This window comes from Castor canadensis, chromosome 16 (assembly GCF_047511655.1).
Source record: "Castor canadensis chromosome 16, mCasCan1.hap1v2, whole genome shotgun sequence".
Taxonomy (NCBI): domain Eukaryota; kingdom Metazoa; phylum Chordata; class Mammalia; order Rodentia; family Castoridae; genus Castor; species Castor canadensis.
In genome coordinates, this window is record NC_133401.1 from 85125864 (window position 1) to 85614694 (window position 488831).

General features: G+C 49.3%; 5 protein-coding genes, 1 long non-coding RNA gene and 1 other non-coding gene across 13 annotated transcripts; 3 read left to right on the forward strand and 4 right to left on the reverse strand.

Annotated features, from left to right (window-relative positions):
- Positions 1-749: 749 nt before the first annotated feature.
- Positions 750-10304, forward strand: C16H5orf58 (chromosome 16 C5orf58 homolog). The gene is given in 5 exon segments (XM_074057765.1): positions 750-895; positions 5744-5821; positions 6542-6632; positions 9915-9994; positions 9996-10304. Coding segments are annotated over 4 exon segments (270 nt in total). The 5' UTR covers positions 750-895; positions 5744-5776; the 3' UTR covers positions 10050-10304.
- Positions 6396-51029, reverse strand: Lcp2 (lymphocyte cytosolic protein 2). 2 transcript variants are annotated; one of them, XM_074057764.1, is made up of 21 exons: positions 50706-51029; positions 46688-46750; positions 42813-42859; positions 34897-34962; positions 34434-34465; positions 33381-33418; positions 30402-30603; positions 28419-28516; positions 26950-27016; positions 26766-26867; positions 24378-24403; positions 24262-24281; positions 24049-24156; positions 22611-22641; positions 20526-20538; positions 19765-19894; positions 18239-18288; positions 17796-17890; positions 15673-15750; positions 13598-13753; positions 6396-11482 (listed from the first exon to the last, which is right to left on the reverse strand). In XM_074057764.1, the coding sequence occupies exons 1-21, from the start codon at positions 50781-50783 to the stop codon at positions 11360-11362; spliced, it is 1623 nt and encodes a 540-aa protein (XP_073913865.1). In that variant the 5' UTR covers positions 50784-51029; the 3' UTR covers positions 6396-11359. The 2 variants fall into 2 exon arrangements, with proteins under 2 accessions (XP_073913865.1, XP_020019975.1); XM_020164386.2 differs by having other exon boundaries at positions 26766-26852; positions 50706-51028.
- Positions 51030-90615: 39586 nt separating this feature from the next.
- Kcnip1 (potassium voltage-gated channel interacting protein 1) lies at positions 90616-412680 on the forward strand. Of its 5 annotated transcripts, none has more exons than XM_020164375.2 (9): positions 218055-218428; positions 392145-392177; positions 396528-396652; positions 398034-398103; positions 399257-399327; positions 399974-400081; positions 406232-406336; positions 407630-407692; positions 411854-412680. In XM_020164375.2, the coding sequence occupies exons 1-9, from the start codon at positions 218368-218370 to the stop codon at positions 411899-411901; spliced, it is 684 nt and encodes a 227-aa protein (XP_020019964.1). In that variant the 5' UTR covers positions 218055-218367; the 3' UTR covers positions 411902-412680. The 5 variants fall into 5 exon arrangements, with proteins under 5 accessions (XP_020019966.1, XP_020019964.1, XP_020019968.1 ...); XM_074057767.1 differs by lacking the exon at positions 392145-392177 and adding an exon at positions 242043-242165 and having other exon boundaries at positions 218414-218428; XM_020164377.2 differs by lacking the exons at positions 218055-218428; positions 392145-392177 and adding an exon at positions 90616-91213.
- On the reverse strand, positions 105833-105904 carry LOC141418333 (small nucleolar RNA SNORD50). The gene has a single exon (XR_012442996.1). It is a non-coding gene; the product is annotated as a small nucleolar RNA SNORD50 (small nucleolar RNA).
- Kcnmb1 (potassium calcium-activated channel subfamily M regulatory beta subunit 1) lies at positions 114040-123060 on the reverse strand. The gene is made up of 4 exons (XM_020164382.2): positions 122932-123060; positions 120229-120386; positions 118845-119016; positions 114040-115177 (listed from the first exon to the last, which is right to left on the reverse strand). The coding sequence occupies exons 2-4, from the start codon at positions 120360-120362 to the stop codon at positions 114908-114910; spliced, it is 576 nt and encodes a 191-aa protein (XP_020019971.1). The 5' UTR covers positions 120363-120386; positions 122932-123060; the 3' UTR covers positions 114040-114907.
- A 14428-nt stretch (positions 412681-427108) lies between the features above and the next one.
- On the reverse strand, positions 427109-429839 carry LOC141418015 (uncharacterized). Its single transcript, XR_012442652.1, has 3 exons — positions 429302-429839; positions 427822-428128; positions 427109-427253 (listed from the first exon to the last, which is right to left on the reverse strand). It is a non-coding gene; the product is annotated as an uncharacterized lncRNA (long non-coding RNA).
- A 22011-nt stretch (positions 429840-451850) lies between these two features.
- Gabrp (gamma-aminobutyric acid type A receptor subunit pi) lies at positions 451851-472522 on the forward strand. 2 transcript variants are annotated; one of them, XM_020164383.2, is made up of 10 exons: positions 451853-452100; positions 456049-456138; positions 456557-456675; positions 459057-459124; positions 459871-460088; positions 462427-462509; positions 466888-467025; positions 467660-467812; positions 468402-468589; positions 470574-472522. In XM_020164383.2, the coding sequence occupies exons 2-10, from the start codon at positions 456086-456088 to the stop codon at positions 470874-470876; spliced, it is 1323 nt and encodes a 440-aa protein (XP_020019972.1). In that variant the 5' UTR covers positions 451853-452100; positions 456049-456085; the 3' UTR covers positions 470877-472522. The 2 variants fall into 2 exon arrangements, with proteins under 2 accessions (XP_073913869.1, XP_020019972.1); XM_074057768.1 differs by lacking the exon at positions 456049-456138 and having other exon boundaries at positions 451851-452100.
- Positions 472523-488831: the final 16309 nt, after the last annotated feature.

A 488831-nucleotide genomic window follows, 5' to 3' on the forward strand; every position in this document is an offset into this window, starting at 1 on the left:
CAAAAAGGGCTGGGGCCATGGCTCAAGTGGTAGAATACCTGCTTAGCAAGCACAAGGGCCTGAGTTCAAACCCTAGTACCCCCTGTACACCCCCCAAAAAAGACGCACATTCAAAGGATCTCACCTTAGATTTACTAAATCAGAGTCTTTGAGGTGGGCCCCAAATCTGCATCTTCACAACTCCCCCTCTGGGAGAATTGTTGTGCAGTATAAAGTTTGCTTTAAAGTCACTGATGGACCGTGCTGAGAAATGTCCTGAAGAGTTTAAAACAAAGATAGGGTTTTGGGTTAAAATCACAACAAGACTAAGTGAACATAAAGAAAAAAAAAAGATCTCTCTATGTCCCATAAACATAAAGGTTAGTAATCATTGCTAACACTTAGGTGACTGTCCTTTCAAACGTGCTTTTATGCACAAATTCCTTCTTTGTAACAAAAGATGAGTGCACATTATATTCTAGTGTAACTGACTCATGAACTAATATGTCTTTTCATAAAGATGCTCATTTTTTACAGCCTTGCTGGCTGAGGAGGGCACGGGATGGGGGTGGGGGCAATGCCCAGAGGAGACCACATCCAGTCACGATCTATGTCTTTAATACACAGAGGATGTATTGTGGGGGATGGATGGCTGACATAGAATCACACACAGATTTTATTTTGGGACAGAGACAGGTATTCTCTGATTGGTGGGTCTCTGGAAACGAACACAATTTGTGTCAGGAATATGCCTTGCTGGATGAAGGCACTGTAGACGCAGAGACCTGGCAGCAATGATGACAGCAGAGTGCCTTGCTGAGTATTGTCAGCTTTTGTCCTTCTGATATCTGGAAACCCTCACTTCTGGCTTGCCTCACAGGGATGCTGAAGGAGGAGAAGAGCCAATTCTGACCTGGTAAGTATCTGTGTTAATATTTTGAACATCATGTTGGAATTCCAGTGTTCATTCTTCTGGCTTCCATGCCTACCGAATCTACAAGGTCTCAACAGTTTGCTTTCTTTTTGTTCTTTGTTTTGTTTTTATGGTTGCAGTGTTTGCCAGATTCAGCAAATAAAAATACAGGATTCCCAGTTAAATGTGACTCTCGGACAAGTAACAAGCAAATTTTGAGTCTAAGTGTGTGCTCTATAATATCCAGGTCCTTTACACTAAAAGATTATCTCCTGTTTCTCTGAAATTTGAATTTAACTGAATATTCTGTATTTTATCTGGCAACCTTACTGGGTAGCTTCCTATTTCAGAGGGAAATGTTGATGCCGAACTGGAATTTCTGAATTAGAAGTAAAAACACTTTGCTAATTTAGGAGCAATGGAGACTTTCATTAACACCATCTGTGTTTCAGAAGTGTTCCCCCTGGAGAAAAAGACAATGGCTAAGTGACATCAGCTACTGGAAGAAGCAGGGGTCAGTGGGTCCAGCCTTGCTTTCAGTCCTCAGAGGCTGACACCCTCCTCTTGCCTCTTGCTTCCTCCATGTAGTGGCCATGGGGAAGCCAGGGGGTCTGGATCCAGAGGCTTCTCCCTGAATTCCTGAGCCTGGCTGTGCTGTCCAGGTAGTGATCCAAATATGTGCTGAGTTGCATCCTCCCAGATGTGTGAATCCAGGGACTATCCAAAGACACACTCAGGAGGAGGTGACGAGCTGGTAGGTGGGCAGCTGTCCTTAGACACCAAGGCCAGAGCTTCTGACTGATGATGAGCAGGAAGAGGGAAGGAAGCCCTGAGCTCCAGCAGAAGTAAGGAAACTCTCTCCATTTGTTTTCTGGAAACCAAGGCTTTATGTCAAGAATTTGTAATAAAACTAACCGAGGCTCTCGCAGAGCTCCATAAAGCATCTAATCTCCTTGTTCTCCAGCAGCTTTTCTCTTTGTGGGGGACTTACCATCTTTTTAATCTCCTTTATTTGGTTAACAGAATCAACAACTTCAACTATGTTGGGAGCTAGCAAAGTGCTGTAATTGCAGACTTATTAAGGAAGATGGATTTTTCTTTTAGGGCCTCAACTAAAACAGTCTCAAGCCTTAAATGGCAATTCTGGCTTTTAAAGGTTTATTTTCTTAGGAAAGAAACAAAAAGGTGTTACAGTTACTCAAGGAGGGGAAAGACTAGAACAGCAGTCATCACTGCTCCAAGACGATTTTACAGATTATGCAGCTTGTGTTTTTCTGAGCGTCTGATCTGTTTTTCCTCTTATAGCTTGTTTTAAACAAATACAAAGTTGATTCTCTGAGAGGAATGAAAGGTTTAATGATGTTCTGTTCCAAATAACAGTAGTTTGAACTTATTTATAAGAAGTAGTCAGTGCTCTCCTGTTACCAGTCAGCTGGCTGGTTCCTTTTGCTCTGTCGGGAGAGGAATTGTGGGTCAGCAAGGAGAAGCTCTTCCAGTGCTAGTAATCCTGGTTCTTAGCAGTTTCTGTAATCCTCAGCTTCAATAAGCAGCAGCAGCAGAAAGCAACAGCAGGTGGCACCTTTCAGTGGTACAGCTCCTATAGCCCTTCGGTGCAGGGACCCTTATCCTACAGTGCCAAGTCCCAGGACGTCAGGATCCTCAGCCCTTGACAGTGGCCGCAATTTCTCTTCTCTGGCTCTCTACAGATACCTGTCTTCAGCCTCGCCTCTCCACTCTCTCTCACCTTCTGCCGCCACCGGGCCTCTTTGTCTCTGCTGATTCTGCTCTCTGTGGTTTTTGTCCTGGTCACTCTCTGGAACTTTTCATTTCCCTCTCATCACCACTGCCATTGTCACCCTTGCTGCCACCAGTGCAGCGGCTGACACCACTGTCGCTGACACCACCACAGCTCTACTCTGCTTTGATGTTAGATTATCCTTTTTTATAAAACAGTGAGGCCAGTTCTTCTTGTTTTGTATTGTTCATGTCCTTAATTCAGAAAGTAAACGTTCCTCACCCCGGGTTGGTCATTTGTGTGCTTGTATGGACACGATTTTACATATATGCTCAAGTTCAAACAGCTAGGAAACTCAAAACATCTGGAAGTCATGATATACTCATTTACTATTTCAAGAGATGCTGTCTTAGTTTGCTAGGCTGCTATAACAAAGTAACCCAGACCAGGAGGCTGATACAAGACGTATTGCCCCGTAACACTGGATGTCCAATGTCAGGCTTCAGCAGGTTTGGCTTCCTTTGAGGTTTCTCTCCTTGGCCTGCAGATGGCCATCTCCCTGCTTTGGTCACACAAGGTCTGGTGTCTCTCTGTGTCCAAATTTCCTCCTTTCATAGGGACACTAGTTGATCTGTATAGAGCCAACTATAATTCCCCCACTTTAACATGATCACCTCTCTAAGGACCTGTATCTAAATACACTCACATTCTGAGGTCCTGGAGATTAGGATTTCCACATATGAATGTGACAGGGACACAATGCAGGTCACAGCAAGTGCTCTAGGAGGCAACCTGACAGAGAGCAAACGTCAGAAGGGCCCAGAAGCACACAGCCAGGATGAACGTTTGGGTTCTGCCCTGGCCTGGCCTGTGAAGAATGAATTAGGCTCTCTGAGATTAAGCTTCTTTTCCATGTGGCTGGGATGACAGCTACTTCAGAGCTCATCACATAACATGTGATGCACAATGAGAGCTCGAGGAACATTCCCAGCTCTTTCTGCACCTCCTCTGTCCTCACTCATCACTCGGAAAACTAGATGAAAAACGCTCAGCACACATCACAGAAACAAGAGAGCAGTGTTTAGATCAAAATGAGGGCTTTCAGTGAGGAAAGCTCTGACACAGAGACTGGTGTGACACTAGGGTTGGGTGGGGTATTTCAGCAACTCCCCCAGGAACTGTGACATGGATAAACAGCACATCAGAAATTAAGGAGTCTTGGAAGGGCAAGGATCATTGCAGAGCATCGAATCCCAGATTCCAAAATGCAGGAGATGTACCGCTAGCAGTATGAGGGGTGTCGCATGTGGTGCACAGGCCCTGAACATGGACTCACACAGTGAGTTACTCCTCTTCCAATTCTTTCAATCCTCCTGATCATATCAAGGGGAAAGTCTCAGTTTGTGCTAGCCTGCCTTGAAAAACCTGAATATAAATAAGCAACAAACAGTGCCAGCCTGGCTCATGGTGCTACAGTGTGTTGTAGGGAGGCTTGGAGAAGGCAAAGACCATCCCAGCAGCTCTGCTGGGCCCTGACCTGTCACCAAGTCCAGGACATCACCTGGGCACCAAGTCTCCAGCCCAGATCTTGCAGTGGAGATCCCCCTGTAAGACGCAAAGATGGCTTGAATCCAAGCCTCTCCACCTGGCAAGAAACCACCCGACCTCTCTCAGCTCATCTGTACTCAACCCACCTTAAAAAATTTGTAAGAATGGCAATACCTAATATTTATGGGGCACTTACCACCTGGCAAGCACCTGTAATGAAGTGCCTCACTTACCCCCGAAAATAGCACTGCAAGTCAGTTATTCCATAGCACAGGTGCAGATGAGGTCCCTGAATGGTTGCACGGCTCACCTGCGTCCACGCAGCCACATGAGTGACGGGAGCGAGTCAAGCACCAGCAACCTAATCACAGCACCATCCCGAACGTGGATGCGAGCCACGAAGCTCCTACCGCACCCAGAAGACGTCAGCGCCCCCTTTACCCACGTGGCCGCTTGCGTCACACGCAGCCTGGCGTCCAGAACCTTCCCGCTCAGCGGAGGTGTGGGGGTTTTTGCCGGGGCCTATCGTTCCCACAATGCCACGGGCGAGAAAACGGACCAATCAGAGTGCCGCGGGCGGAGACGCTGTCCAATCAGGAAGCCCGGCCTCGCTGTTACCGCGTGCCCTCCCTACCCAGCTGTCATAGCGCCAGCAGCGGGCGGGCAGGGTGGATCTGGGCAGCGTCCGGCTTCAACCGTCCTGGGTGGGTTTGGGAGGGGAGGCTGTGGACCGAGTGGCCGAGCGTTGTGGGCCGTGCCTCAGGCTCCCCGCCGGCTGGGCTAGGGCCTCCCACCCTGCGTGGGAGATGGGCGTTTCGGTGGTCCTGAGTGGGTGCGGACCGTGTAGGCCCCGGGACGCGGCGGGCAGCAGGGTTTGGGGTCCCTGTGGGTGTTGTGGGGCCCAGGAGAAGGGCTTGGCTTATGGGGGGAAAAGCTGCCCAGGGGACCCCTGGCCAACGGTCGGAGCCTTGGTGGCCTCCGACCCTCCCTACCCCCCCAGTGGCCCCTACTTCCCGCCGGGGTTTGCAGCGCTCCACGGCGTCCGCTTGCCCTGAGTAATGTAGGGGCCCCGACACCCCAAGTTCTTCCTTGACCCTCGCCACCCCCCTCCTTTCGCCCTCCCTTTCCCGCAGAGTCAACCCTATCCACTTAGCTTCGCTCGGTTTATGTTTTTAATCTTTTTTTTTTTTTTTTGATGGAACTGGGCTTTGAACTCAGGGCTTCGCACTTGCAAAGCAGGTGCTGTACCCCTCGAGCCCCACCTCCAGTCCATCCTGCGGGGGATGGGGCGGGTGGGGGGTGTTCTAGAGAGACTTTTGCACGGTCTGGCCTCAAATCTTGATCCTCCCAAGCAGTTAGCATTACAGACGTGAGCCACCTGTGCCCAGCTTATGCTGGGTCACTACCCTGACTCGCCCGCATTACTGTTTTGTTTTGTTTTAAATTATGTTCCCTCAAACCTGAATCTGGGCACGCCCAAATAAGATTGTTGGCAGTCTCTTTTTAGCAGAGAGGGTCTGAGGAGTGGATTTTATTCATTGATGTTGCCAAATAAAAATCTTTTCCAGTGGCTCTGAAGTGAGCGAGAAAAAATAGGATAAATGCCTGGGTGTCAGAAGAAGGCAGAGGCGAAGAATGACTTACTGGTTAGTTTGTTTTCATTATTCTGGACAAACAGCCTCATCAGGAAATGCCCAGCTTTCACACTGATGGAGTTGTCTGTGCTAAATGAGGTTTATTTTTCAAGTCATTTTGAGAGATGTGAATGACTTAGTTAGTTTCTACTGAACCACCTGTCTATAGATGTGTATTGAACACAGTTGGTTAAATACAGGTGTTGAAGCATACATTTCAGTTAACCAAAATGAAAATGTGTGTTGCCCTAACTTCATAGTCATCATTTTGTCATGCTCTTAGCTAGTGATTATAATCAAATCTTGTTTTGAGTTTTACTGTGTACTTAAATTATAAATAGGCCCTGTCATTCAAGAATAAATTAGTGTTAGAAGCACTAACTTATGTAAACAAACAAAAAAAAAGAAGCTCTTCCACAATTGCTGAATTATGAGATAGTTTATAGTGCTGGGCTTTCTGAAAAGGGGAATCTTCATTTCCATTGTAAGGGCCCCATCTTGTGGATATGGTTTGCTTAAAGAAGAAACCTCAGCGTAAGAATTCAGTTGGAGTGGTTTTCAATAGAAAAAATGCAAAGCAGGCTGATGCCTTCCTAAGTTAGAACCATTTATAAAGATACGTTCACAATTATTTCAGTTCTGAAGTAACAGGCTTTTTCTTTTAAAAATACCTGAACTTTAGGTATTTTTAAGGTACACAAAATTTACACGTTATGTTTCTTTTACAATCAGGTGTGTATGAATATTATTGACCATAAGCAAAAGGTGGAAGCCATAATTAAAAACATGAAAACAATTTCTGCAGAGGTGAAGAAGATGAAAGGTAAAATGGAATGACTAAATTAAAATGTTGGCATGTCATTGTTGCAAAACAAATGGTAAGGTTAATTTGTGCATCTGCCAGGGTGTGTTTTTCCCACTAGTTAGGATTTCTGTATTAAGAAATGTTTGCACTACAATATGAACTAGATCTATAATGAATTAGGTTTGAGCATTGACTGGGAATTAGCAGACCTGCATTCCTTTCTCTGACACTTAACAAGCTTACCACGTTGTCTAACCTCTCTAAATCTACCTCTGTTCTTTCCCTTCAATGCACTATTAAATGACTGTCACATTCTACAAACTTCAACATTTGTATCCACAAATCCTTGCTGAGCTCCTAAAGCTCATTCCAAGTTCAGAATTATGTTTGATTCTGTGAGTGAAGGGCTCTTCATATTAGACAGACTCATGGAGTAACGGTAGACCTTAAGACCATAGTGTTTGGTCATCCACCACTCAGATACATTGTTATTTTTTATTCTAGGCATGTAAAATTTCTATGATTATATATTTCTAGAAATAATCTATCCTTGACCAAACATTGCCTGTGTTCAGGAACTCTGTGTCTCATCAGTTAACCCATTTCATTTTAGACTGTTTTTCCTTATGGACTATCTGAAATTGGTTCCCCTATTCCTTTCATCTGTGGGCTCTCTTTCTAACCATGAAAACCACATGGGATGTCTAGCAACTCTTCTTACAACAACTTTTGGATAGTTACAGACAGCTTCTGTGTCAGTTATGAGACTTTCACCTGTAAGTAACAAAATACCAACTTAACATGACCTATACAATAAGGAGGAGCAAGATCTAAAGGAAAGCAGTCTGAAGTTAATTAAGAGGTTTAAAGACTTCATCAAGGACCAGGTTCTGTCTGTCTTTCTGCTGTCTCTTTTTCACTTTATTATGCTCATGGTCAGCACCTTCCAAGGTGGTTGTAACAGACACTCCCTCTACCTAGGTCTCTAGGTGAGCCTTCCTCCAGCACATTTCCCCTTTCCCGTCATTGGCCAGGTTGCTTCACATGGGAATGCCTCCAGCAGCCACTACCAAGGGGAATGGGACTGCCAAGACCATTTTGGACGAGTCAGAACATAGTGCTGGACCTAGGGAGAGCACATCAAATGCAGTCAAGTTCTGCTCCCAAGAAGTGGGGAGTGACTGTTAGCTAGGCATCAAATAGTGAGTGAGCGTTCTGCTTTTTCTGCATTCTCCCCAGGTAGCATTTCCTAGAATTTGATCTGTGAACCCTGTTGTCTCAAGAGATTTTTGGTGTGCAATAAAACAGACTCCATGTTATTCTGGTCAAATAAGTTTGAGAAGTGCTTTATGCTATGTATCTCTCTTACAAATTCACAGTGCCTATTAAAAGGCTCTGAGGAGTCTGACATACACAGATTTGATTAGCTTTGTGTAATTCATCATCTCTCAAAAACAGTCTCAGTGCTGCAATGAAGATTTTCTAAAATGCAAACCTGCTGAAAACCTTCATTAACTAACCTTTATCAGGATAAAGTCCAAAGCTCATAGAGTAGACTTGACAGCCTTTTGCGATGAGGCTCCTGCCAGCTTCTCCAGTCTCATACTTTGCTCTCTGGACAATTTGCATGCCCTTGCATACTCGCTTTTGTGTCTGAGCCTGAACACACATCTGAAATCCCATTACTATAACCATACCAAGTTAACTGCTACTTATTAGTTGAGGCCACTTACACTGGAAAACTTTTTTCTGAGTTGGCATGTTTTCCATTCTACTCTTCCATATCATCTACCTCACTGTTGTAATTGTATGTTTGCTTACTTTTTCTGTCCCTGCTCAACTGTAAGCTCTTTAAGGGTATTCCTAGCGCTTAGCATGGAGATGTAAAGTGTTAGTAGGGCAAAAATAACAAGGTCAGTGAAGGAAGGCCAATACCTCTGGTGTTAGAGAGTTCATACACCATAAATGGGGAGGAAAAAATAACCTGAGAAAACTTCCCAGAGCTGAAGGGCATGGGTATCAGCAATGAAAGATCCCAGCACAATGGAGGAACATATATGCATACCAAGGCACAATATTGTGAATTTTCAGAATACTTGGGAGAACAAAATAAAACAAAAAATCAGTCAAGAGAAGATGGGGATTAAAAATTAGCATCATATGAAACATCTCAATAGCAACACTGGAAGCTGGAAGACAGTGTAGCAATGCCTTTGGAAATCTAAAGAAATAGGATTTCCAACCTCAGTTTCTGTAGTCAGTCAATGTACTAATGGAACATTAGCAAACAGAACATTTTAGATACATAACCCCCTACCCAGAACTTAACTGTTTACTGTATTCTACCAAACAAGGGAGCAGACCAGGAAAGATACACAGGAATTCTGGAAAAAGAGCACTCCACAGAGGTTGAGGTGAAAGAGGAGTCCTTCAGATAATGGTGAAGAACGTTCACTGAACAGGAGTTGCACAGCAGTCCCAGCAAGAAGTCAGTCGAGGACAGAGCAAATCAGAAGGTTCCAGGAGAAGGGAGACTAGCTAGAATAGCTAAGGTATTGAGTGTACAGACTGGAGATTTACTCATCTGGGAAACATTTGGGATATGTTCTTTGTAGGTTCAAACAATGAAAAAAATAAAACAGTTACTAACTGGTTGGAAGGTAGCTTGCAGGAAAGGCATGTCATGCTTACAAGAGAGCTGTGAAAATGATTAAAATCTAAGCATTAAATACGGAGCTAGCAAACACTGTCCTGTAAGTGTATGGGGGGCAGGCAGGAGTAAAAGAGCTACCTTAATCTTCTTTAGTCAGAAATAGCTATAATACTGAAAATCATGCCACTTAGAGTTACAGAGTTAAATAGTAATCCCCCACCCTTCTCCCAAAACAACTAGCAGACATACCTGAAGCAACAAGAACAACAAGATCAAAATGAGATTTAAGAAAAAGTTGAAAATAGTTCCTGTTTTCAGGAACTGCTAATTTTGGCAACATGTCTTACAGATCTATCTGATTCTTCATACTATGTGCATGTGTAATATAAAAATAAGTTTAAAACCGTAAAATCAAACTTGCATAAATCAAGTCGCAGTGTAGGAAGGTGGATAGCTGACTAGTTGAAATAAGGACCCTCTGTAGTCAACTTTCACATCATGCCTAGGAATTGAAGTCGTAGTGGGGCACATCTAAGTTGTGGTTTGGTCAGTAATCACTTGAAAAACTGAATTAGACATCAGGAAATATCAATAATAGTTGTTTAATACATACATGCTACAACATGTCTTCTGTTGTGTTGTCTTAGAACTCTCCCAGTTGCTGCTTTGTGACCTTACTCTACAATTTACTCAACCTATGAAGGAGGAAGACTTAAAGGAGACAGAAACAACAAAGCCCCCTGTTTGAAGAGTCTGAAACACCAGATGTATTCTTTGAATGATAAAAAGAATCTGTAATTCTTTTTATTTATTGCGAATTTCTGTTCTTTTTTTTGTTGAATTAAATATCGGGAGAATTACATTTACTAATATACTTACTAAAAAATAACCTAGAGTTGTAAATATGCATTTCATGTTCTTGAAGTCTATTTTGTTGTTTTAATGTTTCGAAGAGTGACACAGTGGTTTGTGCTCTGTAATCAGAGGTTCTGCCTCTGATCCTAGAGGCAGAGATCACAAGGATTGTGGTTTGAGACCAGCTCTGGCAAAAAATTCACAAGATACCATTTCAACCAATAAAAGCTAGCCAAAGTGGCACACACCTGTCATCCTAGTTATGTGGGAAGTATAAACAGGATCACTGTCCAGGCCAGCCTGGGCATAAACACAAGACCCTATTTGAAAAGCAAAATGGGCTGGTGGCATGACTGAAGTGGTAGAGCACCTGCCTAGCAAATGCAGGGCCCTCAGTTCAAACCCCAGAATAAGCAAAAAAAAAAGTGACTGGTTTATTTCATTGATGGTGATGGAAAGAATGTATAGGAAATTGGCCATGGGACACTGCTATCTTTTACTTATGTTTGAATTTAGCTTAGGTTGACAAAGAGTTACCAAATTATTAATGGGTCACATGAGTTTAGACTAATCAGAACTCTTCTGGTAGCAAGTACCAGACACAACCAGCTAAAACATGGGTCATGTGACTTGGAAGTCCATAGCTGAAATAGATCTCAGGGACTCCAAGAATCTATCTTAGGTCTATTAGTTGTATTTGTGTGAGCTGACCTCAGTCTCTCCTGTCATACATTGGTTCCCTCGATGTGGTAAGTAGGAAGGTAGAAGAGTAGTAGCAGACAGTTACAGGTTACATTGCCTTTTGGCATCCACATTTAATATTTCAGACAGGGACCCTGATGCCTGGATTTGGTAAGGTGTTTATCACAATCCAGGGCTGGAGCAGTGGTGATCAGTACAGCTAGGGTCATAAGGCTTGTGCAAAAGAGGTGCGAGGTTCAGAAGAACGAACAGAGTTGTCAGTGCGTGGAGAGAGAGAACAAGAACCAGTCATGAAAAACACGAGATTCCCACAATAATCAGTGACAGCAATGGAAAAGAACACTTTATCCTAAAACTTCTTAATTTCTGTCCCTTTCAACCAAGACACTTGAAAATAAGCTTCAGTTTGTCTTCTAAACACGATTCACTACCAGAGTGATGTTCATCTTTCAGTCCTAAGCCTTTGTTCTCTGAGATGGGTTGACCTTCCTGTTACACAGAGGGAAGAGAAAGGCTCCTTTGCTGGCCTGGCTTGCTACGGATAGCCTGCGGCATGTGTTAATGTGCACTGGTATCTCGAGCCTCGATTTTTCCCGTCAATGAGCAGGAGTGGCATTTTCCTGAAGTAGTCAATAATGTCTGACACAGACAGAAAGTCCTGGAAAAGTCAAAATAAGAAGGTAAGTAACATTGGAATGGATAGCATGACTATCCCTTTTTTTTTCCCCTCTTTCAATCTGTGTTATTTTGCCTATCCGAGTTACAAAACTTACAACAAATCATAGGTAAAAGATGATTTCTTAACTGCAAATAAGGGATCGCTTACCCCAAATATTCTAATTAGGATGCCCTTGCCTCAGTTTGTCTCTTTGGCTTTGTTTTCTGTATCCCTACTTCACCAGTCAATAGTGTTAGAGGTATAAGGAATCGGGAGGTTAGGCATCATTCTTGCTGCCTAGAGATGGTATTGCTAACATGGTATACCAGTTTCTTCATCTGCTCTCTGTGTGCCCCGCAGTTACCTCCACGCTCAACTCACTCACAAGGGCCCAGTACCTAAGTCTTTGCATCCTGGATCACCCTGTTTCCATTCACCAGACTGGGAGAAGTCCCCATTCATCCTTCAGAAGTCACATGGGGGCTAAGGGAGTGACAAGCAGTAGAGTACTTACAGGAAAGTACTAAGCCCCGAGTTCAAACCCCAGTACTGCAAAAAAAGGTCACATAGGCAGCTCAATGGGATTCTGTACTTCCTCTAAGACCAACTGCTGAGGCACTGCGCTGCAGGGCAGCCGGAGCCAGTGTGTGTTTACACACCAGAGCAGGAGAAACCTTGGAGGGTCTGCATCACTCTGCCTCGAGAGAGCCTATGCAGCCATATCCAGAGTGAGCAAGTGATTCAAATACTTCACTCACTGACATTGGTGTTATTTAAAAGTATCTGGCTTGAAGTCTAAGTTATGGGTGAGTTGTTTCTCACTCTGGATTAATATTTAATTGAGCTGCTCTTCCTCCTGCACTTGAAACTAGAAGAACACGTTTTGGGACATAGTTGTTAGTTTCCTTTGCAAAAGGCAGCCCTGAGGGTTTCTTTCACATCAGTTCTGATTACCACCCAAAAAGTTGACTGGCATGAGAATATAAACCTTGGTCAAACAGGAATGTTTGTTTCACAATTTGGCGATCTTTGCAGAGCCAAAGCTGTGTTTAGTAAGAAACAACCCAGGTGTCATTGCCATGGCACGCGTTCCAGTTCCCTTCTTTCCTAGCTGATATTTTCAACACAGCCTTCTAAGTAGTACAGTGGAATCTTACATGAAAACTACATCACGAGGTCAATAATAGAGACTAGTCTTTGACACCATCTAACTGAATTTTAAAAAATTAAATGCTAACCTACATTTTAAATTTTAAATGCTATGTGAGCATAGGCAGCTAGTTGACATGTGTGTGACCAAGGAAATGCCCGGCTACAAAATTCCATTCTAAAACCCCAGATGGCCTCTGCTTTGCCAGGGATTAAGACAATGGCCCTATATCTTCCTATGGAGCCCCCTCTCTATATGGAGGTTGTGCTTGTGCCTTGAGGGTATAATGAGCACCACAAGAACTTCCACAGGCAGGGATCAACACGGAAGGCCAAAGAGGATCAAATGCACAGGTGCCTGCCCTCATCTTCTCAAACGAAGGGTGACTTCACACACCTGGGCAGCCACTGCACAGTCATCCTATTTGGGGAGGCCATGGGGCAGGGCTCAGTTTTTGTACCATCGAGTAACCCCATCCTGTTGATAATAAAACCCCAAACCCCGTCAGCTTTGACACACTCAGCCTTAACTTGGACCTTGTGACCTGCCTCACACCTCAAGGTGAACTTTTACTTTGCTACTGAATCATTCCTTGCTATCTTCCCTTGTTATCTTCCTACCCTTTGTGGTGCTTTTGCTGCACCTGGGCCAGCATCCTAATCTTAGATGCTGTACCCAAACAACCAAGAAACACCTGGAACACCCCATCCACCAGTAACAGTTATACCTGTGTTGTTGGATTACTTGGAAATGCAGATAAAAAGAGAAAGCCCCCTCTGGCAGGATTGGTCTCTATTAGGATTATACTTTATTTCCCTCTGGTAAATGAAGGGCTTCACTAATGTGATTTAACTCTAATGTTTCTGGATAGCATGCACTTCCAGAAATGTTAAGTGAGGCCCCATGTCGATGGCAGAAAGGCACAAAAAGAGAATGGGGGGAACATTGAAAGTTGAAGTCCTTACCTCCTTCCCTCGGAGTCCGGTTCCCAGCAAGTAAACTTGACTTTCCTCCTGATAACGGATCTGGATGTTGTAAACTTTATCTTTGTACAACACCATGAGGACATATGGGTTGGTTATTGTTTTTTTAGAGCTGTCTCTAACCAGAAAAGTGCCATCCTAAAAGAGTAAATTCTTGTTGTTAGAGAAGCAATAAAAGTCAATACTTGTGTTGCCTATAAGAGCAGCAGACAAGCCTCTAGGGGTCTGCAAAGCTGTCAGCTGAGTTAACTAATTCAGTTCCCCAACAGCCACAGCCCCTGGTGCCCTGGATTTCTTTGTTATCAAGAGAGGCAGCAGAGATTGTAACAAATTCCCAAGTCAACCTCCTCGAAGCCTCTTGATAAAAATAACAAATCCTTTTCTTTTCAGTAGTAAAACAATAACAGGTGGTTGAGTGTTTAAAGATCCAGGAGAAATAAGGACTACTGTAGTTAATTCAAGACATCATCTTCTTATTTCTGGGAGTTAATTCCCTAACTCTTCCCTTCCAGATCTGCAGTCAGAAAACACCCATTTGCCTATGAAATGTACACTGTTTAAGAACTCATGACTTCTAGATTGAGCTTTTCATCCACCTGAACAAAATTGAATATAGATTGTATTACTATCATCATTTTTTCCTAATACTAAATCAGTGTTATGATTTGTCCTGTACTTTAAATTTTCATTCAATGGATTATTGCAACATAATACCACACAGTAAAAATCTAAAAATAGAGCTAGCTAGTAGGATTCATCTAAACCACTCCCTCTTCTATTCTGAATCAGGAGTGGCTTTTAAATAGCTATCCATCTGCGATAATGGACTTCCTTTGTTCCTTTTATTCCGAGTTAATTGAACCAGTCAGAATATCTGTGTTGAATAAAATATACCTCTGGACTGGCGATTCACAGCCTTGGCCTAGGATCAGAATCACCTGGGGAATCATGACAACTCCCTCAGGCTACAGAGCCTTCCCACTAACTAAAATAGAATCTCTTCAGGTGAGACCCAGGCACCAGGATTTAAAAAAATAAACCTCCCCATCTGATTTAAATGTATGGCTAAGCTTAAAAACTAGTGCTGTGGACTTCAGATGTGAAAGAGGAAAGAGCTCTACTTTTCCAGTTTTGGTAAGGAAATTTAAGGTTTAGGATCAGCAGTAGGCCATGGGGAATCCATTTAAGACTGTAATATTAAAGAACTGGGTAGAAATTTCTAGGAGAAAGGGCAAAAAATTGTTGCTCCCAAAACAGGTCCTTCCCCATAAATGCGGGTGGCAACTGTGGCTAAGAGGAAGAGGGAACAGTAAGATGCAAGTTTGGGGAGCCAAAACTCCTTCTGACACTACATGTATCACTTGTCCAGACAGACATTTCCTTTTGTAAAATCTCCAAGATTCTGTCAGCTAAATGATTGCCTTCATTGAGATATATTTTGCCAGCCAAATGAGTCCAGCATGAGGAATCATTGCTAAGGATGCCAGCAGGTGGGAAGGTGGCACTGATGGGTCTCTGAGGAACCACAGTAGGAACTGCTAGTGGATTCCCAGCCCATAACTGAGGCTCCATACCAGCCAGTTCCCTTCTCCCATCGACATATTTTTATGAGTTTATTAGCATGTAATAGTTGTACAGGGGATACACTGATATTTAGCTACGTGTATAAACTACACCTTAGTTGGCTTTACCCCCTCCATCATTCTCCCTCTTCCCCTTCTTAGAACAATGTCAACAGGTTTCATTCTGTTTTCATATATGGATACAAAACACGTCCACCATATTCACCTCATTCCCTCTTTCCTTGTGCCACCACCTTCCACAGGTACCCACCCTGGAAAAGGTTTATTTTTCCCTCATGCCCTCATTTTTTAAATTAAGTGTATGCTCATGATCCAAGGGGGTTCACCAGCACTTCAGGCCAGTATATATTGTGCTTTAATCAAAGTGTTACTCATTCTCTATTACCATGCTCTCCTAATTTTGAACAGATTGCTGTACATTATATATTTTATACTCAAATATGATCCTCAATATTTATAATGACAGTGCTATACCTGGTTTATCTTTCTAAGAGCAGCTTCTGCCTCCGGTCGGGTAATATAAGACACATACCACTCTTTGTCCAATGAGTTCTGCAAATGCAAATTTTTTAAATGAATCAGTCCTGCAGTTACTTGGGAAAGGGAAAAGGAAAGCCCCCGAGTGATAATTTTCATAAATCACCACCTCAATCCCGTAAGGTTTCCAACACTCGTTTTCTTAATGTGAATGGGGTGGAGGAGGATTAACCAGAAGACATTTTCTGTGACCTGATTTTATCACAACACTGGTTGCAAAGGTAGCTGAGAGGAAGCCTTCCTTACATAATGGAATCTCTCCCAGGAAGGATACAAGATAATACTTTCTTCAGTTTCATATGTAGTCATGGCATACTTAACAAAAAATCCACGGTAGTGGAGTGTGGGGAGCAGATTACAGCCTATGAGAACTGGACACCAGCAAGGCGAGATGCAGTTAACTGCTTTTACCTGTGGCCGAGACAGGCCACAGAACAGGGAAAGGCACAACAGCTGCATCTCCTAAGCTGTGTTCAGAGAAGCAGGAACACAGGTTTCTCCTGTTGCAATGTCACACTCCTCCCTGTGCCTCCACCCTGTTTACTGCTATAAAAGACCCTAAAGGAGGAAGAGGGGCTTTTGCTTTTTTGCTTTTGCCTTTTGGGGCTTTACTTTGGGCCTTTTGGTGTGGGAAGCTTTTGGAAGGGAAAAGTTGCTGAAGGGAAAAGAATTGTTGAGGGGAAAATGCTGAAGAGGGGTTGGTAGAAAGTCTGCACCGAGAGCTTTAACATAGGCTTCAGAAAGCAAAGCTGAGAAAGCTCCTCATACACAGCCTTAGGAAAGCTAAAGAAAAGCCAAAGAGAACATGGGGCCGTGCACACTGCAAGTCTAAGGACGGAGACCTTAGGAGTTAGGCATATGCAGGTTGTAGGCACCAGTGATTGCAAGTCTGAGCACTGAGGCTTTGAGAGAGCTAAAGAGAGAGGGGACAGTGCAACCTGGGGGCAAAAGACTTTAAGAGCGATTAGGCTAAAGATAAGCTGAGAGCAAACACGGGACAGCTCGAGTTTAAGGAAAAAGGTTTTAAGCAAGGTTTTAAAGAACTGCAAGGAATAAGGCCTTAAAGAATCAAGATAGAGAACAAGAAGCAATGAGATTTGTGCGTCTCAGGCCAAGCGTACAACACACCTGACCCCGACTTTCTGTCTATCCTGTGTCTTTTGTAAAATCTCCAGTCGCCTCCAGTTAAGCCCAGTTAGGTCCAGTAATAACCAAGAAGCAAGAGCAATAACCTCACTCCAGCAAGGGAGGGAGTGTGAGAAATGGTGCCCCCTTCAGTGGAGCAATGAAAAGACTTCAGCTGGGCACCAGTGGCTCAGACCTATAATCTAGCTACTTGGGAAGTGGTTTGAGGGGAGGAGCAGGAGAAAAGTTCTCAAGATCCTCCTCTCCACCAATGGCTGAGTGTGGGGGCATGGACATCACCCCCGCCCCAGCTACCAGGGAAACTGAAATCAGGAGGATCTTGGCTCAAGGGCAGCTCGGGCAAAAAAAAGTGTGTGAGACCTCATCTCAACAGAAAAAAAGCTGAGTGTGTGGCACACCTGTCATCCCGGCAGCAGCAGAAGCCACAAAACAGGAAAAAGCCTATGCTGTCCTGGGTAAGAAGCAAGATCCTATCTCCAAAATAATCGGGGCTGGAGGTGTGGATCAAGAGGTGTAGAGTGCTTGCCGTATAAGCATGAAAACCTAAAGCCTAGTACCTCCCCCAAAAAAAGGCCTTTTGAAAGTCATAAACTAAGAAGCAGATGGGAAAATAGCATTTTCTTCTTATTGTTTAATGCAAAATACACACTCGCTCTGGCAAGTCCAAAAGAACACCAAGAAAGAGAACATGCTATTTTTCATCTCGTTCTTCCCCTTTAACTTTTTTGTGGTTTTTGGTTCTTGGTGTGGGGATCCAACCCAGGGCCTCGCTCCTGCTAGGCAAAGGCTCCACCACTGAGCTCCACCCCCAGCCCCCTTTCCTTTAGTTAAACAAGCAAAACTTATAGCAGATGAAGGAGTTTGCTAGGGAAAAACCAAAGGCGAAACACGACAATGAAAATATTTGCTCTCACCTCTTCTCTCCCGGGGGACAGTGACTGAGGCTTGCTTGGAATTGGCAAGGGAAAGCTTCTGCCTTCGGGTCTGAGAGGTGGTCTGTTGCTAGGGCCTTTAAAAGTACAGCAATTTGAAAATTAAGGTACTGTCAGGCTTTTCTTTCAGAACACAGGCCCCTCTCAATGGAAACAGTGGGGACATAGCTCTGCGTGTGCAGTTTGGGGATTGGGCCTTGCTTCCCCTTCCTGAGGAAGGGGTGTATGTGTGTTGTATTTCAAATCCTGTCATCCCAACATCTCTTAGTACACAGCAGACACTGAATTAAATGTTGAATGAGGAACTCGGGTGGCTTTAAGGAAAGAACAAAACCTTCACTAAAAGGGCTTTGAGATCAATTGGAAATCCAGTCACACAGACATGTTGCTTGGCTGGAGTAGGTCACAGGAGCTCAGGTACAAACCTTGAGAGAAGTATGGTGGCAAGGAGGCACTCTGTGGAAAACTGCTGTTACTGTGGAGACAAAAGAAGAATGAACTCTAGGTTGGGTTGGGTTGGCTTGGATTGGTTGTGGGGCCAGACTGGGGAGCTGAGTGAAGGAAGGCAGACTGTAGCTCTCCTTGCTCTGCCATTATTTCCTGCCTCCCCTCCCTGAAACCACCGAGCCAAGCTGGGTAAAGAGAAGGAACTTCTTTGACATGTCTCACCAGTGTCCCAACATGGCCTATGCCAAAACAAGCTTCCCATGCCAAAAACAAAAAAGTAAAGCTCTGTAAACTTCATTGTAAAGTTACTCTAAAAAGTCGGCTGCAGTTGGAGGATTTGGAGTTAGGAGAAAGGGGAAAGTCCTCTGGAGAGCAGATTCTCCTTTGCAGGAAAATACGTGGCATGGCATGAGGGGTGTAAATAGTGAGTCCCCAAGGCCTGATGGCCTGCATGGACAGGGTAGGGTACATGGGAAAGAAAGTGAGGTCCGGTGTGGGGAGGCAGAGGCAGGAGCCAGCCCTGGGTAAAGTTACTGAGACTCAACCTCAAAAAAATACAAGCAATAGGGCTGTGAGGCACGGCTCAAGTGGTGGAGGGCTTGCCTACTGTGTTGCAAGGCCATGGGTTTAATCCCCAGTCCTACGAGAAAATCAAAGGAAAGTAAGTATGTCAGACATGTCTGCATCGGAGAGTGACAACATTGGCAGGGTGGGTGTGGGGGGAGCCCTAAAATGCTGTCTTCCCTCCATGGTAAGCAGTAACTCCCACCCCTTGGTCTAAACCATCACTAAAAGTCCGCTCTGCGCAGGAACTCCTGTGGGGGAACTTTTCCTGTAAGAAAATAGACACGGTAAAAAGAGAAAAGAGCTGGAGGAATGAGAAACCCTCAAGAAAGAAGCCAGGGAAGGTGGAGAAATCAGAACCTTTCTAGATACTGAGCAGGGCTGGACATGTGCCTCAACCCTCTGCCATTTGTAACTTGGCTTCTCTTTGGACGCTTCCCTAGAAGGTGTCTAAGGGTGGGAGGCCATGGGGCACTATGAGGAAGCCCTTTGGCGTGTTTGGGGAGTTGTGACCTGGGTTTTTCTCATGATCTCTGCTCGTGCCTCTGTCTCTGGACAGCCTTTTCATGAGCCCTGGAAATGCTGTTTTTGAGACAGACAATGCAATGCCTTTTTTGCGTCTGCTAGGTGCAAAGCCCATTTTCTGTCACCCCACCCAAGATGCAGGAGGAACTCTTAACTGGGTTTGTTTGAACTCACAAAGTGAAAGCATGCCCCCATCTTTTGCCAGTCCATCCCATCTGGACTGACCATGGGGGAAGGTGACTCTGCCCCACTCCTAAGCCCAGCACCTTTGTTCTGTTTCTTTAGACCCAAGTGCTCAATGCTGTTGCCTGCTTGCTGGCTCATTTCCTTCCTCCTCAAGCCACCTGGCATTACCTCAATGTCAGGTGGACCCAGGAGTCACGTGAAGGTAGAGTTTAATGATGTAGTCACCAACCTTTCTGAGAAGGCTCCAGAGCTGTGAGATGATGGGAGAGAGTGCTTGGGGTTTGGCTTGGCAGATCTCGAAGGGAAAGTGTGGGAACTCATAGAAACGAGGGCTGGCTGCGGCAAAGGCCTTTGATGGACTGTGGGGTAGAAGAAAAATTTAAGGAGACAGGATCCAAGTGTCACTAGGACTACTCTCAAGCTGCTCCCCAAGTTAAAAACACTGATGAATCCAAAAGTGGAAGAGAGAGCCCAGCCCCCAAGTTTTTCTAGATGATGTGCAATCTTAGAATGCATTAAAAATGTTCCTGTGATGTATTGCTTGATATAGTACCCACCAATTTTGTTATTTTTGAAATGCTAATTTAGTAGAAAACTGTCACCTGGAAACCCAAATTTCAGAAATGATTCAGAAGTTCTGATTCATTCAATGAAAACCAAAATCTTACACTATCTCCTTCATCAGCAGCTACTAAGTCTTATCTACACAGGTAAGAGGTGTGAATATTAGAAAATATCCCATCAAACCATACATTCTGTCCTAATTTTGCTGTTCACCTAGGTAATCTGCACTGTTAACATGAACCTAACAGCTGTTTTTGGTAACCCAACCAAATCTATTTTACTATAGCTATGCAGTATACCAAGTGGTATATGTCTGGTCTGCGTATATGGACAGTTATAACTGGTCCTGAGGGTTTCCTAACTTAAATTCTTGAGCAGAAAAATGAGAATGAAACACAAGCTGTAAGAAAGCTTTTCTAAACATACCATCATCTTCATCCTGGTAAGAGGAAGAAAAAAAAGATATTAATCATCAAAATAGTTCCTAAAGTTCAGTCCCTTTCTCCTATAAATGTGTCCAGCTCTTCTGTGAGCAGTTATATATTAGGAAGCATCTTAGCACTTGCTAAGTGGTTTATGATTTTTCTAATATAAACAACTATCTGAGGACCCTCCAGGCCGAGACTTTCATATACTTAGCTTGAAATAGGGTTTGAGGTTCCAAACAGGGCTCAAAGATAGAACAATATTTACAGTACCAGTGATCTGCCCAAAAGATTCGTCCACAATATCTCATTCATTTTCCTAGCAACCCTTTAAGAAATTAACCACCCTATTACAAATGGAAACCAGATGCTCAGGAAGGGTCCCTGGCTTGCCAAGGTTTTCAGAAATGTATTCAACCCCAAATCTACCTGACACAAAGCCTGGCCCCCTTTCAGGCTGCCTTCACAGTGCCCACTTTCCTATTAGCTCTTATTTTTTTTTATAGGGCAGCTTTGCAAGGTGCATTGAGTTCCTTCACCATTTCTATCCTCAGGCCACCTTGTAAATTAGACAAGGGAAGGGCTACTTATTATCTCCTCAGATAAGACTTAAGGCTCGGAAAGATACAGTGATTTTTTTTGCTGTTGGCTGGTAGACCAGAAGACCAATGTGAACTTATTAGGCCTGCCCAGTGGTGATGAAATAACACTTCAGAGTGTTGTGAGGATTAAATTAGCTCCTGCCTGTGCCTCGCATAGGCTAAGTGCTGTTTAATAAGCTTTCTATCATCAGTTCTACCACCACAGTCAGAATCGCCCATCCAACTGGAAGCCCAAGCAAAGTGCTCCCTATGGTGGCATTATTGCTACCTTACCCCCTCTGGCTCAAGAATGTGTCCCCTAGATTATCACCATGATAGTCAACCCCTGAAGAGGCTGGGGGCCTCACGAACCTGACACTGCCCTCTCCCTCCCTTCCACCTCCACTTTGTCCTGTCTCTGCAGCCAACCTGCATCCCTTGCTTCCCTGCAGGTCCCATGGGCATTGTCACCCCCTGCTTAGGGCATTCCTGAGCTAGAATGTCCCTGGTCTTTCTTTTCGAATGACTGTTCTGGGTCCTCCCCATCATTCAGTGACCATGACAAATCTCATGTCCCCTAAGAAGTCACGACTGGCACCTTGACCCATGTGGCTTACTTTTTTCCCCTTAGCCTCCACAGGTCATTCCAGAATTGTAAGCCATTTAGCCTGTGTGACATGGAGCCTCCTGTCTCTATAAAATCTTAGCACTTCACTGAGCAAACACAGCATCTAGCACAGACATACAGAAACAGAAACCATTGCTGGCTGAACGTTTGATCAGGGACAGGTGTCCGAGAGCCTGCAGGAACTCCAACAGACCTGGGTTCAGAGCCAGGCTACTTACTACCTGGACAACATAGAGTCCAGCTCGTTCCTCACAGGGTTATTAGATGGGAAGCATAAAGAAAGCCAGGAATGAAGGACTCAACTGTCCTGTCTGTCTGGGATGTAGAACTTTCAGTGCTAAAACTGGGAAGTCCCAGCAAACATCTGACCACCCTAAAGTAGCATTTGATAATGGTATTTCTACTCTCTCAGGCAGAGGGATTCAAAATGAGAGGGGCCTCAGAAACATTTGTGTGAGCCCCAGTCTCCCAGGCCTCCCCCTCCTACCCTGTCCTTCACCTCTGCCCCTTCTTTCCCATCGCTAACTACCTTCTGGAGTTGGGGATGTGATTTAACACGGCCACCCTGGGGGCTGTCGGGGACAGGATCTAGACAATACAACATGGTGGGCTCCAGGGGAACACCTGAACCCCAAAGATGGAGGCAGCAGTATTGAAGACCTACAATGGTCTGGGGGCTTGGCTCAAGTGGTAGAGCCCTTGTCTAACACAAGATCCTGGGTTCAATTCCCAGCACCACAGAAGAGTCTGCTACAGGTAGGTCCTGCCCCAGGTGCTGCACCTCGGGGAAGGCCAAGGAAGGTGCAACTCGATCTCCACTGAACCTACACTGCTTGTCCCTGTGGCAAGCACTGACAAAATGACTTTTTGTACTTACATTCTCTCTTCTGTCTGGCCCCCATCCATGCCTGAAATGGGTTAGGACAAAGAAAAAGAAGTGATTATCAGGAGCCTCAAAGAGCCATCCTCAGAATATAAAGTCACTGAATTGCATAAGGAGAAATCAAACCCACTGAACTGTGGTAGGAGGGGAAGCTGCAAATCCCAGCAGAAAGACAGAGAGGGAGGGGATGGAGACGGGGTCACTGCAGACTGTCACTATAAGCTGAGCAAGCAAACCTTCGTTCTGTGTAGCTACTGTGGCAGATAACCACATATAAATGTATGTGTGTTTAGTCAGCATTCAACTCTTCAGTAGCTATTAAATTTCACTCAGCAGATGTTTCCCCAAGCTAGTGAAAAGATTTTCGCTAACTTTTTGGCTGATGTTTTAAACCAGCTATCGTAGGGCTCTCCCAGTGAGAAGACAGTTGGAAAATGTCGCTTTTTGAGGGCTTTTCTAAAGTGGGGCTTGGTGCAGTTGGCTGAGATGAATAAGCCAGCCAAGCAGATTTGGTGACAGCTGTTTGAGTGCTGTGGAGGCCTGCCCCATGTTTGGGGGAGAGGATAGAGGAGGACGGTTTGCTGAACACCTCCTGGGTGCAGATATTTTAAGTCATCAACTCTCCTGTGTTTATTGAAAATGTTGATATTTTGGTCATTGTGATTGTTTTTGCATTCATCTGACTTTTAAAAAACCATTATTAAACTCGATGACTGAGTGTTTTCTTGACACACACACTAGCCCTAATCTTGATTTATTCCTTTAACAGCCAAGCAAGGGCCATCACTGTGCGTCCTGATGGCCCAGATCAGACAAGCAGAGGCCATGGTCACTTTCCTGAGTAGCAGGGCTTGCCTGGACCCCAGGTACATTTGTGCCATCTGGAAAACAGGCCCCCACGTGACCTCACAGCAAAGTTAGAATTCTTAGAGCAGATCTCAGGAGCATGCAGTTATAAAGTGGGCGAGCAGTGAGAATGACACTATGTTGACCTAAAACCTCTTCCAACTGTTTCCTCTCCTCTACCTGTATTGAAAAAGCAAGTGGGTCAGTACAGACTCATTGCACTGGGGGGGCTTCACTCTGACACTGCAGGGAAACTCCAATAAGAACGTGACTGGTGAAAGACAGGGTTTCCACCCACAGCTGGGTCCCACTTTCCAGAGACCCTGGAATTTTACATCTAATCTGGAAGCATGAATATTCTCATGTCTCAGCTCAGTTCCCATCTCTTCGCTGAAACCCTGGCACTGCACTGCTTTCAGTAAAGCCTGAATAGTCCTTAAGCCACAGCCACAAAAGGAGCCCACTCCTGCCAGAAGCACCCCCGTTTCTCAGTTCCCCTAGGTAGAGTTTCCCAAAGGCAGGCCGCCAGCATCATCCACCAGGTAGGAAGGACAAATTCCAAACCCAAGCAACACAAGAGAGTTACTTTGGCACCAATGGCTTCTTCCCTGCCAGGGGGCTACTTCGTTCTGGTCTCTCTGCAGCTGGTGGAAAAGGAGGCTTTTGTGTCTTGGGTAAATGCTCCCCGAGATTCCTGCAGGTTTAGAGATAGGACACATGAGAACCAGACAGGACCACAGAGGGCCAAGTCCTACAGCAAATATCTATGGCCTCCCCCAGATGCAACCCTGGCTCTTACCTTCCCACAGGGGGCAAGGGCTGTAAGACAGTAGGGAAGATGTATCAGTTTACAATCACTACCCAAAAAAGGGCAAGAGGTAAAAACCCCAAAAACAAACTAGAAAAGTAACTTACCTTGTCGGCAAACACTGGTTTCTTTCCTGCAAATGACAGAGTGGGGCCTTAAATTCAGAGTGTGACAATCATGATGTTTAACAACAGTTTGACGAGACCCTGAGTCTGCATCCTTCGGAAGTAACTGGGTTGAAGCAGAAGCTTTGGGTTTGCAAGGGTCCTGTGCAGAACACCTGACGTGATTAATGGCTCGCCCAAAGTCACATAGCTTTGTGCACGCGAGACAGCACAGTGTTGGAGGTTCTCTGCATCAACATTTAGCATTACTGGCGATTGGGAGGTTTCATGCCTCTTCCATTGACCAAAGTGATCTTTGTATAAACTACTTCCATGTCTGAAACAGGACCTTGTGCCAATGGGGAGTGACTTTCCCCCAATCTCATCTACACTTGGCATGATGTAAAGAACCCCACTTGGTTCCTGAAAAAATCTTTGAACTTGGAGAAGAGGGTTTCAGAAGATTCTCCAGGTGAATTGCACACTATTTTTTGGTGGTGTTGGTGGTGGCTTTTGTTTGTTGGCTTGTTTTGCTTTTCTCTGAAAACAGCTGGCATGCAGACATGCCAGGTGTACCTGAGAATCTGCACTGCCAAGTTGTTCAAAGCAATCTAACTTCTGTTCTATCTGAAATCCCGTGGTGTGGGCATGCCCTCTGTCTCCGATGAGATAAAAAATATAACTAGCTAGATTCCTCCAGGTCTAGAAGCAAACCTAGAATGACTTTGAACAAGGTTCAAGTTCAATTTAGCATTTTGAATGGCTTCCTCATCTGTAGGATACCTGGTGAAATGTGCCTAGTCTTGATATAAGCATGACAGTTGTATACAAGGTCAGGGACAGAGGGGTGGGATGGCAAAGGTGAGTTAGCTTCCATTCTTTTCCCTCCCTCCTACTTTGCAGGAACATAGACAGCTCAGATTCTGTCCTTCGGCCTGGATTTACCTCTATGCTGTGGGCGTGAGTTAGGAGTCTTGTGTTACTATAAAGTTATCACTGTAAAACCCCCTTGTACTGTAAATGTGTGCTAATCAACTAGTCCAAGCATCGTCAAAGGAGGTTCTTCCAAGACACCATAGACTAGGAAGTCCCTCAAAGGTCAAACAGGAATGGTCAGGAAAGAAGGCCTTCTAAAAGTTTTTCAAAACAGAAAATACCATTTTGAAAGAATAACGGTGTCAGGAGGTGATTGCGATGCTCCCACTGCACGATCTGGCCTGTGGTTGTGAGCAGAGTTGACCTGGTGTCGAGTTCGTCTTCATTTCGTGAAATTCCTACTACTCTCTGCAGACCACTGGTTTGCGCTCAGCTCACAGACCACAGAGCTTACATGAGTTAGCAAAGCTAGGATGCAATTCAGGGAGACGGCACAAGCTGCAGAGCTAGATGCAAGAACTGAAAGTCATTTTGCCAACAGGAGGATGCGGAGGTCGGCAAAGGGTGACCTGAGTATGGCTAAGGAAGAGCTGGCACGGGGCTGAGACTCCAGAATCCATATCTGCTTAGTCTCAGGGCTCCTTCCCAGACCCACCTGGTCTACAGCAGGATAAAACCTGAGATCCTCCACTGCAGCAGAAGTGTGGAAAAGAGCGCCCACTTCAAAGTCAGAAAGACATGGGTTTGAATTTTAACACCTACTGGTGCAAACTTGCTGAATCACTCAGCTTCTCTGACCGTGGCTTTCATCAGCTAAGAAGCAGGGCTGATGATGCACACCTTTTTGCCAGGCCAGCAAATAGACTAGAGAAAACGCAGGTTAATTATCTGCCCCAACAGGTGCTCGATAAGTGGTAGCTAAGTTATAGAATTGAGCTCAAAATAGCTCCTTGTGGAGGGAACTGGAATCATGAGCTATTCTGCGTGAACTGTACCACGTTCAATGTTTAATCAACTGCGCATCCAACAAAAAACAACCTGGAAGCTTGGATAGCATCTTAGAGTTTTCTAAAGTAGCTCCTCCTTACAGAACACCACCCTACAAATAAGGGGACTGCCCTGAGATAGTGACACCCCAGTTTGTCAGTGAACTGAGTAGCAGACAACAGCTCTGCGTGACCTCTTGTCTCTTAGCCTGTGTCCCCCCTCTGCACTGCACCTCTCCCTGCTGTGTGGTGGCTGAAGAATGTGCCTGTGAACACAGAGTGCACCCATGAGAAGCAGGCCTGCACTCGGGTCTACTCCATCACTCCTAGCTGAGTGATCTTGGAAGTTACTTCTTCCTGCCTCAGGTTCCTCCTCTGTAAAATGAGGATGACTCTTGCCCTCCCCCCCCCCCAACACACGCACTTCATAGCATTATGGCAGCATTTTAGTGACACAGTGCACATGAAAAGCATACAGCAGGCACACTCTGTGTCATCGTTATCCTTAGGCATCAAGCCTGAGTCATACCGACTGCTGGGAAGGGCTCTCTGTCAAGCGGAGCTAGTGAGCGGTCTAGGGCAGGTTTGGTGCTTCTGTCTATTGAAGGCGCTGGCACTGGAGGGGAAAAGGCTAAGGTCAGTTAAAGGAAGAATGTGGCTGGCTGGGGACAGGGAGGGAGGTCTGGTGGCAGGAGAGAGAGCCCTGTGCTTACGTTTAGCTGTCTTGTGGTTTCGACTTCTGCTGGGTTCTTCCTGATTGGGCTGGGGTGCGGGGTGTGGCTGCATAAAAAAGAGAGATCCAAATGTTAGTATTTCCAATGTCTTAACAAGACCTGGTGGCTTTCTCTCCCCATATCTGTTGGGATCTGTTCCCTTTCCTCCATCTCCATTTCTCAGCTGAGCCATTGGGGCAGGTGGCCTCCTATCTGAACCTCCTCTCATGCAAGGGGCTGTATGCAGGACTGGAGTCCCTGCTAAGCCCTCTCGGGGCTCTGATCACATCAGGAACAAACCCAAAACACCCACCCTGCCTACCCCTCCACCCCCTCTGTATGTTCCTCTCCTGACGTTGCTGGCCCCACCACAGCGGGGGTGCAGTCCTTGTAACATATCAGCTCACGTGCTCTGGGACATTGCATGCTTCCTTTGCCTGCAGTGTTCTCCTCAGCTCTTCCCATGACTGGCCCGTTCTGTGCCAGCTCAGTTCCCTCTCCACCCACCTCGTCCTCTCTCTCCCTGACCAGACATAACTGACTACTCAGATCACTTCTATGTCTGTTTACTTGTTTCGTAGCTGTCTTCCCCATCCCCAATCCAAACTTCATGAAAGCAGGGACTTGGTCTTGCTCATGCTCTTCTGGTACCTAGAACAGAGCTTGGCACCCATGGCTACCCGGTCAGTACCTTCACCTGTTATGGAGGTGAAGGTTTGCAGGATCCAAAAGCAACATGCCTTTGCGGACACATTCAGCTCCTCTAACCCCCTTTGCAATGAGTCTCACAAGTGTGGGGGATCTACCCTCAGCGGGGAGGCAGACTGTGGGATTGGATGTAGACCAGATCTCCACCTCTCCTTCCTTTTCTACCTGACACCTTGGCACTGCCATGGTTATTAAAGTGCTCTGGTTACTGGTGAAGCCACCGTGTTCCCAGCTGCGGATCCCTTACTCTGAGCTTCTCGTGGTAACTCTCAGGATTTATTAGATTAGTGGAGCCATTGTCCCCTTAAAGGGCAAGGGGGTTGCTGCCTTGACTTTCTCCCCCAGTTGGTTAATTTTGTGGTCTGAAGGCATGGGTCCGCGAATTTCAGTCTGGCCAGCAGGTGGCGCAATTCTCTCCGCAAGAGAGGGCAAGTCTGGGGATCCACACATCACCAAGAGGAACTGACTTTAATTTTTTTTTAAGAGTCTATTTTACAGTTTTCACCTATTTTAAGTAGCTCAGTGAATATTGGTAGGGGGCTTTTTTATTATACAAATAGGGTATTATGACACAAAGAAAACACCAATATGCATTGTGATGTAAATAGAAACCACTGGTGACCTGAACCTGGGGGCTGTGTGCCTGTGATCCTCTTTTCCTGCAAAATTAGAATTGGGTAGAATGTTTAGAACTTTCTTTTCTGTGTGGTAGAAGAGATGGCTGGAGTGAAAGGAAGTGCGATGGAGAAGGGGGTACCTACCAAGTGATTCCGGCCAGTGGGCAGGGGAGGAAGGGCAGACATGGGTCTCTGAGGGGGCACTGGAGGCTGCTGGGGGACTTTCCCAGTGGGGGGCCGGTCTGCAAAACAAGAATTAAAATGAAAGGAGAAAGGTGACCAAGATGAGAGACGCTCAAGCTCGGGCTCTGAGGACAGATGCTATTCTGGACTCTGTGCTGCTGCTTGGGAAATGAGGCCCCCACTCTCTACCCGATGAGCCCCAGCCTGGCAGCTAACAGCCATTAGCCCCTGCCACCCTCAGCCTGACCCAGTTCCTTCGACTCCGTGTGTGCAGAGGAACAGCTCCCATCTCATGTCACAGGAATATTATCAGAGGTGCCACCCATCAAAGCAGGCCACCTTGGCATTAGCTCAGTACAGGGAGTGTTTTCAGACAATCTTTTGAAGAATTAAGTGTACACTGCTTCTGCATGCGCACACAAATGTTTAATGCATGCACACAGACCCATGTGCAGAAACACGTGTGCATGCTAGTGTACATATGCACACATGCGCCCAGAGAAACACGGGTACACGTGTGCACACGCAGAAACACACGAGCATGCTCACATACATACATGCACTCACATAGCACACAGTTGCCTGTTGGGGCTATGATGACTGTCACCACCCATGGGGCTCCTCTTCTGTCTCCTCCCCTCCCAAACGCTGCCATCCCTCCCACTTCCTCCTTTGCTCATCTCCTCCCCGGCAGCGAAGAGCTGGCCACCAGCTCATGTTACCAAGTCAAGTAGTGCATGGACTTGCCTTGGACAGAAATGTGACTGACTGCCTGTCCCTACGCCAGCTTGACAGGGTGGCAGTTTCTTACACTTCTGATGGGGAAAAGCCCAAGAGACAAGTGAGCCAGGGCATCCTTGCATTTTGTGCCCTGGGCACCTCTCTGGCCTAGTCTCGGCCCCAGAGAGGTGTGGTGTTTCCAGAGGGAATGGGCCCAGAGCAAGCCTGGTCTCATCTCATACCACATTGGCCACCTTCCAGTTCCCCTGCTGTGCCATGCTCCTTCAGACCTCAGGGCCTTTGTACAGCCATTGCTACTGCTTTGAATGTTCCTTGTCTTTGACATCCACCCTCACTTAGCCAATCTTATTTATTCTTCAATATCGGCTCAGTGCCACAGCTTAAACAGGAGCAGGAAGCAACCCCACCTCCTGTACTTGTGTCCCTGACCACACATCACGGCTAAATTGGACCCTGCTACTGATGCGTTTACGCTGTCTCACCACTGGGCAACAACTCCCCTAGGCCAGGGCGTCTTGGTCCCTCTGTATCCTTATAACCGGTGAAGGTAAGATGCTCAAGAACTTGGGTTCCATTTCCCTAAGTGTGAAGCAGGCTCACCATTGTGTCCCTCATCCCACAGGACGAGGCTGAAACACCCGAAATGAGAAGCTGGGATGCTGTTTGCAGAGGAGCTCCAAAGCACTCTGCATCTGCAGCTCGCAGGATCCCACGTGAGCCTCGCTGGGCTTGGTCATCAGCTCTCGGCTCGCGCACATTCTGTCACACCACCGCCAGACCGGCAGCCCCACCACACAAAGGCTGGAAAGGGGTCTGGCTCACAGTGGGAGCTCACTAGGTATAGTTGAGTGAATGAGGAGGAAAAGGACGGGTGGGAACAGGTGGAGGGGAAGTCCTGATGACTGTCTCGTGGCTTTCGAAGTTGTAATCAAGCCCAGTCAGCACCATTATGTTCATTCTGACACACTGAGCATAACTGTGAAAGATGAGGACCATCAAGGCACATGGCGGCCAGTGCTGACAGCAGCTATCCAGCTTAGTGTCTTAACTGAAACTGATCCCTCCTTGTAAACCTGTAATATCAGCCATGTCACAGACGAGGAAATGGAGCCCACGAGCCACAGCTAGAGCCACACGGCTGTTACAAGGCTGAGCTGGCCTCCCACGCACAGTGGGGGAGTGCAAGAGGGTGAAAGGCCTTACCGATGTACATGGAGTTGGTGTTGGGGAAGGGCTTGGCAGGCAGGATGGAGTTCTGCAGGGCCTCCTCATCATTGGAGGGTGGTGGCTCGTAGTCGGCATCATCTTCCATGGGTGCTGCCGCCTCCTCCTCCTCATTGGGGGACTCATAGTCACCATCGTCCTCCCCATCAGGGTCGTCGTTGGGGCTTTCGTAGTCATCTTCCTGCCAACACAGTGGGGGGGCAGCTGCTGAGGTGCCACGGAACTCCCCATGCCTGTGCCCACCTTCTCTGCCTAGCCTGACAATGGCGCTCTTCCCGAGGGGCAGGCAGCTGAGGACAGCTGATAACTGAGTCAGGGGAGTGCAATGTCACAGGGCCACCTAGTCATGAACTTGGGACGCCAGGCAAGGTCTTGGACTACACCTTTGTGTACACTGAAGAGAGAGAGAGAGAGAGAGAGAGAGAGAGAGGGGAAATGTGGTGGATACTTGAGTGGGGAGGGGGGAACTTCGTCTTAAGTGAATACATTCTTCACTGAGACGTCATGGGGTGCTGAACGCTTGGAGTGTTGGCGAGGACACTAGTCAGTTGTCACTTAAGTTCCCAGCATGCCTGTGCTCAGCTTTCTTGTTATAATGTGTGGCAGCCTGGGGGCCAAGCTAACTGAGGAAGCCAGATAAACAAAGCGTGGTGACTGAGGCAGCTTAAGAGGTGAGGGTTGGGGTGTCACTCAGAGGGACAGTGCTGGCCAAGCACACGCAAAGCCCTGGGTCCCACCTCAGCACCACAAAAATCAAAACACAGCAGATGTGGTGGAGCGGATGGCCCTCCGTGTGCTCTTCTCCCCACCGAGTTGGGTGCATAGGAGTGACAGCTTCGTGTTCATGACACAGACATAGAAGAGGAAGCTGCTCTCTGGGAGACTCCAGAATTAACATTTTTCACTCTTTTGCTTTTGCTTCTTCATGGGTCTCGGGGAAAGGAGACCCAAGCAGAGTGATCGTCCGTGAAAGTGGACGTCAGCCACCAAGTGCTGAGTGGTTCGTCACTGTCATGTCGAGGTCAAGTGCGTAAATAAACATGCCCGAGACTCTGAAATCAAGGCAACGGGGAAAGAAATGGCATGCTGCAAATTCTGAGGAAAGATCTGGATTGGTGTCCTAGAAATCCTGACATCTGTGTTAGGTTGCTCAACAGAAAGTTTCTTGTATTGGTTTTCTTTCTTCTTTTTGGTGGTTCTGGGGTTGAACCCAGGGCCTCAGACTTGCTACACAGGCACTGTACCACTTGAGCCAGCCTAGCCCTTTTTGCTTTGGTTATTTTTGAGATAGGGTCTCACTTTATGCCCAGGCAGGCCTGGATCTCAGTCCTCCTATTTGTGCCTTCTGTACATAGCTAGGGATGACAGACAGGTGCCACTATGCCCAACCTTTGGTTGAGATGGAGTCTCATGAACTTTTTGCCTGGGACTGGCCTCGAACTGTGATCCTTGTGATCTCCACCTCCCGAGTAGCTAGGGTAACAGGCTTGAGCCACAACAATGAGCCTGTGTTCATTTTCAACTTGAGGAATAACTGAACAACGAGAAAGGCACACTGAGGCCTGAATGCCTTCCTAAACTCTGAAAAAGACTTTCCATGCCCCATCATTATTGTGACTTAAGAGCGGGTGGACCAAACCTTTGTAGAAAGAACTTTGGAACACTGGCCTCAGCAGCAGACAGGTGGCCTCTCTCTAGTTCCTCCTCCTTAGGATGCCCATGTTCTCTCTCAGCTAACCCCCTTGCTCTGACTTTGCACCAGCCCCACAAGCCTTTCTCAAGTGACCCTTTCCCTCTCTGCTTCTAGAACAATGGTTTTCTTCCAACCACTTGGCCCTAACATGTGTGTGCATGCTTTAATTGCCAACATAGTCTGCCATATGTGCTTTCCACACTGTCAGTGCTCATAGGGCTGGGTTCGTCGTCTCTGTCCATATCCCCAAAGTCCCCTGAGCAGACATAAGGGAACTACAGAGTTTTATAGCCACCGGTGATTGCAAACCCTTGGTTTCTAGAGAGGATTGAAGGTGACTCAGGCTGAGCACAGTGCGCAAACATTCAGCTTCTGTACAAAAATATGCACACATTTGGGGAAATGGACCTCTTTTCTCTTTCGAACAAAATGAATGTATTTTCCTTCGTTTCTCTATAGGAAGCACAAACTTCACAGAAGGAATTTTTTTCAAATGCAGTGCATTGATTTGCCAGAATCTCAGCAGGACGAGGGACTCTGCACCAGCTTTTGAGCAGAAAGGCCATGTGACAGAGGGCAGCCGCCTGGGTCCCATGTCTGCTTCTAACAAACAGCTCATCTGAAGCACATTGTCCAGAAGGCCCGGCCGCTTCCTCTGTAAAATGAACAGTCGGGGCTATCGTCCACTATGTCCTGAACTTCAAGGGTGGTGACTGTACGTAGGAGGAGGGGCACAGAGTCTATCAGTCCATCAGACTCTGACAGAGTCCCTGTGACCCCTCAACTGTAAAAACCAACTGCAGTGGAAGCTTTTCCAGGAGAATCATCCATTCTAACGTCCTTTTCGCTCTGTGCCTCCTATGGGCACTGGAGTCCACAAGAGCAGTTACTTTAGATTTCTAGGAGGGACAGTGTGGAGCCAGGATGGGGATGGTGGCCTTGGTGGGCAATGGTTTAGTCTGCACACTTCAGCCCAAAGCCAAGTCCAGCCACACTCTCCTTTTGTAAATGAAGCTCGGCTGGCAGGCAGCCAGGCCAATCATGACACACTGGCTGTGGCTAGTGGCAGAGTTGGGTAGGGGAGCCAGAAACCTATGGCTTCTAACGCCCTAATAGTTACTGTCTGGTCCTCTGCACAACACTTCCTGAGTACTGCAGTGGGGTGTACTAGCATCTTGTAGAGGTTTTGCTCTTTCTGGCATCACACTGAGTTCTTCCTACAAAGCCACCCTGGAAAGGTGGAAGGGCAGCCCAGCCATACTCACAAAGGACGACCAGCCCCCGTTGTCCTCCTCGTGGCTTTCTGTGAAAGGAGATACACCATTAATGGCACCACGAAGGTGACACTTGAAGGAAAGTCAAAGTAGCCCCCCCATTGGGTGCCCCACTAAGCCTCCACCCTACCTGCCTCACACCTGGGGCTTTGGATATGGTTTGCCTCACTGGAACTCATGTTGAAATTTGACTCCCAATGAGATGGTATCCAGGGGAGCTCAGACCTCATATAATTAGGTCATGGTTTCCCACCTTCATGAGTGGATTGTCTTTCTCTGGAGACTGGGTTAGGTCTCTCGAGCCTGGATGAGGTGTCACAGTGACGTGGGTCTCATGGGACAGGATTAGGCGCTGTGAGATGGAGTCTCGTGGTCACTGCTACATGTACCCCTCTGCCACTCTCATGTGTACCCCGCCGGGTGATGCCATCTGTCATGAAGCGCTCAGCAGAAGTTGGGCAGGTGCCATCACCCTACACATGGACCTCTAGAACTGTGGGCTAAAAACTGATTTCCTTTGCAGAGTGCCCAGCCTTGGGCATTTTGTTACAGCTACAGAAAACGGCCTAAGGTAGAAGCTAATCAGCCTTAGAGATTTTAGCTGAGTGCATTCTGCCAGAGGGCAGCAGTCGTTCGCAGAGCGTTTTCAAATGTGTAGATTCCTGGGGTCCTATCCCTACAGCTTCTGACTCACCAGGACTGGGTGGGGCCCGGGAACCTGCATTTCAATACCACATGCAGTTTAACAGTGAACACTGCTTTAAAGTCCTGGGAGCAGGGGGACCAGCCCAGTCAGGTGCCTTTGCCAAAGTCTGGGCCTTTCTAACTGCCCCCACAGAGCTCCCAGAGTTCTTTAGTGTATCATCTCCACAGAGCGGGATTGTTCCTCCATTTGGTTGGGACCAAAACCCTTTTCTGAGTAAGAATTGGCCCTCAGGTAAATGAGGAGGGTCACCTGCATGGAGCAAGGAGCTGCAGAAAGCAGAAGCCAGAAGAATCAAGGTACCCAGCCCTTCCCAAAGCAACCGTCCCTAGACCCCCTACCTGTCTCTTCAGGAAACCGATGCACTTGGGGTCTGCAAAGGCAAACAGCATGCATCAATGGCAGGATTACTTCAGGAGCCCCCCCTTCTGCTCAGCCCGGCCGTGGGAGAGGTGCCCTAGTGAGGGTATGTCTCCCTGCCCAGGATTGCATCCTGTTGCTTGGCAACCATGCCACACTGTCACCCCAAACTCTGGGAATCACCAAAGTCACATTGGTGGCACAGCCGGAGGCTCATGACTGCCCAGTGTTGCAGGGGACATTCTCTAATAAACTGTACCCTGGCTGGGACGCAGGGCAATGAGGTGAGAACCTGCTCCCCAACTTGGACGCCATCTTCAAGACCCCTGGGGCTGGGGGACCACGAGGTGAACAGTGGTCTGAGGCTGCCTTTTAAGGTTCAAGTTGGGGTTGAAAATTCCTGAGCTTCTTACAGCAGCACCGCGCCCTGAGCTGCCCACTCACTTGCGTGTGAAGATGCTTCTTCGCTCTTCATTCTTGTTGATGTCTTGACTTAACTTACTGAGAATCCTACAAGACAGACAGACGGTGAAGAGACAAGCCCTCTCCTCCAGCCTCCACCTCCCTGCCAAGCCCTGAAGGTCCCTGATCTATACAACCTCAGAGCACCCAGGTGTCTTCTTTCCGAGGTCTCCAGCCTACGTCACACCTGCCAGTCTTCCTGCCTCTTCCTTGGAAACACTCCCCAGCACTGACCTGTGTCCACTAAGCCTTCAAAGCCTAGCCCATAGCCCTCCTCAAACACTGCTCAGCTCACACCCGACTTCCCTTCCATAGGATCTGGACGCTGTCCTCGTGTAGTGTGTGGGGACTGACCTCCCTTGACCCTTGGTTGAACATTCTTGTGATGGGGTCTTGCTCCCAGGCATGGACAAACCATCTCCAGACCCAGAGGACTTGGCTGCCGTGTCTGCAACTGCTTCCTATCCCAACCTCCAGTGCAGTGCTCCCCTCTTCTCCCCTCCCCTCCCCTCTTCTACTTAGAGACATGGATTCTACAGAAACTTGGAATCACATTCTCAATAAAGGCACAGCCTGCATAAGGGGAGTCCCTGAATCGCCCACCCCCCTGAGCTAAGCTTGGTGGAGACACCAGAAGACACCTTGTCCTCATGTGCTTCCATGTCTGAAGCAGCAAGTCCCTAACCCCCAGGGTGGGCAGGGCTTTGCCCTCATGACCCATCTCCAGCGTCCATCCAGACTCAGACCTGCAGGACCTGGGACTTCAGTCTTGGAGGTTCTCAGGTCTACTGTATTTTACAGAAGAGGCAAAGGAGGCCCAGACAAGAGAAGGGACAATGTAGGTTAATGAGGGTCCCCCATTCTCCCCAGCACACACTGCAGTCCACAAGCCCACCTCTCTGATGTCCAAGCCAGCATCCTTTCAGTGGTCACATCCTCCTTAGAGTGACAAAGCAGATAAACAGGGCAGAGAAGGAGGGAGGGGGCTGTTGTTGAGTCCATAATGACATCAATGCTGGAGTTTCAGACGTTAGGGACCACTGAGAGGAGGCGGTGCTTCAAAGCAGGGATAGGGCTTCCTTGTCCCCTTGTCCCCTCTGATAAGGCTATCAGAATGCTTGTGACAGGAATGGTTTTGGCTCCTTTAAAGAGTTGTTTAGAGAAACTGATGTCCATGCTGAAGGCCTCCTTCGGGAGGTTACAAGCCCCCCCGCCACGGGTGCTGCAACCGTCATTTGTTCACTCAACAGTGCACGTCAAGGTCCTTCTAAACTCTAGTTGCATTGTGACCAAAACAAAGATCTCTGCTCTTGGGAGCTTCTGGCTCACAAAAGAGGTATGCAATTCACAGGGAATATTTAAGAAGTACGTGTGGGCCATACATGCACTGAGCATACGTGATGGGGAGAGGGAGTGCAATTTTTGAGAACCAGGCCTTTAAATGGAGGTGACATTTCAGCAAGGCCTGGAGGGAGGGAGGGGCCTTGCCTCACCTCAACGCCCGCCCCCTCTTCCCCCATGGCTAGGCTGAACTCTGAGGGCTCAGGTGTCACTTGGGTCTTACAAAGGGTTCTTGCTCTCAGCAGCGGCTGGGGGCTGCTCACCAGTATCTCTAACAGCCAGGCTGTGGGCTGCTGGGGTGCAAACTGGGTAAGGAAGGAAACATCAAACCACAGACCCCACACAGAAGCAAAGAGCTGGGGGAGAGCAGGATGGGACCTGGAGGCCCTGCGTGCAGCAAACCTCAGGCTCCCAGGGTCCTCCAGCCTTGGGCTCTGAGAACGCCTTCCAAGACAGAAGGTCCACTGCTGAGGGTGGCGGCTGAGTGGCAGTTTTAGAGGCAGGACAAGGAGGCAGCTAATACCTCTATGTGCAAACCTCTAGAGTTGCACTGCACAGTCAGTGGACCAAGTGACAGTGAATGGCCGGAGGTGACTCATTCTCCCTCCTCCCCACAAACCCCAGGCCTCACCCCAGTCCCAGCAAAGAGGCAGAGGGGTTACAGCACAGACAGTTGTCCCCTCTACTTCCCCTTTATTGGAGGTGGTGCTGGCCCTAGGAAGAGGGCTGAACCTCTAGCAGGAAGTCAGGCCACTACAGGAAGGTGGCATCCTGTGATGACCAGGGCTCCAGCCCAGTTGCATCCCTAGCTCACTGCCTGATGGAGCCAGCCCTCACCTTCAGTCTGAGGTCCCTCCTGGTGACATAAAGGGATGGGACTTGTAGGCACAGAGGCTGTGACTGCAATGGCCTTTCCCAAGGCCAGCACCCCTGCGTGACTTCAAGGCATTTGCCCTCCAATCCCCTATCTGATCTGACCAGGGAATCCCTGACTGTGGTCATCAGATGACCCAGATGCACCTGTCACAAACACAGATTTCCAGCCCCTAGCCAGTCAGAATCTACAGGGAGAAGCTGGGATCTGTCAGAAACAGTTGAGTCTCCTGATCAGAAAAAGATTGTGGAATAGCTATATTCCTCCTCATGCTGACGAAATTTCTTTTAATAAAAAGCAATGAGAAGTGGGAGAAGGAACTTTTGTAATTATGAAGGAAATAAGCTAGGGGAGTGAGGGAGAAGAGGGGTCTCCATCTACTTCTAATGCATTCCCTCTACTCTCTAATCGGTGACCCCTTCTCTACCTACCTGTGGAGGAAGCCTTGAAATAACATTGGCTGATCACTCAAAAAGAAAGAAAGTATAAAAGGAAAGCAGGAAGAAAGGAAGGAAGGCAAAGAGGGAGGGGAGAAAGGAAGGGGGGGAGGAGACCAGAAACCAGAGCACACAGCACACAGTAGGAGTGGCAGTCTCTTGTGAAAATTCGGTGCTCCTTGCCTGTGTTGTTGCATAGGTAACCTCATGCTGATTTATGGTACAAAGTGTATTTCTTGCCAGAGTCTGCTGAGCTTTGAACCAACTTCCCTACTTTCCTACCTACCCATCCCCCACGCTTCTCCTCATGGGAGGCTTGCTCCTTGATTGTAGTTTCTGGCTGCCTCTGCTCCCTCCAGCACCGCTCAGTCCCATACCAGGACAGAGGGGCCATCTGCATCCAGCCAGCACGGCCCTCTCAGGGGCCGCCCTCCAGCTGGCCTCAGCCCTCCTCCAGCTCCTGTGCTCACTCAATCTTGCCCTCTGCTCTGTGTTCCATTCTTCCTTACAGGAACAAAGCTCCCACCTGCCTCCTTGAACAGAGCCGAGCCTTCCATTCTCTTCCTTTTCTAGTGAGAGCCAGGGAGGTGCCATGTTGTTTGAAGACTCAGAAAGGCCCTTCCTGGTCATCTTGGGCCTCAGTGGAGTGCCATGTGCAGGCAGGAACTAACCTGGCATTCAGCATGGTCTCCCTGCTTCTCACCATGCCCTACACACAAGCAGTTTTGCAGGTAGTGTTTACATGTGCCTCACCACCATTTGAGTGGTAGACAGACAGAATTAGTTCTATCTTTACCAATGAGAAGGCAATGCATGGAGAGAGGTCTTAGTCAAAGGCCACATGACCAGGATCAATGTGGCGTTAAGACTTGGAGTCAAGTTTTCTGAGCTTGCGTTGGAGAAAAAGGAGCAACAGCTGAGAGGAGGTGCCGTGAAGGGGTTGGACTGAGGAAGGCTGAGAAGGGCTGGGTGTCTGCATGGGGCTTACCCACTACAAGGTAGAGGAAGACGTTGGAGACGGGCCTTGTCACTGTCTCAATTTCACAGGGGGGTATATGCACTCATAGATGTAGGAATGTTCTTTTCACCTTCGAGTCCCTTCCACTGCACCTTCCTCTCCTCTCATTCTCAGACACAGAATTAGACACTGAGTAGGTGAGACCCAAGACCACCTTGGAGATTGGGAGACTTCCAGCCTCACCAGGAGGAAGAGGCACATAAGCAAATAAATAAACAAACACAAATTCCTGCTTGGCCCTCGGAAGGCTCTCAGCTTCCCCTAATTTCTCTGTTGGAGATGGGTCCAGGGAGAGCTGATGAGGAAAATTACCATCCAACGCCTCTCTCTGACCTAGAGCACCCATCCCAGCCCTCCCTCTCCTTTAAGGTTCTCTGTGGATTAAATATAAATCTATAACATCTCTTCTCATGAACCTCAAGCAGCCATCAGCAAACTTTAGTGTGTATTCTATGGATTTCACTAGGCTATTATCAGAAATACCGTGTGATTTAACCTGGGCTCAGTAAAGGGAGCTTTCATTGTTTTCTTTAAGAACCCTCCTCCAGGTAGGCGCTGTGGTTTGTGCCTGGAATCTTAGCTACTCTGGAGATGGTGATTGGGAGGATCATGGTTCAAAGCCAGCATGGGCAAAAAGTTTGTGAGACCCCATTTCAACAAATGGCTGAGCACGCCTGTCATCCCTGCTGTGCCAGGAAGCACATATAGGAGGATCACAGTCCAGGCAGAAAGCAAGACCCTATCTGAAAAATAACTAAAACAAAACAGGCTGAAGACATGGCTCAAGCAGTAGAGCACCTGCCTAGCATACACAAGGCCCTAAGTTCAAACCCCAGTACCACCAAAGCAAAAAACAATAAAACCTCCATTTTTACAATAGTGGGGGTGTCTTGGGATCAACTTTGTCCTCGTCCTGAGAGAGAGAGATTGAATCAAGAAAAGACATAGGGATATTTAGAGGCGTGTAATCATCCTTTGATTGCTACACATACACATTTTCTCTCCTATAGCCCTTTATGGTGACAATGGAGACAAATCAACCTGTGTACAAAGGAATGGGATGAATGAGTACCAAATATCCATATCTGTCAAGGATAGTACCAGGCAATTTATGTTCCTTTAATATTCCCCCCTGCCTGAGAGTTACTTCTTTTCCCTTCTACAGATGAGGAAACTGAGGCTCAGCCTGTTGAACTGACTTCTCCGAGGTGCCACTGCTGGTAGGAGGCAGAGCAAGCTTCAGAGTCTGAATCTCTCCCTCTAGCAAGATTAAAATAGTAAAAATGGAAATTGTGATCACTGAAATTTCACATAGGAGAAGCTGGAATATACACTATGCCTGCTGCTATCTCCCCATCATTTCCTCCGAGTTCCCCATTGGCCCTTGGAGTTTCCATTATGGTCTCCATTTACAGAAAAGGAAGCCGAGGCTCAACTTGCCCACCGTCTGTAACTCATGACGGAGGCTCCCTGTCTGTCTGTTCATATCTAAACCCATAGTGTTTTAAAGCAGGGAGCCTTATACAGTCCGTGTCACCCCTCCTCTCATTGTGTGGGGATGTGCCCCAGGTCACATAGCTCATTAGGAGAGCTGGAACCGGAACTTGTTTTACATTTCTCAGGGCGGCTGTATCTTCCCCATCACTCTCCATAGAAACCCTTTGCATTCTGTGAGTCTGGGGTACTCATTCAGACATAAGGGAGGTCACTGGACCACCAAGCCAAGTTTTTGTTGCCTTTTTCAAATAGCTAAAGAACCACCTCACCCCTTCCCCACCTGTAACACAGGTGTTACAGCCCCCTTCTACGTTCACTAGTGGCCACTCTCACCCCCACCTGCTTCTGGTATCAGACATAGCTCAAGGACTTCAGTTGAGTATAGCCTTAAGAGAAAAAGGATCTTCCAAGCAGAGAGCCCCTTCTTCATCTCTGTTCTACTGCTCTGACTAAATTTGTCCTCTTCCCCCGCCCCCCCCAGCAACCTTTGCAGCCACAGCCCTGGAGACACCCATCTCATTAGTGAGATCAGTCTCGCCATCTCCTAACTTGGCCCCAATTGGGTCCTCTGAGTCATTTTTGACACTTCCTGGACAGATCCGGCCCCAAGTCTACCTTCTTCCTGTTGGTGCACCTTCACCAGTACTCCAGATGTCCTACAGTGGCTCACAGGACCTTTATAAACTGTGACCCAAGCATCTCTACCAGTTAGTTCCTGACTGACTGACTGTGCATTTGCCTCTGTCTCTGTGACCCACTGGGAGTTCCACAAGACACAATGGTACCTGGTGCCTTGCAATATGCTCCCTGCTCTAGAATGTTCTGCAATCCATTCTTCATCTGACCATGTCCAGTAGACTTCAAGATTTTACCCAAGGTCCTTCCTCCCAGAAGTCTTCCTTGAATACCTTGGGAGAAAGTTACTCCGGCCTCTCCTCCCTCCTCCCTCCTCCCTCCTTTTGACCATAGCGTGACTGCTTTGGCTGTATCCCTGCTCCTCCCACGAGGATGTGCAGGTCCTGGGGGTTACTTAGCTTTGTAACCTAAGTAATTAACAGAGGCTTGGCACGTTGTATGTGTCCAGTAGCCGTTCACTAAATGAATAAGGAAACATGTACATATACATAGACACAGACACACACACACTGAAATGTGGCTAATGCCTCTGCTGAGGCAGATTCTAAATTTAATTGGAACTTAAATAGCCACTCCCGCAGACTTTTTTTGTTTTACTTATTTTCAGGTAGAGCCTCACATTTTTGCCCAGGCTGGCCATGGATTGCAATCTTCCTACCTACACCTCCATACCTAAAATTACAGCGAGATGGGTCTCGCTAACTTTTTGCCCAAGCTAACCTTGAACCTCCATCCTCCCAATCTCTGCCCTCTAAGAAGCTGGGATAACCAGGTGTGAGCTGCCACGGCCAGCCTGGGGAGAATTCTTACAGAGCTCACACAGTCCTCAATAACGCTTGTCCCTGGAGATAGGCAGCTCCAAAGCCAAATCCTGTTCCTCGCTTCTCCTCCACCTTCTAGACAAGGGAAACCTAATAGTGGTGCTAACTATATTTTTCTTAATTGAGATGCTCTGGCATTGCTACGTGTGAATGAAGCCTTCCAACTTCTTTGGAATACTTCTTTATCGGTAGAAGCTTTGGGACCCTGAGCGCAAGAGGTGGAACCTCTCAGAATGTATGAAAGTAGACATCTCAAACCAGTAGCATCTGGTCTTTGACTTTCACAATATTTAAAAACAATTGAGCCAACATTTAAAAAATGGAGATGCTCACAGTAAAACCCACATTTCTAGCTAGTCTTGATAAATGTGAAGACTGGACAGTGATGTGTCCATACTGGCAGGAGCTGAGTAGCTGCCATACTCTGAAGGGAACATGTGATGTCTGATTTGCCACCACCCCCACCACCCCCTACTGTCTCACCCTCAATGAAGCTTTGTGTTGGTTACTATTGTTTGTGAATCATGTGCTATTTTTCTTAAAGGGGAGAAATATTTCTCCAGACCTGCTTTTGTCAAAGGTGAGAAGATGAAAGATAAACCCATAAGGCTTTGGGTTTTCAACCTGGGCCCATTTTACATGCGTCTGTCACATGCCTGGCTCCTGTAGGTCTTTGAGAAGGTGAATGTTTACTAGAGGGATGAGAAACACCCGTTGCAATATTGCACACCATAGCTGCTTATTTCAGCAATCATGGCAGACGTCAGAATCGGTCATGGTACCCTTTCCTAGGACGCTTATCAACACAACCCTCCTGGCAGCCATTGTCAAGCTGTCAGTGCTGACAGACAAGACGTGCACTGCCTTCCTTCATCTGGCTCCCCTCGTCTTCCCGAGCTGGGAAAACTCAAGTCATCATTGTAGTCAGAGATGGCACCATGGTGAAACCTCAGGTCCCTTGACTCTGGCACTATTTTCACAGGCCCAACTTACAGGAAATGAAAACCTGGCAAGAGTTGAACTTGTCTTTGGCAAGAGCATCCAATGCACTAGCTGGGCTGGGTTATTACTTCCCGTTCTAACTCATCAAGTAACTTCCCTTCCCTTCCCCAGAGCCTGCCCTGCCCTTCCCCCTGCCCTGCCCTTCACCCTTCCCTCATACGTTCCTATTTCAAATGAATGGTAATAGACAACTGACTCAGTTTACCACTGTTCTGTTCCCCATTTTAACCCATTTTTCCCAAATGGCCTACAGAGTCAGGGGGAGTACTTACGGCACCCTGAGTTTGGGAAACTTCTGGATGTCGTTTTCTGTCAGGTTCTGGAATGAAGACACACGGCAAGGCAAGAGGTTACAACCCACAGGAAGGGCTTTGAGCCAGGTGAGGAGAGTGGCATGTGGAACAAGGAATGGAATAGTGGTGACTGCGGCACACTGACAAACAGCTAGGTTGACGTTTTTAAAGGGAATCTCCAAATCTGGATTTTATGTGAAGTTTCCTGGAGTCTAAATGTTGACAAGTAACTTTGACTTCAAAAAATAAAAAAATGCAGTGAGACCTAAACCTGTGAAACCAAAGAGAATCCATCTTGTGACTGAATTTGGAATCATGACCTCTTCCCTTCACTTTTACCCCAGGACTCAGGGCACTCTCAGCATTCCGGGTGGAGGGAGCTGGTGTCCTTCAAGGGACACAATGGGGCATTTAACGATGTGTTTGTTGGATTTGTGGGATCCAGCTTTTGATGCAATTTCTGACCAGCCCCTTATCAGACCACCTGTGGCAGGGTGGGCAGGGCGAAGGGAGTCAGCCAGAAGTCCTGAAAGAAACAGGCCTTGGCCAAGCTTCTTAACCTCCCTCTTCCTCGGTCTCCTCCTTCACTTTCAGTGGTAGACACTGCTCACCCAGCCCATGTTTCTTGCTTTCTCTCTCTCTCTCTCTCTCTCTCTCTCTCTCTCTCCCCCTTTCTCTTTCTCTCTCTCTCTTTCTCTTTCTCTCTCTCTCTCTTTCTCTCTCTCTCTCTTTCTTTCTCTCTCTCTCTTTCTCTCTCTCTCTCTCAGCATCAAAATCTCCACTCACCAGAGTGACCCTACTGTCAGGGAGGACACTAAGGCTATGTTTAGAGTACGCCATGATGAGCTGAACCTTTCTTGGGCCCTTCCAGAGCGACAACAGCTGAGTCCCGAGGGGCTGGCTACCAGCTTCTATGATACTAGGAGAAGAACAACAGCTGAGGGAGTTCAGGAAGAGGGTGCAGGAGGTGGACATGACCACGATTGGAGGCAGAAGAACAGGGTGTTAGAAAAGACCTTTAAAACAGGGGCATGAATGGTAAGGAGAGACGAGGTATCAAAGCAAGACTCTTGCAGAGTTTTGCTGTGTGAATAACTCCCACCCTTCACTTTCAAAAACCTTCAAACTGGGTTCCTTGAGTGATGATTTTGGAGTTCAACTTGTGATTTTGTAGGAGTACAGTTATATGCTGAGGAGGTTCAGAACTGGGGAACGAAGAGGAGAGGTACCAACTAGGGGTAGTAAATGTGCTTGCTCAAATACTTAACTCTCTGGGTCCCTCACAGATGGTGGTCACAAGGCTCACTGGTGGCCAGTGAGATATCTATAATCAACTGGATGAAGCTTCCAGAAAACTTACTAGTTTTTATCATTTATTTGAGAAAAAGAGGGACACAGTCACTGCTTACTATGCACCTTTTATACCTCACGCTTCACCTTTTCTTCTGCCTGCAGTGTGGACCTGACTCCTAGAGGTGAAGGGGTGATTAGGACAGAAGCCGCGGGTTCTCCACAGGTCAAACAGAGCCTGGATTCCTGGTGACTTCCTCAAGCAGCTCACCAGCCTCGAGCGCCTGCCTGGACTTACTACTCAAGAAAGATTAGCCCTGTGTGTTTAAGCCACTGTCAGGTTTCTGACAGTGATGGGACTACATGCCTTCCCAACTAACACGGTCCTCAAGTTCATTTCCTCCCTTTCTTATTTATACCTTCTGGAAGCAAAGCAACCCCATTTCCCAGCAGACATGGTTCTATTCTTTTCAGTGGAGAAGAAAAATGGCAGCAGGACAGATTCAGGGGACCTCTCAACTCCTGCTTGGAAGGGAAGGAGGGAGGAAAAATAACCAGGACCTTCCATTATTGCTTTCAGCAGCGGAATGGCCCTGGCCATTATAGAACTGGGAGCCATAGTAGACAGGTGTTAGAGCCCAGGAGATCCAAATTGTAGGCGGGGCACTTCTGGAGGAGATGGGTTTCTGTAGAGGCTGTCTTTAAATACCCCATGCTGGGGCAGGCTATATCCAGCACCCAGTCGTTTACCACTAACTCATGTTGCTTCCTGCTCTCCTAGCTTCCCTTGCCTCTCTCCACTTCCTGGTCACAGGAAGCATAGGATAAGCTGCATCCTCTGCAGGGCTGAAAGGCCTCGGAGATTGGAGCAGAGGAGACATAGCTACTCAGATATCAACTCTCAACCAAGGGAACAACTGTCCTACAGCCTGGCGCTCCTTGGGGAGGGTCGGGAGGAGTCACAGAGCTGAGAGGGGTCACCGTTACCACTCTGCCTTTGGACGAGGTGCTCAGTCAACAGAGCAGGGGGAAGGGGAGATTCAGGGAGGGCAACAGGCAACCAGGACTCTCCTCAGAGACCTTCCTCCCTTTCCACTCTACTGTGCTGTCTGTTCTCAGTGCTAATGGCACCGAAGAAACATGCAGGTTTAGTAGTAATTGCAAGAATAGCAACAACAAAACTCCAGGAATTCCATAGACTTGAAGCTCAGTATGATCAAATAATGTTGTAAAAACTCCTATAATTTGGTTACTAGTGCTGTAACTTAGGACAAAAATCATCACACCCCTGTACATGTTTCCTCATCTGTAAAGGGTGGTGAAGACCTTCTTGACAGTGTTTTTCTGAAAAGCACTAGAAGGTAGGAAGGACATCTCTGTCGTTTCAGTATCCCCAGTATATGGCATGATCTGGTATGGAAAGAGAGCTCAAGAAAATGCTTGTCGGGTGAATGGCTGGGAGGATGGCTGACTGAGTGGAGCAGTGAGTTCATATGTGTTACATGGCTCCTAAAAGTAAAACCCAGACCAATCAGACCACAGGTTTAGTCTCAACATGACACTTCAGAAATGCCCAGAAAGGGACAGGTGACCATGGGTGGCAGAAAGTTCATTATTAGTGAATAAACTCAAGCAGATGTTGATGACAGGGATGTAGTATAGGAAATAGATTGGGGTGCTGAGTGGCAAGCTAGAGCACAGGACCTCTTGGTCTCTTCCAACTGGCTGAAGTGCCATAGTCAAACTCCCTTACTGATTGTGACTGACAGGGATGCATAACCTAGCTTACCTTCCCTACTCGGCATCCACACTGGGACTATCTCCTCCCATGAGACCTTGAAGTCCTGTTCAACTTCCGTTTTAAAGAGTGAAGCAAAGTGGCCAGAAGGGATGACTTGGTACAGTCCCAGGCCTCTTTTAGTTCATAGACAGAGGTGTCATTTCCAAGAAATGCTCAACCACCTTCCTGACATCAAATACCTCTGTCTCCACTGTCAGAGTTGTCCCTTTTCTCTTTGATGGTGTGGTCCTTAATGTGCACCTGCATGGTGGTCTTTCACTTAAAGATTTTTTAATTATAATACAGTGGAAATCACACCATCACGTGTGTATTTGGCACAAAGTCAACTGTATGAATTGGTGATGAGAAAGAGTTGGGGTGATGAAGGTGACCCCACCTTTTGTTCCAATGAATATCTGTCCACAGTGAGTGAGGATATCTTGTTCTTGCACAATTGCCACTCCCCACCCCGGGTTTCTCAAAGGACGGATGGTTTGTAGATAGATTTTCAAGATGTCTGTGCATATGCGTGTATGTGTGTGTGTGTGTATTTTAACAATACTTGAATCCCTCCATATAGAGTGTATCTTTGTATCTGTGAAAGAACTGAGAGGGCTCCTGAATAGATTGAGAGGTGGTGAGAGGAGACTCTACCAAACCTCTGAAGAAAACAAAGTGCTGCCTGGAGATCCTGAAGGAACCAGGTAGACCAATAAGCTCTGCAGCTATTGGAAAAAGCACAAAATATCCTTAATTTCAATGTATCAGGTTGGCCAGAGCTTACCAAAAACCGAGCCCCATCAATGTGGTACTTCTTCACTGCCTTCTCACAGTCCCTGTAGTTCAGCTGCACAGAGAAGAGGAAGGTGTTGTAAGAGATGGGCAGGCTCCTGCCATTGGTTCCCCACCCCTGGCTGCCCCAAACCTTAGCAATTTGTGGTACTTGTGGCCGGCCAGCCTCCCCTTTGCCTCCCCACTCTAACAGAGGGGCCTCGTTCCCATCTCAGCCCTGCTTTCACTACTCCTTTGGAACTGTCTAAAATAGAGAAATTGCTCGCTCTAAGGCTTTGGGGCCAAGCCCCAGAAAGACACCACTGTCGAGCAAAGGGCTATATGCTCCCCAGGAGAGTGGACTGGAGCTGACCAAAGAAGACAAAGACCAGCCACTGTCTCGTCCCCCACAGACAACCTTGGTGACCATTGCAATGTGTTCTGCAGTCTTTTGCTTCTAGCAGAAGGGAAGCTGTAATTTATAATCAACCTGTTACCCTGACTTTTTTCTCTTGAATTACCTGAAATGATAATATAAGCACTGCCTAGGATTATGACAAACTTATTTTAAACACATTTATGGTCACATAATTTAATCAAGTCCACACTACTGAACATTAAAATTTCTCTACCAAACTGTTGTGCCAATAATGACAATAAAATCTGCTAAATGGCAGGCACTCTTCCAAGTAATCAAACCAGACTTAAGTCATTTAATGCAGAGTCACACAACTGGCATGAGATTCCACAGGTTGTGGGGGACAGAGGTGAAAATGGACTTTCAGACTGTGGCTTTCATGTCGGGAATATTCCTTTTTTAATAACAGCATTTCTTACACAGTAAGTAACATGTATAGCTTAACACACCATCTAGGTGGATATAGGGTCATGGATGTTCTCTTGCTTGCTTTTGTTCTGTTTAAGGCAAATTGCTCGACTCAGATTCTCCGACTGGTGTTGTAGGATCAACAGGAAAGAGCATGTGTAGGGTCCAGGCTATCTTCCAACTGATGGGTTCAAAGTACCCATTGCCCCCGTCCTCAACAGGGGCATTCAGACTTGAGGTCTGTGTTTAAGGTTACGTATTTGCCCTTGAGGACTCTAGGTTCTGTGCACGGTTGTGGACCTTGCAGCTTGTGGTAACTTTCTTTGGGGCCACATTTAAAATCATGTTTTTACAACCAAAAATGTAAAAAGGTAAATGCAATTATTGTCACCCCTTGGTTTGGAAGGGTGGCATGAGTGTCACACTCAGGAAGCTGCTTTGGAGGTCAGTGTTGAAAGCAGGCAGCATCTGCTCCTCCTCCCCATCTCTGATCTACATGGGGAGGTAAGCGGCTCTGCAATCATCAACGGCCTTGAATTCATTTTCACTGTCCTCATTAGCAGATGAATCGCAGATTTTGCAGAATGCTGGTTTAGACTCCAAATCAACAGACATCCCTGCACACTGGAACCTAGATGTTTGATTCTGCTTCAGTAAGATGGGGCCTAGGGGCCCTGAATCTGGATTATTTTTTTTAAACAAGCATCCTTGGTAATTCTTATGAGCAGCCAGGTTTGGTAGGTACTGATCTACAGCAGTTACCTGATTTTGTAGAGAGGTTGACTGAGGTCAAGAGAGGAGAATGGACTGGCCTAAGGTCACACAGTCAGTTGGAAACCCAGCTAGGGTTACAAAGCATGTCTATGAACCTGTGAGCATGGCCTAGGGATGCTCCCCTGCCAGGGCCAAAGGACCTGAAGGAGTTAAAGACATATTGAAGGTGGCCTCAGTCCTTGGGAACTTTTAAGATGAGACACATATTTCAGAGCCAGCTAGAAGAGCAGTACAAAGAGAAGATGGACCACTAATTGGGCCTCCTCTTGATGCTGAATGCCTCACACACATTATTTCATTAAGCCTCAAACCACTGCATTTGGTTAGTTTCTGTTAGTAACTCCATTTCACTGCGGAGGAATTTTGAGGCACAGAGAGGTGAAGTAACTAAAGGAAGACCACCAAGCTAGCACATGGCAGAGGCATGAATGAAACAAAGGTGTGTCTCCTTTCAGAGCTGGGTGGGAGGTGTTTTGGACAATGGTCTGACCCCACTGTTTCCATCAACATTGCCACCTGCAGACCCTCCTATAAACAGCTCATTTGGTCACTTAGATCTGTTCTCAAGTGATGCCAGGGTCAGTTCACTCAGTGTTTTCTCTCTGAGGACTGAGGCACTCAGGATCTGAAGAATCTTTGTCCACAGGGGCTAGAACTTCTGGGATCACAGATTTCCCCTCAGCCTCCTTGTTGGAGGTCTGTGGTCATTTTCTGCCAGGAGAGGTGACCTATCCTGGGGCTGTGGCTTTGTATTGAAGTTTGGGATCCCAAAGAAGAAAGCTCTCCCTCACTCCTTCCTCACTCCCCCCACCTCCCCCGCAATTCAGGCAGAGAGATGTCTCCCTGGCTTATGGCTTATCTCCCCATTCTAACTGGAACTCCACTGGTAGGTTCTCTGTTGTTCCACTGGGTTGTGTAATTCTCCTGGTCACACACAAAGATGGGTCCTGTCTGTGCCTCTCGACCCCTCCCCAGACCTTCCCACCACGGTTCTCAATTTCTTTCTTTCTTCCTTTAATGAGTTAACATGCCACTTGATTTCTTCTTCGCTGGTTTCACATTTTGCCCTGACTTACTTGGTTTCCATTTAAGAAATATATTTAGAAACTTTCTTGAAGAGTCAATTTCCAAACAAGCTTTGTACCCACAAGGCTGAAAGGTAAGTTTATGAAGACTTTGGGGAGGAAAAATAACAAAACTGAGGTGCACAAAGAGAACCAAGGAACAGTATCTGTGGGCTGTGCCCCTATCTTGCCATACCTGGGTCAATACACTCACACCCTCTTCTGTGGGTTGGGGAAGGACAGTTGTGATTGTCAACACCTTGACATCTATAGAGTCCAGGTTTGACTGAGTCCTATTCTACCCCCTTTAGGCTTCAGTTTCCCCCAAAATAGAAAGTGAATTAGATGACTTCTAAGGTCTTAGCTTTCCAGTCTCATTTTTATGACGGTCTGGAATATCAATGGAATCTGATATCAAGCCTACAGGGAAGTTGGAAGCCCAGATATCTCTCTTATAAAGCATCTTACCCCTTGGGCAGGGGTAGAGGACCCTTAACAGTCACACGGCTTGAGACCTGCCCAAGCAGATGTGTTGGCCCTCATTAGCAGAAGACTTAGCACAAGGATCTGGGCGGGGGGGGGTAGGGGGCATCTCTTCCCAGACTACAAGGTAGGAGAGTAACATTCTGGTCCCTGCTCACCACAAGCTTGGCTTCTGATCTGCTGAGCTAAGCCTCTTCTCCTCTAGGGGCCTCTATTTCCCTAGCCGTGTCTTGGGGCTCATGTCAGTTTCTGGTCTGCTTCACAGGCCCATGGTAAAGCTCCAATGAGACGCTGACCAATAAAGAGCTTGAGGATCCCTCTTTCAAGGTCATGAAAAATGGAAGTGTCTTCATTTATTCTGGCCCAATATCCATCCCTCAAGCCTGTCTGCTCTTTCTCCTGCCGCAGGACCCAGTATCTCCCTTTCTAGTAAGTAGCCTGAATGACCATCAGTACTTCTTGCTACTCTCTGCCTCTTGGAACGTGCATTCTAAACCAGACAGGCATGGTTCAAATCCTGCCTCAATTCCACATCGTCTCTAGGGCTTTGGCTCATTGAACCCCATGAGCTGATTTTGCAGCTGAACCAACAACAATATTGAACTCACGAGGGAGTAGGGTGTATTCACTGGACACTGCCTGTACAGCACCAAACTTCAGATCTTGACACACACATCCTTCTCGATGGAACTCATTGCCAGGAAGAGTCATCGATCTGCAAACTCGGCAGCCTACACAACAGTCCCTCAACCAGTAAGGTAGCTGTGGGTGGTTCTTCCATCACTGTCTCTTACGTCCGTGTCCTGTCCTGATCTGATCTTCGTGTCCCTGCCTGGCCCACTGAGGGCTCAGCAGCCCAACACTAACAAGAGAGCAAGGCTTACCTTCCTGAAGTAATCAGCAAGGCTGTCAGGGTCCCAGGCCAGAACCTCTGAGCGGAAGGGCACATTCCTTAGGGCCATGGCTGCTGTCCTGGGAGAAGCTCACAGGCAGGGCGTAGTCACTGCACCCATCGACAGAGAAGAACCCCAAATCCAGGGCTTGAAGCGTCCTCGGCTTTTCCAGTGTGGGAGCACAACCTTCTGTGCCGTAGCCAGATCCCAGAAAGCAACAGCTTCCTCTGCACACAAATATGGTCTCTTCTCAGAAGACGACTCAGCGGGTTTCCTCTACCACTTCCTCTGCTGACTTCTAAATAAGTAAACAAGGAAGCCCAGCTCTAAGGGCTTGAAATGCAGACAGAGATGGGGTTGGTAACTTGCCCCAGTCACCCCAGCCTAGTGGGAGGGGCAAAGAAGGGGACTTAAACTCCGATGTCAGCCCAAGTATTTTCCACTATAACTCCTGGCTCCTAAGGTGCCTCAACCACACTCCTGCTTGGCCAATTTTTATTTGGAAATAAAAATCTGTCTTGACCATTGCCCTGAAATAGAGTCACTTTCCCACCTTGGTGAATAATGGGAGAAGGGAACAGTCTTTCGGTGCCTTCCAACCTCCTTTCACCCACCCTCAGTCTCCACAGAGAGATGGGATGTCTCCTGTTGCCTCCTCACCACTGGGTGGGGGGAGAGGGTCCTCGGTGACAAGTGAGTCAGGCACCCAGGGTTGAGCAACGCAATTCAGAAGAGAGAACTGGGCTCGATTCCTCATGTGAACAGTTCTGTGTTCTACAGTCTTAGGCAAGGACCATCCCAGTTTCCATATTTGCAAAGCAAGAAAACAGAGGAATTATAGAACTTAGATGCATTTAACTAGACCTACTTAAAGGGCAAATGTAAAGTTACAATTGCTATGGATCTACCATGTGTTCTATTCACTGTTTTCAACTTATATTCTCTTTACTAACTGATACTACAATCTTTTCTCCCCAAAGAGCATATTCCTTGGTGGTTGGAGATGGGATCTGCTGGGTTCTTCATCTGTCTCAGCCTCTGTGCACTTCTCAGACTCGGCAACTTGATAGCAAGGGTGAGTCCTGTGTCACCCTTTCAAGGGTGAATACTGTGGTATATTAGTGTAATATGGAAGTCTCTTTTTTTTTTTTTTGTCTTTTCTTTTTTTGGTGCTGGGATCGAACCCAGGGCCTCACGCATGCTAGGCAAGCGCTGTACCACCGAGCTCCATCCCAGCCCAGCCCATTGAAGTCTCTTAACACGATAACTTCTTCATCCAATGCTACAAGTGTGTACACACACCGCTCTCTTCTAATGTTTCAGGAAAGAATTAAACCATGTGCCCTACTGAATGATGCTCTGCTGGTGTCCAAGTAGTGCCTTCCTGAGGTTTTTCCAGGGTCTTTGGTCATCCATGGTTTCCATCTTACCTATTGGTCCCTGCTGTGGTATAGGGTACCTGTCTCATTACCTAGTTATGAGCTTAAATGAGATATGCATTTAGTGTCAGGCCCAGCTCCTGGAAAGTGGCCCATAATAGTGACACTGTTAGCCTCACCTCAGATGGTGCTGGCAGCATCAATCAAAATAGACTAGGCTAAGTGCTCCTCACAGGGTGCTGTACCTAAGAGTGCTCAATAATCCATCATAGAGCACAGCCCTGCTTTTGGAAGCTTCCATACTGGTAAGAGATGTCACTCCATTGGTCAAAACATCATCAGGATAACCGTTTGGAAATTGAGAGAAGGTAGTTAGTACAGTAATCGAAGAAGAGGTCGTGAAGTTAACTGATATTCAAGCAAGACCTTTGAGGATGGAGTAGTTGGAAGGGAATTCCAGACCTCAGTCAATCACCAATCAATCAATGAATCAATGTCTCTCACTCAGTCTCAAAACACACAGCATCTGTGGAAAGGAAGATTTCAGATCACCCTTAAAAAAAAAAATATATATATATGTATATGTGTGTGTGTGTGTGTGTGTGTGTGTGTGCGTGTGTGTACACACACACCACCCCAACTCCGGAGGGGAAAACTCTAAGGAAGAGCAGAAGTTGGAATGAAGATATTATTAAAATATTTTGTCCTTTGGAAGAATTAGCCAGTAAATGTGGGCAAGGTGAAGGGCCCATGAGGTTCAGTGAGAAGGTCGTCATGGTAGGTCAGAAACATGGATGACACTGGTGATTGTGATCCTGAGAGGAAGACCTGGGTTCCTCCTCTGTGCCAGGGACTAGGCTGGGGACTCCACACTGACTTCTCACTGTCACTGGGCTCCTACCTCACAGCAGAGAAGACAGGTCGGGAAGCTGAAGGTACTTGTCTACTTCCTACATCCTGGCCAAGTAGTTTACACAACCAGGTCTTGTCCAAAGTGTACCTGAGTCCAGAGCCCCTGTCCTTTGCCACCTGCCCCCTCAAGGCTCTGAGATGTTATTTGCATTGCCTACAGTGAGTCAGGATTCAAACCCAGGTCAGTCTCCAGTGCCCATGTGACTCCACATTAATTCATGGGGGCAGTTTGTGGTCTGCTTCCCATGACAAGCTGTGAATTGTCCATCTAACCTAGCTTGGAAATGTCTAACACACTTTGCACTGGGCAGGCATCTGGCGACCCTCCCCATGGGACCATGGCCATTCCTCTGAAGGGGCAGCTGGGGACAGGCAAGGAAGCAGGTTGCTTCAGACCTGGAGCCTTTCCTCTTCCCCAGCGCCCGGGGATTTCCCAATGCTCACGAGTTTCACATCTCCTATCTATAGCCCAGGGCTCTAGAAGCTCCCATGACAGGGTCTCTTAGGCCCCAGGCAAAGCTCAGGAAACCGGGAGGATCAGAGTGACCCTGGGTCAGCCAGTTCACTTGACACAGACTCAGTTTCCCTGCCTGTAAAATGGGCAATCGTAAGAGCAGCCTCTGGTTATAGCCCAGACAGCTGGGGGAGCGGTCATGCCAATATAGTGTGGTTTTAGGCATTAGTGTGTTGCCTGGAGCATGAAGAAGCACAGAGGGCAGGGACCAGGTGAGGCCCAGAGACTTAAAACAGTGAGTCCCTTATGGTAGGGATACCGTGCCCATCCTGTCTCTCTCCTCCAACCAGGGGGAGAAACTCAGAGTTATGAAGGAACAAGGTGAAAGGTTAGCGAAGGTCTTCATAGACTTTGCAATTCCTTCAGAATCTTCAGGGGATTGGTTCCAGAACCCTCCACAGATACTGAAATCCAAGAATGACTTAGTCCTTTATACATAACCCATGCACATCCTTCTGTCTACTTTAAATCATGCCTGATAGAACCTAAGTGCTGCAAATGCTTTGTCAGTACTCATTACACGGAATTGTCTGGGGAATGAGGACAAGAAGAAAAAACTACCCACGTTCAGTGTAGAAGCAATTTCTTAAATATTTTCCATTTGCAGTTGGTTAAAGGCGCAGACATGGATGCCCAGCTGTATGCTCAAGGTTAGGAAGGAGCCACAGTCCCTGGTATCATAAGAACAGCAGTGAGCTAGGACACAGGGACAGGGTGGACAGAATAAGGAGCAGGCAAGTAAGCAACACTATCAGAGAGTGACATGTCATCATTGGAACCCAGGGACACAGCCTGGTTGTGGGAGGAGCAAATTGCAGACCATGGTGAGGAACACCTGATCATCTCCCTCCTCCTCCACTCCCCCAAGTCTAGACTCGCACACTCACACATGCCCAATCGCGTGTGCACGTGCAGTCCCCTTTCCCTCTACCCCGCAGCAGAATTAGGTGGGTGGGCACAACCACATTTCTTCCCAGTTAATTTCAGAGGTGAGGAAAGCCATCATCCATTAGGAGACACTTAGGATTTGCAGCTCCTGTGTGTGGCCATAGGGTGAAGGGATCTGGGGTGCTGCTGCCTGGAGACATGGGAGAAGGAAAAGTAGGGACCTCTTAGCTGAGAATGTGTTGACCCTCTCAGGAGAAGAGCCTAAGGAGGTTAGAATGGTAGGTGGGAACAGGCAGTATTTAGATTTGATTTGGACAGGTCTTGCTTGACTGGAGGAGAGAGAAAAAGATGTGTGAGGCCCATGGAGGACACTGACCAGTGTGACGCAAAGAAAGGGTGCCTCACATGCGCTCCTCCCTGCCTCACTCCCTGTGGATCCTCATGGCCTGGACTTACCACTCGAGGCTGAGGTTAGTGCCCAATGGAACTGTCTGGAGGGTCATCGTGGGTTTGCCTCTCGGAGGAGCAAAATTTTATCTGTCATCCTCACAGGGGGCATTCTGAAAGGCCAAGGGTCCCACCCACACAGGAAGGTCCAGTGGAATGAGGAAAGCCAGGAAGGTGGCCTGAAGAGTTCTGCCAAAAAGGGAGATACAAAGAGCACCTGCAGCCAGTGACCAAAGCACAAAATGCCCTTCTGAAAAAGCGTGCCAGGCAGTGCAGGGTCTGCCTCCCAGACAGCTACCCCAAATGGGGTGTCCCAGTGCTCCTGGAGGCTGTGGAGTGGGAGATGGTGGGAAGAGAGTGGTAGCCCAACCCTTCTCCAGACCATGTCCACCCTGTCTCCACCGCCACCCACAGCTTCCTCCCGCCCCAGCCTGGACGCTGTCCTTACGTCCCCCATCCTGGGATAATGTGTGAGGAAAACATGAGCCAACCACTCTAAACAGGGCAAGAGGAGCAATAGTTTCCACTTCCTCCAAGCTGACAATTTCATTCTTTGAGATTTTTTTTTTTCATCCCCTGGCTCTGCTTCTCTTGCTTTGCTGTTTTAGCTCAGGGGCCTCAGAAGTTCAAAGGTGATGAGAGGAAGTACTTATTTGGACTTCTTGTCAACCTCCCCTCCTTGTCTGCCCTATTTTTCACTTTGGCAGCCTGAACTCAGAGAGAGCTGCTGCAGAGAGAAACTCCCCAAGAGCCAGAATGGGTGGGCGGATGTGGGCAAGGCCAGAAGGAGGGAAGGTAGTCTGTTTAGCTCAGTAGAAGAGAAATCCTTGCCTTCCTCCTCCAAGCTTGAAGCAGGGTAGAGTTGGCAGGAGGGGGAGGACAGGTGCCAGAGTAAAAAGCCAAAACAATTCAACCCCCGGTCCACAAAGGCAAACATGACCAAGTCCAGCTGTGGTCTGGGATGTGCATATGTGATCCCAAGGCAAAGAATAGATTTGCAATAAAAAGGAAAAGCAGGGTTCCAGGTTAAGGCAGGACAGTCCAAAGAGCCTTCCAGGTGCTCATCATCCCTTCCACAGGGACTCCAGGTTTGGAGAAGAAATGGTAGGTCCTCACTTGTGTGATAGCATGAAGCCCACGTAACCATGCTAGGTCCTTTTAGGTGTCATATCATGGAACTCACATGACTACACACAGCTCATGTGTGTCATAGTATGGGACTCACATGATCACTGTGTTTGTGAAAGTGGATTGAGTTATTCAACCAATTCGATAGGTTGAAAGGAAAGGCTTGGTAGACCAGATGCCCATCCAAAAGCCTCACAGATAATCAGAGGGTAGAACATGGGATTTGCAGTGAGATTTGTGGGACAGAAGACTCTCTCCATTGAACTGTGCAGTTCTCAGAAGAGAAATCTTACAAGGTGAGTAACGGGTTGTGCCAACTGTATCTATCAGACTGTGAAAGGCAGGGTATGTTGGTCCTGAGTTCTGCTAAAGCAATGACCCTAGTGTGCAAACATTTCTCTCTAGTGAAGGGGAAACGGGCTGAGTGAATCTAATGCCATGTTAGTGTGTGTACTCACAGAGTCCTTCAATGTGACTGCAAATAGGGAGCTACCCTGTGGCCACCCACTGAGCTATGGGGCCCAGGTAGGTCAGGCTGAGCTGGAGACAGGAGACAGGAAGATGGAGGAGGGGAAATGGAGGGAAGAAAAGGACCTCCAGCCTTCATTCTTCTTGCCTAAGCCCTGAGGAGGCCTGAGTCACTGTCTGAATATGTGAGCATCCCTGTCTCCCTCCAATAAGTTACCTTGAGGCTAAGGTTGGACAGAGTTGGGTTCTGTTGCTTGCAACCCCAAGCCCCAGCTCTCCCACAATACTCAACCATTTCTCTTCAATTGGAATAAAGGAGGCACCCCACACTATCCAATGTGGCTGCCTGGGTGGCTGGTCCCCACTGCCGGCTCACTTGTTTGGAGGGACTCAAGGAGTTCTGTGCCTTCTTCTCCAGCTGCAGACACCATGCACAACCCTGTTCAGAACTTCAGACCCTATCTGAAAAGTAACCAAACCAAAAAGGCTGGGGCACGGCTCAAGTGGTAGAGCGCCTGTCTAGCAAGTGTGCAGTCCTGAGTTAGTACTGTCAAAAATAAAAAGAAACTGGAAGGAACACTGTAATATTCTGGGGTACAGGTGTGCCCTGGGGCCATGCCTGGTGAGAACAATGTACAAGCACCCTAATCTCCCCTTGCACCACTGCTGTTTTTTCAAGCCACACCTCATCTCCCTCTGTTATGCCAGTCACAAATGGTGACTCTATTTGCATTTAGTGAGAAATTGGGATCCCATTTGCCACAGACAGAAACTCCAAATGCAAAGCAGGAAGGGTGTGTTCACTGAGCCCCATGGGGGTTCATTCCCAGCTGCTGGAGAGTGAGGTCCCTCAGAGTTAACCTTCTCCTGCCCTTACTCGAACTGGAGTCCAGTTTATATTCCAACCAAAGAGATTACATAGGTCCACAGCTCTGAACACGTGTGACTGGCCAACAGAAGAGCCACCCCCCCACCAACCGTGGCTCCTTGTTATCTAGTGTGGAGTTCCTGGCCCTCCTGCAAGGTCTTCCACCCCAGACTGCCAGCCTTATGATTCAGGAAGTCTCACCCAGGCAATGCCAAGGCCAGAATTCCTCCTAAGGCAGTATCCTCTGAAAAAGGCCTTTGTTCCTATTTTGCTGCTTTCCGTGCGAACCTGGGACTCAGAAGGACTCGAGTTCATTTGGAAGATTTGGCAGAATGATCCTGCTGGTCCAGTTTTTGTTCCCAAGTTCATTTCCCTCAAAACTTTAAGCCCATAGTCCATTGTTTCTTTCTAAAGAGAGAACCTTCAGGAATCAAGCCTCAGACTCCAGGGTCAGAATAGCACGTCTGAATTCCAGCTAGCCAATCTTGGGTAACTTACTCAACTTCTCTGTGCCAGTTTTACATGGGGTGGAGAAACCTAAATAATAGCTTTGGCCTCATTGAGGGCTTATGAAGATTCAGGAATTAAACTTGGAAGTGCCCAGCATGGTCACGTACTGTAGATGTTAGAGGTTGCTGATGTTGTGAACACGTCTGGCTTATCTACCCTTCTCCAGGGACCAGCCCAGAACAGCAGGTAACAGTCTATCGCTGGGTCTTCCTTGGTGACATGTAACCCTGAGATCCCCTTTCCCGTATCACATCTGCACAGGAACCATATAGTGCTCCATAATATCTCGTATGTAGACAGACAGCAAGAGTGGTAGAGGGGCTGCCAGTGTGACTCAAGTGGTAGAGCACCTGCCTAGCAAGAGCAAAGCCCTTAGTTCAAACCCAAGTCCTGCCAAAACAAAAGTTTTAGCTTTTCTAAGAATTAGGAAGAGGTGCCACTGGCTTGAAGACTATTAAAGCAGGGGAAATGCAAACAAGTGATGCCAGACCACCCAGCAGGGCAGGAGGAATGGTGTCAACTCTGGGCATGGCTGTCGAGGAGATGACACAGCAGCAGCTGTGTTCAAGCCCATTGTTGTCAGACTGTCATGGGGGCCCATGAGAATGTGAGTCTGGCATTGCCAGGTCTTTAAGGAAAGCTAGAAAGCTAGATTTTATTTAAAAAGTAAAGTGTGGTCAACCATGGTAGGAAGAATAATGACCCTCAAAGATGTTCCTGTTTTAAGCCTGGCATTTGTGACTATTTCAGGTTGGTTACATGGCAGAGGGGAATGGTTAAGAAGTCACTAACCAGCTGTTTTAGGGAGATTATCCTGGAATACCTGACAGTACCAATGTAGCCCCAAGGGTTCCTAAAGGAAAATAGGGGAGGTGGGAGAAGAATCAAAGAAAAGCACAGAGGGAAGCAAGCTGCTGGCTTTGAAGGAGGAAGGGACACAGCCAGGGAAGGTGAGCAGCATCTAGAAGCCAGAAAAGGCAGGAGATGCATTCTCTCCTAGGGCAATGCAGCCCTTAATCTTAGCCTAGGGAGACCCTGTTAGATTTTGACCTCCAAAAGAGTGTGACAATACATCTGTGGTGTTCTAAGTAACCAACACTGTAGTAACTTGTTACAGCAGCAACGGGAAATTAACACATCACTTACAAAAATAAAAAGCTAGCCATGTAAGCCAAAGAAACCATGTCTGGTGGCCACAAAAGCTGCAGACCACTTCTGACTGATAATCACTGAATAACATAGAATATTTTTAACCTCGAAAGACTTGAAAATCACCAACAGGGACTCCGTGACCAAATCAGGGGCAGGGAGAGACCCAAGATCCCACGGCTGTGACTCACACCAAGAATGCCGAGTCTCAGAAGAGACTTCACATCCCCATTCCAGCATCTGCACAGGTGAATGGAGGCGAATTGACGTCGGAAAGTCCCTGCCTGAATGGAGTTCACATAGATGAACTTGTCACTTGCATGGACACAACCGGACATGGCTAGGGAGGAATGACCCAGGGCAAGCTCAAGGTCAACTGTGTGCACTGTCTTCTGGTCCTACATCCTGGACTCTTGGAGACATAGGCCATCACACTCGGCTCTTTGCTTGTCACTGCTGTGACTGTTGCCTGATCTGCACACAATTCACAGGTCACCCTTTCAGGAAGGCTCACTGTTCCCCCTTTATTTTTTCTTTATATCCTACACACAGCAAGACTGAGCTATCCTTTTTCATCACTGAATCATGGGATGCTCAAAAATATTTTTGAATTAATGAGTCAACGAATGAACAGTATAGAGAAGGCAGGAGAACAGGTGTTAAACTGAAAAACTGAAGCCCAGAGATGGGACATCAGTGGCCTAAAGTCACACAGCAATTACAGCAGAGCCCATATTGGCACCCAGGTCTCCAAACCCTGGTTCTGTAGTCTCCCATGCTTATCATCTGCTTGTACAGATTTTTTCTTCATTCTTGGAGCTCTCCATGAGTACTTTTCTCTCTGTGCTCAGTTGCCAACTTTCTCCTTGACCTCACTGTGTCCTGACTCTCTTCCCCTTTCTCTTCAGGAAGAGTTCTGTTCAGCTGAGCTTTCCCTTTTTCTGCAAGCCTGGCCAGCTGTAGCATGTGGAGTTCCTGTGTCATATGGAGGCAAAGGAACAGGAAGCCAAATGGTCCACTTGGTTTCTCTGCCTGGGCGATCTGCCCAGTAATATGTAAAGAAACTGACTCAGGGCTGGAGGGTGATGGGCAACAGAGTGGGGAGAACTAAGTCCAGCCCAGCACCCTCCCCCCAAACACAGATGCTGCAGCTTGCCCTGGTACCTGCCGGGGGATCACCCCCAGGAGCCTCACTAATCTGCCTTCAAGAGCAGAGAGACCCAAGAATTCAGGTGGCTCATTTACAGCATTTCCTATTGCTGTAAAAAAAATACCTGAGATTGGGTAACTTATAAAGAACAGAAGTTTATTGAGCTCACTTTTTAGAGACTTGGAAAGAGGCTAGAGCAAAGACCAGAGGCTGGGAAGTCAATGAGCAGGTTCTTGTTGCATTGAAACATGGCAGAGGGCATTACTTGGTCACACAGCAAAGCATGCCAGAGTGAGCTGCTTTTGCAACAAACCCATTCCTGCAATCACTCATCCATTCATCCGCCCACCAGCCCAAGAGTGAATTAGTCCATTTGTGAAGGCAGAACTCAAGACCCACTCCCCTCGGAAAAGTCTCACCTCTCCAACACCACTGCCACTGGACTTTGAGGATTATGTTTCTAACACATGAAATTTGGGGGACACATTCAAACCATAGCACCTGATGCCTGCTGATCATCCCAGACTCTCACTTCCCACACAGATACAAGCAGAAAACTCCTCTTCATTCTAAGTAGTAGCTCTGCAATAAAATGGCTACTTTTCAGGGTATTTATTTTACACCAGGCAGTTCACAAACCCGTAATGCCACATATCCCCTTCTATACATAAGGACACTGGCTCACAGGTTACTCCATGAGTGAATAGGGAAGTCCCATTTTGAGCTTGCCTTCTTCCCCCATATACAATCATTCTTAATTCATTCAGCACTTGTTCATTCACTCATTCATTATTCTTTTAATGGAACCACACTATGCACAGGCACTGATCAAAGTACTCGGTGACGAGCAGGCAGATCAGGCCCCGAGAACTAATATTCCCTTTGAGCAGTGGAGACGAGGCAATAAATGAAATAAACACAGCCATCAGATGATGTCGGAGAGAAATAACAAACGGTCAAGGTGAAACTAGTGTGACAGTGAGCACAGTGGTTAGACTAGGTTAGTGGTGGGAGCTGTTAATTAAAGCCAGGTGCTTCATGCTGATGGGTGGAAAATACAGCAGAAGAGAAAGTTTCCAGTGGGAGGTAGGGGTCGAGGTTGGGAAGGGGCCAGGGTTTAAGGGAGGGTGTCAGCAGGGTGGGAAGAGGCATGGCTTGCCTTGCAGAATAAACCACTTACTGCTCTGGGGCAGCTTTGCTCCTCTTCTCCAGCCCTCCTTTACTAAGTGTTACACAGCATCTCCCCTGTTAGGTCCAATGTCAAGCAACAGCTCCATCTTTCCCCTGCTGGCCTGCCCGGGCACCCAGCTGACACCCAAAGCTGAAGAGGCTTAAAGAATGGTCACAGAGAGACATGACCCATAAAGACATCAGCGGCCACCACTACCTTGAGCATCACCTGGAGGCTTTCCCAGCTGCATTTGGCCCTCACTCCCTGCTGTTCCATTGCTGATGGATGCTCCCATCTCTCTGACCCCCGCCTCTGCCCACAGCCATACTCCTAGATTCATCCTCTCTGCCTGTCATCTGACCGGGGCCCAAAGGGGCTCCATGGTCAGACCCAGAGCCCACAGACTACATATCTGAAATGTGACTATACAGTCACTCTGATCCATGAGCCATGGACGGTAGATTGAGGACGGGTGTCTTCCAGCATTATTCTGTCTCTTCTATGAGGACGTGCACCTGACCCTTCCCTAATTTCTTCCTTTTCAATACTGAGCATCACTTTCCTTGGAAAACTTCCCTAGACCCCCAAATGTGGGTTAGAAGTCCTTCCTGTGCTCCCAGGGCATGCTGCACTTACTCTTCACATAGCTCCAACATGAGTGGCTGAGTGGTCACTCACCTCCGCCATGGAGCGTAGTCTCCCTGGGGGCAGGTCCACACAGCATCACTGGGGCCAACAGGGCTCTGACCCCAATGAAGGAACAAGCCTTACAGTTGGGCCACTTGAAGCCCAACAGGCTCAGCCATGAGTTTGCTTCAGGCTTCCTACCAGGGACCCTGGGAAAGCACATGTGTTCATTTCCCTTTTTGACTGCCTGGTATGTGGGAATGCTTCCAGATTTGGTGGCTCCTTGACTGCCTCTTTGGTTCCTCCTAAAAAGCTTGACTGGGGGAATCTGTAAGCTCAGCACCGGTTGGAGAATCAGAAGTATATGTTGAGAATGTCCTCCATTGCTCAGTAGCAGGCAGAGAAACCAGGCTTCCTATGACGTAAGGAGCAATACAGAGCATGACATGGGATTTCTGCATTTTCAGGAAGATGTTGAGATGCCCCTGTTTAGAATGTAGTAAATTGCTGTCACTGTTAGGAACTTTGCACTGGGTCAAAAGGCAGAGGTGTGGGAAATAGGCAGAGGAGGTGACAGGGAGACACTGGCTTCATACATATGCACCCCTCAAGTCCCCTCTAGCTGCCTGTGACGCTCAGATTTTATTTTGTTTGAACAATGTTATGTATTTTTTTTTTAAATCTACCTATAAAAGTAAAACACAATCACGGAAGCATAAATAAAATACCAGTGAGAAAAAAGAAAAGAATTAAACATTCAAAATGTTGGCATTTCCTTTTTTAAAAACAAAACTTTCTCAAAATGGCATAACACTTTTCATCAGTTCTTTGTAGCCTCTGTTAAAAGAAAAACTTTAACAAATTAGAGTTTATTTGGGCAAAACACCACCCATGAAACTGGAGTACTTAGAACAAAAAGTGGGCAGAGAGCCCAGCACAGTGAGCAGTTAGCTTTTATAAGCCTAACGGGGAAGTAAAGCAGAGAAATCACCTGATTGGCTACAACTGGACATGGCTGCCTGTGATTGGCTGAATCTCAGCTGTTCTGATTGGTTAAAACTAGTTGGAAGAACTGTAGTCCTCAGGTTTCTGTCTGTTTGCACACCAGGCTACTTTGTTACATAGGAACTCCCGCCCCAGGCAGCCTCAGGCTAATGGCCTCCTGCTTATTTGACTGAACGTCCTTGGGGTGTTTTCTTCTTGTTGACACGCTTACAATATCTTGTGAGCAGCTTTCCCTGGGACTGAATGTCATCCCAAAGCACCTTTTTAAATGGCCGCTGAGCATCCTGCTATGCAGGTACAAGAGTTTATTTCAATAATTCCCTATGGTTGGATATTTAGGTTGCACCCAGATTTCATTATTGTAACTGAGAAATGAGCATTCTTTTAGCTAAGCTGCTGCACACAACTGTGATTATTTCTTTTTGAATTCGCTTGTGTTAATTGTACAAAGGGATTTCGTTGTGGCATTTCTGTACGCGCATAATACTTTGATCAAATTCACCTCCTCTATTACTGCTCCCACCCTCCTCCTCCCCTCTTTCTTTACAGTTTTAGTGGGTTTCATTATGCTATTTTTATATACAGATAGCATGTTCTTCAATAATACTCACCTCATGCTATGAACACACGTATATGCTGTATATCACAGAAATAAGGGAAAAGTGATATTTATCTTTTTGAACCTGGCTCATTTCACTTAACATGGTGATCTGATTCTACTCATTTTCCTGCAAATAACGTAATTTCATTATTCACTATGGCTGAATAAATCCTTTATTATGTGTGTGTATATATGTGTATATATATATGTGCATGTGTGTATACATGGACACGTATGTTTAACATTTTCTTTACCCATTCGCTGTTTGTTGGGCACTCGGCTGGTTCCAGAATTTGTCTGTTACGAACAGTGCTGCAATAAACATGGCTGTGTGGGTGACCTACATTCTTTCAGGTATATACCCAAGAGTGCTACAGCAGGATAGTAGGGTAGCTCTAGTTTTAGTTTTTTGAGGAACCTCCTTAGTGGCTCCATCGTTTCCATTCCTGGCAACAGTGTGTAAAGGTCGTTTCTCCCACATCCTTGCCAGCATCTGTTGTGGTTTGTTTTCTTGATGGTGGCCATTCTGACTGGGGTGACATATAATCTCAATGTTTTTTGACTCGTATTTCCTTTATGGCTAAGGATGGTGAACATTTCTTCTTGTGTTTAATTGGCCATTTGCGCTGCTGCTTTTGAAAATTACTCAACTTGTTTGCCCATTTATTGATTAGATTATTAGTTCTTTTGCTATTAAGTTTTTTGAGCTCTTTATATATTCTGGTTTTTAATCCCTTGCCAGTTGAATAGCTGACAAAGATTTTCTCCCAGGTTGTAAGCTGTCCTGCATTCTAGTAATTGTTTCCTTTGTCATGCAGAAGCTTTTTAACTTGATGCAATCCCTTTCATCAATCCTTGATGAAAATTATTATTTTAATAATAATATATTATATATAATAATATATTATTTAATAATAATAATAATAATAATAATGAAAATCATTATTTCCTGAGCTGTTGGAGTTCTATTCAGAAAGTTGTTGTCTGTACCTCTACCTTGAACTGTCTCCTCTGTGTTTTCCTCCAGAAGTTTGAAAGTTCCAAGTCTAACTTTAAGGTCTTTGAAATATTCTGAATTGATTACTGTACAGTGTGAGTTTCTACATGTGGAAATCCAGCTTTCCAGCATCACTTGTTGGATAAGCTGTCTTTTTTCTCTGACATGTGTTTTTAGCACTTTTGTAGAAAATCAGACGCTGTGGTCATGTGGGATTCTTTCTGGCTCTTCTATGCATTCCATTGATCTATGTGTCTAATTTTGTGCCAGTACCATGGCTCTGTAGTGTAATTTGAAGTCAGGTATTGTGAAAATACCTCCAGCATTGCCTTGTCTATTTAGGGTCTTTTGTGCTTCTACATGAATTTAGGGATTGACTTTTCTATTTCTGTGAAGAATGTCATTGGAGTTTTGATGGGGATTGTATTGAATCTATAGATCACTTTGGGTAACATAGCTATTTTCACAGCATTGATTCTGCCCATACACGAGCATGGAGTGTCTTTCTATCTTCTAGTGTCTTCCTCAATTTCCTTCTTCAATGAAAACTTTATAGTTTTCATTGTAGAGGGTTTTCACCTCCTTTGTTAGGTTTATTCCTACATATGTTTTGAGACTGTTATGAATGGGATCGTTTTCCTGATGTCTTTCTCTGCCTGCTCATTTTGGTGTACAGAAAAGTTACTGATTTTTGTATGTTGATCTCTGCTACTTTGCTGAGTGTTTATCAGATCTAAGAGGTTTTTGGTGGCGTCCTTAGGGTCTTTTAAGGACAGAGAGGCCTGAGTTCGTCCTTCCCCATTGAGGTATGATAATTTCTCTAGGATACGGTGCCAGATATCAACTTGTTGTATCAAGGGTGTGGTTTCCTCATTTGGTGGCATCTTACTCTACCGTTCTCAACAAAGATTTCATTTGTCTCCTTCCAGGTGGACATGAGGGAGTGTGTTGTCATCTTTTGACACTTCCTTATGTCACAGCAGCCTTAGGAGTCCATTTAAATTTTTCCATTGGGATGATGGGTGGTGGGTACACATTTGGCTTTAGTACCCACCCAGGAAAAGCCTCAGAGAAACCTCAATAAATCTATTTTATGCCAGGCTTGCTCAGCACAAATATCAGTAGAATGAGACAATAACTGATCAAGGAAATGCCATGTTGGTTCCATTAAATGCGGCATAGAGGAGACCTGGGTTCAAATACTGACCTTTACTTGGGCAAGATCTCTCTGAGCCTTGATTTCCTCAGTGGTGAAAAGGATCATTGTATCACAACCTGATGGGATTTGTTAGCCGTTAGGTGGAAGTAGGCATGAAAACTGTATCACAGTACAAGACAGGTGCAGTTACACAGTAGCTAAAACAGTCATGCTATAGGTACAGTCATTTGTTTAGCTAAGGTTCTTCAGAGACCTGTTAAGCCACTAAGAATGGTTTCTAACTAGTACAGTGATTATGCTTTTTCTTTATGGTAGTACTGGGGTTTGAACTCAGAGCCTTGTGCTTACTAGATAAGTGCTCTACCACTTGAGCCACACCCCAGCCCTTTTTGCTTTAGTTATTTTTCTTTCTTTTTTTAATTGTTGTGCTGGGTGGAGGTACACTATGGCAGTTACAAAGGTTCTTACAATATATCATACTTGAATTCACCCCCTCCACCATTTTCCTTTATCCTCCCCTCCTTCCATTCCTAGAATAGTTTTAGCAGGTCTCATTTTTCCATTTACATGTGCACACAGTATTTGCACCATATCCACCCTCCCATATCTAGTTATTCTTCAAATAGGGTCTTGTACTTTCTTCCTGGACAGGCTTTGGACCATGGTTCTCCTGCCTATGCTTTCTGCATAGTTGGGATGACAGACACATGTTATCATTTCCAACCTTTATTGGCTGAGATAGGGTCTTGATAACTTTTTGCCATGCTTCCCTCCAACTGCCATTTTCCTGATCTCTGCCTCTAGAGTAGCTGGGATTACAGGTGTGAGCCCAGGCAACAAGGACTATTCTAATGGCAAGAAGTTCCCAAAAGAACTTGTTTCCTTAGATATTTACTATATTCTATGTTTTGTAATTCAGGGTTTAATATTCCCTGGGAAATTCCATCTGGCTTACCAGGCCCCATTTTCCTAAAGCTGGTCCAATGGAGCCTTCTGCATAGCAAGAAAAAGGAAAACCCAGGTGTGGCCACTGGGCCAGAGGCTCTCCACTAGTGAGCTTGGAAGGAGGAAGGTCCTTGGGGCTCAGCTCTCTGGGTGGGTCCCAGGTGTCTGTACCATTAGTCAACTCTCCAGGTAATTCTCACAGCTGGCTGGGCTGAAGAGTGCAAATTGGTATTGTAAACACTGGAAAGTTGCCATAAATTGAATGTTTGGGAACTTCTGGGAAGAAGGATGACATTTTTGCCAGGCATAAGGCTAAACCTTCAGAGGTGCACCTTGGACTATGGGAGTTCTCACCATCTGACCCAGCCTCGCCCTTGACCCCCCACACCCCAGGCTCCTGGATGCATGAGTTACTCCAGAGGCATGGCGCACACTCCCTTGCTTCTGACCTTGTGGGCAAGCTTGTCTGCATCGGTATTGCTCAAGGTCTTCTGTGTGTCTTACTCTTAATTATGACAGCTAAGTCTTTCGAACATAGTAACACATGCTGGTTCTAATGTCACCTTGTGCGACTTAACAAAGGTACCATTTTGTTCTCTTTGCTTCAGGTCCTTTCGATTTGTTTTAAAGAAATAGAACTTAATGTATATGTCAGACTCCTACCCTTTCCAATCCTCTTTCTTTCCCTCCTTTCCTGGAAACAATTGTCAGGCCGCCTCCCTCCCGCATTTTTAGACACTTTCTACACAATGTAAATATTTGTAAATCACATATAGTATTGGTTTCTCAAGGCTTTTCTCTTTTATGTTTTATTGGAGTGAAAAACACTTGATGTGGAACCTCTGCCCTTCCTAAATTTTTGAGCGTCAAGCACTGTCCTGTTGACCGTAGGCACTCTGTTGATCAGCAGAATCAGCGCCTGACCACCGCCACTCCACTTCCTGTTCCTGAGTCTGACCACGTTAGATCCTATGTAGAATCATGCAGTATTGTCCCTTCTGCAACGGGCTTATTTTGTTTAGCATAAGGCTCATCTGTGTGGTAACATGTGGCAGAATTTCCACTTTTTAATAAAAGCTGAATAACCTAGACTCCCATGTCCAAAGCAGCATAATTCTCAATAACCAAGAGTGGGAAGTAAGCTAAACGTCCCCTGATGGATGAATAGAGGAAGAGAGTGCATACAACAGCAATTATTAAGCTGTTTCTCTTTTAATACTTGGCTAATTTAATCTGCGAAGGTGTCATTCCCATTTTACAGATGAAGAGACAAAGACACAGTTAAATAAAGCATTTCATCCAAGGGCAAAGCCTGCTTCTTAAACAAGGCCTCCAGAGCCTCTGCTTTAACCATCACCATTCAATTTCTCCAAAACATAAACAAGACCCAAGTTCCTCCTCCTCCTCCTTGATCCATGTGGTCACCAGTACCAGTGCACCAAACCCAGTGAACTATATGGGCCAGGTTACCTATTTGTCCCCCTTGGATGACAGGGAGAAGATATTTGTCCAATCTGGAGCATCATTACTGAGCACAGTGACCAGCACCCGATAATTGAGCAATAAGAAGTTTCCAATGAAAGTTGGAAGAAAACAGCCCACAGACAGACTCTGGTCTGAATTTCTGCAAAGCCAAGAGGACAATGCTGCATCTGGAAACACACTTTGTCCACATTCTGGACAAATGCCAGCCAGAAGTCTCAATTTTATAGTTCACAAGCTTGCTAGAACTTCCTCTGAATAATCAGAAAAACCTCAATTTGTCTCTACCACTTGCTCATTAGACACTAAGCTAAGAAAGCCTCTCTCTCTCACCCAGGCTTATTTTTGCACGTATTTGTAGATAAGGAATTTACAAGTGGAAGTTTGGAGATCATCCATCTCAACCAACTAGGTGGTACCAAGATGATTTGCCCATGGACTTGATACGACTCGGTCTTCCCACTGTGTTGGTGACCCTCATACATCACCTTGATAGTTTTTGCCTTCCTGAAATTAACCCACAGTTACTTTTTTAAAAATGAGGATATATGTGTACAGGGGGATTCAGTGTGACAATTCCCCATAAGCTTATATTAACATTTGTTAGGTCACCCCCACTGTCTGTCCCCCTTGAGCCCCTCCCCACCCCACTTAAAGAGGTTGCAAGAGTTTTCTTTGTTCCATTTCATATAGGTATATGAAGTCCATCCACCATATCCCCTCACCTTGATCTCCTTCATTCACCCTCCCCCTCCCAACCCCCCCACTGCACCTATTTTACAGTCTTTTATTATTAATATTAATTCAATGTTCAGAGGGGTTTCTCAATTTGTCCCTGCTGTGATTATACTTTCCTTTGGTCCATTCACCCCCTCCCATTACTCTCCCTAACCTCTTTACCTCCCAACCCCCCCCATTTTTCAACAGTTTTCAATAAACATCCATATATCCTCTACCTTCACAGATGTGATGTTTTATGACTACTTATTTATCTAGTATTCTATTTTAATTCAACTTATTTTTCTAATTTCAAAAAATCTTTTCCCTTTTCCAAGTAATAAGATAGCAAGGAATAATGAATTAGATAGATGTATTGTCTTTTTCTAACACACATGTGTGTGGGGAGTGTACATGAATGTACGTTTGTAAAGCATGTGTGTTCATCTGCGTCTCAAGTTACTTCATGCCCCACACCACAGGAGCACTACTCAGTGGCAAGCAAATCTGCCTTGAACAGATTTGGCCATGTTGACGAATAGCTTGGACAAAAACTGGCGTGCAGGCCTTGGTGAGGAAACCAAACTGAAGAGTTGCTATCTTTTTTAGACACTACAGCTCCAAATTCAGCCCAGCCCATTCTAAACCAAGTATTCCTTGATACCCAAGTTCTCTAGGAGAGACTTTTGCTCAAAAGCCTAATCCAGCCCTAATCAAAACTCCTAACTCTGGATTAGGGCTGGATTATCTGTCAACAGGGGTCAGACCAGGGGCTTGGTTACAGTAGCAGAAATGGACCCCCTGTTGAACAACAAATGGAGCGTGTGGGGGACCAGGGTTCACACCACTGATGGGAATCTGACCTCAGAGGGCCAAGCTGTCAAGTACCACCCAGCAATTCCCACCTCAGCATCCAAGTGGCACCTGGGCAGGTACCCAGTGTCCCAGCTGAGCTCACACCTTTCTTGGCCTCAATGTTCCATGCTCAGTGTTCTGGGACAGAGAACACTGGGCCAGGCTAGCAAAGGAAAGGACGGGGCAGCTAACCCCTTTGGAGCCACAGGCACTGCAACCTGCACCTGTGTCTGTGGGAATGCTCCCCAAGGGAGACGCACAGCCCCGGGAGGAAGGAGGGCAGCGGTGCTGGACAGCCAGGGGTGACAACGCGATGCTGCTGACCTTTCCACATTTTTTTGAGAATTTGAAATAATTCCTTCAGGCTGAGTTTCTCTTATCCATAATGGGATGGAAAATGTTTCAAATTCCAGGTTTTCCTTACATCTTGGAATATTTGCAAATGCATAATGAAGTATCTTGGGGATGGGATTCAAACATAAACACAAAATTCATTTTTGTTTGGTTTACTCTTCATACACGTAGTAATTTTATCTAACATTTTTCGTGTACTGTGTTTTGATTGTGACCCATCCATCACCCGAGGTCATTTATAGAATTTCCACTTTTATCATCGTGTCAGTTCTCAAAAGCTTTGGATTTTGGAGCGTTTCAGATTTTGAGTTTTTGAGTAGGGATGTTCAGCCTGTACAACAGGCCTAGCAGAGTGCCTGATACTCAAATAACTAATTCCTTGAACTGGAAGGATATGGGAACCGATAAAGAGAGGGAAATGCAGGGGCTTTAAGGTGAACTTGCACAAAGCAGCAGTGGCCTTTCTGGGAACACTTGAAGCAGCCAGTGTATTGAAAAACCCTTGCTTTTCCAAACCAAGCTGGAAGACAGGGCTACTGCAGCCAGGCAGCCCTGCACCTGCTGTTGGAGGCAGCACTTCTGTTGCTAATGGCCATTTAAATGGAAAACAGCTCCTCTGCCAGGATCAATGTGTCCCCAGGGAAGGAAGGGAATTTTGGGTTATGCTGCCCCAACAATGCCATGAACCAAAAAGCAGACTTCAAGGGCCTCCTGAGAAGCCTGTGTTGGGTGGAAAGAAAAATATAAAGTCACAGGAGAAAGGGTTGCCTTGTTAAAAGACCCAAGACCATGGTTCCTTTGGACCTAATAGAAATGATGTCTGGATAGACCCTCCTGGAAGTGGGGCATAACTCCCACTGTGCAGTGTGGATGCACAGTGACTTACTTCCAAATGGTACATAAAGAAAGGAGAAGGATAGCTTTACCATTAGGCGTGCAAAACCCCACCCAGCCAGAGGATCAAGATCAACATCATCAGTAATCAGACATGTAAAAGTCTTTGATACTGTGAGGTGAGAATGACACTTTATCTCTTTGGTCATTCTTCTGAAACCCATAGCCCAGCTAATCATGACAAAATCACCAGACAAATCCCAACTGAGTGATGTTCTACAAAATGCCTTTTAAGTGCTCCTCCAACTGCCAAGGTCATCCAACACAGGCAAGTCCAAGAAGCTGTGACAGCCAAGAGGTGCCAAAGGAGACATGGCACTGAATGCAGTGTGTGTCCTGGGTGGGACCCTGGAACAGAAAACGAATAGTCGATAGAAGCTAAAGAAGTCTAGGTAAGATGTAGGTTTGAATTAATATTAATTCGTCAATGTTAGTTAACTAAGTGTTACAAATGTGCCGTACTAATAGCAAATGCAGAAAGGAAGCTGGCTGGAGTACACGGGAATGCTAGACTCTTCCAAATTTTCCTGTAAATCTAAAACTATTTTAAGATTACAAGTTTATTTCAACAAACGAGCTTAGCAAAATGTTAATGGTAGAACCAAGATAGTGAGTATATTGATCTTCACTGTAAAATTCTTTCAACTTTGCTCTGTGTTTTAAATTATTCATAATTTGGTAAAAAAAATTATTTTCAGGGATAGGAAGGCCTGAAGTGCTTCACACAGCTGGTAGACCAGTAAAAGACTTCACTTTACAATTAGCCGGCTGGAGGCATGACTCAAGTGGTAGAGAGCCCGCCTAGCGAGCATAAGGCCCTGAGTCCAAACTCAATCCCACCAAAAGCAAATAAATAAAATGAACTTTATAGCATTAATAAAGACATGCAAATTGCCTCCCAAGTTGTCCTTACTTGGTTTGCTGTGTCCGTGGTTTTATATTATTGATATGAAAGACTTCATGAGGATATTAATAACTTTATCATCAACTTTGGTTCCTCCAACCCTGGCTTTCCCCCTAGGAACTTTCATTTCTCAATTACAATTTCTCCTAAAAGGCCCCCACTAGGGAGAGACCGTGTATTTATTTATTTCCACAGGTGATCATTATCCTACTTCACTGAGGCTGTCGGGCAGAACGCCCCCACTTCCTGCCCTCCTACCTATAAAGGTATTTATAACTCCCTCATCGCCCCTTCCTTCCAGACTCAAGAATGCTGCTGGGGACTGACGCCCACCTGGGCTGTTAATCCAGCCCTCTCTCGCTCTTCTAGGACATCCACCTCTTTCCATTGATCATCTTACTTCATCCCCAAATCTTCCAGCCTCCTGCACCAACTCTTCCCGTCAACCCCCAAAGCCTGTGACTCTCATCTTGAGAGTCATCCCCCACCACCACTGAAAGCAAAACTAACCAGCCCCACAAACGTCCTTCCTCCCTCTGCCTTCCTCTGATCCCGCCTCATGTCTGCTCCCCAGGGCCAGGGCTCTCCTGAGGACTGTCCACTCTTGACGTCTGTGACCTACTGAAAGTCCTCTGACAAGGCCACTGTGACCCCCACAGGTCCACACCGGCAGCTTCACATGGCATTCTTTTTGCTAGACTTTCAGCAGCAAGAGCGCCTCATAGCCACGTGTCTGCTTGACAATCCCCAGCTTCTAGGACCCCAAGCTCCTCCCCAGCCCCTCTGACTGATCCTTGTCAGCTCCCTTGTGGTTCCTCTTCCTCTGCCTACCCTGATAAACACCAGAGCTCTGCCCTTGGACTTTACCCCATGCTCTTACTCATTCTGTGCCATCCCACTCCTCCCAAGACCACCCTTATTCAAATGACTCCAAGACCTGTATCACCCTACAAAATACCAAGGGCTGACATGTAACATGTTTGAACCTACTGCATGCTAGGCACTGTTAGGAGCACCTCACATGCGTTGTTTCATCTGATCTTTACAACCTGACGATATCATTATCAATACTGTTCACTGGGCACGGAGAGTGTAAGCGCCCTGCCCAAGTTCAACCCCAGAGTCGGGGTCTCTCCACATTGTGCTCCTTGCAGAATGTCTCCACGTGGAGAGTCTTCATTCTCTAACTCAATGTGCCTCAGTGGAACTCACATCCTTCCTCCCACTCTGTTCTCCTTGTACCTCCAGGGGAGGACCCAGGCTGGATGGGGCTGAGATTTCTACAATTGTGCAGTGAGAGCACTTTAAGAAAATAAATAGGAAGAAAATCACCAATGCACAACTAGGTTTAGCGCCTTGCTAGTGACCGTGGGAGGAAGGGATCCTGACACATGACCTTCATTGGCTTTGTGGTGAAGCCTCGCTCTCTGCATGCTGTATTCCAGTGTGTAGCACCACGTCACTCCACTGGAGACCTGGAGCCTTCCTCTCTTTCCACTCCCTTCCCCATCCACCAGGAATCAAGGAAAGCATCTCATCAAAACTACCTTCTTCAAAGGTCTGGAATCTCTACCCTCTTCATCAGTCCTATCTGCCATGTCGCTCAGGTCCTCAGCCCATCTCATTTAGCCCACCACCAACATCTGCCCCTCTATTCTACTTCAGCCTAGATTCTCCTGAAAGTTCCTGCACGTGGCAGAGTGACTATCAGAAACGAGCATCTCATCAACCCTTCTGCTACCTCCCTTGTCCTCCAGCTAGCATCTGCATTCTTTAGCCTAGCATTCCCCAACTCGGGCCAGTCATACCAGTCTTATTTCTCACTGTGCTTGCCTTCTGCTCCTTTCTTCATCCAATAGTTATAGAGTGCCAGTTTTCAAGTACTATTATCAAATGCCAATAATAGCATAAGTGAGTGCCAAACACTGAAGATATAGCAGCAAAAAACCCAAATCTTTTATACCCTGGATCTCACCAAACCAGACATCTCACAGTTCCCAGACCACGTAAGACCGTTCAGCCTCTTTGCCTTTCCCTAGGCTGCACGGAAGGCTCTATATTCACTGATCACTTTGAGCCATGTATCCTTCATGGCTCAAAGTGCCTCCTATCATGTACATTATTTCCTGATCATATCCCACTGGTAAAAATGAATCCTTTCCTTCTTTGTATCTCAAGTATACCTGCATCTTCTTTGAGAGCATCTACTACACCTTGATACATGTATCTGACTATAAGAAGGGCTCCAGGACTGGCGACTTGGCTCAAGTGCAAGTGCAGTCCCTGAGTCCAAATACCAGTAGCACAAGAAAGAGAGAGAGAGAGAGGGAAGGAAGGGTCTGTGAACTCTTGGATAAAAGAGACAATTTGTTCATCTCTCTATCCCTACTAGGACCTACTACATAGTAGACTCTAACCATCCATTGATCCATCCATCCATCCATCCATCGATCCATCCATCGATCCATCCATCGATCCATCCATCCATCAATCCATCCATCCATCCATCCATCCACCCGTCCACCCATCCACCCGTCCATCCGTACATCCACCCATCCATCCACTCATCCCTCCATCTACCCCTCCACCCATCCCTCCCTTCATCCATACATTCTTGCATACATACATCCACCCACCCACCTATCCAGCCAGCCAGCCAGCACATGTTTCTTAATGTCCTCAGTGTTAGTCATTTCTCCAGGCTCTATGGATTCAAAGAATAAGAAAGATAGAGCCCCTGCTGTCACTGGTCCTCCATTCAAGTCGGGGGCATGGACAATGCAAATAAACCAACTAGGGAATCAGAAGTACTGAAAACAACAAAGTGATATTCCAGAGGGCTGCGCTTTAAAAGGAAGGCTCAGGTCATCCTACAAGAGAGTGGCATTTGTGATGGTGTCTAAGTGGTAAGAAAAGCACCCACCAAGCAGAGAGGGGCAGAAAGTGTTGCTGAGGGAAGGAACTTCAAGTTTTGAGGTACATAGAAGAGCAGAGCAAGCAGGACATGGGCAAGGTGAGGGTGAGGGAGCTAGGAAGGGTGAGAGAACAAGGAAAGCTCAAGAAGTTTGGCAAGGATTGAAACCAACTTTGAATCCTTTCTGTAGCATTTAGCTCACTCTCTAAGACCTTGGACAAGTCACTTCATCTCTCTCAGCCTCAATTTCCCTGCCATGAAATGGGGACACAAGTATCTATGGGTTTAGGGGAGAAAGATAAATAAGGAAGTTCAGTAAAATTTCTGGCACATAATGGATTCCAACAAACATTATTTCCTTTTCCTTTCTTGCTTTAAATAATGATGCTGTTGCCTGAAAGTTAAACTGTGCCATTAGAGAGTGCTTCTGTCCTATCAACAGGAGAACATGGCAAGAGTCACAGAGATTCTCAATTCCCCATTTTGCTTATGTGTCCAAGTTGACGTTTCCCTTTTGTGACAATAGCAATATGCACAACAAAACCTGAAACAGCTTCACCTGTTGTGCCCCAAGAACCCTGATCACCCATCCTCTGCAGTGCTGAGTCTGTACTGAAGGCCCTCTGGCCTCTGCCAAGGCTTTGTGGACCAAAGAGGAGTGGGAGACAGGGCTCAGTGCACAGGGCCTTCACTCCTGTGTCTCGAAGAACATCCTTCCTTCAGCCCATGTGCCGAGGGCAGCTGAGTGAGCAAACATAGCTCACTTATTTTCTGTTTTCATGTAGCTCTCTGTTTTTTTCCTCTCTTAAAAAAAAAAACTGTCCAAGCAGGCTTTGGGCTGTTGTAGACAGCTACCCAGTGAGGATTGTTGGTTTGGGAGCCGGTTTTCTGAAGAGACAGAAAGCTCGGTTTTAAGAAGACTCACAGCCAGAAGACTGCTGTGTGTCACTGGGAAGCCAATGACGAACACACACATGCACACACATGCGCACACATGCACACACACACACACACACCCCTCTCTAGCTCCAGTTCCCCTCATCCTCCAGCCCCCACACCCAGGAAGTAAATTTCTCAAAAGGCAGGGCTGGGTATGAGTCACAGGCAATTCCGTTTTGTTTTGGGGCACAAGACTTCCTACTGTTGGAGCCAAAATGAGTTTCTGAGAAGATGTGCTCTTGACCTCAGGGAAATCCCCACTTGGGTACGGTGCTCTTAGAGCAGGGTCCCTGTTGTCAACTCTGTGCCGGGGCAAGGACGCCTGCCCCTCAAGGCGGTCTGAAGTGTGTGTGGATGGTGTAGGGGAAGGAGGGAATTCTGGAAAAGATGAATGGTGTGGGGTCCTCCAGAGGAGCCTGCCCAAGGTCATGTGGTGGAGAGGTGCATGTGTGTATACACGCATGTGTGTGGTCATAGCGTGCACGTGTGTGTGCTCGTACTTAATGTGCAAAGGTCAGAAATGAGAAGAGAAACTGAGGCTCTTAACTCTGGTCACCACAGCTGGTCTCTGGCTCTTTCAAGCTTTCTTTCCGCTGGGATCTGCAGCCTTCAGGGAGAGAAGGCAGAGAAGCCCTGTGGTACCTCCCTGCCCCCTGCCACCTGCCACCTGCTACCGTTTCTCGACCTCTCCCTGAGGGACATGCTGAGGCCATTACTCACACAGTGCTCTCCCTTCCCCTCAAAGCATCTCACTCAAGCAAAGAAATGGGGAAGGGGCAGGTCTCCGTGAAGCACCCTGGTGGTAGCAGTGAAAGGGATCTGCTGGGAAGGGGACCAACCTGCGTCTGTAGGGGATGTCCCATGGCTCCCTGGAGACAAAGGAGAGGGGCCCACAGGAAGGTTCTCATTTCTTTCTTTCACAGAAATGATGCTTCCCTGTCCTGTTGGTCCACACACAGGCTGCCTGCCCTCCTGTGCACGTCATGGAAAGGGATGGAGAGGAGAAAACCTAGGGAACGGCCACAGGCCTGACTGTGAGCACTACCCCCATGGTCTGTAGCAGCTTCTATCTTAAACCACTTCAAGGCTGCAATAGAACCATTCTGATGACCAGAGGGGCCAGACCAACACTCCATGGGTTCCAGCACCGATGTCCAGAAGCAGAGTCCTTCTGCCTGCCACCGAGTCTCAGGGTGGGTGGTGAGTATGCTTAGATCCCAGGCAACAGGGCGGCACAAAACAGCAGCACTACCCAGCAAAACTACAGGAAGAAGAGAAATTCAACGGTCATTCAGTCAACCGAAGACACTTTCCTGGACCCAGGGATTAGACAGGTATTAGGAGAAAGGGGGCGTGAGGAACAGATATTCTCAGCAGAGGGTTGATGAGAAGAGAGTCTTCCAGCCTGTGTCCTGGGCTAGACACATGCAAGTGCCATGCGGACCACAGTCCTCCCCAATTCCCGACCCAATGGGAGAGACAGGCGGAGATTCTTCAAGGGATAATTATTTGTGAGCAGCAGAGCGTTGCGACAGCACTGCCCACACCACGGTAAACTGTGAGCACAGTCCAAGGGACTTGAGGCAAAGGGAAAATTTGAAAGATCAACAATGAAGAAAGTTGCCTGAGATATTTCGAAACAGTCATCCTTAGCCACAAGGATTAGTATCAAGGGTGGTGCCAGCCCCTGGTTGAACAGACAGCAGCTGGGTGGCTGTCCCTACAGCAGTATTTTTTCTCTAGGATTGTGGTGGCCTTTGTGCAAGGTGGTGGTTCTGACAAAGTTTTGTGATGGCTACTGTTACCAGGCAATGCTTCCTTTGTACCTTTGCTCAGCTTTGTTTACTTGTTTTTTGTTAGGGTTGACACAAGCAACTCCATTTTAATTCTAACAAAGTTCACAGGGGAAAGCAGAAGGTACAATGTCTCAGATTCTTCGACAAGAAGACTTGGAGCTAGCAAGGGTTACCCATTCAGGTAGGAAGCCTGCCAACCCAAAAAATGCAAGACACTTCTCCTGGGCCCTTTTATCAACTGAGACTGTACTGTGTGTCCCTCCACAGGGGGTAGAGCAGTGTCTGTCTGTCCTGTCTGTCTCTCTCTCTCTCTCTCTCTCTCTCTCTCTCTCTCTCTCTCTCCTCTCTCTCTCTTCATTCTCTTCTTCACCTCCAGGTCCATATCTCAAGGAAACGATCTATAGCAACATGCATTGTAAGACTGAAAGGCCAGTTGGCCTGCAGCCCTGGCTGTCTGGTGTTACAAAGATGAAGTGCCTTCCTGGAGCTGTACACCGTGCATGGTGCCAGCTATCCCGAGGAATGTGCACTGGGCTGAAGTCCCATTCACCCTGGGCTCTTGTCAGCCCCTCATGGGGAAGGCTGGGAAAATGTGGAGCTTCTCCCAAGCTGACTCCATACCCTTGTTCCCACATGGAGCCTGTCTGGTCATGTCAGCATTACTGTGCAACATTTCATCAAAGTGGGGTTGGGGTGCTGTCCATGGACTGGACCCCAACACTGAAAACGGGAGCTAAGCCAGGGCATTCACTCCTTCAGGGATGTGCTGCTCTAGAAGCCCTGCGTGCATGAGCCACAGAAGCCACAGATGTCACCCAGCAGGTTTGCGCTTGGAGACCTGGTCAGTTCCATCTCAAGGAGAAAGAGAGAACGTTGATTCTCGGTTCCCAGAGCCCAGGGGGTCCAGAGACCCTCGTCTCTCTGCTCTTGTGGCATCACTGTTGATTTTAGAGAAAAACTGCCCTCCCCCAGTTTTGCTGCAGAATCCCTGGGGCCTCAGTTTCTCTGTCTGTGAAATGGAAATTCCAGGGTCAAATTCTTCACCTATGGACTGAGAGAGACATCTATGGAATGTGAGCCTTTGTGCAGCCTGTCCTCGCCCTGATTGTCCCCGCTCTTTCTCTTTCCCTTCCCTGTCTTGGCAGGTCCTCTGTCCTCCTTCATCTCACTGGTCCTTCCAGGTGGGCAGACAGCATGTGTGATCTCTCTGGTCAACAAGTTTTGCTCGGCAGAAACACAGCCAATTGATGATCTTTCTTTTATGGAGGGGGGGAACACAGGATTTACTCACATTTAGAGACATGAGGAGAGAGGCTTAGATGTGAGTTCCCAAGGCCTCGAAAATTACAGCGATACCTAACAGAGCTGCCCTCTCCAAGATGCTTAGCTGAGCTGAGGGTAGAGGTGTGGGGAAGAGGGAATGTCAGAAAGGAGAGCCTCTCCTGACTACAGGGATTTGTTTACTGAAATTTGTGAGTCAAAATACAGTCAGGAAGACCAAGAGACAGAAGAGACAGAGAAAGAGACAAATGAAGAGAGACAGAGACTAGGAAAGAAATAGAAAGTCAGGAGAGAAACCACACAGAGAAAGAGAAAGGAGAAAGAAAGAAAGAAGATTTAACAGTTCCTGGATATTTTTAAAAGTCATAAATTTAACTTGAAAAGAGGGCAAAGATTTAAGATTTCAGTGCACTTTATTTCTGAGGAATTTTTCTTTATCAGTAACTAAAAGTAACTAATTCAAGGTTAAAGAAGCAATGAGGATTGGAGTCCTTGCCTTTTTCATGAAATATTTAATGATCTCCGAGTGCCAGGCTCTATTCTAGGCATTGGGGGTTTTGTGGTACACAGGGTGGTCAAGGCTCCTGGATTTGTGATCACGTGTAGTCCAGGGAGATTTGGAAACAAAATTGTCTGAATCCTGAGCCCATAGGCCTACCCACCATGCATCCTGTCTCCACCATGAGTGCTGGGCTTGTTGACGTTGTTGGGCACATAGCTGGGCAGAAGAAATCCATCAGAGGGTTGAACTGCCAGTGTGTGAGGTCCATAAAGAGCTGTTTCTTAGGGTGACCTTGTTCCAGTGGAGTGTCCTCTGCTTCTCCCATCTCTTGTCCCTGGTCTGGTTCCCTTAGTCTCCATACTTAGTGGTAAGAAAAATTCTGAATCCAGGGCTGGTGGAGCAGGTTGAGGGTGGACTGTAGACCACCAGGTTCAGGGTGGGTGTGGTAAGGTCTCAGAAACTGAGTAGAAACAGTAGTCATTTTACTGTCACATCTAGCCCTTGCGACCTGACATTCCCAAGTGATGCTCCAAAGTCTGTTGAAACTCCCCTTCACTAGGAGGAAGGGCTGCTTCTGCTGAATTCTCTGACCACGTCTTCTCTGGGGCAGAAGGAAAATAGTCATCCACCAGCAGGGCTGATGATGGGAGCTTGGGCTCCCTCTAGGGAGGAAGAAGGACTTTGCAGAAAACACCTCCTTCCCAGGCACAGAGTGTCCTCTGCAGGGCTTCCTCCTGGTCAGGACAGAGATGGGGGATGGCAGGAGTCCTAGTTAAAAACTGACTCCTCCATGGCTCCCAAGGGCAGGGGAAGCTAGCAAGCAGAAGAGAATGCTCACTCTTCTGAGGACCTTGGCTCTGCACTTCAAATCCCTCCATTTGTGCAGAACCCTGGAGTCTGTCCCTGTGGAGGCCCTCTCAGCCCTCCCCACCAGAGGCAGCCTCCTCTCTGTCCTTTCTCTGCCATTCTAGGCCAAACTGCTCCCTTTGCTGCACCTGCTGAGCTGGGCACCCCATACTGCCTACTCAACAACCCCCCTGAGAAGGGTCTGGAGCCGCTTACCAGGCTCAGCTTCATCTCCTGGAAGCCACCCCATGGCTTAGCCTGGCATCCTAACAATTAACAAACTCATGCAACCGGATGCCTGGGCTCTGCTGAGCCAGCAAAGGTTCCAACAGCGGTGGGCACGGACTCTGTCACTGGCACTTTGAAGGAGTCTCATGACCTCTCAGGGCTGCAGTCTCCTTGTCTGAAAACCAAGACTCAGACTCTGGGGTTAAGAGGGACAAAATACAGAAAGGCACTTTGGAAAGTCTAGAGCATATGCTGACGTTGGCATTTTTATTGTTTTTGTAACCCAGACATCAGTGAAGATGCTTTAGAACCCAAATGAAGTTTTCCAGAATGTACCCCTCCCCCTCTCCCAATCTCTCTTCTATCATGGACGGTGTCTGCATAGGGAGGGTGGGGTTTCCAATCACCTGGGACTCTGGACACCTGCTTTCAGCCAGTTTAGGGACTTATTTGGCTTCCTATATATACCAGTCTATCTGTGTCCACTCCATCTGAATTTGTGATTCAATTCCTTTCTTTAATTTTCTCTTAAAAAAAAAAAAACCAAAAAACCTAGCAAGTCCCTTGGGTGTAGCCAGCTTCCCAGGAGGTTGGAGAAGAGGAAGGCCTACTCCGCAGTCACAGGGCAACTTAAAGTCCAATATTACACACGTTGCTCCCAATAACATGAGACCAGCCTCGCTCTCCTCTCTCCCAAGACCTCTTCAGCTCCCCCACACTCAAATCACTTGTTTCCAAAACGGGGAATTTATATATTCCCTCTGTGTCCTCCTACAGCCAGTGCTTATGAAGGGGACACTCAGGACCTGTACCTCAACAAAGAAATCCTTTCCCCAAGAGGAGTCCAACTGCCAGCTGATGGCCACTAGCTTTTCTTTCCCTCCCCATTTTTTATCTATTTCTGGACCTCCTGTTCAGATAGCTAAGAGACAGGAAAGTGTCAAGCTGAAAGGGACAAACACCTCCACAGGGGGAGAGGTGTGGGGTCCCAGAGACAAGATCCAGTGACTCTCCTTGTTCTGACTCATAGTCATTTCAAAAGGTTTAAGGGAGGGCAGAGTCAAACTTAAGCATTTTCTCACATAGGGGGCAAGGTCTTAAAGGTTGTCCTTTAACACATGGTCACTTTGGGAGTGTGTGGCTCAGGCACAACCAAGCCAAACTGAAGCCACAGAAACAAGAGGAGCCTGCAAAATCCTCCAGGTACAATGTGTCCAGTCCTCTGTCTGCTCTGGAAGCTCCCAGTCCAAGGACACCCAGTTCTCGGGCTCTTGGCCAGCATAGACCGGAGGTGCTGGTGAGTGCAGTGTGTGGTAAGGAGGTCAAGTCACAGATATTCAAGGCTCAAGGCATTCCATGGGGATCAGTGTGCCCTGGACAGGTCAGTTGTGGACCTCAAGTTCATCCATTTAGTGGGCGCCATGATCAAGACTCTGACAGTAACTCAGCTACTGTTAGTTGAGCACTTCTGGTGTGCTGGGTTCTGACACGCATTTCCGCCTGACTTCTGTGGTGTAGACACTGTACAGATGGGGTAACTGAAGCTTATGAGGGTTAGTGGGTTTTAAATCACTGTGGTGGTTAATCTTCCCTGACAACTCGACTGGACTGAGAAACGCAGCGGAGGTTAGTGAAACACACCTGTGGGTGAGCCTGTGGGGACATTTCCAGAGACGGTTATATCGCGAGGACTCTGACCTAGTGAATAGTTGAATCCCTTAATGGAGCTATAACACAATGGCATTAATGGGAGGTGGAGAAGAGTAGGGGCTGGGACTCCTGGAGGAAGTAGGTCACTGAGGACAGGTCCTGGGGGACTAGGTCTTGTCCTAGCTCCTTCCTGTGTTGCCTCTCTGCTTTCTGTCCACCATGAGGGGAACACATACACCTGCTGCCATCAGTTCTGCCCAAGTGCATGATTCTACGCAACCATGGACGGAACTCTCTGAAATCCTGAGCCAAAGTAAATCCTTCCTTATTCTCTCAGGGATTTTCGGTGACAGTAACTAATGTGGTCACATAGGTAGAAGTTATTGAAACTGACTTCCCAACCAACCATCGTAAGGCTCCTCCTAGTCAGTCTACCACCAACAGACAATTCAATTTGCATGTACCTTTCCATGGTGGTAGCCAACCTGGAAGTTGTTTTTTCCAACCATATCTCAGATGAGGAAACTGAGGCTCAGAGGAAGGTGGAGGTAATACAAAAGTAAAAGGGATCAGTATTCTGCAGGCAGAGAGAACCTGGAGCAGGAGATGTGTGAGAGACAGGCTACGTGGAGAAAAATGACACCAAGTCACCCAATAGCATAAAGCCTCAGCCTCACCTCTGGCAGCCCTCTTGCCACTTACTCTCCCTGTAACACGCCAGCTTGGCACTGGGCTTCAGTTATGCTCACAGTGGAGCTGGTTTCACCATCTGAGGCCCTGGGCACCCCACGACAAGCGGTGGGTTGTTCAGATCCAGCACTACACTGAAGGCTGAGAAACCGTCTGATCAGCATCCCACCGTGGGTCTCAGGCAAACTCACCAGTGTCTCCACCTGCCCATTAGGCGCCAGGACTCTGCTGACCTCTCCAGGCACTGACATAATTACCAAAGCAGGATGGATACTTACAGGCACCCTTATTTAACTGCTAACTGTTTCCTCCCCAAGTTTCCTCATTGTTATCTCTGGGTGGATTTCGAAAGCAACTGTTCTCATGTAGACCTGAAGTTGTTTGTGGGTTGACCTTGGTCATATGACCATTGTCCTCTCTCTTGGTAGGTTTCCTTGGAGACCGAGAGGGACAGTCAGTTTGTGTCTTGGCTGTGAATCTCACACTCAGCTTCCATGTTCCCCAGGAATGGCTCTCTGGGGACAGGACCCAGACTGGTCATGGAAGGGAGAAAGGAACCACAGCAGCCATTGCCCCTTTGCAGTTGTGGACACCACAAAGGATTTAGGGTCATTGGTGACAACATATGTAGTGAAATGCAGGATGCAAGTGGCCAAACAACTGAACACTGTGGAAGCCTGGTTAGAATTGCAAACTCCCCACTCTCCATAAATATCACTGAAGGAAGAGGTGGCCACTCTGCTCTGGCTTTGCGTGGGTTCCATAATAGGGTCACATTCTCAGTTTAGCACTGGACGTCCTGTGTCCCTCGACACCCCTCAGTCCTTGAGGAACCAAGACAGTTGGCACATCACCCCTTCCATTTAATGGTAGCATTGACTTTCGTAGTTAGGAAGTCTTATCACCACTTAGTATGGAAGCAAAAGGTTAGAGAGTTGGAATAACTGTTGTCTGCACACAAGTGGTTATAGCACGTCTTCATCTCTTTCCTGTTGCTATAACCAAATACCAGAGATCTAAAAATTCATAAAGGATAGAAGCTTCTTTAGCTCACAGTTCTGAGGCTGGGAAACCCAACAACATGGCGCAGGCATCTGGTGAGGGCCTCGGGCTGCTTCCTAACCTGGCAGAGGGCATCACCTGGGGAGCCAGAGTAAGCTGCTAACTTGGATCTCTTCCTCTTCTTATAAAGCCAGCAATGCCATCATGGTCCCAAATGACCTCATCTAGCCCTAGTCACCTCTCAAAGGCCCTCCACCAAATACCTACAACATGAGAATTTGGGGCTTCAGTTCTCACAGCACACACTTTGGGGGGGACACCTGCACACCTCAGCACCGCAGCAATTTGAATTCAAGTCTCATGATTCCCAATCCCTTATTACGTACGTTCGGTGTTGCTCCAAACTAAAGATCCTGCAGAGCGCACATGTTCCCGTATGTTCTGATGACTGTGGAAGACCTGGCTTCTGGGACACCTGAGCCCAAGCAGGGAGTGGAGGGAGAGCACGTAGGACCGTGGGTGGATTCTGCCACATTGACCCAGCCCCGCTGTCCCCATAGCTGTCTGTGGATTCAAAATCTGAGGGTCACACGTGGTATAGCCATTATTGCATCAAAAAAAATTTTAATGCATCGGTGCTGAATGTGTATGGACCATTTCCTTAACTTTATTCTCTAAGCAATACAGCCTGACAACTGTTACATAACACACACAACCTATTAGACATTGTGAAAGTACTGTCCCTGCCCATGGGGGACAAGGAAGATAGGGTACAGAGAAGGGGCGGAGAGCATCAATCTCGCTGACTGTTAGAAGGCCTGATGGTTCCTGCACCTATACAGGCAGAAGCCATGGGTATGCAATCAGGTGTCAATTATTCATTCCTTCATCTGGTCAAGTTTCCTAGCACCTCTTCTGCCCTGGGCTTTGTGCCAGGCTCCAGGGCTCAAGATGTACAGGCCACAGTCCCCGTGCTCAGAATTAGCTGGAGGAGTTATTAAAATACAGGTTTTATACAACAAAATGGACTAGAGCTGTGGCTCAAGCAGCAGAATGCCTGTCTTGCAAGTGTGAAGCCTTGAGTTCACACTAAATAAATAAATAAAATTCAGATTTTAGGGCCCAGGCCCAGCCACTCCAGTTCACCTGGGACTCAGCATTTTACCATGCTTGTGGGGACTGCAGTGCCTGCTGGAATTTGGGATCCAGGCACCAAGTGCCCAAGCTCAGACTCCCAAATCCCCACCTTAATTCCTGCACTGCACTCTGCTTTAGATGGACTTCATTGGTTTCCTGTGGCTGCTATAAGAAACTACCCCAAATTGAGTGACTGAAAACAACAGAAATGTTTTCTCTCACAGTCCTGAAGGGCAATCCAATCTTGGTATTCTTCTTTCTGGAAGCTACAGGAGAGGCTGCTTCTGGAGGTACACCTCTTCTACCTTTGTCCATGGTCTGTCACCTCCTGCTCTGTCACCTCTCGTCCCTCCTAAGAGCCCTTGTCACCAGAGTCAGGAGCTGGATGATCTCCTCCCAAGATGCTTCTTTTAGTTACATCTGCAAAGACCCCTTTCCCAAATAAGCCTCCCCGTTCACAGGTTCCAGGGGAGAATGTACTCTTTGACCGCTGACTATGTTGGACCATTGGCTACACCTTGAGAAGCACGGTGCATGGGACTATTGAGAAGTGGACAGGGCAGACATGCTACTGAGGAGGACACAGCAGGAGCTGGTTCTGGGCTGGCTGAATAGCACAGGATCTGGGAAAAGTGACAATGAACCCCGGGGTTCCAACCCGGGTGCTGCTGATGCACTTGATTGAGGTAAGAGTAAGGAAGATGATAGCAGGGCCATTGGGGAAGAGCAGATATGTCAACTGAAGACAAAGCAACACCCAAGGTCAGTCTCATCCAGGAGTTGGGATCCCAGCCCTAACCCTGCACTTTGTGGGGCTAGGAAGCAGAGGAGGAATGAATCCATCTGGTAGGGCTCTCTGTGGGTCACAGCCAGAAGAGCCGGCACCCACACGGAGGCCTGTGGTCTCCCATTCTCCTCTACGGACCAGTACACAACACAGGTGCCCCATGCTCGGTCCAGGGCACAGTGAGTCCAGTGCTTAGCCTGGGGTGCAAAGGGGCAGGGAAAGAGAGGACCGGGCAGGACGTGACAATGGTAACAGGGGGTGGTACAAAGACACTGGTTGCTCGGGACACGCAGAAGAGAGGACCGCTTGGCTCCTCCCCATCTCCGCCTCACGCCTCCTACAGCTGCACTTGACCTCTTGCCAGGTCCACAGGCCAATCACAGCTCCTCTGCCCGCCCCACCAGGCCCTGCACACTTGCTGACAGCTAAGTGCAGAGATCAAGGAGAGCCCAACGTCAGGTGCCCTGCTCTCAGCACAAATGAGCCTTGGAGCGCCAGCAAGCAGCACTGAGGAATTGCCTTCAGCTTCCCAGGCAACTTCTGCAGGTGATTATAACGGGAGAAGTCATGGTCTCCCGCTGAGAACGCAGAACTGGCGCCCTTGGAGCCAGGAGGAATCCCTCTCGGAGGCCTAAACTCAGGCAGAACTGATTTTTCTGAGGCTTGGAGGAAAAATAAAATCTGATTTAATTCTTAGGAAATTGCTTTTTTTTACCCACTGTGTAAGCCTGTATTTAAATGCCAGTATTTGGAGGCCTTCTGGGATGCTCCATTTATTTTCTTCTTTAGCAGCAAGGAGAATCATTTATTTTCTTCAGCTCCTACCTGCTTTTCTGAGTTCCTCACCCTCATTTCCCTCTACTGGCTAGGCACTTCTCTCCCTAAGACATAAAAATCTGTAGCCATCTCTCTCCCCAGACCTGATCCTCCTGCCTTCCCTACCTGTGTCTGTGGGTGTGCTGGTGGCTCTGTCTCCTCCCCTCCCCCTAAACTCTCCTGTAGCTGTCACTTGTCACTAATTCCCACCCCCCCGTGCCGCCCTCCCTACACAGTAATACCTAACCTCGCCAAAGCCTCCACTTTCTCCTCTATAAAATGGGGATGATGAATAATGATATCCAAACACCTGGCAGTCTTGTTACTTTTCAAGATCAGGTAACATGACACAAATACAACCCAGAGACAGAACCTGGCCCACAGAGTCACAGAGCACAGTGATGTTTTCATGATCGTCGTGACTCCCACAGATTCTGTTCTTTTCTTCTTCTTAGTGTACCCTTCGGAGCTGGCCAGCAAACTTGGGGAGGTCCTGTCCTGCTGATTCAAAAGCAATGGGCTGGCCACATGTTTTATTATTTGCATCCAAATAGTTTGCTGTCTGGAATTCTCCACTGTATGAATTTGGTTTACGGTCTGAGTACTTCTTCCTCATTTTGACCTCTAAAATACAATTTCCACACTGGAACGGATTTTGTTTTATTCACCAATGAATCCCTGCTGCCAGGAGCAGAGTAGATATTGAGTATTTGTTGAATGAATAAATGTGAGGAGAGGAGCTCAGGGCTGCAGAGCAGAGGATGTCTGGACCAGGCAGGTCAGGAAGCACTTGGTCCCAGAGGCAAGGCTCCCTTCTCCACTCTGCTCGCCGCCCAGAGGCTGGGACTGAAACCACATTTCTGCTTCGCCAGTGCCCGAGACAGGCTCTTGCAGTAGGGAGAGGAGCTGTGGCTGGAGTAAGGGGACAAGGGAACCTGCTCCTCCCAGGCTGCTTCCTCTCCTGCCTGCGTCCTAGAGATGGCTGTCCCCTCCAGCAGAGACAGGAGTTTTGCCTCATCATCATCCCTGTAATTCTACACTTCCAGTGTCAACCTCTTAGCCCAACTTCAGAGACACCAGTGCCAGCCAGCAGGCACCCCTCCTGGGATCTCTCTCTGCCACCAAGGGGTCCTCTGCCCAGGTTCCAGGTCCAAGGGATCTCAGCCCCTTTCATTTGTCCCCACCTCAGCCCTGGCTGTAATGATGGAGCGACTTCCTGCGTTTCTATCTCTGTGATTCTCCCCATCCCTTCCAGACATCTGCTGTCCTCCAACACCTGCTTTGTATGCTTCTATTTGACGTGGCTCCTCCTGGCCGGACAGTGACTGACCCCTGTCTAACTACATCTCTCTCTGCCTCCCCTCCCCTCCCAGCCCACCTCACCCCACCCTACAATTTGGCCATGGAGGGAATTCCTTTCAGGACAAATGTCTCCATTCTCCCCAGCAATGATCATAATGGTCAGTCCCTTCTTTCTTCCAATACAGAGGGAAGATAAATCTCCTTAACACGGTCAGTCACTTTAATTTTGAACCCTAGCGACATGCAAAATTTCTGGGAATTTTAGGGATTGAAATTCTGCTTCAGCTCTGTGGCCATTGAGAGGTTGCTTGCCCCCTCTGGCCCTGTTTCCTCATACACAGAGTGGGTTGTATAATAATGGCTGCCTCCTGGGGCTCTAATGAGGACTTGGTGTGAGGGAGTACTTAGAATCGCCTGCACAGAGAAGGAACTCAGTGAACACGGTGTCATTGTCACCCTGGTAGAGGCCAGCAAGCCTGTCCTCGCTCAGCCTTCACAAGGAGACGTCAGAGCCCTCACCAGGCAAAGACACAACCTGCAGCCCCATCTGCCTGCCCTACTTCCTGGAGCTGGTGTGTGAGGAGCCCATCAGAGGTTTCAGGTGGAGAGATAGCTCTGGCTTCCCCAATTCCCTGGATAAAATGTGTCTGTGAAAGTCAGGCTGACTAATTACGAGCCTGCCGATGGTCTAATTTCCCTGGTGCCACCTGAATGCTCTTCTCCTGTCCCTTATCTGCAGAATAGCGTGTTCCTTGGGCAGAGAACAGTCCTGTATTCTATCATGAGTCCAACCCTGGCACAACTTGCCTTCCTTTTCCAGGAATGTTCTGGACACAGTGAACACCTTACCTACACTGAGTGTGGGGGGAAGGCTTTGCTGTGTGGTACTTCGGACACTGCTGACCCTCTCTGGGCCTGACTTATTTATCTAAGACTGAGTGTTCACACACATGCTGTCTCGTACAGATCAAAGAATCCAGAATGCTTTAGGGGAGAAAGAAGTCAGAGCCTGGTCTATGATTTCCCATGATGGTGAAGCTTTGCCCTCGTGCCCTCTGTGCATTTTCACCCTCCTTTCCCTGTGGCCAGCTACATTTCCACCTCATGAAATCTTTTCTAACTACAGCCTCAATTTCCTCAAGCTTCTCTTCTGGAATTCTCTGACCCTCACTGATGTGAACAGTGATTTTGTAACAGGTTCCTGAGGACACAAAGATCCCATGTCACACTGGCCTCAGAGCCTTCCACAGGGTTCTCATGGGACTGGGGAGCAGTCGGTATTCCAGAGTCCAGGCTGATGGGGATGTCCCTCCTCAAGTAGTGCAGGAGTTACGGAGTGTTTGGGGAACAGGAGCAAGGATGGCTTCCGCAGCAACAATCCAACCGGCAGCAGAAATAGCCTTTGCCATTGACCTCATAACCTGTGCGTGTCCCATGCTGGATGCTGCAATGAGCACATTAACTTCATTTCAGCATCCCCCAAGTCTTCAGTAAAGACTACGTGTGACGGCTAATCTGCTGGTCAACTAGACCAGATTGAGAGGTTGAGGTACTCGGTCAAGCACACTTCTGGTGTGTCTGCAAAGGCCTTCCAGAGATGATTGGCATGTGAGCAGGTCAACTCAGGGGGAAGACTTGCCCCAAACATGGACAGCATCGTCCAATAGGCTGGGGCCCGGATGGAACAAAAAGTGGAAGAAGAACAGGGAGGCAGGTCAATGCAGAGGGTGCCTTTTTGCTGCGGCCATCCTGGATTTGACTCCAGCTTCGTCAGCCTTTGGATGCAGACTCACATAGGCTGTGTCCTACATCCAGGGAGCTCAGTAAATACTGGACAAGAAGTGAGAGAAGGAAGGGTTGAATACTGCTTACAGCCCAGACACCACGTGCGTTTGAACCAGGACCTTCCATACTGTGAAGCTGAAGAGCAAATCACGTGGGGCCACGCAAACCCCAAGATATCAAGCACCATGGGAGCTGTCTGCCTGGCCCATGGTATATGGCAACTGATACAGGGCGAGCAGACGTGGAGGGTATTGGAGCTTGGAAAAAGGCCAGTGCTTGTGGACTGACTCCTGGGCTTCTTCCTGGAGTAAAAATTTATTGGTGATCATCCCAAGGGTTGAGGTCTGTTTCTTCAGGATTTACTTCCACCTGACTCCTCGAAGACGAGGAAGACAGCAGATGAAGACATGGTACCTGGGTTCTGGCTTATGTGGCATTTCAGCAACCCACGGTCTCTGTTCTGAACCAGGTTCCCTCAGACATCCCAGAGAAAGCAACAAGGCCTTCAGGGACTTTCCAAATCAGCAAAGACAGCAGAGCTGGGCCTTGTAGGGGGTATGTCCCGTGCCTCTTCCGCCCTACACAGTCTTGGTGCCGTTGTTACTAACCAATGTTGGGTTTCGCATTTGCATGACACCTTGCAATTCCTCTGTGACAAGTACTGATTGCAATTGATTATTTCAGTCTCGGCCATCACCTGATGTCATTTCTGACGACCACTCTCTTAATCAGGAAAGCCTAATGGCACTCCTCCCCTCTCCCAGTGAGGCAGCACAAACTTCTGCCTGCTCTGCAGGGGCAGAGGCTGGAACTGAGCAGTTTGACTTCAGTTGAGGGTCCCTGCAAGGAGGCGCTGGCAGTTCTGAGTCAGGGAAGACAAGGTTGTGGGATAGGCAGATCAAGCTCGCTCTGTCTGTCTGTCTGTCTGGCCCCTGTGCTCAGGCCAGTTCCCCAGGGGCTCCCCACCCAGCCTAGCTTCTCCTTGATGCAAACCAGGCCCCTAGAGGCTGCCTGCAAACTTTCCACTGAGTGCTGGCCAGTCTCAGCTTCCTGCTCTGTGGGGAGGTCTCCCAGACCCCATCCAGTCACGGAGAGTTGATCTATTAGATTAGTCAGGAAGGAGAGCGCGGGAGAGCGAGCCAGTGAGTGAGCTGGGAGGCTGCGGGGCTGTTTTCTGCCTAGCAGTCCCCCACTGGAGTATTAATTGCTACATTACTGCTGCGTATAGCAGAGAGAGTCGGAAACCCGGGAGGCTCCAGCTCCTCCCTCCCTAATCTGCTCAGTTTCACGCTCATCCTCGCTTCTCCACAAGCTGCTAGTGCCCCGGCAGGGCCATCCAACCCTGGCATCCCCAGGGCCTCCTATAGCAGGGAGGACTTGAGTGGACAGCACTCAAGGGGGTGGAGAGACGAGGGATTGTTCTCCCTGCAGGCTGTCTGGATGCAGAAGCCGGACTCGCTGCAGAGACAGCCGTGCTGTTCCCGGAACCAGGCTTCTGGGGTGCACCCACCCCTCAGAGATCATCCAGGCAGGCTCCAAGGTCCAGGGGCACACTAGGTGGGTGCTATCCCTTCTGGGTGCTGACAGCAGAGCCTGGCTCCCCTCTGCCACCATGAGCGGCTGCTCCAAAAGATGCAAGCTCGGTTTTGTGAAATTTGCTCAGACCATCTTTAAGCTCATCACCGGGACCCTCAGCAAAGGTAGGGAGACTTGGCCTTGACCTTGTTTCCTTCCTGGATGTGCCCAGACCGGTCCCGTCACCTCCGTGTGTCAAGTGTGGCGGTTCTGGTGTGCATGGGTCTCAGAGGCGGCTGGGGGAATCGTGGCTGAGATGGGAGGTTGCTGATGACCTGGGTCCTGGCTCTGAGCAATGGGCACCCTGCCTAGGAGCTCAGCTGCCTGTAATTGCCTGGACTTTGGAAATAGAGTTGGTCGTGTGTGGCTGATTGGTTCTGGGCAGGCAGAGGAGCAGAGTCCTTTCCAGAGCACTGGAAACACTGTAGCATGACTGGAGTTTCAAGAAGTTATCCACGGAGTGTTGTGTTGTGGTGATAAGGGAGAGATTTGATGCAGTGGGCTGTGAGCAATTCTGCAGAGCAGAGAAGCTCGAGGGGACCAGCAGGAGGTGACCATGGGGCTGGTGAATCCAGAATCCAGATCAGCTCCGCCATCACACGCCAGGAGCTTCTCTTGTGGGATTCCAGGGCTCTGTGCCCCTGGACTCGGGTTGTGGTTCTGCTTTCTTGAATGGCTGTCTCTCCATATCGCTGCCCACGTCCAATTGGTTTTCCTGCTTCTCCAAGAACTGGTGACAATTTGCAGGGATTAACTCTCCTGTGTCTGTGGACCAGAATTAGGAATGTACGTTCACCGTCAGCCACACACGGTGGAGACCCACTTCTCAGGGGCCCCAGTTCACTTTCTGAGCCAGGGGTGAGGGATACTCGGGGACTCAGGCAAACTTTCTGGAGATAAATTTAAAGCAGCATGATGTGGTTCTACTGGCTGAAAAAATGTCTTTAAATATTCATAGCCTCTTTCAGGAAGAGTGAGTCCTCCTCGAGGGAGAGGCACTGGAAGCACAGGCAGAATGCTGTCCCACAGCCCAGGACTGACATTTTGAAAAATAGCAATGAGAGCAGGTGAAGGCTGGGTGTGGCCAGCTCCGTGATGTGGCCCAGGTTCCCAGCTGCCCAGTGGGCCACCTGGTGTGAATCAGGTGACAGTGGGAATGGGGGATGTTGAGGTTTGTCTTATCTCCTTTCTCGGGCCTTTTAGCACTCCTCTTTCTCTACCATCTTTCCAAAATAGGACACTGCTATCACCCCCCATGATACCCAGGACCCTTGAACGCCCAGTGTTGAGGATCACTGCAGGCCTGGAGTGGGGTGCACAGGAGGAGGGCAACAGCTCTCAATGGCTTCATTTTCTGGAGGAGGAGGAGGGAGGGCATGGGAGAGTCCACAAAGCCCCCCTGCCCCCAGCTGGACCCTCAGGGACATCAACACCTTGGTGAGTGGCAATGATAGCAGCATCTTGTCCCTGCCTTGGCTTCCCAGAAGTGCACCAGCAGGTGCTCCAGCCTGGGTACAGTGAAACCTGAGTCTCAGCCCTGGCTCTACTACCTGGGAGAGACTTGACCTCCCTGGGGCTGTTTGTTCAGCGGTAAAACAGTGCCTTACCTCTTGCCTGGCTACCTCTGAGCATGGTTGCAAAGGTTCAGGGAAGTCTAGACTGCAGTCCTTTTATGGAGTGCATTGCCATTGCCGTGACCAGATGCAGGAAAGGGGTCAGAGAGCATGAGATAGCATGGGTCTGCAGAGGGTGATCCAGACCCCCTTCAGATCCAGGATCAGAAGCTCTTTGATTTTGCCAAGTGCAGTCAATGGGTCTGAACCCCCCAAAGGCAGCATCAAAGGGGAATGAGACCACAGAAGGAACCTATGCAACAGGAGGAGTATGTGAGAATGTGAATCAGCAAATACGACAGTCTGTATGTGTGTGTGCAAGAGAGACAGACAGCTAGAGAGGATGGATGGCCATGGGAAAAAGTGGCATATTTGCCTGTGTTCATTCACACCACACTTCTTACTGAGCACCTCCTGTGTGCTGCGTTCATCTCTAGACACTGAACACATGGAGGACACAAGGCAACCCGGTCAGGATGCACGCAGTCTAGAGAGGCACAGACCTGACACCTGGATCCCACTTGGACATCACACTTAGTACTGAGATGCAGGGATGTCTGGGGACCAATGAGCACAGAGAGAAGAAACCAGGGCAACCGTGAAGGGCTCCTCCATAAAGTAGCCCCTAAGATGAGAAGGGAGGAGAGGCAGGGCTGAGCAGGGGGAAGGAGGAAGGTGGTGGCAGAGAGAGCCACCTTGAAATGGTGGCCTCTGCAGCAAAGGCAGCTAGGAGGACAGGACTGTCCCCCTCACCTGGTTCAGAATCTCATAAACTGAGATCCACATGACATAGAAGGGCCTCATGGGGACCAATGCTGGGGACAAAGTAGTTGCCTGGCCTTCCTCTGACCTGTTTCAGTGCCAAGTTTTCTGAAGTCAGGGTCTGGGAGGGAGAGGAGGGTACACAGCAGGCACTGGGGGAGAATGGTGTCTTAACTGCATCTGTGCCTTTGGTCTGGGCTCTGCAGAGAGGACCAAGTGTTTACACAGCCCTGGCTCTGCGCCAGGCACGTGCGGGGGCACTGGTGCTCTCCCCAGCCCAGGTGTTTGTTAAATACTTTCTAAATAAGTGATGACCACAGGAGCAGGGCCAGGGCTGGAGTGGGGCAGCTGAGACTGGTCTTCATGGAGTCTAGAGAACGCTTTCTCACACATAGACCTCCCATTAGATTCTGGATTAGATTCTGCCCTACACAGACACATTAGGTTTCCTAATGATTTCTGGCTTTAATTGTGGTTTCACTTATCCATTATTCATTGCACAGAGTCCTAGGTTTGTGATATTCCAACCTCCACAGAAGGATTTTCCTGTCCCTTTGAGGATTAGGGACTGCAAAGTCTGTTGTGCCGTGTTCCTTTTTCTGGTCCTGGGAACAACTCATGATGTATTATAGACTTGAGAATGCCTGGGGGACAAGGGAGACTCAAGACCTCCCTCCCTGTCCTGCCTGCTGCCGGCCCCTGCCATCCCCTCTGCCATTGGTCTAAAGTGCCAGATTTCTCCTTGGGACCCTGCTGTGGAGATGAGCAGCTCAGGCCCCCTGTGCAAACGTCTTGCTGACTTTGAGCTTTTCCTTCCTAGCCACGGTCCTCTGAGGAGTATGTGTGAGAAAGCCTGTCCTCCCCGCTAAAGCCCTAGGAGGGCGCGCCCACCTGTGCACCTCACTAACAGTGTTGATAGAGCAACTAATGTGACCCCAGCTCGGAGTAGGTGCCACATCACAGGCATTAGGTGAACAAGACCGTCTATGTGGCAGACACCAGCCAGCCACCTGAGATGAAGCCTGACAAGGGAGCATCCTGGGAAGTTCCACGCAGCATCTGCCTCTGCATGTTCTGTCCTGCTCTTGAACTCTGTTCAACTGCAGGAGCTGCGTTTGAGGCCAAGAGGGAACCTCCAGCCACACAGAGCCTTCACAACTCTGCCTTACCTTTCTTAGGGTCTAAATTGTCCCAAGAGGGACAGGCTTTAGTCACTCCTACCCCACTCCTTCAGTGCTATTTTGTTTTGCAAGCCTGAATCTCTCTGATTTTTATGCTCTTCTTTTGCTTTTAAAAAACAAACAAGTTTGCAAACCAGGCATGGTAGCAGTTTCCTGTAATCTCAGCTACTTAGGCAAGAGATGGATTGAAGCCCAAGAGTTGGAGGGCAGGCTAGACAACATAAAGAGTCCCCGTGTCAAAAATAAATAAATTTTTAAAATAACATTTGCAAACTACAAATGTAACGAGAGGCACCAGTGGTGGCCAGACTGGACATCCCAGGGCTCTCCGCACTGCTGGAAGCCTCCAGCTGGGTCCTCCTGCCTCAGTTTCCCAATCAATAAATTGGAATCATAGCTCACTTCTTGGGAAATTGCATGACACTGTGTCACTCAGCGAATGTCGGTTGCTGTGACTCTGCCAGTGACTGGGCTGTGAAGACTCGGGACTCTGTCCCCCCGGTTGCTTATTTCATAGCATCTGGTACAGACTCAGAGCGAAATTTCTGTGAAGGCCCCTGCCCTGTCGCCCAGCTGCAGGATGACTTTAGACCACCCACCTCCCTCTCCCCAGCTTGCTTGCTTAAAGCCCCACCTGAACCTGAGATGTTGGAGTCCACCCCTCACCTGAATCTCCCCTTCGAAGTCAAGATGTGACTCCCAGAGCCAGGCCCTTGCCTACTGTCTGACTTGGGAGAAGATGCCCAGCGCCTGGCTCCATGCCTGGACCAATGTGGGGTCAGAGCCCTGCCTCTCCTTCCTACCCAGCTAGTCCTTGGTCCCTCACAGAGACCTGGCAGCCACAAGCTGTGTAGGCTTCACTCTGGCTGGGGAGGATTGAAGTGTCTTCTGTCCATTGGGAGCAAATCTGCCGCTCCAGGCACAGACAAAAGAGCCAGAGTAAGCAGGAGGGAGGGACCCAATCCAGGAGAGCTTCCAGAAACTCCCAGGCCACCCAGGAGGCTACAGGGTGGGGCGGGGGGGGGCTGAAATCTAAGTCAAGGACAAAGCTATGGAGCATTGGCTCCCCTGCCACCCAGCCCATTGCTACAGATGCATCAGATACACACTGTTCCTCTTGCCTCCTCCCCACTGCTGCTCAAGGTTCGTGAGAGCATGACCTTGAACCTGGGATGGACTCTCAGTTCAGGCTGGCTGGGCTTGCCTCCCAACTCTGCTGCCCACCAGCTGCGTAAGGTTCAGTTGCACATCCCAAGCCAAGGTTCCGCACTTTCAGCTGAAGAGAACAGTAGCAGCAATCATGCAGGTGCTTTTGCAATTCACGATGGTCACACGGTGAGCACCGGCAGCCAACAAGGTAGAAAAATTACCAGGGATTAAGGACCAGACTCCCTCAGTGCTGTGCCCTGGGCGCCTCCCCTGCCTACCTTAGTCCCAACCCTGAAAGGAACCATTGCAGTCATCATTTTAACAGATAAGGAAACATGCGTAGTTAAACCAGGTGACACAGCCAGAAAGTGACAGAGTTGGGATTGGACCCCAGGTGCTGAAGGGTGAAGAGTGGGAACTTTCTTCTGCACACATGGCCTTGGAGAAGACGCCTCTGCCCATGTGGTTCCCCACTCTGCACCAGCAGAAAGACTCCAAACTCCCCCTCATTTTATTGGTGCATTTGTCAGAGCTGTTTTACCAGCTGAATCTCTCCAGAGCAGCCACCTGCCATGCAAGGGACTGTGACAAATCCCAGAAGGTGGCCTGGGTGGGTAAAGGAGTGAGCTCTAAGAGAGGAAAGAGAACTCCACAGGCCAGCCACGCCTATGCTGTCTGGCATACCTATCACCTCTTGGGCAGATGTGCAGGGGTCAGAGCACCTGCCGGACACCGAGTGGGCGCTGTGCCCAAGACGGCCCCTCCCCAACAGCTCTCATGAGAAGTGCTCTTGTCCATGGGGCGATGCACAGAGTTTTGGGCCCTAGGCCACCTGGCCTTGAGGCATAAACTGGGAATTGTCTGGAAGAGCAATGGCCTTCATGTGGGGAACAGTGGAACCTCAGATGTTATAATGCCCTCTACTTAGAGAAGGGCAACTGCCTGTCCTGTGAGAAGCTCAGCTTGCTAGAGGAAGAGAGGGTCCCCCCCACTTTGCCCAGAGCCTATTAGCTCACTGTCCTATAGCACAGGACAAGCCAGCATTAAAGCCATATTGTGACAGCCCATGCCCTGCACCCAGGGACCTGAGTGCTGGCTCCATCTCATGCCATAGGCAGAAAGTTCCACCACCAGGGCTTCTGAGTCCTGCCTGTGTCTCTGGCCCCAGGTCAGAGCCTGCTGAGGTGAGGAATATGCTTGTCTTGGCTTTCCCCATGCCTTGGTCTCCCCACTCTCACTCCTCTGTAACTGTTCTGCCCAGTTGTCCCCTATCTACTCCCTTCAGGCTGCCATTACTGAGTGCTACAGACTGGGTAGCTTATGAAGAACAGCAAGCTATTTCTGACAGTTCTGGAGGCTGGAGTCCAAGATCAGGGTGGCAGCATGGTTGGGTTCTGGTGAGGGTCCTCTTCCTGGCTACCTGACCTCTTGGGTAAGACCAGTAATCCCACTCTTGACCTGATCCCCTCCCAAGAAGTCCCCATCACTCCCTGATCCATTTTGGCTGGCCAGGTGCTCTCTGGGGTCTTCATAGTCCCATTGCAGCAGAAGAGAGAGAAGTTGGACTCTTACCACCTGCCAAAGCTGCCCCTCTCTGGGGCTCCCTACCTCTCTCCTAGAAGCCCTGACACCAGGCAGGAAGCATTTATTCAGATCTGTTTATCCCAATACTGCCACACAGACCTCCTATTAACTTCAGGACCATGGGGGAGTGGTTAGTTTGTTCCAAATTAAAAGCAGCTAGAAACAGGCCCCTCTGGCAGATGGAGGGCTGTGATACCACCACACAGGGAAGAGTGGAGCAAGTCAGGTCCTGATCAGCCTTCTGTGGGAGTCCCATGGCCTTACCACTGTGACCCTCTTCTTCTCCAGTCTTCTTGAGATCACAGACCTTTCCCTGGGCTCACAAGACCTCACCAACCAAGTCCCCAAGAGCTATTGATCCCCAAGCGGAGAGGTGGTGATGTGAAGTAGCTGTGGAAGGAAGAAAGGTGCAAAGAACAAAAGCACAGCTCTGGAGCTAGACCTCGGTTCAAATCCTGCAGCTCCGACAGGGCAGCGGTGAGCATGGCACTCCCCATATTGAGTCTGTGTCCTCCCCTGTACAATGGGGCGAGCATGTCCATGTTATGGGGGATACTGGAGCCAGCTTAAGATGGTGCAAGTGGCACACAGAGTACCTGGCACACAGAGCTGCCCAGGAAAGCCAAGCTGCCGCAGTTCTCTTCTTATGAGCTTCAACTTGGACTTGCATCAGAGCTGAAAGAAACAAGGCTCGTGGGTCAGGTCTTCTTCCCAGCTCCTGTCTGGGTGTGCTGCCAATCCCCAGTCACTTCTATGACACGTTATCAATTCAGCTGAAGCAGTCCTCTCGATCTGGTTGCATTTATTGGCTATCACCCTATGAGAATGCAAGCCCTGCACAAGCATTCACCCTGCGGGAATGGTCTCATGTGCCTCTTTTGAACAATCACCCCAAGAATGTCAAACAAATGGCAATCTGGTGCCTTCCCTGCCAGACAGCATCAGGCCATGCGGCCGCAGATCCTTCCTGAGATTTGATTTTATCAGGCTACTTCTGGGGCCTCCCACTCCCCTGTTCTGAGTTCTGTCCTGAAGTTTGACAGAAGTGACCAGCCAGAGTGACCTTAGGGAGACATAGCTGCTCCCATCCAAGCTTTTTCAGGCTCTGCCCAGTATTAGCCTCTTGGCACCTCTCACTGTCTGTCCGTGCAGCTGGCCATACAGTACCTGCATGGCTGTCTATACCCAGGTGAGGTCAGTATTCCTCCCCAGCATCCTATCTGCACCCCAAGCTAAAGGGCAGGAAAATGGATCCAGTGTCTGAGGGCCCCACAGATGGGCTGGGAGATGATGAGGCCTTTGGGAAGAGGAGACAGATGAGAAAATTGCACAGGCCACCCCAGGCCAGCAGGGAAAGGGAAATCATTCAACATCTTAGGGACCCCCTTCTGTACTCCATAGATTGCCAGTGCAGGAAAGAGTACAGCCTTCCTTCTCTGTCAGGACCAACCCTAGTCCTCTCTGCCGAAGCCACTAAGATTGCATTTGTGATCTCAGAGGTACAGAGAGCTCTCGCTATGGAGCGGGACCTGGCCTGAGTTCAGATCTGCCCAGTTCCCTTCGGGCTGCTATAACTGAATGCCACAGACTGGGTAGCTTATGAAGAACAGCAAGTTATTCCTCACAGTCCTGGAGGCTGGAGTCCAAGATCAGGGTGGCAGCATGGTTGGGTTCTGGTGAGGGTCCTCTTCCTGGCTACCTGACCTCTTGGGTAAGACCACTAATCCCATTCTTGACCTTATTACCTCCCAAGCACTCCATTCTGCAAATGCCTGCACAATGGGGATAGGCGTTTTGAATTTGGGGGTCACAAACTCCACTGCACCGAGCAGTGGCTTCCCTTCTCTGGGCCTCCTGTCTTCACCTCCAAAATGAGGGGGCCACTGGTTTCAAAGGTCCCTTCCAGCTTTGGAATTACAAGGTGTAATAACCGTATTTGCACCAAGACCCATGTGCAAGCTGTGTGCCTGGCATGGCCTTAAGCGCTCGTGCACCATTTTGTTTAATGAGCACGAGAACCCCAAAGGTGGTGAGCAATCCTGAGCTGCAGAGGGAGGAAAGGTAGATGTGGTTTGAATATGAAGGTTACCCTAAAAAACTCAGTAACTGGTGGACCCAGTTATCGAGAGGAGATTGGAACCTGAGGGCTGTGACTTCTTCAATGGATTAATCCACTGATGGATTCCTGATGTGGTGGCATCGTCAGGGGGTGGTGGAAATGAGGAAGAGAGGCCCATTTGGAAGAAGTAGGTCACCAGGGGCATGCCTTTGAAGAGTTTGTCTTGCACGGCCCCTTCTGTCTCTCTCTGCCTCCTGGCTTTCTTCTGACATGCCCTTCCACCATGATGTTTTCTGCTTTACCACAGGCCCATAGCAAGGAAGTCAGGCATCCATGCACTGAAACGGAAGGCAGCATTAACCTCTTCCCTCAGACATTTTGTCCCAACAATGGGAAAGTGGCTAACACAAAGGATGTAGCGTGGAGCCCTTGGCCAGCAAGGGAGAGAGGCAGAACTGGAAGCCTGGGCTGGCTGCTGACTCCCAGAGTCCATCCCCTGCCACTGCCCATCCCTCCCCTTCCATTTCTAAAATCAGATCTGGGAGAAAAAGGCAATGAAGGCAAAACTGATTCTTTCCCAGTTTGACCAAGAAGCAATGTGTACTCTTGCTTCAGCAATCAAGGTGTCAGGGCTGCAATCAGACTACAGAAGCGCAATTCAGGAGAAGGCACCCCTGAGCACAGATGCTCCCCAGTGCACACCCCAAGCCTTTGCCCACAGGTCACCTTTTCCAGTCAATAACAAAAAGTGTGGAAGAGCTGGCATAGCCAAGACTGCAAGGAGGGGGAGGAAAGGAAACGCAACCCAGCGAGCACTTCCAGTCATGACTCCAGTCTGGCCAATTTTCCTTTCTTGCTAAAATAAGATTGTTTGGAGGCAGAGAATCAGGTCGGTGGGGAGATGTGACATTGGACTTGTATTTAAGAGGCTGCGGTTAGCCTACCCCCAATTTTCTTTTGGTAATCATTTGATTAACCCGGGCCAGTGTGAGTGATGGTTTTTCAAACCCCGTGTGCTCAGCAGGCCAAGCCAAGCCCACGCTCGCTCACTATCTGCAAACATCAGCTTGGAACCAGCTGTCACTCGGAGTCTGGGACATTCTAAGTCACAAGGCACATTGGATTGGAGGATGGTTCACAGTATCTCTGTGCTGATTAGCAATACCTTCACCTTACAAGTCCAGAAGCAGAGGTTGTCAGCAGAGGAGCCTGGTTGACAGGCTCCACAGGAGGAATTGTCACCATCAGCCACCAGGTCCTACTCATCTACTAAGGGTCCCCCACATTAAATCCAGCTCTGTCTTTGTGCATTACCTACTCTTATCCCCAACTTGAAGCTTGTGATACCTTGCCAAGGTCACATGCAAAGCTAGACAGTGATTCCTAAGGCCAAGTGAGGTACCAAAGGAACATTCCCCAGTGAAGTCCCCAGTGAAGTGTTATGGACTACATTGTGTACTCCTCAAGTTCTACGCTGAATTCCTAACCTCCAGTGATAGCACTTGGAGATAAGGCCCTCGGGAGGTAAAGCCACAAGGGTGAGGTCCTCATCCCACAGGATAGGGGTCCTTGTAAAAAGAGGAAGGAGCAACACAAATGTGCAAGACAGAGTCGTATCTGTGAGGACATGGGGAGGACATGGCCATGGATAGAGACAGAACCACACACCAACCTGCCACACCTTGATCCCACATCCCTGACCTCAAGAACTGTGGGGGGAAAGTTAACTTGTGGTTGTGGTGGCAGCTCTAGCAGGATACAAACAGTCCCTTAGACAATTCCTGATGTAGCATCTTGGTCATACATTTATTGTGATGAGTATATACACACTAAATTCACTATTTTAATCAATTCCAAGTGTGCAATTCACATGTTGTACCACCACCACTATCACCTATATCCAGATAATGGCTGATCTTACAAAACAGGAACTCCATACTCATTAAACCATAACTCCCTCTAATCCTCTCTCCACAGCCTCTGTCACCCCCATTTAGGGCCTCTCTCTGTGACTTTGATATGCTAGGTGCTTCACAGAAGTGGAATCATGAGGAGTAATCATCCTTTGTGTCTGGCTTGGTTCACTTAGTGTAATGTTTTCAAGCTCCATTCTTGCTGTATCCCATATCGGAATTCCATTCCCCTTTAAGGAATAATAGAATATCATCCCATTGTACGGATGGACTGCAATTTGCTTATCCCTTCACTCACCAATGGACCAGTCTCACATTTTTAAAGTACAAAAATGGTCCGCATACTCCCTTTGCTGTAAACTGTCTCCAAAGCACTCCTGACACGTTGAGTCACTTGCAGACTCCTTTCAGTGGTCTAGAGGCCCGGCCTGGCCAGTCCTCTGCCTTCCTATTCGTCTCTTCTCATCTCCCCCTCCTCCTCCTCCTCATCCCACCCCACCCCACCCCAGTGATGTACCCCAGATATCAGGCCATGGTGCTCATGGCAGAACCAGCTCTTTGGGCCTCAGGGAGGTCACAGGCACTGTTGCTTGGCCTGAGCCCTGGATGCTAGCCAGGAAATCTCCCCTGGTTCTTGTCCATACTTCATTCAAATCCCCTCCTGTCTACAATAGCCCCTCCTTCTCATCCCTACCCCCAGCACTTCTGCATTTTCTTTGGGTTTTTTTAGGGGGGGTATTTGTGGTGGTACTGGGGTTTGAACTCAGGGGCCACTCCCAGCCTTCTGCATTTTCTGTCCCTAACGCCACCTTGTCTTCTTGCATGGCACTCATTGCTCATCCGCTAAGGGTCGCCCACAGTAAATCCAGCCCTGTCTTTGTACATTACCTACTCTTATCCCCAACACAGTACGCATTTATGTACTTGGCTTTTCAAATATTGAAATCATATATACTTACAGTATATAGACTGGTATTTGGTCCACATTCACAGAGTGAACCGATTACTACATTCAAGCTACTAGCACGTCTGTCTCTACACGGTACCACTTTGCGTGGTGAGACACTAGAGCTCTGCTCTTGGCAAATCCTGAGCATCCAATAAGGCATTATGCACTGTGCCCCATGCTGTTCGTTACATCTACAGAACTTGTCTGTTCCCCATGACTGAAACCCTACCCTTTCACCAAACATCTCCCTTTTACTCACACCTGTCCACTAAGAGTCCAGGTCTGCAAGAGCTGGGACTCAGCCCTGGCCATTACTACCTCCCCAGCACCTGGCCTAGGGCCTAGAACATAGTAGGTCCTCAGCTGGAGCTAAGGGTTTAACCAGACAGATGAGAAGCCCGAGGCCAGGGGACTCCGCCCAACACACCAACAGCAATGAGGCCCTTGAATCCAGCTAGTAATCTTCCTTTATTCCCTTCAGGTTGGGCCTGGTTCTGTTACTCCCCTCCCATGTTCATTTGTCTGTCCCCACTGCGAGGGTTTAAGTCTGTCATCTTGCTTGTTGGCCTGCCTTCCTAAGAACTGTCTCCCCGTCAGTCAGTCTCTGTAGACAAGGGGCTATTTGGTATTTTGACTTATCTTGCTGTGGTAAAGGGGACCCTGAGCGCGGGGAAGGACAGGCAATGACTTCCAGCCTGCTCTCTGCTCCTCGCGGCGAAGAGGCGCCTCTGTCACCTGGGTGACTTCAGTCAGTCAGCCATTTTCCAAGACCTGGGAGGTCCCTGGTTTGACTATCACACAACGAGGAGAGCGAGGAGAGTCAGACTTAAGCTCAGTCCTTATAAACAGCAATAAAAAATAAAAGCAAAGCCACCCATCATTTCTGAGCCCTTCATAGGGCACAAGCACTGCACGGAACACTTCCAAGTTGATTACTTTGGTATGCCTGCAAGACAGGCATTACCGTGCACTGTAGAGGAGAGAGTGCAGAGCTCAAAGGCATGGCCTCCTCAGACTTTCCCACGATAATACAAGTTGAAGGTGGTGGTAGTGGATTTGGAGTCAAATGAACCCCCAAAGTCATGTTCACAGAAGGTCCTGGGTCCTCAAGGGATAGAGGGGAGCTGGGCAAGGGCAGCCAGCTCTACTCTACCTGTGGCTCCCAGAACTCTTCTCTTCCCAGCATCTTCCCTGAACTCGCAGCCCTGTCATCTCTCCCGTCTCTCCCCGCCCTCCTCACTCCAATGCCACAGGGAGAGATGGTCTGTCCAGCCCTGTGACCTGGGAGCCCTGATCTGCAGCTCCGTTCTAAGCGAGTCATCAGAGACGTGAGCACAGATCCTTCTTCAGAGGTATCCAGAATTATTTGTTACAGTAGAAAGCTGGAAAATGGTAAGTTCAACAAGTTTCAGCTCATCTGTCTGAAGGAATGAAATGAAACCTTTGAAAATTATTTTAAAGGATATTGAATACCATGCAGAGATGCTATGAACAGAAAATCAGGTGAAAAGGCTAGATATAAAACTGTATCTCTCGGCAAGGTGGTGCACACCTGTAATCCCAGCACTCAGGAGGCTAAGGAAGAAAGATCGGGATTTTGAGGCAACCTAAACTACATAGCAAAGACTATGTAGTCTACATAGCAAAGACTACATAGCAAAGACAACAAAAGCCAAAAACTATAAATTCTATGTGGTTCCAATGAATAGATACACGTATGGGGAGAAATAGAAAAAAAAAAAAGGCGAGCTATTACCATAGGTTTTATTCAGTCTTGGAACATCTATATTGTTTGAATTGCGTTCAGCAAACGTGGGCATTTAGTCGTAAGTCATAAAGATATCATTTGCTGAATACACATCTTCAATTATAATTCTTCCCACTACCTCAATAAAAGCCGTGCTCCCACTGAGGGTGTAGCTCAGTGGCTGGGCACTTGCCTTGAGTGCGTAAGGCCTTGGGTTTGATCCCCTGCCCTGCAAGAAAACAAAAAAACCAACTAAAGCAAAACGAAAAGTCACGCTTTCACTGCCGCTGTACCACCAGCTGTCCGGGGAGTGTGAGAGCAGGGGCCAGCCTGTCCTTGCCAGCTGGACCGCCCTGTCCCTGTCTGCCCCTCCTGCAGTGTTTTATGTGCCTGACTCTGACTCTCACATGCTTTACACACATGCACACACACGCACACGGCTGTGCAAGAGGGAGGGCAGACAAAGACAGGGAGCGCACTGACAGCAGGTTTTACCAAACCTCGGTGAATCAAGGTAGAATATGAAGAACCATAATTTTCAACTCTTCTGTAGCTTCTGGACATGTTCAAAACAAAACGTTGTTGGAGAAAAGGGAGCAGCACAGTACAGAGATGAAAGCCAAGGCCCCGTGGGAAGTGACCCTAGTTGGAACCCCAGTTCTAGGTCTCTGTGATGGGGGTGGGGGGGTGACCTCAGGCATGTGACTTACTTTCTAAGCCTCTGAGTTTTCACCTGTGAAGTGGGGATAACGAGAATCCTAGCACATCTGTTTCTCACTGCTGCCTGGAGGATGGGAGGAGGGTGGCAGAGGGCTTTCTAGGGAGCCTGCCATGGCCTCAGTCACGCCAACTGTCAGCATCGGGTTCAATACAAAACCGAGTTCTTCACGTGGTCTCTTCTTCCTGCTCCCCGCCTCCCTACGGTGCTCACCTCCAGACAACGAAATAAAGTGGTGTGGCTCTGAAGTCTTTTGCTTGCGCTCTTCTCATCGGGCAACTGCCCCATGAGCTGCTAGAACACAGGGCCAGATGCCACTGGTACCCACATCTCTGGGTGCTGGCACAGCACCTCGCTCAGAAGAGGCATCCAATGAACACAGGAAACCCAAAGTGAAGAACTGGCAGAGTCCGACTTGCACCCTGGCGATTTTGCGGAGGCGGCCTGGGTTCCCGCGGGCTTCCTCCAGGTACAGCAGCACCTGACAAATTAGCTGAGGAGCTAGGCGTCCTGCAGGTGGCATAGAAATGCAATTGAATTTCCAGTGAAGGTGGTTTCTGGGCCGAGGGATTTGCCTGTGTCACACTGGGAAGATGATTCTGGCCAGACGTGCCAATTCGATTCTCCCACGGAGTGGACTCTCAAGGAAGTAGGTCCTTTGACCCGTGGGGTGGTTTGACAAGGCAGGCATGTGGTCTGTGTAGGTAGTACTGCTTTTCCTCAAGAATTGAGTTTACACAAGCAGATTTAAGAAAGTTCAAAGCAAATACCAGGAGTCTGTACATAGCAGAAAAACTGTATTTGGTGGCACTAGGGTTTGAACTCGGGGCCTTGAGTCTGCTGTACCATCTGACCTTTTTGCTTAGTTGCTTTTCTGGAAAGGTTTCACAGTTTTTTCTGAGTCGGGGTTGGACTGTGATACTCCCACCCATGCTTCCCAAAGAGCTGAGATCATAGGCACACACCCTGCCCTGCCTGTTGACTGAGGAGGAGTCTCACTAACTTTTTGTAAGACTATCAACATTAAAATCGCTTAATGGCATTTGAAAAGTTGTCCTCACAATGGTCTATCTCAGAAGCCAGATCCGTAATTGAGTTTTTTTCAACAGAAATTCAGATTCGGGATAGGCTCACTAAGTTTTTTAACTGGGTTGGCCCCAAACCACAATCCTCCCAATCTCTACCTCCTGAGTAATTGGGATTACAGGTGTGCACCACTGTGGCCATAGCTAAAAATGGATTGAGAGGGAAAGAGGGAGGGAAACAAGGCAGTTCTCTATCATGCTGAGAGGAAATACGTGGGAAGGTGCTGGGGAGAAAAAGCTGGCTACAGAGGCCTTGGAGCTCTCAACAGAAAAGAATCTACATAATTGGTGCAAGGAGGCTGCTTGCTAGAAGAGAGAACAGACACTTGCAGACATCTTTCATGTACCAGGTACTGCACCTAGCACTTCACATTCAGTATTGCACTGCCTTGTCACAAGTGTCCCATAAAACATGGAAGTTACTCTCATTTTCCAATTGAGGAAATCTAGACAGAGGGACATTAAATAAACTGCCCATGGTCAAGGAAAAGCCAGATCTGAACTCTCGGTTTTCTGAGCCTTCTTTCTTACCTGCGGGCTCCGTCTCCAAGAAAAACACAGAAACATCGCAGAGAGTCATAGGAGTCATGTCATACTGAGCTGACACCTAGCCCCAGAACTATAAGAACAAGAACAAGGCCTTTAAAATAAGAGAGAGCGACAGCAAATGATGGCCAGGCCTGCTAGGGATGAATGGTGGATGGCTGACAAGACCTACTTCTCTTGCTCTGTTTCCTCACACTGAGTGAGACTGAGAACTGGCCACAGTGGCACACAGGGCTGAGAGGCTTGCAGAAGGTCAGGAGCCCTTAGAGGGTTCTGGTGCCTTCCTGTCACTGGGGTTCTGCCTGGTGGCTCAGGAGATTCAATATCAGGATTGGAAAGAACCAATAGGGGAGACTGAGGGACCATGACGACCGGCACAGTCCTAGAAACTTCAGTGAGATGCCAGGAAGGTGTCACATGGCCCGACAGCAAAGGAAGACTGGAATTGTAGAAGTAAGCATGCTGCTGACTCCAGGTCAAATGTGAGAGTGTGTCATTAAATCCACAGTTTGGGAAAGCTGGGGGATAGGCAGGGTCAGTGGGAGAAGGGTGGCGTCACTGGGAGTCACATCAGACCAGCTGCTCTTCTGCCTGCTCCTTAGTATAGTGACAGCTAGTGTCTGGATCCCAGCTGGCTCTGTTGTGGGCTGGAGCTCATGGACTCCAATGGGGCAGACTGTAGCTGTCCGGCTCTTGTGAGGCTTGGACATCACCCCACATCTCCTGGAGGATCATCTGAGAGCTGGGTTCTGTTTGGAGGTCGACAGTGGCGTTTAACAGGCACTCAGCTTTTGACCTGGACTTTGCACTTTTCATATAGAGAAGAGGTGAAAGGACGAGGCAAGTGGTTAGGGAGCCACTGAAATCCAAAGCCACACGGTCTACATTTCAATCCCAGTCTACTGTATACTGACTCCTGGGACAAGTTAAATCCCTTCCCTGTGCCTCGGGTGTCCCGTCTACAAAATGCAGAGACCAGTAGTAACCTCAGAGGACACTGGCTGTCAGTGTGAAATGGACCATACGTGGAAAGGCTTGGCTCAAATCCCAGCACACAGGTCCTCACAGACGTTAGTTCTATTATTATTAGGGATGACAGATTCTTGTATGGGGAGTGATGAACTAAATATATCCCAGAATGGAAAGGCTACATCTTGGGACGGTGAGTTATTCACCAAAAGAGGTGTTGATGCAGATGGCCACTTAGAGAGTAGAACTGTGTGTGGGTTTTTCTCTGGAAATACTGACACCAAATAGGGGAGTTTTTCCCTCCCAATACCAACCAAGTCTGATACCAAGACACTACCCAGGATCAGCACAGACCCCACAGGTTAAGAGCACACAGATCTGCCACAGATCCAGCCTCCAGTGGGGTGCTCAGTGGACCTACACTTCTGCCCTCTTCTCTCCCCTTCCGGGTTCTACAGTTCACTAGAATGAGCCACAGGACCAGGCTAACACTTTACTTCCTGTCACCATAGCCCCTATCTGCAGGAGATCTGCGCCAAGATCCCATTGGATGCCTGGAACAAGATAGGGTCAAGCCCTAGATACACTATGCTTTTTCATGTCTATGTAAATATAACATACATACCTATACTAAAGTTTAGTTTATGAATTACCGTAGAAAAGATGAACAATAAAAGCTAAAAAATGGAAGGATTATAAGAACTTACAAGAACTTAAAGTATCTTTTTTTTTTTGGCAGCGCTGGAGTTTGATCTCCGAACCCTCCGTTTTCTAGGCAGGTGCTCTACCACTCGAGCCACACCCCCAGCTCCAAGTATGATATTGAGCTGTGCTCACCCTTCTTTCTAGGTGAAGCTAGTGCAACACCCACGTGACGGGATGGAATGATGGGATGACACAGGCACTGTGCCATAGACTTAGGTCACTACACATGTGCTGTGATTCCACAATAGCAGGTCTGACAGCCAGACAATTGTTAAGTGGCTGAGGGGTGGGTGGTTGTGCCACAGTGGGGACACACTGAATCGAGGATGACTCACCATCCCAGGCAGGATGGAGCAGGGGAGTGTGAGCTTACACCACATATTCAAAATGGCCTGCAGTTTAAAACTTATCAATTGCTAATTTCTAGAAGCTTCCATTTAAAATTTCTGGGTCCTGGATATAAACTGAAACTGCAGAAAGTAAAACCACGGATAAGGAGGGCCACTGTGCTCACTCATTTTAAAGAACGGAATTGAGGAGCGTGAAGATGAAGCGAAGAGACATATGAGCGGACATGTCAGTGTGTGCACCAGCCCGGAAGCTCCCATCCCAGCCATTTGTCAGCCTTATGGAGACATGATTGTAACTTGGTTGGCCATTGGTGATTAAACTCAACCTCCAGTTCCTTTGCCCCGCTCAAAGATTGTGGGGTGAAGCTGAAAGTTCCAGGCTTCTAACCAAGCTTGTCCAGACGAGCAGCCCCCATCCTGGAAGCCATCTATGGACCCCTCCAGAAGTCACCTCACTAGCACTAAAGCTGTCACTAACACCACTGTTGCTCAGGAGATTACAAAGCTTTTAGGAGTGTTGTGCGAAGACACCAGGTGAAGATGTCCTAGCAGAAGGTTTAAGGTAGGCAGCCGGAAAGCGGGGATGACCTTTGAAGTCCTCCCGACCCTTGGAGAATGGGAGTTTGTATTTGAAAATGTAAAACCAAAGGGAAACCAAGTAACAGGGTCCCCGTAGTTGTCACAGGAGGCCCGAGAGCGACGACTACCTTGGGCATGGGAAAGAGGCATGTCTTGAAGTTGCACGTGCTCAGTGGACTCTGCTGCTCTTCCATGCATGGTGCATGCGGAGGTTGGAGGGGAGGATCAGGGAGATTATGGACGACTGACATCCCTGTCAGCCACCTTTGACTCTGCCGCTGGGGAGAGGGAGCAAGCCTTGTGACTAATCGCTAACTCCGCCCAACGTTCAGTTTGAGTTTGCCTGGCTTCTGCAACCTCCCTCCCTCATCTCCCAGGTCCTTCAGGAAGCTGTGTGACCAACACGCATTTCATGTGAGAAGGGAGGAAGAGCCGGGTAGTCTACAAAGAAGCTGAGTGTGCCCCGAACTGACCTGAGAACAAGCCAGGAAAGCCCGTATGGGTGGGAAGACTCGCCACCCATAGAAGCAGGGACTGGAAGCCTGGGCCACCAACACCAAAGCCTTCCCAGCCCTCAATGGGAATCAGTGGACCTGGGCTGGCTTTGGATGTCCCTGGTACATGTGTGGGGGGACACGGACCATGTCTCCGGGTACAATAGAGAGGCAGTTCTGAAGCTCTCTGGTTCTAAGATCCCTTTACACGCTTGAAAAATATTGATGACCCAAAAGCCTTTGGTGTATATGGGCCATATCTATTTCACTGTGACACTTTCACACATGTAATGTACTTCTAGCATTCTCGCCCCCATCACCCTCTCTTGGTCCCTTCCCTCTCCCCTGGTCCCCCCGTAGTTTCCCTTTTACTTCCATGTCATTTGTTTGTTTGTTTGCAGCTCTTGTTCTGCAGAGGAAAGAAAATACTTTGTCTTCTTGGTCTGACATGTTCCACTAAATGGTCTCTATCTATTAACACTAAGTACTTCAGAAATTAAAAGTAAGAACTCTAAAACTGTTTGATTTGAATTTGTTTAGGAGTAATAATGCATGGCATATTACAAAGGAATGGGTTTTTATGAGAAGCAATTATTTTCAAAAACGTTGTGGCTGAGAAGTTGCACTGGGTTACATTTTTTGAAACTCTTTCCTATCTGGCTCACTAAAGCAGCTGGACTCCCATAGCTGCTTCTGCTCGTGGTTCTGATGCTGCATAGAACCTCTGGAAAATTCCACTTGATGCTCCTAAGAGTTGAGAGTGAGCACAGGAAGTCACATCTTAGTATTCTTATGAGAGTGTTCCAATCTTACAAGTGCCACACTGAGAACTGGTACCCTGAGGAGGCTCCTGTGTCGCCTGTTTTGCTCTCTCTCTTAAAGGGCAGCGGCTGGTGAAGGACAGGATAACTGCACTTTGTCCAAACAGAATCCTCCCAAATAGTCCATAGAATCCAAACTCCTCCTAGCACAAGACTCAGACAATGGACACTGGCTATTCTCAGGGACCAGCCAGGCCTGACAGTCAGCAACAGCATCAATGCAAAGCCAAGGAGTTTTGACAGAGAAGAAACTTGGGATGCACTGCTGAGTTAGAGGGGAGCTGGCATCACTTCAATGCTGTAAAAATTAAGATTTCATATTGCAATTTTAAATTTGCGTAATTCAGGTTCTTCACAGCAAAGAAGGCTGTGACTAATAATGGTGGTGAGGAGCCAGGAGGGGGCTGGCAGGAAGACAGGCGACTCCTTGAAGTCCAGCAGGTCTCTGGCTCATCTCTGCCCTGATGGCTCCTTGAAGGCCAGCAGGTCTCTGGCTCATCTCTGCTTTATGGAGAGGAGACATGCCAGAAAAGGGAACTGAATCTTTGCTCTCTGGAATCTTCAAATTAGAAGGGACTATTTTTCTTTCTCTAGTTGCGGGTTGGGATGGTGAACTGAAGCTCTAACTGAGACTTGGCACTCTTAGGATGTCACAAAGGTCCTTTCCACCAGGAAAGGAGCACAGGGGTCCCACTGCCTCCAATTTCCATGAGGTGGTCTGAGTTTGAGGGGAGGACATGAGGGGGAGCGAGCCAAGTGCACCTCCGCAGCGGGGGAGTCAGTGGCCCATGAGATCCAATGCCAGAAGTACCAGCTGCTCGTTAGCACTTTCTTATTAAGAACTGACAGTCTCTCTGCTCCTGGGCAGCCATCATGGCAAGATCATTTCTCCTCGGTGTTCAACTCCATCATGCTTAAATGCTATTTCACGCTACCCTCTGTAAGCACAGACAGGCGTCTACATCTGGTAGAAGGAGGCCCGCCTCTGTTGGCAGGAGTTGGACATTTTTGTAAGTAAATGAAGGCTGTATTACGAAGGCATGGGGCAGGGGAGGCGAGGCACCTTACACTCTAATTTTTCTAGAAGGACATGCCCTTTCCTCCTGTAGGGTCTGTTTGGACACTCTTGAGTTTCTGTGTATTTTAGTTCCAAATGCAGGTGTGTGGGAAACACGCAAAGTAGCCCTTGAAGTCAGAGTCCTTGCTGGACTCATTTTCTTCCTCTTTAAATTGAACTTAAATTCTTGAGAAAAGTGTAGATTCACCTGGAGTTGTAAGAAATAATGCAGCGAGATCGCCGGCACCCTTTTCTGAATTTTCCCCAATGGTAATGTCTTGTAAAAGTATAGTGTGATATCACAATTCGGACTTTCTTAGAAGATCAGAGGCCATTGACACTTCCCTGACCCCAGAAGGGAGATGCCAAACAACAGAGCTAGTCGCTTGTCCTCAGGTGTGAAGTCCCCAGGGACCAGGAATGCTCCAGGGCTCCCTGGCTGGAAGGGTCCATGTTGTTCTGAATGGGGGCACCTCTGGACTGCAGAGACACAATGGGGCTCTTCCTCTGGTCACTGTGTCCCCTCATCCTTCTGCTGCACCTGCTCACCGATGCCACACTGTGGAAAACGGATCTCTGGACTTGATTCCCTACTCCTCCCTGACCCGATGCCTGGCCTTGCAATCACTTCTTGGGCTGCAGTTCTCCACAGTAGCTTAGGTAGCTCTGTGTTAATCAGCGTTCCACGTGATAACAAGCACCTGAGACAGTCTGCAAGAGGAAAGGCTTCTAGAGGCTCACGTTTGGGGGGTTTCATTCTGTGATTGGTTGGCCCCATTGTTCTGAGCCTGTGGTGAGGCCACACATCTTGGCAAGAATAAGCAAAACAAAACTGCTCATCTCATGGCCAGGGAGTCAAAGAGAGAAAGGGGCTGGGGTCCCACCACTCCCTTCAAGGGCATGTCCCCAGTGGCCTGGACACCTCCCTCCTGGCACCCTCTTTTAAAGGTCCCCCCAAGAGCACCACACTGCAGATGAAGCCTTTACAAACCGGGCCTTGGAAACATTCAAACATCCAAAGTATAAGAAACACCACGTATCAGTCACTGTTCTGGGAACTCTGTGCAGTAGCTCTTTTAACGCTGGCAGTTGTTATAACTTCATGCTGTTTTGCTAATGAAGGGACTGAGGCACAGAGAGTGAATCCATGTGCCTGAAGTCACCAGCTAGCGAACCACAGGATTGGGATTGGAACCCAGATAGAGCCCATTGCAAGTCTACAGACTTAACCACTGGTCCACAGTGCTCCTCCTCATCTCTGAGTTGGGGTCAATATTGTGTCACTGAGTTTTCATAAAGTACTTAGCACAGTGCCTGACATAAAAAAATAACCATTAAGAAACGCTAGCCACCATTATCATTAGATCACTTCTGGAAGTTTCAGAGTGTTTGTGACCTACTGCTATGAACTATTGCTTCCACTTTGGCCATCCCACAACCCCAGGTGCCAGGCCTTCATTCAACCTTCCAACTCCTCTAAAGGAATCCCTCTTTCAAACATGAAAAACCTAAGAAGCGGTGAAGTCCTGCTGAGAGTGACAGCCAGGGTCAGTTCTTAGAACCAGCACCAAGGGAACTCTTGAGACACCAGCTTGACTTCACACCCATCAAATAGTCATTGATCGACTCTGAGAAGACTGGTGACGGGCACCCATTCCCTGCACCAATGTCACGTTGCATGTGTGGAATCAGAGTCCCCTGCACCAATGTCAAAACAGAGTATTGTTCCCACCCAGGGTTCTGACTGTGTGGGGCTGGGGTGGAGCCTCAGAATGTGCGTTTCCCATGGGACCCAGAGGCTGTTTAGAAACCACACTTTGAGAACACTAATCTAGGAAAATATTTTTTTTTTTTGTGGTGGTGATACTGGGCTTGAACTCAGGGCCTCATGCTTGCTAGGCTTGCTAAACAGGCACTGTACCACTTGAGCGACTCCGCCAACCCTTAGGAAAACTTCTTGTAATGCATCTTCGTTCCTTTTCCGTTGCTGTGCCTCAATAGTTGAGATTGGGTAATATATAAAGAAAAAGTTATTTCTTACAGTTCTAGAGTCTAGGAAGGCCACAAACATGGTGCCTGTGTCTGATGAGGGCATCAGATGGGGAGACAGGACAAGCATGCTAGCTGGGGTCTCTCTTCCTTTTATAAAGCCACTAATGCCATCATGGACCCCACCCTCATGACCTCGTCTCACCCTAATCACTTCCCAAAGTTTCTACCTCCAAACACCATGAGCAGATGGATTTGGGATTAAGTTCCCAACACATGAACTGTGAGGAGTCCATCCAGACCATGGCAGAACAGCAATGGCCAAGCCAGCTCCACCTCTATCCTTTCTGATTCTGAGCCCAGCTTCCCCAGTAAGCTCAGGGCTGGAGTATTCACATAGTGTAAAGCCATCAATGGTGTAAGCCATCGATCCTTACCAATGGGACACTGTCCCTCTCTCCAGGGGTCTTAAGATTGTGTCCTCAGCCACCCCACCCCAGCCCCATCTCCTTTCTGGGACCCCCTTTCCAACCTTTTCCAAATTAACATCTGCTATTGCCTTTCTGATTAAAAATAAACCATCTTCCTATTGCTGAAAACTCAGGAAAAAACCAAAACCAAAAAGGGGATAAGGAAGAGAATAAAAATTAGCCACCATCCCACTGCTGCTATCTTGGTGCATTTGGGTTTATTTCCTTATAGTTTTTTGTTATTTTGCAGTCTTCCCTCCATAACGGCAGGTTCTGCATCAGCAGATTCAATCAGCTACAGATTGAAAATATTTGAGGGAAAATTGCATCTTTACTGAATATGGACAGACTTTTTTCTTGTAGTTATTCTCTAAGTGATACAGCATTACTGCTATTTACATAGCATTCACGTTGAATTAGGGATTACAAGTCATCTGGTGTTGATTTAACACACGTGGGAGGATGGGAAGCTACTATGCCCCTTTATATGAGGGACTTGAGCAGATCTTGGAGTGTGACAGGGGTGTTGGAACTGGTCCTCTGTGGATACTAGGAACAACAGTATTTTTAAACATTAGGATAAAATGTATTTAAGACTTACTATCCTTAAAAAAGAGGAATATGCTGAATATGCCCTATAAAAGGGAGCTGATATTATGTTTATTATGGAATTCAAAGAGGGAACTGAGGTTTCCCAAAGACGGCTTCCTGGGTGGGATAAGCAGGGTTCTAAGCCAACAGGGCGGACACAGGCACAGAGGTGACAATCCTCATCACTCGTGGGGTAGACAGTGCCCCAGTGGTAACAGGTATGAGTCAATTGAGTGAGGACAGGTAATGGGGTGCTGTAACTGGGTAGATTTGTGTCTCTGAGGCACTAGGGAGCAATTGTCTATTCTTGAGCAGGAAATGACTTAAAGGGATATTCCTAAGGCCAATCATGAAAAGGAGGGCAGGATGGGTTGGCAGGGGAGTTTGGGAGGACAGACAAAGGTATGCAGTGGGGAGCAGCCCTGGGCTACCACCCACCTACCCCCATCCCACCCCCAGTCCTCTGTGATCAGCATGGGAGGGTCCATCTACTTCTGGGCTGCCAGGATGGACAACGACCGGTTGAGTTTCACCATGGCGATAATCAGGAGGCCGCCAGTCAGCAGGAAGGTGGGCCAGAAGAGGGAGAAGAGGAGGGCCTGGGGCCCATAGAGGCGCTGGTACAGAACACTCGTCCCATTCTCCCGTGTTGTAGAGAAGCAGTAGAAAACCTGGCGTTCGTGGAACCTGGCTCTCACCTTCTCCACATCGGCCCGAGCCATCTGGTAGTTATCCAAGCTGCCGGGGATGTAGGAGCACTGTGGGGGAACAGGCGAGAGTGCTCAGGGGTTGGAAATCAATCCTAGTCTCTTAGGGGTTGAGGAGGGGACTTTTGTCTGTGCACTGCATGGTCCTGGAGGGCACGGTGAGTGTGGTGTGTGGACGGTGGCCCTGGAGTGGCTCAGTGGCGTCCTGGCTCTGAGTCTGTGGGTTGTGAAATTAGGCAGATTTCTCACCCTTTCAGATCCTTCACACCTTCATCCCTTAAGTGGGTTAACAACATATCATTTCGAAGGATGTTACTAAAGCAGGAATGATGAGGGAGACCAGTATCATGGCAGAGTTAGGAACAAGGGGGATCTGTATTTGGATTCAGGGCCGAAGTCACATCCTCAAGTGCACACTGGGCTCATGCAGGTGACTTCTAGGAGACAGGCCAGGCAAGTAAGATAACAGGTGCCAAATGGCACTTGCCTCGTTGCTGGGAAGAGTTCAGAAAGTGGCAGGGCCTGGCAAGGGGAGTGAGCCAGCTGCATCCACATCGTCAGTAGTCCCTGCCCACCCCCATTAGGCAGCAAACACCATGCCATCCAAGAGACAGAGTATCCAGACCACCAACTCATCAAGAGAAGTCAGAACCCTGATTCTAATATGAACTCTCACGATATAAAAATATTGGCCTGAATTCAAATTACAAACTCTTTGAAGTCTAACCCTGTGTGAGCCAAAGAAAATATGTTGGCAAGCCAAGAATTGCCACTGGGGTCCAAAGGGAAGCGAGGATGCATCCTAAAGTGCTTTGGGCAGGCAGAGCATGACACACATTCATCCTGGCACCAGTCACGGTATTAGGAACCTCTGGCCTGTTTAGATGAGGCCCAGCTGGAAAGTTCTACAGACAGCACATGGCAGAGAGCCTCCTTCCAGCTCTGCTCTGCGTGGGAGGCCTGAGCACTGCTTGCGTGAACCTCAGGACATATTTTGCAAATGTGATCGCCCTACCCAACCTGCAGCAGAATGTGTGGAAGCCACCCATCGGCACAGCTCCTACGCCCTGAATCCTGGAGGGGGGACAGCAATGACTTCTCCCTACCTGAGAGTCACTGCCCTATGGTTAATGTGTCCAAGACCAAAAATCAGTAAGCATGAGACCGAAATGGCAAGTGTTGAGCCAGTTTCTTCCTAGGCCTCTGTTTCTCCTTGGATTTGAGTCACACCACACACACACACAGGCTGCCTGCTCTGGTGACATTTGCTCAGGCAATGCAACATGGCGGCTCTAATGTCTGAGAAATGGGGGAGCTGTGTTCAGACATAGGTCTCCGTCCAGCCAGGGAGCATCTGAGGCTGGGGAAAAGCTATCTCCTAACAAATTGGCCTTCAGAGCTGTTGGGCAATTCAGGGTCCTCAGTAGCATGACTTTGACCTTGAGTCATGAGCGTGGTGTAGCTATGGAGCCAGATAGGCCTGGGTTCAACTACCAGTTCTGAGTTGTGACCTTGGCCACCACTACAACTTCTCTGAGCCTCATAAAATGGGTTTGTGACAGTGCTCACCTAGAACTGCCATCTTGGGGATTAAACTAGTTGACTCGTGAAAAGTATTCAGCACAGAGCCCAGTGCACGAGAAGTCCTCAGAAAATGGAAGAAGCAGTTAGTACTGTTGACAGTATTGTCAACTCATCTATGAATGTGCAGCGATTGTTTCTTTCCCTTATAAACAGGGGATGTGGATGAGCTCTGAAGTACATCTTGTGCCCATTCTGGTGCCCCATCAGATCCTTTGCCTGCCCAGGGTTCCTCTGAATCCTTCACACTGGTCCTGTTTGACAAGACACTAGGCAGAAAATCACTGTGTAGGGCCAGGCTGAGGCCTGGGGCCTCTCACAGCTGCTCTCCCTGCCCTGGAGCAGCCAGCCCAAGTATCTGGGATCTGAAATGAGGCAGCCTCTTCCTAGAGCCCTGAGGCTTGGCAGGCCTCAGCTCAGATCTCACTGGGGAAGGGATTTGATTACAGCCCCTCCCCCAGGCTAAGGCTCAAAGGAGGACCTGGGGTAGGGAATTGGGGGAGGATGAGACAACAGCCTGGCCTGGCCTTTCCTGGGGCTCTGGAGGACACCATGCTGGCTCAGAGCACCAGCTCAGCACCCCTGGCATCTGCCATCTGCCCCCTGCATGCCCAGAACATGAAGGCCACTTGATTGTCAGCAGACAGCCTGTCCTTAGTGGTCCCGGTTCTCCTGGCTGCAGGCTCTGTGGTTCAGAACCAAGGACAGCTGGTGGCTCCAGTGCTCAAGGAAGGCTGGTCACACAGGCTTCTGACTGCTCATGAAGGGGATGAGATGGCCTCTGGCTGCTCAGGGTTGTGAGGCAGCCTAGGCTGATACCTCCCATAATTGCTTGTCCTGTCCCTGGGACAAATCAGAGGCTGCTGAATTTTAAAGAGGAGGTGGCAGGGAGGGGGTGTGAGTAGGAGATAGCTCTGGTGGGCCATGAGGTTCAAATCCCACTGGTGATGACAAAATAGACCTGACCCTGTGCTCCTACTCCTCCTCCCTGGCCCCAGCATTGTGAGATCCCTCAGCCTCCATACCCCACGCAGGCATCTTGGCTTCTCCTTGCTCCCCCGCTCCGCCCACTGCCAGCTTCAATTCATGCATCCTGCTCAGGGCCACATCTCTGTCCTGAGGTTGACTGTGGTGCGACTGTTGTCCAGTGTCTGTACCACACATGGCTAAGAGCTCTGAACCTCCCAGCACCACTCTGAGCACCACCCAGAACTCCAGTTCCTCACAGCAGCAGTGCCCAACCTTAGAATCCTCTGGGGAGCTCCATGGACTAATCTATGCCCAGGAATCCTGCCTCAATTGGTCTGCTGTGGGGTTCTGATTTTAAGTCACCCATGTGGCTTTACCCCATCCCTCTCTGGTCTCCTCTGCCCTCTTCTGTTTAGTACTACAGCCCCCATAGCAGAAAGTGCTCAATGACTGTTGAATGGACGGAGGGAAGGGAGGAAGGAAAGGAAATGAAGAGAAGGACGGAGGGAGGGAAGGAAGGAAAGAAAGAAGGGAGGGAGGAAGGAAGGAAATGAAGAGAGGGAGGGAGGGACAGAGGGACAGGGGGAGGGAGAGAGGAAATAGCCAACTTGTCTATCCTAAAGGCTGTGACTGACAGTGATTTGGGGGAGGGCGGGATGTCGAGGGGTAGTGATAGGAAAGCCTCCTGCATGTTTGCCATCTGTGAAGGTGGCTACAGCTCTGAGTGTGGTTTCCTGTGGAGTGTGGAGTCACAGGGCTCCACTCCGTGGGCCTGACCCTGGCCCGGCCTCTCTTGGACTCTGTTTATAGAAATAACAACAGACCGCCCTCCTCTCTGAGGGCCCACCATCTACCCGACAGGCTTGGGGCATGCACACAGCACCTCTGAGTTTATCATAGCACTTGCAGGTCCCGCTTCACAAGGTGGAAACTGTGGCTCACAGGGGCTCAGTGCCTGCCCCAGCTTGCACAGCCAGTCAGTGGTAAATCCAGGCCCATGTGTGTCTGATCCAACATGGAAGACCTAGGGCTGGTTGACCACAGACCCCTGTGAGCCCATGGTCAGATGGGCTCCTCTTTCTCAGCTTTTGGGACATGGGAAATTGGGGACAGCTCACAGATTGGTGGTGAGTCAGGGTAAAGGATGCCCACCCATCCCCCACTCTACCTGCCGGTTGCGGTCACGAGTGTCCTCCGTGTGGTACAGCACAGCCCATCTGCCCACAGCTGAGACATTGACCCACAGGCACGGGTACTGTGGCACCTTCTTTCCCTCCAGCTCCTCCTGGTCCCTGATGTTGGTCTCAATCAGGTGGCAGGTGGATTCCTGAGTCCACACGCTGGGGAGACCATACACATATGTGTCTTAGAGCCAGAGTGACACAGAGTTCCCCTAGGGGACTTCTCCATGATGGCTGTTGACCCTGGCAACCCATCCAAAAGCCTGGGAGCTTTGCCATGATGCTTGTGCCTAAACCACACCCAAGGTTGAAGAATCACAACTTTTTGGCGGTTGGGCTCAGGCCCTGGTAGCTTCATAAATGCTTCTTAAGGTGATTCTGACCAGCAACCAGGCCTAAGACTCTCTTTCTCGTCACCTTTGTCATGCAGTGGTGAACAGGAAGCTCAGAGAGGCCAAGGGACTTTTCTGGGCCACACAGGACTCAACCGTCTGTGCGTGGACCCAGAATCTCTGCTCTCTCCCCTAAAAGGAGCCGATGAAGGAAGGACTTGACTCTGTGCAGGTCAGGGAGATGGTGGGATGGGGTTTAATCTGCAGATAACATGCAGCCCAGGGCTGTTCTGAGCTGCACCTCACATGGGTGACAGTTCAGCCTGGCATGGCTCCAGGTTGTAAAACGTGTGGACAGCATGGGCCCAGGAGAGGCCAATGGGCTCATCAGCACATAAACCATGCATCTTGACTCAGCTACCATCTCTCCTGCTGGAGACCCATGGCCATACGAGAGGTGACCGTCAGCAGCTGGAAGGTGCCCAGAGGGAGGACGAGCAGAGGGTACTGAGTGTGTCTGCTCCAAATACAGCATGGATCAGGAATCCCACAGCTCTTTAAAAGCTGGAGGGGTTGACATGTCCGCGCACAGGGGCATGGAGCCCTCTGAGATTCCCAACAGAGGTCCAGGGGAGCGGAGGTTAGCTCAGTGAAGACACTTGCAACGTATCAGCAAAGGCCCACCATGCAGTGCAGTATTCAGTGATGGAGCGAGCGCCCCGTCCTAGGAGGCATTCATTCAGAGGGTGGATGCCCACCTTTGAAACCCCCCTGGGTATGCAGATGAGTGACTCCTTCCATCTGCATGTGTTACCAGGCCTGCTCTGACCCTTTGCTGGAACTCAGGCCAGCACCCTGAGCCTGTCACCACCAGTGCCCAGCCTGCCCTCGCAGCCTCCCACCCTCAAACCTGAGAACGAGGATTGACTGTCCCCACTGTCCTGCCTAGTGTGAGGGTTGGGGGACGGGTGGGCAGAAGGTGGGGGTCCTGGAGGGCCCCAGGCCCGGGGAGAGGCAGGGTAGCCAGGCAGGTCCGTACCTTCTCTGGTAGAGGGGTAGCACCGTGGTGCCCAGCATGTAGTACGTGATGACAGCGCACACCACCATGGCCACGCCCAGGCAGAGGGCTCGAGTCTCTCCCCGCTTCTGGGCCATCACCAGTTTCTTCCCCATGGCCACTAGGGGCAGCAATCATTTCTAGGGCCATAGAGGCAAAGAGAAGTGAGAGCAACCCAGGTGACAGGTAATCTGGAGAAGGAGGGGAGGTGAGAGGAGAGGGGCCCCCGTTCCTATCTATCGATGGAGCTTTGTCATCTCCAGAGGGCTTTCCTGACCCCATAGAAGCCTCCCACCAGCTCTAAGCGTATCACCACCTCCATCCTACAGAAAAAGGGCCTATGGCTCAGAGAAGTAAAGTGACTTGCCCAAGGTCACACAACATGTGACAATAATGTCCCCCAAGCTGTGTATAATCTGGGATCGGTAGTTGCTGCTTTATGTGACAACTGAACAGAAGGATTCAAGATCTCCAGAGGGGGAGACAATCTTGATTTAGCATGTGGACCCTAAATGTAATAACACGGGTCCCTGTAAGCGGGAGGCAAAGTGAGAGTAGACACAGAAGAGAAGGTGATGTGACCAGGGAGACAGAGACTGGGGTGATGGGGCCGTGAGCCAGGGAGTGCTGGCAACCATCAAGCTGGAGCAGGGTAGGCAGAGAGCAAGGGACCATCCCCTATGACCCTGGAGGGGGTGCAGCCCCACAGACACGTTGGTGACCTGGACTTCCCAGAACCAACTGTGGGGCAGTGAACTTCCGTTATTTCAGGCCATCGAGTTCATTCGTGTTCATTTGTTACACAGCCACAGGAAGCTAGTACAATGAGCAGAGGGGATCCCTCGTGCACTTGGTCCTGTATGTCTACCCCAGGGCAGCCAGAGTCCCACCTTCCTCCCCCGCCAGGCCCTGACACTCCCAAGACTGAGGATCTTTTCAGAAAGGAGCACCTCACACTGGGCCACCTGCAGCCACAGCGCTCACCCCTAGTGTGACTTTCTGTGAGCTGCCAGAGCCTCCCTGTAAATGTCTGCGGTTATTTTATGTCTAAGTAACCAGAATTCATTTCCACCAAAGATGCCTGGGCCATGGGATGCTTTCTCTGTGATTCCCACTTTAGGGAATGTTTAGCCAGATCTCAGGGAGCACTAATTTACCCTGCCAGGCCCCCGATGTAGTAAACACACTTTTTACGTGCTACAGGGTGTTCAGGAGGCGGCATGAGTCCAAAGGGGTTTTTGGCAAAAAGCTCGGTTTCTGCTAGGGCTTTTCTCTAAGTATTGACCTGTTTCAAATGTCCCACACAAGGTCGCTGACCCCAGCCAGCCTGGCCCCTGTCCTCAGAAACCAAGTATGCAATCCTGTCAGAAGCTGGTTCACCTCCTCTTCTGATTCTCAGAGATGACATCCAAGGACAACATGAACTCCCTCACTTGGGACTCTGGGAGGTGGGGTCACCACCCTTTCAATGGGGACATTGCGAAAGTCACCAGTGGACAAAACTTCCCCTGAGGAAGAGAGACTCATGCTCCGTGACTGAACCCTTTTCCTTCTGCTCTGGGACGGTGGCATAGGACAGTCACACCCTTGCTGCCAGCGCCAGTTAGCAAGCCCTCCAGTTGTGCACAGGTAAAGCAGTGCAACCTCTGGGAGCTAACAAAGGCCATGACAACCAACTTCCTAGGACATCCGAAGGCACCCGGCCCCCACCGCAAGGACTGTGGTGGATAAATCATTTGAGGCCAGTGGAATTGCAGTTGATGGTTGCCTCCCCAGAAAATCAGCCCGTGCCCCAGGGGATCCCCAGCATTCCATCAGGCAGGAAGAAGGGAAGCTGATGGTGTCCATGGGGTCTGGATGGAGAAAAGCACTTCAGAGATAGCACGAGGGACTTCAGTTAGACTCCAAGAAGAACGTCCCAGTTGTGAAAGTTGCTAAGGATCTCTGGACTTTCCGGATAGAATCTTCCTATTTAGAAAGGTCACTCGAGGTCTGGGCTGGAGTGAGGGAAGAAAGATGGAGAAGAAAGGAAAGCGTGCAGGAAGTAGGGGTCCCGTGTGACCTGACAGTCGGGTTGGCACCTTCTTCCTTAGAAGGATTGGAAATAGAACTCAGAGCCTAAGGATCGAGCGGGGTGTGGGGAGCTGGGGTTCAGAGGTCATCAGACACAGGATCAGTGCTGGGACTGTAAGACCAGAGCAGCACCTGCTCGGAGAGTTCTGCAAAAGACCAGAGGGCGTCCTGCATATGGCACGGTTCTCAGAGTGGGGGGCCATCCATAAACAGAAGCTGTCATCATCAACAGTGGAAAATGGAAGTCTGGGGCAGAAGTGTGGCACACTCTTGCCAAACCTATTGTCCCCTCCCTTCATGGGTGACAAGTGGCAGGACCAGTCCTGATGTCCTGACTGTTGCCTGCTGGCCACTCTGGAAGCTGAGGACCAGGGCACTGAGCTCCCAGAATGACCCACCACTGAGCCACCCCCCCCTCCACCAAGCTGGTCCCTAGGCCCTGAGCCCAGATGCCATCCCCTCTGGAACTCAGATTCCTGACCGGGCATCGGAGGGAGGAGTCCCGCCTCCCCCGCCTATCCCCCCTCCCCACAGGCCACTTCCCTGGCCCTCTGCCCTCCAGCCCCCATCTTCAGAGATGCCGCGTCCCCAGTGCTGGGACACAGTACTCACAGTTCCCACTGGCTGGTGGGTCTCTGGCAGACAGATGGTTTCTCTCTGCCGGGCCCCTGCCCCCTCCCCAGAGGCCTTGCAGCGCCAGCAGGAAGTTCGGCCTCCTGGCCGTCTCCAGGGAGGCAGCCTTGGTCCCATCTGGGTCGAGCCTCCATGCCCAAACATGGTCAAGTGTGAGCGTACAGCCTCAGGACACAAACTCGGCCGGAGAGCAGGTAGCAGACCTCAGATAGCAGCTGCTGCTCGGGCCTCAGCACCTGCATTTTCCAGAGTCTCACAGGAAACAGATGTCAGACAACAGACGGCACAACCCCGAACCCGCAAGGGTCCATCTTGGCGTACTTGGAAATATTTCTTCTCCATTTAGTCTCTGGGCTGGGAAAGAAGACAGAAGTAGGAAACATTTTTCTTTTGTGACACAGGGAGGGCAGAGGAGATGAAGCTGAAGAGGTTGGGCCTGTCATCAACCCTGGTTATATTCACACCCAAGCAGGCAGCTCCTCCTTCCTTCATGCTGTGTGACCATGGGCAAATCTCACCTCTCTGGACCCTCCATTTTGTCCCCTGTGTTACTGGTGTTTTAAAAACTTACTCTGCTTAGAGATGGAGGGGATTTGGAGCACAGAAGAAAACCCACCTGTTAAGGAAGTTAAAAGCTGAGCTGAGATTGAGAGCAGGGAAGGCCCCATAGCTGCTGCAGCCACCAGATCCAGGGGCCACAGGGCCAGAGCCCTAGTGCACCACAGACTGGCAAAATGCAAAATGTGGTTTGAGCGCACGTGGGCAGAGATGTGTAACTCTAACAGGACAAGTGCTCTTCAGTTCTGTTGGGGAAAGCCTGCTTCTCACATCCCTCTCTCTCCTCGTCTGTAATGTGGATGTTAGAAGGATAAAAGTCAGCAACTAAAGCAAACCCAGCTCTGGATTGCACGAACACATCAGGCAGGATGCTGGCGGCGCGCCTCGCTCTACCTCCCTTTGCCCCAGATCAGAGAGGCAAGCTGATACCGACGCTTTAAGCTAACTCTTCCAAAGCCACTCTGGTCGTGGGCAGAAGCCCAGTCCAAAGCTGACCCTTCCAGGCCTCAAAGCCAGGCCGTCTCTGCCCACCCAGGGGCTTCTCTGCGACATTAACGGTCACCTTCGTGGTTCTAGCCACCTGAGGTTCTAGAAGTCATCCCCAGTCATGCCTGCCGAGTGAGCACCCACTCTCTCATTCTTCCCCCAGCCCTGGTGGGCACTCTGCAACATCTGTCCTTCAGTAAGAACAGACCTCAAGAACCACAGATAACTGGCCCATGGCACGGCCTGATTTCAAGCTGTGAGCTGTGGCACAGGGTCCACCAAGCACTCTCTGGATACGCTTGTCTGGAACCAGCCACCATGAGGCAGTAAGCAGAGGCCACAGTTTCCAGCTGAGGCCTGGCTCAGGTGGACAACCATCAGTATCTCTCTCTAGGACTGGCCGAGTGGCTCAAGTGGTAGAGCGCCTGCCTACCAAGAGTGAGGCCCTGAATTCAAACCCCAGTGCTGCCAAAACAATCTGTCATCTGTCTCTAGACCTGGGAGTGAAGGAGCCTGCAGAGGGCCCCAGCCCCACCGTCCAGTCTCCTGGCTGAGCCTTAAGGGGGCATTTTGGGGCAGACACAGCAGTCATCACTGGTCTCTCTCTGAACTCCCAATCCACAAACTCCATGGGCAGAACTGATGGATGATTCGTGCCACTACAACCTGGTGACTTGTTATGCAGCCACAGTAACTGAGGCACACCGTAAGTGGCTTAAAAGGGAAGCTGTCACTGCTGGTAGCAATGGCAGCGCAGAGCCAATCAGACTAAAAAGCCTGGTGTCACTGTGTGCAGTATTGAGGGGGAGGAGAGACGTGTGGGTCACACACCACTGAACACGTGGGAGAGAAAGGTGGAAACAGACATGGGAGGGTGCAATGTGCCAGGGCAGGAGGCACACACAATGCATAAAGATGTCTGTATGCATGCACACATGTACACACATACACACAGGTATACACACACCTGTGTGCACACTCACATGCACATGATTGCATGTGCATAATACATACGTGCACATGTAAACATGAGCACACACAGTGGTCCTCCCTTATCCAAGATTTCTTTTTCTTTCTTTTTTCTTTTTTTTTTTTGGTGGCACTGGGGTTTGAACTCAGAGCCTACAGGCTTGCTAAGCAGGTGCTCTACCACTTGAGCCACTCGGCTAGCCCCAAGTTTTCATTTTCTGTGCTGTTTGTTACCCATGTCCAACCATGGTCCATAAACATTCTATAGACGTCAAGAAGAATTAACCTAGAAGGTAACACCCACGCACAGGAAATCAATGCAAGTCAACTCCCTGTACAGCTATCCTTATCTCAACCAGCAAAAACCCTTGTTCCTTCCTATTATTGCTTATACTCTCTCTTCAACAAAATTAGAGATAAGGGCAAAATAGTTTCTGCCAGGTAGCGAGGGGGTGGGTGGGGGGAGGGGGGAGAAATGACCCAAGCATTGTGTGCATATGTGAATTAAAAAATAAACATTCTATAGAAAATTCCAGGAATAAATAATTGATGCATCTTGAGTAACTTTCATTACAGCATGATGTGATAACTGTCATTAGTTAGCACTGTTTGCCTCTGCCATCCTAATTTCTAAATTAAACGTTATCATAGGTCTGTGTGTGGGGACCACATGGCACAGTAGGGTTTGGCACCATCTGTGGTTTCAGGCGTCCTGTGGAGACCATAGAAAAGCGTCCCTGTAGTCAGCAGGGGTGAGCGTACACGTGTGCCTTCCTCTCAACAATCCTTGATTTCCTCAAGGTCACCCCTAGCGAGTGCTGTGATGGGACCTGGATTTGTGCCTGTGCCCACTGCTGCCACAGCCCACCCCTGCCCCTGTCACTCGGGACTGTGTGGGAACCAGCTCCGGGACAGTTTCTTCAGTGTCAGCCCAGCTGAACGCAAACCCTCCCTCCGTCTAAAACCATTTCAGACTCTGCATCCTCTTCATTATTCGAGCCCTTCGGAATCAATAGCTGGTCTCCACCGACATCTGGGGTAATAAGTCCCATAAATCAAACCGGCAGCCAGGCCTCGAGTCCTGCCGGGCGCCGGTCATGTGCTGAGTGCCACAAGGAGGGGAGGGCAGAGGGAGCCAGTCGACCGTCCTCAGTCCTGACGAAGACAGTTCACCTTGCAGAGCTCCAAACTCATCACTGCGCCGAAGCTATTGGCTCAGCCTCTTCCCTGTGGGGAAGGCAGGCTGGATTTTCAAGACTGCAAAAATGCGAGCCAGGCATGGTGGTGCACAGCTGTAATCCCACCACGTGGGAGACTGAGGCAGGAGGATAGCAAGCTCAAGGCTGCTTGGGCTGTAGCTTCATTCACAGACGGCCTCCATTATCATGTCTCAGAGTGTCAGCACTCTAAGACCAGGGACTGTAACCGCTCTAGTCACCGTAACATCTCGAGCACCCGACGAACACACTGAGATTCTTGGGGTTTTGTGGTGGTGGTGGTTTGACTGAGTTCGTCACAGGGTATTGTAATCATTTCCCCTGCAATGACACACATTTCTAAGGAAGCTCTATGGCCTCCATTATACGGCCAGCTCAAAACAGCGTTCATCAACGCTGCTTGGCTTGTATTTAGGGACAACCATGCTTGGTTACTTGTTTGGGTTCAGGGGAACTCAGCACACCTGCTTCGACCTCCATCCCCCAAACCACACCCAACGTAGATGTGGACCAACTCTAGCACGTGGACCTTCAGGGGCACCGTCAAACCTTACCCAAACTGTAGCAGCTGGCGATGTCCTAGCCCTGCTCCAGCCTGATTGGAGCCTTGGAGAGACAATGAGAGAGATAGAGAGAAACAGAGAGAGAGAGTCATAGGAGCTAGCTGTCCCATTGCTTGTGGGACTCAGAACCATGGATGGCAACAGTCATTCTCCCCACTTCTGCTTGGCTGTGGCCTTGGGCAGTGCCCTGTAGACAGGACTCCTCATCAGCACTACGGCAGCTGCACCAGAGGATGTGGCCTTGAGACACTGGCGTCAGTCCTGGCCCCTTCTGTGCCAGAGCTGCCCACGCTGGCTTTGTGAAAACCTTCACCAGGCAAGCCGCAAGCGAGCCACGTCAAACCATCAGGAGTTGCAAGTCCCTCATGGCGCTGGGAGGATTTGCAACTTCACGCTGTGGAAATACACAAAACATGCAACTGGGTGTGTGGGGCCCACACAGGTATCGGTCATCCGCCCTCTGTCTGTCACTTTGGGGCAGAACCAACAGTCGGTGCAGGACAAATGAGCCCCTGGGGCCTCCCTGAAGCTCCCAGACATAACTGTGAGAGCTGAAAGCCCTGCTGGGCCCCCTCCCCCAGCAAAGCATTTTGTGTATCAACAGTCATGCAACAGTCCTTCATTTGTAGCCTCAGCCAGGTGACAGCTGAGGACACTCAAGTGAGATAAACAGAGCTTCCCTGATATTCTTGGCATAAAATGTTTGCACAGTTTTGATTATTTCCCTGCAATAAAGACCCAGACCTCCAAGCCAAAATTCTAGAGCAAAGGGTTTCTACCATTTTAAGATTGTGTTACATGTTACACACTTTCTCCCAGTGTGGTTATACAAACTTGGATACCCACAGCCGGCACGCAGAGTAGCCAGTTCCACACTTCTCCACCAGAGCAGTCAGCCTCTGTACTGTAGGCTCCGTGTCCACAAATCCAGCCAACTGCAGGTCAAAAGTATTTGGGAAAAAATGTGTCTGCATTGAGCACATACAGACTTTCCTGGTCATCATTCCCTAAGTGACACAGGTGACAACCATTTGCACAGCACTTTCCCGCATCAGGTCTGTTGATCTGGAGTCCACACAGGAGGACGTGCAAGAGGTGGTAATTTAACACCATTCTTATGAGGGTCTTGAGCATCTGCAGATTGGAGGGGGGGTGGTTCTGAAGCAAATCCTCCACAGATGATGGAGGTGCCTGGACTTGACATTGCTAATTTCAGAAATTCATCTTATTGGTTTGGTGGAAGCCTTTCACACCAGTTTTCATTTGCTTTCAATAAATTACTAACAGCCCTTCCCTTGCTTAGTGGAAGTGAAGTATTTCAGTTATCCCTCCATTTCCTTTTTCAAAGGTTCTAAGGAGAAAACCCTCAAAGTGACTTGTGTAATGTCTGGCACCTAGTGTGCCTGCACCCACTTCCCATCTGTCCACTCACTCAGTCACTCAGTCACTCAGCGTATGCTCATTGCACATTTGATGTGTGCGATCAGGACACACAGGAAATCTCTGCTCAGGACCTTTTGATTGTTCCCTTTCTCTGTCACGATGGGGCCTCAGTCTCCATCACCACTGTCACCAGCACCCATCCAGTCTAAAGGATGCTCCTCACCCATCCCCTTCACCACCTCCTAGCAAGGCTGAGAACAGGTCATTCTGCCAACACCCACTGCTGAGTCACAGAATGCCAGCCTCAAGGGGTCTTTGAGGCCACGCGGGCCACTGTCTTCTGTATTCCTAACATCTTCTATTTGCAAGTTAACAGACGCCACATTGTAGAGAACTTGTAAGTACAGAAAAATAAAAGTAAAGAGAGAAAGTAAAGATCCATAATCCAACTGAGGACTCCACTGTCAATCACTGGTGGCTTGGATTGTAAAGACAGATGCAAAGGCTGTCTGAAAACAATTTAGAAACATACTGTGTGATGTAAAATGTCTTCTTGTTTTAACTAGACACCCTTGTCCATTCGTGAAACACTAACTTACAAAGTATTTTGTCGTTCTCTAACAGTCCGTCTTTGGATGTGCCACAGCGCGCTTTACAATTTCCGTTAGGAGATATTTGACTATTTTCAAGGTTTTGCTACTGTAAACTATTCTGCAATGATAATCTTTGAATGGCAGTCCTTGGTCATCACCAGACTATTTCCTTTTGATGGATTCCTAAAAGCTGAGATCAGAGAGTGCTAGCCTGTTGGCAACTTCTGCCCCCTTGCCTTCCAGAAAGCATCGGATCTAATAACACACACACCTACCGGTGAGCTATTTGAGCTCAGAGAGGAGAAGTGATTTACCCAGAGCCACACAGCTGTGAAGCAGGGATTGAGTCAAGCGGGTCTCTACAGCCTTTCATGAACTTCAGAGCCCAGCTTGGAAGGAGCCCAGACCTCTGACTCCAAGGCCGTACTCTTTCTCATCTTATTCCTTTCTGTAGATTATTTCCCACCAATGAGGCCTCTTAATTATTGAGGACCAGTGTGTGCCAGGCACTGCACTAAGTGCTCAGACTACAGCCTCTTAGAGCCTGGCTTTACGAGGTGAGTACTGTGGTGACCCTCATTTTATAAGACGGGGACACTGAGACAGAGACAGCCTTCCTTGTCCAAGGACACACATGCCAGTAACCCACAGAGCTCAATCCTGCCCTTCTTTTCTGAGCAGCACCCACTAGAACTGCCTGTGGTGGGGCTCTCTGTAAAGTCAAGGTGTCCAGTACAGTGACCACTAGCCACGGGCTCTGTCTGAGCATTGGAGGCATGAATAGTGTGAGTGAGAACTAATTTTTTTATTTTAATTCATTTCAACACAATAGCCTCATGTGGCTAGTGCCTAGGACAGACATTTGCAAGCCTCAAGTGATGCTCTCTGCTCCTACATCAAAGCAGGTCCTGGGGGCTTTCCTCGCACCCTCCCTGGACCTCCACCTGGGAGCAACGCACATCTCCTGACCCTCCCAGCCAACCCCAGACAAAGAGTCACTGTGAGTCAAGTCCTCCTGCCTCAGGCTGGCTCCTGGGGACCTGCAGGAAAGACTACACCTGAGCTCCCTCCCCTCAGGCACTCAAAAGGAGACACTGCAGGGAGAACCCTTTTAGACCCTTTTAGTCCCTTTGGTTACACATTAGTGCAAATGTAGCTCTGTCATCCATAAATAATAAGATTGCTCCCCACAAAGCGGCAGGCACGCACTTGCTCCCAGTGCAAATGCTATTCTGAGCTTCCCTAGAACCTTCTCTGGGAGTTAACAAGGAAGACTTGAACTCCGCTTTCACTCAGGAGTGTCTCCCAGAAAACCTGTCTCTAAGGAGGGAAGTGCAGGCACAGGAGGACTGGCTTTGATGTCATTGTCACCAAGTTCCTTCTTCATGCCTGGCACCTTGTATTGGCATTTTCCAATATGCCACTTTCCAAGGTTGCTGGCACAAATGACCATGAACCAAGTGGTTTAAAGCAGTGGAGATGTATCCTCCCACAGGTCTGGAGGCCAGAGGTCCAAAATCAGGGTGTTAACAGGTCCAGCTCCCTGCTCCCCAAGGCTTGGGGAGGGTCCTTCCTGCCTCCTCCAGCTCCTCATGGCTCCAGGGCTCCCTGCTCTGGCTGCATCACTCTGGTCCCTGCCTTAGTCCTCACAGCCTTCTCTTCAGTCAGTATCTTGTACTTCCTGTCACTTATCAGACACAAAGACGATTATTATTAGAGTTAAGGCCTCTACCCATGTAATCGAGGGGCTGCTTTTGTAACCCGGTGGGTTCACCTGGCACGTGTAAGTGATACCGGAGTGTTGCTCCCGAGTTCGTGTCGTGGTGTAGTCGATGATTGAAGACCCCAGGCAAGGAGTTAAGAGTTACAGCAAGCACAAAGTTTATTGAAGGGATAGCAAAGCACCCTGACAGGTGGGGCTTAGTGAAAGCCAAATAGCTGAAGCCCAAGACACAATATAGAGCCTGACTTTGGCACCCCCTACTTTACTTTGAAGTTGGATCTATAATTGGCTGTCTAATTAACTTTTTGGGTGACCCCATCCTTATTGGACTGGGCATTCCAGGAAAGCCTTTTTAGTCAATCCTGTCCATGAAACTTGCCATATATCTTTTATAACTACCACCATCTTCCTTAAGGGGTTTATATTTCCTCTCTTTAGATGTTTGCCTTTAAGGATGCTCTACTGTCTCCTTTATCTAAGACAAAATCACTTCTGCTGTTGGTTTCCTTTACATTCCCAGAGCCATTTTCTGCCATTTATTCCCCCTCACTATTTGTTCCCCCCACATAAGGCCCTGGGTTCCATGCCCAACACAGGGGGGAAAGGAAGATGAGCTCGAGAACTTACAAAGATTCTTTATACCCATGAGGTCATACGCACAGGTCCCAGGGATTTGATCGTGGACATACCTTTTGGGGTTCTATTCAATCTGCTGGGCTCCTCTTACTTAATCTACAGGACAGTCCCAAGAGGGGGACGAATTAGCTAGATGGAGTAGCCACTGCGGCCTCCCCATGCTGCCCCTGGCCTTACCCAGTAACCATGTATTTCCCACTCCTGGGAAGTCCAAAGGTTGAGCGTGCTTGGCAGGCTCTCCTCCAGGAGGGTGCAGGGGAACCAAAGCCCTTTTATTTTGTGGCTCCAGCATGGTTTGCCCTTGAGTCACCCTGGAGTTTTCCAAGAATAGGCTGGAGGTCAGATAGGCAGAGAAAGAGCGTGGACGATTGAATATATGACACTGCAAGTACCTTGGCTCACGAGTGCCCTGCACTACTTATCTTCACATCCCATTGGTGGGAACCAGTCACGTGATCCTACCCACCTGCAAGGAGAGCTGGGAAATGTAGTCCCTGGATTCGGCAGTTGCTCCCCAGGAACACCACACTTTTGGGGGTTGGGGAGCAAAGGGCATCAAGTTTTGTATTTCTACTGGCCACAGCCGCCATAGTATCACTCCTTCATTTATTCCTCATTTTTATAATTCATGCTTTCCTTCACTTATTTTGCCAAAGAGAACTTTGAGGCTCAGATCAACTTAGTGATTTGACCAAAGTCACAGAGCACTCAAGTCATAGTTCTGAAAGTATTCAGGAAGGGTCAACTGGATGAGGAGGTCCTCCTTCGTGAAGGCATGTTGTATCACTGAATGTGACACACACAGTGCTATTTATGTGTGTGCCAGGGAGGGGATGCAATTGGATAAGTGCTTACCTGGCCTCCTGCTCCTTCCCCAGTCCCCCAGGCAGTGCTTTGACTCTCGGGCCTGCTTCCCCTGCCCTGCCTTCCCTCCAGGACTGGGTAGGGATCTAGGGTTGGGTCAGAGAGGCAGGAGGCAGAGCTAACATAGATCTAAGGGCCAGGAAGTGGTGGGGGCAGGTAGACACACAGAAAGGGGGTCCATGAGGACCAGGCGTCCCAGAAAACTTTCCCTGGTTTGAGAAGAGCCCTTGGAGCAGCCTCAGTTAGGAAAACTCGGGAGCAGGGGAAAAACGTGAAATGCATAGCTCTGAATAATGGATGTGGTCCTCTTTTATGAGTTTCTGGGAGAGCAGTGAGTGCCTCTCTCTCGTTGTTTAAATTCCTTGGCTTGCTGGACTGTGCTGCTTGGCTGTGACTCCACACAGATCAACAGAGGGGAGTGACCACAGGTCCTTGTTAGCCCTGGGCAGTCCTTGCATACGCTGGTCACCCCCTTTTCCCTTTCACTCTCAGAAGTGCCCTGGTTTGTGTCAGAATGGAGTTGCATACAAGGAATAAATTCTGGTGTTTTAGAGCACAGCAGGGTTAGCGTAGGTTCAACAACTTGTCACATATTTTATGAAGAATGAGGAGACATGAGCTTGAAGGTTCTCAACACAAAGAAATGATACAGATGCTAATTACACCAAGGGATCGTTGCACACTGTATACGTGTAGCTAAGTCATGACACCACCCCATAAATGTGTGCAAATTATGTCAATTCAAGCAACTTTTAAAGTGTCCCAGCTTAGACAATAAGCTAAGTGGTCACCCTAACTTTGGGGAATGTTTTATTTTTGTGGGTCGCACACCTGCAAGGCCAAGTGCTCCTGTGGGCGGAGCTCAGGCCCAACGCAGAGCGGATGCCTTGGGAAGAGCCGGAGCCAGGAAGCCTGAGCTGGGACCAAGTTCTGACTTTTGTGCTCCAGATGCTCTTCCTGCAAGGAGCCAGCTGCTCTGTGTGGGTTATGGATGCCATGGGGATTCAGAAAGGGGGATACAAGGCTCAAGTCCCCTCCTGGCTCTGTGGCAGGTGAGGATTGATGCTGAGGTCCTAGACCTGAGCACAAACATCCCACAGAGGTTTTAGTGAGAGCTCTCCAGAGAAGGAAGTGAAACTCCCGGTTTTTGTATTTATGTTTTATTGCCTCCTCTTAAACTTTGGGGAGGCTTAAAAGTCATCTGTAAAGCCACTACTTGATGAATGTGGCAATTTAGATCTTTCTTTGCAAGACTTTTCTTTCCTTGGTAAGTGGGTTTCTTCTGCACCGTTGTCATCATGACTGCACTATGGTCGTCCAGTGCTGTGTGACAGACCCCAACACTTAGTGACAACTGAGGCCCGTGGTTCTGCTGCCTGGCTGACCTCAGTCAGCTCTCCCTTGACCTTGACCAGCCTCCCTTTGTGTCTGCTAGGGCCACCCAGCTGCTGTGCCTCCTGTCCCTCAGCAGGCTAGAGGAGCCTGTTCTCATGGTGACAGGGTCCCAGAGCAGCAGGACAAAGGGAAGCTGCAAGTCGTCTTAAGACCGGAGCTTAGAACCTGTGCTGTGTCCCTCACACAGCAGTCGCCAGCATGTCTCCATAGTGGTACAGAAGGAATCCCTGTTGGTGGAGGACCCACAGAACACTCTGGTCATTTTTGCAACCCGTGGTTCCTGAAGCTTTGTGATCTTCTACTGTTTGACTTATTATTGTATTATAGTCATTTTCCTTTACTAATGAAAAGGCTTCCTGACATTACTTTTACTGTTTACATAGTGATTAGCAGGTAGGTAGGCTACCATTTGTTTAACCATCTCCAAATGGTTGAGCATAAAGATAAATTCCAAGCTGAGTGTGGTGGTGCACAGCTGTAATCCCAGCTACTCAGGAGACAGAGGATTTTGGTTTGAGGCCAGTGAAGGCAAAGTTACCATAAACCTATGTGATACACAAACTAAAAATCAAAAGGACTATGGGTATGATTCAGCTCAAGTTCAATCCCCAGTACTGCAAATAAATAAATAAATATTTTAAAAAATTACTTCCACTTCCAGTTCCCCCAGTTCTAGACAGGGCTGCAGAGAACGTGTTTATCAGGTAGGTATCTCTGTGGTGTTGGTTGCTTCCTTGGAATACATTCCCAGAAATGGAACCAACGAAGTACAAATGATTTTATTAGCATTCATTTTTTATTTCGATGAACTTAATTTGTAAGTATACATAAAACCGCAGCCATTCGTGTAGCTATTCACATGGTTTCTGGTATTCTCCCTCCACACTGCGAGCTGCACTGAGCCATATTACTGCTTTCCCTCCAGCCGTGGAAGAAGAAGAGAGGTTGCCCTGTAGCCTTCGGGGCCTCCTGGCTTCCCTGAGCTCCTGCTGCTGGCCTGGGGTCTCAGGCCAGCGAGCTGAAATGAAGCCAGGCTAGACAGGCCCTTCCTGAGCAAAGAGCATCTGTGGTGTGGTCAGTTTCTCTGCGGCCAGTCTTATAGGACATGACGATTGACTCGGGCCCCTGCCATCTCCTGCCTCCTGTCTGTAGGAGACTGGACAGTGAGTCTCCAGGACACAGGATGGCAGCCAGCTGTACCCTGTATGAGGACCTGCTGATGGACTCCTGTCCCAGGCTGGCTCTGGCAACCCTCCCACCTGTGAAGCAAGTGACTGTGACTCCAAGCAACGTCCTAGAAACCCAGGCGCCTGGCAACACTGAGGGGTGCCCCACATGCACGTGGGGACTGGGGGCTGAAATGCCCTTTGCTCCCCTCAGCCAGGGACACTCCCCAGGTACCTGCCACCTCTGCTACCTGCGCACCTTGTGCTTTCAAAGCCAGCTCACGGCTGGGGCGTTGATTGGGCTCACGGCTCTTGTGTTTCCCCCCAAATAATAGACTTGGAGCTTCACCGAAGACTTCCAGTGGCATATGGCGTGGTGGGGAAGTTTTGGGGGACACCGTAAGTTCTGGTAGGTATAAGACAGACTTAGGGTATGTTCGTGGGAGGTCGTTGATAGGGTCCAGAAGTCGGAAGGGCACTCTTGAGCTCAAGGGACCAGCTCTTTGGGTGAACAGAGAGGCAGAAGGTGAGCAGGTTGTGTGCGTAGTGTTTGAGGACAGAGGCTCTGGAGCCCAGCACACCCACCTGTCACTGGCGGTAGCTGTAACCAGGTTGCTGAACTCCCTGTGCCTTAGTTTCTCCTCTCTGAAACAGACCTCGTATCCGGAAAGGGGTATCGTGAGGATCTGGGTGATAAACACAGACAGTAATGATCGCACCGGTTGGTAAGTGGCTTGTCCAGGGCAGACGTCCTTGACGGTGTTCCTGGGGAGCAGACCCCGGCAAGCCAGGCCTCATAGCCAGAGAAGCTGCTTCTACCCTTCCCACAGCGGCTCCCTCTTTCTGCTGGCCCGGAGGGGAGGTTCATCTGCCCAGCCTCTCTCGGCACAGTTCCTCATGAGGCCTTGCCAGGAGGCCTCTGCCTCCCACACGAAGACGCTCAGAGCCTCCACCTTCCTGAGCCCCCCGAGGCCAGAAGGAGGCCAAGACCATAGTTAAATAATTCATTGGTTCTTCAGACAGAACAGCCTGATGGTCAGCCTCTAGAATAATCCACTGATGGACTCCTCTGAGCAGCATGGAGGGCTTGCAAGGGGAGGTGGTCTGGACTGAGGCTGCCTGCTGGGTACCAGCCTTGCCCAGCTGCACTGAAGCCAGTGACCAGTGCTGGGTGTGGTGATGCTGGGAACGAGCCATGGGCGTCGTGGTGAGGAACCTGGGCTGAGTCCACGGACAAGAGGCGAGGCCAAGACACCTCCACACAATGAAGGAGGGTGCAGCTGGCACAATGAGAGGACACTTATAGACTAGGAAAGGACAGGGATTTATAGAGCGAGGACCATAGCCACGTTGGCTCACGCTTTGTGTCCTTCTAGCGTGATCAAAACCAAAACATTACTATTTGAAAAAAACAGTACAGAAACTGGGGCATAGCGGTGCATGCCTATAATCCCAGTCACGTGGGAGGTAGCCATAGGAGAACCCCAGTTGCAGGCTGGCCCCAGGCAAAAACACGAGCCCTTACCTGAAAAGCAAAATAAACCAAAAGGGCCGCAGGTGTGGCTGAGGAAGCAGAGCGCCTGCTTAGCGAGCACAGGCTCTGAGTTCCCAAATCCCTGTGCCACACCCGGGAAGACCCTGCGGAAAGACAAGGAGGCAGCGCTGCCCTCCTTCCCGGCACAGCAACTATCACTGCGCTTCTACGGGCTTTCTAGTCCCTGCTCCCTCTTCTTTTGCTGTCCCATTTTTCCAAACTGTTCCCCACACTTCAGTTGTTCCAATCTAATGAGAAAATTGGCCCAGGCATTTTCTTCTCCTTTGCCTGGGTGGAAGATGGCGGCCACCCATCTTAACTGCGTGCCGGGCACTTTGCACACACAGTCCTATACGATTCCCCCCAGCTCTGTAACAGGTACCGTCCTCATCCCATTTTACAGGCAGAACACTACGGTTCGCTCTGGGAAGTCTCTTTTTCCAGGTCTCACAGCTAGGAAGGCTACCACAAGGGTTTGGACTCATCTTGGCCTGGCTCCTGAGCCCATGGTCCTGAACTCCACACCTCACTGCATCCCTACTGCCTGCTAAATGAGGTCCCCGTGTCTTCCGTGATCTTTAAGCCGTGACTGATCTTTTCCCTCATATATCCCCTCTTCCCACGAGGCCTCACCACTCCCAGTAAACTGAACTTCTAGTCACCCTTCCAGCGCCCCATTCTCTACCCCAAATCTGGAGTAACGTCTGCTGATATGTCACCTCCTCTCTATCCTTCGGTCTCCCACTTAATTCTTCTTCCTCCAGGAAGCCTCCCCTGGCTGCTTCCTTGCTGAGAGGGCGCCCCCTTGTGTGTCCTCATGGCCCCTATTTCTCCAGCCATACCCCTACTTGGCCTGGATTGAAATTACAACAGACTGAAAGAATCCAGAGCCAGGCAGGGGCCAGGGATGCTGTTCTGTGCACCAGCTCCAGCCCCACACAGGACCTGGTGCACCTCAGACAGTCACCAAGTAGTCCTGATGGACTCCATTTGTCCAGATGGCATAGGGGACTTCTCCTCTTGTCCCCTCCATGAAACAGTCCTGAGAAGGAGCGCCCTGAATCTGCTGATGCTCACCTGTTGCAGCCCTCACTTCCCCTGCAGCCTCTCCTGCCCCACGTGAAGACCCACTTCCAGGCCCCCCTCCAATGTCTCCCTGGCCACCCCAGCTCTGAGGGAGCCCCCTCCTCTAGCCCCTGGTTCCCGAGGACTTTCCTGGAGTGCTGGGTGCGGCATGAGAGGGTCCTCTGTTCTCAGTCTTGGGGCCCTGCCTTTTAACAAATCTCTATTTCCACACGTTAATGCTTTGCAGATGAACATGTCTTGCATTTGCTGTACGTCCAGTGTGCGTGGCTTAGCAGTGAGGTCCAGTCTTAGAAAGGCATCGTTGATCTAATCCTTGCACAGACATCACCGGGAGCTCTGGCAGCGCTGCGGTCACCGTAGCTGTTGGTGTCTTACGGGAACACCAGCATAACATGTGGACCCGTGAGAAACAAAACTGGCAGTGCTTAGCCAAATGCTTCACGAGTAACTTGTGGGTATTTTTAAATGGCATGTTAACACTCGAAACAACTCGCTTTGGAAAGCACTGTCTGCAATACTTACCATCTCCAGGACACATTTGGAACCCATCTTGTGTGTTTCTCAGTGTGCTTGTGAACTTAACTGAGCCATTGCTCACAGAAAACCAAGATTGAGTCACCTCCACCGCCAGCTCGGCTCCCAGCTCTTGTTACTTGGGGACAAAGCTGCACAAACAGGCAGAGGCCACAGGCAGTGCATGGGCTGTGAGCAGAGACAGCAGAGCCGTCTGGGTCCTCGTCCTAACCCTCTGCCACCAGAGCAGCCATGCGGGGTTTTGGGGGTCATGCTCTGTGCAAAGCTCTGAGCTAGGAGGGAAGGGCAGTGACGTCACTCAGCCAGCGTCCCTTCCACTAAGCCATGGTCCCCAGCCTCCACTGACAACAGGGTCTTGTGTCCATTCTATGAAGGACTCACAGAGGGCAGCTATCGCCCTGCTGCCCTTGGGGCTGGGTGGATTGGTGGAGTTGACTTCTCTCCTTGTGCCTAGTATCGTCACCGCTAGAATGGAAAACGACTCTGTTCTCACCCGGTGGTTTTGAGTGTTAAAAACATTGGGGTGATTGCACGATCACACTCCCGAAAGCCGATGATAAGGCAAAATCTAGTTCTGCAGAAGGGCCGTGTGTCTCTGACCTGAGTCAGGCAAGCCAGCACACACGGGGACGGGAAGCCACCTCCATTTTATCCCTTACACGGTGCTGCCCCTTTGCTCTAAGGGAGCTTGGGCTCGCAGTCTCGGGACTGATTGAGGTGAGGTTTAGGGGAGGGCAAAGGGGAAGAGCCGACGTGATTGGAGAGCATGCACACGAGGCACACGAGACTTAATTTGATTGGTGTACCCAAAGACAAAGAGGTGGCAATTTCTAGGATTATGGGGAAACTGAGGCCTGACGTGACTGACCTGAAGTGGCAGCACCAAGTGTATAATTAACCCGTGGGCCAGGAGGACCTTGAAGCAGAGATTCCTCTGGACAATGATTACCCTAAGACTAGCAGTTTGGGTTTTAGGACATTGAATGACAAACAGTTCTCTGCTTCAAGGCAAAAACTTTACAGCCAGGCGACATGCCACCGAGCACATAGACAACTGGGGAAATTACTAAATCCACACTATGGCAGACATATTCCACGGTGTGGATACTGGGCAGGGGGAGAAGGGGATTCAAACCCACGAACCTGAAATCAAAGTGTCTCGCGCTGCACCGACTGAGCTGCTCTGTAGGAAAAGACTCAGTTTAGCTGATTCTCACGTGCAGGTTGAGAGGATGGATGCCGGGAACGCTCGGACGGTGACACAGCACAGGAGATGCCAGCAGAAAGTAGCCAAGGGTGCCTGGTGGTACTTGCCGGGCACTTTTAAAGGCGGTTTGCGGCCGGCCAACTTTGAACCCAGTGTTTTCTGTTTGAGGCTTGTTCTGGGCCGCAGTCGAACCATCAGGAGCTCAGACGAAGCCCCCACCCGTCCTGCCTCCTCAGCCCACCCTGCAGCTGTCCACCTGGGGTCTTCACTGGGACTCACAGCCACAGCGCAGGTGCACCTGTGTGTCCTCGCACCCAAAATGAAATAGGAACGCAAGCTCTCTTCTTCCGGTTTTTTTTTTTTTTTTTCAGTTCATCTTCAGTTTTGGAGCAATTTAAGAACAGGCCTTTTAATAGGCCCTGTGGCAAGGGAACAGCAGCAGCTCCCCCAGGCTGAGCCGGAGCCCAGAGGGCAGGGCAGGATTAATAAGGATACACTAAATGCAAACAATGGCCCATATCTCTGGGGGCCACACGCTCTAGCTGGGGAGGAAGGGAGAAAATGAAATCATAATGGGAAAATAGAAATTATTCTGAGCAAGGTGAAAGGGGGAACTTGATGGAGTCCTAGCGCTTCTGTCACAGCTCTCGGGGTTGTCTCAGTGCAGGTGTACAGGAAGCCAGGGGGGCTGTGAATCAGGGCCCCACGTGGAGGCAGGTGTGTGCATGTGGCTTTGTGTCCACTGAGAACAATCCTGGAAGGCTCCAGGAGGAGGCAATCCAGTGCAGTCCTGAAGGCTTTAAGGTCAGAGCTAAGGAATTTAGATTTTTTTTAATCAAAAAACAACTGTGACTAGAGGTGAGACATGCTCATATCTTCAATAAACCAATATCTAATAAGCAAGTACTGTGTACTGGGTAATCTAGCCACAGAGCGTTGCGAAGATTGAATGTAAGGCAGGGTCCCTGCCCTCTCCTAGCTCCAGCCTAGACAGACAGATGAAACTTGAGTTTATTTTAAAAAATAATCAGTGCATGGCCAGGCATGATGATTCACTCCTCTAACCCCAGCTGTTCAGGAGGTGGAGGTAGGAGGACCTCGGTTTGGGCAAAGGTGTGAGAACTTATTGAAAAATAAAGAAGCTAAAAGGGCTGGAGGCAAGGCTCAAGGGGTAGAGCAAGTACCAGGCCCTGAGTTCACTCCCAGTACCATGATTACACCAACAATAAAACAATAATAATTAATAATAATGTCAATAAACTAATACTGAGAACCAAACACAAGACTAAGCACATGCAGTAGGGGTGGTTGGAGGGAGCTGACTGGGCTCTAGGGTGACCAAGGAAGGCTCCTGGGGCAGGTGACACCTCAGAGGGATACCGAGGGAGACATGGGGACCTGGCCAAATGCAGATACCTAAAGAGCAGGGGCTCGGGATTTTACATTGTGGGGTCCCTAGTTAGCAGAGAGCCTGCCCATGACACTTTCTCTAATTCCAGTCTAGTTAGACAAATGAAACTTGTGACAATGCATGCTTGCCAAGTGAATAAGTGTTGGAGTCTGTGAAAAGATAGGACAAATGGTTGAACAGTAAGGTGTGATGGGGACAGGGGACTGGGAGCTGCAGAAATGGCTGTTACCGGGCCTGTAACCAGACACCCAGTGCAGTTTGACTCAGGGCCCCATAGTCAGCATGACTTCCTCCAGTGGCTGGTGGCCTGGTTTTTCCAAGCAAGCAGACTGCGCAGGTAACCGCAGGGGAAAGGTGAACGATGTCTGTTGGGGAAGATGGAGGAAGCCCTGAATGCCTAGCTGAAAAGTTTGCAGTTTTCCTGTGGATGGAGGAGCCACAGGGTCACTGAGCATTCAAACGGCACAGGGTGAATGGCTTGGGGAAAATTCAGCCAGCCCTGGAGAGGAAAGAAGGAAGAAAAACACCACAGACAAGGACATCAGGAACTCCTGCTTCTTAAAATGTGCAAACCCTTTGATCCAGAGCCCTGGCATCTGGACATTTGCCCCAGGGAGGTCACTGGACAATGTGAAAAGACAAACACAAAACACCTTGAGGACATCTCGCAGTTCTGAGACGCCCTCCAGCAGCGCAGAGCAGAGGGCCCGGCCTGCTCTGGTGCCACTCCTGCTGCTTCTCCCTGCTCTCACCTCAGGGCCCCTGCCTGAGCCATTCTCTCTGCTACCCAGTCACAGACTCAGAGCTTCCTGTCCTCATGCAGCTGCCCCTCCCCAGCGAGCCTTCCCTGACACCCGCAAATCTCCCCCACTTCCCATTTTCCACACACCGCTGTACCACGCACATCTCATCTTTATCCCCCCTCCCCAGCACCTGTCACCATCTAACATACGCTGTTCTTCTGACAGTGGTCTCCCTTGTCCTTGAAGGACACAGTCCAAGAACCCCCAGTGGATGTCCCAAACCATGGCTCTTACTGTTTTATCCTATACATACATGCAGATGACAGAGTTGAACTTGCAAATTAGACACGAGAGATTAGCCACCATGACTTACCATGGATCTTAGCAAGCTCACCGTGTGACTTTTCTTTCCTTTTTCTTTCCTTATTAAACCAAAGGCTTCCACATTTTCACAATGGATGCACTTGACTGCATGTCTGAACTACTAGCTTTGGGGCCAATATTAAGTGAAATAAAGGTTAGTTGAACCAAGATCTACAGTGACAGAAGATCTGATAACCAAGATGGCTACTAAGTGAGTAACATACGCAGGTAACATACACAGTGTGGATACCCTGCATGAAGGAATGACTCACATCCAGGGCAGAATGGCTTGAGATTTCATCATGCTACTTGAAATAGTGACTTTTAACACTTGTGAATATTTATCTTTGGAGTCCCAGGCAGCAGGCCAGGGCAAGTGCCCTTCATTCCCTTCCAGACCTGTATCCTGAGTGTTTTGAATCTGCAGAGGTTGCAAGTCTTGACAGACAAGAAGGCTGACCTGGCTCTCTCAGAGTCTCACTAGCTGGGGACAGAAGGCAACACTGCAAGGGACACTTTCACATCCTTCATGCCTGGCCTTGGCACTTGGTGGGTCAGGGGAGTCATTTCCTGGCATAATGACACCTTTTAAACATAGCTCACACTTACAGTGCAGCTGTGTGGCACTAGGTAAGACTCCAGGCTTAGGTCAGAAGGCGTGGGCTCGGGTCCCAAATATCTACTTGTTTCTCAGGCCCCTCACCTCTCTGAGCCTCAGACTCCTTGTCTATGAATAAGATGGGAGATAATAACAGCATGTCCCAGGGTGTTGTGACCATCTAAGAACCTACTGATCTAAGAGCTTTTCAAACACTGACGAGCACCACACAGATTATTCAATTTATTGAATAACCAGTTATTCAATTACACAATTATCACATAAAATGAGGTACCAGGGGAAATGAGAGGAGAGTGAGGTATGGCTGTACAGAAACAGAAGATCTAACTTTCTCAACCCGAGGATCCCAGTCCAGAATCACCAATGCCAGACCCATCTTCTCGGACCCCATCTTCCTTGTCTGCAGGACCCGAGTCCAGGCAAAGATCTGAACCGTTTTAGAACTTCCTGGGAAAGTTTTCGTCCCCCTCTCCCTACCCTGCGTGTGTTGGAAAAAAATCGTCATTTGTTGTCTCTTCTCTATTAAAAATCTACTTGGAGCTGGGTGCTGGTGGCTCACGCCTGTAATCCCAGCTACTCAGGAGGCAGTGGTCAGAAGAATCGCAGTTCAAAGCCAGACCCAGGAAAACAGTTTGCGAGACCCTATCTCGAAAAAACCCTTCACGAAAAGGGCTGGTGGAGTGGCTCAAGATGTAACCCTGAGTTCAACTCCCAGTACCACCAAAAAATTTTTTTAAATCTACTTGAGCTCTTCAACTAACCCTTTGATGAGCAGAAGTCCGCCCTGGCCCCGCTCTGGCTGCCCCAGGCTGCTTTACACAGTGAGCCGGACGACACGAAAGAGAGAGGGGTTTCTTCCAGGGGGGGGAAGCTCTCTCTCTAACTCCTGGCACATAGTAGGCTCACAGCAGCTATTTATTAAAGGGCTTTCGGGGAGCTAACATAGTTTCTATTTGTTTGTTTTGCATTCTCCAGGATTTTCTTTTTTTTCTTTTAAGCTTTTCTATGGGCGTGTTGTTGCCCTGGGGGAAAACTGCGACGTTTACAAAAGTCCTTAGGATATACCACAGTTGAACTCACCCCTCCATCGCCCCAGCTTCTGCTTGCTTTGTACGATGCTGAATCTGAATGTAATGTTTTCCCTACGATCACATCTTTCCCTTCCACGTTAGCAGACGCCATGACTGTGTCTGCCCTGGGCCTGATGGAGGGAGTAGAAGAGGGGCTTTCCTGCTAATTGAGTCCTCCTCCTGCGTTTGCCATGCTTCCTTGGTATGTGTCCATCTGAGACCCTGATCCTCTACGGACCAAGAATCTCAACCACAAAGCTGTTGACATTTTGGGCAGGATAATTCTCTGTTGTGGGGACTGTCCTGTGCACTGTGACATTTAGCAATGTTCCTCACATCTACTCACTACATGCTGGAAGCAACCCCACCCCTACCTACCACAACCTGGTTATGAGGGTCAATGCTGCCCCAAGACAAATCACCCAGGGTGAGAGCCCTGCAAGGCCTTCCTGGCTGGCTCCACCCATTGGAGTGATTCCAGCAGCAATGTCATCTGCTCAGAGGGTCTCTGACCCACACCAGCCTTGAGGCTCCTGACCCTGGCACCCGTGTCTTCTCGCTGTGGAGCACTCTGATAACTTCCTGTATATATTTGGCTGTTGTCTGTGAGCTCCATGAGGGGCTTTTCTATCTTGATTGGACCCCCCCATCCCCAAGGCCTGACACTGGGCAGCGTCTTCAGTGGAGGGCAGTGAGGAGGGACTGGTCAGAGGACATACCCGTGGGGGTGACGTGTCTATACCATTTGTTCAGGGAAGAGCATGCCAGGCAGAGGGCACAGCCATTGCAAAACTCACAGGAAAGGGCTTGGCTTGTGGCCACAGCTAGAGGGGAGGGGGCAAGTAAGAGAAGGAAGGCCAGGAACCAAAACCGCCTGACCAGGAGGCCAGGGCAAGGGCACAGGCTTTGTTCTAGGAGTGACAACAAGCTTTCCAGGAGCCCCCTAAGTGTCCCCAAGTCTCCCCCTCTGCTGAGGTCCAGCTTCACTGAGCACAGGTTGAGGCTGGTTCCTAAAGCTGCTCTGAACTCCTGAGGCTGGAGCAGATGCTGACAAGACCCCAAGCCATGCCTCAGGGTGAGGAGACTCTTCTGTCCAGGAGGCAAAGCTATCAGGCAGCCCAGGTCTCAGGGACAGTTAGTCCCCCTCTCTCCCACCTAGCCAGCCCAGTCAGCTACATGGGAAACTAAGTTCAGACCCTGGAGAGGGAGGCCTGTGTCCCCTGTGTTCACCTCCTCACCAAAATCAGTAGGAAGAAGTGATATTTAAGGAAGATGCTGGAAGGGGCTCATTAGTCCCAGTTAAACCAGCCTTGTCTTAGGACATCAGCTCTACCCTGTCAGAACCACACTCCCTGCTTTATTCTTCAAGGGGTGACCAGACTTACTGAAGGACTTCAAGAAAAAAACCATGCTCACCATTCAATATGGCAGACATTAGTCCACTCATTATTTCCTGAATAACAAGACTTAATGATGATGACGACTGTGTTTTGAGTACTTACCATGTATCGTCTGTTTTAAGCACCCCATGCTAAATTACTCAATGCAAACATCAACCCTGTCAATTGCATACTCTTGTTATCATTTCCATCTTACAGATGGGCCAACTGAGGCCCAGGGAGGGTAAGCCATTTGTCAGATTCCCTGAGGTTTCTCAGCTACTTTTGACCAAGGAACTAATAATCCAACTCTTCAATTATATTCTTTTTCTAAAATTCATACTAGCATATGCAATGAAAGCTTTCAAAGTGAGTATTCCTTTGGCCCCAGTGATTGCACCTCTAGGAAGTGAGCCTGGGGTGGTATTTGGCCACAGGGATGTGTATTGAACACGCTGGAGTTTCCACTAAGAGGGATTATTTAAATAAATCATGGTGTCTCCACATAAAGTAGCTGTTCAAATGACATCTACTCATATGCACCCACATAAAAAGGTGTCCACACAACGAATGTTAGCAGAAATGTCCAGAATAATCACCCATCGTAAGCAGAGGTTTTGTCTGAAGAGTAGGGTTCCTCCTGATTTTTTATTTCTTCTTTTTGCTTGTCTGCGGCCTCCAGCTTCCCCACAATGAACACGGACTACATTTGTAATGAGAAAGAAACTCAATAGGAGTGATTGGATAAAAGAATAAGCAGCCAGGAATCGTGGTCTCCCGAGGAATCAGCGGGCCTCCCATCCCTGACCATAGTGATGATGCCAAGCGCTTTGCTGGAACCCTCCACTGGAGGCCCAGATGGGGACATGGGATATGTCTACCCAGTTCCTCTGTGAGGCCCTTCGGAGTGCAACCCTCTAATTCTGATCCCCAGTGGCTGTTCTTGGCTCAGGACAGGAATAGTTCTGCTGCACTGTGCCGACCTCTGACCTCTTCTGATGTCTCCCAGTGACGCCTTTTGCAAGCAAACCCTTCTCAAATCTGCTTCGTGTTGCAAATATGACTGACACTTGGTTTTCTTTCTCTTTCTTTCCTCAGACCTAAAACAACTGACTTTCCAGTTGTCCCACTTGGTCCTCTCCCGATCTCTGGTCACGGCCACTAGACATCTTCATAAAACTCATTGTGCCCAAGCCAGGACTTTCAATTTTGACTTTCAAGCTAAATTCTCTTTTTTTCCATGAGTGTCCACCCACCCAGCCCAAACCTGGAAGTCGTCTGTCTCCCTGTTCCTTTAGTTTCTCACATCCTGTCCAGGAACCCAGTGTGTGAAGTCAACCTCAGTTTTTCAAGCAACCCCTTCCCACCGTTTCTCCGTCCCTCTTTCCTCTGGGCTCCCAACTGGGTCTTTCAACATCCTGACCCCTCCCCCTGCTAGATTGATGTTATGTGGGACTTTTGGATGGAGAGACCTAGCCATTTCCTACACAAAGGCCATACCAGTGGACCAACCCCAGACTCTACAGTCTTCATCCTGAGCCTTCAAGAATGCTTCTTGGCCTGTTCTCACCCTGCCCCCCGCCCCAGTTAACAACCTACCCCTCATCAAATTGACCCAAGAACTCATTGCCCAGGATAGGGGAGCCCCCTCTAAGCCCTCCTCCTTGGGTCCTCTGTCAGATCACCAAGCTCCCTAAGCCTGGCTTTCCTCCCCATGAGTGGCCAGCAACTCCTTCATCTGATCATACTTTCCATTTTTTCCTGGAAGAGCTCATTTCCTATGTGGCATTTGGATGGCACCTTGGTTGACCACTTCCTTGACGGCAGTGGCCCTTTCTAACTTAGCCTCCTTCCAAGCTGAGATAGAGCGGACTGGGTCTTCCCCACCCTAATGAGGGAAAGTCATTGATAAGTGAAGGTTAGAAGGAAAGAGCCAGGGTTGGAGGCTCCTCCTCCTTTTCCTTCATAGTCAGTCTTTGAAATCGGCAGGTATTTTAGTCTTACACTTTGAAATCAGTGGGCCTTTTATCCTTACACTGTATCTGAATTCACACCATCCACACTTCAACAACCGCTGCGGCCAGGGATTGTGAATTGGACAAGGCAGGTCTACTGCCATCTGGTGGACAATGTTCCTGGCCTGGAAAAGCATCTCAAAAGAGGTTATGTGCATCCCATCCTTGGTAGCAGCCCTATCTGCGTGAGGATCAGCAACCTAGAAAGAAAACTTGGGGTGGGAGACGGTGGAGCTACTGAGGGTGTCCCCGGAACAGATGCACACCCACGGAGCAAACTCAAGACACCCAGTCTTGGTGCATTGGTAACTTGGTCATGGTGCATTCTTGTTTGATAGTCACAAAAGGATTTTTAGTAGGAAAATGATACTGGTTTTCAAAATGCATGTCCAAAACAATTCTTTAAAAAACAAGAATTCCACTGGGCATGTGATACATGCCTGTAATCCTAGCATTTGAGGGGCAGAGTCAGGAGGATGATGAGTTCAAGGCCAGCCTGGGTGACCTAGTGAGACCCAGAATCATGAAACCAAGGGATCATGGTGCAGCTTAATGATAGAATGCTTGTCTATCATGTGCAAAGCCCTGGTTCATCCCCAGCACCACAAAACAGTCAATCAATCAATCAATCAATCAACAGATAAAAGCAGGGATTCCTTTCTTCCACTCACAGGCTCTCAGTACAGCCATGTGAAGGGCTTCTCTCTAGAAGTTGCACTCCTCTTTTAATTTCTGGTGAAAACTTACTTTCTTTTACCTGGTCCATTCAAGCAACTATAACAAAATATCATAAACCCGGTGACTTATAAACAACAAATCTATTTCTGATGGTTCTGGAGGCCAGAAGGCCAGGGTTACCATCTGGTGTCTGGTTGGAGTTGGTTTCTGCTTCACAGATGGCGCCTTCTTGCTGTGTGTGCTCTCTTCAAATGGCACTCACCCCATTCACGAGGGCGCCTCCCTCTGCACCTATCACCTCCCTCCTTTGGCTTCCACATGTAAATCTGGGGAGACAGGAGCACTCAGACCATCACACTTGCCAGTCACATCAGTCTCTCGCACGGGTGGAATGTGAATTAGACGTGAAGTGACTTCTTGGGGAAGGGAACCTGGTTCTAGTCTCAGCTCTGCCATTCATGACTGTGTGACTGTGTCTCAGTCACTCAGCCTCTCTGTTCCTCTACTTCGTCTCATACTGAGCAACACGCACTTGGATGATATCTGCTCCTGGGTGGGGAGGACAAGGAGAAAGAGACAGTGGATATCCAAGGATCCCAGTGACTGGCTGAGGAAGACTTCTCCCACCATGGGAGGGCATGGGTCCTGGGCAGGAAGGACCCATAGGAGGACAGATGGGGGTAACGGATGCTCAGGTAGCTGACCTGAAGGAAAGTGCTCAGCTGAGATGTCCAGTTAATCCAGAAAGGCTAGAGAGCCTCCTGTTCAGAGGCAGGAGACCTGGTCAACTTCAAGAATCTAGAATCAAAGGGGTCTTTGAGGAAACCAGAATAACAGATCGCAAGACGTTCCACAGGACACCAGTGCTCATGACATTAGACAGGTGACCACAGGCCTCCTTGCATCAGGGCTTCCCAGATCCTCCACCATCTAGGATCTTCCCAGCAGGAAGGGTATGCAATGTTTCCCAAACTTATTTAACCAGAGAACCCTTCACTTCAAAAGGCATCATTTGGGAAGAGAGCCAGGGAACACACTTTGAGGAACACAGATCTAGTCCTGCCTTTTTATGGATGAGGAAACTGAGGCCAAGAAAAGTCAAGAGATAAGTTCAAATATCACAAAGATCATGGCAGAGCCAAGATTGGAATTTTGGGTTTATGACTCCAATATATACCCAGTGGATCTCCTCCTCCTTCTCCTTCTCCTTTCTTCTTCTCCCTTCTTCTTCTTTCTTCTTCTCTTCCTCCTCCTCCTCCCCTTCCTCTTCCCCTTCTTCCTCTTCCTCCTTTTCTGTTGGAAGGAACCCAGGCCTTGTGCACTCTAGGCAAGTGCTCTACCACTTGAGTGACACCTTCAGCCCTTTGGGGGGTATTTGTTGGGGGTATTTTTGTTGTTTTTGAGAAAGGGTCCCACTACCTTTTTATCTTGGCTGGCCCCAAACTCTTGATCTTCCTGTCTCTGCCTCCCAAGTATCTGGGATTACAGGTGTACAGCACCATGCCCAGCTGTGAATTTCTTTTTCCTTCTTATTTAATTTGTATTATGTACTATTTAAGATCTACGAAAATGAATACAAGATATCTAAGCACCACCATCCCACTTAAGAAATAAAACATCATTGATATGGTAAGCCCCCCGTCTTCACTGCCTCCCAGGGAACCCATAGAGTGAATCTGGTGATAAGATTCACTCAAATCCTGGTGGAATTCCAGGTAAATCACACTGTTGTCAGAGGGTCTACTTAGCATGGCTGTGGATTGTGGGTGTGACAGTATTAGAATTCAAGTCAAAACCACAAAGTCCCTCTTGGCCCAGAATAGTGGAGATCAAAAGCCAGCCTGGAGAATCCTCGCTCACTTGCTTGCTCATCAGCCTCCAGCTCAGCACACCAGAGAATCCACCAGCAGTGAAGTCTGTCCTTCTCGACTGGGCTCTTGGATGCTGCATTAATTCTGTTAGATGTGGGTTCCTCTTGCTTTCTCCTGTGCCTCTCCCTCCCCTTTGCAGGCCAGATGGAGAGCGGGGTGCTGTATAAATGTTTAATTGTGGCACAGTGAAAATATTTGCTTTCAGTAGCTGGGAACTACTGAGTGGAGGGTAGGGCTGTCTACTAGAGTTGCCAGACTTCTTCTAATGAGAACAGGAATACAGGCTGATTAAACCACATGCCCCATTTGTAGAACCACTTAAATAAATGTTTCATATTGTTTGCATGACTCTGCGTACGTAACCATCAGGCTGGGCATAAATCAGTCATCGACATGGCTGCCATCAAAGCTTGGCCCCAACACCTCTGCGGCTGATGTCTTCATGGTGGGAGGCAGTGGGTCCCTTGGACCAAGGCCCCCCCTCCTTGCATTTCACCATCACCACCTCACGGGGCATCATGGGTCCCACTTTATGGATGGGGTGTTGAGGTCCTTGGACAGGACCTGCCTACAGCCCCATAGTAATCAATAGACCTGTGTTAGAGCCCAGGGGCATCTGAGCCTGGGCAGGTCACACAGTCCACCAAAAGCAAAGTGTGTCACAACTCCAAGCTCCACACAGCTCAGGCCTGGGCAGGGATGAGACCAATGCAGTCCACAGCAAGACCCAGAGAACAAGGGCGTCCTGAGGGCTGGGAGGGGTCGGGCCAGCACCCTCATCCAGATCCCATCACCTCTCACCTGTCACTTTAACAGCCTCCTCTTGGCCTTTCTTCCTCCACTCTTAGCAACCTCAATCTATTTTTAAAAGCATAAATCCAATCACGTAATCTTCCTGCTTGAAAGCTCCCACCAAATGCTTCCCATCACTCTTAGAACAAAGCCCACCCACCTACCATGACCCTGAAGGATCTTCATGGCAGGACCCATGACCAACACTGGCTTATTCTTCCCACATCTCTTCTTTGGATGCCCTGGGTGCTTTCTGGACCTCAGGCGTGCTAAACTCATGGCTGCCTCAGGACCTTTGCATGTACTGGTCCTGTTTGTTATCCTCCTCCAGGTCCTCCCATGGACCTTGGTTTCAACCTGTCATTCAGGTCTCAGCTCAAATCACCTCCTGGGGAAAGTTCCCTCTGCACCCTGTGTGAAAAGCTGCCTCCCCTACATCCTCTCTACCCTGTGGCTCTTTACCCACTGTGCAGTTCTCACGGCTTCCTGGGTTCTTGACTGTTGGCTATTTTTCCATCCTACTGGAGTGGCAGATTTTTGGGAGATGTCCAGGCTCTTCACCACTGTCTTCCTAGCCCCATCTGGCACCTGGAACATGGCATGTGCCCAAAAAATGCTAAGTGAATAATTAATTGACTTGTCACTTCCATTGACCTGGCCCTAGAAAATGAGCATTGGATTTTGAAAATCTTAGGTGACTGTGGGTCCCCTCTAGGGGGACTGTGGTCCTGGTGTCTCCTTTCTCTTCCTGGCCATCATGGGGTGAGCAGTTGTGCTCTGTCACAGACCCCCACCATGATGTGCAGTCACACCACAAGCCCAAAGCAATGGGGCTAATCAGGGCCTGGAACCTCTGAAACCACATGCCAAAACAAACATTTACTCTTCACAAGTTAATTGCCTCAGGTGTTTTGTCACAGTGACGTAAAGCTGACTAACACAACTAGTCAGGCTAGGGGTGTGAGTCACGGGGTGAAAACCCAGGAGATCCTTTGGGGATGCGCATTCATAGGAAAGAATGGCCTTGGATCCCTGCCTCCAGCTCTGCAAGCCTGAGCTTAAAGGACAAGCAGAACTCTTGTTCTTCCTGAAACTGCCCAGGTCCCTCGCACCCCATGTGACTGGAGTCATCCTAGAGTCTGGATCCTGAACCAGCACCCACTGCCCCTCTGGCTGCCCACCAGGGCACTGTCACTGTCTTCCATAGTAGGTACCAGACAGCCAACACCAGGCCCCATGGACTTGGGCTCGAGGGTCAGAAGGACAGATTCAACACGGTTTACACCATGGAAGCCGCCTTCTGTTCATTTGGGTGTCTTGGTCTACATGGGCAAGGTCCAAGAAACCAAGGTCACATGCAGACCTGCCCCACCTCTGTCTTTCCTGCCTCTCCTGCTGACCAGGGGAACTTACTGTAGATGCAGCCACGGTGGCAGCCATGGTGGGGTCTTCCCAGTTCCTGAGCTGCAGCTCTACCTGTGCGCTGGGCTCTGCCATGGCTTGGGCAGCTTGGAGGTGGTGGCCCTGGCAGGTCATATTTTCAGGGTTCTGGGATCCCACGCAGGCCACTTCTCCAGCCTTTCCCTGCAGGTCCTGCAGGCAGCCGGCTCTCAGAGCTGAGGACTTGCTTGTGAATGCTCTGTGATCGGAAAGGTCGCGCTCTCTCTCTCTCTCTCTCTCTTTCTGTTTCTGTCTGTCACTGTATCTGTCTCTCTTTCTCTGTGTTTGTCTCTCTGTTTCTTTCTCTCTCTCTGTTCTGTTTCTCTGTCTCTCTCTCTCTCTCTCTCTCTCTCTCTCTCTCTCTCACATGTTTTAACACCATCACTCCCATCAGCTTGACAAAGGCAGTGGTCCTTTCCCACTGTGGTGACCCTGTTTCACCCTTGTTTCATTTTCACCCTGGAAACTTTGCTCATTGATGAGAGGGCACTGGCCCACAGTGAAGGGCGTGGGATTAAGTCACGAAGTCACCAGCACCAACCCCAGATCTGATGGCTACCGTCTGTAGGATGCTTAGTGAAGTAACGGCCAGTCTGTGGAATGGAGCTATGAGCTGAGTCTGTCACTAGGGCAGCTATGACAGGAATTCAACCTGCCTCGGCAGGTGCCCAAGAAATGACAGCTGGCATCTCATTTACCAGAGGAACACTTCCCCTCCTCACAGATTCATGGGAAGACAGCTGTCCCTTGGCCCAGGAGGGGCTGGTACAGGGCGGAGCTGGGTGCTGGCCTCCCTCCCGCCCGCCTGGCAGAAAAGAAGCATCCTTTTGACCTCTGGGAGGAGGAGTGGGGATGGAACCCATCCATCTGCCCCCTCTGCACACCCAGGGCCTCTCCAAGAGAAGAAGGGGGAGCTAGGGGAAGCTGGACACAGGACAGACCCTGGCCGAGCCTGTGTCCTGCTGCTACCGTGTGGGGCTGGGGAGGTCAGGACTCTTGGCTGATGTGGGAACTACACACTGGAGCTACAGCGCCCTCCTCTCCAAGCCTCCAAGCCAGAGCTGAGAGTCACAGGAGTCCCCATTCCCAGTCCTTCCTTTGGCCACCAAGGACCAGGACACAAAGCCATGGGGTGTAGGACTCCAGCCAGGCCACCTTTCTGTGTGTCTGCACATGCGCTCTCCAGCAACAACCACCTCTTTTGATCCTGTCATTGCCCTGGGAAGTGAGCATTTTTATTTTCCCAGTTTCGATGGGCACAGAGACATGATGCAGCTTCCCTGGGTCTCACAGCCAGTGGGCGGGAGACCAGGTCCCCAACCAGCCTGCCACGAGGTTTGGAAGAGAGTCCTCCTCCTTCCCCACCCCTCAGCTCAGGATGCCCCCACCACATTGTGCGTTCCCAGCCAGGACAGGCAGGGACAAGTCCCCCTGCCCCTCTGCCATGCCCCATGCCAGACCTCCATCTCACCAGCCTGCTGTGGGGCACCAGGGTGGTTCTCGGGCTGTGTCCAGGAGGGAAGGTCCCAAGCCTCTCGCGTTCCTCCCGCAGCCAGATGGCCCAGATGGATTGTGCAGTCACTCTCCCTGTCGCGTCTGGTCCAGCTCCCAACCCCAGAGCTGGCGGGAGCCTCCCAGATGAGCTGATGCGTGATTGGAATTTAGCGTGTTCGGGGCATGATAGAAAGAAAACAGCTTAGCTCAATCTACAGCTATGGTTCCTCGCTTTCAAAGGGTCCACCGCTTCCACCTGGTGAACTCCTACACACCGTTCAGCACCATGTCAAAAGCCCCTCCCCACCCACTCCCTCACACCTCACCTTCTAGCGTGTGCACCCCAGGCTCAGCCTCTGTGATCCTCCATGGAGAAGGTGAGGGAAGCCTAAGTTGTTCCACCTGGGGAAAAGAATGCAGACCAAACAAGAGGATGCCAGGGAAGTCAGGGGCGGTGGGAGGAGCTGAGAAGTGTGTGTGGCCACCACGAGGGTCAGGAGACTTAGACAAAGGGCAGAAATGGTGAAGGAGGCTTTCACAGAATGTCGGATGTGACACCTACTCAGTGTCCCTCACAAAAACATCAGTAAGACCACATGACTGACTCCCACTCTTGTGTTAGTCAGCTCTCCACCGCTATGACAAAATACCCGAGACTGGCAGCCCAGAGGAGGAAAGGTCAGTCTGGTCAGCTGGCTCCACTGCTTTGGCCTGTGGGAAAGGACTATCATGGCAGGAGTGTGTGGTGGAGATAGCTGCTCCCAACATGGCAGCTGTCCCCCAGTGACATAACCCCTCCCACTAGGCCCCACCTCCTAACCACCCCATGCCACCCACTCGCATGGTGGGTTAAGGACCCAGCCTTCAAGTCCTGGACCCCTGGGGGACATTCCGACCCAGAGGGAGCACTTTTGGAGCTGGACCTGTGTACAGTGTGGTCTCTTTTTCTGTCCTTTTGTCGTTCCCGGTGCTAGGGACGGAACAGAACCCAGGACCGCGCACCTAGCAGGCCATCAGTCTGCCACTGAGCTACTCGCTCAGCTGTGGTCTTTTGCTGGAACGGCTTTCCAGGCTCACGGAATTCAGCACTGGGGAACACGGCGTCTGACTTAGACATGGCTAGGCCATCTTGTTTATTGTCTTCTGTAGCAAGAGGTCTGAGTGCCAATAGTTCAGGTCCATTGCTCCAGCAGTTCTGCCCTGCTGAGGCTCTGAGGTGGCACCTGTGATTCTGTCTGCTATCCCATGGGCAGCCACAGGGTGGCGCTGTCGGCTGCGGGCATCGCAGCCTCCACCAACACCTGTGCCAAAGCCAGGAGGGGAGAGGTGGCCCTTCTGGTTTGGTTTTGCAGCGCTGGGGATGGAGCCCAGGACCTGGCACACGCTAGCCAAGCTCTATCTATCACTGAGCTGCGCCCGCAGCCCAACTTCCCACCATTGGCATGGGAGGAAAGTGTCTGCTGGGTGAGCTTTTCCTCTTTTCTGTACCCCTTCATCAGACTTGGATTACACCTCCCCGCCCAGCTAGGGACAAGCTGCTTTGCCAGCTGTGCAGAGAGAGCCAGGCAGGAAGGAAAGGGAGGCAGAAGACTCCTGCCTACATCCTCTGCAGATGGGTGAACTTGCTGCTTCTGGACACCACCCTTCCCCCTCAAGTGACAGCTTGAAGTGTGAGTTATTCCCAAGGCGATTCCTGGCCACTTCCACCACTTGCTCCCATCCTGCTTCATGCATCTTCCTTCAGACGTGCATTCTCCACAGCAGCCACCAGAGAGAACATGTTAAAATTCAAGGCTAGAGGACATGTCACTGGGTTGGCTGAAATCCTTCAATGAATCCCCAATGTCTATGGAACAACTTCAGCCTCATCTCTCTTAATCTTCTCCCTCCAACATGTGTGACCCAGGCTGTCCTCGAACTTGTCACCCTCCTGCCTCAACCAACCTCTCTCCCGAGTGGGGGGAGTACAGGCATGAGCCACTATGCTGGGCTAACATATGTATTTTTATAACAGAGTTATGTGCTTTTGTCAAGTTGTCTCTGCCTTCTCCAACTGGCACACTCCTACACAGCCTTCAAAGCCCTGCCCTAGCAAGTATTGTAGCTGAGATTACATGGCTACTGCTGGCCTCCTATCACACCCTGGGTGTCTACTTAGCAGTGCTTAGGGTTGGTGGCTTTTCTAAGTGTCCGCCACCACTCAAGGATGCACAGTCCTGTAAGGTCAGTATACATTTGAGCCTGCACCCACAGTGAGCAGCCCCTAGATGCTTGCCTAAATCAAAGCTCTCTGGGGAAATGCAGCCCTTGTGGGGTCCAGGGAAGGGCAAAGCAGCATGACATTGTGTGGCAAGTGCCCCTGGATCCATGCCCTGGCTACTGCTGGGTTGTCACTGGCTCTCAGTCCTTCCTGTAACTGACTCTTCGCAATCCCAGAGGTAAGAGGCTTCCTGTAGCCATAGATTGCTCATTGTCTGCCTCGTCCCTCCCACAGGGAGCTCATCCTGGCAGCAGCTTGTCCACTCGTGGGGGCGGGGGGGGGGGAGAAGGGCCCTGTCCCTCCAAGCCCCTCCCTTCCTGCGGGACAGATTCCTGGGTCTCACTCCAGGAGACACTGGCAAAGGTAGTTCATCCAGACCCCTGGCCTCTGAGTCCCAGAAACAGATTCCAATTAAGGGACTTGATGGCCTCATTTCACAGACGACTGGCTGTGAATCGAGGTGAGTGTTCAGGATACAAGCTCAGCAGAAAGCAGCAGCCCAGCCTCCACGTTCCCCCTTCCTGCCTGACAAGTGTTTGGGGACCCGGTGCAGAGTCCACACTGGGGGGTGGCAGGAATGTCCACTCCTCTGCTCAGAACCAAGATCAGATCCAGGAAGGCACAGGGTCTTCATGCTTACTGTGCTCTTCCCTTCTCAGGCATCATGCAGGAGTGGGGACATTTGAGGAGATGCTGAGGAAAGGGCGGAAGCCCCCAACCCTCCCTCAGCTGAGAACTCTACTTCCAGAAAAGCACCCTGGGGCTCGTGGACGAAAGTTCTTAGCCCCTTTCACCCACCAAGGGTCAAAGAGCTGTGTGTCCCAAACTGAGAAATTCTCCATCATGGACAGGTCCAAACGTTTCCTCATCCCAGCCCCCCAGAGGCCCCGGAAATTCAAGGCTTCCCTGCTTGAGCGTGCAGGACACAGAGCATCTGCTGGGCTGGGCTCCTGGGACCTGGTGCACGAAAGCCACTGTGCCCAGTTCAGCCCTGCCAACCTGCCCTGGAGGACCCTGAGCCCAGCACCTCCACATCAGTCTCCCAGGTCCTTTTCCATCTGCCGTGCTACCTGCTACCTCCTGCCCCTGTCCCATGACCACTCTCTTCTCAAAGGCTCCACCTGACAGCCACCTGAGGGCCTATGACAGCTCACAGCCAGCTTCCTCGGTTCACAAAAACATTTTGTCTTTTTTTCCCATATGAAGCCATCTTGAAAAGCTGAGGCTTTCATATAACAATGCAGGGTGCTAGTTTCTTGTCACAAAGAGGCATTGTGGCAGCTCTGTAAGAAACAATTCAGTGGAAATAAAAACAGGCTCTTTGGATAAATCCTGAGCTCTTAGCAGGAAAGGGTCCCCACCCTGCTAAAAGATAAAGGCACCCTGCACTCGTGTACATATACTTCCGTCCTGGTGGAGAGTTATTTTAGGCTTTACTAGAAACAGAAGGACGGGTTTTATTTAAACAGCACAACTGCTTAAGTGAGATAATAGGTGAAAAGCTTTTGGAAGGGTGACTGGCCCCCACCTAATCCTTCGTTAATGCATCCTGGCTGAGAGAATCGTCTGATTATTAAGAAGAAAATCAGCTGAGTGCACTAAACGCAAACATTAGCTCGGAGCTGCCACTTGAGGCTCTGTCATTTGGAGAAAATTCATGGCTTCAGGGAATATGACATGAGTCCATGTAACCAGGGAAGCTCGGGTGAGGAGAACCACCTTGCAGCCTACTTCCAAGGAAACGAAAAGCAGACCTACAATTTGAAGCCGGCAAGAGTTCATTTTAGGACAATAGAAAGGGATGAGGCAATGCCCCCAGGGGTGACTGGACAACAGGCATGAGCCACCATGACCAGGCTCTTTATACATCAGTCTGTCATTATATCCTCACCACAATCCTGTGAGGAAGGAAGTTATAGGATTTGAAACAGTGTAACAAAGAAAATGGGCCTAATGTAAGTGGTCAGGAACTGTTTCTTTACAAAAGTGAGATCTGAACTGGGCATGGTAGAGCAGGACTGTGATCCCAGCACTTGGGAGGCTGAGGCAGGAGGATCTTGAGTTAGAGGCCAACCCGGGCTACATAGTGAGACTCTCAAAAAAATGCAAAAGTGACACTTGAGCTGAGCACCAAACGATGAATAAGTGTTAGAAAGGAACAGAGCAGGCAGAACGGGAATATTCCCTGTGGCTCAGATCCACGACTTGAACCACTTGAGAAATCACACACAGAAAGTCTCATGCCCTGATTCTGTGCCTGCTCGGTTAATTTGTGGGACCTCAGTACCAGTGTTTCTGAATGTTTCCTTGATGAACCACTGAGATGGAGCAGAAAGTTAAGTCCAAAGCTCACAGGTTAGCAAACAATAGGTAGCTACTAACTAGCTACCCACTAGCTCTGGGTAAACAGCAGGTGCTCGATACTGTGAGCATCCTTGATCCGGTGACCACCTCTGCCCCCTACAGTTGACTTGGCAACCTGCGTTCAATTTCAAAAGAAATGTGACTTGCTCTGTTGACTTGGTGTAGGTCACAAACTATGCTGAAACCTCCACCTTGTCCCATGTCACATTTACCTCAGAGAAAGCAGGACGTTTTTTGCCATTTTACAAATGAGGAAACTGAGGCTCAGAGAGAGGCTCCAATTTTCCCAGGGTCTCAGAACATCTCGGGACAGAGAGAGGAGGAACCTAGTCCCAGGACCACCTGCCGTAGAGGTAGAGACCACCCTCTTTCCTCTGACCTCGGCGTCTCCATCCTCACGTGCCCCTTCTCATTTCCCACTTGGACGCCCTGCAGTGGGGTTTGTTGCTTTGCTCTGGCCACAAGCAAAGCTCTGTACATTGCACCCACCTTGAGCAGGGTGGTTCAATGGTTAAGGGCAAGCTGACTGGGTTCAAATCATGCTTACGTGCTGTGTTCTTTGAACCTCAGTTCTTGTCTACTACAACATGGGGCTAAACTACTGCAGAACCTCTGGAGGTTGAAAGGAGCTGACTCTATTAGCCGGAGGCAAAGGCGTGCAGGTGTACTCAGCACGCATGGAGGTGGAGGGGGGTCCTAGGACAGCAACTACCCAATAACCCCACGTGGCTCAGATGCCTATACACCTTCTTGGTAAGGGACAGGGAAATAGGGGGATGGATGGGTCTGAACCAGGTGGTGGTCCACAGGATTCTTTTTGGAAGCTGGATGGTCTAAAAGGCACTTTGTGGACTAGCTAGGGGAAGGTGAGAGTGTAACTGCCCTGGAGGCAAAGGTCAGCTTTTTATGCGGGTGAAGTTCCCAGAGAAGCACTCAGAGCGGCTCTTACTTGGTAGACCAGATGTCCGTCTGGGTGTGGGGCCATTTCCAGTTCTCTCCTCCTGGGGGTCAGCCTTTCCTGGCTCCTTAATGAGATCGCCAGGGAAAGAGGTTCAAGACAACTGTATTTCTTCTGGAAGACACTTCCTCAGTCAGATAAGAGAGTGCTTCCCTGTGCCTCAGAGAAGGATTGAAAGGTGGAAGGGAGGAGTAAGGAAGGTCAGAGACTATTTCTCCATCCAGCACACCAAAGTGCCACCCTGGGGTGTCATTTTTCTGAACCCCAACACTTCCCCTAATAAGTTTGTAGGCTACTCACACAACAGTTTCTAGGCTCGGGGGAGAAAGCTCCTAACTCCCCAAGCATCAATCAGGTGCCATCCTTACGGAAGCTGCTATTCCCTCCCAGGAATTCAGGGTGGGAAATTTTTAGTAAGGGTCAGGTTTTCTAGCCCAGGTCGACTGTGCACCCCAGAAGCTCAGAGAGGAAGCAGCTGTTGTCACTGGTCCACAGAGACAGGAGAAACAGCAGCCAGGCACCTGGGTTGAACCCATCAAATCTCCTCCAAGAACAGGAAAGAAGGGAGTTCCCAGCTCGCAGACAGCCGCCAGTCCACCATCTTGGACACTGCTGATGCAGGTCTGGGTTTGGGAACAGAGGCCAGGTCACTTTGCCTGAGGCCATCCAGCTCCTAGAGCTGAACTTGAACAGCTGCAGCCAGTACCACTGGCAACCAGCAGAGGGCGGCAGAGGCCATGGCTGGCCAGCTCCTTCCCACTTGCCTGGCTTTTTCTCAGTGAAAATTTACTGCGAAGCCTTGCCTCTTGGGTTCAGGGTCTCCTTGCTCTCCCCTACAGGCGAGAGGGGGTGCCCTGCCTTGTCCCAGTCTCAGACCCCCTCCCACGTCTTTGTGAATTCAGCATTTTTCACAGCTTCACTTCAGAGTGATGCAGAGGGTCCCAGCTCCTGCAGGCACAGATAACTTGCCCCTCACATTTCTGTATCCTCACCTGGAGAGCGGGGCTGGAAGGGATCCTTAATCTTTTTTTGCAAGCTTAATGTCTTTGACATTCTCCCTCAGGAGGAGGAAGCATGAGATGGCTCAAGGCTCAGCTCTGGGTCAGGACAGGACTGTGCTTAATCCTGACTAGTTAAGTTACTGAACTAAAGTCTGTGAAAACTTACCCAGTCCTACCCTGTGGGGTTCCAGGAGAACTAAGTGAGGACTGTACACAGAGCTCAGTCCACGGCTTGGAAATGCTTGTGTCTTCAGGTCTGGTCTGCAGAGACTGCCCAGAAGACGTCCTTCGAGTATTGGTACCCAGATCTCTTCTGCCTTGTGGGTTCCCTCCTGTCTCCACCTTCAGGAGCCCCCCCCCCACACACACACACCAAAACCAATGCCATCCCTCAATCTCGATCCTAAACCCCATCCTCGCTCACCACGCCCCCAGTGCTTCATTGATCAAGCCCCTGTGTGTGTCCCAATTTTATGTAAAGCCACACTAGGAGCCAAGAGGGTGAGGTGCGGGGGTGGGGGGGTGGGAATGGACACTTACATTTTCCCAAGTTCCCCAAATGCGGTTCTGAGGCCCAGAGTTAAGGAGCCACTGCTGAAGGCGTAGGGATGGGAAAATAGTATTCTGAAACAATTAATTACGGCAAGCGAAAAGAACAGGAGAGCTATTATGCAAATACCGGCCATTTGAGGCTATTAATTTGCAGGCCAGATTGTAGGAGCCAGGTAAAGGATGCCTGCAATATTAGGCAGAGCCAGGAGGTCGCTCCCCACAGGGCCAATCCTGCTCTGCCTGGAACAGGAACTGCTCACTGGCCAAGTTCAGGGGCTGGCTGGCCTCCTGCTGGGTCACAGGAGCACAACCGAGCCTGCGGCAAGGCCCTCAGGGTCCACCTGTCCTTCTCAGTGGTCCTCATCTTGAGTCAGCACAGGAAACCCCCTGGAGGGCGCCTGGAAACCCACGTGACCATGCCCCGCCCGCAGGGCTGATCCAATGAATGGGCGAAGCCAGAGATTTTGCGTTTTGACAAGATCCGAGGGGTTGCGGAGTCATACTGGTGTGTACACGGGTGCGCATGCGCACATGCGTGATTCTCCCCCCACCCCTCTGTAGACCCCATTCTCAGCCAGAGGCGCACATGAGACCGGAAGAGGTTGGCCGCTGCTCTTGCAGCTCTTCAGAATCCCCAGTCCTCTCAAGGCCGCTACTTCAAGGCCACTCACCCACTGGGCTGGCTTAACAAACGCATCTGTAGGAGAGAGAGATGTGCCTCCCCACACAGGCCAAGTTCATGACTGAGGCACCTGTAACAAAAACAGATTGAGAAGGAAAAAATATACATGTTTATTTACTATAAGCGTTACATGACACAGGACCTGTGTATTCTTATGACAAATGGGATGCTGTCATGGGCAGTTGTGGAGAAGTACAACTGCACAAAGGTGATGATTTTCTGGTAATAAACTGAGTGAAACGTAGCGAGGCGCGTTCGTCCACCTTCTCTTATGTCCCCTGTGTCTTCAGCAACGAGTATATGGAGGGCACTTCTTGGATGAGGATCTCATGACCTGTTTCACAAGAAGGGTGGAGAGTTCTTTTATGGCCAGCTTCCAGAGAGAATGGTAGGACAAGGTCAGAGAGTGACATTGCTTCTGCATTTTCTCAAATGCCAAGGTGGCATGTTTTGGGGTCACACGTCCTGAATGCCATCACATCTGGGTACTTTGTACATGCCAGGCCTGTGTGAATTCACTCTGGAAATGACCTGCACACCCGCCGTGCTCAGCCTGTTTGAGAGATCAGAGACTAGGGCACAAGGAGGTGACACCACTTGCCCGAGGTGGCATCATCAAGATGTGAACCTAGAATGCAGGCCTGCAACGCCTGCAAGATGAGCATCCGCCCTTAGCAAACTGAGAGGGGAGGTGACAGGACCAAGCAAAGCCTACCTCCCCTTCCAGGCTGGGCTCTGTTGTGAGTCCTGGGGGGCCACTCTGGATGGAACCCAATGCGGCCCCCAACCCTGTCCCTGCTTTCTCTTCCCTCATCTCTCTCTTAGGTATACCTGCACCCCCAGAAACGCAGGGCAGAGGGCACACTGGCCAGCAGTCTCCTGACCCAGGCAGAAGCACTGGCCTGGATGGGGCTCTCATTCCAGCAGTAAAATTAGTTCCTCATCCAGTCCCAAAAGAACTTCCTCAAATAAAAATAAAAAATGCGCCTGGACCTGCCCACGCCTTTTGAGGCTGCCCTGGACCATGGCGTGAAACCCTCCTCCTCTGGACACCAAGGGCCCCGGGCCATCTGTCCATCCCTGTTGACGGCCACGTCTCTATCACTCCTCCCCTCTCCTAGAGGAGCCATGGATGTCCCCAAGACATCCCTGTTTTCTCACCCCCCAGGCCTTTGCACAGCTTCCTCTTTGGTATGGAGGCCTCCTTGCAGCTTGCTCCTACCTGCTTCTTCCTACAGGAAGCCCTCCCTTATCTCCCATCCAAGGACAGCCTCAGGTGCCTCTCCTGCACTTAGTGGCACCTATGGGGCCATGTGAAACACCTATGCTGTACTTCTGGGTGCACCTGGACCGTGTATGTGGACCTGGCCACGCTGCACTAGACAGCTGGGATTCTTTTGCCCTTTTGAAAGCGTCTCCTTTTCTCTGCATGCATGCCTTTGCTTCCAGCATTGTGCAGAAAGAAAAACTTTCCCCAGCAACTTCGGGTCTGGTGGTGGGAGGAGGGGCTGAGAATTAATTGACAACAGGCAGAGGAAGAGGAGGAAACCCAGCGCTATTCATGCACATGATGGAGGCTAAAGAGCAGGGTGAGGGCTTTGAAACCAAAGGCATAAAAAGGAGATGGGTTGGGGTTTCCGTGGGAAAGCTCAGCTGTGATGAGGCTTGGATACTCAACTTTCTTGGAATGTAATGGTGCTGAAGTCTCCCTGTGGAGACTTCCTGGGAGAGGACTTTATGGCAGCTATATTAGTTCATTTTCCATTACTGTATCAAGATACCTGACACTGGCTACTTTGTGAAGAAAAAAAGGTTATTTAGCTCACAGTTTTGGAGTCAGAGAATCCAGAATGGTACTTACTCCAGCAAGGACCCCATAGCTGTGTCAGTCATGGTGGATGTCAAGGTGCACAAGCTCACAAGACAGGAAGCTAGAGAGAATGGGGGCGGGGGGGGGCATCTTGCTCTTTTTATGACAATCCTGTTTGAAAAACCAGCTTGGGCTCCCCTGGGAGTGAACTTAATCTCTTTCAGGGCAGTGCCCCAGTGACTCGGCCAATACCCACCTCTTAAACGTCCCACCACCTCTCCCATGGCCACACCAGACACCTCCAGCACGTGAGCGTTTGGAGGACAAAGCGGTGCTGCCATAACAGCTAAGAGAACATAGGTCGGTAAGGTTATTTTGTGCACCTGGCTCTAACTAACATATTCTCAGTTCAAAACCCTCTTTGCACCAATCACTGTCCCAACAGGAGCAGGAAGCTGGCTCCTGTGGCCTGGGGTCAGTCATACCCTGAGGGGTAACTGACCCCGTGAGGTCCACAGGATGGAGCTGAGACTACAGGCTGGCTGGGCCTCTCTCCACTCTCTTCTTCCTGGGAGCGCTGCCGTGCTGTCACTTGCTGACAACATCTCGTTGTAGGTTCTGTGCTGTGGCTCAATGGGGTTCGGCCCCTCAGAATCTCCTGTTGCAATTTAAACCCCATCCTGAGTTATCAAGACTTGGGATCAGGTGGAACTGAGGTGGCTAGGACTGGGCCCTCTTGAACAGACACGTCCATTCTTGTGACTGGGCTAATGGTCATTGTGAGAGGTGGATCTGCTGTGACAGCCAGCTTGGCCAGGTCTCTGGAGTGCTTCACCTCAAGACGGACGGTGAGGTGAAGGAAGAAGACTGTGGGGTCTGGAGACCTAAGGCAGATGAGGGGTATCCCATCCCCCACGGAGGGCACTAGCATTCCTGCATCCTAAAGGAGAGATACAGAGTCTGACAGACCTGCCACAGGGCTGATGAGCAAAACGCTCTCAAGATTGTTTCCCCTCCCCCAATAAAGGTGCAAACCCGCGCATCCATGGCCCATGAGAAAACCCCACCTAATCCAGAGTTAAAACGTCCATAAAAACCCCAGTCTTCACCTGAGCAGCGAGTTACCAGTTCCGGCCCCGCTGCATTCCTCTAGCTGTAGCCTTTCCTTTCTCTCTAATAAATCCTGCTTCACACAGCGGCTTTGGCTCACAAATCATCCAGCTGCCTCACGAGCCAGTTCCCTGGCCTGTGCAGACAAGGACCCTCGGCACCGACACGTAACAAGACCATCTCCAGCTATGGCTCTGTGACCTTGGGCTGAACTGTGAGACTGAAGAAACCTCTTTTTGTTTTTTGGTTTTTTTCATGGTACCGGTATTTGAATTCAGGGCTTCATGCTTGATAGGCAGGTGCTGTGTGGCTTGAGCCACGCCTCCAGCCATTTGTGCTCCGATTATTTTTAAGATAAAGTCTTGTGTTTGCACCAGGCTGGCTTGGTGCAATCTTTCTACATACGGTTCCCGTGTCTGGGATGACAGGTGCTCGCCTGTCTCTCAGCTTTTACTGATTGAAATGATACCTCACAAACATTTCCCCCAGGGCTGAGCTAGATCCCGAGTAGCTAGGATTACAGGTATGAGCCACCATACCCGGTCTTGTTGTTACAACTTTCTCAGTTTGTGGTGTTGCGTGATTAGCAAGAGGAAATGGACTAAGACAGTCTGCTTCTGGAACCAGAAGACCAAAGGGCTGGGTCACAGCTGAGCCTACCCTTCTGGCCAGGTCCCTCGGCCACCCTCACTGAGGGTGACTAGAGGGCTACTGCCTTGAAGTGACAAAGAGGCAGTGGCAGTGGCTGCCATAATGCTGGTTCTCCTCCACTCCCCAACCCCCAATGTTGTACCCTGTGCTCTGCCCTTTCCCTGTCCTCTGCACCCCCAAACCACGTCCATCTGCTGCTCTGTCCCTTGCAGGGGCCTCCTGGTCCACGGGGGGGTCTGTGGGGCCGGAGGTTCCTGGAACTTAGCATCTTTTCTGTAGGCCCAGGAACCAGTCAGCAGCCTGGGCTCTCAGCAACCCCTTCTGCTCCCTCCCCCACGCTTCCAGATGCAAATAGGAAGGAGATTTTAATCTCACAAATTGCAGTGTGCTAGGCTCAGGTGAGGAACAGGGAGTAGGCTCGGCTGCGCGCCAGGGCCTGGGCTGCCTTCCAGGAAAGTCCCTTGCCACCTGCCATGGCAGCCCATCCTGTGCCAGGTTGGGAGAGCCCAGCATGGACGCTGGTCAGAGGGGGAGGGATGTACTCAGCAGCTGTCCACCTGTCACCTCGGAGTGCCTCTCAGTAAGGAGGCTTGATGCTGCTGGCACACGGGAGGGAGGAAAGCAAGTGTGGTCATGCCACAGGGCCCTTCTCGGCTACCCTGGGAGCAGTGACATGCTGCTCAGAGGGACGCAAGACCTGGGGAAGCTCCCGCCTCAGTAGTTGGAGGCTGAAACAGCAGGAATGGGCCTGGCCATCCCGAGACTTCCACCACCAGTCCCCGGCCAGCTCTCAGCCCCAACCTGCAGCTCAGTCAAGGACAGCGTGCATGGCTTCTTTTCTGCCTGCCTCATGAGAGCACAGATCCTGCAGACGTTGGAGGGCTTAGAGCCCTAGGAGTGGTCTGTTCCTTCTGTCACACAACCAGGATTGTGCCTGACTGTCCACACGTGGCCATTGGATGCTATGGCTTGCATCATGTCCCCTTAAAATTCCTGAAGTCATAAGCCAGTTGTCTCATTGCCTCAGAGTGTCACCATATTTGAAAATAGGGTCTATAATAAAGAGGTAATTGAGTTAAAAATGTCCAGTATGACTGGTGTCCTTACGGCCCACGCAAAGACTCAGGAGAAGAGAGCCATCTGTAAGCCAGAGAGAGACCTCAGAAACGAGTGCACTCTACTTTTGATCTTGAATTTCTGGCCTGCAGAGCTGAAATAATCAACATCTGTTATTAAAACCACAGTTTGTGTTACAGTTTGTGATGTCAGCTTGGACTGTCTCATACAACAGCTCAGGTAACTATATAGAAAAGCATGACAAAACTTGGGCAGATGGTACACAAGAAGTCACAGGTCCCCACGCAGGGTCTCAGTTACTCCACAGATTAGATTGCTGAGGGCTCAGAGGGAGGGGACAGCCCCCCTGAGGTCACCTAGCAACTGAGAGGAGAAGTAGAACCAAAGCAAGCTGAGTCCAGATGAGATCTCTCACCTGCCACCCTCCTAAGGAAATTTTTGGGGCATCCCACGGGCACCTGGATGATAAAAGGACAGAGTGTCATATCATGAAGACTCTGGTTACTTGGGTTAACAAAACTGCAGCTTGAATGGACATAACTAAATCGAGAGAGTTAATGGCTGTTAAGGAAAAATGATATTCTCGCTGTTAAAGAAAAGTGTTACCCAGGGCACTTGTAACGCAGGATAAGGAAGACATCACAGTGGTCTCCCTCATAACTGGGGACACACTCCAAGAAGCCCTGTGAATCTCCCCAGACCCACATAGTGCAGACCCCAGATGCAGTGTGCAGTAAGGGATTAGCAATAACTAGTAATGAAACGGAAAATTGTAACAATATATTGTAACCACCTTTTACTTAAGGTAGGCGCTTTAAAGTTTCTCTTTGAAATATCCCAACTGCCAGCATCACTACTCTTGCTTTTGGGGCCATTGTTAAGTAAAGTGAGAGTCACCTGAACACCACCACTGTGACACTAAGGCAGTTAATCTGATGATAAGAAGGCTACTAAGTGAGCACCGGGTGGGTAGCAAACACTGCATGGATACGTTGTACCGAGGGATGACTGATGTCCCAGGTGGGGCAGAGCAGGCAATGAAAGAGTCCATCATGCTTTCAAGAATGGTGCACAATTTTACATTTATGAATTGTGTATTTCTGGAAATTTCCCTTTCATATCCAGACTATGATGACCATGTAGATAAAGGCAGGCTATCTACCAAGGGGGACCATGGTGATAGCCATAGAGACCACTGTGACGGAATACAGCATGGGCGGGTCACAGTTTACTGCCAAGGGGCAGGAGAGGCAGTGGATAGAGATGACTAGGAGGAAACCCTGGATTAATGGAGCCTCTGGCCACACTGAGCTGACCCAGGCTGATGGCCACTGCTGGAGGATGCAGAGACGTCAGTGGGGATCAGACAGTCAAGGGAGGGTGTCTGCTTAAGCTGATTTAGCAGGATTCTTGCTAAAAGTGGACAATGCTTAGAGGAACACAGAAGTTCAAAAGTCCAGCCTCATTGAAAGGGAGGCCAGAGAGCCTGCATAGAGTTTGTCCAGCGGGAGGACATCTGTCGTGGCTCACATGATCAAGTTTAGAGGTAGTAAGACTTCAGGCACTGCTTGATCAAGGAGTCAAACTACGTCTACAGAACTGGTTTCTCTCCCTCTGCTTTCCTGGGGGCTTCTTTTTCACATAGCAGTTCCTAAATGTCCTTTCCTCCTCCCCACTAGCACGCTGGCCTTTCATAAGCGAGAGAACGGGCTCTCTCTGCAAGGACACTCTGAGCCAAGGAGTCTTCACCTTAGGTGTCCCTTTGCTTAGCCCTGTCACTCAAGTCTAACTGCCACCTGTCTTTGCCCTGGCATCCTCCCTTCATCTGCCTTCCCCTCCTCAGCACAAATGGGAAGGAATTCCAGTCTGCAGCCTCAGTTGTGTAACAAATGTGACTTCCTTGATTTTCTATAACTAACCTTTGTTTTCAGTTTCCAGAATGTTCCTTCAGGTGGCATCCAGGCCAGCGGATGCTGGCAGGGTGCCATCAAATCTTCAAGAAGCTATTGTGCCTCTGTGTTACACACAGACCTCTGTACAGTCTGACTAGTGGGAGGCAGAGAACATGGGGCACCTGCAGGCAGGCTTTGTGATTCAGACAACAGGGCTGACTCCAGGGCACAGGGAACAAAGGCACCCCCCGAGGGGAGAGCGTGCAGCACCTGTGTGCAGGCCTGCTGGGGAAGGGCTGGCCTGTCTGTGAGCCTGTGGCACAGGGCTGTCTACTTGCATGGGTTTGTATCTGTGCACACTCTGTACGTCTGTGTGGCAGATCAGTGGTACTCCTGTCCCAACTGGGACTAGGGAGGCAGACTGCAAAATACAGGAGACAGAGAGGTGTATGTGCAGCCTCCCCTCCCCCAGGCCCCTCTGGACCTGCCCTGAGCGCTGGCTGCCTGGAAGGGATCTCAGGTTGTGTTCTTGGTTCTTGGAGTGAACAAGTGTGGGCTACTGTTTGCTACAATAAGCCCAATTGCTGCTCCGTCCAGACTGGCTGGAGCCAGGGCTGTCCTCAAGCTTTTGTCCATCCCCCAAAACTTTCTGAAGCCCGGCAGCAGCAGTCAGTGGCTAGGTCAACCCCAACCTGGCCACTTCCGAGCTCGGTGACCCTTGGTAAAGCCATTCCCTTGCTGGGGCTCCTCGCAAAGGAGACAGCGCGGGAAGCAGTGAGCAAGCACAGGGGACTGAGGTCATGCCCTGAGAGCCTCAGGGAGGGTGGAGAAGTCATCAAAGCCACATCCTCAGGGGCCCAGGGGCCCTGGTAAGGGTTCTGGTCTTCCTCCTGGAAATGGAGACACTACTTAGATGACTTCAATCAAGTCGCGCTCCTGTTCTGAGCTGCAATTTTCTTGTCTGCGAAGGGCTCTGGACCCAACCTGCTAGAATCCACGGTGAGCCTGAGCTTCACAGCGGGTTCATGAAAAGCTTCAGTGCACAGGCCGAGCGTCTTCAAGGAACGGCGTGGTGGCCTAACACTGCCCGGTCTGGTGACCACATAGGATGCTCATGTGGAAGTGATGTCATTCGCTGAGTCCTGCTGTGTCCTCAATGACACCTTCTAGGGTGCTGCAAGAGAGGGACACCTACGGAATGATGCTGTCTTCCTGGACATGGGTCGTGATGAAGGAGGACTCAGACCGGGGACAGGATGCAGGGGACAGGACTCGGCCTGTGAGAACAGGTTTTCTGGAGAGGTTATGCTCTCAGGGATGTGAATCCTGTGCCCTTGTGTGCAGGAATCATTTCTCAAACCCGAGTAACAGCCATTGAACCTATTGTTGAACACTCTGTTCCACGGGCATCTCTTTAAGAGTGAAAACGCCGAGGCCAGTCTCACCTTCTTCCCCCACCCATGCATGGGTCTTGACCTTGGCTTTTGCCGTGCCTCTTCCTCAAGATGCATGTGATTCCCGAGCCCTCCCCTGGATCTGAACTATAGACTTGGTCTAGTCCATTTCCTGATGCTGTAACAGAATACCCGACAACTGCTAACTTATGAGATAGAGAGGTTGGTTTTGGCTTGCTGATCTGCAACTGGCCAGTCCAAGAGCACGGCCTGTGTCTGCTCAGCTCCTGGTGAGGATCCCGTGCTGTTTCTACTCATGACAGTAAGTGAATGAGACGGAGACAAAGCAGGAGGACAGCTCTGCTTTGCAATGACTCGCTCTCATGGTAACGAATTCAGTTCCACTACTGTGAAAATTAACCCAGCCCTGAGAGGCAGTAACTTCTCATAGAGACCCTGCTACCTCCCGGCATCGGGGAAGTAAAGACCCTGCAGTGGACTTTTGGAGGACACACTGAAACCACAGCAAGTCTGTCCACCCAGTGTGAAATAGCAGGCTTGGCTGGGGGTGGGGTCGGTACCCTATGGGTAAAGGAAATGCCAATCCAGAAAGAGTTGGTTAGGGGGATAATTGACATACTTTTATGTGGAAACAACCCCCCCTACACTCCGCCCCACGTGTTTTCAGGGTGGTGGTCAGGATGATCTTTGGGTCTCACACTCCCTCCTGACCCTCTGCCAACAGTTCCCCTCCCACAGAGGGAGGGACTTGAAGGGACAGAGAGTTTTGTCCACCTGGGACCCATCTCTGGGGACTCGGACCCCAGAGCTCTTTCCACATAGGCCTGTGTTCTGGGTTTGTCTTCCTGAGAAGCTGCTGACTGTGGGGGCCCTGGAAGGTGCGGTCAAGGTGCTGGGCAACCATGAAAAGAAGGCCACCATCATGCTCTGATTATAGAATAACCAGGAGTGTGAAAATCTGTCACGGTCAAGGACAATTTGTGTGTGCAGAACACATCATATTTATGAAGTAGTTGACTTGGCTTGCAAGTTTGAGTATTCCTATGTTTCATTGGTCTCTGAATTCCTTTCCTGTTGCTACTATAACAAATGGTCAGAAACATGGTGGCGTAAAGCCATGTGGGTTTACTATCTGGTTCTGGAGAACAGAAGCAGGCAGGGCTGTGCTCCTAGGGGAGGCTCCAGGGTACAGTCTGTGCTCTGCTTTCTCCAGCTGCTGCAGCCTGGCCACCTGGGTGCCTGGACTCGTGTCCTTGTCCTCCTTTGGACTGGCAGTGTTGGGCTGCTTCTCTCTTCTTCCCTCTCTCCTGCCTCCATCTTCCACCTTTCAGGACCCTTGGGTGACAATGGGCCACGAAGATCCTCCAGGAAAATGTCCCCACCTCAAAGTCTGCAGATTGTCAACCTTAGCTCCTTCCACAACCCCAACATCCCTTTGTCATGCCACCTGACACATCCAGAGGCTCCGGGGATTAAGATGTGGCTATCCTTAGAGGGACACTGTTGTAGCAACCACAGCCTCCATTTGTGTTCTTGTCTGAGTTCCTACTCGTGTTAGGCCTATGTCATGGTCCCCAGGGCTTGTGAGGCCTTACTGGGGGGGGGGGTAGACCCTTTAGGAGGTGGGACCTGGTGGAGGGAGGTTAGTCACTGGGCCAAGCCCTCTTCTTTCTCTTTATTTCCCAGCCGCCATGAGGTGGACAGCCTCATGCTCTCAGCATGAAGTTCTGCCTCCCATAGGCCCCAAAGTGTAGACTCATTTGTCCTCAGAACTTTACCAAGCGGCTCCCCTGCGTCCTCACATCCCTCCCTGGGATCCAGAGGAAAGACATATGAACCCCTCCCAGTCCTGACTGAATTAAGTGACCATAGACTGGCCTCTTTCACTGTGAGCCAAAATCAATCTTTCCTCTTCATAAGTTGATTGCCTCGGGTATTTTGTCACAGAGGCAGAAAGCTCACTCATACAGCATACGATTTGTTGAACACTGAAAGAATATGACCTAGATCTGAGAATCACATTTTCTTAACAAAAGAAAAGAAGACAGTGTGTCTTCAGATCCTGGCTCCCTTAGACCCCAGGACTGTGTGTCTGACATGACATTCAGACCTACACTTTTGCAAGTGTATTTCTTCTTTTTTTTTTTTTTTTTTGGCGGTACTGGGATTTGAACTCAGGGTCTTGCACTTGCTAAGCAGGTGCTCTATAGCTTGAAACATATCCCGGTCTGTGTTTGAGTTTCTGGTTGACCTTGATTGTTGTGTGGCTTTGGCTCCAGAGCAGAAATAAGTCCTCCTCCAGGTCCTTCAACCCATCTTCTTCAGAGGGAGAACTGAAACAGAGGCCCAGGGTGGAAGAGCACCGAGTCCCACACAAGTCTTTACTGCCCAGTTTTCACAAAGGTCACATGGAGAGCACTGCACGTTATTCATTCATTTATTCAGCCATTCAGCAAACCCTGAGTTAGCACCTAGCCTGTGCCAGGTGTCAGGCTTGAGGTTGGGGACGTCATGGAAGTGAACAAGGGAGCAGTTCCCTCATCTGTGGGGGATACATCCAGTACCCCCAGAGCACTCCTGAAACCACGGACATACTGAGCCCTGTCTATACTGATTCTTCCTATACGCTTCCGTCATCGAATTTAATTCATAAATTAGGTACAGAGAGCAATCAACAATAACTAATAATAAAAAGAGCAAGTGTAACATAACTCTATAACTTATAAAGCTGGAGGGGTGTTCTCTCTTTCCCTCTGCCCTCCCTCTTCTCTCTCCTCTCTCTCTCTCTCTCTCAGAATCTCCTTATTGTGTGGTACTTCCCCTTCTGTGACGATGGCAGACAGTGCACCTGTGTGACGAGAGCACGTGAGAGGAGTGGTAGGCAGTGTGTCATGGTGTTAGTTAGGTTCACTGGAACACGAGCCCTGTGATAAACAAGATCTGATAATTGATTGGCTAATTGGCAGATAGCACACAATACAAAATGCTCAGCCAAGGATTTACACAGAGAGGGATCATGTGAAATTTCAGCATGCTTGCAACTTAAATCCCAACAGCTTGCAACTTAAATCTTAGGAACTGTTTATTTCTGGAATTTTCCATTTAATACTTTTAACTGTGGTTTTGACTACTATCCCTGAAACTGCAGGTGGGTGAGGGAGCATTGCAGCGCCACTGGTCTTGGTGGCTGCCCTGTCACTCACTGTAGGCGGGGGCTGTCCTCCCTTTGAGCCTCAGCTTTCTTCACAATCACGTGAGCACCTCAGTGGCCAGAAAGGAGCCCCCATTGCAAGAGAGGTGGAGGGGACACCTACCTCGTTCTCTGTTGTCTCTGTCAGGGTCCCAGTCACCAGGAAATGCTCAGTAAGCTGTGTGAGTGAATACACAAATGGCCTCCTGATCTGAGTTGATGACTGTATCAGGTGAACTAGAAAAGCAGAGAGCAAGCTGCGGGAGAGCCCGTCACTGTCACCTTGGCCGTGAAGAAGATCACAGGCTACATTCAGGTGTTTTGACTGGAGGATGTGGAAATACGGCAGACCCTTGGCGTCCGTGGGTCTCTGGTTCCAAGCGTACTGCCATGAAGGAAAACCCGCCTGAGCTCGGGATGCACAGAGCTCGGAGCTGAACCTAGGATGCTGGATTCGCCACACTGGTCAACTTCTGCTACAGACAGACCTCAAACCGTCACGTGGCCATGCCAGTTAAGCACACTGCGTGCCCTTTTTTGGCTTGGGAGGATGACCATAGCTTTTACCTTGCTCTTTGGGCGCCGTTTGCTTTTTAGGAGGCAGATTTTCACAAAACAAAGGGCAGGGAAGCTCTCAGTGGATCACAGAATGATTTAAACACAACTGACAACAACACGAGCCTGACTGAGCTTTTCTGCATCCCCTGGGCTGCAGGATGTGCCCTCAGGAATTGAGAATTTTTATTTTTGAAATTTCTTTTGACTTTTTAAAATTAACTTATTTTTGACCACAACTGTGTGTCATAAATCTGTGACTAAGGCAGGCTTACCGTAGTGCATGAGCTAGGGGGACCGGAGTCAAGGCTGTTCTCACTCCTCTTTCCCTAGAGGGAATGGTGCACCCTGCAGCCGTCTGCAACACAATCTAAAATGACTGGTTTTGATGTGTCCTGTACTTTCCCTGGCACTTTTCTGTACCACACGTACCATCCTCTCTGCAAAGTGTATGTTGGCGTTCCCACCTCGCAGACGAGGACACGGAGGCTCAGCGAGTTTATGTGACCTGTCCAAGGTCACACGGCAGGGAAGTGCACAGGCAGCATGTGGGTCCATGCTGAGACAGAGGGAACAGCTTCTCCCTGTGCGGTGAAGGCTGTCATGGTGGACGGTCACAGCATTTCCATGAGATGCTCCTCAGAGGCGAGGCTCCTTCTTCCCCTCCTGTCTCGTCTCCACAGGGACCTCTGTTCAGAAGGGAGGCAGCTGGCTGTTGGTCCATTCATTCATTCGTCCTTCACTTGTGCATTTGTAATGATTACAAACTTTCAAGGTAAACCCAGCTCTCTGGACCCAAAGGTGGCACAGGTGGCGAGTTACAGGAAAGCGTCTCCGTCTGTTTCCATATGTGCTGGGTGCTGTGGAGGGTGACCTCCGCCATGCACCGTGTGGAGGGGTGGGCCCAGGACACAGAGCTGCGGCCCTCACGACGGATGAATGCCTTTCTCACAGATTTTAGCCACCTCACAGTTCAGCCCAATCGTCCCCCACACGTCCACCCACTCACTCTTCCATTTTCCCACCAGGTGCTGGAAACTGCAGCTCTCACCAGACTCAGCTGCCTGGTCTTGGACTTTCAGCCTCTAGAACCGCTTGCCAAGCAGACCTCGGTTCTTTATAAATGACCCCCACTCTGCTATTCTACGATTAAACCACCCAGCTGCCAGCCCTTTCCCACTCCTGAACACAGCCCTCCTTTCCCAAATGCACTCTGTCCCTGCTTTGCCGCCTGAGCTGCACACACTCTTGGGCCCAAAGCGAGGCCTGGATGGGCCGCAGGAGGCGAGCCTGGCACTCGGGGGGCTCTGAGCCCAGGAGGAAATACGTGGGCCCCAAGTCAGCTGTTCCACCACTCAGTAGCCTCTTAGCCTCTCTGTGCCTCGGTTTCCTCACATCAGGGCTCCATCGGGCCGTGGTAAGATTAAAATAAGCCCATCCACCCAAGGGGCTTGACACTGTGGGTGTGCGTGTGCCTGTGAACCAGCCAGTGCGGGAAGAGGCTGAGGTGTGGGTGCTTAGGAACGGTCAGCTCTCTCCCCGCCTCTGCACGTTTCGTCCCGCTTCCATAGCTGAAGCCACTGTGCGCAGTCTGGGGTCTTTGCTCACCGATGCCTGTCCTCCTTTCTTCCGGCCGCACTGTCAGCATATCCTTATGTCACATGTCCTCATGTCATACCCTAACTGAAAGTTTATCTGGGCTCCTAATGCCTGGCCCCCAGGCTAGATTCTCCCAGTCTCTCTGAAGGCTTGTGAGGCCTCCTCTGGTCTAGCTTCTCAGGTCTCGCTCCTGCCCTCACTAACCTGCCCTTAGTTCTTGGCTCTCAAGAGTCTGTGCTCTGACCCAGCACCCCATGTTCACAGTTCCCCCTTTCTCTAGCCAGCTCCAACTTGGCATTCTGGCCACTGAAAGGCTTGGTTCTTGCAGGAAGTCCCTCGGGCCCTGCAGGTCCCTTCCTGCTGTGGCTGAAAGCATCCTTGTAGCCTCAAGCTGTACTAGAGACACTCAGTTGTCATCGTGTCACCTGGAGACCACGGGCTTTGGGACAATGGGCTGCAGCTGACTCATTAGCCCGGCTACCAGACTCTTGCAACAGAGTAGGAGCGTAATCATTTTGAGAAGAGAATTTGAGATTACTCAGAAAGTGGAGAGGAAGAAGGTATTTGTGACCTGGAGGCTCATTTTGAGACAGAGACAAGCAGTCCCGACAGACTGGAGCTGGCCCTCATGTTTTCCTGTTGAACAGGGACAATTTCACAGACCATAACATCAGACAAGGCCACTCCAAGTGTGATGGAGCAAGATGGAAACAAGACCATGCATAATCGTTTCTAAAGGAGACAAAACATGGCTACTGTCCACACCACAGGATGGTCCACACCTGCATCTCCTCCCTGAATGGCTGCTGCTTGTGGTTCAATGGCACTGTCCGTCCTGCAGTGTCTTTTCTACTTTACAGAAGGATTTATGAAGAAGCCCAGTTATACATGAGCCCTGCTGCCTGATAGCACCCGTTCAAATCCTCCCCGAAGCCACTGAGCACAAGGCCCAACCCTGAAGGTCTCACCGGGTCACCTCACTGTGCCCATGTTCCTCTCACAGCAGGTGGGTGCACCGGTGTGAGGAATAAACTTCACGTCAGCTTGATTGCATTGAGAAGCACCTGCCTGGGAGATTAGTCAAGCACACCCCTGGGTGTGTCTGTGAGGGCTTTCCAGACAGGATTAACTAAAAGGGGGAGACCCTGGCTGAATGAAGGTGACCCTGTCCCATAGGATAGGGACCCAAAAGGAGAAAGCCAGCAAGAACAGGCATATCAAGCATATTCTCTCTCTCTTTCTCTCTCACCTTGCTGTCATCATGTGAGCTACTCTGCTCTGCCATGTCCTCCCCACCATGATGGTGGGCTAAAAACCTCTGAAACCCTGAGCAAAATAAATCCTTTCTTCCTTAAGTCACCTTCCCAGGTATTTTGTCACTGTCATGAAAAATCTAACACAAGCCGGTTCTGTTGAACCCTGGACACCTGGAGATCTTAGATCCCACCTAGTTCCTGGAACCCTGAACTTGAAAAAACAATTTAATTTTAAAAATCTGCAAAAACTTGATATGTAAACTAATACCGGTCAGGAATATATTTCTGACAAAGTACGTACTAGAGTAGACAATTTTGAATGACGCACAGGTGGTCCTCTGAATCACTGGGTGTCACGTGCACAGATTCAACCAGTGGCACAGCAAAAATATGTCAAAATTTTGGATTGTTTTCTTGTCATTATTTCCTAAAAAATACAGTCTAACAACTATTTATGTAGAATTTATCTTGCATTAAGTATTATAAGTAACCTAGAGATGAGTTAAAGTGTATAGAACAGTGTGCATAGATTTTATGCAAATATGCACCATTTTCTGTGAAGGATTTGAGCATTCACAGACTTTGGTACCCACAGGGGGTCCTGGAACCAATGTCTTGTGGATACTCAGAAGCCACTGGCGCGTTACCCCCCCCTCCCCTCCTGTGCCTCTGTGTGTGTGTGTGGAGGGGGTGCATGCACACAGTGGGATAAGGGATGAGGATAGAAGCTTTGCCTTCCCGAGTGTCTGTGAATGGGTATGTCATCTGGAAGGACACCAGCTAAGACCCCTTGACAAGAGATTATCACCATTTCATCCACTTGTAAAGGGAGATGCCCTACCCAGCCCTGAAAGGTGACTGAGGTCACAGATTGCTAACTATGGGTAGGACTATCCCTGCCTGGTGACAGACACCACTGTGACTCCATCTCCATTCCCAGTTTGCTTCCCAAGGAAAGACCCAGAGAGGCACTGATTGATATAGCACCTAAGGCTGAGGACAGCACAGACCTAGCTTTGAGCATGGGTCAGAGACAGTGCAGGGACTGGAGTCTCTGACAGGACCTGGCGAATGGCCAGAATTATCCCGACAGTCAGAATGCCAACAGATGTTACTTGTGGAGTCTGATTGACTTCCTTCTCCAAACACTGAGAAAAATCTTTATTGACAAGATTGAAGTTAAGGCAAGGACTGTCCTCAACCTCCAGCAAGCAGCAGATAAGCGAAGCAGCAGAAATCCAATATGAGACTCAGACAAAGGTGACAATGGGACTCTCCAACCTCTCATCATAAATTCCTCCCCGGAATGAGGACCAGGTGATTACAAACGTTGGCAAAGGCCAGCACAGTTCCAGAGACGGACATTAAAGCCAGGCCTGATCTATGAGGGAATTTCATTTAGCAGCTCTTGTCACAGCCTCTCTGTGGACCAAGCAGACATCTGAGGCTATAAAATTGTCACCCTTCCCTTGCCTCTTAGAAAATCGAAAATGTCTTTATGACACTTTTAATCAAATTTGGTTTTTGCCATTTCTTCTCTCCTCTTGCCTTCCCTCGCCTTCAGCCCCACTCCTGACAAAGAAGTGAACTGTTGCTCTGTCGGTTATTTGTCTGAGTAACTTCTTGATGAAATTGCAAATATAATTGAATTTCCTGAAAACCATGAATTCAAATGAGGCGACTATGGAGGAAATGGCATGGTTAAGAAACTTTTATCTGCATCGTTACCGCCCACAATCCAGCACCCGCTCGCTCACGGATGGAGTCGCTGAACTATGATTATATTTTAGAAAATGAAACGGGACACAACTAAAAAGACTATGAAACAAATTAGTGGCCTTCTTGACGGACAGGATTATTACTGATTAAGTATATTTGACATCAAAAATGCACTAGCGTTTTGGCAGCTTAAATTACACATTTGTGCAGTCAACATTTTTTGCCGGTTCCAAAATTCTTTGTTATTTTGGTCACACTCCCCTTCACCCTCCAAATCGACAATTTGAAAGAACATTAGAAATGATCCTTTCGGAAGGAGCATTTGTTCTCAAAATGCATTTACACTCAGCAGTCATTAAAAGGAAGGTAGGGGGAGACCATGTGCAGACACCTGCAGCCTCTGTACCGTGCAGACAACAGGTACATTTCCAGGTACTCCAGGAAGAGGAGGAAAGGGGAAGGGAGTGTGCAAATGACTACAGCCACCATACCACACAGACCACACGTGCACATACAGGTACTCTAGGGAGGGGGCCAAAGCGATTTGGGAGCATGTCTTTTGAACAGCACGAGTACAACTGGTAGCAGTGATCCCTGCTTTTACATTACACTCTCCAGCTGAAGGTAGAAGAGATCTGTGACTTGCCTCTACCCAACAGAGCATGGCCAAGGTGACCGATGTCATCTGAGATGATGTTGAATTCCATACATTCATTATGCTAGATGATTTGTGCTAGGGACTCTCCTGTCTGAGCTGATAAAGCTGCAATTATGACAAAGAATTCCGCATGGCACACGGAGATGTAAGCAGCCACTAGGTGCTGAGGGTGGCGACAGCCAACATCCAACATGGTAATATGAATTCTACTAATACCCAGGTAAGTGTGGAACGAGATTATCCCCAAACAAAAGCTATGAAATAGTCAGACAGACCAGCCAGTTCCTTGATAACCATCTGGAGAGACCTAAGCAAAGGTCATAGTACCCGTGCTCCCAGTCCAAGGTGACTGGATGATTACGACAGAGCGTTCCTTACACAGCAGAGAAAACAAACATAGCTGTTCAGGAAGGTTGGCCAGCTCTGGAATTCAACCCAATGGCATTCCTAGAAGGGTAATTCACAATTTATGAAAGGAGGAATGCATTCCTCAGCTTTAGAAGATCGCTTCTTTCTCACTACATCCAATCTCTCTAGAATCCTGGCGGAAGAGCATTTGTTTCCCTGGGTGGCTCAGGGTGCTGAATATCACTCACTTAGAGAAGAGGGAGGGAGGAACAAGTTAAGTTTCGAGAGACTACTTCCAAGTCACACTGACTGCATGAGCACGATACCCCAGACTGAGTGAATGTAAGGTTTATTTTGGTTCAGAGTTCTTATCTAGGTCGAGGGCACACATGAGGTGATAGACTTCTTGCTGGCAGCATCTGAGGCAGCACAGACGCCTCACGTGGCAGGAGAGGAGGAGAACATGTGTACGTGTGTGTGTACACGTGTGTGTGTGTTCTGGTCTCGCTCTTTCTTATAAACCTACCAGGCTTCAATCATGGGGGCTCCACCTTAGTGACCTCGTCTAATTCTGATCACATCCACAGCCCCCCAAACACCATGGTCAGACCTCTCAATTCCTCACAGCGCGGATTAAACTCCAGCATGAGTTTCAGAGAGGTCAAACCACGCTGCAGCCACAGCAACCAGTAATCTAAAACCAGATTAGAGACAAGTGTACAAAAGACTAGAAGATTACACCTGAGCCTGAAGCAGATTCTAAGAAATGGCTTTGACCTCACCTCGGATTCTTTAGAGACCCTTCCTCGTGAGTCAGGAGAAGCGGGATACCCAGGTGAGCTGTTCTCTGCGTTCTGCCTCACATCGGTTAAAATTACAGATTTACGTTAGCGGTTTAGAAAATGGCCTCTGACCATGGGGGAACAGTGCCAAGCTTCCCCTGGTGAAATCCCGAATTCTTGCTGTAGGTTTCTAAGACACAGAGAGGGGGCAGTTGGAAATGTGAGTCACAGCAAGTGATTTAATATATTCAGGGCTCTTGAAGCAATCCGGGAGTCTGTGAAACAGCCTCCTCTGGAAGTAAAAGGAACTGGTTGCTTCTCCAGAGTATCTGGTCTGTATACTTCTGTGAGGTTTCTATTACATTCCCCTCACTGCAAACTTCAGTGACGGCTAAAAAGCTTTTTCTTAAAAAAAAAAAAAAAAAAAAAGAAAAAGAAAGCTGTCCTGACTACAATAATATCAGACAAAATAGAATTTAAGGTAAGCATATTACTACAGATGAAAAGGGATGTTTCATAATGACCAAAAAATACCAGGAAGATCTGACCACTATAAACACATATTCCCCTAAGATAGAGCCCCAAAATTTATGAAACAAAAGCTGAAATACATGAAGAAATGAACCGCTGAATAATATTTAAAAACCCAAGTTCCCTATATTCAATAACTGCAGAACAGCTAGACATAATAAAAGCAAGAAAATAGGCCAGGTGAGTAACACTACATGCCCACCACTCCTGACGACATCAACGGGACCAAACTCACTCCTCCCAAGCACTCATCAAACGCCTTGCAGGAGAGCCCATTTGCGGTCCACAAACCAGCCTCAAGAATTTCAAAGGCTTGCACTTATGCAGAAGATACTCTTTGTTCACAATGAATGAAATTAGGAAGCACACTTGATCAAAAGTACATGGGAATTGAAAGACATACTCACAACGGAGGTGATTGAGAGTGAAAATGTACAAAATCACAAGTAATGTAGCCACAGCCAGGCTGAGAAGGGCATTTATAGCCACGGGTATCTTTATTAAAAAAGAAGAAAGGTCTCAGCTCAATGACCCACCTTCCACCTTAAGACCCCGGGTAAAGGAGAGCATATTGAAGCCTTGCAGGAAGAAGGAAGGAAACAATAAAGATTGGAAGTCAAAGAAATTGAGAATAGAAGAACACTAGGAAAACAAAGGTGATTCTTTTAGAAGATCAACAAAGTTTACAAACTTTTCTCCAAACTAACAAAGAAAAATCTCCTTAAAACACCCAAATCAGGAAGGAATGAGGGAACATTACCACCAGGCTTACCAAAATATAAGGTGTCATAAATGAGTGTTACCAATGACTACATAAGGGCAAAGGGAGTAACAGACGAAATGAGCACAATTTTGGAAAGACATAAACTAAGCCAGATGTGGAGGTTCCTGCCTGTAATCCTGGCTTCTAGGGAAGCAGAGGTCAAGAGGACCACAGTTTGAGGCCAGCCTGGGCAAAAAGTTCAAAAGGTGTCATCTCAACCAGTAAAATCTGGGCATGGCTGTACACTTCTGTCATCCTGGCTAGGCAGAAAGAATAAGAGGACCCAGGCATAAACGTGAGGCCCTATTTGAAAAATACCTAAAGCAAAAAGGCCTGGGGGTATGGCTCAAGTACTAGAGCACCTCCCAGCAAGAGCAAGGACCTGAGTTCAAACCCTAGTACTGCCAAAAACAAAAAAAACAAAACCCAAAAACTACAAAAACAGATTCAAGAAGAAATATAAAATCAAATAAATGTTTTAAAGAGATTAATTTAATAATTTAAAAACTTCTCAAAAGAAATTGCCAAACACAGGTGACTTCACAAGTGAATTCTACCAAACATTTAAAGAAGAATTAGCACCTATTTCTCACAAACTCTTCTAAGAAATAGAAGGAACACTTCCTAACTCTGATGAGTCCAGGATTCTCTTGATACCCAAACCATACAAAGCCAAGATAGTCAGCATTGCTGAATATAGACCTAAAAATCCTCAAAAAATACCAGCGAGCTGAATCCAGCAGTGTATTAAGAAGTTAAGACAAATGAGATTTATCCCAGGAATATAAATTTGGTTCAATATCTGAAAAATAATAGCACACTATTTAATAGAAAAAAAGGACCAAGGCCACATGACCATCTCAATAGACACAGAAAAACCACTTGGTAGATAAAAATCCAACACTCATTGATAAAAACACCCTACAAACTAGAGGGGTGAGGGTAAAAGAAGAAAGTAAAGAAGGTGAATATGGTTGATGTACTTCCTATACAAGAATGAATACAGACTTTTTAAACCTGTTGAAATCACCAAAGCAGGGGATTAAGGGAAAAAGGAGAAAAATAGAGGCGATGAACCAATTTGGGTTACAATACATATATACGTGGAAATGTCATAATGAAACTCCCCATGTAGCTAATCTTAAACAAAAATGTCTTTTTTCAAAAACAGAGAACAGGAAGGTAAAGCAGGTCGTGTCTGGGGGCTGGCACCAGTGGAAGGGAGGATATAAGGAAAGGGTGTGGGAGGGCGAATATGATGGAGTATTATGCACTCATGTATGAAAATGGATAAATGAGACCTGCTGAAACTGTAGGAATATCCCAAGAATGGGGAGGGGGAAAAAGGAGAATGATGGAGTGTGTGAATTCAACTGTGACATAGTGTAAGAACTTTTGTAAATGTCACAATATATCCCCAGGCCAACGATAATAAAAGTTAAAAAATAAATAAAATACAACTTAAAAAAAAAAAGACAAACTAGAACCAGAAGAGAACTTTGTCACTCTGATACAAGGCACCTACCAGAACCTCCTAGATAATATGGCAAACAATGTTGAAAGATTAAATATTCCCCTACAATCAGGGGGAAATCTGATTTTAGGGGAAATATTTAGTCCTGAGACGTCTGCTCTCAGGACTTCTACCGTATGGAAATTCTGTGCAGGACAATTGTACAAGAAAATGAAATCAAATGTTCCAACTACAAAAGGAGGAGGAGGAGGAGGACAGTCTCTGCTGAGAATGACATCGTCCCCTTGGCTGTCACTGATGTGACGCGAAACTGACTTAGGAGGAGAAGGTGTTTATTTGGCGCACGGGTTTGGGGACTTGCGGGCATGGTGTCTGCTTGATTCTCTCCTGGGGGAGTGGCAGTGGCAATGGCAATGGCAATGGCGGGAGCTCATGGACACACAGACAGGAGGAGGCTGGGCCCACAGTCCTCTTTGTGGGGCTCTCAGGGCCCTTCCTCCTACAGGTCACCACACCTAGCACCACCCTGGGAACCAAGCCTTTAGCATGTAGACTTTTGGGGGGTCCCTACACATATTCAAACAATGGACTTACACACAGCAACCCCAAAGGACCCATCATTAGAACTATCTGAACTATCAAGCTCATCGAGGTTATAGGACATAAAATCAATACACAAAAATCCATTGTACCTCTATATTTTAGTAATGAATAATCCAAAGTTGAAAAATAATTCCACTTATAAAAGAATCAAAAGAATTTTTTAAATCCTTATAATTTTGGGGGAGTTTTATTGGTGGTACTGGGGTTTGAACTCAGGACTTCACACTTGCTAGGCAAGTGCTCTACCACTTGAGTCACATCCCCAGCCCTGGCTTGTTTTTTGAAATAGGGTCCCACTTTTTTGTTTGTTTGTTTTTGTTTGGCTTGTCTTAGCCTCAAACTGTCTCCTGTCTTTGTTAGTAGCTGGGATTATAGGTGTGCACCACCAGGCCCACCCTGGGTAATTTTAATAGAAGTACAGAACTTATACCCTTAAAAATGTCAAAATACTGTTGAAGGAAATTAAGGACCTCTGATCTGGGGTTGTAGCTCAGTGGCAGAGTCCTGGCCTAACATGCACAAGACCTTGGATTCAATCCCCAGCAATGGAAAAAAAGGAGGAGGAGAAGAGGAAGAAGAAGAAGGGAAAGAAAGAGAAAGGAAGGAAAGAAGGAAGGAAGGAAGGAAGGGAGACCTTAATAAATGCAGACATCCGTGTTGATGAGCAGAAGTCTATTCTTAACCAGATGTGGTGGCTCACTCTTGCAATCTCAGCACTCAGGAGACCAAGAAGGAGGACTGTAAATTTGAGGCCAGCCTGCGCTACTTAGCAAAATAGCCCCACTACAGATTTGAAAAAGTCTTTAGTTAAGATGACAGAACTTCATATTATATAGTGATTTGCACATCGAGCCTCACACTTAGCGATCTATGAATTCAATGCAGTCCCTGTCAAAATCCCTGTTATTTACACTGCAAAGCGTTTTAGAGATTACTGCACTCCTTATCACAATCCCATGGATTTTCTTTCTTTCTTTCTTTCTTTCTTTTTTAGGAACAGCTCTTGTTGAAATTTTATGAATTACAAGGGACACTGCTATGGTTTGACATAATTCATTACCCCAAATTCAGGTACTGAACACCTGTTACCCAACATCACCATGTCGGGAGATGGTGGGACCTTTAAAAGGAAGAGGTCATGGGGTCTCCATCCTCATGAAGGGCTTAATGCAATTTCCATGAGAGCTGGTTACTAGACAGTGAGGCTGGCATTTCTCTCTCCATTTCTCTCTCTCTCTCTCTCTCTATCCCCCCCCGCCCCCCCCCCCCCCCCCCCCCCCGTCTCCCATCTCCCTCACTCTCACACACAGGCTCCTCTGATCACTCACTCTTCACCAGGAGGCCCTCGCTAGAAACCGAGCAGCTGCTGCCCCTGCTTTTGGACCACCAGAGTTGTGAGTCAAAGTAAACTTCTTTATACGTCACTGCTCACAGTTATTCTGTGATAGCAACAGAAAATGGACCAAGACATGTCCCAAATAGCCAGGGTAACCTCGATAAAGAGCAGATCTGGACACGGTCCATCTCACACTTCCTGGTACCACATGTCACTACAAAGCCTCAGCAATGAAAACCTTGAGTTGAGTGTGTGGTGAGGTAGAATCGCTATTCTGGTTTTCACATGGAGAACCCAGGTTCCAAAGCACAGGGAGCCACAAATAGGGGTGCACATTCTGCTGTGCCCCGAGTCTAAAGCCATGGCGTGCTCTGAGTCCACACCACTGCTGAGTTCCTTTGACACAGGACCTGTGGGCAAGCAGCCCAAGAAGCTTAGGAACCTGGAGTTCTAACCCCCAAAGGGGCGATGGCAGACTTTTCATCCTAGCCCCACCTCCCTACAGGGACCTTATCCAGTGAGCAGAAAGGACGCACAGTTCTGAGGTGTGTGCTCAGTGGACAGTACCCTTTTGGGGGATGGGTTTAGGTGCCCAGATGGGACGCAAAGCCCCAGGGCTCCGTGTTTGTGTCACCTCTGCCACCGTGAGCCATAAGTGTCTGTGCACATCTCTTCCTTGGTCTTCCCACTTCTAGGCCACGCGTGTGACCCCTGTCAGAATGAGCACTGGGACACTAGGCACTGAAGAGAGAAGCAGCCAGCCAGAGTCGACTGAGCTCTTGTGCTACAGCTCGCGGCAGAGAGCACAAAGGATGAAATTTTTCTGTACCCAGGCCTTCAGTATACTAGTTTGTGAAGTAATTCTGTATGTTCCTGGGGGATCAATAAAAAGCATTAGCCTGTGGTTTGAGGCTGGACCCCCCTCACACACACATACCCCAGCCATTCTTCTTCCCCTCCTTCTCCCTCTTCTTCCTTCTCACACACCAGTTCTTCAGAGGAAATGGACCTTTCCTAAGCATTTATTCCTCGGAGAAATGTCTTCATCCAGGGTCTGCAAGGGTTGTGGGGGGCATTGATTCCCCACCCCAGCATTTGCCATTTAAATAGCTATTTGTTAAACATCTCTGTGTACCAAGCACTGTGCTAGGTTCTGGGGTTGCTGCAGTGACAAGAAATCCCTGGTCTCTGTCTTCAAGGGATAGTTCACTGGCAAAGACAGATTTTGATTGGAGAAAAACAAAACACACACACACACACACACACACACACACACTAATCCACATGTCATCAGCAATGCAGATTACACTCTGAATCTCATCTGGACCAGGAAGGCCAGGGCTTTCTGCACTTGGATCTGAGAGATGACAGAGAAGGAACTTTTAGGCAGATGTGACAGGGCTTTGGAGGAAATTCTAGGGCATACACAAGGTCCAGGAAGACAGGAGGCGGTCCCCTCCCACAGCTAAAAGACCAGTGTCTCTGGGCCATCCCCAGAGCACGAGGAAGAATCAGGAGAATCAGGCAGGCCATGTTATAAATCTTTAAATTTATCTTTTTGTAAGAACATATGTAAGCGTCACAGTGAACCCCCTCTTATGCTAATACTTAAATTTTTTTTTAAACTCACATAAAACCATAGAGGAATTCTAGAAGGGATGGAGAGAGCAGTGAGTGTCACGTCTAGAAGGGATGGAGACAGCAGTGAGCAGTGGGGTGGGGTAAGTAATGCAGAACAGATGTGGGAGACCAATGAGGGAACACCAGGGTGTTCTCCTAAAGAAACAACAGCTGGGACAGGGGAGGTTCCAGTTGGGATGCAGACAGGCAGGACGGCCAACAGATGCTTAGGAGTTAAAGGTGATGGAGGAAGCATGGAGCTGAGAGAGAGGCAGTGTCCATAGTGATCTTAATCCAGCTGTGTACCAGGAATAAGGTACCGTTCACTGGGAGAGCAACCCAAGAGGAAGACGTGTTGGCAGGGGAGACGGTGTGAGTTCAAGCTGAGCTTCATATCCAAGTGCACAAGTCCTGTAGGAGGTGGATATGTTCATCCGGGGCTTAGGGAGAAGGTCTAGAATGAAGATGTAAACCCGGGAATCACCTGCAAAGAGATGGATTCTGAAAACAAAAGAATAGGTGACATTGCCAAGGGAAGGGGTGCAGGGTGAAAACCAGGACCAGGTTTTAAAGAAACCCATTCTTCAGAGGCAGAGAAGCCCACTGTATCAGTGCTACTCTAACAGAATACCACAGACCGTTGGCTTCTAACAACAGAATTTTACTTCTCAGTGCTGAAGGTTGGAAAGCCAAGGATTTGGCACTAGATTTGGTGTCTGCAGACACCAGACTCATTCATAGACGAAAACTTCCAGGTGTGTCCTCTCATGGTGGAAGGGCCAAGGCAGCTCTCTGGGATCTCATTCCTGAGGCTCTACCCTCCAAGGTTCACCTCCTAAAGCTGTCACTTGGGGGTCAGCTTTTCAGTATGAAGGGGAGGCCAGCATTCAGTCTATAGCAGAGGGAGGAGCCAGGAAGGATGGACGAGAATCAGACAAGAATGCAACATGCAAGGGAGTGCAATGTGCAATGTTTCAAATAGTCTTGAGTCCAGTGTTACTGAGAAGTTGAGGAAAACCAAGACTCAAAATGTCAACCTGACTGTCACCAGTAACCTTGGAGAAGTTTTGGTGGGCTGCGCCACAGGACGGGCAAAGGTGGGGACTGAAGATATCCAGTAAATAACAATCCTTAAAGCAGTTTCTGTGGACTAAGGAGAGGCAGAAATGAAGATAACGGCACCAGGGAGTCAAAAGTTTTAGCTTTTAATGTTGTAAAGAGACAGACTTTTACACATTTAAAATGCCAGTTTTCAAGTTGAAATGTGGAGTGTCCAAGTGGAGAGGAGGCTGGGAAATCTCCAGGGGAGGAAAGAACGAGGCCCAGTGGGCATCTGATTGCGAAAACAGCACGATGAAACACCAAAGCTGTCAGACAGGAGTGGGGAGGAGGGGAGGGGGCCAACCAAGAGAAACACAGGTGGGGGGAGCTCCATCACAGTTCACTGCATGCATGTACGCTGTAAATATCACCATGAAACCCCTTCCTGCAATTACTTTATGCTAATAAAAACCAAAACTTATAAAAAGAATGTGAAAGGTCATAGCAGAACACAGGTAGAGGCTGTGACCTCAGCTGGGGGAGGGGAAGGACATAGAGGCAGGTGCAGAGGTACAGAGGTCACAGGTCTGACAGGTGGCAGGGCCAGAGTGAGGTCCCACCCGTGGCCCAGGTTCTCAGAATGAGGGCGGGGACAGTGGCAGAAGTGTCTTTCAAAATCAAATACAGAAATGTAGGAGAGAATCAAATTCCTTCTGTTGAGGGATTTGTGAAATAAGCTGTGGTTATGCCCTTGTAACGTTTATGAAAATGTGGCTTTTGGAGTTATAAATTGACTTTTCTATTCTAACCTAAAGTGTTTGACTGAGCAATTGACTTTAACGTCAGATTCTAAGTCTTACTACATATAAGTGAGTATTGGAAGCTATGAAAGAATTCAGGCTTTGCCATATTTATATCTTTAATGAATTAAATTTATAGGAGTTACTTAAATATTTGAGAAGGTTAGTTAGACAATTGAAGTACTTAAAAAAGAAATTTAAATATATTAAGTCCATAAATGCAGCTTGCATGTTTACAGCAATTTAATTAAGCACATTTGTAAATGAGTCAAACTATTTCTCAAAGGTCCCCTTAAAAGTGACTGTTAAAATTTGCTAGACTTATAAATAAATAATAAGATTTGTAAGCTGAATTTAAAAGCTTATGGAAGAAGTTGGGTCTGTGTGAATTTGTAACTTTAATAAATTGAAGATTAATTTTGGAAACCAGAGAAACCTTTGATCAATATTTTTCTTGCCCAAGAATTGCCCTTGAGGGCATCAAATTAATAGTTTTTATTATTAAAAAAAAAAAAAGAACCTAGGGCTGTGTTGAAAAAATCCAATCCGTACAGAAGAGGGTGAAGACCCTTGACCCATCCCCCAGAGGTAGCCACCATTACAAGTTTCTTGTATACCCTCCCAGAAATTTCTGTTTGCATTCAAACATAGCCCGTTCCTTGGAGGCTTATTCTGTGTCTGATACTCTGTACTGCTTCTGTCGTAATAAGATAGCTAGCAAAAATAAATATTGCAATCCCTCCCTCCACCCTTTTCCTGCCAACAGGGATAGGACCCATTCCTTACCTCCAGGTCATGGCCAAACGTCTCTCAAGAGGTGCTGCTCTCACTGTGTCACTCCCCCTCTCCCCACAAACCCCCTCAGTGCACAAAATGGCCCCTGCCCAGGGCACTGATGGATGACCTCCAGTTCTCAAGCCCACTGGATTGCTCACACCTCACTCTTCTTCACATCTGGCTTTTGGCGTGTTGACAGCCTTCCTGCACTCTTCCCTGGGCCTCCTTTGCTCTCCTGTCCTCTCCTGTCTCATCCATCTCTTCTGCTCGTGTCTCCTCTTATACCCAGCTACAAGGACCGCAAAGCTTGATCCTTAGTTGTCCTCTTCAGGAAAACGCTTAATGTTTCCCTGAAGTGACTGCCTCCCTGTGGGGCTCACATCCCCATTTCTGTGCTCACACGCGGCACTCCAGAAAACTGTTGGGCAGTGTCGCCTCCTGAATGGCCCAAAGGTGGGACCGGCTGAATCATCACCTGAGCTCAGAGTGACATGACAATGCAGGTGCCTTTGTGCAGAACTCTGAAGAATTTCCACATGGTGACAGAGGAGCATTAAACCAAATATGACATCCTGTTGATTACTGGAGTCCATCCTCCAAGAAGCTGACCTTGCTCAGGGCATGTCAAATGCAACAAGTCTGAAGAGAAGCACACACCGCCACCCTCACCTCCACGTCTGTCCTCGCTTACCGTCTCCATGTATGGCACCACCGCCATCCATCCTGTTATGCAAACTTGGAAAGTGGGAGCCATGGCTCCCCTGTGGCCCTGTGTCCAGGGCACCACTGAGCCCTCATGTAGGTTTCTGCTCCCAAGTGTCTCTCAATTCTGGTCACCTCCAGGCCAGCCCATGTGGCCATTGTCTCCTACTGGTCTAGGACCAATAGCCTTTCTCTAATCCCCATCTATGCCACCTTTCTCCCACATCCAGTAGGACTTCCTCTAATTCTATAACCCCAACATGGGCAAAGACTTTTTTTTTGAGACGAGGTCTCGTTGTGCTGCCCAGGCTGGCTTCAAACTCCTCAGCTCACAGAACCCTCCTGCCTCAGCTTGCTGAGGGGCTGGAGCTGCAGGTGTGCACCACTGCAGTCAAGATTGTTTTTTCCAAAACATGAAACTAGGAGAATCACCAGCTCCATCCTCAACCCTACATGCCCTGCTTGAAAGTGTTTCCCCTCTCCACACAACTACCATTTTTCTTCTGATTTGGGGAAAGTTATTTTTGGTATCTAGAAAATTTTATGTTTTTATAATCATACTTATTAATCTCTTTTTTAATTTTTCAATTTTTTATTAGGATATGTTCGTTACGTAAGGGAGATTCATTGTGACAATTCCAAATAGGCTTGTATTGTACATTGGTCAGATCACCCCCCCCCCCCTTGACCTCTCTCCACCCCCACTTGAAGCAATTGCAAGAGGTTTCTTTTTCATGTAAATATATGAAGTCTGTCTACCATATTCCCTCACCTAATCTCCTTCATTCACCACCTCGACAAGCAACTCCCCCCCACCACACACACACTGTGCCTATTTTATGGTCCTGTCTTTTGTTAGTATTTAGGTCGATGCTCCAAGGGGTTTCTCAGTGTGTCCCACTGTGGGTACACTTTACTTTGGTCTCTTCAACCTTTTCCATTGCTCTCCCTTACTCTTTCACCTCCCACCTCATAGAGATTGCTCAGAAAGCTAAAGATACAGCTGCCAGTGGTACCGCTTCTGGTCCTATACCCAAGGGAACATAGTCAGGATACAACAGAGACACCTGTACACTGATGGTCATCGCAGCACTGTTCACAATAGCTAAGCTATGGAAACACCCCAGATGCCCTACAACTGAGGAATGGATCAAGAAAATGTGGTTTACATACAGAGTGGAGCTTCACATGTGGCTTGGAGGTAAACGGATGCAACCGGAGGACATCATGTTAAACTCTCAAAGACAAGGCTGCATGTTTTCTCTCACGGATGGAAGATGGGTACAAAAGATAAACACGTTCACAAAAACAAGCATGATCAGATGCGAACTCATACATAGAACACATCTGTAACAGCGGAGTGACTCTGTGGAATCCGGGAAGGAGGGACAGGAAAAGGGAATGGTAGAGCATCAGCAGTGTCGTAAAACACCCCATCTGCGAAGGTGGAGGAGGTAACGATGTGTACTGAAAGCTGCCAGTCTTTCTTTTGTGGGTTTTGAGATAAACATTCTTAGATTTCCTCCACTCCATGTTTTCTGCCTATAGTATGTGTTTTTTCTCTCTCCCCCACCCCTCCCTCATCCCGTCCCCCCCACTGATGTTTGCTCATTCCTGGTTGGATGTGAGAAGCAAGGCTTCAGTTTTGTTCAAATAGCTAGCGAGCCAACTCTCCTGCAGGCCCCTGGCTGAGTCGCCTTTCCTTCTCCACATGGCAAAGCCACTCCCTCTATGCGGCACTGACCCCCATTTATAGTGAGGCTTATTTCCAGCCTTTCCACTCTTTTTTCTTGGGTACAGGTCTTCCGATTTGACTCAAGGATAAAGTGCAGACTCCTGGGGAAATGGATGTCCTTCTTCCAATCCTCAACAAATAACAATTCTTTGACACAGGTTTTTTTTTCCCTTTCTTTCTTAATAAGAGATGGGGATGTCAGAGGTTCAAAACTATTTTCCGGTAAGATCCAGAAATCCATTCTCCTGGGTTATTGATTCAGGGCAGAATTATAAGCCAAGCAGACGGGAGCATTTGATATTCTCTTGGGAAACTGTAGAGCCAATCAGAGATGCTTCTGTGTCCCTGCAGAACGAGCTGGGAGAATTTGAATTCCCAGAGCTTATTCTTGCCTCTGGGTTTTCACTGCACCTCATCCTCCCCCTCGCAAACATGTCCTCCTTTCTTCTACTAACTAGTCCAACTGTCTACAAGTCTCAAAGGCTCAGGTGACCCCTTGCTCAGCAACTGAGAGAACTCTCTGTGCCCCTCACCAACCACACCAGGCTCACCTTTGGCATAACTTAAGCATATTCAGGTATGTAACGAAAACTCCTGTAGCAAAATTGCTAGCTGCCCTCCTGCTCCTGGAGGGCAGGGATCATCTCTAAGTAGGTTTGCACCCTCCACCTTGAACTCATCCTCAACCATGCTCTCTAGAAGGTGTGTGGTATAGACGTACTCATTCATTTGCTGTACAAAAGCAATCAAGGCATATTGTAGAAAATTCAAGTGGCAGAATTACTCCAAGTAGCCACACCCCTAGTTCCAACCCTTTTCCGGAAGAAATCACTGTGCATTCTGTATCTTGGTTAAGGTCTGTGGAAGGATGGCTAACTCTCTCTCTCACATGGTGGGCAGTTCCTTCTCTTTAGAGGTCACCCTGACTCCCCTTTTGCAGCTCAAGGAGTGAGGGAGGCTGAGGGAGGCCAGCTGAAATCTGAAGTCTGCCAGTTAGAAGGCTTCCTTCAGCTCCCCACTACACAAAACCACATGGCCTTGGTTGTAATCCAGAGAAAACCCAGGAAGTAGCACACATGGCAGCCTGTGCCCTGCCTCTGCTCTGGATCTTGGGCCTCCAGGCCTCCCCCTCCCCTTCTCACAGTGACCTCTTTTCCTGTCCTCACTTCCCCTCTGATTCCTCTCTCTCCAGAACCTACTCATTCATCACCTTTTGATAAGCCCCGCCAGGCAGGCCACGTCAGGAAATTTCTTGGTGTTCATTTTAATAAAACTTAATGATTAAGAGAGCCTCAGAAGTCATAATACATTTACTAGCTCATTTTTCACTTCTCTGTTGGAGGCCTCCTGGCAGCCAGGTGGGAGGAGCAGAACAGGTCAGGCAGGAAGTGTCACAGCCCTCTCTGATCTCTGCAGGAGCTGGGGTTGGGGAAGCAGCTCCCTACCCTTTCCCAGCAAACCTCCTCTGCTCTTCATTTCCGAGGTGCATCAAACATGGAGTCGTGGGGCCTGGGACTAAGCCCCCACTCTGCAGAGAACTGCCAGATGGATTCTGAGGGAGGTAGGTCTCCCTCCTCTTTCTGGGTCTCAGCTTTCCTCATCTGCAAAATGGAAATGCTTTCAGGTCAAACCTGAGAGTCAGAAGAAAGATCTCAGCAAGAGAGGCTTCCCCACAGGTTGAAGGGGGCCCAACTGCAGCTGTGCATGGACTCTGTGGTGCCACTTGCCCTGCAAGCCTGAGGGGCTTCTCCCTTGGGTAAGGGGTGGGGTGAAATTGGGGTCCCCCATCATCACCTTAAATTATAGCTAATATTTAGTAATGACTTTGCATATCCCAGGCTCTGTGCCAAGGGCTTTGTCTGTGTGTGTGTGTCTGTGTATGTATGTGTGTCTGTGTGTGTGTGTGTGTGTGTGTGTGTATGTGTGTGTGTGTGGTGTGTCTGTGTGTCTATGTGTGTGTGCACACAGCCTCTGCAAATCCCACACTGCCTTAATTGCTACTTGTAGCATAACATAGGCCCCTGTGTGAGCCTGAGTCTATCCATAAGAACACTGGGGCATGGGAGGGAAAAGGATGTCACCTTCAGAGCTAGTCAAGCTGCAGCCAGGAGCAGAACTCAAAGCAGCTCCAGACTCCACCTTATGGATAAGATCATGGCTGGCGAAACCCAGCAGGCACCAGGAGTTTTTCTCATCGGGGTGACTCACCTAAGTCCCACTGAGTGCCGGGGTCCTGGGTGGTTCCATGTGGGGATGCAGGTGACACCTGCACTCGTGACAGAGCCACTCCTGTGGTCATCCAAATGGGGTGAGTTCCACTCTTGCCACTTCATCCCCATGTCCCACACTGGCAATGTGGTTTCAGAATCCTTGCCACTTCTCTGTCTCAGTCCCATGTCAGGAGGAAGGAGAGGAGCCGGGTGCTGTGGGGGTAGGTGGCACAAGGGCTGAGTATGGCATATTGACTTGGAAAATAATTAGGGTACTGAGGACCAGCTTTCATTTATTGAACACTTATCCAGTGCTGGGCCCTGTCCTGTATGTGTCACACACGTCATTTCTGATTCCCACAGACTCCTGGGGTCAGTAGAGTTATCTCCACTTTGCTGAGGAAACAGGCTCAAAGAGCATGAGTGACTCACCCAAGGGATGCCACAGGAAATGGCAGTGCTGAGTGTCAAGCCCAGGTCTGACCAACCTCAAAACCTTTCTACTTCTCACTCTGCTTCTCGGGGCATCACATCCATTCCAGCTGCACACTGACCACCTATTCTGCTGCTTCTGTCCAGAAGAGAAGGCTGAGCCTCCCTGACTCCAGGCTCAGACCACCGTGAGGAGCGGCCTCCTCTGCTGCTGTCCCAAGGACAAACAAGCTGCAGCAGCCTTCCTTAGGTTTTTCTCTAAGTTGAGGTTTCTCACTGCTAGCAAGACAAGGAAATGGGAGTGAAGAAACAAAAGGAGAAAGTCTCAAATTTACAAGAAGTCTTAAAATACCTTTGTCTTCTGGATACTTCTTATGGAGGTGTGGTTTGAAGGTTCCCTGGCAGGGGGGGGGGTCTTACCTGTAGAGCTCCCAGACTCCTAAAAATGCTCCCCAGTTCTGATTACCTAGCCTGCTCCCCTCTTCCCTCCTGGCCCCCTACTTTCTTGCTGACAGACCCAATTGAGGCCAGGAATCCACCCCCGGGGAGCTGGTCCTTCTCCCAGCTCAGGACTGAATCCTGACTGAGCCAGGCTCCACCTTATCAGCAATGGGTTGAAAGTTGGCAAGTGGCCCCAGCCTGCCAGTGCTTTCTAGGGTCAGGGGGACAAGCTCATGATTATTAGGGTGCTTTGGGATTAAGCTATGTTTTTCATTCTAAGGTTCACATCTCTGGTTAATTCCAGTAACAGATGATGTAGTGTCGAAGTGTCAAGCTGTCTGCTCTGTTCCAGAAGGAAGAAACAGGTTCTGTGCGTCTAGACGGCAGGCTTCTCTTCCAGCCAGGGTTTCTCCCTCTTTCAGGACTAATCAGTTAAAGTCATAGTATAGACGGGCACGGCATGAATGGAATCACCTTCTGTGTAGATTTGAAAAATAAGCGTGTTATACTTGGCTTTGAATTCTGATGACCTTGGGATGGTGATATAACTTTAGCCATGTGGTCAGCAGCGTTGATTAAGGCAATCTTCAGTAAATAAAACAAGCCATCTCTGCTGACGTCAGGCTTTGGAGCTCAGCACTGTTATCCGATGAGAGCTCGCACATCACTTCTACCGTGCAACAAAGTCTCTACACATCTCGTGCTCAGCAAAAATGAAAATATTGTCACTGTGTCCAAAATCCTCAACACAAATTACAATGCACAAAAATGGGTTTGTTTGTTCATTTTTGTTTGCTTTGGTGGGGTTTTCAACTCAGGGCTTTGAACTTGCCAGACAGGTGCTCAGTCACTTGAGCCACACCTCCAGCCCACAAAGACAAGTTTTGAAATGTTAGCTACTTTACTATAAATGGCCTTTCCTATAACGCCCGCCCCACAAAGTGAAGCATAGATCAGAGTGACGCTGACATGTTGATGTCAGCTCATAGATTGTAACAAATGGTCCTGATGGTGGGGGAGGTGTACCTGTGTGGGGGGGAGGTTGTACCTGTGTGGGGAGGTGTTCCTGTGTGATGGAGGTGTATGTGTGTGGGGACAGGCTGTGTGTGGGAGCTCTCTGTGTCTTCCATTCAATTTTTCTGTGAGCCTAAAACTGTTCAACAAAATAAAAGAACATAAATGAACTGAAGTAAAATAATGAAGTTAAAAGGGCTGGAAGAAGACACTTCCTACATGCTACCTGGACCCATAAATTCACTCTGGGGTTTTATATCTATAAGAAAGGAAATATTTCTTACTGAAATTCTGAGTCACACCTGCCTTCTAAAGGTGCTTGTTTCGTGGCTTAGCTCTTAACCGTGTACCTGACAGGTTGGCTTGTTGTCGTTCCTGGCTATGGTGGCTGTCAACTCACTGAACATCTTTGCATGCTGCCTTCTGCAGACTCCTGGGAGACAGCGATAAATCCAACACAGTCCTGTCCTCAGAGTTCACATCTTCATAGCTTCTAAAACGAGACCTAATAATAAGACAAAACTCACTCTTAGTATTACTCCATACAGGTAAACAGCTCACTGTTTTCCTCTCAGGGCTCCGAGTTTCCTTGTGATGACTGGGAGTTCCTTTGATGCCTGTGGGATCTTTGCTGCCTAGAGGGACACTCATTCTTACTTGTACCCCAACCTTTGCAATGTGTTAAACAATATTCCTCCTGACCTTCAAATCTATGCACACAATTGGTAAGTCAAGTTTTTAAAAACTGGACCAGTTAAAATTTCCCAAACCTATAAGCACTGCTTACAAAATGTTTAACCACGCTTTTAATTAAAATTGCAAGTTTAAATGCTTCCAACAAGCAAAAAGCCAGCCAAAATGCACACAAAACATCACAATGACTGAAAAAGACATCTGTCTACTTACCCAGACGCTGGTTACAAAGTAGGAAGGTCATGGATACATTTTTTCATCACTACTAGTTCTTACATTTTCTTGGCTATTTTCTTAGAGTTAATATGATAGGTGCCCAGGATTAGAATATCAAGTCACCCAATGTCTTCCAGAACCAAAAGACAGGTAATATTGTCTCAGGCCAGCAGGTTAGGGTTTCTTCCAACACTGCTGTACTTAAGATGAAAGTTGACCTAAGAATGTTACAGTCCCTTTGCTTCTCTGTGTTCAGGGGTTTTCTTAGAATGAATGTCTCATCTCCTGGGAGACCAGGGCTTAAATTTGCAGTTTGCTGTCTTCATGAGGCCATTTGGCTAAGTCCCCTGCCATGTCATTGATTCCTTCTTATTTCTAAAAAAAGTTATATTATTGTTGTACTGGGGATACACTGTGGGTCCTTTATGTGTTATTGTGCAAAACTAGTCATATCTATTTTTCCCAAAACTATTGGACATATTCAAACACATACTTTCCTCTTTATGAGGAAAGAGAGTTGGATCTGCCTAAGCTTAATAAGCCAGCATGCGTAGTTAGTAGAAGAAAGAGTATCACCCATATACGACGCAAGTCTGCCATTAAAATAGCACAAAATGAAGTCGCCTTAAATTCACCACGTGTATCGATGGCTCTCTTCGGAGGCTGTTAGGCCTCCACAGAGTACGTGTGTTTTAATTGATCAAGTTATCAGTCTTTGATACTCCAATTACCAGAGATTGGCCAGGGGAAGCCACTTTGCTCCAGCGTCTTTGTCCTTCCAGAACCGCCCTGTGAAATTCTTGAGGGCATGCTTGCTGTCTGACCACAAAAGAAACTTCCAGGCCCAATCTGATTTTATTCTACCTAAGCCTGCCCTGTTTCTTCTGGTGGAGAAAAGTACTAGACACAAAATGTGCACATGAGGATTCGTGGTGGACATAAATACTGCTGCTGCTGGGTCCACTTGTGACACAGGTGACAAAATGCATAAGCTGATAAATTCATTTAGCATTTCCAATTTAGCATTGCTCTTTCATTCTGTTGCAATGTAATAAGTTCAAATATGTATTCCCGATGAGGTGCTCACTTAACATCTTAAACCCTTATCCAAGCTGTGAGTTGTACTTTGGTTTTCTTTATAACATAATTATGTGTAAAATGCTTGGTATTTCTCGTTAATTCCTAAATCAGTTGGGTGAAGAGCATAAGAGTGTGGTCCGCCTTGATCAAGGTCTACATCTACTCATATATGAAGTGGCTTATTGATTTGAGATTTATTACCATGAGACATTGAAAATAACTGCACCCCACTCTCTATAAGAGAGTTTATTTCACAGTGACAGACGACCCGATCCATGGTGGACTCTTCTGAGTGGACCACATGGTCCTACCAGCATTAAAATTGCTGCCTATGGCTAAGTCTGTGCTTGGTTTATGCATATAGTGAAGTGAATTCTTTGATTCCCTGCCCTTTGTCAACTGGTAACCATTTTTCTTCTTCTGGTATCATTGACAGGACACTGGCTGTGGTGGTGGGATGTTTTGTAATCTCTATCTGACGCCAGTCACACTGTGTTCACATCTCTTTATGGTGGTGTATTAGGTCGATTGAGAATATAGAAGATGTACAAACTCAAAACGGCTGTTAGCAGGAAAAGACACCTTCTGTTTAGAATCCTCTTTGAGAAAAACATCCACCATTTAGGCAAGACAGTTACATTAGTCTTCCCCTGGTGATAAACTCTGGGTCTGAAATGTCCCTCAGTGGTTCCCAGCCTGTGATGTTATGGGAAATGGTAGAACCTTTCAGAGGTGGGGCTTAGTGGGAGGAATTTAGGTCACTAGGGTGTGTGTCCTTGAAGGAGAACTGAGGACTCTGGCTCCTGCTCTTCCACTCTTTTTGCTTCCTTGACTATAAGGTAAGCAATTTTTGCCAAATGTTCCCACCATGATGTGCTGTGCCACCACAGGCCCTAAGGCAACACCAAGCAACCATGGACTGAACCAGAACAAACCCGTCCTCTTTCTTAAGTTGTCTTACCTCAAGTATTTTCACGGCAATAGAAAGCTGACTTGACACGTCCAACATTTCCTATTTACCATCAAGTTCATGTGCCCTCCCCCTGGCCCAAATAAGGACAGGCTTTTAGCCAGTGAGTAGAAAATATTTACTAATAAGAATAACAACAATAAAGTTACAGTTGCAACAATGACAATTTTTGAGCCCCTACCGTGTGTGAGGTACTGCTACATGTCTTTACAGCTATCGTATCATAAAATCTTCACAAAGGCCCCATAAAATTTGCACAGTTATTTTCTTTATTTTTCCTTTGATGAAACCAAGACTCAGGTAAGTGACATAAGTTCTCAAGGCCTCACAGCTTATTAGTGACAAAGCCCATAGCTGGGGTTAATGTTTTAAGGGAACCACCCCCAAAAGTCATAGTCCCCAGATATTTTGATGTAGTTTGGTGGGGCTTGGGCATTGATATTTTATAAGTCCACAGAGGCCGGGTGCTGGTGGCTCACACCTATAATCCTAGCAACTCAGGAGGCGGAGATCAGGAGGATCGCAGTTTGAAGCCAGCTGGGGCAAATAGTTCACAAGATCCTATCTCAAAAAACACCCATCACAAAAAAGGGCTGGTGGAGTGGCTCAAGGTGTAGGCCCTGAGTTCAAGCCCCAGTACCACAAAAAAAAGTCCACAGAGCCCAAATCTTATCTAGTATGCTGTGAGAGTCAGGCAGGTCCAAGGCCAAGTTTGTGGGGGTGATTTTTATTAACTCCAAAACTACGTCTTCCAAGCTTTGTCCACCAATCCTACCCCCCCACCAATGTGTCTCTGCTGACATCCCAGCCATACATTTGGGACACCCATCAGCAGTAGCTCTTTGCTGTCCCGCATTCCTTGTCCTGAGAGGTTTTACCTGGTTTTCATGTCCTCCAAATAGATCATGACTTTATTCCAGATGTATCCTGGCAAACTCAAGTCTCAGTTCTAAGTTTAAAGTTCAGTTAGGAGAAGTAGCCCTTTCTCCCTTTCCCTACTCTCTCCTTATTTCCCAGGACAAAAGTGCTCAGAAGTGGACCTCACATCCGAAAAGCTGAGCAGTTTGGGTGGTGAGTGTGTTCAATGTTGGCTGCTGAGCTGGGTATTTATTGGAGATACCTGTACCCTCCTATTTACCCAGGCCCCCAAATTATAGCTAACTGTGGGGCTGTGAAATCCAGGCTGTGGAGAAAAACCTAGGATCTTCTGCTAAAAGACAAAAGTCCAACCCTCCCACAGGGAAAAATGCAATTCTTGCGGTCTCCAATGACCATCTGGGTTATTGCACAGATTGGCACACAGTAAGCTACCAAGGCCCCCTAAGATGAACCCATCCAGCTTCTGCATTCCAAGATGAACTGATCCAGTCTCCCCATTCCAAAATGGACCCATCCATCCTCCCCACTCTAAGGCATCTCTCCTGTCTGTTCTCCTCCTCTTTCTTTAGAGAGCTCTAGCTCATTGTGTTGAGTTAACACGCAAGGGAAGAGTTCAAGTCATCATACAACTTGGGCAAAGCCTGTCAATGGTGAACAGTGTGAGCTGCAGGTTTCCATAATGGTTGGAGTAATTCTGAAATCACTGTGACTTGAGTTGGTTAAATCCCTAGTCTTTTGCTTGCTGTGTCCTTTAGGCCAGTTACTACATGTCTTTGAGCTTCACTTTATTTGCAAAAGCATCCTGGAAATACCTCCATGGGATGAAAACGCACCATCACGAGACTCCCAAGCAGACGTTCCATTTCTGTTGCTTGAACGGTGTGATGGTTACTCTTGACTGTGAACTTGATGGGATTGAGAAGCACCTAGGGGATCAGTGAAGGACTGAGTGTGTCTGAAGGCATTCTCAGAGGGGAATAACTAAGGGGGGAGATCATCCTGAATGTGGGCGACACCATATCTGGATGGAAATAAATGGAAGAAGGATAAAGCCCACCAGCGCAAACTCCACTCTTCCTGAGCGAGTACCTCTATTGTTGATGTCACCGTCCAGGGCCATCAGACTCCAGCTTCTTTATCCTTCAATGTGAACTCACACCAGTGACTCTCCAGGGAGCTTCAGACCATCGAGGCTGTGTCATTGGTCCCCCATGTTCTGAGATTTCCAGCTTCTTGCACTAAGCAGGTACTGCGTTCTCTCAAACTATCATAATGGGACACACAGCCTCTTACTGTGTAAGCCAATCCAGTAAACCTCCTTTGATGGCTATGTATATATTTATTGGTTCTATCCTTCTAGAGAAGCCTGACTCATACAAGAGGGTACCATGATGCAGCAGTGAACCAAGCCAGTCACCAGCCTTGTAGACATGGAGTTTTCAGTCAACTTGCATGAAAGTTGCTAACGATAATGAGAATACCTCACAATAAGTGTGACACCCTGACTCTAGGGAAAGCACCAAAGTGGAGGTCAGAAGTACAGAGAGAGTAGAAAGAGGGTTAAGCCATGACTGGAAGGGAGAACTCATTATTTTGCTTACAAGAGAAACAGGAAGTTGTCAGACAGGGTCTCTGGTCCTTCCATGGGATTTACCTAATGGGGTGCCAGAGAGGCATTCACTTGAAGACCGTCCACAGATGTGTCGGTGGGGTTCTGCCATCACTGCACTGTCCTGGTGGTCATTTGGACCAGCACCAGCCCAAGTGGATTGACAAGCTCACTCATCCAAATCTCTCCATCCACACTCTCACCCCTTGTGGACCATCCCACCCCACCCCCACCCCGTCCCTGTGGCCTTTTGAAGGTGAACTCCTAGGGAGGGTTCTGCCTCAATCCCCAGGGGTTGTGGCAGCCAGGATGAGTCACCTCACAAATATAGTATGCTCCCCCCAGGGGGCGGTGGTGGGTGGGAGCATTTGTAGAATTCACTCAGCTTTAATAGATTGCTTAGAGCATGTCACACATCAGAGAGGGAAAGCAAGCTAACCAGGCACAGGCCTCCTCCCATCACACATGTTGACAGAGGCTCCCTGGGCCCCTCCTGCTTGGCTGGCTCCCTCTCTCCCCGCAAGGCTGAGTCTCACTCTCTTCCTTCCTTCTCCCTGCCCTTTCTCCTTCCTTCATTCCATCTCTGTGTTCCTTTCTATATAGCTGCTCACTCACCCTCTTCTCTCAAGGTCTCTCTCTCTCTCTTTCCCCTTCATTCGCTTCTTCCCGCTCTTTCCCTCCTCTTCCTTTCTCAGAGCTCACTCATTTGGGCTCCTCTCTCTACTTTGGCCCTCACAGCCTCTTCCATCTCTTAACCCTCTTTCTGCATCTGTCTCTCTTCTTCTCTAGGTCTTGCTCATTTTCATTTTTCCTCCACATCCTCTGCCATTTGCCACCATTCCTCCTCTACAGCACACCAACAGGGTCAGATTTTCACACCCCTGTGGGAGGGCTGCCTGGCCTTCAAGAGAATCTTACCTTCCTTCCAGCTGGAGACTTGGCTGCTTCCCTCATCCAGCCTCTTCTTCCATATCCCAAACTCCAGCTCACAGAATCCTTTTCTGGGCACAGCAGGTAGCAGGGAGGGTAGCTGGTGATCCAGACTTGAGGCCTGAGGATCAGTGGCAACACACACACACACACACACACACACACAGGGCCCACCTTCAGGTCATGTGGACCTGTGAGGACTATTCTGGGAACCACCTCCAGGAATCTTCAAAGTCTGGGGCAGGTCTGAGTCTCTGTGGGGCCCACCCTCCACCTCTCAGGGGCTGAGCTTCTGTTTTTTCTAGATGGGTGGGGAGGGAGCTGCTGGGAACACAGTCTCCTAGGATGGCAGACAGCTTGTGGGCTGCTTCTGTGCCTGGTAGGTGAAGGCGGAAGAAAGTGGGGAACCCAAGGAAAGAGCAACTCAGTTCAACCCCAGGACCCCATTCTGGGCCCCAGCCCCAGTCGCAGTCCACAGGTCACAGCCATGTGTCAGTGACTGCTGGAGATGCCTCTGGAGGACCGTGTCACCAGGCAGCTTTATCCTGTGCGAATGTGACAAGTGTGCACTTTCACAAACCTATGTAGTCTAGGTCGGTTGCTTGATGTGGCCTCTTGATGTCATCAAAAGATGCGGGTGAGATGACTGAGGCTGCTGGAACAGGGCGCAGTGCTTACGTTAACTCTCCTTTATAAGTAGAAGGAGCACACCCTAAAATCACAATAACAAGTAGAGCAGAGCAAATACACAAAGTAGCGATGTGGCCGTTAACTGTCACGCGCACTGTGCGTAGTTGTGTGTGCCGCGCCTTTCTACCATGCAGCACAGTGGGTCTGTGTTCAGCAGCCTCACCACAGACGTGAGGGAAGTGCTGCACGGTGTCACTCGGTGTGGGGAATTTCTTAGCACTACTAGAATCTTATTTCATACATGTCTGTGGTTGACAGAAACGTCCATATGAGGCTCATCATTGCAAGCCGACTGGAAAACAGTCCTCATGTCCTTCTAGACTCAGAATCATTGTCAAGGCTGGAGGCCGTCCCTGGAAGGAAAGGACAGAGCCCCGAGCTTGGTGCCTTCCCATGGGTCTTCTCACTTAATCCTTTAGGAAGCCTGGTCAGCAGGTACCACGGTCAGCTTGGGACAGATGAGGATGTTGAGTTTTAGAGAGGCAGAGGGACTTGACCAGGACTGCACAGTGCAGAGTGTAAGGGGTCTGTGTAGCTCCAGCCCTCCTGGGGCTTTGTGGATGGCAACAGGTGATCTGTGGTCCTGACGCGCTGGAGGCAGGGCCAGCATTGTGCTATAATAAAGACGCAGTCGTTCAACTCAGTGGTTGAACTCAGCCCCCTGCACTCCTTCAATCAGTGGTTAAGTTTGTCCACACCATGTGCTTCTGACCCATCTATCAGCCTCCTCTCCCTGTTTTTCCAGCAGCAGTGCCTTGCTCACACCTGGCTGGTAGGAAAGTCAAACAAGAAGCTCTGCCTTGCACTCCCAGGTCGTGGGCTGGGCGCATGGCCTCAGCTGTGGCCCATCTCCTCTTTCCTGAGTGAGGCATTTTGAGCAGAGCAGCTAGGCTAAAAGTGGTGGCAGCTGATGGATCCTTAGGATGCCCAGCTCACAAGCTCCTGCTACAAAGATCACAGGGACTCCTGGTCCCTGGCAGTGCCTGGACTGGTTGCAAGCACTCCACTGGTCTTCCCACCATTTCTTTCCTTTGCAGAGGTCCTTGAGAGTCAGTTTCTGTTGCTCTCAGTAAAAACTAAGCCCAGCAAGACCACCACGGTCGTGCAACCCCTGTGTACTCTGCTGACTCGTACCTGTGCACTGGCTTTTCATGACTCAATGTCATTTATTTATGATGAGCACTTTTAATTGGAGATGTAATTCATGTATTGATCAAGGTTCTCCTGAGAACCAATAGGATATCTAGAGATGTATCTATACCTCTCTCTATAATTTTTGTGTAAATATATAGATCTAGAGGAGAAGGAGACGAAGGGGAGGAGGAGGAGAAGGAGAAGAAGAAGAAGGAGAAGGAGAAGAAGAAGAGGAGGAGGAGGAAGGAGGAAGGGAGGAAGAGAATAAAAGGAGGAGGAGGAGAAAAAGATGAAGGTGAATGGAGGGGAGGAGGGGAGGGGAAGGGATGGGGTTTCTTTTGAGGACAGGACTAGCAAGTCTAAAATCTTCAGGGCAGGTGGACAAGCCTAGACACTTAGGGGAAAGTGAAGTCACATTTGAATCTGATGGCAGTCTGGGGCAGATTTCCCTTTTCTGGGGTGGCCTCAGTTCTTTTTTCTCTGAAGGTCTTTAAGTGACTGAAGTCCACCCATATTACGAAAGGTTGCCACTTTACTCAAGGACTTCTGAGTTAAATGTTATTCTCACCTAAAAATTACCTTCAACATCTAGACTGGCGTTTGACCCAAAAACTGCAAACCATGGATCCACCAAATCAATTCAGGAGGTTAGCCACCCCAATGTACCTGCCATAAAATGAAATTCACCCTTCTAAAGCACACCCTTGAGTGGCTTGTAGCCTATTCACCAGGTGGTACAACAGCCACCACTGTCTAATCACTCAACATTTTCACACAGCCTTCAGCACCCTGTCCCCATCCTGCCTCCCCCAGATCCCTGCAACTCCTGACCACTCCTGGAAGTTGACTGCCGTGTCGCTGCCCCTGCGTCCCTCTGCCCAGACCTCGAACTTCTACTCAGTCCCTGAGGGTCAGCCCTTCTGCCACAGATCGAGTCCCTCCTTAAAGGGAGTTATTCCCTCCGTGTTGTATCTGGTAAGCACTGAATCTGTTCCTAGCACAGCCCTTAGCCACCAAGAAATATTTCAAAAGGAAGCTTCTACATCGATTTGTTTTTCTTTCTCACCTTCTTAAACCAGAAGGAGGGCTTTCAGAGGCTTTTGAAGTTGACCCTTGTTTTACCCATGTATGTGTGTGTGCATGCTTCTGGGAACACAGATCACATTTCATCAGGTTTTCAAAAGGACCCTGGGAAGTTTTGAGAGCCCTGACACAAGGGCAGAGAGGGCTTTACTGGCTCCTCTGTGTCCTCGTGCCTGGATAGGAGGTTTACTGAACAAGCCAGGAGGACAAATGAGTACATTTCAGAAAGCTTCCTTCCTTCAACGGTTTTCTATCCTCACTCCGTGCAGCAGTAAAAAAGCAAGACAAAATACCATATGGTGTTGGGCTGGCAGAGTGGCTCAAGTGATAGAGTGCCTGCCTAGCAAGCCTGAGGCTCTGAGTTCAACTGAGTTCAAACCCCAGTACTTCTAAGAAAGAAAAAAAAATCTAAATTTGGCCAGGCACCAGTAGCTCACTCCTGTAATCCTAGCTACTCAGGAGGCAAAGATCAGGAGGATTGCAGTTTTATGGCAGCCTGGGCAATAGTTTGTGAGACCCTGTCTTGGAAAAAACCCTTCACAAAAAAGGGCTGGTGAAGTGGTTCAAGATGTAGACTCTGAGTTCAAGCCCCAGTACCACACAAAAAACATGCCATATGGTGAAGTATGAGAGGACAGACTACAAGTACACATGCTCATTCATTCATTCATCTGTTCACGGCTTCCTTTACACACCTACAACGCACCAAGCCCAGGGCCAAGCTCAGAGTTCTGAGCAACAAGTAATGGTGAACACCACTAGTCTCTGGAGTGACCTGGTGTGTAAACCAGAGAAGGCTTCCTGGGGGAGATGCCACATGACTGAGGAAGTCAGGAGCAAGGAATAAGACAGGTGGTAAAGAAGCTAGAGGCGTGTTGAGGGTGTGTGTTGGGAGAAAGGGCATCATGTGAGCAGATGCCAGGCCCTGGAAGAGGGAGACAACTCACGCCCACAGTCTCTGCAGCCCAGAGAGGACTTTTCAAGGTTCTGGGCAGGAGGTGACACACAAGGAAGCCAAGTCAGGCCTGTCTGCCATGAGGAGTGTGGTGTAATCACAGGCCGACGGCTAAAGCACTGGCCCAGAGCCCACTGGGCACCAAGCACATGGAAGATTTCATTAGTGTTGGACAGGAAGGATTGCATCTGCTTCCCCAGAGGCCAGAGGGCGCAAGGCTGCCCAGGCTGCGGGCTGACCCCATGGCCCTGGAGCGGTGATTAAGCAGTCTAGTCTGGGAGGCTGTGGCACTGAGGAAGGGGTCAGGGAAGCACAACTTCTTCCATTTCCTCTATATTACCCCAAAAGATGGAAGATGCCTGCCAGAAACAGACAGAAATTTCCCTTGAGAAAGAGGAAGCTGTGCTATGGGCTATCAGGACTGAGCCACTGTGGGCAGGAGAAGGAAGGACACTGTGTGGTGACTTCCAGGACCTCACCAGGGCAGATGTGCGTGGGGGGGAGCGGGGGCCTGACCTGAGCTAATGGCCTCTTGTAGGAGGACCCCAGGCAGGGACTAGCCTACCTGAGCCCTACCCGCTCTCCTCTGTCCATCTTGTTCTACCTCCTGCCCTCTATCCCACACACGCCCACCCACAGGAAACTCTGAGCAGCCCACTTGCAATAACACTGCATCATCTGTGGTGGGGATTGCGTGCCCAGAACTGTGCTTGGTTTGGGGACAGTCACAAACAATCCTCTCCCACGAGCCACCTAGGAACTAGGGGGAGGCTCAAGTAGGGAGGACAGGGCCTCTTGAGAACTTTTGGGAGCCAAAACCCAGGCCAGCCTCCAGCCTCATAAAGGGCACTGCCTCCGGAATCACAGGAGAACTGGGGTCTCGCACAGTCATCTTCAGGCCAAAGTCAGGAGGAACTGCACTGTCTGCCATGTGCAGGACTCACCAGAACCAGACAGCCACAAGCAGGGAGGAGCTCCAGGGTTGAGAGCTGTTCACCAGTCTCCCAAGGAGATCATTCGTGCCTGTCCTCACTGAAGAGAGGTGACAAGTTCTCGCCACTGTGTTTGGGCCACTGCGTTGAGAGGGGAAATTTTTTTCATTTGTCAAGTATTTTTCAATCAACTCCTCAGCAGGGCTGTTTGAAGCAGGTGACAGGTCATTTCACCCACGAGGACAGGGAGTTTGGTTTGTTAGATCCCCTAAGTTGAAAAGCCAGGGAGGCATGAATAGCTCTATGTCATCTTGGTCTTATGAGATGCCACCATCGGAGGGAGTTGCATGAAAGGTACACAGGACCTCACTGCTTCCATCATCATCGTTTTTGAGTCTGTGATGTTAAAAAAATAAAAAGTTTTTTAAAAATCACATCACTTCTCATTGCTCCAGGTGTAAAATCCAAACTCTGCAGCTGAGACCACAGACTGTATATCTTGCCTCCTCCAGCCTCTCTGGAGCCTGGTGGTCTGCCCCATCACCCTTCTCTGTGTGCCAAGGTACTCCCAACCTACTCCTTCACGTGGCCTAGGGTCATGCTCTTCCTTTCATCCCAGTTCTCGCACCCCAAATACTGAGCGTGAGCAAGGGCTAGCATTCCAGTTTCCACATAAGTCTGCCTTTCTTGGTGGCACCTTCTGTGTCAGGCTGAACCTCCCCCCGCCCCCCAAGCACAGTGGTCTCCCACTGTCTTTAGAGTGCTACTGTCACCAGACCTGGACCTTGTCTGCTGCCCTCTGGACCTGTTTGTTTGCTTGTCTGCTGCCCTCTCCCCTGACCTCTCCCCTCACAGAACATAGGCTCCAGGGCTCCAATCATCAGGGAAAATGTTTATCTTGGTCACTGGTGTTTCCTGTTGCCTACAGCAGGGATAGACATATGCAGGGATGCAATGAATATGTATTTAAACGAAAGACTGATGAATGAATGTATGCATCATACAGGACAGCATCTAGAGATAAAAGGAACGCTACCATTCTCAGCCGGGACTTGCTACTGGCTAAACACTCCTGCCTGCCTCCTCATTTACTGATGGCCTTTGACTACTCTCGGTCTGCATCTCCCACCTCTGGGACGTGATTCGAGTCTCCAGCGCCCTTACTTCCTCCTCATCACTCCTAGCAAGTCTGGCTCACGGCACGTTATCGGTCGTTTATGATTTATTCTGAATTCCAGATTAGTCCCAACTTCTGCCATATATTTGTAGTCTAAGCTTTAATAATCTCACTTCATTTTGAGGGCCTGTCAATCAAGGCAAGGGGGTACATTCTGGGACAGAAGCACCTCCTGGACCCACGAGGTCATGATACATAGGAAGGAACGGGTAAATCCAGTTCTACGGGGAAGGTCATGACAGCGAAAAAGTCGTGATTCTTTAAAACATGCTGGAATCTTCCCAGAGCCCTGGAGTGCAGTTGCAGCTCTGGTCCTCTCAACCTGTGTTTCCCTGAGCAAGCCTCTTCCCTTCCCAGGCAACCTATGTGATGAGGAGCCCGTTATATAACATATACGGTCCTTCTAGCCTTGATAATGTAATTCCAAGAGATACCTTGTTTTCTGGGGAGATTTGCTGAGTTTTTGGAATAATATTAAGGAGTTCTTTTATATTCCTCATATCAGTCAATTCTCCCATTCTTTGACAACCATTCCATGATTAAATTCAGTTCCAATGCTAATTTTCCAGAATCAGCACAGAGTCCACAGGTTAAGAGCTCAGTCCTGCGAGACTTGTCCTTTTCCAATACTCGACACAAGTCCCAGACCACCTGTTCTGATGGAGTGGCTGTGAATCACAGCCACAGTCCTCCTGCAGGCGCTACAACTTGCTAGAACAGCTCACAGAACTGAGAAATACGCTGTCTTGTGTTCCCATGTTTCTTTTAAAGGACATGACCAGAATCAGCCAATTATGAGCACCTACTGTGGGGACTCCCTCCAGCCTGGGTGCTGAGCTCGGGATTCCCAGGCTTTGTGAGGCTCTGGTAGGTTGCACACAGGGGTGGCAGGTGAAGCACTGGTGTCCCTGCCACCTGGATTTATAAGATTACAGTCCTCTCTCCATCTCCCCAGTTTCCATATCTAGCAACACTGTAACATTTTGACCAATGAACAGCAGATCTAAACTGTCACATTGTTGCTGATATGTCTGATATGCTAGTTACGCCTATGATGCTTGTGTGAGGGTGTCCAGACGTTTTTCTTGTTATTCCTTAAATGACACAGTGTAATAACTGTTTACGTAGCATGTGTACTGTACTAGGGATTAAAAGGCAGTCGGAGGTTGTTTAAAGCACAGGAAGGTGTACCTAAAGTACATGCAAATGCTGATGCCATTGTACGTGAAGCACCTAGTTTGAGTGGATTTTGGTAGCTGGGGAGCCTGGAACGAAGCCCCCTCAGATAGGAGGGCTGGATGTGCCGTTCAGCTTAGCAGATGTTGGAAGACATTGGGAGGCATGGTAAATGCTTAGCTTGTGCTGCCATGGTTTGCATCTGGAATGTCCCCAAAGGCCCAAGTATTAAAGGCTGGGTTCCCAACTTGGTGCCTTTTTGTAGGTGGTGGAAACAATAGGATGTGGAGCCTACAGGAGATGTTAGGTCCCTGGGGTGTGCCCCCAGAAGTGACTGTAGGACTGCTGTCATCTTCTGTCCCTTCCCGGCCATGAGGTAAGCAGTTTTGCTCCACACACATGCTGCTGCCATGATAGGCCACCACAGGCTCAGAGCAATGTGGTAGGCTGCTCCTCTAACTCCATGAGACGCCATCATCCTTTGCTCTTCATAAACTGATTAGCTCAGGTGTCCGCTACAGTGACAGAAAGCTGACTCACGCAGGTTACGAGCAGAAGGTGAGACTTTGCTGTCCCTAGAGATCTTAGGAAGAGCTACTTGCTTCTGGTGACTCAGTCCCTCACTTCATCATCAGTCACAGCCTTCATTGATTAAGTCACCCACGGTGGCTGGCTCTGCTCTCTCCAAAATCCTTCCAGCTATGGGTTTGGGAGATCCACAAATGGAACTCATGATGCATAGTCACTTGGTCCACCAGGGCACTCATGTGACTGTGAAATTGACAGCGAGTCCTTTGGAGCTGGGTGAGGAAGAGGTTCTGAATGGAACCATGTGCTCAGAGTGGTGTTTGGCTGGCAAATTCCTACTCACCTCTCAAGACCCAGCTCAAACATGTCTTCTTTGGAAGTCCTAGGCCTAGCCACCTTCCCCACCTCTCTTTCCCAAGTTGGATTTGATGTCTCCTCTCGGGGCTGCTAGGGCCTCTTCTTTGATTACCATTGACCTATCCCCTGTCTTCAAAGGGTCCCCACAGGACTGTGAGCTTCGAGGACCAGACTCTTGTCCTCTGTACCTCCCTATGCATCCCTAGTGCTTCCCAGGATGGCGGGTGGACCAGAGACTCAGGCATGCTGGTAGAGAGCTCGTCCTAGACAGCAGCTACCCCAGGGCCTGGCAGTATGGAGCTCTGTGAGAGGACCCCAGCCTCAGGTCTACTGTTTCCTCTGCCTCCTCTTACCCCGTAGCCTTGATTCCTTATTAACTGTATCCCTGCACACCCGGCTCAATGCAAGCTCATCTGCATAGCATCCTCCATCCGGAACAGCCCAGTGCTGTAGGCACGAATACTAATGCACCATGCAAATGCCAGCCCAGAGAAGGAGTGTCCTAGACTGCCAATTAGCTGCCCCAGCTCCAGAGCGCACACAATCCCCTCTCTTGCCACAGGCCAGCACAGTGCAAGAAGTGCCAGCAGAAAGCAAGAGCCAGTGTTGACAAGCGTCCAGGAAGGGATACTCCACTAGAGTCAGCAGAGGAGGGAAGCAGCTGGGCTTCCCACCCCCCCCCCCCCGGCACCCTTGAGATAAGGACAGTATTCTTAGGGGACCATGTAACAATTGCTCCAAGAGTCACTGCTGCCAGAGGGGCCTCTGCCTCATCCTCCCCTCCACCTGGCCATCTATGTGCAGGCCATCAGTGTGTGTCCTGTGCTCTGTGCCAAGACAGAAGCTCTTCCCAGCTGCTCTTCTCTGACCCCGAGTGCCATACTGGAGGGAGGGAAGGAAGACTAAGAGAACCCCCATCGCCCCACTTCTTCTTCCTAATGTCTTCCCTTCTTTCCCTTCCTGAGTGGATAAGAGCTTGGGCCTTGTGGACAGACATAGCTGAGTCCCCCTCACTCCAGGGCTGTGGATCAGGACAAATTACATCAGCTCTCAGAGCCTCAGCTTGCTACTCTACAGAAGGGGGAGAGAGGGGGGTGGGGGTCATTTTATGAGTAGCTGAGAGTTTCTGTCAACTCACTCTGTTGGGCCAGAAATGTTACTTTGCTTATTTAAGTGGCTGAACTTTCATCTATATTCCAACTCCTCATTCCTGTCAGTGTCCGCATTCCTATCAGTTCTAGACATGAGTTCCCAACATTTTAGGGTGGGCCCACGGAGCATCAAAGGGGCAGATGCACTCCACTGCGGCTTTGAGATTTTCACCCTGCAGGCAGGTCATCCAGGCACCCAGGCCTGTGCATTATATGATCATTGAACCCTCTGGCTCACCTTGGGGCTTCTTAACCCAAACCAAACATTTGCTGGCCCTCTGGGGCAGGCCTCCTGGACCTTGGGGAATCATCTTTTAGACTCACCCAAAAGGGACAGGTCAGGAACCCTCTGTCCAGCAAAGACATGGGGCCAGTGGCTCTGCCAGGTTCCTTCATGGAAAGGGCCCAGGATCCAGGAGGGCGCTCTGCCATGTCCACTCAGCTCTCAGCTCCCACCTTCCATCAGAGGCTGGACTTCCAGTGCCCAGGAGACCACTGAATCCCAGGTTCTATCTGAGATGGAGCAAGGAGAAAACCTCTCTCTCCTACTGTCTATCTAGTCACTAATAAGTGACCAGTGTTCCAGGCTTTTATCTCATGCCAGACTTTTGTGAATCAAAACTCCAAGAGAGTGACTTCACTGCTTCTGTATCATCTCTGCCCAGGGCAGTGAAGGCCACAGGTCTCAAATGTGAGGGAGGGAATGTGGTCACCGGAAATAACCAAAGAAACCACCATGAGTGTCTTACAGCTTTGCATTGTCTCAGTCCTGCACCCCTGTCCCAGAATCACCCTTCAATCTAATGACATCGGTCAATTTTCTCCTCCTTTCCTCCTTCTCTTCCTTCCTCCCTCCCTCCTTCCCTCTCTCCTCTGGGGTCTTCCCTCCTCAGCAGCAGCCAGCAGGGCTGGGAGCTGGAGCAGCTGGGAGCTGGAGCAGCACTGACAGGTTTGGCTGCCGCCATGCAGTAAGTGCACTCATCTGCTCATGGCTGGCATCATTACTAATCATTGCCGCTCTGACTGTTGCTCCCTTCCTCCCTCCCCACTCTCTTCCTCTGGGGTCTCCAGTCTGTAGAAGCCATGGAGGGAAAGCAGACCCTGTGTGCACCCTGGCAGGCACAGCTGCAGTCCCCGAACACCTGCCACTCAGAGGCACTTGGACCCTGTGCACCTCCATTTCACAGCTGTCCCTCAGCTCCAAGAAGCTGCACCACACCTGGGAGTCCCCAGTGGACTGCTGACTCCCTAGACCCGATGCTAGGAGACTGTGGCAAGAGCCACAGAAGGGCTTGGAACTAGAGCATCTGAGATCAAGCCCACCTGCCCCTCTTACTTGCTTTGTGGCTTTGAGCAGGATATTTACCCATTCTGTGCTTCAATTGCCTCGTATAAAATGGGAGATAATGAAAGTACCTACCGTATGGGGTTATTTAAATGATTAAGTGAGGCCAGGCATGAGACAGGAACATAGACAGAGCTCCATAAGGGTGGCTATCATTGTTGATGTGATTATTATATCACCTAAAAATGAGCACATTTGCCCAGGAAGATGATGAACATGTATTCTGCGCATCGTAGAAAGATAAGAAACCCTGACCACAGTGCCTGCCCCTCCTACCCAAACTTTTCAGTTCACCTGCCTGCCCTGAAGCCCACTGCTATAGCTCAGGAGAGAGAGAAGGGTGGCCCGGCCAGAGAGGCAACCCTGACTGTGAAGTCTGGGTGACAGTGAGTTCCGCACCTGCCTTTCACCCCCTGAGGCTGTGGGTTCCCCAAGGCAGTGAGCATAGACCTTGGCAACCCCAGAGAGATCTGCTCTGGAGGTGGGGGTGGGACACAGGAGACCTCACTCAGAGTCTCAGTCTGTTGTGACCGACTGAACAAAGACTAGTGTCGATGTGAGTGGGTCTCTGTGCCCTTCCCTGAGCCTTGCAGCCCACCAAGCACCACACTCACGTGCACAAGTGCTGCTTCTTGGTAATTCTTGGCAAATCCTCTGAGTTATTGTTATAGTTATAGATGTTGCAACTGAGGTCACAGAAGTCAGTCACATAGCTCAGAGATGAATGAATGAATCAAGCTCCTCCTGTCACCTTTCCTCCTGTGGAGTTTCTTGATCAGGTGTGCATACCTGTGCCACGGGGAGGACCGTGAGCTCCATGGCTTCTCTGCAGTGCGAGCTGGCGCTTGTGGGTGTGCGATTATCCTGGAGGATAATCCACAGTGTCATTGGATGCTTCTCAGTTTGTTTGAACATATCTGAATCCACCCAGCCAGCCTCCCTCCCTTCCCATCCATGCTCACCCCCGCCAAGAGCCATGTGATCAATAGCCCTGAACTAACTACCTGCTCCTTGCCTAGTGCTGGCCCCTCAACTCTGGTCTCCAGGAACATTCTCCCTCTCTCTGATCCCCCCACACTCCCCGTGGGTAACTCCGGGGCTTTTCTGTGGTGTCTCTGCTGCGTGGGCGGCTGCACTCTGTGTGAACTCATCCCAGGCCCGGGGAGATGGTGTGTGTGCTGGAGCGTGAAGGGGGACCCCATGGGTAGTGCAGCTGTCAGGACAGGCAGGCGGACCCGGGGTCCTGGATCCCCACACGTCCCCTGTGGTCCACATCTGCCTGCTCCCTAAGAGAGCATGATGGACCTGACAGATGAGGCTATTCTTGAAGAACAAGGATGTGCCTTAGGAAAAGCCTAAGGTCTCTTTGCCTCCTGGGGAGAAGAGAAAAGATGGACGTGTGAGCAAAGGAGAACTGAAGGGGGACCGAGAGTGGAGTTAGTGTGTTCTGAGCAGACTGTGCTCCAGCCAGGGAGACTTCTGCCAGGTACTTTGTAATCAAGGTCACTGTCAACCTCAACCAAGACTAACATGGATATTGGTGGGATTGTTCTGCTTATCAATATGCAAATCTTGAAGCTCTTGAAGGTCAAATAACTTATCCAAGGTCGCACAGCAAACCTGTTATGGCTGACTTGAACGTGGCACTAACTGCCCCAAGATCAAAGTTCTCTATGTCCCACGGCATTGCTTTATAACTTGCACGTGGTGGTCCTCCTGGGCTTCTCAAAGCACCTGGCACCCCAAACTTCCTAGGCCCCTCTTTCCTTCCCAGCAAGAACTCAGTTCGTAATGATGAGAGGATCTCAGTGCGCCACCCTGTACCGGCAGCTTCCTGAAGGCGGGAACTCTTGCTTCTTCCTGTCCGTTATGAACCCATCTATTTAGGTCAGTGCCTGGCAGTAGATTGAGGATCCTTAATAACCATTTGTTGAGTGAATGGCTGAATCACTAAGTGAGCCCCGAAGCAAATGACAGTAAACGCTACTTGCAGAGTGTCAGCAAAGGGACAAAGCCCCTCACTCTTCTTGGTCTCCCCCAGTCTTCATGCCAATCCCACAGTCGAGGAAGCAGACAGAGCCCCAGGGACACAGTGAGTAGAAGAGGTGTTTAAACAGAGCTGAATGATGAGGCCATCTCTGGGCCCCAAGGGCTGCACCTTTGTGGGACACTGGGAACGCTCTGGACCAGGCAGAGCTGTGGTGGGTGGGGGCGGGGTGGGCATGGATGCAGAATAGGAGGAGCCTCGCGCCTTTGCTTTCTAAAAGCTCCCAGTCTATTTGAGGCCAGACTTCTGCATGCAGAACATTTTGGAAATGGTACAAAACAGCAGCGAGCATAGAACTGAATAGCACATAACCAGGTGCCAATGCGTTCCCTTCCTTCACTAATCTGAGGCTTTTAATACCACACGGGGACCCTGAGGATAGATCATCCCATCCAGCAGATGAAGAGCAGAGATGGAAGGCATGCCTGGAGGCGCTCACTCATCTTCACGCCCCTGCAGCACAGCACAACCTTTGACCCACAGTAGCGGGAGTAGTAGCGTTCACCCTTGACCACTGGTCACTCTGTGTGCCGGGCACCGTGAAGGGCTTTCCCAGGGTCATCTCACCAACCCCTCCCAGGGCCACCAGGAGGTGTTCATGCGATCCACGGGAAGATGAAGTAGGGATCAGAGAAAGTCCTCATCGTGCCCAACGTTACACAGCAAAGGAGTAAATTCAGGATTTGAACCCAGTTCTGGCAACCTCCCAAATCTGATACCATGCTACTTCCATTTGTGGTGGGAACAAAATGCCATTGTTCACAAAGATGGAAGAAACCAGAGTGGGGGAACAGTGAGTAGTGAGGAAGGAAAGAAGGAACAAAGGAAGGGAAGGAGGAATAAGAAATGAATTAAGAGAAGGAGGGAGGGAGAGAGAGAAGGTGGAGGGATAGGGGAAGGACAGGGCTTTGTGTTCCATCAACTTGGTCTCACCACTGGTCTCTGATGACCTTACACCTTCCTCCCTCAGTCACCTAAGGCACATCCTAAGAAGTCCTCTTTGGAGGCTCATGTCAGAGGAAGATCTTGTTTCCAGAGCCTTCCACAGAGTGGGCATGGCCTGATGTGCTTGGAGGGGGGGGGGTGGAGGATTCATCTGCCCTGCTTAGGCTGCCATAACAAAACACCAAAGTGTGGGTGACTTAAATCACAGACGTGTGTTCCTCACAGTCCGGGACACCAGAGTCTACAGTCGAGGGCTGGGGTCCGGTGAGGTCTCCCCTATGTTCTCATTTAACCGAATTACTCTCTTAGAGGCTCTGTCTCCAAAAGCATCACGCTGGGGGGTTAGAGATTTCACATAATGGGTTCAGCCCACACCAGAGTGGAGGAAGGAAGGGCCAGAGCTGGAGCTGGCTCATCTTACAGAGTAGAGGGACTCAGCCATGGCAGCACAGGTGGGGTGGTGCTGGCATGGTTACCCAGTCAGGGACAGCAGGACAAGTGGCTTCTGCACCCAGGTGACTGATGGAAGGATCCCTGGGCACGTTGCTTTAGTGTCCCCTCTCTCCCCATCCTATTCTCTGCTCTGTTTCAAGTTCCCAAGAGGTAGGAGTGGGTCCTCAATCCTCTACCTTCTCTCTTCCCCCACCCCCAACATTTTCCCATGCTCTCCTTCTTAGGTGCTGTCCTGTAGCACCTCCCAGCTCCCATCACACAGTGTGTGTGTGCACGTGTGTGTCTGTGTGGGTGTGTGTTATTTACCTACAGATAAGACCTGCCCCTTAAGATGTCACAGAAGTATGTAAGCTGTTGTGTGTGTACACATTCATTTGATGGCAGATGTGCCATAAACAGTCATTGGGTGAGCAAGTGAGTGAGTGAGTGAGCAAGTGAGTGAGTGAGTGAGCAAGTGAACCCTCAATGGGAGAGTGTGCTTGTTCCTGTAAGAGGCAAGAATGGTCTGGTAATCACGACTTGTCACTTAGTGACTGGGTCCCTGAGCAGAGAAAATGGCCCTTCCGCTCACCATACATTGACTGCACCCTGCCTGGAGATGGGGTTAGGCACACAGTGTGCAGTACAGCAGCACTGGTTCTGCCTCTGGGGAGCCCACAGTCCATAGGGCTCTCCAGAGACAAGGAAGAAGGACCACCAGAACCACAGGGGTAAGACAGGGAGGAAGCCTCAGTGCCATGGGCTGATTTGGGGGCACTGACTTGGGGGGGTGCTACTCAGTGGCACCAACTCAGGGTCGGGAGAGGTTCTGCAGGGCATGAGGCTCAATAAATCAAGGATGAGTAGCAGATCACTAGGTGGAGGAAGGAAAGAGGGATAGTCTAGGCAGAGGGAGCAGCATGTGCAAAGGTCCTAGGGCCAGACCCTAGAGGGTGCATTTGAAGCAGTTTGTTATTTCATACCATTTTATATTGGTGGCTTTAGTGACTTCATTCTATTGTGCCTGGTAGAAGCAGTCAACACATCCAAGGCATTTGCCACGTCTGATCTGTAGAACAGAGCGATTTTCTGTACTCTGCCTCTTCCCAGAGTTGCGGGGAGGAAGAAACAAGAGAATAACGCCTAGCCTTTGGTAACCTCTCCGGTGCTGTCCCGCTTCTGGGCTTTCAGGTTGGGTGCAGATGAGCGGAGCCAGGAGGGTGACATGGCTTGGTGTTCCCCCAGAGATGGCCCTGAGAAGCTGGCAAAGTCCCCTGGAAGTAGCATCTCCTCAGCAACGAGCCCTCCTCTATTCTTTGAATTCTAGCTATGCAGGTGGTCCTCCTCTGTGACCCCCAAGCTGCAGCCTCCAGTCCCTACAAGCCTCTCCTCCATCCAGGATTCTGGGTCTGAGGGGCACAGAGGAGCCGGTCAGAGAGCTGAGATCTGGAACCTGCTGAGACCCCACCCCCCCAGTGTCCCCATCCGTGTCCAGGAGGTGGTGACAGAATCTGAACATTGAGTTCTCATCCCACACCCTGGCTGGACAGCTTCAGGTAAACATCCCACTGTAGGTGAGCCTCAGTTTCTCCCTATGGGGACAGTCAGGCCTGCCCTGCACAACTCACAATGCTTTGTGGGCACCACGTGATGACGTGGTTTCGTGACAGCGGCAGCGCAAAGGAAGAGAACAAGTATCACCATGCACGCATTAAGTGCTGAATTGGAGAAGAGCAGTATCCAGGGTCCCTGGGCCCAGTTGCAGGCCACCTGTGGCCCTGAAGGGACAGCCAATGGGCTGGAATGACAGGAGGCAGCTTCCCAGGGTCCTGTGTCTCTAGAGTAAGACAGTGTGCCTATGCTGTGAACCTGGGTGCCTGTGAGCGACTGCAAAGTCATTTTGCACTGTGTGAGCATCTGCGCACTTGTACATGTCTCTGTGTCTTGGTTGAGGGTCTTACAGATGCACCTGTTTGGTCTGTTCTGTGTGTTCCCCAGCAATGTCTGTGTGGGCTTGAGAGACCCATGCACAGTGTGTGCATGCATGCTTATGAAGCCATATGTTGGGGACTCTGAACTGCAGACACAGTATGTGTCTGGATGGCCAAGAGGAAGCAGCTGGACAGAGGTCCAGGAGCATCCTGGCCAAGGATTGTCAGTGCAGATAAGAAAGGGCATCACCGGCACCCCAGAGGGTCCTGGTCTTAAGGAAGGGAGCGCTCCTTCTAGGCCTTCCAGGGAGAAACCTTGCCTTTTGGCACCACAAGAGATGGGGGCCACAGGAGTGGCCCCTAACTTTGCCCTTTCAGCAAGAAACTACAACTGGGGCTTTGAGTCTTTGTCATCCAAAGAGAGCTCACAGAAGGGAGCTAGCTCCTTAAATTCAGCCCTTAGCCCCTCAGAACTCACTCCATCTCTGCCCCATCGTTTCTGGCTACTTAGTTCTTGGGCTGATGAGGGACAAAATGGAAAAGCATGAAAGAGGGAGAGAGGAAAGGACAGAAAGAATAGAAAGCAAAGGCTCCATGGAGCCGGAGTGCCTGCGCCCTCCCCAGCTCCTGTCACTGAAGGGTGGGCTGGGCCAGGGAAGATTCTGCTGGCTTGTGAGGCCCCACAGAGCAGGGGAGGCCCGACCACTGAATTGAAAATAGGGTTGGCAACCCTCTCTGCCATGGGGTGTCTTTCCTCACCCTGGGAATCTGGGCAGTGGGCTAATAGGATTTCCTCTGAAGTCAAGTGAAATCACAGTGAGCCTCACTCGGGGACACAAGCACACAGACACGTGTACAAAGCCACAAGTGCATGCACACTCGTACACACACGACACACTGACACACTTAGACATGGCACTCACGCGTTTGCACACACTCACATGCACAAGGCACTTGTGTGGGCTCACGCATGCACACTCACACACATTCACAACGCGTTCACACGAACATGTGTGTAAAGCACGCACAGTGTACACATGCACGTTCACACACACTCACATGCACACACTCACACGGACACTCACTTTGCGTCCATGAATGTATGCTTGCACACATGCACACCCTCACACGTACACATGCACGCTCACACACTCACGTGCACACACTAATGTGTGCACCCACACTCACACTCACGTACACACTCACTTGTGCATGCACGAGTGTGCGCTCGCACACACGTGCACACCCGCACGCTCGCACACTCACGTGTGCACACTAATGTGTGCATTCGCGCTCGCACACTCACGTGCACACGCACACACAGCCACACACACAGACGCGTTCTCTGAGCTGCACACACCAGCGGACACACAGCCGGGGGTCCTCCCAAGACGCCCTCCACAGCCGGTGGCGCGGGGTGCGGGCAGCAGGACCCGCCCGCGCCCCCCACCCCGCCCGGCGCCCCCGCCCCGCCCCGCCCGGGTCCCCGCGGCGGCGCCTCTGCGCTGCCACTCGGCCCGCGCGCGGCCAGGCGGCGGCTGCGCTCCGTCCCGGTTCATTCATGATCGGTCCTCGGCCGAGCCCCAGCGCAGCGCGGGGAGCGGAGCGCGGCGGGCGGCAGCAGGGGCGGGCGGAGCGCGGCTCCCGCACCGCACGCGGCGGGGCTGGGCAGCTTTGGCCGGGCGGGCGCCAGGCCGGCTTCGGAGCTCCGTCCTCGGCCCTGGACGCGGGCAGCGGCCGGCGCGGGTCCTCGCACCCAGGAGCGGGGCGGAAGGCTGGCCGGGGGCCGCGGGCCCTGCGAGGCGGTGCAGGTGCGGGGCTGAGGAAGCAGCGAGGCGCGCAGCGCCCCAGCCCCACGCCCGCCGGGCCCCGAGCTGCAGGCGAGCTGCCAGGCGCTCTTGGCTTCTCCTCTTCCCTCCTCCAGTTGGAGCAGCCGCTCCACACTGCTTTCTTATCAGGGGAGGGGAGGGGCAGGGCCAGGGTCCCAAGTCGCACACAAGTCGCTGCCATGGGGGCCGTCATGGGCACCTTCTCGTCTCTGCAGACCAAACAAAGGCGACCCTCCAAAGGTAAGCCCTCCGTCCTCCTTTTGTTCCCCTAGCTGGGCTTGGGGGTGTCGGTGCTGGGTTGGGGCACACCATCTGCCGCTCTTGGTTCCAAACCTCCTCTCCATGAGGACCTGGGGCAGGCTCTTGTATCCAAAGGAGTAAGAGCCTGCGGGAGGGTTGGTGTGAACACCCAGAGGAGGCAGCCGGAGCCCTGCAGACCCCACGGGCGCCTGGACCCGCTGGGGACCAAGTGGCTGGACCTCCTCACGGGTACATCTCTAGGAGGCGGCAGATTCACAGGTGGAGAGGATGGGGCTCTCTAGGTGGAAATGTTGGGAGGCTGTTCCTGTTCCCATGACAGCTGGTGCTGGTGCCACTGTGAGCACCCAGTGAGGGTGCACATCCTCGTGCCCTCTGCCCAGTGGACAGAGATGCCAGGGCAGACCTGGGAATCTCACCATGAGGGAGACAGTGTTCTGCCTGCCTGTCCTGAAACCTCTGCAAGCCAAAAGGAATCAGCAACTGCCAGGTGGAAGAACTCCCAGGGCCCTGTCCTGGTGGCTCAGGGAGTCAGTGGGAGCCAGGGCAGGGTGTCACCGAGGTCTGGGACCTAGGGAATTAAGGGCACTGTCAAAAGGTGGCTGAGAAGGAAATTGATAACAAGTATGAAAAAGCATGGCATGGTGGAGTCTCTCCTGCCTGCGGCTGCTCACAGCTGCCTGTCCCCAACTGAGGCTGCCCCTTGGCATCGGTGGGAGAGGCGTTGGGCATCCATGTGAAGTTGGGTACCACGCTGGACAGTGATGCAGGATGTGAGCCACCTAACCAGCAGTTAGAAAGTTGCACATTGGGATAAAGAGATTGGAAACAATTAGGACAAAAGACAGGATGGATTTGGTTTTGTTTAGTGATCAAATGCCTTTGTGACCAGTGTACAGACTCTAAGTAATGTGACAAAGGTTCAAGTTCTGCTTTTGGAAACACTGCTATTGCCAACAGGTGGGGGTTACAGCATCAGCTGCTTGTGTGGGGCAATGATTAGAGCTGCACTAGGTGATGGTGGACCCCAAGTGCACAGTCTGCTCCTTGAACTTGGTTCTTCCCTATGGGTTGGGACCACAGAGCTCCCCAGGAACGAGCTGTCATCTAAGGTCCCAGTCAGAAGGGATCTGGCTTGTGGCCTCATCCCCACAACAGGCTGAATGAGCAGTAAGGAAAGATACCTGTGGGTGCAGAGCCCAGGTGACAAGACCGGGCTGGCATTTTTTACAGCCCAGAACACAAGGACAGGCTTTGGTCCATTTGCCAGCTGAGTTCCACATCCTGCTGGCAGGGAAGGAGCTGGTGCCCTTTGACCAGTCCAGAACAGGACAGGTCTGCAGGGCCTTGTCTGCCTTGGCTCAAGGACTTGGTGTTCCAGCCCTGCCACTCGTGGATCCTGGGACAGTGCTTGACTAGGGATGACATTCAGCACCAAATCCAGGTCTTCTCCCTCCTCATCCATCTGATCTCCCTGAGGTCCCAAAGGCCAGGGGACTGTCAGGCACAGTAAACTCAGGTTTCTTTTCAAATATTTTCATGCCTGTGCCCCTCTGGAGGGGTGGTTAGGTATCCCCAAAAGATCCTGAGCTCTGGAGTCCAGGGGAGTCTGGGTATGAGTTCCAGTCCCCTCATTCCCTTCCTGTGGCCTTAGGCAAATCCCCTGACCTCTCTAAGCCTCAGTTTTCATATCCATCAAGTGGATGAAGGTGCTGCCTCCAGAGGGAAGCCAGGGGAAGTGGAGGGAAGGAGGACCTTGCCGCTTGTGCTGGATTGGCTGCAGCCACTAGGGACTCAGAGGAGGCTGTTGCAAGGATGTGAGATCAAATGAATAATGGGTATGGAGCTCTGGCTGGGAAAGTGTAATACTCATGCACTACCAGCTACCCTTCCCTTCTCCCACCCCAGACCCCCAGGATGCCCTGCATTAATTCCTACAAAGACTCTCAGAGGCCACAACTCTTTGCTACTCTCTCCTGGGACCCTAAGGCAGCAAAGAGGAGTACCAGCATTCAGTGTGCCACTACTGGGTGTTTTGTCTATATACTCATAACAGTGATTGAGGCTTCTAGCAGGTCCACGGTAGTTGGATGGGTTCCCAGGAATCATCCAGGAGTCCAACTGCGTATCGCCCCCCTGGGCATTTGCGCTGGAGAAGAGTCCCGTCTCATGTCCTGCTCACTGGAATGCTAATCAGCAGAAGACCCTTCCAGGGGAGGCAGCTTGGAAGCATGGGCAGAGCTCTGGTTGGAAGGCCTAGTGGTCAGGGACCACAGCCTGGTCTGCTTGCTTTTCCCCTCAGTGCCTTGGTTTCTATAAAAGAGGAGGTTGCATTAGACATTTTCTAAGATTCCATTTGGTTCTCAAATTCTAAGATTATTTTTTATTGCCGATGCTCTCACCAGAGCCAGTGCTATGATCTCTGCGACGTCAGGCTCAGATCAAATTAGATGCAGTCGGAAGAGAGTGGTTGGGATTTCAACCCAGGAACCAGTCTCCCTGCTGGGTTCAAATCCAGACGCTACCACTCACCAGCTGTATGACTAAGCCTTGTTTTCCTCAACTGTGAGACAGGGACAGTAGTAGTTACTGTCTTAAAATAACCGCTGTGTGGTGTGCCTTTCAGGGATAATGCAAGTCATATGCTGAGCACAGGCTCTGTGTTGTAACAAGTGGTCAGCAGATTCCAGGTACCAGGCAATTTGTGGCTCTGTCATCTGCGGTTTCCCAAATGTCTGTGGTTAAGGCCACCCTGGAAGAAGGTGGGACTTTTGAGAGCCTTAACAGCTCCTTTCTGAAATGCTCTCCCAGCTTGTCCAGGTGACTGGGATGAAAAACCAGGCACTGGGAGGCTGATTCTGTGCTACAGGCCCCGCAGAGTACTGCTTCACCACCAGTCCTGTAACCTGCTCAACTAAAACCCTGAGTGCTTCCAATGGAAGCACTCCTGGGCAGAGATTGTGCATGGTGAGGGCCAAGCTAGGGTCCAGGGAAGGCGCCTCACAGACAGCAGGAATGTGAAGTGACTTAAGAGCAATGGCATCCACCGAATGACTGCGTTCAGGTTAACCTTCTGTCCTCTTGTCTGGGATCTTTGTGTCTTCAATTAAAATTACAAAAGCCCTGCTTTGGGGATTCAGCCTCTGCCTCCCAGTCCTGGGTGGAATTTCTGCATCCCATGGTTTTGCATGTGCTCTTTTACACCCAGGACACTGCTGTAAGCTTGAATGGGAATAGCCCAAGGTGTTGGGAATAGCCAAAGAAGAGCCATGCAGGAGACAGGAGGATTTAGGGAAAATGTCACTAGGCCAAGGTCATCTCAGCAGACATTGGCCTATGAACAAATAATCCCCCAGTGCTTAGAGGCCTGGGTTGTGACTTTTCCTTGCTCAAGTGCACATTCAGAACTTTGACAGGGGGGCTGAGCTTCAGACCTTCCACCAGGCCCCGCTGAGTAGGTGAGCAAATTAATCTCATAGGTCATCGATGCTTTTTCTAAAATGGAAAGGACTGTGGCACTTGCTGACTCCTAAATCAGAGAGCCCTTTGGAGAACTGTGGGGGCAGAGTGTACCTGATGAGAACGGCTTTAGGGTTTGTTGATGGGCCAACCTGTTTACCTTAGAGAGACCAGGAGAGCAGCAGGAAACAGAGAGCCACAGAGAACCATTGCCATCACACCATCCTGGGTTCAAGGGACCTCTGGCAAATCATTTGCCCGTCTACAAAAGTACTAAGTGAGAGACACGTTAGTGCCTTGGGTTTTCCTGCGTCTTTGCCCATCCTTTTAACTCTGTAAGGCTCCTCTTCCCACACCTATCTTCTCATCCACTAATTGAAATTCCACACACATTCCAAGACCTCGTCCATGTCCATGGAGACATGGAAATCTCCATGTTAAGGGAGACTTCTCCCATATGAGTTCCCAAATTCTCTTAAGCTGTATGGTGTCATGACTCCGAAGCCAAGCTTGGAATCAAGCAATCAGTGGAGGTGTTTATGACCTTCCCCATCATAGGCTTCCTGGGCGGGAAGCTTGTCTGATCATTGTTTACAGTCCCCGGCTTGGTTCTGTGCACATAGTAGGTACTCAGTAAGAGAATTTCCAGGTGAAATGATAAACAATGAAATGGTTGACGGGTCTCCATTATTTTCTAGAATTGCAAACCCAGCAGAAAAAGTTGGTTTCCCACTGGAATCTCAGTTACCAGCCCTCTGCCTAGAATGAATTCTGTTCTTTGGCCTATTGGCTTTGGATTGGCTTTGTCCGCGAAATGCACTGCATCTGTTTACCATTTAGCAGGAAAGTGCTGAGAACGAGGTTCCTACTCCTTTGGTATTCACAGCAGTTCAAGGAGTCCACACTGAAGACCAGCTACGATTCTGGGCCCTCCATTCCAGAAGCTCAATGGAGTTCAAGTTGAACAGAAGGAAGGAGATGGGCAAGAGAAAAATATGAGTGAGGGGATTTACAGCTAAAATCAGTGTGAGGTTTTTCAATCTGGTCCCGGAAAAAGGACCAAGCCTTAGACCCCTTTGTCTACCTGAAGGGCTTTGCTCAATAAATGCCTGGTAGGTGTCTAAGTGAGTAAGAGAGTGTATATCTTAACAAATGAGTGAAAGGATGAGTGTTTGCATGAATAGGAAAGAGAATCAATGCACAAGCAAATGCATGAAGCAGCAAGTGCATAATAAATGAATGACAAAGAATGAATAAGCGCATGAATGAATGAATGAGCGACTGATGAAGTCTCAGTACCTCCCAGTGGGGGTAAAGCACCAGTGTGCATTTCAGAGGGAATGAACTACACTGAGAATATAGCAAACCCTGCCCATGAACTTCGGCAGGGAACCAATGGAACAGGAAACCCTGGTGCAGACAAGGAGCCACAAACTTACAGCAAGTACATCCTAGAAAACTGAAAATTACAAATGCAGTAACCTGATGGTTTTTGGATACCAGTGGGTATGTAGTGTCTTTGGGGAAGGTAGGAGATGGGAGGGTTCCTCTCAGTTTTCACTCTCGTGAAGAAGGGCAGGGATGGCCCCACAATGATTTCTCGCTATTCCTGGTGCTCCAGCTTCACCTTTACTTGGCCTGGGTGAGTTTAGCCTCTAAACATGTCCACCCATTTCTTTGTCCACCTAGCCAGCTTTAACCTTTAACATTGCTTCCCTTGTGCAACTTCTGCCCAGGATGCACTCCAACTTCTTCACCCTCCCTCCACCTCTCCGTTACCTGGAGAACTCTTACACATCCTTCAAGACCTCTTTCCATGTCATCCCTCTTGAAAGCCCTCCCACACTCCTGCAGATGGGGCACACCTCGCCCTCCTCTGTCCCCCCATGGCCATGGCGTCTCCCCTCCATGCACACACTACGATTGTCACCCTGGGTTTACACATTCATCTCTCTGGTGAGCTCTCAGGGACTGGTTTAATTCCCGGGCTTCCATCAAGCCTGATTCTGTGTTGGGCCTTGATGGATGTTGGCTGTGCGGAGCTGAGGATGGATGGGCAGAGTGCGTGTGCTTGAGGGCTTCAAGGAGGGTGGGAATGCAGCGATGCAGACAAGAAATCCAAGCCTGCTCCCGGAGACAGGGTGTGCAAAACTCTGCGTAATGGCCCTGGAGCTGCTGTCCCATTCATCAGGCAGGGAAGGAGCAGCATTTAGAAGAGAAAGCGAGAGGAAGAGAGACTCAGAGACCTGCGGCCTTCAGAGAACCTGGGCTCAATGCCTCACCTCCCTCCGGGTAATATTTTAAGTAGGTCACCTTCTAGAAGTGGCCGTCGTCAGTTGGGATATTGCTCACCTCCCATATGCTAGCCACGAGAGTAATGTTTTTAATTCTGTTCTTCCAGGCCAAATTAAAGCCTGTTCAGTGCAGTGGGGGAGTAGGAACCACACTCAGCTCAAATCAGGAATCTGGAAAGACAGATAATAGTTGAGACCATTCAGTTAAAGCAAAAAGGAGTCTTGGGTCGAACCTTTCTCTGTCAATTCAAAACTGGACCCCTCTGAGCCTCAGTTGCCTCCTCTATAGAATGGGGACAATGACAGTGGTCTCCCTTACAGGGCTGGGGGAGCGCTTTGAGCGAGTGAGCCCAGTGCTTCAGTGAGGGAGGGCTCTTTTATCAACTTGGGGTCCTGCTGGCTTTGCTGCTGGCTTTTGTTCCGTTTCAGGGCACCCTCCTCCTGTGTGACTCTGTAACATGACAGTGTCACCCTTGGTGTCTCTCTGTCCCTTTGAGCTGTGGCTTCAGAGACCTATGGCTGTCATATCCACAGCCATTAGAACCCTGAGCAGTTTCTCTGGTGATAGGTGTGGGACACTATCAACTTCACGTGGAAATTCCCAATGGATCACCTGCCCAGATCATTGTTAATTAATAATAATAATAACCAAAAATTTTCCAGCCTCTACTCGTGCCAGGCCCCCTCAATCCTCAGTATAAGATGCTGTCTGGTTCCCATTTTGTGGATGAGGAAACTGAGACCTTTGAAGGGAAATGCCTTGTCAGGGCTGCAGAGCTGGAGAACAGCAGAGCCCAGTTCTGGTTTGTCCTGGAGCCTGAGGCTCTTCTTGCCTGGCCTTGGCTGGAAGCCTGAGGGGCCTGAGTGGGAAAACGGCCAAAGCAGGCACACAGGTGTGGGAAGGAGACACTCAAGGAGAGACAGACACACTTCATCAGCCACACCAAGCAACAGAGTGGCCTGCGGCCGAGCAAAACGCTCTCATTCTGTGTGAAGCCACCCCTGGATCTGTTTTCTTTTGCTCTGACCCTGTAAAAGCTCAGATAGGAAATGAGTGGGGGCAGAAGGCCAATTAGCAAATTCATTAATAGGATTAAACCTGTCTCCCGGCTCTAATCATTTACGTGAGCTAGATTTCTCTCCCTTTGTTGCGATCATCACGGACTGTCAGTGAAGGATGGAGCAAACGTTTAAATGGCTCCAAGTCTGTTAGAATTTCAGGCCTTGTGGGTCAGGCGGCTTACCAGTGGCGCTGCTGCAAAGGAACCAAGTGCAACTCCCGCTGTACATCCGCAGACCCGTGGCTGCTTTCTCGTTACTTCCGCTCTATCCTTGGCCACGTGTTAGCTCCAGGCCCGTTACACATCATATGTGGCACTCTTGGTTAGACAGATGTGGATTCAAACCCTTGTTGGCTATGTGACCTTGGGCAGATCGCCTCGCCTATGTGAGCCTCCATCTCTGCATGATCTGGAAAGCTAGGGCATCCAAAGTATTTCCCTCCAAGGCTGCTATGCAGATTAAATGCAGCATGCATGCAAGACACATAGAAAGGATGCCATAAAAGTGAGTTGTCACTCTCTGGGTCTCAGGTGCTCAGAGCACGGTCCCCAGACTGGCTACCAAACCAGAATCTGCATCTGAGCAAGAGCGCCGGGAGGACTGCATGAACTCTGAAGTTTCAGAAGCATCGTCCTAGAGCATATGTCAGAGAAATACATAGATCACATTATATAAAACCACATCAAAGGAAGGAACCTTGAAGCCCTCTGACTCCAGCCTCTTCCTATAGATAAGAGTTCAGAGAAGGCAAGTGGATGGCCCTCAGCCACACAGTCCCATGTCAGGCCTGGCATCCGAGCTTCCTGTGCATTGCTTCAGTCAGGCCTCCCTAATTAGCATTTCTGAGCTGGTCTTTCTTTTAATTAATCACAACCGCAAGACTAGCTTTTCCCATTAAGTTTTAATTTACTAATTTTAAATGTTATGCCAGCCACGTGAGATCCTGCGTCTTGATTCTACCAGCCATCGCCTTACAACCCAAGTTGTAAGTTGCTACAACCCAAGTTCTCTGCTCTCTGAAAATGTGATGAGGAACAATTCTAGATTTTCCTCCCAGTTGCTTCTAAGGCCAAGGCCAGGACGGAGCCTGAGGTTAGAGACCTCCCCGCACAAGAGAGGGCGCTGGTAATTCTCAGAATTCAGGGAAGGCTGGCAGGCTGGGTTTCTGTGTAAAGCCTTGGAGCTAGGACTCAAAGTCAGAAAATTTAATAGAAGCTAGTAGGAGTCAAAACAGATGAAGAAAGGCCTGGAGCACAAAAGAAAATGCCTTGTGCAGGGGGCCTGGTAGGACCTCTCTTTCATTTTTATAGTAGTCCTGAGGGGGTCGAATTGTTCTTCTGCAAGTAGGAAATGGGGCCTGAGTAAGTTCTTGATTGGCTAAGTGATTATTCCTTGAAGCACGTCTAATTCCAAGGCACCACCTTGATGGCCTCTGCATACAGCCTGAGGGCACCTGCAGGACAAGCAAGCCCCGGATCCCAGGAAGAAGTTGACGACTGTTGCTGACCTCTGAGTTCCCAGCAACCAAAAATGACAGCTTCCTGCCTTCTCTTGGTGCATCAGCTGCTCATCCGTGCCACTCGTTGGCCGGAGTGAGAAGAGGGCACCTCCAGCTGCCTTGGGGAGGCCTTGCATTTGTGACTCGGGGGCTGCACTTCCTTCCCTCTTGGATTCAGCCATGTAGGCCTTTCAGAAGCTTTGATCTTAGGGGGGTCTCTGAGGGCAGCGCCTCCACACACACCTAAGTCACGGGCAGAAAGGAGGTCAGTCCTCTTTTTTCTTCCTTTGCACACAGTCAGTGCTGGGCTGGATTAGGACTCCAAGCTCTGTAGGCCCTGAGGCTAAAATGACCAAATCCCCCAACTCCCCACCGATGGCTACTCACACGATACAGGACAGAAATGGTCAACTAAGTGTAAGGGAGTTTATTTCTGGATTGTTCCCAGGATGACTACTCTGGTGACAAGTCTTGAAATGTAATATGCATCCAAAACATTTCTTCGTGCATCGGAGGCCGTGCCACACAGCTTAGGGTTAATGGAAAGAAAAGCATGTCGAGTGGAACGGAGCTGAAGGCCAGTCCTAGCTCACCCTTTATGAGCTATACATTCTAAACTAATTGTTTAATTCCTTTCTGCAAACCACCTTCCTAATTTAGAAACAACCATCACGGTGCCAACTCATTGGCTCGTCAGTGAGGATTGAGCGAGGACGTGTGACTTCTGAAGTGTTTAGAAATGGTGGCACCAATGGTAGATAGCAGTAATGGCCATAGTTGGTAGGGATGACTTTGGTGATGGTGATGAGGCTGACGGTGGTCAGGATTACAGTAAGAACAATGATGATGGCAGAGGTGGTGATGGTGATGACAGTAGCTGTAGTAATAGTGGTAGAGATGGTGACAGTGGGAGGGTTCTGACGATGGAGGATGGCGTGTTAGTGGTGATGCTGACTTCAGGGATGGGGATGGCAATGTGATGGAGCCAGTGAGGTGAGAGGCCATGGGGTGGTGGTGGGGTCTGGATGAGCGTGGTAGTGGTGGTAATGGTAACAGTCAGGGTGATGGTGCTGGGAGAGGCAGTGATGACCTAGGACTCCGCCCAGCTCGGAGTGGCTCTAAAGCATTGCCTTTGCCTGCGAGGGCAGTGGTTACAGTGATTCAGTTCAGTGTTCCTGGCAGTCAGGATGACAGTGGGAGGGCAGTGATGGTGACCTAATGGTGTTGCCGATGGCACTTTTGGTGGAAGGAGGATGGAAGTGGTGGTAGTGACTCTGGGGGTTTTGAGGCAATCTGCTCTTTGTCCAAGCTACCTTCTTTGGCTAGGCTTCACAGAAGGATTTCCAAAGCCCAGAATTTTAATTCCTCCAGATGTATTTGTCAAAAGCAGAAAAGAGTAAGACAAATCAGCTCATGCCTTCAGATTTTGCCTCTCTTCCATGAGTGGCACTTTCAGAATCATTTTAGTGTAAGCTGTCTTCTTAACACATGCCTTCCAGCACATGGTATGGTGATGTGCCTCGTGTGTAGACACATCTTCAATGAAATGAAAGAATAACTTGCAGGACACAAGTCGTGCTTTTGGGCAAAGTTCCATCTCCAAGGATGAGAGGGGGGTTACTGGGTACCAGCTCCCCACCACATCAGAATACACTTGCATTAACACCATGACCAGAAGGCTCCACAGTCAGCGTTCTCTGGCAAGTCGGGAAGGCTGGCACTACTGTGTGGGGGAGCCCCTGGCTGTCAGCCTAGCCTGGCCCTTGTACCCGCCAGTTTGACCCAGGGCTATGGCCAGTTCTGATCTGGGCTAACTGATCACAAGGAGCACTGGAGAGTACAACCATACCTGGAGTGTCCAGACCTCCCTCTGCAGTAGCCTTGCTGTGCAGTGGGAATGAGAGGTGTGCTCAGCTCTTGAGTTCTTCTTAGGAGTCAGTCCTCCCCGATCCCAGAAGAGGCTGCAAGAGTGGCTCCAAGCACCAAGGCCTCCACAGCCCACACCGTCCAGTCTAGGTGAGTTCAAAGTACCTGTAGACCCTCTGTTCATCATGCATAGGAAAAGAAGCAGGCTTCTGAACTTACAGTGAGATTAGGTCCTGATAAACTCATTGCAGGTTGAAAATCTTGTAAGTCAAAAATGCATTAAACACATCCAGCCTTGGTCAGCCACTCAGAAGCTTGAAGAGGACTGGCCATTTGCCTTGTGATCACAGGGTTGACTGGGAGCTGCTCCTGACTACCATCTTGAGGGAGTCTTAGTCTGCAGATCAGTAGCCCAGGAAAAACTCCAAATCCAAAATTCAAAGACTGGTTTCTACTGGATGTGATGGCTCCCATACCATAGGAAAAGTGAGAAATCATTAAGTCAAGCCACCATGAGCCTGGCTTCATCTGTAATCACGTGCTCATATCATAGGGTTCCATGACTTTTAGATATGTGACACATAGCAAGGGCTCGACAATGGTACCAGCTATTGATACCGGCCATGTTTATTGTCTCTGTTAGTTGTGGAGAGATTGAGATAACAGGTGGTGAATGATGCAAGACCAGAGACCTGTGTGACTCCAGTTGGTGGCATACATGTGGCTAAGATCTCTGATCCTGTGGTTCTGAGCCTGGGGAGTACTGTGAGTGGATCACATGTTCCTGATGGGATATTGAGAAAGATGAGGACATGCTGCCATCTGAGAGCTATTCTGCCACAGAAGGAATGCAGTTTGCAGAATAAATGACCTTGGATATAAGTCCCTGAGGACTTTTTTTTTCCAGTACTGGAGCTTGAACTCAGGGCCTTCCATGTGAGCCACTCCACAAGCCCAGTTTTTGTGATAGGGTTTTTCAAGATAGGGTCTCGAGCAGTGTCTTCCTGGGCTGTGCTTCACAATATGGTCCTCCTGATCTTTGCCTCCTGAATAGCTAGGATTATAGGCGTGAGCCACTGGCACCGGCCCTGAGTTTCTTTTCCCTGTCTGAGTGACCCTAGATAACTGTTCTGCCAGGCCTTGTGTTCTTCATGTGTCCACTGAGGTTAGGAATGCTGACCACATGCTCTCCCTGGGAAAAGAATGGAAAATGAACTGTAAATGGGGCAAGGGTGGGAATCTGTCTCCCAGGCAGCATGGGACAGGAGGTGGTGGGAAGCCCAAAGTGGGTTTGGGATTAGTGCTGCCTACAACCTTCATCCATACCTGAACTTATCATTCCTCTAAAATCTTAGAACAAAGTCAAGAGAGGTAGAAAGCAAGGGAAGGCAAAGGGAAAGAGGAGTCTGCAAGAAAATGTGAACATGAGGAGTGCAGGTAGCCAGCTGTCCGCCCAGCGTGAGCACTTCAGATAGGGAGAATTAATTGCTTGTTGTCATTTCCTTGTTCGATAATACTTGTTGAGAGATGTGGAAGGGGATCCTGGTAGAAGGAGTTCCAGCAAAGACACAAGTGGGTGAAAACACGAAGAGATGTACAGGACCTGGGCTGGACTTATTCCAAGTTGCAAGGCACCACGTGCAGCCTCCAAAGGGTAGAAACTGAGGCAGGCTCCCCCTTCTCACATGCTTCTGCTACCCTTCTCCCCTGGGAATTCTGTGTCAAAGAGGAGTTGTTCCTTAAAGGGAGGTTGGTGTGTGTGCATATGTGGAGAGAAATACCCATGTGCTGTCAGACACCATATTGGGCCCCTCTCCTAAATTACCTCATTTAATAAATTGTTGAGGAACCCTGTGAACCTGGGACTATGATTATCTCTATTTTAAAGGTATGAAACTAGAGAGGAGAGGAGACATGAGAAGCAGGCTGAGGTCACATAGATGTGAAGGGCGAGGACAGTGTTGGAACCCAGGTTTGGCTGCATCCTCAGACCTGAGACTCTACACCTACTACCTACTGTGACATTTGGGGAAATTGAGACTCAGGAATGGTGTTTCCTGAAATTGCATGGCCAACTTAAAGCAACACAAGACCAAATCCCAGTTCTGACTCCAGCTCCCTGATCCCCACACATCATTATAACTGACAACCCAAGAGCCCTCCATCCTTCTTCCTTCCTCCCTTTCTTGGCTGACTTCCAAAGCTTTGGAGGACCAACAAACCAACTCAGCAGACAGAAAGGCTATAGTCACCTGCCTTTTGGCCTGCAGCCCAAAGCCATTTTTGTGTTTACATTACCTCCATCTGAGCGACCTGGGAGAGACCACCCTCCCCTTCCCCACCATTCTCTTCCATGTCAGTGGGCAGCAGCTAGACTGCAGGCCGTCATTGCTGCCCTTCTCAGCCCTGATCCAGAGGGCACCGTGTAACGGTGACATGCACAGACTTAGAAGCTAGGCAGTGCAGTCCTGGAGCCTGGCTCTCCCTTCCTCGATCTGTGTGGCCTTGGGCAAATCACCTCCTGTCTCTGAGCCTCAAATCCTTCCTCTGCAGCTTGGGATACTGTCTCTCTCGTGGGGTTGCCTCGAGGATTGATGGGAAAGGTGAATGCAAAATACCTGCTCCCCAGTAGGCTCTCATGTGAGGATGAAGAACGATTTCACTTACACTTTGACACAGACTACGGATTTGCTAAGTGCACTCTTCAGCCACAACTCGAGTCACTGCAACAAGTGTGGGCACTCCTGGCGTGATCTGTGCATCCCTCGTCCATTACCCAGCACAGTTGTTGATCATCCAGTTTGATGGACTCTTCCTTCTGACTCCATGCAACCTCAGAATCCTTCCTGACAGAGCTCCAAGCCGGCACTATAGTTAAGTAAATGCTCATGGGAGACAGAAGAAAGGTTTTAGCATGCAAGTTCCAAGTTCACATTTGCAATGCCCTCTGCTCAGCACAGGCTACTCCCATGTTCAATCCAGTCTGCTTTTCTGAGTGTCTGTGTGTTAAGCTGCTCTTCCAGGCTGAAAGGATGTTCTAGTCATTTGTTGTTGGTTCATTTGAACAAGTCTCCAGCCTTTCAGAAGCCCGCTTGCAGTTGATGCCTGTGGTTTGCAGGTGACATCAGGGAAGGAATCAAGTTAGACTTTGAGGGAGTGAAGTCCACACAGCACACACCACCAACCACTTTTAGGAGTAACAGAAGATAGTGTCTCAATGTAATTTGAACTCTTTCAGAAGCTATAACACCCAGATTGGCTGACAACCTTGCTCTCAGAGAAGTCGGCTTAGAATCAAACGATTTTTACTTTAGAGTAATGCTAGCTGCTGTAACAAACAAACCCCAATGTTTAATCCGATTAATCTACAGAATTTCTTTTAGCATTCGTGTGACTGTTCAATGTGGTTCTTCTTTGTGGGCAGCAGCTTTCTTTCACATGGACTCAGGTACCTAGCCTCCTTACAACCTGACATTCTATCTACCCCAAGGTCTCCTCCACGTCTATGTAAAGAGGATGGAGATGGCATATTGCTTCATAAACCACTTTGACCCTGCAGTGGTGACATCAAAGAGAGCTCACTTCCCAGCCTAACCCTAACCCTAACCCTAACCCTAACCCAGCTACAGTGAGGGTTGGGGCCAGAAATGACATCTCTGGCTGGCCCAGCAACAATGGTGGTCTGGGAGAGGTGCATGACTCTGTGTTCAGGTCTACCAAAGAAAGCAGATCAGCAATAGACACCAAATCAAATGGGCGACCCTGTATCCCAGAAGTCCAGGTGCTACTCGGTCACCGTGGGCATGGAGCAGGGAAGCTCAAGAACCAGAGGTCAGCTGGCAAGGTCCACACCCAACCAGTTCAGGAAAGTCCCACCCCAACCAGGGACAGTTCATGATCCCTGTATCAGCGGTCTTCCTCCCGAAGAGAGGAAGTGGACACAGCAGAAGTGCAGAGCCTGATATCATTAGACATTTGAGCTGGTCAACCAGCATCCCTGGCAAGTCTGAGTTCACCAGGAAGACCTGTGATTGTCACACGCCTCCAGGGAGAGGTGAAGCTGGTCAGGACAGCTTCGGCACACCTGTTCTGTGTGCCAGTGGCATCTCTCGTTGCAATTTATATCACGGTCTCCTGATCTGAGTTAATGGGAGTGCTGTTCTGACAGATGGGTCCCCACTGGGTGTGCCAGCAAAGTCAGGGCTTCTGAACCTCCAAGGCTCACTGCCAGAGACTGGGGAAATCACCAGGTAAATGCTACTTTGTGAGGTCTCTGGAAAGCAGCCAGCAGCCTCCTCTGGGTGACAGCCCTGCCCCATCCTGTGACTTCTCTGACCTGCTATGAGCACTCGGGAGCCCCATCCACAGCCCCACAGGTCTGGTCTGTTTTCAGCAGCATTTGGGACATCCTTCTCTCATCTCCAAAAGGAAGAAGACAGGAAGGAGAGAAGGTGAGGAAAACACGATCCAATGCTGAGAGATTGCCCTCCAAAGTGTGCTCTGAGTACCAGACTTGGAACAAAGCATTGTTGGTGCTTTGATGGTCACATCTGCACCAGTTGTTGAAATGACTTGACGCGTCACGGGAATTATAATTCTACTGGAAGACCCCAGGCGACCAAGTAAACTGATTAGCTGCTTGCTCCAAGTTGATATTCTTTCCCCTCTGGGTCAGAAATTGGGCTGTGGGGGATGGTGGAAGCTCTGTACGTGGAAGTAGTCTGAGATGGGGCCGTGTACATCCAGGAATCCAAACTGAGCGGTGCTGACAGGTTCCCCTGGAGACACAGTCTGACAGGTGCCTACCTGCTCCCACACAGGACATCTCAGCCCTCCTGGGCCAGTGACTGCACTCTGATGATGCACAGAGAATGAGCTGGGCTGAGCAGGCTGATGGTGGCTGGACTCTTAAGGCAGCTTTCTGCCTGGCATAATTATTGCATGGATAATTACACAATTCAGAGCCCGCTGCAGAATCCTGGATTGGTGCCAGAGCAGAGAGACAGGGTTCCGGGACTGTAGCTGCTTTCTGCCTCTCAAAGTTGAGTTTGAAAGAAGAGGGTAACCTTTTCCTCTTCTAAGAGTCTACCTGGCAGAGCATGGGCTTGATGGATGTGAAGCCAAGAGATGCAGGAAATTGACAAGTTCTGTCTTCCTCTGCCCACACCCCTTTAGCAGAGGGCATTCCTGGAGTGGTAACCTCACCCTGTTCTGTCAGCACCTACATACTAATGACACCAACTGCTCCAGCACCCGCCCTCCGAGCTTCAGCGTCATCTCCAAATGCATGCTGGGCTTTTCCTGCAGAGGTCTCTTCCACCTCATCAGGCCCCAAACTGCTCTTCTCTCCTTATTCATCTTCTCAGCCAGCAGCGCCCATCCTCCCAGACCCCCAGCTAGCGCCTAAGAGTTATTCTCACCTTCTGCTCTATCGCCACCTGCAGCCCACCTGAAGCCAGTCTGTGGTGGTTCCACTGCGGACAGGTCTGTGGCTCTCTCTGCCCCCCTTGCATGGGTCAGGTCCCAGCTCCATGGTTGTTTTTGGCTGTCTTATCGTGGCTTTGCAGCTCCACTCTCACCTGCTGGAGACCGGCCTCCTGATGTCTCCAGAACTCTGTCCTCATGCAAAGCCAGCTGTTTCTTTCCATGCTTAGTATCTTTGACGGCTTCCAGCCCCCTCAGCACCGACCCCACCCCTTCAGGCTGTGGTCACCCTTCCGCAGCCACCCCTGCTCTGGCTCTGCGTCTCCTGCCACGCTTCTGACAACCAGCGCATTGGATGCCTTGTGCATTTCCTGCAGTTCCTCAAACCCGGGTTTTTCATGCCTGAAAATGTACATTTGCAGTAGAAGAATGCAAAAGGGAATGTTCTAGCCTCTGCAGCCAGACCAAGTAGGTTTGAATGTTGGCTCCATCACTTGTTTGGCTGGTGTGACCTTGGGCAAGTCACTTGACCTCTCTGTTCCTCTTTCTTCCCTTTGGTCACTAATGGTACTACAGTCTGTGGCATAATTCATCGTGAGCACTCAGGGCCTGATAACTCTTGTTTTCAAATGTTTGCAGCATCTCCCATGGGAGATACTCACAATGTCAAGTTCAAGGGCAAAAGGAAGTTAGATTTCAACTAGTCCACACCATCATTTTGCAGAGGGGGAAACAAAGGACCCTGGAAGGGACAGGGTCTTCCTCCTGGCCACCCCAGCCCAGTGTGAACTGTTCTGAGCACAGCTGACCTGACAGCTTCCTCCAGGTAACTGAGTTCTCTGAGTGCTCCAAGGACTCACCATGGTGAACGGGGTTTTTCAGTCACCCAGCCACAAAGTGAGAAATGAGCAGAGGGAGAGGGAAAGGCCAAACCTCATCTCTTCTCCAGGATAAACCACACTGGGGACATCTGAGAGCAAAGGACACCTGGGCGGCTGAAGACTGTGGCCCTGGGCTCTGCCTGATGTGCCCCACAGACTGGGTCCTTTCTGTGTGTCCATGATGGGGCAAGAATCCAGGCCTGGGAGCCAGGGATGGCATGGGCTTTGGAAGCAGCTGTGTCTGTTGTGAAGTTCTGGCCTCTCTCAGGGCCTCTAGCAGAGGAGCTAAGAGTACACATTCTGCAAGCTGCCCAGTCCTAATCCTGACTCTAGTGCTCTCCAGTTGGATGACATTCATGAGCCTCGGTTTCCTCTTCTGTAAAGTGGGGAGCACCCAGTACCTGCCCCTGGGGTTTGTGATGAGGATGAGGCAGTAACTTGCACTAAGGCAGTGCCTGAGACTCAGCAGAGCCCACGAATTTCTAGAAAAGACATCACCAGGCATTTAACGCACATAGGGGTCACATCTCTGCAGGAGCCATGCGTAGAGGAAGGAAGACCTCCATGAAAACCTACACGCATCATTGCGATTGGCAGTTTCTCCTGGAGTTAATTTGGGAGCCTGTGACCTTTCCTGTCGTGCACTTCTCTGACTCAGACTGCAATATTGCAATGCTAGCCAAATGTGTGACAAGCCCCTTTCCCAGGCAACTGAGGGGAGGCGGGAATGTTCTGGAAGCTTCTCCTGGGTGGGAGTGTGGGTGGGGAGTCATCTGACCCTTCAGGGTCCCACCAGTTGAAGGGGGATGAGGGTGTTCGTTCAGGTTCTGTAGCTAGGCCTCCCCCATGGTGTCCCTAGCTCAGAGGCCGCACCCATGCACCAGGCTTCCTTAGGGAAGAACATGAGAGCCAACCAGGGTGCTCTGTGGGTGAGATGTCTTGTGCTCCGTGCATTTCCATCTTACAGCCAGCTCAGTGTGCAGAGCCTCCATTAGGCAGCTCCACTGCGCTCATCAGCTTGCAGGCCTCTAATCCACAGCGGGGTCAAAAACTGGCGCTTCCACCTTGCAGCCGTGGGACCCTCAGTGCTCACCTTCCTAGGACCCAGTGTCCTCATTTATAAATATCAGTATGTGTGCTGTGACAGTGACGTGGGGAAGAAACCTGTGTGACTTAGAACAGTGTGTAATTCGTGCTGCAGGTGCTGTCAGTGTCTGCTGTGTTGCCAGCATCCCTCCACAGGAGCCCATTTCTCCAGGTGAAGAAAGGATGCTCCCGGATGGAGGGCGTGTGCTCAGTGTGGATTCACACCCAGGCCTGTTGGGTCCTGTGTTCCTTGCTCTTTCCAGGAGGGTTTGTGCGTTCTCTGTGCTCTGCACCTGGATCACAGTATTTAATTGGAAGTCTGTCCTGGGCCTGGAAGATTTGCTGGATTAGAGAGTTGCCAATAAAACCCAAGGATGGTATCTGGAAGACGAAGACGGAGCCATCCTCAGGCACTTCTTACCGACCTGCCTTTGCTCGCCCTGTCCCCACCACTTGTGCTATCTCTTCCCAGCCTGGATTCCATGCCTTTTACCTGCCTAGCTTCTTTCTGTCCTCTGGGATGGACATTTGAGTGGCACAGTCCTGTTCTTCTCCATCCCAAAGCTGGCTAGGGGACCCTTCTCCATGCCTGAAACTCACTCGCTCACAAGCAGCCCAGCATGGAGCTCTGAGACACGGGGTTTAAGATAAGAGCAAGCCTTATACAGCCACGGTGCCTGGCATGTGTTAAATAAAGCTAGTCGTCTACTTATTTGCTACTATTCTGCCTTGTTACAGAAAAGACACAAGGCAACGGAATGCATGAATGGTGCTCACAGAGCTGAGTGAGACTGAGGCTGCTACTGGCCCAAAGGAAACTTGAAGGATTTGGGCATCAGAAAGACAGACGGTGAGAATTCTGACCTTGGCCTTGTGCCATAATGGAAATTTGGAGAGGTCATTTGACCTTGCAGAGCCTCCAATTAACTCGTAGGGGCAATGAAAGCTAACCTGTGAGGATGCAGTGTGTGACCCAGTCACAGGCTCTCAGTAACTCAGCCATGACAGAACCAGGCAGCTGAGTTTGGCATGGGCCTTTCCAACTGTTCACCAGTGACCTATGACCGCAGCAGGTGTCACTGGTTGCTTTGCTAAGGTTTGCACTTGAATGGTGCTCCTCAGAGTCCTGGTGTGCAAGAGTCAGTGCGCTGGAGGCTCCCACCCCCACCTCCCACTCACGCGCCCACCCCCGCACGCACACCTCAGAACGGCTGCGTGTTCCTATTTGTCCACGAGTTCTTAGTAACCGCAAGACGTATTTTGAGAACAAAACACCTTTGTTTTGAGAGTCATGATGTGCTCTAACATCACATTGCATTCATCTGGGGACAGTGTTTATGCTAGTTGTTTTATAAATGGTTGTCACCCTACATTTGCGGAAACAACAGTTCTAATGAGGTCCTTCTATTTTTCCGTCTTTGCTTATTATCTATTGTGAGGGTCGTGCATGCTGTAATGGCGTGTGGGCTGGAGGAAGATACGGGAGGCCTCCTGGGAACACGGGATTGACGGCTGCAGGAAGTCCATGGGTTGTGCCTGGGGCCTTGCCCAGGAGGATACAAATCCGGGCGGCCAATCCCACACAAGCGCTCTGGAGGCCCAGCTCCTAGGCCCCTTCCCCAGCCCCTCTCTCTCCCCGTATCCCCTCCTACCCTGCCCCAGTCATCAGGCCTGAGGGAGGCATGAGCTGTAAGTGGGCACATCACCGTACGCCCGTGGGGCCCTGACACCTTGCTCCCAACACCATCTGGGCTGGCGCAAGTGCTACCAGCCGCAAGGTGGCTCTGCTGTTTCTGGCTCTCTGGGGACCTGCCTTATTTGTAGAATGGGGCTACCCTGCGTGGCTGTGGAGTGGTGGGGGTGTGGAGGGCACAGCACATACTCAGGAAAATTGAGTTCATCCTCCTGAGGTATCTGGAAGGTTCTGGAAACCAATGTCCAAGGGAAGGAGCAATATGACCAGTGGGACCTCTGCTGGGCTATGTGAGAAGAGAAGGCTTTGTGGGATTTGAGAGTTAATAGGGCCCAGGACCCCTACTTCCCTTGTCTGTTCAAGATGGCACAGGGTCACAGATACTCAATCAGAGAAAGCCAAGGGGCCACACTCTCATGGGAGCATTTTTCATGGGAAGGAGGGAGCTTCTGTGAGAGCTTGTGCTGAAGCCTCTCTGAGTGCACTGGCCACACAAGTGAGTGCTCTGAACTTGACAGTGGAGTCCACTGGGCTGCATCCAGCTACTCAGCAGGCTGGGGCCGTCTTAGTGCACGGAAGACATGCCCAAGCATGAAGATAGCACCATAGCCTCTGTGTGGGGTGAAGCATGAATGGACAGTCATCCAGGTTAATTGAGACATTTTTAGTTTGAGCTAAAGAAACCCAGCTCTTACTGTTTAAGGGGAAAAGGGGGATTTATTGGTTCGTGTAATAAAAGGAGCTGGGTAAGGTTAACTTCAGGCATGGTTGAATCCAGGTACTCAAAGAAAATCTGTTGACTCCAGTCCTCTGGTCTGTTTTCCTCTATGTTGGCTTCAATCTGAGAAAGTTCTAACTTTGGGGTGCAGAGAGTAGCCACAAGCACCCTAGAATTAGACCCCCCCTCCCCCAGCTCAACAACTCCAACAGCTAATCAACAACCCTCCATAGCTATAGGAAAAGTCCCAGGGCTGGCTCTCATTGACTCAGACTGGGTCTGTGCTATACTGATTGGCCAGGATTAGAAGAGGAAGCGAATTCAGCCCAATAACCAAATGGACCGTATCTGGGGGGTGGAGCAGGCTCACCAAGGTGCTCTTACTGGAGGGAGTGGCTACTAACCAATGGTTGGTAGTTATAGCTTCCACCAGCCATGCCTTCCTTCCTCTAGTTCCTAGGCTTGACTGGCCCCTTCCCACTCATGGCTTGGGGAGCAGATTACAGCCTATGAGAACTGGACACCAGCAAGGCGAGATGCAGTTAACTGCTTTTACCTGTGGCCGAGACAGGCCACAGAACAGGGAAAGGCACAACAGCTGCATCTCCTAAGCTGTGTTCAGAGAAGCAGGAACACAGGTTTCTCCTGTTGCAATGTCACACTCCTCCCCGTGGCTCCACCCTGTTTACTGCTATAAAAGACCCTAAAGGAGGAAGAGGGGCTTTTGCTTTTTTGCTTTTGCCTTTTGGGGCTTTACTTTGGGCCTTTTGGTGTGGGAAGCTTTTGGAAGGGAAAAGTTGCTGAAGGGAAAAGAATTGTTGAGGGGAAAATGCTGAAGAGGGGTTGGTAGAAAGTCTGCACCGAGAGCTTTAACATAGGCTTCAGAAAGCAAAGCTGAGAAAGCTCCTCATACACAGCCTTAGGAAAGCTAAAGAAAAGCCAAAGAGAACATGGGGCCGTGCACACTGCAAGTCTAAGGACGGAGACCTTAGGAGTTAGGCATATGCAGGTTGTAGGCACCAGTGATTGCAAGTCTGAGCACTGAGGCTTTGAGAGAGCTAAAGAGAGAGGGAACAGTGCAACCTGGGGGCAAAAGACTTTAAGAGCGATTAGGCTAAAGATAAGCTGAGAGCAAACACAACATGGGACAGTGCAAGTTTAAGGAAAGAGGTTTTAAGCAAGGCTTTAAGGAACCGCAAGGAGTAAGGCCTTAAAAAATCAAGATAGAGAACAAGAAGCAATGAGATTTGTGCGTCTCCAGCCAAGCGTACAACACACCTGACCCCGACTTTCTGTCTATCCTGTGTCTTTTGTAAAATCTCCAGTCGCCTCCAGTTAAGCCCAGTTAGGTCCAGAGAGAACCTCGCTCCGGCAAGGGAGGGAGCACGAGAAACGGTGCCCTCTTCAGTGGCTCACTTGAGTACCTGTGACACTGACAGTTTTCTAAGTATTCGTGCTGGGTCAGACCTGTTTCTATACCACCAAGGCCACCAGTCCATTGCTCAGTCCTGTTGGTGCGTTTGTTTCTCTTGGAGGGCAGAGGCTCTCTCTCCTTTCTAGTTCCAGCACCTAGTACACAGCTTGGCTCATGAAATGTTTGTTGATTGCTTAGATGGTAACATAAATAAAATAGCACAGAAGGTTGCTGGGACCTGGGATAGGATTATTTACGCTGATCTGATAGCTAAAGATAATAACAAGGTTCTGATGTTATCTTAGGAGCTTTGTACAACTGCTGTCTTACTTCTCCCAACTCTCCTGGGGGTGAAGAGACTGGGGGTCAATGAGATAAAATGAGTTGCCCAAAGTCTGGCACAGAATGTAGCTGAATGTCAAGAATGGGGCTGTCCAACCTCTTCACAGTCCCCTGCCTGTCACGTGCACAGGCTGATCTGTGTCCCTGCCCACAGATCAGCCAGCCCCTTGTCAACTTCAGGGACCAAGAGTCTCCTGCATCTCCCAGGACCCATCGCACGTTTGTGATGCTTGGAATTCCAGCAGGAACAGTTCTTTCTTCCCAGCGTGGAGGCTCAAAGTCAGACTTCATTCAGTTCTCATCTCGGGCTCGGATAAGGAAGGGACACTCTCAAAGTTTTGTTTGGAAGGGTCCCCTGAGGAAGAGGAGGGAGGGGATGAGGGACGGAATCCATGTTTGGTGAGGGTGGGTGGCAGAATTGACAAATGGCTTTGTGGACAGTTCTGTGAGTGTCCTGGAGTCCCCTTCCTGAGGGGCTCGGGTGCCTGCACTGAGCAGTGGGGCTCCCAGGACAGGCACCACAGGAGCGCCTGGACTCTGTTCCAGGTGGGGTGGCTCTAAGCCTAACACCTTGGCCCTCTTGGAGAGTCTCTGAAATTCCTTCTCTGCATAAGCCAGGGGGAATGGTTTCTGCGGTTTGCAACCAAGAGTGCTGACCGAAGCTCCCATCCTCACTCCACGAGCTGTGGGAAGCAGCCGGGCTGTGGGAGGGAGAGAAGCCGTGAGGCTGTGGCAGCGCACAGGCACCTCGGGGGATTGGAGGGGCAATTGCTCCACTGGCGGGCTTGGCCTCAACTGTGTTCACACTCACACTCTTGTGCCCGCAAGTCACCTAGGCGTGTTGTGACATGCAAATTTGATTCAAGAGCTCTGAGCTGAGACCTGGGAACCTGCATTTCCAACACCTCCCTGTCCCCCCGGCCCCAGGTTTTTCTGATGCTGGTAGAAAAACCAGCACTATGAGGTGGTGAGGTGTCAGGGGCCCTTAAGCCTCAGATAAAGCAGTGGCCCATGACAGAAGTGCCTACCTCAATTTCATGGCATAATAAGATCAAATTGTCCCCTGGCAAGGCCACCACTAACAATTATCCTGAGTCTGGTAATCCCAGTCCTAAAGCACGGGGAACTTTCAAACCTTGTTATTAGCAGGTTCTGCTCTGCCAATCCTGCCCCTAATAAAGTCTCCTGAATCATTTGCTTTGTGAAAGAAGATGGGTTCTGGTGTCATACAGTGTGGCGTGATAGAAACAGTACCTGAAATTCAGCCCGGGAGCACCAACAATGCGTGAGGCCCTGCAGGAGCCCAGCTCCCCACCCCGGCATTCCCAGAGGAACGAGGTCCGAGAAGCAGTCAGCCTGCCCTACAGAATCCTCGCCAGGTTCACACGCCTCCTCACAGTCCAGATCCAACTCACACCGTTTGCCACCTGGCCCCAGGCCCCCTCACTGCCAAGCCTTTAACAGGCCAGCCCCAGCCTGGACCGACCTCATCACCTCCACCCTCACCCATCCATCAGCTCCTCTGTGACCTTCATGACACAGTTCCTTCCCTGATTTTTCCTTGCTTCTGGCCCTTAACCTGACCTAAATCCTAGACACAAGCACTCCATTTTCAAATGCTTACAGCCTGCAGCAAACTCAGGCCACAGATGCGGGGTTAGGAGGAGTGTGGTTTTCTGTCCTTCCATTGCTGAGTTAATTTCACCTTCCAGCACCCCTTCTTACCAAGTGACAGAAATAGCTCTTAGCCAATGTAGGTCCCCCTCCTTCCTCTCTGGGGTTGCATTTCCAGGTCAGGCAGGGTAACGGAGCATGGGGCAAAGATTCTGACTCCCAGTCTCTCTGTGTTGCACCCACAGAGATCTCCTGGACCTGTCTCGCCTTCCATCATAGCTCCGTGCTGACCCAGGGTCTTCTCTTCATCTGAGCCCCCAGTCTGAGAAGGGACCACCTCCTCTGATCCATTGGCCCAGACACCCCAGGTAGCCATCTTTCCACAATTGCAGGCCACAGGCTGTGTGGTGACACTGTTCTCAGCCCTGCCTCTCAGGCTGCCATGGGGCGTGTGTGCCTCTACCTGCCCTGGCAATGCAGCTGAAGGAAGGGTCACAGTGCCTTTTCCAGTGACCACCACCAACACCTAGTCTTCTTCTTCCTCCTCCTCCTCCTTCCTCTTCCTCTCCCCAGTCTAGGCACATGTTATATGAAGGGAGGGATACAGTAGTGAGTCAGAGGCCTCTCTGAAGGACCATGTAGCCTTCCAGATCTGATGTTTAGCCCGCAGCCCTGCAAAGCCTGGGATTTTGGAATCCAGGAAATGAAGTCTTTTCTCTCACCACCGTGGACTGTGCCTGCAGCTGCACAAGGCTGTTTAGAAACTCAGAAGTCAGATGCTACCTTCTTTGTTCTCTGCTTTCTGGAGGTGGTCAGTGTGCGACTCCCAGCCTGCAGCCTGAATGGTGAAGGTCGCTGGGTCGAGCTGGGGATACCAGGAGAGGACACACAGGCTCAGACAGGAAGACAGTGTCCCCCGGCCCAGCGTTGTGGAGGGAGGACGCCAGCCAATGTGTGTGGCCATTTCTAGTACCAACAGCCCTCTTCTTACACTACCCCATCATTCTGTACTGCAGGTGCCATCTTTGCCTTCATTCTCCAGCCGAAAACTGTCAGAGAGCACTGCACGACTCACTTGAGGCCATGTTGCCAGGGCCCAGAGTCTCCCCAGGGAGTCTGACTCAGAGTCCTAACCATCAGACTCCACTGCCTCACACACCCAAGGGGCTAGAACTTGGCAGGTCCAGCCTGTGAGACCGTAATCTATCACTTACTAGCTGTGCCATTGGGTCACTCAACACTGCTAAGCCCCCCTTTCCTCGTCTTTAAAATGTGGGTGATTAGCCTGTTAGCAGAGGGCTGCCGTGAACATGACTGGAAGATCTTCACGTTCTTTCATTTTTTTTCTTTTTTTGGTGGTTCTGGAGTTTGAACTCAGGGCTTTGCACTCGCCAGGCAGACGCTCTACCACTTTAGCCAAACCTCCATCCCTTTTCTCCCTCTGGTTGCTTTGGAGATAGGGTCTCACACTTCTGTCCAGGCCAGCCTGGACCACAGTTCTTCTATTCTATGCTTTCTGCTGTAACTGGGACGACAGGCGGGTGCTACCATGCCCACCCTTTTTCCATTGAGATGGGGTCTTGAGAACTTTTTTCCCCAGGCTGGCCTAGAACTGTGATCCTTCCAAGAAGCAAGGATTACAGACGTGGGCCACAGGCATCTGGATAGGTTCAAGTTCCTTGAATTGCTCCCCAGACTTTGGATCCCAAGGCTCAAAGAAACCAAGTTCAAACTTCAGCTCTTAGATTGTCAGCCTCGAGAAGCCACACGCCAGCCTCCTGACCCGCCATGCGGCAAGGCCAGCGCCTCTGACAAAGAACACAAAAATCCTAGCTCCGGAAGGGCAACTGAGCAGAGTGGATGGAATCTCTTGGGTCAGACCCTCAAATGTTTAGCTGCTCGTGTATGGGCTCAGTTTAGCACCAAAGGGGCCCAGGCCTCCCCTGCAGCCAGTCTGTGCCCCACACAGGCTGCAGACAAGAGGCCAGGGAGACTTGAGCCTGTAGGGTGAGGTTCCAGGGATCAGGACCAAGGTGGCAGCCCCCTGCCAGCCCAGGATGGTGCATCTGGGGCCCACGCTAGCCCAAGGGTGCTGCAGCCTGGTCACCTCTGCTTCTGCTTCTCAGGCAGAGTCTAAGTCATGTGCCCCCCTCAAGCGGCAGCTGCTTCATCACTTGTTCTAGCTTATTTTTCTCATTAGCTGCTAAATTGTCCCCATGGCTCAGCCAGCAGGAGCTGCAGAGACTGCAGGCCCAGGGCCGTCACAGCGACTGGGTAGAGGTCAGGAGCATGGTGCCTGCCTGATTTGCCTTTGAGGAAGCCTCCACCACCAAGCAGAGCAGGATCCCTAGTGTATTAGTCCATTTGGGTTGCTATAACTAAATGCCAGACACTGGGTAACTTTATAAAGATAAGAGGTTTCTTTAGTTCACAGTTCTGGAGATTCAAGGACCCGTATCTGGCAATGGCCTGCTTGCTGGCACAGTTCCACAGTGACACAGGGCATCACATGGCAAGACCACACATGTGTGTGTCCTCTGGTTTCTCTCTTTTCTTATGAAACCACAGGGATTCACTCCTGGGGCTCCACTCTGGTGACCTTATGGAATCCTAATCAACACCATGGTGGGTTAAGTTTCCATCCTCTTCATACCTCACAGTGGGGCCAAACCCCAACGTGAACTTTCCAGGGGACGAAGTCTATCCAAAGCCATTCCTGCTGTCCCTTAGGGACATTAAAAGGCAAAGCTGTGTCTTATTCTCCCTGAGCTGGACACCCAGTGGAGTAGCTGTGTGATGTGGTACATGGGGGAGGGCACAGAAGGGAAGATGTGAGTCTTTAATGTCATTGCTCGGAGCTAGAGGACACAGGAAAGACTGGTGGCTTTTGCACGATGGAAGCCATGGGCAGGGAAGGGGGATTGTGTATTTCTTGACTTTTCAGTGAACAACATCTAGCAGGCATACAATGAACTGATGTTCATTGTACTCTTATTGAGTAAGGAAGTCAGGAGGGAACTAAGTGCCTTAGGAGGCACCCCCAACTCAGCCCCAAATGCTGAGTAACCTGCCAGCCACCCCAGTTTGTCCCCTGTGAGCCTCTGGGAACATGCACAAAACTGACACCCCGGGCCTGCCTGCCTCTCGCACAGGCACAGGCCTTCCCTGAGCAAACACCTGCCTACGAGTTTATTCAGGGAGTGGGAAGTCAGGTCACTGTAAGTCTAACTCAAACATAATTAAGAATGTAAATCTACTTTTATGGGGGACAAAAATCTGCTCACTCGTCTCCAGACCAAATAAACACGATTCCAAATCAAGATCTGCACCTGGCGTGTGAGCTGGGCCAACTTCCCTCCCCAGAGGAACACCAAGGTGAGAAGGTCCCCAGGATCGCCCCCTCCTCTGCCCACCACGCAGGGACAGAGCACAGACTTGTCCTCTGTGAAACAGTCAGATTTTACCGTGTCGCAAGAGTCTAAGGCACAGCCCTGTCCCCTCCATGACAGATCCACAAAGGCAGGGTTTGGCTTGCTCCCTGCAGAATCTGTGGTGCTCCTCACAGGGTAGGTATGTAGTAGAAACAAAGCCAGCAGTGGAGATTCGGAAACCCAGACACTGGAGTGGCTTTCCCTGGGCCACACCTCAAGTTCTCAGAGCACAGCCCCGACTCAGACTGAGGACTCCTGGAGCCTGCGCAGATGTGGGTCTGACCACCGTCTCTGTGGCCTGGGATTCTGCCTTCCAACCCGAGCCTCCATTGTCCTAGCAGTAGAATGGGCATGTTATCAGAGATAGCCAGAACTGTGCTTTAGGGAACAAACAGAACTCTTTCCCACCTTCCCCTGAGAGCCGATGGGTCTTCTGCCCAAGCTATGGCCAGAGCCTTTCCTCTCCACTCCTTCTCTTCCTCCAACCCTTTCTTCCAGTCCTGCCCTCCCCCAAGCAGGAGGCAAAGCAGGCGAGTGTCTCTCTGCTGCCAGCCCAGCTCCCAAGGCCACTCAGGCTGGAGTAGGAGAGGAGCCAGGGGCGTCCCCCTCCTGCCCCATGCACCTGCTCATACAGTAAGAAGAGAGCTGCCTGGGCCACGCTCGCCCTGATTTAAGTCTCCCTCGCTCCTCACCTGCGGTGCACTCCAGTTTAAAAAATGACCTTGGCAGGCAGTCAGTAACCGCTCTGAAGTGGCAGAGGTGCTGGGGCAGGAAGGAGGAGGTGATAGACGATGGCATCTCCAGGGCATCCAGCCAGCTGGGTTAAGGAGAGGCAAAGGCTGCAGCTCCACTCTGGGAGCCTCTGCTGGGAGAGATTTCACCCACGGCTTCCCCAGGAGGTGGCTTTGCAAAGTGGGGCGAGCGTTCGTTCCTTGGCCAAATGACCAGGGCCACCCTGGGGCCAACAGGTTACCTCACTTCCCTTGGTAACTCAACCAGGTGGCTGCTCTGATCCAAATGTGGCATCCAGGACTGTCTCCCCTCCTGGCCAGGCTGGGTTGTGCAGAGTGATGGCGCTGGGGGTCTCGTGGCCGGGTTTCTACCGTCCGTTCTCTTCCTTCTGCATTCCGACAGTCATATGACCTTGACTGGGTCACTTTACCCACCTGAGCACATGATGCTTTCACTGTTCCAGGAGCTCAGGGTCTTGGATGAGGAGAACCACGGAAGGCGATGGCGAAGAGTGTGGACCTGGGAGCCCGGCCACCACATTCCGTGACTCTGGACAACCAATGCCCCCTCTGAGCCTGGCTTTCTCCTCCCGTAACAAGGGAGTGCATCAGTGTCTGCTCCCTTTCACCTTGCCTCAGCTGTTGCACCTGCCCTCAGGGTCCACTCTCCACGAACATTTCTGGGGCCAGAGAGGCTGAGCTGGGGGAGTCCCTGCCTCCTGACATAGCTGCTTATGAGACAAGGGGCCAGAGGAGAGTGACATCAGTGTATCAGCTCTCAGGTGCTGCCCGTTCCCTGGGCTCTTTCAGATGGTCCTCTCTTGCTCTTTCTTTGTGAATAGCCTTCCCGCCACTCCTCAGAGTAGGGTGCTAAGGGTGCCCATTGTTTCTGACCTCATGTTGCTTCACTGAGTGCTGTGCACCCACCCACTATGCTGCACGCAGTCCCTTTGTTACACTGTCCTCAAATGCTCCAGTGTGAGTGGGCCACCGTGTCCCTGATTGAGGCAGCTGTCCTTCTAGCTACAGGCCTGGCACTGTTTCCCCTCAGCCTTTTAAAGCAAGAATAACAACAGTTATGTTGCTGAACAGTTATGTTCAGCAAGCATGTGCTTGACACAGGGGATGTCATGGGACCTAAGAGCTCTCAGTCCACAGAGGAGATGGCCTGAAAGCAGGCCCTGGCAAAAGACACCTAACCTCCTTCTTCCTCCTCTATCCTCCTCCCTCTTTCCCTCTTCCTTCCTCCTTCCTCCTCCTTCCTTCTTCTTTACTCCTTCTCTTTGTTCTCTCTTCTTTCCTCTCCTCCTGTTCCCCCCTCATCTTCCTCCTTCCTCTTCCATTCTTCCTTCTTTGCCTCCTAGCCCCAGTAATTGCTAGAAGTTCCAGAATGCCTTCCAGGCCCAGCTTACTCTACTCACAGGTGTCTTGAGTATTAATAACTCAGAGTAAATAAAAATGATCCTCCCCAAGTGACGGCATATCCAAGTTGAAATGAGAAGACATGATTTTAATACACTAGCAATGAAGGAATTGTCCATCAACCTGGGCACTGGCCTCTGTCGCTCCACTTGCCTGCTGTGGACAGCAGGTCTGCACACTTCTGCTCGCTGGGGCCTGGATGCTTCCCTTCTGGCAGCTAAGAGAGTCTCTTCTTACCTCAGGCCCAGGAAAACTCAGCCAAGATTTCCAGGTGTGTCTCAGTTCATTGTCTGTTGCTATAACAAAATACCTAAGACTGGTTGTCTATAAAGAAAAGAGGCCTATTTTGGCTTATGGTTCTGGAAGTTGGCATGTCCAAGAGTGTTCTTGCAGAGGTGCAGCACCACTGCATTTGGGCCTAGATCTGCTTCCTAGCGTGATGGGAACTGAGACAGGAGGAAGTCCACGTGTGTGCTCACGCACAGAGAAAAGACAGCCCATTCCTACGAGAAAGGGTTAACTGCTCACGGGGCTCACGATAGAGACACCACAACCTCTAACATAGTCGTACTGGGGACCGGGTCTCAGCGTGAGTTTTGGTGAAGACAAACTGTACTCTAACCACAGCGCCAGCTAAGAAAGTAGCCTTTGCAGCTTGGCTGGCGTGTGGCTCCCACAGCGCATAACGTCCTGCAGAGAGCTGCTGGCTGCACCCTGCAAAACCTCCACAAGGTGTGCTGAGGCACGGCGAGGAGGCTGCGAGAGCCCAGGCACCATGACAGGCCTGGAGTGACTGCTCCAGCAGCCACAGCCCAGCTGGCTACACTGGTCTCAGGAACTCTCATTTATCCACAATCACCCTGGCAACCATGATGCCCTGCAGATGGCTGCCGGAAGTCACAGAAGTCACCACACGATAAAGATGTGCCCAGCCCTCCCCAGAAGAGCAGCCAGCTTCTCCCCATATAACATGGATCACAGCCATGACAGGGAGACCGACAGCCACCGTGTACCTGCTCCTGCCACATGGCTCGCTCACAGCAGCTCTCCACCTCACCAGCCCTTTCACCTGCAGAGGATGGGAGTCCAGAAAAAACCCGTCAGCGTGGCAGACAGTGAAGATGACATGTGTGGTTGGTAGAATAGGAGCCCCGACACTTCTTGCTGCTCCCTGTGGAGGACATGTTGGTGGCCATGCCAAACCAGTCACCATGCCACTTCTGCATTGGACCCAGAGTGTATCATCTCTGGGTCTTCTTTCTGCCTCAGTGACCCCATCTATAGCATGGGTTGCACAGCTAGATGGCCTCACAGGTGGTTTTAGGCAAGGTTATCTTATGTTCAGATCTCACCATTTCTCTAGCTATGCAGTAGAAGCTTGATAACCTTGGCTGTGTGACCTTGGACAAGTTGCTGCACCTCTCTGAGCCTTAGCTTCCCAATCTATAAATGGGCTGACGGGAGAGGGTGGTATAATGGATAGAGCCTGAACCCCTTTCTACTGCTTCAGATGATTCTATCTTGCCAGTGGCCAAATTCTGCACATGACCCATGTCTGTCTGTCTATCTGGTGCACCAGCCTGAGGCATTCCTGTCAGATGGGTCAGTTGTCCCCCAACCTCCTAGAGTCTGTTTTGATCGCTTCTCAGCCCTCTGAGTGTGAAGTTTCCATCTGAACCGGTTAAATCCAGCCCCCGGTTCAGCATGGTCTCTACGTGGCTGAATAGCTATGGCTGCCGTTCTTCGGTCTGACTTGGTGTGTGGCTAGGAGCCCAGGTGCTCTAATCTGCCAGCAGGTGACATCGCTGTCACCTGCTCTGCAAGCCATGTTCCTGGACTGGGGCAACTGGAAGGGACTCAGCAGATCCCTACTTCTAGGGTGTGCCAGGCATTACCTGCTAGCTGCGTCCCCAGGAACTCTGCCAGGCAGACCCGTCAGCATTTCCTAAACACCTGCCGTGCAGCAGGCTCGCCGTGGCCTGGAGACGGAAGATGGATACAGCAGTGTAGCACCAGAATTCACGCTGGTTTGGAAATGAGACATGACTGTGTTGGAGATGTGGATTGAGTCACAAACTCCTCGTGTGGCACTCGGAAAGGTCACCTCATGAACTCTGTGGACTCAGCCTCTAAAAGGAAGATGACGTGAGCTAGTGCTTGGCTGCTGCCCAGCTGTCAAAGAACAGAAATCAAAGAACAGAAAGAGCTGAGGCTCAGTCTTGCCAAAGAAAGAATATAAGGCATGCATGCTGTCTTGTCCATTCGGCTGCCATGTAACAAAATACCTTAGACCAGGTAATTTACTTAAAAAAATAGGCTGTGAAGTTCAGAAACCAAATCAGTACCTAGTAAGGGCCCGTTCCTCATAGATGATGCCTTCTAGCTGCATGGGTCCTGGTGGGAAGGACAAAAAAGCTCTCTTTTCTTTGTCTTGTTTTGTTTTTTTGTTTTTTGTTTTTTTGCAGTACTGGGGCTTGAACTCAGAGCTTACACCTTGAGCCACTCCACCAGCCCATTTTGTGAAGTTTTTTCTTTTTCGAAGTAGGGTCTCATGAACTATTGGCCTGGACTGGCTTCAAATCACAATCCTCCTGATCTCTGCCTCCTGAGTAGCTAGGATTACAGGTGTGAGCCACTGGCGCCTGGCTCTTGGGCCTCTTTTTAAGGCGCTAATCCCACTCACCCTCCTGACCTAGTCTCCCCCCAGATTTTCTCCCCACATCTGACCATACTGCCCAACAATGCATGAGGGAACACAGACATCCAGGCCGCAGCACTCTCCTGTATGAAAATACAGGAAGAAGCTATTGGGCAAGAAAAAAAAAGACAGACACAGGCACAGACAGTGCCTGTTCTTCTAAGGATAACTGATCCCAGTAAAATGCCACAGAAAGGGGAACTACTTCTTAAATCAAGAGTCTAATGTTCATTTTAAACAGTGGTAGGAAAAGGTTTGAGCAGGGCCATACCTTGAAAAGGTGACATTGACGATACCTTTTATCAACAAAACCTGGGTACAAATGTCATGTCACATGTGCTGCGGGCTTAGAAAGATGTCCCTGCAGCACGTAGCATGTCCTGTGCTCAAGCACACAGTTCCCTGGCTCCTTGTACTCCAGGCTCTTCCGCCTTGTGGCCCATCAGGCCAGCCCTGCCCAGCTGTCAATTGCTCTGCTGGCATCTGCTTCTCCCAGGAGCTGACCTCAGCCCAGGTGTGAAGTCAGAAGATGCCCTGCAAGAAACCCCGCCAGTTCAGTGGGCGCCATCCTGCCTGGAAGGGCTCCTCCCTCGGCAGCACTCAGTCTCCATCCCCACAGCCTCCAAAATGCTCTGTTTTGGCGGTCTTCCTTTTTCATGTTTCTTTGCAGTTATTGCAGTGGGGGAGCTGGTCTGTCATGGTCGACTGCATGGCCTGAGTCAGTCCCTTCTCTTACTTGTGAGTGACCGAATTAGGCACTAGTGTCATTCATTTATACAGCAGGAGCCGTTCAGATTTGTGCCTTGTCAATCATTTATCTGCTTTTTGAACCACTGACCTTCTATCTGGGATAATTTTCCTTCTGACTAAGCTACATCTTTTACAACTTCCTTTGGCGAATACCTGTTGGTGGTGAGCCCTCCATTTTTATTTGTCCAAAACTGTCTTCGTTCGGCTTTCTCTTATTCTTGAAATAGATTAACACTAAGCATACATTTGCGGGTGGTCAATTATTTTCTCTCGCCACGTGGAAATACCGTCCTCCTGACTTCCGTTATTGCCAAGAAAACCGCGCTTAGCCTAATTGCTGCGTATTTTAGCTCCTCGGTTTTCTCCGACTGCTTTTAAGGTTTCTCTGTCACAGATTGTGATGGGTACCGACACCTTCAGAAACGTGCCGTGTGCCATCCGAATGTCACAAGGCCACCCCGCCCTGACTTGGACATTCTCCCTCTACCCTCCACACCACACGTCATTTTCACTCCTTGTCTTTCTAGCTTGCTTTCTGGATCGCTATCTGATTTGTTATCAATTTATTAATCGTGGATCTAATTTGCTCTTTATCCATACCCATCAATGTTTAGTTAAGTCAGGCACGATGGCTCACACCTGGAATTCCTCCATCAGGGAGATCGAGGTTCGAGGCCAGCCAAGGAGGGTGTTAGTTAAGGAGACCCCATCTCAAGCAATAAAAAGCTGGGCATAGTGGTACACACCTACCATCCCAGCTATGAAGGAAGGTAAATTGGGAGGCTCATGGTCCAGACGTAAATGTGAGACCCTGTTCAAATTTTGCTAAAGCAAAAGGGCTAGGGGTTTGGCTCAATTGGTAGAGTGCCTGCCCAGCACACCTGAGGCCCTGAGTTCAAACCCCAGTGCTGCAAAAAAAAAAGAAGTTTAATCGACATACTTTTTTACTTAAAGACATTCTGTGTGGTCTCTTCAAATCTAAGACTTTTTCAGTCTTATTTCTTTCAGTTTATTTCTTTGAACGTATAAATATTACCATCTTATATTCTGTCTCAGAAAATCCCTCACATCTGAAGCTTGCCACTCGATTCTGTGCCCCCCTGTTCCCCCTGCTCATTCCCAAGGTGCCCGTGTCCTTGTGGGTTTTGTGATTTTTGACAGTGAATGTTCCTTGGAGCTTCATCCTTAAGAATTATTTGAAGACTGAGTTAAAGTTTCTCTTTTCTAGAAAAGCCAGTCTTTTAATAACCTGAGAGAACTACTGGCCTGTGTCCATTTTGAATCAATCATTTTCACTTGAGGTCCTCCAGCCCACAAACCCAAGTGAAGGCAGCACCTGGCTACAAATCCTCTTGGGAAATGGGTCCCTCTTCTCGGCCACCTCTGCCACATGGCATCCACGTCAGGACAGACAGGCGTTCTGTGTCAGGTCTGTGCTTCATCTTCATATGAAAGGTGTGATGTCTCCTTCACCTCTGTAGTAAAAGTCTAGCCCACTGGGGTCCAAGCTTTATGTGGAGACCTCCACCTGCCTGGCTGGAGCTAGGTTTGGGGCCAGGAGTGATCTGTGAGTGAAAAACTAGTTCTTCATATCTGACCATCTCAAGGCAGAGGACTGCTGTACCAGCACCCTGGCTGAAATCTCCTTGCACCTCTTTAGATGGGAGAGCCTGATGCTGGTGCCTCCGGCAGGGGGCTGGGGCTGGAGAGGCCGTGCAGTGCACCCAGACTCACATCCACTAGGAGGGCTGGGGACCCCTGCTTGGCTTCTGAGCACCAGAATAAGTCCTTCTGCCTGCACTCCATCTCTGCGACAGCCAGGAATCCTGCCACAGAAGCTATGTTCACTCTAATGAAAAGAAATCTCACCTGGGATTAAAAAATCTGCCCTGTATCAGCTTTGCTTAGCCTAAACTTTCATCCACATTTCAAAGGATGGATTCCTCGGTTCCTTTTTAAAGCAATGGTTTTAGTCCCTCTGTTAGACCGTGATGATGTTCTTGCTAAGAAAACCTCCTCCTTAAGGAACTGACATTTGCGCAACTAATTGATGAAATTGTTATTTGCCTGTTAGCTGTGTTAAAAATACAATTAAGAAGTCTGGGCTGATGATAGCTGGTTTACTGCTGAGGGAGCCGCTGATCCCTCTAGTTAACTGTGGCACTCCTAAAACTGTGCCTGAAAACACTGGACCGTAAGAAGGATCTCTATATTCAAATACACTTAAGAAATGTTATGTACTTGAAACGTCTCCGAAGCAGAAGACAAGTTCACAGAGGACAAAGCACATCAGACATCATAGGCTCAGAGAAGTCCTGTAATGAAGTCTATTTAATTTTATTTTGTTTGATGTTTTCAAATCATATGTGAACACAGAAGTAGAAGGAACTTAAAATAGAATTCATTTTTGATAGAATTTACTGCTGTCTTAGATATGTCTTTGTCATCAAGGAATATTGGAAATTGGATTATAGAGAAAGTAAGATTTACTCAGAAAATACTGGTTGAAAGCCCACCATGTGCCTTCCTCTGTGGGTACACATTGGTGAATAAGACAGAGAGGGTTTCTGTTTCATGGAATTTGTAGGGACTTTGGGCCTAAATAAGACATTTATAAAGAAGTATCAGGTGATAGAACCCACTGGCTCGTGGCCATGGAACAGTCCCCTGGGCTGGTCATCGGCTATTTTATCCATCACAGGGGCGGCGAAACTTACTGACATCATTGAACCATTCAAGAGAACAAGAGGTAGAAACACACTTGGTTCTGGAAGAGAAGAAAGAGCGTATGTAGGAAAGGAAGGTTAGGAAAGACGGGTAGGTAAGCACTGAGGTGGTTTTTTAAGGCTTGCAGAGTCTCTGGTGGAACTGAGGGTTGTTCTCAAAACAATCCCTGGTTCACAGTTCAAGTCTGATAAATGTTAGCTGGAATGGTGATGACAAAGCTGATGTTGCAGGTGGTGATATTGGTCATGATGGCACTGCGGTGTTGGTGACAATGATGACACAGCAGATGATGACAGTGATGCTAATGGTGATGATGACGGTGATGACAGTAAGATGGTAGTTATGGTGGTAAGGATGGTGGTGATGGTGTCAAAGATGATGTTAGAAATGCTAAAGATGGTGATGCAGGCAGTAGTGTAGTCTTCAAGTCCTTTTGATGACCACTGAACAAGTAGTCATCGAACGCTGTGAGTCTGCTTCATAAAAACTCTTAAGCCCATCTTTTTGTTTCCTTGGGAAATCCTTTACCCTTTCTTAACACCTCCTTATCTCATTTCTTTTCCTCCAACCCGTCTCCATACATGGCCAACGTGATCTTGCTAAGCATTTAAGTCTGACCACAACTCTTCCCTGCCAGGCAGCACCTGGAGTCTCCCCTGGCTCTCACTGAAGGTGCTTGGGATTTAGCACGGATTAAGGACTCCCCACAGCCTCTCTTCCCTGCTCATGTAGCCATATATCCTCTGCTCAGCCACACTCAACCTCCTGTATCCCAGTCACGCGTTCCTGCTTTCCCTCTGCCACTCATCTCCCTGCTTTTCCCCTTCTTCTCTTTAGCAGAACGGGAAGATAGTCTTCCTCCGAGGTCTGAGTCTCTTGGAGGCTTTGGCTGATGTCCCCCAGGATGGACTAAACTCTTCCTTTGCCAGGACTTCTGCAACACTTTGCCATTGTATGACCTTCACCACTTCCAAAGACACGCTGTCATCCGTGTCTGCCTGGGAGTTCCCACTGGAAAGCATACACCACACCTGATTCATTTGTCCCCAGTCCCCTGCCAGAGTAGAACAACAGAGACACTTGGGTGACTTCGTTGCAAATGTACAGGGCAAACGGCCACCAAGAAATGCCAGCTATGTGGACCAGACCACCCTCCTTATCACACTTCTGTATTGCCCACACTCTCCCCTGACACGCCTGAGGGCTTCACCAGGTGCGTTCAAGTGAGTTTGACGTCAGACTCCGTTGTCTTTTCCCTTATCCACACACTGTTCAAGGGTTCCCAGTCCTTTTTGCTGTATAGTTCAAGGATACTGCATTTTCCGGCTTTCAAGACATTATTAAAATCAGAGCCACTTGTCATAGGTCTCACTGCAGCATCAGGCCCTGGGAGGGACCAAGACTCCTCCCTTGGCATCTGAAAGAAATGACTCCATTAATTCATCATCAACTGCTTAAGTACTTACTGAGAGTCTGCTGCGTGCCAGACACTGTGCTGATGACTGGGCTATGGAACAGAGCAGAACCAAGCTCTTGTTTCCATGGAGTTAGTAGCCTATGCTCTAATAGTGGGGTAAGGGCAGGCCACTGTCAAGTACACAAGTCAGGAAGATAATTCCAGGCCATGAGAAGAGCTGCAAAGAAAGAAAAATGAGCATACCCAGAGAGGGGATAGCAGAGGAGTAAAGAGCTGCTTTGAATGAGGAAATCCTGGTGGCCTCTCAGAAGAGGCAGCATTTGTGCTGGAAGTGACAGGAAGGGGCCGGGTATGTAATGACCTGTGAGAAGATGGAAGGCCACCTCAAACCAGGCAAAAAGAGAAGGGAGGAGAAGCCGTGCTTGGACCACTGTAAATGAGGGGAGAGCAGTGAGAAGCCAGGCAGGACCCAAGCACACAGGACTTTCCAGAGCTGGGCTTTTATTCCAGTTGTGACAGGAGGCTGCTAGGAGGCTCTGAGCAGGAAAGACAGGCTCTGATTGATGCTTTTCACACCTCAGCTGTGTGGGGAAGAATTCTCGAGGGGCTGAGATGCACTGGAGAGACGACAGTGGGGTGCTGTGCAGGCCAGGGGGATGCTGGAAGGGCAGGGCACCCCTCCCTCAGGACCCCCAGCCCAGCTAGCCTTGCAGGGCTCCCAGGAACAATGTCATCCTCAGCTCTGGGCTGCTTGAGATGCAGGAAATTCTTCCAAGGGCATGCAGAGGTCACATGCTTCAGCACTGGGGGTGGGGGTGGTAAGGAAACTCTGATGACCCCTCCTGTGGTCCATGAGGGGCCATCGGAACTCTAAGAACTCACAAGATCCTGAACAGAGAATGGTACCTGGAATCGTGTGACCTGTGCCCAGCTCAGGGCCTGGGCATCCTTGATTCTCATGAATGTTATTAATGATACAAGCAAATAGAACTCGTGCTGTGTTCTGATCATTATTCTCGTAACCCCTTCATACGATTTAGGAACAACCATGATCCCCGTTTAATAAGTGAGGAAAACTCAGAGAGGGTAACTAACTTGTCCAAAGTTACACTGAGCTAGGACTTAAACCCAGGCAGTCTGGCCCAGAATTCACATTTTCTTGTGCTCTGTGTCACACCACCGCACGCCTCCATTGTCCACAGGCCAGCACAGCACAAAGCTCTCATCTCCCCTGGCAGTGTGTCTCACGTGCTCAATGTCCCCATTACCATCCTGGGGTCTGTGAGGAGAAGGCATGCCTCAGAGGAAGGAACGGCCACCATTCCCAATTACAAGCAAGAAAGAGAGGACCTCAGTTATGGCTTAAATGGGAAATGTCCTCCACAGGTCACATGTTGAACACTTGGTCCCCAACAGTGGTACTATCTGAGGAGGTCGTGGAAACTTTAGGAGTCAGGGCCTAGCTGGATGAAGTAGGTCACTGAGAGCGGGTCTTTGAAGGTCATGTTTTGTCCCTGGCCACTTCCCGTCTCTCTCACTGCCTCCTGGTCACTGTGAGGTGAACAGCTCTGCTCCTCCATGCCCCTCGGCTGCCCTCATGTTCTAACCTCACCACAGGCCCAGAGCAAGGGAGCTGAAACCCAAAATACACCCTTTCTCCCTTAAGTTGTTCATATCAGGTACTGTGGCACAGTGATAAGAAAGGGACTACCACAACCCAAGACAGGAATCCTGGAGTGCAGAGGTGAGCTAGGGGTCTTGTTTGCTCCTCCACACTTGGCTGCAGACCCAGGACAGAGGGAGTCCTGGTAACACTTGTCAAGAGGGTAGATGGCTGGCTGCCTGGAAGATTGTGGCTTAACCTTTCCTATGAGAAAGTCCAGGGGAGAGACTTCCCCTGACCCAGAAGCTAGCACAATGGAGGCGGGCAGTCGGGAGGGCAATGTCAAGGCTACAGCTCTCACCTTCTATGGTCCAGACCAGTGTGGCACTGTCGGTGCTTACAAAGACATGTCCTGCCCTGTAGGCAGCCCTAGTGGTCACACCTATGAGAATGTGACGTGTGACACCAGCTCCTCTTGTTTTTCATGAGAACCCAGATACACAGAGGTCACATAAACTTTGTGTCCCAAAGAGAATATATCTCAGGCTAGACGAAGCTCACAGCCACTAGTGGGAAATCCTCAATCTAGACTGGCAGGGCAAAATGGGCTCCGGTGGTGAACCCCAAGAAGGCGGCCAAGGTCCTGGGAGTCTCCAAGAGGAAGCTGCCTCTTGCACAGCAGCTTATCTGACGTGCTCAGTGTGTATTTTCCAGTTGTCACCCCAGGATTCCAGTTAAGTCTTGTCTACTGTTGCAGCCAAGCGCGCCGTTCTGTAGGGGATTAAAGGACGTGCCTTGTATACAAAACTGGGCCAGGGTGTGTAGAGAGAGCTCCAGCTCTTGAGGCCGGAAGAGAGAAGGGCTCTCCAAGCACCTAGTGAGTGTCAAGAGCCAGACCAGGGCTGCGCACAGCCCAGCCACCTTCCCTCCCCAGGACACAGTCAACGCCCCTTGCCAATCTCCTCTTGGCGTTTCTTAATCCTTCGCAGCCATGCTTCCCAGTTGGGAAATCCTTTTTATGTCTCATTTAATTCCTTCTGCTGCAGACAGAGCCGTTTGACTGCTTGTCTGTTTCCTTCCTGCATTTGTCTTTCTCTCCCTCCCTGCTCCCTTCTCTCTCCCCTCCCACCCCTTCCCTCTGCACCACCCCGTGGAGGGGAGAGGCCCTGTAACCCAGGCGTGCTGCCGACACCCCGCACCGAGCCAGCATTTGCAGCAGGTATTTAATTAAACCAGGGATTCCCAAGAGATCCGAGAAGTCGGCTGGCGAGGAAAGGGCTCCATCTCCACATCTTATTTTGACAAGCGCTGTAATTATCCCTCGTAGCTGGCAGACAGAGGCAGAATTGCTTTCCTTCCAGCCCCATCTTCTGAGAACAAGAATCCTGGGGCTGTTCCTTGTTCCCCCAGTAAGCAGCCTCCATACCCAGGTTCACAGACGGCCCAGGCCAAGGCTGAGCCTGGCCGTTACTCAAGTCAGGGCAGCTGTGCGCTCAGTCTGCTCTCATAGCACCTGCTCCTCACACAGGAGCATCTGTGGGGTGGAAGAAGTATGGTGGGCTCCATGCCCTTTGAAAGGTCAGCGCTTACTCCTCCAGGAGCCAGCACATATGCAGTGCCTACTGCATGCCTGTTGGGTGTTGAATTTAACTTTCTTGATAACTGCCAGGTTGGCGTTATATCCCATATTGCAGATGGGGAAGCTAAGGCTCTGAGTCAGGAAACTGCACAGCTGTTTGTGGAGACGTTGGGATTCTAACCAAGGCCTAGCTGGCCCTGTAGCTGCTGCTGTTTGTCTTTAACAGCACTGTGTCCCAGGGATGCCACCACCCCCCCACCCCCATGCAGGCTCTGCCCCTCACAAGTGCTGGGTGGCCTCTGGAAAATTCTGGCCACATCAGAGTAAGGGCTTGTCCTCAGCTGTGTGCCCAGGGCTGCTGCAGTGAGACCGTCCTTGCTTGCTCATCTCCCAGTGTTCTCCCAAAAGGGACATCCCTGAAAGCCCCGAGCAGTGGGGCCACCTGGAAAAGGGTGAAGCCTAGGTCACTAAACTATTCCACTATTTTGAGGACCTAGAGCCACAAGAATGCAAAGTAGAGGAGGAAATTGTCCAGGGAACACCATCAAGGCTGCTTCCAAGGTGCTCTCCTGACCCCTGTGGGACAAGGCTGCCCCAGACTAGACCAATGGGCCAGGAACCTTTGACCAGCCCAAGGACAGTCACAATACGACTGTTCACTGAGCACACAATGGGTACTAGGCCCAGTACTACGCATAAGAAACAGCAGTGCCTTTAACTCTCAAGACCTAGGAAGCAGGCGTTGCACCCCCATTGATGGATGAGCAAAGCAGGGCTCACCGAGCCACAGCCCCCAGGCCAAACAGCAGAGGAGTGAAGCTCAGGTGTTCTTGACACTGTCTAAACCACTGTGCTAAAGACCTCCCTCCACGGCCCTGGTGTGCTTGTCAGAGCCCCCAAGCTTTGGATTTGCAGGAAGGTTTGAGGGTGAGGGCTGAGCTTGGGACATGCTTGGAGTCCTGCCTGTGTGCTGTCACTCAAGCTCAACTCACACCAGGGGACCCTACCCCATTAAGCTCCTCCAGGTGCTTCCTGCACCTCGCTTCCCCACTGCCCAGAGCTCCTGCTGACAGGTTTTGGTTTTTTTTTGTTTTTTTTTTTTTTAGCATAAAGTTGCTAGCAGATTAAATGAGAAAAGACAGATAGAGTCTTGGAACGCATCTGGCATGCTGTTAGGGCACCTCCTCTTCTTCCACATCAGTTCTGACCTAACCAATGCACGATGCACGGCTATCCAGAGTTGCCGCAATGAATCTCCCCATACAATGAGTACATGCTAATAAACATGAACAAGACATCCTGGTTTAAGAGAACACGCAGCACTTACAGTTACAAGGACCCAGGTGACAAGCCTCAGTTTTACTCCTCCCTGGCGGTGTGGCTCAGCCAAGCCCCCTTCCGCCTCTCAGTTTCTGCAACAGCTGCCGCACGTCCCCCAGCCCAGGTGGTCTTGACGATGAACTTGAAGTTCTGTGGTCAAGGGTTCTACTTATCTAAACTGCTCTTGGTGGCCAAGGCAAGAAGGTTCCAGCTGGTTGGGATGACAGGGAAAAAAGCCCTTCCAGCTGCACCATGGCACAGGTAGGACACGGTTCACCTGCAGAGAAAGGCCAGCATGAGATGGAGTGGACAGAGGATTCCATCAGGGCCTGAGGGACAGTTGGGGAAGATGCATTCCAGAGGCTCCCTCTCAAAGCCCCTGGGACCCGCTAGGAGTTGACCGGAGCCGTGAAACCCACCTGTGTGTGTCCACAAAGAGGCAGGCAGCTGAGTGAGTTCTGCTCAGGGAGTCGAATCCCTAATGGTCTCCAAGTCTACTGCTAGGTTTTAAGGAACTGAAACACACAGAGGTCCTTAAGGGCACCAGCTGTGACACAGTCTCAAAATGCAAGTGCTGATAAATCCAACATTTAAGCCTGACTACCATAGGAGTGGTATCTTGTTAGCTCCTGATAAGTTGCATATGTGTCCTTGAATGAGTCCTCATCCCTCCTAGGACCTCAGTTTCTCCACCTGCAAAGTAAGAGGGTTTTACAGAGACAGTGCTCTGCTCCCTTCCGTCCCAACCTCCCCGTGTTAAGCAGTATCTTCCCTGAAGAGCCCTCTTAGGACCACCCTCCTCAAGACAGCTCCACTATCACTCTAGTCTGAATTAATCTTCCTCCTGTGCCACCTAAACTCCCTTTGTGAATTTGATAAAGGTAAGTCTACTGCCGTCGTTGCAAAGCATTGTTCATACCAGTCTTATTTAAGCTATCGGGCAAACCTACAAAGCAGAGACACATGTTATTCTCTTTGACTTCCTCCCCAGTGCCTAACAAATATGCAAATACGCCATAGTTCCAAATTCTGTTTTGGATGGCCCCACACTTCTCTTGGCATTCTTCTACTCATCCGTCGAAGTCCAACTCAAAAATTCCCCCACTCTGTTAAACTTTGCCTCCTCCAGGCTAAATGAGCTGTACTTTTGGGTCCGTTCTACTTACTCTCCTCCTGTTTGGGGGGCATTGTTTACAGTCTGTCCTCTCCTCAGGCTGGGACTCCTCTCAGAAGGATCCCTGGGCACTTCACCTCTTCATCCCCAGTGTTTTTGGCCAGGCTCCACAAGGGCCTTGGGTCAAGTTGAGAGTGGTGGGATTAAACAGATGTGCCGGGGGTCTAACCAGTGTAAGCAGCAAGGGCCCAAAACCACAGACTCCTCAGCCTGAGCGCTGACCAGTCCTTGGCCACCCTCTCGCCTGCCTCCCGTGTCTCCAGGGACCTTGGCAATTGTTCTGTTTCTTAAGGATAGGGAGTTCACGGTGACATTCGCTATTACACTTTGCTTGTGTGTAGATCAATTGCTTTGTGACCAGAAATTTTTCACGTGGCAGCCCAGGCAAAATGGCTTCCAGAAGTTCACTAAGCTCTACCTCTGGGAAAGTCTCGGGAGGAGCCCAGAGTTCTGGGGAGTAAGAGGCGCCCATGGCCTGGTATCCAGGTCCTCCCCTTGGCCTCCAGCCATCCGGCAGAAAGGTCCATGAGAGAATCTGCCCCATTCACCTTGGTTCAGCCAGGTGGGCACACTCGAGCACGTGCCACCCCCAGCCTGGATCTTGGCCTGAAGTGTAAACACACTGGGTCAGGGCTGCAGACCTGGTGCAGGGAGGAGCAGAGAGACAAACAGAGGGGTGAATGATGGCACCTCTCACCTAACACCTCTACATGTGTCTTTTCTGTCCCCTTAGCTGTTCTCTTTCTGTCCTGATCTGCCTCTTGCTGGCACCCAGGCTCCCCTATGCCTTTCTCTTTCTCTCTGGTGGGCTCAGTCTGTGTGTTTCTTTCCCTCCACCCTCTTCTACTTCCCTTCTCTCTCTTCCTCTCTACCTCTCCCTCTGCCTTTCCCTTCATCTCCCCTGAATCTGTACTCCCGGCCTCTTCTGCAGGCCCCTGTAGCTTCTCATCCTCCTCATAGAAGGGCCTCCTCATGGCAGGTGGACAGCCACCAGTCCAGCATGGGGGAGCCCAGCCTCCTGCTGTGGGTTTGTTTCTACTCACCAAAGGGCATCCGTAATTAATGTGGGCAGTGATTAAGGACCAGAGGCTTGCTTGTGCTCCTCCAGGGCTGTGATGAAACACCCATAACATTTAATGTGGCGCGTTGACATTTAAATGTCAATTAAAAAGCCCCTGTTCTGCTTGGCTGGCCCTAGGTCCGGATGAATGCTGCCCTCTGCCTGCCTCGCCAGTCCTACTGGGGGCCATTGGCAACCAGGCAACACCGGAGCCATGGAGACCATGACAACAGGGTGGGCAGAGTCTGAGGGGCCAAGGTGGCCGAGATCCGTCCAGGCAGTAGACGAGAGCTAGGGAAGCTGCCTGGAACGTGTGTCTGAAGTAGAAAGAGAAGAAGTTCCCCCAGTCCTACAGGGCATCTCTGAAGCTCGTGCACTTGCCTTTTAAATGCTGCCTCAATTTATTTTCTGTGACCAAGGACACAATGCCACAGGCTGGGTAAGTTAAAAACATTTTGACTCATGGTTCTCTAGTCCAAGTTTGAAGGTCTGTATTTGGTGATGGCCTTCTTGCTGGCAGAGTCCCAAGGTGGCACACAACTTCACATGGCAAGACAGAGGAGAGAGAGAGAGAGAGAGAGACCTAACCAAAGTGGCTCTCTTGAGATTTCCCATTAATCCATTAAGCACATGAAAGAATTAATCCACTCATAAGGGCAGAGCCTTAATCAACTCTTGAAGGCACCGCCTTTTAGCATCATATCATCATGGGATTAAATTTCAGCTTGAGTTTCAGAATGGACCAACCAGATTCGAACACAGCAGGAGCTGCCTCTGTGGTTGCCGCCCTCCATGAGACAGGGGCTTCATGGTGCTCCAAGTCCAACTGATGACGGTCAGTGCACACAGAGCCTAGCACACAGTAGGTGTCTGGGAGTGGTCCATCACAGTGGCCCATGTAGATGCTTATAAAGTGCCTATGGTGAGGCAGGATCACTGTAGAAACTGAGGCTACAAAAATGATTAGACTAACACCTGCCCCACCCCACCCCAGGGAGTATGTTATGTCTTCAAAGATAACCTCAGTATGAAATCTCAGATAGGACTGGGGTTGTGGCTCAAGTGGTAAAGGGCTTGCCTAGCAATCAGGAGGCCCTGAGTTCAATCCCCACTACTGCAAAAAAAAAAAAAAATTCTAGGCTAGACAAAAGCAAAGGAGAGAGATGGGGTGGCATCCTGCTAGAAGGAAGGTTTCCTGGAAGACCAAGTAAAGCTGGGACCCCCCCCCCCAAATGAATGAGCATCCTCAAAGCAGAGAAGACTCTGAGGCAAATCTAGGTGGAGGCAGCAGGGAGTCCTAGAGGACTCAGTGAGAAGTGAGGGAGTGTCGTGACTGGGCAGCTTCATTATGAGATCTGTGACCCTGGGGTTCTGCAGTCAGCACATGAGCTCTATGTAGACAGAGGCTTGCTCTGTCCAGTGATGCTGTACCCAGGCCTGGGAAACACTTCGTGCCTAGCTGGTACTTGGTTAACATTCATCAGGTGAATAAATGAACCCTTGCCTCTCTGGCCTCTCTTCCTTGCCCAAGTCCCAAAGCCTAGTGGTACCTTGCAAGTGCATTTATCTTACAAAAGCTGTGCCTGGAGCCTGGCACCCTGTGGGTACCCCACGTGCTCATCTCCTGCACACCATCTCCCAGCCAGCCCTGAGCCATTCTCACCCGTGAGCCTTGCTCCGTTTTCACTCATGAAAGCCCTTCCTTCCCACCAGGGCACATTTGCATTCAAGTTCCCTGGAACTGTAGAACAGAGAAGTCTGCCTTGCAGAGCTCAAAGCCGCAGCTGGAGAGCTAAAGCGCAGTCAGTGGGACGTCTGCCCAGAGTGGGGATCTGGGCCTGGAAGAACACATGAGGCCCAGGCTTCTGAGGGTTGCTTTTGTCCTGGGCCCCACAGCAGCAAAAGAGATGTTTACCTCCTTCTCTCCTCTGGAAAAGGAGCCCAGGCCTGAGGCTACCAAGTGCCTAGGCTGCAGACTCGGTGTCCAGAGGCAAGGCTCACCTCACCTTCACTCCTACACATGCCCAGACTCAGTTTCCCTGACAATCTGCCTTTTCAGTCTTGGACACTGTAGGGCCCCTGCCAGAAGAGCCCAAGAAACTCAGTACCTCCCTGTCCTGTCTTCCACTCACTAGTCGGTCGTGCACTCCCCCGTCTCCTGGTTAAAAGCATGGCCAGGATGCAGGTGGCTATCTCACCTATTGATTTGCAGATACTCTGTTCTCCACCTTGGACGGGCACAGTTTTACCACCCAGCCACACTGGCACAGCAGGAAGGAGAGGAGCCTGGTGATTATTCTGACTTTGGGTCAATCATTGCTCAGTTGACTGGAATTACATCCTGGGGCTGCTTGATGGAACTACCCAGAGTGGTACCCAGAGCCTGCTGGGCTCAGGTCAGGATCCTCATCCCAGTTCTACAACAGTGACATCACCTGCTTGATTATGGCTTCCTCTCCTCCCCTACCCTCCTCTGCTCGAACTCTAGTCTGTCTTCTTCTCCAGCAAGGAGACCTACACCCTCCCCTGCTTAGTACTGGGCAGAAATAAGGTAGTAAAGCTTTCTGGTTCTCCGTCTCTTCTTCCTTCCTTCCTTCCTTCCTTCCTTCCTTCCTTCCTTCCTTCCTTCCTTCCTTCTTTTCTTCCTTCCTTCCACTGAGGATCAAACGCAAGGCCTCATGCCTGCAAGTGCTCTTCCCCAGCCCCTCTCTCCTTCTTTCATCTCAGCTTTGTGGAAGTAAAAAACTTAGAAATTCTGAAGGGAAGTAGGTACTAGTTTCAAGGTTTCAGAATTTGGGGTATATTCAGTGTTTGCCCCCAATCACTGTACTTAATGCGTGCACACAGAGCTCCGACCACCTCCGCACACAGAACTGTTCTCCAGCACCGTGTCACAGACATATCAAGGACTAGAGCCACATGGAGGGGCTGCTGTAGCTCAGAGATGCAGGAAGAAACAATCGGGTCTTTTACTGACAAGTTTTTACCACTCTACATTTCTACAAGGCGCGTGCTTTATAAGATACATTGTGTATTAGCACCAAGGCAGATACTAATGATATTAAAAACTGTACTTTTCTGGGAGTGTTTGAAAATTGTAGTTCCACACATTTCTTAATGTCCTATCTCTGCTCAGATGCCCTTGGAGTGTCCTGGGTCAGTTAAGAGTCCTGGAAGGTAAATTGGGACCAATGGTACCATTCGAGCAGAGTCTTTGCTGTGATGCCATTGGTCTTTCCATGGATCAGAGATGCTGGTAGTAGCTGCTGGTGCTGGCCATGGTCCTGAACCAGCATTGTCTTGGGGGTCAACAGCTGTAGACTCAGGGGATACAGATGCCTGCGTCCCCCTGCCTGACAAATCTAAAGAGCCGTGCTCTCATCAGAGATGGGGCCTGTGAGCCTATATTTTAAAACCACCTCATAATTTTCCAACCAGACGTGGACATCACTCTGCTGGGATATGGTGGATAAGGTGGAGAACTCTTGTTCAACCTCATCAAGAGCCTGTATGTGGCCTGCCATTGTTTTTAATTTTATGAGGCTTTTTCTGTTCACACTCTTGTAAAACAAACAGATGTTTTTTGCAACTGATGTGGCATTCATTTGAAAAACCAATCAGATGTCATTCATTCATTCAACAAATATTTTATCAGTTATACTTATTAAGATTTTACTCTCATTTAACAGCTACCAAGCTGAGGCCCATGGAGGCTGACAGATTTGTTTCTGACTTAGCTGATAAAAAAGGGATTTGGGGACTCAGCTGAAGTTACCTGCCTACAAATCCTGTGCCCTTTTCATTTTACTTCAGGACATTCTAATGCAATGACTGCAAGGCCAGGGCTCTGTGTGTGGAGCCCACTGTGTCCTCCCCCTTTCTCTCCCACGCTATCCCCTCCCCTCCCCGCCAAGTGCCCACTGATGAGGAGATCAACATTCAGGGCACAGTCTTCTCCTTCTGATCCCATGGAGAGAACACAGCCTCTGCTGCCAATTAGTGATGCTCAGCTCTCTATTAGTGATGGGGACAGCTCGTTCTAGTTAGGCAGACGCCCTTGTCTGACAGCAGCCGTGGGCCAGCACACCAGCGCCTTCTGTCCCCAGGGCCACCATGGAGGTGACTTAGCACTTCTGGTATTGTTTTAACCAATGGTTGAATCAATAACTATTTATTAAACCCTGTCCCAGGTCCTTCAGGAAGCTTGGGATGGATGCTACTTGAGCCTAAAGGAAATGAGTAGAGGATGTGGCCAGGAGGAGAGAAGAGCTTCTAAGACACTCCACTCTTCTAAGTGCTCAGTTTGTACTTGTTACCCCACAAAGACATAAAGAAAGGAACTAGCACCTACTATGTGCCGGGCACTGTTAGACCATATATTAGCTCATTCTGTATGTAGCAGTTCATATGCGACATCACCCAAGTTCATTAATTTTATATGAGAAGCAATATGCTTTTTCTTCCAGAACATGTGTTTTAAGTGGGGAGAAATAGGATCTAAATCCTAGCCCGAGACTTTCTCCCAGTGGGACCTCCATCATGTGCAAAGTAGAAGGAAACAGATACCCATTTCCTAGGATTGTTGTCAGAAGTAATTAGGTAACGTGCTTCAATCCAAGTGCTTGTCTCCAGATGACAGAGCAAAGTGTCAAGATGCCTACTATGGAGGAGATGAAAAGGATACAGCAGACAAAGGAAATTGGCAACTATGTAGCAGAAATACAAGCACAGGGGCGGGGATGGGGAGTGGAAGCATCCATCAGTGCATCCTCGTCTAAGTCTTGAGCTATCCACACGAATACGTATTATCACTTAGGCTTTTAAATGACAAGGGAAAATATCACATCAGGTAGAACCCCAGAGACATTCAGTGACATCCCCACACTCACGTGATAAGGAAGGGGGTGAAGACAGGCTAAAGCCTATCTGTTTTCAATACCTCTGCATTTCCCCACACCCTGCTACCTCAGTACCCTCAGGAAAACAAATTTGCAGTGATTTGGAAGACCTCAGCCTCTATGTTGATATGAGGACCAGTGTTGGTTTCTCTCCTGGAGGCTGGACTGGAGCAGAAAACGAGGCAGAGGAGGCAGAGGACAGAGGTTAAGCAGGCCCCTGATTGTCAGGGGCAAAACTGTTAATGAGACTGGAGCACCATGAAATTAATGACCCACCCAAAGCACCTGAGAAATTGAACTGGTTATTAAAATGCACAATCACAAACCAGGAGAAGAAGGAAAACAAGCCCAAGGATCAGGAAAAAGGAAAACACGGCATGGAGCATCAAGAATAGAAAGCCTGATTCCAGAATCCTGGACAGTCAGGATTCTGGAGGTCAGGGAGCAGGATCAATGCTACCAAGAAGGGCTGGAAACAGAAATGCACAAATCCCCATTGTCACTGGAGGGGACACTGAGGGGCAGAGGTAGACACTCTCAGCATAGAAGGGGTTTACCCGACACATTTGGCAGTATCTGGAGAGACACTTAACTATTGTTTCTATGGTACCTCCTCAGTGCTGATCCCTACCGAACAGAGACCAAAGGCGCTGCTAACCATTTTTCCACACACAGGAAAGCCCACACAATGCAAAAGGACCCTATCCAAAATGCTCAAAGTGTCACTATGAAAAGCCCCGATTTAAGAATGAGTGAAAAGAAGAATACAGCAGGTGAGGAGGCCAGAGTCACAAACATCCAGTGGGGAGTCAGGAGGAAGAGAGTTTGTTCAAGGAGTTATGAGTCAAAATGACACAAAGAAGGTAGGCAACCAGTCAGAAGATTAGGGGACCCTAGAGTAGATCAGGCAAGAAATCAGGAGAGAGCTGGGTACAGTGGCTCACAGGCCTGTAATCCCAGCTACATGGAAGGTGGAGATTGGAAGGATGGATGTTCGAAGCCAGCCTGGGCAAAAAATTAGTGAGACCCCCCCCCATCTCAATAATAAGCCAGGCATGGTGGCACATACCTGTTAATCCAAGCTACATGGGGGGACTGTAGGCAGGAGGATCGTGGTCAGGGCTGGCCCCAAGCAAAGCATGAGACTCTATCTGAAAAATAACTAAAGCAAAAAAGGTCCGGAGGTGTAGCTCAAATGGCAGAGCACCTCCCTAGCAAGCTCAAGACCCTAAGGTCAAACCTGGTACCATGAAAAAACAAAAATGAAAAAGAATTCAGGAGGTAGATCTCAGGATCTAATCCGCAGGAAGCATGGGAAGGGAGGCAGAGCCGGGAGGAAAGGCGTTTGGTGAGGAGCCGGATGACCAGTTTAAATGGCACTTCAGTGGTTGGTGTGGTTCCAGGTGACAAAGTATGAATAAAGCAAGGCACGTGAGCGCTTTGCTTCACTTCCAGGGCCAGCAATGAATCTGGGGATCTAACATGTCCACCCAAGGGACAGGGTCAGGGTCAGGTCACTGGTTGTAGGAGATGGGCAGCAGCTGAGAGTTGGTGTGAAAGGAAGAGCCCCATGGAGGAGAAAAAAGCCACCAGCACCAGAGGGTTGCTGTCAGGGGAGTGACCAGGGAGTGACCAGCCATCTCCAGGCAGGGAATGAAGCCTGCCAGACAAACTGACTTCAAGGCACCTGCTCACTGCCCTCCTGTGCTGGCCTGAGCAGGGCTCCCGCTGCCTCTGCACTGCGGGGAGGCCTGCAGCAGGGTCAGGGCAGCCATGGGTCTACAAACCCAACCTGCCACCTTCTAAGGTACAACCTTGGCCAATGATGGCCTCTCTCTGAAGTTTGGCTCCCTCACTTACACAAGAGGAACAGTAGAAATTACCCATGTGGACCAGTTAATTTAGGACTGTTGTTCTCACTGTTGGAACCTAATTCCATCGGCAGTGTCTAACGCTGATGTATATCTACCACCTCAAAATCTTCATTCACTCATTCATTCACTCAGCATCATTTTCCAGGCATCTAGTATGTCCCAAACATCATGCTGAACCCTTAGATTACACAGAGAGCAGGATATGGTGGTACACACCTGTAATCCCAACTACTCAGAGGGTGGGGGTAGGAGAATTCAGGTTTGACAAAAGGACTGGAGGAGTGGCTCAAGTGGTACAATGCTGGCCTAGCAAGCAAGAGGCCCTGAGTTCAATCCCCAGTACTGCAGAGAAAGAAAAAAAGTACGCAGAGGAACGCAGAGTGATTCCGTTCTTAGTTTTCTGAGCTCCTGAGGATGAAAAGGCATTCTATACTTCACAGTCTTCCTCCTGGTGTTACTTACCCCCCACAACACCCCCCTTCATGACCAGGGTTCCTAGAGCAGCAGTCCTAAGCTCACCCTTCCCAGGGGCAGGCAGCTCCTTATACAGCCCATTTGGAATACGAGAGATTTTGTGCACCCCTGTGTTGAGGGGAATCTTCTTGCTCCTGGCTCTTTCTCTGAAACTGTCCAGACATGTTTACTTCCTCTCCTATGCTGCGTCTTGTTAGGGATTTTGATGGCTAACATTCTCCCCTCCACCTCCTCTACTGTGTCAGGATGGATTTTAGTTCCTGTATGACTGAGCACCCTCCCTGGAACGGGCTCTGGTGTCTTTCCCCTCTCAAAGCAGGACACAGCAGCCTGCTTGCCTCAGATCCCTTCCCTTTCTGCCAGGTCCTCAAAGGCCTCAGAGAGAGAGAGAGAGAGAGAGACGGAGCTGTTTAGCAGTAACCTGGGACATCCACTACCTTCCTGAGATCAGAGAACAAAGCACTTCTCAACTACTTCCCTTCTGACCCAGATTGCTGGAACTCCCCGAAGTCTGCCCACAGCACACAGCAGGAGAGGGGGAGCTCACAGACTCACTATTCCAGAACTGTGAGCTGTTCTGAACACTTCCGCCGAATTTTGTGACTCCACACAGCCTGCTTTGGGAAGGCTTGAGCTGTGTTTTCCACTCGGGTGAGCAGACCGGCTTCCTACCAGAGTTGTTCGAATAAACTCCCCAGCATCAGTGAGCCTCAGTTTCCTCGGGTGCTGAAAGACAGACAAAGGATAGTACTGTGTGTACCTGATTGTTGGGCAGAGTGGAGGAGGTACCAGGCAGGAAAGAGGCCAAACAGTGCGTGGCACTTGGTAAGCACTCACCCAGCTCTGCCAGGGATGTTGTGCTCATCCAGACAAGGACGCAGCAATTGCAGATTCTAGCAATCATCAAAATTGTGCTGAAAAGAAGGAAATTAGCAAGGACAGACCCAGAATGAACTGAAGTAGCACAAGGAATAAAACACCCAGGCATTTGGGGTCCGGATGGGCATTGTTGGCTCTGAATGACTGTCACGGGTGGGGACAGGAGGAAAAGCTAAGGCCCCTGGCTACATGCAGCCTTTTCCCGTCTGTGCTCTGCAGTACTGTGTGAGGGGCGATGGACTTAGGGGTGCAGTTGGCTCAAGGGGTCCCTCAGCTCTCTCAACAGACTGGAACTGTAAACTGCCAGATCCGCCTTGCCCTCCTCCCTCCCCCACTCCAAAATCTTCTCAAATATTAAAAGCCGTGAAATGGGAGGCAGGTTTTAAATCATTTTAATCACAGCATTCCTCAGCTAGCTCAAAAGGGCTCGAAGGAATCGATTCAGAAGTGGTAATTATGACTGCGGCCCCGTGCCAGGCAGCAGGTCGGCCCTGGAACACCAGCAACAGATGGCAGGCCCCCACTGGGAGGGCCCCCCAGGTGGGAGCCCTCAAACAGGAGATGCCTCGCAGGAGGAAATGGAGCTAAGTCGTCCCAGGTTAGGTAGCAGGTTTGGAAGCATACCCTCAAATCCACTAAAAATCCACTTACTTTTACTAACTTCCTCCAAGTGCCAGGGGCTTTCAGGTGAGTTTAACCCTCACAGCATCTTCAGGAAGCATTTATCATTACCTTATAAATTATAACAAGGAAACCAAGGCTGAAAATGTCAAGCAGCGTCCTGAAGCCAGGCACCAGGAGTCCTGCTTGGAATCTGTGCTGTTTTCCCTGTGCCTTGGTCATCCTGGGATTCAAGGGCATGCTACAGGATGTCAGAGGACTTCTGTGCTCAGACCGCCAACCCTTCATCGGCCCGGGTCCGTCATCCACCCCTCCCTCCTCCTGCCACAAGCTTGTCTTTTGGGCTCCAGCCAGCTCTTGCTCTCTGGATACTAAGATAAATTCATGCATTCTGAACCCCAATAAGTGGTCTCTCCTTTCCAATGGCAACGACAGCCCAGGCGTCTCCCACCTCACTGGACTCAATCTCTCAACTCCCTCAGGCCCCGTCACCTCCACACAGAACACTGCAGCCAGACTCGGCTCCCTGGTCTCCTCTCCACCCCTCCTGCCTCGCTTGCTTTCCTGCTTAGAACAGCGAAGCTGGTGCCTCACCCTCCAGCTCATCTTGGAAAGATTGCCGGCTCCTCCTTTTATTTCTTCTCATTTACTCCTCTGTGGTACAGCACTGCGGTGCGGTGCTGGTTTGGGATTCCTCATACTAGCTGGACTGGAGGAGAATAGAGAACACGTGCAGGGCCTAGAATGGGTCCCGGTACACAGCAGGACCTCGGGACGCACCTGCTGAGTGAGTTCTGTCAATTATAAGACTGTGCTTCCACATGGAGGTATCTGGGGACTTAGGGAACAGGGCAGAGTCTGAGCCCTGGGCCAGACAAAGGCAGCAGGTGAGACTTGTTGGCTGTTTGCATATAAAATACTGACAACTGTTCTTCAGTCTCCTATGAAAATGTTTTCTACCATTTTTCTTAAAAAATGTGTCCCTCTTGATCTCTTTCATCTCGCCACATCTAATAGAGATGTGAGTACAGAGAGCAGTAGCTCCACTCTAAGACAGTTAGAAATGACAGCCCAAGGAGTCTACTTATCTTGTGGGAAGGAGGAAAGGAAGGGGCATGGGGGAGGGCGGATGGAGGCGCACAGACCCCATCCCAGGCAGTGCCTGCTGCTGGACCACAGCCTGGTGCCACCCAGAGGAACGTGAAGCCAGCCATGTGGCCAGGTTTCCTGACTTTTCAGAAGAAACTGGAAATAGACCATACGTATAATGTCCCGAGTTTTAAAGAGCGCCTCTGTTACACACACATGCGCACACACACACATGCGCACACACAAACAAAAACCAAGTGAAGCCTCTGTCTGCTCAGAGGGTTTTCACTCTTACGTTGTAACTTTCACATAAATGTAGATGGACCCAAGTCCATCTATTTGACCCCCAGAACCCACCAGATGCTCAGGATTTGTGTGCACCCAAACCCTCCTTCCTCAGGCTCCCAGCATCTTCAGCAAACCCCAACACCAAAGGAGAAATGTTTATAACCCACCCAGGCGGTGCTTGAAAGATCAAGGCATACACAGAGCGCTGAAATCACCCGTGCTGTGTTCCTGTTTCCTCTTGCCATGGGATCAAATGCTTCCCGATTCAATGATTTATCGACACTCGGTTTTCACCGCAAGTTGTACAGTGTTATTGACTGGAACGGAAACACTCATCTCGGGACTTTGCCGCTGGAATAAATGCAAGTTCTGGGGCGGGGCTGATGCTGGCTTGTGGCACACGTGCCACACGCCGTGTTTCTGTGGTGTCTGACCCAGCCCACCAGAAACTCCTACCTCTGATTGGATCAGGGAACAGAAGTGTTCATCAGCAATCGTTTTATGACTTCATTAATGGCTCTGACCTATTATTGAACGCTCACCTACCAAGGGCATTGGACCACACACATTGCATTTGCCGTTGACCTGTGGTTACCAAGGGGAACTGGTCCTGGGGTCCTCAAGGATGCCCAAGTCTGAGGATGCTCAGGCCTCTTGTTTAAAGGGATGCGGCATTTGCATATAGCCTAGCACATCCTGCCATATGCTTACGTCCCCTCCACATTCCTTGGGATACTAATACAATGCAAGTGCTGTGCAAATAGTTGTTACAATGTGTCGCCTAGGGAGTAACAGGAAAAAGGCCACAGTTGGTTGGATCTGGGGATACTGAACCCGCGGATTCTGAGGGCTGACTGTACAATCTTACTCAGGCCTCCTAACATCAGGCAGGGAGAAGGAGATCAAGGTCACACGGCTGGTCAGCATCTCATGCTAGCCTGACACAGGGCGCTCAGTCTTTGCCAAGCTGGTTGGGCAAGCAACAGTTTTTTGTGTTTTTTTTCCTAGAAAGCCCAGTTGTTACAATGCTTCGTGGACATTTCTGTCCGTGTGCTGTTTGTACTTTCCTTGTGTACTTGAGGTGTCTGTCGTCTGTGCTTGGGGGCTGGGGCAGGAGATGCCATGGCCATCTGAAGACATCGCTTCCTTCAGCAGCTCTTAAATGTCCTACCCAAGTCCTGCTGACCCAGTGCTGTCTGTGGGCGTCCCAGGCAGTGCCTTGTAAACCCGAACTCAGGGAAATGTGAATTCTCCGGGGTCTATGAATGTTCCAGCATCTATACCTGCTTTTTTTAAAGTTTTTCATTCCCACAGTGAACATCTGTTTCTAGTGTGTACTTTACTCCCTAACCATCTAGATCAGCAGTCTACCCTGGCTAATCCATGCACTGCCCAGTCAGCCCCCAACCTGTTTTTGTGCAGTCTGTGCACTAGGAGCGGTTTTTACAGTGTAAATCATAGAGACAGAACAGTCAAAATGTCATCTAGAGGACTCTCTGAATTGTATAGGACGAGGTGTGTAGGTCACATGCAAACAGGACGTGGTGTTAGGTAAGGGACTGGAGCCTCCACAAACGCTGGTGTCTTTTGGGTGTCCTGGGACCAGTTCCCTGTGGATGCCCAGGAGTCATGAATCCTCTGTAGCAGCTTGTGCAGGTTAGATGGCAGAGTGGACGCCCTGCAGCAGAGATTCTAGGGCCCACCAAGTTGAAAATATTTAGCGTTTGGCTCTTGGCAGAGTTTGACAACCCCTGACTGGTGCAATGTGATTTAGTGTCTGATGTTTGTGCTTCCAGCTGATGTGGGTTTTGTTTCATTTTTAATCTTTACTTCCATGGGGCTAATGAGGCAAGAAACAGAGAGGAGAGGGAGGGAGGGAGGGGGAAAGAAAGGAAGAGAGGGAGGAAGGAAGGAAGGGAAAGTAGGGAGAGAGGGAAGTAGGGAAGGAAGGGGGTGGGATAAAGGGAGGAAGGAAGGAAGAAAGGGAAGGAGGAAAGTAGGGAGAGAGGGAGGGAGGAAAGTTGGGAGAGAGGGAGAGAGGGAGGCAGGAAAGGAAGGAAGGAAGGAAAGTAGGGAAAGAGGGAGAGAGGGAGGAAGAAAGAGAGTGAAGACAGATTCCAGTGCCAGAGCTTAAAGACACAACTCTTCTGTAGATCCCAGAGAGATGCAAGTCAATCTATCAGAAGGTAGTAGAGGCAATCTGAAATAAATTGTGAAAAGAATGTGAACCCCACTATACCACACGGCAGCAGCAAAGCATTCCAGCCAAACAACCTTGTATTAAGTAATGTTGCTAATTTGAAGTTTAGTGGCTTTGCAGTCTTACTGGGTGTTTAATTTGGAAATTTGTTTCATATTTATAGCTAACTAGCACTAGATGCATAAGGATTTTATACCTAAGTTTTATGCTTGTACATATTAAGTAACATGATAAAAATAATTTAAGTCAACACTTATTAATTCTTCCTCCTTTCCTAAGGCATATATTACTTACACTTATGCAGGAAAAATGGGTGGAAGAAATACCAGTTCCATTATATCTGTAAATCAACGTGGTAGCTTGAAGCTGCCACCTGCCACCCTGGTGGAGATTCAATTTCAGTTATTTGGGGGTTCCCACCCCAGTATGAGAGACAGAAGCTTGTCAAATAAGAACCCTGAGCTTAAGTTGAGACTAGGTTCTTGGGGAGAGGGTGGCCATTTTTTATTCTTACTTTGCTGTGGTTTGGATAAGTGCTCCCCAAAAGCCCCTGTGTTTGGTCAGCAGCCCACAATGTTATTGGGAGGTGGTAGAACCTCTAAGAGTTAGAGGAAGTGGGAGGAAGTTAGGTCATTGAGGATGTGTCCTGGAGGGGCATTTGGGAACCCCAACCTGTTGCTCTCCTTTCACTTCCTGGCTTCCATGAGGTGAACAGGCCTCCTCTACCTTGTGCTCCCACCACCATGTCCAAAAGCAACGAGCTCACCAACCATGGGATGAGACCTCTGAAACTGGGAGCCAGAGAAAACCTTTCCTCCGGGATTGGTTTGTCTCAGTTATTTTGTCATAGTGACAGAAAGCAGATGACACTTACTTGTTTGTCTACCCTGTAGTGATGTGTGCCTACCCATCACCCCTCAGGTGTTGCTGTCGGGAGCAGCTCAGAATTGCTCCTCGCTCTGTTCTCAAGACCGTATCTTGAAAAAAACCCATCACAAAAAAGGGCTGGTGGAGTATCTCACAGTGTAAGCCCTGAGTTCAAGCCCCAATGCCGTTTAAAAAAAAAAAAAAAAAGGAAAAAACATCAGCCTGGTACATAATACAGTCATCCCCAGGTATTCACCAGGGATTGACTCCAAGACCCCCACAGGTACCAGAATCTAAGATACTCAAGTTCCTTCTGGAAGATGGTGCAGTGTTTGCCTAGAAACTGCACCCACCCTTCTGCACACGTTAAATCACCTCGAGATTATTTAAAACATCTGATAAAATATAAACATTATGAAAATAGTTACATTATATTTTTGCAGAATAGTGACAAGGAGTCTGTTCATATTCATATACATGAAATTTTTCAAGTATTTTGATCCACAATTAGTTGATTCTGTAGGCTCAGAGCCTGCTGATGCGGCTTCTTTTCCTCCTGCCCAGCTTCATCTCAGCCCACCTGGCTTGACTTGAAGTGGCATTCTTCTTGACTACTGACTTTGCAGTATTTTTCCTGGAAAATTATGCCCATGTGTTTGTAAATGAGCAAGTTATGCATAGACCGTGAATCAAACATTGCTGGTCTTTTCCAAAGAGTCTCTTGTTTTCAAAGCCTGGAGCTGCTGTCTGGGGAGGAGCCCAGTGGGGGTCTTTTGCCAGCCCCAGGTCCCTGAGGAGGAGGGGTGGATCTCCCTCTGGAGGCTTGAATGAAGGGGAAGATCACCATATGTCTTTCCCAGAAGGGTGACTGGCTCCTCACTTCCATCCCAGGTCCCCTGAGATTTTCCTGAAAGCCCTTCCGGCTAGCCCAGTTGGGAGTGTTAGCACATCAGATCCTTGCTTTGGTGAAAAATGTAAACACAGACCTGATTTTTCATTTTAAATGAAGCCAAACATATTGCTCCCAGCAGATGCCTAGTGACTCAATCTGTCCTCTTGGTGTTGAAGGGAACTGAAGAACAACATGGTAAAATAAAGCAAACAGCACATTTCTTGCTTGATAAAATGCTGTTTTAGTCTACCCTGGCATTATACGGTTATTGCTATGCAGCGAACATCCGTTATTAAATCCAGGCTTCTGTTGCCTGGATACATTGAGTCAAAAGCTGGGGCCTCTGAGAAATCCATTTTCGTGTCAGTTGCGTGTGGATGTCGGCATTCATCCAATGCCTCTGTCTTCATTCTAACTGAATCTTTTAATGTGAAATGTCTCATTTGGTAATTCCAATTCCAGAGCAATACTGTTTGATTTGATTAAAATGGGTTCAGGAAACAGTGTCCGCTCAGGTACTCGGGGTATAATTTTATTGATGAATTTCGGGAGATAGTGTGGTGAATTTGGAAAGAGCAGGACTTTTTTTTAAAAGACCAAATGACCCGTAATTCAGATTGTAGGGATCTATCCTGAAGATGTATCAGAGATGAGCACATGTATAGGGTGAGGACGTCTAATAAAGCTTTATTTATAAACAGTGCGACAAGTTGAGAGTCACTTAAACACATGTAAGTCAGAAGCTTCCTGTTTGTTGACTACAAATGCCATGCTAGTTCAAAGAACTGCTTATTTAGTTTCTTTCTTTTTTTTGGCAGTACTGGGGTTTGAACTCAGAGCCTCATGCTTAGCTCGAGCTAGGCAGGCACTCTTACCACTTGAGCCACTTCACCAGCCCTTTTTTGTGATGGGTTTTTTTGAGATAGGGTCTCATGAACTATTTGCCCAGGCTGGCTTCAAACCTCGATCTTCCTGATTTTTGCCTCTCAAGTAGCTAGGATTATAGGCACGAGCACTGGTGCCCATCCAACTTCTTTTTCTAATTGACACAAACTATTGGACATATTTATGGGTACAGTGAGATAAGTTGATACACATATACAAAGCTTGATCATCAGGTCTGGTAACTAGCATCTCTGTCTCTTCATTTCTTTGTGTTGGGAAACGTCAAAGTCCTCACTTCTAGTTCTTTATAAAATATTTGTGCCAAGTGACTCTAGAACTTACTCTGCCTATCTCACTGTTATCCAGCCTCCCTTTCCTGCTCCTCTCTCCATCCTAACATCTGATGCACACAACTCGTTCCACTCTCTGCTTCTAGGAAATCAGCGTTTTCAGCTTCTGTGTACAAGTAAGAACGTAATGCTTGTCTTTCTGTGCCTGTGCCTGGCTTATTTCACTTAACGTGATGTCCTCCGGTTCCATACATGTTGCCACAAATGACAGGATTTTATTATTTTATGGCTATCCACTGTGTATATACACCACATTTTCTTTATCTAATCTGCTACTGATGGACTTTCAGTTATTTACAATTTTATGCTATCCTAAAAATGTTTCAGTGAATTACTTTGCACAAGTTCCAATTCCTCTTCTAGCTAGATTGCTAGGACACAGCCTGTGTTGTATTTAGCCACTTGCTCAGTTAGCAGGTGTGGCTTGAGTGCCCACTCTGTGCCAGGCAGGCACCTCTCTAAACCCTGGGTGATGAAAGCTCCCCACTTTCATAGAGCCCACAGAGTGAGAAGGAAGTGGAGCAGACTGAAGGAAGGTGGGGGAAGGGCTGAGAATGTCACACCACTAGACAGGGTCTCTGAGGACCCTCAGCGAAGTGGGCCTCGAGCTCAGGAAAGAGCCAATAGAAGAGGACAGCTGGCTCTGTGGTGACTGAAGTGCCAGGCAGGATGCAGGGAACTTGGTGGCTGTGGCCTCTGAGCCATGCAGCGCTTTCTCGCTGGGCCAACTGGTCGGGAGCATGGGCTGTGGATTCTGTGTTCCCTTCCACACTATCAGACAGGCTAGGCACACCAAAAAACCAGAGAGGACAATGAGGAACTAGATCTGCGGAGACAGAGGTGCTACAGAGCCAGCAGCGGTTACCTAAGATGTGGCATTGAAAAACCCGTTCACTGGTTCATCCTCCAAACGCATGGCTACCTGTGTGGCCAGGCTGTGCGCAGGCAGGGAGGACCCAGCGGAATCTGCTCGGTAAGGGGTCTTGGTGTAGAAGCCAAGAAGAGACAAATTTCAAACAATGGGGAATGTGGGGAGGAAAGAAAGAAGGGAGGGTTCTCCCAAGGTAGTCCCCTGAGCCCGCTAGGAGACGCTGTCAGAGGGAGGACATGAGAGCTGAGGTGACAAGGACATAGTCACGAATGGACTTGGAGAATAAGATCGCAGGTGGAGGGAAGACAGCCCTGACTGAGGTTGGAACGGTGGGGCCTGCTCAAGCAGCTGAGGAGCAGAGCAAGTGATTTTGAAAATGGCCAGAATCCCTGTTTCATCAGCAACAGTGCCGTGCTGTGTAGCAAACCATCTCCAGATGGGGCAGCATAGACCAAGTTGCCGAGTCGAGACTAGAACCAGGCATGGTTCCCTCCAAACTCTGTCCCCTTTCCCTCCACAGTCTCCACCTCCTTGCATGCGACTTATCTCACCACCCCAACAGCCTCAGAGCGCAGGGAACGTAAGAACCCATCCCGCGTCCGGACGCAGTGACTCGCAAGCTCTTGTGTGCATGAAAAACACCTGTTGTGGGGTTAATCCTACTGCACTCTACACCTCACCCCCAGAGAGTCTGATTCAGCAGACCTGGGGAAGGCCCCAGAAATCTGTGTTTTAAAATTTCACCCCAAGCAGCTGTGATGAAGGTGGTCCCCGGGTGCACTTGGAGAACCAACGATGGCAAATTCACCAAGGAGAGCCCCAGGCAGGCCAGAGAGAAGGAGGCCCTGCCTCTTTGCATTCAGGATTAAGCAGATGTGACTGGGCACGCAGCCACCCACCAGCTGCCGATGTTCCTAAGACTTAAGCTCTGTTAGCATCATGCTCACCCCTACACAGTGGTGTAGAGGGAAGTCATGGGCCAGTGGCATTTGTGGGTATGACCGAACTCCCCGGGATCACAGCTCCCCGCTGAGGGCCACTGGATCCCACAGTATTGCAGTGAAGTCAGAGGCTCTTCAAACACCCCGAGAGCTCCCCTGGGACCCAAGGCTCCTTATCCCCAGCTCAAAGCCGGATTTGGCTCTGCTCGGTGGTAGGAAGGCCTGCTGGGCCAGGGCTTAGTGTGGCTCAGAAGGAATCAAGGCAAGCATTCTAGGCCTTTCTCCCACAGTCCTGTCCGCATCTTCTCTGATCCCTGCCGAGTATAGGGGGAGGTGCTCCAAAAGCTCATTAGTGGCTTATATACTTTGCCCTGAATCTGCTCTTAAGCACCCTGGGATGAGCAGCACTAAATGGAGAAGAATAAAAATAAAAATAAAATGAGTTTCTTGCAAGTTCATAGATATGCTTGGTGCTTCCTGATGGAATAAGTTTTAGCCTTCTCTGCTCTAAATTTAATTTTGTGAGTCTTTAGGAAAAATGGCTGCTGGCCATTAATCACTTGAGTGTCCTAAACTCCTCTGCCACCACCCACTGGTCCATGTGCCAATCTAGAAACCATAAAACTGCTCCTGGGGATCTGTGCTTTCCTTGAAACTCTGCTAGAAAGTTCTTTCTTGGGGCTAATTTCAATACCTGAAGATCTGTCAAGAGGAAAAGGAGATGAGACAATGCTCCATGGGTGTAAGAATTGCAGGCCCCAGAAGTGAGTTAACAGAAATACATCTCTAGAAAGACTGGTGGTGATAACTCAGATTAAGGAGCATTTCCTGGGTAAACTTTGCATGCAAACAGCCAACCTAGTCTTGCCCACGACTCCAGAAGACAGGCACCGTGTGACTTCTTATTTCCAGATGAAACACTTGAGCTTCTGAGAAATCCCTTGAACAAGTTCACATCGAGTTTTGAGGTTCAAACTCAAGACCTTGGACTCCAGGACCCAGACCCAAAACCTGCATTGAGCAGGCCCCATGAGTGAGTTAATGTCAGCACATAAAGAAGGCTTTCAACTCTCAGAAGTGTCCAAACAAGGCTGGGGAAGTAATAATCTCCCAGACACCAGAGGGGTACAACGTCTTGTTAGGGTTGGCATAGAGGGTTGCAAGCGTCAGACACAGATGACTAAAATCACTTTTGATCCTGAGAAGAGGTAATTCTGTCATGATTCACTTGAGTGAATCTCAAATAGCTCTTGGTAGGGCCATTACAATGCCTGGCACAGCCACCTCCTCTATAACCCTCAAGGTAGACAGTATTCCAAACGACATCTAAGCAGCCCTAGGGTGTAAAACTTGTGGGGGGCTATGTCAGGGCTTTCTGTCACTCTAACAAACATCCGAGATCTCCAACTTACAAAGAGAAAAGGTTTGGGCTCACTGTTTTAGAGGCTTCAGACCCTGATCAGTTGGCTCCATTGCTTTGGACAAGAAAGAGTACACCATGGCAAGAGCCCCACAAAACTGAGTAAGACCACTCACCTCATGGCTAGGAGGCAATAACTAGAAAACAAGGGGGGAATGGGATCTCACAATCCCCTTTGAGGCCACGCTCCCAATGACCTAACAACCATCCATTACACCTCACCCTTTAAAGTTTCCACCCATTCCAACAGGACCACTCTGGGGACCAAGCCTTTACATGTGGACCTTCGGAGGACACTTATCCAAACCTTCCCTGAGCAGGTCACGTCCAATCCTCATCAGAGGAAATGAATCACAGATTATTGGAGCTGGGTGAGACCACAGAGCTAAAGCATGCAGATGAAGAGTCTGAGGCCTGAAGACAGAAACTAACTCATCCCAGAGTTAGTCCCCGAGGTCCCAGAGTCAGAGCTCACTACCAGCTGCGCTTCCCACCCCCGCCAGCCTCACGGAGTGCCAAGGCATGAAGGACGCTTGGCGGTCTGCTCATCAAACAATGGAAATAGAATTTGTGGCGTATACTGGTTTTTTTATTCATTGGTTATGGTTTTCCAAAAAGATTCTGAGAACACATCTGGACCCAGTGGGAATGAGTTGTGTGAGTCATTCGTGATGGCTGCCTTGGATGCAGGTGTGTACCAGTGGTTTGTTCTCCTTGAGCTTGTGCTTCTCAGTAACTCTGAATGTGCAACTTCAGTGCTACCAACGTGACGTTAATATTGCAGAAGAGAGAATAAGGTGAGACAAGGTCTTAGCTGCCCCATTTATACAAGCAATGTCAGGATCCATGTGTGATGGTTCAGCTTATCTCTGAGATGGAAACAATGCACAGTTCCCTTAAGCCCCAGTAATGCAGAGATGGTGTGACTAACACTTTGTGGTACCAAGGTGCAGGTGGCCCCATTGCTGCTTGTTGAAGGTTAAGCTGGTGCTTCTCTGAGATCCTGTAGCTAGTCTCTAAGACAAAAAAGTGCTTTCCATTATAGAAACGGGGAAGATAAAACCATGCTTGCTCAGAACACCTAGACCTTAGCTCAATAACTGTACACCCCCTTGCTCTGTGTGTTGGTCCTTTCCAGGCAGCAATGGTCACCCAGAGCTAGACTCTAGGGAACATCTGCTACTAAGCCCAGACTATTGGTAGGAGGTCAATACTCTCCTGGACTCAAAGAGATCCCAGGACCAGCCTTCCAGCTGATGGAGAAGGAGGAGGGAAGGGCAGAAAGGCTAAAGGCAGTGCCCTTCCCCCCATGGCATCTTTGCACAGGGATTCCTGAAATCCACACCCGTGGGGAAGAGCCAGAGGCAATGGAGGGTGGCAGCAGTTTGCCAAGAATTTGATGTTGAAGGGCTGCACATTTTCTAGAGTTACTGGGAGTGAACTGCCTTCCAAACCTGCTGTGCCCAAATTTATCAAGTCGTGAAGGATTTTTAAAAGACCATTTAATTTGTGGAGCAACTGTACTTGACAGCTGAGTTAGAGAGCAGTCAATTCATATCCTCCTAACTCCTGAGAAGTTACCCACATGCTAGAAATGAAAGTTCCCAGAATCTGGGGGGGACAAGTTCACTGCACAAATAGGGAAGGAAAAACTGCACACACTGGGGTGGGGTGGGGTGGGGGAGTCTCACCCATCTTCCTGGATGGCTCTGCACTTCCCATGCCCTGCTCAGAGCAGGAAGCTCCAAGGCCCCACTTGTTTCCACTTGAGTTCTCATCTCCAAACTCATTTATGGGTTCTCTTTTCCTCCTGCCCCAGTGACCCCAGGATATGCATTTTCTTCCCTTCCCCTGGTATAGAGAGGTTTTTATCTAGCCTGAGGGCACAGTTACCTGCCTCTTCATCTGTTCTTCTAAATCTGTTGTTTAGAACACAAAACCATCTTCCTGGCTTAGGCTCTTGAGACTGAGTAAACTGAAAATCTCGTGGCTTTCTGATTGCATCACCCATCCTGCAACCCTCAGTAGCTCTAATTCCACAGTTCCATGGGGGTAAAAATAACTGTCCTTATTTTCACCTTGAGGAACTGGGTGCTCAGAAGAACATTTGCCTTCAATGAGGTCATGCAGCGTGAGTGGCAGTCCTGGAATGGAGCTGGGACCTCCCCTCCCCATCTGCCTGACCCCACTACAGGGACATGCAAAAACAGGTTGTTGCCAACTCCATGGATGAGCAGAGGCCGCATTTGAGGACAGAAGTAAAACCAGAGATTCCAGCCCCAGGCCTAAGCTTCAGGGTTTCCACCCTGGGCCACTTGCCCCGACAGTCCAAATAAAGGGATGAGGCATGGTGGAGAGCAGAGAAAAGAGATGTTTTACATCGCACAGGAAGCCATGAGAAGAGGCCAAGTCAGCACTCAGTCATCTTCAGGAACAGACATGAGCTTCAAGTTTAAATAAACAAAGAATTGCCGGGGGTAAAAGATACACACACTTCAAGGCCCCAGTCAAGGTGCATCCTGGTTGGTCACTATCTGTCTTGGTTTGGGGAGGGGTTCCACAGAAGTTGTCATCACTGTCATCACTTGAGGGGAGGATCTAACTAGAATAAGGAAATCAGTGTTGCCGGCAGGTGGTCTGTCCTGAGGGGCTCTGCTGTCCCTTGCCTTGGAGGCAGTTTCCTCAGTCCCTCCTTATAGACCTGTTGTCAACCAGTCCTGCCCTTCCTGGATTCCAAGGTGGCTGTAAGGTGAATGACTCAGATCAAAATCAGAATACAAAAATGGAGGTAGGGAGGCCAAGATTTTCTTCTGCTTTAAGTTCGTTTGTGGGCCCAGTAAGGTGTCAGTGTTTTGTTTTGTTTTGTTTCAGCAAAAGCAATTTAAGCACCTGTTACAGAGGTGCTGTGATGTATTAGTGATGTCTGCCACTGGACAGGGAAGAGCTACCCATAGGCCACCGGTGCTGTGCTATGCTTCTCAAAAATTGCGTTGCCATTTGCTGGATAGATAAATGAATGACTGTATGAACTGCTTCTTTAGTGCTAGGTTGAAAAAAGGGGTTTTAAGGAAGAAGTGAGAGAGACTACTCTTGGCCCATTCACAGGGGTCTTAGAGGCCAGGCTGGACAGTCAGAAGTAAGAGCTGCAGAGGACCTTGGTATAAGAACTTGGAAAACTTTGAATGCCAAACTCAGAAGCCTGTGAGTTGTGCCAGGTTCGGGCTCAGGGGAATAATGGAAGAAAAGCTACATTTAACATGTAGAGTCAAGGAGATGGAAGGGCCACCTTGGAGAGTGCTGCCATCCTGCCATCCGTGTGAGGTGTGGGGCAGAGGCAGGTCACCGTGACAAGGACAGAGAGACGTGAGGGACATCTCGCAGGAGAGGGGTTCTTTTCCCCAGTGACTCATGTGCTTCCTCCTTCCCAGCTGAATTTCAGTTTTATTTTCAACTCCAATCAGTGGTGATAAAGAAACCCAGGCTCTTGCTTTCTCCCTTGCTCCACATTCCTCTCCCAGCCTCTCAGAGTCAGGCATTCCCCAGAGAGAAACTGGCAGCCCTCAGCTGAGCTGGCCTTGTGCCTGCAAGACTGTCACCACGGTGGCCCCATTTACAGAGTGTGCTCAGGTTCCAGCATTGAGCTCACCTTTCGTGGTACGCATTCCCTAACGACCCTAAGCGGTAGATATGACTGGCATCTATATCTTACAAGAAAGAAAACTGAGATTCAGAAACGCAAATGGCCTAGAGTCACACAGCTGAAAGTGCCACAGCCAGAATGGAGTCATTTTTTAAAAAATCTTAGTTCAGTGCTTATTGTCTATTTGTCTGATATACAGAACCCATGAGATTCCATAGAATACCCGATCCAGTGACCTCTTTGCTCTTCAGAGAGGGACTTTGGGGCCCAGAGAAGGGGCCACGGTCTGTCCAAGGTCACAGAGAGTGAAAGGATGGGCCAGGATTGAACTCCCTGGACTGTGTGCTTCCTGGACTTTCTGTGGACACTCCACCATGTTTCCACCGCTGGGCATTGATCAGGTACTCCTGGTCCAGGTAGCTTCTCACTGAGGTCTTTTCAAGGACTGAATTTGTGACTATGATACGTCCTTCCAGCCTCTCAGTCCCCTGGGTCAGAGATGCCCACCTGCCGGCTTCTACTAGCCTCATTTCTGCCCACTGGCAGGCCCACCAAACTTGCGGGCTTCTCAGCCAGCCCAACTGCAGAAATGGTTCTGTTATTACTGAAGAAGTCATTGCACCCACTGGCATCTACAACTCGGCTTGTAATAGCACAGAGAATGGAGGGAATTAGGGATGAATGCATTCAGCACAAATATTCCTCCAGGCAGCCGGGCCTTGCTCTGAGTGGCGCGTGACAGATGCCCACATGGCCCAGTTCCATTCCTCCCAGGAGCGGGGCTGCTCCAGTCTGCCCATGTGTCAGAGAGCTCTCCACCCCTACACCCTGGCCTTCCCAAGCCCTGGGGGGAGCTGCTCATTGTGCTTGTCTCCTACCTCGCCTCTCACACACATGGCCTTGAACCTGCAGTCTGGGAGGCTGGGGAGCAGTGGTGGATTGCATAGCCTTTGGTGTCAGACCTATCTGCTTTCAAGTCTCAGCCTTCCTCTTCCCTGTTGTGCAAGCTGGGCGATGTGTGTGCATCTCCGTGCTCCCATCTGTGAAGCGAGGATAATTAATAGCTACCCCACGGGGCAGTCATGGGAATCAAATAGGATCGTGAATGGAAAGTGTTTGGCTCAGTGTCTGGCACACAGTCGGGGTTCAGTAATCATAGCTGTTTTCATCCCTGCCTCTCGGTAGCCTTCTAAGCACATATCATCTGCCACGACCACAGTCCTCTAACCACTCGGTACCTTGCAGGCCACATTGTGACTACCGCAGCGATGGTGGTGATGCGGTTGCTGTAGGGGAGGAAGAGGATGGGTAAGGCCGTAAAAACCCTTGTGGGTCTTAGCAGTCACAGGGCAGCAGTCTGTTGAAATAAATTTTAAATTTAAGTGTACCTAAACTTACTGTCCTCCACATGGCCAGGGGAAGCTGCCTCGCCCTTCTGAGTCTGGGCCTCAGCCCTCTTTTCTCAAAGTCAGTGATTGGCATTAAAATTCATCAAGTGCTCAGCACAGCACCTGGCCAGGGGAGGGCGGGTGAATGGTCCTCTTGCCTTCTCCACCTTCTAGAAGCTGCTATGCTTCTTGTCTCGGGTCCCTTCCTTCATCTTCAAAGCCCATCCCTGCACACTTGCTCTGCCATCACATGACCTCCTGTACCCCTGCTCAGGAGGACCCAGGTGGTCACGTTGGATCCACCTGCAATCCTGAATCTAGTCACATCTGCTAAGTCCTTTTGACCATGTCAGGTAACTTGTACTCGGGCTCTGGGGATTAGAACATGGACATCCACGGGAGCCACCAGTCACCTAGGACAGGGTGCCTGCTGTAGGAAGGAGCTGTTCTGCTGTTCCTGCCATCTTCAAGATGGCAGAGGGGGAGGAAGAGAGACAGAGGGCCAAGACCAGCCAAAGCAGCTCAGACTTGCAGTGGGCTCTCTTGGGTCAGTAGTGGTCTTGCTTTTCTCACCAGTGTGTCCTCAAGCAGCAAGAGTAAGACCCGCAAGAGAGGTAAACCATCCAGGATCATGAAATAAAAGACGGCACTATGAAACTGAAAGTCAGGAGGGACCTAAGATACAGCCATGTTCTGACCTGGCCTGGTGCTTTGCTTAACTCACTCCTCTTTTCCAGTCTCTGTTTCTCAAATGAAAGACTAAGACACAGAGAGGTGCTGGCACTCACCCCAAGCCACACAGCTAGTGAGGGGCAGATCTGTCAGGACTGGATGCCAGCTGCCTCTTCAAAGCCAGTACATCTATGCTGTCCACACACGTTTAACAAAGCCACTCCCAGGGCTGCCTAGCTTTACCCTCAGGGGAACATCCCCCTCCATTCTGACTGCACATGGAATCTGCAGCCTTGCAAGATTGATTGATTGATTGATTGATTTTTTATTCATATGTGCATACAAGGTTTGGGTCATTTCTCCCCCCTCCCCCTCCCTTACACCCCCGCCCCCTCCCTCTCCCCTCCACCCGCTCACTACCTGGCAGAAACTATTTTGCCCTTATCTCTAATTTTGTTGAAGAGAGAGTATAAGCAATAATAGGAAGGAACAAGGGTTTTTGCTGGTTGAGATAAGGATAGCTATACAGGGCATTGACTCACATTGATTTCCTGTGCGTGGGTGTTACCTTCTAGGTTAATTCTTTTTGATCTCACCTTTTCTCTAGTTCCTGGTCCCCTTTTCCTATTGGCCTCAGTTGCTTTAAGGTATCTGCTTTAGTTTCTCTGCGTTGAGGGCAACAAATGCTAGCTAGTTTTTTAGGTGTCTTACCTATCCTCACCCCTCCCTTGTGTGCTCTCACTTTTATCATGTGCTCAAAGTCCAATCCCCTTGTTGTGTTTGCCCTCGATCTAATGTCCACATATGAGGGAGAACATACGATTTTTGGTCTTTTAGGCCAGGCTAACCTCACTCAGAATGGTGTTCTCCAATTCCATCCATTTACCAGCGAATGCAAGATTTAAAAAGAAGCAAGTATCAGCTGTGGTTGTGCTTATCACTCAGGCCTGTGGGATGCTGGGTGGTTGTTATTGTTCACGGTGCAACCCAGGGACAAGCAGCCATGGAGCAGGATCGAGAACCCTCTCCTCCCTCCCCAAGTCCTCTACCTCCTCAGGGTGCAGCCCCCTCTGCGGCAGCTCCCCTGGGAAAGGAAGTTCCAGCCACCAAAGGAGTCTGTTGCCAACTCAGTCCTAAGGCCTCACATGTCTGGATACCTGTGACTCAGTTCCTGTGTGGGGCTGCAAATGGCCACAAGTTGAGTGCCAAGTTCAGCACCAAGGGTGGTCAGAGATGTATGCAGCAAGCACTTGCCATGCAGGCTGGCCCAGGAGGTGGACAGACAGAAGCCCTGCACCCTCCACTTGCTGGTGGCCTTGGGAAAGCCACCTCTCCTCTTGGGCCCTCAGTTTTCTCATCTGATAAAATGGGTTTAAGGACGACAGTTCTTACCTCTTCTGGTTACTGTAGGACAAAATGACATAATATACTCATATTAGAATCAGCACCGTTCCAGGTACTAAGTGGCGTTTGTCACCACCTACTTTAATTAGGTATTCAGAGTCTAAAATGGGTGTCCCTACACAGTTACAGAGCACCTAATTTGTGCCAGGCACTACTGTCCCCTCGGAGTGTGGTTTGTACCAAAACTCAGCATAGAGCCCTCCTGGGGTGAGGGTGGTGGTGTCCTGACGGGGAGCACTTTTATTTCAGACAATGTCCAGGAAAGCCCTGAGGAAGAGGGAACCTGGGAGAACAAAGGGGGAGAGCAGTATGTGAAGGTGCTTAAATGGATCTTTCTTTGTGGCTCGAGCCCAGCCTTTGTGATCGGTCTAGAAGCCCAACTCAGAGCGGCAGACTCTGCAGCTGGACAGTCAGAGTTCAAGTCTCAGCTCTGCCACCCTGAACATGGGAAGCTTTGAGTGATGGCTAAAAACTCACCTGCCTGAGTGTCCCTGTCCTCTGAGCACAGGGTGGGAATGTCTCAGAACTCCCTAAACAGGATCAGAAGAAATAGCACGTGGAAAGTATATTCGGAGCTCAGAGTGCACTCCTCGTCCTTGGCAAGTGCAGGACGGGTAGGGCTGAGAACTTGGAGCAAGTAGGAGGCACCCTGGATGGGAAGAGGAAACCACCCTCCCCAGCCCAGGCCAGGAGAGACCAGGAAGCGGTTCTCAAACATGCCCAGAGGGACACTCAGCCAGACACAAGCTCCTCGGAGAGAGGACGTGGGAGACCAAGGGTCTGCGCCCTGCTGAGTGAGCCTGAGGGCTGGGAGGCAGGCAGAGCAGGTGTAGGCAAAGGTTTCTGTCCAGTTGGTGGGGGCTTAGCAGTTGGGCTCTGGTTTGTGGTTCAGTGGTCAGTGTTGGGCAGAGCACTGGGAAAAAACTGGGGGGAGACTAGGGAAATTCCAGGGAAAGAGTGGGATGGGGGTGAGACTAGGGAGGTTCCAGTTGCAGACAAAGCTGCCTGTGCCTCCAACGCTGGCTACATCACTAACCCAATGGAAAGGAGTCTCTGTGATACGCCCCATTCCAAATCACCAGCTCCCCTAGCAGACTGTAATAGTCAGAACAGTACAGATGCTGTAACAAACAGCCCCAAAGCTTTAGTAAGTCAATATGATAAGAGCTTCCATCCGCCTGCCAGGACATCTCAGAAAGGAGGGGTGCATCTGGGTATTCTCCTCACAGACCCCTGCCGTCCTGGGGCTTCCCATCCTTGCATACACTGCTGGGTGGGAAAGAGAGACTGGGTTAAGTCTGCAAGGTGTGTATGGGGTAGGCTGCCCGCGTGTCCTTCCTGTCCCCTTGGCCAGAACTCGGGCATCTAGCCACACTGACAGCCCCAACAAGGGTACTGGGGTCTTCACCAGGCTCTCACAGTGACCCCCACAACTCTGGAGCCCACTGTGTGCCAAGTTGTTAGGTCTTTTAGACAATGTTCTGCATACCCCACCTTCCAAGCTCAGTCAGAGGTACACACACACGTTTGCATGTGCACACTCAGGCATGTACACACACTTGTACACACACATGCCCTCACACACACACACACACATATGCACATACGGTTCACTTCCTGCTTCCCCTGAGCTCTACACAGACCTCAAACACACACTGACCTCAGATCACACAGGGCAAGGTTTGCTGACTGCACGTCCTCCTTCCCTAAGTCTGAGCCACATGGAGACAGGGGCCATGAGCTGTGTTCCCAAGACCCAGGCTGAGGTGATGCTGGGTTGAGTATGTTGAAGAAGGAGAAAAGAAAACAGGAGAAAGAATCCGTACTTGTTGAGCTGTCAATTCTTTTTAAATTGGGGTAAATGCACATAACGGAAACTTTATCATCTTCGTGTAGAGTTCTGTGGCAGTTAGCACATTTGTCTGTCACCTCCATTCATCTCCAGACCGCTTCTCATCCTGCAGAACTCAAGTGAAACCCGTCAAACAAACAATAAGTCCCCTCAGCCTTTGCAACCACCATTGTACTTTCTGTCTCCATGAGCCCGGCTGTCTAAGAAACTCGCGTAAGGGTGCATATGACTCTAGGTACATCACCCAGTGGAATCGCACAGGGTCTGTCCTTTGGGGACTAGCTTATTTCACTTGGCATAATATCCTTATGCTGTATGCACGTCACAGCTGAATAAGCGAGGGCTTGGTGGTGCTCACCAAGCTTCTTGGGAGATGAAGGTAGAAGAATTATGGCCTGAGACTGAGCTCAACCCTAAATGAAAAAAAAAATCAAAAAGCTGAATTATGCTCCCCCGAGTGTATACGTTTTGTTTGTGTGTCCATCTGACCTTGAACCCTTGGGTTGCTTCCACCTTCAAGGGATGGCACCATGAATACAGCTGTGCAAGTATCTATTTGAGTCCCTGCTTTCAGTTCTTTGGGTTACATACCTCCAGAAGCAGCAATTTTGGATCATGTGGCAATTCTATTTTTAATTTTTTGAGGAGCTGCCATAGGGTTTTCTGCATGGGCTCCACCTCTTGACATTCCCAGGAGCAGAGCTCAGGATTCCGACATCTCTGCATCCTCACCACACTTGTGTCTGCTGCCATTGCCGTTCTTTCAACGTTAACCACCCTACAGGTGAGAAGTGCTGCTCGCTGTGGCATGGACTCGCATTTCCCTAACGATTAGTGACATTGGCTATTGGCCATTTGTGTATCTTCTTTGGAAAGATGTCTATTCAACCCCCCTCACTTCTTCATAAATATTACTCCAACCCTTCTAATAGTCAGTGCTGTGACTGTTATGTCCATTGTCCAGCTAAATGAACTAAGCCCTAAAATGACTCAGTTAATTATCAATGCCATACAGCTAGGAAGGAACGGAGCTGGTAGTTAGACCTCAGTCTCCCTCTTTTTAAACAGTAAGCACATTTCATGAGCCCACTGCTATTGCACCACAATCACTTGTTGACTTAGCTGTCTGCCCCCTCCCTTTCCCACCCCACAACTGGATTGTGAGTACCTTAGGTCAGAGACTGCTTCTTCATCTTGGACCCAGTGTAGGCCTGGGTAGACGCTGTCATGTTGATTGATAGCAAGCCCAGGGCAGCACCCAAAGGCTCAAATGACCAGGCACACTTGGTTCAGCTGCTCCGAACTCAGACTTCCTTATCTACAAGATGGGGTAGAAATGGGACCCTCAGCAGTGTTTGGATGATTTGAACTAACATTCCGCAAAGTGCTTTGGACATGCCTGGCCCGTGGCAGGTGCTGACTATGTTGTAGAGTTATTGAGGCCATGAGCTGTGAGCTATGAGCACGCCAGAGAAGCCAGCAACATAATTCATGCCTCTGCTTGCTTCCCTCCTAGTTGGGGAGACAAAATAACTCAGCTACAACTAAAGCAGAAAATCAAAGCCAGCGTGCACACAAATGTGCTTGTGATTATGTGTCGATCATCTCGGGGCCGATTCAGGAGAATCTAGACACACTGGTTGCCATGGAGAAGGAGAACCAGGGCCTCCCAGCGAGGTCAAGGAAATTGGCTCATTTACTTCGAGTGACTTAATTTTAACTGAGTACGCTTTTGTGTGGTCGGAATCTGCTTTGCACTGACACTACCTTTTACAAGAGTGTGTAATCCAGAAGTGTGTGGGAGGTGGCCTGCTCCACAGGTGGAGTGGGGAGGAGAAGGGACCACTGAGAGACTCTTCTAACCCCACCTGCTTTTATTGCCAAGTCCTCGTGTCTCGGGGACTCTGTGCCTTCATAGCATGAAGCAAAATCCCCCACAGAGATCACATCAAATGTTTTCAGGAAGGAACCTGCCAGTGGCTTCTTGTGTCCCCAGCATCTAATGGAGTTATCATGAAGAAGGGAGTCTTCTTAATTTACTCTGGGGGGTATGTGTGGAGGCCTGGAAACACCACCTTCCATCCCGGTGACAACAAACTCATTCTTCACTATAATTAAAATGTCACTTTGATAAATAATTCCATCAGCCCCCTTCCACCTATGAATAGCTTCCTGCTATAATTGTTCACATTCTGCTGAATTAGATATATTCAAGGGAGAATTTAAGAGGTATTTAGGCAACAAAGATAAATCGGGTGTGGCTTCCACCCTCCCACAATCCCTCATTAAGTGAGACATCATCCCCTACTGGGGCGTCCCTCTTCCCCGAGCTCTCAATCACTCTCTTCCTGAGGGCAAGGAGATGGAGGGGTTGCTGTGGCAGTGTGGGCTTCAGGAGAGGGCACTAGAGTTTGGGAGCATAAGAATTTGGGGGCATGTGTTCAAGGCCTTTCCTTCCTAGTCATTCCTGTAGAAAGGGATAGCGACAGAGGCTGGGGAGATGTGAACCCTGGTGTCAGAAGGGTGTGAGTTTGGAAAAGCCCATTAACCTTTCTGGGCCCCAGATGTTTAACAGGTCAAGATGGCCCTAAAGAGCTGAGTCAAGATATAAGACACGATTCTTGCTCAATGAGAAGCCATGTGGGGTTGTTTGCAGGGCTCCCCCTGAGGCTCTCAAATGGTGACTTTCCCTCAATGGCCCAGCTAGGAACTGACAGGGCCAGGACCTGTGAAGACTCAACAACACCCAAGGTGGTGAGAGGCTCATAGTTGGAGCACTGTGAGTGTTCTGACTTGCCTTACTTCTGTTGACTCTTCCTCCTTCCAGAAAAATCACAGCCATTGGAATTCTGTAGGATGCACAGAGCCCACAGCAGAGTGCCGGACGCCCCAGAAGGATCCTGGACCAACCCTTGCCTTGAGGACAAAGAGTGACATTTGACTGCCTCCCCCACCAAGAGAAGGCTACAGCATGTAGTTAGCCAGAGCAGCACTTTATAGTCAAAAGCCAGGGTTCAAAGACAGCTTCTCTTCGGTGGGGCTGCTAAGCATGGTATAAACGCTAGCTAACTAGTTTCCTCACCCATACATTGGGAATAGCAAAAGGCCTCCCTGATAAGTGATAAAGAAAACAAAACAAACAAAAAGAAACCCCTGTGTCTGTTACCATGTTGTGCCAGGCACCCCTGGGGCACAGCCACATCAACCCCAAAAAGTCACCCTGTCTTCAGACAGGCCCCTCGGTCAGTCCTTTGTAGTAGATGTGAGTCAAAGGACACTTCAAAGTCACCAAAGTCCTGCCAAGTAGCTCTCCAAAGAGTCCTGAGTGGCGGTGCTCATGGCAATGACAGGTGGTGAGGCTTAGGGCTGGGAATCAGAGGACTGAGGAGCGGAAGGAGGAAGAGGATAGAAGGTGGTGCAGGCTTTGAGTTTCTGCTTTGAAGCAGTGTCTACAAGGACGGTTCCTTGGATCTGGCAGTCTGTGATGGGCTGGGTTTGAACCCAGGGCTATGATTCCTCAGTCAAGCTTTTTGAACTCAGAGCCTCCCACTTGCTACTAGAGCTAGGTGCTGTACCACCTGAGCAACACCCCCAGCCCTTTTTGCTTTGGTCATTTATGAGACAGGGTCTGGCTTTTATGCCTGGGCCAGCCTGGACAGTGACTCCCTACTTATGCTTCCTATGCAGCCACAGTGACAGGCATGCATTATCACACCCAGCTATTGGTTGAGTTGGGGTCTCATGAACATTTTGCCCAGGCTGGCCTCAAACCACAATCTCTTAGTCTCTGCCATCTGAGTAGCTGAGATTACAGGCATGAGCCACTAGCCCAACTCTGAGCCAAGCTCTGTATAGAAGACCAGCCAATGGTTCCTTCGCATTTGCAAGTTTGTTTGATGGTTTCAGACAATGTGTTGATGTTCAGCGCGCCCTCCTGACACACTGAAAGGAAGGTGTATGTATGAAGTAGGGTAGGAGTGGCCGGTGGGGAGTGGGCTTCATCCATGCTCATTCCAAGCTTCCTACACAATAGGGCTGCCAGCAACACAGACGCCATGGTACTCAAGGCTCTTCAGCACTAAAATACAGGACCCAAATGTGGTTTCTGAAACTCCAGGGCTTTGAGATCATGACTCTGAAAGCAGTAGAGAGAAGCAGCATGGATCTGTCACACTCGAGAGTCAGTAACCCAAATAACTTGTTCTAGAAGACTGGAATCCCGTCCCCACTCCAGCACAACAGACTCAAAGTCCATCTGTACATCTGCTTCTCTACAAACGCCCTCAGCTCCATCCGCTCATGGCGCCACTGCAAACCCAGCTGCCACGTGGACAAGAACTGAGGGAAGGAGAGGCTTCCTCCTCAAAGACTCCAGCCACCCTGAGTGCTGCATAGCAGACACAGGCATTGCCACCTGTGTCCATGACCCAGGACTCTAGCCTGAGCCTGCTCAAGGAGGAAGAAATGGCACTGCAGTGTGGAATGGTGGACCCAGGCATGTGAGTCCTCCCAGCACTGGCCAAGTACCCCTGGGTAACTGCAAATGGACAACTGGACACCTGTCCCAAGCTCTCCTCCTAGCTGAGCTCCCTCCAGTGGGGAACCTGATTAATCAGAGGGGCTCTGGGGGACCAGAGCTGGAGCAGACCAGGGCTAAGATGCATGCAGGAGACACCTGTGCCGGAAGCTGGAGCCCCAACCAACAGGCCTGAAAACAGACATCGAAGTCAAGGATTGCAGTTTCTGGGAAGCAGACGGACAAAGCAAGGGAAAGAGAGGCATTAGCTAACGCTGATAGAGCCCCCGCTGTATACCAATACTTAATGTGCCTTATGTCTTTCAGCTGCACATCTGTGCTACCAGTGAATTTACAGGGAAACTGAGGCACAGAAAGCTTAAGGAGCAGGGTCAAGCTCATGCAGCTGCTAAAAGGAAAAGGCAGGGCTTGAAGCCAGCTGATCTGCCACCAGCATCTATGTTCTTAACCACTGGCCTATCCTGCCTCTTCCGGGGGTCATTATCCTAGAATGAGCATTTGGGCCCCAGTGGGGGTGACGGGTTCAGTCCAATTGAAAGGCCAGGAACAGAACAGTCACTTACTTGTAGCTGTGGCAACCCTATGACTCAAACCAAGGCGGAGTGACAAGTGGGGGGTGCGACACTTTCTTCCTATGGGGTCTTGTCTAATTGACACCTCCTCACTGAGCTGCGTCTCCCAAGAGCTCTCTCTGTGTTTGGAAAGAGCCTTCTCCCACATGCCTGCCCACCTCCTCCCCCCTCTGCCGGAACAGAAGGCCATGGATTTTAGAGATGAGATCAATCTGGAAGATAAATGTATTCATGAGCCCATAAAGGGGTCATGAATCACTGGCCCCAATTAATGCCTTCAATCCTGGCAGGATGAATTCCCTCAAGCAGCCTCTCCTTGTCAGACAGAGGCGGGAGGCAGTACCGTGGCCCATCTCGGGCCCACAAAACATCATTATTCCACACCAGGCTGGTTCCCACTTCCCAAGCTTCCTTCCCTTAATTTGCAGCTCACTTCTAATGCTGGAGAGAGAGAGAGAAAAAAACCCACAAGAAATAAAAGAGAGAGACAGAGAAAGAAAAAGACAAAAAGCACAAGCATCCGTGCCAAGAGCAAGCAAGACAAGATCAATGCACAGAATCTGATTTAAAAAAAAGAAAAAAACCGTTTGAAAAGTCTGTCCAGAATGGTGGAACACCACCCCAGCTTCCACAGGAAATGCATCCTTGCCAGGGCCCGGTACTGCTGAACTCAGCACAGCTACTCCTCCTTCCCGGTGACTTGTTTAGCAGTCCTTCAAATCAGAACAAATCACAGCCAGCTAGAGTCTCTCCCTCCAGCCCTTCAATCACTCCTAATCAGACTGTGTATTTTAGCAACACAATCTTCCCTGGCTCAGGAGCTCATTCATCTGCCTTCTGCCAGTCGACGCCCTTTGAATGGGAGATGAGGAAAGCCACCTGCCTCTCTGGCAGCCCGGAAAGCTGGAGAAGGAAGGAGTGGCGAGCCCTCCCCCTGCTCGGTAGATCACCCGCTGTGAGAATCTAGGCCAGAAGGAAAAGAAGGACAGGAGGTGCTGAAGTGGGGAGCATCTGTGGTATCTTGCTAGACAGCTTGGGTTCATGTTCTATCACTGCCATTTTCTAGCTGTGGGACCCTAGACCCCTGACCCAGCCCCGTGTTTACAGAAGCAAACCCCAGAAAGAGGTAATAGAAGATGCACGGGACCAGAAGCTGAGTGCACCTGGCTGTAATTTCTCTCGGCAGCCCTATTGGGCAAGTCTCCTTGCTACTCCAAGCCTTGTTTTTCTAAGCTGGGAACCAGATTCCCAGGTGGCCTCTCTCAGGGACCACAATGAGGACCAAAGGAGTAAGAGCTGGAAGCCAGGGTTTATGCAGTAGACAGATTGGAAACCTGGCACCCACACCCACGCCACCATTGGATCACATGAGCTCTTCTGGAGGTCCAGGAAAGCACATAGTTAGGGCTTTAGCTCTGAATCCCAAAGGGCCTTCATTCACACCTCCACTCAGCTTTTGTTAGCTGTGTGAGACTGGACACATTAGCCAGCTGCTCTGAGCTCAGTTTCCCATTCTTTAAGTTTACTTCAATGTTATATTGCACACTCCAAGGTCACCATGGTGGTTTAATGCAGTAGCTCAGATAAACACGTAAATCGATGAGCACAGAAATGACAGGCAGCCATCAGCATGTGAGGCACCTCGCTTCAGAGTTGGGCCCTTGGTTAGACAGACTTCTTAGTTTTAAATCCCAGCCTACGACCTACCAGCTGTGTGACCTCGGACAAGTCACACAGGCCTGTCTGAGTCCGATTCCTTATCTAGAAAACAGTCTTAATGTTTTAAAGGTTACAAAGATTTATGAAATCCTGAGAGCAGATTTCAAGTGAACTTACACACACACACACACTCACAAGGGTCACTATGAGTTGATGCCTGCAATAAATAACTAAAGCATGTTGCACGCCATAACTAAATATGATCTTTACTTATCAATTTAGAAATATATTTTTAAAAGGTTACAACTTTTTGTGTGTGTGTGGTGCTGAGGCTTGAACTCAGGGCCTACACCTTGAGCCACACCACCAGCCCTATTTTTTTGTGATGGGTTTTTCAAGGTAGGATCTCACAAGCTCTTTGCCTGGGCTGGCTTTGAAGCATGACCCTCCTGATCTCTGCCTCCTGATAGCTAGGACTACAGGCGTGCGTGAGCCACCAGCACTTGGCAGTTATAACATTTTTAGAGCACAAAGATGACACCTGCTGTAGACAAGCTCCAGACACCTCGTGGGCGATAATAAACGTCCATTCTTTCCTCTGTGTACAAAGCTATTCTCCTGCTGGAATGTCCATGCTGTGAGTTGGGCCACAGCACCTTTGAAACACACCAGCTCCCGACTCAGAGCTACTGGGACACATGTCAGGGACGGCTGGGACTCACAGCTGTGCAGAGGAGAATATGGCTTTGTGAACATAACATTTGGAGGTAATTATAGGAGCGATGGGTCAGGACTGCAGTCAGCTGTCAGCCATCCCCAGAGACAGGACGGATGGGAGCAAGACTGGGCATCCTGTGAGACTGCTGTCTGGCTCCATGGTGCCCTGAAAACCCAGGGCTGCAGCTCCAGGGTGCCCTCTTCAGACGAGGTAGTTTGCTTGCCTGCTCAGGGCCTTTCTTAGCTTTTCATCCCAAAAGGATGCAAGTTGTATTGAAAAGTCATATGAGGCAGAAGAAGGAAGTGGAATAAAGCTTGAGGGCAGGTAGGGGCAGAACAATAAATACTTTAGCAGTGGAGAAAACTGGCAAAAATGTAAAAGCTGCATGCATTGCACCTTTCAACCATTTTTCCGCTCCCCTGCTCTGGACCAACCCGGAGCAGACCTGGATGTTGTGTGGAAGCCCCAGTGCCATTGCAAGAAGGTAATTGAAAGTGACCTTTGCACTGTAATGGTGGCCTTGCAACTCAGTAAGGGGCCATCATGCAGCCTTTGGCCCTGGCAGAGGACAGAAGGTGCCACCCAGGCTGAGATGGTACCTGGAGGACCAAGCTGAGGGCCACATCCACTGAGCCCATCCAGGGCCATCCCATCACAGGCAGGAAGCCGCCTATGTGTGATTCAGAGACCCCAGGAGCTCTACGGCTCTCACCCCCAACCACAGGCCGACTTCCCTGTGCGTCTTTCCTCTGTAGAACTGTGCAAGTGAAAGATGAACCCCTGAACAGTGTGTGGACATTCTTTGCTTTTAAGGACAGTAAGTCGATCACCAATACTGATGGAGGGACTCTGTGCCCTGGCCAATGACCTGGGTCCTCCTGCCTCTGCTTCTTAGCTGTAAGGGACTTTCAGGCCAAACAAAACTGGCATGAAATCCCTCTGCCGGGGCTCTGTGCCCATGGAGACAGGAACAGCTGCGTCCTAGAATGCCTGCGAGGGTGGGGAAGGAGTGCCGGCTGTGTTCCTGGCATGTACCAGATGCCCAGCTTGAAAATTCCTCAGTGTTGCAAGGGGATTTGGAAGTTGAGCATTGACCCATTTGCTGAGCAGGGCCGTGATGTTGGGGACAGTTGGCAGGACTGGAATTTCCCAAAGGACCGGAAGGCGACTTCAATTTCTGTTTTATTTCCCTCTGGGCTCATTCACTCAGTGCTGGGTATAAGTAGGCCTGACAACCCACGGCTGAGGTTCTGCTGAGTCCAGGGTGGTGTAGGACTTGGGGACTGAGAATAACTTGGGCCACACTTACGCTACCACCGGGGGGAGAGGGGTCATAGCTTCCTTATTGGAATGACTCATTTCATCCTGGCCGCAGTCAGCAATTTACCCTGACCAGAGCAGGAAGCAGGACCCAGCAAGCAAAGGACCTCTGTTTCTGGTTTCTGGGTACAAATTCTGGGCTGTCTTATTCCAGAGCTGGTAGCTCCATGGTTCTATGCCAAGTCACAGGACCAATGAACTCTGCCCTCTCCTGGCCCCAGAGTGAGCCAGTCAAATGGCATCTCAGAAGGAGAGACCTCAGGCACTCTGGACACAGCCAGGTCCTTTCAGGTAGCCCCTGACTGAGGCTGGTGGACCCAATGGGGCGGAGAGGCCCAGGCAGTGGGGTTCCGCCCATGCCCGAGCTGCTCTGGGACATCTTTCCGGCACATGGTGTGTGGATGAGGCTCTTCGATGAGGAACAAATCCCCTCTCGTTGCTTGGCAACCCAGCTTACAAGTCGTAGCAGAGAAGTAATTTACAGGAATTCAAAGTGTCGCTGGAGGTTGTGCTGAGCAGAATTGGTGCAGAGGAGCGGCAGTTGGCCAAGTCACACCTGGGGTGTGGAGGAGGAGCCCAAGGAAAAGCTGCTGCCTGAGAGTCAAGTCGTGGGGCCTTGAGTGCAGCTCAGGGATCTTTTTCTACTCGTTTATTTACTGGTTCCGTATGGAGCCCCGGCTATGTGGCAGACCCTGCGCTGGGAATGAGGGACCCAGTGACAAATGAGAGAGATGCCAACTCCAGAGACCTGGAACCCACAGGGACAGACACGCCAGCAGGGTTACAGCACATGTGACAGGACATTCACAGGGGCCTGAGTGGGAGATGGAGGAGGACAGGGTGTGTACCTGGAGCACCTGATGGCCGCGGTCATGCAGGTGACCAGCTAGTCAGAAGGAGAAGGACAGAGGGTGTCCTGGTAAGAGGTCAGCTAAGCAAAGGCAGGACGTCAGAGAGCACAGCCTCCTCTCCAATGGTGTGTGACTGGGAACGGGACAAATGGAGCCAAGTCCAGCTCAAGTCATCGCAGCCTGGAATACCCAACAGGAGAAGGCTGGACTTCAGCATATGGACAATGTGTCATTGCCAGAGGAGGCGGGATGAGATGTGTGAGAGCCACTCCGGCTTTGCTGTTAGCAGCTAGGTTTGGGGAGATATGGGAGGTGGAGGGGAAGAGACTGGGGGTGCCAGAGTCAATCTGCACCAAGAAAACAGTTACAGGCAAGGGATGGGGGGCCTGACAGAGATAGGGAGAATGGGAGGTTCAACCGGCCAAGGCAACACTGGCTGTGGGGAACAGGGTAATGGAGGAGCCTGGCTGGTGTCCAACGTGACCAACAGGTGGCACCATCTGCTGAGAAGGGGACGCCACATCAGATAGATTCCAGGGAAATTTCCCCAGAAACTTCTATTGTATTCTTCTCATTGGCAGAGACAGAATCTCACTGGAAGGAGTTTGGGGAATGGACTGCTTCATGACATTGGGTGAAGGTGGAGCCAGGGTGACCCACTCTAATGACAAAGTTAATGAAGCAGCTGTTCACTGGGACGCAGCTGAACGCAGTCCTCCATGGAGAGGACTCAGAGCCACAGGGCTCTGTGCGGAGGCTGAGCTGAATATTGCAGATGCCTGACCCAGGACCCATCTTGAACCTCAGTGAGGTCCACTTCACACTTGCAGGGAGAGGACAAAGGACAGCTGTGAGTGGCAAGGCTTTGCATAAATGCAGGCCACATTGTCCCAAGAAAGCTGAAGTGTGGGGTCAGGTGATGGGAGATGAAGGAAAGGTAGGCACAGAAAAACAAGCATGTGTTCTGCTTACTCATGGAGGGTTTTGTGCAGGAGCTGACCACAGCTAATTTCACACAGCTCAGCCGGTCTCTAATCTGCCCGCCCCTGGGAACTGGCCCAGCAGCCCCGCCCAGCCAATGCCTGGGAATGGAACGCAGCACAGGTTCAGCCCCAGGACAGGTGCACTGGTGCATGATGCACCTCTGTAGTCTAACCTGGGCTATGACCCGGCAACAGGACAGAAGCTGCCGTGAGGCTGAGATGGTACCTGGAGGGCTGAGCTGAGAGCAACATCCATTAAGCCCACCCAGGGCCATCCCACCACTGGCAGGAGGCCACCTGTGTGTGATCCAGAGACCTCAGGAGCCCTGTGGCCCTCACCCCCCACCACAGGTTACCAAGACTCTGTGGACACTCCACAGAGGCAAGGAAGTCCTTGACCACTTCCTCTGCCACCTGCGCCCCTGATCAGATAGGCTTCTCAGAGCCACTGGGTTTCGCTCTCCCCTCCAGCTCAGGAAGCCACGCAGGCAGGATGTCTATCAACCTGGGGCACCATGGTTAAAGCCTGGGATTTACAGACCTGGGTTTGAGCCATGTCTGTGAGCCATGTCAGTGGCTCACCTCTGGGTTCCTTCATGGTAAAATGGGATGAGAATCTGCCACACTCCCAGCCTACCCTCTCCCCTGTCTCTCCCCCACCTCTGGGTACCTGTGTCCTCAGGACTACAGCCTGTCCTTGCCCTACTCTTCCTCAGGGTCTTTCAGCCTCTGTTCCCTCCTCCTCGTTTTCTTGGTATTTCCCAGTTGCAATTTCTGTGCGAGACAGGAAAAGAATTGGGCAGACCCAAGCTATCTTTATTGTTTTATTGAGGTAACAGATGTATAACATAGCCAGGTACCAGCAGCTCACGCCTGTAATCCTAGCTACTTGGGAGACTGAGATTGGGGGGGAATCACAGTTTAAGGTCAGCCAGGCAAATAGTTCTTGAGATCCCATCTCCAAAATAACCAGAGCAAAATGGATTGGAGGTGTGGCTCAAGCCATAGAGTGCCTGCTTTGCAAGTGGGAAGCCGAGTTCAAATCCCAGTCCTACCAAAAAAAAGGTGTATAACAAAATTTTCAATACAGAGGGCCCCTGATTTATAATAGTTTGACTTCAGATCTTTTTACTAGGATGGCAAGAAAGCAAACCCATACAACTGTCTGGTCTTGACTTTCAGGTCAATGTTCTATAAATTATATGAGAAATCTAGCGCTTTCTTAGAAAACAGGCCCCGTGTTCAGTGATCTGCCCAGCTGGAGGCTGTTGGATGTGGTACAGACACGCTGAGGCAAGAGGGGAGGCTAAGCTGTGATGCTGGGTAGGTTATGTATAGAAATCCATTTCTAGCTATGTTATTTTACATTCTCCATGGGTTTATTGAGACGCAACCCCATCACAAACCCAAGTGCATCTGTATTTTAAAACGCACAGGGGGCAGCAGTGACATCCACAGGGCCATGTGACCATCACCACCATCTACTTCTAGAACGCCCTACCTGGAAGCCCCATCCTGGTTAAGAAGCTTTTCCCATTCCCACCGTCTCCAGCCCCTGACAGCCAGTCTGTTTTCTGTCTTTATGGATTTGCTGATTCCGGATTTTCGTCTAGATGGAATCACATACCATAACCCTTCCGTGTCCAGCTCTTTTCACTGAGCAGAAATGTGCTCAAGGCAGGTATCAGCCCTTCATCCCTTTCTGTGGCTGAATAATATTCTTATCCGGTCATCAGCTGACGGACACTTAGACGGCTGCCATTTTGTAGTTATTGTGAATGGTGCTGCTGAAAGATATTCACATGTATGTTTTTAAACACGTCTCCAGTTCCTTTGGGTATATGCCTACGTGTGGAATTATTCTTTGTCTAATTATTAAAGAATTGCCTGTTCTCTATAACGCCCGTGCCATTTCACATCACAGCCTTCCCCCATCCTCCATACCAGCTGTGTGTTGTCTATGGCCGTCCCAGTGGGTGTAAGCATCACCAGCTAGTGATGCCTTGACAACTTGTAAAGTGATAACATGACTGACAGCTTTTGGTGACCAATCAGCTTAGCAAGGCAAGAGGACAGTGGGAGGAGCCTGGAGTTCCATGACACAGAACTTGGTCATTTCAAATATTTCCCCTTGTTCTAGAGCTATGGGTTGCACAGATGGAGGCCTGAGCTTGGTGACCAATGTGGCATGTCTAGTAGATATGCAGAGCCTAATTGAGTCCTTGTAACAACACTTAGTAAAATTAATAACTGTTCCTTGACCAGTGAGGCCACGTTTACGGCAGCACTCAGGTGTTCCCGGCTTCTACGCCCACTTGCTCTTTGCACAGCCACAAATGCGGTGTCAGCTGTTTCTTCCTCTGCTGCTCCCATTCCCTCAACACCTACTGAAGCTCAATGCTGTCTAAGAAACTCTTCTTCCCTCCAGGCAGTGCCTAGCCGGGCCAGGTGCCAGTGTTGGCTGCCCGCTGCTGCCCCTGACCTGGGCTCGGGTTCTCTCCTGCCCAGCCGCCCCTGTAAGCACCCTTCCCAGAATGCATCTCAGCTCCTCTTACCAACGCTTCTGGAGGGACCGCCTCGGGCTCATTGGTGTGCCCAGATATGGCTGAATCCCAGTTTGGAGTCTCAGCAGGACACCCCAGTCTGTCATTCTCTCTGGGCTTCAATACCTGCGGGGCTGGACTCAGACTGTCCTGGTGTGGCTCCTCCTAGCAGCCACACTGCACAGCTCAGTGTTAGCCCTGTGTCTTTATTTTCTTGGGGGCGCAATGGAAACATAACAATTCCTGTTCCATAGAGTAGTGGTGGGAACAAGTGGGTCTCTCTCTGCATAGAGCTTAGAATAGCAGTCAACCCTCCGGAAGGCACAGTCACTTTAGGCATCCTTAGGAACGGAGGGGTCACAGGTGCTAAAACTCAGGGCTTAATGCCTTTCCTGCCTTGACAACAACCACAGGGGTCAGGATTTACCCCACTTTGCAGATGGGTCACCACCTCCCAGTGGGTGACAGACCTGGAGACGAACTCCAAATCTGTGTGGCTCTAAAGTCCATGCTTCTTCCACTCATAGCAAAGAACATACGATGCCCTCTCATGTAGGGCTGACACCTGCCCCTAACTGGCCCTCTTCTCAGGAGGGTCCTTTTGTTTGCTTGAGTAGCCTATTCAGACTGAGGTGGCAATGGACAAACTGGCACCCAGGGTGGTAAAGAGGTTGGCGAGATGATGCTTCAGCATACAGGAAGGGACTCTGGAGAGCAGAGCTCCTACATGGAGGCCACCATATGTCCGATGTCATTGAGAATTCCTTTCACCTTCTCCCTGTGAAACCCGCAGTGTGAGCTCCTTGTCCATAGTCTTAGAAGGGAATTTGCTTGCCACTGTATTTGTCTTCCTTGACCGCTTTGAGCAGCTACCAAAAACTGAGCGCCCTTAACACAGAAGAAATTTTTTCTCTCACTGTGCCAGAGGTGGGAGTCCAAAATCAGTGTCATTGGCCTGAAATTGGCATGTCGCCAGGCCTGGAATCTAGAGGAGAAACTCGGGTCCTTGCTTCTTCCATTCTCTGGTGGCTGCCAGCATTTCCTGGCTTGTGGCCACATCAGTCCAATTCTCCATAGTCACATCACCTTCTCTTCTGCAGTCTCAAGTCCCCCTCTGCCTCCTTCTCACAAGGACCCCTGTGATTGCCATGGGGGCCCAACTGGCCCATCCAGGGTCATCTCTCTGTCTCAAGAGCCTTAATCACCCCTGTGAAGCCTTTGGCACGGAGGATCACAGTCAGGGGAATAAGCTCTGATCTGTCTTATGCCATCACAGAGAAGATGTAATGAAGGACCCTGGCCTCAAGGTGGATGCGACACTAAAGGCCAGTCTGGCCAGAGGCCATATCTCACTCAGGTCACACCCAGGATGATTGCACTGCTAACGAGTGGCAGAGCAAGGACGTCAACAGGGTCTCCTTCCCCAAGTCTACGGTCTTCCAACGGCCACACCACTCCCACTCTTCCCCTTGACTTGTCAGCTGTTCCACAGCAAAGGCTTCTGATGGGGAGCCAGGTTGGTTCACCTGCACACCTTGTAGAAAGTTTTTACCCCAAGACCTGTGCTGGGATGCATGGAGTGTCCATTTTGAGTTGCTGTAACAGAATGTCTGAGGCTAGGTGATTGTGTTGGGGGGTGTGCATGGGAGCCAGGCCCTTTACCACTCAAGTCACACCTCCAGCCCTCTCTGCTTTTGGTTATTTTTCAGGTAGGATCTTGCTTTATGCTTGGGCTGCTCTGGACTTTGATACTCTTATTTAAGCTCCTGTTTAACTGGGAAGACAGGTGTGTGCCAATACGCCCAGCTTTTATTGGATGAGATGGGGTCTTGAGAACTTTTTGCTCAGGCTGGCCTCAAACTGCTCTCTACTTCTCAAGTAGCTAGAATTACAGGTGTCTGCCACTTTGCCCAGCCTCCTGGGGAGGCTCTTTTTCTTTCTTTCTTTCTTTCTTATTTTGGCGGTACTGGGGCTTGAACTAAGGGCCCACACCTTGCACCACTCCATCAGTCCCTTTTTTGTGATGGGTTTTTTCAAGACAGGGTCTCACAAACTATGCCCAGGCTGGCTTCAAACCACAATCCCCCTGATCTCTGCTTCCTGAGTAGCTAGGATTACAGGCGTGAGCCACCAGCACCTGACTTTTTATTTTTTCCTTTTTTTTTTTTAAAGGTTTGTTTGAGTCATTATTCTGGTGGCTGGAAAGCCCAGTGTGGGACCAGTGACAGCCAAGGCCCCCTGACTACTGCATCATGGTGGTGACAGCACACAGTGGCAGCATATTGTGAGAGAGAGAGAGAGAGAGAGGAAGCAGAAGAGTGAGCTGAGACAGCTGAACCTGGTCCTGTCTCACAGGAGTGAGTTAGGTCCATATAGGTTGGCATTGGTTGCCAGTCCAGTTCAGGACCACTCCCATGAGACTAGTATTAATCCTTTCCAGGCACCTCCACAATCTAACCACCAACCCCAGGCCACCCCTGACACGGCCACTCTGAGGAATTAAACCTCAGCATAAGTTTTGGGGGGACAAGTCACATCTAAACCCTGCAAGGACAGGAACAAGGCAGGCACCAAAACTTGACACAGAGGCCTAACTGACCCACACCCCATATTCCATCCCTTCCCCAGTTTCCCACAGCTGCGTCCCAGGCCCAGCCTCTCCTGGAGATAAGGATGCTGTTAAAGTTGATCTAGATGAAACCCCATAAATCATTTCATCTACCCACCATCAGCAGAGTGGAAGAGCAAACCAGGGTGGGTGGCAGCTGGTGATAGACTGAGAAGCACAAAGTCTGCTCACAGAGGAGTTGTGTGGAGCCTCTGCAGGGGCTTCCAGCGCTGAGGCAGCAAGTCTGTTGGGATTTACCTCGTAGGGTGGTCACTAAAGTCAGACACCAATCGTATCATCGTAGCAATTCACTGTACCTCTCTGAGCCTCAGTTTACTCACCCATAAGATAGGGAGAACTGTGTCTACCTGATTGACTTTGAATGAAGATGAAATTCCTACAAGAATGAAGGTAGTATGTGCAGACACTTTGCTCAGAGAAGATGGACACAGAGCTGTACTTTTCTTTCCTTGCTCTGTAGAATCTGCTTTGGTAGAGAAAGAGTTAAAATCTCACGACTCAAGTCCTAAGGGGGAAGCAATGCTAGGTGGAGGCAGGGAAGGCTGCCTGGCTTGAAGCCAGGCTCTGTCTACCTGGAATTCATGTGTAACATTTCCTGCCCTCCCTCTTCAGCAAGGAGATGCGTGCCTTCCCCGTGTGGTAGCAAGATAGTGGGGCTGCCTGGTGTGCCCCACAATGTCACGCTCTGGCAGGAGAAAGTTCGTCACTGCATCTCCTGCTGACTCACATACAGGAAAGACTGGGAAAGAGAAAACTGACTTCCCACAGCAGACTCTTGTCACACATAACAGGAGAGTGCTGCCTGTTCTTCCCAGTCGTGTGGGGGTCCACAGACAGCAGTGACAGCGTGAGGCTACTTAGTCACTGTTCAGCCTGGTGCTAATTACTGCTACAATTTCTTGGACCATCATCTATGTCAGGCACTACACTGGATGTGTTATCTCAAGCTGTCCCCCCAAGGCTGTCAAAGCAGGAGGTACCATTTTTGCCCTGGACTTACAGGGCACTGGTGCATAGAGAGGTTACATTTGAACCCTGGATCAGCCAAACACTGGAACCCAAGAACTTAACAATTTAATTGGACTTTTCATTCCGTGCAGTTCCCTAGACTTTTTTTTTTTAAGCTAGCATGCCACTTATTTAAGTGAAAAATGCAATGATGAAAGAAAGGAATCTAAAAGGAAGCTGGGCATGAATTAGAGTGTAGAACACCTGTGCTCCTGCCAGGATGGCTCCTTACTCATGCTGAGCTTCCTGGAAGCCCTGGCAAAGAAGAAAACAGGATCTGTTAAGCCAATCTCTGCAGCAGGGGCTCCCAGGGGTAGTCCCCAGGCCTGCTGCAGCAGCATCACCTGGGAACTCATGGGGTGCTCTGTCCCCATCCCAGACTCTGGACTGAGCCCAGCCACCTGTGTTTTAAGGAGCCCTGCAGGTGGTGGTGGTGCTGCAGGCTCAAGGGTGAGCACCGGTCTGCCTGGCATAAAAGCACGCCAGTGCCTGACATCAGCAAACAAGAGAAAGTGCTACATGGGGCATTAGGTGCTACTTTGATAAATCCCTATTGCCAGAACCGCTGTGCCCTTCAAGGGTCCACTTCTCAAGTTTTCCATCCTCAGGGACCCATGGAACTTTGTCACAGCAAGCCATTCCAGAGGGGCCAAGCAATGTCCTCCAGAAACACAGCACGCCAGCCATGCTTCACGCCCCTGTGCATTTCTGAGTAGTGACAAGCCTGGAGTGGATCCTAGCACAGTCATTAGGAGGCATTAGGTGTCTGGAGCTGGGCTGACTTGGATTTGAATCTTGGCTGTGCTTTTCATAAGCTGAGTGAACTTGGCCAAGTCCCTTAATTCTCTCTCTCTGCTTCAGTTTCTTCAACATGCAAAATTAAAATAACAATGCTGCTTGTTCCAGAGTTGTAAAAACCCGACAGGCTAACAGACATTGTACTTAGTATGGCCTCTAGTTCTAACCAATGGCCCTGTGATTGTAAACTGGCTGTCAGTTTGCTAGATGACCCAAACCACTAGCCTATGTCTAGGTCTCCTCCCACCATCTGCCCCGGGGATTGTTCTAGAGATGCAAATCCCAAACTTACTGGGCACTTAATATGGGCAGGGTGCAGTCACATATACCATTGCCTGTTCTCAACAGCTCTGCACTCTAGCTACCTTGATCATTTTCTGCATCAGGAAACCAAATCCCCCAGAAGGAGCTGGTTTTCTAAGGTCACAGAGTCAGTGACAATGCTGGATTTGACTTCAGGTCTTCTGGCTCCACAGTTCACCTCAAATGCATCCACATGGCTGGGGTGGGGGGTATCTTTGGGGCACCTTCTCTGATTGCAATGCCTATCGCCTCTGCTTCTGGGAGAGGTTCTCACCCCAGCTGGCAGGGACAGGGAGATGGAGGGCACGGGGGAGAAGGGCAGAGTCAGCTTGTAGAACACAGTAGGAGAGGCCTACAGGCTTCTTTGGGACACTCCCTGGTTTGTACTTATGTGCATCCAGGCTAACAGGGCCTCATCTTGCCCTGGTCCCATGGTAAGAGCCTGTAGAGTTGTCCAGGGCTCCTAACCCACCTCCAGTGCTGACTCATGTCTCTGCCCCATGGCCCACCCCATCTCTGAAAGGTGAGGTCGGCTCCCATGGTAGTCACAGCACTAGAGAAGGAGAGCAGGAGTCCAAGGGGGGCAGGCAGAAAGCTTAGGACCAGCTGCTCAGAGAGGAAAAGGACAGAGGATGTGGAATGGTGCGCAGAGCCTTTGATGGAAGGTATCCTAGGAGCCATTCAAGGTCAAAGACACCAAGAACTTCCATCTGGCCAGCTCCCTTCTCTGCGGGAGTCTAGAGCTGTGACTGTTGTCCAGGAGCCTGGCACACCCGCCTCCCAAACCCACTCGTCCTCCCTCCCAGAGCAACCCCTTATGACCTGACAGCTTTCAAAGCACAGAGCTGCAACCCTGCAGTCAGGCCTGGTTGCCTGGTATACTGGTCAGAGTAAGTGACATGGCCAAGGCAGAGTTAGTGGGAAGGGCAGGGAGAGAGTGACTGGTGACCTCTGAATAACACATCTTCCACCTCTTCCTTGCAGGGCTGTTGGGCGGGGAGTCACTGAACACGTATTTCCCGGGGGACATTTGCCCTGCTCAGCTGTTGGGGGCACACAGTAAGCAAAGCCCTTCCTTGTGGACCAACTCCCAACTGACCCCACACTGACCAGGTGGCCACCCAGGGCCAGCTTTGGACAGGCATTAGAGACCCAAGACATCCACAAAGGAAACTGTACTTGGTGAGCTCGTGGGGCCTGGGGAAGGCAGCCAGACAGACACCTAGCACAGCACAGACGAGGCAAGAGACAGAGAGCTCCCGCCATGCTCCAGACAACACCTGATAGGAAGGAGGCTCTCCCTAGCCCACGCTCCACCCCACCCGCCCCCTTCCACATCTCTTCTCCAGCCACCTGCCCAGCTCTCGAGCAGCCTGGGCCTGTGGCATCACTGAAGGCCCTGCAGGCTCTCAGCTGGCCCCTGCTGGGCACAGCACAGAAAAATTAAGTGTAATTAGCCGAACTCAGCCATCGCAAGCAAGAAGCCCTGCTCTCCCAGCCGCCATCCTTTCTGAGACTAATGGGGGACTGAGGAGGAAGACACGGACCCCAGACGTCACCATGCATGAGCGAAAGCAAACAAGTCCTCCCTGCCTTCAAGGCCGAAGACGAGACGCTTCCTAGGTGAGCCGGAGGTCAGGGACCTGATGGTCCTCCTGAGTCTGGAGAATTGGAGTGAATTGGCTTAATGGAGTGGAGCCTCGTTGTCACGGTGGCAGGAGGACAGCAGACTGATCGCCTGTGCCCGCCTAACGATGTTACCTTGGCTTTTAGCGAATGTGACCACGTAATTGCGAGAACTCGATTTGACCCACGCTGTATCTTCTTTCAGATAATGGCCATGCGTTCTGCCCTGCCTGCCTCTGAGCTGGGCAGGCTGGAAACCTCGGCTTGACTCCTTCCCTACCGCCAAGGTCCAGCCAGGCTGTAGGTCCTGCCCGGTTCCTCTGCCTGGGGCTCTCCTGTCTCTACCGGGATCTTCCCGGTAGATCCCCCCCAAGTTCATTGATTTATGCGTGGCCATGACATGGTGTCTGATCCCTCTGTGCCCAGTGCCCTTCCACCTCATCTACATCTGGCAAACACCTGCTCATCCCTCATCCAAGCTCCCAGTGATCCAGCTCCCACCACTACCTCCCTGAATGCATCCCTCTCCCCATCTGTCCAGACTGCAGGGGCCGGGGGGCCCAGAGAGCCCCTTTTTCCATCTCTCCTACAGAACCATAACAAGACAACACGTTAGTTGTGCACTTATTTTATACCGAGTGTGGTCTGAAGAATTCCCACATACTAATTCAGTAAATTCACCAACACCCCATTAAACTATCGTCAGCCCCACACTGGACTGAGCAGGAAGAAAACTACAAAAGAATCTCAAAGCTACCTAGGAAGCTAGTATGTGAGAGAGCCGAGACTTGAACCCCAAGGAGGTGGGCGAGGGAGAACAGAAGGGAGGACCGGAGAAAAGCGGGAAGGGGAAGGACCTAGAAATGAGCCTGTGGTGTTCTCCATCACAGGGATTTGGGGACTTTTCCTCCCTGCAGCAGAACCTAGCCTGCCCCTCCTGATAAGGACTGTGGAAGGACACATTCCTGTTAGACCAGGAAGGGCGACAGAGAACTTTGATAAAATCAGCTCACAGCCTGGGGCTGGGTCTGCGTACCGCCTGCTTTCTGTGTGGCTGGCTCCCGGCTGCCCAGGAAAGGTGACCGCACCTGTGGCTTCCAACCTGAAAAGAAAATGCTGAGTATAAGATCGCCCCAGCTCTGGATGCCCAGTCCCTGAATGATCATCAATCGTTCCCTGGGCACAGAATGACAGAGGATGTGTTCCCGGGAGAACACAGCTCATCTGGCGTGTCACAAAGCAGATGGGGGCGGTTGGCTAGGAAAGGCTTTCATCCTAGACATTGCCCACATCTACTTTCCAAAACTGCCACCACCAGGAGGAAAACCCAGGGCCCTGCACACGGAGCCATTGAGCAGATCCCACTGGGCACACCAGGGAGGGTAGGAACAAAGTGGCAGGTCAGCCACTGGCCGGCGGGAGACTGGAACGCCTCAGGTTCCCTCCCACTGAGGCCGTGGCTTAGGCTGTGTCCTCTCTGCCATGTTCCCCAAGGACACCCATCCCAGCTGGGTGTCGGTGCCACAGTGAAGTGCAGGCTGCACACCAAGTTCTCCACCTCGTTTGCATAATTGCCTATTTAGCCATCTTTCCTAACCGCGCTCGGCATGGAACTTTAGGACCAGAAATAGACTCTCTCTGCTATTTATGGACCCAGTGCACATCTGTGCTTAAGCGTAAAAAGAGCCAGGCCTTTTCACACTTTCTCTGCTCAATCCCGTGAGCACCACTTTTGCCCCCATGGGAACATTCCTGTCCCTGTGCAGTATGCATGTTGACTGCTAAACCTTTACCCTGACAGATTTTAGGGGAGAGAAGCAACTCACCAGGACACAAATTCTTTTATGGCGCCTCCTGCAGGAAGCCTTCCATCCTCCCTCAGCTGGACTTGGGCTTTTTGGCATCATTGTGTGCAACGTTTTTCTGTCTGTGTCATCATCTTTACATATCTGGCTCCCCGAGGAATTTACAAGCCTCTTGAGGGCAGGGCTGTGCCTGCTCAGTGCCTGGCACACAAGAGGAGCCTCGGAGGGTGCAGTCAGATGGAATGAGGAAACCACTTCCTCTCAGCTTCAGCAGACAGCATGGCGAGTCCCCATCACCCCCCTGGCGGAGAGCACCCAGACAGCTCAGCTCCAAGCAATCGTATTAAGGCCAGGGCTCCTTAGCAGAAGTGCCTGTAATAACATTTTAATGACCTGAGTTCAATTCCAAATAAATTACTTAAGTTTCTGCAATCACGGAGCTGGCATTTTCATTAATACTCCTGATGAATTGCCTGTCCTAGAAAAAAAAAACCCCATCGTTATCACAATCATGGACTTGCTAGTTCCCGACAGAGAGAATCCCAAAGAGCTGGGGTGACCCACGAGGCTAAAGCTGTCCCACCGCAGAGGGAGGCACCTGGCACCCCCCACTTGCTGGAGGACAAGCTCCGAGCCCAAGCTGTGTCCTTGAATCCAGAGCTCACCCTTACACGCTGGGACCCCGAGCTACTTCATCTGTCAAGTGGGGATCCGGACAGTCCCTGTGTCGTAAAGCTGTTGTGAGGATTGAGTTGTCACATAGTGGGTGCTCGACACGCAGTAGGTGTTACCGGGCTTGTACTTTCTTATTCCCTCCAGGAAGCTCTGAGAGCTGCATCCACCTCAGAAAAGCAGGATGGAGATATTTGGGAACAGGACTACTTCAATAGGGGTGGAGTCCATTAGAGAAATGCGATGTCTACCTATTGTTAGGGCTGTATTAAGGATGGACTGTGGAAATCTGCAGATTTGGATTCAAGTCCTGTCTCTGAGCCTTAACATGGAGGCAGTGTTGGGATTCCGTAGGGTCGACTGGGGAATCTGATAAGATGCTTGCACATAGAAGCACATTAACTCTTTGCTTATTCAATCAGCAATCCTTTGTAAGTACCTGCTGTGGACCAGGCATGGAGCTAGGCATTGGGATCAGCAGAGAATAAAGTGGAAACTGTCCAGTCCCCACAGAGCTGAGCATCGTAGTGATTAGGTGGACAGTGACCGAGGGACAGACGCTGTGTCATGGAATGGCAGGCAGCAGCGTGGTGCAGAAGGATGGAGCCACACTCCACAGCGGAGTGAGAGGCAGAATCTGCACAGAGTGCCCTCAGAGCACGGAGCGGCTGAAGTGAAGGAGGGAGCCAGGGGTCAGCCTGTGGGAGGAGTCCTGGCAGAAGGGGACAGCAGAAACAAAGTCTGCAGGCTGGCGCATTCTTCTACCACTGACCTGGTGGTATTGTTACTTGAAGTTTTGAAATTATTTCAAAGAATGTCTTGAGCATGCTTTGGACCAGGGAAGACCTGGCAGGCGCCAAGAAGAAGTGAAGGGAAGGTGTCCACACTGATTGTGAAAGCCAGAGCTTGCTCTGCCCCAAGTCTCCCTCTGTGTGAAGGGGGTGGGCTCGGCACTCCCTGTCCAGCCTCCCCTTACTTAGACAGCCAGCCTGGCATTTGTCCATTGCTGCATCTCTGTACAGTTACATCTTCATCCCAGCCTGGGATGCTGGCTCTTGACACAGCATGTCCTCTCCGCACCCAGGCTGTTCTAGCTGGAACTCACACACACACCTGACTTTAATTGATTGACTTCATGTCACTTCTTGGGTGACATGTCCCACTGGAATCCAATATTCCCAGATGTCTCCTGCCTGGGCCCTTTCGTCATGCCCTTCACCACACCCCAGTGGTTACACTGAGCTGTCACTGGGATGCTTTTCTGTCATCACCAGTAAGTGCACATTCTTTCTGGGCAGCGCACACACCTTCTTTCTCTTACACCTCTAGGACCAGGGTCTGGTACCTAGTGAGTAGAGAAGTTGAGCTGGCAATTGAGGATATGAAGGCAGGAATGCAGGTCCCTGCAGGGAGGGAAGACAGATGACATGCCAGGGCAATGTGTCTTCACTTATAAGTGTCAACATTCCTCCTGGGCCATTGTGGCCACTGAAGGTGGAGAGGACACAGCAAGAGCCAAGGCAAGGAGGCCTATGACCAACTCCTGCCCACAGTCACTAGGTCAAGAGCAGGGGGAAGCATGGCCGAGGTCAGGTCATGACCCCTCCCCAGGCCACCTGTCTATGAGACCCCATTGTGTCACTGCTACCCACTCCGGGACCTTGCCCTCCCGAGGCTGAGTTGTCATAATCTGACCTTACAGATCATGTGGGCTGGGGACTCCAGGCCCTACTGGGGACTGTGCTCACTCACAGACTCCTCCAGAGCCGGTCTGCTCATGACCAAGTCAGAAAATGTCCCTTGTCAAGGGGACTCTGGGGTGCTACAAGCCACCTCTGCTGTTGAAGTGACTTACTGCTTACTAACATATCCAAGGCTCTGAAAAGTCCTGCAGGAAAGACTCTGCATTCTTTTGTGGCCCCATTCCCTAAAGTTAATAGAAGAAGGACCCTTGCTTGTGACCCACCTACAGTCTGCTGGCACACTCCACAGAATGCAGAGGAAATACAAATGATGGCATTGGCACCGTTGCTTTTCCTTCAAGATAGGAGAGAATGCATGAGGCAGAAGAGGCCGAGATGAGATGTAAGGCGGCTGTCTTCCAGGGAACATGCGGTTTGCCTTGGGACAGGGTTTGCAGAACATAAAGTGCCTCTCCTCCCTCACACCATCCCCTAGGGACAAAGAGAAGCGCACTGGAGAAGCCCCCGCCCAGCCACTGGAGATGGAGCGGTTCTGCTGGTTTCATTTACATAAGTGTCCTTGGCAATTTGTCCCAATTTGTCTCATTACAAATGATGTAAACATCCAGCATAATCACAGACAAATGGGACGGTTTAAATGCCGCCTGATTAAAAACCCTAGTTGACTTCCTCCCAGACTAGCAGATTCCCCGTGGGGGCCAGAGCTCCAGGGGTCAGGAGGGCACGGGTCTAGGTAGTGTCCCCTGGCCACCCTTGCATCTCTCCACATTCAGTCTCTTGTGTTTCAGTTCCCTGTCTGGAAAGAAGATGGAGGTAACGATCCCACGCTCTCCGTCTATGGGTGGGGTGGGGTGGGGAGAATATAATGGAGAGCAGAAGGTGGAGATGCTTTGCACAGCCCCAGAACACAGTGTGTCTGCAGCAGGCTAAGTAGTGTCCCCCAAAAATCCACGCCCACTCAGAACCTTGAAGTGGGACCCTATTTGGAAATAGGGTCTTTGCAAATTTAACTAGTTACGGATCTCAAGGTGAAGTCATACTGCATCGAGGTGGGCACTGAATCCAGTGAGTGGTGTACTTTTAAGGAGTGAGGTTACAGATCAGCACAGAGAAGGCCGGGTGAAGGCAGAGGCAGGGATCTGGGTGATGCAGCCACAGCCAGGCAATGCCTGGGGTTACCAGAAGCTGGACGAGGCGAGGCGGGACCCTTCCCAGAGCTGCAGAGGGAGCTCGGCCCTGCAGACTCCCTCCTGACTTCTAGGTCACTTCCAGAATCCACTTCCAGAATTGGCAGTGAATCATTTCTCAGGGGGAGAGGGTGTTTGGGTTTGGTTTTGGTGGGGCTGGGAATTGAATCCAAGTCTCCTACATGCTGAGCAAGTGCTCTGCCCCTGAGCTACACCTGCAGACCAACATTGCTGCTGTTGAAGGCACCCAGTTTGTGACACTTCATTTCAGTAGCCCAAGGAAACCAGCAAATTCTCCTCCCCCAAGCCTCTCCCGCTGGACAGAAAAAGGTCAAGCTACTCCATAGAGTTCCAGGGAGAGAAAGTAGGATTCAAAGATGACCGCTGGACTCTGGGATGGGCCACAGCTCTAACGGAGGAGATAGTGCTGTCCTCTGCTGGTGGCTTGCAGGCTCACATGGGCTCTGTTCATGTGCCAGCCTCACCTTAGAGCTCAGGAAAGGCTCCTTTTCCTGCACTAGAAGACTCATGTTGGAGGCTCTGAGCCTCCAGTCCTTACAGAGCCATTCTCAACAGTAATTTGGTGACATCTGTGTCACAGAGCTAAGGCCAGGCTCAGCCTTCACAGTGCACTGTTCCCTAGGAGCCAGCCCCCTGAGGCTCTGTGCTGCTGCCTTCAAGGCCCAGGCTCTGGGGAATTGGGCCTAATGCACCTTCCCAGACATCTGTCCCTTGCACCAACTCATGGTGGATTTTTCTGATTTGCTTAACCAGGTGTGACTCAGCCCTCAAATACCAAATAATAGATTCAAACAACTTAATAGAGTAGGTCATAACCCTATTTATACACTTATTTGATCACTGGCTTTGTTCTTTCATTCATTCAAGCTGTATTTATAGACATCTGCTAGATGCAGCCACTACTGACCATAGGTGCTGGCATACTGCAGGGACCATGAGAGAGAAGGTCCCTGATCTTGTGGAACTTAAAAGTCCAGTGGTGTAGGCAGGATGGAAATGAAGTCATAAATAAGGAACCAGAAGGCAATCAATTTATTGACTGGCCAAACACATTGTAGGGTACAAACAACAGACAACCTTACTCTCTCCAGCTCCATCTTCAACCCTGTGTTCTGATGTACTCCTTTCCTTCCATTTTACAACTATTTTACGTCACCTCCTACTGTTCTGCACTTCAATTCTCATTCCAACAAGTTTCCATTTTCAACTGTTGGAAAGTCCTGTCCTATTAACATTTCAGCCTCATATGCATTTAAAATGTGCACCCTGCTGGACCCCCAGCGGTTCACTCCTGTAATCCTAGCTACTTGGGAGACTGAGGTTGGGAAAATTGAGGTTTAAGGTCAGCTCGGGCAAATAGTTTGAGAGACCCCCCCCCCCCATCTCCAAAATAACCAGAGCAAAAATGGACTGGAGGTGTGGCTCAAGTGGTAGAGCACCTGCTTTGCAAATGTGAAGCCTTGAGTTCAAACTCCAGTGCCACCAAAACAAACCAAAAAGGTGTGCCCTGCCCACAGCTCAGACCTGTCCTAGCACCTCACTCACCACAGGAACTGTGGTTCTTCCTCAGTTTCTCTTACTTCCCAACCTCTGGCTTCTGGTCCAGGGCGGGGGGATGATTGGCCAGTGCTACCGGTGACTCTTTTGACCACCATGGGCTGCCTGTTCTATTCTCCAACATGGATGTCCCAATACTGGCTCTTCTGGACACATCACTAGATGACTCTTTCCAGAGGAATGTGGTAGGGGGCTCTTCAGCTGGGCTTTTGTAAGCATCCTGGTCCCACCACCCAATGCTTATAGCTTCTCTGAGGGTCCTCTCTTCCCAGCAGCAGCTCACCTGGCATGAAGGCTGGTACAAAGCCTCAGCCTGCTTCCCTTCTTCAGAGCCCACCTGGCCACAGGAGACCTGCAAACCTTCACACCCCAAACAGCAGAAGTGCAGTGTGCTCAGCTCCCTGTCTCCTTTCTGGTCACCAGAGGCAGCTTCAGCACCTCCAGGCCTTCTGGATCCTTCAAAGCAGGAATACAAGCTCTAATTTTTATGCTTGCACACTGCCAACCTCAAAGTCACCTCCACAGGGCCTCACTCATCTCTGGGGGCTGTAGTAGAGCTGTGACCTGGGGAAACACCCTTCTGTGGCGGAGAAGGAGAAAAACACAAGCACTCACCACTCCCACCAGTGCACTCGCACTAATCTCTGTGGGAACCTCCAGCCTTCTCCTGGAGGTCCGGGATGGGTGGTGGCACACAGTCAGTCCCATTTTTTCTCCCTCAGCAGCCTAGCATGCATCCAACAGCTCTGTTTAGAATACAGAGCTAGGGCTAGGGCTATAGCCCAGAGGCGTAGTGCTCACCTAGCATGCACAAGGCCCTGGATTCCATCCTTAGTACTGCAAATAATAACAATGACAATAAATTAAAAAATTTAGAATACAGGGCTACTCCACAGCTATTCCCCACTGTGCCCAGATTTCAAGTTTTAGACAAAATCCAGAGGCAACAGAATGTCTGAGTTCACCTTCTTCTGCACTGACTTCAGGTCGTGCATAGTTGTCGAAAAAGCAGAAACCTCGTGCATCAGAGCCTAATGGGTCCGGGAACGGGGCAAACCCATGCTGTTCTGGACCAAATGGTCATGAAGTGACACTCAAGGCAAGATGATGACAGACAGTGACCTGAGGCAGCTGTACTGAGGCCACCGGAAGAGCAGAGCAGGTAGTCCCCTAGGTGGGGACAGTCTCTCTGTGCTCTGCAAAATGGAAGAGGCCAACATGTGTAAGCACGGGCATGAGAAAGGCCAGAGGAGCTGGGCCCAGACCCTGCAGGCCCTTGGGGCTTTGGTAGCCAGTTTGGAAGGCCTGGAATGTGATGGCCTTACAATGGCGTGGAGAGCAGTCCATGCCTCCAGGTTCTGGACCACGTGTGCTCCACTCACTCCTTCCTCCACCTCCAAGTATCCCTGACCACACTGAGCATCTGAATTTGGAAAGCTGGGATAAACTGAGGCTCTGACCCTCAGCTGCCTGCCCAAGGTTCTCTAGCTGTTGGGTGCTGGGGCTAAAATTCAGCCCCAGGTCTTTTAGACTCCTTGCCCCTGGCTTTGCCATTGACAATGTACTGGCTTTCCAATTGGTGGACAGGAGGGGGTCCACCCCCATCCAACACCAACCTGGGTGCATGTCACCATCCTGGTTAGGAAGCCTGGACACTCTTGGACAGAGGACATGCTGCAGGAGGGCTAGGCTGGTTGACTGGTTCAAGTTGACAGGAAATCCGTGTGCCCACTAACCATGCTGGACCAGGTGTGGCTGCTAGGTGGGGGTTCTCCTCCATTGTAACAGAATGCCATAAGCCAGGTAATTTATGCGCAGTGTAAATGTATTGCCTTGGTTCCAAAGGTTGAACAACACAAGAGCTTGACACAGGCATCCGATAAAGCCTGTGCCTCTTCATAACATGGCAGAAGGCGTCACATGGGGAGACAGCAGGTCAGGTCTCTCTCCCTCTCCTCATAAAGCCACAGATGCCATCATGGAGGCCCCACCCTCATGACCTCATCTCACCGCAATTACCTCCTAAAGGCTCCACCTCCAAATACCATGAACACAGGAATTTGGGGGTCAAGCTTCCAATACAGGAACTTTTAGGGGATACATTCAACCACAGCAGCAGGCCTCAGTTGGCTGTCTCTGTCTCTGAAGCCCCAGGTAACTCAGCCGTGGTCTCACTGCCCAGGAAGGAGGAGACACCTGACCCAGCAGATCCCAGGTCTGAGAAGTGGGGGTGGGCACTGCAGGGAGGCTTCACACACGTTGCCTGGAGTGGCTACTGCTGCATTTCTGTCCCTCCTGGACAGACACTCTCCCACCTTAAGTGTGGGTGGAGGCAGCTCACTCCCTCCTGAGAAGCCAGCCTCCCTTGCAGCTAGGATGTCAGCGTGTGAGGCCCAAGGCTCAGGAGTTGGTAGCATAAAATGGCAGGGAAGAAGGTAACTGGTGGACGTGGCAGAAGCAGCAGCCAGACATGTTCTCCTGGGGATGACATGGACCATGGTCCTGACATGTTTGTTTTTGTCCTGGACATGGCAGGGATGCACCATCAGGAACAGGAGCCAGCCTCAGCATGTCCCCATGACCCACTCCCTCTTAGAGCGGCCCTCAAAGGAGGACAGTTGGGACAAAGCTGTCGTTGTCCCTGAACAAAATGAAGAGACAATTTCTTTCACCACTGCACAAGCTCCTTCTGTCTGATTTCCTCTGCTTGCAGCAAATCTCCCTCTTCCTCTCCCAGCACCAGCACCCAGGTCTGCCTGACCCACCTCCAGACGCTGGGGAGAGAATATTCCAGGCTGCTTCCAAACTGAGCTGGGGAGGACCTCAAGCCCCTGCAAGTCCCAGAAAAATGACAAAATTCCAGGTCCACCTGCCACTGCCCAAGAGCCTGGCTGACCCCATGGACCTGGGGTGCCCAAATGCTGAGTGGCAGCTCATGGGTGGCCTCAGATATCCACCAAAGCCCCCAAAACTTTGATTTGAAGGCAGCCCTTTACTGAGTCTGCTCTGAGCTGACCTGTGACATCCAACTCTACCTAGGTGAAGAACTGGAAGACAAAGTCTTCAGGAGCCAGGGTGGGGGTCTCTTAGTTGCCCCCTGTCCTTTCTTCTCCACCAAGGCCCACCTGGGGGATTGACCATGCTTTGAGGGATGGGGCAGGAAAAGAGGGGCTCCCCTGAACTCCAGAGCTCCAGGAGCTCTGAGAAAACTCAGCAGTGTAAAGTTGAGGCTGTCAGGTGACCACACTCTCCCGTGTAAGTGTCAACACTTAATTAAGAAGCCTCCCTCCTCCAGTGCCAGGACTGGGCCCTCTCAAGGTGTTGGGATTGTGGCCTGCACCATGCTTCCTTTCCCTCCCCCTTGGCAGAGAAGCTCTGGGGACTTTCTACCACACCCCCATAAGGGAGGTGACACTGGAAGATTAGCTGTAGTTAGGGGCTCTGTGCTAGACCCAGCCACTTTCCCATACCCCGCTGTCTCTCCACCCTTCTTCTGAGCACACACGGCCTCCTTCCTCCCCGGAAGACCAGGATCCCCACTCTCCCCTGGCTACTGTGAGCCCCATCCACTTTGTAGAAATCGAGGCATCCACCCTCACAACAGCCCATGCACGCAGGGATCACAGAAGCCACTTCCCCACTGTGACAAGCAGGGAAACTGAGGCGTGGAGCTTCTCAGAACTGCTGAACAGATCTTGAAGCCAGGATTTCAGCATGGTTCTGACTCCAAAGGTTACTTTGGTGGCTTATAGTTTGGGGCTTGGGGGTTTCTTCCTGGCCATAATTAAGAAGTGTCCCCTAAGGCCCACTGAGGAATATGCTAGGAACACTGATTTGGAAAGAAAAATGCAATAAATACTTAATGGAGAAAAAAGCAGCTTATTTCTTCATTAGCTGTTGTAAAGAGGAGCATTTCCATGCTGGGACCTGGGCTGTAAAGCCAAGATTTAATGCCGTCAGGCCTGACAGTCCACTAAGATATCATCATTACATGAATATTCACACTCACGCAGCACTGCGAGCAGTCCCTGGCAATGACATCTCAGAGGGAGTTCAAGGTCAACATCCAGGAATCCTGCTAGAATTTCTGAGCCAACACAGGTTGGTCCTCCCCCACGGGGTTCTGGCCATTCACAAGAGGGTCACACAGAAAAACTGTGTCCTTTGCTCCTGCCAGACCTGCTGTGTGCAACCCCGAGGCCCCCACCGTGCTTCGGACAGGACCTGGTCCCGGCACCCCCATCTGTCACCCACCAGGCTCTCTGGAGTGTAGGATTATCTGCTTCCCACACATACACACTCAGCATCTCTGGATTTGCTGTTCAGAAAAGATCTGTTCTCTCCTTCGCTCTGACACACACATTGATCCCATGCCAGCCTGGCTGTCCCGGGGGACACAGTCTTGACCCCGTGCAAACTGGAGGTTCTGAGGTCTGCAGTGCAGGCAGGCCTGTGGCAGGGAAACTCAACCACAGGCATCTCCTGGCTGAGGCCCTGAGTCAGGGATGGAGGAAAGAGTGAAGCCTTGAGAGGGTTTCTGGAAGGCTAAGCCCCCACCTAATGCACTAGAGGTTATGCACCATTGGGCCGAGGCCTTCAGTGGGGGTGAGGAAGGCTCAGGTATCTGAGTGCCAGCTGGGACACTTGTCCCCTATGGGCTCCTTCTGTTCACCACAACCAGAGTGGCTTCCTCTAGTTGCTTGGTTATGTCAGGCCAAGTCCCAACTGCGAGTCTTCTGTGAAAGGAAAGCAAAGCTGGCTCCCCCGCCCCCACATCAGTATTCAAGCCAGGCTCTAATGACCTCCTTGCTGGGCCACCTCCACCCCCACCATGCATCTTACCATGTCTCCAGCACAAGAGCCCCTGTTAGTGTCCCCCCAGACACACCCCCAAACATCGGTGAGAAATGAATGACACCTGAGCTGAGAAAGGACAAGCAGACAGGCCAGGCTTCCTGTGAACAATGGTAGGTTTTTGTGGAAGGAGAAGAAATCCACCTCATGCAACTCATGTCAGTCAAGGACTTGGATCTGTTCTTCCCGATGGGGCTGGAGCCCACAAGGAAGAAGGTCAGCAAGTATCCAGCAGTTCTCAGTGTTGCCCTGACTCTTCTTGGAGCAGTCTGGGCCTGTGAAGGGGCAGGCAGCCAGGGCCAGTTGGTAGCTGAACTCTTTTAGCAAAGTGCAGGAGTGCTCTAGGTAATCTTGGATTAACAGGTTCTGACTGTGTTAGCATCTGATGGGTCAGGTGCCAACTCTGGGGACACAGAGACAAGCTAGGCACGGTTGCTCCTCACCAAGCAACTCACAGATGTGTCAGAAAAAGAGGCTACTGATAAGCCCTGGCACATAGTAAGGTCCAGAAAATACTGACTTAATAGAAGATGGATGGATGGATTGGAATGGATGGATGGGTAGGTGTTTGGATGGATGGATGGATGGAATGGGATGAATAAATGGATAGATCAATGAATGGGTGAGTTGGTGGATGAATGGCTGGGTGAATGGGTGGGTGGGTGGATGGTTGGATGGATGGATGAATGGAATGGACAGATGGATGAATGTGTGGGTGAGTGAGTGGATGATGGGTACTTGGATGTATGGGGTGGATGGATGGATGGAATGGACATATGGACAAATGGATGGATGGATGGGCAAATGGGTGGTTGGAAGGAAGGATGGATGGATGGGTGAATGGATAGAATGGATGGACAGGTAGGTGAGTGAATGAATGGAATGGACTGATGGATGGATAAATGGGTGGGTGGAAGGAAGGGTGGGTGGGTGGATGGATGGATAAAATGGATGGACAGGTGGGTGAATGAGTGGATGGATGGGAGGGTAGGTGGATGGGATGGACATGTGAGTTGATGAGCTAACTTCCCTGGCTTCATCAATGTACACATATCATTCTAGCACATGCCAGTGGACAAGAGCAACGAACCAGGGCTCTTAGGCCCTTATTATCTCCATCCAGCGTAAGCTAGAGAACCAGGGAAGGCATCCCAAAGGAAGGGACATTTGGGAGTGTGGGTCTTACAGAGGAGTAGGAATTTACCTGGTACACAGAGAGGGTGAGTGCCCAGCACAGGGGCAGCAGATGCAAAGGCAGAAAAGCAGACAGAGCTGGGCCATGGGGTCTGGAGTGCACCTACTTGCCTGAGGCTGAGAGGCCACTGGGCCTCAGGGGAGGGCAGGTGGAAAGGGCTGGCTCACAAACTTGGAGCCACGATAAGCTTTGAGACAAGGCAGAAATGTGGTCCAGGAAAAGAGGAATGGTGCTCTAGGCAGAGCTTGTCACCAGTGGGGTATGAACAGGCTCAACACATCTAAGGGACTGCCAGTCCTCAGGCGGGAGGGGACACCTTCTAGGAAACAATCCTACTCACAAGGCATGGCCTCGTGATTCATGATCCACAGGATGTGGAAGAGAAACAGATCACAGACGGAGCTCCAGAGTGCACCCTCGCCCCCATGTCACAGGCTCCATTCAGACTGGTGTTGGAGCCAGGTAAGAGCAGCCCAAGGCCACCTCCTTCCCCCATCACACCAGGGCTTAAGCAACTGGTAACAGCTCTGAGCGTGGGACAGGGGTGGAACATCAGGTTAGGAATACAAATGTCAGTGACACAGATCGTCAGTGACTTGCTGTGTAATCTTGGCCAGGTATCTTCCCTCTGTGAGCTGTGCTCTCTCTATGACAGGGACAATCACTGGGCACAGTGAGACAATGGCTACAAACTGCCTTGTGCAAAAGAGCATGGAGCTCCAGGCTACAGAAGGCTTCATCTCAACCACCCAGCAACTGCACAGTGCTTTCCTCATCTGCGAAATGGGTGTAATATTGCTATTTCCCAGAGCAGTCGTGGACGACAAGCCAAGGATAGCTGGAGGAGCTCAGGCACCATGCCAGGCACAGAGTAGACACTCAGGGGAGCTGAGGGTGTCACTGTGTCCACAGCAGGACCAAGGGTGGGTGCTGGGAAGCAAGAGCGGATGACAGCCCTGTTGACTAGTCTTTGCCGTTCTCCACATCATAGTCTTAGAAATATTCTGACTAACATGTATTAGTTGTACATCCGATTAGGATTCAGCGTGATACTTCAACACTGGCACATAGGGTGCCCTGATCAAATCCAGCCTCCCTTCATCCACCCACCCCTCTCATCCAGCACCTTGTATATACCACTATTTGTTCCACATCCAGAAGACTGGCTGGGTCTTGCTTTTTCAGCTTCTGCATTTGAGAGAAAAAGTGCAGAACTTGTCTCTCTGTGTCTGGCTCATTTCTCTCAAGAGTTTCATCCATTTTGCTGAAAATGGCAGGATTTCTTCTTTCTGGCTGAATAATATCCCACTGTGCCTATATACCACCTTTCCCTTATTCACTGGTGAGTGCCAAGGCTGGGTCCACGCCTCACCTGTTGTAAGTGGTGTGCAGTGAGCATGCCGCATGTGTGTCTTTGGTACACTGGATTCCTTGCCTTTGAAGACACAGCTGGTGGGGTGCCATAGAGTTACATGCCATGGCAGGTCTGATTTTAGTGTCGGAGGAGCCTCCACACTGGTCACCACAGGGGCCATACTCATTCACATACCCACCGACGGTGTGCAAGGCTCTTTGAAGGCAGACCAGACCCCCAAGAAGGCAAAGGGAGCAAGGGGAGTGCTCTCTCCCTACACCGCACTGCTGCTGGACTCAGGCTCCATCCTCAGTAGCCCAGCCAAGGAAGGTTCTTGCCTCTCCTTCCAGGTGCCACAGCTGGGGTAGCACTGCCCTGGGCTCCCGGGCTCCTCCTCAGGGGCTCCCGGCTGTCCCATCCTCGCTGGCTCTCTCTGGTGACCTGGGGCTAGTCCTGATCAGGACAAATGGTGGCACTGACCTCACCGCCCATGCAGTCCCCACACATATAGGTCAGTAATGGCAGCTGCTATGGTGACAACTGTACCTGGTATATCCCCACCCACCATCCCTAGGACATTCCCACATGGCTGGGGTGGGGGACTTCCTCATCCCAGACCCCAGAGTTCCAGGGCTGTCAGACAGCAGCTGTACCACAATGAGGAGGCTGGCCCTTTTGAGGTTCATCCAGCTGTAAGTCCTCTCTGCCTCGGAGGACCTTCATCCCTGTCCTTTGTCTTTCTGCCCATCCCAGGCCAGGCTTGTCAGGATTTCGGTCTGAATCAGGGTGCAGGAGTCTTTGTCTCTGTTTCCAAGTATAGAGGGACATCAGGACTATGGTGAGAGGGCAAAGGGGACCCTGGGAGCAGACTGATGGTTCCCAAGCCCAGCTCAGCCCCTAGAGCCCCCTGGACTGCTCACTACCCATTCCACTGTGTTATTAAGGTGCCCCCCTTAGCTTGTGTCTTCTTCCACCAGAGGAGGCCCCTTCACCCCTCTCCCACCCCCTGGGGCTGCTCTGCAGGCACAGGCTGCAGAGATCAGCGTTCCACCCGCTCACCCCGAGCAGCCCCAGGAGGCCGAGGTGAGGAGAAATAAGGCAGGTCTGCTGTGCTGTAACCTTAGACGGGGCTCTAGCAAATCCTTAGACAAAAGTCAACTCTGTCTTCATCATTGCCAGGGATGTGAGCCGGGAGTAAAAGAAACAGAGTGACCAGCATAAGCAAGGGAGGACCAGCCTCTGGCTTTGCCTTCTCTGCAGGTCACTCAGTGCTGGAGGCTGCAATGCACTCGATACAGTGTTGGAAGCCTAACTCTGAGAACGGCAGGCCTGGGTTAGAATCCCACCTCTGCACTTACTAGCGGGTGGCCTCAGGCAACAACCTGGCCTCTCTGAACCTTGTCTACAGATGGGAACCATGGCACTTGGCAGGGCTGCAGCACCCAGCATAGCACCTTGCACTCAGTAGGCCCTCCTGGTGTTCCCTGGCAAGGGGCAGTGGATGGCACTTGGGGATTGAGCACAGATCCAGCCTGGAAAAGGCCATTCTTGGGCCGTCTCCACAGGAAAGAACCGTGACCTTCCTGGTTTCAGAGGCACTGCTGCATTGTGGGGCCAGAAAAGGCCCTTCCTTTGCGGGCAGGTGACTCCCAGGGCCTCCCTCCAGCAAGCATGGAGGATGCCAGGAGCAGGGGACGGTGTGCAGCACCACCTGGTGTCCAAAGGAGGATCTACAGGCCTGGGCCGGAGGAAGCCCTGCAGTAAGGAGCAAGAGAGCCCTAGCCTGGAAGGGGACACACACATGACACACAGATAAGGAAGACAGCAAAAGCAGGGGACTGGGCAGCCAGGCTTCTGCGAGGAAGCGCCTGCAGAGGGTCAGCCGAGCATGACGATTACTGACCAAGCAAGTACTGCGAGTACTGCAGAGGTGATTTAAAGTATACAGAGGGTTGTAGTTCCATGCAAATTCCACACCATTCAACGTAAGGGACTCGAGCAGCCTTGCATTTCCAGTGTTCGTGGGGTTCTGGAACCGGTCCTCTGCGGGCACCAAGGGACAACTGTGTGTGTGTGCTGTGTGTGTTGCATGCATGTGTTCTGTGTGTTCTCTGTGCATGTGTTTGTGGGTGTACAGATTATCTTAATAGTTGCTGAATAGGTTCTAGCATCCCAGGCATGACTGTTAGAAATTGCAACCAGCTTGGAAACCAGCTCTGTCTGTAATATGCTGTGTGGACTTAAGCAGGTCACTTCACCTCTCTGGGCTTCTTTTTCTTCCATATATAAATGGAGCAGGAACACTTACTGAAGTGGTTATCTCAAGAGTCCTCTTCAGCTATTTGATATGGCCTTCCCTGACCCCTGTCCAAAGCAGCCTCCTGCCTGTTGGCATGGGCTTTATAGACCCTCACCACCTGAACCATGCACACAGTCGTTTGCCCCCTTGCAGTCAGCTTCCCCTCTCCCAAGCAACACGGGCACAGCCAGCTGCTGTCTGCTTTCAGGCTGTGGATCAAGAGGAAAATCTTCCCAGAGATCTGACTTTGTTCTACTGGACAGAAGAGGACAATGACCTCACAGATCCCAGGGCTGTGTGACACAGGAGACCTTTGGAAGAGGAGAACCCGGGCAGAAGGTCAGGCAAGGGCATCTGTGCCTCAGGATGCAGGTGGCGATAGCAAGGAGTGACCAGACTCTGGGTAGATAGGAAAGGTCAACAGGACCCATGTAGACTGATGGGCTGGCCCCAGCGCCCCCAGCCCCCCCAACCACCAGCCAAACCCTGAAAGACAAGGGTACACGTCAGAGCGTCCAGGGAATCAGCACGCCGGCTATCTGTAAAGAAAGTCGCTCCACACAGAACTCAGGTCTATCCTGTGTGTGTGCTTACTGTAGATGGGGGCTGTCCTTCCCAGTGGACCAGGAGCCACTAGCCCAGCTGTCATTCTATTTAACATCTGTCCCCTCCCTCCCAGACCCTAAATCTCTGGCTTGGTTTCCCACAAGGAAGCTGCCATTCAACGCCCAAAGCACCCAGCTCTCTTCCTGGACCATACGGAGCCCCACATAGGGCTCCCTGCTTCCGCCTTTGCCCCCTTCCCTTTTAATCTAGCTTCAGCCATAGACAAAGGGGCACTCTCCAAGCAAGGCATGCCATGTCCCCCTGTTGATCAGGACCATTTAAGGCTTTCTATCTCATTCAGAGTAAACACCACAGGCCCTACCTGACCCTAGTCGTCCACCTACCCACAGCCCTCAGCAACTCCACTGTACACCTCACTCAGGTCTGACCACTCCAGCCTCCTTGCTGGACTGTAAACATGGCACCCATGCACCTGCCTCAGGGCCTTTGCATGTGCTGTACCCTCTGCCTTGGGTACTTGTCCCTCTGATGGCCCCATGGCTCATTTTCCCATCAGTGAGACCTTCCCAGGCCCCCTCTTCCAGACAGCACCCCCATGCTCCCTTTCTTCTTCTCCCTGACACGTGTCCTGTCTAACATATGGTCTAGTTTATTTGTTGGTGTATTTCTTTCCTATCTCTCTTTACCCTTCCTCAGATAAATGGCAGCTCCATGAGGACAGGCAGGCCATCTGTTTTGCCACCATTATTCTCCACCCTAAGGGTGGCCCAGAAAAGGCATTTAGTAAATAACTGTTGAATATACTTAACGTCCAATAAAATGGTGCAGAGCCTCTGGGGGACACCTGTCCTCTCCCTCTTGGTTCAGTTTGTGGCAGAGAAGGGAGAGGGGCCCAGAGGATGGAAAGCAGTGGTCACTGGGAGGGGGCCGTGCTCAGAGGTCTGCCAGACCTGGATTTTATGCAGGAGTGAAGGTCATGTTAGGAGAAACAGATATGTGCGTGCACAACCTCTAACTCTCAGTGAAGCCTCAAAGGTCAAGGTCATCTGCCCCTCAGGGAGCAGCCAGGCCAGCTTCGATCCCTGCCACGCTGGCCAGGGAGGTGCGTCTTGGATGCAGCTGCCTTTGCTGTGGACGTGCCACATCCCACCTGCATCGGTCCCTGGAGTCTTCTCCGCGGCAGCCCACCTCCAGGAGGGGTTAGGGACCGTCCCAAGGTCACGCGTCCAGTGTCTGAGATGCAAAGCCTGTGTTAAAGTCTTAACAGCAATGGAAGGAGAATTACTATTCGGCCCGGCAATTTCTGAGAACAGAGCGCTGATGGCTGATTCTCAGGAAGTAGTTGCTGCTGAGGAGTGATAATGAGGTTGTCCTGGGCCCCTCCATTAGACCCTCCCCCTCCCCCCTCCCCCTCCCTCTCCCCCTCCTCATCCCCCTCCTCACTCCTGGCTCCTCCTCTTCATCCTGGTCCAGACTCCCAAAGCCAGATCCCACATAAAGTGGCCTCTTCCTCCAGCTCTGGACAACCCGTGTGACCATCCCTCACACCACCACCATGACAGGGGCTGTAGGAGCTGTGCCGTCCTCCAGGAAGCTTCTCGGGAGCCCCTTCTCCCAGGCTTCCTGCATCCCTGAGCTGGGAGGAGATGGGTGTCACTTCCAGCTACGACCAGCAGAGAGCAGCAGCAGCCTGGGCAAGGCCCTGAGGCCCTGGTAGAGCAGATCGCACAGGTGATGGAGGAGGCCAAGCAAGGTTCCTCTAGGGACCCACACCTGTGGTTCATCTGCAGCAACCTCCCTTCTGTTTCCCCAAGAGTTTCCACCAAAGGTCTGCAGCTGCGTTTATTATTACTGCTGCTGCTGCTACTGATTAATGATAACAGGAAACCAGGCTTTCCATCTAGATTTTAATTCCCCTTCAGTACTGATGGTCCATTCAGTTAGTCACCTGAAGTCGAGCAATTACTGAGCACAAATTCTGTATGACCTCATCCAGGCCTCACAGCAAACAGTTCTAAGAATTTGACTCCGCTGCAATTTCCATTTGTAACTGAAACTCTAGGGAGAATTGGCACCTTGAAAATTGCCACTGCCCATAAAACATCACTCTGTTGGATTCTTAAGTAAGTTGTTGGGGCCAGACTTCTGGGTTTGTATCCTGCATCCAGCACCAAGAGGCTCTGCCAAGTTACTGCAGCTCTCCACACTCCTTTTCTCATTTACAAAATGGGAATGATAACAGAGCCAAACACTCAGGGGCCCAGTAACTGCTGGGCCACCTGTGCTTCTGAGGCTAACTTCCCTCACACATCGCCTTGGCCCACCTCACCTGTGGAGCCTTCCTCTCCTCACCTCACCTCACCTCACCTCTCCAGTTGCATAACTGACTGAGAAGTCAGGCAAGCTGTGCCTGGGGTGCCCCTGGTCACAAGTCAGATCCTCTATGCGTTGGTGACTCAGTTGGATAAAGTTGATCTGCACATAATCCAAACACCCCTCCAAAATTATCTATTTTAGAGCTCATAGAAGTTTGTTTCTCTCACATATGGGTCAGAAGATGGTTGGCATAGAGCTGGTGTAAAACTCCATGAAATCTTGAGCAACTTCTCCCATCTTCTGCCAGTGTCATGGTGAAAGAAGGTGGCTGAGCAGCCAGTCTCGCAGTCAATGGCAGCCTGGATGAGCTGATGGAATGGATGCCAGAAAATTTTAGGAACTTGCAGAACTATGGAACTGAGGAACAGGGAGGTGGCAAAAGTAGCTGATATGAGAACCGGGGGATATTGCTTCAAACTTCAGGGACACGGTCGATGGTCCAACGACAGGAAGCGGTGGGCAGACGTTCGGATGTGTGCTAACTGATCTACTGCAGGGAGAAACCTGTCTAACCCAGCCTGGTGCTAGAAAGACATTAGCAGGATGTGGAAGTCATGATTAAATCTAGGTGAGCTCTCACCAACAGCCGCCATCTTGAATTTCAGGTGAGCATTTGCCCTATGGTTTGGTCTGTGTGCCCTAATGGCAGTGCTCCCAAATTACAGTGCAGTATCTGGTGCTGGGTTCAAAAGAATCATCTGATGGGAAGGTGGGCAGTGAATATGTTCTATGTATACTTCAAGGTCATGGTAATAGTAGAGTCGTTACTCCACGGGCACACCAGTGACACAGAGCATCATGTGAGGGCCATGCATGTTTACTAAAATGTCCCTTCGCGTACCAGCATGTTCCAAATACCTGGGGAAAAGTGTTGGTATCTCAGATTAAAGAAGGTGAACGTGGTTGATGTACTCTCTATACAAGAATGAATATAGGATTTTTAAACCTGTTGAAATCACTCTAAGAAGGGGACTAAGATAGAAAGAAGAAAAATAGAGGGGATGAAACAATTTGGGTTATAATACATATTTACATGGAAATGTCACAGTGAAACTCCCTGTGTAGCTATCTTAAACAAAAATGTCTTTTTTCCAAAATGGAGAACGGGAAGGTAAAGCAGTTCCTGCCTGGGGGTTGGTACCAGTGGGAGAGGGGAGGATGTAAGGAAAGGGTGTAGGAGGGTGAATGTGGTGGAATATTATGCACTCATGTATGAAAATGGAAAACTGAGACCTGTTGAACTATTCCAGGGATGGGGAGGGGCTAAAGGAGAAGGACGGAGGGTGAATTCAACTGTGATACACTGTAAGAACTTTTGTAAATGTCACACCCCAGTGTATAGCAATAACAAAAAAGACTTGTGCATTGAAAATAGATAAAATAAATAAAACTCCCAGCCATAGCCTGCCACTGCCCGAGACCCTAGCATGCCTCATGGGCCAGGGAACTACAAGGCATAAGAACGGCTCACAAGGGAAGCACTTCTAATAGGTGGGCTTTGCATGGGATGAGCAGAAATGTCCTTCCCGTGCACAGGGTCAGCAGGGGCAAGCGTCATCTTTCAAAGGAGAACCAAACTCCACTCCAGAGTTGCTCATTCCTTTTGGCTTGCAGTGTGTGAAGAATAAAAAAAAAATTCAGTGAAATGCAAAATCCCTGGTTGCTAAGTAAAAAAGAATATATCTCAATTGACGCAGGTCCCTTCCCCAAGGACCATTCAACCAGAGACAGTCCCCACCTCTGCCCAGAAGGTCACATCTCTGCCACTGCCTTCAAAAATGGTTCCCTCTGCCCACTGGTATTGGGCTTGGCCTCACTGTGACTCTGGGTCCCTGGGAAGTGTCTCTTTCCAGACCCCACTTGGTATGTCAGGGATGTTAATTTGGTCAAGGTCAAGACTTAAAGAGAAATGTGCAGGGGTCCCTACTTGGCTGTGCATCGATGGGGAGAGCCTTTCAGACCCTGGATTTGAGGGGCTGCCCCAGCCCAGCCCCATAGGCTGCACTTGTCCTTGGGGAAGGTGGCTGTCATCCCCATCTGTGTTCTCTCTTACAGGTAAGTCAGGTTTGAGCAGTCAGGAGGGCTGTGTGATGACACACTTGGCAGTTTGGGAGCAAAAGCCGACACAGTAAGACACAATTGATTCATTGCATCTCAACTATCGGCTGGGATGGACTTCATGTGAGCTTCTGTCCCAGAGGAGATTTCTCTGGGCCTGGAAGGGGGATGCTGAGTCTCGGGGTGCCACTGAGGACTCCTGGCCTTGGTTGGGGGAGGCGGGGGATGGTGGCTTCCATCTAGGATCTTGCCGGTGTCTGTGCATGCATCTTGCAGTGGGCTGTATGCTCCAAGGGAGGCATGGCATCTCCCTAATGGACATTGGCAATAAGAGCTGATTCTGCAGCTTCAAATGGCTGCGACCTACTGGCATGGAATGGAGGAGTGTGGCTTTCTGGGACCTTGTCCCCTGCCTGGATGCGCGGTGGCATGCAGCCTCAGCTATTTCCAAACTCATGGTATCCCACCAGCCATGTCACCGCTCCGGGCTCCGTCTTCCTCCCCATCTCCTTGTCCTACCCATCACCTCATGTCAAGGTTCCATGCAATGGGAACAAGTGTTAGACTCAAGTTACCAGCAGTGTGGGAGGCTGGATTGTGACATCTTCTGAAGGCTGGGTTTCTAAATGACATTTGAAATGTCAAGGGCTCATGAAGCACTCTGGGAGTGTGCAGAGCATCCAGCCCTGTGTGTGGCCAGGCTCTCTCTGTTGACTTGGTGTTGCTGGTTAGGCCAAGACCTGGGGGCCAACCCTCTTCTCTTGCTGACCTCTTTAGGGTGCCCTCTTCACTTCCTCCTTCGTCCTATGCCTCAGGACCCCAGGGTGGAGCAGACCCTGGGCAGAGCCACTTTTTTTTTTCTTGTATTAGAGGTAGAAAACACTTCTGCCATGGGCAAATTCATTTCCTCTGAATTTCAAGGAGATGGGACATGCCAGTTAATGCTCCCAAGATGCCTTAGGAAGAGGTATTCTGCAGTGCTTCCTCTTAGGGTGCTTGGTGGGAACTGTTCCCAGAGTGTGTATTCATTGTAGATGTGGGAAGTCTGGAGCTGGACACCCAGAGATTTGTCCACCTGTCCTCTCTGGTAAATAAAGTTTCCCTGAGACAGGAAAGAATACTGGACTCTGCTCCAGACAGGACTCTGCTTCCAGAGAGCAGAAAGGACCTCTGTCCCCAGAGCTGCTCCCCCCACCACTCCCTCAATGCCCAGGCCACCTAGTCCTTTGCTTTGATCCACAGGTCTGCCATGATGACAGGTTCCTGTTTCCTCAGACCCCAGCCTCTTCTCTGGACCCCAGGGAAAGGGCTGTGGTTTTCCTGAGGAGGTTTTGGCGTCCAGATCCAGATGGAGGGGCTGTTTCTACTCTTGCATCATTCTGGTCTTCACAGGGTAGAGTCCTTTCTGGCATGAAGGAGGTCTTTGCAGAAAGGGCTTGGAACTCCAGGATCCTGGGGAAGGGGACTGAAATGCCACTGTCTCATGATAGACACTGGAAGTGCATCCAGCTCTCTGTTCTGTGGGTCCACTTCCCAGTATGGTTCCTTAAAAGCCCTGTGAGCAAGCCTGTAGGTCATTTTTAAAACTTTCTCTTCAAATAACTGTTGCTGTGTTGCTTGTTGTTGTGATGTTGCTTGTTAAGATGAGATAAAAAGCACTTTGTGAGGGTGAGGGAGACAACAGAGAAGCAAGAGGCAGAGAGGCGGGCACCCAAAGCATCACCCCAAGCCGAGGGCCCAGACCCTCACCCTCCACTGCTCCTAGCTGACTCCAGCCCACTGAACTGCCCCTACCTGTGAGCTGGGGATGAATGATGAAGATGTCATCTAAGAGGTCACTGGTGCACAGGTCCTCTGTCCTCTCCAACCCCCCAGAGTGTCTCTACCCATCTCCAGACCTCCATTTTCTGCTAAGGTCTTTAGAGTGAAAATAGTCCTGGGAAGGGTGAAGCATGAAGATGCCAGCACTTACTGAGCAATTCCCGCCTGGTACCAGCAAGGGAGAGCTGTGCAGCCCCATGCCCAGGCCCCCAGGGGTGGGGGTGGGGTTGTTCAGACACAAGTGGGCCATAAGTAATTATCTCAGATCACTCAGCTCCTGGGTGACAAATGTGACTGGCCCATGGCCCTTGCCTCTCGCCACTCCCCTTGGCTTCCCAGACATAAGTCCAGAAAGGTCATTGAGAGCCCCTGCCCACAAGAAGCAGCAGGAGCCTAGAGGACAAAAGGAAGGGCAAGCACACAATGCCAGGAGCTGGCTGTGCTCTGTAACATCACAGCTGCCCAGGGGGCATGGAAGAGGGTGGTGGGTCCTGTCTCAATACATCCCAGCTCACTGAGTCAGTGTGGACAGCACCTGTACCTCCACCAGCCTCCAATCCTGCTTTCCAAATATCAGCATTAGAGGGAAGCCTCGGGGCTCTGCTCTCTCACCCCATGGTCATGTGTCAAGGTCATGTGTACAAATGTAGGGGAGCCTCAAAGGAGATTTACTCTGAGCACTGCCCCCGCCCCAACTTGTCCACCTATGAAAGCTGCCCGTGTCTGCGGGTGACGGTGCTGAGGGCTGAGGGCAGATCTGGAAGAACAAAATCAAGAGCAGAAATTAAGATCAATGTCCACACAATGCAGAAGGACACCCAAATTGCTCCATTTAATCCTTCCTGCCAGTGGGGTTGTCGCATGCATTTTACACTCACAGAAATCAGGCTCTGAGAGGGAAGTGGTTTACCCAGGATTGATCAGCTAAGAAGTGAACAATCCAGATGTGACGAGTTGAATAATAGTCCCCAAAATGGGACCTGTGGATGTCACTTACATGACAAAAGGGACTTCTCACATGTGATTCAATGATGGGCCTTTGGATGGGGAGGTTATCCTGGATTTCCCAGATAGGCCCTAAAAGTCCTCACAAGCATCTTTGTAAGAGGGAGGCAGAGGGAGATTTGTCTACAACAGAGGAGGGCATGACGATGACAGCACAGGCTGGAGTGAGGCCAGGAAGGGCTCACCAGGCATGGACGAGAGTGGCCAGAAGCTAGTAGAGGCCAGAAAACAGTTCTTCCATCTAGAGGGATCCAGCCCATGAACACCTAGTGAAGCCAGTTTCAGACACCTGGCTTCAGACAGTAAGAGAACAAAGCTGTGTTATTTAAAGCCTCCACGTTTGTGGTGATTCATTACAGTAGCAAAAATAGATAAGTACACAGGACTACTCCCCAAGCATCTGTCTCCCAGTTTCCTCACTGTTCTGCTGAGTGGTGGGTCCCTTAGGGCTCTGCTGCTGGGAGCTGGCTTCAGTCCAGTCTTCTCTCTGCTGACTTAGGGATTCCCAAAGCCAGGGACCAGGACCTAGCATCGCAAGACTGCCCCAAAAGTGAGACTCCCGTCTCCGTGATTAAGAAGACAAACTATTCATGGCCACTGTGAGCTGTCCATTAGATCTCAGCCTCTCTAGGACAAGGTCCTTCCTGCCTCCAGTGTGTGGCATCTGTGTCCCTCTCCCTCCACCTGTGGCTGGAAATGTGGTGAGGCAGAAGGTAGAGGGCATGCAGGAGGAGTCAAGGCTCTTAGATCAAGGCTGGCTGGGTGGCCACGGGTCAGGGCTTCACCCTCCTGGACCCTATGCTTTCACCAATTTAATCAGACATTAACAATCCCTCTCAGGTGTGTCCTGGAGGTAAACTCATGAGCTGATGGGTGAAAGTGAGTTACACACATTCAGGCTGTGTTCCTCACCAGCCCTCGCTGAACGGGCCACTGCTCTTCTCTGGGCTTTCCCCTCTGTGTCTGTAAACCATCAATGCAAACTGTACCTGGCAGGGCCTCCTTGATGTCAGGCTCTCTGCTAGATCCTGGGGATGTGATGAGTCTACAAAAAGACAATGTCCCTGCCTTCATGGAGTGGCCAGACATAAGCCTGAGTCCGTTCACAGCCACGCTGTGGGAGACCTGAGTAGAGAGTGAATGTGTTGACACTGGTGAGCATCCTGGCTTTTCTGAGGTGCTTCAGGATGAGGAGGAGGCCAGAGCCAAAGTCCAGAATCTGTTACCGGCATTCAGGGCTGGGGGAGAAGGGCCTGAGCTGAGGAACAGAAGGAGCCTGAGTGCCTGCCTCTCGTCCAAGTAGAGGCTTAATTGTCCCTATCCGGCACCCAGGAAGACCACAGAGTAAGCTCGTGAAAAAAAGATGGTTGGTACAACAGGGGAGGGAGAGAAGAATTTGAGGTGACTCAGGTTTCTAGCCTTAGAAAATGAAGGAACCTTAAGAAAAATGGACCCATCAATACAGGACACTGGCTGGAAGCACAGGGTCCTGATGGCACTCTAAGCCCACCGCCCAGGTCTTGTCTTCAAGCACAGGCAATTCTTCAAAAGCCCTTTCCTCCAGAGCTGAGGCAGAGGGATTCTAGGCCTCGAATGGGAGCCGAGAATCCCAGGCCCCGAAGACGCAAGTCAGGCATCAACCTCTTCTGCTCAGCTCTCTGGGGAAGAAGCATGGAGCAGCCTTTCCTGTGCCAAGGGCCTGCTGCCTGTTTGACCCAAGGCTTCTAGTACTTTCTCGGTGAGCTCTGTCATTGCTAATGGGAAGAGTTGCTGGAGGCAAGCATTCCCCAAAGTGGGCCATCCTCAGAAATAAGCCCCTGTTGTCCACAGAGGATTCATCATTCTGAGGTTAGGTAGAAAGAACGCTTTCCATTACTAGGGTCACAAACCCACCTCAAACAGACTGTAAAAGAGGTGAAGGTTTGAATTGGATTAAAAAGTGAAGGAGGTGTCATGCTAGCACTAATCCAAAGAGAGCAGGAATGGCTAATTTTAGACAAAGCAGGTTTCAGAGCAAGGAAAGTTGTCAGGGATAAAGAGAAGCATGACACAGTGCTAAAGAAGTCTACTCCAAGAAGACTAACAATCCTTGTGCCTAAAAAACATCGTCAAAATATCTGAGATGGTAAATGACAGAAATTGAAGGAGAAATGGATGGCCCCCTGTTACAGTAGGAGATGCCCCATCCCTGGGTCAGAAGTGGCAGGTCCAGCAGGCAGAACTGAGGACAGAGATGAATCAACTGGATATAACTGACACATGTGGGCTTTCATCCAACATGAGCAGATTGCACATTCTTCCCAAATTCACATGGACCATTCACCAAGGTCACATTCTGGGCCTTAAAATACATCTCCACAACTTAAAAAAATACATAAGTCATATAATGTCCTGCTCCCAGACAACACTGGAATTAAACCAGAAACCAATAACAGAAAGATATCTGGGAGAGTCCCCAAATTCTTGGAGAGTAAACAATGCTTTTCTAAATAACACATGGTCAAGGAAGAAATCGCCAGAGAAACTTAAAACTATTTTGAACTAAATGAAAATGAAAATACAGCGATCAAACTTTCTAGGAGGCAGCAGAAGCAATGATTAGACAGAAAATCATAGTGTTGAATGCGTAGATTAGACAAGAAGAAAAGTCTAAAACCAGTAATCTGAGATTCTACCCTGGGACACCAGAAAAAGAAGAACATGTCGTAGAAGAAGAGAAATAATAAAAATTATAAATCAATTAAATGAACACAAGAAATCAATTAGAGAAAATCAGTGAAGCCAAAAGCTGGCTCTTTGAGACAACTGATAAAAATCAATAGATCCCTAACAGACTAAGAAAAAAAGAGAAAAGATACAAATTAATAACATCAGAATTGAAAGAGGGATATCACTACAGATCCCATGGATATTAAAAGGATAATAAAAAATATCATAAATAACTCTATGGCCAGAAATTTGATAAACCATATGAAATGGATCAATTCTTTCAAAGACCCCATGTGTCAAAACTCATATAAGAAAAGAGAATATAAATCAACCTATATCTGTTAAGAAATTGAATCAATAATAACCTTGAAAAACAGAAAACAACAGGTCCAGGTGTGTACACTGGTGAATTCTACTAATTATTGAAGGAAGAAATTAATCTTTTATAATCTCTTCCAGAGTGTAGAAGAAATTCTTCCAAAAGCATTTCATGAGGTCAGCATTACCTTAACACCAAAATCAGACAGGGCCATTACCAGAAAAAAAAATTACATACCAATACCTCATGTACTAGTAAATTAAATCCTACAATGTATAGAAGTATACACCACTACCAAGGGAGATTTACCCCAATGTACAAGGTTGGTTCAACTGCCAAAAAACATTCATAAAACCCATCATATTAACAGGGAAAGAAAAAAATGATACCAATAGACACAGAAAAAGCATTTGGCAAAAATTCAATATCGCTTCATGATTTAAAAAAATCTCTTAGCAAACTAGGAATACAAGAGAACTTTCTCAAGCCCATAAAAACATCTATTAAACCTACTGCTAACATCATATTAACATCATATGGTGAGAAACAAGACACTTTTCTTCTAAGATAAAAAACAAGGTAAAAATGTCTCTCACACTCCTTTTCAATGTCATACTGGAAATTCTGGCTAATGCAATAAGACAAGAAAAGGAAATAAAGGGAATGCAAAATAGGAGAAGAAAGAAAAGTTCTTGTTTGTAGAGGTCATGACTGTCCTTGTACAAAGTCTGAGGGAATAAAAAAAAACATGCAAAAACTCTCAAAACTAACAAGTGATGATGATAGAAGGGATATAGGGTTAATAGACAAAAGACAATTCTTTGCCTATGTACCAACAACAAAAGTGGAGTATGAAATTACAAACACATTACCACTTATATTAGCACTCAAAATTGATGAAATACTTAGGTATAAATCTAACAAAATATGTGCAAAATCAATATGAGAAAAACTGTAAAATTCTGATGAAAAACTTCAAAGAAGAGCTAAATAAATTAAGATGCATTCCAGGTTCGTGAACAGGAAGACTTGGTGTAATCAAGATGTCAATTCTTCACAACTTGATCCATAGATTGAATGCAATCCCAGTCAAAAGCACAGCAAATTTTTTGTGGGTGTCAACAAACTACTTCTAAAGTTTTTATGGGGAGAAGAAAGACCCCAGATACCCAACTTAATATTAAAGAAGAACAAAATTGGAGGACTGATGCCACAAGGCTTCCAGACCTATGACAAAGTTACAGCATCCAGATGTTGGTATGCATGGAGACAAGACAAACAGATCAACAAGCAGAACAGAAACCTGGGTAAATGTAGTTGAAGGAACAAAGGCGAGACGGTGGAGCAAAAGTAACCTTTTCCATAAACGGAGATGGACCTAGACACAGATCTGACACTCTCCACCAAAACCAACTCAAAATGGATGATAGACCTATATGTAAAATTCAAAAACAAAAACTTGGGTGTGACAATGACTTTCTAGATCCAACACCCAAGGCAAAATCTATGAAAGAATTAATTTATAAGCTGAACTTCATTAAGATTAAAAGCTCCTGAGAAAATGCAAAGAGAATAAGAAGACAAGCCACAGTCTGGGAGAAAATTTACAGACAACACACCTGGTAAAAGACTGCTATCCAAAAATACAAAGAATTCTTAAGACCCAACAACAGGAAAACGAACTGAACAGACAACCCGTGAAAGAAGACGAGCCAATGGCAAGAAGCACATGACTAGGTGTTCAGCATCGTCGGTCTTTAAAGAACTGCAAGTTAAGGGCTGGGATGTAGCTCTGTGGTAGAGCACTTGCCTACCATGCACAAGCCCTGGGTTCAATTTCTAGCATCACCCAAAAAATTGCAAGATAAATCATATGAGATTCCACTGCGTACTTCTTCAAATGGCCAAAATCCAAAATACTGACAATGCGGAATGCTGGTGACGCTGTGGAGGCCCAGGAACTGTTGTTCACTGCTGGTGGGAATGCAAAGTTGCACCAATGCTTTAGGAGTCAGTCTGGCCACTCATAGCAAACTAAACCAGTAACCATGCTCCTCAGTATTTACCCAAATGAATTGAAAATAAGTCTGCCTCAGGGATAAGCGAAACCTGCCTACAGGTGTTTATCACAGCTTTATTCAAAACTCAGAAGTCACCCAAACGCCCGTCAGTGGGTGAACAGACAAATAAAAGGTGGTCCACCCACTCAGATAACGGAATATCACTCAGTGCAAAAAGACACGAGCTACGAAGCCATGGGAAAGATACGGAGGAAGCTTGACACCGATTACCAGGTGAAAGAACCCGATCTGAAAAGGCTACGTATTGTGTTGTCTCAACTGCATGGCGTTCTGTATGGAAAAGACAAAACTATGAACATAAAAAGATTAGAAGTCTCCAGGGGTTGGCAGGAGGGCGGGATGAGCAGTGGCGTGTAAAGTTTTGTGGAACCACTCTGCCTGACACCTACCCCACACCTCTCTCCAACTCCACAGAGCGAACGACTCAAGAGCAAAGCTGACACCAGGTCCACCCTTCGGAGGGTGAAGGGCGGTGTGACCTCCTCCACCCCAACAAAGCAGCTCTCTGGTGCAGGATGGAGAGTGGGGAGTTTGGACAGGGAACACAGTACCCTGCTCAACTTTGCAGTGAACCTAAAACTACTCTAAAAAAGTTTGTTAATTAAAAAAAACCCAGTGAAGTACAATTTCACAACCATTGGATTGCCAAGAATTAATAACTTTGCTGAAGAACTGGTGAGAATCTGGGACAGCAGAACTCATATTACTGATGGGAAAGTAAGTTGGTGCCCTTCCTTTGCAAGGTAGTTGGGCAATACCTAGAGAAGTTGAACGTGACCCAGAAAGTGACCCAAGAATGTCACTGTTCAGTATTTACCCTAAAGAAACCCTTGAACATATCCTCTAAGAAACACTGGGCTGGGGTAAAGTCTTCAGTCCCCAGTACTGAAGAAAGAAAGAAGGAGAAGAAAAGAAAAAAGAAGAAAAGAAAAACATACACAAGCATATTCGTTGCAGCATTTTTTTTTTGCAACAGTAAAAACAGCTTGACTGTCTCCCAGCTGATGAATAAATGAACTCATTTTGTATAAAATGAAAAATAAAAAAACAGTTGGGACAAGGTTTGTTACCAGGTAGTGGCCTGAGCCATCCCTCCCTTCCTCTCAAGAATATTTGGTTTTGCTGGCCCCAGGGCTTTTTCTCTTCCAGAGCTGTGGTTACCTGTTGTTTAGCTCAGGAACCTAATGTAAGCTCATGGTGAGGGGCGGTGGGAGCTGAAATCCAGCTATGTGCACCCAGAGAGGAGCCATCTTCACTTTGTACCATGGTGTCATCCGTTCCCCTAAGCAGGGGCTTGCAGGTTTGGGTCTGCCCAGTGGGAGGCACTTTTTGGATGCATTCACCCAGACAGAGCACAGTTTTCTAATCAATACAGTGACACTTTTCAGGTTTGTAGCTCCCCTGCGGCACTCCTCACCTCACTGCTCCTTCCAGTATAATCCTTCCCAACTGGCACAGGCTTTTCTAAGGCACAGGAAGATAGGGGGAGGCAGGAAGAGGGAAAAGATGGCTCTGTCTTTCCTTTGTCATGAAAAGTTCAAGGAAGGGACAGGTGGGGTGAACGGAGATGGAGAGGAAGGCACAGAGGCTTCCCGGTGAAGGAGTTGGGAGTAGGAAAAGATAGCCAGAAGAGTCCCAAAGGATGAAGTCCTGTGCCTCGCAGTGAGGCTCCAGAGAAGCTGGAAGAAGGAAAAAAAATCAGGATAAAGGGGAATTTAAGAGCTGCTAAGAGTTGTAGACTAGATAACCTTTCATGTAAAGATTCAACTTCCTTTTTTTTTTTTTTAATTTGGTGTACTGGGGTTTGAACTCAGGGCTTTGCAGGCTCTGCCACTTGAGCCACACCTCCAGCCCTTTTTACTTTAGGCATTTTTAGGATAGGGTCTCACATCATTTATGCCTGGACTGGTCTGTACTATCTTCCTTTTGCGTCCCACATAGCTGGAATGACACTGCACCCAGCAGTTATTGGTTGAGATGGGGTCCTGAAAACTTTCTCCCCATCTCTGCCTCCTAGGATTACAGGTGACAGAGCCCAGCTTCGAATTCCTTTTATTTTTTTAAAAAACAGATATATTGAGATGTAATTGAAAAATTTTAAAAACTGCATATATTGAAGTATAAACTTTTATTAGTTTTGACAATATGGCCACACAATACCACCACAGTCAAGATATGAACTTAGCTCTTACCCCAAAAGTTTCACCATACCCATTAATCCCATCCTCTACCTCCTCCCCCCCTTCCCTCCCCCTCACGTGAACACTGACCTGCTTTCTGTCACATAGAGCACTGGGCATTTTCTAGAATTTTGCATAAGCCAGTCATTTAGAATGTGGTCGGTCTTGTCAGGCTTCATTTGAGGGTTCATTCGTGTGTCCGTGCACCTGCTGTCATTTCCTTTTGCCACTCACCTTGTTGTGACTTTTGGGCTGGTTCCCTTTTGGGGCTGCCACAAATAAAGCTACCTTGATATCCATGTGCGAGTCTTTCTCTGGATGTGTGGTTTCATTCCCCTCAGCCAAATACCTGAGCGTGGAATTGCTGGTGGGTCCTATGACAGATGAATGTCAGCTTAGGGGTTTCTTAAGTAGTTGTGCTATTTTGCACCCTACCAGAACGCTACTCAGAAATGGATTTCATCAAAACCTTAAACTTCTGCACCATTATTAATTAAAAGGAAGGCCAGACATAAGAGAAAATATCTGCAAGGCACATATCTGGTAAAGAACACAGATCTAAAATACACAAAGAAAGGCTCCTGCTTTTCCCACGGAGGGATGAGGGACTGGTCCAGGGGCACAAGGTAACAGGGGACTTCTGAACACAGAGGAACTGCAGATCAGGGTGTTTTAGGCTGCACATCCAGGAGAAGAGGGGAGTAGGTTTGCTGTCTGACTAGGGAAAGAAAGGTGGCTTTCACAGGATGACACTGGACTCGTCTAGCCTCAGGGCTGTGCAGATGGGACAAGCCACTTGCAGAGGCAGGGATATAAATCAAAGTTGGGTGACATTCACTCCTGTGCTTCTCAGGGGAGCTCAGAGATCCATCCCTCCCCATGTGGGTCCTGGATCTTCTTTACGATGGCCCTCCAGGCTTTCCCTTCTCCAACTGCACACAGACTTAGACCCAGAAATGGCCCAGGTCCATGGCATCAACCAGGCAGGATATGCTTAGCTCCACCCCCAATCCAGTGCAGTCTCCCCTCGAATGACCCCACCCTGTCCTCTCCTCACCTCCTTAGCAGATGCCATCCCATCAACGTTACTGCAATCTCAGGGCCCCCGCCCCCACCCATCTATAATCTTCTGCCTCCCTCCCGCTGATTTTTTTCTTTATTATGTCTCCTTCCTGGACATTACTTATTCTTTACTTTTAAATATTTGCTTCTGTAAAAAAAAAAATGAACGCCAGGGACAGATTTATAAAGAGCGTTCCTGGAGAAGCGGTGGATTAATTATTCAGCATCACTTCCTTTGTAACTATTTATTGTCTCATATGCATTTATATGGCACCCATCACTGCGGATCTCGCTCGGTGCTAGAGACGTACTTTCCAGGGGCTGACTGCTTGTCTGAGAGGCACAAATAGCATCACGGTACTATTTTATTCCTGACTGTAACAGCACGTGCTATCATTGGGTAATTGTGTTCGTGTTTTTAAATGTGAAAAATAATCAAATATAACTCGAAAGAGATTGTACCGTAATTCAAGGGGATATTAAACCACCAGGAAGTTAGTCGGCAAATAAATAGGCATTTGTGGCTGTCAGGGTGAGCGATGGGGAGCTGGCTGGTGGGAGGGGGGAGAGGAGAGAGTAAGACACAAAGAACAGGGCACAGCTTTAGTGCCTTGTTGCTGGGTTAGTTGAGATGGGTAGGGGCCTTGGGTCTCATCCTAGACAGTCAGAAACAGTAGCAAGGGGACATTGCCCACTGAGGATGGGAAGCCAGGGTTTGGACAGGAGGTTGCACATGCTCACGTGTGCTTGTCTGAGCATTGCTGGACACCAGATCCGGGGTATCCACTGGAGCGGTGAGGACTAACATTTTCACGTCCCCACAGCCTGACATGCATCAGCTCTGCTTTTCTCAGTAAAACATCCAGGGGAAACAGACATCACCATCCCATTTTAAGGATGGAGAAGCTAAAGCTCAGAGTGGCTATGCCCATCTTCTCCCTGAGGCCTCTCTGCACCCCTTCGCCCACCCCTGCAAAACAAGCAAAACCAGGAAGGTGCAGTTCTTGCCTTCCCCGAGCTCAGAGACACTGGGTGAGGAGGACTCTGCCTGTGAATCTGCCAGACTCATTCTTGATTTTGCTTGTTTGGGGTGACAGATCACATAGCCAGACCTAGTGAAGGAGTTAAGAGTGAGGCTCCCCCAGAGAGAGGAGGAGGGATTCAGTTGGCTGAGATGGGAGCTCTGGGCAGGTGGACTAGGAGGGAAACAGAAAAACCACCATGGAGGAAGGGAGGAAAGGCAGGCAGCTCTGGACCCATTTTCTCCCCATACTACCCAAGAGGGCTGACTTCTGGTCTAGGAATTTTGCATCTCATCACATGTACAGGGTGGTAGGACATTCCCCCTGGCTGGGCGAGGACCCCCAGTATGTGCTGTGGCAGCCTTGGAAAGAGCGGGATAAGGGTCTCCGTGGCTATCTCTGGGTTTTGTGCAAGCATTTGTGAGGCTCTCTCTACCGATGCAGCCTCGTGCTACAGGTGCACATGAAAATCTGAGCTAGTGCCAAGGATCAGAAACCAGCTCTACTATTTTTTAGATAAAAGGGCCTGGGGTGGTCGGGACTTCTCAAAAGCACCCTGGTGTAGGGACAAAGGACCTCATGCAGAAGTAGGGCTTGGAGTAGCTCAGCATTCCCAAGAAACACATCCTCTCTCCCTCTCTCCCTCTCTCCCTCTCCCTCTTCCTCCCTCTCTCCTCTCCTCTCCTCTCTCTCTTCTCCCTCTCCCTCTCCCTCTCTTCTCTCCTCTCCTCTCCTCTCCTCTCCTCTCCTCTCTCTCTCCTCCCTCTCCCTCTCCCTCTCCCTCTCTCCTCTCCTCTCCTCTCCTCTCCTCTCCTCTCTCTCTTCTCCCTCTCCCTCTCCCTCTCCCTCCCCTCTCTTCTCTCCACTTCTCTCCTCTTCTCTCCTCTCCTCTCCTCTTCTCCCTCTCCCTCTCTTCTCTCCTCTCCTCTCCTCTCCTCTCTCTCTTCTCCCTCTCCCTCTCCCTCCCCTCTCTTCTCTCCTCTTCTCTCCTCTCCTCTCCTCTTCTCCCTCTCCCTCTCCCTCTCTTCTCTCCTCTCCTCTTCTCTCCTCTCCTCTCTCTTCTCCCTCTCCCTCTCCCTCTCCCTCTCCCTCTCCCTCTCCCTCTCCCTCTCCCTCTCCCTCTCCCTCTCCCTCTTCTCTCTCTCTCTCTCTCTCTCTCTCTCTCTCTCTCTCTCTCTCTCTCTCTTCCTCTTCTGCCATCATTTTTTTTCCAACACAGGTTGAGTGTCCCTAACTCCAAAATGCTCAGAATTTGAGCTTTTGGCCAGTGGCCTGATGCCATAAAACAGTTTGGTGCAATTTTTAATGTATAAAATCACCTTCAGCCTATGGGTGTCCTGTGGGTATAAGGTGTACAGGAAACATAAGTGAATTTCACATTTAGGTCTCATCCCCACAATGACTCACTATGCACATGTAAATGTCCCAAATTCTGAAAGAAAAAAAAACACCCTGAACTCCAAAACCCTCTTGTTTCCAGGCATTTTGGACAAGGCACACAACCTGGATATGTGGCAGAATACAACCACTACCAACAGCCTCAGGTTCATCCCAAAACCCGGGCTCCCAAATGGTGAAAGGCTAGGCTTACCTCAGTTTCCTCAGTCCAGGAATGGCTGCAAAGTCCTCACCTCAGTCCAGGGAGCGAGCTCCTACTGCAGAAATGTCCCAATTTCCACTGAAAGTGTTTAAATTTAGGGAGGGTGTTTCTGAAGAAAGAAGGTGCTAGTCTCACAAGCCCTAGCTCTGTGTCCTCCACAGGCCATGAATTCCTTTCACTTTCCTCTGTGCCCCTAAGTCTGTCTCTCTCTTGGCTCCTCACACACCCTCTGCGCACCCTTTCCCCCTCTGCTGGGGCTCTATCCTATAACCACTTCCTCCAAGGAGCCTGACCTGGTCCCTGCAGCACTGTGTCTGTCTTTCTCCAGGCTCCTCTGTCATGGAGGAGCCATGCCACTGCCTAGGCACCATCGTTCTATTTGTTGAAGGTGACTGCACACCTACTATGTGCTAAGTGCTTCAGTGGTGCAGGGGTCACCCCAAAGGACAAAGCAGAACTGAAACCCTAAAGAAATTCCCATTCTAGTCACATCCACAGACAGGCAATGAATTCACAATCTACGTACTCTAGTCACAATGAAACCATGCTGTACTTTGATGCTGGTATCCATTACAGAGGGGGAGGATTACTTGAATCTGGGTCATTACAGTAGGAAATTTGCATATATATATATATATGTATATATACAATCATTTACACATGAATATTAATGCACTTAATGAGGGTAAAACATATTACTTGAAAGAAAGTATTCTTCCCAGCTTTTGTTGGGTTTGCTCATTCCTCTTATGCAGATAGGATCCGAGATGTGCTTTTTATCACACATCTGGATATAGCTCAAGTCCACCAGTGACTAAATTAAGCTAGCCATTTGCTGGCAAGAATTACAGTGGTAACTAATTTCCATAGTGATGGGAGAGCTTGCAGTGTTCCATTTAGACACATGGCTTGGCTTAACATTATCTGGTTAATGGTGTGAACAGAAATTTTCCTTACGCTTGTGGAATAAAAATAGTGCTAAGATAATGTTTACACTACCTGCTTCCAAACTCTGCTTGATGTGCACCCCAACGTCATGGTTTGTGAGCTTGCTAATCTGAAACTCAGAACAGTTTACAAATGAGGCAGATCATTGCTACTCACACGTTAGCTGCAGATACAAAATTATTAAATAATAAGTTTGGTGGGTCTGGAGTCAGCACATAAAAATTAAGTAGCGCTGGAATTGCCCTAGAAATCCCTTAAATCATCTTTAAAATATATGTAAATAAGCCAACTCAAAATACATCCAACAAAGCCATTTTTCCTCCAACATTGGCAGAAAATTCTCTTTATTCAGTCACACATTAACTGAAGAAGATGGAGTGTCTTTGGGCCATGTCTTATGGAAATGACATATGTCCAATGTGTGTACATGTAATGATACAGGGGATTTGTGTAGGACCCAAAGCCCCTGCTCGCCCTTGCTGGCTTGGGTGTTCAGCCAGAGGGAGGTGGGTGTTCCAGGTTATGTCTCAAGAAGCTGAAGAACAATGGACACTGTGAACAATGAAGGGTGAACACAGAGTAGGAAAGTGTACTAAGAGAAAGAATAGAAGCTCCCAGGAATGGAGGGGTCCCAAGAGAGGCTGCCAGAGAAGTGGCGTGGTCCGAGGCTGAGGCTTTTATCCATTTTCTCCAGGGCATTGCTCAGTCTCTGTGCTAATCAGTTGTGCAGAAAGCAGCATTCTGATTGGCTGTGCCTGCAGCATTCTGATTGGTCATGCACTAGTCCTCATACTGTCCTTATTCTGGTCCGTCCTGCTTTCCTTCTTTCCACCCTTTAAGGTCACAGGGAAGTCGTAATGGAGGTTTCCAGGGTCCCTTTTGTCTCATTAATATTTGGGTCCCATGAGTGCCCTACACAGAACAGCAATGGAAGCCAAGGGAGGGGGAGGTCCTAATTCACTAGTTTTCACTGGATGCTGGTTTTCAATGGCCAAGGTCAGTGTCCCCGACTCACATTTACTCCAGTTAAATTGCATACATCCAACCAACACCAACGAGGTTCACCACTGACGAACAGCAATCACAATGCCCAGGTGCAAGCCAGGTTCCGCTTGTGTGGATGGGTCATTTGAAGGGTGTATCTTCATCCTGCAGATGCCGCAGAACTGGCTTCTTCCCCCAGGTGCAGGTGGCCCACCTGCCTCTCCTTGGTGTTTCAGAGTGGTGGCTTTCCCTGGGAAAAGAGCAGGCACATTACATGACTGGGATTGGGACCCTATTTCCGCTCCGATGCTGATTGCAGTATGTTCTGTGAATTGATGTTCTGCTTGGGGGAACCTTGTTCTCCCAACTGTAGCGAAGTTTAATTACCACACTCCTGCTGTAGGAGAAAATCTTATTCTGGAAGCAAGTCGTTCTCAGACCAATCAGTCATCCTGCTCATTTGACCAAAGGTTTTGCCACAGGGCAGGAAATTTTAAAAGATCTTCACTTGGAAGAGAGTTGTGGGTGCTTGGTACAATAGCTCTGGAAAGGACTTGGGGACTCAAAGGGCAGGTGTGAGAGGAAGAGAGGCCTGGGGGAGAAGACAAGAAAGGACAAAACAGGCCCAGCACACATACTTCTCCCTCTACAAGGCTCAGAGCTCTGACCGTAGCCGTCTTGCCTTCCCAAAGCATCCAGAGTAGCACTTCCCTCAGGGCCTGGCCAAGGGGAATGTGACATCTTAGCTCCTTGAGTCATCAGGAACAGGAACCCTGTCCTAGAAATAGACGATGGCCTCCATTGATGGTGTGCTTATATGGGCCAGGCCCTGTGAGCTTCCTGACCATTTTCTCAGAAGCAGTTTCAGAGCACACATGAGACATGCCAGAAACAGACTAGAATCCCACTTCCCTGCCTCTACTCAAGATATTTTGTCTTGGCCTCACATCCTTTTCGGGCTTTGGGACTTTTGAAAATGAAAGCCAGGTGTTCTTAAACAACAGGACTAATAAGTCCAAAGGGCAGAACCCAGGGAGACCTGCTGCTGTAGGACAGCACTGACCAAAAAGAGTTGTGCCCTGCAGTAGAAGAATAGGCTTGTGTCCACCAATCCATAACCCAACAAGAACAGAATAAAGTCCCTGCCAGCCCTTGCGTGGGCTTCCCTGTGGCTGCATCCCGTCAGAAGCCAGAGGTGATGGGAGCCTAGAAACCCAGACAAACTCAGAACTGACAGTTCACGAGCAGCCATCTACATTGAAGACTGCAGGCTGGAGGTGTAGCTCAAGTGGTAGAGCACCTGCCTCGAAAACACAAAGCCCTGAGTTCAAATCCCAGTACCACCCCCCAAAAAATAATATGTTGAAAACACGAGGTTTGTGAGTGTATTGAGATGGGGAACAGGCCCAATATCAAAAACATCAGGACAAAGCGAGAGGGATGGAGGGAGAGGGAGGAGGATGGTGGGAGAGGGAGGGGGTGGGGAGCAGGTGGAGGGGACTCAGGGAGAGTACAGAACCTGGGACTGTGTTATGAGCACCATGTGTGTACACAGGAGAAAACAGGAAGTGCAGAGGACTAGAGAGAAGCAAACATAGGTCTGAATTCCTATGGCGCAGACAGGAGCATTGCTGACACTCTGGAAAAGTGGCTCCTCCTCCTCTCCATGTTTCCATAGTGACGTCTTCCCTGGTTTAAAACTTCAAACGTTTACCAATCGCTCCAGAGACATTTTTCTTTTTATTTGGAATCAAGCTGTGAACAAGATTCCTGGCCCTTTGTCCTGTGTTTTCATCTTCTTTGGGAACTTTGACCTTTTCCATGAGAATTGCGTCCATGTTGTCACCTCTCCTGCTAGTCCCCTGGATTTTCTCTTGGTCCCTTGGAGTTCCCGAGACTAGCATGATCATAAGAGCTCCTTTTATTGCTCACTCTGGCCCATTTCTTCAATCATGTGAGTCCATTTCACCCTAGCATGATGGGAACAAGCAGACAAACTGATGTCAAAGTGTCTCTAGCCCCCCATAAAATGCAGAACCTCACTGGCTTGAACAAGTGCTGGATTCTAAGCTAGCTTCCTGGGAAGCTAGAGCCAGTCATTCCTGGAGTCCTCATAGTGTCCGTGTGAGTTACAGATAAGTGCAGCCTTCAGAATTTTACACACGGTCCAAAACTGTCAGCCATTGCACCGCGTTTCTAAGATTCAATTGTGTTTCTCATTGATTTCCATTTGGAAATTGGAAGTCTTTGCCCTCAAGACATAATAAAAACCACACCAAAGAAAATGGAAAACTTTCCCCCTTAATATTTAAAGGAGAATGATTTTTATACAAGCACTCATTTGTCTGCTTACAGTAAATTACAGTGCCGTGCCAGGTGGGGCTCAGAGTGTAACACTTTGATTTATGGTTTCCGGAGGGAAAAGCCCCATTAATGGTATTTGTTCTTATGTCCTTCCTGGACCAGCTGGGTGGCAGAAAGACCCAGGGCAAGGAAAGGTCAGGACTCCAGGCGCTATGCATTCCTGTCCTATACCAGTGCCTGGCAGATGCCAAGAAAGGAAAGAGAAGCCTCCTCAAATGATCCCCAGAGTCCTGCCAAGGTGGAGCACCACGTTCCTGGAAAGCCAGTCTTTCTCCCCACCCAGCTGGGCCCTGTCCACTCATTCCCATTCACCACCAACACACCTCGGCAGACCTTGCCCTTGGCTGACCTTGCTCCATCTTTAACATGGGTCCTGGACATGAAACCAGCATGGAGCAGATAGTCACAGAGAATGCCCACATTGCTGAACTGCCAAAGATTGAGCAGCAGAGACTTGGGATGTCTCCTGTGGAGGGCCTGGGAAGGGGGAGGAAAGAGAAGACTCGGTGTTGGACATAATGAATTGACATTTACTGGGAGCTTTGCTTAGGAGCCTGACTGGTGAAACAGAAAGCGAGGGTTTGGGGGGCCTGTTATAAGATCCCTACTAGAAACCCAGGTGGAGTTATTAATTTGATGGCTGATGATATGAGTCTGGAGCTCAGGGGAGAGGTCAGATGAGGATAGAATTACACATCTAGGAGTCATAGCCATCCATGATGTGAAGAACGCTGTGGGAGCCCATGTGTGTGCGTGTGTGTGCGTGCGTGTGTGCGTGTGCATGTCCTCAGTGGACTGAGGTGCACGTCTATAGACATGAGGACACATAGGTATTTATCCAGGTGTGAACATTGACCTGTGTGACATCATCACAACTTCCTGGTAGAGTGGCTCAAGTGGTAAAGCACCTACATAGCAAGCGAAAGACCCTGAGTTCAAGCCCCAGTGCCACCGAAAAAAAGAGATCCTTGCTGATGGCAAGGTTCTAGGACTTCGTGAGTCATGAAGACAGGGTCATGCGTGGGTGTTTTAGGTGAGCAGGAGTGGAGCAGTCTTGAGACTATATTGTGTGGCTGGATGTGGACACCTCCCCTCCCCCACAGGAGGTCTGGGAAGGCAAGGGACTGAGCCAAAGGGCCACATAGACTATAGCTATTAGTGCCACATTACACCTTTTTCCTCTCTTTGTAATTCAACATAAGGCATCTATTTCACACCTGTCCACCTGCTCACTCGTCCATCCTTTGCTTGACACACATACATTGGCGGTACCCATGCTGAACCCATGGCATGACTTGCAAAGTGAATCCAGTGATCCCAGCCTGCCCCACCTCTTCCTAACACCTGCTTCTACTTTCTCCCAATGTGTGCAGCTAGAATGTTCCTTGCAAATGCTGAGAACAGTGACAGCCAAGTCCTCTTTGTCACCAGGCCTGGCTGCAGACACCAGCAGAGGTGCCTCTTCCTGTTATCTAGAGTCCATCAGGAGACAGCATGAGTGCTCTGCCAAATGACTGTAGCCAGCCTTTACTGGCCAATACAGACACATTGTAGGCAGTGGGACAGATTTTAGGATCCTAACCCAAGTGCCAGAAAAGTTGCTTCTATTTCTCTGAAACTGAACTTGACTTCTTTCTTGGGTCCATTCTGCTATTCTGGATATTTTCATTTTAGTTGATTTAGGACAAGCTCCGCCAGTGCAAGCATTTCACAATCTGTTTAGGGCTCGCTTCCCTTATCTTCTCCTGAGAGAATTCTCAAGGTGCCCCGGCACTGATGAGGGAGGAACCCCAGAGAGAGGCATGGTCTTTGTCACCAGAGGCTGAGCTGGAATTACACGTCCTCTGTCTCCAACCTTGAGCCCATCAAGCCCCCCACATCTTCCATGTTTAGTGGCAGGGCCTCTGCAGGCCTGCCCATCTCTCTCAGCTCTTCCAGCTCCTTTACAGGAGGCCCTCAGCTGCCAGGGGGAGTCCCCTCCAATCCCAGGGTGGGACCCTCCACTCAACATCCCAGAACCTGGGAGCAGAGGAGAGCCAGGAGCTCTGTCAAATGCAGGCCATGTGCAGGAAGGAACCATCCCACCCACTTGTCCTGACTCCCTAAGGCCAGGGAGAGCTCTGTTGTCACAATATCACACATCCAGGCTTACAGCGAGTGTGGAGTGTGTCACAGGTACAACCAGCATTCGCTCTCTTGCTTCCTCCCTGCTGGCCTCTTTCCCTCCAGCCCAGTGAACTGTCACTACTGGAAGGAGATCCTGCCACACTAGTCCCCAACTGTCCTACAGAATTTGTTGGCTCAAGCATTAACCGGATGGCGTCAGCATTTCAGGGTCGTGATGTGGAAAGCCAAGTGCTTGAGTTGCAAAGTCAAAGCTGGGTGTCACTTGGAGTCGCGCAGAAGGCAAAGAGTGGGGAGGTGCCCTCAAAGTTAGAAGACCAGAAAGAGCACTTTCTGGATCCCTTGTCAAACACCCATTGCCTGGGAAGCATGACAACTGTCATCGACCTCCAGTCATCCTCAACACGTGTGCTGTCTCTAATGTCACCGTAAGCCTCAAGGAACTGTTCCACTCACATCCTGCAACCATCTTTGACATCTCTTCTGTTCCCACACACATCCTATCAATCAGCAAGTGTTGTCTAGTATACCTTTAGAGTTTGCCAAACCTCCCCTCTCCTTCCCATCTGCTATGAGACCACCCGTCACCATCACGTCTCACCACACATCTACTCCAACTGACTCTTCCCCATCCTCCAATCCTGTCTACACCTCCAATAATATCCACACCTTCCCCCAACACTGTCCCTCCTCTCCCAACACTGTCCACACACTCCATCCTCCAACACTGTCCACACCTCCTCCAACACAGTCCACATACCCCAGGCCAAGTCATCTTTGCAAAATGTAAATCTGAGCATGCCTCTTCTTCCTCTGGCCCCCATCACCTTCAGTGTTAGCCAGGCATTGCCCAGGCCTTGTAATCTGCCCTCTGCCCATGTTCACAACTCATCTTGTGACAGAGTATGGGGCTCTGTCAAGGCCATACTGACCAGGGCTCTCCATGCACCCTCATCCTCTCTTGTATCTCCTGATCTCTAACTCCCCCTCTGGTTTTTCCCTTCCTCCCCACTCCAATCCTTCCTTCCCTTCTTCCTTTCTCCTCCTCCTATGTGCCTTCTCTGCCTGCAGTTACCTTAGACAGCCCTTCCCCTCAGTTTTCACCAAGTCCTCCTCCCTGTGCTTTGGCTTCTGTAATATTTGTCCCCTGTGGCACTCTGAGACCTTGGAGGGCAGAACCTGGTCTCTGTTCCTTCTGCGTCCAGTGTCCAGCCGTCCCTAGCATCCGTTCTTTCAGAATACTGATGAGCATCTGCTGTGTGCTACACATTGGGGACTGGCAAGGTGGCCAGGCCCACATGGGTCTTGCACCTTAGTTTTTCCTTTTGCTTTGCTCCCCTCCTAACAAACATTAAATATGACATCTCCTAATGATGAACATGCTGAAGAAAGTGACTGCGGTGACCAGAGAACATGGGTGTATTGCTGTTTCAGATATGGTGTGCACCTTATCTGAAAGTGCACCTTAGCAGTGACCCAAACACATAGTAGGTCCTCAGTAAAGTGTGGCTTACTCATTAACTGTATTAATCAGCTTCGAGTTAGTACAATAAAATACCTGAGGCAGATAGCTTATGAAGAAAGAAGGGGCTGGTGGTGTGGTTCAAGTTGTAGAGTAGTTGCCCAGCAAGTACGAGGCTTTCAGTTCAAGCTCCAGTACTGCAGGAAGGAAGGGAGGGAGGGAAAGAGAAGGAAGGGAGGGAGGGAGGGAGGAAGGGAGGTTGTTTTGGCTCATGATTCTGGAGGTTCCAGTCCAAGATCAGGTTGGCCCCATTGCTCTGGGCCTCTGGCAAGGGCAGCAGGTGAGGTAGGAAATCATGTATATCACAGGCCAGGAATCAAAGAAGAAAGGGCCCCCTCGAGGATACACCCCCATGACCCAAGGACTTCCCCCTAGGCCCTACCTCCTAAAGGTTCCACAACCTCCCGATAGTATCGTCCTGGTGACCAAGTCTGTAACACCTGGGATTCTGAGGGACATTCGTCCAGCCACAGAACTAACTGAAGGCCTCCCTGAGTGAAACCTCTAACCTATTTCTGGAAGAGGCAGCAAGTCCGGCGCGTGGGTTTAATTAACCTGCACAGCAGAGGGAATGGAAACCCAAAACCCAGAGGCCTTTTCTGCAAGAGGTCCAGGACTCAGGTAATAAAATGGAGCTTTCATTCTCATTAATGGGGCGATTGATTCAGGGACCAGATCCAGTGGATTATTGATCAGTGTTAATCGTTAGGAAATGCCAAGTTCATGAATCTAGCTGCCATCAGACCCTGGGGACTTGGGGAAGGCCATTAGAAGCGATAACCTTGTCCCCTTCCAGCCCAGATACAGACCTCCTCACGGAAAGCTAGACTTTTCTCAGGAAGGAAAAAGGCAAGGTTGGTTTTTTTAAATGCATTTTCCATTTTAGGATAGTTTTATTTTTACATGAAAACTGCAAAAATAGCGCAGGGGGTTCCCATTCACGGCACCTCCAGTTTCCCTCGTATCCACATCATCAAGGTTCACACGCCAACGTCACTCTTGTCATTAGCTGGAGTTCGTATTTAGCTCAAGCATCCTTAGCTTTTACTCATGGCCTGTTTCTAGGTCAGGACAGTCCTCATATCTCTCAGCCTGCTCTTGGCTGTGAGCTCCTCGGACCTGCCTGTGCGTCGATGGCTTTCACCGTTTAAGCAGACACTCTGCTGACATTTGTTTTGTGTTGTTTGTTTACAGTGGGTCTCCTGGGGGTCCAGGAATCTTGGGGGAGTCTTCGTTGTACATATAAATGGGGTTCAGTGTGATATTTCAACATGGTCATACAGCGTTCACTGAGCAAATCCAACTTCTGATTATATAGCCTCTGCCACCCACACGCGCGCACACACACACACGCCCCCTTCCCAGCCCCTCATCATTACTTTTCTACCTTTGGGTTGACATACTAGACTTCTTCCTCTGAGTGACAATGTGCAGAGCTTGTGTTTCTGTGTCTGCCTTATCTCACTTATCATAGCATCCTCCAGTTCATGCACTTTGCAGCAAATGTGCCATTCCATTCTTCTTCATGGCTGAGTAATACTCACTGTGTATACACACCACATTTTCTTTATCTACTCATCTATTGTGTGCACCTAGGCTGATTCAGTGCCTTGACTATTGAGAATATTGCTGCAATAAACATGGGCCTGCAGGCATCTCTTTGGTATGTTGACTTCATTTCCTTTGGATGTATCCTCAGAAAGAACATGGCAGGTGTTTTCTAGAGCGCCCCTCTGTTGGGTTTTAGGCTGAAGTTTAGGGAGGAAGACTGCTGTGGAAAAGTGCCATTTGCATCATGTTATCTAAAGGTGCACACTGTCCACACAACTGACCATGCTGACATGGACCTTGGTCACCCGGCTGAGGTAGGGTGTGTCACGTCTCCTCACTGTAACACTACTCCCCTCCCAGACTGCACGCTGACCTCTCTGAAAGGAGGTAATTCTGCATGCTCACACTCCAGGGTGGGAGTCGCACTCGCCTCCTGACAGTGGAGTGTGCGTAAGTCACCTGGAACGCTCCACGTGTAGGATTTGCTGTTAGTGTGAGCTCATGGGTGTTTACGTGTAGGCTTTGGGTTATGATACAATGTTGGCTTTTTTGCTCGAATTATTCCACCTTTGCTTACTGGGAGCTCTCCAGTGTGCACCCATTTCTCTTTGCTCTCGCCCACTCTGAGGGACTCAGGGTCATCTGAGCGTTCTGACTTTCCAACACTACAAGACACCATAGGTTCATTTTGTGTATCGCCTGCCTTACCTCTGGAGCCAGCCATCTCTCCAGGGAACACTGGTTCCTTTAAGTGCAGAACCCTGTATTAATTTTCATCATGGACGGTCATTTTGTTTTGCTTTCTTTATGACACAAAGCTAAGTCATGTTCACTATTGTAAAATTTAACAAATATATGAAAAATTAAGGATGAAAAAAAGCATCCCAAGAGGCAGAGCGAGCCACAGTGAACATTCTGGGATGTTTCCATCGGCCCTTTGGCGATCGCTAGCTCCTGAGAAGGCATCTCTGTGTTTTCCCTCCTGACCTCTTCAGACCCAGGAGCATCTCAGGGTGGCGGTGCGGAGGGGCAGTGAGGTCGTCAGAACCGAGGAGTTGTTTGGATCCATCTAAGTTGTAGTTTCCTGAGCCTGTGCTTCCAGCTCCCTCCAGAAGGCTCGAGGTCAGGGTGCCTTCTCCAGTCCACTCTGGGGAGGTACAACTTCCTTGTTCTGTGACCTTGGGCACCACAGTTGACCTCACCTTCCTGGTTTCTGAGGATTAAATAATATGATGTGCTCAAAGTTCTTTAAAGAGGTCTGGGCAAGCCACCGATCCTGGAAAAAGCCATAGCCATCATTCTGATTGCTGCAGTTCTTATTAACAACACATAGGACTAAGCCCCTATTGACAGAAGCTCAGTCTTCCTCTGGTAGTCAGGCCTCCAGGAGTGATAACTTTGCACAAGCAAGCTGCCTCCTCCAGGGACACTCATGAAGTTGATCTGCTTCCCAAGAACATGCTACAGGAGAGAGGGTTGCTCTGTGGTTGAGAACGGGGACTCTAGAGTTGGCCCACTCAGGCTCAAAGTCCATCTCCACCAAATCTGTGGGTTTTCTTCCCACAGAACTACATTAATTTAAAGTTTATTTGTTTAAAATGTGGATGGATGGATGGATGGATGGATGGTTGAGGATGGAGGATTGGTGGTGGATGGATGGATGAATGGTGGAGGATGGATGGATGGCTGGATGGGTGGTGAATGATGGACAGGGGGATAGTGAGTGATGGATGGATGCAAGGTGAGTGATGGATGGAGCACACGTCAGCAGCAGAGGATGGAGTGAGTGTGGCGGTGGTACCACCAGGTCATCAAAAGGTTGTACCATTTTAGGATAAGTATCTTGGACTTCAGGGAGTTCCTGAGTAAGAAGGTTTGGCTTTAATTAAAGTCTCACACAGTGTTAAGTGCCATTTTACTTTAGTTCATAATTAACACTAATGAGATGCGTAGATCACAAACAGCACACATTTTGAGAAAGTGAAAAACAATCTGAGCTTGGTGGTTTCCATTTTCACTTTTCCCCTCCCATGCTCTGTTCAATTAAAAGTTTTGAAGAAATATTGCAACTACACTCCTTGTCTTTGTGGTAATGAAGCATATTAATTTGAATGTGATGAATATAATATTCTACCGACTTTTTTATTCCCTTATCTACAAAAGTTTAGAATAATAGGTCAATTAAATCAGGAGAGAAGAATGCAGGGCTTGCCTGGGGCTCCCAGTCACAACCAAAGATCTGAAAGAACAAAACTGTGCGACAGTGTCTGAGCAGACCCCATACTCTTAGCCATAGCCAACAGACACTAACTCCCAATGGGCAAATGTGGACCAGGTCAGAATAAGTACTGTGTCCATCCTGGAATATTGTCTCAGTGAGTATTTCTTGCATGGATGCATAGGTGACTACCAGGAAGGAAGGGAGAGAGGGAGGGAGGGAGGAAAGAATGGATGAATGGATGGATGGGCTGATGGATGCATGGATGGATGATAGGCAGATAAGATAAATGGATGGATGGATGGATGGATGGGCTGATGGATGCGTGGATGCATGCATGGATGACAGGCAGATAAGATAAATGGATGGATGGATGGATGGGCTGATGGATGTGTGGGTGCATAGGTGACTACCAGGAAGGAAGGGAGAGAGGCAGGGAAGGGGCGAGGGAGGGAGAGAGGAAAGAATAGAGTAATGGATGGATGGGCTGATGGGTGCATGGATGCATGCATGGATGATAGGTGGATAAGATAAATGGATGGATGGGTGGATGGGCTGATGGATGCGTGGATGCATGCATGGATGATAGGTGGGTAAGATAAGTGGATGGATGGATGAAATGGAAAGATGAACCAGATGACCTCCTACATCCCTGTCCTTCCCAAGGTAGCAAGCTAAGTCTATTGTGGAGATAATCAGACCCTTCTAAGGCCTGGGAATAGGAGGCAAAACTCACAGGCCAGGCACAGTCCTCTGACTCCTCCCCCTGGAGGCCTCATCTATAAAATACAGTGCTGGCCTGTGCTCAGGTGCAGCCATGGGAGCTGAGCTCTACAGCAGAGGCCACCAAACCAGTCCACCCAGGATAGGCTGAACTCAGCTTGAACTTCTGCATTGGAAGAGGTCCTTTCTGGAGCAGGTCTGTGAACCTGACTCATGGTCTGGGTACCTTCCTGAGGACAGCTGGAAGGCTTCCTGTGTCCCATAGTCCTTTAGTCACTAACTCCACCTTGCCCCTGTGACATCTGAGGCAATCTAAAGGTACAGAACCTCAACCCCTGTGATCCTTGCTCCCTCCCCTATGTTCTGTACATTTTAGCACACACAACCACAACACGATTCTTTGCCTAAAACCTCAGCCTAGAAAGAGCCCTTACATGGTCTACAAGACTCTGCACAGCCTGTACCTCAGCTTCATTTGTTCCCATGCCTCTTCTACCCGTGCCCATTCTGTGGGGTCTAGCACTGCCCATTCACAAATACCTCTTAAGCTCAGGCCCCTATTCACCCAGGACCTTTGCACATACTAATCCTTTTGCTTCAAATGCACTTACCCCACCTGTCGACTAGCTAATGCTTAGTCATCCTCCAGTCTTAATTCACTTTCCTGAGGAAGGATGAAACTCCCAACACCAAGTTCCCCCTGAGCTGGTCCCTAGGTCACCTTGTCATAGCCCTGAGTGGTTACCTTTGAGCTATCACAGCTGTTAACGGTACACTTGTGTTATTACATAAGTCGTGTGTGTCTCCCCTGCAAGCCATTAGCACTAATTATTGTCTTAGCACAGTCCCTTGCTCATACTAGGTGCAAGATAAATATTTGTTGCATAAGGGATTGGATAAACAAATGCCTAATTCAACAGCTTTGGCCTTTCCTACTTCACTATACTGCTTTTATTTTGGGGGTTCTTCTTCTGGAAGCACTTACTTGTGCTCAGCCTGGCACTGGGAGTTTACACAGCTAAGATCTCCCCTTACCCTCAGATAGCTCACTACGTAACAAGAGACACACAACTATAGACAGCGTGGGGTGCTGTGTGCAGCGATGGCTGTAAGCACAGGGGTGGGGGATCAGGGAGGTGATCTTTCTAGTCCTCACTGGGGGCTTCACAAAGGAGCTATTCTCCTAGTTGAGTCGGAAAGGGAACGGACATACAGATGGAGACAGAGCTCAGGTGAGAGGACCCACGGGGGAAGCTGTGATAAGTCTGGATGGTGAGGTGGGGCTATGTGAGGGGAGGCGGCCAGGTAGCAGGTACCAAGCACAGAGGACCTTCAATGACAGCGAAAGATGGCAGGCAAAACTGTGACTTGGGGAGTCCTTTCTGTAGGAGATTTGGAGAGAAGGTGCCCTCATATTTCAAGTGAGGGACTTCCACCTCTGAGAAAACCAAGACTCTGTCCCAGGGTTGCCAATCAAACTCCTTCCTGGAATCCAAGCCGACTTTTCCACAGGCCGCTCAGTGTGGCTGACCTTGCTTATTCATTGCAGGGAGAATTAATTTCAGGGTGGGGAATTAAAAAAAAACATACAAGATTAAGCAGTGTAATCAGCTGCTGCTGAGAGGTGCAGATGCAATAAATAATAATAGCATTGAGAGCTGTTTTTAATAACTCACCAGCGTAATTTAGCCCTGCTTCTTGGAGCATATGTAAAATACATCAAAACTGGTGCATCTGCAAATGCGTCATTGCCAGCCTCTGAAGACAAATGTCTTCCCGGGAGGGAGGGGCGGGACGTGCAGGAGAACTCTGGGGATGAGATCACGAACAGGGTGTAGGAAGGCAAGCATCCTTCATCCAGACAACACTAATTCAGCGCTGCGATATTTTGTCCAGGTGATAAGTTGCATTGGTTTGTCTTTGGAGGTGGGGCAGGTTCATAGCGATGACACAGTAGAGGAGACATTTCCAATTTGTAAAACACGTTGCTTTCAGACTCTAGAATCTCCACCCGCGCCTGGCAATCTAGGAAGAGATCACTCTCGCTGTCAATTGCAGCTGCTCCCCAGGCAACGGGTAGCATGGCAGTATTTGGGTGCCTTGGTTGAGTCACTAAGTGTTTGTGCAACCATTGAAATTTGTTTCTTAAAGTGTTTGACAAATTCTGACTGTTAGTGATCAAATGATTGTCCCCCTCCCCTTAGTCCAAATTGGTGGGTGGGACTAGGAGTCCTTTGCAATGAGAAGACAGCAAGCATGATGCCACTGAAATGAGATGAATGTCAGCTCGGGACAGACCTGAGTTCAAAGCCTTGTTCTGGCACTGCTAACTGTAACCTTCTGCAACTCACTTAAACCGAGTGTCTTCTATCCAAATAGAGTGAGGATGGTGACAACCTGGGCTGTCATCTTCACTTGTCACCTATCACAATACTGTGACACAGGCATATCATTATCTCCATTTACAGATGAGGAAGCCAAGGCTTCAAGAACTCAAAAAACTTTCCCGTTGTCCTGGGACCCAACACCAGTTCCATCTGACTTCAGAAACCATACTACCAAGAGAGTGTGCCAGCCTCTGGTGCCTGTTTTGGGGAAGATTTGGGAAAAAATGGAAGTATAGCGCCCAGCAAGTGAGAGAAATTTTCCAAATGTCTCTTGAGTTGATGGACAAAGGAAACTTTGTTCTCTCTGGGGACATAGAACACCTGTGTCTCTGTCCTTGTCACTCTATCATTGTCCAAGTCTCTCCACATCCCTTGAAAGCCTGCATTTGTGATCTGTGAAATAGGGGTGGGTGTATACTAGTTATGGGTTGCAAGTTAGGTAAACGACTTTGCAGAACAACTTGACAATACCCGGTGAGTGGGAGGTAGCAGTGCTCCTGTGTGCACGCTGGGCGGAGGGTCCCCACAGGTATGATATTAACATCTGGGTAGGTATTCTTCCTTGTGCTGGGTGGGGGCTGTTCTGGGCACTGAAGGAAATTTAGCACCATCCCTGGCTGTGTCTTCTTAGGAAGAAAGCAATGAAAGAGAAGGGAGACAGGAAGGGAGGAAGGGCAGGAGAGAGCTCAGTAGTTAATCAGCTTAAGTCAAATCCGCAGGCTTGATTACAAATGTGGGTGTTGAATTTGAATTTCTGTTGAAATTCCAAAGGAGCCTGGAGCCCTGCAGAGAAAGCAAGGGAGTCAAAATTGAAATATGTCAGCGGGTATTTGAGCGTCATTATTCACTGACTTTATTTACAAATAACGTTACACTGACAACAGTTCAATTTCCCCCAAACCAGCAAATGATTAGTTCTGGTACCTGACGCAAACACTGTGCCCTCACAGAGGGACCAGCTCATTTCTCTCCCCTGCAGAAACACACGTAGTACCTCCTGCTCCCCAGCCCGTTTTAACCGGAGAGACAGACGTCACCGGTGCCCCTCAGCCCCTCACCTGGAAGCACAGAGGGAAGGCGGGTGTTGACAGGTGGAGGCAGCCCTGCAGATTGAAAGCTTGGAAGAGTGGGTCTTGAAGAGCCTCCCAAAGGATTGGAATCCTACGAGTGGGGTGCAGGATCTTTTCAAATTGACGTCAGGCCTGGGGTGCTTGGGAGGAGATTTCTGAGGGTTTTCTGAAATCCAGCTGGGAAGCCAGGAAGCTTCTCTCCATTGTCTCCCCACAGCCCCCTCCTTGGTCTCTGTGATGAAATCAAACAAGCGGATCTGGGTGGAGAATCAGCTCCTGAGGTCCTAGGATGGGGAGCAGTGTGGGGACAGGGTGACAAGCCAGCCCAGGTGAACTCTGTGGGAAGCTGCCTGGAGCAGGCCACCTCTTCCCAAGGATGTAATCTGAAAGAGGGCCTTCTAGCCAGGTGCACTGAGGATTTCCGTGCTCAGCCTCTGTCTCACATTGCTCTGTAAATTAGCCCCACTAACAGCCTCGCACAGTGCCTGCTCTAGGGGAAATGCCTGTCATATCTAGCTCTAATCCCCTCTTTTTGCCCCCGTGTCCCATCTGTACAACAGAAATAAACTCAAAAGTTGACTGTGAAGAATGGCACAGTATTTTTAAACAAACATTTATTGAGACGCTACAATATTCAAAGAGATTTCAAACAGTGAACAGAACTTTGCAAATTAAAAAATCCTAGACGCTTTTTTGGGTATTGTGAATTTCTTAGTGGCTAAAGCTTCCCCTTCATCTGTTTACAGTGTCCACCAGGTCACAAGGCTTCTGTGGATAGTGGATATCTGGGAGGGGAAGGAAAGGAAGGAAGGAAGGCAGGAAGGAAGGAGAGGAGGAAGGGAGGAGGGGAGGAAGGAGGGAGGAAGGAAGGGAAGGGAGGGAGGAAGGGAGAGGGCTGGAAGAGGAGGACGAGGTACATATCATTACTGCATTATTATATAATTATCATCATCGTTATAAAACTAATTTAAACAAACTCAGCCTGTGCCCCAAAGGGCAGTGAGAAAGGAGCTAGGAGAAGGAACACAGGAATAATTCTCCCATTTGACCCGTGGCAGGAATGGTAATGATTTTTCTCTCTGAACCGTAACCATGCTGTGGTTAAATAATTTGCTTTCTGGTGGAATCAGGAGCTCTGAGACGGCGCTCTGAGGAATTACTTCATTTCTTTCGCACCTTTCAAAGAAAATTCCAAGTGCAAGTCTTGCCATCATTTTTATACCAACTGCGACAAATGTTCCAGAAAATGAGACTTCTACCAAATTGGTTTATACAAATGAAGTTTAGACGATACCGTCCCAGGATTGGTCAACTGAACAATTTGTCCCAGTGGTCCAGGAGCTGCAGAACCATGCCCAGAAGCCACGTGCCAGTGGCAAGTCCTGTGGAGCCAAGGGTGTGTGGCTGGGGCACTGCACACAGGTCCCACCTTGTGAACCTCTGAGCCACAGGGACTTCAGGTCACACAGCAAGGAGCACACTGAGGGCCACAGAAACACCTGCTTATTTGGGAGCAGACATTCCAGGGAAGTTTAAAAAGCAGAAAATCATTCTCTCCTGAGAACACCTCCCTGGAAGGAAGATCTGTGTGTGGCTGAAGAACCGAGACGTAAGCACCCAGCAATTTCCAGAGGAAGTTTGATTCCCTTCCCCAAAATAATCCCCTTCCTTTCTGAAGATCCAAACCTGCTAATCATGCACACCCAACCTGTGAATTCTCCATGGGACCTTCAAATTTGCTGATAATAACAATATTAGTACTAGTGATGCTAATATGATTTCTTCTATGAAGAATTACTAACATTTAATCTCACAGTAACTGTCTAAGAAGGTACTATGATATTTGTTTTACAGAGAGCTGAAGAAACTCACCAATAGTCACACAGCTAAGTGAGAGGTCAAGTTGAAAGTCAACTCAGGCAGTCGGCCCCCTGACTGTACCCTGGACCTCTGTGCCACACGCTCCTCACCGGGTGCCGGGGACTGTTGCATTTTTCTCACTTCATTGTTGCAACAATCCTGTGAAATGAGAGCCAATATAATTCCAGATGGGAAAACTGGCTGGAAGATTATATGAAGCTGTGGGTGTAGATCACATGCTTATTGTGCTTCCAGTTCTGGATTCGATCCCCAGCCCTGGAAAAATAACGATGTTTCAGTGACTTGTCCCCGGTCACACATCTAGTAGGTGGCAGAGCTGAAATTCAAACCCAGAGACTTTATGATCGCATGGCAGAAACTCACCCGCTGTTGAGCGCCTCGGTTTCTATGACCTCTGAGGGACCTGGAAGACATTGGTCACTTGTCAGGAGTCCAGCCTCTGCGCTGTCAGGGTCAGAACAGTCAGGAATCTGGACCCAGAGTCCTGCCGCCACCAGCACCCATCCTCACCCAGACAGGGTTTTTCTTTGTTTGTCTGTATTTTTAGTACTGGAGTTTGAACTCAGGGATTGCACAAGCTAGGAACTCACTCTTCCACTTGAACCACACCCCAGCCCTTTTTGCTTTCGTTATTTTTCAGATAAGGGTTCACTGACACTTTTTTGCCTGGGGCCACCTAGACCTTGATTCTCCTATCTACCTACGCCTCTCCCATTGCTAGATTATAGGCACACACCACCATGCCTGGCCTTCCAAGAGGTACAGGCTAGAGAAGCCATGGGAGCTAAGTATTGGCTTTCTGGAGACCCAGAAGTCTCCCGCTTTCTAAATTCATCCCCATGTCTGCATATGCTGGTGCTCCCAATCCCACCATGCCTGGAGGACTGAGTACTGTTCTTGCCTGGGCTTCAGAGGAGAGAGAGCATGTTGAGTCAGGAAATGCTTTGCACAGGTGAATTGGTCCTGTTTCCTTCTAGGCAGACTTGATCTGGAATGGCGGTGTGGTGTACCTTCACCAGCATGTGCAGAGGGGGACCTGATGCATGGCACTTGCTGGTTTCTGAGGTGTAAATCCTGCCATGGCTGAGCCCAGGCTGCCAAAGGCTCACCAATTGCCCTGCAGATCTCCTGAAAAGTTGTCAGCTCTTACAAGTGACACCAGGGGCCATGGTTTGGCTCCCAGAGGTCCCGGCACGGGAGCCTTGGACACCAGGGGGCAGTGTCGAGGTGGTGGGATCTTCAAGAGCTGGGGCCTAGTGGGAGGTCATTAGGTCATGGGGGCCTCACCCTGTAAGTCACTCAAGGGAATGAGTCAGGCCTGCTGGAAGGGGATCAGTTAAGAGCAAGCCTGGCTCTCCAGTCCCCTGTCCCCTGTGTCACATGTGACCTCCCTCTTTTTCCCACACATTCTCCCCCGATGTGATGACATCTGCTGTGAGTTCCTCGCCAGAGCCAAGCAGGTGCTACCACCATGTCTCAGACTCCAGAACTGCAAGCTAAATAAACTGCCTTTCTTTATAAAGTGCCAGCCTCAGGAATTTTGTGATAGCAATGGCAAATGGACTAATACACTAGTATTCCACTGCCCAGACACCAATGAGATTAGAGACTGACACCTACACCTGAGATATGTAGAATGTGTCCTGTTCCCACAAAGAAAGAGAGAAAGGGGAGACTAGCACTCGCATTTAGTTATTGCTGGTGATTATGTCCATTACACACATAGATGGGAGAAAAATTCAAATAATGGGGTCACCCTCTAACCCAGCCCCTTAAGTCTCCTCTCCAGAGGCAACCAACACTCTCAGTGATCATTGTGTCCTTCTGGAAATATTTTATGTACATGCCAGGATGTGTGTGTGTGTGTGTGTGTGTAACATTAGAAACGGTCATCTATTAAACAATTTACTTTCTCATGATGCATGTTCTCATATTATTTTCGGTATTATCCAAAAAGACACATAAATGTTCCATAATATTTTCACAGCTCGTAGTATTCCTTTTTGTGTATCCATTTAACAAGTTTTATGCTCACTAACGAGCCTGTGAACTTTCTGTCTCTTGCTGTTATAAACAAATGATGCAGTGAGCATTCTTGCACATGTATGTTTGTGCACATAGCTCGGCATTCCTGCAAGTGAAATTTCTGTAAATGACATCTCTGGATTAAAGAAGAATGAATATAATTTTAATATTTAAATTCAGTCCAACAATCAGGAGAATGCCTTTCTCCACATTGTTGCCTGCAAAGTGCTTCTCAAAATTTGAGACCAGCACTTGTTAAGTGACTGCTCTGTTCTCACACTTTGCATTGATTGTCTTACTTGAAATAAGTTTGTTCATGGAAAAGGGAAAGTGTCCTGTGAACATAGAGGAACTCACCCAGAGACAGGGGTCTGCAACTCCAAGTCCCCATTCCCCCACTCTTTGGTGGTACGGGGGTTTGAACTCAGGGCCTCATGCTTGCTAAACAGATGCTCTACCACTTGAGTCACTCTGCAAGCCCTTTTTTTGGCTGGGTATTTTTCAAGCCCTGTTTTGTATTGTGTTTTTTTGAGCTAGGGTCTCAAGAACTACTTTCCCAGGACTGGTTTTGAACTGTGATCCTCCTGATCTTTGCCACCTCAGTAGCTAGGCTTACAGGCACCTGACTCCAATCCCACTTCTTGACCATATTCTCACCTAAGGACTGGTCTCTGGGACCCCAAGTCCCCAACCCTTCCTCTCTGCCATGTTGTACATGTCCCCTACAGGCTCACTGCTGGCAGTCCAGGGCAAGAAGAGGGAACTGTCCCCACAGAGCCCAAGTGCTCAGAACTCTCACAGTGCCCCCTTTCCTTCCCCACTTCTTGCCTGTGTCCCGATGTTCTCTCTCACTGCTGCTGAGGACAACACATTCAGCCCGATTCCCATTTAACAATTTCCGCTATTGACATAAAACTGCCGAAACACAAGTACAGCTGTGGACTCAGCCCAGAATTGCAGTGGCGTTCCCAGTGACAGTTCCCAGAACACTTCATAGCGTCAAAGCAGGGGCCACCTATATTCCAGAATCAGTTTCTCTGATTTTTCATTAAGAAAGTAAAGACAAATTGATGTGCCTTTGAAAAAACAGATTTGATCTCTCAGTGGATCTGGGATCTGAAGCAGTGTCTTTCTTTATGTCTTTAAAGCGGCACCATATTCCCTCTGCACCCTCCAGACAGTGTGCCGTGAGAGGTTAAAATTACAGTTACACTGGGCTAGCAGATGTTTAGGGGTTGGTTAAACCTTTGGAGAAATTACCTAGGGACAAGAGGAAATAAAGACAAAGATTTCTATGAAACTGGAGATTGCCAGCTGGACGGAGGAGAGAGGTGGAGGGAGCAGGGAGGAGGGAAGGAGGGAGGCTGTTGGAAACACATCCTGCACTTAGAACAGCCTGGTTTTCCGGCTTCAGATGCCGCCCAGGTCTGGCTGGTGCACGGGCAGGGCTGGAGAAGCTGTGGACAGAGGGCGAGGCCGAGGGGCTCCAGCCCTTGGGGACAGTGGTGGTCGTGTGCCCTTCTCTGAAACTCCTGCACTACCTCGGGCTGATTGACTTGTCGGACGGTAAGCGCACCCTGGAGCGTCCCGTTGTGTATGGGAATGTTTTCCGGCTTGGGTTGTTGTGCAAGTAGTTAGGAAAATGCACGGGCAGTGGCGGGAGACCTGGGAGATTTGAAAAGGCCAGGCTGAATCCATGAGGTGCAGACGTGGCCTCGGGCCAGGCCCCCCGTGCGCTGTCCGCGGTGCTGAAATGAGCGCGCGGGGAGCGCGGGAGCCAGAGTCGCCCTGCACAGGTGGCCTCAGGGCACACGGGCCGTGTGACACCACCTCAGGGCGCCCCGACTCTCTCTAAAAGTGTCCGAAAACTATTCACATTTTTTGCTGGAAAGTAAAGACTTTTAAAGTCATATTGGTTAAGAAGTCGTTGGGAAGATTAGGTGGAGGTAAAACCTTGGTAAAATGCTAATCTCAGTGCCTGACTATTAGAAAACATTTAAAGAAAGTCAGTTCCTTTCCCCTAACCCTTACCCTTCAACCCTCATAAGAACCCTTATTCTAAAACCACCTCATCAACTGTGACTTTTGCTTCCATTCCTTAATGGGAATGCAGTTACAAATTCAGGTTAAATGCACTGCTTACGATTCCACAGTTGGCAGGTTGGAGTCTTTGAACCCTTCTCCTGTTAGGCATGAAATACATGACAGGTTCTTGTGAACTGTGGTCGCCCTGCTGCTCTGTAAAACACAGGAACTTATTACCTCCATCTAACCGTCTTTCAGTAATGATAAGGAAATGGAAATGTCACTTACCCTGAAGTGATCACTACACAGTGTACATATGTACTGAAATGTCACACCATACCCCAAAGTATGTGTGATTATTATGGGTTAATCAAAACTTGTTTCATGTTTACGGATACATAATTGATAACAACCCTGGTAGTCGTATGTGTGTTTGATCATTACACACCACACGCAAGTGTTGAATTATCACACAGTACCCTATAAACTTATACAATTAAGATAACACTTCTCTAAATAAAATAAAAAATTTAAAAATCACAAAAAAGAAAGTTAGTGGCTTGAGTCCAAAGTTAAAGACCTCAAGAAATGCAGAATTTTTTTCTTCCTTCTTATGTGATGCCATCCCAAATAGGTAATAGTGTGTATGATTTTTTTTAGTCACATAAAAGTAGGCTCCTGAAGAGGAGTCAAACTTGCTGAACAAAATATTACACAGGCTTCAACAATGTGTGTCCAGCACATATGCACAGCAAAGGTCACTGGATGTGTTTTGTTCTATAACTGCATAGGGTGAGTGTCTTCTCTTCCAGGAGGCTTTGCACGACGACCAGTCAGGCAAAATATGAGTAAAATATGCTCATTGACCCAGAGAAGTTAAAGACTGGTCAAAGCTGAGGTAGACCAAAAACTGAACTGCAAGGTGGTGTGTTTGCATGACCCTGGACTAAGAGCCAAGAGACATAGTTTCTACCCATGGTCTATCTCATTTTAATCTTGGTCAACTCTCGTTTAAAATCTGGGTCTTGGTTTCCTTATGGTGAAACCATAAGGTTCAGCCAGAACCAAAGGTTTCTTTGAACTCAGTTTTGTGGGTTGGGATGGTGACCAAACCCTAAGCCCCTCACCTCTGCTTCAAACTGACCAGCTCCACTTTGTTCTATGTTAGCCCTGTATGCAGGGCTTTTTAAGTTTAAGTCAAAATTTAGTGAATCAGTGATTCTATGATTCTAAAACCCTCTTTCCTGAGATCTTGAAAGCTGAAGCACATTAGAAAGCTTTTTCCTCCTTCAAAACTGTCTGAAGTTTAGCAATCCAGAGAATAGTTCTGTGTGCACATCAGACACTCTTCCTGGCCCTTAGGTCCTCAGTGGGTGGGCTGCTTCAGGGATTCAAACTCGGCTTGGCAACCTTCACAATGGAGCAAAGCCCCTTGGCCCACCAGATTGCAGGAGAACGGGTCCCATCCCTGCTCAGAGCTTCAGAGCAGGGACTCACTGAGATTGCAGATTAATGCAAGAGGTGCCGGCTTCCTTACAGTGACAAAGGCCACCCTTCCTTTGCACATCTGGTGTATCCATCTCCCTCTCCCACTGTAAAGACTACAGTGTTTGACTTTATTTCCAGAGTGGATATCAATCATTCATCCAATGTTAGAGTAAAGAGGAAATTTAAGGTATTAAGTAGAAAAGGTGTGTTTAAAGCTGTCTCGAGGAGCCTTGGGGGAAGGAAAAAAGGGGATTAAGATTGACTTAGTACCTCCAGTGTGCCAAGAATAATTTTAGTGCTTTCTCACCCCTGAGCTAGTGTAACCTTCACAATAACTCTCTCAGAAATAATTATAAATGATGCTGTTATGTAGATGTGATGATTTGACTCCGAAATGTTCCTCCAAGCTCACGTGTTAAAGACTTGGCCCCAAGTGGCGTTGCTATTTTGGGAGCTGCTGGAAACATTAGGCAGTGGCCCTAGTTGGGGGCATGCCCTGGACAAATATGCCTTATACCCAGACCCTTCCTGTCTCTCGTCTCTGCTTCCTTGATGCCATGAAGTAAGCAGCTTTGTTCTGCCGCACACCCCCACCATGAGGCTCTGCCTCACCGCAGTCCCCAATGGAGCAGTGACCGCGGACTCTGAAATGTAGCCAAAATGAATGTTTCTTCCATCAAGTTGCTTGCTCAGGTGTTTGTCTAACCCAGTAGACATCATTAATCCTCCTACAGAAGGAAGAAGATAGATTTAGAGAAGTTAAATAAAATTTCAAAGGGGCAGTAATAGCAAAGTAAAGATTCTTGTATCTAAAATTTCACCCTCTGTCTGTCCTGTACACCAAGTCCCCCAGCCAGTCAGACAGGTCCAGATGGGGCCTGCAACCTGTCATTAAATCCATATTGCACATAGACTAAGGCTATATGGATCTCTCTCTCTCTCTCTCTCTCTCTCTCTCTCTCTCTCTCTCTCTCTCTCTTTTTGGCATTCAATTACACAAGTAATTTTTTAAACAATCCCCTGCAACACAGAGAAAGCGAAGGTGCCCATTGCCTGCCTCCACCTCCCACCCCTACTTTGATCCTCGGTACAAAGTGACATTTGGATGTTAGTGTTCAGAAGATGGAGACAATGAGGCAGATTGCTGGGTGCTGACGTAGAAGGATTGACACCTGATTTTAAGTTAAGAAAAATAAATATGAAAAATAGTAAAGGAAGACAATAAACCCAATTTGTACATTCATATTTTCAACTACAGAAGAGACTGGAGAAAAGATGACATAGGAAGAGTAAGGGTAAAAGAAAGGAGAGAAGAGAAACACAGTCAGAAATGGCAGGAAGAGCCAGGCACTGGTGGTCACGCCTGTTATCCCAGCTACTCAGGAGGCAGAGATAAGGAGGATCATGGTTGGAGGCCAGCCCAGACAAATAGTTCACAAGACCCCTCTCTCGAAAATACTCAACACAAAAAAGGATTGGTGGAGTGGTCAAGAGGTAAAAGCACCTGCCTAGCAAGTGTCAGGCCCTGAGTTCAAAAGGAGATTCATGCAGTTATGAGGCCAGCACATGACTGTGGTTCATGATGGTGACCAAGTAAGAGGCTTCCTGTGATCACTGGCTTTAGGGGTCCACATAGCTAAGGAGCAGTTGGCCAGCTGTCCTTTGACTTTTCTTCTGCAGGGACCCCACACAGCAAAAGAGTCACAGCCCCCGCCCTGTGCTCAAGTTGTGGCCAGGCACCAACTTCACCAGACAAAAGCAGCCCCACTGCTGCCTCAGCCTGGGAATGCCCTCACCCCGGCTGTGGCTGAAGCACAGTCAGTCTGGTCACTTCCCCAGTGGTCCCTGGAGCTAGCATTTGAGGTTTTCTGAAAGGAAGGGCCCAGTGTCCCATGCATAGCCATGGTTGAGTCTGTCCTATGAGGTACTCCACTAATCCATCATCCTTGAAACAAGGAGGCTGAGGACTGTTTATTTCCCTCAAGGCAACATACAAACCTAAAATCTTGCTCTCTGTGATCCACCTTCCCTCTCTGGGTCCTTTCTCTTCTCTCAGGCCCCAGGATCCCAAGGCCTTCTCCTGCTGTGATGCCCACTGGGGCCAGGCCTCCCATTCATCTCTCCCTGGTCTTAGACTGTCTGCATCGATACTCACTTGCCTATGTCCCTTTCCTTCTGGGCTCTGACTGCTCTTCAGTTTCTCTTGAAAACAGATCTTGCTTAAGCAATCACTTGGTCAGGGAATGACAGGTGAATGACAGCATGACAGGTAGAATCTGGTTTGGTTTTCTTGAAATTACAGTACTAACTTAGTATACTGGCTTTAGACTGCTTAGCTGCTTGTTTTTGAAGTGAGAGAGATGATCAAGGTGACTTTGTCCCTCCCCAGAAGTCACTGTAAGCTGCAACTCCTGAGGAAGCAGTTTTTAGGGAGGAGTCTGCGTGTTAACACCTGGTGATGCACCAGCTCCCAGATCACGGGCTGTGTGTTGCACACTGTTGCCTTAGGAGGTGAACCTCACCCTGAAACTCGCTTTTTAAAATTGTAAAATGGGTAGATTGTTCCTGCCTCGTGTGGGCATCAGGAGAAGGAATGGAGGAGGGTACTGTCTAAAAGGCCTCTGAGCTAGGAAGAACAGCTGGCAGCCCAACCAGAGAGAGAGCAAGAGAGAGTGAGATGGCAGCAGCAAGACTGAAGAAAGAGTTTTCCAAGAGAAAAAGAGTATGACATCATAGAATAGGTTGATGTATTAAGCTCTCTCATTGGCTAAGCAAGTTCTTTGTAACATTAAATACTTCATTGTAGAGTTGTCACCCAATATCCTCGGGGGACACCAGAATTAGAGGGTGCTTACGTCCCTGATATAAAATGGTAGAGTCTTTTCATAGAACCTGCACACAGCCTCCTGTGTGATTTAAACCATCTCCAGATGAGTTACGACACACAATGCAGTGTAAATGCGACTCGCTGAGGACTGTGTTGTTCAGGGAGTAACAAGGAAGACGACGGTACATCTTCAGCACGGAGGCTTTGTCTTCAAATATTTCTGATCTGCCATTGGTTGAGTCTACAGAGGCGGAGCGCACAGATACAGGGGCCAACTGTATAACTTACGACACTTGGTCATCGTGACCGCAAGACAGACACCATTGTTGCTCTCCTTACAGCAGAAGCACAGAGAAGCTAAGCCACTTACCGATGATCACACAGTTAATAAAGGGAGCTGGGATTCTAAGCCTGGCAGTGGGTTCCAGAGCACAGGCTCTATTCTCAGCAGTGCAGAATAGACAGTGAATTGACTGAAGTCTGGGTCCCACCCCAGGGCAGGACTGGGACTTTCAGGTCACTGATTGGATTGAAGGTCAAGCTAGAGTTGAGTTTGGGACTGTGTTTGGGGGCACTTGTGTTATTTTGTTACACATATATCAATTTCCATGCCGCTTGATGGATTGTTTTCAATAAGCAAGTTTTCAGAATGTTTCAAGGCCAGGTTACATTTTTCTCTCACTGCAGAATGGCTGCCTGCCCAGCCACACCTGCCAATCACCAAGTGGAAGAAAAACCAAATTACCGCAAGAGAAGGGACTGAGGGACTTGGTCAGTTCTAGCCTGGGTTCACTTCTATGATTGTCAGTCAGTAGGCTAAGGCCCTCACCCCCTCAGATAACACAGGACCATTTTAACAGTGGTCTTTCCTCTGACCAGCAGGTGAAGCCTCAGAGTCATTACGGTAAACCAGGCCTCAAATGTGGCCTAGAGGGAAAGCCAAAGGTTTTCCATGGGAATAGCTGGACCACGTCCCAATATTTACCACAGAATGATCCTATGGAAACAGTCCCCGGGCTGTGGCCACACAGAACATCACCTGGTCATTAGTGTAGAAACTGGGACTCCAGACGCAGGGAATAGGAGCGGTAGAAGTGTGGAAGCAAGGGCGGGAGGGATGAGGCAACCCATGACATGAGTCAATGTTTGGTTCTGAAATTAAAGGAAATAAGCTTGGCTCCAAGAGAATGCACAAGGGAAAGCCAGAGAGATGGGGACGTTGGAGTCAGACGCTCACTCACTCATTCGCTTACTCACTTATTCATCAGTGACACCAGAACAGATGCTGGGGACACACAGGCTGGTTAGACGAGTCCCCACCTTCTGAGGGCAGTCACATTCCAGCCAGAAAGAGAGCCTGGTCTGTGCAATGTGAGATGCAGTGGAGCGATAATGCCTGCTCTGTGTGCAACCGGCACAAAATACTCTGTGGACGTGGACACTTATGTCCCTCAAAACACCCCTGCAGGGAAGGTACCACTGTTTCCCGCATTTGACAGATAAGGAAACTGAGGCATAGGAAGGTCAAATTGTTGCAGGAGGGCTCAGACAGAGACCGAGAGGGCACCAAAGCTTTCGGGAAGCAAGTTTATTAAGCAAGCCGGCTGCAACTCACCAGACTCGTGTCCAAAGGCTGAGCCCTAAGAACAAAGGCATTTTTTTCCTTATATACCATTTAGAGCAAGTTACAGAAATGGGGGCGGGTACAGCTTGTCCCATACATGGTCACGTGTTATTTCATTGGCTATTTTAACCTTTGGGGCGAGGTGACCCTCCTCTGGTCTCCAGGTAACACTCCCCAGCTCCGGTTTTCCTTTGTTTCACTGTAGCACTCATTAATATCTCTTCCCCCTCCCTGCCTTCCTGCTACAAAACAACTTGCCCAAAACAGAGATTCATTCAGAAACAGGTGCTACAGAAGAAATCAGGATTGCATCAGCCTTGAAGGAAGCAGGGAAGACTTCCAGAGAAGGAAGGATCTTAAATAGGTTTTGAAAGAGGAACCAGAGCCCTACCGACCGGGAGGAAGAGAAGAAGATATTTTGAGCAAAAAGAGCTATGTGTGGATTTAAAGACACCTTGAGAGATGGAAAAGAATATTCAACAGAAGACGATATATTTCTGTCCCAGGGAGGACTGCAGGTCACATGAAAAGCAAGGATGGGACCATAATTGCCCATGAGACTCAGGGCCTCCTTCCTGTCTTCTTTGCTTCCAGAGTGGCTTTTTATAAACATACAACAAATTGAACATGTCAGTGGTGTCTGGTTCTACTTAAAAGTAGAACACTAAATCCTTCTGCATGCAAGGCCTGCCTGGTCTGTCTTTTCCTCCGGAGAGAGTGGAGTCCAGAGGGACTGACTCTGAAGACAGGGACTGTGTATTCTCTCATCACCTAGCCTGTGGCCAGCACCACCTTGCCCAGGCTTGGGGTTAAGTGCTGAATGAATGAAGAAATGACCAGGTTGGAATTCAACACCAAAGCATTCTCACACCTTGGGAGATATTTGAAGCCCAAGCCAAAGGCTTCCAATTTCTCAAGCAAAGACCACACCCCACACCACGCGAGTTACTTCCTGCTCATTTTCAGTGTCCTCTTGTTTTCCTCCAAAGCCTGCTTGTCTGCGAACCTCTCTATTCTTTTCCTAAAGTACATCCTACATATTTACTCCTACCCTGGAGTGACCTCTTGATATTTTAGAGAATATTCCAAGAACAGGGCAAGCTCTGTACTTGACAGAGAGATGTGCAGTAGAGGCTGGTGGATAGATGGATCAATGCACAAACCAGTTACCAACCCTGTTCATAATGAAAGACCTGAAAATCCTTTGAAGCCCAACTCTGGACCACTCTCTGCTACTTCTCCATGACTGAGAATAGAGCTGGGAGACTTAAAATCCACACCAGAAGACTTAGAATCCAGCCTCTATGGCAACTCTTGGGCATTCAGCATCGCTCTCTGGGATCGCTTTAACCTGGCCCCCTAGTGTGGGATTTGGAGAAGGAAAAACTACACTCTCCCAATCTTCCAGTTGAGCCCAAGCATCTGCTCTGTTCTGTCTCTTTCACATACTTAGCTTCTGTGTACCACTTCCTTCAATTAAAGAATTCCTGGCCTTTATGGGATTTTGAAAACCAACCTTGAAGTCTTCACAATCTGCTAAGTCTACTTTATTGACATAAGAAAATCCATGATATACTTGCTTTCAAGATGGACAGAAAGGATGTGACCCAGCCAGGGCTATAGCATTTCTCTGTGGCACCGTCACCATGACAACCATCAGATGGGATCCTTATGGATGCATCCTACATAAAGGGACAAGTCTGTAACCCCTAGCACCAGAGTCAGAAGCAGTCACAAAGCATGAGCAAGATTTCTAGGGATGCTAGTCTGTAAATAAGTTAAAGTGGTGTTATGAAAACCAAAATGATGTCCCAAACTTCTCGTACCTGCAAGATAGTCTTCATCGGATGCGTAGCTGGACAAGAGCTCAAAGAGCATAGAAACGACCCTAGAACTGGAATCAAAGACCAGAGTTTAAACCCCAGCTTTCACTTGCTGACTAGTGACATTGGCCAATATACTTAAACTTCCAGAAGGCCGAGTTTCTTCTTTTCTAAAGTGTGGTGATATAACACACCTCGCAGGATGTTGAAATACACTGTGTACGTGTGAGAACATTCGGCTCAGTGCTAAGTCTATACAAATACTCCATGCAGACACAAAGGGGGGAATGGCTTGCCCCGAATCACTTCCTAGAGATCATACAGTGATGTCATTATCCTCCTGTGGCCCACAGGTAGCCAGAGGACATGAGCGGACGGGCTCAGTATTGCCGTGGTCTGAGAGGCTTCTGATGACCAGGTAACCAGCAGGACCTCTGTCTTGGCTCCCACCCCTCCCCCAGGCGCCTGTGTGCAGGGTGAGGCCCTGGAGGGGCGCTGAAACACCACGAGGTCTCGCTCTCAGGAATTCAATATAGAAAACACATTAAGACCTGTTTACATGGAACTGCTGTTTATAATTGCTACTCCCTGTGGGACCCTCCCCCACTGCTTCTTCCAATCCTGCTTTAAACTGCTCAGCTAACAGAGCTTTCCTGGCTTCCCCAGGGAGACATTCACAGATGCTAATAGAGACATAATTCAAAAATTGCTTGATATACATGCGCTCAGTTTTCGCCAAGAACCTCCTAAGTAAAAATCCACATGAATGCAGCTCATTGCCCAGATGCAATTAACACTCCTGGGTTAAATAAGCAGACTGCTGCCCAGCTGGTCATCGTCAAGCCACGGCAGTCACCATGCTTCATCCCTAAGACCCCTCCTCCCCCACTGCTGCCCAGCGCATCAGGAAAGAAGCAGGCTGCTGGGGGGACCCCAGAGGACCCCTGTTCCTCGCTAAGTCTTCTTTTCTTGGCAGAAAAAGCAAGGAGGTTTCAAAAAGTTCCCCAGGCCTGAAGCAAATAATGAATGCTGAGCAGCTCCAGAAAGAAGTTTCCATCTTTCTAATGTGTAAAGAGTTCTGAGAAGGCCACAAGAAGAGATCAGCAGGACCAACTCCTCTACCTGCACACCCCCTCCCCTGGTCAGTGTTCTCTGCCCTGTGTTAACATCCCTGGCCAACCCATCCACACATTGCCCCTTAAAAATGGAGCCAGGCTGGCACCCAGGCAGGGTGCCCAAAGTCTCCACTCAGCCCAGTAGCCCACCCTCCTCCCTCAGGTGCCGACTGGAGAGGCAGAAAAGGTGCCACAGTCTGCCACACACCCACTGAGTATGCATTCTTGGGACACACCAAGTCCTCAGGGAACCCAGAAAAGCAAGCGTCCTCCACAGATGAGGTGATGACACAACAGCGAGTGACAGGCACGAGCCTCAAGCCATTCCAACTCCTGAGTGCACCAGCCACACTTGTCACTTCTCCTCCTCTTGTCACTTCTCATCAGGTGCCAACACCTGGCTGCAGAAGGCTCTCTCTCCGTGAACTGATCTGCATTCGTGTGAATGGGCTTCCCTCAAACCATAAATGCTGAGATTTTTCAGTTTGCGACCTTTGTTTGAGTCCCCCGTGGAGTGGGACCTGCAGCCACTGCCACAGAGATGGATCTTTTGCTGGAGAATGGAGAGGGGTGCACAGCAGGGCAGGTAATGAGATGCAGGCTGGAGGTCACACGGCCCTGAGAGCTTTGCAACCAAGGTCAAGAGCATCCGGTTCAGTCCCGAGGACACCCTCAGACTCCTTGGGACATCTAGAACAATGGGAGCCTAGCCTGGCCCCTCCAGACGACAGACACTCCAGACGGCGGGGCTGCAGTGCTCTCAACCAGACCTCAATTTATCTCCAGGACAATTTTAATTGGAAACTGCGCCTTGCTTCTGCCCGTGTTTCCAGGAGTAATTAGAATGCTAATCTATAAGAAAGACATCTATTAAAAATAAATTAATAATAGATGGTACATTTTGGCTTACAATTTTGAGTAATATGGCCATCCCATCTTAAAGTAAAAATTCGTATATTTTTAATAAGGCTGAGACATGTTTTTCAATGAACTGTAGATGATTCATTTTTATTATTCCAGAAAGAGGCATTAGGGTCGAATATTTTTTGAAATGGTGAAATAGAACTTGGAGCTGTTCCCTTTAGGCATCTCTAAGCACTTCCTAAGCAACAGGGCTGCCTCTGCCGTCACAGTCAGAGAAGGGGAGATGGCACCATGCCCTTCTAACACACCAGTGAGCCCCACACCTCACCCCGCCATACGGCATGGCATTGCACCTACAGAGACAGTAAATGTGTCCTTTCCATTTGGCCAACATCCGTGAGCCTGAGTTCAGAGAACAAGAAATTCTGAACTAAGTTCAAGCAGATGAAATATGTAGAAGGCATGGTTGGTGATGGGTTCCCACGACCGACTGTAATGCAACTGACTCACAGTAGCTAGAGTTAAGTCGGAATCAACCGAACCATCTCTCCGTGTCACGGAGGCCAGGGGAACAGAGAGAAGTGTGACTGGCTTGGCTCCCTCTCAGCCTTCATAGTGTGTTTCCACCATCCACCGAATTTATTGAGCCTGAAAAATCACCCTGGTCAACTCTCAGTCCCTTCTCCCTGAACCAATTCATGCCAGTATTAGCAAGTCTGGTGCAGCCATTCCACCAGTCAAAATCTGCCTCTCATCTGTCTCCCCCAAAGTCAGCATCACCTCTCATTAGGACAGTCACCACACTCCTAGCAGGTCCTCCTAAATTGGCTTAAAACATAAGTAAAATAAGATAACTTTTATTAAAATATGAAAGGTTATCTGTACCAGAACCGTATTAACAATACCTAGATTTGAGAGAGAGAGAATTTAAAACTCTAGAAGCCCCTGCTGGGCGCCACTGGCTCACGCCTGCAATCCTAGCTACTCGTGTGGTTGACATTAGGAGGACTGCGGTTTGAGGCCAGCCTGGCAAATAGTTCTCGAGACCCCCATCTCCAAAATAACCAGAGCAAAATGGACTGGCTGCGTGGCTAATGCAGTGAAGTGTCTGCTTTCCAAACACAAAGCCCGGAGTTCAAACCCCAGTCCAGTCCTGAGTTCAAACCCCAGTCTCATCTAAATAAACAAAATACAACAAAAAATAAAAACTCCAGCATTCATCTATCTGTTCCACTGTGTTCATTACTCCAGAAGGCCGCTGCTCTCCTGGCCTCCAGCACTGGTCAGTTCTTTCTCCTTGATTCTGCTCTGTGTTTCTCCATGTTGTCAGGTAGCATTGTGTTAATTTGTTCATGCTGCCGTCTGTGTGGCATTTTCTTCCAATGAACACTTGCTCGGCCTCTGGTTTGAGGCAATAGTAAACTCAGCGATTCTGTTTTCCTGTGGCTTTAAGAGTGAAAGCCCTCCTTATGCGACAGCGGATTGGCCTGACCACTTCGCACTCTCACCTGACATCATGCTCCCTTCTCCACCACCTTGACCTCCACTGCCCTCCTGGAAGACCAGGCTCTTTCTCATCCCCTAATCCTTGGGTGTTCTGTGCCTTCCTCCTGAGACTCTCGTCCTGCCACTCCTTCTCCCGCGTGTGCACAGACTCCCTCCCCCTGACACTCTGGGCTCTTCTGCTTTTGCACACTTCCTGCAGCCACTGATGAGAACTTGTAATTGCATTTGCGTTTGTAAGATTTCCGGCACCTCTCCTGCGGTGGGTGCGGTGCTGGGGTCTCATGGATACCAGGCAGGCATCCTATCACCATGCTACCCCAGTCCTGGTGTCATAATTTGTTAACCTGCCATTCCTGCCGGTACCTGGGACTGTGCCTGGCACAGAGCAGGCGCTCATACAAATTTATTAAATGAATGACAGAAGGAGTCTCTCAGGGAGTCTGTGGTGCAGGAGAGACACCGTGGTTGTCACACAGGGTGACAGGTGCCGCAGGACAGGGCCGTGCCACACTGACGCTGAGTTCCAGAGGAAGCAACCCTGAGACAGTGCCGCCTTGGTGCATGGCTCCAGAGAGTGCCGTTCACGTAGGAGCCGTGTACGTGGCACGCCCTGGAGGTGTGGAATGCACGGGGACACATTGAAGGAGAATCAGGTGATCAGACACAAGATCAAGGCAGGAGCATAGCAAAGGCGTGGAGGTGTCAGCCAGGAAGTCATGATGGAAACAGCAAGCATTTCCAGAGAGTGAGCATGTGGCAGAGTGACAGAGTGGGGAAGCTAAGCAGGGAGCCTTCAGAAAGAAGAGCCGAGTGCCTCATGAAAGAGCATGGCAGTGGGGAGCTATTGAAGGCTTTACAGTGAGTGCGTGGTCAGATGTGTTTCCCTTGAATGCATCTTATTCCTTCCCCTTCCAGTCTTCTGCACAGCAGGTTCCTGAAAACCGTACTCTCTCTCCTCTCTCTCTCTCTCTCTCTCTCTCTCTCTCTCTCTCTCTCTCTCTCTCTCTCCTCTCTCTCTCTCCTCTCTCTCTCTCTCTCTCTCTCCTCTCTCTCTCTTTCTCTCTCTCTCTCTCTCTCCCCATCTAGTATCTCCGCTCCTTTGGAATCCCTTCCCGTCCCCATGCTATGTCAGGGTGCCCTCCCTCCCACAGCACTTCCCATGGCTGTAACTCTATACTGTGTCTGTGATTCTCAGGTTCCATGCCTCAAGTCCCCAAGCCACAAGCTCTGGGGACAAGAGCCAAGCTAGACCTTGCTCACCCCTGTAATCACAATATTCACCAAACCACCTGGCACCATTAGACGCTCCATAACTGAGTGCTCTATGAATGACTTTCAGAACGATCCTTCTGCCTGTTCACGCACTGGCAGGGTTGAGCCTACAGGTTGCAGCCTGGGCAGCTGCAGTTGTCTTGGGGAGGGACAACAAGTTCCCAAAATTGAGTGCCCAATGCTCCAGCTAGCAATGCCAAAGTTGGCCTTTGCGCCCGCATGTGTCTGGGGTGGAGCCAACCCCCTAATGCATTTTGGAATCTCAACCTTGAGTTTGCAATTGTGCTGGAAACGTCTTTCGAATCCTCATGGCCCCCCAGGTGGCACCAAGCACTCAGAAGGCACTCGATGAACATCTGCTGATAGAGAGCATGAGCTCTCAGGAGCCCTCGTCTCCTCCCCAGAGAATCCGCTTCAGGTCTGCAGCAGACCAGCCACAGAGCTTCTCCTGTGGCCTCGGGACCAACCGGTTTTTTACAAATTATCAACATCTTCCCATTAGCTGTTGCGATATTAAATTGTGTGACTAGAAATGAATGAATAATCCCACAGGCAAGCGAGGGAGACCAAGTAGCAGGATTTAATAACAAGTCCTGCCCCTCTCCAAGTGGAAGGTCTCCCTAATTAAATATTTAAAATCTATCCACAAAGCACGAGCAAAAACAATCGCTTTTTCAGCAGCATGGCTTGGAGACACTCACTGCCGCTGAAGATCCAGGCGCTGTGGGAATGACCTTGGGGGACCCAGTCAGGCAGGTACAAGGGACCACTACTTGGTGACACCACTGTGCACCAGGCACAGGTGCCTCTCAGATTGCCAGGTTTGGTTGCTGAGAGGACCACAGGACATGAGTTAAGGCTCATCCACTGCATGCATGGTGAACTGGGACTCGAAGAGGATCAGTGACAGCCACCAAGCCGCCAGGTATCAAGCAGCAAAGCTGGATGTCAAACCAGTTCTGCAGCAGTTCAGAATGAGGGGCACTGTCATCAGGCAGACCCGGATTCGAATCCAGCTCTGTTCTTGATTGTAGCCTTGGGCAGATACGTTACATCTCCAGATCTCAGATTCTTTGCCCTTAAAAGGGTGGTAGCTTGTAGCTCACAGGTTTAGGATGGCAACGTGACATAATGCACAGAAATGCTTTTGAAATGTGACCCACTGCTGCCATCAGTGCGAGACCCACTCCAACACCCCCCTCGCCATCTGTAGCCCCTGATGTCTCAGAAAGGCCCCCCTCAAGAGCATCCCATGTGAGCTGCTGCCTCCAGCCAGGCAGAGAAGAGGGTTAGTGACCACTTGACGTCTATTAGCACGTGCATCCAAGCCCACGGCACCCCTGTGTATTATCCCACTTAAATCCCACAAGAGTCCTGCAAGTAAGGGTCATCCCCACAACTCCCCACATGCTGAAACTGAGAAGGATAAACAGAACATGTTTCTGAGGCTCCCCAAAGGCCCCCTCCACCCTCACCTGCCCAGCTTCCAGGACTCCACTGCAGAGAAGGCCCCACCCCCAATCTCCACCCATCCCAAGGCTTCTGAGGACTGAAGGGTGGTCCAAGTTTGTCCTTTAAGTAGAAGTAGCTTTTCTGGATTTCTTCACATTAGAAATTTGCAAATAGTCATTGCAGGAAGTTCAAAAATGCACATAAGCTGAAAAGCAAGGTAACAGCCATCCCTGAGCCTGACCCTCAGAGATATCCACTGTTCAAATGTTTGTACATGATATCAGAGAGAGAGAGATGATAGATAAATAGATAGATGATAGGTAGATGATAGATGATAAGTAGACAGACAAGAGAGACAGATAATAAATCAACACACAGATGACAGGTACGATACATGGTATGATATGAGTAGATTTAGGTGACAGATAGAGATTATAGGTACTTCCTGTTTTGTGACACTTCCTTTTTTCTACTTCTAGGATTTTTTCTGAGAAATAATCTAAAATTTCTGCAGTGCTACCCACATCTCTGAACTCAGTCTCCTCCTACTTTCTTGAACTTGGCTTCCATAATTATCACTCCTTCATCTCATGTTTAACCTGTCCCTTTTAATTACAACTACCAGGACCTGTTCCCCTGCAGGGTCGTGAGATAACTGAAGGAAGAATAAGGGAGGAAGTTACTGATAAGCTGGAACAAAAGCCTCACAGTTCTGGGAGATTCTCTCCAGCCTTGTAATATCCTTGGTGCCATGAAGTCAGACCTCCAGCCATGCCTGACTCACCCTCTGACACTCTAAATAAGAATTACTGAGCCCCTTGGTACTCTAGCTGAAACCTCAAATATCTCAAATCATAGGTTTTATTAACTGAGGAGAAACGAATGTCCTTTGCCCTCACTCACAGAGCACTGGGCTGGGACCAAGTTGAAGGTCTTGGGCCCATTTGATTCATGGAGGCCTCTGCTGCAATGAGCCAGGAGGAGAGGGAGGAAGTAAAGGTCATGGGCAGAGAGCTGGCCCGCAAAGCCAAGTCCATGGGTGGGGACTGTGCACGTCCCAGTTCTCTCACGATCACACCGGACTTCACGGGGCGACTAATATTATAGTGTACAACTCGCCACTGGATTCCCTGACAAAAATAAGCCACTTTGTTTTTGCTTTGCTGTCTGCTATTGCTGAAATTGTGAACCCAGCTCCCAGGCCTGCCCAGCTCTCCTCTGGGCTTTTACCATGTCCCATCTGCCTGGTGCATGGGTCACCTCTCCTCTCCCACAGCAGGCCTCTCTCCTTCCCCCTCAAGTCCTGGTAGAGGCCAGAATGCCCTTCCTCTTTTCTTACCTGGCCTTCCCTTCTCATCCTTCCAGACTCAAGGTCAAGGCTGCCACAGAGAGCATGGGCTCCACCAGGGCACTGAGACCTCCCTGAGGAAGGGGTGGCACCTGGATGGAAACAGTGTGTAAGCATTGGCTCTGCAGCCATGCCCCACCTGGGATGGCAGTCCTCCTGCTCACATTTGATTGGCCAGTGCTGGTCACATGGTCATGCCTAACTTCACAGGGCAGGAAGTACATCCAAAGAGGACCTGGAGGAAGACCCAGAAGCTGTTGGTGATGAACACCAATGACCACCACGCTGTCATACTCTGGAAACCTTTTATTCTGCAAATCAACATCTCAACAAACACAAAACAAAAACACAGATTACCATAGACCAGACTTTCCAGGTCCATCCAAACGAATGGAGGCTACCTACCATTCTCTCATTCAAAATGTAATTTTTTAACAAAAACATTGCAGTTCCAAGAGTGATTCATACTCTTAGCTTAAAAATAGGTCAAGCAATATTGACATGCCGCCCCTCCCCCCAGTCTGCCTATCCCGTAATTCTAAAATGTTATCAACCTAGAGAAAAAGGGCTCAGAGTTTGAGAGGCAGGTGGACATGACTTCAAGCTGTCTTTTGTACGTGGAGTTTAGTTTTCAAAGATCCCCCTGAGTCATCATAAGGGTCCTGGTACGCCATCTCTAGTCCTCTGTGCTGAGAATAACAGCCGTCTCCCAGGAAGGAACTCGAAGGTTGGCAGTCTTAAGCCAGGCTCTGACCTGGAAGTTTCCATCAGAGCATCACTCCAAGCTGGGCACTTATCGCCCATCACCCAACAGATTAAACCACTTCAGAGCCCTGTGACCTGCTGGTGTGGTCAGCTAATTACGCCTGGCTCATTATGCTCGTCAACTCCAAAAGTCTCCAGCTGGTCCTCCAGCGGGCCACCCTGGTTAATGGAGTGAGTGTGGGCTCCCTCTAGGTCACACCCCACCCACAGCCAGCAAAGATGCTCAGTGGGAAACCCAGGCCCAGGGCTCCCCTGCCTTGGGAGGGGAGCGGTGGAGTGAGGGCCAGGCACTTCCCCTGCAAAGTCCCCTTGGTCCTAATGGCCTGGGAGGTAGGAGCGCCAGTGGCTGTTTTACTATTGTAGCCATGGAGTCTGGTAAGAGGGAAGTGACTCGCTGAGCCTACACAGCTAGTGGACTGGAGATCAGGGGTAAAGCCCAACTATGTGAATTGCCCAGCCTGCCTTCTTTTCCTCCCTGCTGATCCTCCCTTGGGTGGCCACCCTGCCTGTCATGGCCACTCTGTGTAAACAGTGCCCCCTGACCTGTTTCTCCCTAGCCCTGTAAACCCTGCTTTATTTTCACTCATAACTCCATCACCACCTTTGTGTCTGGTGGTCCCTACTTTATCCCAAAAGAATGACTCCCCCCCCCACAGGACCTTGATAATCATTCATTGAATGAATGAATGGTGCTATGAAAAAAGCACTGGACTGCAGAAGAGCCTATCTGAGTTTGGTTTGGTTGTGCCAGAAATTCAGTGTGGGATCTTGGGCAAGTTCAGTTTCCTGCAGGGCCCCAGCGGTCACGTCTGTAACTGCAGAGGGCGGGATAAAAGCCTCTCTCATATCTCAGATGCTCTGGAACTTAGATGTGTCCCTGCTTTGATGCTGGGCCAAGGGAAACAGAGCTTCAGGAGGTGGGGGAGGGGCTCCTTGAGCCAGTTGACATCTTTCCTCCTTCCTCTGGCCACCTCAGACTGGGCTTGAATACAGAGATCTGGTCCCCAACTTGCTGAGACAGAGACACACCCACAAACACACAGTGGGCCCAGCAGAGACACTTAGGATGAGTGCTGTGATCCCAAAATTATCTACCCATTGAGCAGGTGATCAGCTAGGTGTCTTCTCTCCACCCGCACCACCTCTGTGATCTTAAGGATGTCTCACAAACTTTCTGATTCCTCTTCTCCTAATGAACTGGGCATAGTAATACCAGCTGGTAACAAACTAGCAATAAATGTGCAATAATAATATTTAAAGTCCATGGAAGGATTAAATGACATGATATAAGCAGAGTTCAAGAGTACCCAGCAAATAGGTGGTGCTCGGAAGTGCTGCCTTTTCTCTTTCGTCTCTGAGACTCCATTTTCTCCCCTGCAAAATGGGATAAGGTAATCCATACCTCAAGGGAATTAAGTGGGGGGAATACAAGGCTGAAAGAGCTGTGGGCCTGTCCCATTCTTGATACATCATAGAAACACACGTTTGAGGACACAGCCTGACTGTGCACTTGCTGGGCAGGTGCTGGGCACTTGAGCCCACACTTCCTAACCCTTTCTGTTCTGGTTAGTTTGGAGACGGGCTTTTGCTTTTTGCTTACGCTGGCTTCAACTGTGGTCCCCATAGTTTATGATTTTCAGTCACTCGGATGACAGATGCCACTAGGTTTTTTTTTTTCCTTTAAGATGGAGTCTCAAGAACTTCTTATGCTCAGGCTGGCCTTGAACTATGATCCTCCCAATCTCAACCTCCCAAGTAGCTAGGATCGCCAGCATGAGCCACCAGAACCTGGATTGTTGGGTGATTGTTGGAGACAGGAGTTTGGACTTGAGAGACCCTTCCGTGAGCTAGTCTGAAAGCACCTGGCAGCAGTGGCACTTGTGCCAGGCTTCAAAGGTGGGTGGGACTGGGTCGGCTGATCACGTGTTTTAGCAGGCACAGGGCTCTATGCACCAAAACTATTGCACAGGACCCGAGATGGGTGTGGAGAATCATAGTACAAAGGGAACTCCCATGCCAGCTGGGCAACCTAAGCTTTTCCCAAAGCTTGCTCAGCAGGGAGGTGGCAGGCCCTAGGGGGTGAATTGGATAGAAAGGGAATCCCAGCCCCCATCCTCAGGATGAGACTGGGAACCAGCCCCAGCCCTTCCTCACACTGAAACACTCTTCACCTCACTTTCTATTCGGGTCCATACACACTTATTTTTACTTAAGGTAGATTTAAGTAGGACAGAGCCCCCGGCATCCTCATGCAGGCTGAGTTTCCTTGGGGCTGGGGTGCCTTCCTGGCACAGATTCGGACCCTAAAACACTGAGAGGGGCACGGCGCTCCCAAATGAGCAGTATTTCCTCTCCTTATGATGGTTTCATTTTACACTGTTATTGGCTCTCCACCGATGGCTCCCGGCTCTCTGACAGGATGTGAGATGCGCTGACATTTATAGAAATCAATACATGAATAAATGACAAAGTTCATATTGTCTGATTTGCCTCTAAATGAGGCAGAAGTATTATCACCGTAAAGCTGCACATAAAATACGCCCAATTGTGATGTATCGTACAGTCTAATCAAAGGCATTTGAGTAACCTTTCTCCAAAAGGAAACGATCAAAGCGGAATAACTTCATTAATAATTCAAGGTGTGTCTCAAAGCTTCATTATTAAGTGCACAGTTAAGAGGCTGCTGAGCTGAGTCCTGGGGAGAATGGAGCGTTGACAGGGCGCACAGCCTTCCCACGTGAACTGACTGTCGCCCTGGCATCCGGCCATTCCTGTTCCAGCTCAGGGTGATGTCCAGTTGCCTTCTGAAATTCAGAGATGACCAAAGCAATACACACATTGACTGGATTACTTGGGGCAGAGGACGTGAAGCCATGTAATCACTCCAGGGAGAAAGAGGTGGGGGATTTTCTCTATGGCTGTCAGGTATTCAGTCTCCTTGCTATGACTGCCTGTGTTTCTGGTCTCCACCACCCACAGATCCCTTTCCCTCTTCTGTGGTCATCTTCCATGTGGCCAGCGCTCTTTCATCCAGAGTCATGACTGTTCATGGTCTTTACAGTTCATGCAGAAGATAATTTGTACATTGACCAGTTAACGTCCACCCTGAGCTAGCCATCGATTGTCTCTTTAACAGAGAAAATCACAGAACAAGAAAAGATTCCTGAGTGGAAGGAAAGCCCACTTAATTAACTAGATCCATCGGAAAACGTATAGTCATGACCTAGACTGTGCGTCACACAGATGTGTTGATTAGATTCTCCTGTTGAGAAAGACTTAAAATTGCAGTTATAATAAATACAGATGGGAGTAACAAATTTCAGCACGTGCTACGTGCAGGGAGCATTTTACAGACTTTGTCTCGGATCCACAGCTACAAGGTGTGTATGATTATAACAAGTTAGTCTGAGAACTGTGTTCCTCCTACAGATAGCGAGGTGATCAGATCAATTCTAAAGCTGTTATGATGCTCTCTGAGCCACAAGACAGGCACTGAAAACCGGATGCATTAATACTGCCTGGCATTACTTCTGCTTGTGACGATTCTATATGATGTGAGGCAGTTGGTGCTCACACGAGCCAACCCGGAAAGCATTTCCTCCCTTACTACAGACGCTCAGCTAACTATGAGAAGTTTTCAGCTCTTCGGCACGCTAATTTGGTGCAGCTAACTATAAACCAACTACTCTAAAATGGCCTCGTATATGAGAGCCGGGTCACACTGGGGGAATCATGGTCCCCAAAGTACGACCACACCACCTCACCCACTTTGCAGCGATTGGCGGTTGGGAACATTTACACCTTGGGAAGTGGAAGATGCATCTACCAGGCGTCTCCCCCAAACCCCACCCTGACAGCCAGATGTAGAGACCCAGCAGCCTGCCAAGGCTAGCTCTGTAGTTAGAAAGCATCTTTGTCAGCAAGGTGTCAAGTTGTCTGCACCGGGCGAACCCCGTGAGTTCCCATCGATGGGAATGCACTATGCTCACCTGACATAAGTCCCTTTTGACCTTCTCCTCCAAGTGATTCAGGTTCTCTCTGCAGCTTCACACTTCCCTGCAATCTTGAATTGCAATGAGTTGCCATTTCAGCTGCAGTCAAGAGGAGTAATACAACCCACTTCATTATCCTATTACCTCCTGCAGAAATGTCCTAGAGCCTCTTGGGCCACATGCCGTCTCTCCCATGTCGGGGTGACAGTGCTTGCTCATCAACTGGCCCCCCAGCTGTGTGTGCTGGGGGTCAGGGCACCATCCCCCTACTCCAGAGGAGAAGCAGAAGCGGGCTGGCGTCAAGATTTGGCCCCTATTGCTACAGAGATCACTAGAGGTGCCTAAGCAAAACACTAAAATGTGTCCCAAGGCACTTTTCCGAGACAAAAAGGTCCACTGAAAAAAATCATCCAGACATTTCTGCCTGTGGCTGAGACTACAGAGGTTCTACCTGGCAGCCTGGCCTGGGCATCACTGCATGAGATGGACTTTTGAGAGTCCTTGCTCTGAAGCATCTTGCAGGGTTTCTTCTGTCCCCAACCCTGGCATCTAAATAAATCCTTCACCAGTTTGTTTCGTTGTTTTTGTCAATCTTATCTATGTAAATCTTCAAAAATACATAAATATCCTGTGATGATATCTGAGGACAATCTCTATATTCCTGAGATAGGAAGATTGACTTTTAAGACCAGCCAAGGCAAAATGTTATTGAGACCCTATCTGAAAAATAACTAATGCATCAAGGGCCGGGGGCATGACTCCAGTGGTAGAACACCTGCCTAGCAAGGGTGAGGCCCCGAGTTCAAGCCCCAGAACCATCAAGGACTATATTAATGCAAATATGACATGGCCACAGTCTGTGCAGTGCCTGTGGACTTCCAGTAATTGTAGTACACGTTTGACAATTTCTGGTGGTAAATGCCCCCTCCTGACGCTGCCAGGGATGCGTGACACTTCATGTGCTTTAACTGAAAAACGTCCATGGAATGAAGTGGCAACGCCCAAAGATTTTTTTTGTAGGACTGTTTGTTTTTTTTTTTTCCAGGCTGTTTTCAGGACTGAGGTGTAAATGAATGAGAAATGTATAAATTCAATTTTGCTTAAAAGGGGCAAGAGGGGTTTCAACATTAAGAGAACAAATGCTCGGAGCAAAACATGATTTGAGTTTTATTGAACCAAGAAGACGGAAAAAAATACCGGGAACACACAGAAAATCTTTATCCAGCTTGGCACTCAAGGGACTCGTCGTTGAGTATATAAAATTCAGAGCCGATGAGCTGTGTGCACTGCCTCTGTCTAAGTGGGTTTCGACTCACCTGTAAGCCTCACCTGTGAGAATCTAAGCCTTAAGGCTCTTTGCCTCCTGGTTGTATTGGAGAAGTTGTCAATCAAGTGATGGTTTTGATCTCACCCAAAGCAAACCAATCAACCATGTGTAGGGGAGAGCAAAGACGCCATGTTCCTAGTCACGACCAATACAGCTTTCCGTGGACCCACACGTTCTAGGTGACATTGACCCATAGGAAATATGAGAAGCAGGCTTTCGGGAGGAGGCACAGCACGCTGTAATTTTCCTACTGTGTCTTTTACATCCCTAACAGCTCTGTAAGTTTCCCTTTGGGTGCAGCTTTACCACCACCTAGGTTTTCATGTGGCTTCTTGTCATCCTCCAGTTCCTGACACTTTCTAAACTTCATGAGATTGTTTTAGTGGTGGGTTACTTAGCAGTTGGTGCTCAGAGATTAAGAAAATTAGTAAGTGGCCATGTCTCAAAACAAGAATTAGTAAGTAGATAAATAAATAAAAGAATGTGCAGCAGTCTATGGCATTTGGGTGTTGAGCTCTCTGTGTTGAGGTCAAGATCATTAATTGGTTGCTCGGATGTTCTTTGTCCATATTAATTTGTGGGGGGGAGGGCAGCCATGGGGTTTGAACTCAGGGCCTCACGCTTGCTAGGCAGGCACTCTTTCACTTGAGCGACTCCACCGGCCCTTTTTTGTGATGAGTTTTTTTGAGATAGGGTCTCGTGAACTATCTGCCTGAACTGGCTTTGAACCACAATCCTCCTGATCTCTGCCTCCTGCGTAGCTGGAATCCCAGCCATGAGCCCCCGGCGCCTGGCTCCATATTGACTTTTTGGCTGCTTGTTTTAGCAGGTACTGAGGGAGGTGCTTTAAACTCTCCGATTGCAGCTGTGAGTTTGTCAAGTCTCCTTTGAGTCCCTCGGCCTCTGCCTTGCTCTGAAGCTGTGTCAGTGCTGAGTTAGAACTCGGGGGAGCTCTGTCTTCACCTTTGCACAGGTGATGCTCGAATGCCTGCGTTTCTAAGGTGAACGCAGGATACGAGCTCTTCTCGGCTCTGTGTGCGAGGCAAACCGTTTCCTTCTGTCTTCTCCGAGCCTTTACGCCTGCAGAGGCACTGAGCGAGGGTTTGGGTTAATCGGATGGTTCCCGTCTTGCGTTGAAGATTTTCTGTTTGTCTTTTGGTTTGATGTTTTCCCGGGTGGTTTTCCGGTGTGGTGTTTATTCTACTTGGGGCTTGTACTGAATCTTGAACCTGTAGCTTCATATATTTCAGCCATTTAAAAAAATTAATTAAAACTTTTAAAAATCTAATTACATCTTCAAATGTCACTCCACCATCATTTGTTGTCTCCTCCCTTTTTGGGGTTCTGACTGTATGTTAGAATTTTTTGTCATCCCCTATATCTCATCTGTACTTTCCACTCCTCCCTCTTTCTCCCTGCCTCTCTCTCTACGTATTTTTCTCTGGATCTATCTACCAAGTTTTTAATTCCCTCTTCATCTATATAACCTGTTATTAAGCTGTTCTGTTGAGGGCCGGGTGTGGTGACTCACTTCTGTAATCCCACCTACTTGGGATTGGAGATAGGAAGATTGCAGTTCAAGGCCAGCCAAGGAAAAAAGTTAGCAAAACACCACCTCAACAAATAAACTGGGCATGATAGCACATGCCTGTAATACCAGCTACTCAGGCGGTAGAGGTAGGAGGAGGATCACAGTCTGGGGCCAGCTTAGGCAAAAACTCAAAACCCTATCTAAAAACAAACAAAGACAAAAGAGACTGGGGCTGTTGCTCAAGTGACAGAGTGCTTGCTTAGCAAGTGTACACCCTAAGTTCAAACCCCAATACCTCCAAAAAATTAAACTGGTCTATTTAGCTGGTAATTTGGGATAGTATACTTCTCCATTCCAGAATTCTTTTTTTTTTTGGGGGGGGTGGGTACTTGGGTTTGGACTTAGGGCCTCCTGCTTACTTGGCAGCTAGGCAGGTGCTCTACCACTTGAGCCACTTCACCAGCCCCTCCATTCCAGAATTCTTAATTGACTTTTTTGTATATACTCTGGTTCTCTAATGGAATTCTCCAGCTTTGTAAAAATCTATTTTTGAGCATATGTTCACTGTTATTTTAAATCCCGTGCCTGATTAGTCTAATATCTGGGTCACCTATAGATCTACTTCTTTTTTTTTAATTTTTATTTTATTCATATGTGCATACAATGTTTGGGTTATTCCTCCCCCCTTCCCCCTACCCCCTCCCTTCCCTCCCCTGCCACCCCCTACAGATCTACTTCTATACTCTGTTTTTTCTCTTGGTCCTATCTCTCAGTAGGCTGCAAAGTTTTTCACTGAATGCTTGAATTTCTTTTTCATTACAATAAAAAATGTGTAAAGTATTTGGTTGAGTCTTCAGTTTCTGGAAAGTCATAGAATAAAGGAAGATAGGCTTGACCCAGATGGGGGTTGCACTCTTTTCAGGCAGGCTACCCATTTAGCTCACCAATGCCTTTCGACAGGTGTGTTTTTTTTTTTTTTTAAGTCTCCTTTGCTACTTGTTCCCAGTGGGAGCTCAACTCTGCCACAGGAGAAGCCAGCATTCTGAAGTCTTTCTGTTCCTGTTCCTTTGTATGAGCTCTTCACTTGCCCCTCTTCCTTCAGGTCTCAAGGGGGCTGTTACCTCCCCCTGATGGCTTCTCTGACCTGCCCCTTCCAGTCCTGTACCATCCCGGTGGCATTAATTGTGCCCCCCCACCACCCAAATCCCATCCTTGGCCTTATCCACACTGATTTGCCAACAAAGAGGTCAACCATTGCATCCTACCCATGTGCTGTGGATCCTACCCATGTGCTGTGGGTTTTAAGTGTTAAATCCATTGACAATGTCTAAGAATTGGGAAACAACCTTTTAATTATACCACTTCCTGAAAAATCTAGTTATCTGAACTCTCTGGGCTCCAGTTCCTCCAGGAACACCACAGGCTGCATAACAGCTCTGCCCCTTTTGGGGCCAAAAACTGCTCCCACCACTCTCTGTAGCTGAACACCAGCACTGCACTTATCCAGATCACCTGCCTGTGACCATCAGCATTTGAGTTCACAATCACCGGCCACGGCCTCCTCACCAGGCTGAGGACTATATCTTATCATCTCTCCCAAAACATACCATGTTCCTGGCATGCCAGAGAAGCCAAGTCCTTATCTGTGGACACATCTCAGGTGAAAATGCAACCTGAGCACTTGCAGGGCTGTAAAACTGAGTTCCATGCCTCTGTACAAAGAATCCCCGACATGCATTTGTCAAAACCCACAGAAGTGCACAGCGCCAAGCGTGAACGCTAACAAAAACTGCAGACTTCCTTAGCATTAGTGTTTCACCGTCTGCTCATCAGCTGAAGATATGCCACACCAGTGCATGGTGTTAGCATCTGGGGGAGTGGGGGGTGTTTCTACAAACCAAACACTACACTAACAATTTACTCTAGTAAAAATAAATAAATGGATGAACTCAATGCCATCTCACCAACCCCAGCAAAGTCAGGCTGTTCTAACAAATGACAACCAGCTATATATGCCACCACTTTTAGAAGCAGCAGGAAGATAAGCCACTCCTGTCTGGGGTTGTCATCAGGGACAGGCACTGAAGGTGGTGGCTGGGCTGCCTCTCTTTCTGTTGGCCAGTGGTGCTGGCAAGACAGGAGGAAGTTCAAACACCAAATAGACAGAAAAGTCCAGCAGAAAGGTGACAAGCAGCACCCAGGACCTTGAATTACCCTACTCCAGCCATGGACGAGTCTCCAGCTCTGATGTTTTGCTGTTTGATACATGGCATCTGCTCTGCATGCATCTTAACATCTAATTCTTACCTTCGACAGCCCTTTTCATTTTTCTCATCTTAGTTACTTACCAAACTTAAGTAGGGAAGTGTCCTAAACGAGTGCCAGGTGCTCACGCGTGTAATCCTAGCTACTTAGGAGTCTAATCAGGATGACTGCGGTTCAAGACCAGCCTGGGCAAAAACAATTGTGAGATTACCATCTCACAGAAAATAGCTGGGAGTGTTGGTGTGTGTCTGTCATCTCGGCCATGGAAGGAAGCATAAAATAAGACCTATCGTAAAAATAACCTGAGCAGGCCTGGCGGAGTGGCTCAAGTGGAGAGCACCTACCTATCAAGTGTGAGTTCAAACCCAGTAGGCCCCCAAAAAAGTGAGAGAGAGAGAGAAGGGAAGAGAGAAGCAGAGACAAGGACTGTGAGCTGCGTGAGGGCAGGAGAGTTTTTTAGTCACCAATTACATGGTAGGTGCTTCACTGACAGTTGTCATGCAAGGAAATAATCATCCTACAAGATTCAGGTCACCAAGAAGCAGACAGGAGGAATGGTGGCCTCCTCCCTGGGCCAGGTACTCATAAGTCACTCTCCAAACATGGGCATTTCCATGGACCCATCCACATCTCTGCCACGTGCCATCCCATCTCTCTGTGGGCTGCATGTCTGCGTGGCTGAGGGCATTCTGCCTGAGCGCCTGCTGGGCACTGGGAGATGACCCACTGCTCCTGCCTGGTCTGACCATGGGGAAGGACGGGAAGCCAGTCTCTACTCTGCTGAGAGGCCCTTTGTGTATGCCGAGCTGGACGGTGACCTGGACCCCCCCAGAGTGGCCTCTCCAATGACGATGAAAGTGTGTTTTGCTTTTTTGATGAATGGATTTGGTTAAATGTTTTCTTACTTTTTCCTAGACATCGCCTGGTGGTATTACCAGTATCAGAGAGGTAAAAAAAGTTTACACTAACTTGACTACTTGCAAAGGAAGAACTTGTCAACCAAGTACACATCTTGCAGTTAGCAAACTTGACCTGTGTGGGAACAGCAGGGAAAGTTGTTTTAGAGATAAGTTGCAGGAAAAGCTTTGCTCCTTCCTAGAAACTGACATGTTTTCCTTTCATGGGCAATAAGACATCTCTAAAAACTCTGGGCTGACTCACGAATCCAGTACAGTAACTGCTGAGAAGAAAGGACCAAATCTCTATATTCTCCTTTTCCCTTGGGTCTTGACTTCAAGTCTAGCATCAGTTTCCAAGACAGTTTTTCTTTATCTGTTTTTATTGTATTGTTACCTTCCCTGTGATCAGCCGTCAGTCCTTTGTACAACAAAGAACGTGTTTAAGTAACAGATCAGAGGGAAATAGAGTCTGTGGATAAGGTCGGTGGATGGCACGGTAAGAAGGCAAAGCAAGAAATCAAAACTCCATGCCTCTGGACCAGGCAGGTGACATACATGGATTAAAAGAGCTACTGGTGAATGACTGGGAACCCTAAAGGCTTCCCTGAGGGTTCACCCGTGCTCAGCCATAGTGGACAGTTTCCTGTGAGAATCTGAGACTCAAGTTATCAAACAAGCCCATGTTTCAAGAGAAATCAGAAATCGAAACTTGGATCTGAAGTCCAGGAGTTGATGCTTGCTGCTGTTGGTCACAGCTGTTGTCATGAGCCCAACAGAGGAGGCACCTCACTGGGAGACCATAGGCTTGGGCTGTCCTACCACTCCCAGGCTGAGGGTCTAACTCCAACACAGGCACAGGGCTAGTAGGCAGCAAGCCTTGTCACAAAGCACTTGCGATTGGTGCTGGAAGAAAACAGAAGCCACTGTGGGGCACAGGGAATCCAGGTCTGATGAAAGAGGCCTGGACTGACTGGAGTTAAGAGACACCTGTGTCACCCAGGATTCAGGCAAAAGCAGTTAGTGACAGAGCTTGGAAGAGATCTATGCTGGGAGCCCTTAGCGTGGGCTCCACGTGGTGAAAAGGTACAGGAGCTCTCTGGAGGTGTAGGCAACAACTGCCATGATTGGGCATACGGGCTTTTCCCTGAGAGGAGAAAGGTCCAAAGCTTTCATCCCCCTCAGGATAGGCTGAGACCCTAAAACACTGAGAACCGTTTGATCTAAACCACTGTCCACCGGGGGAGTGCCTGCGTAGCCGCCTCCCCCCACAGTTGTTTACAAGTAGACACTCAGTCACCTTCTCTATTAGGATAACTGTTACCGGGAGGACAACAGCCTTCCCACCCCATGCCACACACAAAGTTGCACAAAACCTTTTTGTGGGTTTTAAAAAGCACTTTGCAAAGGTATCCTGACTGATTCTTGGCATGCAGTGATTCCCCTAATATGAAATCTCTAGGTTTATTTTGATCTGTCATCCACACTCGATCAGCTTAGTAACTGGCTTGTCATCATTTTTAATAAGGAAAATCATAAAAACAAGCAGATTCTGGCACTGAAGACTCTTAACAACCCTGGAAGGAGCTGATAATTCTCTTTTGTTCTCCAACCAGGAAGCTGGGTGAACCTCCTCCCTTTACCGGGACTGGCTGCCAACATCCAAGGAACCTCTGAGGGGCCGTGGGAGGTTTGTGAGAACCACTGACCCCTTCTGAAGTTACTTCTGATATATTTACAGTGGCCAGAGCCATGATTACAAAGAAAGGAAAGAGAGAGCCCGTGTGAGGGACAGGATTGTCCAGGTGTGGGCACCCCCAAAGGTTGCCACAGCTATGGACAAGTTAAAAAGCCCTGACTCATGACAGTCTCGAGCAGCATGAGTTTGCAAAGAAATGCATTAAAATTGAGAGTAAAGTGTAGCTCCCATTAGTGAGAGACAGCATGAAATATTTCAGAAATATTTGCTTGTATTTATAAGATACAGTTTTTAAAAAAAAAAAGAAGAAAAGTTGAGAATTGCTGGTTTAAGTCCCTCATATCCACAGGCAGGCTATTTCCAAGCCCTAATAACTTGACTTCTCTCTGGTGTCACTGCAGCCTGGCAGTCAGGAGGATGATGAAAAGACAACACAAAACAAAACCTCGGCCACCACTTTCCCACTGTCCAGCTATCACGCCATCCATTTGATGTGGAAATCAATCGTGATGCCCAGACAGCAAACTAATCATTTATTAACCAAGCCCAGTTCCACCTTAATGAAGCAAGTTTAACCATTGATATTTCAGTAATTATTTGGTGCACTTTTAATAAAGGTGTTTGAAAGCAAGGTCTGTTTCTCAATCAGAATTCTTTTACACTTCTGCAAAGAAGTTTCCCTGAGCCTGAGAGGAGTTTAGTCATAGGAAGTTCCAGAAATAACAATACTGCAAGAAAAACTTTTATGCTTCTGGATAAGATAAACCTTGACGGGTAGACCAGACACCTTTAAAAACGGATCATTTCTTCTAAAGATCCCGTATTTTCATCCTTCTTACGTATATTTCAGTGTGGTTTTTAGCTGCTTCTCTTCCCTTTACCTGGAACACCTGGACAACACCCAGAGGCTCCCGAGGGGCAGTCGGAAGGATACAAAAGTCTCTGCAGACCTTTTGAGGTTTAGCTGTGCAGAATGCAGTTAAATGTGTGTGTCTTTATAACTATGTCCTTAAGACAACTGCTGGGAGGTTTGAACCAATGATTATTTCTACCTTCAAATGAGTTTAAGGAATCTGGAAAAAATATATGTGAGCATTCTGCATCAGACTTATGTGAGGGCTGGCGGAGTGGCTCAAGTGGTAGAGCGTCAGACTAGCAAGTGCAAGGCCCTGAGTTCAAGCCCCAGTGCCACCAAAAAAATAATAATAATTGCACACGCATTGGACTTCTATGGATTCTCCCCTTTCCTTTCCAAGAATTGGCCCTTCAATTTGCATAGAAACCTTCGGTGTTTAGATAATTGCTACTTATTAGCTACAAACATAACCGTAATTAAAGGCTCTTCAAGAATTATAAGGAAAATTGGCCACTTGCCACTATGCTGTGTCAACAGAGTCTTTTGTTTGCTTGAGTCATCATCTGCCCAGCTCATGAGAAAGGTAACGGCTAGGAGTTGTTACAGGTTGCTGGAGCCTTGCTAAAACGATCATTACCTTTGGGAGTCTGGACAAGTACAGGCTTTGATGAATTCTTTAATATTGAGATCAAAGTTTCAAAAGGAAAAGTGACAATGGCAGAGAAAATCTGCACAAAGTCCAGCCCTGATCAGGGAGCTGCCCAGGGCCCAATGCACCTGCCGTCCAGGCAGACGTAGCCTGGCCTCGCTCTGCTCACCGTGTGACATGGTATGTGCGTGTTCTCAGCAGCCTGCCTGGCCACTGTTTGTGCCAGCCTGGATTTAGTTGTACAGTACGTGGATCTGGAAATGTCTGCATGTTAACAACGGGCAGAAAAGGAGGAAGGGCTAGCTGAGAACTGATTCTAGATTGGAATGAATCTATACAAAGTGTTCTGGGGGGGGCCGAGGAACAGCTCCCTTACCCCTCTGTGATGCTAAAACATCAAAACTCCCACCGGTTTGTGGCATGAACTTTGAGATGCTGGCATGGGACATGGGTAGGTTTCTTGTTTTAATTGACAGACACTGTCTACCAGACTAGGGCAGCTGGACTGCACCTACTATAGTGTCCTACAGATACACACGGGAGACACAGCTACACCGGTGTCATTACAGCCCTCTCTAGAGCTCTTCCAAAACCTTCCGAGCTTTTACTTTCACAACATGGCTCCCACTTAGGTCATTTTCCTGGTACTCAAGGATATGCCACAGACATTATGGAACAACAAGCGCTAAAATACATTCAGATTTTTAAAGTGATATTGAATAAGATTTAATATTTGAACTTTTTACTAAGCTCACCTTTCTCTACTCAGCTCACATGTGACAACTCATCTTATTTTTTCCTAAAATGATTTGTTCCCCTTTGCTGTTGGAGGAGGTTTCTCATTCTGGTCACATGTTTCTGAACATTCAGGAGGTTCGGTGGGCGGCAATTTGAATATGCAAATAGGGTGTTTTGAAGGAAAGGAAAATGTCCTCGTATGGGTGCATTTGAACACTTCCACCCTCATCTCATCTCAGACATGGAACTCCCTCCTTCTTGGTGTCTGTTACACCTGGAGTAAAGGAGTGGCCCAATGGTGACACAGACAGTGACTGGGCAGGGAAGTGGTGCTCAGGCCATCTGCAGTGAGACCCTACCCTGTGTCCCAGATCAGAGCACCACTCTTCTGACAGCCCAGACTGAGGGCTGACGGGAATGACGACAAGGCCACACTCTGACCTATGTCCTCTGCTTCCAGATAAGATTGAAGACGAGCTGGAGATGACCATGGTGTGCCACCGGCCTGAGGGACTGGAGCAACTTGAGGCCCAGACCAATTTCACCAAGAGAGAGCTGCAAGTCCTTTATCGAGGCTTCAAAAATGTAAGACCCCCACAGGCGCCCAAGCCAAGTGCCGCTGCCCATAGGGACTAAACTCTCCAAATGCCACAGAAGCTTCCCACGTGTGTAACCTACTCTACCCAGGGGACACAGAGCAAGGTCATCTGGTAAGAAAGTAAGGCCCAGACAAGGGCAAGTCAATTTCTGCAGACGGGAAATTCACCAGCTGCACAGACACATCACAAGGGGACGCCACCTCGGAAAATTCACCCTGGGTCAGGAGCTAGCCTGAGTTCACACACCCACACTTTCCATTCCGTGGCATTCTCAAAATGATAAGCTTTAGCACAACTGACTTATGCTAATCTAGCTCACGTAGACTGATGTGTGATCTTGAACGTCACTGTACCAACTTACCCTGAAAAGTAGAACTGACATTGGGACCAGACACTCCTGTCTTCTTGCTGGGACCTCTCTCCCTGTGAGCACCATGGAAAGCCAAGTTAAAAGCAAGGTGGAAAAAGGGGACAGGAAGTCCAAGTTGGTTCATTCACATGGAAACATCCCTGCCTTCTCTGGGCAGTGGGAGACCTCCCAGATCCCATACTGGATATCGATTTGGGATTTAAAGCTTAAATCTTAGAGCACAATCTTAAGCCCAAATCCTGGGGTTGTGTGGGGTACAGAGAAGTTGTCCTGGTCACCCTCCCACCAGGTGCAGCCTGCAGGTAGAGCTTGGTCAATTACACACTGACCACAATCACACTGCTCTCCCGGGTGCTGGAGAGGGATTGACAAATTCTTATAGGTCACCTAGCAGCACTGGCATGGCCTACCTCCTAGGATAGCGTCAGCTGTGCCTGTCTTGTGCCTGGCTTTCAATCATCAGGGCTTCTTGACTTCTGATCCTAAAGAGGCCAGGTTCACAGTGGCCATCTTGGTTGGAGCAGAGCACTGGGACAAGTTTGTCCATCTGGGCACTGTGCTGAGCGGGAACAGCATCCAGAAAAGGGAAGAAAGCAACATTGCTTAGCATCTGCCCTGAGCTCACTATCACGTGATACAGACTGGTGTATTATCCCCACAATAGCCTTGTGGGAAGGGCACCATAGCCCCATTCTACAGGTAAGGATGCACGGATCAGAGACTGACTTGACCAAAGTCACAAAGCTTAGAAGAGACTTCACCAGGACCCAAATGCACATCTTCCTAACCCTAAAGTCCAAACTTTGCAGTGTACAGTGTCCATTCTCTGATAACATTCCACCATTTTGCAAAGCAGATTCAGCCTAACATAGGATCACCTCCCAGCCACCCACCTCAGAGATATAGAAGTACCCTTGCCCACCAGGGATCAGGAAGAACCCCAAGTCCCAAGGATGGGTCAGACTCCTCCCACTGATGCTCTGTCCCCTTCCTGCAGGAGTGCCCCAGTGGTGTGGTCAATGAAGAGACGTTCAAGCAGATCTATGCCCAGTTTTTCCCCCATGGAGGTGAGTCTGACCTTGACAAACATCCTCCTGGTTCCCTCTCCAATGAGCAGACTTCCCTTCCTGCAAGTCCACCCTTCCTCATCAACGGCCTCCTCCTGAAGGGAGGGGGAGAATTCACAGCAAGATGTCCCCCCTTCTTACAAGGTGTGGGATTCTCTAAAGCTCTGGCTGAAAGGAGCCCTGAAAATATTGTCTGGGGCAAAACTTTGCCATTGCAGTTCTACCATTGCCCCAGACACTTTCAATTCTTTCCCCTAAAGCAGGTCAGGCGAGCTGAAATTTTGGAGAGGGACTTTATAAATACTAGGGATAAAAAGAAACGAATCCAAAAGGATGCAGGGAGAATGAAGTTGTGTCTATAAAGCCAGATTAGCGAGTGCACCTGCTCCTGTGGGAAGCAGTTCTGACCCATGGACCTCCGGCCATATCAATAGGACTTCCATGTGTCACATGCCACCCTGTGTCCTGTCCCCACAAGTCATCTGCTGCAGAATCCCTTCCCTGAGTCCTTACAAAACTGATATCCAAGTGTCCCAAACACTTCCCAGGCCCCGTTTACGGTGAGCCTTGTCACCAGCAGACAGGCACCTCCCCGGGTGTGGGATCAGTGTAAGGCCCCTGCTAAAATTGAGGGGAAGCAGCTGTCTCAAGGGGACACCAGAGTTCTGTGCAGCCAGGCTTTGATGTGATCTCAATTATATGGCAGAGGTGGCTGCAGGGTGGCCAGTGGCCACTTCTTCAAAACTTTCAAAAGCTAGTTCATGCTCCATCCCATTGGACAGAGACAGGAAAGGGAAGCTCAGAGAAGTTGTGTTACATGACAACAGGCACACAGCTATGTGGTGACAACTGTGCTCCTGCCATGGCATGGCTTGGCCTCCCTGGACGGTAACTATGCCATTCCCCCAGCAGAGATTACACACTTGGACAGGCAGGGAACCTCTCTCTAGAGATGGTGGGCTGAAGCCATCAGGGCCTGTCTTACCTCTGCTAGAATCAGCTTCTCATCTAAGCCCAGGGGTGACATGAATGGCACAGCTTCCCCCTTCCCACCACCCCAGCGTCACCCCTTCTCCTGATTGACACCGCCTCTGTGTCTCTGCCTCCCCCTGTGGAGCCTCGGCTTCCCACCGCTCTGCTCTCTACCTTGCAGACGCGAGTGCCTATGCCCATTACCTCTTCAACGCCTTCGACACCACCCAGACGGGCTCCGTGAAGTTCGAGGTACGTACGTGTGTCTCCTGGGACTCCACTCTAGGTGGCGGGGGTCTGGGGGACACGGTTGTATTGTGGATCGCTGTCAGTCAAGACAAACTTTGTCCATTTAACAAACACTTCCTGAAGACAGAGAGAAGCAACTTGCCCCTCCCTCCATCAGGCACCGGGACACTGGGGGGTAACAGAGCAAACGAGAGTTCAGTTGCTACTGTCTGCTAGCCAGGTGGCAGCCTCTAATTGCACTAATTGAATCACTTAGTCCTCACAATAACCCAACGAGGTGGAGTTGTATTCTTGATTACCATGATACAGGAGAGGAAAGTGAGGCAAAGAAAGATTGAGTCAAAGAGCTGGAAAGGGGTTGAGGAGAGCTTTGAGCTCAGGCAGTGTGCTTCCATAGCCCGTGGTCATGGTGGTTGACTGCACAACCCCTTGAATGACAAGCAGTCATTGCAGCAGGAACAGAGGGCCTGCGTCTAGCTGGGTCTGGAGGCAGCACACACAGCTCCATCCTTCCTCAAACACTGGGGCAGCTAAGCCTGGCTGTATTCTTCAGGCTGACCAGAGGACATAGCCATCTGCAAAAGCACCCTCCTCACACCCAGAGACCTGTCTTCTCATTAATGTCACTCCTACCTTTTCCACTTCCCAGGACTTTGTGACTGCGCTGTCCATTTTACTGAGAGGAAGTGTCTATGAGAAACTAAGGTGGACATTTAACCTATATGACATCAATAAAGACGGATACATAAACAAGGAGGTAAGTGAGCTGGGTGAAGGGCATGAGACAGGTACAATGAAGATGGCGGAGAAAATCAAACCCTCCCCGTCACAAGGATGACACTGTCTGAGTGAGGTGGGGTCTGTCCCTAGCAAAGTGAGGGCCACCTGTGGCCTCCCTGCCCTGCTCCCTGCTCCAATGCTCTCTGGAGAGGACTAGCATCTTCCTCTCGCTGGGTCGTGCAGACTCACCCACGGCTGTGAACGACTCATCTCAGTGTGGAACCTGAGGACAGGGGAGCAGCCACCAGCTCAGGCTCGAGGTGGGGATTGTAGAAAGGCAGGCAGCGACAAGAAGAACCAGACTTTTCAGGAAGAGCAGAAGGTCACTTGGATCACATCGTCCTCAACCTATTCTGTCTACTAACAAAACCCAGAAAGGAAAGACGGAAGTGCAGCCATCTCTGGAGAGATCATCCCAAAGACCCCAGAATCTTCCCTGCTGAGTCTTAGCTGAGGGTCAGACCATGGGTCCATCTCAAAACTGCCCCTGGCTTTACTGCATCCTGGTGTCTCACTGAAGCATGAATTTGTCCTCAACAACCACTTATTGAGCTCCTCCGCGCCAGGCATGGTGCCTGGAGCTGTGGACACCATCTTAACCATCACCTCAGCCCTGCAAGGATCTGTTCTCTGTGCTTTTTACATCTTTATTAGCATAATTAGTTGTCCAAAGGGGTTCCACTGTGATTTTTCCATACATGCAGACAATAGACCCCAGCCATTCACTCCCTCTGTCATTCCCCCTTTTCGTTCCCCCTTCTTAAAACAATTTCAACAGGTTTCATTTTGTTTTATTTTCATCCATGTTCACCCCTCTGTACCTTCTCCTTTCACCCTCCTCGCCCACTGGTGCCCACCCTCAAACAGAACCTGTTTTACTTCCTCTCCTTCATTTTTAAGAACTAGATTCAGTTCTTATACAGATAGAGCTAGTGCTCAGAGAGTATACCCAGCCTCGTTCCCATCTGTTCAGTCATGGGTTTGCTCAAAGCGGATTGAGGGTTATTCCGTATCCCGGTGCTAGAGACAGAGGTGAGCGGTCAGACAGCCTGGCTCTCACGAAGTGATGGAGAGGGATGGAAGATAAGCAGGCTAAGTGCAGATGCGCAGGTAGAAGATGTTTTGACAAGGACAGTCAGCAAGGGCCTGTCTAAGGTGTTGTACCAGCCAGGAAAAGTATTCCAGGCAGAAGCAACGGCCACTGGAGAGTCTCTGAGGCAAGACGGAGCTCCCAGGGTCCTGGACAGAAAGCCACTGGCTGCAGATGGGGGTGTTCAGGAGAAGCCAGCACAATGGAGTTGGCACCAGCAGAGCCAGAGGCTGGAGGACTGGGACAGAGGCTACATCCCTCCCCACTGGGAAGCTGCTCGGTGGACGCAGACTGTGAAAGGCACTGAGTGTGAAAACTGACTCAAAGACAATTAGAAAATCAGAATATCACGGTACCATTAGAGAAGTTGGAGTCAAGTCACAATTTAAAATCTTCCCACAAAGAAATGCTGTAGGTCACCCAGACAACTTCCTGGTAGATTATCATAGGAATCCTAAAAAAAGTGATAAAATAGAAAAGGAACAATCTCAAGTCATCTGATAAATCCAAAAGAACCCTAATCCCCAACCAGAAAAAAAAAAGCCTTACAGAGAAAACTATTCATGAACACATCAAGTATCGGACATAACTCAACAACGTGAAAGGCGCACTGTCCCTGAGGTCAGCAATAAAACCACAAAGCTGAGATCAGAAAAATAAGCTTAAGTGCAATATAGATGGGCAAGGAAGAATTAAAAGTGTCTTTATCCATAACAATAGGTTGTGCTCATAGACAACCCTGAGTCTACAAAGAAAGTAGTAGAAAGAATACACAAACCCAGCAAAGTAACAGCACACACATTCTAGTGACGAAGTCATTTGTATTTCTGTGTCCATGTGCAACAGCAATTGGAAAATTAAGTGATGAAAAAACTCCACTTAAAATAGCATCAAAACGCACAAAATACTACGTGACGAACTTGAGAAAGCAGCACTTGTACACTGAAAACTACCAATTATTGCTGAAAGTAAAGACCTAAGTAAACGCGGGAATATATCGTGCTTTTGGGTTGGAAGACACAATGTAATTGAAATGTATGTTCTCACAAATTTGATTTACAGATTCAGTGCAGTCACAACCAAAATGCCAGCAGACATTTTGTAGACACCGATAGGTTGATTAAAACGTATACAAAATGCAAAGAACTGAAAATAACCAAATCAACCATATTCCATATCTTGAGTGCGTGGAGGTGACATGAGGACAGACATTGGTCAAACCTCATCAAACAATACACTTTAATGGATGAATTTGTTGCTCCAATAAATTTGAATTTTTTTTAAAGTACAGTTGTTTCGAGGGGAAGTGCCTAGTCACTAGACAGTGTTAAAAAATGTATGAAATGAAAAACCCCATCAAAGCAGAAAAAGAAAACACGAGTCCAATCTTCCTTAAAATATAGACCATGAGCTCTAAGTAAAATACTGGGAAATTAATCCCAGCCCTCCATTGAAAGAAATGCTCCTGATCCAGATAGGTTCATTGCAGGACCGATTTCAATAATGGAGAAAGTCTATTAAGTAATTCATCATATCAGTTTATCAAAAGATTAAGCCACATGATGCTAAAATCACATTCGACAAAATTTACTGTCTCTTCTTGGTAATTTTTAAAACTCTTAATAAGCTAGGCATAAAATATGTCTTCAGTAAAAGAGAAAACACCCCAGCCTGATGCAGTTCCACATGGTGACAGACAAGGCTGCGCAGGGCAGCCACCCCCCCTTCTCCAGCATCGCCCAAAGTTCTGCAGACACAGGAGGCAAAAAAGGGGGAAAAAATACAGACATGGAAACCAGAAATCCCTTGTTACAGACATGATTTTTCTACCTGGAATAAAAAAGAACAAGAAAATCTACCAAAGACAACAGGAAAAGTTTTTGGTTTGTTTTTTTTAGCTCAGCAAGGTGACTGGTCATAAAATCCATCTATAAAAAGAAACTGAGTGGCCTGTCAGCTGTGACTTTAGAAAATTCTGACAAAGATATTCTAATTATAAGAGCAGAACATTTTAAAGCACTGGGGTACTTTTCAACACCCATAGCTTAGATGAAAAAAAGGTTTCCTGGGAAGTGCAAAAAAGATGAGCTGATGGTGAAAAGACATTGTCACCACCCGGGGAAGAGCACTGCAAACTGACTCCCGCCAGTCAAGGTGAAAGTGTTACTGGGAGGACATGGGCACCTCCCCAGTTCCTGAAGCGCAATCAGGTGAGAATGGCAAGTACAATTTTTCCAAAAAGAAGAAAAATGCTGGGACTTACTCTACCACCTTGTAAAGCTGATAGTGTTAAAATATTAGGGTATGATGGACTGGAGGTGTGGCTCCAGCCGTGCAGTGCCTGCTTTTCGAGCTCGAAGCCCCGAGTTCAAATCCCAGTCCCACCTAAAAAGAAAAAAGAGTGTGAGTGGAGGAAAAGGCAGAGTCGTGGAATGAACAGAAAACCCAGGTACAAGCAATCATTTGTTTATAATAAAGGGAGCATTTGGAATACAGAATAAAGAAACGGTGGATAATTAAATAATTGAATACCTTCCTAGGAAACCGGCAAGCCATGTTTAGCAATAAGCAAATGTTCTCGCTACTACCTTATATCCACAATAACCAGAGAGGCCCACTATTTTAATATAAAAGAACTAGAAGTCCCACATGAATATCTGATCTTGGAATGGAAAAAGCACAGAACCAAAGTTAAAATAAAAAGAATGATGACCGCTCTCTGAGAACATGGAAAATTCTGTACATCAAAAAGCCACAAAGTTGACAAACCAGTTAGAATAGCTGACATGTAATCATAGCCAGGGCTGGCACTCCCCGCGGGACGCCGTCTTGACAGAGGGTCAGATCTCTCTCCCTTATCTTCGCACCTCCTTGACATAGCCTCTAGCACCCAATACGTGCTTCAAAACATCTTGTGAATAAATTAATAAACTTCAAAGCATATTCGAAATAAGCACAGTGAACAACTAGTTCAAGGGAAATGAAGTAAAAATAGTCAATGCATATACTTAAAGCCTCAGCGAGAACTCAAAGCATATTAAAATAGAAGCAAAGTCTCACTTATCTATCGGATTACAAAGGTATCGTTAAGCTGGCGGAGTAGCTCAAGGGGTAGAGCACTTGCCTGGCAAGCATGAGGTCCTGAGTTCAAACCTCAGTACTGCCCCCAAAAAAGTCTCATGTACAAAGATTCTGTTAATAGCATGTGGTCAATTAAAATCATGAGGGATTAATAATTAAAGTTAGTATCATATATTACATTTTGAAATCATTTTATAAAGTAGCATTAAAATAAATCTCAATTTTATATATGCTCAAATATATGAAACTCTAAAGGATTCAAATACTCCTTTGCAAAATCTGTAAGTAAAGGACATCCCCTAGGATATCCTAGGATGTATACCGTCTGGTGTTCGATCTTGGTTTAGCCATTGTTCTGTCACATCACTGAGTGATCTCACTAATCCCTGCTCCCTTTTTCTAACTTGCAAAGTAGACAGAATTATCCCCAATACCCATCAGATGTCTGTGGTTGGAAGAATTACTTAAGTACCCCTTAAAGAAAAACAAAGTGTGTACAAGTAGCTTCCTAAAACAGACAACATGTTTTCCCCATCAGTCATTTGGAGAAAATCCCATGCAAGTTACAAGCAATGGAAATCCTGAGAGCAACCAAAGTTGACCTTCAAGTCGTTTCCTTGATGATGGGAACTCAGACAAGAAAGAGCCCAGGCACACATGGCTGTAAAGGCTTGTACAGCACATATTTTTAAAGAAGCACATATTTTAATATAAACATGTGTTCCCTAGTTCTCTTTGTTGAGGAGGCCCCTAAGCAATGACACTCTGTAACAATGAGCAGCCCTGCACCCAGACGTGGTTTCTAAACCCCATTCCCCAATGGAAGGACCCAGTCTCCACAAGAAATGGTTGGTCCAGGACTGGAAAAGAGAAAAATAGAAGATGATCCTGGATCCTGAATGGGGCATATCAAAAGGTCACAGGAGTCAGCCAGAAGGAGATCCAATCACCAAAGCTAAAGTGATTTAAGCAATAAAGAAAGATCATGCTAAATGGACATCAACCACATGTAGTAATGAGTACATCCTGAAAGAACTAAGCCATCAGATACACAGATGGATGCAGGAAGAGGGCGTCTTCCTTACGGAGTTCAGTTAATACAGACAGAGGGAGTAAAGGTAATGCAGAATCATCAGTAGACAAACATCACAGTCACAACTTTCCCAATCAGCAGAGAAACTTGACCAAGCACCCAAGGTTAGTGTCACCAATGATAAGACGCCTCCCCGATGACGCTCTGGGAAGGGCATGACGTCACTTCTGCTGCATTCTTGTCAAAACTCGTAACTTCACTCTAGCAGTGAGCAAACCAGGGACCGTCCCTGAATGACTGACCAGCACCTCGTCAGCAGGGTGGCGATCCCGAGGAGACATGCAACTCAGTGCCACGTGGGGTGGACCGGTGACGTCTGAGCGAGCGCCGTACTTAGCTGTTAGCACTGTTCTGCAGCCACGCTGGTTCCCTGGCTTTGGTCATTTTCTGGGTATGAACTTGTTCATATGAAGGACAGCCGGGTAAAAGGTGCCCGTGAGCCCTGTGTTATTTCTGTAAGCCTAAAATTATTCAGAGGCATAAAGAGAACCTCAGCTGCTCTTTTCATACTCCTGCCTGGCACTTCCTTTTTCCAAATTTAAAATAGCAACAGAATCTGTGGGGATTTTAAATATCCAGCCAGAATCTCAGCTTGCCTTTATTCAGAATAATGTCCCATTTGCCTCAGTCCATGCATGGGGACGCATCACCATCCCTCACTGAGGACAAAATGTGAGGTCACCCAGGAGATCTGAAGATAGGGAGGACTTCTAGTGCCTCTCTCCAGTGCCCGACTGTAGCCCCTTGCTTGCCCTCTGACCCCTTCATCTTCTGAGAAAACTCTTCTCATGGCTTCCATTAGCCATGGGGTGACAGAGCTTGACCTCCTGGTCCCCACTCTGTGCTTCCGTGTCTCTCTCCAGGAGATGATGGACATTGTCAAAGCCATCTATGACATGATGGGGAAGTACACATACCCCGTGCTCAAGGAGGACACGCCAAGGCAGCACGTGGACGTCTTCTTCCAGGTAAGTGCACACACCTGCACGCGAGCCTTACCTCCAACCCGCCGGGAGCGAGTGGAAGGTGGCCGGCCCTGTGCTAAGGATGCAGGAAACAGGAAGTGGTAAGAGGACAGCTCGCCCTCAAAGAATCGGGGCTCCTGCGCGCACACAAGTGCCTGCTACAGAAGGGAAGGGAGAAGTGCGTTGTGATTAGTTCTAAGTGGGACAGGACGGGCTGGCAGTCCCATAAAAGTTCTTGGACGAGCTGAGTAGACAGAGAAGACTCGTTGATCACTGTATTGAGCGTTGAGCATTTGGGTGTGAGAGGAAAAGACGCAGCTGGGGACAAGGGTAAGGCAGACTGGGCGCCTCTAAACAGAAGGGTTGAAACTTGCTCTGGTTAAGGGCGGTGGCCATGTTGACCCCTGAGTAGGGAGTGGGGTCATCATAGCAGCACATTAACTAGAAAATCACTCCAGCAGTAGCTATCAGACTGTCAGAGCCGTGCTGCCCCAGTCCTCCCACTTTGCAGCAGGGAAAACAGAGGTCTCTCTGGCCTCCTGAGAGTTTCCACAGTGAGTGACAGAGACAGACCAGCACCTCTCCTGTCCAGTGTTCTTCCTGCCAGATGGACAGGAGAAGAGAAGGTCTAGGGAACACATGTGCTGTGGTTTAGAAGTGGTGGCGCAAGTGTGTGTTCCAAGGGTTCATGTGTTGGAGGCTTGGTCCTCCATGTGGCTGAGTTAAAGATGGCGGAACTTTTAATGGATGGACCTAGGAGGAGGTAACTATGTCATTGGTCCACCACCTCAGAATGGATTAATGCCATAGTTCTCATGAGAGTGAGTTGCTGTGAAAAAAAGAGCAAGACTATTAGCAAGCACAAGGCCCTGAGTTCAAAACCCAGCACTGAAAAAAAAAAAAAAAGAAGAGCAAGACTGGTCCTCCCTGATCCCTGGCTTCCTGACACATCACGTGATCTTCTTCTAACCGAGAGACCACCCACCATGAGGCCCTCACCATAGCCAACCTAGCCTGCAGCATGCTTTTATAAAGGACCAGACTCAGGAACTTTGCTATAGTAACAGAAAACAGACAAACACGACATGTCAGGAAAATTGTAGCAATGAGTTAAGTGTCTAGGTTCAGTTTTTTGATTAAGAAAGCTTGTGAGGGTCAAAGTCCTATAACCAGGATCCCACTGGAGTTGTCTGGCCAACAAAGACCACCCCAGTCCTCGGGCAAGGTTGGTTGACAATAGCAGATGTTGGAATACAGGTAACAAACTGCTTCAATGTGCTCTTTTGTGTCTTCCAGAAAATGGACAAAAATAAAGATGGCGTTGTAACTTTAGATGAATTTCTTGAATCCTGTCAGGAGGTAAGGAGAGATCTCAGGGCCCTGTACCTCCAAGTTGGGGGAAGGAAATCTGGGGTTTGGGCACCTGAAGGAAGGGGGGAAAAAACCCAGCAGCCTATGCCCTCGAATCAGAGCCAACAGCAGGCCCAGTGCCACCAGCAGTGACGAAGTCCCACTCTCCACTCCCCACCTGACCCACAGGTGGCCCTGGCTCAGAGCAGGACAGCGCAGACAGCCCCAGTACAGGTGTGGGAGATGTGGAAATGCAGAGCATCTCCAGGAACCAGTTCCAACGTGGGCGACAGCCTCCAGGGGAACACTGGAAAAATTTAACTGAGATCCTCAAGCACAGCGTGCATAAAAGTTGCCTGCTGTGACTGACGATCCCAGAGACTCTGGCTCTAGGGTGGCGTCTAGAAATTGTCCTGATGGCACCAGTGCCCTGGGGCGATGCTGCTAAGGCTTTAGTGTGCAAACCACCTCCTGGAGGTTCAGCTTCCACAGTTCTGGGTGGAGGCCAAGGCACTCACGCTCTCCCAGGTCGGGCTGTGCTGTGGGTCCTCCAGCCAGACTTCCCTTATGTCTAATGCAAAGACCAGCCCCAGAGTCTCTGCTGGAGCCAGAGCTGGAAATGATTGGAGAAATGCATTTACACCCCCACCTTACTTCAGAAAATGCACAGAAACTCAGCTCCACCTGAGACCTGCAAAGCCGGGAAGTGGAGGAGAGTTTGCTAATACGTGGGGAGCACCTGCCAGGTTTCAGGCAGGTCACAACCCTGGGACGTTAGGTGGCAGTAAAAATACTTAACAATGAGAATAGGCTGACCTTGGCCACTTGTATCTGACCTTGACCAATGCCCTTGTCTGGTGCACTAGCTTATCTCTGCTAAGTTTAGCAGAACTGGGAACTGGACTCAGGTAAGCCCTCTATCACGTGAGCCATGCCCCAGTCCTCCCCTGCTGTTTGGTCTTAACCCACCAGTGGACAGGCCCTTTGTGTGTAGGGGGCAGGTGACCAGGGACCTAGGCAAGTTTGCTAGGGAGCCAGGAGAAGATGCTGGGGTAGAGAGGAGGCTCCACTGGCCGGATTAGAAAAATTTTCACATTTAGTCAGTATGTGCTTGCTGAGCCCCACTACCACGCACGCCCATTGTCGAGACCTTGCTCTTACCGTGGCCAAGCCGCTGACAGACTCATCGCAGGTGTTCGCTGTGGCTCCATCACACACAGAGACGCACCGCGCCCTGCTGAAGCGTCCGCTTCCCAGGTTAGAAGGGTTCAGGATCGGTTTAGCGTCTCACGTTAGACTTCCATAGCTAGTCACTAAGTAACCCACCCCACAGAGAGATAGTATGTTCAACCCTTTTGTACACGAGGAAACTGAGGCACAGAGAGATCAACAACTTGTCCAGGTCACACAGCTAATGAATGACAGACCCAGGATTTGAATCCAGAGCCCACGTGATTACGAACGGCAACGCCTCCCCACTCAGCAGCCTATGAAGACTTCACGGGCTCAGAATCAACTTTCACCTGCTTTTTATCTCATTCATCTGTGACTTAAATTATTTTTTGCTTCTGCTTTTTTAATTTTTAATCTTCTAGGGTTTTTTCCCGACTTTCCGAGATGAAAGTTTGTAATATTGATATTCAATCATCTTTTTCTAATGTCTATCTTTATATTCAGAGTAGATTTCCCTCTGAGGACCACTTTAGCTAAGTACTGCATTAGCTAAGTACCACTTTAGCTAAGTACTGCTTTAGGGTCCATAAATTTTGATGTGTGGCATCTTTGTTTTTGTGTGTGTGTGTGCGTGTGGTTCCAGGGATGGAACCCAGGGTCTCACACGTGCTGGACAAGCGCTCTACCACTCGAGACATGCCCAGCCCTTTTGTTTGTGTTTTGCTTTTGAGACAGGGTCTCGCTAACTTTCCCCATACTGGCCTTCAATTTATAATCCTCCCCAAGTAGCTGGGATTCCCTCCACCTCCCAAGTAGCTGGGATTACAGGCGTATTCCGCCACACCTGGCTTATTTTTGATATATTTTTCTGATGCATGGCTTAGAAGTGTATTGCTTGATAGGCAAACATTTGAAGACATTCTATGTTCAATTCTTCCACCGTAGAGAGTATGTGATAGAAAAATGTAAAACCAAGATGTGCAATAACAGATAAGCCAAGAGTTCTCTCTTTGAAAAGGAGATAATTAAAAGATTGATAAATGCTTACTGAGGCCAATTAAAAAGAGACAAAACTCAAACATCAACATCAGAAATGAAATGGATAATCTCCCTACAGGCTCTGCAGACATTAATATTAAATGTAGAAATTCCTTACACAACACAACTTATCAAAACTAATCCAAAAAGACACAAACTCAAAATAGTCCTATGTCCAGTAAAGACATTGAGCCTATTATTAAAAACTCTCCCCAGGCTCACACAGCTACATGGGTACATTCTCCCAAACATTAGGGAAGAAATTATACCAATCTTATACAAACGCAAGGGAATTAAGAAAAAGGAGAGACTTCTTAACTTGACTTCGGAGGCTATCATAACCCTAATGTGGAAACTTGTAAGACTGGTTTAACATTCAAGAAGTCAGTGTAAGGCAGGTGCCTGTGACTTACACCTGTAATCCTAGCTACTTATGAGGCAGAGATCAAAAGGATCGAGGTTCGAGGCCAGCCCGGACAAATAGTTCATGAGACTCTATCTCCAAAATAACCAGAGCAAAATGGACTACAGGTGTGGCTGTGGAGAGCAGACTATGAAAAGCCTATGAGAACTGCACGTAAGCAAGGCGAGATGCGGCTTAATTGCTTTTACCTGTAGGCGGAGATAGGCACAGCCCTGGTCGTGAAACAGGAAAAAAAGAGAGTCTCCTAAGCTTGCATTCAGAGAAGCAGAATGCAGGTTTCTCCTGTTACCACGTCACGCCCTTCCCTCCCAGAGCCTCTGCTCCATGCTGTTTGCCGCTGTTTATAAAAGGCCCCTGAAGGAGGGCTTGAGGCTTTTGCTTTTTGCATTTGGCTTTGGTTTGGAGGGCTTTGGGGGCTTGGGTTTTTTGGGGGCTGTGGCTTGATTCTTTTGCTTTGGGCTTTTTGGTGTGGGAAGCTTTTGGAAGGGAAAAGAATTACTGAAGGGAAAAGAATTGCTAAAGGGAAATTGCTGAAGGGAAAAGTGTGGCTAAAGGGGTTGATAGAAAGTCTGCACCAAGAACTTACACAGGCTTTAGAAGCTAAAGACCCAAGCCTTGTATGCACATATGAATAATAAAACATAAAAAAAAAAAGCTAAAGAAAAGCCAAAGATAACATGGGACAGTGCAGGATAGAGGACTGAGACCTTGCAAATCTGAGCACCAAGGTTTTAAGAAAGCTAAAGAGAGAATGCTAAAGAAAAGCTGCAAGCCTGGGGCAAAAGACTTTAAGACCAATTAGGCTAAAGATAGCAAAGAGCAAACATGGGACAGTGCCAGTCTCAGGAAAGAGGTTTGAAGCAAGGTTTTAAAGAAGACTTTAGAAGCAAGGTTTTAAAGAGCTGCAAGAAGCAAGGCCTAATAAATAAAGGTAGAGAAAAGAAGCAATTAGGGTTGGGCATCTCCACCCAAGTGCCCAGCACACCTGACCCCATTTTCTGTCTGTCTATCCTGTGTCTTTTCTGAATCTCCAGTCTCCCCAAGTTAAGTAAGCCCAGGTAGGTTCAGTAATAACCAGGAGCGAGAGAAAGCTTGATCTAACAAGGGAGAGAGGGAAAAAACAGCCTCCCCTGCATGTGGCTCAAGCAGCAGAGTGTCTGCTTTGCAAGTGTGAAGTCCTGAGTTCAAACCCCAGTCCCACAATACAAAAATTAAAAAAGAATTAGCCAGTATAATTAATCCCATTAAGTGAATACAAAAGAAAAAATGTGATCACCTCTGTAGACGTAGAAAACCCATCTGATACGATGGAACGGCCCAGAGTTCTTAAGGAAAATGCACTGTTTGCAGGGTAGTTTGCATCTCCCGAGTTTCGCCTGCACAGGGTGACTCTCAGTCCCCACTGGCTGCGTGTCTCCCGTACCTTGTGGGCTTGGTCCTGCAGAGGAACTGCGCTTGCAAGTTGAGCGCCAGCCAGAGCTGCTCAGGAAAGAGCCTCCAAAGCCCTAACCACCCTCTGTCCCCCCTCTTCCCAGGATGACAACCTCATGAGGTCTCTCCAGCTGTTCCAAAATGTCATGTAATGCAGGACAGCCAGCCATCCAGCCATCGGCTCTCAGACACTGTACTCCACAGCCACCGTAACACCCTGGCCTGCCCTCCTTCCGATTTTTCACACCAACCTTGGGACAGAACTCCTTTTACACTTGGGAAGAATTCTCCCCTGAAGAATTTCTATGAAACCCGACACCACGTGGCTCAGTCTCTGACTGCCTACTTGTCCCCTGAGAGAGCCCAGCTGAAGTCTGAGTCTGTTTGGAAGCATGCCCATCTCCTCCCAGTGCTGCCTGGGGACGGTCCCCATGCTTGAGCTTAAACGCTAGTGCCCAGTTTTCTGCTTACATCCCCCCAGCTGCACACCCTGGTGTCCTGGAAGCCAGAGGACCTGAGCCAATGGCACGCTGTCCTCTGATGGCCTCTTAAACCAATGTGCCTGTTCCTCTTCCTCGGCTGGGAAGAAAGAGTTACACAGAACAATTAGAATCAACACGATTGGACTGGGAGAGGCAGCACCAACCCACGTAGAATAGGACTGAATTATCAAGCATGGCGTTGTCCAATGACCCAAAATGCCCAAGCTGTTGGTTTGCAAAGGCAAGGATCAAACTTTGTCCCCCACTCCCATCTGTGCTAGGAGCACAAGTCCCTTCACGTGCCCGGGAAGGGAGCCACTGCCCAGCAGTCCTCCTTGCTCCTCGCCATCCCCTGCTCAGGCCCAGCATGCGTGTCCTTCCCAGAATGCTGCAAGACGCTGTAATTTTATACCACGTTCTAACCAATAAACAGAACGATTTCTTACACGCTCCACCGTTTCTTCATGGCTCCATTGGGCAGGAAAGTAGGTGTGACGAGGGAAGCCCAGTCCTTTCAGCTGGCATCTGGTCATTAGTACTTACCTAGTGCCAGGCACTGTGCCAGGAAGTGACATCATCCTCCCCAGCCCCAAACCATCCATGCAACAGCCAATCAAATGCGAACACTGTGGCCATCTGCAAATGCGACTGCAAGACAAGACCCTTGACCACACCTCCCTCCAGCAAGATTGCCACTCCCAGGACTCTCCAAGGTGAAAACCTGGAGCCCTGCATGATGCTGGGGACACGGCAATGGAGAGGTAGCCAGGGCCTCCTGCCGAGGGTCTTGGAGCCCAGCGGTTGATCAAGGGGCTTCACTCACCTTAAACCAAGCGCCAGTCCAGTTGGTTTCCTCACTTGACATCCCATTGAAAAGACTAAGCTAACAGTAGCATTCCTGGAAGGAAAGCAGTTCACTGAGCCCCTGTTGTGTGCAGGGTGCGTCACTATTTCATGCTTAACGACAGAGCAGCCAGAAGACAGCGTCCTGGTCTTACTGATGAGGACACTGAAGCTCAGAGATTAGGGGACCTGCCTCACGTACAACAGTTGCTAGATGCTCTATAAATAAAGGTTAGTCTTCCCAACCCATGAGGGGATTGCCATTGACCCAAGAAACTGAGGCACCTCCCTCAAGTCTCATTCACCCACAGTCAGCTCAGAGACACATGGGAAGTCTGAACCCATGTAACAGGTGAGGAAAGTGACACGGAGAAGGGGACTATCCCGTATAGCCATGAAACACCAGCAGGGGCAGACTCCGCATGTCTGCACACGTGGGAACGTCCCCATTGGATGGCTGCTGCCTTTCACAGTTGGAAACTGAAGGGGCTACAGCTGTCCCTCTATCTGGATATCCTGGGTGCAGACATGTGGCCAGTCCCCAACCAGGCATCGCCCTGGACCTGAGCAAGGAGTCTGCACTCACGGCCCTTTCCCATGTGTCGTATGCACCCCTCACCAGGCTTTGGGAACTGCTGGCCGGTGACACCCTGCTCCTGGTACACACTGGAGTTGTCTGGGGAACCCCAGAAAAGGCCGGTGCCTGCACCACCCACGCCAGACCAATCAAAGGGAACTCTGAAGATGCGGCCGGGCACCTGCACTGTGTTGCCCAGGGCTTGAGACGTTCACATGGGCGCATGGAGCCGAGACAGGGAACCAACCACGCTAGCGCTAGGAGGGAGCCCGTGACTGAGCCATCCTGGAGCCACAGTGACTGACTCTGGATAGGACTAAGACCTAAGGCAACTCAAACAACTTGAGCTGAGAACATGGGACGAAGATGTTCTCTCTCCTACCAGGCAAGAATGAGAAGACACATGCTCTATTGGCAGTCACTTAGGAATTCTGAGAGCTTATCTGCTAACTACAGGGCTAACAAAACACATATTTATAAAGCAAGGGAGAGCAATTAGAAAACGGAGAAGTTAGAAGTTGAGCTCTTGATGACATCATTAAGCTGCCAGATCAAGCCTCTCACCTGAAGTTGATCCCGCCGACAGATGCTTGCGTAAGGTCTAGGTCAGTATTTGTCAACTGGGACTGGAGCGTATGCCATCCTGGGGAGCAGGGAAGGGGAGTGTTTCAGATGAACTGAGTCAACGTCGCTGGAGGTGGGGTCCCGAGTGTCATGAGCCTCGTACTCTCCAGGCATCTAATGGACACCCAGGGCTGAGCGTCCCTGCTCTAGCAAGAAGAAGGGCTGTGTCGCTCTCCCTGTGTTGGCTGGACCACAGGTCAGAAACCAAAATAAGCCCTGTGCACCCAACACGAAGAGGAAAACCATCAGCTGGAGATTCAGACAGACATGGAGGCGTGGGGTCCAAATAGCTTTCAGATGGATCAGCAGCAGAAAGGGAAATGACTGTCCTGGCAGGTGGCGGGGGGACAGTTGCCACAAGGAGAGGGCTTTGTCCCACCTCCAGCTTGTCTTCCTGAATCATCCAACAAATGACTGCCATCTTCCTTGCATCACACCTGCTGATGGCGACTCGGGTGTGTCAGCTGTGCAGCTGCTGTGGCCGCCTCACCCACATCCTGACGGGGACTGGGCTGTGTGCAGATTCTGTGGCTGCTTTGCCCATAACCCCTTGGTCCTCGCTATTACCTTGCGAGGCAGACTCAACCCCGCCAACTACCAGTGCCTGAGGGCTTTTGTGTGTGACTTGACTGTTACAGACAGCGCCTGGCCACGAAGACCCCATTCCACCGTGGACAGAATGGCGGGAAGAAGCTGATGGGAGCTTGGGGATCAACATGCCAGACCCCTCTGCTCTCGATAGGAAGAATTCAGCTCTCCTCACCTCCCAGGCTTCCCAGGAAGATCAGCCCTCACTGAGGCACTAAACCTACGGTGTGTGTCCTGCTTTGGTGAGCTTTGGGTTCTAGTGGGAGGAAACTGCTGCCTCGTAGAACAGGTTTAGGTAAAGTGACAAGAAGACAATAAATGCATGGCGTGGTAAGGACTCTAGGGTGGCTGGGGAGGCGACTTCAGACCGTGATGGGCCAGGCTTCTCTGCAGAGAAGACAGCTGGACTCGACGTTGTCTCGGGTTAAGCTCTCCGTGCAGCGTCTCACTGAGTCTGGCTGTGTCTGGCTGTGGTCTCGATGTGTTCCCCGCTGCTCACGTGTGCGAAGATTGGTCCTAGCATGTGACGTGGGGGGTGGTGCAAAGTAACCCGGTCATCACGGGTGCTGCTCTTGGAAGGAACGGATGCAGTTCTCCTGGGGCCTCCGGTTGGCCCTCCAGACGGGGTTGTTGTTAAAGAGCAAGATGGCCACTCTTCACCCTGGCCGCCTGTCTTGTCATGGGACCTCCCCCTCCCACGTGCTCCCTCTGTGATGCCATCTGCCATCAGGGTCTCACCAGAAACTGAGTCAAGGGAGTCACCCGATCTGGGACTTTCTGCCTCCAAAACTGTGAGCCCAATAAACATCTTTTTTATAAGGCACCCTGCTTCCCAGTATTTTCTTCCAGCAGTGAAAAGCACATCAATACAGGCCTCATCACAGTCCTGTGAGCTGGGTGTCCATCCTTTCAGATGAAAAACTGGTGCCCAGAGATCTGGAGACCTTGCCTACACAGCTGCAAATGGGTTTCAAGATGTGCCACGGTCCAAAACCCACGTTCTGCTTTATTTCTTAGAGGGGCCGAAGACCGTTCTCCACCTCCTCCAGAAACTAGTTCTGTTGATACCTGAACAGCAGAAGCTGTTGGAAAGCGGCTGCTATGAGAACTAGTGAACACCAGCTGCGACTCCAAGCCTGACACCTCTTCCTCTGAAGGGGACAATGCCAAGGACACATGCATGATGTAATCCACATGGAAGTAATCCACAGAGCTCAACAAAAGCTCCGTGCCCCAATCTAGTGGCCAAGTGGGGATCAATGAAACTTAGGACTCACAGAGCGGGGGGCCCTGGAGACAGACAACCCCACCGGGTGGAATTCGGAAAACCCATGAGGTGCTGGGGACCTAATGATGTCCCCAGTTCTAAGAATCAGACACTGGAGCCAGGCCAAGCCAGTCACTACCTCCCAGCCCCTGGCCATAGTGACCCGTTCAGGGACAGATTAAAACCTAAGTTCTCCAAACCTCAGAGTGTTAGGGGCTCGCCCAAGAAAACTGCAACAAAATAGTTCATGTTTCTGATGGCCGGGCTGAAAACCCACGCCACTCACCTGCAGGAAAGCTGATGGACAGATAGACTTACAGGGGTCAAGGCGAGAGCGGGAAGGACATGGCCCCTGGATGACGTCTTGGAACACGGGATCCAGCTCCATCGGAAGCTTCGTGCCCACTGGTGTTTGGGGTTTCGTGCACACAGAGCCCACCGTGTCCAACTTTTTCTGTCTGAGAGTGTGTAACTTACGACTTGACCCATGCTACCTCACCACTGCGTACGACAGGCGGGAGCAAACCCCAGAGCCATGCAGCAGGGTAGACGCAGAGCTGGGACAAGAAACCCAGCGTGGGGCCGAGTCACATGACCTTGCAGCCATTACAGGACAGGGGCTCACATATCTACTGAGCACCCACGGCTGCTGACCAGTCACGTGTTCACCCTGTCCTATCTCGCTACCGCCAGGCCATTCTATTCCTCACGAGGAACCCGGGCTCAGGCAGCGTACACATGTGGTTGTCATCAAATAACAGCGAGCATCGAGCAATCAGGTGAACCAGGATTATCTGATTTATAGTCCTAAGCTCCACCCCAGGAAATGCCAGATTCAGTGTGCACACAGAGCCAGGCAGGTTAAGGAAACGAGTGGCAATCCAGAATCCACACCCCACGTAAAGGAGGGGCAACGGTATTCGAGGGTTCCCTTTCCTCCACATGTCACCAGCACGTGTGACAGCCATTCTAACACGTATGAGCTACATCTCTACATCTCATTGAGGTTCTGATTTGTTTTGATTAACGATACTAGACACTTTTTTTTCTCATACCTCTTGGTCAATTTGAAGATCCTTCTTGAGAATGACTATTTAGGTTCTTTGTCCATCTATAATTGGGTTATTCGTTTGCTTCCTGCTGGGTCACTCGAGTTCCTTGTGTATTTTACACATTCATCCTTTGGTATGAATGATACATGGATCGTGCACAGATGGTCTGCAAAAATTTTCTTCAGTTCTGCAGGCTGTCTTCACTCCATTGATTGTTTCCTTTGCTGTGCAAACTCTTGTCAGTTTGGTGAAATCCCACTTGTCTGTTTTCACTCCTCACAGCTGTGCTTTTGGGATCTAGCCAAAAAGAACATTTCCCTGACCAGAGTCAAAACACTTCTCTGTATTTTCTTCTAGAGGTGTTTACAGTTTTAGGTTTTATACTTAAGTTTTTAATGCATGATGAATTGATTTTGGTACATGTTGCAAAATAAGGTTCAATTTTCTCATCCTGCACGTCAATACAGTTTTCCTAACACAAAAACCTGCTGAATATCCTTGGCATCTCGTTGTGGCTCAAGTGATCAAATGCAGGCATTAAAGCAGAGCCACCAGGCTGCTCTTTTAGAATGGTGCAGAATTTCCTCTGCCCATGATGAAATTAGTCCTGGGAATCGATTTTTAACAAGGTGAATATACTTAGCAGTGCTAACCTGTACCTGAAAATGGTTAAGATAACAGAGCTAGGCATGGTGACCCACACCTGTAGTCCCAGCTACTCACAAAGGCTGAGGAAGTTCAGCCTGGGCATCATAGCAAGATCCCATCTCACGAAAAAAAATGGTTAAGATAAAATATGTGTTGCATATTCTGTCACAATGAAAAGTTTCAGACAGTAAAAATATGAGCTAGAAGAGGTGAGTGTGATCAAAGTACATTATATGAGTGTACGGAAGTAGCACAGTGAACCCTTTCATACAATTAACATTCACTAATAAAAAACTTCACAAAAAGAAATGAAAGAGAACTCCAAATCCAGATGACTTTGTTGGTGAAGGCCATCAATATTGGAAGAAAAGCAAGATGATCCCACAAGAACTCTTTCATGAAACAGAAGAGGAAAGAAAACCAAATGGTTTTTGTTAGTATTCCCCTGACACTAAGATGAAACAAGGATATCACAAAAAAGTAAAATTGAGCACTAAGATTCCTCATGAGCATAGATGTAAATTATTACCAAATCTGATATGGCAGTATTAAAAGTAGTATAATAGAAGTGAAATTTATTCCAAGAATGCAAAGTCGGTTTAAGATTTTTTTAAAGACTTAAATATTTCAGTGCATTAACAGAATAGGGGAGAAAGACTGTGTAATCATCACAGCCTAAATTCTTTAATGCTAAAAGCTGTCCACAAATTAGGAATGCAGGAGACTTTCCATGCTGGATACAGGGCGTCTATCGAAGAACCTAGATGTGATACGTCTGGGGGAAAGGCTGAGTGCTCTCCATCCAGACTGGGATCCACTCCTGCCACTTCTGCTCCAGGTGGTACTGGAGATTCTGACCCGTGTGCCAGTGTGCTCGAGAAGAAAAATAAACCAACAAACCCCAGCCAAATTAGAAAGGAGGAAATAAAACAAACTACCCTTATTCTCAGACATGAGTGAGTGTTCTAGGCAGCCTGGAACTCAAGCTTAACTCAGCGTCAGCTCTACCCTGGGTCTGGGATGTGTCAGTCCTTACAATTGCACAAGCCAACTCCTTCAGCTCAATCAGCCTCTAGTTATCTAGATTAGACAGACAGACAGAGACAGATAGCTGGATAGATAGGTAGATGCTAGATACAGAGATAGACAGTTACGGATTCACACATGAATCCTACTATGCGCTCCCTCTGAGGAACGCAGACAAACATTAAAGCTAATTACGTCCTTGTGGGGAAGGAGTAATGCTTGGTTAAGGAATCATAGGACGGTGTTTAGAAGCAGCTATACCAATATTAGAGAATTCTGGAAAACCGAGGAAGACCTGTGAAGGGGGGGTGTGGGAAGAGTGGCCAGAGCAGGGATGAAGAGAGGGACCCACGCCTCTCTAACGCCTCCTCCTAGTGTGCAGCACCTCAGCTAGGATGGCAACAATCTTGACCCTCCTTGTTTTCCAGATGGGGAGAGCTCAAGGTGAAATCCCTTGGCCAAGGTCGTGTAATTAACGGAGGGAGAACTTAATCTCCGTACAAATAACAACCACGGCATCATTTGATGCTGACTCCGCCCTCCCTGAATGACTAACATAACACTTCATTTAATCTTTAAAAAAAGAAAAAGATTTTTCGTCTCAGTCCCATTTATCCACAGGAACCTGAGTGAGGAGGGAGGGAGCAGGACTTCCAAAGCTCCCATGGGTGGAGCGCCTGGCCTGGCTGCTCTGCCTCCCACTTTCTCTCTGAGAGGTCCCCTGCTGCTGGTCACACCTAGGGAAGCAGCATCCGCGGAGAGTCCAGCAGTCCTGGACGGCTTCCTATCGGAGGTGGGACCCGGAGGAAGGCAGGCAGAGGAAGGGCACCCAGGTGGTGAAATGGGGTCCCCACAGGCAGGGGCAGGAAGGTCAGTGGGCAGACTAGGGTGGTGACCATGAAAATGCAGGTGTCCAGCCTTCCACGCCAGGCCAAGGTCACGGGCTTTCTCTAGAGGAGGCAGGGAGTGACAATCAGCTGGAGGAAGGAGGTGGAAGGTAACCATGGAGTTGCAGCCTGGAGGGCACAGGCACTTGGAGAGACCCCAGAGGTACCACGATGTTGGGGGAGGGATGGTGGACACCTCACGGTGATGAGGGGCTCATCAAAACCAAGGAGAGCACGTGGACACGGACCTGATGACATAGGAGGCCGGGGAGAGGAACCCGGAGGGTGCGGTGACCCACTCGATGCAGGACAGATCACCAGCAGCCAGCGCAGTGTCCACTGGACCGCTGCGATGCAGTGCGCGCTCTCGCCGCTAGGGGGAGCAGGCGCCTCGCCGATCTGTGTCCGCCCGCCCGGCAGGCCCGCAGCCCAGTGTCACCCGCGTGACCTGGGCCAGGAGCACGCACAGGACCTGCTTTTGGTTTAACCTCAGCGTGCACCGTCTGGACCCTTAGGGTCATTGTGCAAGCAGCCATCCTTCGCTGCTGCATTTGGTCCTTCCCAGGATTTCTGGTTTCCAGCACTTTTGCACGGTGGGGGTGTTTGATACACACACACATCACAGGGAGAAGCAGATGCGGTCCTGCATGAGAGACCGAGAAACTGAGGCTCCCAGAGGTGAAGAGATCCATCCAGGCCTGGGCGCTGGTCATTGTGGAGCCGAGCCAAGAGCAGTAGCTGGGACCCCAGGTGCACACCTGGGCAGAGGGAGGCCTCTGTCCAGCCCAGCCTTCTTCAGGCCCACCTGTGCTTCGGGGTAGCTGGGGTGCTTGAGGACCTGGAGGACCGCAGATGTGTGCATCTGGCCTCCTGTCGGTTGGAGGAACACTGGGGCTGGGACAGATGAAAGGGTTTTCCTCAGAATTCTGGAGATTGCAGTAAGAGCAGACCCCCACCCCATCCTCCCCCCTAGATACACAGACAGCCACAGACAGGGGTCCTCAGAAGGGACAGGCTCAGTGAGCCTGAGCCTCAGAGGGGGAGGGAGGAAAAGGCCCAGCTTCTCAGGGAATGGGACCAACAGGACCGCTCTGGGATCCTGGCCCCCTAGGCAGGTGCCTTTCCAAGCCTGGCTTTCTTCAAAACTAAACAGAGGATCAGATTTTCAGGGTTGCCACAAGAGGACTGAATACTTCCCATGCCTGGCAAGTTTCAGGACTTGGTAATATTACCTTAGGCTTATCACAAAGGCAGCCAGGCTGTCTGCTCTGGAATGTCCTCCAAAGGAAGAGGCTTAGGGTGGGGAGCCTGGGTCAGAGGTCTCCATAGAGGGAGGAAGAGCTACCGGGCTAGAAAATTGGGAGAAATGTGGTCCAACAGGACAGACCAGTTACAGTCACGAGGGCAGAGCTGACTGAGGGACTCTGAGAAGGAGGCAGGCCACAGGAAAGAGGACATAGGGCCTAATTCACTATAGCAAGTCATGGAATCAGCCTAGGTGCCCACCAATTAGGGATGGATAAAGAAAATATAGTATATGTACCCAGTGGAATATTATTCAGCCATAAAGGATGAAATTCCATCATTTTCAGGAAAACAGAGGGAACTGTTAATCAAAATAGGCCAGACTCAGAGAAACAAATATCACATGTTTCCTTCTCATGCAGAATCTAGGCCTAAAAACAAACAAGAAGACATAAAAAGGAGACTTCTGAGGGGGGATGATGGGAAGGGGAGACAAGAGTGGTGAGCCCGTTGTTTTATAAAATGAATAAATAATATTTTTTAAAAATTTAAAAAGTAAAAAGAGAGTAATGCTTGCAGCACCCCATGTTCTCACACAGCCCTGTGTTGGTTGCAAAGCCTTCTGGTCTCTTACATCCCCGCAAAGCCACCACCCTGCTAGGACTTGACCTGCCTCCTGTTGTGGTTGAGCTTTCTCCTGGCACAGAGCATGAGGCAAACAGGCCAGAGAAGCAGAACTCCCTCCCTGTTGCTCCATCTGCTGGACCCAAAATTGCAAGTGGGCACTGATGTTGGTGACAGAAGGCTGCCCTGATCCCAGGGCCTTGCCCTCCTCAGAGTGCTTTCACTAGGTTGAACCAGGAAGCAAGGCTGTCCTGGAGCCCCTGGAGTCAGGGAGGCCTGGGCAGCAACCCCACCACTGTCATGTATTTGCTGTGTATCCTCAGGAAAGACACTGTACCTCTCTGAGCCTCTATCTACAAAACAAGAATGATGATACCGGTGACAGTCCAGCACTGCCTTTTATTAGTTGTTCAATCTTGAACAAGACTTCATCTCTCTAAGCCCCTTCTGAAAAGTGAAGCCCACCTGCCCAAGGTAGTCACAGAGCTCCAATAATGCCGATCTCCTGAGAGAGAGGGGGCTGGGGGTGGCCACACCAGGACCAGGGCTGGCACCCGCCCCAACACCCACCCACCCCAGCCCCAGGCAGATCTGGAGCCACAGAGCGCTCAGTGCAGCATTCCTGCTGGTGTGAGGAATGAAAGGTGACAGTCCAAATACACAGGGATGTTAAGCAGATGAGATCCACTGTGGGAAGACCATGGATTATTTTGAAATGTGGATCTGCAAGGTGAAAACCTTCCACCCCATGACCTCAGAACCTTTGAAAGACTTGTTTACTCCCCTGCACAGCGCCTGACACCAGGCAGCAAGTGAACATCAGAGCTCAGTGGCGAGGGGTGACAGAATGGCTGAGCAAGTCATGTCCCTTCACCGGGTGTCGTGTGCTGCTGTTCACTAGGTGAGAAGCAGTGACAAAAGTGTGTCCTCGGACAGCAGGCCCTGGAGGAGGCCATCTGGGTTCAAGCTCAGCCACGTACGGTCTTCCCAGGCCTTAGTTTCTCTATCTGTACAGTGGGATGGCTGATGAGAACCCCCTATCACAGTACTCAGGGAAAACCCTCAGGAAATCCTTTGCATGCAGCAAGCACTTGGTTACAAATGAACAAGAAGAGTAATTGTTACAATAATGACAGTTGCACACATGGGCAATGAATATACTTTCCAAGAAAAATGACTCTAGGTGACTTCAACATTGTATGATCATAGATTGACTTCTACAAACCTAAGTGGCTCATGTCCATCAGTACACATGTCCTCTGGGTGCAGTGGCTGCCACCAGTGTCCCACGGTGTTTTCTTATGCAAGGAGAAGAAGCACACTGTAAAATGATGGGTCCAGTCAACACGTAAACCAGCAGCTTGGTCACTCATTACCACTACCAAGGCTTATGCCCTGTGTGTAATTTTGTGAGCCATGCTTTGCGCGACTGTTTTACACCAGTATCACCAGTATCGCCACAAACACAGGAGTGGTGCTCTGCCCTGTGAGTTCACTATGCAATAGGAATTTTCAGCTCCAATATAAATTCATGAGATCACTGTCCACAGTTCACCCAGACATTGCAATGTACCACTGTTGTTGGTTCTGCTCTGTTGTTCCATGAGGGGATTCCGTGTGGTCTACACAGTACAATCCACTGCCCAGCAAGGCATATGGAGGCCCTCCATGGCCTGCTGCCCCGGCCCAGTCCATCCACATCAACTGGTACTTCTCCCCTGGGATTCTGTGTTCAGGTAAAGCACACCAGAGCTGGCGCCCCTGGTGTCCGTGGTGCTGCCTGCGCTCGTGCCATCACACACACTGCTCTTCTTGGAGTTCTCTCCACCTTACCGGTGAGCAAACCCTTCTGACTGTTGCCACTTCTGACTCTGTGACCTCTAGCACTCCTGACTGCCCTTCCAGGACACCTCTCTATACACTGTGCTCTGTATCTGAGCACCTTCCACTGTTTCTGTGCTCCGTCCTGCAGTCCAAGAGCTGCTTGAGGTCAAGGTCTACATCATGCACGGTGCCCCACACAGCATCTGCCCACAGCAGGCATCAACATGGGGAGGTGCACTGACCTTGGACGGCCAAGACCCGGCACCTTTCTGTCTCCCAGATGGGCAATCAGGTCTTCCTGAGAGCCACGCTTCTCCCTGGCCTTGGGTTCGTGCACATGAGAGAGAGGAAGTGGGTCTTTGGAACCGTCCAGAAGAGCTCTCACTTCCTGCTGGTTGTGGGTCCAGGTCTGTTATGGGATTCCAGGATTGCTGCCGGGAGCGGACTGGATGGAACTTGACATCCCTGTCCCTGTCTGGAGGTGGCTCCTAGGCTGGGGTCAAATCATCCAGCCAAGACAGACATGGCAAGGCAGGGTTCGGTTATAAGCAGCATTTATTTCTCCTGAGCAGAGCAGCCCTGACCTCAGGTGTTGCTAGTGGGTCCAGGGTTTCTGTTTGGGCTGCAGAGAATGTTCTAGAGCTTGTAAATGAACTAAGTGCCATTTTAAAATGATCCCAATGGTGCACATCATACGTATTTTGCCACACACACAAAAAGATAAAAGGTTACTTACGACCTGTCACCAGAGGCACCGACCTGAACAGGGTCTCCCACTCATGATGGACCATCTCTGCCGTCCAACTACAACACTCCAGCCTCCACCGCTGAAGGCTTTCGCCTGCCTGCGCCTGTAGGACAGCAGTTCACGAACGCCACAGTGTGCATGAAAATGTCTACATCCCAGAAAACACAAGAAGGTGCTAGACGGGCTGGGGGTGTAGCTCAATGCACAGCCCTGGGTTCGATCCACTGCACTGCAAGGAGGAGGAGGAAAAGGAGGGATGGGGGGAGGTGAAGAAGAAGGGGAAGAGGAAGAAGGAGAAGATCCTTTTAGACATTCTAGATGCCTGAAATGGGAAAGAAAGTGGTGTCCTTTTTTCCTCTGGCAAAAATATTGTTTTTTAACAAAAAGAAGCCATCATGACAAATTGCATTCCGCCAGTAATGACTCTAACTTTGTTCTGGCCATAAGTGATGATCACGTGTGGCCAAATCCAAAGGTCACTGGAAGGACAGACTGGTGATAGAGCCACCATCAGCTGTTCTGTTTGCCCTAGGAGCTCCCAGGGCAGTTTGAGAAGTCAGAGATGGACAGTGACGTCTTTTCAGATTGCTACACAATCACCTAGGGTGGCTCTTAAAATGCGTCCAAACAAGGGTACAATGAACAGGTCCTAAATAACAGTCCCTTCTGTTTAAGACCTGGCCAACACAGGCAATAGCAAGACGTGAGAGGTAGGAGGGAATAATGGGCCATTGCTGCCATCTGACTCATCACACACTTGGGAGGCCCAGGCAAGGTGCACACCACCCCCCAACCTGCTCCCTCCACTACGGAGTGAAAGAAGACACCTGCTCCCCTTCTCCCGGGTTCTATGCAGGATACTGGCCAAACACCTAGAGGCAGGCTGACACCCAGCAGGCACCAAGAAGGGTTCACTGCGGTCCTGCCTTCCATCACCCATGTCTGCACGTAGAAGCAGGAATGTGCTGTCTCTCTCCCACCCACACAGGCACCCTGACGGAGCCCAGATGGATTCTTGGCAAACTGTGGGATCTGTGGCCTTGACGATGACACAGCTACAGGTCCCTGTCCTGAGGGACAGGGTCTGTGGGAATTAGCTCATCTCCTTCCCTGTGGCCCTGAAGTGGACAGGCAAGATGAGTTCCCAACTTGGGGTGAAACAAAGCAGAGAAAGGTGAACGTCACTAGTGGAGTGAGTTGGCAAGCAGTGGAGCACTTGAATCCAAGCCCCCTCACTCCAAAGCATACAGACCTCTCCTCCTATTCTACCTCAGACCCCCAAGCCACAGGACAGTGGGGACCGGGCCTCCAGCTCCATCATTCTGAACTAAGCAGCCAAGAGGAGCTGGGCTCTAAGCCTCTAAGAAGGTGGAGGTCGTTGTCTCTGAGGAATGAAATGCAGGTGCAGGCTGAGTGTCACACACATGAAGCTTGGGGTCTCCTGTGACACAGAGGGGACCAGAGAAGGCTTTCATCTGCCCATGTCTATGGGACTGCTGTTCACAGATATGGCATGGGGCAGTGTTTCTGAAAATGATTCCCAGAAGACAAAAATAAATAAAGCAAAACAAATAAATGAACAACAGTAACAATAAAAACCTCAGGGGGACTTGGCAGAGGAATGTCCCAGAAAAGGCTGGGACAGGACCAGGGCTCTCCCTGAGACACGGCCCTAACTAAATCTATTTGTTTAGAACAAGTTGGTGCTGAACTGAAAGGTGGACGTGGAAGTAAATACCTGCCTTTGCTGGTATTTCCTGGTCCTTCACATGCATTCTTCAGTGAAGCCTCACAACTCAGCAAGCACTGTCCCCTCTCACAGTGAAGAGATGAAGGCATGGAGGCAAAGGGACTTGTTAGCCCAAGTTCGTGTGGCCACCCGTGGCTGGAGTTCTGTCCACACTTGCTCTGCCCCAGGCTCCATCCTTGCAGCAGCCAGATGTGTCCTGTGCACCCCCTCCTTCTTGCCCCAGTCATTCCCATCACCCCAGTCCAGCACTGGAAGGTCACCATCCTGACCCCAAAGAACAGGCTTACCCACAGAATCAGGCTGCTGCTGGAAAGTTCTTCCAGAGAGAAGGGGAATAAGAGAGGCAGACAGACAGGCAGACATCTGTGGGGTCACATTCACAAGTAGAAAGACCATTGCCTCCCAGCTCATCTGGTGGGAACCAGACACAGCCAGATGCAGTCACAGTTGTGTTCCAATGGCCCTGGGGAGCTGGCAGCAGCCCCCCATGACAGCTGCTGCCATGTAGCCCATTTGAGGGGCTCTTCTTACTGCACACTTAGCCTTTCCGAGGGACCTGGGGCCAAGAAATGCCAGGCCTCCTCCAGAGAGGAGGGTCCTCTCTGCAGAGGATGTCAGGGAGCCCTAGAGGAGCCCCACTTTCCCTACCCTTCCTGCCTCCCAGGAAAGCAGGGTGGGCAGACCCTGCTGGGAAAGGGATGACAATTGCAACATGTCACAGAGCCTCTTGAGTTTTAGAAACCAACAAAGGAACACATAGAACACCCACCATATAGCCCCAAGCAAGACAAGGGGCTCCCTGAGTCCCAGTGGCTTGGATGAAGGCCCAGAAAGTGACCCTTATAGGCTCAAAGGGGAGGCAAAAGCCTGAGGGCCCCAGAGTACAGTAGGTGAGCCAAGCTTAACCCAGGAAGTGAACAAGGTTTACAAAGCTCTTCCAGGTCATGGTGCTGCCCCAGACCCCAGGCCACTGGTGAACGCTCAGCCAGTCACTGCCCCTCAGACAGCCTGGAGGATCAGCAGCTGACTTGCAGCCCAAGACAGGTCTTGGTTTCTCTCTTCCCAAGGTGGCATGCTGGGGAGTATGGGGAGCGGTGGGGACTCCCTCAGAAAGCAGAGCAAAGCTGCTTGATCAGGGGCAAAGCCTCCACACAGGAAGCTCACCTGTCCCTGGGCTGCCGCCCCACCCCGCCCCCTCCCTCCTGCCCCAGATACTACCACAGCAGGAGACAGCCTCCCCGCTCGGGCGCACCGCCACCTGGATCACCATCCCTCTGTCTCCTCTGGTTGAAGCTCCACACCTCTGCCCTGCTCCACACCTGCACACATCAGCAGGGACATTCCCTTTAGGGTCACACAAGAGACTGGCCTTCCTCCTCTCCCTGGGGAGCCCAGGTCAGAACCCACCACCTGCAGGTCTGTGACCTCGAACGGGACATGTAGTGCTCCAAGCTGCAGCTTGCACCATGTGTAAACACGAGAAGACAACAAAAAAATTATTCTCCAAAGATTGCGACACACATCCCAAAGAGGGCAAGAGACGGGGTGGAGAATAACTGCTAATGAGTGCAGGGCTTCTGTTGGGAGCCGTGAGAATGTTCTAGAACTGGAGAGTAGTGATGGTTGTGTAACCTAGTGAATGAATGTCCTGCCATTTTAAGATGTACAGTTTAAAATGGTTGCAGTGGTAAATTCTCTATTAAGTGCATTTTGTCACAAAAAGAGGCGATTCTGAGATTAAATGAAATGAGGGTTGTAGAGATAGTCAGCACAAAGCCTGGCATGAAGAAGGTCCTCAACAGATGTTAGTTTCCTTCCTTCCCTCCGATGGTGGCATTGAACTGGAGACAACACGCCCCCCCCATCCAGGTTAGGTTACTTTTCTACCTGGACGCCTGCGAGGATATGCGTCTATGCAGGTATCGTCCTATTGGATGAAGCCAAGCATCTTTCATGAAGTGAAGCCTTTGTCATCAGTCAGTAAGGGGGAGTGTCAGAGTCTGCTCTTCTCCCCTGTATACCTGTGTCACAGCGTGGTTCAGGGTGACCTTGTCCCAAGACTGCTCTAGGAGGATAAAAGATGCTCTTGAGTCAGGCATGGTGGCCACACCTGGAATCGGCACTCAGAAGGCTGAGGTAGGCGGTGGGGAATCTCAAGGTCCAGGTCAGGCTGGGCTGCATAGTGAGACCCTGTCTGAAAAGCAAAAAAGAATGCCTGTTCCCCAGGCTGTGGGTTTCTCTCAGCGTCTTTTTCTCATCGCTTCCATAAACAACATAAAAGATAGCTATCATCCTAGAGCTATGCATAGTAACTACTTGGGAGATGGAGATCAGGAAGATCTTGGTTCAAAGTTGGCCTGGGCAAAAGTTTAGTGAGACTCCACCTCAATACATAAGCCAGGCATTGCCGTACGCTCCTGTAATACCACCTACTTGGAATGCCAGAGGTGGGAGGATTACAGTCTGAGGCCAGTTCTGGACAAAAACTCCAAAAATTAACTAAAGCAAAAAGGGCTGGGAATGTGGCTCAAGTGGCAGAAAGCCTGCCTACCAAGCTCAAGACCCTGAGTTCAGTGTCACCCCCCCCACCAAAAAAAAATGTCCTGAAAGATGAAACCGTGATCGTTGGGGAGCAGTTTTCCAGGTCTGCACATCTCAGGAGCACAGCCATTGCTTGGTTGCAGATCATTTTTTTGAGAATGTCTGCACAGCAAATAACCTAGGCCGATACAGTCTCCCTCCAAAGCAAGGGCAGAAGGTTTACAATCACAAAACCCTCAGCTGCCCCACACTGAGGGCAACCCTCCTGCAACGTCATTCACAGAGTATGCAGAGGGTCCCTCCATGGATATAAAGACTTGTTGAACCAGCCCCAAAAATGTGCATGGCAAGATTCAATTTGCAATTGTTACCTGCCTTTCTCCCCCATCAGTTTCTGAGCTCCACAAGGGTACTGTTTTAATCTTTGTATTTCACAGGATAAATAAAATGTTCTCTGGATAAATTAATGAGTGCATGGATGTGTGAGTGGGTGAGTGGATGGGTGGATGGGTGGATGGGGTGGATGGGTGGGTGGGTGGGTGAGTGGATGGGTGGATGGATGGGTGGGTGGATGGGTGGGTGGGTGAGTGGGTGGGTGAGTGGATGGATGGATGGGTGGATGGATGGGTGGGTGAGTGGGTGAGTGGGTGAGTGGGTGGATGGAGAGATGGAGAGATGGGAAAACGGAGGGATGGACAGATGGAGGGATGGACAGATGGAGGGAGGCTTCTTTTGTGTCATCCTGGCAGTCTTACCCAACCCTGCCCCTCCCCTTATTGCAGCTTTCTTGTCTCCTGACAGCACACTCAATATTTTAACTACTTACCTTGCCAGCTACTTGCCTGGCTCAAAACCCCTGATGTAGACAGTCAGACCCAACGCTCTGTCTTCAGGCCTTGGATTTCCGTGTTGAGGGAGGGTCCTGAACCATTGTCGAGGTATACATGTGTCCTTCCTGTCCTTCCTGCTCTGTCCTTCATGGCCTAGAGCTGACTTGCAGCTCTAATGCCCCCACAAGTCATCAGCCCAGCTTCCCAACCACCACTGTTGGTCACCATTGAGCCAGCAAAACAAGACCTTCTCTCCCGTGAGTCTGCAAGTGAGTCATGGCGGCAGGCACAAAGCCAGTCGCTCAGTGAGTATTTACCTAGTGAGCAGATGAACATGCCTTCATTGACCCTTACAGTACTTAAAAGTCACCCTCCTGAGCAATTTGGTCAAAAATATAACCAGGAGCAGAAAACCTGAGGCACCACTCTGACTTTCCTTTTGGCTCAGCAGCCACACAGTCTTCAGGTCAGAGCAGCCTTGGCATTTGCAGGGACGATGACCCTCACCTAAGGTGACAACCAGGCTTGTGTACCCCTCACGGGACATGGAGCGTGATCACCAAGTGCTCCGCTCTGTGTGCGCTTGCCACTGCAAACAGCTTCTCACCTCTCACAGCAGGGCCGGAAGGCTGGCCAGCTGGCATCCTGCCAAGGAGGCTGGCAACAAAGAACGGAGCCTGGGGGGCCTTTGTCACGAGGCTGAGAGAAAGGAACACTCAGCGGGCAACTGAAGTGCCAAATCCTTCCGCCATTGAACACTGCATTCCTTATTTCACCTCAGTTCACCTGAGGGAGATAAGCCTTTTCTTAAAGAATAGAATTTCAGTGGACATGAGCTGTCATTAGATCCTAGTATTTAAGGTGTGTTTTTGTTTGTTTGTGTATACCCCTTCATTCAGAGATCTGGGTCGGTCTGCAGTAATTCAGGCCCTAGGACTGAAAGGCTCTGGAAAGACGGGCAGTACTCACCTCACGAAGTGAAACAAAGACAGGATTGCTTAGACAGCACAAACATTGACTCAGTTCACCCCTGAGCTGAGACTCTGACAGGCGCTGTTTTCCAGTGAGGCCCTCAAGGCCTTGTGTGCTAAGGCCTGGCTCCCAGAATTCCAAGTCAGCAGCCTGCTTGGCCATTTCTCTGAGAGCTGACCAGCTTCTGTGGGAACTGACTCATACCAGCTCTCACACAACACTCTGGTGCCAACTAGAATGAACTCTCCTTGGCAAACTTATTCTGAGAAACAAAGCTATAATAAGAAGGACAAGAACAAGAACAAAAAGGAGGAGGAGGGGAAGGAGAGGAAGGGAGGGAGGGAGGGAGGGAGGAAGGAAGGAAGGAAGGAAGGAAGGAGGGAAGCCAGGCTAGGCTAGGCTAGGCTACATGGTCCATGCTCCATGCTGGTACCCTGTAGGCAAGTTGAAAAGCTAAGCCATCTTATAAACAGAATATCACTTCCTGGGCTGAAATCCCAGTGGCGGGAAATACCCTATGGGGAGGAAAAGCTGTCCCACAGAACCCTGCTGGGGTCTACCCTGTCCCCACAAGAGACAGCCCCTTTCCAGTGGCCTACAGACACTTCTGGCAGATTCTAGCCTTGTCTCCCTGGATGGCCCGGGATGGGCACTAACAAATTCTTCCCAGTTTTCTTTTTCAAGGCTCCAGGCTGACTATCACCTCTGGCAAACTGCTGATCCCCAGACATCACTGTATTCTAGGAGCCTGTCCCTTCCTTGGCTTCAACCCATTGCCTGCCTCCCCGCCCCTGTGCCCAGGTCGCCTAGATTGAGTTTGGGGCTTTCCAAGAACACGCCATCATCATCTTGGTAATATCTGCAGACAGTTTCTCCCGTGCAGTTTGACTGAGTTTTCCTCTAACTCGTGAGGGGTTCTTTGTTCTAAATTACAGGAGGTGACTCCTCTCTCTGGTATAGACAGTTTAGTTACTGGTTCAGTCAGTAAATTACTGTTTGTGGAACTGAGATGGGCGCTGGCCTCAAGCAGGTGTTTTCCAGAGTTTAATTACACATTAACCATAATGGTTACAAACACCAGAACCCACTTTAGAGAGAGGTGCTTGATGACGCGGCTTGGAGCAGGGCAGTGGCTGGCTGGCTTTCTCTCACCGACCTGCTCAGTCAGTTCAGCCAGGAGGAGCTGGCATGAGGCACAAACACTGCTCACAATTAACCATCAGGAATGTCGGTATTTGGAGTCCGTTTCCCACCTTCTTCTAGAAATGCAGACATCTGAACTCCCCGGGCACATGTATATTTTGACCTATTGCTGTACAGGTTCAAGTAGAACAGCAAAAACCAGTGTGAGCAACTGTCTCTGGTCAGGAAATGAATTGGGCCATTTTCCTTGTGCTAAGAGTAGAGTTGTCACCTAAAACACAGGTCACATGGTTAAATCTAAATTTCAAGTAAGCCAAGCTGACCACACGGAGTTGGGAGCTGGGTCAGGCAGGGATGCTGGTTGTGAGAGGGAGAGATAAGACTCCCTATTTTGCAGGGAAGGAGTAGAAAGGGCAGCTGTCTTATTCTTTCCTGAACCTTCTGTGAAGATGCTCTGAGCAAGAAACCAGCTTTGGGAGCCCCCCTGGCTCCCCAGAAGTTGCAAGCATCCAGGAAGCCATGTAAGTGCCCGGTGTTCCCCTAGGTGCTTCCCACTGCTCAACCATCTCGGTGGGATTTGGAATCTGATCTTGGGAGAACAAGGGCTGCAAAGTCAACAGCCTCTGGCCTCAGGGTCCAGATAACTCAAGTAGAAGATGGTGGAGGGGTTTATCTTCTTAAAAGTTCCCTAAGTAATTGTATTAGCATGTCCTCGCCTATTGGGACTTCCCAGCCACCATCAGAAGAGTCACAATCCTACTTGCTATCTTGACTTTCCATATGGTGCGATCCTTGACCACAAGGGGGGCCTGGAAGCCTCGTCAGAGGTTCATGTGCTGGATTTTGATCCCCAGTGTGTCGGCAGTGAGAGGCGGTGATGCCTTTAAGAACAGAGTCCAGTGAAAAGTGATACCCTATATTTTCAGGGTACCAGTTTTCCCCCCTTTAAAATACAGGGAAGTTTGGGGTTATTAGCAAAGAGGTAGAGGAGGAAGATTGTTGATATCAGACCCTCAGAAAAGTAAAATTTGATGAACAGGCCCCCGGTTCTAACCCAGGAGCTACACCTGCATTTTCACACTGGCCTGAGGAGCTGTGTCAAGGCCTGTGTCCTTACAGGGACAGTGTGCGGTCCTCACTGTTCTCCGGCCAGCTGTAGGGGCTGAGTGTGTCAATTGTCTACACGTTCTTACCAGATCTGCATAGTTAACCACAAGGTAGACAACCTCAACTAGCCTGTAGCCCCCGCCAAGAGACTTTCCCCAGTAAATCCTACTGCCCCTCCAGGTGCCAACCAGGATTTTTGAATCGGAGCTCTCCCCGACTTTTTGTGCACCCCGCCACTCTCCAAGTCACCCGTCCATTGCCTCCCCGCTGTCGTTCTTATACAACACAAACTACTTTCTTCATGCTGCCTACCCGGTGTCTTCCTGGGACACACTCTCTCCCTGAGAGTCTCCGGCCATTTGCACAGAGGGTCCCCTCCATCTGGAAGGCCCTGTCAGTCATCCTTCAAGAACCATGCCGTTCCCGAGTGCCCTGGAGTTCTCCCCTCTCTCTCCTCTCTCCCCCTCAGGCTCCTCTGCTCCGTAAGGGCACGCCAAGGTGTTAGTGCCTCCCCAGAGGTTCGTGTGCTGGATTTTGATCCCCAGTGTGACAGCAGTGAGAGGTGGTGATGCTTTAAGAACAGTCCACAGACTGGCACCTGCCAGACAGTCCTGACATGTGATTTCTCTCTCATGTGGCTTCTGTCACTGTGATGCCACCTACCATGAGGTGATGCAGCCACGAGGACACTCATCAGACCCAACGTCATGCTGTTCGGACTACAGCCTCCCCACCCTGTGAGCCACGTGGACCTTTTTTGCTTATAAGTGCCCAGCTTTGGGTTTTTTGTAATGGTTACAGAAAAATGAATTATAAAAGCGTCACTTCCCACCTAAATCACGGTTGCTTATTTACAACTTTTTCTCCCATTGAGTGTGACCCCTCGAGGGTTCCACACCATGCTTTTGCATCTTCAAGTCCCTAGCACTTAGCACAAGACTTGGCCTGGAGAAGTTGCTGGAAATCTTAACCAAATGAAAGAAACCATTCATCCAAATAGCATCTTCCCAGCCTACACTCTGCCGTGGAGTGAAGCAGCTCACGCCTCATGAAGAGCCCTACACACGCCTTATCTTTCTAGCCAGAGGGGACAAGTCGGTTACCGTGCAGCGCAGTACAGGCAATGTCAACACTGTCTATAGGAGCGCCACATCGACTGGGCTCCATCCCAGAGTCTTGCCCTCAGAGACCCAGCCCTGGGGCTGTCTGTCAAGTCTGGAGTTGTCCTGGTGGGGGTTGGAAAAGGGGCTGGAGCTCTGACAGGGCCCCAGGGCTGGAATTTCCCCGCTGCCTGCTGAGCACGGCCAGAGAGGGAGGGAGGAGCCAGCACCCTGTTCCATGACTGGCCCTGCCTGGCCGTGTGCCAGTTCCCAGGTGTATCACTTTCCCCAAACCAGAGCTCTGCTGTGTCCTCACTCAAGAGGGAATGACATGGGTTACCTGGCCCAAGAGCTCATCAGACAAGGGTCCCTGTGGGACGGGGCGCAAGAGAAGCCAGCTGAGGTGGACTCACTGTAGCTGGCGAGGCTCAGAGAACTGCACTGAGCAGGGCTTAGTTTACGCTCCTGAGAGTCATCCAGCCCCACCCCCTTCGTGTGTGTACATGCATGCACACAGCACACATGCACATGTACACATAGAAACACATGCACACACATATACACTGATGTACACACATGCACACACATATACACAGATGTACACACGTGCACACATGCACGCACACATGTGTGCACACGCCCTGTCAGGACAGACCTCTCCCGCTAGCAGCTTTGGGGCTCTGGCTTCAGGGACCTCCAAACGCCTGTCCTGAATTCCATCTGCCACCAACCTTCACGGTCCCTTCAGGATTAACAATTCCTGATTGAGTTTAGTGACTGCAGGTGAGGTGAACCCCAGGCAGGTCAGGATTGTGAAGGTCAAGACCCCTAGTGCTCAGAGTGGAGCCCCAGCCCTATCTCCCTTCTTCACTGCAAAGTCCCAAAGCCATGGGCCCCCCCCTGTCACCGGTCCTGCAGAACGTCAGCCTTACTGTGCTCTGACAAGGATCACTGAGGAACTTTTTTCTTTCACGCCAAGACCCTCCCACATACAAGTGGATGAGACTGGCATCAGGCTCCTTAGTCTGCTCACTAAGCCCACAGCTTCCTCACTCCACAGCTCATGCAGCCACCTCAGGTCCCCTCTCCAAATTCTTTCAGCAAGAAGAGGGACCTCAGTGAGGGCCAGGGCTCCTTAGATCAAATTTCCCGTTGGCCAGCAGTGTGAACTGGAATGAATTATTTGAACTTTGGGACTGTTGACCTGCCTAACACGGGGATAATATCGCCTGAAAGCATGGTCCAAATTCCTTTTCATTTCCTCTAAGCAAGTCACCTGGCTGTTCTTTGTTTCCAATTTCCTGACCCAGGGTCTGTGGGGGAAGGGAGGACGGGCGGGGGTTACTTGTGAGCAAGCCTTTGTATCTACTCAGCGTGTATCAGCGAGAGGCCTCCTTATTAAAAGAGTCTTCCCCAAACTCTCTACCTCTCACTTCCTCTCCCTGTCCTTAACCACACCAGAGGGTGTGAGGTGCCAGGCATCACTCAAGGAGGGACAGCCAGTTAAAAGTGTCTCCATTCCTTCAGCATTTGCAGAGCCCACGCCAGACACTGGACTTGACTCTGGGGCTTCAGGTATGACATGAAGGGGCGTCCCAGCTAGTGACTGTCTCAGGTGGTGATGAGATGGAGAAGAGAGTATGGATGCAGACATGCAGGAGCGTACATAAGGCATTACAATAATCTAAGCTCGTGACCCTAGAAATGGAGGAGAGACAGGAGGAGGCAGAAGCTTCCGCAGAGAGGAGCTGGGACCTAGAGGGTGATGGCTCCCAGGTGGCTACAGTTGAACAGGAGCACCCGGTATGAGCCAGTCTTGGAGAGGTCACCGGATGTGGGCTTCAGAGCAGGGCATGGTGGGGTGCAAGGCCTCCAACCCTGATGCAGGGCCGCCACTGAGAGCAGGGTCACCTGAGCCACAGCAGCCAGTACAGAATGAGCTCAGAAATCTCCGTCCAGCAGTGGACAGTGACTTCCCATCCACATCTGTAACATGGACCAACAGTGGCTACCTCAGGACTATTGCAAGGGCAAATGAGACCGCAGAGGAGGATGAGATCTAAACCATGACTTATCTTATGGCTAAGATAAGGGCTGTCCTGAGCTGATGCTGTGAGTGACCAAGGCAAAAGCCATCAGCAGAGGCAGCTGGTTTGGCACAGTGACTTCTTCCAGTCACTCCTACCCATTGTCACATTCTAGGACGGCGACACAATTCCTGGGGAAATATTTCACAACAAGGAGGGAACAAGTGCAGTGGCATTTTAGGTGAGAAACTGAGGCAGGGTCAGGCGTACAAATACTCAAGGTGGGGGAGCCCTAAAGACACCCTAGGTTAGCATTCTCATTCTGAAGCGGCGACTCAGAGTTCAGTGTCACAGTGTTCACCTGGATCAAACAGCAATCCTAGCAGCTTCTCTAGCATGATGGGGCTGGGGCTATCTGATCCACACAATGACCCTGTGAGGAGGAATCTATAATTATGTCCATACTACAGATAAGAAAACAAGGACTGGAACAAGCCAAGCAGCTTGTCCAGACTTACACAGGGAGGACGTGGGGGTTGTAATCAGCATCTCCCTGTTGCCAGGACAACCAGGGAAGGGTACCTTTGTGGGAAGAAGAGGAGGTGACTAAGATGAAGCTGCTGGAGGGTGCTGGGCCTGGAACCTGGGAGGAACTGTGAGGACATCGCTCTCCGGGGTCTGAGGCCCCATGCAAGGACTCTCTCAGTTGAAGTCAAGCCTAGAGAAAGAACGCAGTCAGAGGCACCATGATTCCCAAGCACCCCACTCCCTCTCAATCACAAGCTGACACCATCAATTCAAGGTCCACGGCTGCCAGGATCAGGAGCTCATCATTCCACCATTAAAGACATGAATTTTCCCTGGACAGCAGCCAAAGACGGGATGTGAAGAGAAGAGTGAGAACCTGAGGAGGGGTAGAGGCCGCCTGGCTCTCACATTCTCTCAAATAGGACAAGAACTTGACATCCCCTGGGATGGTCCCCCCTCCCCTCCCCCTCCCCCTCCCCCTCCCCTCCCCCTCCCCCCCTCCCCACCCCCGCTGCAGAGCACTCTCCAGGAAACCCCAGCGTCTTTCTGGCTAGACCTCCAAGCTGGCAGACCCACCATGCCCCTATTGCCTGGACGGCTGAGTCACCAGCACCATCCCCATCTGTCAGCCTCGGTGGTTTCTAAAAGAGCTTGCAGAATATCCTTTAATCCCACAATTTATTCAGTCCCTTGAGTGTGCCAGGAACTTGGATGCAAGGACAGAGGATGGAGGCTGACCACAAAGATAAGTAAATAACACCGGGTCTCTGACTTCAAGGAGCTTTTAATACTGGAGAAGGTTCTAAAAAAATGCATTAGGTCAAATCCAGCACTCAGCAATGGAGGTTCTGGGAAGGAAGAAATATTCAAGGTGTCTTGACGAATGAGTACGCTTTCAAGAGGAGATCAATGAAAAAGACAGGGTATCCCAGGAAGAAAACAAAAAAGTAAGACTTCAGAGTGAGGAAACCGGGGCTTGGGGATAGCATATTGAAAGAGAACTTATAGTGAGACAAAAGCAAGGGAAGGCAGCTGGGGGAGAACATGGGAGGCTTGAAATGGCATGAAATGGAATTCAGAAGTCTCTGTCAGAGGCAATGGGGAGCCATTGATGGCTGTTGAGGAAGGGATCAGATTTGCATTTCAGAAAGAAATGGGGGCAGTGTGTGAGAGAGGGAAGGAAATGGGGGACGATGACCAAGGTGGGAGTTCTTTAGAGAAGTGGGGAGAATGATTGGTGGGTGTGGGTGTGACATCACAAAGGAGATGATCTTTGAGGATGAGAGGTTTTCATCTGTTGATCCAAGTTCATGGAGTGTCCATTTGCCTGAAGACAGATTAAGTGACGGACTCCTGACAAGTGGTTTTGCCTTACCGGCTGCCTTCCAGGCAGGGCAGGTTGTAGAAAGGGCTGCCTGGGTTGATTGGCCTGAAGGACTTTCAGAGAGAGTGATGGAAGATTTTGTTCATGGCCAGGTGGAGAGCCTGCTCAGGTCACTGCAGGTGACAATAGCAGGGTAAGCACAAAGGACCCTGAGGGCTTGCCCAGGAACTGAGGGCCAGGTCAGGGAGGTAGGTTTGTCAGCTCCACCCACAGCCACTGCTGCCAACCCAAGTTCTGCCAGACCAGAGCAGGAAGAGTCCAGAGCAGGGTGGGGTGGCCCAGCTGATGGCCAGGACAACTGTGACCTCAGCAGACCCTGGCAGCTCTGAAGGACCACAGTCCTTGGGATCTGAGTCAAAGGGAGCTCTGCTGTGGTCAAGGGGAGCACTGCACCCCAGGGGGAGCTGGAAAGTGTCTATGCCCACAGGGGCTTGAGACTGGAGAGCATCCTGCATGGTCCTTTCCTGGAGCTCCGCGACATTTTTTCTGTCCAAACAAGGATGAAATTTCCTCTGAAAGCTGTAGCCAGGCAGGGCAATACTGAGGAAGGTGGGGACATTCGGGTTGTGTTTGGATCACGAGTGGCCACGAGGATGTGGATCCAGCTCAGATGCTCACATGAGGACTGGATTCTGACAGCTGAGAGATGAAAACACTGGATCCTCCAACGCGGATCAGAGAAGAGAGCAAACAGCACAGGTGTCCATGAGTGTGTATGCATGCGTGCGTGCACTTACACGCAGAGACACAGACACACGCCACACACACAGACACTACACACACAGACACACACACAGAGATGCACATAGACACGTATACAGACACAGACATACACAGGCACACACACATATACCGATGTGTACACAAATGGGGGACTGAGGTTCATAGACTCGGAAGCCCATCTTACACACACTGTAATGCAATTCAGAGAGAGGAAGGCCCAGCAGAGCCAGAATTCTACTGAAGCCAAGAGATCCCTGGCCACCTAACAGGTGCAGTGAGGAGGAAGCGGCAGGTGCCTCAGTTCCCAAGGCTGGCCATTTATTATCGGGGTGGGTGGCTTGCATATATATGACTGGTCCTCACAATATCCCTGTAACACAGGCCTAATTAGCCCTGTCTGCAAATAAGAAAACTTAAGTTCAGGTCACAGAGCGGTGACCTGCCCTGGGTCACACAGTTGGGAAGGGGCAGAGCTGAGTTGCAGACCTTTCAAAGGCCCATGTTCCCCTGGGTGTGTGGCTCACACCTGTAATCCTAGCTACTGGGAGACGAAGATCAGGAGGATCCCGGTTGGATGCCAGCCCAGGAGAAAAAGTACATGAGAGCTCATCTTTACCCAGTGGCCCACGCCTGTCATCCTGGCTACCAGGGAAGCATAAATAAGAGGGTGACAGTTCAGGTTGACCCAGGCATAAAGTGAGACCCTATCTCAAAAATAACCAATGCGAAAGGGGCTGGAAGTGTGGCTCAAGTGTTAGAGCACCTACCTAGCAGACATAACTGAGTTGACCACCAGTACTGCCAAAAAGAGACAGGAGACAGACAGAGAGAGCCCATGTTTCCCTCTCAACAGGGGCACCGTTGACTTTTGGCCACATGGCTCTTTGTTGTGAGGGCTGTCTGTGCAGTGTAAAGTGTTGAGTATCATCCCTGGTCTCCACTCACCAGGTACTGGTAACATCTACCCCCTGCCCCAATTGGGACAATCAAAAATGTCTCCAGATATTAATTGCTACATGTGCACTGCTGGAAGGGAGAGAAATTCCCACACTGCTCTCCCCCTGCCACCTCCCCAAACAAAGGCATTTGTGATTCCCATCCTCACCAAGCCATAACCCTTGCCGACTGCCCCTGCCCCGCTCTTCTTGGCTCTGAAACTATCCTCCCGCGAGCTGCACACTGCACGCCATGAGCTCTGGGAACCAGGCTCAGTCCACACCACCATGACAGGGCTCAAGTGCTGACCGTGCTGGGTCAACAGAAGCCATCATTTAAGTCCCTGGGCTGTGGCTTTGACCCATGGTTCCTGACAAAGGGAGCACAGGAGAGTCGCCTGGAAAGCCACTTCAATGATGTTTTGTTCTTTTCCATCTGTCCCTTTCTGGTATTCAAAGCAAAATTCTCTGTCCTACCCAGCTTGCTGAGGCCACGCCGCAGGGTCCTTGTAAGGAACACAGAACTTGATCTTATCCAGAGCTCGTTTCTAACTGTGCCCTCCATTCTGAGCTCGCTCAGTTCATTCATATGAAAACATTCTTTAGTCCCACCTGGGTGCCAGACTGTGCTCGGGACCTGGGCTCAGGGAGGACTCTTAGTCCGTGAGTGAGACCCTGCTGAAGGTGGGCAGTGCCCAGCACTGTGGAGCATGTCATGGAGGGGCAGTGGGTTGTGAACGGGTGTGGAGAGGCAGGGGTGAAGGAGGTCCCTCGTGTACAAATGGGAGTATTTGGAGGGCACAAAACAGGGGTGCTAGGCATATAGTGTGTGTGTGAATAGTTCGTAAGATGTGTGTGTGGTGTGTCTTCACGTGTACATGTATGAAGAATGTGTTTGTGCTCGTCTGTGTATGCGTGTGCAAGGTGTGTATACAGAGTCTCTTGCATAAGTGTCTGTGTTTATAAAAGGCCTCGAAGAGAGGCCAGCCCTGGGTCTGGGTCCTTAGGAATGAGAAGCAGTTCAGAGGGTGGGGACAGAGGGACGGGCCTTCCAGGAAGAAGGGCGTGGCAGGGTGATCAGAGGCAAGAGGTGCAACTGGCAGCAGCAGGCTGAGCAGGGCAGAGGGGAAAGCAGGATTCATCAATTTGGGACCACTCTAGAAGGGTCTCGCAGGAGATCTTGGCCTCTTATTAGGATCTGAGGTGCACACCGGCTGTTTGGGGAGATGGGACTAGCAGTGGGGAAGTGTCACCTCTGGTAGGCCCCAGGAAGGGCAAGATGGGGGGCGGGGAGGTGGGAGACTTGGCAAGGCCACAGTCACGGCCATGCCTGAACCAGCTGCACATACTTTTACAAAGTCAAAACATGCAGGTGCCATCAGGCTATGCTTGGAGTTGTGTCTCTAATACCCAGAAGCAGGAGCAAACCAGGAGCTCTGGAAAGATGGATGGGGTTCCTTTGTCTAACCTCCAAAGCTGACTGACCTCGGAGGCACCCCAGAAGTAGCTGCTCTGTGCAACCTGAGCCCCTTTGCCAATTTGCCTCCCACCCCTGTGCCCCCACCTTCCCCATCCCCACCCAGCCAGGTGCCTCCAACCTCCGTACACCAGAACCTGAGAAAGTTCTGTGCAACCCCACAGCCCCTGCCCCCGGCACCAACTAAAGCATCCTCCTCTAGCTCCCACCAGGGCAGGGCTCCTTGGCCAGTGGCTCTCTGCGGCCTGGAGAAGGGGCTGAGCTCAGTCGCTGGGGAGCAGAGATGTGACCACCAGCCTCTGTTGCCCATGGCGTGCCCTGGCTCTCTGTTTCCTGGGCAAGGAAACCCAAAATGCCAACAGCGTGGAGTTGCTGTGATTTGTTTAACAAAATGTGCACGCAGGTTGAGTCTCCTTCATCTGAAATGCTTGGGATCCAAAGTGTTTCAGATTTCAGGTTTTTTGGATTTTGGAGTCTTTAGCAGTATGTAATGAGATATTTGGGGAGAGGACTCACGGCTCACTCACAGCGTGAAATCCGTTCAGGTTTCGTGCGTATCTTATGCACAGGGCTGACTGTGATCTTATGCCGTATTTTTAGGTGAGGTGTGCAGTTCTCTGCTTGTGGCTTCATTAGGCACTCAAAAGCATTTTGGAGCATTTCAGCTTTCGGCTGTTGGGATTAGAGACACCCAGCCTGTGCCTACCATGCCTACCATGTGCCAGCACTGGGACATATCAGGGAGCAGTGCAAACAAAGAGCCCTGCCAGCATGGGGCGTGCTTTGTGTAAGGAGACCAGCAGATAAGGAGCACCAGAGTAAATGCCTCAGTCCCGGGGTGGAAGGCATGAGAGGCAGACAGGTACAACGGGGAGGAAAGGCGGGATGGGGAAGACTGGAGAGCCCATTGTGGCCATTAGGGTGGTGCTGAGGGAGGCCAAGCTGACTCGGTGTGGCTGAGGCAGCCAAGCTCTGGTCTGCTAACTCCTTAGGCTGTCGTGGCTGGTATTCTCAGGTTCAGAGGAAGTCACAATGGCCACCATCATTCTAACTGGTGGCTCGGGCTCCCAGCCTGGTGCAGTGTCTCAGGAACAAAGACCTGGATCTCATGGGACTCACTCTGCCCACTGGGACCTGTCAGCACCCTGCAACCCCCCTGGTGACCTACTGTTGTCTCACTCACCTCCCACTTACCCTCAGGGCACACTGCTTAGAGACCAGGTGCCTGGCTGGGGTGTCTCACCATCCTGGGACAAGCAAGTCCAGGAGATTTCCCTTTTGAAACAGCAAAGAAGTCCTGCCCATCCACATCCCCAGTGCCCATCAGTGTCCCCCGCACCTGTCAAGTGTCCCTAGTGCTCGACAGCACCAGCAGGTCCATTAGTGCTGGGGAGTGGGGCAGGGACTGGGGAGCGGTCAGCCCTGGAGTTTGTCCTAATCCCAACTTTATCCTGATGCTATGGAATGAATGAATGAATGCTCCACACAAGCACCAAAGTCCTACGACCCAATGTGATGGTGTTAGGAGACAGTCTTAGAAAGCAGTAAGATTCAGATGACATCGTAAGAGAATCTAAGTGTCCTTGTGAAGAGAGACTGGAGTGATGCTGGCTTTTCTTCCACCCGCCTCTCGTCTCCTTTTCCCCTTCCTCTCCTTCCCTTCCCTCCCCTTCCCTCCCCTTCCCTCCCCTTCCCTCCCCTTCCCTCCCCTCCCCTCCCCTCCCCTCCCCTCCCCTCCCCTCCCCTCCCCTCCCCTCCCCTCCCCTCCCCTTCCCTTCCCTTCCCTTCCCTCCCTTCCCCTTCCCTCCCCTCTCCTTCCCTTTCCTCTCTCTCTCCCCTAGCCCTCACCCCTACCCATCTTCACCCAGAACCAGCTCCATGTTCACCTGTCTTACATGTTGGCTCCTTAGCAAGATTTCTTTTTTGGGAAATAAAAGGTGTTTTATTAAAAACAGTCCTCAAACCCTTAAATAAAAGGTCTTGGAAGCCCTTTCGGCAGTAAGATGCGCCGATGCACTGGTTGGAAGAGAAGTTGTACCAGAGAAAGGTGCGCTGAGCGTTGGCGTCGGTGAGATAGCCACATCTTCAGGAAAGAGTTAGCAGGCAACAGGAGGAAACATGAGTGCCACAAAACCCGATTCGGGTGGATTAAATAGTAAGACGGTACTACTGACTTAGCTAACTCAAAAGCCTAGGAGAAAAGCTAATGCCTCCTTCAAACACGGCTTGATCTAGCAGCTTAAACAGTGTCTCTGTGCCATCATGTGCCCTTTGGTGACATTAGCGTCATCATCAGGCCTCAGGTGGAGTTCCATCAGCTGCAATGGCTCCTGGAGCTCCCACATGACCACAAAACAGCTGTTAAGTTCCATATCTTACATCCTTGCATTCTTTCCGGCCAAGAGAAGACCAACAAGCACACATCTATTCTTCCTGAGAAGCCTTTGCAAATATTTTGTTATCACCCGTCCTAAACCACGTATGGGACCCACAGTGTGGGGCGTGCTGTTTAACTTGCACCAATCAGGGTGTCAACCCCTGAAGTTGATGATGGAGTCAATTCATGTAAATCGGATGCAAAAGGAAAGAATGACAAGAAAGTCGGAACGCAGACATCCCAATGAAGGGATGACCGACCAGTCCCTTATATGCAGTTGAGTCTTTGACCTCCAAACATTGCTGTAAGATTCATACAGTGTGGACCAGCTGTCCCATTTCTAAAGGAGGAAGACCCAGGAAGCTTGAGCTGTGCCCAGAGCCAGGGCTTCTACTCCAAGCCCAATACTCTTTCCAAGAGCCACATAGGCTCGTAATGACTTCACGTGTATCCATTGAGGAGCTGAAAGAGGGAAAATGGGGGAAGAGCTGGTCTCAGGTGTTCACGAGCAGATATCTGTGTCCCCATACCCATCCAGCACCACTCACAACAGCCGAGAGGGAGAAAGAACCCAAGAGTCCATCAGCATAGGAATAGATAAACAAAACATGGGTTATTCATACAAGGGACTATTACCCAGCCCTAGAAAGGAAGGACGTTCTGAAATTTGCTACAACAAGGATGAACCTTTAAAAAAAATCATGCTAAGTGAACAAAGCCAGACACCAAAAGGCAAATATGTGACTCACTAATACGCAGAGCCTCAAGTGGTCAGATTCAGAGAGAACGTAGACTGCTGGCTCCCAGGGGCTGGAGGAGAGGAAGGAACAGGCAGTTATTGTTGAAATGGTGCCGAGTTTCCTCTTGGGAAGATGACAAATGTGGGGCGTTAGCCACTGGTGAGACTTCAGGGCAGCCTGAGATGTGATCCCCGTGCATTCAGAATTGAGATGCAGGAGCAGGATGGTTTTTTGCTCTTCGGTTTGCCTTGACACTCAGAGCTGGTGTCAAGTTGCAATGACAGACAAAAAAAGAAGGAAAAAAGAGTTGATTTTTCTAGCTCATGTTATTCACCAGACCAAGAAACACCCAGACGTGAAACCAACACCCTAAAGTTAACTGGCTGGGGTTTGCCTACAATACCTTGGTGGTGGGAATTCCTTGGGCTCCCCTAACCGTGGCCCCAGTGTGACACTGTGTCCTCCCAGCACCTTGAGGTCCCCAGAGAAGGCGAGCCCTGCCAGGATCCTGGGATCCCTAAGCCTGCCTCAAATATCATGTCATTTCGTCCCTCTTTTGCATGCAGGACTCGGGGCGTGACTGGCCCATGGTCACATCCCTTCCATCAGGCCCATCAGGACTTGGCCCATTTTCCTAGCTGAGCCTCTTGCCTTTAACCTCTCCAGTCCCCATCTTCCTACCAGATAGCTGACAGAACTAATCACTGGCCAGACCTCCATGCCTCACTCACACCATTCCCTCCACCGAGAAGGCCCTGGCTGGACCAGCTTTGGAAGCATGAGGTGAAAGAGCTTTTTTTCTTGTCCTGACCTTGGAACACAGAATGCTTGGACCCCTGTGACCCAACCAGCCAGCTTGTCTCTGTAGGCTTGAACCCAAGCCAGATCTCGAGTATTCCCAGACACTGAGAAAGTTGTTGAGGTTGTGCTTAAAAACACTGAGAGATTAACCACGATGCTACCTGGAAACTCACCCTGCCTTGAGCCAAATTCCTAACCCCGTTGAACTCCATACGTCCCCTTATGGCAGAAAACATCTTTTCTCTTGCTGTGCATCACGGGCTCCACCTGCAAGGTCCCCTTACAACTGATCTCCCTGGAATTCAGGCTTCTTTTATTGGCATCCCAGCTGGTCCCTTTCAGGAGCGCCCCTGCCACCACGTTTGGTGCACCTCTAACTATGGATTTGGGTGGGTGGAATGTGACTGCTTCTGCTAGAGTCACATTTGCTACAGGTTCTGCTGGGGGACCCTGCTGGCAGAGATCCAAGAACTACAGAAGAAGTGGCAACCCTGAGAATGTGTCATCAGGGAGGCAGGGAGGGGTAAGGAAAGTGGACTGAATGCCCCCAGGAACAAGTGAATGGGAATTTACCATATATTACATTCATACTGCATTTAAGCTATGTGTGTGCATACACTGTATTTTGTGTGTGTGTGTGTGTGTGTGTGTGTGTGTGTGTGTGTGTGTGTGTGTGTATTTTTAAAAATGGAGGTTTGAGAGACAGGTGGGGAAAGTTATAGAAACGGATTGTATTCCAAGCACTTAATTTCAAAGAGTGGCCAGTCAGCACAGTGGTGCTCAGGTGTTCAGGTTCATGAGTCATTAACAGTCTAGAACAGAGTTCAGCAAGTCCCAGGCCATGGGTGAAAGCCTGCCTGATGCCTGTTTTTATAAATACAGTTCAGCAGAACATGGCCAGATATTTTCTCGGTATTTATCTAGGTGTTATTTTGCACTGTAACACCAGGGTTGAGTAGGGGCCACAGAGAACGTGTGGCCACAAAACCCAACATATTTCTGGCCCTTAACAGAAAACATTGTTGACGCTTGATCTAGAGCCGAGCTTGTCTTAAATGACTCAGAGCAAGCCTGAGTAAGTTGTCTCAGGCCTTGAGAGAATGAGCAGAGCTCAGGCACGGTGAATTACGCAAGCATCAGTTCAGAGAATTCAGGTTCCAAGGAGCCTCGCCATGTGTTCAAGGCAGCAGCCAGGACATTTCAAGGCCAAGTCTGGGTTCCAACCAGTGTGGTGAAGCTCCAGGGCCCTCTAGGACCCAGAGTTATGACAGCAAGGAGCGAGAGCTCCCATGCCTGCAGAGTGACCTCCAGGGTAGCTGCACCTGGCCTAGGAGATGCCTCCTAAATTTAAACTGAATCAGTTATGGCCAACCAGGATCTGCAGCCAGTCTCAAATTACGGACCTCAGAGAGAAGTCTAGGTTCACCAGGAGAGAGGTCTGCTGGGAGAGTTTTGATCAGGGTTGCTGCTGGTGACATGGGCTGTGGAGGAAAGTCGGGAAAGGAGAGGGGACATGGGAGATGTGGGAGACGGGACATTGGGAGAAAAGGGACAGGTCTGCTTTCTGGCTAATGAGATGAGCCTTGCTGGAGAGAACAACTCACAGATTCACTCAGCCCCTACTATGTGGCTGCTTGTATGCTGTGCGTTAAGAATGGATATAGATGATTTCTCCAGGTCTCACAGTCTGCTGTGTGGAATGACAAGGATACAGACTGTACCAACAGGTGTGTGGTAAGGCAGCTGTCAGGTGTGGTGAGAGTGGTCAGCATACAGTGGGAGGGGAGAACAGAGCAGGCCAGGAGGGATTCTGAGGGACCTGTTAGGATTGGCTTGACTGATAAGAGGGAAAATATAAAAGGTGTTCCCGGCAGGGGGAGCAGCACCCGCAAAACTGGCAAGTGGGGAAAAAGAGACTGAGAAAGAATTGGCCATTGGGTGGGGTGGGGGCCGTTGGAGTGGGGTAGAGGCTGTCAGGGTGGGGTGGGGGACTGTAGGGGTGAGGTGGGGGGCCTTTAGAAAACTGTGAGCATTTCGGCATGGATCCACAGCTGCAGAGTGACAGAGTGACAGGTGAGCATCTTTCAGGCCACATCCTGGAGGCTTTTGGAAGCCATACCAAAAAGAGTGTGGATTTTCTTTAGAAAAATACCCATGGATGGATTTTGAAGCCGGGAAGTGATCCGATTTCAGAAAGGAGAATTTCAGAAAGACTACTGACAGGAGGGGATGGAGCTGGAGGACGGAAGCCCGAGAGGAATAGGACATCGTTCTTCCTCTGGACGTCCCCCAGGGCTGTCTTCAAAGAGCGTTTCTATGTTACACTCACACAGAACCCATTCCCCCGTGCTCTTTCACCACTTTTCACCCCATAGCTCCTATTTGTCCCAACGTTGTCTCTATGTATGTATATGTTTATTTTCTATTAAATAAAGGCTGTGTTTCATTCCCAGTTGTGTCCCTAACACCCAGAAGAACATCTGACACATAGTAAGCTGTCAATTTTTGTTGAAAGGACAAAGGGAAAATAGCAAAGGTCCTGTCTTTATAAGAAAGAGGAAACTTGGCTATGGCCTGTCCTGTGAAGCAGTAGGCAGACAAGACTTGGGTTGACCCCGGGGAAGAAGGGGTAGAGACAACCCGCTCTGAAGGTCATGGAAGTGAGCCTGAAGTCTGTGAGATGTGAATCCCACAGCTGTGGAGACGTCAGGCAGGCTGATGTCACCACAGGGCTCTGAGAGCTGGGTACCCTAGAGATCATGGCCGTGAGCTGACCCCAGCACCTGGGGCTGGCAGGTTCCATGTTGGACGCCATGCAGCCTCTTACAACTCCACACGCTTACAGCAGGGGTCCATCTGGCTCCTGGTGGACCTGTGTCTGAAGTCACAGGTGAGAATGTAGACTGAGCACCCTCTGTGTGTCACCCAGAATGCACCGTGTTCTACATGTGCTCATGCATGGAGCGGGCCTCTCATTTTACAGATGAAACACTGAAACACAAACTCAGCTCAAGCTAGGTTGGAATTTGCCACCATCACAGAGTAGGAAGAGTCAGAGCCAAGAGCCTGGAACACAAGGTTGCCTGTGCTCTGTTCTCCTCAGCCACAGAGACAAGGTCTTCTAATCCCAAGCAAGACCCACCATCCCAGAACCTTGATCTTGCCGGCCCATAGGAGGCTTTTCATCCTCTATGACACCCAGATCCCAGCCTCCTCTCCCAAAGATGCACCCTGACTTCCAAGGTGGTCGGGGCCATGAGAGCCCATGGGCTGTGATCGTGGATGGCATCATAGGAAGGGCAAGACATATGGATTCCGCATCCCAGAGAGTGACCTGCAAGTGTGTTGATAAATAAAACTAATGTGTGTAGCTTGATCCTCTGAAAACGCACTAAGCTTGCATTTTTATTTACTTGTTTTAGCGTCTAGGTGTTTATTTATCTGAGTGGAGGGGACGTGGGAATGCCAGCAGCACAGGGCACCACTGCAGGTAAATGACACTGGACACTTGGTGAGGAAGTTTGCCCTCTTCTGGTCTCGCAGCTCAGTTGCTGGCCCGAGGACAACAAATCTTCCTGTCGGGTCCAGGAGCAGCTTCGGGGGTGCACAGTGCAGGGTGCAGGTGGCCCACCCTCACTAGGGACTCAGCGTGCTTGCAGGTCGGTCCAGCCCACCTTCCTTTCCTCTGCTCTGTGGCCCACAGAGCTGGGACTGAGTTTCAGTTGGTGAATGACTGCCGAGGTCCTTAGCACTTTCAGCTTCTGACTGAGTTCTTAAAAGTCTAGTGACTGAGCAGCTCGGAAGAAAACAAGCACCCCATGGAGGGAAGAAAACAAAGTACTGCACAGAGGTGGGAAGGGTGGGTGGAGGCCTCCTGGGGCTTCAGGGGTTCTCAGATTGTGGGAGTCTGGCAGAAGCCCAGGACATGTGGGAAGGAGTCCAGGAATCGCTGAGGGTTTCTGTTACTGTAGACATTCGAGTTTCTGAGAGCTTGAGGTGGCAAGGCTCCTCAGGAGACAGGAGGTCAACTCGACCTACCCCCTAGTCAGGACTCCCGCCTAGACCAGGGCCTCCCACGGGGTGTCCCCTGAACCCCTGAGAGAGTTCTGCTCCAGCCCCTGCCCACTGCCCCCACCTCCGCTCAGCACATGGGCAAGTCCTTCCCATCCTCCAGAAAGCAGCCTAAACGGGCTTCCCAGCCTCTCCATCTAAACCGATGTCTCAGTTAGACCGTTTATCCCCTTCACAGCTGTCCTACAGATTGTAGTGAGGTGTTTTCCAGCTCTAAAGTGGAACTGTCGACAGAAGAGCGAGGTGTGCCTGAGGGAGTACCCCGGCCCCCGCCTGGTGCAGAACGAACCCACTGCTAACAGTTACTGAGCTGGTGAGAGAATGAAGCAGACTTCTCAAACACTAGAATAATCAGGATTTCTGGGGACCTTATCAAAGCTCAAACTCCTAGGGCTCAGGAGGTCTGGGGAGAGGCCCGCGAACTTGCATTTTATCAATACCCAGGGGTTCCTTTCTGCTTCAAGCACCTCTGGGCACCTCTGGGTAGACTGCTTGGGACCACTGTCTTATCTGCGTGGTTTGTCTTTACTCGGAGACAAAGAAAGGCGTTCTTAACACCTGCTATTTCCTTCTTCTCCAGTCCTTTAAGCACACAGTGTCAAAAATCATGCCGTGGCACTGAGGTGGCTTGCAGAGAGGTATATATTTATTATTAGAAGTCAGGAGTAGCTGGAGCTCTGTGGTAGAGGACCAGACTAGCCTGCTCAAGGCCCTGGGTTCAAACCCCAGCACTGCCACAAAAGAAAGAGAGGGAGGAGGAGGAGAGAGAGACAGAGACAGAGACAAAGAGATTGCTAGTAAACGTAAGTAGCTGACAATACTCTGCTGTTATCCAGGTGTACCTATGCCATGTTGCACTCATTTATTGGCCCTGTAGCCTTCTTGGAGACCCATCTGTGGCCAGGGGCTGACCTTGGTATTGGAGATCCACACTTAATAAGACAAGGGCCCTGACCTCAGCGAGCACCCAGCTCAGAGATGGAGGTCAATGACTGCTGAGCACAACAGGGCCCACGAGAGCCATGGTGAAGTCACAGTGCACCTGACTCCAAACCCTATGACCTGGGCTCCAGTCTACAGGTCCTGGCCCTACTGCTTGTAGCTGGGTAGCTCTGGGGCAGATTCCTCATTTGCAAAATAAAGAAACAAGCCCGCTCGCTTGCTTCTCAGGGTTATTACACAGCTCAAAAAGACAGGGCCATGCACAGTCAAAGACTGTGAGAACCATGGGGCGCTACTCAACTAACGCGTTATGATGTCTTAGAACATCCTGCCTGCATCGGACAGCTGGCTCACCCGGCCTCTGTTTTTCTGGGACACATTCTAGGAGGGTGTGTGGCCACATGGAGGAGGAGGTGGTTACTGTGATGGGTAGGACATCTGTGGGCAGGATGTCTGCATAGCTGAGCATCCTGAGATACCACTGGCCTTTGGTATCCTGAGACTGGAGGTCACAGGAACTAGGTGGCCTGGGTGGTGCAGAGGCAGCCAGGAGTTCAAGGGCCAAGGAGCCAGGCTGCATGGAACCCTGGAAGTGGACACCATTTCCCTGGAAACGTCACTCTGGGAATTTCCTCAGTTGCTCTAAAAGAAATCTTAGAAGCTGGAATTGTACAGAGCATTTTTTTTTTAAAGTAAAGACAAGATCTCTGGTCAGGACTACTTCGTTAAGTTCAAATCCGGCTGTTTAGACCAAGTGTAGCGAGTATAACAGGACAGGAACTTTTAGATATGTTCCCGCACTTGTCATGGCTGATTTCTTGCAAAGACACTAAGGGAGGAGTCATCGCCCCACTTGTCAAATCCGACCAAATTCAGGGAGACTGCACACCTGGCCCAAAGCCACGCAGCAGCTAGCCAGCCACTTTCTTTCCTCTTAAGTCTCACTGTTCCTGGTGCCAGCAGACACCCCCACATCCCCGCCCCCTAGCTCCAGGTCGCCATTGTTTTGTGTGAAAACATCTTGGAAATTCTGGGAACAGCCCCAAGCTACTGAAACCACTCCTCAGCCATTCCTGTTCTAGCCGCCTTCAGTTCCCAGGTGAAAGCCCGGGCCTCTCTCTCAGGGGACATGATGTGAAGTGGCTTTCTCTCCAGTACCCACTCCCTACCGACCAGCATAGAAGTGTTTTGGGCCTGGCCCAACTCCAGAAGAGCACTAAGGAAGTTGATTTGGGGCCAAGGGCATCCATGGTGCTTTGTATGCTGAGGTCCTCCCTCCTGCTCACTTCCTTTTATGGCCTGCAGCTCCTGTGAGCCTCCTGCCTCTCTTCTGCCTCCCACCTCCCCAGCTCCAGGACTGGCAGGGGTCTGCACAGGAGCTTGGCCTCGGTGTCAGGAAGGAAAGAGGTACCTCTGGCATCCTGCCACAGCCTCAGCTGCGCCCTGCCCCTGTGTTGGACTCTCTCCCTGGCACTCTTAGTGTGCAAACCAACCCTCCAGGGAATTCTACCAGCAGGTAGGAACCAAGAGTGAGTTTTGGAGCCCCTGGCTGTGAAGCGCAAGACTCGGGGGTCCAGGTACAGTGTTGGAGCTCTTCTATCAGGAAATCCAGCTGGCTGTGGGGTGATCCCCTACTACAGAGCTCCTGACGGGACTCATGGGAAGTTACAGTCCTCCCTGGGGGATCTGGGCTATAGGAAGGAGGAGCCATGGAGAAATCTAACCCCCTTCTCCCAGTCTCTGCCACCTTTTTCTGGTGGGTCTGCTGAGCCTCTGTCTCCATTCTCTTGGCGTCTGTGTCTCTTCATGGAACTTGCGGTCTGGAAAGCATGAGGTCCTGAGATCTGAAAGTCCTTTTTAACATAGAACAGGCTTTCTGTTGATCCCAAAGAAACTGCTACAATGCACAACCAGCACTCAGAGTTTTAGAAATGGTCAGGCTCTTGTTTTATGGATGGGAAGCTGAGGACTGAAGTGTTGGAGTGGCTTTTCCAAGGTCACGCTGTTAACTCCCACTCCATTGTGTCAGGATGGACACAGTGCCCTCCAAAAGCACGACCCGGCATGGGGTGGGGGGTCACCCACGTTACATGACCCTCAGGACTCTTTCCTGGCTGGGGTCTGAAGGCATGGCTGAGTCATGAAGTCAGAAGGGAACTTCGGCAGCCCCAAGCCACAGCAGGAGATGGACGGTTCCTGCAGACACCCAGGACCAGTCAGGAGCAGTCAGCGCTCCAGGGAGGGAGGAGCTGCAGGAGGCTCTGCCCACCTGCGTGCCTGCCCGGTTGGGGGTTGGGTCAGCAGCCCTGCCTTCCCCAGAGACAGAGCCACTCGGTCAGAGTGGCTGTGTGCACATATCCAAGAGGTCACATAGCCAAGAGGTCGGGGCTGAGATCCAGGCAATCCTGGGAACCCAGAAGAGCATGGTCTCCCTGAGAGTCCTGCCTGCAATCCCCAACTGCTGCATGGTAAGAGCCCCGCCAGCCTCTCCTGTGCTCGCAGAGATGGGAGGAAGGAGAGCCAGGTACAAACAAGCCCTACCCAGATGGCGGGGAGGACAGGGAACCAGGCCTGGAATCTGCTGGGCCTTTACACTGCCTCCTTTTAAGGGGAGAAGAGTAAACCTAGGGGAGAACGGTTGACAGAGCCAGACCTTGGCACCAGCATGGAAGCTGTCTGCCCCTGTGCTGCCAGCCAGCCAGGACCTGCAGACTCAACCCGTGCCTGGCACCACCTTCCCTTCTGTGATGTTCTTGGAGGAGGCTCTTGGCACTGCTGCCTTTCCTCTCAGCAAATGCTTCTGTCTACCATGAAGGAACAGGGACAAGGAAATAGTGCCTTCGTCAGAAGCCCAGGGTGTGACAGGCGTGGGCATCACAATGCGTGTGGTGGTGACTCTGGAGTGGGAGGCCAAGCCCACACCTACTGGAATTATCTCTGCTTCTCAGAGCCAGAGAAATGTGCCATCAGCCACCCAGGGGATCCTAATGTCCTGGGTCTGGTCCTGTCCTTCCTGAGGTGTGCCAGGCTGGGTGTATCAGAAAGAACTTGAGCTTGGAGTCCTCTTAGCTATGGTGGGATTACTGAATTCCTCATTGAAGGGGGTGGGGGGAAAATAAAAATTAATATTTTTGGAGTGGTTGTATTCCCATCTGTCAGATGGGAAAACTGAGGTCCTGCCAGGCTAAATAAGACTCAAGTGTGTAAATCCAAAGCTCTAACTCCCCCCTTTAAGTGGAGATGAGATTTTAGCCAGAGAGCCCATAGGATGGAGTACATAAACTGGAAACCCTCTGGAGCCTGCTACGACTTCTTGTGCCCAGCAGAGGCAGAGGCTAGGTGGTTCCAGCCAGAATCCCCTTTGGGACACTGCTCCCTGGTGGTCAGGGGACCTCTATCATTTCTAATGTCCCCATCAACCCCAGTGGCCCGAGCCTCTGCTCAGGCTGGGAGATACAAAACTAGACAGTTGCTTGGTTTCTTGGCCCCTTACAACGTGCAGTGGGTAGCGCTCTCGTCCCAGGTGGGGATTTGGCACAAGGAGCAGAGTTAGTTTGGGGAGTAGAGGGCCCTCCTCCTAGAGGCAGTGCACAGCCTGGGGACTTGGGAGACAGATTCGAACCAGGCCACTTAACTTCACCAAATCCCTGCATGAACCTGAGGTTCCCCTGGACCAGATGAGACTAGAGTAAGAGCCAGACAGGGCACCTAGCCCCTGGCAGGCGTCTAGGAAGCTCCCCTCCTGCGCTTTCTTTTCTTCCATTGTGAAGTGAGCCGGGCCGGCCCCACCAGAGCAAGTGGAAGCGGAGGCTGGGTTGCGTTTCTCCTCCCAGCCCAGCTTGGGGGAGATCGGAGGCCCAAGCACTGCCTCGCTGGCCTCGGGCGGGCCACCGGGAAAGCCTTCGTCCACAGGACACTTGGCGCTGAGACCAGATGGTTCCCTAACTTACCAGACCAAGAGAAGTTTCCTAGAGGAGGTGGGAAATTGAGGAATGTCCCTAGATAGAACTGAGCCATTCAGGCCTGAGCGGGAAGAAGTCACAAACACCCAGGGCTGGGGAAGAGGCTGAGCGAGCCTCCAGTTCTTTGTCCAGCCTCTAGAGGGCCCCAGCCTCCTTTGTCCAGCATCTCTGTGACTTCCATCCTGGCGGGTCCCAGCCTCCCCCAGAGAAGTTCCTGTCCGCTTTCTCCACATATGAAGCATCCTCTGACCTGGTGCCTGGGTAGGATGGTCACGGGGCACGTGAGTCACAGCTGACCGCTGTCCCCACCAGGCGGGGACCTCAGGTGCTGCCTCAGATCAGGTTCTTAGGAGGACCTTGTTCAGACTTTGCAACATCGAATGAAAGGGTAGGGGTGTGGGAGCCTCTTAAACTTGATGCTGGGGAAAGGGAGAAGGACGGGGATTGGGTGGAAGGACTGAAAGAAGAAAGTGTGAAAAAGCTCACTGGTGGATTAATAATGTTGAATTTTTTTTTTGGTGGCACTGAGGTTCGAACTCCAGACTTCATGCTTGTTAGGCACTCGACCACTGGAGCCACTCCACCAGCCCTCTTTTTTTTGTGATGGTTTTTTTTTTTAGATAGGGTCTGGCGAACTACTTGCCTGAAGCTGGCTTCCAGTCGTCATCCTCCTGGTCTCTGTCTCCCAGTAGCTGGGATTACAGACGTGAGCACCAGTGCCCGGCTTTAAAGTTAATTTTTATAACTGGTATTTTTAATGACTGAGAAGGAAAGGCTGGAGGTACAAAAACACAACAGACTGTAGAATTGTAAGAGCTGACTTCCGCGCAAAGCTGTTCGTTACTATTTTGTCACAGTTTAATCTTTGGAAATAACATCATGTCCACAAATAGGATGTGTGCTCTGCAAACATTGAACATCTGTGGAAGGAGCTAGCTGGCAGCCTCAGAGAGAGGGAGGCTGTCTGCTGCATGGTGTCCCCAATGTCGAGATGATGTCGCGGTGCTGAGATTCAGAGGACTTGCCAGCGTCCTCTGACGCTGAAAAGCTTGGCTTTCAGCTGCCCTCGCTTGCTGTGTAGCCGTGGGAACACTTCCTAGGCTCCAGAGCTCACTTTTAGCCTTTGTGGAACGGGGGTGGCAGTAACCACGTAAAGAAGTGTGAGGGTGCAGACATGCCCGGAGTGGTGCGCAAATGTTGCTACTCCAATTAAGTAGGAGAAAGTAAATGACAAAAAAACACACGCTGTCACCCCAATTTTTCTTTTTGATATTTTTTCTTTATGCGGAAACATGTATGCAAATACACGTGTATGTGTGCAGAAAAACAATAGCTAACAGTGAAAATCCCCAAGGTCTGGGACCAGAGAAGAAATGAGGGAGGGACTTACACTGGTTTGTTTTGGTCTTTTTAAGGTCTTTTTAAATTGACTTCATTTTTTTAGAGCAGTTTCAGGTTTACAATAAAATTGAGCCCCCCCTCCCCGCCCCCCACATGCACACATCTGCCCCAACTACCAACATCCCACACTGGAGGTACAAGGTTTCCAATCGGGACCCCACACTGACTTACGGTTGGGAATTTTTACACTTCTAAATTCATACACTTCCGCCTTGTTCTCGTTGCCATGACGATCTGCAGGCACCGGTTTGTAGGTAGCACGACATGGTTGAGGGGATGGCTGATTCTAGAGGTTGCTGTGGGGACGGGATGGTCCGACCATGGCTGCCTGGCAAGGGTCACCAGCCATGGGCTGGTCTGCTGGTTGCTCCTGCTCTCTGACAGCAGCTCCCAGATCCGAGGCGGCCAGGCCCTGGGCCATGCCCGCCAGTCCTCAGGCACGCTGCAGCCATGGTTTCAGAGCTCCAGGGATCAGGCCTGGAGGGTTCCGACAACAGCAAGTGGCCTCAGGCCAAGGAAGGCACCAGCCATGGCTGGTCCTGAAGGAAGAGGGTGAGGGTCAGGTGCCCAACCCCACGTCTGAAGCCGCCTGTGCCATTCACGGTACGGGGTCCTTGCCTCTGAGTCCTTATGGCAGGACAGGGCCTAGCCTGTCCAGCACACGAGGCCATGGTGAGGACCGAGCAACAACAAAACCTCACAGGCCGAGGCCTGGGATAAATAGAAGAATGTCCGGCCGCTCAGGGCAGGTGTAGACTTGGAGGTGTCAGGGCAAGGTCAGCGTAAGGACAGTCTAGGGCTCTCCGGATATTCAGCCCGGGGTACACTGAGTACACTTCGTGGTTCTGGTGAACCGTTGTCTAAGCAAAGTGGATTTAAAATAAAACCCTGCAAACTGACAGTGACACGCAGGCAGCAGATGTGCCGGGAGGCCCCTCCCCAGCACGCTGGGCAAGCGCTGTGCCTGGCCACCCACAGAGAACACCCGGGCTGGGCTGGGCTGGGCTGGGGAGCCTGGCATGGTCTCCCTCACCTCGCCTCCCCCACCCCCAGGTCGTCCTCCAGCCCCTCGCTGTGTGAACAGCTCAACATGAGCCCCAGTCTCCACCTGGCCTTGGTGTGTCTGAGTCTCTTCACTCAAAGGTGAGCTTTGCTCTGAATTCTCCGTGTTTGGCCACAGGCTGAAAGGGAGGTTGTCTTCCACACCGTGAGGCAGACCCTCGTCCCTTTACTTCCCCGAACACCGGGGACGATAAAACTTCTGCCCCTTCCTCTACTGAGAGAACGAAAGTTTCCCAAGCGGCCATAGACGGCGAGCCCCTGGAGGTTTCCCAAATGGTGGTGACCTGGTCACATAGAGCAAATGGGTACAAAATATGGAGATGCAAACTCGCCAGCTGAAATGAAGATGCTTCCCCTTAGGAAAGTCACTGCGGGTACATGGATGCAACACACACACACACACCACACACGCGTGTGAACACAAGTTCAAGGTCCTGTCCTGTCTGTGCGTGTGTACTCACATAGAACTGCAAATGCAACGAACCCTGTTCTCTTCCAGGACGTGCGTCCAGGGGAATCAGTTTAACATGGAGGTCAGCAGAAGTGAAAAGCTGTCCCTTCCTGGCTTTGAGAACCTCACAGCAGGCTATAACAAATTCCTCAGGCCCAATTTTGGCGGTAGGTTATCCTTTGTGACCAGGACATCAATTCCAAAGGACAGGAGCCTCAGGGGTTTTCAGGGGGCTGGCTGTTTTGTGGATGGGTGATGAGTGAGTTTCCGAGTTACCTGAGGAAAGCATTTCTCCCCTGCAGGACAAAGATGTCCTCTCCCCCCACTGCCCTCCCTCCACCCCACTCCCCGGCCATTATTCAATGAACTCAGTGTGCCTCCAGCACTGCCCCCTGGTCTTCCTCCCTCCAGCCTGCTCCCCACCACCTCCTGTGTCCCCTCACTGCCACCTCCTGGGTCACTTGCCTACCTAAAGCCCAGGCATGCCAGGCTGCTCCCAGCCCCACTTCTGTCTGCCGTTCTCACCCTCCCTAACGTTTTCCCCTGTACCCCCCACACCACGCTCCACAGTGTGCCATGTTTCCCAGCATACTTACCCTGGCCTCTATGCCTTTGCACGCTTATCTGCCTCAAATTGCTCTTCCAACGTGACTTCCTGGAAAAGGCCCATTCCCATCAGATGACAGAGCAAAGGCTACCTCCTCTGAGAAGCCCTCCGGGATTCCTGCAGAGTCCATCCCCTTTCTTCACATCTTATTTTGATCCAAAGCATTACAGCAGCCATTACTGTACTTGGGTTTACATCTTTCTCAGCTCTCAGCTGAGGCCCTTGGAGGAGTCTTGCTTCTTTTAATACTCACTCACCCCAGCAGAAGCTCAATGCTTGACAGATAGCAACTTTTCAAGTGATATCTATGGAATGTAAGGAAAAGAAGGGGGACGAACCAAACTCCATACCTCTTCAAAACAGACAGCAGTAGAAAGAGCCTGCGTTTGGCCCCTAGCTCTACTGCTTAGCAAGTACCTTAGATGTCTGAGCCTCAGTCTCCCTTTCTGTAAAATGGACACTTCCCATCTCCCTCACCGGAAGGACTGGGTGGAGAGTGTGAACCTGTAGACATGTCTGCCTCCCTCTGACGCCAGGCTCCTCTTCACACCGTGCTTTGCTGCTCGGAGGCGCAGGAAGCCACTTGGCACCATGTTCTTCCCACACCTTCCAGGTCTACCCCCACCGAAGTCCCTCCTCCCCACCCACTGTTAATATTCCGTCCTCCCGGTGCACTGGCTCTAAACTCCGTCTCCCAAGTCTATGGTTTCCCTCCATCAATCGTTGAGCTCCTTTCTCTGCTTCCAGCTGATCAGAAGTTGTCAAGCTTCTTCCGAATTCCGCCCTCCGCTTCCTGGTATCGCAGGGCCTCGGTCCCCTGGGGCAGTCTCAGTCATTTACGGCTACTGCCTCTGTAATCCAGGGGCAAAGTTGTCCCTTCCCCAGCCTTAGCTAGGATTATGGCCAGATGGGGAAATGTCTCTCCTCGGGCCCCTGTGGCAACATGACGGGTATGGAGCTGGAAGCTGGGCACAGGTAACAGGCCTGAGCTCCTCCTGGGAGGCATAGGCAGAGCTGTCGCGCACATTCTCTCCTTCTGCCTCTCTGCGAGAGGCACATTCTCTCTTCTGCCTCTAATGTCATTTAGCCCTCTCTGCCACCCTATTCACTCCAGCAGGTGAGCACCCGGCAGCTCTAGATCATTGGGTGACTTGTCCCAGATCACAGGGCCGTGGGGGAGCAGCTGAGACCTAATTCACACGGTCCACATCCAGGGCTCTCCTCCCACGTCTCCAATCCGGAGAGGAGTGAAGGGGCCTTGGCTTCTGAGGAGGACGGCTCTGACCTTTCTGTCTCTAGAGCGAGGATCGGCTCTGCAGACTCCAGGATTGAGGCAGAGACTGTGGCCAGGACCGAGTGCAGAAGGCTCTGGAATTGTACATAGTTAAGGTTCCTGGAGAGTAGGGGAAGAGGAGGAAGGTGTCAGGTCAGCGTGAGCCGTGCCCGGTGCTCTCTGGAGGTAAACTTACTTAGTGCTGGGGTGGGGAGAAGCCATGGTCTCAGAATCAGATTTCCAAATCCATGTCACTTTCTACATGGTGACCCTCTTGCAAGAAACACAGGAAAAGTCATCCACATAAGGGGGAACAAGAACTTTCACTGTAAGCTTTAAAACGTGCTCACAGCGACATGGTCTCTTGTGTATTAAGATAAGTATATTCGTGCATATTTTTCGTACAAAAGGGAGGTGCACTAGAGGTTGCTCCGAGACGAGGAAGGTAGAAATGAGCTTTTTCCATTTCACAGCTGTAGATGGTTTAAATTTTTTGAATAAGGGAGAATTACTCTCGTCACTTTTAACAGTTTTGTTTTGCCAATTCACTCATGCTTGTGGCGGGTGTAGAGTCCAAAGGGGGAGCAGGGGAGGGAAGTGAGGCTGGAGAAGGAAGGCCTGTGCTTGTGTTTCTGTGCAAGTCTCTCTGGTTTCTCCTTCATTCCCAGGAGACCCCGTTCAGATAGCACTGACTCTGGACGTAGCGAGCATCTCCAGCATCTCAGAGAGCAACATGGTGAGTGGGGTCCCTGGGATTGCACCTAGGGCACCTGTCTCCTTCTGCTTAATGGGGATATACTTCCGACTTGCTCAAAAACAGAAAAGAGAGACTTGCGGACCTCAGTGGAATAACACACGGGGAGGGAGAGATGTTCCCAAGCTCACTCGAGACCATGGAAGTCTTTTAGAATAGGCTTTTCTGAGCATCAGGAAGTGAAAGGATTCAAAGCAGGGAGGAAGAAACACCAGGAAGTGAAATGTGTGCACTTAGCAAAGGAAAACAATGGTGGGGGGCAGAAGGAAGTGTCGTGGGGGCGCCTGGCTATCAAGGCGCCCCCCCAGGGAGGGGAGGCACACAATGGCAACTGTCTCTGACGACAGCATTTAGAGGGCACAGGAAACACAAGGCCCCACTGCAGGCAGTTTGCCAAAGGACCGCTGTGCATGCTGAGTACGCCTGGACAACTCAAGCACTTCGCTCACCAAACCCTCAGCAACTTGCTGGGGTCTCTGTGGTCTCGGCACCACGGGCCTTTACGCCAAGTAGGTGAAGGCCTTGAACATGGGGCTGCTTTTTTTTCTTGGCAGCGGGAGTTATTTCTAGAACAAATAAGGCAGTTTGTTCTCTTGCTGCTGCAGAAGAGAGGGTCACCTGTGTCCGTGCACTCTTGAGCTAGGTAGGGCAGGGAGGGGAGCAAACGAGGCCCTTCTGTCTTTTAGCGCTCCGTTTCCCACCGTCTCCATCCCCTGCCTTCCCCTCAGGACTTCACAGCCACCATTTACCTCCGACAGCGCTGGACTGACCAGCGGCTGGTGTTCGAAGGCAACAAGAGCTTCACGCTGGATGCCCGCCTCGTGGAGTTCCTCTGGGTGCCGGACACCTACATCGTGGAGTCCAAGAAGTCCTTCCTCCATGAAGTCACAGTGAGAAACAGGCTCATTCGCCTCTTCTCCAATGGCACCGTCCTCTATGCTCTCAGGTGAGTGTACCTGAGACTTCAGGGTTGGAGGGGCTCATCAGGAAAGAAAGGCACCATCCCATCTTGGGGGTTCCAACCAGCACCAAAGTGGCCACTCTGTGCTCCCGCCCTTGTCATGCCCTGCCCTCTTTAAAGCAGGGGGCCTCTCTGGTCCATCTGGCTCTACGAGCATCTAGGGAGCACCTGTGTGCCAGGCCCTGTGCTGGACACTGAGAACCAGAGCCAAATAAGACCCGTCCTTCTCCAAGGACACAGACATGTGAGCAAAGAGAGCCCTGGATGCCGGGTCAAGTTGAGGAGTGGGTTGTTGGTTTTGGAGTGGTAGTTACAGAAGTCTGAACTCAGTATTGAAGGGTAAGCGAAGTTAGCAAGAGAAGGAAGCAGTGACAAGAGCAGACAGGGTGTACAAGGAGCCTTCCTTTCCTGGCGCTCAGTGGACGCATGAGCTCCAGACCCAGATTGACTCATCTGAGTCATGTTCGTACAGAGAAGCAAGGTGCAGTCTCCAAAGCCTCAGTCACCCCAGACATGGGCTCCACATGCCCTCCCCCCAATTCACTAGGGCCTAACATTCCTTCCACCCAACTGTTCGTGGAGCCTCTGCTTGGCTGGGCAGGGAAGGGGCTCCCGCCATGTGCAGTCATGACAGAGGACTCACCCTCTGCAGGGCATGCAAAAACTGTGCCCACTCCCCTCCAGAGGCCTTGGGAGGAGGCCAAGAACCAACATGAATGGCATAAACCTCGAACCTGAGTAAGAGTGAGGTTAGAAGGCAAGAACCAAGCTGACCAGTAAGTGGACTTTCCCGACAGGCCTCAGCAGCACTGACTTCTGCAGACCGCCCAGAGTCAACTCCTCTTCTAAGAAACCTAACAAGACCTCTCCTTTGACCCCAGCTCCAGTCGGCATGAGTGTCACCCTTCCCCATGTTTCCCCAGCACATATGTGCACATGTGTGCGTGCATCTTGTATGCATGTCTTGTATGCGTGTGTGCACACGTGTGTAACTGTGTCACAGCAAATAGCTCAGTCAGTCTTGTGTAAGGATTATTCATGATGCAGAATGGTCAACAGCCTGACTCTAGAGCCAGACCAACTCAGGTACAAGTCCTTGCTCTGTCCTTAGCAGCTCTGTGACCCTAGGCAAGTGACTTCACCCTCTTAAATCTCAGTTTCCTCAGCAGCAAAATGAAAACAATATTTCTACCTGGGAGCTGTTAATGCGCGTGAAGCCCTCGGCCAGAAACTGCCTCTCAGGAAGCACTCGGGAGACAGTAGTACCTGTTCTGTCTCCACAGGGAGTTTGGGCTTCCTCGAGGGGGGTGCTGTGACCTTGGTCATCGCTAGAGCACCCAAGATGGTGGGCCTGACCACTGTGTGACTCTGAAAACAGAAGGAAGCCAAAGTCCCAAAGATTGGACTCTCCACTTGAGCATCTTTGGGTGTTGGACCCTATGCCCTCCATGTCCTCTGCCTCCTGGTCCCACCAAGGAGCCAAGAGACAGGGGCTCCAATCCCAGGCCTGCTGCTCAGAGCTATGTGAGCCTAAACAAGTCCAGTGATCACCGTTCTGGCCCCACACCGTTTGTCACAAAGCTTACATTGACAAATTAAGTGCAAGAGCACTTCAAAGCAGTCAGCGAGTGAGTCTGCTGTGCAGCATTGCTGGGTATTTACCTCTGAGTTGCCAGTGTTCCTACGTCTTCCACCCTGGATCAACTTTAACCGAGTCTCATGAGCGTTGTTAAACATAGGAACCCCCAAAAAATCCTGTGGGTGTGGACTCCAAGCCATACATCCATGTCAGAGTCCAAGTTAAAGTCCCCTTGGAGGCAGGTGGTACATGTCTGTAATCCCCAGATACTTGGGAAGTGGAGACAGGAGGATTGACAGTTCAAGGCTCACCTGGGCAAAGTTAGCCTGAGACCCTATCCCAGCAAATAAGTAGAGCTGAGGGAGTGACTCAAGTGGCACAGCACCTGCCTTGTAAGTGTGAGGTCCTGAGTTCAAGCCCCAGTACTGCCAAAAAACCCCCACAAAACACAAAAAATAAGCTGAGCATAGTGCTTCATGCCTATAATCCCAGCTACCCAGGAGGCAGCGGTAGGAGGACCCCAGTTCAAGCCTGGCCCAAGCAAAAGCATGATACCTTACCTAGGGAAAAAAACAAAAAAGGATTGAAGATGTGGCTCAAGTGGCAGAGTGCTTTCAAGGCCCTGAGTTCCATCCCCAGCACCACAAGAAAAAGAAAGACCTCTTCTAGTGGCCTTGGACGGTGTGTCTACTTTCTATGGCTTCCTCATAACCATCTTTCTGAACCTGGCGCTTCCTTTTCTAGAATCACAACGACTGTGACGTGTAACATGGATTTGTCTAAGTACCCCATGGACACACAGACGTGCAAGTTGCAGCTGGAGAGCTGTGAGTATGGCCCCGCAGCCCGAGGTGACTTCCTGGTGACATGGATGGGTATATTCGCAGACCGGTCGGAACCTACTCCCTTCTTTCCTTCTGGCTGATTCATGCTGGATTCATTGGACCACACTTCCAGACAGACTCAGCTTCCTCCCCATGAAAACCCTAACGCTGCATCTCTGGGGAGGCCCGGGTGCATTAGTACCTAAAATCTCTTCCAGCAAGGAGACAAGTGGTCCAAAGGAAATGCTTTGATGTGGTCACTGGTCTGGCCAAGGGGTCAGCACGTCACACCCATGCATCCACTCAGCCCGTCATCTGTGGCGTAAGCTAGGTCTCTTGGAGCACAGCCTCTGTGACTCACTCACAGTCTGTGGTGGCTTTGCACTGTAACAGCAGAGGCGATTTCGTGAGAGGCAGTGCGGACGTTAGCATTCTTCTTGTTACAGAGCTTTTCTGAGCCTCTGATAAGGTAAGTCACGTGCAATCCCAAGAAGTGGTAGCACGCCCCAGATTTATGTAACCATGGGATCTTGTTTCGTGAGTATTTCTGTTTTATAGAAAACAGCTTGATGATAACAGATCTCACTGGCACCTGCTATTTAAGCTTGTAAGGTTTTATTCATACCATCTGACCGGCTACCATCCTCAAAGGGTCTATGAGTCCAGCTGAGTGCTTTATGAGTCACTCCATGGCCAGTCTTCACCCCTGCACCTACTACTCTGGCTGTACCCACACCAAACCAGCCAGGGCTGCCGTTTGACTTCCAGAAAGCCTCCAAAGCTCTCTTTTTCCTTTTCCTTTCTCTTCTTTTCCTTATGCAAAAGCATAGTGATTGCTTAAAAAAAAAAAAAAAAAAAAAGCCTCACCATGCATTGCTGAGGAAGCAGAGAGGCTAAAGCGCAAAGACCTGTAGTCAGAAGGATGGAAGTACAGAGCTGTTATGACCTCAGTTTGCCATTGCCCAGCCTCCTTGGCCAAATGACTTTCTCATTAACATCGTTTAATAATAATAATGGCTCTTTTCCTGGTGAATACTAGTGCACGCTTGTGCCAGGCGCTCTGTTAGAGACCTTCCAAACAGTGCTGTTGTTCCAGCTCAGTGTTGTTTCACCTCCCAGTCATAGAAGCTGAGGCACTTCCTGTGTCCTCAAAGGGACACGGGAGACTGATCCTAAGATCGAAGCCCGTCATTGTGTACTTTGTGTTTTCTCAAAAGGTCATGGTAAAGTAATCCAAAGTCCAAAGGCCCCTTACTCAGACAGCCCCTCCCCTAGCCCAAGTCTCATGGGACTTTTGGTCCCAGTGACTCATTTGTGATCTGAGCTATCTATTTTTCCTGAGTATACCATACAGTGACTTTAAACAGTAATGCAGGGATAATGAGAAGCTTTTACTGACTTCTTTCCAGGTTCTCTAACACCCATTTATTATCATCCTTTTCCCCAAATTGTGTAAGCACAGATGCCTGTTTTGGCCTCCCCAAGTCCCGCTGATGTCACACTGAACTGTAATGACTTCACACAGTGAGCCAAACATTTCTGAGCCAATTCCTTTTCTGTTACTTAGGACCAAGGCCAGTGTTTTTCCTTTCCTCTGTGTCCTAAGAAAAATATTTTGACACATTCTAATACTTCAATTCTACATTATTTTGCCACTAAACTCTCCAGCAGTCTGAAGGCTGCTGAGTTCCATCTGTCTGCCCTCATTAAAATGCACTCAGTTCATCCAGGCAGCAATGGACTGTTCTGTGCTAGACACCGTGGTGATGTCGCAATACAGAGATGAAAACAATGTAGCAGACTTAAGAAGTCTACCAAGTAGCACAGGGTAGGGGCTTAACTTCGTTAGGGAAGAAGGAAAGGTTCAACACAAAGTAAGAACCCTGCAGGAGCCTGGGGTGAACTCACAGGAGAGAGCAGTTGCAGCTGCAGGAAGGGTGGGGAGTGGACACAGACTCGACTGAGGCACAGGAGACTAGAAAGGGTAAAATGGCAGAGGTCAGAAAAGCTACACAGAAGCTCAGGTGTAGCTTAGTGGTAGAGCTCACACCTCCCTGAACAGGCCTGGGTTCCATCCCCAGCACCACACACAAAAAAAAGAAAAAAAGAAAGGCAAACATGCAATCATTGACTTTTATCACACACCTGCTTCTGACTTTTAAATTACTGATACTTATAAAGTTTAAGACAGCAATGGCAGCAAACAGGTATCTAAATTGTTGTCTGGGAATTTGCTAAAGACAGGAGGTTGGATTCACTCTGTTTGCATGTGTTGAATGAATACTCTGGCACTGTTCGATAATGTCCACTGTGGTGTGGTAAGCCACTCTGGAATGCCCACCAAACCCAGGCACCCGTGATAGGAAAGTAAGATATGATTTATTAAGACCCCAAAATGTGGCTATGTAGGAAAAAGAAAAACTATAGTCATACTGTGGGAACTGATTGTGCCCTGTACCTGTCCATATGACACAAGGGGACAATGTCAGGAAAGCACAACCAGGAGGCAGCAGCCATTTTTCAGAAGTAGACATTTAATTAAAGGCTCAGACAGATTAATTATCTCGCAGATTAAACATGGGTGAAACTTCCTGAAGCAATGCAGCCGTTTGATGGCAGAACACAACTTGAGGTTATCAAACAGAGAACTCATTTGAAGTAATTGTGTCCTCCATGTGCCATGGCTGAACTCATCCCACAGCCCTCCGCTCACACAAATACCACCCCAGTAAGCAGAGGAAGCCCTCCTGAGTTTATTAGCAGTTATCTGGGCATAGAAACGTCACTAAGGGTTTTCATCCCTAAAAGAGACAATTTTTACCCGAAAATCCTCCGCACTCATTAACCAGACATTGGCTACCATAGGCTTTTAAAATTTTTATTTTTGAATTACCGTACATTAATAATACAAGGGGAATTCATTGTAATAATTCCATAAGTGTACCTTGAACAGGTTCCCCTCCTCCATCCTATTCCAGTCCCCCCTTTTATGTTTGGTGGGCTTCATTATACCCCTTCACACGCACAGATGTACCTGATCTCCATCCTCTTCACCTCCCCAGTAGCCTATCCTTCCCGTAAGCCTATACTTAACAAAATGCGAGTCCCAACCCTGGCATCCCACTTCCCAAGCAGCCTTTGGAGATGGAGGCGACAGGTGTTTGTGTTTACAAGCACAGGTGCTTAGGTAACCTCCCTGGACTCAGTTTCCTTCCCAGCAAAGTGGAAAAGCAGTAGTGTCTGCTCAGAGTTGTTTTCAACAGGTTTATTGGGGTTTAACTCACACACCATAAAATGCAAGGATTTTTAGTTAACCTCTCAAGTTGCAGAACCATTGCCACAGGCATTGTCGGAACGTCCCCACCACTCAAGAGATCCCAGGCACCTTCCCTCCACTGGTTCCCAGACACCCCTAAGCTACTCTCTGCTGGCATGGATTTGTCCTTCCTGAATATGTGAGCTCTTGCATGTGACTTTTCCACTTCACAAAATGCTTTTGAGAGGCTCATCCATGTTGGAGCATGTCCTCAGAGTTCCACTCCTTTCTGTTGCTGAGCAGTTTGCCTTTTATGGCTATAGACAGATAGATGATAGATGATAAACAGATAGATAGATAGACAGATACAGGGATGTCTGTGTGTGTGTATGTGTGTGTGTATGTGTGTGTGTGTGTATGTGTGTATGTGTGTGTATGTGTGTGTACGTGTGAATACGTGTGTATATGTGTGTGTGTGTGTATGTGTGTGTGTTTATGTGTGTGTGTATGTGTGTATGTGTGTGTACGTGTGAATATGTGTGTATATGTGTGTGTATTCATATCGTGTTTATTTGTTCATCGGTTCATGAACATTTGGTTTGTCAATACCTCCTGGTCATTATGGATAATGACACCGTGAACATTTGTGTACAAGTCTTCATGTGAGTAGGATTGCATTGCTCTTGGGCAGGTACCTAGGAGTGGAATTCTGGGTCAATTTGTGTAAACGTATCTGTTTTTAGGACTCTTTTCTAGAGTGGTCGTACCACTTTGCATTCCCACAGTGAAGTTGCAGCTTCTCTGCACCTGCACCATTTGTTACTGTCTCTTTTTCACTTTAGCTACTCTAATGAGTGTGAAACGGTATCTTATTGCCGTGGCAGCATCTGTGCTCACCAGCATGTCCTCAATAAGAGCCATTTAGATAAGAAGGAGGCCATGCCTAAGGAGTGTCACCCACCAGGCTTGGGCAGTGCTCGGCACGGGGCCAGTTCTCAGCTGGTGGCTCCCAGCAGGTGGCATTCTGAGTGGACCTGAGGCATCTTGCCAAGGGCCTCTGCCGTCCGTATGGCAGCCTCCTCCAACCCTTCCGATCTGCAGCATCCCTGTTGGTTTGTTTGCCAGGGGGGTATGACGGAAACGACGTGGAGTTCACCTGGCTGAGAGGCAACGACTCGGTGCGTGGGCTGGAGAACCTGCGGCTGGCTCAGTACACCATCCAACAGTACTTCACCTGGGTCACCACATCACAGCAGGAGACAGGTAACTCAGGCTACACACAAAACAAAACGACAGAACTGAGGCACAGAGATGCACTCCAAGTCAGAAACGCCATCTCTTCTCTACTCCGCCCTTTTGGGGTCCAGGCACCCCTCAGTGGAGATGGTGAGGGAAGTAGGGTCTATACTTCTATCTGCTCCACTGGGGAGCAGACCCTGGGCATGGCTGCTCAAATCCTGCACACACACACACCCCACGCCATGCACAAAACCCCCTGGTTTCTAACTAGACACGAGCTCCCTGCACTGAGGAGTAAGAGTAAGACCAGAGCTCACGGGGAGGCAGGAGCAGTGACAAACGGAACAGTGACAAACGGAGCACGCGTTACTGCAGGCTGAGCAGGGAGGATGACTGTTCACATCCTCCACCAGCCTTGGTGCTCTTGGTCTTTGGCGGTTTTGTAGGGATGTTTTCTAAAAGGCATGACTGCAGCTTAGCAGTCAGCATTTTCTCCTCACTTCCCTGTGGAAGTCACAATGGCAGCTCAAAATTGGGCATATCTTGCTGAATAGTAGAAGACTTAGTATGAGAGGAACCGGGCTAAACATCCCACAAAGAGACCACGCAACTGTGTGGACAGACCTGACTCCATCTGTCTGTCTTGTGTCCCCATCAGGAAACTATACCCGGCTGGTCTTGCAGTTTGAGCTCCGCAGGAATGTCCTGTATTTCATTCTGGAAACCTATGTTCCTTCCACGTTCCTCGTGGTCTTGTCCTGGGTTTCATTTTGGATCTCCCTTGAGTCCGTTCCTGCAAGAACCTGCATTGGTAAGCAACGCCAACCGGCAATTGTTGTTTTTGGACTTTTTTGTTCGAATTCAGAGCCTTGTGTTTGCTTGCTGGGCAGGCATGCTACCATTTGAGCCATGCCTCCAGTCCTCCAACAGGCAATTTCTTAGAACTGGTTTCATCAGGAACTTCCTTTCCTTCTACCATCCTTTCATTAGTACTCACAGTGCAGTTACAAAAGTTGGTTTCTTGAGAGATTCTTTTACAGGGAGAGAGAGAAAGGGAGACAGCAGAGATGTCGCTTTAGGAGCAGTGCATCTTTAAATTTGGTCTGCAGTGACAGATAAGACAGAAATGTGATTAGAGTCCACTGTCAATTACTTTGTGCATTGACCGCCCCTCTAAGAAGACAGAAAACCTGTCGATTCTTAGAGAATTGCCCTTATCTATACCAAATGGACAAATCAACCCCGCTCCAGAAGGTAGCAGAGTTTTCAAAATGAGATAAGTTCCATCTCTGATAATGTCCACCTGTCCTCACCTGCCAACTCCTGAGCAGAGACACTCTGCAGGTGGCAAGAGGGCTAACTGGCAGCCAGCATGGGTCACTTCCTGCCTGTTTTCCCAGGAGTGACCACCGTGTTATCAATGACCACGCTGACGATTGGGTCCCGCACATCTCTACCCAACACCAACTGCTTCATAAAGGCTATCGACGTGTACCTGGGGATCTGCTTCAGCTTCGTGTTTGGGGCCTTGCTGGAATATGCAGTGGTTCATTACAGTTCCTTACAGCAGATGGCAGCCGAAGACAGGGTAAGAATCCTGAGGACCCTGCACTCCATAACCTGTGCCAAATGCTGGTCCACAGAGAGGGGCTGGGCTGGTCCCTCTTCCCCTGTGATCCACTCTGTTCCCAGTGAGACTCATCCTTGTGCAGGTGTGCATATCTGGAAGTCACAGGGTCCCTTTAAAATGCCATTCTTTCCCCCATACTCAATGAGGTATCAATACATTTAATTCTTTAGCAGAAAATAACTGTTTTCCATATGCAACATAAAATTACAATCACAAGAACAAGCATCAAGGAGAAAGCCAGTATTGAGCCAAACGTGATCCCTGTTTACAAGTTCCAGACTAACGTAGTTACTATTTAATCTTTTGATGCATCCTTGTATTCTTAAATTACCCAGGCAGTAGTTTACCAAGCACTGTGTGGAAGAAATTAAATTGTGACAAATTTCTTGATTAGCACATTTTTTAGCTAACTGAAAAAGACAGTTATTCATTTAGCCACGGGACGCCATGGTCCAGCTCTCTGAATTACAATAAGCTATTGCTCAGCTATTGCTCATTGAGCGTTTGCGTGTAGCAGACACGGGAAGAAGCCTTTTGCAAGTAGTACAACATTCCAAGTGCTGTAGCGAGCCGATGAGAGCATAGCTCCACTCTTACAGTTGTGGACCCTGAAGAACAGGGAGGTAGGTGACTTATCCCAGAGACACAGATAGTCAGAGGAAGAGCTGGGATTCCAGGAGCAGCTCCAGAGCCTGACATTGATCCGTCTCTCCCTCTCGACATGAGCCGTGCTGTTAATTTTCACTCGTTACAACTCCACGAACCCTGGGGTTATTTGGAAGCTAAATTTGGTAGATACTATGTATTAAAGCTTGTGCTCACAAGCAGGAATGATGGGGATCCAATTTGGAAAAGGGCCCACCTTTGACAGTGTGCCAGGAGCTCGTGGGTCCAGTATGGGAGTGAGAGTTACAACAGCCCAAAGAGCCGGTTGCTTCAGCTCTTGGGTTTGGCTGTGGTGAGCAATGCCTCAAATACTCATGTTATGCAAGCACTACAAAGACGACCATGGATTTCATTTATTTTATTCCCTGTAGGCTTCCTTAAAAGAAAGGAAGGAAGTTTAATTACTCACCTCCAATCTAGATTTGCTGGCTTGGCAAAGAGGGCGTGTGGAGATTTCCTGAGAGCCCCACTGAAGATGCCAGAATGCCCTGCCTTTGCTGTGCATGCAATAACAGAAGCACCGTGGAGCACTTGCTGTGTCCGAAACATCTACATATTTTAGTCTACCCAACAACCCAATGAAATGGGTACCATTATTCCCCTTACTTTTCTATTAAGAAATCTGTTGCTCAGAGAATAAGATGACTCACCTAAGATGTACCCCTGAGCAGTAAGCAGTCTTTCTGATTTCATTCCACTCCTCACATTTGGTGTCTCGGACACCATGTTGGAGAACAGCAACTCCCGGGAACTGCAGGGAGCATCACAATTTGTACTTGCATGGCTAAGACCTCAAAACACCACCATGTCCTTGTATCCACTTTATCCTCTCCCACAGTCAGTTGTTCCCTCGGGACAGAATAGAACTTCACCAAATACCTGCTAGGTCCTTTACACAATTATACCACTTCCTGTTCCCATCAGCCTCCGTCTTGTAGTCAAGGAAAGCAAGTCTTCTGGGGTTAAGGTGGCTATACTTTGACATATTGGAACCCAGGTCTGCTACCTACACAGCCTGGGCACTTAGCACTCAGCACTCTATTCTGGTATCTAGGGTGGCCATTGGTTATTCTTTCTGCCATACATGCTGTGACTTAGAGCTGGGTGCCTACAAACAAAGTAACCGACTCCAGCCAACCGCTGAGATGCTCGGTGCCACTCTCTATTAAACCCGATTGCTCAGTGCTTAGACCTCTAACTTGCCATTAGCTCCTTGTGCTCTTATTTATTTCGCCATGTCACGTCTTCCAAGCTAACTGCACTCTCTATGAACCAGGGGACGGCGAAGGAGGTGGACGAAGTCAATATCACCAACATCATCAACAGTTCCATCTCCAGCTTTAAACGGAAGATCAGCTTTGCCAATGTTGAAATTTGTGGTGATCACGTGGACTACAGTGACTTGACAATGAAAGCCAGTGACAAGGTCAAGTGCGTCTTCCGAGAAAAGATCCAGAGGATTGTTGACTGTTTCACAATTCAAAACCCCAGCAATGTCGATCGCTACTCTAAACTGCTTTTTCCTCTGGTTTTCATGCTCACCAATGTGTTTTACTGGGCTTACTACATGTACTTTTGACGTAACCAACTGCCCTCTTCGCCCAACGGTGCTGCAAATGGCTAAAATAACTTCGCCATTTCTCCTCAAAGCATGAAGTGTGAACCGGTATTTTAAGTTGTGTACAAGTCCTGGCGTTACAGTGGCTAGTGATAGAAACACCAGCCCACTCTTTGTTCATCTTTATGAAGGACATCCCACGGAGGTCAAGATTCCAAATCTACTTAGGGCTGTGTGCTCAGTGGCCCCTGGCCTGTGCTCACCTCACAGGAAGAGGACTATTACATGGTAACCCTCAGGTGGCAGGGTTGCTTCTAAATTAATCACCCTTGCACTGCTCGTGAAATGCATTGCTGCCTGTTTAGGAAGGAACATTTTCTAGTATTTGTTTTGGATTAAAATGAAATGTAGCTCACTGTGCTAATGCAATACCAACGTGAGTCTTTAATAATGACTATTTTTAATGCCAGAGCAGAATTGCCTCTAAATTCCAGTAAGTCCTGTCACTGGAAAGTCAAACATAGTGAATAAAGGTTAGTGATCAATGACCTAAAACATAAGCCCTTGTTTCCTAAGACAGAATGGATTTCCCAGATGGAAGGACCTGGGCTTCAGCCATTCATGGGGCATGAACAGGTCATCTTATTAGAATTGTATATTGGCCCTAAACAATTCAAAAGCCCTTTTCTTTTATCAGGGATGGAAATGGAAGATTGTTTTGTATTTGTTCTTGGAGTCTTAAGGTGGACTCTTGCCACGAAGACTCACAGAATCAAGACCATTTCCTGAGCTACCTTTACTCATGGGGTTCGGAAAGTTATGGTGGACACGGTCAGAGAGGATCCTCTGTCAATCTGTCCTTCTGTTGCTCTAACACTGAGCAACAGTTTACTGGTGGCAGATCCTCTGCACCCTCCCAAGGGGAGCTCATCTTTAAGGCCAGGCAGCAGCCATGCTGATTAGATAACAAGCTGCCACACCCAGGTACAAGTGGCTTAGCTCAGGTACACTTGGATGTGCTCAGATTCCCGATCCTTCCAGCTGGAATACTTCGAGTGGCTTTCCTGCACAGTGCTGGTCACAACATGACCGGTTACAGAGCAAGATTCAGCTTCGAGGTGAGCTGTCTTCTCCATATCTGCCCAGGTCACCCTGGGCACCCACAGGAGCACAGGTGTGCCTCTCCCTCTGCCTCTTGCCCAGGCTCAACCAACAGCACCAAAGTGACTTGCTGGTGTGTAGGACAAAGCTTCCAGCCCAGCCATGATCATTTTAAAGGATCTCACCATCTTCAATTCTTTAGGTCCTTTCTAATAAGGCATAGTTTCCCTTCCTTCCTGAAATAAACCATGGCTTAGGGTTCATTTCTCTTCTCTCACTTCCCATGTCTGTGGGCTCTTTCTTCTTGCTCCTATATTCCTCACAAGTCCTTTCTGTGAATTGGATCACCTGACGTGTACCAACACGTTTCTGATGGGAACGGGTAGATTTAAAGGAGGAAATGTTGGATGGCTCAATCATATTTGTGACTCTTTTAAGAAAAAGGTTTAAAACTATATCTGCCCTGAAGCCTCTCTTAAGCTAGTGTATAAGGACAACTGTAAATACGTGAGAATTTGAAATAAACACACCATGCTGGCTACCCACCAAACCAAGTCTGTAGAATGTGTGTATAAGGTCCCCTTGGGAAAGGCGTGATTCTACTGCAAACGCTGCTGACATGGCCATGGTTTCTCTTTGACATTGCTGCCCCTCAACACTTGCAGCTGCACAATGGAGCCTGGAGTTGCTCAGCCAACTCCCAAAGAACGCCACAGGACCCATCTCAGCCTCTTCGCTATCCAATTCTCTTTTATTTGTATTGAAATAGCACTTTATAGTTCCAGGATATACTTTGGGGGAAAACAATTCCAGCATCTTTGTATCTCTCTACACTTTATGTAGACATTAGAGTTCCCAGGAAAAACCCTAATATTCCTCGTCTGTCCCTCACCTCCTACCTGCCCAGAGCAGCCCCAGAGCTCACTGCACTCAAATATTCATTTCTTGGGTGGCATTTCTTGGGTGGCTTATTTCCCAAGGGCATGAAACCAGGTGTGGAATATTCTACGTTTGGAAATATTAATTTTAGTTGCCTTGATATCGAACAGCAAATGTCTCAATGTAGGGGTTACATAAATATGGGAAGGCACTTGGTAACAAGTAAATGATGGGGTCGATCTCAAATGAAAGAGACAGAGAAGTGGAGGAGTGAGCCCAGAGGAATGCAGCTTGAGATTCCAGTGATCACAAGTTGAACACGAGTCACACCGCAGTATAGTGACCTGCAGTTAGGCGTGTGACACCCAGATCGGGACATGGCCGGCTTTGATGTTCTGTGCTCCCCTTATACACGCAGAGCTGTTCTTCTCAGCAGCTGGCCCATGGTAAATTTTTATCCACTCATGATACATCTACTGCCCAAGGTCCTCGCTTCCTAAAACATAATTTAAAAAACTGATTCTTAACATACAGAGAATTACATTCCAATGCATGGTCAATGCAATTTACGGAGCATACAAATGTCTTCAAAAGAAAAAAAAAAGGGCACTCGTGGGAGGGAGGGTAAACGAAGAAAGTAAAGAAGGTGAATTTGGTTGATGGACTTTCTATAAGGTGAGAATATGGAGCAGTGAAACCTGTTGATGTCACCTTAAGAAGGGGAAAAAGGTAGACAGGAGAATGGTGGAGGGGATGAAACCGTTTGGGGCATAATACATGCACACATGAAAATGTCACAACAGACCCCCCTGTGTAACTATCATAAACTAACAAAAATGTCTTTTTTAAAAAATGAGGGACAAGAAGGTAAATCTGGTCCTGTCCTGGGATGGGTACTAGCCGGAGGAGGGAGGACATAAGGAAACGGTGAAGGAGGGTGAGTATGGTGGAATATTTTGTATTCGTGTATGAAAATGGAATGCGTTAAAATTGTCCTAAGAAGGGAGGAAACAGGAGAAAGATAAGGGGGGGGGTGAAGCTAATTAGGACGTATTGTAAGCACTTATGTAAATGTCACAATGTACAACTACAGTATGCTAAAGTAAAAAATACAAAATTAAAAGTGAGGTAGGAAAAATTTTTAAAAAATGAATGCATGATTCATCTGTCTTTTCATTATATTAAATTACACATAATTTTCAACAGCTTTGTCAAGAATTCAGGTAGATATCAGACTATCGTGTGTTTGGGTTGAAAAACACTCGTTTGATATTGGCCTACACTTTTAAGAAGGATGGACACACATGGAGAAGAGAGAGAAATGACAGCAATGATTAAACTCATGGGACACTGCCCTGTACAAAGGAACTTTCACACCTTGGGAAGCAAGGGTGTGACAACGACCGCCATTATTAGGGTCCATGAAGGATTTTCTGTGCCACTACTCACCGGAACGGGTGAGCTGAACACGAGTGAACTCGAGGCAAAGTCGATGTTTAGAAGGAAGAAAGTGGGCACACTCGGGTCTCCCTCTGGGAATTTCCTGTGGGATGAACGCTCATCTCTTCTTTCCATTTTGCCAATCACAGGCCTAAAAGCAGGTGGCTCTACCCTACCAGGTAACCCCAGGAGGCTGTGGGCGCAGGGAGACGCCTGTGGCTGAAGAAAATTCAAGTGTCACACGGAGCACTGCTGCCATGAACCCGAGTGCTGACAAAGGTTCCCCATGGCCCGTGAGGCTGAGCTTCAAAATTCTGACTTCTTTTTGGGGAACTTGGAGTGGAGTCATGTGACCCACGTCATTCAATGTCTTGGTGCTACAGCCTTGAGCACCCAAGGTCAAGGCTTACTTATCGTCCTGCCTTCCCAGAAATTAGGAAAAGCCATTCCACTTGGGAAACTGCAAAAAGGGAACTGAGCACACAAAGGAAGTGAGTAGCTTCATGTTTGACAAGGTCTCTATGAGCTTGAGGACATATGGATTGTAAGCAAACTACCCGTCTCGGCTACACCGCCCTAAGGTCCAGTTGGGCCAAATTCGTGGTTTTCCTACTCTAGAGAGGGGAGGTGAGTTTTGTCATTAAGATCCGCAGCAGAGCCTGTGCAGTGACTCACACCTGTCACTCCAGCAATGTGGCTGGCAGAGGTAGGAGGATTGTGGTTTGAGGCCAGCTTGAGTAAAAAAGCACAAGACTATCTGAAAATAACTCAAGCAAAAAGGACTGGAGGAGTGGCACAGGTGGCAGAGCATCTGCCTAACAAGTGTAAGCCCCTGAGTTCAATCCCCAGTACCACTGAAAAAAAAAAGTCACCTGAATCTCCATTTTCATCCAGAAGTTTCTGTTGTTGTTATTACTATTATTATTATTATTATTACTATTATTATTATTGCAGTATGGAGTTTTGATCTCAGCCTCATACTTGCTAGGCAGGCACTGTACCAGTTAAGCAACTTCGCCAGACATTTTGTGTGATGGGGTTTTTGAGACAGGGTCTTGGGAACTATTTCTCCAGGCTGCCTTCAAACCGTGATCCTCCTGATCTCTGCATCCCGAGTAGCTAGGGTTACAGGCGTTTCCAGTTCAGAAGTTTCCTTCCTAGCCTGTAGAGAAGCTTGGTGAACTTATTTTGAACCCAAAAAAGCTTACCTTTGCCTCTTTTCTGTACAACTGCACAGAAAAGAAAAGGTAAAACAACAGGTCCAAAACTGCTGTCCTTAGAAAGCCAGGCTAGCCCCTGGCTGGCATCTGGGACTTTGGATTGGGGAGGTTCCCAGCATGCCCTAACTGATAAGAGTGGCTTCGTGAGCTAAGCAGTTTGTATAAGCAAGGTGGCTTGGTGGGATTCATGATTCCCTCCTTCGGGTCTGGGGCCGTGCGTGGTAGGCACAGGGTGCTGTGTGACCCCCACTGAAAGTCTGCTGAGCTTCCCAGCAGACAGTGTCCCATACACAACTCAGTGGAAGAGTTGAGCAATTCTGCATGACTCCACAGGAGAGGACTCCTGCAAGCTCAGACCCGGTTTCCTCTGAACCTTGCCCTCAATCCTGTTCCCACAGCTGGTTTTGCTGGGCTCCTTTAGCCATAGTAAATCATAGCCACGTGGGGATATGCTGAGTCCTCCTGTTGGGGACACACACACACACGGTCCCCAAGACTGACTGACCATAATTCTCACTGGTGCAGCTTTGCAGGCAATGGAGCCCAAAGTCTTATTTAGCCTACACCTCTGGACTCAAGACTTGTATTTTCTTGTGGGGAGAAGGGGTTCTGGGGTTGAACTCAGGGCCTTGCAATTGCTAGGCAGGAGCTCTACCACTTGAGCCACACCCTATCTCTTTTTTCTCAAGTTATTTTTCAGATAAGGTCTCACTTTTTCCCAGGGCCAGCCTGGACTGCAATCCTCCTATTTATGCCTCCCAAGTAGCTGGGATGACGGGCGTGTGCCACCACGCCCAGCTATTGGTTCAGATGGGGTCATGCTAACTTGTTGCCCAGGCTGGTCCAAATCATGACCATCCCGGTCTCCACCTCCCAGGTAGCTGGCATTACAGGTATGAACCACAACACCTGGCCTAAGACCTGTATCGTTTAGCCACACCTGAGGGTGCACATCTGTAATCCCACTACTCGGGAGGCTGAAGCAGGAGGATTGTGAGCTACACAGTAAGTTTCAGGCCAGTCTACATAGGAGACCTTGACTCAAAAACAACAAAAAAAACTTGTATTTTTCAGAGCTCTCCAGATATTTTTGGTGGGAAACCAGAAGGAAGCCACACACCAAATGCCTTGGCAGAAAAGAAGACAGCTGTGTGAGAACTACCTTGTCAGAGGCAGAAGATCACACAGCATGCCTGCCATGTGGAGGAAGAACGCGAATGACTGTAAGCAGATGGAAAGTGACCTCCTTCCTCCGTCTCACTGAATCTTCTGTGTTAGCACCAAGAAGGAGCAGGCAATGTCTGTTTCTGGTACGGCTACAACATGACAAAAGGTACCCGGTGACAAGTGTGAGGCTGAAGATGGAGGGGTGGAGCAGTGCTTTATCTCAGTCCCCAACAAACTTCATGTCACGCAAATGAATGAAAAACCTCCCCAGGAAGGAAAGAGTTAGACTCCATGCAAGCAGAGTTTGGCTTCTGCCTTGGGTTTGAGCGGCAGATGGCTTAGATGGTGCTTCATAGACAGCTCTGCAGGAGGTCAAGTGTGTGACTGCAAAGTCTCACTAAGAGCCTTCAGAGTGACAAAGGGAGGGGCGGTGACAAGTGAGAGCTTCAGAGCTGTGACCTGAGGAGCTGGCATCCTTTCTCATCTCTTCGGCACCTTTGGGCTCATCCACCACATTAGCAGGTGTCTGCACAAAAGGTCTCCAAACCTGGATGGTATTGTGCATTTTGTCTTGTGGATTGTGACTCGGTTTAATCCCCAAGTGTTAGAAGAAATCTTCAAGCTGGTTCTTTAGGGCAAACGCTTTTATGAACATATTTAACAAGCAAAACATGAGAGCGCATCCTCACAGATCTCAAAAAGATGGCTGGACTGATGAATTACGCAGCCGGTTCCATGAGCGATTTATTTTTAGAGGAAGCAGGCAAATACATCCCCGATGGATTTTGTTTTTCAATAACAAGTTATTGAACCAATTCACCAAAATATATCTGGAAGAATCAAAAAGCCCTCATTCATTAATCAAATCGTATCTATGGAACAAAACAAAGGAAGAGGGGATGACAGTGGAAAGTGACAGCCACAAATATCACCAATAAAACGTAAACTCGGATGTTGTGGCATTTAGAATCACAAACCTTAGAATGCGATAATAAAGCGAATTTTCAGAATGTAAAGAAGTCCCGGGAGAAATTATGCACTTAAAAGAACATGAGCTGTACCTGGCTGACTTGTGTAGTGCTTACGCAACGCTCTAATCCATTTCACGGTGGGACTCAAAGGCAAATTCTCAACAGGGAATAAACTTTGTTTTGTATTTCTCCTGTCGTAATTTAATATAATTTAGCAAGTTATTTTTTTTCCACCAAGAATCCAAGTGCGTCCCCTTTCACACTCATCCCCAAAGACTAATCCTGTTTAATTTAGTGGAGGAGCCAGGAATGAGACTCCAGAGATGTGTGCTCTGCCGTTAACTTTGTCTATTTGCCTGACTTTCCTAATACGTCAAATGGAACAAAAATATTCACCCTTCCCAGCTCACAGGCGTGTGGCGGAATTAATAATTATTATATCATATATGTATATATGATACAATAATTATTATATTATCAATATGCAGGTATTTTGGAAATGTGACGTAAGTTGTTCAAATGGGTCCCAATTAATTAGACATGTGATTATGCATGCACTTCATATCCCTAGAAAACTAGAATTGGGAGGTATTTGGGACTTGGTGAAGTTCAACGGGCTTACGTGAGATATTAGCAGACGAGGGGCAGACACAACACAAGATGCATCCAAGACCAAACACAGGGCGCGGCTTGGACTAGAAGCCGGCTCTCCTAAGCCCAGCCTTCTTCTCACTGATGCATTATCTCTCCGAATGACTCTGTGCAATGGCTCACGCTGTGTGCGCAGGGACAGCATCTCAAGGTTGTAACATCTTTGCATAACCGAGATTAATGACATTCCCGGTGGAGGTGGCCTGGATGTCAACAACCTCTCTAATTTGCCAGGACAATTCAACCTCCAGAAACTCCAGCCAGAGGTATCTATCTTGGAATTTTTAACATCAAATCTGCTCATTCTATCACTTTCACCCAAAAGGCATACATTTGTAATTTGGTTAGTTAGTTAGTTTTGAAATAGTGTCTCACTATGTAGCCCAGGTTAGACTTGAACTAGCGATCCTTCTTCAGCCTCCAGAGTGCTGAGATTACAGGTATGTGACACCATACCCAGCAACCAAAAGAACTTTTTTTTTTTTGCCTTTTCTTTTTTGGTGCTGGCTATCAAACCTAGGACCTCATGCATGGTAGGCAAGTGCTCTATCACTGAACTATATCCCAGTCCCAAAAGGACTTTTAAAAAATTTTTTTTAAGCCTAGAGGACCCAGCTTTTCACCCTTTCCCTCTAAAAGTTCTTACACAGGCGATCACAAAGGCTGGCATCCTGCCTGCAAGAAAAGCTGCACTCTGGCTAGCTGCTCCAAGAAAAGCGTTAGCAAAGGCATCCTGCTTCATTACTGCAGAGGCAAAAGACCTCAGAATCCCATCCCTCCCAGGTAAGTGTTTAAAATGCACTTGTACGGCACACAATGCCTTCCCTGGCAAAGAGCCGTTTGCATTTTTAAAGGTAAGCTGTATGTCTGACACTGTAAATGGTGGTGAAGGTATTTCAAATTATCTTCCGCTTGCTTACCATGTTAACCAAGAGAGTCCATAACGAGCAAGAGGGTTCTGTCTTCATCAGAAAAGCAGCTTCAGTGAGCACTGCACCATCCTGCACTGTTGTCTGCTCAAAGTTTTATGTTTTCCAAACGCAAGATAGGCATAAAATAACTTCTATGCAGTGTGCTGAGGGAAATATTAAGAAAAATCACCACGATGCAGTCCACCAGCGGTGTTCTCGTTTTTCTTCTTCTCAGATATTTAGATAGACTTGGTTTTATAAGTCACATAAAAGAACAGTGGTCCACGGTGTGTGACTGCTGGTCAGGACTAGAATCCATTGTGTCAGCCACACTAATGCCTCAGTGGCCAGAACCCTGTCCTCACTACGTGGGGCTTAGGCGGCTGGCGGAAGGCCACACAGTTTGGAAGTGGCAGAGCTGGGATTTAAACCTAGGTCGTCTTGCCTCCTCCACTACACCCTCCGCCTCACTCTTGCAAGTTGTTAGAAGCCTCCAAAACCTCAATGTGTGTAGTAGAGGAACGGAAGAACAGCAAGCGACGACAAAAGCACGTCTCTGTCACCTTCCTACCTTAGAACTTCCGTCTGTAATGTAAGGCCAGTGACTCACAGGCTGAGAAGGACGCCTCTGGAATTCGAGGAGTGAGCTGCAGAGATCGGGAGCTCCAGCTCTGACCCCAGTGCACTAGGGTTCAAGCCCTGGCTGAGCCATTTGCCACTCAGCTGAGGGACCTGATTTATCCTCTGTGAACCCCATTTCCTTCTCTATAAAATCATCCTGACATGTTTCAATGTTACAGTAGGTGCCGGGCACGTGGTGAGGCACAGTCTGCAGAGTCCTTGATACAGTTCCCAGGAAATTGTTGCATGCTTGATACATGTTATCTTTTTATGGGAACTTCTGCCGTGAGGTTGCCATATAAAAATAAAAGACAGATTTTTTGTAAAACAGAACAAAACTCGCAGTTCCTGGTTTAACGGGTTTTGTTGGTTCCTAATGGCTCTATCTTTTGATTTAAGACAGCCCTAAAAACAAACAGTGGATCTCAAGCACGGGGTTTCTATTTTCAAAGCCAGATGCTCCTTTTCTGGGCTCCGCAAACACTAAAGTCTGGTCTGACAGCCCCAAATAAAACCCACTTGTTCTCCTGCCAGTTGAACTAGGAAATTACTGGTGCTCAGAGCACACAGAGTTCCTAGAACTTCTAATTAGTATGCCAGCCTCTATCTGCACCTCCTACACGTTCTTATTTTTGCATAATAAACTTTTAACCCTCATTTACCTGATTTCCAAACTCTTCTTTTAAAAAATTGTCCTTACTAGGATTGCTGAAAATAAAATAGCAGCCTGGCCACATGCAGAACAGTAGGGCCACTGCTGGTGGGATCTCCTGCCCAGGGAAGCCCTCTGTTAGACCTTCAGTCTTTCTGCTTATGTCATAGTTCAAGAGAAAACACAGGTGGCCCTGAGAACTATGTTAGACTGTTTTTCGTGACTGTAACAAAATACTGGAGACAGGCTAACTTTCAAAATAAATGGGGCTTATTTAGTTCACACTTGTGGGTGCTGGAATTCCAGCATTGCCCTGGCAAGCACCCCTGGGTTGTATCCATCCCTTCATGGAGGATGGCAGTGGTGGGTACACATGTGAGAAGACAGACGGCATCACAAAACAGGAACATGAGAGTGACCAGGGCTGGCTTTCATAACTCACTCTCAGGCTAGCACAGGCGTCCTGTGAGAGCCTCCTTAATCCCTTCTAAGGACAGCTCCCCCAACTGACCCCAGGACCTCCCTCCAGGCTCCACCACCCAGAGACCCTGCCTCCCACCATGCCACACTGAGAACCAAGTCTCCCACAAGTGAACCTCTGAGTGACACGTGACCACATACAAGCCATAGTTGCGCCTTAACACACCTACCTTGGAACTAAGGAGGATGGAGGGATTTGAGCAGGGAGGTGGGACAGGAGAACAAGGCTATGGCTCACATTGATCCTTGAACCCATTAGGGCTGGTGGCATGGCTCAAGTGGTAGAGATCTTGCCTCGCAAGCACGAGGCCCTGAGTTCAAACCCCAGTACTGCAAACTAGGACAAGTATTTACAGGAGCTTTTGCCAAATATCCCCCCCAGGACTGGGTCCTGATCGAGTTGCTTCCAGGCAACTTCCCAGTCAAATACCTTCTCAGTCAAGCTTGGCTGTCCTCTCTCAACAGTGGGAAGTCTCAGGATTTCACAGTCAATGGCAAGGGACATGTGTGAGTTGTTTATGGTAGAGGAACTCATGGACGTTTTATGCAACCCACATTGGGAAATGCTGGATTCCATTCTGTGGTAGAAGTAGAACAAGAATAGAATGTGGGAACACTTTTAAAAAGTAAGACAAAAGATACAGGAAGGAGATCTCATCTTTAATCTATAAAGCCCAACATTTTACCTGGTTGAGGAAATAGACCACTAAGGTCAGAGGCAGGGTCTGAGATAAAGCCCATGCAGCCTATAGCAGAGTCCAGCAGGAGACACGGGAGACAGCATACAAGGTACCAGTGATACATGCTGATGTTACTAATTCATTTTCCCTTCTTCCTCTCTTTCCCCGAAGAACTTAAGTAGGCGGGTTAATTTTCTAGGGCTGCCATGACAGAGAGCTCAAACCACTGCAGTTTATTGTCTCAGAATTCTAAGGTTGGAGACCTTTCCTCACCAGGTGTTGGTGGCTCACTCCTATAACCCTAGCTACTCAGGAGACAGAGAGCACAGCCAATCCCGACAAATGGTTCACAAGACCCTGTCCTGAAAATACTCAACACTGAAAAGGGCTGGCCGAGTGGGTCAAGTGGTAGAGTGCCTGCTGGTGGGGTTAGGTTCTTCTGAGGCCTCTCTCCTTGGGTTGCAGACGGCTGTCCTCAGTTTCTTCACATGGTCGTCTGTCTGTGTCTTACAAGGACACCAGTCGTGATGCATTTGCACTCCTCTGGATGACCTCATTTTAACTTGACCTCTTTTAAAGGCCTTATCTCCAAATGCAATCAGGTTCTGAGGTGGTGGCCATTAGGACTTCAATATAGGATTTTTGGGAGAAGGAAGAAGTGTTGGAAACGGCACAATTCAGCCCCTGAGTCAGAGCGTAACTCCTCTCAGCAGTCTCCTGAAAGAGTGAGGAGTTCCCGTGGGCCCTGCTAAACTTCCTACATTACAAAACCAAAGATGAAAAACTAAAGCCCTCTGCCCAGCTACCTGCCACCTCCATTCTTTGCCCATTCCACTCCATCTTAGCTCTGTCTCTGTCTTTCCCAAACCAATAGAGTCCCTGTGACTCAGGTCTTTTTAGGCTGTCTCCCTTTTCCTTGAGGAGAGCTGCAGGGGCTGGTGCCTCTCTGCAGGCACCCAGTGCCCATCCTTAGAGCCCTTGGAACACCCTGCCCCTCTTTCCAGACCCCCTAACTTCCCTGGCTACCCAGGATCTCCCACCACATCACAAATTTAAAAACCAGAGAGTGAATCTCAAAGATCTCTGATAGGAGCCATCTTCTTTCACAACTAGACAGAAGAAGGATTCACAATGGGATGACCATCCACAGGGCTGGGTATGGCACGTGACACAGCCAGGGCCATTGTCCTCAAACTGTGCAGAATGTACTTTGCCAGCGTGCCTTAGAAATGGGACTGACTGGAGGACAAGGCCAGGTGTTTGCTTTCTGAGATAGAAAGGAAAGTTTTTTTTTTTCCTTTTTAATTACCTTGTTATGTGATAAAGTCATAAGGTGAAAGAAGAGTGTGAAAAGTTGCTTTTTTATCTGCCTGACCTCCTGATAGCCTATGTTTTAGGGACAGATAACTTCCTAATGAGACTTTTTACAATAAAGCTTTCATTGCTTTGAAAGCATATTAACTTTCCCAGTTCTTCCGGGCAGATCAAACGGACCCTGCAGTTACAGTTACAATATCCTAAACATTTAGCTTCCCTGTAATAATGGGTAAGAACCTTAGCATTGCCACAGGCCAAAACTATATTATTTGAAATGAAACCTCTCATAAATATCCAACTAGGAAGTCACTACCTATCAACTGCTGTTATATAAACAGGACAGAGCTAAATTTCCTATGTGCCAATATGGGAGCTGCCACAAAGAATGATTCTGTGCCCAGTGCTCACAAATTAAACACGCTCATGCTCGGTCAGCCAATTCTGAGAAGCCAAGTTTGGTGTAGGTAGCCATGGAGAGGAGGGCCTGAGTAAGGAGGCCTGGTAAGGCCTGAATTCCTTGCACGGTTAGCCTTTGCTCAGCCTGCCTGGCTTTCTCCTGGGCAGTGTGAGCTGTGACCAAATCTGTTGAAAGAACACCACAGCACCCAGCAGCTCACATCCTGCTTCGTGTCCACAGCTTTTTCGGCACCTGTGACAGTCAAGCTCTGGACTCTAGTGCCAAATGTCTCTCCCGAGCAGCTACGCTGCTCTCCTGCTGCTCTGAACCCTCAGGGACTCGCCCATGTTCTATTCAGCATCAGAAATGCTGACAGAGGTCCGCGGACCTTGCAGACGTTGCTCCTAGCAGCATGAAGTCATCAGGAGAACGCACTTGCAAGAGCAAGCCTCACTTAGGACTGACCTCACGTCTGCTCCAGGGCTGGAACTCGATGGTCACTTAATGAATGTGACCTGGGTCATCTGAGAGCAAGACATGTTCCCCTTTTCAAGTGTAAGATTTTTAAGTAGGGAAGTACCATGGCTCTGGTTTTAGATGGTTACGTGAACGCGACAGTCACCCCGGACCTGTGAGGGGTCTGTCTCACGATCCACAGAGGATTCCCGAAAGCCATGGATGGTATCAAACCCTACACGTATGTACTGTGATGAAATTTAAGACTAACAGCATCACACTGTGGTAAAAGCTATGTGACTATGATCTCTCTATCCTCCCTCTCTTTCCTCTCCATATATTCATTTCTTTAATATTTTCTGCCCACAGGTAGCTGAACCTACAGAAAGTGAGACCGCAGATCAGGAGGGACTTAGCAAACACACAAAAAAAGTGAATACTGACCAGAGCCAAAGGGCCCAGACTTGGCAGCTCTAAATGAAGACTGCATTACAGTAACAGCAGCCAACACCAATGTCGTCATTCCTATGATGTGCCGGGCCCTATTGAAAAAGCTTCTCTTACACCAACTCATTTACTCCTCACAGTAACCTAAGACAGGGACCATTACCCTCATGTCAAGGTGAACAAACGGAGACCCCGAGAGGACAAGCCACCTCCCAAGGTCACGTGAGTAGTTAGCGGCAGAGGTGGAATGCCAACAAGTTGGTTTCCAACTCCAGCAAATTATTTCCCGTGCATTCCTCCCTCCCTTCCCATCTGCCCATCCCCCCAGTGAGGTAGAGGCCGTCATGGTGCCTCCCACTGCTCTGCCTCCCCTGATTTCACCTAGCATTGGCCTCACTTCTCTGCTCACCAGAACCTACCTAAACTCTCTCACCCCCATGGGATCTCAGAGTCACCTTATTGTTTTGAATTGCTTCGTGGATGGTCCGTGCTAAGATGACTCACTCATTCTTTCAGCAAACATATACTGAGTACCCACTATGTGTGAGGTGCTGTGCTAAGTGCAGGGGAAAGAGTGGTGAACAGACCAGCAAGGTCCTTCTTGCCATCAAGGAGAAGGGAGGCCACAGAAAAACCAGCATGTTGATGAATTGAATGATTGCAGATCCTGATGACTGTCATTAAGGAAATAAAGAAGACTGCACCTGTAGAAATATGACCCAAAGGAAATGTTTCTGTAGTGTTGCAAATTGTAGGTGCAATAGCAGACCACATAGGGAACACATTTTGGGGAAGGGTGATCTTTCCACTGGCCCTGTAAATATACCAGCTTCGTCGTAAAAAGCACATCTGATCTCATTCCACAGCCTAGAACCCTTCAGTGGTTGCTCTCAGCCTTCGGGGTAAAGGACAAAAAGCCTTATGCACAGCTCATGAGGCACTTCAAGGTCTACCTCCTGCTCACCTTCCAGGCTCAGCCTTACGTCAGTTCCTTCCCCTGCCCCTTGCACATTCAATGCAGGCCACACTCAAGACAAATCATACATTTGCCTCCTCTCTGGGGTTCCTGCCCCCCCTTCACCTCAGTAACTCTGATTTATCCTTTAACATTCAAATTAGTTACCCCAAGAAGCCTTCCCACGCCAGGCTGGGCTCAGTGCTGTACCTTGGTGTCTCTTAATGTGAGGGACTGAATGGTATCCTTAAAAAGCCGTGTTTTGAATCCTAACCTGCATTTTCTCAGCATAGAGATAGAGCCTTCAAAGAGGTAATTTAGTTAACGCAAGGTCATTAGGGTGGACCTTGTAAGGTGTCCTTACAAGAAGAGGATATTTGAACATAGACCCACACAGAGGAAAAAAATCACAGAAGGAAAAGACAGTCATCTGCAAACTAGGGAGAGAGGCCTCCGAAGAAACCCTACCAAAACCTCGACCTTAGACTTGGAGCCTCCAGCATTGGCAGAAAATCAGTTTCTGTGGTTGAAGCCATGCTGTGTGTGGCACCGTGCGGAGGCAGCCCCCGCAGAAGCAGGCTCAGCCTCCTGCAGGAGCTTCAGTGATACACTTGCTTCATGGACCCAGGCCAAAAAGCCCCACCTTTTTTTTTTTTTAATCTTTGCACCTCTAATGTTGCTCTCAGGGCCTAGCAGTTGGTAAACTCTCAGTGAGTGTTTGCTAAATGAATGGAGGAATGAATGGACCATTTTCTCTGCTCAGCAGAGGACACCTTCCATGCCACATTCCTTCTGAAAACTGGAAAGCAGGCTGGAGTAGCGTCATCACGCAGGGAAGTGTAGCTGTATCCAAGGGGAGAAAAGGGAGCCAGCACCCCAACTCCCTCTGCAGTAATCAGGTTTTGGAAAGGCAGATGGCTCTGGAGGCCACCCCCCGCTTAGCGTAGATCTGTGGTACTTCCCAGGTCTTTCAAACACATTTAATTCTGCACATGGAAAATAATGACATCATTATTTAATCCAAAATACAATAACCACGATAGATCGCTCATGCAGCTGTGTGAGTCCCCTGCAGAGAATTTCCAAGTGCATCTTGCCTTTACCCACGTATCCAGCCAAGGCGGTGTGAGTGGGGGCCAGTCCATTCGTGTGGCCTGCCTGTGATGCCTACGGTTGTTACAACAGCGAAAGAGCAGAAACAAAGAAAGCCCAAGGGTACAGATGCGACTCTACTTAAGACTAATGCACATCTTCATTTGTCCTCGGCAATAATCCAAAGAAATATCTGAGGCTGCTGAAAGACTGCTGTCATCTCTGGTAGACCCTCATCAATTATTATTAAGTATTGCACAGTTCAGGTCAAGATATAATATGTCTGAGAAAAACCGTGGCACCTCCTTTTAATCTTGCGTAGAAAACAATTAAAGTATATAAAGCACATTATTAAAATATGTAAAATTTATAATTTAATTATAAGATTGCATGGCTTTATGATCTAATAGTTCTGCTGTATTTTGCATATTAGTGAACAATTGCTTTCTTAACGCACACAGTAGAATCATTTACTTGATGCTGGAGAATAAGTTAATTATGGATTCCCTGTATGTGACTAATGGATTTAATAATCACTTTACTGTAGAATTAACTTATACTTCCCTGTGCTTATAGCACTAATGGTGATATTCATAAAAGTTACATTTTTTTAAAAAATGTAAGATTGGCACAAAAAAGAGAAGCCCGTGTACGACTTGGTTTCAGAGCCAGTATCTCTAAGTAGGTAGTCCAGAGCCATCAAGGCCTCTTCTCCTTGCTCTGCCATAAATCATGCACGCCCTCACCACCCCCATCCGCGCCACCAACCCTGCCTCCATTGGCTTTATTACGGGAATTTATTTTATTTAAGGGAAGACGAAATGCTTGCCAGATGCATTTAGTGGAGCTCCTGATTTTTTTAAACCTTGGTTGTGAGTTACAATGAGGATTGCTCTCCTGCATCCACACCACCGTGCTCTGGGAAACCCATATGAGCTAAGATCACATTGGGATACCCCGTCCCTCTGTTTGTCCTAGCTTCAGTCTGTTGAAGCCAGAGCAAACAGCACCAATGGAAGGAATAGCAGGAATGTTCTTTGTTTAAGGACACACGAGAGCCCTTAGTGCTGTCTTTCCTACCTTTACTCTTCCACCAGTGCTGTCACCTGCATCACCTTCATCACCAACATTGTCACAATAACCACCATCACCACCATCATCTTCACTATTGCCACCATCACCATCACCACTACCATCACTATCGCCATCAAACCATCACCAACTATTGTCACCATCACCACTACCATCACCATCACCAACTATTGTCACCATCAGCACTGCCATCACCACCATCATCACTAGTGTCATTATCACCATCACCACTACCATCACTATTGCCATCACAACCATCACCAACTATTGTCACCATCACCACTACCATCACCATCACCAACTATTGTCACCATCAGCACTGCCATCACCACCATCACCACTAGTGTCATTATCACCATCACCACTACCATCACTATTGCCATCAAACCATCACCATCACCATCATTACCACAATTGTCATCACTGTCACCACATCATCATCTGAGTTATTCTTCCTCATGGAATTTAGCAATGGAAGACTTAGGTTTTATTTCCAGCACTGCCCTTTTACTAGCGAGGGTAACCTTGGGTGGGCCATTGACACTCTCAAACATGTTTCGATACCTCTAAAGCGGGGAAACTGATTTCCTCCCTCTGTGTCTGCATAGGCTTGTCCACTCTCGAGTCTTAAGTACAGGCAGTGTGCTATCACAGCACCCCTTTCTATCCCCACAGGCATCACCAGTCCCTCCATACAATACTATTTCTGGCAAGCAGATTTAAAAATCCTAAAGAAAACAATTAAGTCTTACACTTTGGCACATGGCACAGAGCTGTTCCTGAGGTACCTGCTAACTAAACACGTGCTGATGAGTTGATCGAAAAAGTACACATTCTTCACTCACCCCATGAGGACCTGGGGCATCGCTTACTCGTATACCTGTACATGTTTTCTGAGAATCCTTGCTAATATTAGGCCCTCAGTCTAGTTTTCTGCCAAGATGCTCAGGGCTTCAGGAAATGAAGCCTAGCCCCTGGCAAAGACTCAGAAGGCCAGGGGGGACCTTCTGCCTTTTGCACTAGTGGTTTTTCCAGGGGGTGGAAAAACCCTTTCCCTCCTCCTGATTTTACTATAACTAAACTTCCTTATAAAATACTGGATTATTTTGCCAAGAGAGAAATCTTTACCTTTGTTTTCTTCGGAACCTACAGGATATTAGGAAAGGACATTTTTAAGCTAAATTTTTAAGATGTCACTCAATTCCTCTTAGCTAACTAAAATGTAGCTGGTATTCCTGAAATTTATTTTTCTCATTAAAAATAAATAACTCCACTAACCCCTGACCCAACCTTATGCCCTTTTCTCTTTATCTGCATGCTTCAGCTTTTGGCCTCAACCAAGGCTTCTGAGACCACCATGCTATCCACACACAGCACTGGGGAGTCACGTTCGCAGGCACATCTTGACTCAGGTGAGCTCCTGATTCTAACAAGATACTGGTGCTGG

Coding starts and splice junctions, on each gene's coding strand:
- Kcnip1 (XM_020164375.2), top strand. CDS start 218,368: ATGGGGGCCGTCATGGGCACCTTCTCGTCTCTGCAGACCAAACAAAGG. Junction 399,328..399,973: donor CGGGCTCCGTGAAGTTCGAG/GTACGTACGTGT, acceptor TCCACTTCCCAG/GACTTTGTGACTGCGCTGTC. Junction 400,082..406,231: donor ACGGATACATAAACAAGGAG/GTAAGTGAGCTG, acceptor GTCTCTCTCCAG/GAGATGATGGACATTGTCAA.
- Kcnmb1 (XM_020164382.2), bottom strand. CDS start 120,362: ATGGGGAAGAAACTGGTGATGGCCCAGAAGCGGGGAGAGACTCGAGCC. Junction 119,017..120,228: donor CTACCCCTCTACCAGAGAAG/GTACGGACCTGC, acceptor TGGTCTCCCCAG/CGTGTGGACTCAGGAATCCA. Junction 115,178..118,844: donor CTCGTGACCGCAACCGGCAG/GTAGAGTGGGGG, acceptor GTTCCCCCACAG/TGCTCCTACATCCCCGGCAG.
- Gabrp (XM_020164383.2), top strand. CDS start 456,086: ATGAGCCCCAGTCTCCACCTGGCCTTGGTGTGTCTGAGTCTCTTCACT. Junction 456,676..459,056: donor CCTCAGGCCCAATTTTGGCG/GTAGGTTATCCT, acceptor CTTCATTCCCAG/GAGACCCCGTTCAGATAGCA. Junction 462,510..466,887: donor CAAGTTGCAGCTGGAGAGCT/GTGAGTATGGCC, acceptor TTTGTTTGCCAG/GGGGGTATGACGGAAACGAC.
- Lcp2 (XM_074057764.1), bottom strand. CDS start 50,783: ATGGCCCTAAGGAATGTGCCCTTCCGCTCAGAGGTTCTGGCCTGGGAC. Junction 22,642..24,048: donor AAGAAGCCATTGGTGCCAAA/GTAACTCTCTTG, acceptor AACCCATTTCAG/GCATGGATGGGGGCCAGACA. Junction 13,754..15,672: donor CTCTTAGAAAGATAAACCAG/GTATAGCACTGT, acceptor TTACTCTTTTAG/GATGGCACTTTTCTGGTTAG.